At 39.6% G+C, this 576,716-nt stretch overlaps 9 protein-coding genes across 47 annotated transcripts; 5 read left to right on the top strand and 4 right to left on the bottom strand.

Moving 5' to 3' along the window:
* Nucleotides 1-607: 607 nt before the first annotated feature.
* On the top strand, nt 608-22,889 carry IL20RA (interleukin 20 receptor subunit alpha). Of its 5 annotated transcripts, none has more exons than XM_064706966.1 (7): nt 626-653; nt 14,176-14,305; nt 16,815-16,993; nt 17,663-17,838; nt 18,433-18,577; nt 19,131-19,270; nt 21,767-22,889. In XM_064706966.1, exons 2-7 carry the CDS (start codon nt 14,232-14,234, stop codon nt 22,679-22,681), a joined length of 1,629 nt encoding a protein of 542 aa, XP_064563036.1. In that variant the 5' UTR covers nt 626-653; nt 14,176-14,231; the 3' UTR covers nt 22,682-22,889. The 5 variants fall into 5 exon arrangements, 4 of the variants coding, with proteins under 4 accessions (XP_064563036.1, XP_064563035.1, XP_064563037.1 ...); XM_064706965.1 differs by lacking the exon at nt 626-653 and adding an exon at nt 3,221-3,374; XM_064706967.1 differs by lacking the exon at nt 626-653 and adding an exon at nt 3,283-3,374 and having other exon boundaries at nt 14,207-14,305.
* A 29,202-nt stretch (nt 22,890-52,091) lies between these two features.
* On the bottom strand, nt 52,092-57,232 carry SLC35D3 (solute carrier family 35 member D3). The gene is made up of 2 exons (XM_064708340.1): nt 56,744-57,232; nt 52,092-55,577 (listed from the first exon to the last, which is right to left on the bottom strand). The coding sequence occupies exons 1-2, from the start codon at nt 57,177-57,179 to the stop codon at nt 54,748-54,750; spliced, it is 1,266 nt and encodes a 421-aa protein (XP_064564410.1). The 5' UTR covers nt 57,180-57,232; the 3' UTR covers nt 52,092-54,747.
* A 3,136-nt stretch (nt 57,233-60,368) lies between these two features.
* Nucleotides 60,369-101,212, bottom strand: PEX7 (peroxisomal biogenesis factor 7). Its single transcript, XM_064708341.1, has 10 exons — nt 101,036-101,212; nt 99,654-99,711; nt 97,941-98,091; nt 93,464-93,541; nt 93,052-93,160; nt 84,251-84,357; nt 83,737-83,850; nt 80,734-80,789; nt 74,319-74,418; nt 60,369-62,998 (listed from the first exon to the last, which is right to left on the bottom strand). Exons 1-10 carry the CDS (start codon nt 101,157-101,159, stop codon nt 62,930-62,932), a joined length of 966 nt encoding a protein of 321 aa, XP_064564411.1. The 5' UTR covers nt 101,160-101,212; the 3' UTR covers nt 60,369-62,929.
* A 7,258-nt stretch (nt 101,213-108,470) lies between these two features.
* MAP3K5 (mitogen-activated protein kinase kinase kinase 5) lies at nt 108,471-206,443 on the top strand. The gene is made up of 30 exons (XM_064708342.1): nt 108,471-108,876; nt 136,511-136,650; nt 139,357-139,380; nt 149,375-149,568; nt 149,773-149,941; nt 150,853-150,959; nt 153,403-153,573; nt 157,460-157,572; nt 163,433-163,592; nt 165,676-165,829; nt 168,360-168,467; nt 173,582-173,631; nt 177,676-177,771; nt 179,179-179,260; nt 180,690-180,823; nt 184,706-184,833; nt 185,768-185,904; nt 186,514-186,619; nt 187,593-187,750; nt 188,230-188,407; nt 189,219-189,239; nt 190,300-190,477; nt 190,565-190,733; nt 194,170-194,355; nt 197,550-197,655; nt 199,916-200,156; nt 202,867-202,979; nt 203,890-204,002; nt 204,884-204,960; nt 205,633-206,443. Exons 1-30 carry the CDS (start codon nt 108,471-108,473, stop codon nt 205,691-205,693), a joined length of 4,080 nt encoding a protein of 1,359 aa, XP_064564412.1. The 3' UTR covers nt 205,694-206,443.
* Nucleotides 206,444-208,796: 2,353 nt separating this feature from the next.
* MAP7 (microtubule associated protein 7) lies at nt 208,797-318,266 on the top strand. 9 transcript variants are annotated; one of them, XM_064708346.1, is made up of 19 exons: nt 208,797-209,259; nt 270,456-270,524; nt 275,197-275,274; nt 283,251-283,414; nt 284,169-284,280; nt 285,157-285,243; nt 287,484-287,594; nt 293,291-293,404; nt 296,753-296,901; nt 299,337-299,446; nt 299,827-300,107; nt 303,647-303,830; nt 305,551-305,743; nt 307,198-307,299; nt 307,579-307,629; nt 307,726-307,783; nt 310,238-310,361; nt 315,468-315,694; nt 316,435-318,266. In XM_064708346.1, the coding sequence occupies exons 1-19, from the start codon at nt 209,214-209,216 to the stop codon at nt 316,443-316,445; spliced, it is 2,271 nt and encodes a 756-aa protein (XP_064564416.1). In that variant the 5' UTR covers nt 208,797-209,213; the 3' UTR covers nt 316,446-318,266. The 9 variants fall into 9 exon arrangements, with proteins under 9 accessions (XP_064564416.1, XP_064564415.1, XP_064564422.1 ...); XM_064708345.1 differs by lacking the exon at nt 208,797-209,259 and adding an exon at nt 219,221-219,971 and having other exon boundaries at nt 296,777-296,901; XM_064708343.1 differs by lacking the exon at nt 208,797-209,259 and adding an exon at nt 219,222-219,971.
* A 644-nt stretch (nt 318,267-318,910) lies between these two features.
* On the bottom strand, nt 318,911-350,278 carry LOC135445614 (uncharacterized). Of its 6 annotated transcripts, none has more exons than XM_064708356.1 (15): nt 350,062-350,278; nt 345,799-346,237; nt 342,556-342,675; nt 341,491-341,610; nt 340,302-340,421; nt 335,995-336,117; nt 334,878-334,960; nt 332,872-332,997; nt 332,005-332,050; nt 330,737-330,870; nt 326,310-326,438; nt 324,601-324,715; nt 323,581-323,715; nt 322,278-322,403; nt 318,911-320,336 (listed from the first exon to the last, which is right to left on the bottom strand). In XM_064708356.1, exons 2-15 carry the CDS (start codon nt 346,022-346,024, stop codon nt 320,257-320,259), a joined length of 1,683 nt encoding a protein of 560 aa, XP_064564426.1. In that variant the 5' UTR covers nt 346,025-346,237; nt 350,062-350,278; the 3' UTR covers nt 318,911-320,256. The 6 variants fall into 6 exon arrangements, with proteins under 6 accessions (XP_064564426.1, XP_064564429.1, XP_064564425.1 ...); XM_064708359.1 differs by lacking the exon at nt 318,911-320,336 and adding an exon at nt 320,395-321,350 and having other exon boundaries at nt 345,799-345,889; XM_064708355.1 differs by lacking the exon at nt 318,911-320,336 and adding an exon at nt 320,395-321,350 and having other exon boundaries at nt 345,799-346,025.
* Nucleotides 350,279-353,209: 2,931 nt separating this feature from the next.
* On the top strand, nt 353,210-378,840 carry BCLAF1 (BCL2 associated transcription factor 1). 20 transcript variants are annotated; one of them, XM_064708377.1, is made up of 14 exons: nt 353,210-353,337; nt 359,998-360,071; nt 361,060-361,152; nt 362,032-362,149; nt 363,008-363,913; nt 365,870-366,016; nt 366,127-366,296; nt 368,920-369,025; nt 369,927-370,011; nt 370,673-370,848; nt 371,989-372,169; nt 376,385-376,531; nt 378,092-378,301; nt 378,442-378,840. In XM_064708377.1, exons 4-14 carry the CDS (start codon nt 362,046-362,048, stop codon nt 378,445-378,447), a joined length of 2,238 nt encoding a protein of 745 aa, XP_064564447.1. In that variant the 5' UTR covers nt 353,210-353,337; nt 359,998-360,071; nt 361,060-361,152; nt 362,032-362,045; the 3' UTR covers nt 378,448-378,840. The 20 variants fall into 20 exon arrangements, 19 of the variants coding, with proteins under 19 accessions (XP_064564447.1, XP_064564431.1, XP_064564445.1 ...); XM_064708366.1 differs by lacking the exon at nt 353,210-353,337 and adding an exon at nt 353,632-353,759 and having other exon boundaries at nt 362,026-362,149; nt 365,345-366,016; XM_064708376.1 differs by lacking the exon at nt 353,210-353,337 and adding an exon at nt 353,632-353,759 and having other exon boundaries at nt 362,026-362,149.
* Nucleotides 378,841-382,390: 3,550 nt separating this feature from the next.
* MTFR2 (mitochondrial fission regulator 2) lies at nt 382,391-392,215 on the top strand. The gene is made up of 8 exons (XM_064708380.1): nt 382,391-382,722; nt 383,290-383,421; nt 383,752-383,856; nt 384,094-384,221; nt 386,204-386,418; nt 387,387-387,687; nt 389,677-389,863; nt 391,378-392,215. The coding sequence occupies exons 1-8, from the start codon at nt 382,657-382,659 to the stop codon at nt 391,474-391,476; spliced, it is 1,233 nt and encodes a 410-aa protein (XP_064564450.1). The 5' UTR covers nt 382,391-382,656; the 3' UTR covers nt 391,477-392,215.
* A 17,336-nt stretch (nt 392,216-409,551) lies between these two features.
* On the bottom strand, nt 409,552-572,354 carry PDE7B (phosphodiesterase 7B). 3 transcript variants are annotated; one of them, XM_064708383.1, is made up of 14 exons: nt 572,197-572,354; nt 571,888-572,002; nt 518,138-518,198; nt 443,430-443,513; nt 430,866-431,017; nt 429,555-429,618; nt 427,845-427,940; nt 426,044-426,144; nt 424,479-424,610; nt 418,194-418,285; nt 417,007-417,151; nt 414,920-415,016; nt 411,296-411,376; nt 409,552-410,772 (listed from the first exon to the last, which is right to left on the bottom strand). In XM_064708383.1, the coding sequence occupies exons 2-14, from the start codon at nt 571,906-571,908 to the stop codon at nt 410,555-410,557; spliced, it is 1,344 nt and encodes a 447-aa protein (XP_064564453.1). In that variant the 5' UTR covers nt 571,909-572,002; nt 572,197-572,354; the 3' UTR covers nt 409,552-410,554. The 3 variants fall into 3 exon arrangements, with proteins under 3 accessions (XP_064564453.1, XP_064564451.1, XP_064564454.1); XM_064708381.1 differs by having other exon boundaries at nt 410,413-410,772; nt 518,132-518,198; nt 572,197-572,336; XM_064708384.1 differs by lacking the exons at nt 518,138-518,198; nt 571,888-572,002; nt 572,197-572,354 and adding an exon at nt 485,692-486,081 and having other exon boundaries at nt 410,413-410,772.
* Nucleotides 572,355-576,716: the final 4,362 nt, after the last annotated feature.

The raw sequence follows: 576,716 nt of genomic DNA on the forward strand, positions 1-576,716 counted from the left end.
CACCTAGTGGAAAAACCTAGTGGCCTGCGCCTGAGTTTGAACCTGGCTGGCAAAATACAGGTTCAACAACAGAGAATTGATGAGTAGACAAAAGCATGTTGCAAATATGAGAGACACAAAACTGTACAGTATCAGAAAAATGCACCCCAATCTAACCCTAAATCAATTGGTTATACCTAAAAATCCCTCTTATGACTTGCAAGGTGGTTGGTCAGGTTACACAAGACACATATTTGTTCCTGCAGTGAGCACAAAAAACACAAACTGCACCTTTCTCAGTTCTACATCTGAATTTCAAAACATAAGTCTGACAGCACCTTTTAGTGCTTTCAAGCACTTTTTCTTTAATTTCCTCTGAAGAATAGTACACTGCTACTGTTCTGTTGAAAGAATGCAAAGGCAAAAATTTTCTGAGCTGTAGGGGGATAGAATATAGAATATAAGTAAATGAAGGGGGTATAGAATGCAATCTTACCCCCTAAAGAGTTGAAGCTGAGCCGATTATTAAGGATTAGGAGCAGGCCTGATTTTAACAGGCCACAGCTGTAACCAATAAGAAGAGTGTTATAAAAGAGCGGATTGGTTAGTTGGCTCCTGCAAGAACAAGGAAGAGTCAGTGCTTGGAGGAGCTGCCTACAAGAAATATCAAGGAGGTATGAAACTCTAGTAGTATAGAAGCCTTGAAATGTCATGATAATAGAACTCTTGCTATATAATAACAACACTGAGCAAGAGCATTTATCTTTTCCATGTATAATTGAAAAATTGTCCAAAGCAGCCTATCTGCATCTTAAATTGCAAAAATTTAAAAATTTCCATAGAAAGATCAGTTGGGCAAGATTGGATTGTGGCCACGTGTCTGAAGCTTTCAGGTCCTTCTAGTTCTTATGTTGTTCTTATTTGGAATACATTTGGCAATGTCTGATGCTCTATGCATTGAAATTATTCTTTCATTTACACTGCTGAGTTAAACTATTTACAGAGTAAAGCATGGGCCCTCAATTTTCTGAGACCATCTCTCTATTTGCTGTCAGGAGGAAAAGTCTCAGAAGAGTTCTTGTCTTCACTGATAGCAGGCCCAGATCCAGTGGGATGCATCTAGGATGTGATGATCTTGACTGAAACCCTATTTTGTCCAAACAGGGCTTTTCTTATTGCTTGCAGAAAAGAAATATGGTCTGTAGAAATATCTGTGCAGTCTGCCTACCTCACTCTTCACCTGCTAACACACCCAGCTCAGTCACCACCCAAGCACAGCCAACATATCACTATCAATTGGCAGAAACACAAGGCCAGACACTGCCAGCCCCGCTCAGGCAAATTTCCAATGAAATTACCAACAGCAACTGAGACTGAGAAAGGAGTCTGGGATTACAGGTAGTATTCGAGCAAAAAGCTGTATGTGCACTGTTCTGCAAAATAAACATATTTCTCAGAAATTTGAACGGTACTGAGAATGAGAGGGAGATTGTTGAAAAGCACAACTATGACTTGATTCCAGCTGCAGCTCCTGTGATCAGGGAGAGAGAAGGAAAATCAAAAAGGGCACTTGCAGTCCCAGATTGATGCAATCAAGCTGGTCTTACACTGGTTAACACTCCTCACCCCAGCAAACACAGAATTTCCTCCCTCCTGCTGGGCTTCTGGGACTAAGGATGTGAGGTGAGAAAAACCTCTCAAGCCTGCCAGCAAGTTCCTTGGAGAAGTAAACTGCTCCTGAACACCTGTAACATAGAATCTTATCAAGAAAGATTATCATCTCTTTCTCACACTTATTTGACAAAGGCAGAAGCTTATCCCAACACCATTTCAACACCCAGGTAAAAAGGAGAATAAATCAAAACGTCAAGGATTGGATTTTTTTCAAATCATTTATGATACATAATTCTAAATGTTCTTTTGAATTTTTCCATTGTATAGCTGAATTATTAACTTCTTGAACTATTTTTTTTATAATAAAGAATAAATTCTTCACCCTAGTCAATCTTTTAGTCACCTTGTAGAGCAGTTAAATTCCACTCCTAACCACTCTTGTGTACAATCAATCTGGAGCAAATCTGCAGAAGTTAAGGGCTGTATGCAAATTTGCTGTAACGTAAGTGAGAGAGATCCTGTCCTGCTAAAATGATTCTTCTATCATTAATTTCTTATGTATATCTTTTATTTTAGACCAAAAAAAATGTAGAACAGACAGAGCTACTGGGGAGAGAGGTCCATCAGGAGCTTCACTATAGTGTAAATGTCTATATGGATATATATACTTACAATATATATTACCATATATATGCACCATGTACAGTTCCTCATCTTCTGCAAATTAGAATTAGATAAACAAGCAAGACAATAATTTCCAAAGACAGCCTCTTGTTTTACCAGTCAACCCATCACTTTAGTGGATTGATCTGTAGCAGTTTTGTTGATACCTGGCTCTTGTTTGCATAATACTCCTTTTATACAGAAAGGCCTGAGGGAAATGGCTAGTGATGAAAGGATTAGGAGAACAAAAACTGGCAAAAGTTTGCCAAGATGGAGAAGGTAAACGTGAAGGGAATGTAACAAGTAGGAGGACAGCAAATTAGGTCATCTGGCAGGGGTCCATCTAATGGAAGAAGGGCTGATGTCTCAGCACCTTCAGCTGCCAGCGCCTCCCCAAGTATTCAGTGTGTGCACACTTTCAGGTCCCCTCACCTCAGTGAGGGCTGCACTGAGCTGCTCCACCCTCAGCGAGAGCTCTGTTAGCAGCAAAAACGTTATTTCTCACTAGTCCAGAGATGCTGAGGTGGGAATGTGCCTCTGCAGCCCCCCTACTCCAACCGGGGCCAGGTGGAACAGGACGCTAAGCTCTGTCAAATGGATTTTGAGCATCTTTAAGCATGGAGACTCCATAGCCTCTTTCCATCTTCAAATACACAATTAAATGCGAAGTAGTGGGGAAAATCGTATCTTTGAACACTCAGTGATGAACCACGTCAGCCTTCATTTTCCTCTAAGAAAAAAAAAAAAAAAAAAAGAAAAAGAAAAAAACGGGATGTGCGAGAGTATCCCACTCATGTCTCACGGTGGTTTCGAGGGAGACTTATTCATCAGTGAAAGCTCTGAGTGATGCAGGAGAAACCACCCCGCAGCTTGGAGGCGGTGTGGGGGCGGCACCGGGCGCTCCCCGCGTCCCGCAGCTCCTCCCCGCCCGTCCCGTCCCGTCCGCAGGGCCCGCGGGAGCGGCACCGCCGGCTCCTCCTCCCTCCTCCACCTGCCCGGCCCGGCCCGGCCCGGCGCGGCGCGAAGGGCGCCCGGGCCGGGAGATGCGGCCCCGATGGGCGCCGGGCTGCTGGCGCTTTCGCTGCTGCTGCTGCTGCCGAGCCCCGCGGCGCGCACAGGTGGGTGCCCGGGACGCATCCCTGCCCGGTGGCAGCGGGAGCTGGGACATGTGGGTGCCCGGGACACATCCCTGCCCGGTGGCAGCGGGAGCCGGGGCAGGTGGGTGCCCGGGACAGCATCCCTGCCCGGCTGGCAGCGGGAGCCGGGATTCTGCACCCGCAGCTCCCGTCCGCCCCAGACAGCCGCGCCTTGGTGTTGCTCGTGGTTTGGCTGGAGGAGGAGAGCTGGCTCTTTCTGTAATGTCGCTTCATCTTTTCCTTTTCGCTGGAATTAGGTTTTAGGAAGCTCTGCACTGATTTTGCTGTCAGCTCTTAAGTTGATAGCGTGATCTTGAGATAGTTCTTATTACACGCGTTTGGGTAATTCTCCAAATACCTTTGGTGTTTGTAGGTTCTTTTCTGTTTGACAGGCACCACCCTCAGGAGTCTAACTGAGCAGTCAAGAGCTAGGTTAACACCAAAGTCAGGGTGGGGTTTTGGCAGAGATACTCAGCTGGTGGGTTACTGTTCCGAGTGGCTCCCAGTCCCATCTCCCACCTGCTGACTCTATCATATGGGGGGCATCCAAGCACGAGAGGGAGAGAGAGGGAGCAAACAAGGTGGCAGCTGGAGCAGCTCAAAGAGCAAACTGTCTCGCATGGACAAGGATGTTACCCAGTGGGAATGAGCTCATAAACTGTAGCCTGGATCGCGTGTGCAGGGAGAGTCGCCTGCTGCTGTTAAAATCGTGTGTTATTTCTCTTTTTTTGTGTATCTCCAGTTAAAAAAAAAAAGGAGCAAGGCATTGGAAGGATTAACAGATCTTCCAAGAAACCTACTCTGCCTTTGTGCTTTTGTTCTCTGCTGCAAATGTTGTCTCCAAAACTCAATGCATGAAGACAGAGTCTGATCCTATTTAACTCCACAGCAAAACTTTCTGATCTTGTGAGAGCTGGAAGGTAGTGAGAAGAGTTCTCCACAACCTGAATGCCTTCAAGCACCACTAAGTACTGTGTCCCACCTAACTCTTTTGATAAACTACCCCAATATGCATCAGTGATTTTGAGTCGCTCTCAGAGGTACCACCGCCAGCTTCTTTTTAAGTAACTGACAACATAATTTTCATCCTATTTTAGTTCAACGGTCATCAATGCAAGTGTTGTGGAAAATCTGTACAACTGGCATTCAGTTACCCTTTAAAAAAAAACTTTAAAACTTTAAAATGTGTTTACTACTGGTCTTGATTCCAAAGAAAGTTTAGAAAAATGTCCAGGAGGTAATGCTGCCTTTGTCTAGTGGTTGTTCAAGGCAGAAAGCAAGCAGTCTGCACATTCCTGAGGTTTTACGTGGACGTAATTTCAGGGATTTGTTGACAGTCAGCAATACTAGCGGGGAAGGGAGAGCTGCGCCTTTCACTGAATGCTTTGAGCTTCCATTTTCATCTTTTTCAGTGTGAGACCGTGAATGTCAGTAAGTGTTAACAGTATTTTGCTAATAATGGAAGAAATTATATGAAGTGTAGAACTGACATAGCAGTGCTTGTGTGATGTCTCTGAAGTGATAGGGTAGAGGAGTCCCCATTGGATTCTTTGTTCCAACAGAAGAAACCAGGACCCAAGTGCCATGAGAAGCACTTTTACAGCAGGACTTTGCAGACTCAGATTCTTACATCTTATGGGATCTGTCCTGTGCCTGTCTCCTTGGGATCTCTTGTCAAGTAACTTTCTGAACTCCTCAGCAGCAGTAGCATTTACACACTCAATTATAGCTTGACCTTTGCAAAACAACTTTTGTTTTCATTGTGATGTGTTAGTTGGTATGATTTTACCCTGTCTGGATTACACCTACTGTTCCAGCAGTCTCTAACTGTTTTCAGGCTCTGCTGTCTATGAACTGTATCTAACAGACTACCTGAGCAAGGATAAAAATTTCATTTGTCATTGCAATTGGGGTTTTTTATGAATTGGTTTCACTTAACCATTTAAAAATCTGTACTGTAGAACAAATAAAAAAGTGCAGAAAATGTGAAATAAAATGGAAATCGGTGGGATCAAGAATGTTCAAGCATGTTCAAGCATGTTCCTCTTTATCACATGGAAGTCTTTAGCAATTTTTGTGAGGAACTGATAAGGATATGAAGGAACAGCCTGAATTTTCTAAGTGGTAGAATACTAGTCTATTAACTTACCAAGCTTCATCTTAAATCCTTCTGCTTGCTTTTATGGGAGGTTTCCCTAACCACATTCTTCTGCAGTTAGAGAAACCTTGAAATCCTTGGCCCGTAGAGTCCAGTCTCTCTCTTGTAGATCCATACAGAAGAAAGAATGCACTTGCTGCTACAGTGTATCCTTATTCTGAGAAAAGGGAAATGAGCCTTAATGCTGTACTGCAAAACTAGAAGCATTTTGATTTATTTAAGGCATAGGCATATTTTACTATTTTCATTCAGGTAAGGTATGTGATTTCGAAGCAAATCTCAATAATTTCTGTTACTGTATTTTTGCCTGTATTGTAACACAGTCTTGGAGTTCAATTACTTGTGGATGAAGCTGCCATTGAAGATGTGCTTCATCAATGTATCGAGTGCAAGTACAGCTGGCCCAATGTTGAAATGCAAAAACCTGAAATGTATATAATGTGGACAAGGTTTTCTCAGTAGAAACATTTTATTTCTAACAGAACTGCTTATATTGGGTAGCAGTCCTTGCTAGCATACATCCAGCCTTAGATCCCACTGAAGCTGGTATGTGGCTATATCAACTACATTTCATATGATGCAACCTTGAATGTTTCCCCTTTTTAATGTTTTCTAATAGCAGTGTAAGTTGCTTGTTCTGCATTGACACACCTGATTTAATTTCCAACCTTCGTATTCCACTTTGTTATATTTTTACTAATAAATAGTAGTTTAAAAAGCAGCTTCAGGCCTCCCTTTAAGCAAATTTCTGTGTGTTTTCTTTCACAGTTACTAGAACTGTACTGGAATGTACAAAAAACATGTCTTTTGAACTTGTTCTGGGAAATACAGAATAAAAGGCTAGATATAGGAAAAGCAGTGGGGGAAAAATTGTAAAATTTTTTAAATTTTTTTTTTGAACTCTTGGCTTGAAAATTGTGTGCACATAGTATTTTGTATAACCTAGTACATATCTATATACTTTGCAGGATTGAAATACATGTGTGTTGGTGATAATCTGTGTGCTTACCAGAGAGAGCATAAACCTTCAGGAATAACGGTGGAAGTAGATGGAGGGGTTGAGCTTGGTGTTTTTGCACAATATTTCCTTGCTCTCTGCTACTATGAAGAAAAGAGGAGTAAATGTAACATAGAAATAAATAAAAATGGATATTGGCTTAAGGAGAAGTGCAGTACATGAAGGAGTTGATAGAGCTGAAAGGCTCATCCTTACCTTCTCATCTCCAGCTTCCAATCTCATGTCAGGCTATTCTAGACAACACTGAGATCTAGCCCTAGTTCTTGGCTTTGTGTGTGATTCCTCAAATTCTTATTGCCTGATAATTATGGATGGAAATGGTTAAAGGAGGCAGTTCATTCCACAGAGGCACTTCCAACACCATTGGGATTTGTGATTAAAGCCCAAAATTAGATGTGCATTGCAGTTCCCCATGCAAACACTCAGTTTCACACTGTAGCTGAGAACCATTCCTTTCCGTGGCTCTTGTTTCTAGTGACCTTTATAGTCTTAATTCCAAGAGAAACAAGTGGTTAGGATAAATCATTTGTGTGTGTGTGTGTGTAGTTCCTGTTTATGTTTGGTTTTGTAGTTTTGGCTTGTATAGACCTCTTCTGATTGAGTTCTCCCTGAGAAGTTTTATTGATTATCTGCAAGTAAGGGAGAGAAAAGCCACCCTTTATGAGACGAACACGAGCTCTCATATTTTAAGAAGCTCAACTTTGTAAGAGCCTGAATTTTGGAACTCAGGACTATCCCTAGATAGAATTTAAAATTACATACAGCTCTTTTCTTTGTACTTGGTGTGCCAGTAACTTGGGATATTGCTTGGAGGCACCACATTTCTGTTCAGTCTTTCACCAATGGAGAGGTGCCCCAGGAGTTCTCTGCAAACAGTTCCTTCCCAGAGGCATTCCCTGAGGGAGGTGAGGCATTACAAGCTTTCAGGGATTGTTGGTCCTTCCTCTCAGACCTCAGGCGCAGAAGGTGTTCAACTTTCATCTTCTTAGGATTGCCTTTCCCTCATAAAGGAAGGCAAGTGCTCATCCCCCATCAATCTTGCATTCAATCTCCTGTCCAAGGCAAAATGTGGATTCAGAATTGTGGATTTCACTAATTAAAATTGTCTTGACTCCCAAGAAAAGCAAAATCTCTTTTCTAGAAAAGCCATTAGTAGGTCACAGAGCAAGGAGCAACATCTATTAGGCAATAAATATAATATTGTTAGTTGTATTTGGACTGTTGTTACCTAATAGCAGTTAGTGCTGAATGATGAAAGCCAAACATCATTTTGGTTCAGTTTATATGTAAAAGATAGATATTTTATGTAAAGATGGATTAGGAGTGTACCAAAATGTTGTGTATGGCAATTTGGCTGATAACTGTCACAGAGCTTCATTTTTACACTATTTCAAATAGAAAGCTTAACTCTTGGATACTTTGAAAAACAACTGTAAGATGCCAGAGGTATTCTAACTAAGCTTGCATTTTCTTGGCTGTTCAATGTGATTGATCTAAGCAGTAATAAATTGGTAGTGCTAAACATGTTCAAGGTAGAAAAGAAAAAAGTCAACATTCAACACTAAACAGGCAATTTTCAGTATTTCAAATTATTTCAAAGCATGTGCTTTAAAAAACAGCTACCACATCATGGCATTGTGCCACCACTGGGTTTTTAAAATTAGTGCAGTTCTTTTTGACAAAAAATGGTTTTGTATGCCAAACTTAACAAAACCTCTTTCCATTTTAAATTAAAAAACAAAACAAAAAGAACTACACTGGAACCAAATCAAATCATCAAGCACAAAATACCTCAGTCAGCACCTCAGATTACAACTCTGAAAGCCTTGAAAGGGCTGTGACTAGTTTAATAAAAACCCACCTTGAATTTCACTCACCTTGTTTGCTTGTTTTAGGCCAGTATTGGTCACACAATTAATAGAAAACATACCTGCAATAACTTTCGCCTGCTAGAGTGCATCAAGCAAAGGTGTTTGCAGCAGGGCATGGGGAAGGTGGTGGGAGCTCTACTCTTGTACTTGCAAACTTCCAACACAGTGGAAAGAAAGTTCAGTTTATTTTATTTCATACATGGTAGCAAAAAGGAATGGGTGTCACCTGCCATGGTCCTCTCCAGCACTCTCCTAACAAACCTTCAATGGACTGCGAAGAATTTCTCCTCCTTTCTGAGGCTGGGTGTTTCTGGACTGAGTCTGAAATGTCCTTTGGCCAATATTCTCTTTAGAAGTGTTTTGGTAATTTAGGGCAGGGTTTGGATAAATAACAGCAAGGCTTCCCATGGAGGAGGAGAGCCTGTCAGGGCAAGCCATAGCTTCAGTCCCACTTCTGTATCTGCAGTTCTTCTGGCTGTATTTCCACTCACACTGTGACGAAATTACCTCCTCAGGCTCACCTGTTTCCAGTGGCAGCCTGCCCATTTCTTGAAAAACAAACCCCATGTGCCCCAGTCTCGTCCTTCTCCCATTTTTCCCCACCTCTTCCCTCAAGTTTTTCCATTTGCTCCACCACCTGGTTTTCATGCAGTCTTATGTTTGCCTTTCTGTCCCTGTCTCTCTCCCCCGTGCCCCCTCTGAGCAGGCTGTGGTGGGAGTGGTGGGCTCCTCTTGTGGGAGAGCAGAGCGTGCTTTGTGGTTAGCTCTCGAGTGCTGCTATGACTTGAACAGGAAATCACCTCTGTGCTCCTCCCCACATTCCCACCAGCACCACTCAAGTCAGAGGGTTTCACTAACCTGACTTCACACCCTGCAACACCAGAGTTCCAGCAACCCACCATGAGAAAGGCAGCTGAGCTGTAATGGCTCCTTTGTACCTCTCCTCCTCCTCCTCCTCCTCCTGCTCTTTCTTCTCTTCCTCATTATTTGGTCTGGTGAGCTTGAGTCAAAAAGAATCAGCCCAGAGAAAAACTTTCAGGATCGCTTAATTTTTAACAAGTTTACTCATTTGTTTAAATTGTTGCTAAGATGATGAGTAAGTAATAAGTCGGCTAAAGTGTACTCCTGGCTTTGGTGAGTTTCCCTTTCTCTGTGTAACTTATGATCTCCAGTTTTGGCTCAGTCCCCCTGTTTACCACTTGATGCACTCCCTTGCATTCCTGCATGGCCAGTGCTGACTTTCCTGGAGCTGGAGATGTACCAGAAAGTAGAGCCCCAACACTCTGCTTGTGAAGAACACTGAACATGATGCTGAATGGACATTTGCTCTGAGTACGACCATTTTTATTTTTATGTTATACTTAGCCATGTGTTTGAGGGACTGTTTTTCACCAAGAACAACACAACCATCAAAACAGATGAGCTGGAGAAAGAAAAGAGAAAAAAAGCCTCAAAAAATGAAGAGCAACAGCTCAGGAGGAGCAAACAAGATGTCACAGGAATACGATGGAAGTCACACAAAGTTGAACTGAAAGACTAAAGAAAGACCAGTGGCTTAGAGCATTTGTTGCCAGAAGCAACAAATCCTAGAGTGATCCTTAATTGCTTGATGCTTCACTGGTGGGTCTAAGCTACCAGTGGGAAAAGGAAAATCAGGGACTCAGCCTGTTTGAAAGGCTGTCCCCTCTCTGAGATGTGTAAGTGGGGATTCAATCCATGGAGTTGAAGCAGCAGCTGCAAATGCTGAGGCACAGCTGCAGTAATGCCCACAAGTTTGGTACCCAGCACAAAGGTTTCCTTCCATTGGAGGTGCTCCCAAGGGCCACTTTTGTATAATAAAATATGACCACAGTTGAAGCCCAAGTCTCTGCCATTGTCAGAAAAGCAGTTCCTCTTTTGATTGAATTCTGAAATGACTGTAGGGGAGGAGTTATTGGCTTTTTCTGCTGTGGGTAACAAGACTGTTGCAGTAAGGCTCATCTTTCTATATTAATGCTTTCCACATCACTCACTGTCTTAAATTGTATCCTGCAGTTGTCTAGAAGGTTCTGTGGTCTTCTTTGTTGCTGTATTTGATTGGATAATTTGGTGTTTGCACCTCTGTGCCATGCCACAGTAAAATACAGCAGATGGTCACTCTGCTTGAGAGGGCTACAGTAAACAACAGTGGTCACACAGGAGGCACCTATAGGTCAGCTTTCAGTGGGTCCTCTGCCTTCTCCCCAGCCAAAAATTTTTGCCCCTGCACAGAAAAAATAATCTAAATTTTTCTGTATTTATATATTTGTATGCTTTGCAGCTGCTGGGTTACCCAACTGAAGTTCAAAGCTAAAAAATCTGTTTAGAGCCAGAGGACATGGGTAGCTGCACTGTATTTGTTCTGCAGCACTGCCATTAAACACAGCTGTTTGTCACCAAGACAGGCAGGGGGACCCCCTGGCAGGTAAAACACAGATGTACTGAATGGGGAATGGTTGTCACGTGGAATTTGTGTGTGTTTATCCTTGTGTCTGTGCATGTGTCTAGGTAGATAGATGTGGCTATAACCAGAACTGAGCTTTGAGCAGTACTGACTTGAGCAAGGCACGTACTTGGCAGGGAGCTCTGTGTGATTAAAACTGACCAGGTTTTTAAACCTGGCTGGTGATTTCATAAAGAGAAGATGAAGCACCCTGCCATGCAGACTTTTACTCATGTGAGTAATGTCACTGACGTCAGTGGGGTTTTTCACTCACATGCAAAGGTGTTTTCAGGCTAAGTCACGTCTGTTTTGGAGAGTCTCACTATAGCTTGTTCTAAGAACAGGACTTGGCTCTTCCTTGTGGTGAAGGTTGCAAGCCTGTATTATTACTTTATTTCCAGTCCAGGTGTCAGTCATGAAGATGTAAACAATGATTTTACTCAAGGTTCGATTTACAGCCTTTCCAAAGACAGTAATAAGGGTTTCATTTTTTTCCCATGTATCGATTTAATGAAGTGATTTAGCTGTAAAAAAAAAGTGAAATGGAAAGTGAATGACAGCCATTGCTAGCAATCACTGTGACAGACTAAATCTAGCAAAGTAACATGGGTGACTGATTTCTGCTCTTAGGCCAGTGCAAACTGAAAATGCTCTATGTGACACCCATGCCATGAATCCTGATAAATGGAAATAAAATCAGAATACAACTGGATGTCATGTGTTTAAAGACTAGAAACTGAAAGCCTGAAGACAGGTTAAAAGACTGAGACATGCAGCTGTTGCATATACTTGAATTCCTTCCTGACTGATAACTGTATAACATTCAAGTTCTATGTATGATCTGTTCTCTACCCATGCCTCCTGATACTATCAATCACCAAATAGATATGAAGGAACTTATTCTTAACTCTTCCTGGAGACATAGGAGAGTATGCTAGCTTTATTCTTGTTTACACATGCAGAATTGTGGTATAACTAAATTGCACAATTTATTGCAAGGGCAGGAGCCTTTTACTAAAGGGGCAAAACCAGAAATAGAAACCAAATCTCTGGTTTTGCATCTCATGGAAAGTTAACGGTCTCAGTCCCTTTGCCTTCCAAATCTCACTGAGCTGGGGTAGGTGGGAGCACACCAGCAGTGTTGTAATGCTTTAGATCTTGTAAAGATATAACCTGTGGCTTTTGCATGCTGAGATTGGCTCCTCTGCTGCAGTCTGTTTGTGTTTTGAAACTTCATTTACCACAGCAGAAACCACAGTGGGAGGAGAGAAATAAAAATTTAAAAAAAACAAAAATGTCAAAGAGCCAGTTTCACATGTTAATAGTTGAAAAATGATTTAATGTAACAGCCAAACTCACTCTTACTGACTCTTACTACTTTAAAATGTGCTTGAGGAATACAAATGTTTTAAAATAAGGGTGGACAAATATGGAAAGGTACAGGTAAACAACTTTCTCACCTCTCCTGATCAGCTTCATCTTTACATTTGGATTCACTTAAAGCAATTGCAGAGGACATTTATTTAGGTGAAATGAAAACCTTTGATTTTCTAGATTCTAGATTCTAGATTCCCACTTGGAAACAAGTGTTAGAATAAGGCAAACTCCTGGAGAATTCCTGTTGCTGCTTTTATATCCCCTGGCATCCTGGAACTTTTTTTTATATTACTACCAAGCCTATAGTTTGAGGTCTTACAGGCTGACTGTCATGGGACATTTCTGCATCCAAGTGTCAAGGAAATGGGACTTTTTACTTTTTGTAAATAGATAAGCCTGCCCTAAGGACTATACCTGACAAAACTTGTTCTCTGACTAGAAAATGGAAGTCACTGAATGCTGTCTAAGTGCTAAAGGTAAAAGAGAGCAGCATTAGAAATACCTTAGATGAACAGTGTTGTGATCTGAAGATACAGATGAATGTATATACCAGTGCAGCCTTAATGAGCAGCTAGAGGCTTGGAAAACCAAGAGTTTGCACTGAGACAGTTTGAAGTAATAGGTCTCTACAGAACTGCAAGGAGATTGTTTTAATAAATGTATGGAAGAGAAAAAAATCTTCTACTCTTTGGCCCAAAGACAGATATAAGTCTGCACATTAATCAGGAAAATGGTGGTGGCTTTTGCTTACAAAAGCAACTATAGTTATGTATACAGGAGGATGAACACTATTGCTCTAATAATAGCAAAATATGCTACAAAAATACCCTAAGGTCTGCTTACAGAAGTAACAGCTCAAGGACTATTCATTTGAACAGGTTTATTTTATTTCCCATTTTCTCTGCCTCATTTTGTTATCTCAAGAACTAGAATTGCATTCCCGGAAAAGGAGATTAAAGGGTTTTGAAAAGTCCTGAAAAACCACAGAGTCACTTTTTCTCTTCCCTATTACGCTCTTGTGGCTGCATGCAATGGGAAGCTCCTTCCCAGCAGTGGCAGCTCAGGGTTGCTCCCCCCAGAGCATGGCAGGAATAGCTGAGGCTTGAGTCATAACTTTGAACTTGGGACTCTTCCTCTGGGCCCACAGGCTTCGTTTTGCAAGCAAGCAATTTAGCAATGTGGGCACCTTCATGATATTTATTAGATTAGAGGTCATTATCAGAAAGATCTGAAACTGTGTTCTTAGGATACTGAAATTTGCCTGTTTATTAATTTCAAAAGCTGGTGCAATTAATACCAAGTCAGATGTGTGACCTCACAGTAGATGTTTGCTTTTGACTTTCTGGAGAATCAAAAGGGATGGTCAAATGACACTGGAGCCATTGTGATCATCCAGTCCAATTCTTCAGAATAAAGTCATACTTCAGTTTGTTAAGCTGTGTTTGCAGTACATTCTGTGTGTCTTTTTCTAAAATGCCTGGTTTGCCTTTTAAAAATCCACTCAGCTACAAGAAGATTCTTGTAAAGTATTAAGAATATTTTTTAAATTTTCAGTGTTAAATTTTCTGTGATATTCAAATGCAGTTGCAATTTTAAAAATGTGTGTCTCTTCTAGGCCAAGCTTTTCTAGTTTTAGCTTCCAGTCCCTGAATATTTCCATGCCTGCCATAAATGGCAAAGCCATTTTTGCTAGAGAAAAAACACACTTGTAAAGATGGAATTTGAGACTGCACTAGGTGGGGACACTTGTAAAAAAATTGATTTCCCACAGCCAACCACATCACACTTTGAATGCTAAAAAAGATAACTTTTTAAAAATAACTGTGTTGGTTACTTTGGGAGGGTATGCATTTGCTGATTCTTAGTGCATGTTGTTCCTTTCTTATTTTCTTTCTCAGGAGAGTTGTATTGTTCTTTGCCCAACCCTAGGAATGTCCATTTTGAATCTGTAAATATGAAGAATGTCCTTCACTGGTCAGCACCAGAAGGCACAGGTGATGGAGTACTCTACAAGGTGAAATATGCAGTGTAAGTTGGCTTGTTTATTTATCTCCCACTGGCTTTTATTTTAGCATTTTAAATAATGATTTAAAAAGAAAACCCAGCTTCATGGAAAGTATTGCTGATATAAAGAAAGAACTAAAGTGTTAGCTAGACTTAAGCAGTGTATTTTTTAATTTCTGCTTCTGGCACTGTTAACTTCACACTAAGTTAAACAGTGTGTGAGATATTCTTCCTACAAAAGAAGTATAGGAAGCAACATTCTAAGACTAAGGAAGCTTTCAGAGGCATTCCTCCTAAAATGAGAGAGAAGGACGAAGAATAACTGCTGTGGACTAGTATCTGTCTGCATACATCCTCTGTACACACTTAAATGGATATGGAGATGTATGATTCAATCGATATTAACAATACCCAATGTGTCATTGCTCTTTCCTGACAGACCCACTCTTCCAGATTTATTCTGGTCCAGCAAGCCTCTCTAGGAGAAAATCCACTGGTGTTCCTAGCATTGTACAAAACCAAGTATTGTGGTTGGAATCAGGCCCTTATATTGTCAAGGTCGGCACCTTAGTATCAAGGGTATCAAGGAATTTGCATGAGAACCAGACTCCATTCCCTTTATTCCCACTGAAAGAGCACTGTGTCATTCTGAAGGCCAGTGACAGAAGTTTGGCTTCTAAATATATGTAGCACCATTGTCACAGATTATGTAATGCTCCCAATCTTTAACATTTACACTTCCCTCAATCTAGGAACATTTTCGGAACACTAAAAGGAATGTCGGTCTCTAGACGTTTCCTGTAACTTAAGAGTGCTCAGCAGTTACAGAGTGAACAATAATTATTGTCATGGTTTAGGAATGGTGTTCTCCAATTTAGAAGTTTGTAGGGGGATAGAATATAAGAAAATAAAGATAGTGTAGAAAGTAATCTTACCCCTTAGGAGTTGCAGCTGGGCCAATTATCAGAGATTAGGAACAGGCCTGACTTTAACAGGCCACAGCTGTAACCAGTGAGAAGAAGAGTGCTATAAAAGAGTGGGGTGGCTGGTTGAGAGTGGAATGGGAATCAGTTGGCTGCTTTGTGAAGAAGAAGAGTCAGTGTTCTGAGGAGCTACCCACAAGAAATACCAAGAAGATATGAAACTTCTGTGTTAGGAGACAACAGTATGGAACCCCTGCAATAAGATGACAACAGAAGTTCTCCTGAAAAAAAACCATGGTGCCATATGCTTCCCATCCACCTCCAGCTGGAAGCACAAAAGGCAAAGATCACATGTGGAGATAAGAACCCTTTACTGGAAACAGCAATGGGATAAGACAATGAGCAGTGACAGCAGCAATATTGATAAAAATGTACAAAAGAGAGAGTGCAGAGCTTGACCCGTGCCACCTAAACAGTTCCCTCTGGTCAGGACCAGTTTTACCAACACTGCTCCATCCACCACGCTCCCTGCGCGGGGAAGGAACATCTTTCTTCTTGGAAGGGAGAGAGAGTCCTTCTCCTGTGCCCCTAGCATTAACAAAAGATGGCATCCAATAGCATTAGGATTTTGGCTATGCCCACAGAGCTCCAGGCTCCACTCCCTCATGGTTACTGCAAGAAATCAACCAAGACTTGTACAGGAGGTAAAATGTTCAGAGACAACTGGCTGCACTGGCTCCGAGGGGCCAGCTGGTCCATGAGCAGTCTGTCACCAGAGGTATGGCCATCTCCATCTTTCACTGAGCACAAAAACACTCAGGTGCCTCTGCCTATCCAGGAGAGTAAGGCCTTGAGATAGGAAAATGCTGGTGAGCGATCTGGCAGAAGCTGCCACATGCCCTTACTAACTAGCAGCCAAAGGGGGAATTCTTAATGTGAATTTAAGGAGCAGGAATGTCTGAGCAAATCCAAACAGGAATTTTCCAAGGAAATCTTGGTTTGTTCTACCAGTGTATAAGAGCTGGTCAGTACCAAGGCATTGTTGGTAACAGATACATGGCCTTTTTTCAACTAGAAGGGTTTTGAAATTCATTGTGTTCCAGTTGTGTCTTTCTGTTAAACTAGAAAATGAAGGGTCAGGCAGGAATGAGTAGTCTCCTGTCATTCATCTTGGAGACCCTGATCATCATCTGTGTCCATACTGAGGATGTGTCACTGACCATTCTGACTGGACTCTTTGTTTCCATATAAATAATTATCCATATAATTATTGTGTGTTTAGAATTTATGCTAAATCTGTGGAGACTGATGTTGAGAGATATCTGGTCTGCACAGGCAAACTTGGACTTAGGTTGGTGTCACTAACATCCCAGTTAGTTTCATCTGGCTTCTTCTGGATAAGGCCTATTCTAATTTATTTTTCATTAAAATCTTGTGGAAGTCTTGCTCTTCATCTCAGCTGAAGCTGGGATTCCTTGAAATTTCAGATTTCTGCTAAATACAGAAACTGTTTTATCAGCCATATTAAAACAGAGAAAATTATATTATGGGGTGACTAATATATTTGAAATAGCCTTTGTACAGCTTCTTTCTCTTTCTTTTCAATATAGGTACGGTGTTGGTAAATGGATTAGAAAGACAGAATGCAGGAATATAAACAGAACATGGTGTGACCTCTCCCATGAGACCTCTGACTACGAAGAGCAATACTATGCAAGTGTTAAGGCATTCCTAAATGGGGCATGCTCTGACTGGATGGAGACCACACGATTCAACCCTCTAACAGACAGTAAGGAGAGCTAAGCACACAGCCAGGTGTTCAATGGCCTTGATTAACAATGTGTGCTCACACTGCATGGGCCTTCAGAGTGTATAATATTTTTATTTTAGCATGAAGTTACATTTTTTTTTCAGTTGTTTCACATTTATTCTTATATTCTGCTTTTGACAGAAGCAATTGAAATAATAAAATCAGAATTTGGATATATATAGAGTCTGGTATATACTGAATTCTTTTTAATGGTATGGTAAAGCCTTACTCAAGGCAAATAAAATCTATGGCACATTCGCAGTATAAATGACTCTGATTTTGAAAAGGCTTTATCAAACCAATCAGCAAGCATATTCTAGAGCCCAATATTTCTTATCTGTGCCAGATAATCTAAGGACATACTGGTAATTCAGCCTATTTTAGCAAATTGAGTTTCAAGGTTGTTTATCCTGTAAAGTCACAGGAATTCCTTGGCAAAATTCCAAGTCAGCTTTCACTTTCTTACTGTAAAAATCCTCTTAGTTATCTAAACAAATATTTTTCTACTAATATAAATAAAATTTTCAATGCTCTACTTAGACTCCCCCAGTCATTGCAAAAATGTAATACGATTGATTTGATGAAACTGGTCAAACCAGTGTTCCCCTGCTGAATTTGACTGCTTTTTGTACATGTTCATTTTTCCAGCTAAAATAGATCCACCCATGGTAAGTGTATCTTCTACTGACAGATCTATCTCAATCGTTTTGACTGCTCCTGAGAAATGGAAGAGAAGCCCAGAGGAAGAATCCATATCTCTGCTTCAGGTGTACCCTGGCCTACAGTACAATGTGTCTGTCCTCAACAAAAAAACAAAGAAGCGGGTAAGCTTTGACAAGGCTGTGGAACTGCTGCATTTAAATCTGTGTTCTGTGCTTCTTGAAATGCCAAGATTAGCAAACCTGTAGCAGACAAATGTAGTTTGGTTGGTTGTGTTTGTTTGTTTGGCTGGTTTGTTGGCATTATTTTCACAAAGGTGCAGGAAATATAGCAATAACTTTACTTTGGACTCCAAGGTCTACATAAATTCTGTTACCCTAAGGCTCCTGGCTTTTCCTGAACATCCCAGTTTGAAATATTTTGTGGAACCATACCGTTTGCCTGTCATGGGTGTGTGTGTGAGAATGGGGCTGGAGTGATGCAACATCACCACAGGAATGTGAGCCAGTAGTGGCCGATGGTCATAATGCATATGAAGCATGAAATTGTTCAGTAGTGGTACAAGAATCTTTGATGGGAAGAGAAAATAATCAGAGAGGATGTGACTTAACAAGTAACTTTGATGTTGATTGCATTTGGAGGAAAAGGATGCAGCTGGCAGCTCTTAGAGTATCAACTTTTCTAGAAAATGTGCGTGCTCATGACCTTTCTGTAGCTCAGGAGTTAAAGGGAGGAAAAATATTTTTAATGTCTTCCAGTGGTTCTTCTCCATCAGCAACAACACCTTGGTTGTGCCGTGGTTAGAACCTGGAACAGCTTATTGTGTCAGTGCACAGATACATGTCCCCACACCAGTTCTGGACAGTGCCTTTTCCAAAGAACATTGCATTACTACACTGAAAGGTATGTATGAGGTGGCAAATTAAAAAAAAAAAAAAAGAAGATGCAAGTTAGAAAAACTATGGTGATTGAATTTGTGTGGCTTTTAGGTATCCATTTTGAGAGTGATAATTAGCATAGTTTTTCCCTTCTCTGTGCACTTGTACCAATGAAAACTTTGCCTCTACTAAAGCATATCTGGGACTGACTGGAAGGTACATCACTACCTCTGTAGAAAATTACCTGCATTCTTTGAGTTTTAGTGCATGGAGAATATTTTTTCTCCTTGAATGCTGTTTGGGGGTAGCAGATCTGGGTCATTCTGAAGTTATCAACAGGAGAACTTAAAGGAGATGTTATTACTTCTTTATATAATTTAATTTATCATTTAGACAATAATAATAATTATAATTGTCCTGTAACTCAAATATATTTTTTTTTAATTTCCTGCAAATTCCTTGTTTATCTAAAACATTTGCATTCTGTATCCAAAATGCAATGGGGTGAATGCTCACATTACTGTCCACATACCTTAACAAGTTGTTTGTTACAATGAAAACTTTTGTTTTATTAACAGATAAAACAGAAGATGAGACTATAACAATCACATTTGGATATATTATGCCTACCATGCTGGCTCTCCTTTTTACTTCTGTGGCATGCTATTGGGTGCACAAGTATATTCACATCCACAAACAAAAACATCCAACAAACCTGGTGAGTGTCTTTTGTTGCAGGAGGTCACTGCCAACCTTGGCACTCCAGCAGAGCTGTGTGTTTTCCAGGGGTCCAAGCAGGCTTGGAGGAACCTGTGGGTAGCTCCAAATAAAAGCTGTAGTTGCCACTGAGATCAAGAGAAGAAAGCCACATCAAGGGTTATTAAATGCAAGAAAAACAGAGTAATAACTCAAGTTTGCAATGAGCAGAACAGAGCCATTGGTTTTGGAAGAGTCATTGCCTTAAGCAGTGACTTAAGGCACTAGGTCTGTCAGGGTGTCAGAACTCTGTAAATTTATCTAAGATGAAGCACTGTGTAAAGTCAGTTGGACAAAAGTTTTTAATTTGTTGAATTCAGAAACAAGAAGGGAAGACAATTAAGCAGTACAGAAACAGCATGATGTTTTCTTGAGCCATTACTGGGTATTACCAGATTTTTACATTTAATTGTGATTGTGAAGGATTTAACATATGTGCATCATACAGAAAATTTAACCTGAATTTCTAGAATACTTTGAAATACTGTACCATCTCCTAACACCCAAAAATGTATAAACACATTCTGTTATTTAGACAGCCCAAATACACTTTTTGCAAAAAAAAAAGTTCTCAAATTTCTTAGTGCTGCAAAATTTGTTGATTTTTAGAAAGAATACTTAAAAGTCTATGAAATGTTACTGGTTTCCAGCTCATGAGTTCAACAGAACTTTCTCACAGGTATCTTTAAGCAAGTTGCTCAAGCATAAACATGCAATTATAATAATGAATGCAGACTTCAATGTTAATCCAATCTGTGTGACACCGTGGGATGGGAGATACAAGGGACTTGGTTTCAACATGCTGATCTTGCTGAGGAAGATTAGACAAATGCAGAGGTGACAGGAGAAATCTTCACAGAGGGACTGTGAGTTCAGAAGGATTGGAGCAGGCACTGCTGCAGTGTGTTCAGATGTGCACAGAAATACCTCCTCCGCTTGAGGGGACACTGGTTGGATTACAGAACTGTGGAATGACAGAGTGGTTTGGGTTTGTAGGGGCCTTCAAAGGTACCTAGTTCAACCACTCTGACATGGGCAAGGACATCTGCCCCTAGATCAGGTTGCTTAAAGCTCCATCCAACCTGCCTTTGAGCACTTGCCCTTATGGGGCATCCACAGCTTCTTGGGAAGCATATTCCAGTGCCTCACCACACTCACAGTAAAGAATTTATTCTTTATATTCAGTCTAAATGAACCTCTTTCATTTTAAAACTATTGTCCCTTGTCACTACAGGCCCTTGTAAAAAGTCTGTTTCTGTCTTGTTCTTTATGTTTTGTTCCTGGGATGCAGGTCATGGTATGGGGAGATAGCTTGGTCTCTTGGGGAGCTAACAGGACAGAGCTCTTTAAAGTCCAAGAGCATGAAGGGCTACTTAGTGAAAAATTCCCACTCAGTAGCAGAATAAAATCCTAATTCCAGGAGGTTTTTTTCTCTAATAAAAATGTAATTTGAATGTTGGAATTCATTTTATGTTCATTGCACTTTTTAATGACCATCATGGAGCTTCACTTTGATTTCTCCACCTCTGGATTCAGTCAATGTTAAGGTAACAAATGAATATAGACCTGGTATTTTAATGATGCTCTCTGGCTTTCCCAACATACAGACTGTTCCACATGGGCACCCTGTGTGGCCGGGGGGACATGGAATAAACTGTTTGTTTGGTCCAGCATTTTTGACCTGTGCAACCTTTCAGACTACTTGGTACTTTAATTAGTGGTCTTAGTCTTCCATTCAAGCTTGAAAGCACTGAAATGCACCTTCTGGTTGTTTTTCGTATTCACTCTACCAACGCCCACACAATGTTGATTTCTATCAAAAATTTTACTTGTTTCAGAAAGATCCCTACGGTTTAATTTGATGATTTTGCACAGATTCATAAAAGCAGCCTGTGGTAGACTACACAGTGCAGGCTCTGTACACTGTGCTTCAGCCTGATGTGTAGCTCCCTCTCTGAAAGAAAACCTGGTATTATTTTATTCTCTGTAAGTTATACATGAACATGTCACCTGAAACTGCTTGTGGGAACTGCTTGTGACTACATTTTCTCTTCACTGGTTACAAGGAGTGGAATGGATTCAGTAATCCTTGGTCCAAGAACAAAGACTGATGTTTTCTCTGAAAACATCATGTTTTCTCTGAACCAGCATGAGAGTTTATGCTGGTTTGGAAACAAAACCTGTATTTGACAGAATTGTTCCAACCATTATTTTGACATCAGGAAGAGGAGGAAAGATATTAAATCTGATTATAACATAATTTTACATTAAATAGAATTTAAAAAGGAGAACATATTGACGTCTTAAATGTTTGTATGACGAACTTTCTTCTTCCCTAATTGAAATAACCTCTTAATAAGAGGTCTAACCTAGCATTGTATTTTAAAAATATAAGGTAGTATAACCATCAAGATGGTTTTTTTATTAAATTTCACTCAATATATTTCTTACTTTGCAGGTGTGGCAGTACACTGACAAATGCAAGGAATGGGTTTTCATACCAAGTGAAAAAATGGTGCTCAACCTTATCACTGTTGATAGGGATGACTGTGAGGAATCCAGACATCTGTCAGAAAGGAAAAGTCCCCATTATAACACTGCTTACAATGACACTGAAGGGAGGGATTTGCCTTCTGAGCAGGTGCTGAAAGCAAAATATTTGCTTGATTTTTCATGTGAAGAGATTTCACTCAAAGAGGATACTTTAGTGGAAGGGAACCAAGCTGGAAACTGGGCATCTCATGGCCGGTCTGGAACACAGAATACTTGGAGAGATAAAAATGCAGAGGTTGTGGAGTATGAGCATGATGTAAGGACTGAAGACTTCAGTCCTGGTCAGAAACTAGAAGAGATGTTTTCTGCCCCTGGGGGGCTGCAGGGTGAGCCACAGGTTGCTTTGGGGGACTTGGTTGATATGGGAACAGGACAGCCCTATTCCCCCCAGCTAGAGATACAGGTGGCACACCTTTGTTTGGGACAGAAAACAGAGGAACTTGATTTGAAGGTGGTTGATGCAGCAGATGAATTGCCAAGTGAGACCCATATCGAATTCATGGACCTGGGTACTGAAAAGTCTGGGCAGCCATCCTATCATCAGCTGGAAGAAACCACACAGGGCCTCACAGAGAAAGAAGGTATGCAGACCATATTGGTTGATTGGGATCCTGACAGTGGAAGACTGTATATTCCTACTTTATCCAGTGTTGAAAATCAGATGTGTGAAGGACTATTCAAGTATGATGATCCCAACAAAGATGGAATTTTGCTCAGACTCTATGACAAAGGGCTATCTGGTGAATCACCTGAGGACCAAGAAATGTATCTCCTGCAGTTCAAGGAACAGTGGGGACTTCATGTAGAAATGGAAGACTGAAAGTAATTTTCTAAGATATTCAAAAGTGCAAAATCTTGTTTATTTTGCTAAAGAGAGTGGTAGACTCAGGGGAACAGGCATGTCTTAATGTTTTGAAATTTTTGGAACCATCGCAGTTTAACAATTTATTCATTAAATGTTATTTATAGCAGTCTCCAGATGTGACATAAATGATTATTACATTAATCATAAACCTATTGTGTAAAATATGATTGTTGTGAGGTTATACTCTTTTTTTATAATAAATAAAAAGAAGAAATATTTTAAAATAAATATTTTTACAGAGAATAATTACCAGCACTTGAAAGCAGTTACTTTTGGGGGAAAAATACAAGAAAACAAACAAAAAAAATGGGAAAATATGTAGAGCAAAGGGGTTCAGTGAAAGGCCTGTAATCATGCTGGCTGGACCATGTCTCACCCAGCCTTAGGCAGAGGCAGCTGAGCACCCGTCTGGCTCGTGCCCTGCAGGTGCCTGCTCCTCTGCGTGGCAGGAGCAGCTCGGATGTCGGCGATGGAGAGAGATGGGGAGACTGACGTGATCAGAATCCGATTTTATTGTGGGACACAAACACTTACATACTATTGAAGGGAGACTAGTAATGGGTAGTGCAATGATTAAGTTAAAATCACATACACAGACTTATGCATATAACAGCATCTCTTGCTCGCAGAGTTTAATGGGATTTTCTTTTCCCGGTAAACACGTTTGATTTAATCTTCTTGCACTCCAGGTCTAATTTTCAAAGTTCTGTTTGTTTTTGCCAAGGCATCCTGTTGTCAAATCTCTTATGTTAACCAGGTCCAAAGTCCATCATCTGTCTTGTGTCCCCCAACATTCCAACACCCATAGGAGAGGTCTGCCCCGGACACAGCATTGCTTCAGCCACCCCACACTGCTGGGCCACACCAACCGAGTGCTCCTGAGGGCTTCCTTTTATTGCCTGCTGTCCTCATCAGCACTTCTGATGAAAGTTCACTTTTTCTTCATGTTGTGTGGTATTTAGGATAGCAAAATTACAGGGCATTCTAGAAATTACCTACTAGGGCAGTTGGCATTTTCCTTTTCAAAACTTGCCACTTGTTCACTTACTGAATCTTTTTTTCCCTCCCAGTACACCAAAAGACCTCATGGGAATTATTTGTTTGGTTTTTAACAGGATAAGCAAAAAGCAAAAAAATTCTGTACACTTTCAAACTAGTACATGGTTAGGTGTTTTTTTAAAGAAAGACCTTTACCTAAATGTTTTTTCTGAGCTGTTGTTGTTTCATCACCTTAGCATTCTCTGTGACTGTTCACCCTCAGAATTTTTCAATTGTAGTCATAGACTTTAAAACCAGAAATTGCATTAAAATATTTCTAATTTTTCGAATTTCAGTATGACAATATGTTGATGACTGCTTATCAGGAGGTAAAAAATTGTCCTCAGCTGATTTTATAATAAAAGTATAGATCATGCAGAAGTGTTACACCTAGCTTACATAAACACATTTGTTTGTCAGGAGGATTACAGAGGAGAGTTATAGCTTAGTGTAAAAGAAGAAAATAGATGGGAGATGTAAATTTTTTTTTGCTCCCAAAAAATCAGTCATCCAAAATCTTTCTCAGTATTTCCTAAAGATTTCTTAACTAACCTCTTTGTGCATGATCTTGTAATTTTCGTTTGCAGTGTGGGGCCTCTAATTCATGGGCAGAAAACAATTACTTGTTTTTTTCCAGTAGCCCATTGGATTTTACCCAATTACTACTGCCCTAAGACAAATCACTTGCGTTCAGTGTATAGACATCATGTCCATATGTATGGACAGATATGGATGGTTCGGCTCTGCAAATATTTTGGAGTACGTCAACCAACATTCCTTGAAGAGGAAGGTATCTCTTGTTTTGGGTGTGTATTTCCCCTGCTTTTATTTGCCAGCTACTGTGTCTGCTACTGCTTCTTCTGCTAGGTGAGCAAGCCTTGCACCAGCAGTTAAGGATAACTACTTGTAAGGATATTTAATCTACCATGATCAAGTAATTGCTTATTAAAATTTGAAAACTTGGTTACTTATCCATACAATCTCACTTCATTTTTTTTGTATTTTATTTTACTTTTCAGTAACAATTAGGTTGTATAACATTATTTTGCTCTAGTACTTGAAAAGGTACCACCTTCCTAGTTAACAGTACTTGTGATTCAAATACAATATGCCGAGATTCTTGCAATAGTTTTCATGATAAAATTATGCTTAGGGATAATGGTTAATTTTTGCACTAAAATATTTGTGATAGAAGTTTGCAGCATTTCAGTGTTGCTTCCTTTTGATGTGAATTTGCATTAAATTCAGAACAGATACTAGATTATGCAAACAAGTCCTTCATATTTATAAGATACGCTTTGAAAGTGTTCTCAGAATGATCACAGCAAAAAAAAGGCACTGGTGGAAAAGATGTTAATGAAGATAAGAACTTTCTTTTATATGCAAAAGAATTTTTCAAGTTAGCTAGTCAAGTTCTGGAATTGATGAAGCAGACATAATAGTGCATATTTCCATCTGTATAGTACCAGTAAATTGTTGATGGCCTTTTTAATATCCTCAAAGTTACACATATTTTTCCTTAAAATCTTCTAATTATGTTAATCAAATGAAGCTGATCAGACATGGTACTTCCAGCAAAGTAGTCAGCAAGGAGCAAAATACTGCCATGTAGATTTGTAAAATAGTAGAGGGAGGAGCCAAGCAGTAAGAGAGGTGACATGTTCCTACTCTTATTGCACTTTATTAAACTTAGCTCAGCCACATTTAGTAGACTTAATGCAGCCAAAAGCAAGATCATAATCTAGAATCATACACCTAGACTTCAGATTACACTGAAACACAGGATTACCTGGAGCTGGGAAATCAGCCATTTTGAAAATTTTATGGGAGAGGAATAGAATGAGGAAGCCGTTTGTTGAGGACAATAGGATGTATATTTCTTGGTTGTGATGGCAATAAAACCAGACCTTTAGCTGTGTTTACAGGCCTGATGTGACTGCTACTGGAAAAAACTATCTCTGGTTTACAATATAAGTCATGAAGATGAAAGGCAAATGCTAGTCTAAAAGGCCAAAGCAATGCACTTCAGAGGTTGAAAAACAGGAAGCCTAGCTATCAGAGTGAGATCTAATGGTGATGAAACTGATAGCCAGATATGGGCACGCACAGTTTTGGAAAAGTAGCTATAATTGTAAGTATGGTTTTGCTGCCTACTGCTCAGGCAGTGACAGGGGTACTGAAGAGAGACTGAAACAGAGCTGAGAGCAAGATACCTGTGATCTGACACACACAGCAGCCCTGGAGAGGCTGCTGCAGAATGAGAATGACCAGATGGACAAGTCCAAATGCATGAGGGAAACGTGCAGCATGGGTCCCACGTCTGGTGGGGTGAGCCCTGCAGACAAAGTGCCCACACAGGGGACATGAGGTTCGCCAGGTGAGGGATCCATGACAACTCCCCAGCACAGGATGCAAGATCACCAGCTACATGAAGGATAAGGAAATTATCAAGAGGGCTCCAGAGACCCTGCAGAGAGGGTTCCAGGGGTCTGGAAAGAGTAGCTGACATTATTACCTAGCACAGCTCTTCCTATGGATAGTAGGGAAGGTCCAGCAAAGGCCCTGAGGAATATTATCTGGGTCTAGAAATTGCACAATATGAAAACACCCTGAACAAAGAAATACTTCAAATTACATAACTAACACATACACCGAAACATGTTCAATTTTGGATGATTTCAAGTTAAATTTTAAGTTATGCTTTAGGTCTTCTGTAAAACAGAGCAAATTCCTGAATTTGGGACTAACAAAATCTATCAAAGCATATTAAAAAAAAAAGTCTTTACTTCCATATGGTCTAACCTGCAAACCAGGCTCAACCAGACAGAATGATTAGGATGTGAAACAAGTGAAATTTAAAACAGAAAAGCAGCATGGTTTGAATATTTTAAAATATGGACAACTGACTGTTTACCAAGGCCTGTGAAAATTCTCTAATGCCTGTGGGTCTTTCAAACAAGTTTGTTGTTCTTCAATAATGCTAAAAATGGGTGACATTTCTTGCCTGGAATATGCTAAGTATACAAAGATGTTCATATGTTGTAAAGTCTTAAAAATTGATTAATATTTTTTTCCTCTTTAAATAAGAAATGTTTTCTCGTCTCTACAGTGAAGTTAAAAAAAAACCCCAAGTACTGCAAGCACCGTGGTTTTGAACAGTTAAAGCTTTGATGTCTGATGTGATTCATTCTTGCAAACTCAAAGATTTAAACCTTTTCAGCCATTTGAGATTGTCCATACAAAACACCAAAGTTCTCCTTAAAAGGAAGACACAGCAGCATGTCAAGATTTTTCTGCCTTGGTTTTGCATGTAGGTTTCAAGCTTGATCAGCCCAGGGGCACGTAGCAGTAAGTGTAGGAAGTCATTTTCATGTTTAGTGCCACCTCTTAGAAACCATCAAAACTTTGTTAGTTTAATTTTTCTTTCTCTGGTAAAAAAGAAAAAAAAAAGGAACAATCAGTTCTTCTGTTTTTTAATAACTCCAGAATCAGTTTAGCTAAGGCAGATTTTTCTGGCCTAAGTTAGGTTTTAAGAAGAGGACTTGCTCCTTAGCATCACAGAGCTATGAAAACCTCAGTGGCTGTGGGAAGACACACATTGCAGTAGTGCTGCTTCAGCTCTCTGCTTTTGCCTCCGTTTGGCTGTAGGAGCAATGTCCTGCATTACAATATTTTCTAGTTCCACTGTCCTTGCTCAGAAGGCCTCTTGTTTGCCACTGCTCTTTGCAACACTATAAGGTCTCTGCAGGCTGAGAAACCTGGAGAAGGGGAATTGCCCTGATTCTGTATTACTGCAAGGTGACCTCCTAGATCTTTCACACCTTACTTGTTATCTTGTCCATGTTACAAAGAGTTATTCATCCAAGTAGAAATCCAGCACTGCTGCTCACCTCTGGCAGCAGCTGCAGCAAATGCTGTCTGCTAGCACCCAAAATTGCTGCAGTGACTCCCATGGCACCAGAACATTCTCATTTCACAGTAACTCACCCAGGGAATGGCTTTAGCAGCAGCAGCCTGTGCTATAAACACACATCATCAGCTCTGCCATCCAAAAACTGCCATTAAGAAACAACATATTCCAGGTGTCCAAAGTAAGTCAGCAAGTAATGTGGCCCAGCAGCAAGACAGCAGATTGTTTTCTTATTTCTCATCATCAGGTCATTGAGGGTGAAGCAAAATGTTCAGCAAGACCTCCTGCTGAAAACAGCAGGAAAATACTGAAAAATACCTTCCACTGTGACAGAAAGAGATCAAAATATTTAAGCACTTTCAGCACTCCTGTGTATCACTTGTGTATTTTCATTTTGCCTTGGTTTTTATTTCAAGCCCTTAAAGAATTTTATAGTAATTAAAGATAAAGGAAGAGAAGTTGCTATTCCAGTTTTACAGATGGAGTAATTGATACAGGAAAGGCTAAAATGGATTGAAAACCATCATCCAGTGAGTGTGGGGTGCAGGGCAGGAGATGACCAAACACAGATGACACTTACCAGTGCAGTAACTGCTGAAGTCATAGTTCCCCTCAGCAATATAACCCCACAGTGCAGGTTACTCCAAGCTGCTAGATGTTCAAGGCTAGACACATCTCCAGCTTGGTTTAAATTAAAAATATTAAATTTTAAGGTGAAAGTGTAGTATGTGAACCAGCTACAGAGTCCAGACCAACAAGAAGAACAGAAGTCTGACAAACCCAGCCCTCAGGGCAAAGACAACCAAAAGGATCTAAATAAACCACTCTCTAGGGAAAAAGAGATAACAAGTCATGCCAGGCAGCCATCTAAGATGGCATAAATATCTGCTATGCTGAGTGGGGTGAGCTCCAAATTGCCCCTCTGTTGTCCCATTCTGTTCCACAGCTTCATTAACGCTGACATTAAAGTTTTGCTGGATGTGGTTTGTATGCTAGTTTACTTCATAACACTTCTTTCTTCCAAGGGCACTGGACCAGTGGAGTAGATGGTTTAGGAAGAGAGGACAGACTTCAAGAATAAAAGAAAAAAAATAAAGAAACATCAGTTGGAGTGGTTTAAATATAATCAATCTTGTCAGGGTTCAGGGTGAGAATCAAATGAAAGACTCCTGTTTTGTACAGCAAATGTCATCAACCCAAAGAGCACAGACAAACCCAGGGCACATTGGTGAGATTGTTTCTACACTTCTCCTTTGCTCTTGGCCACAGGTGAGGAATGGGTTGAGGGAAGGGGGTCTGTTCTTGTAAACTTCTTCTTTCCTGGGCTGAGATGGGTCCTCTCCACCAGTGTTCAGGTTTCTCCGTCATGTGAAATCCCAACCTGTGCCACCTTCCAGGCTTCTGATCTTCTAAGCTCTGAATAGCCATTTCACCCATAGGCCAGCTCTGCTCCTGAAGGACCTCTGCCCTGCAGACTCTTCAGGGACAAAATTTATTTTACTAATACTTTATTGGAAAATGGGTTTATGCGTTTCTGAGTTTGCTTAATTATTCTCTCTGCAAAATAAAGAGTTGTTAGAATATATCTGTACATCTATTTCTCACCCTGCCTCTGGGAGAATGATGTTTAGATTACCCCTTGCTCCTTGCAATGCAAGCACCATCACCTCTACTGAGATCAGAGGGACTCAGCCTGTGTAATGTGATTTAGAGTCATGTTAATTTTTCTCCCACTAGACTTAAAAACATAGTGGGCTCTATTTGTCTCCTTCTAAACTGACTTAACACAAATACCCCAAAATAATTCTCCTGACCTGAATGTGCTTAAGTTTTCCTATGTGGTCACAGAGACATTTTATCCTTTAAGCAGTTGACACATATTATTTGCATCCTAAAAAAGTATTTCATGTTTACAATTAAATAGTTTCTAAGGATAAATCCTAAAAACTCTTGGTGTGAACTTTTCCCTGGCATGCAAGACTGATCTTGCACAACTCATAGACTGCTGGAAAAAATGTTTGTTATTTACCCAGGATATGCATTATATCCTTATATGAGGATATAATATAAAGTTTAGAAACTTTCATAGAGCTTTCATGATCAACCAGAAATTTTAAACCCCTCCATATTTCTTAGCTGTTGGAAAAGATGAATAGCAGTCTGTTCTGCTGGTCAATGCTGTTCTCTCTTTTCCTCCTACACCCAGTCTCCCTGGGGCTCACATTTTTAATCTGTGCCCAAAAAGCAGTCTGGCAGTAGGGCAGCTCTTATCAGTCAGAAAGGGACAGTCAGCAATTGTCAGCAGATAGCCAGCAAAATTAACTTCAGGCAGTGCAGTTGGCTGCAGTTAAGACAATGTGCATTGCCAAAGAGCAAAGGAAAATAGTGAAAGCTGTTTAAGGGTTGCCTTCTGTTCTACTGAATCAGGAGTTTAATGATGCTAAAGATGAGCAGAGAGGCCCTGTGCGTACCCCGGGGCAACAGCAGGAGGTTTTTTTACCCTCTTCTTTTTGCTGGGAATTCGTTTCCTACAGGAAAGAGGAGGGCCTACATCCCAGCACAGACCTATGAGCAACCTCAGTATGCAGTGATGTCAGCATTTGGCAAAGGGCTCCAAATTAATTACAGCTACAAGTTTCACCTTTGCCTGAAGCTGACACTCAATCTCTTTCTGTAAGTAGTGTAAGCAAAGATACTATTAGGGAATAATAGGGGTAGTGATAGGAAATCTGCTCCTTTCTCTCAGTCTCTTGCTTGCAAAGAGTCTTTGTTGCAGCTGCTAAGAAAGGGCCTGAAGCAGCGTCACCCGCAGCAATGTCAGTCTCTCTGCTGAGCCTCTGGAAACAGCAGTGATCTGGTCTGTATGTTCCTGTACTACTAAGGAAGCAAAGGTTTGTCAGCAAACAGGATCCGATAGCTTATAATACACAAATGTGAGCCTGAACCTAAAAAACCTTCCAAATTATCTACTGCGCTCATCTCTTGATGGCTAGTTTACAATACCTTTGTGTACCTTACATAACTAGTTAAGCATTTACTTTCATTTATGTCCTTTCTGTATTTGCAATATCCTTAATTTCTCATTGCAATCACAAATATTTAATCACGATTTTTTATCTCTTGGGACAATTGTACTTCTAGATCATCAAAAACACAAATGTCAGAATTACCCAGCCTTGCAGCCCTTGTCAAAACAATCCTACATCTCTGTAAATACATTCTGCTCCAACACACTGGGTGTGGCAGGGCCATCACCTTTTACCCAGTTAGTAAACACAATTGATCTGTGTGGCAAAGAGAAGAGTCTTGCTTCCATTATGTAAACAAATAAATTTTTTATTAACAAATCTCTCAGGAGGGACCTGTTCTACCCCCCTTACACCACTAGCTTTAGTAGAAACCTTTCCATAAGCAACACAAGTTCAATCTAAGCATGCTTCTCAAATCCTCTTGATTTTCAAGTTGCAGAGTATGCTCATGGAGCAGAAAGTACTCCTGTTTTCCCAAGATTGCATCAATGCCACTGATAGAAATAAGCTGGCCAAGATTAATGACATGGGGCAGCTAAGCTACAACCCTTTTCTTCAGCAGAATGCTGGGCAATATTTCATTGCAGCTGGCCTTGGGTCTCTATACTACAGGCTCTATTTTTCTCATTCTCCTGGCTGTAGTACCTTATTACAGCAGGTGTTTTACCCTCCTGCTTTTACCCTGTGCCATGCTGTTTCCTCAGGTTTTTTAAGGTTAACACCAGTTTTCTTTTCATAGTTAACCTCAAAGCAAATCTCAGCATAACCCTGACGTTTTAGTGCTTCTCTGAGATCCATTGTGTAACCTGGCCACCTGAGCATGCAGGACATTCAAAAGAAGCCATTGCCAAATTTCCAGCCTTCTTCTCAATGCCACATGAAAAATCTGAGAGAAAGAAATCCATGGCTTCTGCCAGGTCTGAAGAGTCTGCAAAACAGGGTGGTCAGTACCCAAAATGCTGTGGTTGCACTGAGCACTGGACACTCCTGCCAAAGATTGGAGCACTTGAAAGAGAAATTCCACCTTCTCCCAGGCACAGGAGCTAAGTGCTGCATTTGATGCAGCAGATAATAAACTGAACTGGAGCTGAAGATTTTGTTCAGAATGCCTGGAACATTCTGCAACAGTTGATAATTTCCTGAAATTTCTGTGGCATTCAGCAATGTAGGATCTCTCATTACTAGATTTCTTCACAATAACTATGATTGTTTTGAGGTCCATCCTGCAAAAGCAAAACCATCCCACCTGTCCTCTGGAGCTTGTGCAGTCATCATGTTACCACTGGCTCCGTTAAAAATTAGCATTTGCTCATGGCTGATCCAATGCCAAATATTCCAGTAAATAGCAATAATCAAAATCCATTAAGTCAATGGGCCAGTTGTGGCTTGTTTTCCCTACCTTTTTACTGTTCTGTTTTTCATTAGTAAGAAGGCAGATCTGTTCCACATAACTTTGTTAACATTTATCTGAAAGCTATCTGCTACAGAGAGGCCATCAGAGTTCCCGGGAAATACAAATAAAGACCAAACCAAGCAACTGTATTGAGACTAGGTTTGTAAATTTGCTTATCTTCTAACTTCTGGTCACCATGACACAGGGCAGATGGCTAAGATTACTTTCAGTCTGATTTGATTACTACTTGTTTTTGTCTCTTCTGCAAGAGAGCACAAGAGATCCCACACTGAGTTAGCTGGGGAGAACCTTCTCCTAACAGTCTCACCAAGGGTATCTCATTATTCCATGATCCAGTGTGCTCTCCAGTCCTAGTAGTAAAGAAACATCAAAAGTCAGTGCACATGGTTGAAATTCAGTTAAACTGAGCACCTGAAATATATATGTAAATATTATCTATTAAAAATAGAAATAGCATGGCAACAGGCACAGTAGAAATACCAACATGTACCTTCAGTTAGAGATGGAAAACTCTTGGCAGTTCAGATTCAGCTCAGGGATTTAGCACTTAATCCTTAGACTTGCAACACACTTCACTAGGGCTTCAGGCAAAACAATCTTTTTTCTTCCTGTTTTCTATTTCTGCCTCTATTACTCCACGTTTAGTATTTAGAAAGCTCCCCAAATCTCTCTCAGCTTTGCTCTGCCTGGTGCAATGCATGCAGGGACTCAGACTCTGCCTCAGGCAGTTTTCCTTCTCTGAAGGAAGCAGGAGCATTTTGGCTGCCAAGACAAATTGCAACTTCTTACAACCAACACTGGGAGCTGCAGGGGAAATCCATTGATTCATTCTCTAAACCATGAAAACTGCTTGGCAGAAATGTGTCACATCACTGTGTGTCTTGTCTGCAGGTTCATGAGCACCCCAAGATGAGAAGTCCCTAACTTTCCAAAGCTCTTGCTTCCTCAGAGGGAGGGATGGGAGTCCAGGCCCTCTGTGCCTTACAGAAACCAAGGATATTTGAGTCTTCCCATGCAGAGGGAAGCCTTCCAAAGGAAGTTGTTCATTGAATAAGAAAATCTTCACAAATTGAGTAGGACTACTCAATGAATGGACTAAATGGATAGACTAAATCTGCTTTATCTTTTTAACATTTTAAAGGTGTTGCCAGCAGTGCAAGAGGAAATAGAGAGCAAGATACTTGCCAGGCACAGTTTCAAAGAGAGCAGATGACTGGGAATTTAGCTACTCTGAATTATGCTGAACCCCACTGTTCACTGCCTTTTTTCTCAGTTACTCCATTTCTGTGTTACTTGTCTAGGTTTTAAGAGTTTCAGAGCCCAGTTCAGACCAATCTTGTTTCCTCTGCAGCTTGTCAGTAATACAAAAAGGATGAAAATGGCAATGGCACATTCAGCATGGGCCTTCTGGTCTATAATGAGCACATCTTCAGAGGCAAAAACTTTCAGTGGGTGACATCCACTTGTTTTTTCAATATCTAAAAACATAAACCAAGTGGATGTCTCCCAGATAAATACATTACAATATATAATATAATGCAATATAATATAACATAATATAATAATAATAATAATAATAACAACAACATCATTTTAGAAGGCTAAACCAGACAGGCTGTTCTGAAGAAGCATGAGTGTGATACATAACTCAGGCTACTGCAGAAACCTGGAGCAGTCTTGGCCCTGTAACTAACCACAAATGAGCACACACACTGCTCAGACTCCCTTTCGTCCATCCATTTGTATTTATTTCCAAATGAGATCTCTTTGGAAAGTCTATTTCATGATTTTGCATCCAGTCTCAATGACTGCTTATAATCTTGCTTGATTTCCATTCATCAAAATTAGTGTCTCGCACTAAATAGCATTAGCTGGTTCATCTACCTGGGTGATTTCCTCTATCATGTGCCCAACATCCATGGGAATGTTCCTCTAGGAAACCTCTCATTACAAGCTGAAGGGAAACCTCAGACTCAGGCACCCAGATGTTCACCCAGAAGTTCATCCATCTGCAGGCAGGCCAGCACAAACTCGGGTCTGAGGACACCTTCATATTCACAGAGAAGAGTCACCTTTTATGGAAGAGGGGGCAAGGAGAACTTGGGGATGAGCTCTGGCTGGATGAGTCAGAGGCCTCTGGTCACACTGCCACAAGCAGGACAGAGGTACCCTAGGATTTCAGGACAAGTGAAAGTAAAACAAAGATTTTTTTTTTTCTCAACCACTCTTTAAATTCATAGCCAGAAGGATTATGAGTCCACTTGCAGAATAGGTTACACCAAGAGACTGAGAGATGGGCTTTGTTCCATCCGAGTTTTTACACTTTTCCCTGAACTGCTTGTGAGTTTAGTAAAGACTCAGCCAGAAAACTGTCCCTGGTGCAAAAAGTAAATCGTGCAACTGAGAACTTCTTATATGAAGCAATCTGTTGAGGGTGAAAAAGCACATGCAGAATTACAGGTCAAAGCAACTGCAATATTAAGGACTTGGTGACTGCCACATTACTAGGCTTTTGCAGTAATGCCTGAGAGCATCAAAAGAACACATTTCTAATGTAAACGTGGACCCCAACCCTAAGCAGAGAAGGAAAAGCAGCCTTTTCCTGAGGTTCCCACCGCATGGGTGGTGCCAAGGAGCAAGATGTGGAGGGAGCAATGTTGTGGCAGTGCCATGCTCCCCTTGGCATGCCTTTTGTGTAGTTATAATGACCCTGGAGCTTTAAATTTTGTGGCTTTTTTTCAACCCTAATTGTAACCCTAAGCCTAAGCCCAAACACCTCTGAGACCTGGCATACATAACTTCAAGGACTCCTTGCAAAGCTTTTCCTTTCTTCTTTTTGTTACCTACATGAGAATCTTTCTCCAGGCTGCCCAACAACTTCCCCACCAGCACATTCAAGGGAAGCATTAAACCAGCAGCTGGCAGCTGGACTGACTTACCTGTCTAAACCCACAAGTCAATGACATCTCCTGGGGCTCCACAGTTTTGCACGCCAGGCTGACGGCAAGCTTTTAACTGGGGTGACAGCTTTCTGCATTTCAGTACTCTGGTGTGCCAGTTATTTAGGAGCAGATGAGGCCACTGAACCCATCAAACTCCTGGAACCCATTTGTCCCCTCCACACCTCTGCTGTGGCACACAGAAAGGCCTGTTGGTGCTCCAGCAGTGCTGTGCTTCCCCAGCTCCTGCAGGCAGGTGGGAAAGGATGAGGAGTTTCCTTTGTATTTCTTTCTTTTAAAAGGAGTCAATGTATTTTTGCTTGCTTAAAGTGCTTAGTGTGGAGAATGTTACCATCGATTAAATTGTGGAAAATGATGGTGTTATTTTAGCAGGTACCCAAAATTCATATTTATTTTGGTTGGGATGCCCTGAAAGGCACAAATAACCACAGTCTCCGGTGCCTATCTGGAGCATTTGTCACTGACAGCTCTGTAGCACAAGACGTCTTTTCTTCCGAGCATCGCACGGATCAAGTTTCCCAATTTTTCCCGTTCCTAATTTTAAGGTGTGGCTTGGCGCCGCCTGGCGGTCACGGCGCGCCCGGCTTTTCTGCGAGGCAGAAATGAAAGGAAAAAAGAGAAAAACGTGATTCCTTTCCCCCCAGTTTCTTAGTTACGTGCACTCGTGCGATTTTTAACACTTAATTTTAAAAGTTCTTAAATACAGCACCAGCCGTGCATCCTTCAAGTAAAATAAAATATAGTCTCCCTGTCCTGATTTCAGCTGGAATAGAGGTAATTTTATTCCTTCGTGGCTGGTATAGTGCTGTGTTTTGGATTTAGGATGAGTGCTAACATACTGACGTTTCTGAGTGCAGTGCTTGCTCTAAGTCAAGGACTGCTCAGTTTCCCATGGACTGCCAGTAAGGAAGTGCACAACAAGCTGGGGGGGACCATGGCCAGGACAGCAGATGGAAACTGGCCAGAGGGACACTCCATCCCAGGGAACATCATGGCCAGTATAAAAACTGTGGGGAATTGGCTGGGAGGGACCAACTGCTGCTTGGGGACGGGCAAATCATTTGCTGGTGGGTGGTGAGCAACTATATTGTGTTTCTTGGGATTTGTATCTCTTTGTCTTCTTATTATTACTATTATTATCATTATCATCATCGTTATTATAATGTTTTACTTAGTTTCAATTATTAAACTGTGTTAACCCAGCATTTTTACTTTTTTCCCCCTAATTTTTCTTCCCATCCCACTGAGGGAACAGGGGGAGTGAGTGAGCAGCTGTGTGAGACTCAGTTGCTGTCAGTGCCTCCAGTACACTGGAGTTAAACCACACCATTCCTTTTGCAGGTATTTTAACTGCATGAGTGTATCTAGGTTCAAATAAACTGTAAAGAGGGTATTTTTCTCTTTATCTTTTCACAGAAAGGATTCTGTGACAAATGCCCTCACATCAGCAACATTTTGGAAAGGGAAGCAGATTAAATGCAGCTTTTAAAAGCCATCATCTCTGCCCAAAGTTACACACAGTAACCACCAAAATGCTGGCCATAAAAAGGCAGGCTCTGTAAAGGAACATGTGTTGTGGCTCTTTTCATGTGTCTAGAAGCTCCCCATGAGGCTCTTCTCTGAGGGTTGTCCTGTCTTACTTTTTCCAGATTGTGGAGTTGTAGCCCAAAATCTTTCTAGTAGTTCCAAGTGCAGTTGATCCTCACAATTCTCTCATTATTTCTGAAATGTATATTTCCCAATTTTGTAAGAAACAGTGAGAGCAAAGCAAAATTCAAGAAAGATTTTAAGTGCAGGAACCTGCTGTGTTAGTTCATCACCACGCTCCCCTGTGCTGTCCTGTCCCTTCTTAAAGAAACCTAAAATATTCATTCACCACACCAGCCCCAGAGTGGACTCCAGGCTCTGAATTGATGCCCAAATTTGTTACTGAAGGAACAGTCAGACATCCCATGAGGTGCCAGAGCATTCAGGGTTCAGTGGATCTTTTGTCACCAAGCCTAGCCACCAAACAGGAACGTGCAGAGGGAAATCTCATGCATTTCTAGGGTGTCAGCACCTTGTGCTAAGGGAAAAGACAGGAAGCTCCTACACTCAGTATCTGGAGCCCTGAAATAATACCGTTTGAAACCAGGTATTCACAGCAAGAAAGGCTCAGTCTTCTCTCTAGCATGATCACTAGGTGGTGATGGGATCACCAGTAAATTTGAAAGGCAGGATCATTCACTCCAGAAGTGAGTCACAGAAATTAACCTTTACCCAAGGAGGAATCCAAATCCATGTCAGTTTGAATATCCCCCACACAAGGAGCTTTTAAGCCTATATAGAAATTCAAGAAGGAAGACATTCCACCTCTCTTGAAGAACACAAGAGGTAGCAATTGTTTCTTTTCTTGTTAGTAATGGGAAGTCATTTATACTTGTCTCTGCTCTCAATCCCAGTTATCTAATTTATGCACAAATGTAAATGCTGCCTACAGAGGAGAAAATGACACCTCCTCTTGATGTCCTGTAGGAGAACAATGCTGCCAGAATAAAACTCATACAGAGATCAGACTTGTCAGTGTCTATGAGACATTCTCAGGGTACACAAATTGATAAAGCCCTTAGGGGGATTTAGGGGAAAAAGTTATTTCTGAATCCTAGTCAGACTGAAACGTAATTGAGATGTATCTCCTGCCAAGGCTCACATGTTGCCAAATCTGAATTACCTTTTTCACTATTTAAATAACCGAGTTCCACACACCCCAAACCTCCAGATATTGAAGAATTCTTTTCTCCACATTGTTATTTTTGTAAAAAAAACCCTCCATATTATTGTCATTTGAGAGACTAGAAGCACTTGGATAACTGGGCATAAACTCAGGACTAATCCAAGGATGGTAGCAAACTTTCAGCTTCAGTTGTTACCAGTGAACATGATGAAGGACAGGATGAGCAGGTGGACACAATGCCTCAGAGGCACGGAGATGCTAAACTGTAAATTGCTATCCATGATTTGGAAACAGAATTTAATTACTGAGAGAGAAGAAGGGGGGAAAAAAGCTAGAAATGAGAACAAAGTTTCTCATAATTGGAGAGCTGAAAATCTTTTCAGTAGCAGCAAAGAGCCCAAACCTGGAGCTTCATAAATTAGTGAAGGGGACTAAGGACTGGACTGAAATAATCCCAGATATCCTTAGCAGTTCCAGATTCATCTTTTTAAATCATGGAACAGAGAGTCAACAAAATCCCTTAGAGCTAATCACAGTGACCCTTCTGTGGAACTGAAAATACTGTTAGAATACAAAAAAAAAAAAAAATTCAGCCAGATCAAATAATAAGGCAGATGAAGCCAAATTTTTCTTCCAGTTCTTCAGATTTCACATTATCTATGGGTGAAGCTTCCAGTCTTGGCTGTAGTCTATAATTGATATGTTTCAAGAAAGTTTTGGACCATCTCCTCATTTCCTGCATGGTCACATAGAGGCACAAGTCATCAAAACGAGTGGGAACATTTTGTTACATCTTACTAACAAATGGATGCTGACAGGAATCCTCCATGTCCTGTCCTGCCACTCCTACAAGGAGAAGCCTGTGGTGCCAGACCATGAGGCTGCAAAGCCAGGGAAGCAGGGAAGCCTCACAGGCAGGGATGAGAAGGATGCCTTTTCTGCAGTGAGTGCTTCCTCTTTCTGCCGAAGCAATGCCAAAAAAATGCATTTGAAACATAATTTTGCTTGCACCAGCACTAAGGCACGTAGCCAAAATGTGGTTCTCTTGACTTCTGTTCTGGTCCATCAGGAAAAGTGAATTATGGTGTTCCTTTTTTTTTTTTTTCATAGAGCTGCTAGAAAATGGCAGATTTGTTCCTGGAAGGACAAGTGTTCTGAAAGATAAAGCTGGCACTGCCCAAGCTTCCTGGAACATTTTCAGGTCACTGTAAACAGCCTGATAATACTTTGAATCAATGCCTCAAGATTAATAAAATTTCAGCAGGTAGGAACATCATAGGTAGAATGACCATGTGAACCTGGTAGCAATCCTGCAGGGATAATAATACCAGAAATTTGTATTGTACTTTGAGTTTATTTTCTTTTTAAAAATTGTTTAAATAAAAGCAAACCCTTTTACAGGGAAACCAAAATAATCAAGAGATCTGTCAAGGCTTCTTGATTTTCTCTTTGAAGATAAATAAGGTGCTTTTATGGTCATATATAGAGCCTTCTTCTAGGTAACTTCAGCCCATTGGAGGCACTGACAGTCTCTGGAAATATCCAAAGGGACAGGAGGCCAGCTTTAATCATTTGCAGATAATACACTGTGCAACATAGAGACTGGGGAGAGCAATTCTACATAAGAAGGAAAAATACTGTATTCCTTACAATTACCCATCTTCAAAGGAAATAAAGGCTTTGGTGGTATAAAAAAAAAGTAAGAGTGGTGCTGTAGTTATGCCATATTTGCTGTATCCTGTGTGAATTAATTTCATTCAAGTATGAACTGTGCTTGTGGCTCTCTAATTTACATGATGTTGCTGAACAATTTTCTATAGCGCCTTTTGAGAAGAACTTGGGGTTTTGGACAAATTGAATATTGTTCTCTCTTCCATGGAGATCATCCAGAGCCAATGACGCAGTTTTTTATAGCCCTTTTTAAATTTCATCTTATTTTTAGAGTGTAGAACTTTTTTTTGTTGGTTGGAACCTATTCTTTTGCAGAGACACATTGTTTGAGAAATCACAAGTGGTTTCACATAAGCCACATAAATCAGGAAGGATCTGAGACTGGGGAAGCTGTAGAGACTGTAGGAAAAGCTGAGGCTGGAGCATGGCACCATACTGCAATGCAATAGATTGCAGTACATATCAGATTAGGTGGAAGAGCTACCTGCTGTTCAATATACCACATGCTTTTGCCATGCTTGTGGTGGAGGGAAAGGAAGGAAAGAGCTGGGAGCTGCATTTGCTGCAGAACACAGAAACAACAGCAGGACACAAAGAAACAAATTGGCTGCACCCAGCCGTGACAGAGCAATACTGCTGCTTCCCTGGGCAGAGGACAGCCATGTGCTGCCTCTCACAAAATGCAGGCCCTCCCACGTGGGCTCCAGCTCCAATCTTTAAATTCCCAAACCCTCTGACTCTAAGGACTGGGAAATAGAAACCTTAAGCCTGACTCCACTGAGGTCAGGCTTTTCCTCTCTCATGGACATCCCCAGACTGAGGACCACAGAGAAAGTCTCTGGAGAAGGCAAACTTGGTTTGTTTGTTGAAACTTTCTGATGGTCACTATCCCATCACTCTCCATCTACGGCATATGGTTCTCACATCCATTTTCACTTGCTTCTGGAGAATACTCTGTTCCCTGCTGCAGAAGCAGTTGTCTGTGGCAAGGACAGCAAACGTACTGTAATAGGTGTCTGGTAGCTACTTCTACAGATCTCACAGCATGCCCTCTGGTACCAGGAATAGATTCCTGGTACCTGATTTAAAAATAAATAAATACATTACAGAGGCACAGAAATCTGTCTTGCCAGGGCTTCTGAGGCCAGACATGTGAGTTGGGCAGCTCAGGAGAAGTGCAGCTCTGTTCACATGGTGCTACACCCATGTAAATCAACCCAAGTAATCCAGTGCTGTCACACAGATCTACCTCAGATGTCTCTGCACCTAAGGCAATCTGTACCTGTGATAACCTTCCCAAAAACAATAAGGAGCTATTGAGAGTAACTCATACGCTGATCCCCAAAGCAGACCAACCCAGGAGTGTTACAACCCAGTTTGTGGAGGAGGAACAAAACTTCAAAGCCCTGCAGAAGGCTTTGGGCAAGGCAGTACCTGTTTCCAAGGCTCCCTGCTGCCTGTGGAGCCCTCTGCCCCGAGGAGGGATGCAGCCCTGGAGAGCAATGGATGGAGCTCTAAAGGGCAGGAGCTGGAGGGTCAGGCTGCCACCATAACCTGCTGACATAGTAAATTCTACTCAAGGCAGTGTATCTGAAGACGCTGTTGTTTCAGCTCTTTTGTTCGTTTGGTGCCCATGGTAATTTGTCTGAAGTCTGAAGTTTGCCATTTGGTAATTTCTGCATAACTAATGAGAATGTACTCAAGTCCCCAACATCCTGTAGCTCTCTTTCTGTGTTTAGTCACCCCAGAAACTGTCGTCCAAATGTAGATATTAGACAGCCTCCAAAACACAAGAGATTTCCAGTATGTGAGTACAGCATAGGCTAATACTTACCAGTGAAATGAGTTAAACATTTTTTAGCAAAGCATGAAATTCAGATTTCTTCAAATGACCCCTCATTGTTGGCCTGTTTGATCCCATTGGAGTAACCTGTGAAACTCCCATAAACTAAACAAGAAGCACATAAAAAAAGCTGTTTACCACTCACTCTCCACTTATCTTCTGAAGTAAGTCATGCTCATACATGCTCAAGCCCATGTGATCAGTAGCTCCACAAGCAGGAGTGTTCCTCCAAAGCATGTTAAAGAAAACCCCACACTTAATTCTCTCTTACTCGGTTCACAGTCAGAGGCAGGTTATGTTTTTTCCTCTATCAAAGGGTAAAAGGAGCTGTCAGAAGTCCCAGCACCATGTTCCATCTGCAATAAATTTGCTGAATTCATTGCAGCAGAACCCCAGACAGTACGAACCTGAGCTATAGATCCTTTTGCTGCAAACAATACCCCATGGGCTGGGAGGGCTTTTCTGCACAGAGTAAGAGAACATCTGGTGGCTGCTTTACAGGGGGACTCACTGCGCCTTCTTTATCACACTTCTACACCTGCGATCTCTCTAGATTACTTCTTCTTCCTCTCTTCAGATACAAGTTATTATGAATTGTTAAGAAGTATTGCATAATGTCTTCTCTTGAGAAGGATTTACCCACAGATGGAAGCTGGTATTAGATGAGGCAATGCTATCTGTCTGCCCTGACAGGTTTGCAAAGTGCAAGCAATTCTATTATGCATTGATGCAGTTTTATCTTCTAGCAGCACATACAATTGCAGAGGATCATTCAACATTGTATTTTGATTGCCAAATCTTTGGCCTTAGACCATCTCTTGTATAAGCAGAGCCTCATGCACTAGGGACCTCTTTTTGTCTGTGTTCTCCAGATATTTCTGGGATGAAAATTCTAAATATTATCAATCCACAAGACTGAACTATTCCTGAGCCCTTCCACTCCATAAAGTTGGCAAAGTCCATTTGGTGTTGTGGCATTTGCTTTACTACTTTTACTACCAAAGTACAAGGAAAAAGTTAAAACTACATGGCCAAGGAGAAACACAAACACACCGACATTATTTATTAAGAGAATTTACAGAAATCCTGAGCTGATAAAACTCAGCTGCTGCCTGTCTCTAAAGTCCACAGTCTTTGAATCTTGTATCGTCAGACCACCAACCACCTACAGAACCCCAGCCTATTCCCACTTTCCATCAGTGCATCCAACCATTGCAGCACTCAGAAATTTGCCACAATGACTGCCTCAGTTCTCCTCAAGGCACAGGAGAAAGGGTTGAGCTCTGAGCTGGCTGGCACAGCCAGAGTGGGGAGGATTCAGCTCCTGACATCAAGCCACAGATGCAACACACACATCCCCCATCCTGCTTTTCACAGCCCTGTTGTCTACACACAGCTCAGGGAAATCTGTACCCCAGCTACTCAGCATAGATACTCCTTGGGCTCCTGGGAGGGGCTGGTCACCTTAATATAGGGGTGGAGAGCTCTGCAACTGGAGGAATAACTAAAACTAGGCTTTGTACCACTGGCTTTTTTATGCCTTTGGAGTGTTCAGCCCTGCCTCTGTTCAGCTGTTAGTGCTTTAAACAGATCTTCCAGCCATGTGAATGAAATTATCATTGAATGTAGTAATTTCAAATCAGATCAAGCATGAGTCATTAAATTAAAATATATACAATCAATAGAAGTATTTTACTATTGTACTCTTGGGATTATTTCAGAGATGGAGTTACAGATTTCCATTAGATGTGGCTAACCTGATTTACTAAAGAATTTTGCTGTTTTAAAACTCTCCTCTGTTGCCATGCATAAGACCTAGCTATAAAATCCTCCAGATCCTAATTTTCATCAACTTCGGAGTACCTTCTGTGCCACACCCTGAAGCACATCTATCATCCTGCAAAGCAAAGAGCTGGTGCCTGCAAAGGATGTGGAAGCATAAAGCAAATGGTGGATACAACAAAGGGGAAGTGTTTAAGACCACTGCCTCCTATAGCTGCAAGCATCTCTTAGTGCTGCACTGCAAGACATCAGCCCAGTTCCACACAAGTTTTGTAGAAATGATGGATGGAAGGAGTAAAATGGAGGTTTTGATGACTATCTGTTGACACAGCTTTGTACTGTGCTTGTAAACTGGAGATTGTCTAGTAGCTCCCTGAGAGAGTTGGACCAGGTACATCAGTCACAGGGAATGCTTGCTCACTCTTAGGAACATGGTGTAAGAGGGCTTTGCCTGTAAGAATGACAGAGATCATGTGTCCCTTTGTGATTACTGTGGTGTTTTATAGCAGAGGAGGTGAGGGAATCCAGCAGGTCATACACTCAAAAGCAGTCAGTTCTGGTGAATTTTTCAGCAGAACTCAAAGCCTTTGCAAAAACCTTTCTTTACTTCTATGTTGAGTCACTATTTTGGTGCAGCAGAATAAGCAATTTTCTGAAGGACAGGATTTATAAGACTTTTGAAGATGGAGTGTAATCTTGAAGAAACTTTTATAGATGCTTCTCCTCGAGAATGCATTGAAGAATACATACAAACGACCAAAGGTTTATCTTGCCTGGTATCCCATTCTCAGCAGCACCACGAGCAGGTTCTCAGGATGAGAGCAGGGGGCTGTGCATGGTACACCCTCTGAATACTCTCCCAGGCTGAACATACTTCAATCTCAAAGAACTTCCTGATTTATATGAGGTTTTCTGTATTTATTAACCCTCAGGTACCTGGAGTACATGGGTATGAGGAGTTCTGTTCCATGTGCCTATGACATGAAGGAAAGTTTCAGCTTCCACTGCATCCTTTGGCAGCAAGTGACCCCATTCTAATGCTTTCTGTGTCAAGGACATTTTTATTTGCTTTGAACCCAGAGCTACAGCACAATCCTCCCATTAGATCAGATAATTCTACCTGGAAAAAATATAATGAGAATTATAGTTGTACATGAGACCCAGAAAAAACTAAGGGCCAAACATGGAAGAGGCCAGTCTGCCCTAGATGGCATTGACTGGTCATGACAATTCTGCACCACTTGCAGTGTAAATATGGCTGGAAGGGTCAGCAGTGCAAGACCAGCCTGCGATTTGACATTATGAAATGCAGCATAAAAGTGAAGAATAAAAGAATGTAACTTCTAGCTAAACTAAAGATTAATAATTTCAGATGCTGCTACAAGGAAGATGGGATGAGGAACCTGTCAAAGGACAGTCAGAAGGAGAAGGGCATTTATTGCCTCAAGTGGTTCTGGCACAGACTGAGGAAATTTTCAGCCCCCACTGAGTTCATCCAATCCCCATTTCCTGTGCTGGACATTCCTGCCCCTGAATTTTGCCAAGTAGCAGATTCATGACTTGCAGACTGCATCTGAATGCAAGAGGCAGGTATCTCCCTGCACAGTGCTTGTGGTCACAGGGAGTGGGGTGAAAAATCACAGCAAGCCATATAGCACCAAGAGAAACAACAGCCAGATCCATCTCTCCATTTCTGACATCCCTAAATGCAGGTAGACAATAATTACTACAAGGAACTGTTCCAGAACGTGGGACATTCTAACAAACAAGGCAAAAATCCTGAGCTGCACCTCAGCAGCCCCTACGACAGCTATATAAAATCACACTCCCCTCACAGGAGTTTTTATGATTCTCTCTTCTGCCACAGCAGAAAAATGCAGTTTTATGTGCAGCATTTCCTGGTCAGGAGAGATGCTTATAGATCATGAGGGACCTATTTCTCCTCGAACAGCTTTTTGCCAATCAATTTCATTGGCATTGTGGGACCATGTCAGTGTAGCAGAAGACAGCCAGCTCTTTGCTTGTTTTGAAGCCCATTGATCTCTGCAAATATACAGAAGTAACGCACAGTCCAAAATCGATGGATGAAACCCCCAAATACTCATGTGGCCTCTTACAAAAGTGAGTGACAGCAAAATTTCAGAGGGAGTGCAATTCTATTTACAGTTGAAAAGGTCCCAGCAATGAAAGACCTGGCTGTAGTCCAAGTCTGGTGGACTTTGTTTAAACATAGACACCAGCCCTGGAACACAGCATCTCCTGTCACAAGTGGTGTAACAAAAATGACAAATTTGATGGATTGTCTAATCTTTATCTCACATATCAGATAGACCAAAAGCAAATGGAGTGGTTCATCTAAAGCTTCACCTTTAGGAAAGCATGTTAGCAGGAAAAAAAGAGAGATGACTAAATTAACCTGGAGGCTGTGGTAAAAAATTAATCTACACTTCTGGGTTGTTCTTTTTCTTTTTCCTTTTTTGTACTTTTTTTCTTTGCTGCTGTTGTTTTGGGGTTGGTTTTTAATTCCCCCCCCCCCCCCAGCAATACTGTAATGTTAATGCCAGTTGAGGCATTGTCACAAAAAAGAAATATGAGTAGGGAGACATTTGCTCCTGAAGGAAAACAGGAAGCAAATGAAATGGCTGTGAAGTTTTAAATTTTAAAATTTAAAATTCTATACAAAGACAAAACAAGGCAGCAGATATATTTATTTCCGGCCTCACAGATCCTGGTATGTGGTGGGTTTCTCCAACCTCGAAAGTACTGTGATGCACCAGGATGCTCATGGTTCAGACTCTGGTGAGCTCCCTGCACCTGCATTTGGGTCAGATAGCAGCACTGGATTTAAAATAATCAAAATTATTTATGTTCTTCTTGTTATTACTCAAATGTTTATTCATTATTCTGATTGAAAAAGGCTGAGTAACAGCACTGTAAATCTTTGGAAATATGTCTGTGGGACTCTAGGTTTCTTTGCTTCCTTTGGCTTACCTTCTTCCCAGATAGCTTATAATACTTTATATCTTATATTACGACTCAAGCTTAGCATTTTTAGTTAAAATGAGAGCAGTTTTTTGCATGAATCTGCAAAACTGCTCCTGTGTGTCCCTACTGGCAGCCACCCACAATCAGACTTTATGCACCCTAATGCTGGAAATGCACTTACCTAAATTAGATATCCCATTGCAGCAGAGCTCACCGATGGCAGGGCAGATCAGCACTGCCTGCACCCAGGGAATCAGCTGGCCACTCCTTATCTAGCAGCAGATTGTATTTGTGACATTTTTTATGCTAAGGCTCAGCTGTCAAGATGCCAGAATTGTTTGTCAAGTCAGCTTCAAGAATAATGGCAAATCCCTGACATTCTCAGATGGGTTTGAAGGTTCACTGTAGCAAAGCTGCTTTACTGAACTCATTCCTTATTACAGTCCTTACCTTTACATCTTCTTTTTCCCAGCCACTTCGAAGGCAATGAAAATAAGGCAGCCCCCAACCTAATCCATCCCATACACTGAATGATTTTGCAAGCTCAGCAGGAGTTGTATTGCCTGCAGGAACTCTCTTCTGAAATAAATCTTTTCTTCTATAAAAACTATTAGTGCATTTGCATACTTCCTTTCAGAAGCACAGAGGGAACTATGCCTGGGAAAAAAAAAAAGTAATAAAGGAAGAATTTTGCTGCAGTAATAGCCTATCTGGACTGCACAGGTAAAATTTGTGCTGTTTCTTTCCCCTTCCATGATATCACTTTGCAGCTGAGCTGACCTGTTACCCTGCATGGGGAGGGACTGGGTTTTCACATGTCAGCTCCCTGTAAGGAGCTTTGGAAAAGGGGCAAACCCCTGACCCCACAGGAGAGCACTCACCTATGCAGCTGTAGCATCCACAGCAACTCTCCAACAGCCTCCGCAGGCACAGCTCTGCATGTCTGAGGGTGCCAGCAGGGCCCTGGCAGCTGGTGGCCCTTCCCTGGTGCTATGGAACGCATTAAACTGACAGAAATGCCTTTCTCCCACAGCAGCAGCTTTTACCGTCAGCTGTATTGCCACAGCAATGCCACCTAATAGATTTGGGGCAGAGCGGCTCTTTCTTTGGCTTTGCATTGCTGGAATTCTGAGTGGCAGCTTTTCAAACACAGATCTCTGCTTGGCAGGATAGAAAATAATCCTAAAATCCACCTCTAACGCTCTCCTTGGCTTGGGGAGGTGGAACACCTGACACTAGTGAGTCCCTAATGCAGCAAAATGTTTTCATTTATGCTCATGTCCTACTGAATGAGGGCTTGTTCAAGGCACAAAATGCAGAAACATTTTAGTGCAGCAAATGAGAGCATTCCTGAATGCAAGGAAGGGCTGTGGTGACTGCTCTATATTGCCACCTAGGAACCTGTTCACACCTCAGCTCTTCTTTAAAGTTTGCCAAATTATGTACCAACATATTGGACCTATACAAAACACAAAGAGAAGCCCCACTAAAAAATAACCTCTGTTTTCATACCATGCTTTAAATGCAGAGATGCAGCAAAGCCATCTTGGCTGTGAAGGTCTTACTCACCTGTGTTTTTCATGATGAGTATGAATCTGAATGAATCTGCAATGAATCTCAAGTACAGAACAATGTGTCCTTATTTTTGACCCTGAAAGTGGCATCTGACATTTTTTGTCTGCTGGCTGCTGGTATGTGCCAGGCACAGGACTCTGGGTGTTGTGCCCTACCTGACCAGTGACAGGGAGACAGGCAGGGGGGAAGTTTTCAGAAAGAAAAGTAAAGAACAGAAACCTCCATCAAGACCAAAATCAGCAGATTTTGAGGAAAGGCACTTTAGTAGATAAAGATGAGGAAAGACTAAAACTTGGGTAGCAAATAACCCAAACTCCTTCTGCAAAACGTTCTGTTGTCATCATATTGCAAGGCTCCCATACCTTCTCGGTGATTTCTCAGGGGCAGCTCCTCACAGCACTGACTCCCTCTTCTTTATTGTACAGCCAACAAACTCCAGCTCTCTTCACAGCACAGCCAACAAACCCCAACTGCCTCCTCACCCAGCTTACCCACTCTTTTGTAGCACACATCTTATTGGACACAGCTGTGGCCTGTTAAGAGCAGGCCTGTTCCTGATCTCTGGTGATTGGTACAGCTGCAACTCCTCAGGAGTGAGACTGCCTTCTGCACTATTCTCTTACTTTCTATCCCTCCACAACCTTACACTGAAAATGCAGCTCTAGCTGTCATTTTCCTCCTCTACATCACTTAGATATTGCTCAGCTTCTTTCCTGAACTGTGGCATTGAATATTCGAAGCAGCTATAAAAGATCTTTATGGGTATACAAGCAAACTTAATCACTGTTAAGTAGATTCCCCAGACAGAAAAACAAAGTGTTCTGCTTGTGTTGGATGACAGAGCTGGATACAGCAAGAATGACATTGTACTGATTTTATCAAACCACTGCAACATTCAGGTGTTGGATGAAGAGTTCAATATTACAGATGATTCTGCTCTTTCATACTATCTATTAACAAAAAAAAAACCAAAAAAACAAAAAAACAAAAAACAAAAAAACCCCCAAAAACCAAAAAAACAACAACAAAAAAAACCACCCAAAACCAAAAAAAAACCACAACCCCACCCCCCCCCCCAAAAAAAAAAAAAACCAAAAAAGCCAAAACTGAGCAATATTGAAATATTGAAAGTCAAACCCCGTCTCAGGAATCCTGATGGAAATGTGCTGCTGGTTCGGCAGTGATTCTTCACAGAGACCTGCATCCCAGCTTCCCTAAGTCAAGCAGTTTCTCTCATAGCTCCAGGCAAATGCTCCCCAGTCTCTTTTCTTTCAGAAAATGTTGTAAATCCCAGGGTCAAAACTGTGTGGCTGTGCACTCAGCTGTGGTGTGTTTTCTGTGCATTAGCCTTCTGATATTCAATGAAGAATCACTCAGTGGCCTCTTGGCCACTACGCTTAAGGAAACCTACTTTTGTTCCTGTAAAATTGTGATAAGGGAATATTTAGCTGGTTTTCATATGTTTGTAGTAACATATATTGTTGAACATTTTATCTGTTCTCATGAACGTTCACTCACTCAAGAAGATGCACTGACAAAGGGAACCTCTCTGCCCTTCAGACCCCAGGTTTGCTTGTGGCTTGAGAAACAGAAAGAAAAATTCATATTCTACCTTTTAACCAGGTGCACATGCTTTGGAATTAGACCAACCATAAGGACAAATTTGCAGAGATACTCTGCAGACAAAAAGTGCACTTAATAGAATTAAGACAATTCAGGACATGAGGAGTTAATGGTGATAGACACAGCAGCCTTTAGCTGTTTTCATCTACTGATGATACTGATCATTATTTACAGCAGCTGGTAAACCTGCCTGTTTTACTATTATGGCCAGCTCCAAATCATTATTTTCTCTCATTTGACCCCCATGTCAGGCAAGAAATGGAGTTATTGCTGTTTATCAGAGAAATCCTGAATTCTGTTAAATAATTGTTGGGATCTTCTTGTCTTTGTCAGGAACAAAATCAATAGCACCTAATAAAAAAAGTACTGTAATTTTGAGAACAGAGCTGACATTGCTTTTACTTGATAGAAGACAAACTTATTAACAAGATTAATGTGCCCAGAGCAAAATTTCTTACAACTGTCCAGTAAAAAAAAATAATCACAGAACCACAAAGAATAGATGCAGCCATCTTCCCCCTAGCCAGCTCGCTCACTCTGCCTCTCTCCTTCATGTCCACTGCTCTTCCAGAGTCCAAATTCAAGTGCATTCACTGCAGATTCATCTCACTTTTTGGCCATTGGTTTCTAATGCTGTCACTTTTTTTTTCATTCAAGAACATTTTTCTTTTCTGCAAACTATCCCGTATTCCCCATTCATCCTAATTTGTAGCTCACATATTTTCCCCATCCATCTTTATCCCATCCCATGTACCTCTTTGAGCACTGTTTTCATACTCTCTACCTGGGTTTTCAATTCAGGCTGCCTCTCTTCTGTTCAAACACAATATCCAGCCCTGAAGAAAGCCAGTGTGACTGGCTTTCTTAAGTCTCAACCTACAAAAAAACAGAGGCTACAAAAAACCTGCTCAACAGCAGGTGTATAGCCTTATTACTTAAAATGTTGTTACTACAAGAAGATCTCCTGGTTCTGTGTGTATAATAAATGTCCCCAGGGGCAGGCCCAGCCAGGTTTCAGTGCTGGCTGTGTGGCAGAGGGGGGCCCTCACTCCAGCACCTGTCCCATTGCAGCCCAGCTCCACAGGACACTGGGACACAGCCCGGGCACTGCTCCACGAGAAGCTGGGACACAGCCAGGGCTGAGCTATATAGGGATCTGGGATGCAGGGAGCTGGTGGGCAGAAACATGCACAAAGGTAGAAAGAAGCAATCTGGACATTCAAGATCCTGCTGGTTCATCCCTTCCCTTCCCTTCTACAAGAAAAGTAGCAGAAGCCTCTGTGGCAAGTCCTCCATCACTTGCTGTGATTTTCAGGATGGACACAGGAAAAATATTTGGGAAAAACAGCAGCAACAAAAGAAGAGAAAAGAGGGCATGTGCATGCTCATCAATTCCTGACAGAAACAGGATTGAAGTGAAAAGCTTCCCGATGACCTTCAACAAGCAACTGAAGCATGAATACAGCGGCTCATTGAGAGCAGAGCTGATTGACTCCACTGCACTTAGAGACTCCAGTCAGAAAAACACAGAAGAAACCTCGAAGTAATACATGAAATTATACAGGACACAGGCAGAGAGGGTTAAGGTGTTAACCCTTCACCATGATTAGCAGCAAAATGCTCAAATGTTAATTTAGAGGCCAGAACTGAAGGCCTTGCATCTTTATGCCTACTAAAGCCTTTGCAGCAAACAGTCATTTTTGCAGAAAACAGAATTACAAGAGGCTATTAAATACTGGCAATAAACTATCCCTGGACATATGCAGTGGTCTGAAGTGTTGGTTAGTAAACTGTAAAATTTCTCTCATTGTCAGATGGCTCTTCGTAGGTTGCTGCATATTTTCCATGTGGAAGTGATGGCAAATACAAGATTAGTGATGTATGCAAATTTTTAATTTATCCTTAGAAATTTTAACTGTACCTGCCTCAATATAAACGGTCCTCTCTTTAATTTCTTAGGACAAGAATGCATTTCAAAAAAGATAGCCAGTCTGGCTTTTGTTGTCCTGCTGCATGTGTATTTGTGTGCGTGCATGTGCGCGTACGTGCACGTCTAGGAGTGCTACAGCAGGTGTTACTCAAGGATGTGTTGACACTGAAATTCCTGTTTATTCTCAAAGCAGTCATTGTGCATCAGGTTCATTTATTATCTGACAACAAGGATGGTCTCCTTCTCTAAATCAACCTGCAGGCACATTTGTGTGGAGCTGTAAGATGAATTCGGCAATAACCACCGGCCGCAGCCTGGTCTGGCACAACCCAGTTTCAGGCGTATTATGTACCTTTCATCCAAAGCAAACAGGTAAAAATTAATGCTTAAGTCATCTCTTAGTGCTGCCGTGCGACATAAATGATAATACAAATACTTAACATTGTAAAATGAAATTAATACTATGTCCTTTAATAATGCTGTCATTTTATAATGGAACTATTAATAACGAGCTTCATCTTACTTTTATTAATTCTAGAGTTATAACAGCTACACCTGTGACATTAAATCATCTTAAATTTATAACCAAAAAAATCACCACTAAGAACCACTGAAATTTTGAGCTGTACCGAGGTTCCAGCACTTCAGAATCCTGTGCTCCTTTGTCTGTCCTTAGTCCCTCTGTCCGTGACAGTATTTATAGTGTATGGTCACATGTTGAGGAAACTTGAATGGCATAAAGGCACGAGAATAACTATAAATGAAGCAAAAATGAGCACCCTGGAGTAGCAACAATAAGAAAAGCAGAAAGCTTTTGGAAAGCAGTGCATTTTATTCCCACATCTCATTCTACCGTCTTCCGCTGACGCTATTAAAATACCTCAGCACGAGGCAGTATTTTCATTTTATTGTGCGACAGTGTCTGTTACTGAAAAACTGGATTGCATTTGCCAAATTCCCATTTTAATTTAGGGAATTTACAGGTAAAAACAGAATACAATATAATCACATTTCGACTATACATGCAAATGTACAACATTGTAACAGCAGCTTTTTCAATAGTCAAAACTGTTTGAATTTCCACAGATTTCTACTAATAACTTAACAACAGTAAATGGCAAAACATTTAACCTCCCCACAGGAAAAAGTCCTGAAACAACAGTCCAGTGGGAGAGCTTCCTAGAGCACGTGTTAAACACGGTGTGTGCACTACAGGATCTAAGACTGGCATCCAGGTGGTAAGAAGATCCACATTTTTTGTGGACAGAAAACACTGAGCACAGTGAGGACAGATCAGAATTGTGTGTTTCTCTCCAGCCATCTGTATGATTACAACGCAGTTCAATATTGCAATGAGTTCAGTAACACAGGGACTATAAGTAATAGGCACAAATTTCTTTAGCCTAGGATGCATTTGAAAAACTAACAAAAACCCTATTATATTAGTCTAGAAACAATAAATAGTACTTTTATTGAAAATCTCCCATATGGAGCTCGAACAGAAGGTAAACGTATTTTGGCAAACAGCCAGTACCTCTTAAACACAAGCTATACATAACATGTGATGTACAGAGCTCCCTGCCCTGTCCCCCGGCTCAGCAGCTCCAGGCTTTTATCATAAATGTCCTTTCAGCCTTCTCTTTCAAAATTCATGGGTGATGCCAGGTCAGCCAACTTCTGCAGTCATTCCGAAAACACACTGCCACAGCACCTGATGTTTCTGCCTGCATTTATTGACAAGAACCTAAAGCTCCCCCAGAGAGCAGTTTTGCAAATATTCCCTGCTGGGCAAATTGCTCACTTCAGACTGAACACGCTGTGAGGCTAATGCTGCCTGCTCAGCTGGAGAGAGCACTGGGCCAGGCACTGGGTAATTAGGGCTGTGGGAATAGCTGATTTTCAGCTCAGTGGCTTAATAGATAATAGTAAATAATTATTAATAACAACAACAACAATATTGAAAACAACAACAACAACAAACTTGGTTCATTTTTTCAGAAAATGGTAACAACTTGTTTCAGTCTGTTGTCAAGGTGGCCTCAATGGCTGCAGCACCCTTTTGGGGTGAGAAGTACAATCAAATCTTTTCTCTGTCTAACTCCACCCAAGTACTCCCACCTACCAAACGGGTATCTTCAGGCAAAGAAACACTCAAACATTTTTTTCCACAGTCTTCTCAGTTAAACAGATGTGGGACAAAATACTAGTGTATTCAGCTGAGCCTCGCTGGAGTGCCTGCTTCCCACTTCCCACATGAGCGCTAGAGTTCCCAAGGGGAAAGGCAGCTCTGCCCCTCGCAGCCCATGGGGACAGGGACAGTCTGGGTGCTGGGGAGCTGCCTCTGCCAATGCCATGGGTGTCCCTGTGCCGAGCACACTGAGCATCCCGCTCCCCAAGCACTCAGCCATGGGATCTGCCGGAGCCCCAGGCAGCTCCTACTGCCTGCCCGCGCTTTGTTCCACAGGACAGCCCAGCACAGGGACAGCGGGGACAGACATGCACAACGCCATGCACCAGCACGTGGCCAGGATGTAGCACAGCTGTCCTGCAAAAGCACCCCTGGGAACTTCAGAGTTGCTGTCCCCAGCTCTGCTCTCAGCCTCTGCTTGTGACAGAATGAATGGAGAGGACACCTGGGTTCCAGTCCAGGCTCTGATTCATCTGACTTTAGGGTACCAGGAGGGATAACACAAGGCACACACTTTCTCCCTAAATTTTTATAGCCCTCCCAAATCCAATCAATACATACCAGTATTTCCAAACTCTTTCATTTGAGTCAAGTTAATATTCCAAATGCTACTTATAGTTAAAGCTCATAGACAAAGATCCTTCTTTTGCCAGCCAAAGCTTCTCAGAAGCTCAGATCTGGTTCTGCTTTCACGTACACCACCACAAGACTAAAGGATTTCTACTGAAGACACAAAGCACCCAAGGTAAACCAGGTCCAAGGCTTAGCCTGGAGGGCTTCAATTCATCAGACAAGAGAGTGATTTTACACCAATATAACTGAAGTGGCACAACCTCTAGATTTGTTGTAATTGTACTGACACAGAGGAGCACAAAAAAGTACAGTTAAATACGAGTTTATATTGTAGGAATTGGTTACGTAGAGTACCTATAATTGGATGGATACAGATACAGAAGCACACTGACAGAGCCTCCAAATGTGTTAAAATCACTAGGCTCCAGACACAATCTAAGGTATAGGCCACTGCTGTGTCACTGGTACTGCCAAGTATCCCAGTGGCACTGATATCCCTCCTATTCCCAGCTGCTGGGCAAGCCTCTTCGCCTTACCCAGCTCTCTCTGTGTCTGCAGCAGAGTGTCAGCACCTTAGCTGAGGTGGGTCTAAAGTGACATACTGAAAGCAGCTGAAAGCAAGCCCAAAGCATGAGCAAACTATGATCTTTTGCTTTTTGACAATGAGGTAAAGTCATCCTGAATGATTTGGATTTGTAAGCATTGATGTGGAAATGTATGCTCTGCCTTCCCCCTGTACAGAAAACCAGGTGTCTGTCCTCAAACAATAGGTTTTCAAATCTGCTTTTTAAGGGTTTGGTAGCTCTTCATTTTCTATCAAATAATCCTTCTTTATATAATTAGCACCCCTCACCAACCTCCATACTCCAAGATAGGCTTCTTTCAGCGAGCTTCTGTTCACTTCTTGTGTGACGGTGGATTTTCCCTGAGCCACAAGTGCCGTGGCTGATTTCTCAGTGATGTCCTTCTCTTCCTCTCCACTTTGTCTCTGCCCTGTGCATGATCCTTCCACTGCTGCTTCCTCGGCCCCCTTCCCCTGGGAAATTGTCTCCATGGCAAACAGAGCTTGGTCCCCAGCCTGCCTTTTCCCCTCCTCTTCTCTAGCTTCTTTCTCCAGGTCCTCATAGTTGCTTTGCCGCCTGGTCTCAACGTACTTGGCCACGCAGTAAATGACAGACCCCAAGGTGTTGACCACAACCCCAGCTATAAATAACTTTGTGGGCTCCACATCATTGAATGCCACCATGCCTACCGTGATGGTGGCTATGCTCTTCACCACCCCTACAAAGCTGGTGGTCACAGCCGAGTTAATGTAGGTGCAGTGAAGGGTGGTGAAGTTCATGGCACAGCTAATCAGGACACAAGCAATAAAGATGCATACCATGGCAGGGTCCTTCCAGCCCGGGAAGGACCAGACGTTGATGGAATCCATGCTGGCAAAGGAGCAGATGATGAGGAAAGGGGTGGCCGAAACAGCGATGGCATACTGAGCTGTCAGGGGTCCATATTCACTGTCTACACTGGTTTTCTGAATGAGCACCAGGTAGGCAGCGTGTATCAGCACGGCCAGCACGCCTGTCACATAGCCCATAGCATCACCAGTCAGGTCACCAGCTCCTGTCACGAGAGTCACAGAGAGAAATAAGCATAGGTGGTGCACGGAGACAGAAAGAGAGCACCGTTCTGGACTAGCGGGATATTTAGGAAACAGGCATTACTGCACTTTCCATAAGCCCAACGATTTGTCATGCTTGTCCAAGTCTTGCCTCCCAACAAATCTCTTATGCATTTTTTAAAGCTGCAAACATATTGAGTGTTTTTTCATACCCCCTCTAAATCCCCAGCCAAAATCAGATTGCCTTCTCCCCTTTGTGAAGACACTGTGAAATATTTGTAGCTGAAACCACACACACACACACAAACAGAGCAACCCTGAGCATCCTCTTGCCAGCACATACACATGCCTACTCTGCCTGCCTCCAACCCACTGGCTATTCTGCACCCTCTAGTCATACAGCCCTACACCTGAAGGAACACCTCCCTCCCGAGCCCCCTGTCAGTCCCTTTGCAGATTAAATTATTCACTGTGCATGTGCTCTGCTGTCTGAGGCAGCCCCAGCCCAGGAGTGCTGTCGGGCCACAAAGCGCCAGCTTTGCCTCCCACCCCACTCACACCTCGGCTGGACAGCAGCACGGGTCCTGCTGGCCCCAGAGGGCTGTAGCTGACCCCTAAGTTTGCACCTGCCCTTATAAGACCACAGTTGCCCCAGCAAGGCAGCAGTTGTCCCACGGGCTTGTGGCTGCTCTCACAACATTACATCTACCCCTGTAGGTTCACCCACCCGCCATAAGGCTACAATTTCCTCCATAAGGTTTCACTTTCCCTAGTAGGGTTGCAATAAGGTCACAGCTACTCCTGCACGGGCCCGCGTAAGGATGCACCTATCTCCAAAAGGTTGTACCGAGCCCTCCAAGAATGTGCCAGTCAGAGCGGGGCTGCATCCAGCTCTGCAAAGCTGCACCTGCCCGCCCGTGAGGCTCCGTGGGGCCGCAGCTGTCCCCCAGCACTGCACGCACCCCGTATCCTCGCGTCTTTCCCGGGGCTGGCGCTGCCCTCCCGGTCCGGCGCCCGAAGCCCGGAGGGAGCGGGAATCGCTGCGGCCGCCCGTCCCGTCCCGTTCCGTCCTATCCAGTCCCGTCCCGTCCCGTCCCGTCCTATCCAGTCCCATCCCGTCCCGTCCCGTCCCGCCCGGTGCCCTCGGCGCGGTCGCGGTCGCGCTCACCGGCCAGCGCGGCGCCGCAGGTGGTGATGAGGACGGCGACGAGGACGCCGGGCGATGGCATGCCGTCGCGGAGCACCAGGGCGCCGGTGACCAGCGTGACGAGGGGCAGGCAGCGCTTGAAGACGACATACATGGGGAGGCTGAGGCCGCGCAGCGACCAGAGGGTGAGGGTGGACTGCAGGGTGGCCAGGGCGGCCACGGCAGCGAAGGGGCGCGCCAGGCGGGGCCCGAAGGGCGGCAGCGCCGCCAGCCCCCGCCGCCGCAGCGCCTCCAGCCCCAGCGCCGCCGCCGCGCTGCTGAGGCACTGCAGCAGCGTCAGGAAGGCGAAGTGGTAGCGGGCCAGCAGGAACTTCAGCAGGATGTTCAGCGAGCCCGAGCACAGCCCGTGCGCCACCGCCACCGCGACGCCCCGCGCCCGGCCCCGCCAGCGGAGCATCCTGCCCGCGCCCGGCCCCGCCGCCGGGCCCCCGGCTCTGCCGCCCGCCCGGCCACCCGCCGCGGCGGCGGCGGCGCGGGGGGACGGCGACGAGCGGAGGCAGGGGGCGGGAGGAGGCAGGACGCGCTCCCGGCAGGGCGGCCGCCGCCCCCGACGTGTCCCCCCCGCGCCGCCCCCAGCGTGGCTCCCCTCCTATCCGCGTCCCCTCCCCGCCCCCGGTGTGTCCCCGCGCCATCCCCGGTGTGTCCGCGTCCCCGCTCTCGGTGTCCCCCATCCGGCCGCCCCCGCCCCCCGCGTTTCCAGGCTCGTCCCGCGGTGTCCCCCGGAGCACGCCCGGCTCGGCGGGGATGGGAAGCCCCCGCTGTCCGCAAGCCCTCCCGACCCCGCTCGGGTGCAGCAGGACGGGCAGCGGGAGCGGGCGCTCAGGTGCTTTCCCTGCCCAGAAAGCCGCGGGGCGCCCGCAGCTCCGCAGCCGAGTGTCACTGGCCCGAAAATAATGTGGAAGAGCCGTGGGAAACCCCATGTCTCCCGGAGAGGGGAGATCAGTGCAAGTCCGAGCATTCCCAAGCAGGGAGTACCGCTTTTCCTACTCTCCAAAAGTATACGGCCTCCCGGGAAAAAGCATCTACCGAGCCTGCCGGCAGCATCCCTCCCAGTGCCCCCCTGCTGCCTCGGCTTCTCGGGCTGCGAACGGCAGAGACGGGGACCGCTGCTAAGAAGAGCAGGGAGAACCGGGTTCTAGCAGAGGGAATTGCCTTGAGAAGTCACCAAAAACTGGTAGTCACACGGCTTTCAAAAGTGATGTTTTAAAGCCTGGTAAAGCTTAAATAAGCTGATCGCTTCTCTCGACTTTACAGATGCAAGTTTTAACAGGAGATGGCAATAGACCATACCGACTCCAAGGAAAAGGCAAAGCAAAAGCAGTTCTCACGGGCAGCCAGTCCCCTCCACCACTCTCCTGCAGTGTCAGGCAACACAAGGGAAGGAAAAACTATAATTTTAATCAGAGCTACCTTATAATCATCCATTGATTTCTCTCATCAGGGCAGGCAAGGTAAAGGACACAGGGCAAGGTTTATAAAATGAAATAAGAATGAACACATAAAGAATGAATGTCTGAAGATGAAAACTGGTAATGCAGGAAAAGAAACCGTAGGTACTGGAGACCAAGCCTGTTTTCAGAATCCACTGGAGAAATGTGTCAATACATTTACATCAGCTTCTATTTGGACTCACCCCAAGCCCACATGCAACACAATTTAAAGAAAAGTGTGGATCACCTTGACAGTGTTTGCACATAGGATAAAAACAACTTCTTCTGCCAGGTAAGTGCAGATAAAAAAAAATCAGACTGTGCTTTCAGGAAACACTGTAGTAATTTGGACTATACCTGAGTGTACCCTCTGGCAGAAACCATTTAGTCACCTCACCAGTGAAATTGTTACTAGAGAAGTGAATGTCTGACATTGCAGAGTATCAGGCTGAAAAACTGCTTTGGGGGCTAAATATTTCCTTGACTGAAACACAAAAACAAATGTATCAGAAACAAAAAATTTAATAGACTATTTCATTTGTATGGACTGTAGAATGATCATCCTAGTCCAACTGCCTGACCAATTCAGGGCTGAGCAGAAATTAAATCATGTTGTTAAGGTCATTCTCCAAATGCCTCTTAAACACTGACAACCTTGGGAAATCAACCACCTCTCTAGGAAGCCTGTTTGTGTTTGAATGCCTGCTTAGTAAAGAAATGCTTCTGAATGTCCAGTCTAAACCTCCTCTGGTGGATCTTTGAACCATTCCCACACATCTTGAGTACCAAGGGGAAGAGATCAGCAATTCCCTATCCTCTTGCCCTCCTTGGGAAGCATCAGAAAGTGATGACGTTTCCTCTCAGTCTCCTTTGCTCCAAACTAGACAAGCCCAAAGCCCTCAGCTTCTCCTCACAGGACATGCCTTCCAGCCTTTTCATCAGCTTTGAGATACACTTCTGGGTGCATTCAAGGACCTTCAAATCCTCCTTAAATTGTGGGGCCCAGAACTAAATGGAGAACTCAAAGAGCAGCTGCACCAATGCTCAGTTTGGAAAGTCAAGTGTTCAAAGTGCCAAATCCTATCTTTTGGAACTTACCTGTGCTATAAGGGCAGCTTCTCTTGCAATATCTCTCATGGTACTCCTAATTTTGTCTATAGACAGGAAAGTGAGGTGGAGAGGAAGCTGTTGTCCCTTGCCATGCCACCCTTTTCTCAACATGGATGGAGGCCAGATTCAGTACTAATCTCCCACTGCCTCTCCACCACTCCACAGGCACACAAAGTGTTCTCCTGCTCTTTACTGGGGAGGAACTGAATAAAGCAACAGGGAGGTGGCATCAGAGGTGACACTGCAGTGAAGGAACTTTCCCCACACTGGCTGTTCATGTGTCCAGAGGGAACAGTGGCTGCTCAGTTCATACATCAACTCTGTTAAATTTTGGCCTGGCAGTAGGGTAGTTCATAGCAATGAATGGCTCTGTGGTTCCTTACCCTAATGAGATGATTATGATACCTTAACTCTCATTGTTTAAAGGAAATTATGCTCAGTTTTGCATTTCACCTAGCTGCGATTACACCGGTGAGAGGAAAACAAAAAATGCAGCAAATTGGTGTCTTCCTAAGGGCATAGATTTTTTATAATGGCTTCTTGGATGAAAATGCTCAAGACCTCTATAAAATGTTTTATGGGAAATTTGCCTTAATTAGAGTCTAATGCAACCATCAGGTCCATCAGTGAACTGTGTAGAGTTGTGTCCATCCCCCATTGCATGACCCTGAGCACAGCTGAGCAGCACTACTGAAAGGCAGTACAGCCTGCTTATGCAGCAAAATTTGAGGCCAGCACTATACTTGGCTAGAAGAAAGAGATCACTTCATCACTGACACATACTCTGCACAGGCAGACACAAAGAATAATTTAAAATAGCTTTCCTTTATGAAAATAAAGATGGGGCACGCAGCTAGGAAAAGTTGCATAAAGTATGGTCTCTACCAGTACAGGGGAAAAATGTGACCATCACCCAGTATCCATACATTAAATAAACCATGGTTATGATATTCTTCTTAGAAGATGCTCTCAGTATCTTTCACAGCATTTACTTTTTGAACAACATTTCTTAATTGGGGAAGTGAACACAAGAGTATAGCCAAAGATACTGTGTGCAATTAATTTAATAGCATTATAGAACAACAAATCCATGCCTTTAGAACTTGATTAATCAATATATTTCTTAAACCAAAGAGAAACCCAGACTTAAATAAAACAAAATCTTTCACAGGAGCACGTTTGAAAGCAGAACACATTACATGTTTTAGATTGTTGTTGTTAACTGTTTCAGTAAATGAAAAAAAATATTGGAAGCTAGTATTTTGGTCATAAAATAAGTATTTTTTCAAAACAACTATAGCAATATTCCCTGAGAATTAAGAACCAGCAACAACTATTGCCAAATTGTTTTTTCTGTTACAGTGCAGAAATGTTACAGCACATTCTCACCATTCAAAGATCACACAGCAAGAATAAAGGCCACAGTTTTTATTTACTATGTGCATCTTCTGGATGTGCTCAGCTTTCAAGAGAAATAAATCTGGATACAGCAACCCTCAGCATTGAAGTTAACCAAGACATGAAGGGAGAGAAGGCAGTTGAGGAAAGATTTAATCCATGTGCTGAGTGTGCATGTTCAGAATTCCTAATTTTTCCCCCTGCACTAGGTTTTCTACATTTTCCCTTCCAACTGATAGGCTATGGCAGCATTCTAGGATAACTCACTCTCCCTGTCCCCCCAGAAACATGCATATAAAATACACACCTGCCACCAAAATGTTCCACTCAGACAAGCAACTAGTAATCAAAGCAGAAAAGGGAGATAAAACAGAAGAGTGGAGGAACTATTGAAGTTGAAATAATCAATTTTAATGCCTAAAATTAGATTTTATGGCCCATGGTACTGCTGAAAGCTGCGTGCAGCACAGCTTTATTTTGCATTATTCCTCAGCACACAGAAATAAAGTGCAGTAAAAGGTTCAGATTTGGTACAGCACACTGTCATAAAAAAAAGATAAAATCTATTTTTGTTATTAATTCAACTCAAAAAGATGTCAGTCTGGGGGCAGTTTGCATTTGACCAAGAAAAATACAGGATCCAAATGGGATCCAAATTGTCATGTTGTAGAAGAAAGTTTCTTCCTGTCCAGCCCTATATACCCCATCAATATATATCACATGTCTCCCTGTGGCTACCTATTAGTTTCCTGGCTCTTTCTCCAAGACAGAATAACCATTCTTTCCTTGCAATTTGCGGGTCTTAGCTCAGCTGAGTTCTTTCCTTCATTGCTTCAAAGCACCCAGCAGATCTGGCAGTGTCTGCTATTGGCTGATCTATGAGTGCTGCACCCAGAAGGGCAGAGCATTTATTAACACCACTATGAAAACCTGACCAGAGATCTGCAAAGACCCAACCTGCAAAGAGCCTTTTGATGGTAGTGTAGTTGAGATGGACTAACAGCAGAAAGGAGACAGTTTAAAGAAGGTAAAAAAAAACGGCTAGCAGGAAACGAGGAAAGGCTAACACATACCAATGAGTGCTGCAATACTAAAACACTATTCAGAGATGTCTGGATAAACAAAACATCTGAACATCTCTACTTGCCCCAGAAAACTCAGATGGAAGTACCAGCATGTGGGCTGAGGGGACAAACTGAGAAGGCAAAGTATTCAACATCCCTCAAACATGTTGTGCGTATTGTAGTGACTGCAAGAGCTTGGCCATGCTGAATTTGTTATGCTTATATCATGCAACTAATCTGCATGTATATAGGTCAACTAGTCTGGACATTCACTTTGGCCAGGCTATCACAGGTCCTGAAACGCTGGATTTATGGCCACTTTCCACTTCTATTTCTTGGAAGAACTTTCTAAGTGAAAATAGAAGACAAGTCTAATAGAAGAGATGGTTGCCCTATCTCTAAATCTTGAGGATTGTGATCCAATTAGTTTTGTATATATTTCATTTTTTCATAACCATTTTCTCTATTATCAGAGCATCTTTCTACATAACTTCATCAACTGTTTTACTCAAAGAGATATAAAGGAAAAATATATGAAAATAATCTTTACCATCTTTGTGAAGCAGCAATCAAAAAGGTCAAACAAATCAGCTGGCTACAAACTATGACATTTACTGTCGATCAAGAGTAAATGCATCATATTGCAAAAGAAAATAACGCAACATGACTCACAGCAAAACATAAATGCATCTGGGTGATACAAACTTCAGTTGACATTACAGTACTTTACAGTAAAAAGCCTTTATTTTCTTTTCCTTCCCTTTCTTTTCTACAGTGACATCTCAAAACACACTGCCAGGGTTTTTTTAATCCTTATAAGGAACAAGAAGATTCAGGCCTCTGCCCTCATCATTAGCCAGACAGATCACAAACTCATGCTGGTTATTCTGTTCTGAAGACACCACTGATATCTGCTATGGCCACTCTTCAGCCTCTGAGGAGCTGTGGAACATTTTGCTACTCAAGTACTACCTGCACAGCCAACCAAGCCCTGAAGTCTCCACACGTTCAAGGGCACAACACTCCATTCAAGAAGTTCTACTTATAAAGAGACACTGAGATTAGTGACACTGTTGACACTTTAGCACAAGTCTGGTTGTGGGGGGAGAGAGAAAGGTTCCTGGCGTGTCAGATCGTCTTCTCTTCTAAACAGCAACTGCCAGACACGATGGAGTATAGATCTTGACTAGTTCGTCCCAAGCACAGTCCACCACCTACAAAGCAAACAAAATCTATTTAGGTCCTTCACAACTGTCATTTTTACAAAAAATCACAGGGAACTTAATGCATATTGTGGATTTAGTATCAGGTGGTACTCTGACTTACCATGCTTCAAAAATTATAAAAAAGATTGGTTTTTTAATAAATTTTAACTTTACTGAAAAACATGAAAATTAACAACCTCCTATTTTTCATACTCCTCATGAGGAAAGCAGGGAAACCTTTGGGTTTCAACTAATTGCTCCAAATAGGCAAACAAATGTAACTGAAAATTAAATTACGGAAAGACACACAAAAGTCCAGGCCCTGCCATGTTTCTTCTCTTTGCAGAGTCATAGGATCCTTTCACCATATCTAAACATTTCATGACCAAATCTGAACAACCTTCTTATACTTGCAGATACAGAAATTTCTTATACACATTTTCCTAATGTCTAGTGCTGAGGAATGGAAAACCAAAAGAGTTCAACAAAATTACACAGGAAGTTTCCTGAAGAATTAACCCAGAATTTCAGTCTCATGCTTGATAAGCCACAAGGTCACTGTCAATTGTTGAGAAGAGAGATGTGTACTTGCCGATTATTGGGATTTGGGGGCCATGGTGTTGCTTCAAGCACTACCTAGACCCCCACTAGTCTAATATGAAGTGGTGCCACTTGTGACAAAGGCATCTTATAAACACAGTGACTGATTTGAGTATAACCACAACTTCTCTGAATTCATCATCCCAGGCTCTATCCTAGATGAAGGCTTGAACTTAAAAACGGAAACCCAGAAGGTTAACCTGAGTCTGTAGTGCTTAAAGATCTTAATAAATAACAAGACCCCAAGGAAAAAGACCACAGAATGCTTTAGGTTTGAAAATTAATTGAAAATGCACTTCAGAGTCTGTAACAAAGTGAAAGGGTTAACCACACTGACAATGACTCAAGAAGATGACCTAGGTATGATATATATTCACAAAATATTGTAGGAGACAAGAATTAAGGCAAATAGAACAAAGAGGAGAGCTGAAGAGAAAAACCTAGGAGGTCCACAAATAAATGCCAACAAAATCTGGCTGAAAGCATATTGCATTATCTTTACAATGTCATTTCCAGTTGGGATTACAAAAGATACAGTATTGGCTCCTCTGCACAACAAGCTTCCTTCTGCTGCAGCCTGCAATTCCTGTTCTCTCCTAGAGCCAGAATGAACAGCTGCACACTAAAAATTTGGAAATCCAACTACAGTATTTGATTTCAGACTATAATTAGCCCATTTTGTGTTTACTATACTGCACTATTATTCATTTTCATTGCTTCCTTAGCTGGTTCTACTTAGTTATTTGAAGTGCTTTCCATATACATCTAAATGGGTCAAAAAAACTCTTGACAATATGTCTGTCTATTCATACAACATAATAGAGCTTTCTGTAGCATAATGTTCTTTCTGCTGCACTGCAGTCTCTCAAATCATACCAAAAAGAAAATTTGAGTTTTCCACTAAATGCTGTGTAGAAGCTGGCAATCACATAAACTGCAGGTTTTTTACTATTCTCTACAGCTACAGATCAATGTTCTATAGGCAATACTTTCTATTTTTGTAAAGAAACAAGAAATAAAAATAACATTTGGAAAAAATCCCATGGGAATTCCCACCTGTTATCAATGTAATTAGCATCCCTGAAATCACCTCTGAACAAATACAGTTATAAAACCATTTAATCTAGCAACACTAAAAATAAACAGGGGATATTAAAAGAGTTTGAAAAGGATCACATGCGATAAGTTGCCCAACTCATTGACTTAATGATACCACGTGAAAGGAGAAAACACAGCCAGCCAGCAAAAGAAAAACAAAAGCTACAGTAAGTAACAGGGAATCAAGTTCTCCTGTGCAGCAGAAAGTGTATAATGGAATGCTGATCCCAGAAACCTTGATGAAAATACACATGTGAAGTACAGAACACAGGTATCTATTGGAAACTGGGACACTGCAGCATGGCAAAACATTAAAAAAGGAATGACATTTCTATTTCTCCTTACTTTCTCCAAAATACAGGCACAACTGTCAGAGAAAGGGGCAACTGTGAGCTGGGAGTGCTGCAGCCAGTATTTTTTGATAGAGAGTGCCACGTGCCCCTTTGCTGTAGCTCAGAGATTGTCACTGCCTCAAATACAAATGACTAAGACGAATCCTAAAATGAAGAGAAGGACTTGTTCATGCAGCAACTGCATTAGTTTAGAAAATGTCTTCTCCCTGCATTTTGTCTTTTATCTTGTGACCTGTCTTATACAGTGGTCTTAGAACACTTGTACAACAGTGGTGTGCCTTTCCCCAGAAGAGGAGAATGTGGCATATTGAATGTAAGTGCTTTAAAAGTATTTAGAGATGTCAGTTCTCCTGTGACATACGACCATTTGTAATATATACTGCAAAGCAATTTAGTCTTTTTTAAAAAATAAACTAAATGGTACTTCATTTAAATATTAAAATAGAGGTAGAAATTTCATTGGGATGAAGGCTCATCCAGCACACCACAGTAAATAAATATAGCACACAAAAAGGGGCAAGTTCCTGGAGTTTATATTTTGATCAATGAGATGATGTTACTGACAGGTGAAGAAAGTTCTTCTGTGGTGGGATGAAGACAAAGGAAAACTGAAAATGGACTCACACTTGATTTGCACACCTGATAAAAATCCCTCCATTAGGAGCATGAAGGGATGGAAGTTTGTCATCCTGTAAAAATGTCTGCTGTTTTGTGGACAAATTTTACTCTGATATTCAAACAAATCTCATGGTATTTTTGGGTCGTTGAACTGTATAAATTGCAATATCCTTATAATATTGACTATTTTGCATGGCAAATTTTGTATATCATGCAAGTTCCATTATCATTTATGAATAGCCTTGTAACTATAGAATGCAGTTTTACCATGGAAACTTTTAACTACTGAATAGCAGGGAAAAGCAGAATAATTAGAGCTTAATTGGAAAACAAGAATATTCTTTGTTTCACTGACTGGTAAACTATATCAAGAAATAGCACAAATAGAAGAAGCATTCTAAGCCTGGTAATTTTCATTGTAACTAAAGCTACATGGAGCAAAGACAGTCTAACAAAATTACATTTATTAATTGTCTTTATTGCTTTTATTTCAGTAGCAAAGTTATGGCACCAGCATATACACTAAAGGTATTATACTGTTGTTACTGCAGAATAAATATCTTGCAAATTTATCTGCCAGCAAAAGTACAAAAACAAGTACAAAAAATGGGGATCACTGAATTTTTTTCAAGTAAAGCCAGAAAAGCAAGCAAAGTAACAAAAAACCTGCAGTCATCCCAGAAAGCTAATTGCTTGACTACAAAATCATAGTTCAACTCTGCTAAAACAGCTATCCCGTATTTTATTGAAATGTTTATCCTTGTCCCAGAGTTTAACAATGTTTTCCACCAACTGATTTAATACTGACATCCATTCATTTATCAGAGCCATTTCCATTGACTCACTAACTGATTTACTCCCTTGACAGGCCCTCTGTTTCCTATTCATCACAATCATCTTGCCTTGCAATAGACTTAGACCTTTGCCAGCACCTCAGGGCAATCCACTCAGTCTAGTGCAATTACCTGCATGACATTCTGCCTCTTTACTCTTCAGAACAAGCAAGAGAACAAGAGAAAACTCCCAAGTTTGCCACTAACTTTTTTATTCACTACTTGAAGACACAATAAATCTGCTAGCATAGTCAAGATTAAAAATATTCAGAAGAACAACTAAAAACTAAAGAGTTCAATTACCCTTTATGAAAGGGTTTAATCAGAACAAAGTACAGCCCTCTCTAGATTAATATCTCCAGAACTATCTTGGTGCCACTAAGTTTCCAGAGTGCTCATAATGAATCATGTGATAATATGTAAATGTGCCTGAGAGAGACCCATTTCTCAGCTTCTCCCCATCCCATTTTCAAACAAGATCTGTCTTTTCTTTTTTTCTGTAGAAGAGCCAGCAGAAAAAAATTCAGTTCTTGACTTTCATTAGTTGTGTTTCCTTTCCTCTTATAGTTTCTTATCTTCTGTGTCTTCTCAAACATAACTTAATGGTCTATTTGTATCATTATTACATGTTTTTGAGGGATCCTGAACATCCTCTAAGCTTGTGGGATGGAGATTAATTGAAGATAAAGCAAGCTATTAGGTTTGCTACTCATCAAATCATTTTCACAGGTGAACATTAAAACTAATTGGTCAAGTCCATAATGGATCATGCATGAGTTTAAACTCATTCAATACCTATTTTCTTCTAGAAAATCTGGACCACTACTGTGGCCTGTTTGGTTAGCAGTTGCCAGAGTGAACTGCATGATGCCAACCTTTACATGAGACTGAAAGTGATGGGAGTTCGCAAATAAAACTTCTTATTTTCAATGTTCAGTAACACCAATGTTTTTTTAAATTTACTTTTGAGAAAATACAACTTGATTTAATTATTATTTCCAGTAAAGTCAAAATGAAACAAACCCAGAACAGAACTTCTTATAAAGGTCTAGGTTAAAATTAGAGTTATCAGAAGCAGATGCTCCAAATGCTGCTTAAAAAATCCATTTATTTCTTAAGGAAAAAACGAGATAAGAAACTTGAGGGGCATTATTTTTCACATTGCAGAGATACATCATAAAGAACTGATCTAAAAAGCCAAGAGCTGTCTCATCATTTGTTCTGTTGTTCTGACATGGGTAATGGGAAGATGACTTGGAAGTTATGCCACACACTCCTGAATCCAAGTCTTCCAAGTGGGCTTTCATCAGTAAGTTGTAAAGGAAATGGAGATGCGAGTTGCAGGTTAGAAAAAAATCCTTGAAATCTCCAGATTTGGTAGCAATTCCTCTGTACTCTAAAAATTAGGAGGAAGACTCAGACTTCCAAGAACTGGTTTAATTGATAAGTCAATTTTAAGTTCTGTAAAAGGTACACTGGAACTGCAAAATGCCTTTCTGTGCTGATACTGACCTTGGTGACCCCAAATGCAGTCACTTTCTACCAGTGAAACTGTTTTCTAATGACCCTATTTGACCTTCAAATTCATCCTTCAGCTCAAAGTTCAGTTCCTTCCTTTTGGGATACAATCACAAGTAATCATAAGCCAAACAGTATTTTCAGTAACAGCTGCATCATTCTGCTGTCTTCCCCTGAGATTCACTTGTGCAATTCACTGGGACTTCTCAAATGTTTACTGGTCATGCAGGAGAGTAACAGAATCCACTACACAGAGCAAAAGATGGGGCTCACAGAAGTAGCAAGTATTTGTAAGCCATTGCACCAAATAAAATGCTCAAGCAATACATTTACTGAGTAAGAAAGCACCGTCTCCCATCCTCCCCAGTACTTCAGTATCAAAATTTACTTTCCTCTCCAAACACTTGCAGCTTTTACAAAATTGTGATGCCTGACAGAAACCTTTCCAAACACCAAGAAACTCTTGCTGATCATGGCAAATAGTGACCATTACTCATGAGTGCCTGGCTTTGACTTACACAGTGAAAGTTTAATTTTCACAGTTTGGGAAAGACATACAGTAAGCACCACTAAAAAATATCTCCTTTTGGCCCCTCCAACTCAGTAAGGTGTTCAGATTGGTTTACCACTTGCAGTTGGTGAAATCTCATATTTTATGGAAAAATCCACTCTGAAATTTAGTAAGTAGGTTCTTTTTATCTCAAAGAATCAAAGAAGCTGAATAACTTCAGTAGCATCCTAGAGAAGGACCATAAGGAGAGACTAAAATGAAGTACAGATAATGTTATAATTATAGCAGTGGCATAGCCACAACAGCTGGGTGGAAGCTATCAGGTCCTTAGTAATTAAGTGTAGAAGATAAGAGCAAGGGATCAAAATAAAAAAAGCAGACAGTATCTGTTCTTCTGTACATTTCCACAAGATGTAACTCCACTTTTATATGGAACAATCAACATTTCTGGGCCTCTTGAACATCCACAATTACTTTAAATGAACAGCAAAATACATAGCCAAACAGCCTTACTAAAGACACCATCTGCATTTATATTTGGCTATACTGGTTAAGCCAGCTTCTGCAGCCCCTCCTGTCCCTTCTGTTTCCTGTGTTGGCACAGCAAATGCAGCACACTGCAAAAGCTGCACAAAGAAAATGAATGAAACAAACCTGCACACCAAAACTTGACAATGATCAAAAATTCCCCCATAAAGCTGGACGAATCTAGAACTAGATTTCAAGCTACCTTCAGGGCATGCAGGTCAAGTGTATACAGTTTGGCCATGGCCTCCCTCCAGCTAGTAAGGAATTACAGCTTTAAAATTTTAGTGACTCGGGATACCATCAGTTTCACTGGATCAGCAGACCAATGCAGGCACCTCTTCTCAGCTCTAAGTACCACTGGCCAGGTGCAGGGAAGGAGCAGACAGTGGTTGTGCAGAACATGCTGGTGACACCCTACAGCTTTAGGAAGAAGAGAGCGGAAGTTCAGGAGGGCCAAATCACAAAGCCAGTGTAGCACAGAGCACAAGAGCCATGGGTACCACACTGGTGCCACCACTGTCTCCATAATACGGGGTGCTCTGTGTGTGTCATGGTTTAATCCCCGCCAGCAACAGAGTACCATGCTGCTGCTCACTCGCCCTGACCCCGCCAGGTTGGATGGGGAGGAGAACTGCAGTCAGAAGGTTAGAGAAACCAAGTTTTCTCCCAAACTTGTTGACAGAAATAGCTATTTACACAGACAGCTGCCTTTTTGCAGAGCAATTATGATCCAAACACACAGTAGAATCACAGGAGAAGCAAATCCTAAGTGATCACTATTTGTGTTGTACACAAGTTACTCTAAAACCTAGATTTCAGCAAGCATTCAGATAACAGATGATTCTGAACTAGAGAACTGACACCTGGTTCATTCTCATTTGGAGCTGAACATTTTTAATTTCCAAAAGGAGCATCTCAGCACAGTACACTGTGGAGTCCTGTTCTGATCTGGCATGTCACAGATGTCTAATGTGCTTCTCACATACCAAGTGCTCCCTCCACCACTTGCCATCACTCCCACTGAAAATTATGTATCCTTACAGTTTAGGAATGGCATTGTTCATAGCACAGAAGTCTAGAGAAATTTAAAGATTCCTCTCCTGTTCCCATTAGATACTTAATCTGTTCTCAGCAGCACAACAGAAACCCTGACTCAATAGAAATCATTAATTTATACTTTCTACTGCCTGTGTTACAGAGTTCAGAACAGATGTGAGGTGTAGCTAAAGAAGATTTTCAGACAAAATTAGTGTCTGGATTTTTTACACTTGTGTTACACAAAACTGTTTTAGAACTGCAACAGAAAGGGCTGGGTATCTTTTGTCCATTATTTAAAGAAATTCATTATACATATGTATTTTCCATTCTTTACATACTTATGGAAATCATTTCAGAATCGAGTCAAGAAGGGAATGTTTAAAGGATCTGTACTTTTATCTGTGTCATTAATGAATTGCCTGAAGATATTCATTACTCCCATATGGCACTTAACCTACAGCAGAAGAAAAAGACTGCTTTTAAATGAAGCTGCACAAGTAACACCAAAGGAAGTAACCTACAGCATGTAAACATGAATGCAACACAGCAAAATCCCAGGAAGAGATGGCTTAAAGGAATATGATATTTTTATTATACAGAGCACAACTCCACTACATGGTCTAGCATTACCAGCCCAAAACAAGGACTAGTTTATGGCTGATAACCATTTTTTAGTCTCTACATACATCCTATGTCAATCTAGTGCATATACAGGGAAGCAAACTTCAGTTGTTTTTCTTATCCTTAAACTTTGGAAAGAACTATCTGGTTTTAAAAACTGCATACTCTTAATGTTCCTGACAGGGTAAAAAGACTTTCTCAGTTCTTAATACTATACAACATCACAAATTTAACAGATTTTTGGTGCTTAGGGTCTTGTCACTGTTCTCATGTGTGCCGAGGTTGAAAGCTGGAGTTGGGAATATTTTCTCCTGGAAAACATGCCTGGCAAACTATCACATCAGGACTTGCAGTTTAACAGAGGAATACACTGAATATCATAAGGATCATTTCTGTTAATGCTTTGCACTGCAAAATGCACATTTTTCTATGCACCTGAAAGTTTGTTTGTTGTGTCAAATTTCTATGAATCTGATACTAACATTATGGTGGGGGGAAAAAAACCCCAAACCAAACAATATCTGATTTTTAAAATTCAAAGCTTTCAAAAAACACCTACTTTACATAGAGGCAGATATTCCAAAAATAGATACTAGAATATTTAATTAAGCACAAAGGAGTTTACTGTTTCAGCTAGCCAATACTAGTGGGTCTCTTCACATTCTTTATGACCAGATTTTTTTCCACGTTGCCTCCCTGAGCACAAGAACCAGCTTGTACCTCTCTGCCTGAGGGTTCTGTTCAAAGTTCCATCAGTTCCACAGGAATGTCTTGTAATTCCTAGATTACTAGCTACTTAATCACAATATCTATTCTGAACACTTTCAATAATGCATATAATTTTTTTCCTTGATGTGTAAAAAAATGCTTTAAAAATGCTGTAGTTCATTGTGCAAAGCCAAAGAAAACAATCTGTCTAGACAACAAAAGATATCATTAAGAATGAAAGCAAAGGTTAATGACCAGAATGATACTTAATTTGAGCATAAATGAATAGCTTCTCCATTATAAATAAAATACCCTGCATTCTCCCTGGATCCTTCTCTTTCTCCCTGGAGGAGAGAAGCAGTTCAAATCTGAAGTCATAACTCCTTATAAAGCAAACAGTGAAAATCACAAATCATGCAAATAAATGAAGAAAACAAATAAAGGAGGTCATCATCTGATTTATAAAGAACAGACATAAAGACAACCTACTTATTGGGAACAGCAGCACGAAATTTAAGCAAATAATCTTTGTTGGATGGATGCAGAAGCCAGGGAAAGACTCCAAGGGCTCATACTGGAAGCAACTATTCAGCAGGTGCTCATAGAATCATAGAATGGTTTGGGCTGGAAGGGACCTTAAAGATCATCTAGTTCAAACCTCCCCCCAACATGCACAAGGATACCTTTCACTAGACCAGGTTATTCCAAGTCCCTTTCAGCCTGGCCTTGAACACTTCCATCCACAACTCTGGGTAACCTGTTCCAGTGTCTCCTCAACCTCACAGTAAAGAATTTCTTCCTTATACCTACCAATGATCTCTCAGTTTGAAGCCATTACCCCTTGCCCTATCACTACATATCCTTCTAAAAAGTTCCTTTCCAGCTCTCTCAGAGGATCCCTTTAGGTACTCGAAGGCTTCTACAAGGTCTTCCTGGAGCCTTGCCTTTTCCAGGCTGAACGACCCCAACTCTCTCAGCCTGTCTTTGTATGAGAGATGTTTCAGCCCTCTGATCATCTTCATGGCCTTTCTCTGGACTCATTCCAACAGGTCCATGTACTACTCAGGGCTGAACAAAGTATACTCAAAGTGATATCCCATGGTCTTCCTATAAAAATGGGGTTATGTTTCCCTTGTGTTCACTCCTAAACTTAGTGAGAGTTTAATTTTATCACAGATTTTTAAACTTCTTCTAAAAAAACCCATTCACAATTTGCATTGCTGTGATATCCAACCCTTTGAATACATTAAATCAACTCAATGGAAAAAAACAGAGGAATATCAAAGCTGCTGCAAATGCCAAACTTCTGTCTGGAACGCACATTGGCACTCAGTAAATATGGATATGTACCCCAGATTTATAGATTTTGTGCACTAAGTCCAACATCAGACTTGCAGAATTTCTGTGTGGGAAAAGAAGATACCTGAATGCACAAATGTCCTAGTGTTGATGGGTATGCACACCAACATTTTCCTTTTTTCAATGGAAAAGTGCATGTGCACTTTTCTTTCAATTCATTATCTACCATGAAGCAATGAGCTTGTAGTCAAACTAATCACATCCTCAATACAAAATGAAAGAAAAAAATCTTCTTTCTTCATTCAGACCAAATGCAAACCCACACCAACTCCATGGAAAACTGAGCTGGGCTCAGCACATGTGGGACTGTGAAGCCCAAATGCACTACGCTATGCTTGCTACCCCCTCTGGACCCAGTGCAGCCCAATCACCTCTGTGTAGTCACTTGGGATGAAGTTTCCATCCCCAGCAACTGGCCTTTTAAGTATTCTTGCCTTGCACTCATGGAAAATAACCTGAACCTTGCAAGCTTTTTTGAGCCTTACAAATTCCCCCATGTTCACAGCACAGCCTTGTGTACAGTAACTGCAGCCCCACTGAAGCAACAGAATTTAAGGAACAACCAATCATACAGAAAACCCATCAAGCTATCATTTAGCTAGAATGGTTCCATGTGCAGTAAGCTAAGTATTTGGCCAAACTTACACCTTTCTCCTGTGTCCTTTTACCAGCAGAAATTACAATGGTTTTAATTTGCTTTGTTCAAACAGAATGTGAATGCAGATGTTACAATTTTTATCTGGGGTAAAAAAAAATCATTTGACTGTGAATTTGAGATAAATCTGGATGTAGATTATATCTCTGGCATGTTAAATAGTTCATTAGGAACAGTTCATATCTTGACAGTAATTTTTGTGTGGAAAACTAAAGGCTTTCTCATTTTAAAGTAAAAAATTAACTTCTGTTTTACAAAGTTTCTTGTCTAAAAATCATTTCACACTACAAAGAAAGAATCATCTGTTTACAAAACGGAAACAACTGAACAACTGTAGCAACAGAAGGAGAGGGGATCCTTACAGAACCAGTACATAAATAAGGGCTACCGATAAAATAAGTTCTACTTCTTCACTTTAATAGCTGAGGGTTTTTGAATTTCAGCCACAGATTAAGCCTCTCCTGGTTTGGCATACTCTAAACAGTATGCCAAACCAGGTCTAGGCATCATGTGTGACACTACCAACATTTAACTTGACAATTTAAGTACATGGAAGAAAGCTCTGTATCTCAGCTCAGCATTCTAGACTCTTCTCTACTATTCTTCCTTCTGAAACAAAATACTTTATTTTCCCAGAGCTCACCATAGCTTTCTGCTATCTGATTTTGCAACCTTGTCTGTTCTGCCCTCCTCTCCTACCCAATGCAAGGAACTGCTTCACAATAAAAATGGACCTGAAATGAGGTTTATTTGATAAGCATTCAGCCAGACTCACTTCCAGAAGCTTACTGCAATCTGGTGACTTATTCAGGATCTGAGTCCTGCAGCCCAGCCAGGACCACAGTGCCTATAACAGGCAAGGGAACAGTAAATGCCTCCCAGCTCTTACCTGACCACGGTTATGAAGACTTAAATCGAGACCACATGTAAATTCAGTGTGATGCTCAACTGTTTCCAGCAAAGGATTAGGCTTGGAAAAGTCCCAGAATCTATAGATAGAATAAAGGAGGGAGAGAGAAAGGGGAAAAAATCAAACAAACCACAATTAAAGTAATTGAAAGGCCATTTCAAAAATATAATGCAAGATATTGACAAATCCGTTGCTGCCAGGGTATTTAAAAAAGCAAACTCATCCACTTAAGAAACATAACAAATCATACTCCTGGTAAAGCCATCTGCTGACTTGCATAAATTAAACCCCACTGGGCAAAGCCATCTTTGTGTCCTGTTGCAGAAACTGAGATCAAATTTGGCACCAAGGAGCAGTCATTGGGACATCATTAAGAGAAGAAAAACATGTAGGCTAGAATATTCTTGTTATATTTCTTGATGGCTGGGGAATTTTATCCCTAAAAGATATTAGCACAATTCGTGATTTTTCTCAGTTTTTGGCATCATTAACTATGGGGTCTTTATTTATATAAAAATTACACAATCATTAAAGATCTCAGTCATATGCACATTGTCAAATTTGAGACTGTGTTCCTGCAAAACAGAATTTAGTATTACAATTTAGTAACAAATTTGTACTACGCAGATCAGCTGCCTTACACAGTTAATTTCACTAGTTCATGAGTTTCAAATAAATTTTTCTTTCGAGTCTTGCTTATTAAAAACTACCTAGAAAATAACAATTCTGAGGTCCTCTACTTCTCCCAGCTACTGTCCCAATAGATGCACTTGTCCATCAATGCAACTAACAGGAAGTATGAGAGGTGTAAGAGTAGATGGGATTAAAATAGAGGTAAAAGCACCTCAGCCATGAAAAAAAGGATTCAGACACAGAAATTTCAGATCATAACACACTGACAAAACCCTCTATGCCAGCACAGAACAAAGACTTATTCTCTTTCTTGTGTTGTATATACCACTGAGAAAAGTCCACAGGCTGCACAGCACAGCACATTTTGTAGGCTGTCAGCTGTAATCAAATTTTTTACAGCCCACATTTTCACACAGGGGTCAATTATATGCTTTACTACTTCTGTAACAATTATAGAGGTCTCTTTGCCTTGCCTTTATTGGGAAGTGACAATACTTAACAAGAACAGCTCATTATCAGACTAACTGCAGTGGAAGTACTGTAAGTTCAAACCAATTCAGGGAAAATAGCAAACACTGGAGCCAGCAGGGTCAGTTTGTTTAATATGTAGATGTTATCTCCTTCATAAACAAGGAGAGTGGTATCAGCACAATGGCTATGCCATAGCAACAACCCTCTTAATTTTTTCCTAGTACCTGAGAGCTAAAATAAACAACTTATTTTGCAGGAGAGAGGAGCAAAAGACCATTTCAGCATTTTCATCCTCCCACATTTGTTCAAAAGAAGGCAAGGAAACAAATATTTTTGTTTCTAAGTAATAGTGTTAGTTCTTAGTAATAGTGTTAGCCTCCACGTGAGCTCTCTAATATTAAATTCTTGAAAGACAAATGCTCATAACTGAAAACTACGATTAAAGGAGGTAACTTTAGATCTACATGAATAAAGAACGTAAAAAGACCTTTTGATCAATTTAAAAAACAGCAGGACAATATAGTGCTTGTTATATGGAGTCATGTTGTAAAGAAGCAGTTTAGAGATTAAGAATACTGCAACTTAGTTCAAGTTCAACAGACTGACTAAAAGCTTTGATACATTTTTTAATATATAAATAATTAGAAATGAAAGCTCAAAAAAATGTTCATTGTCAGGACTGAGAACCATTCATCAATGGTTGAATTAATGATGGTTCTCATAACAACTTTGCACTCCAAAGTGAGAAACACTGGTCTATTGCACAGCTTCCAAAACCATCATGGTGACAGCAATGCTTTCCTCAGAGTCAGCTTCCACCACATTCTGCAGACTGAGAAGGCAATGCAGTTTTTATAAGACACTGTTTACCACAGCAGGAAGGCTGTACAGCGAACTGAAGGTGCACTCACAGCACAAGTAGGTGGGCTTGCATTATTTCAGTTGTAAGTGTATCTACAGAGTTAGCAGCATGAACTTAAAACACAGGCCAGACAACCACAGAGGCTTTTAGGGTCCCTTACAGGTTTGTACAGCCTGTACAACCATAGGTGTGTCACTTAAACTTATTTTACCTATACTATGTATGAAGCCACCACTTCAGTCACATCTGCACAGATCACAAAACCACAGAACCTGGATGAGTGCATCTTCTTAAACTTTTTAAGGCTGAAATTGTTAAAAATTTAACTTCTACCTCATTTCTCTACAGTTTCTTTGTTTTACATGTACCTGGCATGCAATTCATAAGCTGCACATGTATTGCAAACGGACTGCTTATTCTGAACAAGACATTATGAGAAGAGAAAAAGCCTGTCAAGTTATGGATTTTGTACTTTGTACCACCCACAGCAGTGTACAAAGACTCATGCTCCCTGACCAATTCACTTTTACCAACCCAAATATAGATATCTTCTACCTGGTCCTCATCCCCACTCTACCCTTACCAAGTGTCCCTGCACCTTCACTACTGGTTGGGAAAAAAGAGGCAGCAAGTATCATTCCAGGTCCAGTGTCTGTACAATGCATGTGCTGTGGCACCCTGGTGCTGCATGGTGAGGAGCTAGCAGATCAGTAGGAAGATTACTTGTGGTGGTGAATTCATGCTACGTCTCTCACCTTCCTGAAGGCAGTACTTGGGGTTTCCTCTCTTGCATGCTCATGAGTTTCCATTAAACTTGTAAAAGCTTAAAGTTTTGTAAATTTAGACTAAAGTTTCCTGGTAAATCTAGTTAAGTTTTCAACAGGTTCAAAAGCTACTCCAGGAAATGATTCTATGAAAATGCACAGATGGAAGCACAAAGAACAACTCATCAGGTCTACATCCTTCTGGGTAAGAAAACAAAATATTTATGATAAATATTCATTCATGAAAGCTTTACTAATGTTCTTAGGCTAGATGATGTCTTCATACATAGTATTTTCAGGTGGGTGTGAAGCAGATGTTTAGAGGGTGCTTTCCATACAAGCCCACTCAACAACTAATGCTAGCATTCACACACAACTACACCAGACACAAGTCACAGTAGCCTGTGGATGTATAAAGCCAAGAACCTTTCAAGGGCAACACAGAACTCAGTGCCAGTTTACTACATGTGTGTCACACAATTCATCCCCCTGCTCCTATTCTCTAATTCCTGCTCTGACTTGTAAAAGTTCCTCCTGCAAACTAGAAAAACTGTCAGAGGAGAGCTTAGTGTCAAGCTACTTTTGGATACAGGCTGATCAGGGCAAGGATGTTACTTCAGGCATTAACTGGGAACATCTAACTATTTACACACTAATATTCTGAAGAGATTATTTCATTATAGTTCCTGTGAAGTATCAACATTATGAAGCACTTTGGATACAGAAGGACATTTTCCATTTGAGGAAAATAAGAAAAAAAGACCAAATGAGCAAACACCCACTTTTTTCACCTTGAAGGAAAATACCAGAAAAAGAATACAAGGATAGTAAGGATACCTAGCTGAAATGAAACACAGTCTATTTTATGATCAGCCTTATTCTGTAAGATTTCTTTGTGATCTGAGTTGCTAAACTTGACATAGTGATGGAGAGCTGGAGATAGTGGTTTACTTTACAGTGTGTTGCAGAGATGATGTCCAATATAAAAGTACAACTTTTAACAAAAATTGCCTTTCTGCCTTAGGGATAAGCTTCTGTGAATATGATCCAAGCTCTGGCCTGATACCAGCTTAATGAAGCTCTATAATTTATCAGCTCTTCTGTTTAGATTTTGGTGAGCACTGTCTGTGACTAATGCACCAAAATTTCTTCTTTATATGGAAGAGTCCAAAAATACAAAATGGTGATTCCAGTAAAAGATGACACTGGTGTTCTTCCAAACTGAATTTTGACAGAGATAGCATTTAAGAATATGCATGCAGACCTAAAGTAGTTCTGGAAATATTACAGTACTTTATGTATTTCCTGGCATTTTAATGATTCATTTGTGTTCAATCTGCTCTTTATTTAGCCTACATTTTTTCTGAACTCTTCCAAAGAGTAAGGAAATGGTACAGAAAACATTTGTCTGAATGAAGCATTTACTGGACAGGGATTATAAATCATTATACCAAGGTATGTAAAAACTCAAGTTGAAATCAACATACTCATCCTCTTTTTCTCAGCTCCCAGTATCAAGTTGTGAACTAGGTTTCTTCTCAGTATCTTGACTACAGTGCTCACATTCCATGATTATACTATTTGCAAAGGAGCAAGCTAAGCATTGTTAACTTTGTTTTCAACCTAATTTTTTCTTTTAGATAACCAGTCGTGATTATGTGTCAAACTAGCTGTATGACCTGAAATAAATAAAACCCCTGCTTCCTACATGGTAGTTTGATAATCTGAACTAATACTTGCAGCTGTTTAGTTAAACTATAAAGCTTCAGTAACTTTTAAGATTACAGAACTCTGACAGTAAAGGATTGCTCCAACACTATGCTGTATCTGTTATCTACTATAAACTAATGCTTTCAGGTAATTCTGAGCTTCAAACAGACACACCAAAGAATATAAATGAACAATATCATAAACTGCTATTAAAATAACACTGCAATGAATCTGTTTTTAAGGGGCTGCCATACCATGCTGTTCTATGAATCAAAATTCAGCAACCCCCACCAAATGGGGCTAAAATGTCACAGGCCTTGAGTAGATTCAACAAGATCCATAATTAATTCCATGTACTAGAATCCCTACTTCTCTTCCACCTTTTATACATTGATCAAGGATTTTTATTCTTAAATTGAAACATACATGTATGTGTGCATATATTCACATCCATGTGTGTGTGGGGCACATGGATGTGCACATATGACAGGACGTGTGCATGTATGCACATGTGGAGTCTGTGTGCATCCAGTAACATGACCCTATGTGGTAGAGGTACAATATAGCCTTTAAAAGAGATGTTCCTAAATTCTTATGGCAACAATTTTCCTCCATTATACAGAATATTCTACTTGTGACACCTTTTCCAAAGACTTTCACCTGGCCTTCTCTGTCGTTTGTTCACTCATACCAAATCCAACAGTTTTAGAAAACTGTTAAAAATCTTTATTTGATCTCTTCAAGTCTGCTGTCTCCCCTTAGTAATGACAAGTAAATCTTTGAGCAGAAAAATTATGCCTAGAGTGAATTTTGTGAAAAGGTCCCCAAGCTCTACATTTATAGACACGATGCTTTGTGAGCCAGTAGCTCTCTCCAACTTTTCTGACAATTTTCACATAAGAAAATGTCAGAGCTGAAATTGCTCTAGATTTCAGTACTGCATGAAGCACATTAGCACCAAACCTGAAGGATATATAACTGGTGTCAAAAAAGGGAAGAGCATGACAGCACAATCAAGTCACTTCAATGCTCAATGGGTTAACTTCGTGATGCAACTTTATATGATGCTACAGCAGAAGACCGGATAGATTTATGATTTGGCAACACATACAGGCATTGAGAATTAGCAACAGAACCCTTTGGCAGCAGAACCTCTCTAGGTCTGCTGTCAGACCAATTAGGACACAACCAGAAGTGACATTACTTGAGATGATGCGGACAAGTGGGATAACTTTGCAGTCCTTTATGGAGGCAAGAGGGCTTCTCCCATTTCTTAATGTACTGCCTACTACATTCAGTCCATGTTAGAAAATTAAAATGTATATCAAACAATTTGGTTGAAGTATTCAGGAATATTTCATAGTGCATTGACTTGTGACACCACGTATCTTAGAGAAATCCCAGTATCAAATCAAACTTCCTTAAGACTTTAAATTAGCTTTAAAACAACAGTACTATGAGATCCTCAGCAGTATCAGATACACTGAGCAACCAGGGGAACTTGCAGAAGGTGCTGTCTAAATTCAGCATACACACTATGGAACACTACTAAAGCTTCCTCAGATACTGGTAGGACAAAAACATTGTTCATAAAAAGCCTAAATAAAAATGTGCCACAGAAACACATGAACTCACCTAACTAATTTAATTTAAGAGGGTATTACCTTCTCATCGGACATTATCCCAGCTGGATGCAACTATGCTCATATCATATGCTCAGCAGATGATGTGAAAAGGATTGCAGAAAGCATCTGAGAGAGCAGATATTGCTCAGCAGAGTGACTGAGCTGGGCTTTAAGTGACAAACCCATGTGTTTTTCAACATAGCTTATGAAGCATCTGACAGCAACATTAACTGCTTTCCAGTATATCCACTCTGGAACTGTTTTCTATTGCAAGCCATATTAAAATAGATCACTTTTCTGTTTTTATCCAGTTAGAGAAAATACTGTACCTTACAGTAAAATCATAGGAGCAAGAGGCCAATATAGTTGCATGGAATGGTGAAAACTGCAAGAAAACAAAACAATTTTTAAAGTTAAAACACTGTGAACACATACAGGCTTACTGTAAGCAGCAAGTTATCAAAGTTTAACTACTTAAATGGTTTTGGTTCATATCACAGCATGCTGCAACAAAACAGACTACATCAATGTATTTCACCCCCATGCTTCTAATTACAAAGAATCATAGCATTAATAATCACAAGGACTGCTCTGTGGAATCCTGTTTTGCTTAGATTTCATTACAGCAGTACCAAATAACTCTGTTGTAAAGTTAAGAAGTTCTGGAACAGTCATATAAACTGTCATTAAGTTCTGCTTTTGGCTAATAGACTAAGTTTCATCTTGTTATGTAAATCAAGTTTCAAACCAGCTATGTGACCAGTTAATTATTTTCAGAGAGACAAAATCTGTGCCATGCTGCAGAGAATATAAGATATATTACCATCATTATTCTATATCCCCACAATTTTGAAATTATTTATACAAATGGGAAAATTGGAGATAAGTGGAAAAACTGAAGGCAATATAACATCACTTCATGATTTCCCTCTCTCCTACAGGGCATTTTACAGGATACACTCTTCCATGGACTCTTGCAGACTGGTCTAACAACTGCAGCATAAGAAGGATGCAATTAATCAAAAATTATTCATCTCAGCTCTAGTTTTTTTGCAACCTTCAGTTTCCAACTATTTTAAAATCTGTACTTCTCAGTAAGAAATACAACAAGCCACAGACTTGCAGGTCCCCCACACTGTGGTTCACGGTTAAGTCTTCCTGCAACACTTCTAATATTATTCACAGCAACTACAAAGTCAAAAGTTAAGTCTAGGCTATTGCCACAACCACCCAGGTTGTCCAGAGAGCAGTGTATGTTGATGGCTGCTGAAGTCTGCTGACTCTTTATTATAGCAGAATTGAGGAATGTGCATGCTGGAACTTGAACATCTGTTGATTTCCTGCAATTTTTTTTGAGGGGAAAAAAAACGCAAAACAAAACAGGTTCTGCACCTCGGGAAAATGAATACTAGAGGGGAAGAAATACTAGAGGGCAACGAAAAACAATGGTACACTTTCCATAAGCCCCCTTTTCATGTTCTCATATTTTAAGATAAAGCAAAACCATACTGTCAAAGTTTTATCATTAACCTTAAGTATCCTAGAAACTTAGCTAAGCAAACTCTATCAAAATACTTGCCAGAGTACTACACATGTAAGTTGAAAAAATTTGCATAATGTCTTTCTGCTACAAGAGAAAATTCTGTTCAATTTAGCTGTAAGATAGCACAATTTTAGATACCACCACATCATCCATCCTGACTCCAACATATCTTTTTAGGTAAATTTGAAAACTATAACCGTGTTTCAGTGTAAGATATTGAAGCCAGCTAAGAACGTGAGGATCAAATGCACCAACATCAAAAATCACCCAAAAAGGACTCCAGATGACCTCAGTGCTCTGATAATGCCCTGTACTGCAGTGAAAGACCATAAAAATCTGAGGAATCCTGACAGTTTTGTTTTGGGTAGAATTCCTTGCCAGCCTCAGATCTGCTGCCAAGACTTGCGGTTTCCACTTTTTTTTCCACTTCAAACTGTGTGCTCCTGTACCCCTCCTTTGTGTCAAGGCTTGCAATTGTGTGGTTGAGCAACAAACTGAAACAGTTTAATGATCCAGACAGAAACTAGTCACTTCCAGGGACAGGGTTTTCAGTCAGAGCCATCAGCTGCAGCTTCACAATCGCTTGTGTCAGCACAGCACAGGGGAAGGGATATCAGTAGGGGCAGCTGCCTCTACAGACGCAGCATCCAGGCCTCTCCCTCAACTCACTGTGACTGGTGAGTTACACCACACAAGTGGAGATACTGCACCACTTCGAAGGGCTGCCCCACACTGTCATATCTTATGTGCTCAGGGACCATGGCTGTCTTGAAATGGAAGCAATGAAAGCCTGGTAGGATGGAATAGAAGCCATGTACTCTCAGTGAACCTCCTTTGCACATGGATGCATCTTCTCCTATGAAAAATATTTCACAGAGCCAGATTAGAGAATAGTCATGAAGGCATTAAATTAGAAAAAAAAGACTCAGCATCAATCACCAGTGAGGAAAGCACACCAGGGGTAGCAGGGATAAGGAGAGCAGGTGCTCCTCATGTTATCTGACCATGAAAAGGATTTGTGATACAGAATAACTACCTGAATCACACCCTTTTCTGACAAATTACAAACTAAGCACAGTAACTTCTAAATATGTTAGAAACATATCAATGTGAAGCAAAACACCAATCCAGGATAACTTCTTCTGCAAGAAAAAGTTTCTTTCCTAGAAAATATTAATAAACATACCTGTTCGAGAAAGGCTTTAAAAGAATTAGGAACTATCTCCTTTTCCAGGAGACTTTGATATTGATGTATTATACTCCCACACTCTTTGTTAGTTTCAATGTTTCCCACTGAAACACAGTTTTAGTTTTTGAGCTTACCTAAAAAGATATTTGGATACATATTTTCATACAACATGATAAAAATGTCATTGTGTGTTGAGAGCAAATTCTTATTGGTGGGTATTCTAGCTCTACACAGATAAACTGAAGTCATCTGTAGCCTTTCATGCATACAGTTTCAAAATCCCTTTGAATGCATTAATAATTTCTTTGTATACACAAAAGTATATATTCGCAATGTGTTTTGTATCTTGTCTTCTGTGAATATTGGCCCTTTGTGTAGAAAGAGAAAAGCATCATTTAAAAATGAGTAAGGGGAAGTGTTTTCCCCATCTCAAATTTCCCTCATAATTTAGCTGAAAGTAATCTTCAAACCCTCTCCCAAGCCCTCTAACACCCTGTTGGTTTTTTCCTTCGCTATCAGATAACATAAAATATTACTGGCTTCCAGAAAAATTTGTGTAACAATTCAGTGATGGTCACTGGGAAATAAAACACAACTTACTTTTACTCTTCTGATAGCATAGGTATGACCAAGCAAGACGAACACTGGTTGCCGGATGTTCCTCAAATCCCAGCCTTTTAAGCTACAGTCAACTGCACCAGTCACCAGCAAGTTCTGATGATTTCATAAAACAAAGATATACCATGACAATTTAATTACTAAATTGTAGCAATGTATATGTTGGATACAGAAGTTAGATAAATCAAAAAATACAGATTCATATATCATAAATGAAGTGACACCCACAGTATGTAAATTAAAGAGCACAGACAAACACAAACTGGTCTTCCACTTTTGACTACTATGCCCACTGGAGTTAAGCAAAATCTCTGATCTGCTTGGGCTGACCATCTCTTAGAACAAAGCTCTTCCAGAGATGTAATAGTGAATGAGAACAACAATGCAACCAGGCACGCTTTCATAAAGAGAAGATGCAATAATGTTGTAGTAAAACCCCCTGCTATTTAATGAGAGGGGTTCAATTAGCAGAACAGTGGGATGAACGGTTTTATACCTCATCATATTTGCACCAGTCACAGCTCAAGACCTCAGCCTGGTGGGCTGGTATCACAAGTTTGACTCCTGGGGTTTTCACATCCCAAATTCTTAAAGTCTGATCACCTGAAACAAAGAGAAATTGATCCAATGTTGTTGCATCAGTTACAATTTCAATTAATCCATTAGTACTTAGCAGACAAGTGTTTCTTAGCTTTCTCATCTACCCCTAAAGACCTAGAGCATTTGTATACACCCTTCTTACAAATTCCTAACAGTTTGTAAAGATACTGAAAGCTGCATCAGCTGACAGGACAACCAAGCTTTTCAATTTTTAAAATTGGGATTTTAAAGCCCTGAATATTTAGCTTTGTGTCAACAAAAATGGATTCTCTAGCTCTCTAACTTCCAGAGAGAGAAAATTACTTAGAATTTATTATTATTATTACACTTATGTTCATTCAAGAGACAAGTTTCATCACTAAAAGGTGATTAAAACACTCATGATTTCTATAGGAAGCATATATCAATACTACCTAAATTTAAAAAACACTGTTTTATGCTGCTACTGAAGAAATTATTGATAATTCTGTATAATTATTGTTTTCATGCCGTTTATATACAAGCACTTTGATGGTTTTAGTGCCCTGTTGGTCACTGGCTGTAAAGTATACAGCTGGGCACAAGAAAAATCATAGCTCTTTTCAAGAAACTGGCTAGAGATCAAATCCACTCCTAGAGCCACAGCAACACTCCTAACTGCACAAACCACCAGACTCTGCAGACTTCCCAAAACAAACGTCCCATGAAACATTTGGGAAGTTTAAATAAATAAGGCAGAGAGAGCTTAGTTCACTACATGTCACAAGTCCAGCCTTCTGACCACAGAGACCACGAGGAGCATGCTCTGGTGTTGGCTGGCTCGTCCTCAGCCCTCAGAACTGGGAGAGATGCTGCACTCTTGGTGGATAAATTCCCCCTCTGTAAGGTGGGAACAACACCCAAATTCTCCCTGTTTTCGCTGCCCTCCCCTACTGTCAGGAGGAAGACTGCTGCTCAGTACAAGGATAGCACTCCTGACAATGGCACCCTGCAGCCAGCTGAAGCCTCAAACATCGCTGCAGAGCTCATAAAAACAGGGCAACATATGGAGAGGAAGAAACACGAGCAGCAGGGTTTTGGCAAAAGAACAGGTAGCACGCCCTGGATCCACTCTCCATTAGCCTTGCTAATCTGCTTGCCTGCAGAGGACAGTTCAGTTTCAGTTTTAAGTCTTTCTGAGATATTATAATGGACTTCTTAAAAAGCTTTTATTTTAATTTCATCAGATAACATAGATTTGAAGGGGAAACACATATTTCACGACAGACAGGATCATTTTACCCAAGCAATATATAAATCCAGGTGAACTAGAATGAACTGCTACAGAGATACTACAGTAGCATTATGAGGGCCAAATGCATTTGGAAAAGTAAGTTATTCAGCCAATATCAATTTTGACACTAAATGTAAAATTGCCTCAATTACTTCTTTTTAAATAGAAAATACTGATGCATGAGAAAAATGAAAAAAATTGTTATTTTTCCGCGGTTTTTTGTTGTTGTTGTTGGTTTTGGTGTTTTTTTTTAAATTTGAAAATGCTAGAGTTAGCAGTTATAATTCTGGCTGGCACTATTAGTGAAATGTTTTTAATGGAGTAACACAACATGCAAGTGAACCTTTCTGTGAATAGAAAAGACTGATCTAAAGCCAAACGAAAATCCAATTTTTCCATTTAGGTAGAAAAATCAGATTAATAAAAAAAACCCTGATAAACAGTGCAATCCTGACTCAGTGCACCTTTTAAAAAACTTTTTTTAACCTCAAGCTTATTTCCATTCATACATATATATTTACATTTAATTTCAACAAAACCTGCAGTAAAAAAATTTGAAATTTCCACATTTCAATGAGTACTACAAATACTGAGGATGCACTTCTTCTATAAGATAAAGCAAAAGTAGGATAATAATAATAGAAACTACAAGGAAAGCACACCTAGTACAACCATATCTATTAGCAGACACTTCTAGCTGACACACTAAAGTAAGCAACCAGAAAAGTACCCAACATTTCCCCCCTAAAATATTTCTATTTTTGTAAGAAGCAGTTTCTCTATGGCAACAGACTTTTACTGGCCCATTAGATAATTTATTATGATTTCAGAATTGTTTATACATTGTACTTGCTTTCTTTCTTTCTAATGAATATTTGTTAAATCTTGGACGAATCAATAAAACTACACAATGTACACTCATCTATTCAAAACTTTTCAATTGATGCTAATCTACAAGTACATCATTCTTATACAGAAGATAAAGATTGCTAATGTGAATGACAATGTCTAACAGTGAAAAGATAAAGTATTTTCAAGATTTAAATCTCATGTAGGCTTAATACTATCTTTTATTTTCACAGATATATTTTACCCAAATTCATAAATCATCATCTCCAAAGTCCTGTGAGAACAACCAGCTAAGCAATCATTTCTAAACAGTGCAGAGGTATAACAGTAACTACAAAAAATAGCTAGGTATTTGGGAGGTTAATAAAACCCCATGAAACCTTAAACACTATCTGAAGGAGAAAAAAATTCTAACTAGGACAGGTACAATGTTTTTCAGGAACCAGCTTCCACTAGACCAGGTTGCTCAAAACCCCATCCAACCTGGTGTGGAACACTTTCACAGATGAGGCATCCACAGCTTCTCTGGGCAACCTGTTCTGGTGCCTCATCGCCCTCCAAATACAGAATTTCTTCCTAATACTTAACCTAAACCTACCCTCTTTCAGTTTAAAGCATTACCTCTACTTCACTACATTCATTTGTAAAAAGACAAAACCATCGCAATTAAAGCAGTGCCACTGAATGATGACAAGTTTACATTACTTGCTACCTTACATGTATTTTTAAATACTGAACCAGATTAAATTATTTAGCCTGAATTAAACAGAAAATCTGTGGGAAAATTAAAAGCAGAACCCAAATCTCATGACTCTCAAAACCAATCATTTTATGTGTGTTAAAATGATAGTGCTGATTGCTTCTATCACAGATAATTATTCTGATTTTGGCTGAAATAGAGATATTTTTCTTCCAAGTAGCTGGTACAGTGCTGTGATTTGGATTTAAGATGAGAATGATGTTGCTAACACACTGATGTTTTGGTTGTCACTGAGGAGTGCTTACACTAAGTCAAGGACTTTTCAGCTCCTCATGATGCCCTGCCAGCGGCGGGGCTGGCACTGCACAAGAAGCTGGAAAGGGACACAGCCAGAACAGCTGACCAAAGGGATACCCCATAACACAAGGCATCATGCTTAACCTACAAAGCTGGGAGAAGAAAAAGGAAGAAAGAGATGTTTGGAATGACGGCACCTGTCTTCCCAAGTAACCATAATGCATGACGGAACCACACTTTCCAAGACATGCCAGAACACATGCCTGCCCATGGAAAGTGGTGAACAAATTCCTTGTTCTGCTCTGACATTCACAGCTTTTGCTTCACCTATTAAACTGTCTCTACCACAACCCATGAGTTTTCCAGCTTTGACCCTTCTGATTCTCCCTTAATCCCACTGTGGGGGAGTGACTGAGTGGCTGCGTGAGACTGAGCTGTCAATGGGGGTTAAACCAATACAACAGTACAAGAAAACTTAGAACAGGAATAATAAAGCTCATGGAATTCCACACAAAGTGACAGATATAACAGTGACACACATAACAGCTTCAGTGAAATCATCCAAAAGCACTACTGAATAAACAAAATCTATCACCATGTAGCACAACTTACCTAGCAAGCACACATAATTACCAGTGGAAATGTACTTTCCAACTGGTCAGTTCTAGTCTGATACAAAATGCTGTCAAACTAAAAATTACAAGAGTATTAAATTATTATAGGGAAAAGCCCAACTAATTATTTTTCTAAAAAGAATAAAAAAATGAAATGAAATGAAATGAAATGAAATGATTACTTTTTGAAAGTTACTGATATGTTACTGAAACACCACTACTGAGAAGCTGCACTAATTCAGCAAATGTTCTCTCACTAGAACACCTAGTGTACACCTTCCCCAGCTCATTATTTCATGCAATATGATTGGTTCAATCATAGATGTTTTTACAATTTGAATACCAAACACAGAAAGGTGCACCAAGACTACATGCCAGCTTGATCTATGAAACTACAGCTTGGCAACCCCCTTACTACACACATTTATTACCAAGAGACCAGTAAGCAAGAAGAGACTTCTTAAAAAGCAACTCACTAACTCAGGGCTGGTAGTAAAACAGAACATGAGATAAAAAATGGATTTTAGTTTCAATGTTAAAGTCTAGCACTCAATGCAAGGACTTACAAGAGTGGGATCTGGATTTACAGATTCATTTGTAAAGTAGCAAAGCTACAGTCATCCAACACTTTTGTCAACATAATAAAACTGTATCAGAAATTATCACATCTTGTTGTGATACAAGAAAAATTTTTGCCCTGGGCTTTGAGTCTGAAAAACAAGTCTTTGAGCAAAGAATACAATTAATTGATCTATTCTGATGAATACACACATTGTCAGGCAGATTTCAAACAAATTTATTTCCCTTATTAATGAATTAAGATATTATTAAAATTATGTACCTGCCCTAATCAGTAAACTTAAAGACTGATTTAAAAAGGAAAGCAGTATTAAAACTAAGGCCCCAGTATTTAATAAAATAGCTATCAGTCATTCTAAATCTGGGCTTTGTTAAATCCAAAACATCCATATTTTTATTTGTCAGTGTTGTATCTGTATCGAAGAATACTTGCAGATAAAGTTGAAATGGTATTTATTAGGTACTTTATATTGTTAAAGGACAATAAACCCAACTGATACTAAAAAGGATTCTTTCTTTATAAACCACAGGACTAAGCAAGGCCTATTGCTCTGCAGTCATGGAGAATCATTTAGCAGAACTGATTAACATTTGACTAAATACTACTACTGTGTGCATTTCAAATGCTTTTTGTGAGATTCTTACCAATTTGCTCTCTGGGTTAAAAAAAAAAAAATCTAGGCAAATGACATAATGACTCATTAAACCCCTTTAGCCATGAGGCTGCTGTTAATGCTGTTAGTGGCTTCATGTCACTTCTTTAATGACATTTTCCACATCAGTGTGTTTCCAGCGTAAGGCAGACATTTACCAGGGCTCTGGTTTGGTGCCACACGTACACCTGAACATCCTGCTTATCTGCTCAGAAATTGTTACTGACATCACAACAGCATTTATTTACACATCCAGAATTAAAAGTTTGCTCTGTTACTATGAACTCCCAATTTAAAAAATAACAGTAACAAAAAAAAGATAAGCCATTTACTTTCAGATTTTGGAGTACAAATGATTGTGAATGAAGACAACAGCATGGTAAAATACCTCGCATGTCCCTGTAAATGTTAAATGGAAGTTTATTAGATGCTGAATAAAACCTAATTTGACTGAAGCATGAGACATATATATCTTCTGCAATTCAATTGCATTTTATTGTCCACTGCAGACAAGCTCAGTTTTCTTGTATGTATTCAGAATGGAGACTTAATGAAGCAAAAAAAGCTATACCCAGTATCAAATTCTTTCTCAATTGCTTTTTATTGCCATCTTGGATTTCTCATTTTCTTCACTTGTATTCCTCTTCTAGTCTCATAATAGCTTGAGAAAAAGCCATATTTCAAAATCAAATATAAGCTTCAGGCATAGGTTGATCCTTTTGAACAGCTATTTTACTGTGGTTTGCAATTCCGTCTGGTTTTCTGTTTTCAGTGTTCACAAACTAATTAGTTACATGGAAATTAAACTTCTGCAGGATTCTATAGGGATTCAAATAAAGGCAAAAAAAATGGCAGGGGTGTGGCATGCAATATGATTTTAGATCTTCTTTCCCCTTGCTTACATCCTTTAAAAGAAAAACAAGAGTGCATTGTTTTACTTACATTTAGTTTAATCTGAAGTATTTAAAGAGCAACATTTTTTCCAATCTGTGGTTTACAATGTACCTAACTTACCTTACTCATACATGCAGAATTGAAGATGCTGCCACATGAAACAGTTCATTCCTCAAGCATTGCAACTACATTATTAAGATAGCAGTAAGCACATGGTTGTGAGTAGGTATGTGTGAGGTGGGATGAGAAAGGAGACAAGTGGGGCAAAAGAGAGAAAAAAAAAGACACAGACACACAGATACCCTACAATCCCAAAGCACTACAGACTCCTTCAAGAAAAGAATGGTTCAATAATCTTTAACAACATCCAAAAAAAGCTTTTGTTTTTAAAAGTGAAGAAACTCAAGTGAGATGAAAAGAAGTGCATAAAGTTTCCCTCCAGATGCATTTCAGTCACTAATTTTCAAGACAACAAAAAGTTGCAAAATAAGAGACCACAGAACTGCAGGTCAACCTTTCCATCAAGCACATCCCAAAGAAGGGAACAGCTCTAAATTTGACACAGCTCTATCACATTGAGATTCAAGTTTCTCTCCAGCTCCAACTTTAGCTCAATAGAAGATGAATCATCAGTGAAATTTAGCTTTCTGTCCCATGATTTTCCATCATCCTCATAGAGTATGCAGATCATAGCAAGTTTTAAATGAGGACAACCAGCCTCCTTGAACAGTTCCACTTTACTTTCATCACATACCTTGACTGACAGACTAGAATGCCATTAAGCACTGAACAATAAACTCTCTGAACACCAACTGTGTGATGTACGTTTCTTGCAAGGAACTGGCCTTTACACACAGAGCTAGAGGGTCATGAATCCTTCTACTATCCACAATCCTTCTGACCAAAGAAATGACTGCCAATATGTATTTTCTATAGTAAAACAATCCAATCAAACCACAGGAAAATTACAATGCAAACACAAAACCTTTTCCACATCAGCATGTCATGATTTCTACGTTATTTCATCTAGAAGTACACCAGACATTTTATTTTGGAAACTGTAAGAAAGTTCATCATCATTTTGAAGACGACTTCTTCTAAAATCTAATGATTTTATACCCAGAATTACACTATCAGTGTACCAACAGCAGATTTTTATTTCACACCCGAGTGAGAACTTCACACTTAGGGAACAAAAATAATGTGTCTTTTGTGCATGTTGTTTTTCCATCAATGAGTGAAAACTGACTGCAATTAGCTTTAGGATCCAAAAGCATATTAGTCCCTTTCAAGCATCAAAGTAAAAATTCACAAAAGAGTATGAACTCTGTAGTGTTCTAGTCAAAACTTCCAACAGCTGCACCCACTGAGTCACTCAAAGATCAGATCAATTGTTGTACCAAATTTAGGTATCACAACATATGGCATCTAACAATCAATGTTTCCCAAAATTGTTCAAGGGGCAATCTATTAGAAGAAAGTTTGGCTACATATCCTAGAGGTTCAAATATGAAGTAATTAGTTGTACCAGCAAAGCCCTTTTGTTCATCTAGAATGCCAGAAATTTTGTATGACTAAGACTACCATGGATAGGAGGGTTCTAAGCAGGACTTTGAAGAGAACATTCCTTAGAACTTGCAAAAAACACTTAAGCACTTAACCTTGACCAAATGGTACTCAGGTACTTATTTTGTTTGTAGTATATAGATAGTTGCATTTCAGTAGAACTGTTCATACAGTGTACAGGCCTCAACCCCATAAGTTTCTGCACATCATGCTAGACAGGTATCCATCACATAATGTGGAAAAACCCATGCTCCAACATTTGGCTTTCAAGCACTACTATGTATAACAAACAAATGTTACTCATTCATCATTCTAGCTAAACTCTGCAGGCAGAAGCAGTTGGAAACAGCCAGACTGAAATTTTATGAAAGCCACATGTACTTTTTCATCTGGCTTCCCACAGAATAGGAAAAAATAGTATCTGTGTGTACATACTGTCTCTCCAACTTCAGTAACAGGAAAACATAGTTATGTTTACCCTCTCAATATTACAGCCAAACAATTTCTACTAAAATCAGTACAGAAGTACAACAGATATGAAATCTGAGAAATTTAGGCCACCAGAGTTAATCTATCAATATTTGTATTAAGACAGTTCCTTATGGCCCTTTTAATTCCCAGGCAAACTCTGTGGCTCACAGCACCTCTCTCCCAGTTAATCATCAGCTGGGCCCCAGGTTTCACTGCAGAGCTCTCCCTGTGCCTCTGCAGCCCGAGCAGTGTTTGGGAAACACTACCATCTCACCTCTCTCTGCCACTGTGTACACCTAACTCAACTGTGATTGTATCTACCAGCAAGACCCACAGCCCCTGCCAAAGCAGAGAACAAAAATTGATTGAACAAGGCACAGAGATCTACAGAATTGCTTAAAAAAGCTCAGTGGGAACTGATGACATTTCTCACAGAGTTAATAGACTACCAACATTTGAGATAATATGAACAAAAACATAAGCCAAAACACAAAATAAAGTATATAACATGATTTAGTGCTCAATAACAAGAGTGAGAGGAATGGAAGAGAGATATATAAAATAACAGAAAAAACTGCCACAAGGTCACTGCTAGAAAACTGCTGGGCCCCATTTAAATGGCCATGAGAATGATCTACTGACTGTAACAGAACCTACAAATCCAGCTGCAGCAATACATTTACCTTTCCTTGTTCCACTTTTATAGAACAAGTGTATATGACACACACTACCATCTGCTGGAAAAAGTGCTGAACTGATCCATTAACAGAGAAGGCAGCTTTTGGGATTTTGTTGTGAGAACCTCTTTACCATCATGCTTACCTGAGGCAGATGCAAAACAACCTGGGATGTGTGGAGACCATATAGTGCTGTAAATGACTGCTTCATGGCCTTTAAAAGTGCATAATGACTTCCCCACAGCTGGATCCCACTGAATAAAGGAAAAAAGAAGACTGCTGAGATATACATTCAGTAAGAAATGAAAGGTCTCACACATTGAAAAAATCCCAGCTTCATACATACAGAAAGGATTAGATGAATGTTTTTTAAAAAAGGTATTTGTAAGTTTAAACTGGTATCATCTCAGAGTATAAACAACCTCTCAATTAAAGCAGAATTTCAGCTGCAGAGTAAAAATAAACAGGAAAAGAGAGTCCATGTTGTTTCTTAACACAAAGGACTACGAGATCCAAAAGAAATCACACTTTTCACCTTCAACAGAAAACCAACATACCAGCTTGGCTGTTTGATCCCATGAACCAGACACCACTAGCTGCTCTCCTCTAGTTTGGCTCCAGTCAACACTATATGCCTGTAAATGACATAAGAGTATAGTTTAGAAGGAGCATTAGAATACAAGTTTCAGGCTGTAGTTAGCCAGAATTTCACAAAATAGACTTGGATTTGCAGATTGTATTCTACTCAGCTGAAGTACAGCAAAACCTCCCAACAATGCCATTTGCCTGAACAAAAATTAAATGCAGCCTCTCAGTCAGACATTAAAGGTACATACAGGCTAAGAAAAGTATCTGAAAAAGCAAAGATGGGCCAAAATGGAGGAAAAATAAAAGTTGCAACAACACCACATACATCTACCATCACTAGGAGTCTACCACTTTAAAAGACATAATTCAGACTTGATTTCTTATTGCTGATCCAATTTTATTCAAAGATCTACAGTTTCCAATTGCTAGCCATCTCTCATTGTAAATGCCATCTCTCTTCACAGGTGACTTTGAGATTTTGACTGACTAACAATAAATGCTTTTTTATTATATTTTTTATTATATCTAGCTCTCCTAAGAAATATATGTCATAAAATACTCCTGGTTACCATCTTTTCTAGGTTCTATGGCACTCTTTTTTGATCATCTAAATCCTCAAACAAGTAAAATAAGATAAATTTAAAACTCACTTTCCCTCATAACTACCCATTTCAGCTATTAAGAAATTACTTTCCACTGTGTAGTTGAAATAAGCTCCCTCTTCCCTGACAGCATATTCTAATGCTGGCCCCTGCTTTGACAGAAGATACCTTACCTCCACCCTTCACTGCTGATTTTTCAGCTCTGCTGCCTCACAAAAACAAATGCACTAAGGTAGTTCTTCAAATTATTTAAAATCCTCAGGTGTCAAGTACATGTACAACTTCATTCTTCAAATTCACATCTTTACTTGATGGAAGGTGCATTCTGTTTTGTCTGGTTTTACCTCACACCAAAGTGATTCAATAAGCTGCACTGGGGCACGAACCATTTCAGTGTAAGGTGGATAAATATTAAATAAAACAGTTCATCCACTTCACTTCCTGACCCAATCAGAGCTCCCAGGACACTTCTCAGAAATGTGGTCACTACCTACGAGTAGTAGGTGGCACTGCCCTCAACAGCTGCCCTCTCTAACTACCAAGGATCTGTACTCCACCTGGGATAATCTAGTTCTGGCACAGCACTGGAGTCAACTGTAAGTCAACAAATGCTGGGTTTGTCTTGGATAGATGGAATTGTGCATTTAATAACAGCAACCCTGTTTTGAAGGTGAAAGTGCTTGGATCTGTGTCACCAGATTACAAAAGCAGAGTAGCTGAAAGGGAAAGAAATCCAGCAACTGTCTGGAAGTCTTCTATGGAAAGCATCCTGTGTGAGAATGGAAATTGAGGCAATATTTAGCTATTTCTGAGCATTTTCTTTTTTGAGAAATATTTCAGTCTATGCTAACTTAGATGAACTGGTTTTCATCTATTTGTTTATCTTCCAGAAGTTGAACACTGCTCAGAGAAAAATAAGCTATTTTATCTGCAGCTCTCCTTTTTTATTTGACAAAGTCCTACTTTCCATATACTGAAAGCCAAACTGCTCTAGAACCCTTTTGTACTGAACTCCCTCACATTGAGCTTACAGCTCAAATGTACAAGACACTGGGACAGTACTTAACAAAAGCCATATAACCAACTGAGAGGTAATTATTTCGGGTTTTTTTACCAACTATACTCTTGACTTTTCTACTTTTGTTAGCTAACTAATTATACTACAGTTCATTAAAACATGCTCCTTTCCCCTCTAACTCTTCCACTAAAATGGTAACAAGGGAAACACATCAGTACCTCTCCATAGATTCTAAGAACAGAAGACATGACAGTTCTCCAAACTGGCTCCCAAGCTGCTCACAAATATTCCTCTCTTTGCCTTTGAATCTGTGTGATGGCCTGAGCTCAACTCCTAAGCTGCTGCTGCTTGGAAATGCCCCTAACTGTATCACTACACAGTGTGCCTCTTTCACACAGCAGCTCAGTAAGTATTTGGTTCTCATATTCATATTCAAGATTTTCCAGAGAGAAACAGATCTTTGGGAAACACCCACCTGTGTCACACAATCCACGTGGCTGGCATTCAATACATGGTATGTGGGATGTATCAGATCTGCTGCAGGGATAAGGCAAAGCACACCCAGGGCTCCCAGCTCCCTCCCAAGCTATCAGCAGGAAGATCTGCAGAGCAGGTGCTGTGACACAGGCCTGGGCACATATGGCACACAGGGCTGGCCCCGCTCAGCGCTCTGCAGCTGCAGCAGAGGCAGCAGCACCTGGGCAAACTCTGCTTCGGGCAAGAATTACCAACAGAACAGACACAGGCTCAGGAAAAACAAGAGATCCTGTCCATTTGGCATGTGACAGGTCTAGCTAATAGGGAGAGGATGAAAAGAAGACAGTGTGAATAACCCAGTAAGGTTCACTTCTACTCCCCTTTCTTTCTCATGCCATCCTCCAACATAAACGTAAAGACACTTCAATAGAAGCTGTGTTGAGCAACTGGGAAAGACTAGCAACACAGCATAAACCTTAGCTGTTAATCTTTTAGTGCTTTATCTTCAATCGTAAAATAAATGAACCCTAGCTTATTCCTAAACAGCAGCAAGAAATGCCTCTGGCAAGATGAAAAAATGAAGGAAAAAAAGATGTAAAAACATAAAAAATAGCTTAAAATAAATGTTCAGGTTCACTTTACAAGACAAATTTAATTCAAGCATTCTATTAGCTCACAATCCAGTGAGATTTCACCAAAACCAAAGTAAATCAGACTAATTTATTCATAAAATTCAGCAATTGGCTAGTGCTGGAATAAAACTCATCATCCTTTGATAATGCAAATTCACTTTTAAATTAAAAATGCACATTCTTTTTGAGAAGGAACAATGATCTCATTTAGAAAAAAAAAGAAACAGATCCCTGTCAATCATGCATTAGAAATAATATAAAATGCCATGACAAAACTGCTATTAAAAATGTCAGATAGGGATTAAGGATTAGGAAGGTAGTGAGAACACTGTCTGCGCTAGTGTTTGCCAGAAATTGCTAGGTAAATTCCTTCTGAAATCTATCCTCTTAACACAAGTTCATAAAGAATCAATACAAACCTTTCATATCTCACAATAAACTCTCACTCAGCCCATGTTTCCTATTCTTTCTGACCACAGTTGAATATGCCCACCTCTCATGCTACCAGCTCAGCTAAGACATAGACACAAATGTTTATTTCACAAACAACAGATGGTGTAACAGAACCAAATAAACTTACTGACGCAATTTCAATGAGAAAATGGCAGAAACAAACAAAAAAAATTTTGGTACTATGCTTCACCTACATCTTTCTGTAACTACTATCAGCCTTTGAATATTATCAAAATCCTGATCACAACTAGAAACTCCTCTCTCAAAATTCTCACTTTATACAGTAAGTGTATTAAACCAAAGTAGAAAAACTGCAAAGAAGTAAGCTACAGAAGATGGGCTCTTGTATAACTACAGTCACTCAGCTTTTAGCCTAGTGCTTCATATCTGAAAAAATCCTGAAGTTTTTGGGAATGAAATTGAATTCACTCAATCAGTTTTTTGACTGCATATCTACTAGATTATTTTATTAAGATCGATGTGCTTTAGATAAAGTATCAGTAAAGTCAGTAAAATCCAAGCTGAAACTCATTGCATCTTAAGTTCAAAGACTTAACAGAAGTGAGTGGAGGGTCAGAAGGAAAGCTTTAATAAAAAGGGAAGAAAAATCACTTTAGGGAAGATATATGTAGTACAGAATAAATAACCTTAAAACTATTCAAATGTATTTATGAACCTGAATATAATATTCTTCTCTACCCATACACCACTGCACAAAGAGACTGAGATTTTAAGAAAATCAAATGTAACAGTATCAAACCAAGGCTAAAAAAACATACACACTGGCCCAACATTTGACTGCTGTTATTTGAGTAGGATCTCACAGATGCTAGGAGGGAAAAGAATAAGCAGACCTGAGTGCAACCCCCTTGCTAAGGATGTGCATAATGTGTATCATTCCACAACCTCAAGAATAAGACTGATATATCAGCTGTCTGATTTAGACCTAGCTAATAAGGCTCTCTAAAAATCACAGCGTAACTGCAGTAATTTCATACATCACAATGATTACTTAGGCTGTAAGGAATTACAAATGCTATTTTCTGAATATATTAGATTTGTGTAATCAAGCAGCACCTACTACAGTGTATGAACATGCAGAAGAATATGTACATCCACTTTATATTCAAATTATTAATTCAAACCACAGGCTCAAAAAAGTTAGAAAATAACAAGCTGCTTTTGATTATAAGACTACAAATAAATATTATAATTATTCAAACATAAGAGCATCCATTACATTTTTTAAGTTTGCCTGATTTACCTCCAGAGTGTGCTCCTTATAGACTTGCAGTGGACCTTTGGTTTTAGCCATATCCCAAATTTGCAGAGATCCATCTCCACTACAAGTGATCAACATGTTTTCATTGTTCTCACTCCAGGTCACATCAAACAGGCCATCATTCCAGTCAAAACTAAATTGGAAAAATGAAGATATTTGTCTGTGAGAAAGCATGACATAAAACATGGACTAGTTCTGTGCAAAGAAAGTCTTTAAATTGCCTTTTTTACCATTCTAAACAGCATTTTCACATATTTGAGTTTCAAGTGAACTTCCTATTAATTTACTTGTTTGAATGTCAATTTCTACAACCCTATGCCAGAACAGATTGATTAACTTAAAGCATAAATGAGCCAAGGATATTCCACAGACAAAGAAGGAACTCTGATTCCAGTCTAAAACTTGCCACACAAACAGAGTACAACATGACTCAGTCTGATTTATGGTTTCTCCGGAATGCAAGAGGCAGTTTGTTTCTAGCAAACTGTGATAAAGAAAGAAATAAAACTGTGTTGGGAGAGCCTTATCCAATTCACACCACTATGAATCTGAGTCACAATGAAAACCCAAAAGAAACTCAGTCATGAATTTACTGAAGAACTCTACACTCCCTATAAAATGCTTCCAACACACCTACAATTGACCATATGGTATCTGATGCCATACATTAGTTACTCTGCAACAGCTACCAATTACTGCAATATTATCTGATGAGAAAAAAGAATTTCTTTACCCCCTTTTCACTGAAGCTTTAGCTAAGCTCAGGTCAAATTTGATGGCACTCTGCAGTAATGATCAGGTGCACATGGAACACTTTGATAAACAACAGTTTTTTTTATCCCTAAAACAACAATTGTTTTGGGGAGCAATATCTCCATTGGAAATGGAGAAAGAAACAGTTAAGTCTGTGGGTCAGGACTTATGAGGACTTTCTACCACAAAATAAGTGGAGTCCCTGAAAACAGAAATGAACTGTACTAAACCAGAGTACTTGCCAGAAGTAACAGTGTGTTGAACATCTTCAAAGAGTCCTGTTTTACAGTAATGAATAAGAAAAGGTTTGTCGGAATATGATCAATTATTTTTAAGCATTTCCACATCAGCCACCTTAATCTAAACAATCACTGTTTCAAGACTTTCCTTAGAACATTTTAAGTTAATAGCAGACAAGTATTAAACACCCTCCTTTCTAATCCTTCTCCCTCTTCTATCCACAACAAAATCAATCTCCTTAAAACCCCTAGAAAACTGTATCTCCTAGGAAGGACCTCCATGACTTGACGTAGCTTCCTGCTCTATTTTCAGTATAAATCAATCATACGGGCATAAATCTAGGTGTCAAGGCACTATTCCTAAAAAGGTAGAACTTATAATTTCAAGCTAGGGCAGAGAATCTGCTCTTAATTCACACTGTCAGTTTTCTACAAAATGGTTTACACTATGGAAATGGTGCAAACCAGATGATTTCCCATAACAAAATCGATGCAATGTAAACATATCTTTTGTACTGTGTGTAAATACAAATACATCAATTTCTATGTAAATAAAAGGACTGCATTCAGTATTCAATTACTTCAGAATTGAAAAAATACTTTATATCACTAAAAATAACTAAAAATATTTCAATTGTGCCTGGTACTCACAAGTACAAAGTAAGGTTTTATCTTACAAAAATAAAAGATACACCTGTATTACCTCCTGAGCAGAACAATCCCAGTTTCGTTTTGTTCCAGCACTGCCAGAGTTCCACAACCTAAACCAGTAAAACAAAACAAAACATCACAACAAATTCCCCAATGCCAAAGGAAACTGGAGTGGTTCTGAAGTAGTTTCAGAGTGCAAACACAAAGGGCATGTGAACTTTAGGAAGCCTAACAATTACTTGCATAATTAAACATCTTGCGGTCTCATGCTCTCTAAAAAAGTAATTAATTTACATCACATTGTTCTGGTTTGATTTTGGCTTTTTGGTGGTGGGGTTTGTTTTTGGCTTTTTTGTTTTTTTGTTTTTTATTTTACTCCAGTGTATCTGTCGGTGAGGTTGAAAAAGACTTGTTTATAAAGCATAAAAGTGCATTTTCCCCATGGGCCTCACATGACAGACATACCAACAAAGAGTTCCCTTTTGTCTTTTTTGTCCCTTTTGATAGCACAGGCGACCAAACACTTTTTTCATCCCTTCCTGAATATAGTAATAAAAAACACAGCTCACCAGAAACTAAATAATTCAGTTCTGATAAAACACACATCGGTTCTGCTTCCTCATCTGATGGGGATATTGTTAAAGTAATTCTACACTTGGAATTTTTTTTTTAAATTAATGTTTTGGGGAGCAATATTCCATTGGAAATGAAAAAGATGCCAGTATTGAAGAGTGCCAGATTGGCTCTTCCAAGAGACCACAGGGTCAGCAGGGCCTGCCCGGACGCTCAGGGACTCAAACAAGAACAGCTCAAGAAGGTGCAGAATCACAGAATAAGCTGAGCTGGAAAGGACCCACTAGGATCCAGTCCATCTCCCGGCCCTGCACAGCACCATCCCAAAGAGAGCATTGTCCGAACACTTCTTGATCTTGTCCGACTTGGTGCTGTGACAGCTTCCCTGGGGGGCCTGTTCCAGTGCCCAGCCACCCTGGGGGTGAAGAACCTTTTCCTCATATTCAACCGAAACCTCCCCTGACGCAACTTCAGGCCGTTCCCTCGAGTCCTGTCACCGGAGAAAGTTATCTTCAGACATTTTATTCACATTGTGTACCTCTTTACTGCCACATTTATTCTCGACCCTATCAAACGAGCGCTCCCCCCGAGGGCGCTGTGAGAAGCACCAGGGCAGCGGCGGGCTGGGAAGGGGCGGCTCCTGCCGGGCTGTGGAGGGCGAGGGGCAGCACCCGCGACAGCCCCGGCCCGCGGCGGGGCACAGCCGCCGTCTCACGGCAGAGCAAACGCAGCGGAAAGGGAAGCCGTCCCCAAATGCTCTGGCGTTTGACAGACACCGTCTGTCCTTCCGCACACCCACGTTTCCAGCCTCCTCCTGCTCAGCCACGTTCCCGGTCACCCCCGCCGCGCCGCCCCCCGCACCTGCCATGCCGTAGTACTGCGCGGCGGCGCAGGCCACGCGCCCCGGGCAGTATGGCGAGAACTCCACCGCGTACCCGTGCAGCCCGGGCAGCCGCAGGGCGCCCGCGCCCGCCGCCGTGCCCATGGCCCCCGCCCGGGCCTCCGCCGAGCCGCGGAGGAGCCGCCGCGCCCCCGGCCCCGGCGGAAGCGCCCGCCCGCCGGGCGGTGCCGGAGCCGCGGCGCCGCCACCGCCATCTTTGGCCATGGCAGGGGGCGGCCCAGCGCTGGCAGCGCGGCGAGCCGGGCAAAGCCGGCCCTCAGGATCGCCTTGTGCCCGCGGGGAATCGCTGCCAAACTGCAGGAACAATCCGCTCTGTTATACGCCGCACAGATCGGCTCGGTGCGTTTGCATCAGCTTAAACATATGAGATGCCTCAGTCATAAGTGTGTGCGTTAGATTTCATTTTTCCTTTTAAAAAGACCTTCTAAGGTTTTCATTCTCCTAATTTCTTGAATAGATCTGCATATTTTATCATTCTTCTCAGTATGCAATTGTTCTTTATTGTAGTCCTTTTATGAATAAACTTCTTACACCTGTGACAACTTCTGTTTAAGTCAGTGGGAATTTTGCCTTTGAAAGGAAAAGGTGGTCAGGGGGTGTTCAGGCTTAGAAAATTAATAGCAGAGCAGCAGCTGCAGTTTTTGCCCTATATATATATCCATATCTATATCCCTTAAAATAAAGACACTGAGATTATTCCAGTTGGACACAGACCACCCTAATTAGTAACAATGACCCATCTATTTAAAGACAGACCCATCTCTTTAAAGATAAAAATGCAAAAGTATCATTTTACACTTTCAGAACTTACAGCAAAAGCAAATTAAATTATTTAATCACAGATACCTCATGGAACTTGGACCATAGTTATGTACTCCTGCTACCTGGCCTTATATTTAAAATGAAACCTTGACTACAAAATCCACTGTAAAGCCACAAAGTATCCATTTTCTTAAACAGGCACTCAGGTGCAGAATTAGGTGTTCTACTCATTCTTCAATTTTGTAATAAAAATGAAAACAAGTATGCTTATTAAATAGCCTCCAGGACTTTAGAATAAAATCAGTTCACTGCAAGTGAAGCTCAATTTAATGTATCCTTTGGATTACCACAGCGGTTCTCAAAGCCTCATAACTAGCAATTTATAGGCTTCATCATGTAAAATGAGATTTTTTTAATCCTGGGGCAAAGGAATACCTTACAGAATTGACTGCTCCAGGCCAAATTCAGCCAATTTATCTTCAGTGGAATCTTTTTACATCAATTTATCTTTTCAAAATGCAAGTTACAAGACAGTTTTCTGAGCAAGTGTTTTTAAAGTAATTGCCATTTGTGACTGGAATGTCAATAGCAATGCTTGAAAAGACACAAGGCCACCACCGAGGTACAGTAAGTAAATTTGAACACTATCATTTGCAAGGTGTCAGGGAGTCAGATGCTTAATGGTGTAAAGTTCAGTTACTCTATAGATATTTTATCACTGAATTGAAAAGATTTCATCAAGTGCATTTTTTCCAAGGCTGATCTTTCATAATGAGTGAAATTCTGCATAGAGGTTATGCAAGCAGGAACCAGTTCTTATCAGCGGCCCAGCTTTATTTTAAAGACACCATTAAAAGAATTTTCATAGACATGAAGATCAAGAAGTGGATGAAAGGTTACAAGGAAGTCCTGAAAGAAGGACTAGTTCTCAAACTTTTTTTTTCACAAATTTTTGAATTCTGGTTTTGAAGATCCACAGAAGTAGAAAGCAAAATAATCTGGTCAGTGAAAGTATTTGAATAGGATGGTTTCAAGGTAGAATAAAAACAAAAGAAACAAAAGCTATTTTACAGGCAAAGAGAGAAGGTCCCAAAAAATGAAATTGCTAAACATGGCTCTATTTCCTCCTTAGCCTCTGGGCAGCTGAGCAAATGCAAGAAACACCAAGGACTGTCAATCATAGCAGCATTTTATATGCAGCCACTGAAACCAAATGATCTACCAGCCAGCTCCTTTCAGCTAACACCAAATCACAGAATCACAGAATTGGTTAAGTTGGAAAAGACCTCGGAGATCACCAAGTCCAACCTATGACTGCACACCACCATGTCAACTAGATCGTGGCACTCAGTGCCATGTGCAGGCTTTCCTTACGTACCTGCAGAGACAGTGATGCCACCACCTCCACAGGCAGCCTATTCCAATGTCTAATCACCCTTTCTGTGAAGAAATTCCTCTTAATGTTCAGCTTAAACTTCCCCTGGCTCAGCTTGAGGCCACTTCCTCCCATCCCGTCAAAAATTGTGGGGGAGAAGAGGCTGACCCCTACCTGCCTACACCCCCTTTCAAGGCGTTGCAGAGATCAATAAGGTCATCCCTGAGCCTCCTCATCTCCATGCTGAACACCCCCAGCTCCTTCAACTGCTGCTCATTAAACTTGTGTCTCAGAGCCTTCACCATCTTTGTTGTCCTTCTCCAGACTTGCTCCAGCACCTCAATGTCTGTCCTGAACTGAGGGGCCCAGAACTGGACACAATACCCGCGGTGTGGCCTCATCAGTGCAGAGGAAGAATCCAGACAGATTCTTCCAAACAGACAGATCCCGCTTGCAGCAGTAGATGGCAGACATGTTCTATGCAGAAAACGAGAGCCCTCAGTTGAAGGAAAAAAACCCCAACTACACTGAAATTGAAAACACAACATAATTTCAATTAAAAACGGGAAAGTTGTTTAGTAGGCAGTTTTAGGCTATCTTTCTGCAGCTGTTATTTCTCTACTCAGCTCACAGACTACCCTCGTTAGCATTAGAATAGGTGCTTGGGACGCTTACTGCAGTATCTCCACCCTTTTGGACCCAAGAGCTCTGCTCTGTTACAAACACATGTCCCTCGTTTCCTCAGCTTGCTAGCTGGCAGCTAGCTTAGGTGTGAGTTGAGATGGTAACCATCACTGCTGTGTGCACAAGTCCTTCCAAAACCCTTGCTGGTCAGCAGGAACAGTAATCAGAAAGGCTCAAGTCCAAGAGTTTGAACAACTTATAAAAAGATCTTTTCTACCAGATAAAGTGGTATTGTGAACTATTTCTTCATGTGCAAGGGCAGGTAGCTTAAAACACTTGAAAAATATTCAAGGACTGCAGTTAATTTTTTCTGTCTTTTAACTATTGAACCATTCCCTAGGCTCCATGCCATGAAGATTTTCTTCTACAAGTGAATGCTTATTGCCTGATAGAAGCATAGAGACGTTTCCAGCTGAAATCCCCATATAATCATAAAGCTGAATGTGTTGCAGCTTTAGAAAAAGCATTTAGAATCCTAAGGTTCATTTAAGATTGAAAAACTGGCAACATTGAAAATAAACAAATGAAAGTAACCAAGGGGGTTGCAGTAATGAATGCAAAGGGAAAAGGCTCCCCTCATATGGCTAAACTGAGGGTTATGGCATTTGGAAGGAAGAGGCAGTTAGCATGGAGGCTTTTCTGGAAGCTCAAAAGAATAAAAGAAGCAAGAGGAGGGAAAGACACTAGAGCAAATGAAGATTTAGACATGGAGATTTAGAAAGAAATGTGAGAATTATGAGGAAAGAGTATGAAGCAAGAACAGCACACAGTCTTCACCATGCTTACAAGAAAAGTGCTACAAGGACAATCCTGACTGCTGAAATATCCATGCCTGATGATGTATCCACATTGTTTGGTCAGGTTTTGCTGGCTGCCACCTATGTGCACCATGTTGTAATTTGGTAAGCAGATTCCCCATGTTATTCCTGTTCCATGATCAGCTGCATCCCTACACAATGGCCACCAGTCTCTATTTACACCCCACCTCCCCACCTAAATATTGTTTTAAATGTTCAGTATGACCATAAGTGTATCTTTTCTTAAAGACTGGCAGCTGGCTGCCTCAAAATACTGCCTTCTCCCTATTGAACTTAAAAGTTACTTCTCATTGTCCACAGTGATATACTTAGTCTAACTTTTTAGATAGCTTTTAGAAACAAAGTTTTTAAATTTCTGTTTAATCATTTTTAGTGCTTATGATAGTTCTGGCCTAAAGATTACAAAAATTGTATTAACATATGTACTTTTAGTATCTTGTTGAAATTTTTGCATCTCCAAGTTTCTTTAAATTCTTTTGGGATTTTTTAGACACTCATAATTGAAGGACGCTGGAAACTTTTTCCTGTTTATCAATGAAGAATTTACAGTGAATCTCCAATCTCTCACTCCTATATGTTATCCTGTAGTTAAATAAGAGGGCTGTAAAGGATTAATAAAATTTCACATCCATTTTAAACCCAGTATTTGTGGCAATAAATTTCAGTTTATTCCCTGAATTCCATCCAAATTACTGTAAACATTCAAAATGCAGATTTGTCTAAAATAATTTTTCTCCATCTACTGGACATGGATGGCCACAATACATGAAAAATAAAATTGAACAGAGTTATGTTTAGATTTAATCTCTATAAATCAAGAGATTTGAATTCCCTTTTTTGGTCTTGGACCTTGTTTACACTAGTTGGATCAGCTAAATCGAGCCTGTAGTATTTGTCATGTGCTCTTTGTAACTCATCAACTATTGCATTTATATTTGCAACTAATAAAGTTGGCAAACTCTTGGATGGTAAAATTATAATTATGGTTAATACCAGAGGTAAATGATTTATAGCTGTATAAATATATAACAAAGAGAAGGTTGTTATTTCAACAAGTCTACAGAAAACTGGTTGTTCCAAGTTTTTGTCTGTTTTGTCTCTGAAACAACAGAGCTGCAACAGGATGGTACTGAATCGTGATTATGTACAAACCATCTGGTGTTAAAGATGTTAATTTCACAGCCCTTGAGAAGCAAGTGAACAAGGTAAGAGTACTTCTGATAACAAATGGGCTGTTACTTCAGTTTTTAAAAAGTCCTTGGAATTATCTCCTAATCAAACATGAAAACATAAGAGCTCCTAAATGCCTAATTGTTTGTTTCAGAGAGCTAACAGATTAAAAGATATATTTTCACTTTATAAAAGCATCGGCAATTTGCATTTGTTATTCAACAGTATTTTGATTTCTTTCCAGTTTAGTGCTCAGTCTCACTCAAGTCAGCCAAATCAGTAGAAAAACTACCTTGTACTTGGAACAGCCATGGTGCTAATAATGAAGCAAGCCTCACAAGTCAGTAATGCTAAGTGGAATAGCATGCTTCTTCCGTCTCCTTTCAGTCCACGACTTCCTTCTGCACTTGACAAACACGGGCTGTTCTTGAGAACAACAGAGACATATTGTTCTTGCTTCCTGTAAGGTGATGTAAGTGCAATGTTGAATGGATTAACACCAACCCTGCATTTTGTGGAAAACACTATAATTTAGAAAAACACTTTGCCATTCAGACTGTGGCAAGAAACAATAACCTACTGTATCTGGCAGATGAGCAAATATTAACTTTTCCCTGTAAATTAGTCTTTAGTTTGCTTGTCATCTTCCCACCCCATTTACCGATTTCTTATCAGCAGAAGCAAATGCCAAGCATATCTTGTTGAAAAGGGGACTGCTCAATGCAAAAGCAAACAGAGCTACTGAAGCTACTGCAGCGAGTAATTTTTCTAATTATTCCAGAATTGATCAACAGAAGTAATGGAAAACAATAATACAGGAGGAGGCTTTGTACCAACAAGTGGATTAGTCTTAACATCAATTTTAACAGGATGAGACCTATTGATATAACATATAAACAAAGCTAATAAATGCTATTTTTCCTTCTCTCTTGTACCCGTTTCATAGAAGCCCTTATAAAAAAGACCGTTGATAAATCATCCACTTTTACAGTATTTATACCCAAAAACAGACTGCAGAAGTCTCAACATTATTTCCTTTTCCAATCCATTTTGAATTACCCAGATATTCAGTCTTGGACTGCAAATAATCTGAAATTTTAGGGCATTTTTTCTTCAAATTAAGGATTATTTCAAACACCAAAGGATCTTGTCCTCTACTGGATACCATACCATAGACAGCACAGTTTTTGGCTATATGCTAGTTGTTCCTATTAGTTTCCTTCTCTGTGAAGTAATGTTTTTGGTAATTACCAAGCTTTCAAGTATTCTTGACAAGTAAATTGCAGGTGAATGCAAGAAACTGACATATTTAATCAATATACAAGAGTAGTTTTCCAGTTTCCGAGCGCAACACGTGCAAAACGTGAGGATGATCTAGCTCAAAGCAAGAAACCGACATATTTAATCAACATACAGGGGCAGTTTTCCATTTTCAAGCTTGCAAGGCATGAGGCTGGTCCTGCTCAAAGCAGCCATAAACCTTTAGGTGAACTTGAAGCCGTTCGGGAGCAGAGAGCGAGGCAGGTTCAGGCGGCGGATAATAGCAGACGGCAAAGGCTAATGATTAGTCAGTCCTGACACTGCTCTCAACTCACTGCAAACACGCAAAGCATTTAGTCCTGACAAGCTATGTGTGCCATCAAAAACAAACAAGAAAAGGAGGAAATTATAAAAATCCCTTTAGCAGGACCAGGTTCAGAGCACAGGGAGGACCTAACTTCTTGCAAACACAGGCTCCTTCACATGAACCCCAAGCCCCTCTGAAGGCTCCGGGGCGAGGCAGGGCCCCCGCCGTTTCAGGCTCAGCCTGACCCCACAGATTTGAAGCGCGACCGTGGGCTCGTGTTAGGGGGAGGATATTACAAAATAAAGCCCCGCAGGAGACGGCAGGGCCGCCCCCGGTGCTCTCCAACAGGCGGCACTCCGTCCCCTCCCGGGGCGCCCCGAGGAGCGGGGGTGGCCGAGCCGGGACTTCCCAAGGGGAGCGGCGTGCTTCCAGGCTGACGAGCCCGTGAGGAACACGGCGTGACTCCACTTCCTCGAGAGCTCCCACTCGGGACGCGGCCGGAACGCGGAGCACGGGGGCGGAAAAGGTTATTTGTGCCGGAGGCGGGGCTGGAGGAGGTGCCCGGTGCTGGGGCCGCCCCAGCCCGCGCTGCCAGTGGCTCCGCAGCTGTCGCTCGGCTGGAGCTGGGGCGCCGGAGAGCGATCCCACAAGTGGTTTCTCCTGGCGGCCGAGGAATTTCGTCCAAGGAGCGAAGCGGCCGGAGGAAGAGCGGGGTGTCGGGGGCGGCAGGAGAAGGAGGCTGGGCTGCCGGGGGTCGGCGCGCCGGGTAGTCCCTGCAGGTGCGGAGGAGAAGGGAGCGGCGCGTCATGGTGCCGGTGGCAGGCACGGAGGGAGGCTGGGCTCGTCTCCCTGTCTCCGGCAACCTTCGCTAGCGCCCGAGTGGGAATCCTTCGCTTCAGCCCCGTCGACTCTCTCCTCCAGCAGCTCAGCGGGACCGCTCCGGAGCGGGCGGCGCAGTATGGCATCCGCCTAACCCCGGCCAGCGCAACAGAGCCCGGGGCTGCTCTTTCACCGCCGGGATGAACGACAGCAGCGAGGGGACCGTCAGTCTGCCGGTGCCCGGCCCGCCCGGCGGCGGGACGCCCTGCGAGGAGGTGCTGGGCAGGAGAGCGCCCGGGGCCGACACGGGCGCCCGCAGCCTCCCGCCCGACTTGGCTGCGCCGCCGCCCGCCGCTCTCTGGGCTGAGGACGCCGCCGCCGCCGCCTGCCCGAGCACCGCGGCGCGGGCCAAGGGTGGCGGCCGGCGGACCGCGGTCACCTACGTGATCAACGAGGCGAGCCAGGGGCCGCTGCTGGCGGCGGAGAGCGGCGCCCTGCAGAGCCTGCGGGAGGCGTGCGAGGCGGTGGGGGCCGCGCTGGAGACCCTGCACTTCGGCAAGCTGGACTTCGGCGAGACGGCGGTGCTGGACCGCTTCTATAACGCAGGTGAGAAGGGCTGCCCGGCCGGGGCTGGTCATCGCCGCCGCGGGACAGGCTCGGCCGGGGCTCCCGTCACCGCCCCGGGTTCACCGCCGGGCGGCGGGAGCAGCTCCGGCCGCCAACTCCTCCGGGGGCCGAGCCCCGGTGCCCCGCGGCCCCCGGCTGCAGCGACACCCCCGGGGTGGCCACGGCGGGTATGTGGGGAGACAAAAGTGTGCCAGAACCCGCTCTTGTCCGCCGCGCTAATGAAGAAGAAACTCTTAGGTCAGCAAGCGTGCTGTGAATCAGTGCTGGTGGCTGCTAGCGGCGGGTTAAACGCTCCCTGGCTGCTTTCTCTCGGTTTCCTAACAGAGTGCAAGGATGCAAATTTGTACTAGTACGATGAATGCGGGCTGAAACAGACAGGAGCTGCGAGGCCGTGGGAGCTTTGAAAAGCAGATTTGACACCAGACGCGTAGGGACAATTTCTCAATGCTGACACGGCATCTGGGAAGCTCCATGTGTTTGTGGTTGAAAGTTTGTGCTTTTGATATTGATTGCATATAATGCATCATAATATATATGATGGATGCGTTTGAACAAAAAGCTTCACACACCGGTCGGGTTAGTTGGCAAGAGTACCCAGGCTGCATCCTCTCACTGCAGTTTGCCAGCTCCATGGCAATAAAATGACAGCACCTTTATTTGAAGGTGGCTTGAGGCTCTGTGTTATGATTTACATGGCCCCGTTTGTAAAAGTAATAACTAAAACTTTTCCCCATCTACTTATCTTACCAACAGATACATGGTGTGAATGTAGAATAAAAAATTCCCCTGCTTGCTAGATTTTCAAAGACTTCATACACCTAAGGTTATAGTACTGAATTAATTACTTTTTGCTTAAAAAAAAAAAGTCAGAAGCAGGAAATTGACCTGACCTGCAATTTTAAGCTAATTGTGTGAAGCAGCATATATGAAATACATGCTAAAAAGAAGCATTCAACAAGTTTTTTGTCAGATACTGTAGTTTCCTCTTTTCCTGGGGAGGGGTGAAGAAAAAGGGAAAGAAAACTCAAACAAACAAAAACCTCCTGGCAGTATTGTAACCAGTTCTCACAAAAACTCTTCATGCGTATGCCTGTCACCTCTTTGAAACTTTGCAAGCTTTGCCTCATGGACTGCTGCTTTCAGTCCAGTGAGGTGGGCGATTCTTAAGCGTGCACTTACAGCTTATTCCTTTTGCCCTATGCAGAGCCGTTTCCTTAAAAGTAACAATTCTCAGAAGTCAGAGGAGCTGTTCTCACAGGTGGAAAAAGGAAGGCCATAGAGTTTCATTACAGCCTTTATATTCTCTGCATTCAGCTCAGAGAGATTTCAAGCACCCTGACATCTCTTCATTCCAGGGCAGGTGAAACCTGAGAGTCTCGTGGTTCTGTTGTGGAAGCTGTTGCATAGTGAGGCTCAAGAAGTTGAATTATCTGTGATGCTTTTGTGCTTCTTACATTGGTTAATTTTTTGACTCCGAGCTGTTTGGTAGGCGGGGTCTTGATAGTTCATGGACGCTTTTCTTGTAATGGGAGATTTGACTTGAAGTGGGCCCCTTTTAATTCTGTCAGTAGGCGTCTGGCTTACAGTGCTACATAACTGCATGCTTATGTAATATAAGTCACTTATTTCAATGGCTTTTCAGCAAACTGTAAATGTGAAAACATTACTTTATCTTTTGTCCTGTTTGGCTGGAATTTGATGGAACTGTTGCAAACCAGAAAAAGTACTTTGCCATTCTGCTTTAGTAGTGAAGTCCATAAACATGTAAAGAACTAGGAGAGTTGATCACCTGCAGTGCCTGGACTGAAGAGAGCTAGATGTAGAGGTTTGCTCCACAAATACTCTGAACCATCTGAGCTGACCACTGATAAACCAGCTGCAATCTGAAAAACTGTGTTATGCTGCTGATCTTAGGTCTAGAGGGATCTGTGGATTTTCATACTTGTTTCTTTATCCCTGCTTCACTTTCTACACTCTTTCTATTTTTAGGAATTAATTGTTCTCCAGAAGCTTTAAAATAGTGAAAAAATCTCTCTCAGATTGGGAACAGCATTAAAGAGTAGAAGCTGTGTAGTAGAAGAATGCAAATGGGGAACAGCATAGGAAACAAAACTGAAACAGCCTTGGAGGGTGTAGCTTTTGCACAGATTTTTTTTTTTTACCTGCTTTCACATGGTGATAGGAGAGAGCATTTGTAGGTGACCTAAACTCCTTCTCTCTTACCCTTCTTGTCCTCTTTTACTGTGTGCTTTCCGTGATCAAAGGTGACACTAGTAATAATAATAATAACAATGAATGTCTGCACAGTATGTTATTTTAAAAATAATGTATTAAAATAGCACAGCATGAGTAAATATGAAATAAAATTTTAGCAGTGAGAGTGCTTTCAAATTATGTGATAGTTGAGTGGTCATGTTCGGGATATTCAGGGAATGAAATCCTCCTGGATTCATTCTAAAGGTCAGCTAAGTTGCAAGAGTAAGGAATGATGTGATTTCATGAAGTTTTGGAAAATCAAGCTTGTTACTGTGTTTATATGAAACAAAACAAAACATTAAACCTTTCAACTCCTGTAATGCATGTAAATTAACTGTGATTTGCAAGGACAGACCTACAGTACAACCTACCTGTACATCATTAAGGCTCCCCTTTTTAATGTCACATTTTTTTTGCTTTGTATAACACAGTCTGACGTCTTGGTGGTTTCTGATGTATGTTTGCTTCATGCCTTTCACTGCTTCAGAAAGGACTTGAAGGAGTATTAACTAAAATATCTTAGATGAAAATACTCATCATCCGCTCTAAATGTAGATTAGCCTACTAATAATCTCCTGCCAGCTTCAGTCAACTATGGCCCTTAAGTGCTGAGACATAATTAGCAGTGCATATTTAGTGAGTAGGTGTCAGCTATGTATAATTGAACCATGCATGCACCAAATATTAAGAGTGAGCCTAGTCTAGCATTTTTGATTGCATGGCTTAAATTCCACTTGATTTCAGCAAAAAATTTAAAAATTGTTTCTTAAAAAGCAAATGTCAAATGAGTCCTGGAAACTGCTGTAGAAGGGTCTGACAAAAACAGAGACTTCAATATTTATGTCATTTTGTTCCACTTAAAGAGGAAGGTATAGAGAGGAAAATGTAGTTCAATTTCTTGCAAACCTTGATGTATATGGATTTAATCAGCTATCTTAAGGGCTCTTTTCCTTTGTAAAGAGGATGGCTAGAGTTTGGTTGCTTTTTTTTTTTTTTTTTTGTCTCCTGTAATTTTAAGCTGGTGCAAGTGAATTACAGGTATATCTTAAGTTCTAAATTTAATTTCTAAACACTTCAGGAATATTGTAAGAGTTGAGCAATTAAAGATATGCCAAAATGTGTCTGAGACACTATTCTACAGTGCAGTAGATTGTCATGGTATTTTAAAAGTCACTGAAGCTGTTGATATTTGGAATTAAATAGTATTTTCTCTAAATTTTAATGATTAGATCTGCATATCCTGTTGATTTTTATTTAATTACTCAGTTTCTTTTGGAAACAGCCATAAATGTGTGTAAAGTATTTAGAGATTGTTTGGTTTAGGTAAGCATTCTTGTTTTTGGTAATTGAAATTAGAATTATTTTCTTTCTGAGCAGATCTTTACATAGTCACTTTGTATTACATAAGTGACTCAAGGACTAGCTGAACAGAGTGTTTGAGTAGAGCAAAATAGGTAAAAGTATGGAAAAAGGAAAAAAGGTCTCATGAATTCAGTAGTCTGAATGAAGTCAGCTTTTCATGGGAGAGAGATGCTCTAAGTCAAGGTAATTTCTTCACAAATGTTTTTAGAATCAGACAGGGATGTGTATGGTAGTTTGCTAGATGCAAAACATTGTGCATTCTGACTTTTAAATACGGTCTCAGAGGGACTGGTGAAATATGGGATCATACAGTTACTGAGGAGGATATGAGTTTTCTAATCTGTGCAATCACTGGTTTTAGGTCGGTTCTCAAGATAAACAGCTTGACTGATGTGCTTTTCATATGAAACTCTCTTTCTAACTTTAACCTTGTTTTATAATGGAGAATTTCAATTTCATTAGCTTCTTATCCTCAAGTTTCATCCATCAATGGCCCTTAGGATATATAGCATTTTCTACTAACACTGTTGTGTGAGTCTATTGAGGTAATTCTTCAGAACAGCAAAGATCAACTAGAATACAGTTCATCAAATAAGAGATTATAAAATAGGTCTAATATCTTTATTTATGGAATTCAGCATTATTGCTTTCAGAATTCATGCAGGCTTGAGCTTGAGATTGACATGTTGGCTTACTGGGCTTGGAAACATAGTGTGCAACGTTCTTGGGAATTGATATAAAAAATGACAAAAAGTTCAGGGAACGAGTACAGTTGCTGTGTGAAGGTGAACATTACTTCAAAGATGTTCTACACCTAAGTTGTTTCTGCAGATTCTACAGAACATTTGCAGATTGTGTGTTTAGAAACATTTACAGGCACAAATGTAGTAAAGCAATACCCGGGCTCAACAGCATTCTTGTGGTTTCTTCCTCTAAATATGATAAATTCTAGAATGCTATTTTTTTTGAGTGGGATTTATGCCTTTGTAGAAGTTTCCTGAAGTTTGTTATTGTGGCAGCCTAACAGACTTCCCTCTTAAACCCAAAGAGGGTCATATTGTATTCAAAACTAATGTTCTCGATTCTAGAAGTTGATGTAAATATTTTCTGTGGTAAAAGCAGAATGTATCCTATCATATTAGCTGTTTGTAGGAGCAAAAAAGTCACTAGTGGAGAGAGTAATCTGAACTTTTGTTCTATTCCACATTTTCTCTCAGAACAAGTAGGTGTTTTTCACCACCTTTTTCTTGCTGCCTCCTGATTAATATTTTTTCATTTCACTGACAGAGTTTTGTTAGACACTTGAAATACTGCACATACTTTCTGTGATTATACAGCACTTACATTCATATCTTATTTTACTTCTTTTTGACACCCTCTCCCCCTCCTCCATCATTCCCCAGGTGCTGCTGTAACCCCACTGATGTTTCTAAAGCATCATGACTGGAGAATCAAGTGATAGTTCTTATTAGTGTAGCAGATGATGCAATATTCTTGTCCAATTTCAGAGTCCAGGACAACTACTAAAAAAATAAAAAGAGGTTTAGTCCCATTGTCAGTGGAAATCATGTTGGAAAATTCTGTGTTTCAGCAGCAATGATGCAAGTGCTGAGTTGGAGCAAGAGATGCCAAGTAAGTTAATAATGGTGTGCAGACTTGAGCTGATGGCTGCCTAGAGAGTATGAATGTAATCACATTAGGGATGCAAAACATTATGAGTACAGAATCTTTGTGTCAGAATGCAAAGCACATATTGTAATGTTTAGGTGGGATGGGTTTTAAAGCTCCTTTTGATTCTGCATATTGAGTCCAGATTCTCTTAGAAAGCAGCATTATAAACACAAACCAAATGCATGGCATATCTTCAACACAGAAGAGTATTTAATTCCAAAGCACCTGAATGTCATCTACATCTACAACCAAAAATATGAGTCTGGAAAAAAATCCGTAATCCTGATACAAAATTTGTGTGTTCGTAGTGTTAGTGGAGAACTTCTAAATTTATGAAGAATTTGTGGGATTTGAAGCAACATATTCGCAAATATTTCCATTGCTGGACCAACTTATATAAATTTTTATAACCAAATTCCAATATTGGTGCTGTATTGCACTACTCTCATCAGGCTGCTGAAAACCAATATTCCCCTAGTTTCTGTCTGAAGCAGGAGGAGCACAGCAGATACACCCACCCCATGTACGTGGGCTGTGAGACCTGAGTTCTCTTTCAGACCCTGTCACAGGCCTGTCACAGCAATTTGTAGCTCTGCCGTGCAGAAGGAACTTCCTCAGGCCTCTCCCACAGCTGAGAGGCTTATGCAGCAAGTGCCTTGGGTGTGCATAAATACATAAATAACATTAAGGGTATGCTCCTGATGGGTTTATTTTCTCAAGTATTATCAGTGAGACAGCTGACTAGAGAGTCCACGTGAAGGCTTTTGTTGGATTATTTAGAAGTTACTGGAAGTTACTAGAAGTTAGTTAGAAATACTTCATGGTATTTGAAGTGGTGGGAGGAAAGCAGGTTACGAAATTATTAGGGCCCTTAAAATACTTTAAAGATGTAAAACTTGTGAGGCATCTGTATGAGCAGACATCATCTAAGTTTATTCCCCACTGGAGAAAATGCTGACTGGAACTAGATGAATGCTTTTTGAGTAATGCAGAAGAAAGCTTGTGACTGATTTTTCTGCAGTTTGCATTTCTGTAGCTCTGAAGAGGATGTGTCATAAAGAAATTACTCTTGAATTTGCTGCAGTCATGATAATAATTTGGCTTCTCTTTTTAGTAGCTTTCCAAAGTAAAGAAGCACAATACAGAAAGCTGTAAATGTAGCAAGTGACAACAGCTGAAACAAGCTGTGTTAAAGCCTAAAGGTTCAAGTGAAAATTAGAAAAGACCTTGTATACATGTTTTAGCACCATTGTCCTCAGTAAACTTCACTGTTTGGTGTGTCTTTAAAAAAATTAAGTTAAGCAAGGGAAAACTTCAGTTTTATGGCAGTTTTTCTTTTGTCTCTGTTTAGAACAGCTGAGTTTTGAGTGTATTCTGTGGTGCTGATAATTTAAAATTTGTTCCTCTGTCTCCTCAGTACCTTTGGGACAGTCTGTATTTGGAATTGTTGTACTTGCGTGCATAGGTAACCTGCAAGTTTATTTGTAAGTTATACCCAAAGGAATTATAAAACCTCAGTGGCTCTATAGTGACAGGGATTTTGCAAGTCTGTGTTTAATAAAATGGAAGTTATTGCTGGGATTCACATCTGTTATTGTGGGCTCCCTGCTTTAGATTGTCCCCAAACATCCGCTGTCCACAGTAGTCTGCTCCTGCTTTTTCAGTCTGGCTTCCCTGGGGGTTGATACGCAGCAGTACAGACACACTCAAAGTGCAGCAGTTGTTAGAATGAGATAAACATCTGTGCAGTCAGCAAAGTCATCTCATACCACAGAACATGTGTGTGTGTGACAGATGACAGAAGAATCTGTTTTGACAATTGGAGGATTTTCTGGTAATTACTGGTGGGTAGATTTCTGTAAGAAGTTTGTAATTGTTTGTGTTCCAAGAGAACATGAACCTCAGGCTGAGCTTGACATACCAGCACAGGCTGCTTTTTTGGTTTATATTTTTTTCCTCTGAGACCAAATTTATGCCTAGAGTGATGTAGATATAATATTTCAGTTATGAAAAGCTGCTGATCAACTATTAACAATGGCATGCCAGAGTTGAATTCTCTTCTAAATCGTGTCTGCCTTTATTAATAAACATTGGGATGAGTTTGGATGCAGCATGGGGCTTAAAGATTTCCCACAATCTGAATCATTTGAAGCCAGTGGGAATCAGTGCTCTTTCAAATCCCACAAGAAATGTGTGTTTTGATTTAAGAGCTAGACAACCCTGTAAAAATTTGGCTCTGCATTTCTCCCTTACTGTAATAAAGTAAATGAGTTGCTCTGGGACTTGCTTGCTGATTGTGTCAGTGGGTGTCTCTTGCAGGGAGTGCTCTCTGGGTGAGTAAGCAGCTGGTGCTTTCAGTGGTGAAGACAGTTTTTCAGCGATATCTCCACAGAAGAGATATCTGCGCTTCTTGCAGAATTTATCTGGTTTCTTTCCCTTCACATACAGTTTTAATGCTGGTTTCATTACAGACTTATTAGGGACCTATAAACTGAGACCTGCAGTCTTTGAACTGTGAAGATGCAGGTTAAACTCCTGGCAGAAGTCCATTCTGCAGTGTTCACAAGTCGCCTGACTGTAGCACAGGAAGCCCTGGATGTGACCAAGGAAGACTCAATGATGTACCAGAAGTCAATGAGCAGTTGTACCACTGTAGGAATTAATTTATGGTTCTGAAGTGGGCCCCCTCCTGCTTGGGATAAATTTATTCAGTTATCTTGACACAGTAGCCAAGTACTTCATTTAACTCCACCATAGAGGCACACCCAAAGATTAAATGCTCCCACTTCCACTGCTCCACCTTCAATATGATTTTTGCAGCTACACATACTTTTTAAAGCATGACAGTACTGGCTTTTTGTCTATAGAAGAATGTATCTGAAGGGAAACACACTAAAAGTATGCCATAATTTTGGTTTTTATTGGTTTATTATTGCCTTTCAGTACAATATCTCATATAAGGTTTCTTGACCTTCCTTCAGGAAACTTACAGCTCATTTGAGTGAAAATGGATTGACTTTAACCTGAATGTATGCATGCTGAGTACTGGTTATGCTTTCAATATTGTAGCATGATAATGAAACCAGGATTTTGGTTGTGTGCTGCATCCTGTCTTCACTCACTCCTTGCAGCTCTTGTCAACAATGGAAGTGACATGTGGCGTCTGTGGAGAAGGGGAGAAGCCATTTGCCTCTTGAATGTAACCTTGTCTTCCAGATCAGAGTTGGAAATGAGAGGTTTTAGCCAGGCAGTTGGTGTGAACAACAGAGAATCCCTCCAAATCTCCTTGGGAGCGAAATTTTGTCAGTTCTAACATTGTCATCATTCTTGGGTCGAGTGCAGTTGCAAAAGGCTCAGTGACACCATACTGACCACTTTGACAAGAAGTGATTGTTACATGTGTAAAAAAAGCAGAAGTCCTGTGTATTTATGTTGTTTCCCTGAGGTCAGTTTCAATTTTTGTTTTCTGCAGAGCTGAACTTTGCCGTTACTTCATATGAAGATAAATATACTTTCTTTGATACTTGAAGTCCTTCAATATATTTCTTACAAGGGTTTTCAGTGGCCTTGCACATCATTCAAGTTGCTGTGCATAAACTATTTTCTTTTGCTTATTATGTTGAAACTTATTTTGGGAGGTGAAGTTTCCTGATGAACTCATTCAAAATTTGTACATTATTTACATTTCAAGACTGTGATGACTCTAATTTCCAAAACTATTTTTATGATTGCATGTTAATTAGAAGAGGAACAGAATTTCTTAAAGACTTTTTTTTTTGTTTTGGTTTTGTTTTTGTTTTTTTTTTATACTGTGCTTGGTTGTTCTAGTTTCCTTTTACGTCTTTCAGGGTTTTTATTATTTTGGGAATTTTCCTGATTTATTAGCCAGAAGTAACAGCTCTGTGTATAGTGAATGTGGCACATATGAAGCATGGCAGACATTGCAGGACAAGCCAGAAAAAAAGTGGCCCTTCCAAAACAATATTGTTGTACAGCTATATTATTATATAATATGACACTAATGCTATAAACTTTGAGGAAATGCTGGGGTCTTGCAACAGTGCCCAGTTCTGATTTGTTCTTGAGGGATTATGGTATTTTCTAACCCTACATCAGAGTGAACAGAGGCGTTTTTTTTCTTCCTTCTACTTGCTGCCACAGGCCAAGGGCAGCATGTGCGTACCCTGACTCACAACAACCATAGAAGGCTTCCATGAAGGCTGAACTTCCCATGGCTGTGCTGAGTCCAGGTCTGTAGCTGGAGAGAGTATTTCATCAGCCCCTCAGCATGAGGAAGGAAGCCCTTTGGCCTCAGGTAGAGCTGGGGACTCACAGTGGATGCTTGGTTCTGGACAAGCCTTTCAGGCTGGAGCCTCTGTGGGCAGCACTGTCCAGACCTGAGACTGTGATGGAGCCCAGCCCAGCTGTGCTAGCAGCTTTTTGCTGGACCAGTCTCAGGGTGTATTGCAGAACGCTCTGTTTGTGGGAGAGAAGTGTCTCAGGCTGTATTTAGCAGCCTCTTCAAGAGCTTGTATTAAAGATTTACTTAAATGTGCTGATTTGATTGAGGCTTAATAACAACGGAAGATGGTGGAGGTCATTAAGTGTGAAGTGGATTTAACATGGTTTAAATACGCATTTGGGTGCATTTCACAATTCTGAGGTACATGGAGAAAGTCTTAAAAGTACATGTTCTAAAAGCATTCCACAAATGAAACAAGAAAATGAGGATTCTTGCCACTAATTCTGGTCCAGAAACCATGATCTCCCTTTTCCAGCTGATGCAAGAAGGCCAAAATGCAATAAGAGCACTGGGAAAATGGACTGAACTAAAGCAAGAGCTTTTGCAGCAAACCCTGCCAAATGGGTGTGAACTGGAAAATTTCCAGTCCATTTTGTTGCTTAACTGCTTGCATTTTGGTCTCTGTTCTGCAGCATCCCAGAAATGTCTCTGCTTTGAGTGAGCAGTGTGTTGACAACCTGATACTTGTTTCCGTTTCCTCTCTGTTCAAGTACTTTAATAGTAGCTTCAGTTGAAAAATTTCCTGGTAGGCAAACCTTACCAAACCTTAGTGAATTTCAGCTGGTGCTGTGGCTGGTTGCAAACTGGCAGATACTTGTGTTCAATATTTAGTTCAGTTTGTAGGACATTATATATTCCTTATCTATTATGAATTGAATATATTGATTCACAGACACAGACCACAGGGGTTGTTCAACATGGACAAGACTTCAGGGAGACCTCATTGCAGCCCTTCAGTACCTTAAGGGGCTTATAAGAAGGAGGGAGAAGAGCTTTTTATATGGGCAGATAGTGACAGGAAAAGGGGGAATGGTTTTAAACTGAAAGGTTAAACTGGTTTTCAGACTGAAAGAGGGTAGGTGTAGAGTAGATGTTAAGAAGAAATTCTTTACTCAGCAGGTGGCAAAGCACTAGAAAGGATTGCCCAAAGGTTGGGGATGCCCCATCCCTGGAAGTGTTCAAGACTGCTTTGGATGGCCCTGAACAACCTGATCTAGTGAGTGGCACCCTGCCCAAGGCAGGGGAGTTAGAATTGGGTGAACTTTGATGTCCCTTCCAACCCAAGCCATTCTATGATTTTGTGATTTAGTGCTACTGCCATAGTAATGTCAAGTACTGTCTCAGATTTCTAACACTGAAAGTTGACGTTTAAATAACCTTAATGCCAATAAATAAATACAAGCAAGATGACAGATACTGCAATATGCATATTAATATTAGAAAAGATAATTACTCTCCTGCTAAGAGTATAGTGCTGCCTCATTCTAGCTGCAGTGCTAAGTAGGGTAAGACAATCATAAATCCATTTTTCTATGCACTTACTCTCATTAAGTAGAACTGCTGGAATAGCTGAGTATATTGTATCCTTTGAGATGCAGTCCCACGGCAGCTTAAGTGGAGAAGAAAATGGACTAATGTGCTTCTCCCTGGTGCTTTCAGTGTTCAGGGAATGGCATGATGAGGTAGGTCACAGAGCTGGCCTGATTGTCAACTCACTCCTTTACTTCCTTCTGGTTAGCTTTTTGTTGAGTAAGTTCTGTGAGCTGAGCATGCATTCCAGAGGACAGACCAAAAGCAGGACTGCAGCAACCTGTGTTGAGATTGTCTAAAGGCGTGGTTTCATATTATTCTTGATCTTGTCTCCTTGTGGGTTGCCTCATATCCTTTCCTCTTCCGGTCAGGGTGGCTAAGGAATGTATTTCATGCTGCTGTGCCAGCTGTTTGTGCTCTCAGTCTGATGTTTTTCAGATACTTTCAGTTTACAGGAGTGTTTGAAAACATTCTCTGAGTTTTGCTGTGTATTACAACAAAACTTGATGACTTCTCATAATCTGAAAGTTCAAAGATTCTGCCACCTGAATTGAAATTTTGACTACATCTTTGCTAGCAAATGAGTATTTGTGATGTGGTGTCCCACTCTTAAGGGGAGCACACAAGATCCATAGGTACTCATGGTCAAAATGAATGACAAAAGTCAGAGGGTCTGCAAAAGCTTATGAAATTTCATTAGGTTATATACTTGCCATGAAAATTTAGCCCATTGTTTCCCAGTATAAGCAACAGTAGTGGGTTTTGAATAAAGGGGCAGAATGAAAGGGAAGAGAGAAAGATGGGTGAAAGAGAAAAAAAAAGGAAAGAGAGATCAGCATTCCTGGCTCCAGTGTTGATCCAGATGGTGCATGCCTGAGGTCCTGGGATGCACATGCACTTGGGCTTTGTGGGGGTACCTTTTTATAGATAAGTTTTCTTGCTCTGGAGATGAGTGTCTCACTTTCTATGCAAATTACTTATCATGCTCAGTCCATTCTTTTAGACCCTTCTGGAAATGGGTCAGAGGGCTTTGGAGATCTTTGGTGGTCTTGGTCCCCCCTATAGTCCATGCCCACTTCTTGACCTCATTGACGCACTGCACTGTGTTGTGCTTATCTCCAGGAGCCAGAACAAGGACGCTTGTCCTGGAAAAGTGCTGCCCTACCTCTGTATGGCCCCCTTCTCCAGCCACATCCTGTTCTTTCTCACAACAATCCATGGTTGGCTCCACAGTTATCCGGCTATTGGTCTTTGGAGACATACACATTAGTCCCCTTATCTTCTAGGCTTCTACACATGGATAGCAGAGTTCAGCAGCCTTTACTGCTAAGCTGTTATCACTTCTGGCATGCTTCTGGGCTGTGCCAATGAGTAGAGCCTCAGTAGCATTCCCAGTGACCTGTCTGAAGGGAGCAACCTGAGGCTAGGAGAATTTAAGACTGATGTAAACTGTTCCAAGCCACTCAGTCCTGATGCAGAGGTGGGACCTGGGGCATGTTTAATTGGTGACCATGGCTATGCTGGTTTCCTAGTTTAGGTGTAACAAGTGTGCTTCTTTGAAGCTTTGGTTTAGAGCTGAGGAAGTGCAGTTGCAGTGCCATATCTATTCAGGAAGATGGGTTTAAGATACTGCATTTGTGAATGCACAGTTCCAGCAGCTATCGTAGCTTCCAAATTCACAGTCTTTCTTGAGGCCCTTAAACTGAATGAAGGGCAGTGTGCAGCTATTGCAAGTCTCAGGCTTCAGTGGTCACTCAGCAAATAACCTGCTAATACCTGCTGTTGGTTGAATAAGAATCTTTCAGATCCACCATATAGAACTAGATTGCAAGCATAACATTTGTGCATCTTTTCCAGCATAGACCATCAGTTTGTTTCTGCAGGAAATGTACGAAATGTCATGACTGAATGTGATGTAAAAAATTCACTTTCCATTTTAATACATTTGATTTTTTAGTCAAAAACTGATAACTCAGAGAGCACATTTCAGTTATTTTTTTTATAAAAGATATAATATTTTCAGTTATTAAGTTCTGCTTAAATGTAACTACCCTGCAGTTATATTGAAAAGCTTTCAGTGTGGCAAATGGAGAAAGTTGACTGCAAAAGAAACAAATTAAATTTCAGGAGCTTAATTTTTGGCTTATGCTGTTGTAAATTACTCAGTCTATGCTGGCAAATTTGTTTCCTAGTGTTTGTGGTTTAATTTGCTGGCCTTTATATCCAGGTATTTTTGGCTATATCTCTGTAAAATAGTGGTTACTCTGCTAAAAATGAATGTGTGAGTAGGTGGTGGCTTGGTTGTCACCCTTTTTTCTTTAGTGTCTCAAGTGTTTCTTCATCCTAAATATTTCTTTTTCTGTTCCATAGAAAATAAAGAGCCTGAAGCATGAGAATTTAAATGCTTATATGATACAAATGCAAACTGAGCTAGGTTTCCTACCAGTTGTGTGGGTTATTTAGTTTGTGTAAAGCTGAATATCTGTTTTAATGGAAGTTATTCAGATTTATATCTGTGTAGCTTTCTTGTTCACATCAATATTGCTGTAGGAAAAAAAAAGAATTCTCTTTTTAGCAGAAATTACTGTTATCTTTACCATTTCAGCACTGCAGGTTGAATGGAGGCTAAAGACTGTGTTGAATATTGCAGTGAGATTATGTATACTGAGTTGTTTTAGTTAATTGGTACTAGAACACTTGGTATACTAACTGAATTCCAGCAGTCACTTGGAATGAAAACATTTTTACCTGTACATGGAGTACAGAAAGAAATAGATTAGATTAGATTAGATTAGATTAAGCAAATCACCCGTTTCTTATGCAAATGATAGTTCTTGACACTTTGGCTCAATGAACCTATGCCAGTCATCAAACTTTCTCTTGCTCCACCGATTTAGGCACTTGGGATTGATGAATTCATAAAGTTCTTCTAGTATCGTTTCCTTGATTCAGTTGTGGGCTAGCTAGCATAAGGTTTTGATGTCTACTGTGATTTAAAAAATATAGGTAATGGATTCGTTTGTAGACTATTTTCTCAAGTAGAATGTTTGCTTGTGTTTCTATTTTGTAGTCCTTGTTCTTACTCAAAAATAAGATGCAATGCAAGACACTTAAAACCTCTTTGCTGCTTCTGCTGCTGATACAATATATACTGTGCTTTATCTTGAAGTCATTTATCTTGCTTCTGCCAGCTCTGGTGCTGGCCGTTCCCCTTCGTGGGTAATGTACTAAAGGATTTCATCCATGGGGGCTAAAGCACTTTATGGAGGGAACAGATAGCCATCTCATCATTTTAAGGAGAATGAAACCAAAAGGATGGAGAGTAAATGGCTTGCCTGAGGTTTGGCAGTAGACCGTAGCTAAAGGTGAGGAGAAGAACTCAGCTTTCCTGAGTTTGCGAGCTGCTGGCTTGATGAGATGCACTGCTGTTGTGATCACTGGTGATTTAGATATTACTCATTTCTGTTAAGAAGACAAGAACCTCCATGATAGTTAACATAAAATCTGAGATTTAAAACACTCTTACACAGTGGTTGGATATTAAATTGTACTGCAGTAATTCTAAATTAGTGCCATAGCCATATAAAAGTTGGTTTTGGTACTTGAATCATATGCAGAGATGGGCTGCCTTTGGAAGTAATGTTTGAGCATCTTGTATTAATAGAGTGACAAGCCACAATAATCCAAGGCTGTTCTTTTTGCTGTAAAACTGAATTTAATGAGAACGGAGTCATAGCTATCACAGGCCACCTGGAGTTACCATTGACAAAGCCAAACTCTTATCAAATCTGTTTAATCTCGTTTTGCAACAATTAGCAGCAATCATGTCAAGCGTTAAAGAATTTAACTCAGATGAGTCATATCCGTTTTCTGTTGGGGGATGCAATAGTGCTGTTACTCGTGAGGCTGGGCAGTCTGTGCTGCCTTAGAGGCAGATGGTGGTGGTGTGAGCAGTCATATTTGCTGTATTAATTTGCAAATTAGTAGTTGCTTCTCAGGAATTTTGAGTGTGATTTTTCCAGTAACTAAAATACCAAGTTACTACTTGTGCACACGTGTGATTATTTTGGTAGAAAACTAATGTGGGAAGTTTTGGCCTCCTTAATAAGAATAGTTTATCACCTTGTCTGCCCTTTCTTTATTGGTACTTTCACTGTTACTCTGACAGTCTTGAAAGGCGAGGGATAGTTCTGTGATCTGTGTTCCAGTAAGCTAAAGCAAAAAGTCACAGCTCAAATTATGAAATTAATTTCAAGCTTGGTCTGTGCAAAAGGGAGATGAGCTTAAGCTAAATAAAGCAGGCTGGGTGATTCTGTGTCTGTGAACTTTCATCCTAGACTTGTGTAATTGCTGTCCTCGGGAACTGGTGAGAGATGAAGTTTTCCAAAGGACAGCCCTCCTGCACTTTCTTCTATTTAGCAACAATACTGTAATCTTGTAACTTGTATGTCTGCAACTGTAGACAAGGCTGCAACTTTGCTTCTTTCTGCTGGAGATAAACTCCTCGTCCTTGTTACCTTCTAACAGGGTCCTTTACATTTTCATAAGCATTTGAGGCTTTTGTGTTACAGGACAAGATTACCCAAATCTGTGGAGTGCTTTGCAAAGCAGGACATTGATTCCAGCTCTGTCTTTTGTGAATTGTTGCAATAGAAGAAAATTATCGTGCCATGTGCTGTGTTAGTGACATGTGTCTAGCTTGATGGAGGGTTGCTTTTTTAAATTTCTGAATTCTGCAAACAATACTCTCATCTTTAAGACTTTATTTTCTGTGTGAAGTTGATACTTTTTCTGCAGTGTTTTTGGTGGAGCCCAGATGATCTTTCAAGCTAGGTTTAATCAGGTGTGTTTTGTTTACGCTGTACTTCACCTGTGTTGACTGAAGTAAATTGATTTGTGTGGTTGAGTGCTGTGTGTGGGTTTTTTCCTGCTAAATTGCGAGGGAGGCTGCGTGCAAATGTGACTTGTGACTTACAGATCACTGAGGTCTGACCAAGCCCTGTGAAGGTTGTCCTACCTGCTTTCAAATCATGTTTGACTTGAGAAGCCTTAGTAGTAGTGTTACGTGGGAAAAGCAGCTTAACTGTAATTCTTCAGCTTGCTTTGTTGAAAGAAAGTGGTGGTAGTTTCTTTATTTGTTTTGTTTTGTTTTTTAAAGGAGGGTCTGGAAATAGATAAGGTATATGGGGTATGGAAGTAGATACTGATATATCTTTGTTTTTTTCAAGGATTTCTTTGAAATAGAACATAAATAGACCTTGTAAGGTGCAGATGAGTAGGAAAATATGTAGAATTTTGAATTTAAACAACAAATATTTAGGACATTGCAAATAGACAATAAATAATAATAAATTCATGTGCTAGCAATGATAAATTCATTGCTGTGCTCAAAGGGAAGAAACATGCATTGCTACCCAGAAATCTGTGAGCAAGGAAACAATTGATAAACTAATGCTCATACAGGTTTATTTTGGGAAATATTGGTCAGTGTAGTCACTAGACCAATTTTGAAATCAAATGAATAGTCAGAGACACAAAACAACTAAATTCCTCATAGCAGTAATAAATAAACTTGTCAGCAGTCACAAGGAAAGCAAGAAAGAAAGAAAGAAAGAGAAAGGAAAAACTATAAGAGATGTTTGCTGTATAAATGTGATGTGCTGTATCTTCACCACGTGCATCATCACATTTGAAAAACTGAATTTGGGTCTTGGTGGAATACACAGACAAGGAAAAAACCAGATTATCAGAATCATTCATGGAATTGTTTCCATGCAGTGGAGACTGACTAGATTATTTTTCTTCTGAAAAGATCCTAAGTGAAAGGTGGTGTAATCTAAAATCAGGAATGGAAAGGAAAGATTTATTAAGGAGTAATCACTAATTGTTGATTTTTGACTTTCTAATTCTTATCTGTAAGCAGCTTCATAAGAAGCTAAAAGAATCAATTTTCCATACAAGGACATAGTTAAATAGTCTTCAAAAGGACTAACATTCCTGAGGGATGGGTTTGCTAAGACCTGTGATATATTGTGTACACGTGAAATGACTTGGAAACTCTTCAGTCTGTTGAATTTCCAGATGTTTTAGAACGTGCCATATGGTTCTGCAGTTGTTTTTTCTTTTCCTTTTTGCCAGGATTTGTGAACTATTCAAGAGATAGTGGTGTTTCTTATCAGAAAATATGGCATGTGAAATTCCAAATCCTTCAGGCAGTTAGTTTTGTCAAAAACATTGGACACAACAGTGTCCAATCTCTGCAAGGTAGAGATTTTTGTGGAGGGGGTGATGAGAACCAGGAGTGGTGGGCATATTTTTTGATTATTATGAAATTTGGGGTCTAAAATTCTCAAGAAGTGCTGTATTATTTATGAAAAATGGGGGGGGGGAGAGGTTAGAATTGAAGTATTTCCATGACTAAATAAAGATATTTAACAAATGTGTTTGTTTACATCTCTTAGAAAAATTCTACTTCCAAATTTTCAGAGGTTTAGGAAGATTCCTTTTTTTTACAGACATTCTAGATGCTGTTCCTCATAACCTTGATGTGCTTGTATTTATTTTTCAGTCTTTACTTGCTGATCATGAATCTTTTAAATTTAAACCATTTTTTGTATCACTGGATTGGAAAACATTAACTCTCATTACTTGAATATAATGTTATAAGAAATATTTGTGCATCTTTGTATTAGAAACACTTGCAGAGTCTTTTCAGTAGCTTAATGGATGTGGCTCTTGCCTTCTTGAGAAGGGTCTACAGTCTGTCTTAGACATTTAGCTCCTTTTGATGCAGGCCACATTTCTACTAGAATCTATGTAAAAATGAGCAAGCTTCTCAACAAGAAATTGACAGGATTAGCTACAAAAAGGAAGAGCTTTCAGATGACATAAAGACATCCTAAGAAAAATTCCTTCCAGAGAATGTGTGCTGTTTAACACACAAATTAACAGAAATTTTAAAGTAATCTACATCAGGTGGCATTGCTAAGAAGATGAAGACATGTATTGATGCCCTTTGGAAGGAGAATTTTTGTTTGGATGAGTAAGCAAGTTAAAAATGTGTAAAAAGGCAGGTGAGCCTTGGTAAGGCAGTTTCCAAAAGAGTTTGAGTAATACTTGCTGAGGACTACTATTTTTTTGGTGCATGACTTCTGACTTTATTTGATGTTGGCAGCATTGTAGTGGGAGATTATATTGGTATTACATTGGGGCAAATGGGTTACAAATATAAATGAAGAGCACATAATGGGTAAAATCTGGCAGCAGGGAGGAGTGGAAATGGGTTTTTTGTAGAAGGAAATTGCACTCTTCTGATGAGCCTGTACTTAAGGGTAATCCATTTAAGACAGTATATTGAATTGTCAAAAAGCTTTTGATGGCATACTTTACTAAATACTCTTAAAGGGACAAAATATCTGGAGATGACATCCTTATAACCCTTAAGTGGATTCTTAAAGGAAAGGAACAGAAGATAAGGCTTGAAATGAAGCAAGGTTGCCTGTAGAAAAACAGGCTGTTAAAAGGATTGTTCTGTACCTTCTTGTTTTGAATTGGATTTTTCAGAAGTTTCACAGCTGATCTGAAAATGTCTTTCTGGTGCAGGCTTGTCAAAACTTTAGAGAATAGGCAGTAAAGAATTGCAGAAGGTTTTATGGTACCAGGGAAATGAACAACTAAAGGACAGCTAAAGTTCAGTGATAGTAGATGCAAAGTATCATACATGAAGAAAAGCAGCTCTAATTGTGCACATAATACTAAGCACTAAATTACTCGTTGATATTCAGCTTTCTAGGTAGCTCAACATTTTACTCTAAATGTGTGTGGATTATTTTAAAAAGCTCAGTCTTTACTTGCACTGTTCTTACCATCTCTGCCACATTGCCTGCTGGCTTCTGGCAGAGAAGAAATACTGAGTTAAACAGAGTTTTGACCTGATCCCTCCAGATGCTGCAATGAAATCCAGACTTAGTTTTTGAAGCTTGGAGGTGAATCTGCCTAGACATTTTTGTCACAGTGAGCTGAGCAAAGAAACCAACTACATAACTGTGTTATAAGTGAAAATAGTTAGATTTTAGGGGGAAAGAACCCAAACGGGAAGACTTCTTAGGTGGAGAAAACTTGAAGTCATTAAGTCAGAAATAAACAGAACAGGAAAGACAGAAATAAAAAGAACTTTTGATCAGGTTTTTCTCCTGCCCGTCCTGTCCTTGAGGATTGTTGTTTCTTTCCTTGGCTTTAACGTTCTCTGCAACTTTTGAGCTGGAGCAAACTCTACATTTCACACAGACTTTTGGAAAACTTTCTACCACCCATGAGACCTGGCTGTTTGGTTTTCATAGGACCTTCCCTTCATCTCTGAACTTTTCTGTTGGCACACCTGTGCTCTTGCAAGTTCTTTTTTCTTGGGTAGGCTCAATCACTTCTCCAGAGAAAAAATAATCACTCTTTCATCTTGCTTCTCTGAGACCCCTGACATGGGAACATAAACCAAAATAATCACACAAATACCATCACATCCTCTCTCTCTATCTCTCTATTATCTCCCTATCTCTTTGCCTGCTTAAGATCCAGGCCAAGAGGATTTGGTTTTTTGAAAAAAATTGCAATGATGAAGATCTTCTGAACAAAACTTCTCAGTGTAGAAGTACTGGTTTGCTATGGTCTGCCTTGTTTTCATTGACTGCTTCTGCTGTTGTGTTTGTGGATTGCTTAAATAGCATTTGGCACAGATCCTTACTCTAGCTCTGTAATGTGCTCCAGCCTTCAGCTGAGCTTCAGTAGTTACCCCATTGTGATCTGAGTATTTTTTCTGATGCAAAGTTCAGAGTTAAGGTAGTCTTTAGGATTTGGTGTTATTGGTACTAGGGGGCCTGTTTCACTAGGGTTGATACAGATGCAGTGAATCTGAACATACTGAGGTTATTTTTGAATAAATGGCTCTTTGTCTGCTTGTCATCTTTTATTCTTGCCTGATCCTGAGTTCCTCCCACATGCATTAAGCTGAGAGTGGTTTTTCTGAATTGTTGGGGGTTGGAATCATGTGATAACATTATAATCCTGTTTTGGGCCAGGAGAGAGTGTATTTTTTGAAACTCAAGCTTTCTTCTGTTTTCTTTTTCTTTATCAGAAAGCCTTTCTATATTGTTTCAGTTGTCTTCAGATCATTGACACAGTAATTTAGGTTTTGATGTGTAGTTTGATGTGTTAATTCCTACACAACCCTTTATTGTTTGTCATCTCTATCCTTCTGTCTCATTTCTTTTCTAACAGCTGTTATAACTTTCTTTTTGTTACCAGTTCGTTTCCAGCTTCTGCTGTTTTATTTTGGTAATTGCCTTCAGCTTATCTCTCATCAGTTTTTGATTACAGAAGCAAGCGGTTCTTTTCCCTTCACATCTTTGAAGCATAGTGCAGACAAAAAGGTCAGAGTTTCACTTGGAGGATCTTGGTCTTGAATACTGTTGCTGCAACAAGAAAAGTAACTTGTTTTTCTCACCTCCTTGCTTGGTTGGTTCTACTTGGTGAAGTATTACATTTGATTTTGTGAGAATGATCTGAGGCAGTTAGCTACAAAAGTTGGCAGGAATCAATTTGCACAAGTGTTACTAAGGAGCACCTCGATGTATTGGGACAGGGTGCAAGTTTTGTAATGCTCCCGTGTGACAGCAGATCACTGCCAATCAGTTAAACGTGGGTGGTTCTCCAGGACATTTGGGTTTGTAGATTATGAACTTGCTTGTGATTTGCAGTTTAAATTTATACAGGGACATCTTATATTTGCTCTTGCACATTGTCCGTCCTTAAGTAGTTCTTCTCTCTTACCTTAACTAGAAAGAAATCAACAATTATTAATTATTTAAAAGGAGGAAAGATTGCTTTTACATGAGTAGCTAGTTTGTTGGTTTTGTTTGTTTTTTTTTTTTTTAGTAATGAGCAGATTCCTAGAGACCTAAACTGAGTCACATACTCAATTTAGAGTCTGTCAGTATGGATATAGATGCCTAATGTTATGACGTAGACTGTGTATATGTTTTTTTAATTTATTTTCTGTGTTGTTCCTTAAGGAACTCTTCTTCATGTGATGTTATATATGGGATTCTTAAATGAGTGGATGTTGCATCCATGTCTGTATGGAAGATTAAAATTTACCTACCCCCTGGAACAATATGTGACTCTCAAGCAGGACTAAGTAGGTATTCAGTTGCATCCTTGCAGATGTTGTGATGTCTGGTGCCTTCTTTATATAGCACCTAGTGATTGTGTGGGTGGAAAGTGAGATCATCTAACTGATCCAGGAGTCAGCTGATCCTGCACACTCACCCCACCCCTCCAAGCAAACAGAGAGACTGAGCTGTCTCACTGGGTATTGACCACACTAAATCTGATACAAATGTGGAGGAGAGTCAGAACCACCCCCATCAGTAAAAGCTGTTTATTGAGTTTATCTGAAGTGAAATCGTACCTTTTTGCTTATAAGTCTAGGTGTAGGAGTGCACTTTGAAATTCAAGAGCAGCTCAACTCAGTTTAGCTATTCAAGGAACAGTGGGCTCTTAATAGCAGCGTGAGGGCAAAATGGTACTGTTGTATCCAAAGGTAACTTGGTGCTTTTTGGGCAAGTGCTAAGTGCTCTAATTATTTCTAGCTCAACTTTATGTTATGCTATGTGTTATGCAGCATCTGGAAAGGGACCACCCACTAGACAGCTGGATTTTTGTTGTATTTTCTGGAAATTTGTGCTCATAAACTCCCTTTTGGATAGATTGCAGGACAGGCTCTGATCTGTACTTCATTGATGGTGGATCTCTGCTTCCATTGCATAAAAATGAGACTACTCGAGACAAGATTACTTCTTGATACAGTAAGATAAGATTCCTAAGTCATAATGCATTTCACTAGATAAGAACTAGCTCATGTCCATCACTTGTTTTTGTCTTGATGCTCTTAAGCCTACTTTGTGCATAAGTTCAAACCTCTACAAATACCATCCTTTTCCTCTAGTATATGGCATACTTAACTTGCCTATGCCATCATCACCTGCTTTTCCTTTCCCATATTCAAGCCTCACACACCTTTACAAAGTGGTGGGGGTTTTTTTGTTTGTTTGTTTATTTTTTGGGGTTTTTTGTTAGCCTCTCCCAACAGACTGGCTTGGCTGGACTGATTTCCTGGGAGGTTGGCCATTCACCTGTGTTTGGGTATTCTCACCTCAGTGGCTCCCATCGATTGTTTCCGGTCTTGGAGCCATATGAGACACTCTTGACAGGAAATGTCTGTTTCCAGTGCTGTTGACAAGTCAGTGGCACTGTGGTTTCCACGGCTGAACCAGAAATACCAATCTGTACTGACGTGTTGGGATTGCCAAAGCAGGTTTCCTACCTTGTGCAGGCAGTCTCTGGTAAACAGGAAAATATCTATGCCAAGCACAGAGAGTCATATAGAAGTTGAAGTAGATAAGGATATTCCTTGCTTATTTCTGAAAGTTTGCCCAATAGTAAGTGTCACCATATCATCATTCTAAGGCTGAATGGAGAGCTACTACTGCAGTGTGAAATAAGTTTGGTATTCACACTTGCTCTGAAATAAATTTTGTCCTCCTTTCTTTTCTTCTGTATCTCTGTCAGAATGATATCTTACTCTTTTAGCCCTCAAGTGGAAAAGAACACAAAATCCTGGTCTCAGAAGTTGCCGTTATCATCTTTCTTTGTCCCCTGATTAATTGTGGGGCAGTGAATGTAAGGTAATGGTCATGTGTTTAGTACCAATTAATCAGAAGATAATAGCAAACATAAACATTCATTAGTTGTATAGCTGCTTTGTTTGTATTCACTGCTTCTCCGGGCAGCACTGTGGCAAGTGGGTAGTATCAAAAAGTAGGGTGTACGTGTGAGATATCTCAGAGCACTTATTTAAACATTCTTCTTTGCCCTGTTACATTTAAAACAATGAGTAGGAGATGAACTTTAACCACTGCATTTCATTTATCACTGTCTTGGTGACTAAAGGCATGGCTAATAGCCAAGAGCAAAGGGCTCTGTATCCACTAATGGACACTTTCCCTTTTTTCGCCATCTTAATGTGTATACTCTTGAGTTTTTACCATTTCTTAAGACAAGTTAATTAGCAGAGATTTTATGTGTAAGGTTCTCAGTCTTTGCACAGATAGCTTAAAGTGAACGAAGTGGATTCACATCACAGTTAGGAATGATGGTAAGATAGTTTTAAGCTATGCCAAACTTCACAGAGATGTGTACTGCTGTGGTTCTTGTCCGGTGAAAGAGGTTAAGTAGGTTGCCTCCAATTCCAACTCATGAATCTGATTTCCCAGGGTAATAGAAAGCGTTACTACTGCAGTGATACTTTGTTCTCTTGGATGCATGATAGCATGTTTCAAGCTGTTGTTGGTGTAGATGTTAGTTAGCCTAATAACAGGCTAGGCTGTGATTGCGCAGGAGCTGGCGTGTCTGCAGCTCAGTGTGTGGTTACTCAGCTAATGTGTACACAGGCAGCCTCATTAGAGGCAGTTTGGCTGCTGTCAGCAGGCAGACAGAGCTCGGGGTGATTTAGGACATGGACACTGAACTGCCTGCTGCTGGGTGTATGCTGGTTTTGGTGCCTAGCCAGAGTGAATGAAGCTCTAGTCTTATGTTTGTGATGCACTTGTCTTATCTATTTAGGCATGCCAGCTGTTAAGGAGATGGGAGAGAAGGTTGTAATTAGACTTTATTGTTCATAAACTATCAGGAGACGATAATTTACTGTAAAACCTATTGTAAGACTTTCTAGCTGTAATGTCAAAAATTACTAGAAAAGGTAAGGACTGTTCTATACCTGTTTTCTTTAGTATCAGTGATCTGTCACCAGATTGACTTTCATGAGATAGAGTAAATTTTATCCCCTACTTTGGTCTTGGGCACAAAATTAAATTTCACATTCTTGCAGCCAGTGAGGTTGCAAAACTTGCAGTTCTTGCACTTTTTTGTCTTTTCTCCTGTTTTATGCAGTGTGCTTCCACACCCACCCTACTCAGTAGTCTGCTGGAGCCTGAACAGACTTTGTTTGCTGCAACATTTAAAGTGAATTGATGTCAGTGAGCTGACATTCCTGGTCTTCAGAGTGCTTCATTCTGAGGTCCTAGGTGTTGAGAGAGCTCGACTCTGATTCCTGTGCTTGATCAGGCTTTTACTTGTCTTGAAACTCAAACCACAGATGTTTTGGTAAGGGGGTAGTTCGAGTATAACTGTGGAGCTGATTCCTCCACCTTTGTTGAAATACCATTTTGCCACTTATGAAATTGTGTTCTCCAGTGAATAGAAAACTTATCCTCTATGCCATCAGAATGTTCAGTTGATTTCATCTGGGGGAAATCAGAGTGAGAACCTGGTAAAGAAGATCATGGCAGTTTATGTATTGATGGCCAAACAGTTCTTTTGGGCTTAGCTAAATCCTGGCTCTTTGTAACTAATGAGAATATTGATATATGTATGTATACTTTTAATTAGATTTGTCTTGAAAACCATCAGTCTTGCTCATCTTTGCTAAACTTCTAATCATATTTTATGTAACTGAATATAGTGTTTGGCTGTTTTGTGGTGCACTTGATGGTACATTTCAGGTATAGAAACCAATACCACTTGTGTTTCTGTGGTGGGTTTTTTATCTTTTTTTTTTTCCCCTCCCAAATCAGTTACATAGTATTTGACTTCTGTCAAGTACATTGATCTCTCCTCCGCTCAGAGAAGTTTCTCCCCTGATATTGTGAAAGAAGATAGTCAGAAATAGGTCAGAAGAGCTGATTTAGGATATATGGTTTTTTTAATTTGGATAGACATCTGGTCTCAAAAGTGCATATAGCTTTTCTGAGTTGCTGGAATTGCAGGTAAGATTTGGGTTGTTCCCCTTGGAAATTGCAATACCAGCCCTGAGGACTAACCTGAACTTGGAGAAATCTGATCTCTTTGTCATGAGTGACTTCTACATTGTAAATACATAACTGCTAGAATGAGCTGGAAAACTTGACAAAAGATGGACCTATTCTAAGGAAGACACTGCTTTGTCTATCAAGTGAGATTATCCAGAAGGATTTCACAGAAGTCTTGACATATCTTTTCTTCTTTAGTTACATAAAAAATACTGGCATAAACTCTTTTGTGATGCTTGTAACTCAGTGTCAGTCATACAGATATTTCTTTACTCATGGTTCTTCCCTTATCTGGGTAAGTAACTCAAGGTTTTTGTATGGTTTGGGTATTAAATTTAATTTAATTTTAATTTATTTTATTTTATTATTACTATGGTCAGGATGGTACAGGACCCAAGAATGTTTCCTACAGTGTGGTCCTGTGTCAGACTCTGATCAATGTATTTGGCCAGCTTGACAGTAATATATATATACACACTTTTTTTTTTGAGTTTCTCCTTCCTTCTTCATGATCTTAGGAACTTGCCATTTTAACTTCGGATTTCTCAAGTGTTTTTTGTAGGTTAGCTTTGATCAGGCTCCATCTAAAGTAGTATTTTTCTTTTAATCTTAGTTTTGCAACTCTAGTGAGAGCACATTATCTTGCAAGATTGCAGAATTAAGTCATGGCACGTTGCGCAAGTTTTCCTCCTGCTTGGCACTAACAGATATGTACCATAGATTTGGAGTTGCTCAAGATTAGACTTCTGTGTGAGTAAGAGAGGTTAAAAATATAACTTGTGTCATGGCAAGTTTCGGAAGAAAATAAACAGACTGTAATCTCGCCCAAAATGTAGCAGAGGTATTGTCATTCTTGTTTGGCTTTTGTGATGCTTCAGCTTCCTAAAATTAATGAAAGTGAGTATATGTGTAGTCTTAGTAGTGCACTGCCTTTTTTGCTTCAATAAAATTTGATGGCATCCATACTGCAAATATTTATGTGGAATTGGACAGAGGGAGATACTTAGAACATAAGTTATAAATCTTTTAGAAAACATAGTTTAATATTAGATTTTTAAGTGTGAAAAAATATCTTTTTTATACCATATTACTCTCCTTTCTTTTAATTTTGTTTCTTGAAGAGCCAAGGCTCGTATAGGCAAATGTTCACTCTTTCCCCTGTATGTATCTATCCTTCCTTCAGGCTTTTATTAATTTATAAGCCTGTAGGCCAGTTACAGAAACACATTACTGGAGACTAGATGTCTCAAAGGTATTCCTTTTCAACAAGTTGGAGAGACACAGCTTCCCCAGTTCAGAGTGTGACTACAAGGCTTATCTTTTATTAAATATCTTCATTTCAGTTTTGATGATCTAAGTAAATAGGTGAGGTGAGAAGCCGTGGTTAGAGGTAGAATCTCTGATTGGATTGAGTAGAGTAGAGAAGCTGGAGGGCATAGGCTTTTTCCCTACAGAGCTTGCCTTGCTATCTGTCTTTTCAGTCATGAAAGCTTCCAAAGGAATGGCAAAGCATAGAGAGATGCTGGAAACCAGGCTGCTTTTCTTTTTCCACTCTTTAACAGAAGCTTATTTCTCTGGTTTGGGCTTAGGTTTCTGTTTTGGTTTTTTTTTTTTTTTAATCTCAGAAAAAACTTAATTGGGTGAAAAGACAGAAAGGTGTTTGTAGAAGAGGTGAAGATGAGTCAGTTTTCTTGCTTTGCTCTCTTGATTCCACAAGACTTTTGCCGTGGAAATAGGCTGCCTGGTATAACAGGAATGTTACAAAGAGTCAGCAGAAATAGTTAATTGCCTCTTGCTATACTTTGGCATTGGTGCAAATCTTGTCAAGAGAAACACATGGTTTGAGAGAAATTGTGGACTACATTCCTGGTTCTCTAAGCATTCATGTATGTGCTTGCATGCATTATTCACACAGGTAAACTTTGTTATGAATAGAATTCTCTGCAGTAAAGTTTTTACTTATAAGGGGTTTCTTTGGCTTTATGTATTCACTCCCTCTTTGCTTCTCTGCATCTGTACCTTTTTCTCATTCTATCATTTCTCTGTATGAATCAAAATAGATCTGAATGGTAATTTATATTGGAATGTTACCTTTCAGTTCATTTTCTTCCAAGTTCTAGTACAGAATCTATACAGTATGTTATAGATTACATGAATTTTTATTGCAACTTGCAAAAAGTACATCTAATGTAATTTTTTCTTTTATTTTTTGCTAAGGTTATCATTCACCATGTATAGATTTACCAAGCAAATTTTATTCTTGAAGACAGCAATTAATTTTTTTTTTCCTTTTCTTGATTAGTGGTTTATCCATTTTTGCCATTTTAAGGTCTCATTTAAAGAAAAAATAGCGGAGTAATAGTGAAATAGAAAAAAACTCAACCACATCCTGCTGACTGTGTTCAAAATTCAAGCATAATAGCTAAAATGGGGAAATCCCTCTAGATCTCTTATTTCCTACTTAAAGCCAGGCCTTCTTACCAAAATAAATTGTATGAAGAAACTGACCTAGATGTATTTACTGTCAGAAATGTGTGGTATTGACAATATTTTTTTTTATTTATTTCTGCAGATATTGCTGTGGTAGAGATGAGTGATGCCTTCCGTCAACCTTCCCTGTTCTACCATCTGGGAGTCAGGGAGAGCTTCAGCATGGCCAACAACATTATCCTCTACTGTGACACAAATGCAGAGTCTCTGCAGTCACTGAAGGTAGCTCTGGGTGGAAAAAGGGGTTTGGAGGGGAAGTTGCAGCTAGTCTAACCCTTGAAATAAGTTCTTTCTGTAAGAAATACACATGTGGTTCAGAACAGAATAGCAGAAAAATGTTTTGAGGCCTGGCAAAGATGTCTACAATGCAATGCTGTGAAACTCAGTTTAGTTTTCTAAAAAGAAAGATTTAGATTGCCTGATTGCAGTCAGTTAAATACCTAGCTGTTAAATGGCTGTTTATGGAAACAGAGGTTTGCCAAATTTGAGATGTGAAACTAAATGCAAGACTTTGTCATTCAAGGGAATTACTGGTGTTTGTGGTAAACTGTTACAGTAATAACAATCCTGTGAGAGTGGTAGTGTGTAGGCAGTAAAATAATCCTTAGGCTTTAGATTCTGTCTAAATTAGCAGTTTTCTGCTAAACCTTATGAGGCCTCCTGATACCCCCTGCTAAATCTTGCTGAGTTACAGCTGTTTGCATCAGGTACCTGCAGGACTGCTGTGCTGGGGATTAGCAGCAGTGTAACAGAGTCAGTAAAAACAAAACTCATGCCTCAGTGCACAGTTATAGTACTTTGGTTTAAGGCAAAAGAGTGTTTTAAGATAATCTACGGGGCTGTGGATTTTGTTAGCCAAGAAGTTGGTACTTGCATCCTACTGCAACTATCCTAAAAGTTTAGCAACTTCCATGATGGGAAAGGACAGACAACTTGGATGGCAGTCTTTTCAATTACTTCCCCTCTCTCAGATGCATTGGCTTTACTCAGGAGGTGTTTTATGCTCTTGCACTTCCCTTCCAAGCTTTGCTGAGAAGAAGAATTTAGAATGAGCAGCTTGGTGAGTCAGACTGCAGTCTGGGCACCAGCACCACTCAGGAAGGGTTTGCTTCCACTGCTTCTGGCAAGTGCAGGCTATTTGGTTTTGAGTCTGTCCTATTTTTTTCAGACTGGCCCTATATTTTGGAGGAAATGCTTAGTAACTCAGTTTGTTCCCCCTGCTCTCCCCTCTAAATTCTCTCAGCTAACTGGACCGCCTGCAATCCAATTATTTCCTTTCTTCTTGCAACACAAAGAGTGTACAGATAAAACCCCTAAAAATAATGCTAATGATAAAAGATGTATCTGGGAATTTAATCCAGTTGTGTAAGTACAATGATCTACAGTATAAGCAGAGCAGAATTTCATTGTCCTGGGCAAAGAGCCAAATACCCAACTCCCACGGAGAGATCACTTGGGGTGAGGCATCAGGCTTTCTTGGGCACTTGGAAGAACTTTTTTCTAGTTTAGGAGCTGGGCTTTGTGAATGGGTAACGTGCTGGGTTCCTACTGGCTTCAGTGGAAGCCCAGTTCTGTGCAGGGGGACTTGGATGTCACAGTTGCCACCAGTACTCTGCTGATTGAAAGATTCCCTTTGGTTTCCCTTAGTTTTGAACTGGGCTTGTATTTCTGCTGTTGATAGCCTGTAGGGAATTAGTCAAACCTAATTTGACTTCTTCCATACTATTTAGTAAGTAACTGCCTAAAAATAGTAGCTGTGGGCATACTGGGACATCTTCTGAGGCAGTGTTTTTTCCTGTGTTTGTCACAGCCAGCAGGTAAAGAGTAGAAGCAATGCAGGAGAGCATGTGCAGTTTTAATCCTGTATGAATAGGGGAATTAATAAACTGAAAATGAAAGAAATACAGAACCGCAGCCCACAATTTAATCAGGGCACTAAGCAGTAAACTTTTGCTGGTGAAATTTTCTTCTGCATGATCAGGCCAGGCTGGGCAGGACTTTGATCAGCCTGATCTAGTTGAAGATATCCCTGTCCATGCTGGGGGATTTAAGCAGACCTTTATGACCCACACTTGGAAAGCTAGAAACAGTCCTATGTGGAACATGCCCTCTCTACAGGGAGAAGAACAGTTTTATCAAAGCCTGACTTAAACAACACAGAAAGTAGGAGGGACCTTGGTTTGACACTGTGCTTGTTTTTAATGCTGTTGTGCTGGTGAAGCTGCTCACCAGTCCCAGTGGCACAGGAAAAGCTGTCTGATGAATCTGTTATGGTTATCAATTCCTGGGATCAGAACTTGCTGACAAGTCATGCTGGAAGCAAGATGATCATTGTTCAGAAGTGATTTACACTTGAGCTGTACCACCTGGATTAGTGTGCAGGAATCAGCTTTTTCCATCTGGGTGTGCTTCTAATTCTCTGAAAATTCACATTGAAAATGTGAAGATATGTTCTTTGCATCTGATTATTAGAGCCAAGTGAATTTCAAGCAGTTTTGGAATATTTTAAAACCTCATATGAATGCTGCTTTTACTATTCTTTTTGATTGCTTCTCCTGATAGCAAAATGTTACTTACTATATTTGACTTTTCAAATATGAATAGATGTTTATTAATAGACAACTTCTGGACATCATCCCTCTAGAAAAAATTCTATAAATGGAGGGACATGTATATAGGCGTATATATGCCTATTAACATGCAGACAGTAGGTATGCTCTTATGTATACATAAGTTGTATGTATCTACTTGGTTCCATAGTAACTTTGTCTCTTCTGAGACAATACCTCATTTATGTTGATTTGACAAGCATAAGAAAACCAATCTTTTCTTGTTATGTGTGCAAACAGTAGTATTAGAAAGTCATACTGATCAAATATCTTTCCTAGTGCTATCAACATTTTCTTTTTTTTTTTGTTTTTATTTCAGGAAATTATTTTCCAGAAGAATAATGTAAGTATGATGTATGGATTTCAGTTAAATTATAAACATTCCAAAGATCTGTTTCATTTAATGTTGTTTATATTCTGTTTTCCACTCAAATCATTTAGCACTCTCCTACTGTATTTTACAGAGTTTGATGTAGAATTCTGGAAATTCTAGCAGCAAATCTGAGTAAATCACTTGGTTGCTAGGTACCAGGCTCATTTCTTACCTTGCCTGTATCTATCAGTGGTATTTTCTCTGCTGCCTTTACTTGTCTGTCACGTTATCTCACACCCATTTGCATTTGTCATTTTATGTTTTTTTTTTTATTGCCTTTTTCTATTCAGTATTCTTTAATGTTTTTAAAAATACTCTATTAGAAAGTAGAGTTATTTGGAAACTGTTGCTCATTTTAGAAACCCATGGCTACAGCTCTGAAAAGAAAAAGTGTATATATATGTATGCATGTGTGTGTAAATATATGTATGTGCATATATATATGTAGTTATGTAAATGTGTGTATATCTATGTGTATATATATATATATATATATATATGTAAAAAGTACATTTACAAAAAGAGTTTTTTTTTTTTTTTGTGTCCTGGAGCTGTTAGTCCAAATGTAGTGCAGGTCCCAGTGGTCTGAGTGCCAGTCATTATCAAACTGTAGGTCTCTCCAGCTTGATGTCCCTTTGGTTTCTGAGGTTGACCTTCCAAATCTCCCTCCCCTTTTTCACTTCCAAGTTCAATGGAGGCAGATTTGTATCTGGGAGAACACTGCTTTTCCAAAGGGTTTTTTCTGGAGCCAGCAGGGCCAGTCATGTCAGAGTATATATCTGGCATGTTGAGTTGTTCTTGGCTTTGCTTCGTGACTTACTGGTAGCCACATTTGCTAAGATATAATTTCAGAGAGACCACCCAGTGCTGTGCTGATACCCTGAGGTGCTATGTGCATGCTGCACAATTCCATATATTTGAATAAAATTTCCTAGAGGGGGATATGAAGTACTTAATTTCAGAAACTGGCCAGGTTTTATTTTCCTCTATGCCATGAAAACTGCAGCAATCCTGATTTTACTTCTTTATTTAACAGTGGATTAAGTTATTACTTTTGCCAGTATAAAATGTGACTCTGAAAAAGATGCAGTCTTTTCTCTGTATGATGTTCCTAAAGATGGCTTCAAAATCAGTGAAAGTTTTGATCTAATGCTGCATTTTAAATTACAGATTTTTTTTTTGTTAAAAAAAGCAAAAAGGCTTCCCTATAGAGTTTCTGTATAGCTCTTATCCAAAAAGTGCTTTTCAGACACTCACAGAAGGCTGTGAAAGATGTGCTAGACTAGAAATCTCTCGCCTTTCTCTAATGAAAGTGGAAGAAATGATCAGTTAGGCCTTTTACATAAAATGAAAAGAGAACAGTAAGGCCTTTCTTGTAAATGAATGTATTACATTCTGTGTTTTTGTTCTGGTGGCCTAGGACCTAGGGAAAATGATGTGTGACTAATGTAATGTTCCTGGGAGGGTAAGAGGAAGAGCTCTCTTAGCAGGAAACCAGCAGGAGATGACTGGTACAACAGAATAAAGGGGAGATGTCATCTTGTCCTGTTTTTAAATGACAGTCCCCGAAGCTCAAGGAGAGGTATGATAACTTGGCCTTCGTCTGTTTCAGAAAGGATTGTTCTGTTTTTCATTTAAATTTGGATAGGCGACTGTGACACTGTCATTTATCACTTTTAGAAATGCTTCAGTGTATGCCAGAAAAAGAATGTGTTCCTTGAAAGTCTCAGATGTTTTCAAGCACACCCACATAACATCTTTTCTGGGAGGAAGTATTTTCCCTGGTATTAGAACAGGGAAGTCAGTGAAATGGTTTTAGCAGCTCCTTCATTTCCCTTTTCCTCATTTTTTCAGCCAAATTACCTGGAAGTAGACTTTCCAAAATGTTGCTGCATGCCTAACTACTGAATATAATGCCTGCTTCATAAAAATTGTGTTTCTTCATAAATTATAAGATTCTTGGATAAATGGGTATGACAGAGGTTCTGTTCTAGAAAAGCCATGTCTCTGATACCCACCCTTACCAAAAATAGTCATGTGAGGTTATTGATATGAAAAAAAAAATGAAATTCACATATGGACAAACAAGGAGTTCAGTCTTGCTGTTCTAGAACATGTTTTTTAATAGCACGCAGACATCAGCCATATCAGGACCATGGTATCCTTGGCACCAGGGGACTAAAATGTTGCAAAACAAGTGTGTGTGTATCTATATATATCTGCTTAATTGAAATGCCTTATGTTTGCTTTTCCTAAACCTTGTTTCCCTAAAAATAAGTGGGATAACAAAAAAAAAAAAAAATCTATTGCCAACTGTTTTGTTCTTCTGCTGGATTTTTGTGCTTCCTAATAATAGTCAATACAATGTTGCATAGCAAGGATAAGCTGCCTGGAGCCTGTCTGGGCAGAGCAGTACAAGATAACATTGGCTTATTTCCTGTTATATGTGGTTTTATAGCTATTTGTTTGGATCTTTTTCAAATGTTCCAGTAATACCAAAACCATACATTTTTACAGGGAGTGATACCTTAACAGGAGGTATCCTGTTACGTTGCTGGTTGAAAGTTTTAGTTTAGTTTTTGCTGTTATCTGATTTTTGAGGTCAATCAAGCAGCAGAGGCATTCTAGAAATTACTAGTGAAGAGTTTCAGTCATAAGATGTTGCTATAAAGGTTATAGTTAATGACTGTGCATTGCTAGTCTTAGCTAACCAGTTTTCATTTCATCATAATTTTCCATGGTGATTTGAATTCTACCACCTTTGGAGGAAAGTTGCAGGGCTATTCAATTTTTTTAAAAGTTTGACTTCTTGCTGAATCTGAGTTTAATATGCATGTATTCTACATGTGTTTTGCAACCCAGTGCGGGTTGCAAATAATAAGTTACACCTTGACACAGTGCACACCTTTCAGTTCAGGCTGCTTGCTTGCACCAGGCTGGAGCAGTGGATAGCTTTGCAGGCTGCCTGGGGTGTGAGTAGTACTGCAGTACTGCTCCTGGTCTGACCAGAAGGGCCCTTGGAGGCAATGGGAATTGCTGTTTGGGCAGCTGACTTGCAAGCATTAGTGATTGAGCCACAGGGTTAGTGTTGTATGGCCGGGCACCATTAGCAGTGTTTTGCTTTTCAAACACTTGGAGGGATCAGGTTGTGGTGATAGGACAAAGGGCAAAACTTCAGGCTCAAAGAGGGAAGGTTTAGATTAAGTATTAGGAAGAAATTATGTACTGTGAGGGTGGTAAGGCCCTGGCACAGGTTGCCCAGAGGAGCTATGGATACTCCATCCCTGGGAGTGTTCAAAGCCGGATTGGATGGGGCTCTGAGCAACCTGGTCTAGTGGAAGGTGTCCCTGGCCACAACACAGATGTTGGAATTGGATTACCTTTAAGGTCCCTTCCAACCCAAACCATTCTATGGCTCTGTGATTGTAAATTTTACTGGTTTTCCAGAGTCTTTCCTAAGTGCCTCTTGTTTAAGGTGTAGCTCGAGAGACAGTTTGGTGTAGCGCTCCTTTAATGTAAGTGAGAGAACTCATCTGGTTCTGAGATCCCCAGTGCAAGAGAGACGTGGAGCTCTTGGAGCAAGTCCAGCACAGGGCAACCAAGATGTTGAAAGGACAGGAGCATCTCTTAGGAGGAAAGATGGAGGCAGCTGGGCTTGTTCAGCCTCCAGAGGAGACAGCTGAGAGGGGACCTCATCCATGTCTATAGGTATCTGAAGGGAGGGTGTCAAGAAGATGGAGCCAGGCTCTTTTCAATGGAGCCAAGGACTAGAACAAGAGGGCAGACACGGGTGCACAGGAAATTCCACCTGAATTGGAGGAAGAACTTCTTTACTGTGCAAGTACTGGAACAAACTGGCCAGAGAAATTGTGGATTCTCCCTGGCTGGAGATATTCCAGAACTGTCTGTACACAGTCCTGTACCATGTGCTCTAGGATGACCCTGCTTGAGTGGGGAGGTTAGACCAGATGACCACTGTGGTGTCTTTCCAACCTGACCCATTCTGTGACTCTGGAGGAGGCATTCCAGAGGCATCTGCAAGCTCAGAATTTTCATATAGCTGCTGTTAAAAGACTGTAGCGTAGGGTATGTTTAACTGTTGATTTCATTCACCATGGAAATAGGGGTAAATATTTTTAATACTCTTCATCCAGCCAACAGGAGATTTGTGGCCAGTTTTATTTTTGATATCCAAGTATGTAAAAATGCTATGTAGTCTTCAGTAAATATTTTGCTGGAAATGATAACTGTGGTATTTATTATTTATGATGCAATACTACATCTTGCTTATTTTTAATTTTGTGAATTCTTGACGAATATATTTGACACATACTTTCCTAGGAAAAAGTTGGTAACTTTTTTTCCTATGTAAATATGATGAAAGGACCATATAGGCTGTAAGATTATTTTTAAGCATTTAGGATGTAGTATGGCTGCAATAGAATGATATTGCTGGATATATAAAGAAAGAATATATTCTCAAAAAAAGGGGAGGTATTTGATAGTGTAGATCCACTCTGTTCTTCAGTTCACTTGAGGCATGAGACTTTAAGTTCCTTTTCAAATCAGTAGTAAGGCTACTGTTCATGTGAGTGGGATTTAAAGTAAACCCAAACTGAGTCTGTATTCATTAAAACATCAGCACATGTTGATTTACTGTGTATTTGGGGGATGGAGGGAATAGATTTAATAACTTGGTTTATGATTTTGCCATCTGCTGCACATAATAACGTGCAGTCAGAGAGCTACCTTAAAAATTTCACCAGAAAAATTGAAATAAAAGCAGATATTTTTCAAAAGGCTGAGTGGGAGAAATAGAAAAAAGTTCTTTTAATTAGAAGAGTGTCAGCAGGAAGAACAGTTCCTACTGTGAGAGATACTGGCAATTTTTATTACTTCAGCTGTTTTGGTTTTTTTTCTTTTATTAAAGTTACATTGTATGCTGACCTGAAGCTTTGGCAAGTGGGTGGGATTCTGCTAGATTCTCCCATTCATGGCTAAAGTGTCATGGTTTTTGTTTTGGAAATCTTTGTTTTCTTTGACACTTCTTGTCCTTGAAGGAAGTTTTTCTCTTTTTGTGGGTATTTGACTGCTAAATTATCCCAACAGAGCAGTGTTAGTAAAGAACCTTTGGGTATTGAAAGAACTGTGCATCACTGACTCTACAATTTTTCAGTTTTCCTCCTCTTTTTGAAGAAAAAGTAAAGATAGGAGAATTAGTTGGCCAGGACTCAAATGTTCCTTTGTCTAGTACCATGTCTTTTTAATCTGTGCAACTTTCGGGGGGAAAAAAAAATATTACATCAGATTTATTTTTTAGAGAGAGAATAGTGTTTATCTTATTTCATGATGTTCTTTCTAAGAAGACATGGTCTCCCCATTCAAGTCCAAAAAGCTGCCCTTTTCACAAGTAGTTCTGTAGAAGTGGGGAATATTGAAAGAAGGGCTTGTTTATATTCTTATTGTGATCAATAAAATGTAAGTATGTGCTATTGATTTTTTATTATCTCTTGAATACAAATAGGTGCTATATTAATTTCGTTCAGAAGCTGAGGAAGGATATTGCACAAGAAAGAGGTGCTTAATGATCCAATGACCACTAGGTCTAGCTAGAAGCCTTGTCTTAAATTCTGTAATTATAGAGCTATTAAAAATGATCTTACTTCTCTAATTGAAATTGCTCATGCTTTGGAATTGTTCAATTTGTCCTCAGTAAGTGAGGAAGGGACATTAGAAAAATACAGACCAATTAAAACATTTGCAAAAATTAATTACAGTATCTGTCATTTAGTTGTAAGCATTTATGTGTGTAGCTGGCTCCTTCTGATTAGTCTGACTGACTTGATGAAATGGGCTGGCATGGATAGTCTGTCAGAAAATGACCTGGTGCTGCCAGGTACTGAGTGTGCTAGCCCAAGGCTGTGATATGTATGTTCATATCTCCCAGATAAAAGGAGCTCAGCTGATCTGAAAGCTTAGGCCAGGATTACCTGTCTGATGTCCCGAGTTCTCGTGCATTAGTCTGAACCACAGTAACTATCATCTAACTCACTGTATGCACACGCCAGGCCTGTCCCAGCCCTGGGTAATGCCTTTCAGCATACAACTCAGGTGCCCTGCAATCCCTTTATAATTTTCACTGGAGTCATTTGACTTTTGAACCTTAAATAATGAAAGTTTTATGAAGAGGGTTGCAAAACGAAAATTGCAGCACCTGTTCTTGATTGAGGGGGTCTATTCCTACCCATTTTTGCAGCCCCTGTATTCAACCAATGTTTTTTAAAGGATGTTGACATAACAGAATATTACAATTGTATTTAAGATGCCCGTCCTTCAAAAATATCCTGGGTTTATTGAGGGGCTTCTCTGTGTTACTTTTATTATACATGATATGGCGAGTCACAAGAATAGATCAAAGTAAAACAATTCTGTCTGTGTGCTTAACAGACTTAGAGTATAAAGGGAAGTCAATTAGGGTTAGAAAAAAGACCAAATTTTGTGGGATCAGTGTTGGGATGGAGCATTACAGGGCAAATATAATAGAATAAGTTAAATATATTTAAGCTTCCAAGTCTAGTAATATGCACTAAGTGAAAATGTAAAGCATGCGTGAGCAGATGGGAAGTGTGTGTCAGAAAGACCACCTGATCCTTTCTGACTTAAGCTAGCATAGTTTATATTCTGACAGAAAAAAGATGAGAAGTATAAGTTGCTGAGACAGGTTGCATCACCGGATGAATGAGGAAAGAGGCAAGTCAAACACTCTGCTTTGGGGAAAATGGTTGAAAGTGGTCTGACATTTAGAGTAGCTCCACAACTGCTTCCCCCACAGCTTGGTTCTCTTGCACTCCCACCCTAATCATAGCCCAAAGGCAGCTGGAGTCAGGCTCTTTGCCATGAGAATTTGTGGGGATGGCACAACATTGTTTCTCCAGAGCAGGGGACTGTAGACTTTGTTATACAAATGCAGTCCTGCCGTCACTGTTACCTTTCTTCAACCACCACCTTTAGTAAATAATATATTAACTTTTGATTCTTTTTTTTTTTTTTTTTTTTTGATGCTAGAGCTACTGCATGTCTCTCTTTGTTAGTTTTAGCTGTTAAATATCTACCTACTGTAATCTTTATCTAGGGAAGTGAAATTGAGGTCAGTATTTCTTGTGTTGCTTAGCTTTATTGCATGTGGCTCTTTCTACTTTTTTTTTTTTTAAGTTCATTTCCCAAGGAAATGAAACTTAAGAGCTTGTACTGGTTTTTCATCCTCCGCTTTTGTTCTGTATCTGCCTGTTTGTCTGATGAATTTCAGCCAAATTTGAGAGGTTTCATAGATACAAAAGATAGCTATCTAGGTTAAGTTAAGAAGCAAAGTGATTTCCTGGCTGAGGGAAAGGTCACTGTGTTTTCACACTACTTGCTACTGAATATCAGGGTGAGATTCTAGCTTGAGACAATTCCCTGAGACCCCTGGGGCCCTCTGAACAATTGTAAATGGATTAATTTTTTTCCTTTTTCTTCCCACAGTGTTTTCTCCTGTCTTTTACTGTTAAGTTCTTTCCTGTCCACTGCTTCCAATGACTCTTGGGTCTGCATGTCTTCTATGCCAGGCTCTATATTATAACCAGCTTTTCTTTCCCCCCCTCAGCTAACAGGAGGAATGCATATAAACTAACTTTTGCTGGCTCTCTAGTTTCACTGAAATAGATATGTACTTCCTACAGAAGGTGTTCTCAGGATGAGTTTCTCAGAGCTCATGCTCAGTAATGGATTCAGGCATTTGTCATCTGCAGGAAGAGCAGTTTTCCTCCTGGTAGAATTAAAAATTAGGGCTCTGGTGCTGTCTCTGTAGGTGGTATGACCATTTTACAGGGGTAAACCTTGGGTTCTGTGAATTTCAAAAGATTAGAACATCCTTTTTCAGAGCCGATTTTTATTTAAGACCTCAGCATTGGAAACAGTGTGCCAGAGGTCTGAGAAGGTCTTCCTGCAAACAGTTTTGAATTTATTTTTAATGCACTGAATAAACATTAGGAAGTAAAATGCTCGTCTCCGGATATCTGTAGCTACTTCACCCTTTTTCTTGACTCTGACTTCTCAACCTTTTTCTCCTTTACCTAGAAAAGGAAAGGTGGATAACAGTCTGCCTATGCGTAATAGTGGCTCTTATGCCAGTGGCAATGTACCCATCTCTTAAAATTGCTGAAATCAGTTCCAGTAAATTCATAATTTTCCCTCTGCCTTTGACTGTGGGACTCATTAGATTTCAGCAGGGTAAAAAGTTCATCCATTCACTGTTGAAAGCCTGTGATTGCCTTACATGCTAGGATATTCTTGAATAGCAGTATCCATTCACTTCTCCGTTGCACAGACAACCAGTTTGGGTTCTGGCATCCCACTCCTTAGTTACTTGTTAAAAAATTTGTCATATACTCCCCAGTTCTCAAGTTCCCTTTGGAATTGCTGCAGTCACACAGAGATAAATATTCCCTAGCTCTTCAGCAGCAGTAGTTCACAATGGTTGCAGAAATAAGACTAAATTAACCCTTGTGCAAGGCACAGTACACGATAATCTCCAAACAACTTCCGTGTTAGTTGAATTCAATTGATCTCATGTAAATGCCTGCACCAATTATTTTTAGATTTTGCAGAGTCTGTCAATGCCCCTCAGAAGTGCAGTGGGATTGCCTTTATATTGAGGTCTTACAATTTCATAGTATGATGGATGTAATTAAAAAATTATTCCTGTACTTTTCATAGCCAGTCTCTGATTTGTACACAAATGTGTATTTACTGTCATGTCTATACACATATGTTTTGCAGACTTGACTACCTCAATCCTTCCATGTTTTAAAAATCTAATAATGCATGTTAAAATGCTTTTTTAAGCACACAGCTGGTATTGTGCATTCAAAAACTATTCAGTCACTGCCCTCTCAATTCGTGGGGCTCAGCTAGGCAGGGAGTTTCTGAAGTGTCTGCATTGCAGTATTGACTTCTGGGAGAGTCAAAGCAGCTGAACAGAAACTAATTAACCTTGGAAGTAATTTAGGCATACTAAAAATTATGGGTCTCAAGAAGCGCTTCCTTAAGGCTTTTGTTGTTGAGCTGCTGGGCACTTCAGTAATGGAGTCTGAGCTTTGAGAGATGAATAGAGGAACTCCTCCTGATTTTGTTGGTATTCTGTATCATAGTTAAGACTCTTTAAAACACAAGTATTTGGCAACTTTCTCTGCACATAAATCTGTACTCACACACATATCACAGTCAGCAGACATCTTGCCTCCCTCTCCCTTGGAAGACAATTTTTTTCCTTTCTTTGTTTCTTTTTTTTTTTTCAAAGTATCTGTCATACATTGATATATAAAAATCAATGCAGTTTAGCAATGCTGAGGTGCTGTGTTAGTGATTATTCTGAACTATGCATGACTTAAAGTCCCATTAAAAATATTTTCTACAGGAAATATTAGTAGGAAATTTATTTTGATTTTGAATGCAAAACTATTTGAGTAATTTTGCAGTTCATATGAGGATTAATTTTCTCTATGGTTGTCCTGTTGTGAGGCAACTAGATTGTGTTACTGTTTCCAGTATCAGTGAGCCAAACTGTTCTGCTTTCTTCTGTTCATGTCACCTTGAAAAGCAAGTACCTCAGCTTCTTTTGATTCGATCTGCCTTTTCAGAGTGTGGCCTGAGAATTATTTCACTATTGAGCCAATTACAATTTTAAGGTGAACTTGATACTTCTGGAAAGACTGATTTTACAGGAAGCAGATCAGAAATCTGAAAGAATACTTTTCAGGTGTATATCATATTTGATGTGAAAACTGCGTTTATGAATCAAAACATAGTCTTGCTGAAATAAGCAGCAGGTCTCCCTTTGGCTTTAACAGGTAGTACATGCAATGGTTTCATACTTTGGCCTGCCAAGCCATAACTGCCCTAAATATTGCCCCTTGTTTCCCTGCAGATGTGCACTGGGAACTACATATTTGTTCCTTATATGATAACTCCACACAACAAGGTGTACTGCTGTGATAGCAGTTTCGTGAAGGGACTCACAGAGCTGATGCCACCTGGTTTTGAGTCTCTGCTTGGGCCTATATGCTTACCTCTGGTGGATCGATTCATTCAGCTCTTGAAGGTGGCACAGGCCAGTTCCAGGTGAGTTGTCTTCTTGTACACCCGTGTAAAACGCAAATATTCCAGCTGACAAGATAAATGTCAGCCTCTTTTGCCTTCTGCTCAGAAAAACTGATGTTTAATGGATTAGCTTGACCAAATCTCTGCCTTGACACTGTTCTATCGATACATGTTGTGCACATACACTGTGAAAGAGCTGTGCTGATGTGAAGTTGTTCCCTGCAGCCAGTATTTCCGGGAATCCATTCTGAACGACATCAGGAAGGCCCGGACGCTTTACACGGGCAAAGAGCTCGCAGCAGAGCTGGCAAGGATTCGACAGCGCGTCGATAACGTTGAAGTCTTGTCTGCTGACATTGTCATAAACTTGCTGCTGTCCTACAGAGACATCCAGGTAGGAGTTCGCTACTAAGAATAATAATTAAATTACATTCTTACAGAAATTTTTGGTGCATGTGGTGCAGAGTTTTTAATAAAATGTGTGGATAAAGCACACTAGTAAAAATCTTTTATGGTGTCTTCTCTGATGTTTTTATTTTGTTTTGTACTTTCACTGTTTGCCTTTCCATAGCAGAAAAGGGTTTTACAGCAGTACCTAAAAAGTACATGATGTGTAATAACTCTTCTCTATCTCAGCACCACTGTGTGATGAACAGCATGTAGTTAAAGGCTGTGGTGGCATTCTGCAATTGATAGGCAAATGTATTCTTTTTTACCAAAGCTGGTGACATTTCTTATGGAAAGATAAATAGTTCATATTTCAGGGTTTGGAATGATGCTGGTAATTGCTTGCTTTGTTATCCATAATTTCAACTGTCACTCCTTAAACCTTATGAAGTGGTTTGAGTTTGATTTTTTATTTGTTTTTAAATATGTCAGTGAGTAAGCTACTTTAAAAACTCTGATATTAAAGAATCTTGGTTTTGTGACTTATGCCTACTTCAGAGATTTGAGATGCCTTAATTCAAATGCAGTTAGCTTTGTAATGTCTGCACAATATGAGCACTGAGATGCGTTCAGTTCCTAACTTTAATAATAAAACAGGTGTATGAAAATTTCTGCAGGACCATGTTGAAGCAGCACAGGAGACCAAATTGGGCTTCCCTGTAAATACTGTGCATATTCCCATCTCTGATTAGTGCTAGACCATTTACAGTTTGAGACTGAAAAAACTGAAATCCATAAAACTTAAAATGGACTGAAAATACTTCATATGAAATAATAGCTGCTTAGGTTGAAGAGGAGTTTATGGAGGCATACCTCAGTACAGCCCCTTAAAACTTTATTATTCCTTTCTTTTGGAAGGATTACGATTCCATTGTGAAATTGGTGAAAACTTTAGAAAAACTGCCCACTTTTGACTTGGCTTCCCACCACCATGTGAGGTTGCATTATGCATTTGCCCTAAACAGGTAAGAATCTACCCTTCCTTCTGCTATGGAACAGTAAATCAAAACTTCAAACTTTGTAAGGGGTGGGTAATACCGTGTGAAGTTCCCTAGTGGAATCTTTATATGCAATCCTATGATTTTGACTGAAGCAGCTCTGGGGATTCTAAGCTTCTTTTTATCTCATACTATTAAATGTAATTCCTTTTCCTTTAGCATGTGTGATTTGTCTTTCCATAGGTTTGTATTATTTTTTTGTTTCAGTACCTAAATTAGAGAAAACAAATACCTAACAATATTATCCTTCTGTAAAATACACTTTTGACATTGCTGTGTGAGTGACAGCACCATGTCATTTGTGCTGGCAAAGACATCATCTCATTCAAGTCTGAGTTCTGGTAATGTCAGGTAACAGAAGCAGACCTTTCATCAAATGTCCATAGGAAGATTTTATTGTATTATGATGATAAAATAATTTTCACATTGTCGGATAACATGGGCAAAATGTGATACATGGAGCAACATACACTGCTTCTATGGATTAAATAAAAGCCAAGCCTAGATTTTCTTTCTAAGATACTGACATTTAGGCAAATGACTAAGAGGGGTGTTTTTTCAGAGGAAATTGCAGATGTTCTCTGCTCCATTGCTGTTATCACAGTGAACATTTTGCTGTTGACTTTTAGAAGAGTAGACCAGGTGTCAGCAGGTATTGAAGTTGTCAAGTATAGCAAATGTCGATAGGTGGTTCTGCTTCTTACAGATTTGAATTTTGTAATTAGGTTCATTGAGGAGGCTTAAAACTGCACATGATGTGAAAGTGATGTCAAAACATGTTGCAAGGAATTACTTGAAAAAATAAACCTGGTTTTGAAGGACAAAAAAAATGAAAAGAAAAAAACCAAAAACAACTGTCTGGCATTTTTTTGTCTGAATAAAATATCCAGATCCTTATTTTTGCCTTTATATTAGGTAAATGAAGGTATAAATACTGTGCCTTTTTTTTCCACTTTGACATAAATATATGAAGTTTTGCAGATTAAATAATCCAGCCTATACCTGCCACTTCTACAGAGCCTTCACAAGGGTCACAAGGTGTTCCTTGGACATGTAATGTGTTGTTTAGACCTCAAGGTCACAGTTTCCTGAAACAAAGTTGTCTTTGAAAACAGGACTAGTTCATTGAGACACTAAAAACCTGGAAAACTGCAGCATAATCTTTTCAGGCACATCCTTATACTTCCGTGGTTCTCTGACTCAAGGTACTGCCTCTGAGAGTATCAGACAGAAGATTGACACACTACCTCCAAAGGAGCCCAGATGAGATTTTTCTATTCCTCTCCTTTCCTGACTGACCATTAAATTAGAAGCCATGACAAGCATGAAAACATTCATGCTTTGGTGTGCCAAGAAGGAATTACTTTGGCTAATTGTAACTTTCTCCTGACTGAGACTGTAGAAAATATTTTGTGAGCTGAGGCAGGTCTGGAATATCCTGCACTTCTGAATCTTTGCTGTGAAAAAAACGTGTCTCTTGTTTCTAATCCAGGTCACTAGCACGGAAGGATGGAGCAGCTCAATTAGTCAGGATTAGTCTGACCTAAATCAAGAAATGTGAGGGCATTGATGATGGAAAAGTAAACAGAAATAAAAGTAGGGACCTCTGTCTCTGCAGACCAGCTAAGTGTAAATAATCCATGTTGCAAAACATTATTTGCCCTACTGGTTTTGTTCTCATTAAATTCATTAATCTGGATTAGTGATAGTCAATACAAGATGTGGAAAAGTTGAAAACAGAGTCATTTGATTGTTCAGTACACAAACATGTTAAAATTCTAAACTTTTGATACTGAACGATGTATGTACCAAAGCTATGACTCACCAGGAAGTGTCTAATGCTTGCAATTACGTGGTTTATTTGTCTGAAGTACTTCTTTTAATATTGCATTTTTGGCTTTACTCCTAAACCTTCCCTATCATGGGAGTTCAATCTGGTTTGTGCTTTTTGGAAGTTTTGCTTCACAGTCAAATTGTATATAAAAAGTAAAATCACAAACACAAGATTGAATCTTTTTTTCCTTTAGAGCATGAATTACATTGAAAGAAAACCTAGACATGAAATCAAGGTTTGTAATTTTCTATTTTATAAGGAATTCTTAATAAAATTTATAAGAATTTTATAAGAAATTCTAAGGATTTCCCTGGAGGTTCTTGATGCTGTTTTCAGTGCTTTGCTATAGCTGATGCTTCATGAGAGAGAGAAGTTATGTTTAAGGGAGTTTATAAAGGTTTCCCATAACACAAAGAAAAGACCAAAAAAAAAAGGAAGAAGGGGTGAGTGTGTATATATAACATAGTACACTATCATTTTACATGGATGAAGTCATATGTCTATTAAAAACAGTCATGAAAAATTATTTCTTGTTAACTTTGTTGGTTCTTTAATCAAAATTATTATTTTCAACAGGAGAAATCTGCCTGGAGACAGACAGAAAGCTCTAGAAATTATGATTCCCCTTGTAGAGCAGGAAGACCAAGTAGCTTCAGATATGTACTGCCTGGTTGGTCGAATTTACAAGGACATGTTTTTGGAATCTGGGTTTATAGATATGGAAAGCAGGGACAAAGCAACTTTCTGGTGAGTACTGTTTTCCTGGTCTATGTCCTTTTGTTAGCTTTGGGAAAATATTCCTCAAACAAGAATATATTTGAATGGTTTTACTTTCCAAATATTTGGCATCCTTAGGGGATAGAATGCATCTTCTAAATTGCCTTGCTTATTTGTTGAGAATGAGAGATTTTTGTTGTTCCTACACTAATTCTGCAAAGTTCTTCAAGTGCCTCAGAGATCTGAAGTTTACATATAAACTAAGCTCATCATTTTTCCCAAATATGAAGTCTCCTGTTTACTGTGTTATTCTTAGGAATCTGGGCCAGAGAGTAATCAGTCATGAATTGATTGGCATGCCTGGAATCTGACAGATTGTAGCTAGCAAGGCTTAGAGGTTTAACTCACAACCAGTATGGCTGTTCCAAACTTGCTGACAAAAGTTTTATCACTGTTTAGTGGTAAAAGTTTTATCATCGTCATATAGTACAGGCACATTGCAGTGGACTACAGTAGCATCAGTAGTCAAAAAAGCACACAATAACTAGTCAATAATAGATGAATTCTTATCCTCATTTTAGAGACAAGAATCTTGTTTTTTTAATGCTTTTGAAATGCTCTGTAGATCACTGTTACATGGAAGAGGTTAGAAAATGAAGGCATGGGATGTCATCTTAGACTTCTGTCAGGATGAGCTGTTTTTTTGCATTCAGATGAGGATACAGACAATCTCCATTTATGTGTCCTGCAGATCACATCTTAGCTCTGGTCTTGTGATCATCAGCTGCTTGTTGAAGTAAATGCTTAAAATGGAAAGCTTTCTTCTTTCTTTGTTATTTATCACTTGTTTTCAGTAAACTTCAGCTTAGAGCTGTCTCTCATAAAAGATAAGATAAAATTGTTTACCAGTTATGGCCTCAGAATACAAATGCAGTTTATAACTTCTGGTCAGTTTTGGCAATTCTTACTGGACTTTTAAAAGATGTTGAAATAACTGGAATGCTACATGTTATTTTCATTCCTCCTAGCATAATTTTGGATTTTAAAAAGTTTAATTTCCTGTAAAGTGCAAAGCCTGTAAAAAACTTTCAGGGGTCTTTTGTAAACGCTATATTTTGCTAATATCATAAATATAAAGATATAAAGAAAAGTGTAGTTTTGCATACAAATTTTAGGCATTATTACAGACTAATTAAATACAAATTACTCTTGCTATTATACATTTTACTTTCTCCTTGTTTGTGGTGCCTTATGAACAGATAAACTTTGATATATCAAACATAATTGAACTAAGAATGATTATATGTATAGCAGTGGTGAGTTCATGTAGCCATTTAAACACACTTTGAATAAATGCATCTTAGTAATCATGACAGTCATAGATCTGATGACAGGAAGTGATTGCAGGCATTCCAGTCTAGGAAAGGACTCTGGCAACTGAGACCCAATGCAGAATGCTCTGTGCACCTCCTGCCACAGAACAAGGAGATCTCTGTTGAGTCAAGCTGGAGTTTGGCCGGAAGCTCTACCGGATGGTCCAATTGCTTTTGGTTTATATTTTATATGGACATTGATTTGAGTTTCTAGCATTAGTCACACAGCAGGCCTGACATGGAGGGTTGACTCATAACTCAGTGAAAAGCTCTTAGAAAGGAGCAGGTCCACTCTAGTGCTGCAGCAGGCCACAACAGGACAAGGTGTGTGCAGGAGCAATGGCAGTGCTATGTTATGTCGAGATAAAGGTTATTATCTCAGTCTTAGAAAAATAAGGATGTAAGGGAAGTACAGTGAATTGCATGAGATAAAGAGAATTTGGCAGCAGAACCAAAGCATTGGTTTTGCAACAACTGGTGATGCCAAGGTAATTTGGCCTATTCCAATTTAAAAAAAACAAACCAACAATGTGCTTTTCTGACAATTCGAAAATAGAATAAAAGACATCTTTCATATAAATGTGAGAGAATAAATGATAGAGTAATTATTAACTGTCACTTTCTTGTTTGACACTGACAGTGTGAATCAGACTTACCAAAGCTACCAAGTCTTTATTCATATCCTTTCACTGCTACCCCCTAATTCAGTGTCTGCACTGCAACATTTTCTCAAATGTCAACAACTGCAACATTTTTCCAAAAGTACAGTCTTTCTTATATTGGAACAAAAATACTAATTTCCATGACCTTTTCTTCTTCTTCGGTCAATCTTTCCTCTCTCCTTTTTGTATTGCATGAGAATTTAAGCATGGAAGATCTCTAGGACAGAAAATGTGATCCAGTTCCCAACATCACTGTGTCTCCAAACAGATAATGCCAGCTCAAGGGCTTCCCTTAGATGTAAATACTTAGAATCAATGAGAGTGTTGTCCTGTTTAGTTGGCAGATTTTTATGGGTTTTTTGGTTTGGTTTTTTTCTCCTTTGCTTAGTTTTTGTTTGTTTGGTTCATTTGTTCTCTTTTTTGTTTTTAGGTTGGATGTTTTTTGTCATTTTTTTTGTTGGTTAGGGTTTTTTTAAATGAGCCAAAACCATTTTGTATGTACTTTCTTCCTCAATTTTTTGTAACTTGCAGAGAGAGAGAAAATTGCAGATGATGAAAGAAAAAGACCTAGTACTCTCTGATTCTCTTGCTTTTCTGTAGAGCAGTAGGCGCTTGTTTAATGATTAAGTTCTTTGGAGGTGGGCAGCTGAAGTATAAAAAGTATATGTATGTAGCAGATTGAAGAGAAGCCTGTCTTACAGTTTTGGAGAGCAGAACTTATGTTAAAGGATGCAAACGCATTAATCATTAGAGCAGAAAAACAGACAAACAAATTAAAAACCAGCCGTATTTTTGACCTGGTGGGATAAAAATGCCTTAGCTTTGTTTGCATGTCAAAGCATGGTCTAGAAGTTAAATACTTAAGTTTTGTGCAGATTGTTTTTCTTTCCTTCCTTATGTACTAAACTCACAACCTTTTTAATTTTTTAAGTGTATTCCATTTGTTTGTCTGTATTTCTTTCATTCTTTAGAAAGTAATTTTAAACTCCACTGCTTTTATGGTAGTGAGTTGTGTTGACTAAATCTCTTGTGCTCCTTAACTCACATTCGATAGTAATCTTTGCCTTCTCCCTATGGAGGTGTGAATATGTGTATATATACCTGCAACCAAAGGTGTTCTTATTCTGAGGAATAATTTTAAACCACTGTAGATGTCCTGTTGCTGTTGTCACAGCTACTTGCATTGCTGGCATGAGGACAGTGTGTGCTGTGTTGGTGTGAAGCACCTCCAGTTCTATTAAGACAAGACTGAGCCTAGGTGAATGCCTCTGCTGTTTGTCTTGATTGCTCGGTTCCTCTTGAGGAGAATGAAATATGGCATAGTCCTTTTTTTATGTGAACTCATAAGGACAGTGTCAATGCCACTGAGTAAAGAATAAAATTTGGAATAGCTGAAATCATAGCTAAGTGTGAAGTATATTCTTGTATCACTTGCTTTTGCATGTGCCATTGTAGCAGATCCACAGTAAAATCTAAGGTTTCAAGTCAATGAAATTTAATACATTAAAGACTAAATTAATGAGCTTATTAATAAATATAACTCTGAAACAGGTCTTTTACAGACTGATAATATTATTCAGTTTTATTTGATCTTAAAGGAATATTTTAAGATACTGTAACTTTACTGGGATAATTTTACTGGGATGGATGATTAGGATCTGTGCTTGTTATGTGGGGGGAAAGGAAATGGGAGGAGGCTGTATAAATACCAGACTCCTAAAAATAACCACAAAGAATTTGTGGAAAACAGTAAAATATTTTTGCTTCTATGGATTCTTGCTGTGTAAACAGAAGATAAGCTCTTAAATTACCTAAAACTGTAATGATGCCCCAACTAGATTGCATTATTTACAAAGTAAGCTTGAATGTTTGTTTTTCTAGGTTCAAGAAGGCGTTTGAGTCCGAGCCAACGTTACCGGCAGGAATTAATTATGCAGTACTCCTCCTGGCAGCTGGACATTGCTTTGATACTTCCTTTGAGCTGCGGAAAGTTGGTAATTATAACTTGCAAATTCACGGGGAAATTACATTCTAGTGAAAGTACACTACCACCCACTGTTATAGGGGAAAACTCTGATGGTTGTATGTGAAAGCTTTGACAAAAAGCATGTGAATATTTAAGTTGGTCTCTCACACCACTGCTGATCCCACCTGACTGCAGGTGAGTGCTGTCATGAGGAATTGTTTTCAATGTCAAGGTTTTAAATGGTTACCAGAGTTCAGTAAAAGCTAAGCTTCTTTGTAAAGGCATCATTTGTGTGAAACAGGAGCACCTGGAATGGGAATCCAGTTCCAGCTAGCACTCTTTAAAACAAGCAAACACAAACCCCTGGAGGGAATATGGATAAGAAGTCTATACTAATGCTGAGGAAAATGCACTTGACTTGAGCTTGGGTTGGGTTGAGAGAAGAATATTTCTCTTCTGATACATTCTTAGAGGTTTCTGAATGTCTTTATTCATAGAATAACAGGATGGCAGTGGTTTGGGTTGGAGGGACTTTTAAAGACCATCTAGTCCAAGCTCCTGCTGTGGACAAAGATCTTTCACTAGATCAGGTTGCTCAGACTGACATTGGACACTTCCAACAAAGAGGCATTCACTTCCCTGGGCAACCTGGTCCAATGTCTTGCCACCCTCATCATAAAAAAATTCTTTTTTATGAAGGAAGAATTAGGACAATTTTGTTTATGATCTTGTTTGTAGTTTTCTGGATTTGAAGAGAGTGAAAACTCAAGATTATTCGGTAATATGTTCAGGGAAGATTTGGCAGAAAGGACTGAATGTTGTAATATGCATTGCATTTGGTGTTCTTCCCCATGAATTTGTATAATCCTTGACTTTCTGTAAAGTCTTTTTTTATCTTTGTTTTTCCTGAGGAGGTTGTCAAGTGAGAAAGAAACAAATTTTTTCACTTCACTGAATGTATCTGTATTCAGTGACTGCTCTAGTTTTGAAGTTAGGTGTGCACTGTATGTCTGGAAGTAATTTCCTGAGTAATTTTGAGTATGAAGGTCAGAGTGAGATGATTATTTTCGCATAAATAGTGGAAGTGAAATTTAAATTCTCAGGTATAAATGAAGGTATTAATTTGGATGTGTGAGGTTGCGTAGAGTTGCCCCAACTACTGTGTTTGCCCTTCTGTGAGCGGGTGAGATTTTGCTTTTTGGTTGGCATAGAATACTTCCACATCCTATGCTGAAATTTGAATTCTTGTGCCAGAGTAGGAGGTAAGAAGATATGTTCTATACATTGCATAGCATTTACAAATACTCACTTGCTGGCTTAACTTTAAGCTAGGTAGCTTAATGGAGCTGGGCTATATTTTTTGTGTAGTTTAATATGTATCCTTTACTTTTAAAGAAACTTCTTAATTGCATACAGACTACAGCCAACTAGATCTGTACAAATTCATGTTACTGATGAAATTTGTGTGCTGTTTCTGTGGTATCATATTCTTATAAATTTGTCCAGTGTTGTTTTCCCTATTGTTTGTATAGAGACCATTACAGAAATTAATGTTCATTCTTACATAAGGTTCCATCCCCAGCTCATGAATTATTTAGTGCAGAAGTATCCTGTTCCTTAGGTGGTTTCTTTGTGTGTTTGTTTGCCTGTCTTATGTTAACATTTAGTTGGTGTCTGCTGGAAACCTTTGATATAGCAACCCCTCCTGTTAGCTACTGGTGTCCATCTTTCTTTTCTTTAGGTACAGGGAATATTGTCAAAATACTTTTAGTCAGACTGACTCAGCTATTTTGAAACGTGTTTTAAATACATTTATAGTGTAGTATACTCCATGTGTATAATTTGTTTCTTGTTGATAAGTCTGTGGTCACTATCATGGAATGCCGGATTGAAAAGCACCTCCAGGATCATCGCTACAAACTTTCTCTGGAAAAGCACACTCTAGACAGGATGGCCCAGCACCCTGTCCAGCTGAACCTCAAATATGTTCAATGTCAGCAAATCCACTGCTTCCCTGGGAGATGATTCCAAGAGCTGATTCTTCAAATTTGGAAAATTTTTTGTCTTGTGCCCATTTGGAAAGTCCCCAGTAGTAACTTGTGCTATCACCCTTTGTCTTTTCCTTGTGACTCTTTGTTAAAAGGGAGTCTCCACCTTCTTTGTAGCCACCTTTTACTCACTGGATGGTGATAACACCTCCCCTATGCCTGCTCCTCAGGGCTGAACAAACCCAGCTTTTCCTCAAATGGCAGGCTTCCAGTCCTTTGTTCATCTTTGTGGCCATTCTCTGGACCCTCTCCAGCCTGTCCACATCTTTTGTGTATAGTGAGAACCAAAACTGAACACATTATTCCAGAAGTGCCCTGGCAAGCACTGAGTAGAGTGGGATAATGGCTTCTTTATCCCTCCTAATGATGCCCCTGTTGATACATCCCAAAATCCCATTGGGTTTCTTAGCTGAAGAAACACTGTTCACTCATATTCAGCTGCTTGTTTTTCAGGGCCCCCAGATCCCTTTCCACAGAGCTGCTCTCCAGTGCAGTAGATCCCAGCCTGTGTTGTGCTCCCAGATTGTTTTCCCAGATGCAAGACCTTACAATGATCTTTGTACGAGGTTTATCAGATGGCTGGAGTTGTGCTAGATTCTGAGGATAGTTTAGTATTTTCTTTGTCTGAGGTCAATGTTTTAAACAAGATCAGGGAATATCACAGAGATTGTATGCAAAAATGTTTTGATTTTTTTTCTGATGCTAAGTATCTCTTCCATATCTGTAATTCTTTTGATGACACCTCTTGTTTAGATCTGTGTGTAAAGATAATTTTTAGCAATAGTTAGATTTGCCAGGCAGTGCTTTCTGTTTGGTGTCCACCCACAGCATTATCTGTAGTACACAGAAATTAGAGAAGTTCTGCTTTCTGCTGGGAGATCAGGAGAGATGCAAGAACAAATTCATCAAGTTCAGTCCAGGTTGTATGGAAATTATATTGCTGGGCTGGGAAAGGTGTAGGGAAGGATGTAGTCATTATCAGTTCTTCAGAGGGTACATGAGACTGTAATTACAAGATGCATATCTGATTACATTGGGAATATTATAACTGCAGTAAAATAAGAATAAATCCAAGAGAATTTTTACCAATCTGGGCCAGATCAGAAAATTTGCCTTCTAAAACTTCCTGCCTGTACTTGTCAGATAATAGTTCAGAACTAAATGAGCAAACAGACTATTAATAAAAACTCTCCTATTTTTTGAGTAGTATTGCTTTCTAAACCATACAAATAACTGAGACCAGAACAGAAATGCTGTGATCTGCATTGTCAGTTATGATCTCTGCAGGCTGTGCAACTCTGACTCACAAAGAATCCTGTAATATGAATTGTTCCTTCAATACTTGAGCAAGGATAGCAGTTTATTTGTAAAGCCTTCATATTAATATTTAACTGGTAATATCTACTTACTGTTATCTTATTTTCATCACAAGCTGTGGATATATTCTTGGTGTTATAAAAACAAAGGTTTTTCTGGCATTAATGGTTCCTCTATTTTGCCTCATTTGTTTTAAAGGCAAAATATTTCTGATAAAATATACTGGAATTCCTGCTGCTTTTTTCCCCTCCCCTTATGAATGCCAAGTTTATCATGGAAAGAGAGAATGTCTTGACTTTGCCTGGATTTTCTTAACTCTCAAGAACCTTTTAAAGATGATGAAGTAAAAATAAACTTAGAAAAGAGAAATTATAGAAGGAGACCATAAGCTCAGAATTAAATTCATGAAGGTTCACTTTGCAAGTTTCCAAATTAATTCTCCACCTCACCAAGTTCTTTAAATTGAAGTTATGATCTTTACAACCTCTTGCTAATGTCATCACAAAGCAACTACATTTCAGAGATAGGTAACTCGCCTTTCAGGGATGAGTAACTTTACAGATGAGCTTTGCAGAGCATGGTCAGCAAACTAGAGTGACTTCTAGCATCAAGTACCTCACCTTTCTCAGAAGAACTTGATGAGAGGGTGATGTTGTCTTCTCTAAGGTAATAGGATCCACTTCACAGAATACTTGGGCAAAAACTTCCATTTTCTCCAGGTTACGTAGCAGTAATGATTCCCAAACTTGGTGTCCTGAGGTACTGCCACGCATCCATCCTTTCTCCCCCTATTCCTCCTATAAGTCTCCCTTACTGAGCTGGGACTCAAAATGATTGCTGTCACCAGTCCTACCCTCCTAACAAACCCCTCTCCCTGCCAGCCAGTAACATGGTCCCTCTCCATGTGAGTTGTACTCTCCATCAGACCCACACACTCAGTTTGTACCTCGCTTTAGCTCTATGCACAGCTATCAACAAGGGCATGTCCAACTGGAACAATCCAGGTGTCCCTGGGATACCAGTTCTTTACACTTCTTGTGATGAAGTCACATTAAAAGCCTGTGGAAGTTAGTAGGTGTCTGTCTTTTATTGTGTGTTGCTATCAAATGCATGCAAATGCTTTAGGTATTCTGGTAGAGCCCTTTGGCCTTTGCAGATAATACTGAGGAGTGTTACTTTTAAGTCCTGGGAAAGATTGATTTTTTTCCATTTACTGTGTTTTCTGGATAGCATTCACGTTTTGTTCTCTAGAGCCCAACTAAAGTTGAACATGTCAACACAAATTCCCCCTCCCTATTCTGCACTGACTAGTGGAGGTGTGCATCTTCAAGTGGTCTCTTTGATAGTGTGAGTGTGTGTAGCACCCTGGCTGAAAGCCTTGCAGAGATGGTCACCATGGTACCCTGTGGAGCTGATGGAGGTGACATTTCTCAGGCAGATCAGAGACACTTTGTAGCATCTATGGCATTTTTAAAAGCCTTTATTACCTGACATAGATGTCATAAAAATGTGAGCAATGTGATAAAACAAGATAAACTTTGTAGGTTGAAATGTAGCTTATGTAATGATACCCATTTTGATATTTATTACTGCTTCCACCATGAAGTTTAGTCTGCTAGCTACTCAGGGAAGGTTAAGGAAAAAAACAAGATCAACAGTTGCATTGAAATTTCTTGTGAATACTCAGCCTGAATATCAAGGACAATGGAAGATGATGTGGGAGGGAAACTGTCATAGTGGAGTAGTGTGGGAAAAGTGAATAAAATACTACAGTGGTGGAGCAGCTTGTTGTGTAAGCCGAAAATTGTGGTTTTTTGCAGGGGATGGTGTAGCATAGATCATGTTAGCTATATGTAGCAGCTCATATGAACATAAACTCATCCTGAAGGCCACAGGGGAGCCTGTAGTTCTCAGCAAACTTAGCAAGTCAAAATAAAACCTGAGGCTCGCCGTAGTCTTGAGTTGCTGAGGGGCTTGTGAATATTAATAGATGTCTTTCATTGGGGTAGGACTTGCGGCAGTTAAAAGAACATCACTGCTGGAAGAAGCCCAGTGGATCATCTGTTCCTTCTGCATGGGACCTTGTCTATAAAGGTAAGTTTGGGGCTTGGGGCTTGTAAGTTAAAAAAACAAAGCAGAAAAAAACATAATAGGTGCCTTATTCAGCATCTGTTAAGTTTTTGCAGCTATGTTGTGTAGCCTAAGGCCCCAATTTACCTTTACAGATGAGGTCCATGCAAGAACATAGGTAATCTGACTGTGGCCTTGTCCTGACAGTGATGTCTTAACATTCCTTTCTTGAGAAGCCTGTAGGAAGAGGGGGTGGGGAAAAAAGAATTTTCTACCAATTAGAAGGTTTGGAAGGCATATAACATTAACTGGTAAGTATGATTTCCATCTTATTTTATCCAAATGGAGAGGGTATAGTCATGTAAGCAATTAAAAGATTTTGAATAAGGGAAATGGTCATTTTAAAATTGCATTAAAACAAATTCTTGTGACTTGTTATTCTCTTTGCTACAGGAGTAAAGATCAGCAGCCTGCTTGGTAAAAAGGGAAGCTTGGAGAAACTGCAAAGCTATTGGGAAGTGGGATCTTTCTTGGGGGCCAGTATGTTGGCTAATGATCATATACGAGTGATCCAGGCTTCAGAAAAGCTGTTTAAACTAAAGGCACCAGCATGGTAAGGTGATAAACAAGGCCATGTACATTCCTATGTTTGAAAACGTTGGACTGCCTCAGCTTTCACATTAGGCACTGTACTCAGCTGACAGGAGATATGTTTTATGGTTTTTAACAGATTTTACTGTGTGTGTATTATTTCACTGTACTTTCATCTAGAGAAGGGGCTTTCTTCTCCTTTTGCCCTTATTCAAGGGTAGATCTGATATGGGTCTTTAATTTGATGTATGAGAAGGGCAGATTCATCGTGGACTTCAAGCTCTTCTGAGGGCAAAGGAGAAAGGAGGAGTTGCTTGTGGCTACATTGCTGAAGAGAAGTGGTAGTGGCTTGTGAGTTTAATCATAACAGCCTGAAGGTTTTGGGCAATGAAGACAGCTTAGCTAGGGAGGCCTGGCTGTACCTTTATGTATTGTTAAGGTTATGGCACACAGCAGTTGTTTTAGGAACTGAGTACAAATGAGCTGTGTGGTGCAAGCTGCATCTTGTAGCGATTGAGAAGACTGCAAATCAAAGCCCAATTAATAGAAGGGCCATAAATCCAGGGTTAAAGGCAACCCTGTAAACTCAACATATGTTATGCAAAGGCCCAGAGATGTGTGCTCTGACAGCAGGTTCCCAGCACCTGTGGTGAGTATAGGCAGCAGTTAAGGACCAGTCACCTACTCATCAAGGGCTGGGATTATCTGGGATGGGGAGAACCAAGACTCCTTTCTGACTAAAAATGTTGTGACTCTGCTAACGCTAAGAGTGAACATCACAACATATATATTCTTATCTTTTTATAAAGGATACACTGTGCCTCCAGAAGGTGATCAGAGAGATGCTAAAGTACAGAAATGCTAAACTGCTGTATTGACATAACATAGAAACTGTCATAATTAAAAACTGTAATTTTCAGACAAAATATTTCATGAAGGCTTTTTGCAGTGTATTTATTTGCAAGGTTTTCAATTTTTACTATGTGTTTATTTTTCTAAGAAGTTGAATAACACTCTCTGGAAGTCTCCTGGTAGAATTTTCTGGAGTTTATGAATGCCTGGTTGTCAGGATTTTATGTACCCCAGTGCCTTTGGGGTTTAAGTCTGTGGATTAAACTCTGAAAATACAGCTTACTCATTTGTGCTTCATGAAGAATTTCTCCTGTGAGCAATTCCTTCCCAGTCTGTTGCCTGCTTTATAGCAGGGCCCACTTGGTGCAAACAGGAGTAGACACAGTACCTTAAGCCAGCTATCCTGATGGCCTAAGCAGGATAATTGGAAATTGCACAGCTATGGAAATGTTCACTAAAGACCCTCTGAGGATGAAACAAAAGTTTTCATTAATAGCCTAACTGTGATAAAGTGATAGCAGTGATAGTGATAAATCCTCTTTTAGTGTGTATATCTCATTGCTGTAGTATTCATAAAAATTGTGTGAAATTATGTTTACAACCTTTTTTTTTCAAAAATGCCAAGAGAAAGCAATGATACCAAGAAGCCCCATAAATCAGCCCCAGAAAGTAAAACAGCAGAGAGAGGGATTAACTGCATTTAGGGAAACATTCAACACACCGGTTGTCCTTCCCTAGCAATGCCAAAAGAGTGCTTAACAGAGCTGTTGTCATCTTTGCAGGATAATCAGTTCCAGAAGCATCATGTTTTAGAAATGTGTTAAATAATTGCCTACACAGACACAATATAGGAGACAGAATACTTAAACTAGTGGACTTTTTACCTAATTTTTCTTTGAGGCAGGTCACTACTGAAACAAGTTTAACATGGGCTCAGCTTGGTCCTTAGGCAGAGGATTTAGCTCTTTCACAAATTTTTCATGGTTTAGGATAGAAAACAGTATATGGTATCAGGTATATTGGCAGGAAGGAGTGTTCCAGGACTCTTTTATATTTCAGTTGCCTCATTTAGCAGCTGTGTTTCCAATTCTAGTTGGGAATTGTTATTATGAAAAGGAATCCTAGAGAAGTGAAAAGTTACTGGCAGCCTTGGTGTTGCAATGGTGAATACTTCAGTTGTGTTTAAAGGTAGAGACATTACTGCTTACAGACTGTACTGAATTTACTGTCTGTGTATGTTTGGATGGTCACAGGTACCTGCAGTCTATTGTAGAGACTATTTTGATATATCAGCATTTTAAGAAATTGACCCCAGAGCAACATACAGCCAAACAAGAGCTTGTGGACTTCTGGATGGACTTCCTAGTTGAAGCCACAAAGACAGATGTGACTGTAGTTCGATTTCCAGTAAGTGACTGGTTTTTTTGGGGCTTTGAGGCTTACATTTTTTGGTAATGTTTTTGGGTATGGGTTCTTTTAAAACAAATAGTGGTGTAAAGGAAATGAGCACAAAGCACTGCTTCTTTTTAGGTGGCCAGACTAACTGTTTGTCCGGAAGAAATGTATTTGGCCCAAATCTTAGATTGATTTTAATTGAATGCACGTGGTTACAACAGGAGTGCACAGTGTGTTCCATACAAAAGTAATGAGGAAAAAACTCAAGATAGAATTTTGGTATTTATTGTTTGCTACCAATGGGTATGCTTCTAAAGCAAACATTTACAGTGTACTCCAGGTGATTATATATTAACTATATGGTGTTTTTTAAAAAAAAATTAATTAATTTCATTTTTTTTCTAGCTCAGCAGACTTTGTATACTCTACTGTCAATTAAGACTGTGCCCTTTCAGAGGTTAAAAATCAGCACAAACAGTCAGAAATCTATTGTTCCAGCTACTAGAAAATGCATTTCAACAACATTGCATTATAAGTGTGTGTGTGTGTATATATTTATTTCTGATTTCTTTCACAAAAAATTTGCTGAGAGTTTTTATTAAGTGCCCCAGTGCTGCACCATGTATACAGCATCCTGAAAGTATACTGTAAATAAGTCTATGTTTTCTGTACATATAAACTGTATATGTCCAGGAAATATGGGTATTCCTTTCAATTAACCATCAGCAAAACCAGCCTTTTTTCTTAAATAGCAATTGCTATTGCCTCCCAGATAGTTAAAGTGCATACAGGTTGTTTTGTACAATTAATTTACCTTCCATGTGTAGATGTGCTAATAAACTGTTAGGAAGACTTCAATGTTGAACAGCAAGAGCTTCAGGTAAAAACAACATGAGACTGTGTAAAGAGCCTGGTTTTCCTTTTCTGATAACAGGTAGAAAGTTTTGCTGGGAAACAAAAGATACTTTGAATCTTCTGGGTTTTGTACAAGACAAGGCATAATCCTTTTAGATTTTAGATGCTGGAATAGTTCAATTACATACTTACCGTAGGCTCTGACATATAAAACTGTCAAAATAAAATTGTTTGAATTTTTATTACTTTTAAGAGGCAAATCAAAGCTGATCTCTGCTATAGCATGAACCAAGACATAAACCCAGTGTCCCCCTGGTTTGATGGTGCTGTACAGGATGTTGGTTGGAGCCTGCAGCTGACAAGGCCAAGGTCATCCCTGTATGGACTCAGTGATCCCTCTGGGTCCCATCCAACTCAGTCTATTCTGTGATTTCGTGAACTGACTACACTGGTGCTGCAGACAGAGATATGGGATTTCTCATAATACAAAAATTCTATTTGTGCCTGTTCAGAATGAAAATCACACAGTTCAACAAATCAACAAAATGAAAATTAGCAACTTTTCCCTTTTCCTTCCCTTCTCCCTGATCCCAATTAATTTATTCTAAAAGAAGCTTTTTTCGTATTTCCTTACTGTGCATTGTTCTGTGTATTCTGAGAGTTTGAGCTTAAGAGTTCCAGTGTCCATGGGCACTAAGTTAGATGTTAGTTACTCTCTTATCCAGTAGCATCAGTGTCATCACCTTGGCCTTTAGAGGAAGAAATGCCAGTGCATGGACAACTTGTTAAAGGATAAAGACTGCAGTTTGTGAAATGGCTTAAATCAGATTTTACAAGTTGTAGGTGTCTGGAGATGTCAAGCAACGCATTTTAATTCCCATTGCTTATAATTTACAGAGTTAAATGTGTAGGTACTTTTCAGAATTTTGCCTTGCACTGCTTCCAGTGTATCTCTGTGCTTATCAACTCTGAAGGAAGAGTCATGGCTTAGATTTCACTCTAAGCCATGGCTCTCTTCAAGACTTTTTACTTTGATGTTCATATACTTTTTAAATAGGTGTGGACCAACTTGTTCTAGTCAATCATTGTTGCATCTCATCTCTTTTAAATTATGCTTCTAGTTTTTGTTCTCTTATTCCACAACATTTCTATTTTCTTCAGCTGTCAGCCTCTTGCAGTGGTACTTGTTACTTTTGAGAAAATAATTTGATCTAGTGACTACAGTTCATGATGGCCTAAATCAAAAGCTGTTCAGTTTAGCTCTAGGTTAATCTGTTTCTTTGCTTCACCCAAATATGCTTCTACCAAAAGATGATAAAGGTGTACCACGAACCTTCTCCACATGGGAGATAGACATTCTAGAGTGGCATTGTAGGAGACTGAATTGTGACAGAAAAACCTGACATTTTTTAAAAAAATAATTTGCTAAATTGATACATGTTACCAATGGACACATAATAGCCTTATGTAAAAAAAAATTAAAGTAGTTGTTTTTTTTTTTTTTAATCTAAAACTAGTGTGGCTAGTACCTAGCACCTAAATTTTAGATACCCAGTACCTAAAATTTTGCATTTTATTATTTCCCTGTTTTTCCTGCTATGGCTAAAGTAATAGTTTTGACAGTTTTCAATACCTTTTGAAATTCTATCAATTTTGCACTAAGTATTGAATTTTTTTTTTCTGCAAGGTTTTAATATTAGAACCAACAAAAATCTATCAGCCTTCATATCTCTCCATCAACAGTGAAGCTGAGGAGAAGACAGTATCCATCTGGCATGTGCTCCCTGATGACAAGGTATGTTTGTAGTTGTAACTTTTTTCACAATTTAAAAGTATGCATGGTTCATAAGGCATGTAGCATGTGACCAGTTGCATCTAATTGTGATTCTAGAAAGTAGAAAAGTGTTTTAGTAACACACAGGAAGATGCTGAGATATTCTGCTGTGCTTAAGATTGTCCTGATTTTCAATGAATCTTTGGTTTCCCATCATTTTGCAAAATAACTTGCGTTTTCCTTCAGGTTGTTTTAAGCCATTGTATAATATACAGCAAATCTATTGCTTAAGATTTCATAAGTAATTTACAATTTAATGCCATCATACCAATAATGTAGCATAAAATTACTTATGCTTACAGAACTATCTTCTTCCTGCCCTTGCAGTTTTACATGTCAACTGCCATAAATACTCCTTTAATATGAAAGTAATAGAGACTGATATTGTCTGCTAAAATGGGAGCAGAATCAATCAAATGCCAAAGAAGTATTTGGCAGAAGAATAGATGGATGCTCTAGAAACTGAAAATTCTAAGTGTGTATGTCAAGGTGCGAGATAACCAGAGATATTTGGAAAGGAGCTTAGAAAATCTGGAGATGGAAATGGTGGGGAAAACCTAGCATGGTTATTACATTCTGGGATGTTTAGGAAGCAAAATGTTGGCAAGAGGGATGACAGAGAGGATGTCATAGAACCTTAGAGAAGGAAGTCGGCAAGGGAAAATGAGGGAGTATATGAGGAGTGAACAGAGACTCAGCTGGAGGCAGAACACCGGGGATGCTGTGATTTGTAACCAGCACTGTTCATTCTTCCATGGCAGCAGTTTGTTTGCCTGCAGGATAGGACAATGAAGACCTTTTTTTCAGATAACCATAGAATCATTTTGGTTGGAAAACACCTTCAAGATCACCATGTCTAATTGTTAACCTAACGCTAGCAAGTCCAATCGTCAGCTTTCCTGCTAGTAAAAGTTTTTGAATACAAAATACAGTGACACTACTGCTTAGAGTAGAGTTGTGAGTACTGTTGTGAGTTCATGAGAAAATGTAAATGGCAGCTGAAAAAGCATATTTAGAGAACAAACTAAATGAAATGTTTGCCTAGACCAATAAATTTCTATTTATTTGTGGTTTATATTGACTGATGTTTTTTGAAGTAGGCTCAGCCTCTGAGAATAATTACAAAATAAATGTATGTGGTTCTTGGGCAAAATAAAAATTTACCATACAGTATGTAATTATTTGTCAGAACTACAGACATAATCTTGCTATTCTAAAATACCTGTTTTGAAAGTATTTATGTATTCAGAATTTATTCTATTTAGAGACTACTTGAACATGCTTTTTTTTTTTTCTTTTGTGGACTTTTTCTGTGTGTATATTTGGTTCACCTCCAAACAATACTTTTCATTCTGTTAAGTGGCTTAATTGTAGTGTAAGAAGAACATAGGACTAGAAGAAATTTTCTGGACTGTTGAGGTCTGTTCACTTCTGTTGCAGATACTCTCCCCATATAATGTTTCCCATAAAGTGATCAAGTTCTTTCTTAATATTAGTATAGGTTTCACAGTTCTTTAATCATGCTGAAAAGTGGTTTGATAACTCCACTGCAACTGTAGAAGAACAAAGAGTTGAATATTGCTGGTGAAGTGAAAAGACCTTGTCTTCTAGTTTTCAGTCTGAATTTGTTGACATTTCATACACATTTGTTCTTTTGCTAACAAAGTCTTTATATTAAGTGGTTTCCTTTCTCTCTCTGAGGTTTACCTGACAGTATTTTTAAGGAGAATCCTAATATCTCTTACTGTGGGGATTTTGTGTAGGTTTCTTTTCAGGCAAAACAAGTAGGCTTGGTGTACTGGCCACACATGACACCTCATTGCCATGGCTTCCCATGTTCTACTTAGAGTTAACCTTTCTTGAGCATGTGCACTCATATTCCAAAATGTGCATTCATTTATCATTTAGCTACTGGGATATTTTGCTTGATACATTCAACAATGATATTTTTTCATAGCTGCGTCATTTGACTGCCCAGTTACCCTCTGGCTGGGAAAAGGATTTGAATGTATTAGTCTGTGCCCGTTTGGTTTTCAGAAGATAGGTAGCATGTTAAACATTTCTTTCCATTTCCCCCTTCTCCTTCCTGATGTCAGGCATGTGTATTTTCTGGAGAATAGTATTTTCCTATTTTTCTGGCCTAGTCTTAATCATTGGCATTAGACATTAAGTGAACTCCTTGTACTTTTGCTCTGGCCAGGATCCTTACTGTGGTGAGCTTCTTGAGTAGCCAGGAGTCTGACTGATAGTCTGTACCCTGTGAGCCATCATACCCATCGAAAGAATGCAATGGGCAATTTGATAGTTACACCTTCAGCTGTACAATTGTGGTCTGTTGCAATTTGTCAGAGTCCTTAGAATCCATCGGAAACCTCACAGGGAGAAAAGGGACTAGAAGAATTTGGAGCCACCAGCTTCCTTTTCAGCTGAATATGACCAGTATAATATTTGTCTTTGCTAAGATATTTTGTGAAGGAAAAGAATGTGTTATCTGTCAGTCTACTGCACAGAGGAAGACTCATACTTTGGCCCTTAGTAGCCTGAAAACAAGCATTTTTGGGGTTGATTAAAAAGTAAGCACCACCTATCTCTACTGAAAGGGTGTGTTAGACAGCTGGGCTTGGAAATGTCTTCATCTATCCAAGTTCAATCTAGCAACCAAAGGTCTGTCAGAGCTTTAGCAATTCCTGCTTCAGATTTCAGTTAATTTTGGCCCATAAATTAATGGTTCTACTTGTTTTCCAGAGTTTAGTCAGTGCTCCAAGAATAAGATCTGTGAGTTACAAAGTGTATGAACTTCCTTTCATGCACAAAGAAGCTGAGTTTCCATTTCACATCCAAACTGAAACTCAGTGGAGTCTGCAGCTGGCACTTTTGTATTAAATAAACAAATGACAGTCAATACCAGGATAAATAATGCAGCCTCTTTCTTTTCTATTGCTTTTTTGCTATATATTTTAATATTTATGTTTTTAATAATGCTGAGTTTTAGATAAACAACTTCCAAGAAAAATCAGACAGCATTTTATTTTGCAGAAGGCACATTACCTTTGCCTTGCAATTCCCTAATTTTAGCAGCCCTGCCCGCATGGGGTTAGAGGAATGCAGCAGTGCTGTTTGTAAGTTTGAAATAGAACAGCCTGTCTCTGTTTTGCTTTGCCTTCTGAATCCATTTTGAGTTCTGTTTTGGGTAGTTGATGATTTTTTTGCCTAACCAAAGAACAGATGCTGAATTTGGAGAGCACGCCTTGCATATTTACTCCAATGTATTCAAACCTTGGCATGATCATGAAGGGACATAACTTTCATTGCTTGAGAACTTTGTGTGATAATTAAGATTTAAGAGATTAATTTCACGTAGATGACAGGTAAAAAACCAATTTTAATGCTTCTTGTTATGGTTCTTGAGCGTTTCTGCCACTCAGGACGTATATTTTAACTTACTTAGGTTTTAGATTATTCCCAATAGTGGGAATTGGACAAATACCAATAGTTAAGGTCTGAAGAGAGTTTGTAAGCATGGAAAATTGGAAACTAGCAGATTTTGTATATGAAGGGAGTTGTAAAAGGATATTCAGAAACCCCTCCTTGTTAGCATAGGGATTGAGTTGATCTTCCTTCATGTGAGAGAACCAGGCAACATTTCACAAACGTGCCATAACTAGCATCAGTTAGTACTTCCACTTTAAGATGCAAATCCTAATATTGGACTACTCTTCTGTTCCTTTACCCCCTGAAAGAAAACCTTACCCCATTTAACATTGAAGAGATATGGAAGTTACTGCTTTTTACTTTACACTTATCATAGTTATGGAACTTGCGCATCAAGAAAGATGTTTGCTTGTATTTTTGGTCCATTGTGTTAGGCATTCCATATTAGCATCACAGCATTTAATGTGATTTGAGCAGGAAGGAAAGAATTACAGAGGGGGGAAAAAATTGATGTAGGAATCATCATAGAAAGCTGTTATAGCTGGGAGAGTAATTTCCACTGTCATTTTCTGCACATCATGCAACTATTTCACTGGTGTATCTGTTCTGACTTCTGTATCTTTCACTATTCATTTTATATGCTACACTTTTTTCAGTCTTTTGGAATACATTTGATTATGTTTCTGTTTGACTGTATGCCCTCGCTCAGGTCACTAAAATGACAAATGAATTTCAGCTTCAGAAAGGAAAGGTTCTTCAAATATGGGGCTCATTGTGATGGGATCCCAATGTTGCCAGGGCTGTGAGGTGGTGTAATTCCAACTTTTCCTGAAAGGAGAATGTTTTCTTTAGAAGATACAAAAGGCTTCTGTTTGCTACAGAAAAGTTTTAATAGAACATAAACGTAGAGCAATATAGCTGTCTACAGAGAACTCAGTTCCGCTGAATGTGACAGCTGTAAATCTAAAAGATCTGAAAATAAATGAGGACTGGCCCTTTGTGTTTTCATAAGGTGGCTTCTTTCTTCCAGCCATGTTTTCACTCCAGCAGCTCTTAGGAATTTTGGGGCATTTTTATTGCTCTCTTCTGGATTCTTAGTGAAATAGTCTCCTTTCTGTTTCCTTGGACACTTTTCCTTCATATTTGAGCAATTCTTTCTACTTTTCAAGAGTTTCCTACTTTGCTCTCCTGCATCAGGCTTTCTACTTGTAGCTCTCTCCACCTGGCCTTCCCCTACACTAAGGGATTGAGTGTGCAGAGCAAACTCATTATTGTCAGAGGTGGAATATTTTCCCCCCTCCTTTCCTGAGTATCACATGTGATCCCAAGTTCAGTATCCAAACAAGAGTATACTGGCATCTCTTCTGGTCTGCTCTTTTGAATGTTTTCTAAAATAGTAAATTATGCTTGCAGCATAAACAGTGAAGAAATAACCCAAATTCCTTCTCTGTCAAACTTCTATTACAGGTGGAAAAAAATGCCTTGAAAAATAGATGTTAACAGATAATGAACAAATAGACTATTGTCATTTCAGTGTTTCCCTTTCCATCTCATGAGGTTCATTCTAGAAGATATTTCTACTGGCTCTTCTTATAAAGGAGGAATATTTTGATGGTTTAGTTATTTTTTACTGTGTGTTGCAGAAAGGCATCCATGAGTGGAACTTCTGCGCTGCTTCTATCAGGGGAGTAAGGTAAGTTGTTTCCTTTTTTTTTGTTTTGAAATAAAAGGAATAATTGAATGAATTTTGTATTATGCTGCTGCTGTGGACCTTGTAGTGGCAGTGATATTTTATCACTGCTGTAACCTCTTGCCATCTATTCTTCACCTTAGTCTGTTTTTTTTCTGTTTCCTAGGATTTATCTAGATTTGTTATCCTGCAAATTTCCACTTTCCTTTTAGTGTAATTGGATAAAAAAGGTCCAGAAAACTTACATTTTTAAAATAGTCATTGCTCTGTTCTAATAATAACTGTTCCATACACAGAGTTGTTGCTATGTCTGCAGGACGTTTTTGCACAGATGGATGATTCTTTTTCCTTCCAAAAAGTAACTTAAAAACACCAAACTATCAGTAGGCACGAAAATTCAATCCTGTGGGATTCAGCTTATTTTAGGGAAAAATTGCAACAATATGCTTAGTTCAGTCTGGTTTGGGTTTTGGCTACGGTATGTTTTTGTGTGCTTCTAAAAAAAAAAGAGGGAAAGAAAGAATTTATTTATTTATTTAGTGTCGTTTTGGTTTTTCCTTCCCTTTATTAAGCCATGCTGTGGTCAGTACAGTTTCTAGTGCAACCTCCTGCTTTGGTTATTTAAACTGTGAATTATAATTTAATTTTTCAATTGATTTTCCAATCTGTTCATCTGAACAGATGTCCAAAACAACTCAGATGACTTTACAATGAGCCAAGAGTCACTGTGAATTCTTAGAGAACTCTCTGGCTCCTTCCATGAGGAGCTGCAGGGGGAAATACTTATCTTATGCAAGCATGAAGCTGAATGAGGTTTTTTCTTCTTCTTTTAAATATATGCAAGTTTCTGATCACTTAATTTTTCAGTGTTCTACAGGGGTTTTTTCCTACTTTTATGAAGGCAAGTATTGTTTGGAGTGGGTGAGTCTGCAGAACTAGGCCTGCTTCTAATCTATTTTTGTATCAAGACTATTTTTGGCTATTTTGAGGCTCCTAGACCTAAAGTGGTCTAGGAAGGGGCAGTTCCTGGCTTTATAAGGATTCTCAGCCCTTCTAGACTACTAAGAGTCAGCTTTAGAAATGCAGCCTTAATGTACAAAGCAGGTCTTTGTACATGATCTTGGAGGCTTTTATGACAAAGGGCTCCATAAATATTTATGGTACTCCACAAGGAGACAGTGGGTCTGAAGAGACACCTGGCTTTGAAATGGCTCACGTTTTTGGTAAATACTTCACTGCAGTGACAGAGGGTCACTTCTTCTGCATGCTGTGTAACAGCCCGCATAATCAGCATTTTGTTTCACAAGTAGTAGGGTTCAGCTCTCAGGAGCTGCAAAACAACGGGGAATGTATGTAGAACTCCCTGAGCAGAACAGTGCTAAATCACACTCTGTATGCGGGAAGTCATAGGAGTTGGCTTTGGAGTAAGAAACTCATCGATTAGCGGTTTGTGTGCCAATGTAAATACCTCTGATTCTGCCATATGCCCTCTTGACCTCTTAAATACAAGTGTTTCTTATTGAATCAGCCCAGAAACTGCTGTTTAAAGGATTTGTCAGAGCTTTTGGAACATGGCTGTTTCTTCAAGGTACTTTGCGTCTTAGGTTATCAAGCAAAGTTCCTACTCTTCTGCAGAGCTGGCAGCACATGAGCAAGAAGGTAGGAAATTTATTTTTCCAGTGGAAGATTTAGTGGCTGTCTGAAGTTTGCTAGGCTGCAGGTTGGCTTTTACTCACTGTTCAGGAGAAGTTCTGGATTATGAAATAACCACTACTCGTGTTGTTTCTGTGGGAGTGTGCTTCAGAGGTCTGCATCCTGTTTCTTTTGTAGCTCAGGAACATAGACAAGCTTGAGACAAGGATATTTGTTTTCCATCCCAAGCTCTTGGAGCTTTGAATCTCATCAGACTACTTAATTACAACAAGAGGTGCTTGTACTTCTAGACTTCTCGAAAACACACTGAAGTTCCACACAGCTCCTTTTCTGTGATTCCTGCCAGTGTTCACCTGTTGAATCTCCTGCTTCTTCTGGAAGTACTAGTAATCAGTAGTTACAGCATTTGCAGTATTTCTTATTGACTAAGGGGAGTTCTGGATGCACATGAGCTGGGCACAAGGCCATGCTGCTCTTGCTTCCCCATGTGTTTGTGGAGTTTAGCAAATTCAGCCCCAGTTCTGCTGTCGCAGATGTCAGTGGATACTACATCTGCTTGGGCACTGTCAGAGTGAGGCATTTTCTGAGCAAATTATCCTGTGTCTTTTTATAATTCAGGTGATTTTTTAGTCTTCCTTTTTCTAGTTTAGCTTTTTTTTCTTTTTTCTTTTTTTTTTTTTTTTTTTTTTTCCCAGGGAGGAAAGCAACATATAAGCAACGTAAACCCTCACTTAAAGGTCTTAAATATTTATGAATTTCCCCGGCCTATGTGTACACTCCACATTCTTACCCTTTTATTCACTGCTGTGTTTGTCAGTGGTTTCTGGGCATGTCAGGTTTCAGCTAACAATTTAGTCAGTCAAATGTTTCACTGTTTCACTGCACATGGAAATTGAATGAGTAATTCTATTAATATCAGTTACTCCAATTCTAGAGAGTTTACTTTTATGCTTGAAAAGCTTGAATTAAAAGTTAGTTTATAAGCTCAGGATGGTGACTGTCTCCCTAAATGTGTGCATTAGTTAGCATTTATGAATTTTCCTAATGTGAAAATAAATGAGTCACCACACCCAGAGACAAATATTCTTACAATGAAGCTCACTCTTTTCATAAGTAGCTTTTTGAAGGGCAGACACCCCAGATTGTCTAAAGAGTCATTTGTTCATCAAAACTTAGAGGGTTTTACAATAGAGCAACCATGAAGGAAAGCAAGTATCAGACAATCTTAAACACCTATTAAAGGCTCAATATTCCAAGTATTTCCTGATACTTAAAAAAATTCACCCAGTTACATTAATCAAATCATCAATCCTTTGTTACAACATAATACATAATTCTACTTTATTGTGCTACAAATTAAGTAGTAACACGATGACTGTCTTGATCCATCTAAAATAGATTGTTTTCACTAGGACTATGGATTTTTTCCAGTACATTAATAAGCTTAATAAGGAGACCTTATTTGTCTTGGTTTCTCAAATACTGCATTATTTTCCCTTGTAACACCTCTAGCCATTTCCCTTCATCCTTTTCCAATATAGTGAGAATCAATTATACTGCATCAGCTTGACAGCTGGCACTCAATATGTAACAAAATTAAAGAAAGAGCTATTTCAAATTACATTTAATATTTTCTATAAGGAGCAGAGTAATGACATGCATACAAAACAGTTCTGGTGAATGAATATCTTTGCACGAACTGCCGCCTACTTGGGGTGGAAAACTGGCAACTGTACAAGAGTTTGCACCTCTTCTGTTTTTGCACTGAGATATTCATGCATCCATAAGAAAATGGCATACATGCCTCCTCTTTTATCTTTGCTCTGCAGTTATAGCAGATAAAACCAAAACTGAAGGAAGACGTGAGCGGGCAAGTGTAATAAAGTAATTCACCTCATATTTAGATGCTGACTTAATTTAAAAACACTTTTCCTACTTACTATCAAGGTACCAATTAGCAAGGAGCGGAGTATAAATTTTTGTGTTCAAAATTGAGCTGTGGCTGATGTCTAAAGCACAAAGAACTCTTCCTTTCAGTTCAACGTCTAACTTTCTAATATGATCCTTAAAGGATGTTTCACTCTGGTTGCAAGCCCTTACCTAAATGTACTGAAGACAAAAATGTTAGAGGTCAATGGAAATCTTCCTATGAATTTCTTTGCTCCTACTATTTGTTGAGCAATGTGTAGACTAGCGTAGCAAGCTGTATGATAACAAACATCAGAATTTGAACTTTAGAGGATACAAAAGAGTGATTTTACAATAAGGAAAAGCTATGGATTCTCAGATTTAATCTTGTGCTTTCCCATGTTAAATGGGTTGATCTTCATGGTTTGACAAAGCTGGTAGAAGTCTAAATGCATCTTTCAATAACTTTCTTGGGTGTTCTTTCAGCATTTCAAAGTTTGAAGAACGATGCTGTTTCTTGTATGTGCTGCACAACTCGGATGACTTTCAAATCTATTTCTGCACAGAACTTCATTGTAGAAGGTGAGTCACAGTGTTATTTCAAAAAGCCATGGCCTGTGATGGGATAGATCCCTGCATGCACAACAGGGACTGACTGTTTCAGAACTATGGTGAAAGTTGATCTGAGCGTCCTCAGTGATCAGTGTGTTTTGTGTTAAAGCTTAATGCACAGCACCCTGTGTACCTTAATACACTGGAGATCTGATGTGTGAGGAGTCAAAGAACAAGCTCAGGCAAACATTAGAAGCAACTACAATTATAAATCTAATTATTTTTTACACATACCTTTCTGGGATTAGTTTTGTGATAGTTACAATATTACATTTAACTAAAAATGTGTGCCCCCAGTCCAACAAAGCATCCTAAACTTTAGAAGGACTTATTGAAGTGGGAACATTTGGAGTAACAACAAAGTCTGGTCAAGTTTCTCTGTAAGTGTAAATACAGCTTTACTTACAATTAAAACCAACATACTTGATTTCCTTTATATTAGCATTTGTTTACATAAATAAGATTGTTCTTCTGTCCCTGCAGGAAACTTGACGAAGCTTTGTTGCACAAAATTAGGGGTGTCTCAGTTTCTCTAAGCTGTGTTTCTGCTCCACAAGCTTGAGGCTGTGGTGTTGAATTGATCCTGGAAGCATTCCCAAAAGAAATTTCACATCTTTTTGTGCTAAAATGGCTGCAAATTTGCCTAAAAGCACTGCAGAGATCTCTGTTAATGACTGGATCCACCTCAAAGCCCAACTTCTAGCTTGTCTTTCATCCATTCCAGTTCATATATGTTCTTTACCATGTTCATTCCCCTTCACATCTGAGCTCTTCTGATGAGATAAGTAAGCAATACCTTAGCATGACATGGTTTTTGTACTTACCTTCTTTCAAAAGGATAGAATTTATAATAGTATTTTTTTAAATGAAATCCTTTCCATTCAAGGAAAAACTTGAAGCTAGCATTCCTACACTGCAAAAGCTCTTCCAAATGTAGCAAAACTTCCCGGCACTTCTCATGATGCTTCAGTGCTTTCAATGGACATAAAGAAATGTGGTATAGGATGAGCATTTCAACTGAGCTGTGGATTTTGAAATACTAATTCCACTGGTAATTTCAGATATGATGGATTTTTTTGCACATGCAAAAGGAGTAGAAAAACTTCAGATTTTGATGGCTAAATAACCATGTACACAAAATTTTTCTTCTGCAAGAAATGCAAACTTGAATACTGAATTTATACTGGCTGTATAAATTGTACTTATATATACATTGTTATTACATAATATGTAGTCATATAGAATAATAATTGCTGTACTTAATTCCTCTCTTGATCCCTTTATTACTTTGTTCCTATACTGTCTTAAATTACTGTCTCAAGTTACTGCCTCAAGTGTGTGTTTGCTTTTTTCCTCTCCTTTTTATTTTTGGTACAGATTTTTTGACATGGTGAACAGTATCACTGAAGAAATGGGGAAGACTACAGAGGAAGGGGAATGTGATGGAGACTCTCTAGAGGTATTTGTACTTTTTTTTCTCTCAACATACAAAATTAAGGGCTTCTAGTCTAGTGCTTCACTGAAGTAAATTATTCATTCCTTTTCTAGGGATTAATGAAGTTAATTAGTGAAGTTACTGTTTACACTGTGTTCTCACCTGGAGTTTTATCTGGACACACACATAGTTGGAGAGGGAGTACTGGACTATTGGGTGCAATGCAGTTCTTAAGGTGATTAAGCCTTCTTTGAGGTGGCAGGGAGCAGAATAGAATACCTATTGTATAAGCCCCTGACCTATCACATGAAATTCTGGTGTCTTGAAGCTCTAGAGACATCCATAACTAACTGAGAGAGTCAGTGCTATGTGATGAATACAGACAGCTCTCTGTCCCCATTTTGATGTTAGCATTTTATAACATATTTTATAACATTCTCCCTCTGAAATCAGAGATTGAACACAGAAAAACCACTGGGGTGAGTTGTGGCAGAGAAAAAGAGCCTCTGTGGAGAACCTTAGGGTGCCTGTTTGTTTATTTTAGCAAAAAGAGAAGCAGTGGGTGACTTCATTACAGTGGTAAGTATTTTTGCAGGAAAAATAGCAATGTGCTTATGGTCTCTTTACTCTGTTAAATAAAAATGTAATTTAATAATGAAAACAAAAAAATTGAATTAAGAGGCATGACTACCATGACAATAATTCATTGTTTAAACAAACTACTGAAAGAAGTAGCAAGTTCTTTCTTTTATTAAAAAGATAGCTGTCTTTATACGGAAGAAAATAAAAAAAAATACTTGAACTAGGCCTAAGCTACTGGGTTTAGCATAGGAGTGAGCTTGTAAAATTCAGTGTCTGTGTTACACAAGGGGACCCATTGGTAATCTCTCTAACAAATGTTTTGGGGCTGGCCTTAGACTGTTTGAAATTCAAACTCAGCTGAAACCACGCTTAATGCGCCGCAGTGCTGACTAACCTCCACTGGCACAGTCTGCTGGCAGTCCTGGCAGTGTCAGAATTGAGGCTGTGCTGGTTTTGGAAGCCGTGGGGAGGTCAGGAGAGCCCCTGGGAGGAATGAAGCGTGTCCTGCCTTGCTCCCTGTGCCCGAGCAGCAGCCGGGCTCCGGCTGGCGCAGAGTGAGTGCCCTCTGTTGTCGGCTCTGCTTGTGCAGCTCCTGCTGGCAGAGCTGCTCTCTGAGACACGATTTGGAACGGCACCGACTGGGTACAGCCCAGCTCAGCTCTTCCCTGAGAAGGCTACCTCAGAAGCCACTGGGGAAACATCGGTGTGTCTGCACGGCATCCCAGTCATCATCTTAAAGTGTTATTTTTCCTTTATCCTCTGTGTTCTGCAGAAAGCTACTGGCATCTTGGATGCCTTAGTTATGATCACAGGGTCAGATGGAATAAGTGCTATTCTGCTCCATTTCATGTTGTTGTTGTTTGCTCTGCAGTATGATTATGAGTATGATGAGAATGGTGAGCGAGTCATTCTGGGAAAAGGAACGTACGGCATTGTGTATGCAGGACGAGATCTGAGCAATCAAGTCAGAATTGCAATTAAAGAAATCCCAGAGAGAGACAGCAGGTATAGTAACTCTGGCTAATTCCGAATTTTGGGCATTACATGATTTCATCATTAATGTTGTTCAATCAATTTGCTGATCAAAGAGTGCCTCTTCTTCAAAGCTGCAAATATATTACCTGTCTGCGGTATATAGCAGTGTTCCCTTTCTTTGTAATTAAATGTTTCCAAGTTGTGGAGTAGACTGTGATCACAATTGAGAATTTAGATGTTTGCTGGGCTTGGTACTAGTGTTTTTTCTTTGAAGCAAAACAAAACTAAACAAAAAACCCCACTGAAGTGCCAAATATTACTTCAAACACCTGGTCATAAGCCCTCTCTACCTAGACATACTCTGGCATGTCCTCATAAAAGACTTATTGAAATTCATTATTTGTACAGTCCTTTAAAATTCTGGGCCTGAATTGTTGATAAAGACATTTTTCTTTCTTGTTTTTGCACCAAATATTTTGAAGTTTCAACATTCGAATAAATCATGCGGAATAATCTCTTCGTTAATTTCTTTTTAATGCTGAGTGTCTCTGTATGTGTAGCCCTCTCTCCTGTATTAAGTTTTCCATGTAAGGACCAGTCACTTCATGTCCTTAGTATTTGTGTATATGAAGTCTACTGGTCTTCATAGTCTTATGCTATTTTGTATACACAGATTTCCACAAATATTGTGATAAAAATGGTATGAAATCTAAAGAGTTTCCAAGGGAAACTGATTGTATTAAGCTGTCAAGCTTAGCTCAGTTTCTTCTTCATGGGTCTGTCCTTTTGGTTATTCTGTTCTGACTTATTTTTTTCTTTGATGTTTAAAAATTAGCACTTTTTGATCTTTTGGAACTCATTTATACATTGGCTGGTCAAATGGATTTGTGGTTTAATAATTTCTCCATTCTCATAATCTCTTAAAGGTATTAGAACTTAGATTATGGAGACAGGAATCTTTCCATCCTCTATATTGTTATTTCAAATTGAACTTCAATATATGTTATGATTTCCCAGAAAGTATTACCTTATTGCATAAAACAATCTGTTGACCCAAAATAGTTGCAAGTTTTATGTATGTTAGAAGAAATTTTCTTGTAACAACTGTGGTTAATAGAAAGATAGCCTGAATACAGCAGTAACTACTTCAAAGGAAAAAAAATCCAGATTTTTCTTTTCCAATACACATTTTAAAAGATTTTTTAACAGAATAGGTTTCAGGTTCAGTGTGCGAAGGGTACCACAAAAAGAGATTGTTAGGAGGCTGTTAGTCTTTTATCTAAATGTTTAGAAGCTTCCAGAAAGAATTTCAAGTATTATTCTTTTAATAGCAAAGTAAGAAAATTTTATTAATTCATTTCTGGTCAGTTGTAACCTGATCTATTCACACTTTGAAAAAAGTCTATAGAAAGAAAACAATCTCTGAAGTTAATTTGTATTATTTTATAAGTAAGAATTACCACCTTTTGAATTTGTAAAAAATGTTTAAGTTCTGAGTCAGGCAGGGCTGGAAATTAAAATATTTCCATGCAAAAAACAGTGAGCCTTCAATTTTGCTATATGTTGAATAAAATCTGTTGAATAATATACTTGTCAGGAAATGTTAGACTACAGAGACAAATTCTCCATTCCAACAAAGAGGAAACCAGGAGAAAAAGCCAGGACAGCTGCTTGAAGGAAAAAGCATCTCCTGGAAAACTCAGACATAAAAAGGAAGCCTACAAAGGGTGGAAGCAAGGACACGTAGCCTGGGAGGAATACACAGAAATTGGATGTTGTCTGAGCAGCCAGGGATCAGGTTAGCAAAGCGAAAGCACCTAACAGAATTGAATCTTGCCAGGGATGTCAAGGGCATCATGAAAAGTTTCTGTAAGTACATGGTGATAACAGAAGGGCTAGGGAACATGTGGACCTTCTCCAGGAAGAAACAGGAGGCCTGGGCGTCCAGGACATTAGAATGCTGAGTCTTCAACGATTGCTCCAGCCACACCACCCAAGCCACAGGAGGCAAGGGCAGGGATTGGTAGAATCAAAAACCACCCTCTCTAGAAGATCAGGTATGAGGCCATCTGAGGAACCTGAACATGCACATGTCCATGGGGCCTGAAGAGTTGCATCCATGGGTTCCCACTGACCAGAAAAGGGAAATAAACCCTCTGTTTTTAAAAAGGGAATAAGGAAGACCCAGGGAACTTAATGAAGGTTTCACCTCTCTGCTGATTTTGATAATGGAATAGGTGCTCTTTAAAACTGTGTTAAGGCACATGGAAAATAATGAGATGATTGGTGACAGTGGATGTGGCAACACTAAGGGCAAATCACACCTAACAAATTTGGTGGCCTTCTGTGACAGGGTTACAGCAGTGGCAGATAAGGGAAGAGTGACTGACAGAGCCAGCTCGGATAAAGCCTTGAGCAACGTGGTCCAGTGGGAGATATCCTTGCCCATGTCAGGAGGGTTGGAGCTTTAAAGTCTCTCCCTAACTCCAACCATTCTATGATGATGATTAAGAATTTTTGTTCATACCATTTAAAGTCTTCTAGTGATTAAATTCTAAAGCAAAAAGTGCTTCATCCTAGGGAAAAATTTTCTTATAGCTTTACTTTGTTTGAAAAATTATTTTGTTGCTCAAATCTCAACTGTGCTTTTTAAAAGTGCAGGAAGAAGAATTATAATGGTCTTTTTGCTGCTGCTCAGAATTAATATCTCATTAGCAGAACTCAGGAATACAATCTTTGATTTAGCATTTCTGTATGACTAACAATGTAGTCAGAATATTTATAATCATGTGGAGAGGTAAGACAAAAGTCAAATTAGTTTTTAGTAAATAGACTCAGAGTTGCATAATCATACTTTTCATTAACCAAATAATTATTTTCTGCAACAGTTCTCCAGTGGGATTTTCAGATGATCACTTTTCTTTTCCCTACACTATATTAAGAGTTCAACCTCTACTAGTGTCTTGATGCTCTTTGAGGGAGAGGTGATAAAAGGGAGTGGAAGTCACAGGTACTTTTCCCATAACAACCTCAATTGCAAATGCTGCAAGTACTTTTCACATTTGGGCTGACAGAAGGAGGTCAGTGTCGTTCATGTATTTCAGCTACCCTGAAAGTGTTGCCACAGATGTTAGTGCTTTAGAGAAGATAGCTACCAGACTGTCAGCATATTGTCTACATTTTGCCAGAAATACACAGAAAATACACAAAATCTGGCAGCTGACCCACCTCCAAGGGAAGGGTTAGGGCAGGCCTAAGTTAGGAGGAGTCTCAGGATGGAACTAATACATTACCTCACACATCAGCTGCGGAATTCTGGTGGTATTCAACACTGGAGACAGATCCTGACTCCAGAAACTTTCTTGCCAAGAAGACTGTTGAAAAGCATATCTCTTAAAAATACTTTACCTTGGACTAAATTGAATTCGGTAAAGTTGTTTCAATCTGTTGTTTTAAAAATATCTTGATTAATTATTTCTGTTTTCTTACTCTGATGCCCCATGTAGACTTCAGCAAAGGCTTCTACCATAAAATTTAAATGGTGATTAATTTTCACTATTGAACTGTTTTTATTTATACACTGGCTTTATAGTTTACTAGTTCACTTTGGCACCAATATGAATCCAACTACTTTCACAACTGTTCTCTTGGAATTAGAGTGGAGTGTAGTTTATTTTTCAGAATTTTGTTTTCCTCACTCTATGTACGTTTGTAACATTTTGTATGTATGAATACACAATATTATATTTTTTTATATGTTATTTGTATTTACATATGAACACATAATATTTTAGTACGTGCTGGTCACAAACAGTGTTGTTAAATTCATTTAACAAATAGTCATTTTCAAAGTAAGCTGTTTCATGGCTTTTTTCACCCAGGTGAAGAATAAACTGCTTCTTTTCTTTCCAGGTACTCCCAACCTCTGCATGAAGAAATAGCTTTGCATAAGCATCTCAAACATAAGAACATTGTCCAGTATTTAGGTTCTCTTAGTGAGAATGGCTTCATCAAAATATTCATGGAACAGGTGCCAGGTGGTAAGTTTTGGGAGAAGACTGGTTTGGTGGTTGATTGTTTGTTTTGGTTTTTTAGCATTTTAAAAGTATAAAAATAGGGCCACGAGACATATTTCATACAGGTGTAATATTCTACAGTGTCTCTTTCTGAAATCAATAGGGAAAACTGTGTTTTCAAACTGCTTGAGTAGTTAGATACGGTGTGCTACCAATAAATCTCAGATCATTGCTATAGCAGGTGAGCTCCATTTACCTACACATCAGTGATGGACTGACCTTGGCTGGATTCCAGGTGCCCACCAAAGCCACTCTCATTTTGCTCCTCAGCTGGATAGGGGAGAGAAAATGCAACCCAAGGCTCATGGGTCATGATAAGAGCAGGGAGAGATCACTCATCAGTTACCCTCACAGGCAGAATGGACTTGACTCGGGGAGACTCATTTAATTCATTGTCAACCCAATCAGAGTAGGGTAATGAGAAATACAGCCAAATCTTAGAGACATGTTCCCCCTACCCCTCCCTTCTTTCTGGACTAAGATTCACTTAGGATTTTCTCTTCTCCTACCTGTGCTGCAGGGGGATGGGGAAAGTGATCAGTTCATGGAAATTGTCACTCCTTCCTCCTCGAGAGGAGGACTCCTCACTTCCTTACCCTGCTCCAGCAGGGATGGGGTCCCTTCCAAGAGAGACAGTCCTCCATGAGCTTCTCCAATGCAAGTCCTTCCCATGGGCTTCAGTTTTTGCAAACTGCCCAGGAGATACTGAGACTCTCTCTTTAATTGCACAGGCCAGTGGTGATGCAAGAAAGCATTTGACTGGAGATAACTTTGGTTATAGATGAGATGCCTACACTTGGATTGGGATTGATGCTTCTTGTTACTTTTTTTTCCTTTGGGGGAGAAAGCAGAATTTAATTGCATTTTTATTCTCACTTTTTGCTCTCCAAAATTACAGGCAGTCTTTCTGCTCTTCTACGATCAAAATGGGGACCATTAAAAAATAATGAGCAGACAATTGGCTTTTACACCAAGCAGATTCTTGAAGGATTAAAATACCTCCACGATAATCAAATAGTGCATCGAGACATAAAGGTAAGGATTTGCAGAGAGTTAAGCCTGACAGTATTATGTAGCTGCATAACCATTTTTTTATCCTGCAGTTTAAAACCTTTTTTTCTGAAAGCTCTCTGCTATTCTCAACCATGGGTTACATAGGTGAACCATTGTTGGTTTCAATTTGCACCAACAAAATATGTTGGGTTTTTTTTCTATTTTAGGAAAATTCTCATATAACAACCTAATATGTGACAAAGTAGATACTTTGTTTTCTGGTTTCAAAGACATGACTGAACTTTCATAAAATCTGATTGAAGAAGATTGTTGATGGTATAATTAGCAAGTTCTTTTCCAAGGAGATTGCAGATGAAAAAGTACTTGGCTTGTTTTTTTAAAAAAAGCTATTTTCCCTCTTTTAGTGTTCTTTAACTGAACTCCTTCTGGTAAGAGGGGAAATTCACTCTAAGATGAAGGTTTTGTTAATGGGATTGCATACAGCAGGAACAGTATTGATTTCTCTTTCATCTCCTCTCTTAAGAAGTCACTTACTTAGTAAAGAGTGTATTGTAGAAACAGGTTATGCAAAAAGTCTTAGATAAAGGGTCTGCAGAGAAAAATAATTGCTCTGCATGTTCTTTTCCTCAGGGTGATAACGTGCTTATCAACACATACAGTGGAGTGTTAAAGATTTCGGACTTTGGAACTTCAAAGAGACTTGCAGGAATCAATCCTTGTACTGAAACCTTCACTGGTATGTTCCCAGAGGAGATTTTTCTTATCCTCACTCGAACTGTGTATGTAGGGTCAGAATCCACAGATGCTGAACTTTCATTGACTTCAAATCAGTATAAAAGGTTACTGGAAGAATAACTTTCGGATATATAAGCTTACACGCTTAAGCTACACGCTGTACTTGTATGCACTGTTCAAAGAGAGTGCTGTTTTGGATGTTCCACTTGTGACATCAAAGTCCTCTACAACAGAAGAGCTGTGTCTCTCCTGTGCTTGCTTTGAGTCTGTGTCCTTTGTGCGTGTAGCTTTTTCATCTTGCTGATCTTTTTCTTTCATGATTGGCTTGGACATCCTGGCTTCATGGCCAGAATTGCATATCTGCAGAACCTGTCATTCAGTTGCTCCTCCCTCTGCTTGATAATTTGATTTGGGTGTTAAATCATGCAGTGACACTGCATAAAATAGATATGTAAAATGAGAAGTGGCTGTTACTTTAATTCCATCCTTTGCTCTTCCATTGCTTCTGAAAAAGGAACAGAGCGCAGGACGATGTGTCGCATTAATTCCCTTACTTCAGAAGAAAATGTTCATCTCACCTACTCCTTTAGGTTAAGATTTCAGGTTTCTTTTCCTTTTCCTCTCTGGGTACAATTCAGAGTGCTTTCCCATATTTTAATCTTAAGATATAAAAAAAAAAAAAAAAAAAAGAAAGCTCTCTCTGATCCAAAGCTCATCGAGACATTTTGCAGTTGTCATTGACATTGAAAAGGGATCTCCAGATCAGTAGATGATACCAAATACTTTAATATCTTCATTGGTATTTTGAGTTTTATATAGAATGCATGTGAAAATTTTTGAATTTTGAATAATAAAAGGAGATTTTTTAACTCTTCTGATATTGCTCACTCCTCAGTCATTTTGTTCCTCTTGTCTTTTAGCTATTTGCAGCATTATTACACCTAAGTAAACAAAAAAGAGTGTGTTTTAAACAGGTACTCTCCAGTATATGGCACCAGAGATCATAGACAAAGGGCCACGTGGCTATGGGAAGGCTGCAGACATCTGGTCTTTGGGATGCACAATCATTGAGATGGCTACAGGGAAACCCCCGTTTTATGAACTGGGAGAACCACAAGCAGCCATGTTTAAGGTCAGATATCTTCTTTGTACAGCTGAGTCATATTTCTAAACACAGGAGATCTGATGACTGTTTTGGAGAATTAAAGGTTGCAAGAAAGGGAGATAAAGGAAGTGCCTGGATTCTGTTAAGAACAATAATCTGATTCACCTGAGAGGGAGTGCTGTGTATTTTTGAATAGATTAGTAGAGAGATAGCAGCTATTCAGCAGCCTGGGTATTAAGAAAAAACACCAAACTGAGAAAAAGAAACAGTTCTCTGCTTTGTGAAGAGCCTCGACTTGCAGCTGTGGGGGTTTTTAAATACAATTGTTTATGCAGTTTGTAATAGTTTGGGTTTTTTTTCTCTGAATTAATAAACTAGTTGTATAAGGTTAATATTAAAACCTGAAAATTATATACCACTTCTACTATCTAAACAATTTTTTGTTGATGTTTAGTGTTTGGGGGAAGAACAGTTCAGGCCATTGTTTCTCCCTTTATTTGTCTCAGGTGGGGATGTTTAAAATACACCCAGAAATTCCTGAATCCATGTCTGCAGAAGCCAAGGCTTTCATATTGCGTTGCTTTGAACCAGATCCTGATAAACGAGCTTTTGCTCATGAGCTACTTATAGATGAATTCTTGAAGGTTTCAAGCAAGAAAAGAAAGTCTCCTTCAAAGCTCTCAGGTAAGCATTGCTAAATTCAATCTGGAAGTTTCCTCCTGCCCATGTTTCCTGGAACTGCTGATTTAGTCTTTAAGGGGAACACAGTGGATCTCCATCCCATGTGAATGCTCAGCTGTGGCCTTCTCTACCAGCAGCTTACTGCAGAAATGCTGTTTTGTCAGAATTCTGTTACCATGTTGTCGCAGAAGGCAATTTATAGAAATATTTCTAGTATTTTTTTAAAGTCTGTGATTTTGTGCAGCTTTTATGGTTGTTGCATTTTTGTTTCATTTTTTCCCTCTTTTTAAATTTGCATTCGTTTTCATTGAAAAAATATTTATATAGAGTATATTTTGTGTAAGGTTAGAACAGGCTATTAAATCTCAGTGGAGTTTTCTACATAAGCAGAATTAATCTTTGTTCCATAGCAAATGTGCATACACTGCATTATTTTTGTTTCATGAAATTTCATTTCAGGAAATGTTCATTTCCTGTAGTGTTCTAAATTATGGAAAGTAGCAAAGGAGTTTTGAGAGCAGTAATAACATATTCTATTGTGTGTAGATATATACTTGGGAAAATATCTTCTGTATATTTTTAGCATGATATTAAAGAAAGAAAAATATCAGGTAAAGAGATGATAGTTGATGATCACTTTTATTGTAGTTTCCACCCCCTCAGAATAAAATTAAATTGCAATAAATTACACTTTTGGAGACTGCAGCCAGGAGAATTGAGATAATCCATAAAAATGGGAAGTCACCCTTTAGACTTTTCTCAGTTAATTTCAGCATATTTAACTTCCTTTTTTCTCTTTCCTTTTCTCACACAGTCCTTTCAGCCAACACAAATGGTGAGTTTTAACCTGCTTCTCCATCAAAACCATACCTGTGTAGATACTGTCGTTATCACTTACCTTGGTATAATTTCTCAACACTAAAAAGATGGAAAGAGAAGTGATCACAATTGTGAAGATAAGTGACCCTTCTCTGTTAGGAGCATCTAATTCATTGTGCATATCTGAAATACTGTTTTTAATCCTACCAGACTATGGCTTAATTGTGCAGGCAGGTGGGATTGTAGGGCTGTGCTGTCGTTTATGGGGACTTTTGGTGAAAACCAATGGCTGTTTCATGGTAGCCACAGAACCAAGGTTTATGGAGAATGATAGCATAGATTTTTATTAGACTAAATTCTGTAAGTGACAAACCAGAATGCATTTGGAGCCCCTTGTCAGGCCAGGATATAGGATATTCCTCTCTTTCAGGAAATTAACTGGAAGAGTGCAGGAGGGAACTGAACACACACATAGTTACCTTCATGCTGAATTGATATTAAAGTACATTTTGAAATGTGCATATGTGAAATAGATATGAGTAGTTTCCTGCAGTGGCAATGTGTGCTCTGGATTTAAAATTAAGTTATGACTTACCTGCATGTTTATTATTACTAGTCAATGGTTGTGAATTAAACTTGTACAAATGAATTTGATGAAGAAATGTATCTTATATCTGTTTTAGTATCTACACTTATATGTAGTGTATATATAAATATATACACCCATAATATTAAGATCTTGGAAGGTGCTTGGATGACTTACCCTGTAGAAAAGTTCTCCTATTGCTGGAAGTCATGACAGGGGATGCACATTCACTTCAGTGTTGAAGTTCTGTGAATGAACTCTCAAGAAGCCCAGCATTTCCATCTTTCAGGAATAAAAACATACCTGAAAGATAACTCTATTCCAGACAAAAAAGTTTTAGGTGTTTTTTGTCAATTTTTCTCTAATATTTTGTGTTTTGTGTATGTGGGAAGGCTGGAGTTTTTCTGTTTCCTCTGAAAAAAAAAATCTTCACTTCAAAACTCTGATGGCATTATTAAATTCTAATTTCTGAATATTCCTATACAAATAGAGTATCTTCGGAGCATATCCTTACCTGTCCCTGTTCTGGTGGAAGATACAAGTAGCAGCAGTGAATATGGTTCTGTCTCACCTGATACAGAATTAAAAATTGATCCATTCTCTTTCAAAACAAGAGCCAAATCCTGTGGAGAAAAAGATGGGAAGGGAATCCGGTCCCTTTTTCTGAGGTAAAGACCTACCTGACATTTTTGTTAGATTAGGAATGTGTGCATCAGGATGGGTTTTGTAATGTTTCTTTTCACTGTGTTATTCAGCATCCCAGATGAACATTTTGAGGATCACAGTGCACCTCCTTCACCTGAAGAGAAAGATTCTGGGTTTTTCATGCTGAAGAAGGATAGTGAAAGGAGAGCCACCCTCCACAGAATATTAACTGAGGACCAAGAGCAGGTGGTGAGGAACCTGATGGAAGCTTTGACTCAGGTAATTCCAGAGGGCAGCAAGAATTTTATGGAATTCTATGACTTCTCTGCAGTTACCTGGAACTCTTGAAATTAAACATAGTAGTGCAGCTAGAAATGAAGTTTGATTAAACTAGAAAGCATACAACATGTAAGCTTTTTTTTTTACTGTTTGATTTGGGCTATTAAAAACAGGCTTTGAAATTGTTCATGATGCATTAAATAGGCCTTTTTTGTTTGTAATTACTATGTATATACCTGGGTATTAGCACTGGCAAGACAACAGAAAAACATGTTTTCATGATACTCTATTTTTCCAGTGCTTTTCAAATTTGAGTAACTCATATAAGGTAGATGATCTCCAGGAGTGGATTATCTTGACCCCCTTTTAAAGTTCTGTGTTCCAACTGACTGGTTTGACAAAGGGAGGTTTAGGTCCTTTGGCCTGCTCTGGCCTTATGTTGGGCTATTGTATAGAAAAAATGGGGCTGATGGATACACCATTGCCTCCTAGCCAACAGCCATTACAGGGGAAAGAGGGGGCTGGGAAGAAAACAAATTGCACCTATCCTTCAGTGCTGTTGGGAGCATGTATGGAGGGAAGATGTAGTAATTGTGAGAACTTCAACAAACAACAAAATAATTGCAGAATGACCTTTTGGCACTCTTTTGTGGGGATGATTCATTATGATGATGTGTCAGTTCAGGACAGCACTGAAGAAATAACAGATCATGACCTCACTGCTAAGTGTTGCAACACTGTAATTGGATGACAGGATTTTTTGTTCTTGTTTGTGTGTGCGTTAGTAGTTAATTGATTCACTTCACTCTCAAGGCAAAGTATTGCTGGTCTAAAACATTTGTATAAAACGTGACAGCTCATCTTCTAAAGACACTAGTGTTTAGAAACTGATGCAAAACAGTATGATTATTATGCATGTAAATGGAAATGGGTGCCATGCAAATAAAAACAGCTTCTAACTCTTGGGACCGGGAGAGAGTAACCCACAGTTATCCCGGTAACTACAGAAAATGTTAAAAGATAAGGCAGTGAGAAAGACATTTGTGATCTGTGCTTTGTGAGAGTGTGTTGTAAAAGACACAGTTTTTGCATGTGTATGCAAGTAATAATCAGTGATTGTGAGAGGCTGAAACTCAGTCACAAATCCCAGAGAGTGTGCTCTGTGTTTCATGCATTTCTCAGCTTGGGCTGGAACAGCTTGAGAGAGGAGACACAGAATTTTAGAGCCAAAGAGTTCAAAACTCATGTTCATGTGACTGGCTGCCCTTCAAAAGGATGCTGAGCTCTGACTCCCAAAGACTGTTTTCTCCCTTGAGAAATGCAAGAAATTACTAATAGAACAAGCCTGGCTTGCTTGTTAGGCCTCATCATAGGGTTTAGGATTTCATAGAGTTTTTCTCTTCACAAACACTTTTCACAAGAAAGCTTTCAGCAAAGTCATTGGGTTTGAGGGCTAGGGAGGAGAATGCCCCTCACAAAATGGGTCACTATTTCTAATTAGCAAGTCATACTGCTCTTCCTGTCCCCACAGTGCCTCATGCCTTGGTGGACTTGGATCTTCTAGTCCAGGGCTATGGTGTGCATTTACCTATCTGCCCTAATGGCTTTTTAATTATTTACCTGGAAAGAAGATTGGCTACTGCAGAGCATTGAGAGATCCACTTCTGCATAGAAAGTCATCAGGTGAATTCTTCAAGGCAGATCAAGATCAGAGGCTAGGACCTTTTATCTCATGTGGATGTTTTAGTCAGTGGTATTTTTGACTGCACTAGAAGTTTTTTTAAGCTTCATTCTCAATAAAATTATCCTTGTTTCATCCTGATCAGAATTGCTTGACTATAGTTAAGAGCTTAGTGTTACTGGCAAACAAGAGCTCTTGGTGTCTGGCCAGCCATAACATTCATGGCATAAAATTGGCAAATGCAATAGAACCAAACGCCATATGTCCTTCTTTTACAGAAATCAATGTTGGATGTCCTTAGTCTATATAAATATTTACTTTACTTCCTTCAGAATAAGCATCTAATACTTCATGTTGAACTACAACTCTGGCTTAATTTAAGATTTGGCTTTGAAATTTGCATTCACTTGACATAACATTACTTATAAGAGCAAAGACAGTGCTCTGCTTCCTGGTTACTTAGGCTGGTTATTCTGATGAATGCTTTTGAGCTTTTTGCTTTTAGTAGCTCATGCTCACAAAAGCTTTTTAAAAATAGGCATATGAATATACTAGAAAGGTGAGATCTTTGTAGACTTGCTTTAAGAACAGCCAAGTGTAGAAGTTCTGTATTAAGGGAAATTAGGAAATTACATAAGTGTCGGATCTCAAGATCTCAGTCCTGAGATGCTGAGCCTCCGAGACCACCTTGGGGGGCTCGGGAGTCCTGGAATGTTGCCAGAAGTGTCTGGTAGCTGGACTTTAACCCTACACAGGAGACGACAAGGATGAGGGCTTCACCAGGGTGAATGGTGAAGGGATTAGTTAATTAGAGAGTGAGACACAGGGTTTAGGATTTATGTACAGGGGGGTTTAGAGGAGTAAGATGGAGGAATTGGGGTGTGTCCTGTCCTTCTTCTTCTTCCTCTTCTCCTCCATCTTCTTTGGCCACGGTGGCACCTTTGGATTGGCTATTACTGAGAGTGCACCGAGTTATAAGAATAGATGGTATTGGGGAGAAATGATAAATATTGTACACGTAACAAAGGGTATAAAGATACGTGGCTGCCCGGGAGGGCAGACAGTGTGCCCATGGCTGACTGCTGAGCAGATCTTTGTTCGGCTGAAAGAACATCTTTTAGATAAACAATTAATAAACATAAAAACCGAAAGAAGAACTGAAGCCTCTTCTCGTCCTTCGATACGCGGGCTGCCCCAAGGCCACCCCCGGGCCTTTCCAGGCCCCTCAAACAGCCGAGATAAACCGGACACATAAGAAACAAGCAGTACCTTTGTGAGCCTCCTGCATAATTGACTAATCTCTTCTTTTAAATGCTGCTGTAGGACTTTGCACATTGTCTCTGAGAGGCACCCAGAAATTAGAAGCACTGCAAAGCATGTGTGTGTTTGCAATTATGAGTCATTTGTAGTACCCAGTGTACAGTACATTTATTCATATCTTTATTCATTGCTGTTGAAAGACACATACACACTGCAGTGTGCACACATTCTTCAGCAAATGGTGTAAAATGAAGTCAGCCACTTTTTCAATGAGTTCCCCCCTGCCTGTCCCCAGGGAGCCCAGCCCCAGAGCTCTGTGCTGCTGCAGTTATGCTGCCACCAGCACCTGACCTGCAGCTGCACCTTCCCCTTAACCATAGCAGCAGTTTCTGAAAACCCATACTGCCAGCTGACATTATTAACTGAAGTCTTTCTGGATGTATGTTTCAAAAAATATGACTATCAAAACTATTTCTTTTCTCTCTCTTCTGCCAGGGAGCTGAAGAACCCAAGCTAAAATGGGAACATATCACAACACTCGTTTCCAGCCTCAGAGAGTTTGTACGGTCCACTGATCGCAAAATCATCGCAACCACGCTTTCAAAATTGAAGCTGGAGTTGGACTTTGACAGCCATGGTATCAGCCAAGTGCAGCTTGTGCTGTTTGGTTTTCAAGATGCTGTAAGTTGCATTTTTACTCAGAAACTTGTTCACCTAAACTGAAAAAAACGAAACAAACCAGGACCAAAGTGAACTTGTTTAACTTCCACCCAGAGCTGCTGAAACGATAATATTTGAGGGCTTTGAAACTGTAATAGCAAAATCTGAACCCATAGCAGTGACTTGGTTTGGTTGCCTTGTGATCCTTTGGCAGGACACAGACCCTGAACTGAGATCTTACTGATTAAAGATATAGCAAGTTCAGAATAATTGTGTGAATATTGTGTAATAATAGTAAGGCAGGAAAGCCTTTTTTAAAAATCTCATTTTTGAAGGTTTCCTGGGTAATAAGACTAACAGTAAATGTCAGGTTTATCCTACATAAATGCAGATCTCCTAAACTTCTCTTACAAATTAATGCATTGCCCCCCATAGTAGTCTATCTACCTTGTAATACTATATTAATTCTTATTTTTAGTATTTTGATTAGCAGATTTCTGCCAAAATAAAATTCTCATTTCAATTTATAATAAGCAGGATAAGGAGGACTGTTACTTTTCTACCAATGATAAATGCAAGATTTATCATTTTCTACATTGAGCAGCCAAAAACATGCATGGGTAGCCCTTAAATAGCCAGTTTACAAACAGCAAATGTTTTCTTATGGTATGTGTTTAAGTGTTAGTTCCCAAACAGTTAGGCTTAATTATTAAGATGAATAATGAACATGGGAGGGTGCAGCTGTGCTGAACATCACTTGACCAGACTACATGAAGTCATGTAGTTGAAATGAAATGACAATTCAGGTAGGTATTTGAGGTGGATGAGCCTTTTAGAATTCAAATCTGGGGCACTCAGACAAGTAGAAGACAAGTCAGGAAGGATGGCATAGCATGTAAAGTGTTGCATCTAACAAGATTATATGCTTTTATTAAAAATAAGTGTTAAATGAATCTGTGAAAGAGCTCTTTCTACAAATCAAAAGTTTTTGATTCTTTTGAGTATGTTTTCAGCTCTCTCTATTAATCTCATATTAATATTGTTTTGATACTGGAGGAGAAAAAACAAGCATACAAGGTCAAGAGAACAATGCAGGGGGTAATAGTACAAATATTTGTACTGTTTTGATAGATATGTTGCTGGGCATCAGTTGTTTGGTAGTAATTTCCTGGGTTGTATTCTTATCAGTAAAAAATTTACTTTCTGTTAACTTCATAATTGCAAGTTGCTTTTTTTTACTGATAAGTGTCTCTGTCATTACTATCTCTTATTTAACTAAACCCACAGAAAGTTAAAGAAAAACTTTGCTTTATATGTCTGCAACTTTAATTATTTTGGCCATACAATAGATTTCTATTCTACACTGAAATCCAGGACATTATCAAGACCTCAGATGCTGCAGAGACTGAGGCACTGCTAAAAGTGAGGGAAAGTAGTTCCCTTGCTCTTGGTACTTAATAAGCTGATCTTAGGTTACAGTGTTTAATAATCACAACATCCTTATCAGACCAACCAAGAAAAAGTCATTTTGTGATGCCAAATAAATAACTAAATCACATAACTATGGATGGTTGTGATCTTGACAAAGTTAAATTTCATTTCTTCAGTGCTCAATAAAGCTAGACTTAGCTAAACACGTCACTGTCTCGGTGGCAGTCGCTTTGGGAAGGTGCAAAGTGCTGGCACAGGGTGGCTGTGCTGCCTCAGAGGGCAGTGGGCAAGCCTTAGGGGCAGCTGCTGCCCAGGTGCCAGGCCCAGGGCAGGCTCCCTGGCACTGCACAGCTCCCAGTCCAAACACAGTGTCCAAGTGCCATCTCGTGGCCACTGGCCATAGAACGGAGCAGACTCAGGTACTGCTGTGCTGGGTGGACCCTGGCTGGCAGCTAGAGGAAAACCCCTACCCAGTCACTCATTCACTCCCTCCCAACAGGAGGAGGGAGAGAATTGGAAGGACCAAAAGTGAGAAAATTTGTGGGTCAAAATAAAGATTGTTAAATAAGTGAAAGGGGGAGAAAAAGCTCACAAGTGTTGCAAAAGCAGTCAGTCACCAACAGCAGACTTGTGCCCAGCCAGTCCCTGAGCAGCAGCTCCTTTGGAAAAAGCAGCCTCTAGTTTATTGCCCATCATGACCTTATACAGAAGGGAATATTTCCTAGGTCAGCTGCTCCAGCTGTGCCAGCCATGTGCCCCTCCAGCCCTTAGTCCACCCACAGCCCCCTCACTGCTGGGGCAGTGTAAGGAACAGAGGCAGCCTTGACAGCCTCTAAGTTTTGCTCAGCAGGAGCTGAAACGTGTGTGCTATCAAGGCTGTTTTAGCCACAGTCTAATACATAGCACTATGTGGACTGCTGTGAAAGAATTTAACTCCATCCCAACCAAAGCCAGTGCAGGTACCTGCATAAATTACTGCATCACTGAATACTCTTTTTGGCAGTGAAAATAGTAGGATTAGTAACTTTTACATATCCTCTGAAGGCATCATTTGTGTGACTTCAGTCATTTTTTACAGAAAGGTTATCACAGAATGAGAGAATTGAACTTATCCCTTTTTTAGGAAGAGTGAAATATCTTTTTTCCACTTTTTTTCATAATCAGTAGTGGCTCCTTTTTTTATAATGCTGTAACTTGATAGTTTTCTATGTTAAATATGACTCAAAGCAGTTTGTAAGCAGGTCTGTAGGCAATTGGGAGCAACCCAGTGTAGAAAACCATCAGACTGTAAGAAGCAGAAGGAAAGAGAAAATGGTACAGCACACAAATGAAGTTCCCTAATTGTTTAAACTAACATTAATTAACTAGTTTCAGAATTAAGTAGGAGCAGCATTACATTAGTTCTTTTGTATTTCCTACAATTGTACTTTAGAATAGACAAGTAGTGCTCAGAGCAAGCAGTGAAAGTGATGCCAAAAAAAGTAACAAGATTAATTAGCTTCAGCTGCAAGCCTTTCATAACATAGTCCTTGTTATTTGTCTTGCTTGCATTCTTTCAAAGTTTCTCTCCACAGTCACCTAACACACGAACCAGTACTTGATGAAAAATACAACATATTGCATGACTTATATTAAAATAGACGAAGTTGATAATGTTGCATCAAGAAATAATTGTAATCATCTGCTTGGATATAGCATCTAGAAGTTTAAACGTTTCATATGACATATATTCTCATTTTAAGCTGTGGGATATGTAATATCTGAACTGAATTTTCTCTCACTAGGTCAATAAAGTTCTCCGAAATCATAATATTAAGCCACATTGGATGTTTGCACTGGACAGCATAATCAGAAAAGCTGTGCAGACTGCTATTACAATTCTGGTCCCAGGTGAGTCATTCTTAATACTCAGCAAATATTTATCAGCTGATCTCTTTAAACATGCTTTAGAGTTGTGATCATGATGCTTCACTTAGGATTTTGAAAACCAGCAGTGGCCTTTTTCCTGTTCACTGTCTGCTTTGCAATTCAGAAATTAATCTGTGTATTGTTCAAGCTGCATTGGAAAGCACCTTTCCACAATGTGTAATCTAAACGATTCTGCAACACGGTGAGTAGTAGTAGGTTAAGGTGCTCTGGGACCTAATTTTTTGAGGTGCAAAATGTGGCCTATTGCTTATGGCCAGAAGCTGTCTTAAAAAAAACCCCAAAATACAACAAAACCAAACAAGCCCAAAACCTTGAATTAAAACCTGCCAAAACCAAACAAACAGGTCTGCAGCGCCTGCATTTCTACCTTGTATTTTAAATGTGGATTTAGGGTGTATGGCTTCACTGAGGGAAAGAGTCTGTTTAGATGAAACCGTAGCCCATTCTGTTACTTCTCTATCTATTTCCAAGTTGAGTTTTTCTGCTTCTTCTTAACTTCTAATGCTGGAATTAATGGTGATATTTTCAAATATCACAAAATAATTTTCATTTAATGCTTTAAGTCAGAATACTTACATTCCTGTTTCCTGCAGTGGATTGAGTCTTGGATTATCAATAAGGGAATCTGAAAATTACTTTGAAAGTTACATCTACTCCTATTCTCCTTACTTTCCATATCCCTAGCACAAACAACAAGATATAAGTAGAGTTTATGTGTTACTTTCAAGTCACAAAGAAACTCCTGTCTTCTGATTAGAATGCTGAACACCTCTCACAGGCATGTACTTCATTGCTGTGTAATAGGAGTAACTACAATTCCTCCTTAGTAGTCTGTCCTTCCCCATACAGCTCAGTGACAGCATTAATTGTAGGTGGTCAAGCTTAAACAAAAGCCTCTGTGCCCCAGTGGTTTTCAGGCACTGATCATCTGCTGCTTCTCTACTTCTGATTACTTTCCCTTGCCTTCATCTCACTCTTTTTTCTTAATTATTTTTCTTATAATGTGGAGATTTATCACTGCCCTTAACACTTCTAAAAGTTATGGGATGTTTAAGGAATGGTACAAAGCCAATTTTATGCTGCCTGGTGGTGAACAATGGCAAAGAACATGTACATCCTGCTTATAAGAGCAGAAGTTCAAAGCAAATCCAGACATATTTGCCTAGCAATATTTGGGTAACTGCTACATAATAAATCTGCTTTCCTGAATTTAGAGGAAGCACAGCTCTGTTGACCTTATTATATTCAGCCTTGAGAAAGGTATGTAGCATTGAAATGAAGAGGTGAAATAGATCAAGGAACAAAACGTCTTTTGTAAGGAAGAGAAACATACTTGTTAGTTTAGTTACTCAGCAGAAAGGGCATAAAGCAAGTGGGATTCAGGAAAAAAATTATATTTTGGTGAGGAGACTAGAGGGAGTTCTTAGCAATAAGGAGCCACAATTGAAGGAAAGAAAGAAGAAAGATTTATATTAAATAGTTAGAATAAACAAACAGATGTTGTTAACACTAATAGGTTGTGTAGGAGTGTCAGATCTAGCATACACATCTTGCATACCTGGTAGGCTCTGGCAGGTAGTTTAAACAGGGAACAGAAACTAGGGTATAGCTTTGTGTTTGTAGTTGTGTGGATGTGCATCATTACAAAAAAGGCAGCGTTCCCTCTGATAAGCAGAAGGGAAGTGTGCTTTTAATTGTTGGGAGAGGGGCCTTTTTGTAATTTCTTCTCTATGTTTGAATGCAATTTTTTGGTGAACATGGTATTCTTATAAGGATGGAATGCTAAATATGCCAGAGCAGCAACAGTAGGAATACCTGGATAGAAAAGAAATAATGGTTATTTGTTCAGTAAAATGTTTCAAGTCAGACACATAAGAAAATGCAAACTACTGAGAATGAAATTAAACAAAAGAAACCCTGCTATACTTCAGCACAATTTGACATTAAATGGTAGCCAAATCAGGAATCATGTTCATACAGATGTTTGTTTTTTACAGCTCTTTGATAGGCAGAATAATAACCTGCATAAACAAAAGTGCTGTTATGTTTTGAGTGATCTTAAACCCCTAGAAAATATCTCGTCGTGTTACAGAAATTTCAGGTCTGCTGTAACCAAAGCTATAGGATAATCTGGAAACAATCACTTGGGTCTGCTTTTGTTTTAATATTTAACTTATGTTTAACTTCTTTGGTGGTTTTTCCCTTGCTTATATTTTAATAGAATTGAGGCCACATTTTAGCCTTGCATCTGAAAGTGATACAGCTGATCAAGATGATATAGAAGTTGAAGATCAAGATGAACAGCCTCAGAATCAAACCATCCAGCAGCCTTGCATTGTCTTGGAGGATGCAGTAGCTACCTCAGGTGTAAGCACACTCAGCTCCACGGTGTCCCATGACTCCCAGGCTGCTCACAGATCACTGAGTGTCCAGCTGGGCAGGCTAAAATTAGAGACAAACAGGTAAGTCTGGGCATCAGGAGACAGGGACACTAGCCTGCTCACAGCAGTGTGCTTTGGTTAGCTTTCCAAATATATGTAAGCTGGAATACCAGTGACAGTGCCAAAATTCCATTGCAGTGTAAGTTGTTCCCTTTAATGATCATCCTTTTTTAGCTGTGACTGATCACTTACATAGTTGTATGAATTTCAACAAAACCAGAGTGAAGCAAGTTAAGGTCAGACTTGATTTCAGGTGCCCTTTCAGGGAAGGTCTGTAAAACACTGACTTGCTGCCAAACTTCTGCTTTTTCTCTCTTTGGTGTGCTCTGTGTGGCTGATAAATGGTGTTATGTTTTGTTTCCATTAAGGCAGAACTTGCTGTTCTTTTCTATAGCTATTCTCAGCAAGTGAACTCAAGCTATTAGACAGCTACACAGGAACTCCATAAGGAAACTACTTCAGATTTGTTTTGTGCACACTGCAAGGAGGATCTGTGCTTACCAGCAACCATTAGCTTTTTATCAAATAGAGAAAGATGGGGAAAATAGGTGTTTTGCTTAAGAGAAGAAATGAAATGCATTTTTTTTCAGAAATATGTCTTGCACTTTGTGCAAGTGAAAAGTGGTTCTTTAAGGTTTTGTTGTTTTTTTAAGAAATGGCGGAGAAAAATCCAAATCATCTTCTACATATTTTGTTTTCTTTTCATTAAAATATACCAAATAGTCTAGTTAAAATAGATATTTCGCTTTTGCAGCATGTGATTTATGACACTGACCTCAGTAAATTTTAAATGTGACCTTGATAGAAAGAGAACATGTCTTCAATAAGACAGTTGTCATCCTGGTAGAAAATTCGTTGGAGCTACATTTTCATTTGAAGTTAAAATATTAAATTACACTTTACTTTTACCTGTGTCTGAGAAGGTTGCCATAATTAGAGTAATTCATTAGACTGCACTGTATTTAATAAAGTATCAGTATTTTGGGGTCCTTATGTCACAATTAATTTTTTTTACTTGTGACAACTGAGAAATATTTTGATTGTCTTATTGTTATACCTAGAGAAATACATAAATATTTTAGATTGACTCACTTTACTTCCCCAGCTTATGGTGGGGAATAGCCTCCAAAGTGATCTGCTTGAAGAAGTACTTTTTTTTGCTAGCATTTTGTTTCTGTAAATTTCTCAAATGCAAAGCCTTTGGCCAAATAATCACATCCAGTCATTCATGCAGAAATTTTTAATAAATAATAGAGAATTTAAAAAAAATATTTATGAAAGCTTTATTGACACAAGCAGCAAGCAGTTTTCAGGAGAAAATAATGGATTATTTTATTGGCCCTGAAGGCCTTTTCCAACCAGAATAGATAGACTAGGAATAAATTAACTGAAAGGTGACCTGTCTGGACAGAGTATCAGTTTGCACTGAGAATACACCCTACACCCAAGCTGTGGGTGTAGATGCAGCAAGCAGCTCTGTTCCCATGCAGTGTGGACTTGGTAAGGTTTCTTAGCTCAGGTGTGGAAGCACTCAAGTGCAAATATGTTTCTAGTGGGCCTGCATGCAAGCTAAAAGTAGGGCAAGATGTTTTTACAATGCAATCATGTGGGATTCAGTCTACCCCGTGCAAAGGCAGGTAAGGGGCTTCTGTGGCATATTTTCTAACTGAATTCCTGTCTTTCAGAAAAGGGTTGCAGTGCTCAGCTGGTATAAATGAAAAAAAAAATTAATACATGGATAAATAAAAGGAAACATGCTGAAATAGAACAGTTGTTGCATAGTTCTCAGGCTGAGAGAGGTTTCAAGAAAAGGATGAAGATGCTGCAGTCCTTTCAAGGCAGAACTTCTGAAGACTCAGGAGTCAATTTTAGGTTTATGAATCTGCTCTCCATGTGCAAATTTTGATCAAGTTCCTAATAAGATATCATTCATAAGTCCTGCATTTTACTAAACCAATCTTCTAAAAGAACAAATTACAGCAGTTTTACATACTAATTTTCCATTATATTCTATTTTCTTTTGATCAGCTCAAATGGTGCTAGCCACTGAATATCTACAGATTTCTCTCTGGGTTTGTCTTATGAAGGAGGTCAAACATGAGTTTCAATTTACTTCAGCTTTACATTCTCAGAAATAATTGCTTAGGGAAGTAGGCAAGTATTTTGCCTCCTCTTTTCTCACTCTTAATATAGTCTAGGAGGGCAGGCACAAAGTGCCTTATATGTGAGGAAGGGACAGCCCTTGTGTGGTTGAGAAGCTTTTTTCATATTTATGAAATGCAACCATATGTTTTCACCACATTTTCATCACTGCTCTACCCTTTCCATACCTTTGAAAATGTCTGCTGGAGAGATGTGAACTGGCATTTTTCTTTACAAAGGTTTAGCCCTTAGATTATGAACCACTTTGATATTTGTTCTCAGTTCCAGTTTTGTTTAAAACAGGGCACAGGCTGTGGAAATTTTACTGAAATATTCTACCATACCACTTGTTTAGTGGGTGAATGTTTCTGTGGATGCTGGTGTGTTTGGGGCTTCTGTATGAATGTTTGTGTCTTGATATAGATCAAAATCAATCTGTTGTGAAAGAATATACCTTCAGTGAAAGCTGAAGAATTCTGTCCTTGTCTTTGCCACAAATGTTTCCAGTTAAGGTATAGTAAGATCTTTCCTTTCCTGAAAATTTGAAGCTACTGAAGGAAATGGGTTTTTTGTTCTCATTACTTCACAGGTTATTGGAGGAGTTAGTTCAAAAGGAGAGAGAATTTCAAGTCCTCTTGCATCAAGCTATAGAAGAAAAAGACCAAGAGATCAGGAACCTACAGCTCAGGTCACAGCCAATAGGTAAGTGAGAAGAATTTTTGAAGAAAAGTTTCATACTCACTACAGATGAAAAAGTGCCAGCTAAATGTCTGTCCATTTTATTGAGGTAGCCTCAGCAAAGATGCTTTATTGTGCTGCTTCTGGTAGGGTTTGCTCTGAAGTAAGAATGTACACTGTGGAAACAAATTACTGGATTTGTTAATCACAGTACAAGGAATGAGTACGATTTGAATATTTTTGTTTGCGATAATATGGAAGAGAGCAAGGCTCATATCCTACTGAATAAATATTATTCCTAAGGAGGATAATCTAGTATGTTTAGATATATGTTCCTTGAATTACAGACTGTTCCAATTGTTACAGTGAAAGTTCAAGAGGCGAGATGCAAATACACCTAATTGGTGAGATGCAAATGCAACTTAAATGTTACTGAGAAAAGCCGAGTTTGCTGTGTCTGCCCTGAAGAAGGTGGAAGTGCTAATGCAGTTTGATATTTCTGTGTAATGTGCTTCTAAGTGTTGCTTCCAAAAGCAGCTGATCCTCAGCCTAAGACATTGCCTGTGCAGCAATTTTATGAGTTACACTGAACAGTTCAGTTAATTGATGCAACAACCTTAGTGTAGAAAGAATGACAGTGAAATTGATGTGCTTTGTACTAGCAAAGTCGTTTTCAGAAGAGGGCAGAAAAATGCTCTGTGTGTGTCAATGTTCACACTATTTTAACTGTACCCTTAACCAAGCAGAGAAATTAATGTATAACTGTCTATAAATTGGAATTAAGTGTGCTCTTTGGGAATTGGCATTTATTTATGGGTATACTGGCATTCTACACTTGAAGGAAAAGCTCACTGAAGAAAGTGCTTGAGGAGTCAAATATGACAAGAGGTTGCTTTGGCAACACAAAACCTTGTCTCAAATATACTTGTTCCAGATATTCCTGGATTGTCTGTCCGTCATCGTCATTCCACTGGCACGGGGACCGAAGACCCTGATCTCATAAACTGGCTGAGAGTTCATGGAGCTGATGAGGCCACAATAAACAAGGTAGCAATGATCCCATCCACTGCCTGGCACAGTTGCAGTACTGTTTTGTGACTCAGTTTAAAAAATACCAAACCTTTCTAATTACTTCAGCACATTTTGAGAGATTAATTTGTTTTCAGAGGATAGGGAAAAGCCATGAATGTGAAGGTCTTCATAAATATAAAGTACCATTAATAGTTCCTAAATATGATTGTGAATAAAGCAATAAAATATCCTGGTAAATAGACACTCTTGGGTTTTCAGTGTCTTTACACACTGCAGCATTCCTGCTGATGATACTCTGGATACAGGATACATGTTCACCCTTAGCTAGTTGTGCTACTGTGAAATATCCTGAAGTAGATCAGTCTGCTCTGCAGCAAATTATATAACTTTAGAGGTGTTAAATATTTCAGCTAATTTAGGAATACCTGCATGTAGTTATCACTCCTACAGATCAGACCAAAGGTTCCTCCAGGTTCAATGACATCAAATTTAGATGCCATTCTTGAAAATGTGCATCTTAACTGTTTGAATTTCCTCATGGATTAAATGTGCTATTACTTATGGTACAATTTGTGTTCAGTGAAGTCTGTAATTCTGTGATACCAGTGGTAGCAATAGAAATGCCAGTTGACAAAGGTTTTGAGTAGCTGTAATAGCATTACATCTTTCAAGTTGTGTCTGGTATGCCGATGCAGAGTATACAGTGTAAAATTTAAATAGTTTCACTGTATTTGTAGAAACCATGTTTTTCTGTTGCATGTACTACATTTCAGCCCAATTTTAGGTTTCTCCCAAATTTACCCTTCTATTTTTAGGGGCAGATGATTCTAGCAAGATGAGCTTAGGAATTTAAATAATATTTCTAACAAAATGTTCATTTAAATTTCTTTCTGCAGTTCTTGGCTGAAGACTATACCTTAACGGATATTCTCTGCTATGTTACACGAGATGATCTGAAATGTTTGAGACTGAGGTAATGCTTCAGAGTTAAATGAACTGTGCTTTGTAAGAAGAAAAATTGATACTAAGTCTCTATTTATTGCACTGTGTGCAATTCTATTAAAATAACTAACACTTTGCAGTATGTCTTTGTATACTGACACATTTCTGCCAAACAGCTGATACTATTTAAATCTCAAAATAAGCTTTTTTCTATTGAAGGCAAAATTTTAAGGTAAAGCATTTACCTTACAACTGGAGACCCTAGATATCCCATTAGAGCCTTGCTTTTATTTTAAAAAGAAAAGCTAGAAAATCTTTCAGTAGTTTATTATCATCATCAGACTTCAGAAACGTTACTCATGGACTGTAAGTAACACATTTCACCTGATCATGCCAGGTGTATAGGTCACCAGCTTGCATCATGTTGGAAGTCAAATGTGGGTTATGCAAGTCCTTTGGACCAGAAGTCTGAATTCCAGACAGCAGGCATCTGCCAAGTGGAAAGATTGCCCTGTCTTGTAATCAGAAAAGGACTCTGTTCCTTGTTTGAGTAATGTATGTTGGATTTCACCTTTGATCAACCTTCCCACTGAATATCATTGATCAAAACCAGAGCAAGAAAATCAGAAAGCACCTCAGCTGGAAGGCTTTCAGACTAGAGAGTTTCTTTGTACCTGAGTGTCTTTATGATTTTTCTTTACAGAGGAGGAATGCTGTGCACGCTCTGGAAGGCGATCACTGACTTTCGAGAGAAACACGCCTGACACTGATATTTTTTTCTTTGCTTCTCTGCAGAGATGAAAAGATTTCCTTTCAGCCAGAGCAGGTGTGCTGTCAGAAGGACTGTTGCACTTTAATCCAGTATTTGTTTACCAATGTTAAAAACACTGCAGCTTCCTGACTGCTTTTACTCCTATAATCCATAAGGAATCTGTAAACAACCTGCAACATTATTTTACTTTCAATGTTTTTACATGCAAGTTTTTCAACAATTTTTAGAAAACACACACACAAAAGTTATAAACTCATGAAATATTGTAGTTAAAGTAAGCAGATGTTAATTTCATGACAAGCTGATGTAAGATTTCATGTAACAGTACATCACTGGAACAAAACCAAAATGTGACAACTTTCAATTTCTTTGTAATATATATCAATATTATCTGTAGTACAGCTTCATAATTTCAATCATAATTAGATATTTTTCTTTTAGTGTGCAAGATCTAAAGGTAATTGTTTTTACCTACTGCCCTACATAGTTTAATATTGTTTATTTTTGGTAATTTAAGTTCTATGGTGCATTTGTTTTAGAGTTGTTTATGTACTACTGAACTGTACCAGTTGTATACACCTGAACCACGGTAATGTTAGCTTGTTCTAAAGCTATCTCTGACATACACAATTGAAAATAAAAATAACCTACGACTTACTTTTTCCTATATTTTTGGACTTATAAAATAATAACAGTGGTGTAGAACTGGAAAATATTGGAATAAAAAAAAAGAAAAAAATCATACTGAGTATTAAGGGAACCTTTTTGATGCATCTTACATTTACTGTGATTTGAGTATGATAACCATAGCATTGAATATTTTCTTTGTTTTTTTCTATTCAGTCTAATTACAGTACTAACAAGCCATTACAGTACTAACAAGCCAAGACCAAACAAAATTCTTCTCTGGGTGCTGTACTTGAGAAATGAAAAGTCCTGCCTCCATGCGCTGAATAGTCATTGTGGACTGTTGTTTCTTTTTCTGCTTTTGTTTATGCAATGATTTTTTTTTCTCGTGTGCAATGAAAAAGGGTGGTGGGTGTTCCCTGTCCATCCACTGTCATTGTCACTCCACTATTCTAGCACTGGGTATCAACAGATTCTTCTGGGGCATCTGCAAAAATTCCATTGTGGGTAAGACTTGCCTGGACAAGAAGCTACTTCTTTTTCCATAAGCCTTGGTAACCAGTAAAAGGCTTATGCTCTTCATTTTTCAGGTCTAGCAGGTATTTTCAAAGAAAACTAATTTTTTTTTTTAACATAAACACATTGTCCTAATGTGTATACAGTAACTTTTGCTGGCTACAGTGCAACAATTATGTATTAAAAAATAAGACACAGAACAGTCAATTAAATCATTTTAGTCAGATTTTTTTTTACTCTGAAGATAGTTCTATTGATTTTTAGGCATGGATGTATTCAACTCATTCCAAAAACTTCACTGCATTTCACTAGAAACACAACTACTGTTTATTAATTTCAACTGCTATTACAGCAGAAAACAATACATTTTCAAGGTAATTTTAAACACTAGAAGGACCAGAGGTGGAAGCTGACTTGTAGAACCCAAAACTTAAAAAAGACTTCACCCATTGAGAAGTAACCCTAAGACAATGAACTTCCCCCATTTGATTTTTGTGTGAAGCATGATCCTGTATTGGTCCAGCTTTTGAAACCCCTGGTTTCATGCAGTATGACTGGAAGGCAATTGCACTGCTCTGTTTACTTGGAAAGCGTGCAGCCTGTTCTCTATGACTCAGGCTGCTCAGAAATGCCAGCTATGTAAGGGAGAAAATTGTGATCGAGGTTTCCACTGAACATCTCCATGAGACATAGCCTGGAACCAGCTGGAATTAACTCCTGTGGTTCTCTGCTGGCTTTACCAGACCCAAGGTGGCTTCTGCAGCATTGCTCAGCAATCAGTTCTGTATTCTCCGTGGTGAGACTCTGTTGGATCTGATCCATGCCCAGGCCAGGCCATGTACACTTATGGTCCTCCAGCAATTCTGGTCTAAATGTGGTTCCCTAAGCAGCACAGCTAATCCATACAGATACTAGATCTGTGCACAAAAGCTTACATAAGATCCCTACATCAGGCTACTTCATACAGATTGTACCAGATGTTACCTTTTACATCCTCAGACAAAACATGACACAACACTTTGGGACGGTGTGCATCAGACAGATGCAGCCTGGGATTCTTCAGCCTGGCTCCCTGGTGGGTGGACAGAGCACAGGTGAGGGCTTTGAGATTACCTCAGTGCAGGATGTTGCTGAGGGCAACATTTTGACCATAGGGCATACCACTGGCTTTGAACTTGGATAGCCTCTTAGTCCTTGATCAGTGCTGTTCTAATCCAGGGCTCAAGCTGACTGGCACCCTTACGTCTCCCTTAAGGGAGCATAGAAGTAAAAGCTCGACCAAGGTAGTGCTGATTTTGCAGTCTTTTGCACCTTTCAGCATAGAGCCCAGCCTATTCTTCTATTACAGACACTCCTGCCCACAAGCCACAGGGTGTGTTTATCACCCAAGCCCCAAACTCCTTGTTTTAGAGCACAAATGGCTCTTGGTGCAACAGCAAAATATTAAACTCTCCTTCCCCTAGAAGACCTTGTGCTCTGAACTTAGCAGTTTCTGAAAGGGCCGTGCTCTGCATGGTGACTGAAGTTTGCTTGGTCCAAGTGCATCAAACCAAGGGAGCTGTCCCTCTCCACCTGCTTGCCTGCATCCACAGCTGCATCCTATGAGTTCCCCAATTCACCCACCCTCCTTCACCTGTAGTTCTGATGATTTGTGCTACTTACAAGCAGATGAAAAATCAAATGATGTTTTGATGCAGACTAGAACACTTTGAAGAGAAACACTCTTATGAGCCTGAAAAGCAGCACAAAGCAAGTTAAGGCAAACTCATAGGAAAGGTAACAGGACCATGACCTTTACAGAAGTGACTGACACATCGGCAGCTCTTCACAGAGCCTTTTTTTTTTGGAAGCAAGGCGTTGCACGCAGCTTTGGAAGCGGCACTTTAGGAGCACGTGCCGCAGGAACGAGTCTACGGCAGTGCAGCTCTTTCCCACACGATGCGGCGCATCGCCCGGGCTTGCGAGGCGGCCGCCACTCCTCCCACCTACTGCCGAGATGGCGAGCATCCCCAAACCTGTTTTTTCTCTCGGCGCCGGTACCGAACGAGCTGTGCCAATGCGGCGGGAGCTGCTCTGAAGAAAAAACTAATCACACCTGTGTGAACAGCGGCACCTCGGCAGCCCGGGCCGCCGCGGGGGCTGGGAGTGCGGGCAGCCACCCCCGCACCGCCACCACCACCGCTGCCGCCGCATAAGCGCCTCCAGCCCGTCAGAGGCGGCTGCTCCCGGGCCGCGGGGGCCGGTCCCGCCCTCACCTGCTGCCGGGCCGAGCCGCGGGCGGGGGCGGGGGACGTGGCGCTCACCTGCCCCGGGCCGCGGAGCCGCGGGGCGGAGCAGCCGCGCTCGGCGAGCAGCAGCAGCAGGGAGACATGGCGGAGGCCGCGGGCAGGAGCGGCCCGCGCCGGCGGCCCGCAGGTGAGCGGGGGCCGCGGCCGGCCGGGGCGGCGGGAGGGCGGCGCGGATCGGGCCGCGGCTGCGGAGCCCCGCGCTCACGGGCGGCTGCGGGCGCCGTGCGGAGCGGGAGCGCAGCGGGGCCCGGCGGCGGCCTCGCCCGCAACAGGTGCGGGGGCGCTCGGCGGCCGCCCGGCCGTGCGGGGACTTCGCTGCCTTTCCCCGGGCACCGCCGCGGCCCGGCCGGGGACAGCCGGGGGATCGGCCCGGGCGGCGGGCAGAGCTGCGCTGGAGGGGGCGGCGCGCCCGAACCGTGCAGCGAGACCCGTCCCGACCCCGCGCAGGGGCAGCGGCGGGGCCGCGCCGTCGCTCCCGGGTCGCCGCTGGTTCTTCTGGAGCCTCCGCTCCAAGAGCTCGGAGTGCGGCGGGGCCCGCACGGCGGCGGGGCTAACGCGGGCGCGGAGGGGTCTGCAGGGGGCGGCCGCCGGGCTGCGGGCTTTGAGCGGGGCTGGAGGTAGCGCCGAGCTCCCGCAATAAGGGAGGGCTGACAGCCGCAAGACGCCGCTAACGGGGACGGGTGAGCCCCGGCGAGGGCGGAGGGACGGCTCGGCAGGGTCAAGGTAGCCGGTGGCAGCGCCCCGGTGCCCGCCGAGCGAGGCCCGCTGCGGGCTTTGGCTGCGCCTCAAACGCGTGCGAGCGACGGGCTGCTGCGAGCCCTTATTTCCTACAGGGAAAGCGGGGAGATGACCTTGCAGATGTCTCCTGTGAGGAGGGATGTACACTGCGAGACCGTTTTAACTCGCTTTTATTTTGGCCCTAAGGGTGAGGAGGGTGCAGGGAGGAGATTTTGGCTTACGCAAGCGGATCGACCGCTGTATCACTGTTGTAGGCGCGGATGCTGTTTGCTTTTGCTGCTTGCTGGACTGTGAAGTCTGAGTCCAACTTTTAGTCCTCTCCTTTTTTCCTTTTTTTACCTTCCTCCCCAGTCCCATGCCACTCACCCTTTGCTAGTCCTTCTCTAACATAAGCCCAAGTTTATCTCTAAATCAAAGAGTGAGTTTTTATATCAAAACAGCATATAAATAGGCCATATGGCTGTTGGCTGATTGTGTTTTCTCAGTATAATATTTTTAATACATACTTTATGTAATGCAGGCATGTAGTCGCAAGCAGTGACTGTGGGCAGACCCAGCCAAGTGCTGTCTTCATTAGAAGTATAGAATATAGCTCAGAAATCCTTACAAGTCACTCCCAGGTATCACTCTAAAGTTCATCTTCAGAAAGGATGTGCATCTGTGTTCCTACATGTTTGGAGTTTGCAACCACATTGACTTCCCTTTCCACGGGAAGAACTGACTGGTTTATTGAAGCCATTTCTAACAAACTCTTCAGTTCTCTACCTTACATTGCTGATGTGATTTATTTTTTTTAACTGGATTATTAGTCTTTTTATAATTACCTACCAAAAATAGAGATGAGTCAACAGATGACATGTATTTTGCATATGTTCTGTTTTAAAATTACTTATGTGCCTAGATTTATTCTGTGTTTGCTTTATAGTTTCATTTCAAGCTGCTGTGTTGAACTTTTACTCATTGGGACATCTGTAGACTGAAGGATCTGCTTGCATAAGTTCTTGAGTATTTTGAATTTAAATTACTTTGTGCTGTCAAAGTTCATTTGAAACTTCTTTGTGAGTGAATTGTCAGAGTTAAACATCTGTGAAGCTTAACTATGAAGCTTTTCTGGGAAGTTTGTTGTCTGCTGAGATCCTTTTAGGTCTCTAGATATCACAGGGACCACTTTGCAGGTGTTCACAAACAGGAAGAACCTCAAAGCACATCAGGGATCTGCTCCATGGCTCTTTGGTCGGTCCATGAGGGAGCAGATGTGTGTGCCCAGGGAGGGCCATGCAGATGGCTGTGGCTGCAGTCTGCTCTGCAGGCGGAGCACCTGTGTCTGAATCCGGCTCCTCAGGAAGGTCAACATCCCATCTGTGTTTGGTGAAATTAGCTACCAGTAAAACTATTGCCTCTGTTATAAAAGCAAAGCTCTGTGTGTGTTGTGGTGCATGGCTGGTTTGTTTCTTTCCTTGCCTCCTGTGGCTACACACATGGACTTTCAGGGCTGATCCTGGGAAAGCTTCAACATCACCACAAGAGTTTTGCATCCCTTTATTGGCAGGTGGTCTGCTGCACTTAACTAGCTTTCTTTGGGTAAATGGCTTAATTATCAGGGTGGAGGGGTTTTTTTTTATTCTGCCATTCATAAATTTATAGATGGCAAAGTGAGTACAGTGCTCAAGGGATATACTAAGTTACACCAGTTAGAATTTTTCAGTCATAGCTACTTGAGCATCTAATAGTGCTGATGAGCTCTAAAGTGATTCCTGAGATGAGAGGAGCCCTCTTGTGGGGAATGCCACATGGAGAAGCTTCTGAGGCGCCTCATTTTTTGGCTGCCCATCCATAAACATAGGCATGTCTCTGCCTGTGAGAGTTCCCCATGCATGCTCTGGGCTGCCTTGGCCAGCTCTGTGCACAGGTAACAATTTACTTAAGCTCTGGGATAACAGAGAGAGCTATGGGTTTGTAACATTGCAAATAAGCTTTAATGCTGTGGTTTTGTGTGCTGTTGTAGTTAGCTCTTTCTTCTAAGTGAGCTTAGTATTACTCTGTGCTTTTTGCTGCAAAACAAATCTGCCCTTTAAATCATGTCAGTGCCAGGTGGCTTGTGAAAGCTGAAAACTTGAGGTGTTTGCTCTTTAACTGCTGATGGGACTTTTTATCTGTTGCTTGCTTAGCCTGGTATTTTCTCCATCTGAGAAGAAATCAAATTTCATCTTTCTGTGTTTATTTTTTTATTTCCTAACAAAGAGATAAATTATTCGGGAAAACACAGAAGTGCAGAAAGCATAGAGTGTCTGGGAGCTGAAGGCATGCTCTGGTTCCCATGGCTCTTTCCCAGTGCTTCCAGCGTGTTTTGCTGGGGAGGATTTACACGGCGGTGTTGAGACACGCGGGTTTTGTCTCTCAGACGATCCATGTCCTTCCCTGGGGAGCTGCCGGGTGCAGGGCGGTCACAGTGCCCGGAGGAGGGGATGGATATGCCCGTGCCCAGGCGCCGGCACCGAGGGATGTCACGGTGCTCCGGCACAGGCTGCGATACCGAGAGGCACCTCTGTCCTGGCTCCTTGTGCTCACCCGTACTGTGAACAGCACTGTGGGAGCTGTTCCCAGGTGTGGGAATCAGGGACTGCCGCGAGGGTGTGCGCTCACAAATGCTGCAGGTGTTGATGCCTGTGTGTGGTGGGCGTGCTCTGATTTCCATCTGTGATTATCTAAGTGTTAGCACATTGCAAATCCTTTCTCTCTCTTGGTGTATAAATCGTGGATCTGCAATTCTTCTATTGCCACCTCCCCTCTAAAGAAAATCTATTCAAGCTATGACATCGTGTCTCAGAGCCTGTGATTATATCTTTGGTCCCACATTAATGATTTTTGAGGCAGTACTGAATGCACAGAGACTCAGATTTTTCAGTACCTTGTAGAATGAAAATGATACAACTAAATTAAATTTAGGTTAAAATCCTCATAGAAGCCCTCCCTCAGCTTCAGAAAGCTGTTCAAGTACTGTGTCTGGGTATCTCTTGTTGGTCAAGTAATGTCTGTGCAAGGACTACACGCTATGGAAGTGTTCGAACGTGCCTTTTTCTGTGCTTATTGTGTAATGGGAGTCAGGCTTTCTCCACCCACCTACACCCAGCATTACTAGTGTAAAAAAAAAAAAAAAGAAGAATGAGGCATGTGTGTGAAACAAACCACAAGAAACACAAACTCAACAACAAAAACCCAACCCTGTCCAAAAATATTCCCCCCTCCCCCAAAAGTTCAAAACCATAGAAACTCTACACACACAAAAGCCCCATAGCCAAACACTGCAATTAAAAAAAAAGTTTATGAAGAATCAGGCCTGTTAAGTGATGGTCAAACAGCTGTCTTATGTGGTACTTCCAGTACAGAAAGTTTTACTAATTTAGTTCAAGTAATATGTGTTGCTGTTTTCCTTGGGCTTGGCTTTGAAAAGAGATTACTTGCGTATGTGCTGTTTCAAACTGCAAAAAGTTGTAAATTTACAGTACTCTTAGATGGCTGATATTTTATTTGCATGATTTATTATTATCCCAGATAAACAAATTTAATACTTTAGATCTGAAAATTATTTGTGGTGTTAAAGGTAATTAAATGATCAGAGAAATAATTGCCTCAATTATGTAAATACTGTATCATCTTGCAACAACATACACGTATTTCTTCAAGCAGAAAACAAAGTAAGTCTACATCTACAATACAAGCCACAGTGTGCTGCTGCTGCTGCTGTTGTTGTGGTAACTCTGTGTATATCTGTTCTTCCTTCAAGGAGGGGATCCCCTCTGTGTGACTTGTATTAGACAAATGCAGTGGTCTGCCTGGAACGATGGCAGAAAAGGTTCTGTGTATATTATATTCTTCTGTTACCCTACACATGCATGAGAAATGGTGAGACTGGTTCAGGTTTAATTCTGCACCTCTCCCTTAGTGTTGGTTCTGGAGTTGTGCTATAGTTGCTTTCATGAAAACCAGTAGGCTTTAGGGACAAAGCTTGAAAATATGTATTCTAGGAGATCTGTCAGAGTTCAGGGGAAACAACTGTAAGGTGTCTGCTAAGATGACATGCAGGACTAGGCTGCCCTGCTGTTCATATAAATGGAGCTAGAAACCCTGACTCTTGTTGACGATGAGATTCTTCAGAGAGGTGATGGAATGATTTGTGCTCCAGAAGGAGAGTCACTGTGAGGCTCATGAGGGGAGAAATAAACTACTGATGTCTCCAAATATATCCTTGTCTCTCTGTCTGAAACTCTGTTCTTCCTTATCCAAAAGTCCAGACGTCTTGGTCATCCTCTAAGAAACATGTTGGAAACTAAGATGTCAGTAAAGCACTGGTAATTAACACAGTTCACAGGATTACATCCAGCAGATACTAATGCCGGTAATACAACAATGGAAAAAATTTTAATTTGGTCTTGGCATAGCTCCTTTTCTTTCATGTCCCTGTTTCTGTGAAAAAAAGCTTGGAGCCTTGTCTTTGAAGTATTCATTTCTACTGAAAACTTAGTATGTGAGTGCTCTTAATTTTGAGTGTGATACAAATGCTTGGTTGTCTTGACACGTATTAAACCTAGGTACTCTAAAAAAATAAGCTTTGTTGTTGTTGTTTTTTGGGATTTTTTTCCCCCCAGACTGAAGCAGTGACAACATTGCCCTGGGTATTAGTTTTAGGGCAATTAGAATTCATAACTTCTGTCTTCTACCAAATTCCTGTTTGCTACTGTCCTGTGACCTCCCAATTCCTTGCTGCCTTTCATTATTTAACTGACCATTGGTTGAAATTGCATGATATGTTCTAATATAGGGCCTGATCCAACATCGTTCTGTTATATATAAATAGTGTTGACCAAGAATGATCAAATATGTTTCTGATTCATCATGGTGTGCCTTGTGCAATGTTTACAGTTAGTCATACTATGCAAATCAATTTAATTAAAACATGTGACAGACTTGTTAATGTAAGTCTTGTATTTGATTGTTTTATTGGTGTGTATGTGTGGAAAGTGTTTGTGAACGATGAGACTCTTGATGAGCTCCTCATGATCATGTGCCTTTTTGTGCTGATGAATGAGTTTGACTGAAACAGGGTAGGGCTTCCAGCATTCTCCTAAATTTTTCCTATGCATGGAAATGCACACAGGTTTAGATTTCTTTGACAGAAGGGGAAACAGTTAACACTTACCTTCTGCCCGGTCACTTCTGATGAGTTCTAACAGCCCTTGGTCCAGTGTGTGGCACTGTGCACGATGTTTATATACTGAAATTGTTTAAAAATAATTCAGTAAAGTTAAACTTTACTGCAGTAAAAATAATTGGCTGGTCCTTTATTATCTTGTATATAAAATTGAGGCCTTAGAGATATCTTTGAAGAGAAACTTAGAAACCCCTATAAAGACAAGGTTATTATGTGTCACTTTTGGAAAACAAGCGGTAGAAGGAAGAGAAAATAGAGAGCAGCAGTGGAAAACATTAGGTGTTTGAGACAGTGGTTGACTTAATGGAAGAAAGTGTTTTTCTGATACAGTGGCTATTTTGGCTATTTCCAAGTTAACTGTAAAAAAAAACCCCAAAATGAGGTACGGGGATGAATCCCGCCTGTCTTTTTAAGGCTGGTTTGTTTTGTCCTAGATTTAAATGCTAGAGAAAAGGAAGTGTCCAGTCCTTTAAGGCTGGATAAATAGCTGTTTTCTCATATGAGTAGGAAAAAAAAAAAAAAACAGGCTCTACTTTCTCCATCTTTTAGGCTTGACTTCCTGATTCAAAACCTAGTGAAGTAGAAAATAAACAGACATATGATTCCTGAAGAAAACTAGGAATAGATTGAGTTTGGCGTTTAGCTAGTATATGTATATTTCAACAAAGCCCTGTAAGGCAGAGGGAGTTGATGATCTTTATGGATCCCTTCAAATTTGAAATTTGTATGATCCAGCACTGCCTATAATATATATTTTTAAATGAGTTCTTAGAAAAAGCTTTTGACATAGATGATTAGTATTGAAAATATGACAATCTATACAAAATATGATTTGTGTGTTTTGGTGATTAGGTATGTTAAAATTTTTTGGTATAATGTTTTTTGCAGAACAGGATGGGAGATTTTAACTGAATTTTCCTGGGTTTTTTTTTCCCCAAGAAAGAAACATTTGGAACTTAGTTCCCAATAGAATCCTATTGTTTCAGAGAGGGAAAACATGAATATGAAAGCAAAATTCTAAGATAGATAATTACCTTGCCCTGAACCTCTTCAGTTGTAAGATAATCAGAACAAACCAATTCAGTAGTGGAAATCTGTAAAGGAATGTATGCTAAAACAATATATTTACTTGATCTATTTCTTGATACAAAATACATGCAAGTTGAGGGGAAGCTTTCACAAGGTAGTGGCTGTGAAATGTAAAGTTACATGCAATTCATTATACTCTAAATCACAGTAATGAGCTTCATGGACAGTTTGGATAGTTTACAGGGAATTAAACAATCCTGTTAATGAAAGAAGATAGCAAATCTAGAATTCAGCCATGGTGACTGGCTTCAGCTTCCTTTGCATTTCATAGGTAAAGAGATCAAGTCTTAATACCTGAGGGTAAAGCAGAAACATCTCTCAGCGTGTTGTCATAAATATTTACATTTCCTGTATCATGATATAAGTGTCCTAATAGTCCTTGTTAAACTGCTGTTAAAGACTGCTGCGTATCAGATGATGTTTTGTGCAGGTAATTATACCTATAGAGTCCAGTGGGTGAAAGTGGGTGTGTTTAAGTGTCATGGTTTGACTGATAATCAGTTTGCAGGTGTTGTAAAAAGGAAAACCCATAAATGACCCAGTGCCCTCAAGATACACAATTGCCCTCACTCCATCTTTTGAGAGTTTTACTCTATCAGTAAGAGAGATCAGATGTGATTGTCTTAATGACAAAAACATAGATGACTAATGGTTAGAGGAGGAAAAAATATCAATAATGGGGGTTATTTAAGAAAATTGTTTGGTGTTTATCTTAAGTGTTTAACAGCCTTGTTCCTAAAATTATCCACCCCTTTGTTCCCTCAGGGGAATGTTGCTTTCATCCCAGTTTTCATATAGAACCTCCCACGTAGATGAGACGTGGCTGAAATAAGCAAAGCTTTCCTGCTAGGAATACCTCAGGAACTTCTTTTTCTTCCTTAAACCAGTGGATTGAGGAAGGGGGAGTTGTCAGTACAGTCTCTTATGTGGTGCTGGTACCTTTAATGTGTATTCGGTAGTATTTTTAGAAATGTTTTTCAGAAAAAAAAAATGCCCAAGTGCCTAAAGTTATGGGGGTTTTTTATTAAAATAGGTGTCCCTTATATGTAGTAGGTTGTATTTTATTAGGCATTTGACAACATGTTGTGAGCTGGCATAATTTTTAACCACAGGGACCTTGAAATAAAATCTTGCTGTGCAAGCTGAATGTGCCATTGAATCTTTTGCTCTGTCACCTCTGCATTAGTAAGTCAACAGGAAGAAAAATGTGCCAACACCTCAGTTGCCTGTGTGTCATTGCCCAAATCCATCTGCACCAGCCCCTGAAGCATCAGACTTGGTTATTACTACATTTTGTATGGAGTGCAAGTCACTCTTATGGGTGTGGGGGATTCTGCAAGGACTAAGGAAGTAATTCTCAGTCCTGTAGCTGTCCTGCATGACTCCTTCAATAATAGGAAAATGGACATGCTGAAACAGTAAACATACCTGTAAGGTGGGAAGCTGCCCCAGTCATGTGTATTTTTGTGTGCTATATACTTCTGACGTGTTTTGAAATGCCTGTTTAAGGACTTTCTAATCAAAGGCGATTAAACAACATTTTTAAAAGGTAGAAATCCATACTTAGTGACTTAAAGCAGTGAAATGTGGTGGAGCAATATTTAATGAAGCTGCTATATAAATATTTTCTTCTTTTTTTTCTGTTGGCAAGTCTTGGCACGTATGAAAAATTGTGATGGTACTAACTACTGTCCACCTTGTGTGATGGTGTGTGTTCTGTTATGTAGTGTTTGTGGTTAGGTGAATGGGATTTGAGGAATGAAGCTCTTTCTCTTTATGGCATAAAGTAGTGGTGCCTGTATAAACGCCAGAAGGCAAATTGGTGAGGCAAAGAGCAGCTTGTGTTAGAGCTTCTTGCCTTACTCCTTTGTCCACACCCTGTAGTACAGAGTGTCTCTGACTGCACACAAATGACATCATGTGCAGCTTCCGTGTACGCCCAGAGTCCAAGGTGTAGCCAGGAGGAAATACATACTAGAGGTGGGCTCTGGGCTTGGTCCTGCAGAATGCTTCTGTTTTGTTTGGGTGTTTTGTGGCTGTGCTGGAGAGGGAGGAACGGTGCAGCCGAGCCTTCAGGTGGTGCTGTGTTCTTCTGGATCCGCTGTGATCCTGGCTCATGAGCCTGAGATGTGCAAGGACAGAGCTATCCTGCCAGCTGAGCACGATCCAGGACTCCTCTGTAAAGAGCACCCCGGGCCACTGTGGCAGTCAGCGTGGCTCATGTCATAAATTCTGACCCTTCTTCGGTTTTGTTACCTGTGTCGTTAGGTGATCACATACATCTGTGTGACTCGCAGTTTTCAATGAGCCACCTACAGACTTGTCAGCTACTGTCTGTGCCATCTTGTGGTGGCTGATCAGGTTACATCAAGATTCCCTTATAAAAACAAACAAACAAAAAACCAACCAAAACAAAACAACCCTGAAGTGAGGAAAAATAATGTACTTTTAAAATTATAGAGTGATTCCAGCTGGCAGTTTTTCTTTGGTAGCATTTTGAAATGGTGAGCACGCCCTGAACTGAGGTGGAAGTGGATGAAGTTTAAGGTGTCTCTCAGGTGAAATATCCGGCATGTTGCATAGTGGCATTTGCAGCTGTGAAGGATGAAACATTCAGATTGCAAAACTTGTGAGCAAGCATTGTGTTGTAAATGAGAAAATCCAGAATGCCAGCATATGAGGGAAATCAATTAACTAAAACTACCTGGGCTGTTTGGACTTTGCTCATTTTGTGAAGTGTATGTTAAAGGTTGGTGCTGTAAAACTAATGGTGTGGCACAGAATTTTCAGAATTTTGTTGCCCCATGCTTTCCACACAAACTAGAAATTCTCATTTTTGCGTTTTCACATGTGGAAAAGAATGTTCCAACACCTGCCTGTAATTGTGGGTGTATGCATTCCTAATGCAAAAGGTATGTACTGCATAGGAAGGTGATTAAGGGGGTGGGGGGGCGGTGGCACACACGACACCCAGCACATGCAGATACAGAAGAGGACTCATCCTCATTGTTTTACGTTAGGCTGAAATTTTTAAACATGAATAAGCAGAACAGCTGAGCAAAAAGCAGGTTCATGCCTGGCGCCTTCCAGGCTTCTTTTCACTCAGTGCTCGTGTGCTTGTGCAACCGCAGCTCCATTCTCCCGCTGCCTGGAGAGGAGGAAGGAGCAGCCCCTGCTGCCGAGGAGCTCGCAGCTCTCCACAAGCGTGCAGGAGACAGCGTTCCCAAGGCCGGCTCGCTGCAGCTGAGGAGACAGCACTCATAGACCCTCCTTTGATTAGGATGTGTCCGTGTTGTCAGGGCAACTGTTAACAGCGGCGTATCATATTTTCTCCTCTTGTACTGCGTGCTGAATATTTTAGTGTGCTGTGGCTGGAAGAAGGTGCTGCTGCAAGGAACCTGGAGCTGTGGGCCGGGATCTGATTGAACAGGTTAAGACAGCAAAGAGCAGCATCCAAACCTATGTGCCTTTGATTAGGGCTTTTCTTCAAGGAGGGGAACGACTGCAAGCCTTTCCTGCCGACTAGATGTTGGTATTTGTCAGCTGTTTGCATACTGCTTATCCATAGGGGATCTGTTACAAGTGCTCAAATGAACAGACAGCGTTGCAGCTAGCAGCTAATCAGGGGCTGGAGTTTCTTACTTTTTTTTAATAAGCAAGAGGCAACAGCAGCATGCCTGGTTCAACTGCTGCCCTCCGACAAGAGAGACTGAAGAAAACTGCCAGGCCAAGTCCCCCAGGTTTATTCACCATTAATGAAGAGGATGAGCAGCAAAAAAATGGGAATTCCACAAGACTGAAAGGTACGTTGCTGTTCTGCAGTGCAATCAGGGCTGCCTGAGGGATACGCTGCACAGCAGGCACAGCAGTGTTTTATTAGCTCTTCTGTGTGTTACAGAGAGTCTGTAAGTGACTGATGCAGTTTGGCACTCACAAATGTGCTGTGCGTGATAGGTGTGTTTAAATCCCCTGGCTTGTTATGCAATCGGCTGCTTTGGCTCTCAAGAAAACAATACTTTTTAGTTATTAATCACATTTCTTCTGGTAGGGATAATGGTCCTGCATCTGAAATATATGGGTGAGCTTCTGTGTGTTTACTTTGACTTTGTTTACAGTCTGGGTAAATAACTGTTAAAAAGAAGGGTAGGCTTGGAGAGTACAGAATGCAGTGCCTGCCTGTTACAGAAGACAGCTTTGCCAAAGACAATGTGAAACTGTCTATACTTCCACTCGTGTGCGGGAGGGGCAGTGTGCCTTTGGCAGAGCATAAAAAAATACACATTGTTCTAACATGCTGACTTTTTGTCTGACAACAAAACAAAACAGACAGAAAATACAAACCCAACAAACTGTTAAAGAAAAATATTTATGGTGCTTAGGGTAGATAAGCAGTGGTGGCAGAGGGATGCTGATGGCCATTGATTTATAGCAGGTCTGTCAAACCTGTGTAGCCACTGTCTGCCTTGTATAATTTATTTCCTATTTCCTATATGGATCCTAGTATTTAAACTCTCTTAGTCTGTTAGTCTGTCAGGGATTCTGCTACTTACAGTTGTGAGTAATTTTATTTTTTTTTGTCTTCGAGTGGTTCTATGTGTATGAGCACTCCTTTTGGGGGGGCGGAGGAAAGGGGTGGATTGTACCAGTTTTTGTTTACAAAACAAATGTTAGTTTGTAGCCTCAAGACACTGTTTAAATTTCAGTTATTACCATTCTACCATGTAACAGGAGAGCCTAGAAAGCATTTAAATAGCAAATTTATAGCATGTGTATTTATTAGAACTGAATAATTTACAGCTAACTGATTATTTTCTTTTTCTGAAGGAAAAAGATAGCTAGCTTGGTAGCTTTTACAAACAATTTCAGAACTTGGGTCTTGTTTGTTGGGGTTTTTTGAGTTTGCAGCTTGTACTTTTTTTTTCTCAGAATAGTAAAAGACTTAACTGCTTAGAGCTTCATGATAAAATATATATTGCTAGTCATTGTAATATGCCTGTTGTGTTAGGATCTTCTGTTTGCACTTACCAGCTCTTCTGTGTATTTGAAACTGCCCATATAAAATGGAGATCCAAACTCTAGCGTGAGGTTATTGAATTCTTAATGTTTTAAGAAGCATATTACTTTCCTTTATCACCCACTGGATGGCTTCCAGAGTCAACAGTGCATAAAGCTAAAAATCAATAATTTGCCTGGTTTTGTTCAATGGCGCTGCTAGTTTCCCAAGACTTTGTTGACTTAGCTACTCTTTTCTACTTGCAGGAGTTACACATATGTGCTTATCCTTTGTCTCTCTTGTTTTAACTGAGATTTGATTTTTGATTATTCCTTTATTTTCTCTTGTTGCTGTGAAATGTCAGCAGATGTGTGTGAGCAGTAGCACAGATAGCAAGCAAACAAGTTCATGCAGTTTTAAGAAGATAAAAAATTTGTCAGCTTACCTTGACTGCTCCTGGTGAGAAATAATATAGGAAATGGTACAAAATATGCTGCAACGATATTAATTTGCTTTTCATTTTACTAGATATTTAAAATAGCTCATAGTGTCTCTAGAACAGTGCACCACTTGCACAGTGATACCTGTGTCTGTACATCTGAATGTTATCAGTCATTAGGTGGGTTAGGCTGGAATGCCTGGTAATGAAGAATGCATGTACTCAGGGTGCTGTTCTTCTCACCTGGTACCAAGAAAGGTCACTCCTGAGCAACTCTGACTGGGTGATGGACCCACATGGGGCTTTGGTGAATCTTTAGTGCCTATTTTCTCTTGCTTCTTTACAGGGTTTGCCTTTCTTAGTTCTTTACCGGTTGTTTTTGCTCAGCAAGCACCTGCAGCTACTGAGATGTTTATTTATGTTTTTTTCTCTCTAGCACATTTTAAGTCAGGGTCATCTTTGTGGGAGATGGGCTAAATGTTGTCTTCATCTGCAGTTTCTGTTATCATGCTAGACCTGTCTTTGTACAGCAGTTTAAAACCCAAGAGTCCTTTAATGGATCTGATACTCCAAAGAAGTTCCTTCCTCCATTAAGTGTATTTCAATATCATCACAAGATTTAAAATAGTCAATATTTTAATATTTCAGGTCTTCTCAGACTACTAAGGCTTGATTATACTTTTTATGAGAGTTATTTTATTTCGGAAACAAATATTTATGTGGATCTTAAAGTGGCTGGCCTTTGTGTTTTCTGTAAATTGATTTTAGTACTGGCCATTCCTTTCCTTGTCTGGCTGCCTGCATTGTAATTGGAGGAGTCTGGTAGGCAAAATGAGTTTGTTTCTCCAGTGAAAACAAATAATGACAATGCTGGAGATATTAAAAGTGTGCGGTGACCTTTATAGCCATGTGCTCCTGATCTTTCCTTTGCTTTGATGTGAACCGTATTTACTGCTTTTTCAACAAATATTTTAACTTCCCTTCCTCCTCTTGGCTTTGGGACAAGGCCTGCATATTTGTTATGTATCTGTATGGCACCCATTATTTCAGGGTCTTGAGTTCCTATTGTGTAGTAGAAGAGTGCAAATAAAAATTACTTTGAATAACCTTTTTTACCTTTCTTAACAGTATTTATTCTCCTTTCCTGTTATAACATTCAGGAATTTTGCTACATAGTGCACTCTTCAAATACAATTTCTATGGGTTTACAGAAGCTTATTCTGCACTCGAATTGGTTTTTGGTTTAGTTACCAGCTTTCCTAAAGTTCTGCAGCTATATTCACAAAAAAACAGGCAAAACAGGAAGAGAACCACACACTTAACAGACTCAATGTTTCCTTAAAGCTTGTGTAGTTAAACAGATATTGTTTCTGTGACTGAAGAGAATGTGTGTATGTGGTTCTGTACATAAATCACAAATACATGACTTTGAGTAGATTAGTGTTTAATTACAGGTGTCCATCCTGTGTGTGTGAACTTCAGCTTCAGCCATTCCTTGAATTCACGCACAAGCAATTCAATCTGCCTTAGAGGATTTCCCTCCTCTGCTTTGTTAATTTTGTGCTCCTTGGATGTAGTCTTAAAACCTTACTCAATTTTATGAAATTTTGAAGTGATGCTTCCTCTCCTTCCTCTTAGGAGGAGGACCTTCTCAACTGTTGATAATGTTTTTCTAAAACTATCACTTGACAAGGCTGGAAAAGCAATGCTCATGTTTCTGGGTTATGGATTTGAATACTTAATAACTGAAATAATTATGACATTTGTGACAAATTAGTGAAAAGTCTCAATCTAGCAATGGAATCCTTCACCATCCTGCTTATTTAAAACTGATCAAGGGAGGGTACTTCTAATCTACTGAGTGAGTATTGCTAATACAAAGCTGGACATACCTGCCTTAGCTTTCTGAACAGTAGCACTGATTCTTTGTCATCTTGAAAACAAGAGAAGGGCTTTTTTCAGTCCTTTGGTGAATGACAGTGATGTCAGTGATCACCAGCAGATTTTGCAACTGTTCTGTGGCTGGTAGTGTTTGTGCATACTGCTCATTTCAGATGAAAGATTTGTTCTTCCAGAGACATGGAGGAGATGTCTTATATCATGACTGGGTGCTTAGTTGCCATGTTCTCTGTGTGTTAGTGAAACACCTATTTCTTTTTAGACTCAGATTTTCTAACTTTTAGTTCGTTCGTTGTCTGTTGCTGTGTGTCTATACCCAAAGCAGACTTAAAATGTCTGAAAGAAAAGGGAACTTGGCATCTTCAAGTGCATTAAACTGATAGTCCTGGAAACTGAAACTGTATACTTACAAAACAGGTATTGCATGGGGTGTGGAAGTGTAATTTTATCCCACGCTGCAGAGTCTGTGCCTCAGGCAGGATCCAGCATGACAGTGGAGTCTCTGGCTTTCACCACACTTTAAACCAGCAAAACTGCCTGGGATGGTGGCTCTCAATGGGGCCTCTTGATGCTGGTCAGGACACTGACCTCCAGTTTGTTTGGGACAAAAAATGGTGAGCAGTTGTTAAAGGCTGATGAACTGGCTTACCAAAATCAAGTACTGGAGGTTTTTCTGACAATATATAGCCCTATCTTGCCCATCTGCATTTGAGGCAAAGTGAGTGAAAGGAGTGGATGGAAGGAAGGAAAGGAAGCAGTTCTCATTTCAATGTTGGTTGTGTAAAGGGGCAGGGCTGAGAACCCAGACAGTGTGGTCTGGTGTCCTGCACCTTCCACTGAATTCTGCTGATGTGTCTGCACTTCCTTTCTTTCTGCTAGCTAAGGCCAGGAGAAGAGGGGTCCAAAAGTATCTTTGATTCTTCTGGACATTTATTTGCAGAATCACAGAAAAGGTTGAGTTGGAAGGGATCCACAAGGATCATTGAGTCCAGCTCTTGGCCCATCACAGGACCATCCCTGAGAATCACACCATGCGCCCAAGAGTATTGTCCAAACATTTCTCAAACTCCGTTAGGATTGGTGCTGTGACCACTTCCCTGGGGAGCCTGTTCCAGTGCCCAGCCATCATCTGGGTGAAGAACCTTTTCCTGATATCCAACCTAAACCTCCTCTGACACAACTTCAGGCCGTTCCCTCAAGTCCTGTAACTGGTCAGCACAGAAATCAGAGTCTGCCTCTCCTCTTCCCCTCACAAGGCAGTTGTAGATTGCAATGAGGTCTTTTGAAATGCCTCTCAAAGTGTCTGGGAGGTACATTCTTTAAAAAGCCCTACATTCATTGTTTACAGTGTAGCTGTTGGGGAGACAAAATGAACTGGTGTTTTTTTCAGCAAACTGCTGCCTCTGATTATAGGGAGTCCCCATTCACGGCTGTAGGTGCTAGGTAGCAGGAAGCATCATATTTGTAACCATGACAAAGAGATCCTAGCATGAAGAAATTTATAAGCAGTAAAGGAAAGAGACTATGCTGGAAGTCTGGGGGATAGCAGGGAATGTGTCTACAGACCAGTAGAGCAAATCTGATTTGTTCAGTCCCTCTGGCTTTCAGAGTGAAAGTCCAAGGTCTGAGGACTTGGCTTGTATTGTAACACAGCCTGTTCATCAAAGTGTGTGCTGGGATTACTGACAGTGCTTATCTGTGCTGGGTGAGAATCATCTTACACTTTTAGCTCAGCCCCATGAGAAGAGGCTTCTACTGCTGATTGTGGGAGGATTTTGTTCAGTTCTTTTGGTGACTGCTTTTTTGGGGGGAAACAGCCTGTGGTCTGTTCGTGTGCTCAGGGAGCATACTTGACATTGAGTGCATTGATGACAAAAGTAAAAAAAAAGTATGATGTTGATAGTTTTGAAAGTTTAAGTTATTTGTTAAGGTGCACTCAGTTGAACTTGGCATGTGAACTAGGATAACCCCTTCTAAAGAAAGACTGAATTTTGCAAAATAGCTTTTGTTAGTAAATGCAGTTATTTCATCCAAGGTCTAAATGATAACACAGTGTTCAGCAGAACTGTCCTGGGGAGAATAGGATGCAACATTTGGCTACTGTACTTGCAGGACAGGATGCTTTTTGAAGTTGCAAAAAGATATGTGTTCAGTTTATTTGAGATAATTCTCAAGAAAGCTTTTGTGTAAGAAACACCACTCATGAAAGATGGACAACAAGCAGTGGAGTTTTCCCCTATTCACTATTACCTCTGTGAAAGTCATGACTTTTAAAACCTGGAATTTGGTGTATAATTCTGTGTGGAAAATAAGTGCAAAGGGAATATGGTTTCATGGCCATTTCTTATGGGGAAAAAGAGAAACCTGGAAAGTGATAGATCTGCCCAAGAATCCTGAAATTCTCTGAGGTCTTGTTGCATTCTTTTTTCCCTGAAAATATGCCAATAAGACTATTTCAAGGACTTTATATAGTAACATAATGTTGGAATAAGTTGACAGCAAGAAGAAATGGATTCCTGTGTCCCATGACACGCACCTAGGTAGTACCATGTTTTTATTTTGCAGAGAAAAATTGAGGCAATAGCTAACCTCATGTTTTTAAAACAAATATGTTGCACTTCTATCACCTGATGTTTTTGTGATTATGATTTTGTCAAGAGCCTTGGTGCTCTTGCTGCTGTTTGCAAAGCTTGCTCAGAAACTGCTGTATCTGTTCACTCCCTCTAAGCTGGCTTTGTACCCAGGGATGTAGCAGTCTGAATTTATTTTTAAGGGAAAAGCTTTTGCTTGCCATGTTGAACTCCAGAGAAATTAATGAGCACTGGCCTAGAGCATTGCTTGTGGCCATGAGTGGTGATGGAGCTCTATGTATTACCAGGATCAGCTGATTCAGTGGGAGTACATAATTTTTCTTCCTACACAGGCTCACATGTGTGCCTTCTTTGCTTTCTTATCTACCTACAGAATAATTTTTGTGCCTTTTTAATTTTTTCTGGCTTCTTTAGATTCAATCTGTACTTTACAACTGGAGACCTTGTTTTTCTGTTATTTGAGAATTAGGAGTTCTGAATGACAGCATCTCCTAAGAGTCTTGTGGCATTATCAGAGGTCTCTTCAGAAGTGATTTGTGGATGTGGGATTTTTTGTTTGTTTACTGAGACATGCCATGGTATTATTTAATCTAGTCTACCCAACCTTAGACCACAACAGTAATATTCCAGAACAAATGCCACAGTGATTGATGCAATTTGCTCTGTTTTAGTGAACTGCCTTCAGTCACTGAAGGTGCATCTGACAGTGCATTGTTTTTGCAGCCAAGCACTGCTTGTAACTCACGAGTTTTAGATGCATTGAGTTGAAGCATGGTTAGAGTGGGCACTGATGTCTATGGGTCAGATTTGTATAATGAATGTAAGAGAAACTAAGAGCCAATGTTTAATAAACAAAAATGCAGATGAAGTATCAGAAATTAAATCAGGGAGTATTCTAAAACTTGGACTTCAAAAACTTGCTGCTTGAAGTAAATTTTTTTTCTTTTTCAGCAGACTGGAATCACATTTACTAAATTCTGCATAAAACTCACATTGATTTATAGGTCTAACCATGAAACCCATAACTGAATTGTCCCAAGCCCCATCTTAGTGTGTAGCTGTCGCCTTAACTGCTTAGGTTCAAGGGAGGAATGATTAGGGGTAACATGCAGATGGTATAAATTTTCATAAATTTTCTTTTTATGCTGGCAGTTTCAGAGGAGAGCCACTTGAATGCTAGCTTCACTTTCTCTTTTAAATGATTAACTTGCTGATAATGGCTAGAGTAAACAAAGTTCCAGAAGGCAGGTCACTGCAGCTTAACCTGGATGCAGGTTTCTCCAGAGAGCAGAACTGTGTCCCTGTTGTAGTGGAGGAGACAAGGGGTTTGGAGCAGACTGTACCAGTGGAAAACTGAACTGCTTTGTCAGTACTGGCACAGGCCTGTAGCTGTACTCTGTGTTTTTCTCCTGGAGAACTCTGAGTTGTTTCGAAGTAGATGAATACCTTCTCTAGCTTCAATGGGGTGGTGGTACAAGATTGCTTTTTATTGTCCATTGAAGTTTTTGTTCTGTTTTATTCTGGACAAATAGATTTTCATCCAGTTACTTCAGATTTGTTGAAGCCTAGTTTTGCTCTTCAGCTCTCTGGAGGAAACATAGTTTTCTCAGGGATTAGCTGTATTTCTGTGCATTTTTATGCAGTTTATCCGTGCAGTTGTCAACAAGAAGAAACTGGGTTTTGAATTAAGAGTTGGAACAAATCAAGCATAGGTATCTGCTGAGATGTAAAATGTGGCAAGTAGCAGATATTCCAAATTATAGAGGTCTTCCAGTTGATGCCTATCACACAGGAATAAAAATTCAATGAAGCACTCCTCCTTTTCTGGTACTAGTGTCTGTAGAGATGGCGTCAGGGAAAGCAGGAGTTTCCCGGCAGAAGTCACATCTGTGGTTTTTCAACTGGTCTCTTAATTGCAGCAAGGGGTCTTCAGTAGTGTATGTTAGAGGCCAGATCTACAATAAACTTAATTCCTAGGCAAACAGACTCTCTGCCTCCTGTTCTGAGAGTTATCCAAAACCCTCAAGAAGCTAGGAGAAATGGTCAAGGTACTGGAGTTCCCAGAAGGGAGTCAATGTACTTAAAGTTTGTGGTTTGGTTGCTGGCCACCTGCTCATCAGTCTTTATTTCTTCTGTTTCACATCACTGCAGTCTGAGCCTCCAGCAATGCCTACTCATTGGCCTTCACACAGAGGTTGATTGATTGATTTATTTTCACTATCAACATTCTTCTAAGTTGTCTTCTTATATCTGAAGCTGACATAGGACGTGTCACCACACACATTGTAGGTGTGACTACAATGTCACACCAAGCAAAACTGTTCACAGATCTCTTCTGTGCTCTGCCACTGGCTTTTTGTTTAGCATTGAAGGGCTATGAAATGAGGCTGGTGCCATGGCACACCCTTACAGGAAATACTCCAGCTGGTGAATTTGACTTCACAAGAGCTTTGCTGCAGCATAGTGCCATATCCACCTCCCATTGCATGGTATGCTGTGCTAAAAATGTGCTCTTTCCTAATCAAGAACAGGGATGCTCCCTGAAAGATCTGAGGTTAGTCAATGACACAAAAAATTAGGAAAATTTTTTATCATCTTTCTCCTGGGAGGCAATAAGGAAAAGCATTGAGGAACTGACACTTTCAAAACTCAGTTTTCTGTGGGATGACTGAGTTCTGGTTTGATTGCTGGGAAAACGATTGTAGTGCTGATGTCCTAGGCAGACAGTCTGACAAGTTGAAAGTCCAGTGAAAGATCCTTGACCTAAAATCTCATAGTACTCTAGAACATTTTGTTAAATGTGCTGAGGAAGCTTGGGTGGGGTTTTCTCATTCTTGAATTCCTGATCTTTTTCAGCTTCTTTTTAATCTCGAGCACAGGCAAGGTGTATTATAGAAGTGCTGACAGAACTTGATTCATACTGTTGTATCTTAGTGTACAAAGCTATCTTGTTTCTCAATTCTGCTTCAGGAAGCTTTTCTGAAAGCTGTTTTGGAAATGCAGGTTTATCCAGTTACCCGCCCTTGACATAAGAAGTAATTCTTTCACACAGCCAGTTCTGGCTTTGGGTTTTCTTCCTTTATTCAATGTCAATTGCCTCATCGCCTGCATGCTGACTAAATGCACTGGTAAAATTACAGTACTGAATTTTGGCTTGTGTGCTAAGACACCACTAATCACACCAAACACATCTGAGCTGTTTCTAAAGACAGAGATGTCATGTCAGTGGAGTTTGCACTAGTTTATAGTGCAGGAGTAGCAGTGTGGTGGAAAACAATCTGATGAACCTTCTTGCCTGCCGTTTCTTCTTAATTGTAGCAGTGGTTTCATTGAGGAATGTACATCCCATCTTGGACATGTGGTCCATACAAATTCTAGATAATGCCGCTTTCACTTTTGGTGTGCACTAGAAAAATGAAAACATGTTTACCTCACTCTCGTTCCCTGCAGCAAAGGAAGAAAAAGTAGGTTTTGTTTTGTTGGGTTTTTCTAAACATAACCTTTACTAGCCACCTAACAATGGTAGTGATGTGTTTACTTGCAGTCTGAACTGCAAAATAAGAGGTAAGGGAAAAAGCAGATGGCAGTTGCCATCTGTAAACCAGAAAAGGACAGCAACAACCAGCTGCTGAGGGAGGTATTGGCAATAAAACTAGGCTCCAGATCAAGTAGTTTGTGCTTGTTGTGCCTGGGTTATCACTGTTTTGATATGTTCTTACAATTCCAGTTTGGTTTTTTTCTGAATTATACTGTAATATGTTGATCTACTTCTGAGCTAGTATTTTTCTTTACCAGGTTATTGTCAGTTTTAGGAAACACAATTGTCACATGTTTGTGGCATCTACATGATGAGCAATGTTCCAAGACTGAAATATTTAAGGTGATAGTATGATGGTTTGATCTTCCTTTCCCGAGAAGACAGCATCTCCATGATAATTGTGTTGCAGTTCTGAAAAGGCTCCTGACCCCAAGGTTTGCAGTGGGGATTTCTGCTCATTTGAGCTCTGCAAACAGGCCCTGCTATTGCCTGACTGTAAACAGTTCAGTGTGTTTTGCTGCTACTAGCAGTTTCCTTTAAGGGAACTCTTAACTAATCTCCATGAGGATTTAGCTTACTCTTTGCGAAAGTGCTGCTGTTTAGTCTTTGTTTATACTCCAGGCTGGGATTGTAGACTTTTCTTAAACTTGTCCTAGGATTTCTTTTCAAAAATATCTAGATAATTGCCAGTAGCAAGTTCTTATCCCTAAAATCTAGTCCCAGATGGTTAAACTGAAATATTTTGGGTTTTTTTGTTTTTTCTGTACATCAAGGCACAAAGGTTTGCTGATATCAAAGTCTGCCAGCCAGTTTTCAGTAGAGTTCTTGGGCAGGAGTACTTTTAAGATGTCATTGGCCTCTACTGTGTTCCTGGCTTTTTTTGGGGGGAGATGTGTGGGGTGTGGTTGGTTTTGTTTTGTTTTATTTTTTAAGTAGGGGAAACACCAATATGGGTTTGTAATCCTGATGAGTTCCCAGGAACTTTCAGAAGGAAAGGAGTCTGCATTAGGGAGAGGGGTTATGCTCCCTCTTCCATCCACTTTTGTGTGCCCCTTTCATGGCTCCAAGGAGTGTCATTTAACACACTTCATCCAGTGAGTCGCATAAGCAGACCTCTGCTCTTGACATTATATAAGCTAATATAGTTTTAGAAGGAAACAAAGTAGGGAGCAACTTCATGAAAAGCTTCACTTCTGCATTTCTGGTGTTGGTAACATGTTTTATGCCTAAAGTGAGCCCAGATATTTCTTAAAACATGGTGGATTGTGGAGTTACTGCACGCTTATAAATGGGGTGTTCTGTAAGTAACTTCTGTTCTGAAGTCAAGAGAAGCCACTACCCTTAAGAAGAGTAAGATTTTGAATTTTCCTCTGTGGTTATAAAACCTGTTGTAATGTGTGTCTGAGGAGAGGGGGAGGCATTTCCTTACTTTTGAAGGACTTCTGCCATCTTCATCCTTAGCAAATTCTCTTCACAGAATATCCAACCTGACCTCACTTGGGTGGACTGAGGTAGTGGAAGCACACCGAGCTAGGAGGCTGGGAGTGAGCGAGAATGACACAAGTCAAGAGAGTCGCAGAATGGTTTCAGTTGGTAGGAATTCTAAAGATCATATAGCTCTGACCCCCCTGCTGTGGGCAGGGACACCTTCCATTAGACCAGGTTGCTCAGAGGCCCATCCAATCTGTTCTTAAGCACTTCCAGAGATGGGATCTACAGCTTCCATGGGCAACCTGTTGTAGTGTCTCCCCACCCTCACAGTGGGCAATTCCTTTCCAACATCTACTCTAAACCTACCCTCCTTCAGTTTGAAGCCAATTCCCCCTTGTCCTCTCACTACATATGCTTGTGACAATTTTTCTCCAGATGGCATAACAATATATTTATAAAAACTGAGGCATGCTCTTCACTTGAGGAAAGCTTGTTTTTCAGTTTTAAAGCTGCTGCCATCTGAGACTGATTATTGGAAAATAACCAGTTATTGATTAACAGTCCCTCTGTGACCTGTGCTGCAACGACTGCCTTTTCACATGGAAATTCTTGTGACTTACAGAAAAAATACCATGTCTAGTAGCATTTACAGGAACAGTATCTGTTTCCCTCTCTGGGGAGAGGGAACTTGTTTTTGCAGAACATCCTGACAATAGTGATTATAATGAGAGCTTTCCCATCTGATTCAAATATTTCATGCTGTGTAGGGATTATTGAATATTACTCTCCAGAAAAATAGTCAGCCAAAGAGGTTCTAATTACTTACTGGCAGAGCAACAGTGCACCTCCTTTCCATTCTCTGCACAAGGTTTTCTCCCTTTCTTTTTGTCAGACTTTGCTTTTGCTTAAATGTTCTTTTAGTAAAACCAGTATTTATTGTATCATCCAGATGGATTTAATATGGAGCATAACATATATATGTTTGTGAGGTACATATCACAAGTACTTCTTTTAACAACATGTTTGGCCTGTAAATTTTTGAGACGACTTTACTATTTGTAGGTTTTAAAAGATGTGAAATCACTGTGTGCATGTGCTTAAACCTCTGCTCTCTATTGCACTCTTGGATCTTTAAATGGGAAAATCCAATGAGATCTGGCTTTTCTGTTATATAACACACTGTTGTGCAATTATAAATGGTAAAGCCACGTTCCAAATACCTTTATTTTGTGCTGCATTACAGAACTGTGCAATGTTGGATTATGTTTTATGCTTTGCTTTTTAAAGGGAGAAAAATAAAATGAGGGAAATCGGGAGTCTGTTGGTGTTCTGCATGCCTTTAAGATTAATTGGGACTTTGTACTGAAAGAGAAGCTAATTTGTGTTGAATACAACTGGCTGCTGAGTAAGTGGAGCGTTGAGGCTTATGTTAATTGGCAGTTGTGCCTTTTCTGCTGTTTCCTGGTGCTGTACTCGGTGACCTGGTTGGGCCGGGCTGGCATGGCCTGTATCTGGTCCGAGCTGCTCACACGCTGCTGCTTGCAGAGTGGGGCTGCTTTAATGGACACTTGCATGGCACGATGGCCATGGTGCTCCGAGCTCTGCCGTCATGTGCCAGCGGAGCCAAGAGCTCTGCGTGCTGAGGTGCGGGTGGCCAAGCAGATGGAAATGGAGATTGCCTGCCCGGCTGGTTTGCTGGCTCTGCTGCCACTGCATCGGATTGCCTATTCATGGGCTTGAGATGTAGATATGTACAGCAGTTGTTATAATCTTCTATGCAGTTTGAGTATCTTTTGGTAAATTTTGCAGACACAGAGCTGCCTGGTCAGCCTGAGAAATAACAAATTTTTAAGTATTTCCATTCCCTGTCCCACCTGGGTAAGACATTCTAACATATTATAGTGTGGTTTGTGATTTTGATGAAGCTTATTGTCTAAACTTTTTTCATCAGTGGTGTTTGTATTTCTGCTGTCTGTGGGTACCCTGTGGAGGATATCTTAGTGTCAGGCTTTCCAAGCAAGGATTGCTGCTGACTGCTGTGGCAAAGTACGGAGCAGTGTTGTGGTTATGTGCTTAGTGCTTTTGACATGAAGGGAAGCCTCTGGCCCTGTATCTGCCCTTGAGCAAGTAGGGTACTACCCTTCACCCACATACTGTGACATAGGTGTTTGTGAGGCATCATTGACAACTTTTCCAATACTTGAAATATATTACTTGAGAAAGAACAATAGTCAATATTGCTAAGCCATTCCTTCACCCCCAGGTAAACAAAGTAGGAACACTTATCTGTGGGGAGGAGATGCAGTATGGTTTGTTTTGAGGGTTTTCTCTGAAAATCCTTAAACAAATACAGACATAGGCAGATTATTAATGCCAGAGGGGTGTGGGAAGAAGTTACGCTATTGATTGTGTCACAGGCTTTGGCAAAATGAAACACAAGGCTTGTAGACAGCAATTCTAGGTCCTGTTCTTGCTCTCTTGTGTCAAGTGCTTTCCTTCTAAGAGACTGGGGGGGGGGGAAGCTCAGTTAGCTATTACCTGCTGTAGTTAATTCTACAAACAGATGGACACTAAATTTTGTGAGTCAGCTGTCACAACTGGAAAGATATCCCATGGTATCAGTTGAAGTCCACCTAGGACTTAGGTACTTCTGTTTATGAACACTGAAAAGTTAGACATCATGTGTGCTCCTTTCCCATGGTTTTAAAAACCTTTTCCAAAGGTCTTTTAATAAATCTTCTGAATAGGAGTTGAAATAAAAACAAGGCTTATTGACCTCAAAGCATTTAAAATACTGCATGGGATAGTTGCAATGGAATGGTTTTCTCTTTTCAGAACTGCAAATGTTTTGCACAACTGTAATTCTGCCCTATGTAGTTCTAAGTCATGAGTAGTGCAGAGCTTAGTTTGTCCTAACTAGAGCTATGTGTGGGGAATTTTAAAGATGTCTGGCAAGAAGATGCATGTTTAGGCTTGTGCAACACCATTAAAAATGCTGGGCCAACTTTGTCCCTGTTGTCATTCTTCTGAAGCAAAGTAAATTGAAAATGTAGCAAATCTGACCACGCTTAAAACATTTATATTTTCCTTTTGTTAATGGACTGAAAGCACTTATTGCCCTGTCCGGATCTCTCTGGCTTTATTGAACTGAACTGCCTTTTGCAAGTAAACAATTAGTGGTCTAATTCTTGCTTTAAAAAAATAACCATGCAATATCCATTTCAAAGAATGAGAATGCTCCCAAGGACAAGTACAGTACCTCAAGTTGCCTTGAAGAAATTGGTGCAAGTTTCTCATCAGCCTTTGAATCCCAGATCTGTTTATTTTCTGAATTATTGGTGGGCCTGTACATCCTGCTGTCACATGATATCTCAAAATAGTAGAACTTTAAAAAGGTTGATAATTTTGCAGTGGAGTAGCTACTTTTTAAAACTTTTTTTTCTGGCAAGTGGGGAATTATTGGGCTATTAGGCAACTTGGAGACAGGGAGTTTGGAGCAAGGGACTTATAAAATGAATGGTCTGAATCATCTCTCTCCTCAGTCAGGGCTGAGGCATTCTGGCAGGGCTGCTCCAGCACAGCCTGGTATTGCTTGTGTGGAGAAACAAAGGGCTTCAGTCCTGAAATACCCAGCCTGCTACTCATCAGAGAACAGGGCTCCTTAGGATTTGATGGGAAGACAGGTCAAGAATGTCTGGCACAAGGAAGAGAGGCATTATGAAGAAGAGTTACTTCTGCTTTAATTTTATGACTGAAATCTTGCTTTTTTCACTCTTCGTGTTGTTCTATTGCAATGTTTACTTACCTGGGCTTCCCAGAAGCCTGCACTGTCTGTTTATCTGGAATAGTGGCTATCTGTGTGCCAGTAGCTCATCTGACTTGTGTTTTAGAGCTTCCCAGAGATCAAAGCTGCATTTACAAGAATGGGAGCGAAGCTATGCTGGACTGGGTCCAGATTCCTTGGGTTTGTTCTCATGCTGCTGGCAGTAAATGTCTAAATTGTTTTGCAGCCATACCATCAATTTGCTGCACTGCTTATGCGGGGGGACCTGGCACTGAATTTGATTTTGCTGCATTTATTTTATTGCAAACGATGCATCATGAGTCAGAAAGGGAGAGGTGTTAAAATGATGGGTTGTGGATGTCATCCAGGATGTATAAAGTCAGCATTTTCAAACACAAAAGCTACAGAAGTGACTGTACTAATACAGTTAGCCTGTGCCTCAGGGAGACTATTGCAAAAAAGTGAAATGGTCCACTCAGTTCTTTGATATGTGGTCTCTGAAGTCTGCATTATTTAATAGTGAACGTGTCGCAAAAGTTATTGGCTATATGAAGGCTTGGGAGGCTTTTTCAGTTCGATGTTTTGGTTGGATTATTGTTGTTGTTGTTTAGTTTTGGTTTGTTTGGGGGCTTTTTGCTTTTGTTTTTTCTTTGTTTGGGTTGTGTGGTTTGTTTTTTGTTTTTTGGTTTTTTTTTTTTTGTTGTTGCAAGTACTTTAATATCGGCTTACAAGGCTGCTGCCTTAAGACTAGGATTTGGCTGCAGCTTATGAAGTGCCTCAAACCACACTTTGGGGAGTAATGAGGCTGCCTACTCTGCCACTGAATCAAATACTTAACTGCTGCATGGTTGTTCAGGCTCTATTCACTGTTCAGTAATTGCAGTGTTTGATAGTGTAGCTCTGTCTTTTAAAGCTGTTCACCAAATTCCTTGGTCCAGAGAAGTGTCTTCAACGACTTGCCAAGCATACAGCTTAACCAAGTGCAGAAGAGACTGTTCTTTCCACAGAATTTTGTCTGCTGGGAGGAAAGGTGCACCAGCACATCAGGCAAGGTGCAGTTCCTGGCAGTTCTCACAGGAAAGATGTGGAGGTGTGTAGTCACATCTGGATACAGATGTGCTTATTAAAAAAGTGAATGGACAGTATTTCTGAAGGGTACCTGCTTCCCATGGATGCTGTACAGCAGTTACATGTATAACACTTCGGCAGTACGCTGAAGCATTTGGGAAAAGGTGGTGCACTTCCTAAGGAAAATGGCCTATCCTGGAGCTGTTTGTTGAAGTTCCTATGTCTTTCCAGTAATAACATCACAGTGAAACTAACTTTAGCTGCTTTAGCCTGCATTTCTAGGAGCTCCGTAAGGATGGTAATAAACAGAAATATTTTTCTTTCTTTAATGCTACATAGCTGCAAATTATGGCACTTCAAGATTCTGGATTCTACCTCTCTCTTCTTTTTACAGAAGCCTACATGCACTGCTGCTTAATTCTGATTTTTTGTGACTGAAACTTGCCTGTTTTTGCTCAACAGTGGAAGCCATGACTCTCCTGACAGCCTCCTACTGAAGAGTGTATTAGACATCATTGCTTAGGTACTTAAATGGGTGGAATAACTCTTAAGTTTTCTCCTCTTCTAGGACGCTGGTACAAGGGAAGCAAATCTCATCTTCAAGTAAATTCCTTCATAACCATACTATTAATCAAAATAGCTGATTAAAAATAAAATCTGTGGATATAGGCCTAACTGAAGTCCAAATGTGTATAGTGACATTAACTACACTTAAAAAAAACCCTTGAAATCAAATTGGCATCCTAAGGCTCATACAAAATAGTTGGAGAAAGTTTTTTACTGAAACTGTGGGATCAATTGTGCAGTTATGGGTTAAGAATAAAAATAAATATTTTGCAAGTTTGGATCACATTTTTGGGCAGAAAGAGGGCTTTTTTCAGCATCTAATGACTTGTCTCAGACTACCTGGATCACCTACAGGTCTTATTCCTGGCAAATGGCTCATGAGAACTCCAAGAGAGAGGTGTGCTTCTCTCCCCTTCCTGGAATGGGAATTGCAGAACACTTGTGGTATCTGTCAGCCGTGCTCCCCGTGTCCAGCCATGCTTTGCCTTACATAGGTTGTTTTCAGAACAGCCATGTAAGAGACTGAACTTTCAAAGAAGGATCTTTAAATTGTTGTTCTTGTGTGTCAATGCACTCAGCTGTTTTCAGCTAATGCTCTTTGGGGTTTGGGGAGTGTTTTCAACATGAGATCTGCTCTCAGTACCTGTTTAATGCTTCTGTTTAATTGTTCTTTTTGATGTTTATATACTGGCTTGCTCTTGGGTATGGGGGCATTGCCCTTCTGTGTGCAGTTGGAAGGGCAGAGCTCACACAGTGAGTCAGGAGCAAAGTCAACAGAACAGTGAAGGACACCTGACTTCTGCTTATTCTTATGTCACAGTGACTATTGACTTCTACAGGAAAAAAAAATGTTGTACTATTACTGCTGGGGAGGGGGGCACTGTGGGGGGGAAGGAACTGACTGCCTGTTCAGATTTTCAGAAGCTTTTTCTGTTAATATGCTAAAATAATTTTGTGAGGACATTGAATCTACAGCGAAAGCATGTCTTGCCAGGAGACTGTTAAGCCCCATAATTGTGATTGTTTCCTGTCTATCAGAAAGTAAGTAGTTCAAATATCCACTTTTTGGTTTAACATGTAAAGAATAGGAAATATAAATTGAATACATCTATACATGTATGATAAATAACTGATAGGCCAGTTTATTTTGGAGACGTTTATAGACACAAAGGAAGAGCAATAGGTGGTTCACGACAATTTAAGAAGGCCACATGGAGAGTCACTCAGTAAGTGCGGCAGGGCATGTGTGGAGATGCCTCTTGTCTTTCTACTGCTGGTCTGCCTCCTAAAGGTGAAGCCTTGCCTGCCAGTGTAAGGCAATCCTCTACTAATCTGGGGAAATCCATTTTGTCTCAGTCAGTTGATATAGGCAATGATCTCTTCACTCAGACTGAGCTTTCTTCCTCAGAGCTAACTTGGAGGATGGCATTAGAAGGACAGAACCCTGCTCTCTCCACTGCAGAGATTAGCTCTGGTCACTCTCAGTATTTGACTGAGATACACACACTTGCCAGTGCATCCAAAATCTGTTGAAATGAAATGGCTGAAGTTTATGAAATGACTCTCTGATGACACTTGCTTGTGATAAAGTAATGACTTACTTGAATGGAGTAAGTTCATTTATCCATGGAGGTCTCTTGCCCTGCTGGCCTGATTTCTTTCTCATTGGAATGCATCATTCTTGAGCCTGGCTGAAGTAATCTCAACTCCTATGAATCCTTACCATCAGGGCCTGTTCCTATGGGATTCTTCAAAGAATTCCCTGAAGAGCCTAAAGTCACCTCTCTTGATGTCCATAGTTATAATCTTACTTGCTGCCCTGCTTCTTCCTCACCTAATAATGAACTCCACATCTCTTGATTGCTGCAGCCAAGGCTGCTCCCAACCTTTCCCATCTCCACGAAGGCCTTCCCCATTTGGTAGCATGATGTCAGGAGCACACCATTCCTTGTGGGATCCTCTACTTCCTGTGACAGGAAGTTGTCACCAGTGCTTTCCAGGAACCTTCTCTAGTGTTAGACTCTTCTTTGCTGTGTTACTTCAGCAGATGTCAGGATGGTTAAAGACCTCCACAAGAACCCATGCCTGTGACTTTGAGGCTGCTTTGAGCTGCTGGTAGAAGGGCTTATCTGCTTCCTTCTACTGATCAGATAGCCTGTAGCAAACAACCACAACCGTGTCTCTTACTGGTCTGTCCTTTTTTCCTGACCCTTAGGTCATCATCCATCCCTAGACAGAGCTTGATACTCACATAAAGGGCAACTCCACCACTGCATCTTCCTGGTCTGTTTCTCCTAAACAGTGCATGGCCCTGCATGACAGCATTCCAGTAATCCCATCCCATGGGTGCTATCCCATCATGTCTCCATGACTGTGATGAGGTCGAAGCCCTGTGACTGCACACAGATCTCCAGTTCCTCTTGTTTGTCTCCCATGTGTGTGCCCTGTGTACAACCACCTTACAGAACTGTTTGATTGTGCCAATATCCCTGTGAGGATGCAGAGGGATGCTCCATAACCCTGTGTTGTGGTTGCATCTTTGGCTGCTTGTGCTGGTTTGAGGTATTCTCTCTTTAGCCTCCTTTTCTTCCTAGTGTGGTTGCTATAGTTCTTCCACACCCAATCTCTGTTGAGCCTATGTCCCCAGCTCCCTTCAAAAGAGTTTAAAGCTCTCTCAGTGAACCCTGCTGACAGACAGGGGCCTACTTGTTGCCAGCAGCCCAGATGCAATAGAAACTGACCTAAACACTTAGCACCCTCTCTGATCTTTACTGTTTAGCTCTTTCAGCTTATAGTATTTTACATGATCTAGGAAAAAACCTGGTTAATTTTCCTATTCCTTTCAGAAGAGGAGTAGGAAGAAATCCTGTTTTAAAAACAATTCAGAAACTGATTAGGAGAAACGTCTATCAGAGCACAGGACAGTGCTCTTGTAAAGTCAACTCTCTATATATTCTTCTCTTAAAACAAAGAAAAGCACATTTTTTTTCTTTTAGCTGGCTTTTTCATAGAAAGCCTCTACCAAGGGTTTTAATACGTTCTTTTTCTGTAATGTTTTGTGTAGATATACATGTGTTCTGGCTCTGCATTTCTCAGCTTTCTGCCTTTTAAATCTCCCTTTTAAACTGAGATTAAACATCTATTAAAAATTAGCTTCAAGGATGGAAATTCATCTTCCTCTCTCCTTGCAGCCCTGGCCTGTTATGAACCTTAGTGCCTAAGTTTTACTTGCATTAGTGCTGCTCAATCTTTATGGCCTAAATGTATCTAGGGCATTCTGCAGCTACTCCAACACACTCTGTGGCTATTTTTGGCAATGTAGCTTTTGTCTGGCAGTGCTAGAGAGAGATGGCATATGCTCACTGCTGTGCATGTGACTTGATTTAAAGGTGAATTATGTGGTTTTGTTTATGAATATGTATTCATCAGAATTTTAAAAACCCTACTCTGTATAATGTAGAAACCCTTACAAATTTAATATGCTTGACTGCATGAGTTTTTATTCTCCTTTTTTATGTAATTGTATGCTCAGTGAACTGTGCATTAGAAAGTGAATTAGCAAGTTAATTTACCCTACATGCCAGTGATAGAATAGCTTTTACCTCCTCAGGCCATGTGATCTGAACTGTGTGTGAATGTATCAGAATACACAAACACTCCTTTTGGAACGAGTGCTGTGAGGGGTGTTGTTAGTTTAACCTGTTCTCTCCCTAGGTTTTTAATTCTGGTTTGCAGTCACTGTAAGTGGAGCGTTCTTGGACATGCTCCGAGTGAACTGGGTTCTGGATTTGTTTGTGTGCTTTCCATACTTCATGTGCTGTACCTCAGGGGGACCTCTTGCAGAGCAAGTTAGCTGCTCATCATCCAAACAAAAGTAATAAAATTTATGATAATAAGTCTTTAGTATTCCTAATCTAATGTAATTAATATTTACACTCAATTTTGAGTTTGGAACTCAAATTACATAGTGTTTAGCAATCTACTTCCCTACTATTCCATAGAACCGTCAGGCTCAGTTTCATGGGAGCAGCTCTAGAGCCTTAGTTACAGTTCAATGACAGGGTAGCCAGTCCTCCTGCAAAATTTGGTTTCAGACTTTTTCAGTTGTAGGACTGAATAAGAATATTTGCATCAGAACCAATAATTGGAATAAATGAATGATAAAAGAGCAGAGAATAGGAATGTTTTCATCTAAAGATGTAGATCCAAGTTGTGAGAGGCTAAGTGCTGGCTAGTGCTCCTGGGACTTTCATTGCTGAGGGTACATGAGAAGGCTCTGACAGGAGCACATGCTTAATGCCACTCTCCCAGGCTCCCTGGTTATACCACAGCCGCATGGCTGCTTTTCACATTGCAGGACAGGACTGTGACTGCTGTGTGCCTTTTTAAGCTCCTGTGCATGGGCCAGCACGCAGTGGGTGGGAGAAGCCCTTGTGCCACGTGAGTACAGGAGTTATTATGGCTTAGCAAATGGTTAGTGTAGAACCAGCATGTTTATCAGCTGTTGGTACTGAAATGGGAGGTATAACGATGCCATGATTTTGTTGGTGAGACAAATCTGATTTTAATTGTTTTGTAACAAAATATATAATGAGTGAATTGCAGAGGAGAATTAGTTTTGGTCATATTACATAGATGTGTGTTATTTCTTAGTGGTAAGTTAAACACAGAATAGAGTAGGTGGCTCTAGAGCACAGATATTTCTTAAAATCTGGATTTAGATATGCTATTAGCTTTTTTTTTTGAGAATGACGGAAGTTGTATAGTAGTTACTGTTATTTTGCTAGTAACTGTTTTGCCATATTGAGCAAAGTGTTGACATTAATGACTGCATTATGATTGTTGAAAAGGCTGGTTTGTTGTCAAGCCAGTAGAAACATATAAAGAGTTACCTGATGTCCAAGAAATGTTAAAATGCCAAATAATATATTTAATACTAAAATCTTGGAAATGCCTGAGTAAACAATCTACTTATGTACATATGCAAAAATTCTTTAAAATCAAGGCCCCATCTCAATTCAGTTTTTGATCTTGAAATGCTTGTTGGATTTTTTAGTATTGCTGTAACTGATTTTTGCACTAAGCTGTTTGAAAAGGAAGGTGAGGATGTGTTTTAAACAATTGAAGGGCTGTTCAAGGCAAACGTGGAGGTTCCACTGTGTGACTTCTCCATTTTATTTGGGAGCAGGTTGGAGCTGGCTGCCCAAGGCCTCCTTCCCAGGCAGTGTGTTTTGAAATAGGAAGTGGGGCAGTGTGGTAGACAGCTGCCAGCACCAATAACCGGTGGCTTGAGCTGCTTAACAGAGGCTAAGCCCAAATCTATTGACGCAGAGCACAGGGAAGTGCTCCGCAGACTTCTCCCCCCTCCCTGTCCTTGAATATAATCTCATGATGCTGTGGATGTGACAAACTCCATTTTGATCAGATGTTGGGCCAGAAATGGTGAGAGTGGGTCAGTTCTGACCTCGAAAGGATACCTTGATGGCATGTGCTCTCCGGCTTTCTGAACCTGCGCCTTTTTCTGCCGTGACACCACCTCCTTTCTGCTTCAGGTTTGCAAAATTGCCAGCCTGAATATTTTTAATGTAGGCTGGGAGACTGAAGCCATGCATACAGGGTGACATGGATCATGCTATGGATGCACAGTAGACCTCTGCAGTGCAAATGAGTGTTCAGTACTGAATATAATGGATGAAATAGGTAAGCACCTTGCTCTTTGTGTTTCCAGGAAGAGACGTTTTAAATGCCTTTCCAATTAAAATTTGTAACTGGAAAACGTTATTTCTAGTTGTGGAATGCATGTAGTAGTTTTCCGTTGTACTTTCACTTTACAATTAACTGTAAAGAGTCTGACATGATGCAAGGGGTTGCAGAAGAGCAATCTGCTAATACATTGATATTCTGATTTTCTTTTTTTCAAGGTAGATTATGAAAGTGAAGGTTTTATCTTTCTGCAGTATCTGTTGTTAATATCTAAGTAATTTGTTACTAATTATTTTCTAAAACACCAGATTACTTTCTAAGGTTGACTTATTGGTTGTAAGTAGCCATGCTCTTGATATATGGTGCAATTATCTATTTGTTCACAACATCATTCAGTCTAATTACTTTTAACTTCAAATCTGAAAAAAACAGGAAGGGGCTTGTTTGTCTGTAATGAAGTCTTTTACATAAGCTAGGGCCTGCAGTTGCTAAAACAGCGGCAGTGCAACATCCCAATTCCAAAAGTACTGACAGCTTTGGTATCAGAATATTTCTTTTCCTTCATCCACTCTAGGCCAGACAACTGGCAAAAGATGTTCTGTGGTATGGAAGCACTGCCAGAGTTACTCTCCAAAGGGTGAATTAGTGGTGCTTTTTATAACTTTTAATCTCTTTAGTTTTCAACTTTGTACAGGCACAGCCTGAAAACAAGAGTATTATTTTGTGTTTTCCCCTCTACCTTCATTTAGGTTATTTTCTGGTGAATAAACACAGCAAAAATATTTTAAAAAAACCTAAAACAAGCAATAAGCCATTTTTTGATGAAAGTGCTTTTTTGCTGTCTTATTTTGTCATTCAGCGTGTGTGTTTGACTTTTTGATAGTGTCCTCCTGTGTTTATTCTTTGAGTAAACTTTGAGTTATGTCATAAGGCTATCCTTTTTGTTCACTATGAACTGTCTCTGAAGTAATCACTTAATTGCTTTTCATTTCCTTTTCTGTAAATGCTACTTAACATACCTGGAAGTAGTCTGATATTGAGTAGCAGCTTGATGCTATCATGCTTTCTATGTGCAACACCTTCATCTGACCGTTATTTCCTCTCATGGAATGCCAGCTCACAGCCCCTGTATGGGATGGTCCTTTTCTTCATCCTCTGTATCCCAGGTGCCAGCTGCAGCAGTATTTCCCCCCCCTGCAATTGGTGTCAGGCTCCTGAGCTAACCTGGAGGGGTGGAACTCACCACAGCTGCTGTGAACAGGGCCAGCAGCTGCTGGTGTTGCTTTATGTTGTGGTGCCTGCCTTTAGCACACAGCAGTGATCAATCAGCCCTTGACCATTGTGGCACCATTCCCAAGGGCACAGCCCCAGCACATGATGCAGTTGTGCCCACTGAACTATCGGAGGTCCTGGTAAATGCAGCCTGATTTGATGTCTGCAACTTTCATTTGCTTAAATCATGGCTGTCATATTGGGATTATTCTGAAAGTGAGTTGAGTATGAGGTTCTTTAATCTCCAGATAAGGTTGTGAAGTTATGACAATGAATAATCTGAGGGGTTTTGAATTTATTAGTTAAAGTGGCGCAAATGAAAATGAGTGCTTCTGGAAATAGAGTTGCTAGCACTATCTGATGGGTTATTACTGTTCATGCATGCTTAACTATTTTCCTTGATGGGTATAAGAATTTCTCCCTTTTTATTGTTCCTGATCTTAGATTGCAGGCTTTTTCTCTTGGGAGTAGAGTGTTCAAGGAAGGGAAAAATGGGAATGCTGAACTGTGGAGTAATTGTGAGGGGGAGCAGCAGTAAAAGTAAGCTGAGACCATCCACCTCACTTTAATTTCAAAAGCTATTTGGAACTTCAGATGTGAAACTGTTGCTGTAATATGTTGTATCATCGCCAAAATCTTGGGAAATTGAATTCCTCTGAAAGCTTAATATTGGTTACCAAAGCTGAGGAATTCTGCAGCTGTCAGATGATGCTGGAAAGTAAAAATGGAAGTTAAATTTATTAATAATTCATATAATAATCATTATTGGAGGATGTGAACAGAGACAGCATTTTGTTAGAAGACCTTGATTAAATGAATTCATAGAAAACAAGGCAAACTTTTAGGTTACAACTTAAGTTGATACAAGTTTTTACTCAGCTATTTTTAAAAATCAGAATAATGAAAGAATACTAAATTAAACAGGAAACTCCTATATTTTGAGGTTTTTTTAGTAGAAAAGAAGAATAAAGAGCTAATATGGAATTCTTTAGTACTTATAATATGAAAATAGTGCAAAGTGAGGGGTTTTGCAATGTCTCTGTGCAGTGCTACGCAGTCAGAGCTGCTACAGTTCTGAAAACCTGTGTCCAGTGACCAACATTTGTATGGGAAACAAAAGCAGAGGCCAAGACAGCATAAAATGATGCAAGTGGGAGGGGTAGGGAACGTGGAGTAGCTTGTGCATTCACACGCGCCTTTCTGTGTGCACATCCTTAGTAGTTGACTTCCTGCCCCTCTGGCCTGGCTGGAAAGCTGATCTGTATTTACAGAAAGTTGGCGTTGAGTAGGGACAGTAAATTCCTATGAAACAAAAGGTTTGTCATGACTTTTCAAAACTTGGGTCATGTATTGAAGTGTGGCTTCACTTATGTTCTTCCTGCTTGTGGTTAGGGAGGTATGATATTACCAGGGTGACAAGTCCATCACACATCTCCAATAACTGAACAACCTATTTGATCAAATAGAAATGATAATGCTTCTTTCATTTGGTGCCTTTTTATCATCTACAAAGAAGATTGCACAGGTTTCTTAGATCAGAATATGTATGCTTATATATCCGTATATCAGAATATGTATGCTTCTCCTGCATAGGGGGGATAGGATAGAAGCAATTTTTTGTCGTGTATGCAGAACAAATTGCAGCTCAGACAGAAAGCAGATCAGTTCCAGCTATCTGAATCAAAGCAAACAAAATTTCTGTGGGCTGCAGTTTTTGTTTGTTTGATTTTTTTTCTTTTCTCTAGGCAGTAAAAGATTAGAAATACACATATTGGCCAGGAACAAAATGTCTTGGAAAAAGACATTTATCCACCTGCCTGAAATGCATATGCTGTTTGTTCTCTGAAAGTGTGCAGTCAATGCATGAAGCAGAATGAGACTTTCACATTTGTTAACAAATGTTCTTTGGAAGTGTTCTCTTCCTGGTTTTGAAAAGTTTAACACTAAGTTGTCAAAATAAAAATGAAGCAGTGTTTGAAGATCTGCCCTATTTGAAATTATAATTATGCTATTAAATGAAAGCCTGAGGATAGCTGAGACTTAGACAGGGACTACATCTGCTTCCTTTAGTCATGAATAATAAAAATGGAGATGCTAATAAATAGCTGATGCTTGTACTACCACTTTTATAATATTAGTTTTGGGTTTTCTATGATGTCAGAGGACATAATAGACACAGCAAATTTATAGGGCCGTGTAGCTTTGACTTTCAAACTTAAGTGATATTTTTAACACAAGGTAGCTGCAAAAGCATTTGAAATGGCTCTCTGCTATTTTTAATATGTCTAGCACTTAAAAAAAAATCCATGTAATCCTCTTGAAACAGATGGCTACAGTGAGTTAAAATCCCATGCTAGGATTTGGGTTTTTACCTGGTACTGAAACCAATGTCATGACACAGGGATGAATCACTGAATTTGGAGATGTAAACTGATTTCAATGATGTTAAAAAAAGAAGGCTGTGGGAAACCATGGAGTCCCTTTGGGTGCAGAGTTGGCTGTTAGATTTATTTCTTTTAGTTTTTGTTGTCTTTTCCAGACCATATTGGGATGTGGAAGGTGGTGTCAACTAACTTCACAACCTTTCCTTCTGTGAGAAAGGAAAAATAGGAAACTAAAATCTTTACCTTCAAATCCTGTAAATACTTGGGATGCCTAACTAAAGACCAGATTTCAGCTGAAATTTCTTGGTGTAACTCTATATCAGGGTAACCCAGGAACACTTTGGGAGAGAGGACTGAGGTGTGAAGAGGAGGATGTTGGTATTAGTCTTATCTAAAACTAAAACATGCATGTATTTTCTTTTGCTTAACAGGTCAGCTGCTTTTTTTATCTATAGAACTACAGTACTGTTCTAGAGATGAAGACAAAAGATTGGTGTTCTTGTCCAGATAACTGGAAAAAATATTGCTGGGAAACTAAGGGAGCACATATTATTTCAGTGTGCTTGTTTTCTGCACTCTTTTCATTGTAAAAGGAGGCAAATGAATTGAAGGGTAAAATGTTGACACACATTTAATGTTTTACAGTTGAGTCACTTAGTAGTTAAAATTTTTATCCTGGTGCATTCCAATAGTTAACTGGAGATTAATTTGGGCCAATGGACAGAGAAGTTGCAGCCTTTCCTTGAATTAAGATCTGAATCACACTAAAATGTATTTAAACTTAATAAATGCAACCCCCTGTTCTGACTGTTCTACTATCTATTTATCAAGGGCACACAAGACAATAAATTGTGTTCAGCAGGGGCAGGAAGAGTTCAGCCCAAGTTGTGGCCTCAGCTGGGCAGTGCCCACAGCTCTGAGGATGCACGTGTGCCCTGCTTGTTCTCTGCCCTCGGGTCTCCACGAGCGCTCAAGCATTTGTAGCTGCCTTCTCAATCCGTTCTGTTAACAACTGCACTCAGTGGGCTGCAGGGGTGTGAGTATTAACAGACAGAGAAATAATAAGCAGTTTGATAGCAGGTAATAAAGGGCCTGAACTGTAGGGAAGTGAAGCCTGGTTTTCAGACATATAATTTTAAGGTGATGTCTTGAGATACATTCAGAACTTCCTTAAGCTCCCCTAGTTTTCAGTGTAGGTCATTCCTAGCAAGCTGAAGGATAAAATTTATAGTAGAATATAGAAGATTTTTCAAGAGATGTCAGAGAGTTTCTTTACTGGAAGCTGAATGAGTCCTTCAAGCTGGTAGCTCACTGTATCTGTTTTTTCTAAGGCTCTTACTGTAAAGCCTGCTTTAGTGTTCTTAGTTTATTACTCTATACAGGCAAGTAGTGCTTGGAAAAGAACAACTTTGGCATCTTGGCAAGACCATACACATGTGAAAATATCTTAGTATTCTGGGACTGTTTCTGCTTCCTGGTAAATTTTAGGATAACTCTGAGGATTCTTAAGAAGGCATATAGGAGGTGAGAGCTCATGTTGTAGACGCAGTCACTCAAGCTGAGTGTCTCTGGACTTCAGTGACAGGTTGCTGTTAGGCCTGTTGGCACATGCTAGATTTAGTCTTTAAAAAGCTGGTGATGGGGCACAGTCAGATTTATTTTTTTTCCCCCTACTCTACTCACTTTACTGAGAGAGCTTTTCATCTTGACATGTCCCTGTTCTCAATTTCTTAATGCTGCTTTAGCTAGACTTGCATCAAACTGCAGAGCAAGCAAAGAGTGTGTGAAGAGGGATATTGGGACAGGGAGTAGGTGGTTTGAATGTGTTACATCCATTAGGAATGTCCTGAACAAGAAGTACTGCTGCCAGATAAGTTGTTAGTTCAGAAACTAGGTTATTGTGAAATAACTTGCTACTGTTGCAGTCACAGATTATTTGTGCGCTTTTGGCTGAGGAAAATATGGTGGTTTTGTGCTAAAGCATGTTTTATGCCATGATAAATTCATCCCTGCTGCTTTGATCTATAGTTGTACAATGGCAGAGGGGTACAGTAGTCTTAGGAGGACAGATTTGGAGGAGGCACTCCAGTGACTTTGTTTAATTAGATCATAGCCAAGTCCTTCCCTCTGCTGTATGAAATGCAAAGGAAGCTCTTAATGATGCACACTTTAATGGCCTGAAAGCATATATGGAAGCAAAGGTGATATTCCATAGGACTAGAGCAGATCTAAACATGACCTCTAAAGGAGGCTGTGACATTCAAAGCAGTCAATGAGTCCTTAGGCTCTTTCTGTACTTGCTGTAGTTTTCACAGTGGCCCAGTGAGACCTGGTCCCCGAAGCCTTGCAGTGAGTGTTAGTAAGCTCTTTTTGCTTAATGAAGCTGTGTTCCCAGACTCCCAGGGGCCTGCAAACTTATGCATGATGTAGTGCCCTCTGTGCACTAGTTTGTCAGCCTGGAGTGGGTGATGTGCCCATGATTTATAAAGCTTGTTCATCTCTCCTGGAAAAAATAATTTTACGTATTCAGTCTGGTCCTGGTGAAATATGTACATTTGCAACAACAGAAAAATAGAGATTAGATTTATAAGGGTCTTTGCTTACTGCTTCAGCCTTGAAGCTGGCTGACACGCTGTCCATGGAGCCCCTTGGGAGCTGGTGTAGTGTAGAGTGTGTATTAGCATCAATATCTGCCCCTTTTTTTGTTAGACTGCTGCTTCTGTCCCCTGGGCATGCAGAAGGATGTGTAAAGAGTGAGGGCAGGAGACTGCACTGAAAAATTTGACCCTCTCTTTTCCCCTTCTGAAGCCTGAGCTCTAGTTTCCACTTGGTTTTGCTCTATAAAAGTCTTCCTCACCACGTAGCAACTGAGTCCACGGCTCCACATGCTAATGCAGAGGAACTGGATTATTTCCTTTCCCTTCTGTAACTTTCTTAATTAGCATTTTCATTGCTTAATCTACGTGGCTCAGCCTGTCTGCTTGCCTTCTCTTGTTACAGTCTCTGAAGTAAGTGATTTAAGAATTTGATAATTATATACCTTGAAAAACTCATTTGTGTAATCATCTTGCTAGATTCAAAACACCTGCTTGCTCTCTAGTTGCTTTTTCTCTGTGGAAAGACTGATATTATTGATGGCAAAATTAGGAATGGACTGAGTGTTAACTTTTGTGACTTCGAGAACTGTTGGGGATTGCTGAAACTTCTTCACAGTAAATTTTCTCTACCTCATGGTTAGAACAGGAGGACCACTCTTGAGTAGAAGAGTGAAATATTCCTTGTTTGTTGAAGTGTCTTAAGTTTTCTGACTTAATTCAGCGTTGTCTTGCTCTGATCCCTCTGGATTTCCTCTTCAGTCCTCAATCAGCATAACATGAAGAGCTTCTGAAAATCATACACTATATGATTCCCTGCGTTTCAACACTTAAGTACAGCAATAATGTAACAAAGTCATGTCAGAGAAAGTGTTAAAATCAGCTCTAAGATGCAGTCTCAGATTAATGCACTTGGGATGGTTGCTGCTGTTTGGTACATCTGTGTCCTCATACCCAGAAGAGTACTAATGATGTCTGTGGCACTTAGTAAGAGAAAATGCAATTGTGAACACCTCTTCTACACAAACAAAGCTGTAAAAACAGGTACACTGTTGCAGATGGTTTTATGAAGAAAAAATAAACCCAAACCAAAAACTCCAACCACAGATGAGAGAGCTGCCAACTGTTATGTAAATATAGAGAAATCCTTAGAAATCTGCACTAAGATGTCTGCATATTTAATACACCATTAAGAGCTTAGCCTTGGGAAGGAGGCCCACATGAGGCTTTTTCTCCATCTTCAGAGCTAGTAGTTCAGTAACTATTTCTCAGCTGGTCTGTTTAAGCCTGAGTGCATGTAGTGAAAAGAGCCCTTTCTTGGTTTGTGTGTGGTTCATCGAACAAGGTGGCTGCTTAAAAACAGGAGTGTTTAGTCTTATTCATCAAGTCACCCTTTGCTTTTACCCCAGCTGACCTTTCAGCTCTGCAGAAGGGAGCACATGCAGTAATTAATCAGCCCATGCTTATTATTTCAGGTCACTTGCATGGTTTAGTCAAATGGAAGAAGAAGAATACAAATGCAAAATATTTTCCACCATTTGCTTTTAAGGTCAGGGTGGAGCCTGACAGCGTGGGCTTTCTGGTTTGTTACAGTGAGTTTAGGCGGTGTGCTGCCTTTGGTGGTGGAGAATTAATTGTATGCAGTTGGCTGGGTGGCCACCTTTTAAACAGGAAGAGCTGCCTTAGGCTGCTTAGCTGTAGGGAAAGGGGCACTCATATCTACGTTGGAAGGATTAAGGGCTTTGTGAGGTAGAGAAGGAATATCTTGAGCACTTCTTTGTATTCAGAATGTTTTGAGGCCAGAATTGTTAATAGCTAGTGGTCTGTGGGGCATGGTAAACTTCAGACATCACTGGGAACACAAAGTATCCGTTAGAAACAATACAGGATACCTTGGAAATTTTGAATTCATAAATTTTATATTTATGAATAAACAGAAAAAACCTACACATCACACTGTAATTTATTATTTGCCCAATGTTTCATATGCTTAGGAAACTAAGCTCTCATAAGACTTGTTTTGAGAGCTTTTCTGGGGAGAAGTGGTGATTTGTCCTATAGTAGCAATTAGCCACTGGTGAATCTGGGACATATTTAAGACTTTCTGGGTTATAGTATTGGAATTGGAGAGACATTTTCTTTCCACTCAACTGGCATGGTTCCTTCTGATTTGTACTTACCTGAGAGGAATCTAGTTGTTTTCTGTTCTGTCCCTGTAACTTGCCTCACTTTCCCATTTTGCCATGGAAACCTAGAGTAAACCTTGTTCTGTAGCAGTTGGGGATTGATTTGTCAGTCCAGATCTCTGATGAAGAGCCTGAATGGGCTTAAATATATGCATTATGGTCTCATGTCTTAAGGAAGTGTTGCAGATCTTCTGCATAGGAGGAGGTGCTTATAGGGTGGGAGCTTGGAGTACTGCTACTGTGCAAAGAAGTTTTCAACATATGCAAACGTGTCATTTAGCTTCCTACTGAAGTTGTACAGCCTGACTCACAGTAGCACCACATGATGCATGAACTACTTGGAGTACAGTGTCCTTCTCCCAGGTTGCGTACAGTCTCTTCTTAATCACTACAATATCTAATCCCAGATTACATGTTGAGGAAGAACAGTTTCCAAAGCCAGTGACTGTTCTTTAGCTCCTGTCCAGATGACTCACTAGCATGTCTTTAAGAGATTTCCTTGGAACGTCCGTAGAAGATTATTGTTCTAGCGGAGATCTGAGAGCATCACAGACCAATTCATGTTATCTAAATATAACATTAATTCTTCCAAGGGGACGATAATTTACAGCCCTATTTTAAAATAAATTTTAAAATATTATCAGAATGATCTTCCCAGATAATCATATTCACTGGTACATGTAATTCGGCATGTTATCTGAATTTTGTCCAAATAGGGAAATGACAGAAGTGTTCTGTCCTCTTCAATAGAACTTCTGTTCTTTTGAGGTAGAATAATAATTGTTTTGGTTTTAAAACTACACTACTTTATTCCAGTATACATTCAGCACAGTTATGAGAGGAAGAATGAAGTGATAAGCATTCTGCAAATGAAAGCAGATTACACATTTAGCACAATCTAATTGCATAGGTCTAGTCTCCTACCAAAATAAAAAGGATCTTTTCCTGGCTTACCAGAAAATAATAAAAGCTGGAACTTCTTAATTCATATTATTTTTTCACATTATTTACCAACAGAATTCAGGAAAAAAAGTTTGAACTCAAGATCAAATCTTATTGGTTTGTGAGACTGTTTGTGTCATCAAAATAAAATCAAATGTAGACAAAATAAAACTCTACATAGGGTGCAAATTAATCGATTTTCTTGCTGCTATCTCAAATTAACTTAAATATATTTAAGTATATACATACTTATAATTCCCAGTCTATATGTAGCAATAGCAGGAGGTTTAACTTGTATAGCTAAATTTAGACTGCTCCTAATTTGCAGAAGGGTAGGAGGAGATGACAGCTAGGACTACCTACTGCTAATTATGCAGGTATGAGTATCAGTTCACTGTGACACTAATTACTGTTCATTTGTGTAGTTTGAAAATGTGTGGGTTTGGCATTAGGTTTTGTTAGTGAATTTTGGAACTTTAAAAATAGAGGGTAGTTCTCTTTCTCTCTGGCTTTGCATAGTGGCACTGATGTAGTGTTGCCTTGAATCAGGTGCTGTTGTTCAAGGTGGCGTAGAAATGCCAAGGAAAGATCTGTCCAAAAATCTGACAGATTTATAAAGCTGTGTGAATGTTCAAAAATTGGCAAAGAATGGTGATTCTCTTGATAAATAGTTTAAAAAAGCAGTCTGTTGAAAAGCTGTGGTAGTTAGGATGCTTTGTATGCTTTACAGGCAGCCTAATTCCCATCCAAAATAGTCTGTATTGTGTAAGAACACTGAGAAGAATAATAATTTGTCTTATTATGAAGGCTGCAATCAGTTCCCAATCACTCTGTTCCTAAGAACTCTCTGAAGATCACATGTCTGTTTTTAACATTAAAAAAAAATCATATTCAGCTGTATTGTGTTGTTAGATAGACGAGCTTGTATATTTGTTGCTTCATTTTGTTTCTGAATCTATTTTTCTGCTTTCTGGGCCTTAGAATAAAACTGCTCTTATTCCACTTCAAACATACTCCCAAACAAAGTTATTTAAAAGGTATGATACCATTTTTCCCACTTATCTGTTGTGATCTGTGCTGCAAAGCAGACTATGGGCAGCAGAGTAAACACTCAACTGTGAGAGAATCCGCCCCCAGGCTTGTTGTCAGGCCATGCATAGCATGAGACTTGTCAGCTGAAGAGCCACAAGAGGTATTCCAGGCCCTTTACTGGGTGAAAACAGAGAAAAGAGAGTGGCAGGTCACAGATCACAGAATATTCTGAGTTGGAAAGGATGCACAAGGATCATCAAGTCCAACTTTTAAGTGAGTGGCCCATATAGGGATTAAACCCCAGGCCTTGGTGTTTTTAGCACCATGTTCTCACCAAGTGAGCTAGTCTCAGGGTGTAAAAGAGGAGGGATTGTGCTCTCTATAATAGAATATTTGAATGATTGGAGCTTGGACTGGGGCAGGCCAGCAGAAATGTTGGTGGTGCTGCCTTTAGGTAGCTGGAGAGAGCCTCAGGCTGTAGTACTCAGGGGTGTCTCTTAAACATTCTTTTGGAAGGGAAATGCAACTGGCTGCTAGAAACCAGGAGATGAGTTTAACGCATTCCAAAACAATTCTTGATGCAGATGATGAGTGAACTGACTAGGACTCATGCTCTGCTAAACCTGCTGCTCACAGACAAGAACTGGTAGGTGATGAAAAGGTTGAGGGCACCTTTAAAATGCTGTCTGGCAAACCTTAGTTTTGCAGAGTGTTTGTCTCTAGTTGCATCAGCTTTTGGCATTGATCTTCTATTAAAAGCAGGAGAAGTGCTTTTTGGAAGTAAGAAGTGCTGCCAAATTTATTTTGTTTTTGTTTGTTTTAATTACAAAGCTGGCAAAGCAATAGGTAAGCACTAATGAAAATAAGTTAGTTGGCACTCCAGTTGCTGGAAGCAATGTTTTAGAGTGTTGTGAAAAGATGCAGAGTGCATCTTTTTATTGTGTCCTCTGTTGTATAGTTGTGATATGAGTCCTAATTGTTCAGAGCCTGGTCAGCGATGTTCTGCTTGGCTGTGCTGATCAAGGGGCTGTGAAGCAAGGTGATCTCTTACACAGCAGTATCATGCTTCAAAGTGATTGACTTTGAAATAGTCATCGTGTTGAATGAAGATAAACCAGAAAGGTGGACATGAATTATGTTATTTTAGTCACATTCCATAGAGCTTTAATAATCTTGTAGCCTGGAACCTCACTGGTAGTAAGCTACTCGCTACTCACAAAAATACTTGTATGAAAGATTGAAGCAGGTTTGAGTTTTGTCTCCCTGTGAAATGGCAATCCACCTGGGCAAGGCTTAATGAACAACCTTTTAGATAAGTCCATTTGCATCCTAAAAATAATTTCTACAGTGCTATACATGGAGCCCAGGAAGCACTTAGAACCAGCCTGATTCCAGCAGTAACCGATCTATGTGGTCCCAAGTTTTGTGTAACAAAACTCAATGTGTGTCTCCCATATAAGCCAAAGTTTTGTAGTTATACTTCAGTCTAGCCAGGAAGGGGAGTGTGGGGATCTTGCAGGCAATTTGTGGGAACCATTGCATTGTTGGTTTGGAGCCAGTTCTGTTTGGTGGTTGCACACAAGAAGACTTAATGGCTCTGGCAACCAGCCTCCAAACCAGTGTGTCTGTAGCAAAGGGAAGGGCTGGAGGACAGTGCCTGAGTGACCTGCCTGAAGATGAAGCAGTGTTGAGCCCTTTTCCATCCCTGTTTCACTTGTTCAGGGGAAAGAAGGGAGGTGTGGTCATCCTGTCTGAAATTACTGGAGCTGCTATCTCAGGCATCCAACACAGGCTGCCTGGGCTTTCAGATATATAACTCTAACATGCTGAACAATGCATTTCTGCATAGAGTCAAATACTGTAATTGCAGCATCCATTTTCTCCTTTTTCACTATTTATGTAATGCATTAATTTTTGTGAGGCTTCATTTTGTGCTGAAGTGGAATCTTTGATGTGCATTATAGAACAATAGGTTGACTTTGAAGTGTTGCACTGATGTAAGTCACTTGTAATAAACACCCCAATGAGACAGTCCATTTTTTCCTCTTTTAGTTGACCAAACAAAAGAATCAGAACCAAGAACATTGTCTAAAACAAAATACCTCTAGAGGTACACTTGGTACACTGTTGTTTAGTCTAGCAGTTCTTGTAAAACTCTTTAAAGGCAGGGACTCAAAATATATGAAATATATAAAACTTGTTATTAATGTTTAAAACATTATATAAATTGTTAACAAGGCCTTATTGTTTCTGGGATAAAATTTAAAAACTTTTCATGAAATTCTATTTTTAGCATTGCTATCAGAGCGATTGGAATCCTTCCTCTTTGTTAGTGAATCTGTGAAGGCTGGGCTGCTGCCATGAAGCATGTGGCTTCAAGGTCTAAATTCTTTGTTTTCTCAATCCATGATAAAGAGGAGGCCACTTTATTGTATTAAAGAGCTGTAATTCCATGAAGCGTTTCAGTGAGGTTGTAAAATCAAGATGCTTTGCATAATAAAATAACCCCAAGTGAGAATTTTATCGTTCTCATGCTTAATTTGAATTTTCTAAGGCAGATGGCAAATAATAAAGGTTGCATAACATTTCCCATTTAAAGAGTCTTATTTCAATCTCTTTACAACTTTGATAGATTTAAAAGGTTTGGTCTCTATTTCTCTTTTGCCACGTTCTCTCCCTAATTCTTGCTTTCTTCATCTTCAGCAAATGGACCAATTTCTAAAGAATGAGACATAGGAAAGAAATAGGGAAATTCTGCTATTTGAAAAATAAAATCTTAGTATCGGTCTCAAGGGATGGCTTAAGGGCACAAGGCTTTATGAAAAGACTTGAAACTGGGAACAGTATGAATTTGGTTTTAGAGCTACGCCTCCTCTTGACCTTATGCGAATCTATTCAAATTAGCGACATAAAGAGTCACAGCTCATGCCTGTCAGGGATGACTTCAGCATTTGAGTGTTATATTTCTGTCCAGGATTTTTGGCTGAACCGAGGCAGCAGCCTTTCCTCTCAAATGCTTTGGTCTAATCAGTGTTCAAATTATTCACTATCCCCATGGAATGAGTTGAGCATGGTCCTCCCTGGAGCTCTGGGGTCTGAGGGGAAGCAGCCAGAGAAAAAAGTCCCAGGCAGCTTTGGCACCAGGCGCACCAGCTGGGAGTGTGGAGAGGCTTGTTTGTCTCCCATGCTGCCCAGATGCCTGCTGCTTGGGTTTGCAGGAGGCGTGATGTGATGCCTTTAGGGAGAGGTGGGCGTGAGGAGGTATTTGTGTTAGAACAATCTGAGCAATTCTCTCTGCCCAGAGAACTACAGGGGTAAAAAGGAGAATGGCCATAGAAGAGAGTTGCAGTGTAGCAGCTTCAGGAACAAGAGATGGAGGTTGAGAAGGCATAGAGGGGGGATGTAAGGTGAGGAAAGGGGCCAAAGATGCTGTTCAATAGGATAAGAGGAACAGGAGGGCATCTAGTGAAAAGGAATCTTGCTGGTATGTAAAGTTACCTGTTTGTAATGCTTGTATATTCTTAAATTTTGTTGACTGATATATGTCAGTGCATTATGCAAGCTTTTGGTTAACCTTTAGGGTTTCAAGTTCAAGAACTGAGAAGTTAGGAAATCTCAGTGTGAAATTTGACCCTGCAGCTTGTTTAATACAACTAATACATGACATACTATCAAATAATTAAGCATGTGATTGTGTTATTGGAAATTAATAGCCTTCCCATCAGTAAGGCTAAATAACTGTGGAGGAAGTCAGGCTTTGATCTATCTCAGTAGCCCTGCATACCTGAGGTTGTGATGTTACAACTTAATGGAAACTTCAAATATCTTCTGAAAGTTTGTAGTTGAGTTACTAGAAATAGTCCAAAAGCAAAGATTTGTGCAAAGATTTCTTTGTATTAAGAATGAGAGGCCTTTGTAGCAAAATACTGAACCACCGGGGTGTTTAAGTTTGAAATAATATCTGGGTTTGGTTTTTATTCTTGAAACTTGTTGGTAAATAGAGTTCTTCTGATTACAGCTTGTTGCTGTGCTTAGTCAGATATTTTATATTGCATATTCTGTCATGTCATCATTATAAACCAATTAAAAATTAGAGCACAAAAGCAAGGCAACAACTTTAACACTTATTCTGTGTTTTGTCTCTTAGACACAATCCAAATAGCACCATGGTGGATTTTCTCCAAGTTAAATAAGGCATCAAATACATGACAGTAACACTTTTTTGAACATCCTGTTTGATTTGTTGAATATACAGACTAGTTTTATATATATATATATGTATATATATATATATATATAACTAAAAGCAGTGAAGGGGAGTAAGGAAAGATTTTTCTTACTTCTGTTAAAAAACCAGAAATGTTTGGTTTGATTTATTTTCAGTAGCAACCACCCATGTGTTTTTTTCTCAGAAGAATTAATTTTCAGTGGTTGTTATAACCTGAATATGGCTGAATCCTTTCAGTCTGGTTTTGAAATTGTGGAACATGCTTAAAATAAAAGTGAGTCAGTCAGAGACAAAAGGTTTCTCTGAAGACTGTAGAGGGGCAGAAAATGAAATTTATGTCCCCAAAGGCCTAAGAACTGCAAATTATGGCAGTCTGGCAATGGAATCACCAAGAGAGCTAATAAGCAATTGCTTGGAAATCCAATGACACCAATGCTTAAGGAACTAAAAGAGAACCTTCATGGACTTGGAATGTTTTATGCTTTCATGACATACAAAGAGCTGTTGTAGTACTGGACTTAGGGCAAATGTTTTTTCTGCCAATAGAGCGGTCTAAGAGAAATCACCTACCCATGGAGATCCTGTAGAGAAACAAGTTTTGGTTTTTTAAAAGACTTCTCCAGGCTGTGGATTTGTATGGAGAGTGTGGGGTGGCAGTGTATAAAGACAAGATGTACTTTTTAGTGGTGTGCCACTCAGCCTCAGGTCCGAGAGAGAACCTGGGTAAAAAATATACTTTGGTTTTTGTGGTGAGTTATTCTTTAACAAAGGCCAAAGAGCTCTAGTAACCATTTGATGTATTCATAATAAAGACTTTTAAAAAGTAACTGTTGGTGTTATTTAAAGATTGCACGTAATACCTTCTGATTGAAATATATACCTTTAGCTTCCTAAACACATATTCATTTGTTATAATTTTTCCAATGCATGGAGCTCAGGAATTATTTAGATTATTTGTGCAGACTCTGTTCTGTGCATGGGGTGTTGTAATTAGCAATTAGAATCTTCTACCTTTCTGCCAAGCAGTACATAGCTCCTCAGGAAGCCCTACTTCCTGACAGCTGGACAGCAGTAAAGAAAGGCTCCCTGAATTGAAAATAAATTTTCCAGCTTCCTATGCTGCTTGCTTTGAAACACAAGTTTTCCAGAAAGTGATGTCTTGAGAATCTTGTTGAGCTCTTGGCTGCTGTTAGCTATATTTGTCTTCTGCCTCCTTAAATATGATAGTGTGGGACTGGCATAGCTTTTGTTTTTGACAGTGATTGAAGTGATTAAGGATAAGTCATGCAACAGAAATATATTTTCTTAAGTCAGTGTTTCAGCTCTGTTCCCTGCTCAGCAATGGTAGGAAAATTCCTTTTTGTTGCACTGTTTGTGTACATGCATTTTGCGCCACACTAAATGCTCATTTTATTTGGCTTGCAGTCATAGCACAGATCTTTTATATAAAAAGAACAGGAGAAGAAGCAGCAAATGGAGTGTTGCACTTGCTCTAAGTAGTTACAGCATCCCTTCCAGCAAGGCAGGGGCAGGCTACCAGAAAACTGCCTGTTTTCCTCAGGCAAGAGTACTCTGAATTAGAGTAATGGCTTGAATGTGTGCATCCAGGAGCTCAACTGCTAAATAACAGCATGGAGCCTTTGTAGTTCTGTTTCAGAAATAATGTCTCTACAGAGCAGGCTATATAAACAAAGCCCAGCTTCTGTGAATCTTCCTGCTGACTTTAGTTGAGAGGTGGTTGTTGCTATAGCAATTTGCAGGCATCATTCATGTTTTATTTTCTTGAGGCTGGAAGGAGGACTCTGAACATCTCCACAAAATTTGAGCTGCAGGGAGCTTTGCCCAAGAAAACCTGCAGCAGTGAAGTGATTACCTATGTTACTTGTATTGATCCCACTAATTTGTAGGTAATGTAGATTTTATGTGTCTGGAAGAGAAATCACAGCAAATGTGCCAGGCATAAATCTAAGTGGCCTAAAGTGTTGTTGTGTGAAGATAATTGGGTACCAGGAGCAGTGTAGCTATGTCAGTGTAATGCCTAACTTGGCTTTTCAGCCAAATCAAGCTCCTGAGGCGCACTCTGGTGTTGACACGGCTCTCCCACATTCAGTTCAGGAGGCCAAGTCAGGAGATGAAACCCATGTGGCAATGAACTTTTTCTTGGTAAAAAAGGTTGTGCTACTTCATTATTTTATTTAGAAGCTGAATCCTACAGAAAACTCTGCAGCTCTGTAGCCAATTATAATAAATTTTACCCCATGTTCATTTGCATGGAGTACTAATGCCTTAGACTGTTAGCGTTAAATAATATTTCTATTTTTCCCCTCTATCCTCTCTTCTTGTGTTTTGAGCATCTTTATTTTAACTCTGGTGAAAGGTTTGATAAGATCTCACCAAAGGCAGTTGTCAGGGCTTGTGCAGAGGAGTTTCTTGGGAGTTGTCCTGTGAAACTAAACCACAATGGGCATGAAACACTTTCAGTCTGAAACCACTTGTCTGTTTGTGCAAATGTACTTCTATTATGACTGAGGAAAATAGCCACTAAATCAATAGGCTGGGGTGAAATTATCCTGTTTCTCCTATTGTGATGAGTGCCCATTTATTCTCTCCCAAATGAGGTAATTGAACAAAGTTACTCTTGCAACCCCATCTTCTTCCTAGGTGCAAAAGGATGAGACTGAAGATGCTTTGAAGCAATTATGGGATGAAGGCCAGGACTTCACTTACTTCAGCAGATACAGTGATTCTGAGTTTAAAGTAATTGAAAGCAGAGGATGGGAGATCTTGGATAATGGATTTCTCTTAAGCTTTATTGGAGATGTCTTTTAATGGGTATGGGTAGTGAGGGAATTATCATTTGTGTGGCAGGCCAGTAACCTGGAACCCAGTGAGAGCTGCTGTACTCTTGGCTGAAGCTCTGTAGAAAGAAAGTGATTTGAGCTACCCAGAAGGTCAGGGAGATGTTAAGTGTATTCTAAAAGTAATGCAGTGGGAGAGTTCTGTTCTAGTCTCACTTGTATAGTTGTGTAACGTGGCAGTGCAGAGTCACTAAAGAAAGAAGGCTTTGAAGGAGAATAGTTTTATTTTTTAACTTTCTTATGCTTAAAAAGTTAATGCCATTTCATTTGTTAAGTGTCTTATGCCTCATGCAGCTGCTTGTGTGTGTGTAAAATGCTGAAGTGCCCTAGTTTTAGAGTGTGCCTGCAGCTGCACATGCAGCAGAGAGAGATTATTAAAGCAAAAAACTGAATTCTAAAACCTCATTTGTTTCCTTGGTCTAAACCTCACCTGGCAAGGGCAAGGCTCAGCATTTGGATGTCGATGAGGATAGCACTTGTTTGTTCTTACACAGGGCACACTGAGACTGCACCTGAAAATGGGGGGTGTTCCCACAGGGCAACTGAATCACTTGGTGCTGTACATAGGAATTAATTACTGTGACATAGGAAAAGAGTAGTGCCATGCTTTTGAATGATCAGTATGCTGCCACGTATGAAGGAATTCTTCACATGAGGATGATAAAGCACTGGAACAGGTGGCTTAGGAAGTTGTGGATACCCCATTCTTGGAAATGTCCAAGGCCAGGTTGGATTGGGCTTTGAGCAGCTTGATCTCCAGTGGAATGTGTTCCTGGCCATAGTAGAGGGGTTGGAACTAGGTGGTCATTAAGGTCCCTTCCAACCCAGACCATTCTGTGATTCATCCTGTGATTCTGTGGTGGCAGAAGAACAACTATTATGGGCCTACTCTGTCTAAAACATGAAGTCACTGGGATGGTAACTGTGAACTTCAGTGCACATGGAGCTAAGTCAGAAGAGTTGAAAGCATGGGTATGCACTGAGTTCAGGAGGGATGTGGTGACTTGTGTATGTCATTGGGGTGGCAAGAAGAAAGCACTGTGTTTTCTGAAAAGCTCTATGTTGGCAGGAGTATCCTAAATTAATCAGTAGATATTGTTCATTTTGCAGCATAGTAATTTAAATTAAAAATATGTATTGCATCAAAATAATGTCTCATTTTATTTTACTTCAGTGGGGAGAAGTGATTATGTCCTCTTTTCTTTGAGACTAAAGAGATTGCATTGTTTTCAGAAATAACTATATCTCAAGATCAAATTGCTCAATAGAGCAATGTATAGCAAAGTATCCATTTTCCCTTTCTCTCCATGCCCACACTCACTTTGCTGCGGTTGCTATCTCACTGACACTCACAGGCTGCAATATGCTTTGATCACTGTGTCCTCTGAGCGAGGGTATCAAATAATGGGACACTCAAGTTTCTTTCTGCAATTCAAGCAATCTCACCTTGGAATCGGTGTGATATAGAAAGCAGGCTGGTCTGTGCCCGATTCTCCATTTCTCAGCAGTAGGTGTAAGCTTCATTGTACCTTGGAATTACTCACAGGAATTACCTCATAGTTTGGAGAATGATCTCTGGTTTAAGTCCAGAAGAGGTTTTCATCTAGAAAATTGTACAGGTGCTTCATTTCATAATGTCTGAGGTGACCTTCCATGTACAGCTACTGCAGCAATACACTGACACTGATCCTGGGTATGGGAATCTCTCTGACATCGTGGTAGCAGATGCTGCCTGCAGCAGTGAGCAATCTGAGGAGAAGCAGCTGGTACTCTTGTACCTTGGCTGAAGGTGTTTGCCCTTGTGTAACAGTCTCACAAATAAATCACTGCATCTTGCACATTGCCTGCTTTTGGTGTTTGGAGAACTCATGCCTTAAGGCAGGCTGCACAGCACATATTGCTGGCTGTCTGGAACTGAGGTTGTCCTGCATGCCCTCAGGCAGTGGCATTTCAGATTTCATTTTGGTGATGTGTAATTAAAAAGCTTCCATTCACGTGTCTCATCTGTGTTTGGGTGAGCTTCCTAGCTTCTGGCCAGCTGCAGAACTGGCTTCATAGCACAGGCTTTTTCAACAGAAAACCTTTTTTCCAGGGATCCTTTCATGTTAGTATCCTTGTTTTATATTGCAGTGAGATAATGAAATATCATTATCCAGAGAATATGAGTGTCAGCTTTTTAAACAATGTTGTTCCAGACACTGTGTTTCTTTTATCATCCTTAAGAGATCCTAACTCTCCCTACAAAGGCATTTGGTTTGGTATCTTCTACGTTATTTAATATTTTAGGATACAATGCTTTTTTAAGCTGACGTAGTCAGCCAAAAGTAATCTTTTATAAATATGCATCTCCCAATGGAGCAGTTATACAAGTTTAATCTTTAAAAGAAAAAAAAAGCTGACTCTTTCTCTATAGCCAGTTGCATCATCCAGATTTATGTCTGTGGATTGTTTCCAAATAAATCTATTTGTGCTTCTATCTTTAATGTTTTACAGTTGAGTGCTGAATTAGCTGTGTTTATCTCTCTAGTCTATAGGATGAAAACAATGCAAGTTTTATACCATTCCGGGAGTAGTAAGCACTAATGCTGGTGAGTTTTCACTCTGCTTTGCTCAGGCAGGACATTAGAGATGAGGAGCATTGGTAGCAGTGCTTTGTTTGGCAATTGTGATTGTAGGCTTCTGTGATAAGTGCCAGAACATAAAGAACTGGGACGGTCACTGCAGCTTGGTGTCATATAATTTATTTATATTTGCAAACCAGACTGGTAAGTTCCACACTGTTGGAAGTACAAAAAGATGTACTAAAGCACTGACCTTTTAAGAATTGAAAATATTTTAATATAAACTTAATTAATAGGCATGTTTAAATAAGGCATGAACTTTGCTTTCATGTTTCAGTGAATAGAAGTGAAACACAGATATTCTGTCACTTTTCTGACTCAAACCTCCAACTTGCAAATGTACTTTGTAAGTACTGCTGTTTAGACTGTAGAAGAACAGGCATTTTCCATTTGCTAATGATGGAAGTTTCAAAAAGTTTTTATCTGAAGTTGTGAAGACATGTATTACCTGTGCTAAAAATAGCAAACTGGTCTATAGTTTGGAAATACTCTTTCTTCACCTTAGTTCATTTAGAAGTCACTTAAACCTACTTCCCTTAACAAGATAATCCGAGTGTTGACATGTAACCAGAATTAGGTACGTCTCTATCGTTTCAGAACAGAAATCTAGATTTTAGTTTTAACACACTGGAGTGCATTAGATCCAGGGCTTCTGCAGAATTCCTGCAGTTCTTTCTCCCTCACTGCTACAATAGTTGGCAAAACCTTGAAAATCTCTTGAAATAATTTTATCTGTGTTGTTAATTAGAACAAAAATTTGTTACAAAAATATTTTGATTTGGTGGTATAGCCCTACCCATCCTGCCAAGAGTTTTTTGAAGAATTTAAATTCAGAAGCCTGAAAGAGTTGTTTTTGATGTGTTTCTGTTTTTTTTCTGAAATGGTAGCTTTGCTCAAGAAATATTTCTAGTGTCTCTTTTGAACCTGGTGTTCAGTGCATTCAAGAGGGCTTGGGTTTTTTGGGTGGAATAGAATGGACAGTACATGTGTAAAATTTCTAAGCCGATGCTTCAGTTCTATTCCTATTTGTATGCCCTTCCCCAAAGGATTGACCTGAAATAAGTGCAGTGTGATGCACCATCAGTGTCTTGGTTTCCCCATTCCCTAGAAAGCTGACATCTCTTGTGAGCAAGCTTCTGCAAAAGGCGCGTTCATGCTGTGCTCCCCTTGTCCCTCCTGCAGCCTATTGCTGAGTCTTACAGTCCTCCAATCTCCAGAGGTATTTCCCTTGTTTCCCATCCCGTTGCACTAAAACAATTGTAGGATCTGAGCTCACCCCCAGCGCTGTCTCTTGAACTGTTCACTGAACCTTCCCAGAAGCACCAGGAAGCTCCTTGTCCATAGTAAGTGCTAGCAAAGGTTTCTTAGTGTGCCCTTTTGCTCCTGTCCTCAGCTACTGCTCAGGGAGCACCTGCCAGCTACCAGGACAGCACATCTGCCACACAGGAAGGGCTCTGCAGGCAGGGAATTAAAGGATGAAGGTTGCTTCAGAATGGTCTGTGCATAGGAGCTGGCTGCTGCCAGGCTGCCTGCGCTTTGGAGCCCAGCTGCAGCATGCAAGGCACCATTTATTACCTCCTGTACAGAAGGGAAGTTTCAAGTTGTTCCAGAAAGGGAGAAAAGGAGGAGCTGTTTTATACTGATAAAATGCCAGTGCTTAGTTCTGTGCTCCTGTACAGCTGAAGTGTTAGAGTAACTGTCTTGGACACAGCTCCTCTGTGCAGTTTTTACAAATGGATTTCGGTGATGAGAGGAGATGCTTTGGTTTTCTGTACCAACTGTTGTGTTTGGGTCTCTAATCCATTTTCAAGGCTCTCAACAGGGTCTCGTTGTAGCATGTGTTAATTTAAGGTGAGAATTTCCCTCTTATCTTGTTTTGAAGGACTTGGCTTTGGTAATGGTTATGTTTGCATGCGTAGGAGTTCACAAAAGCAAAGCCAGTGCTGGTGGCAGTGCAATTTTGGTTCACTCAAGGCACTGTTTTATAATAATCTTCTGAAAAGTGTAACAGGCCCTTACAGCCTGATTAGGGCTGCAATGTGCTTATGCTGTGACAAGCGAGGAGTAGCATTGACTTAGTGTTCAGCTCAGAGATAGTAGAAGCAGCAGCATAAGAAATTTGGTCTGTCCAATGTTCAGTATAGTGCAGAAGCACTGGAAAATATTGTCCCCAGCTGTGCTGGAACAGGCTTCCAGGCCAACACTCACCCCACTCTGTTCTTGAGGGGAAGTTTTAGAGTCATTATTGACAAGCAGATTTTGAAAACTAGCGTCTGACAAGTGAGTTTTTAAATAAGGCTCTTTACAACTTACCCTCTCCAACAACTCTAAAGAAGAGAGCAGATCATAATTTTGTCCAGACTTACTCTGAGGATTTTAGTATTAAACATCCAGGTACTTGTTTTTTTTACCTTTTTATCTGTCAGCTGTACTGCATGCATATTGGTAATTGTTGGCCAGCCATAGAACTTTGAGACCTATTTATCTTTGGAAAGATTGCTGTCCTTTGTTCCTCAGATTGCATTTTTAAAATGCAAGTAAGCATGGTGTGCAAGTGTGGAATGAACACATTATTTAACTCTAAACCAATAATTTGCACTAAAATTTTACTTAGTATATTGTTTGTCTAAATATATATAGATATTGATAACACAAAGAATGTGAAATTCTAAGGACTTGCAAAATATATTTTTACTGTAAATATGGAGAGTAGTTTTTGCATGTCTTATTCATAAACTATGGATGTAAGAAGAGGCAAAAGTCACAAGTACTGGAAAAGCTTTAATTTGTGTTGACTTCTGCTTTTCCATGTATTCAGCCCCTGGATCATGGCTCACAATAATTTGCTTTTAGGACAAACAACACAATTTGCCATTAAAGAGACTCTTTAGTCCTAAATTTCAGTGATGCTGCCTTAGAACAGAATAGCCAGTTGCTGAATGCTCAGATGCTTATTCTGAGCCAGGTACTCAGGATTTTGGTCTTAATGTGTTTCTGAATTAATAAATAATAAATTCTGTCAGCTCTGACCTGTATCTGTACTTTCAATATGCTCTACCTAGCACAGCAATGCCTCTGACTTGACTGACATGCTAGCTACCACTGTTCCCAGTGTCTAGACAAAACTGCCTAGACTAGCCCCAATTCTTTATTATAACATGTACAAATTTAGACTACTCTCTTCTGTGCTTAATTCTGGGTAATTTAAACTCTGCATTTTTTTACATTGTGTATGTCAGGTGTGACATGCTATATAAAATACACGAGGGGATTTAAGAGTAGGACTTTTATTTTGTTTTCTTTTTGAGCAGTGTTCATAAGGAAGTAGTTGGAGGTAGCAGGATTAGATGCTAAGGAGTAAAGACTATATCAGTTCTCAGTTAGCTCTGCTTTAAATTTCCCAGTTTAATGCTGAATTTCCTCTGCTGTGTATTGGCAGCTCTTTTTTACTGAGGCATGAGTTTGTTCCAGCTGTCATTTCTGAAGCCTTCCCCATCCCACACACCCCCAGCACTCTCTGACAGCTAAAAAAAGTAGCTGTTCAGTCATACCAGGGGGATTAGATGACAAGTGGCAGGTACAGAATAGCTAGATTTTCTTCTTTTTTCCTTGTAATCCCTCCTCCTCTGATTTAGCTGTTTCTTTTTTTCTCACAACTGCTTCTCAGTACCTTCTCTCACACTAGCAGAACTAGAGCAGGGAGCTGGAGGGTGGTCTTTCCCCGTTGGTGCTCAGAGCACCCTGTGCCCAGAGGTGTACCTGCCCTGCCACGGCTGTCTGCAGGCCTGGGGCTCTCCTGTGCTTGTGTCTCATCCACGGCTGTGCAGCCCTTGTACAGCTCCCCTTTCCAGACCCGTGTTGGGATGCAGTTCTGGGGGGGCTGCTGTGCCCACCCTCACCTTGGCGCTGGTCTCAGCAGCACTTCTTGCTTGTGTTCCCCAAGTGCCCCTTCACACTGCATTTAATATCCTGGGGCTTACACTTCTGGAGGTAGAGACCTTCTGGAAATAGACCTGCCTCTGTCTTGTGGCTGATTCCCTTCCTCTATGGAATAGAGCTTAAGCATCTTCTTTCCAGCTCCTCAGCCTTGCTGTGGGGCCTTTGGTTTGTCATTCACCTCACTGGGAATAGCTGGTTCACTGTGCAAATATGTGCTTGATGTGCCACAGGCTGAAAAACAAGTGTTTGTATTCTGCGCAACACTTGTGTTTTTAAAAAAGCCTGTCAAAATGCCAATGTGATGCTTTGTCTCTCAATGTTTGGCATTCAGTGTTTTTCCAGGATCTGGGTGAATGTTCCTTCTGCTTTCCAGCACATCCTCCCAGAGGCTCTAATTCTCAGCAAAGTTTTTCCCCTCGAATATGTTACGTTGTCTCTCAGGCCAGGCTTCTTTGACCAGAGCTTGTCTGGCATGTAAAGAAGCACTAAAAGCTTATAGTTTTCCTCCTTTCTCAGTGTTTTTCATAAGCCTTTTCGTCAACTTTGAATATTTTTTAATATAAATTTTCTCTTTGTGCTTGTTTTGCTTCCCACTGCTGGCAATTCCTACTTCTGCTCACACAGGCCTCCTTTGGACAAACTGGAGATAACTCGTTTTGTTAATTCAAGAGGAACACCTTAGACTGTAAGGTTATTAAAGGCATTTTTCTCTGACAGATGCTGATCATGGAACAGCCTCTTTCAAAGTAGTTCTGGCCATCATAAAGTGGTTTTTTTTTTTTTCCATTTTAGGAAGTAAACTTTGGTACTGGTATTTGGTACAGAGATTATTAACTGCTGTAGGAATTTACTGTAATTATAATGGCTGTGTGTGAGACATGAGGTGAGCTGACATCCTATGAAATTGCTTGTCAGTCCTTCTAGAGCTTGTACTTATGTTGGTAACAGAAGTATTGATTAAACTGTCTGATTGTGAACACGTAGATATATTGAAACTGGTCAGAAACTTCTAAATAGATTTCATTTCCATTGCAAAACTGTTCTTGTAGGAATAATCTCTCAATTTTTAACTTGTCTTGGTTCAAAGCAAAGCTAAAAGCTGAGCCTGCAGAGGTCCTCCCTAGCACTAGTCATCCTTATGGATCGATCCCTTTCAGCTCTGCCCCTGGTATAGATGCTGAATTCTGTGTTGCAACTGGTGTTACTTGAAAGCTCAGCATTTACAAATGCATATTATTTAGTAGCAATACATATATCTTTTCTTGCCTTCCCCCCCTAATTTTTTCCCCTCTTTCCACAAAAAGAAGCTGAGGTTCAGCTTTCTGTTTAAAGCTGTGCCATATAGTAATGGCAGAGCTGAGAGAGACAGCTGTTCTTCACAGAAAATTATCCATCTCTAACACTTCTTTATGCAACTTTTATTCCTTTATGGAAAGGTAGTGGTCCAAGATAAACAGCAGAGCAAATATTAGATAGTTAAATTATATCTCTTCCGGCATCTGTTAGGTATTGAAACCAGTGTTGTCAATATTTAGGTGTGGATTTTAGATGTTTGGTTGTCTGATTAATCTGTTTGTATCCTAGAGCAGGAGGTATTTTGTGTGGGAGCACACCTACACTGGTTCCTAAATGCTTGTGCCAATTCCTATTTGATCTCCAGCATCGTTAAAATTCATGGTGTGCCATCTGTTCTTTTCATCACTTGTCATATAAGTGGTCATATGAATGTGTATTCAAACCATGTCAAAAAATATTCCAAGGAAATGTTCGACAAGGAAATATGGGAAAGAAGTATTACTTCATGTACCTAGGCCTTTTTTGCAACTGTATTTTCTGGATGGCATTTAAACCACAGTTTTGAAGTTAATGGAGTGTTGCATAATCCCATGGTGCAGTGCTTGTAGAAAATAATGCACATACTCGGTATGAAAGATGCAGAGAAATTTATGCTGACACTATTAGAGCATCAGTGTACTCACTAGCTCTTAGAAACAGTATTTTTACTTTTTTATGACAGTTTCCTCTTCTAGATGATGCCCTAGGCCAGGCTGATGGGAATTGTGATGTAGTCCCACTGAGTTACAGTAGGACTTTTTCTGAGAATGTTCTAAATAGTTGATACATGCAGGAGAAAAGCTTGTTTTACAAGTACCTTAACTTTGAGGGAGAGGTAAGATAGAAAGAGTTTAGAATCACAGAAATGTTAAGGTTGGAAAAGACCTCTAAAAATGAAGTCCAACAGTTAAACTAACACACTGCCATGTTCACCACTAAACCATGGCCCCAAGTGCCACATCCCCAAGTTTTTGAGTACTTCCAGAGATGGTGATTCCACCACTTCCCTGGGCAGCCTGATGACTCTTTTGGGAAGATTTTTTTTTCCCTAATATCCAGTCTAAAACTCTCCTTGTGCAACTTGAGGCCATTTCCTTCTCATGATGTTTCTTCTTGTTCTGTGAGAAGCAGCTGACCCCCACCTGACTACAAGCTCCTTTCAGGCAGTTGTAGAAAGTGATGTGATTCCCCTTGAGCCTCCCTTTCTCCAGGCTAAATACCCCCAGCTCCCTCCCCTGCTCCTCTCTTCACTTGTGCTCCAGTCACTCCACCAAGTCTCTTGGCTTTCTCTGGACTGGTTCCAGCACCAGGTATTTTTATAATGGATTTATAATATGGATTTTTATAATGGTAGATCCTACCAAGTTCAGTGGTGCTCAAATTATCTTGCCAAAAATCAATCCATCTACCCATATGTCACACTAATGTTTTGTATGAGCTTTTAAAATGGCAAATACTAAAATCTTGTGTTGGGCTGCCTTTAAGGTGTTACAGTTCTTATTGTCATTTGGAATCAGTATTTGTTAAGTTGAACAGTGGTTATTTCTGTTGATTGGAAGAGACTTAATGCAGGAATCAAGAAGAGCAGTGTCTGACAATTATTTAAGGTTTCACACAATTTTTTTGGTGACATGATTTTTGAACACTGTTCTTGGCAAAACATTGCTCTTGAACGTGAAACATCTGATAACGGCATTTTTCTATTTCCCTCACCCAACTTTCCCCTGCAAAAAAGGTACAGTGTGTGTAGCATACAGGTTCTTCCTGCTACCTTTTACCCTCTGTGTTAGTCCTGACACATGCCTGTGGAAGGAGGTAAGCAGGGAAACAAAGATTTCTGTGAGGCCACAAAGGGAATGAACTCACTGAGGTACTAAATGCTGAGTGTGTATTGTTAAAGCTGACCTGCATGAGAAATTGCTTGGAGCCTTCTGAGGAAAATTTGTTTTAATTATGTTTTCTGAAGTGGATCTAATACAGTAATGCCTGTTTAGCTTTTAAATCCGGAGTAATCAGGAGTTTTTTTTCCAACTTTCATTTCTAGTGATATTTTTGTTCAAATGAATTGGTGTCTTTCATCCCCTAGGCTTTATTTATAACTGCCTCTTTATCCTTGCCTGCAAATGCTTTCAAGCTGTTTTCGGAGGGCTTCTTAGAATTCCTACAGTCTGCCTTTAGGCTGCTCCCAGATTGGTGTGTTCTGGACTCCAGCACCCCTATAAGTGGAACTGCTGGGTACAAAGATGAGTAGTAAGATGAAAAAATCCTGGCATCTAATTTCTTGGTTTGTTTTTTTTTCTTTTCTTTTTTTTTAATTAGAGATAGATGCTGAAACAAGGATACAGTTTTGATTTGAATAATAGTAATGAATCTTCTGAGGTTTTTTTCTTTATAAAGGGTTGTTGAAAGGGCATTCAGAACTCCAAAATTAGATCTCGTTCTAGGCTGGTGGGGACCGATCAAAAGTATGTTGCAAATAATGGGAATATCTCCTCACTTATATTTCATTCAGGTCCCTAAAAGTCCTCTCTCCAGTCCTGCATTATGGATGTGCAATTTGTAAAGAAGTTGTTGCCAGTATCTCATACCATACCTTTAGAAACCTGGGATCTGCCAGTCATCTTATAAGTCTTATTAAAACATATTGCTAAAATGAAATCTTCTTGTGGCTCTTTCCTCAGCTTGAATTGGGAACTTGTATTGTGGCTTAAATGCTTTCCGCCTTTGGGGTTTTTTTAATGCAAAATGATGTAGAATGGCATTAAGGTGAAATCTTGGAACAGTCTGATTTTAAAGGGAATACAGCAATATTTAAATTTCAATATAATAAGGTGAGTGATCTGCTACTAAGTAAAATGGTTAATATCTTCTTCCTTATTTTAGGAACTGAAGGTTCTGAAACACAAGATAAGAAAGTGACTTCAGGACAAAGCAATGCTGGAACTAAACCAGGTACACCATTCCACATGCTCCATGTTTTAAGGCTGTTTGCCTCAATGGCGCATGGAAAACAGCTGTTGTCACAGAAACTTCTAAAGTGTGTTGCTTTTGTACCTCACTGTTTCAGACAAAACTGGTATCAGTGACTGGTCATGTTTAGATAGGCTGAAATATGTGATTGTTTGCAAAGAAGCAAAACTGGAAAAATCGAGTAATATTTTAGAATAGCTTAGGAATGAGGGCTGGGAAGTGAGAGAAGACAACAGAAGCCACCGTATTTGCATCTATGCTTGAATAAGAATTATGTGCTGTAGGCAAAGATTTGCAGCTTTGTATAAATGTGCCTCTGTTCAGGCATTTCCTCACTTACCACAAAGCATGCCACGTTCTGCAACACGCTCTGTGCAGTGGGCAGATGTTTCTCATTACTTCACCATACCTCACAGGTACATTGTGTGGAATTAATTCACTGTTTGCTTACACAGTTGAAAATGTATGTGCTAAAAACTTTACTGTAGCCCTTGGTGTCATGGGTCTGCTCCCCTTGCATGCTTAGACCAAGATCCAGAAGAGGACTTAGATATCTAAATTCTGCTTATGTTGCAATGCAGGTACCCAAGGTTAAAGAATGAAATTAGTAATGATTTTGCTCAGATGCCTGGGAAAGCAGAGGTGCTCATGGTGCTGAGGACCAGGCCCACTGTAACATCCCACTTTCAGCTCCTGGACAGCTTGGCAGCTCAGTGCCTGCTTTGTACTGACAGATGTTCTCTATCCCCAAAAGGGGCGCCTTGGCCTGTGTCCCCAGAGGGAAGGAATCCCAGCGCTGTGTTCAGATCCCACCTGGCATGCTCTGCCAGGCACACTGGGTCCTGCACAGAGCAGGAATCACGGCCGCTCTCAATCAGATAGACACTATTGGAAAAGGAGGAGAAAACAAAGATGATACTACCTCTTTCCACAGTGCTTTGTGGTGGACAGTGTTCAATACTTTCTTTATTCTACAGTAGTTTAATCTTGTTTTCATTTCTCAGAAGGGCATCTTAGCTGTTCCAATGTTCCCTTTCATCTGTGGTGGTGTGTAGATGAAATCCAAAATTCTTGGGGCTGGAGTGAGGGAAGGCAGAGTGAGCTGACAGTATGAGCCACAAAAACTGGTCATATTTACAAATATATATGGCAATTGTTAAATTAGGAACTTAATTTCTACAAATATAAATTTCGCTTAAGAGTTTGTTGAGTCTTAGTTCTATAGATTTGTAAAACTTATTTTTTCCTTTTGTTGCTATCATTAGGGACAAAAACCTATTGATGTTTCAGTGCAGAATTTCTGCAATATACTGTTCAAGGCTTCTAAGCTTTCAACATTACCTGTTAACTTGTTAAAATGAATTTTGAACACACACTAAATGTTCTAAATATATGGTCATATACTGTTTTCATATGGAATTTAAAGGCTTAATTTCCAGCAGCAGGTAAAAAACTAATTTCTCCTATGTAGAACTATGGCTTATTTATTCTCCAGACATCCCTATCATACATATGCTTAATTCTATGCCTGTTACATAAGCGGAGGGAAATAGATTGCTGAGTGTGAGTTCCCACATATTGCAGTTTTACCAGACTGCAAGTTCCAAAGCAGCATGTGGGTCTTCCTGGAGTGTTGTCTCTTAGGTTTTGCATATGCCAAGTTGGCAATTATTTCTCTAAAAAATGAGAAATTTTTGCAGGATTTGTTGCAGCTGACATTTTCCCCATTTCCTTTCACAGTAACTTAAAGCTTATGGTCTGATGAGGAATATGAACAAAAGAGTGTACAAAATATTTTGTTTGTCCTGGTGTTCCTACCAAATAAGAAGAAACGCCAATTCCCCAGGTATTTGCCTGGTGGGTTTTTAATGAATAAAGATGTGAGAAATAAAATGGGGAGCAGTCCCAGTGAACTCTCTTCTTTTGCCTCAGTTTGAAACTATTGATGCTCTGCACTGAGGATGCCAGCAGAACATCTGGATTCAGAATGCAGATGTTGGAGGCTGGGGTTTTAGCCAAACTATGAAGGATCATTTTGAAGACTTAGAGAAGATATTTTAATTATCAGTGTAAGTCTTGCACTGATAATATGTGCTCCAGCGTCTAGTAGAGCAAATGCAATGCCGGTCTGCTGCAAAGGTGTTACCCTCATCTTTGTACTAATATTGATATAGCTCTTTGTGATCCCAAATGTATGCAAAATCAATTGTTACTGAAGACACACACTCTGCATAACCTGCAACTTAATGTGAATTCTTTAGGATTGTTCCAACATCCTGCGGTGTTGGGAGAGGGGCTGCTGTTGCCTGAACACTATCAGGTGTGTGATATGGAAAAAATAATTGGATATCTTCAAACAGAGTGGCAGAGGGCAACTTTAAAAATTTATTTTATTCCTTCATTGCTTATAATTAGGAATTCTTAAGGGAGACCTTTTCAGTTTGCCTGTCCATGTAACCCTCCTGCCTCTTTGAAGAATTGTTGCCTCTCTCCAATAGGGAAATCTCTCTTCTCAAGAAAGGGAAAAAAACCCCGAACTGGAAGGGTATTCTGAAAGAAGCAGGTTTCTACATTTTTCCCCAGTGCCTCATCATTTTCTGTCAACTCAATGTTACATTGACTTTGCTGACAGCCCTTGAAGGGAATCCTTGTTTTCCAGGGAAAATGTGCATTATTCCACAAGCACTAATTACTCATGCCGCAGAAATTCATGTTTTGTGAACCTTGTGTGCCAGTCGCCAGAGAGAAGGAATAATATTACCCTTTTGACCTGTGTCTGCATGCTGAAGGGGCTGTGTGTGAGTCAGCGCGCTGCTGAACATCAGCCAAATGCAGATGTACACCCTGCAGTGGGCAAATCTCTGCCATGCCATGGCTGAGCAGTGTCATAAATGGCAGCACTCTGGGCTAGCCCGCCAACATCGAAGTTTTGACCTGCAGCTGGGTGACAGATTACCTTTGCCTTTGCTGGTGACTTTTTCACTTGTTGTGCTCTTCATGGAGGCTGTCGTGTGTGAAGGTTCTCTGTGCCAACTGTGCAATGGGTTTGCTCCTTGCAGCTGTTACTTTGCACTGCTATTAGCACTCTTAATTGGGGCTCTAGTCTGACAGTAGTTGAGAATAGTTTTTCACTGATTAGAGTTCAAGTGTAATTAAAGAGTGGTAGCTGTTGGTGAACAGGTTCATCCAAGAAATCCTGTCATTCTCATGCAGAAAACTCTGTTAGAGGATGAAATGCACATATTTTTTTTTAAATCTAATTCAAATATCTATTCAAAATTAGTTTAGCACAGCCTCACTTCAGGGACATACATTGCAAATATCTTTAACCTCAGTTTTATGACCCATTGTATTGTTTGCTAATAACTTTTTTCATAGGTATGCAGCCTATACACAAGTAGGCTGACTCTACATGTTTTTATAAGTTGATTACATGTGTATTCACAACGAATAGTGAAAAGGCTCTGTTGTCTTGTGTTCTTTCATGATGACAGTATTCGAAAAGCTCTTTATCTTAAAATACTTTAAAACTGAGTTCCTCTCAATACCAAAATAAATCAGACCATTTATTTATATCCAGAAATCTTTTTTATTTTTCTGTGGGTTTTTTGTTTATTGTGTTCTTATGCAAAGCAGACTTTTTCAGTGCTACTGAAAAAAACCCATAAAATTAAGAGCTTTCCAGGTTTAACAGAACAGGCTGAGTAGGAAATTGGTTTTGGCAGCATGCTGAGATGAATTGCTAACTTGGATTTTGTTCCCTTTGTCTGGAACAGCTCCATTGCTGAGACTGGAAGTTGGATGCTAGCTGTTCAGCACTTTGTTGTCTTCCAGAACCATCATTGAGCAAGTGATGTTTTCCAACCAAACCTGAATTTTTAAAGTCAGACCTGGGCTCTGACACAGATCTTTCTTGTGATCCTCGGTCTTACTGCTGTGATCCAAGCAGCCAGTTGCAGATAGTTGTGAAGTACTCATGTAGATAAATTTCCATGCACGATAGATAAAGCTCTCATCTTACTTGACTTGTAAGTCCATGCATGTGATGCCTCACTGCCTTTAGTATATTTGTCAGAGTTTTTAACACATATGCACACAAACATCTTTTGAGATCAGTATCCTGCTTTTTCCAGAGGCTCAGCCAGAACTGCTTTAGAACGACTCAGCCAGAGCAGTGTTTTGGTTCAGCCTGTTTTGCTTGGATGCTGAGGTTCTTGTGTCATGATATAGGGCTTATTAGCTGTTCTGAGGCAATATCAAGGGGAAGACAAAGCTTGATTATAATAGCCTTTCCTGTGGATGCATTTTGGAGAGACATTATGGAATAATAAACAGTATTCTCTCTAGAAGTCAAGTTGTTTTAGGCTTGGAAACAAAATAAAGCTTCTTCCTTGGTTTTGACAAGCAGTAGTCTTGCTGGGTATTTGCAGTCACATGTTAGTCTATTCTTTAGAAGTATTTTATTTATTAAAAAATAGGAATGCATTCTAATTATCAGTTTTCTGGGTTTTTTAAAATAAGATGGATTTCTCAAAACATTACCTATTTTGACAGAATAATTAGGGTTGTTAAACAGCCACTGTCCTTTAAGTTTGGGTTTGGTAGTATTTGGTTTTATGCTGTGTGCCTAATACTCCTCTTTCTCCATTTGTAGATCACCCAACAGTACTAAGGGTTGATGACAGGCAACGGCTTGCCAGAGAACGGAGAGAAGAGAGAGAAAAACAGCTAGGTAAGGCCCTGCTGGTGCGTGTTTGTTTGTTTGTTTGTTTGTTTTTACTGGACTACCATCTGCATGCAGCATTATTGCCAGCTTACTTTTAGGGCCAGTCAGCAAAATGGTAGTGCTAGATTTGCAATAGTATCATCTCAGATACTTTACCATATCTTTAAAGTAAATCTTTTAGTTCATCAGTACTGTATCTCTCACCTGTTCTATTAATGTGAATGAAAAGTAGGTGTTAATTCTGAAATCATGCAAGGGAACTTAGCTGATGTAAATGGAATTTTGAGGTTTTGGGATATTTTATCAATTAAGATTAAAATGCTGAATACCATAAAATAGAATTGAAGAATATGTTGCCAATGTGTGCTTTGAATTTTTTAATGTACACTTGCGGTGCATTTTTCAGGTCAAACCTGTAGTAGGTGTCAAATAGGTGTGCTCAATATCTTATGTCAGCTATGCCTGCATAAGTATAACACAGTTTGAGTGAATAGTGAAGGCTGCCTAACAAGTGACTACTGATGGGCAGTGTACTGAGTATGATGGTGAGAGAATTAAGAATTATGTGAAGCCAAACTGGTGGCTTTGTGAACAATGCTTAAATGTTTGGCTGCCACAAAGTTCTGTGGTAATTGGGAGGTTGGGAAATACAAGTATTTCCTCTTTTTTATGTGTTTACTCTGATTTATTTCAATGCTGAATTGTTCTAAGGGCTTGAGAAACAGAAGTTCTTTATTTCCCATTTCCAACTTCTGAAAGTTTATTAAACTATATTGTAATTCCAGCCAGAATTATGCTGCTTCTTCTAACCTGAAGAGCATCATTAATTGTCACCTAGGTCTTGATAGCATTTTTATCCTTCCTTGTTTACAGCACCTTATAACATTGCAGTAGCCATGCATGAATCACTAGGATTGTTTTGGAGGGGAAAAGGAAAGCTTTAGTTTTGGCTTGCTCAAGGGGTAACATGACAGGATATTTGATAATCCCTGAAAAGCTGCTCCTCGAGTTGAGGTTGATGGTATGTGTAGGCTTAATTTCTTCAGGTTTCAGAGCAAATGGATGTTACTGGCCCATTTTAATTAATTATTCACATATGATGGTTCCATGTCTTGAATTTCTTTTTTTCTCAGATTTTATCATTGTATAATAACAATGCTTTAGTCAAATGCAAGAGAAAGATACTTTCCTTGAATTTAACTCTGATTTTTCTAGCTATTGGTAAGTGACTATTTATTACCAGAAGGGCATGACTTCTGTTGATAAATGTGCTATTTTGTGTGATGTGTTTTAAAAGCAACATCAAAGCAACATCAGAAATTTTTGTTAGTTGACGTGGAATCCTTCATTTCCACATGGGAGAGTTTTGCATGTCCCTGTGATGTATAACTGTATTGCGTGTTGTTGCTTGGAGAATTATTTTGAACTAACAAGAAAATTGAAAGTTGCATTGTACTTTCATCTGTATATTTGTCTGCTATGATTTAGTATATTTAGGAGCTGTCTCTTGAGATTTGTGTTCCAGTACAGCAGAGCAATGATTTTTACAACAGCATGTAACTTTTTCTTTTTTTTTTGTGCATTTAGTGCAGATCCTAGATAATCAGTCACTCATGTCATGTGAACCGCAGCAAAGAAATTCCTAAGCTGTCTCTCTTAAACATTAAGTTGTATAATATTGTTACATAAATGTGTCTTGCTAAAAATTAGAGTTGGATTTTGTTAATACTGGGACATCAGCCATGCAGCAGTAAAGCAACTGAAGGAAGGAATTTTAATTTTTTTTCAATAGAATTAGGTTGGATTTGAACTTAATTCCTTTCCTTTTGATTCAAGGGATCTGTCAGGTTTAGCAAAGACTTCTTTTTATACAGAAGTTGAGAATTTCAGTCCTACCTCAAATAAAATTATTCTTTGTTCTAAAAAAAGGAAAGGACAGGGTTCAATTCTCTAGGTGTAGAGCTGGTAGTAATTTTGTTTTGTACTTTCAGCAACTTGAACTCCTGGGGGTCAGGAAAATTTTCTGCTTCTGTTAAGAACATGTGGAGTACCACTTTAATAAGGATTAAATTTATTTATGAGGTGATATTCTGTTATTAAAGAAGAGTTGATTTAAGACCATTTTTATTTCCCCTTTTTTACTCTCAAATTCTATTTTTTTCAAGTTCCACTGTGCTGTAATAGATTTGCCTTTCCTGTGGTGGATTGGCATGTGCTCTGAACTCCTGAGGATTTCCTTGCACCTGGAAATAGTATTTTAGCAGTCTTAGACTACTTAGCACACTTGGGTTTCTAAGTATTGTTTTTAATGAGTGCTTAGAGAATAGGAAATGCTATCAGTTTTGTCTGAATATATATATATGTAGCACATAAATGTGTTGGGACTGTCGGTACCTGCTGTTTCTTGAGGATCATGTTGAGCCACCTAATGGAAATGATTAAAGAAGCTTCTACAAAAAAATGCTCCTTTCGCCTTTAGTATATTCATGGGGTTTTTCTGACTTTTCTTTAGGTCACCTAGAAGATACACAGGGACACAATCAGCAAATCACACCATCAAAAAATGATTGTTTTAGTTTCTTCACTGTAGGAAAGGCATTGCTTTTGAAATGCCATCCCAACACTTCTAAAATATTAATTCTTTGACTTTTTTCTTCGCAGTTCCTTTTGCATGACTAAAGTTGTAACAGTTTCATGGAGGATTTTCTGCTTCAATCTTTTTAATCTCCTGACCATTTGGTATTGTGTGTTTTGCTGATATCACGTTCAAGCCTTAAAGGATTAGGGTGATATTGATTTTCTACGTAATGCTTCCAGAGTTGTCACTTGCACTTTAGTAACCGAGTTTTAATTTTTGTGCTTTTTCCACTAGTGCTCTTTCCCATAGCACCTGTGCATAAAAGTTAACACCTGCCCTTTAAAATAAATATATCAGATCTCTCTATGTGAGACTAACCCTCTTGAATTGTGCAAAATGGAAGTCCCAAGAGAGGCAGTGGTAGGTCAAATGGCTCTGTTCCTGGAGGCCAGAGCAAAGGGAGCTATCACACTGGCTCCAGCTTGGCACTTACATGTATTCTGGCCCTGAATGTTGAGACAAACATGTTGGAACTGTCTTTTTATGAAGGCAGCCGTGGTAGATGGCTTGCTCAAACTGGAAAACATTGCTGAAAATAGCTGCTTTTTCATCATGTGGGTTTTACCCTTATCTGCCGTACTGATTGTATCTGTACTGCCAAATTGACAGTGTTGAAGAGCATTTCCTGATGCTAAAACCTAATTGTTCTTACTATAAAGCTGTCATGATGGATCCTGGCAGGGTGTTGGCTCCAGCCAGCTAGCTGTCTGCTTGCTGATTCCCAGACAAGGTTTGGGAATCGGCTGGGAAGGTCCATGGGCTTTTCTGCATGTGCAGATTAAGTGCTGTCACCATTTTGGAGGGTAGAAGTTTAATGACAGAGGAGAAAGTTGTTCCATATCAGTTAGTCTCTGTTTCCTCCCTAACTGGAAAGCACAGACCTGGTCCTCCCTAACTGGAAAGAAAAATCAAAACGTGTTTGTCAACAGGAAAAATAACTGGGGTGTTAAAATGGATTTCATTCAGGCAAACTTAGGTGGTGGCCTGGCAAAGAGGAAGAATTTTCTTGTTATTACTTAGCAGTATCTTGGCCCCTGATTCTTGAGAAAACTGAGTCTCACTTTTTGAGTCTCACTTCTGTGCATGTTTTATCTATGCTAATCCTGCTTGAAGTCTGATCTTTTTTTAATCAGAATTATGATCCTGACAAGGACATGTGGTTAATTTAGTTTCTGGTGTTGGGAACAAATGATGGTAATACTGCTTTTTGACTTAGCACACTTCCTTAAATAAAGAGTGATTAATCTTAGCTCTTAGAATATATCTGAGTTTCAAGTTGGCTAAATTAATTAAATTCTTAATACTTACAATGCATAAGCACTAAAAAGTAGTATTTTAAACGTCACAGAAAGTGATCACTGGGATAATAATAACATTAATAAAAATTACTTTTTTTTTTCTGTGACTAAATTCCTTCTGGCCTGTTTTCTTCCCTGGCACTTGGGGGCAGAACTTTATCCAACAGAAGGAAGCCCCGCAGAAACTGGGAATCACTGACTCTAGCGTATGAATAATTTTGGGATCTCCTTGGAGAGTTTGAATGTTGAAAGAGTTTATAAGACAAGAAAACAATTTTTAAGGAAGACTAGTTTAAAAAGTTATGTGATAAATGTCCCTTGGACTGTGGTTACTGGGGAAAGGTTGGCTTAGAGAATCTCACATTAACTTCACCTTTAATTACAGCTCTGAAGTTCACCTTCTAATTTGTTCAGTCAGCCCCTTCTGTGTAATGTCCCCATTTTTAGGTATGGTTAAAGCATCACTGATCCATTTTACTGCTAATGCAGCAAGGAGGCAATCACAGCCTCAGTGCAGAACTGGCAGTGAGCAAAGGTGAAAGAGCAGTCAGAGGAGAAAGCTCTTGCTGAGGTCAGTGCTGTAAAGTTAGAAAAGATAAAGGGTGGAAAGCATGACAAAGACTAGCAAAGACAGCTCAGGTGAGCTGTCCGTCTGAGGTGGATTCAAAAGGCAGACTGAGAAAGCATGGTGATAGACTGATCTGCCTTTGTATAGACAGTAAACCAAAAGAAAAAGAGAATCTGGGGGCACATTCTTTGCTTCACAGAGGTAAACAGAAAATAAAGGCTTTGACACTTAGTGCATGCTCCTCCTTCCCTCACTGCCTAAAACCCCTGCAAAGAATAGTTCTAGTATGGGTGGCTGGGGAAAGAAACTGCAAAATTATTTCCAAGAAAGAAACATGCAAGGTTTGTAGCTAGCGTCGTCCACGTTACATTAGTTAATTCCAGTGTAAAATTTATTGATTTCAAGTCTTATGCGTCTCTTGATATTGGAGTGTCTCTTTCTTGATTGACCTTGTTTTCTCTCGCTGTTATTCACTTCAGAAGAGCCAGAAACACAGCCTTAATTATGTTGCTTTGTAATCTAACCCAGCATTCTAGTTTGCAAACAAGCAGAAGGTATTCAACAGCATGTCTAGGGCTCAATTTCTAAACCCTGTTTTTATGCTCTAATTTTGTGTCCTTGTATCACATGCCTGTGTTCAAATATATTGATTGTACTAAGGAATGGAATTGAAAATGGATCAGGCTGTAACTTTTCTTTGTACTTTCCAGCTTTAATGTAATTATTCCAATGGAATTTAAGCTTTCAGCGTGCAGGTGCTATCTGAATGGTGACCAGACTTCCCTTGAATGAATCTTGCACATTGTCATACAATACGAGATATTACAAGGGAGAGAAGGACCATGAACCTGTTAATGCTCAGGCCTGAGAAAATGCTTTTTTGTTGGATCATGCCCCTAGTGGAGTTCTTTGTTGGCTTAGCACCAGGCAGAGCTCTTGGCACAGTTTCTGGAGACACCATTATAGAAGTTGGTATTCTTCCCTGCCACATCCTCTAATTGGCTGCTCTTTCAGGTTGATGAGACCCTTTAGAGATATCATCAGTTTCCTGTAGGCTTATCTGCTGATTCTTTCTATCAGCAAGGCATTTGATGCTGTGCTTCTAGAAGCATGCCTGTGCATCCAGAATAGAGCTTAATATATTTTAAAAATATTTTTTTACGTTAGAGCAGAGGTCTAAAGAGTAAACTTTTTACTCTACAAGACAATTTTTTCTTATCTGTTTGGGGTGGCAGGAAAATGTTTCTGAAAATTCATAAATGGGGACATAAGAATGAAAGAAAAATATTCTAAACTTCTTATTTTTCCTGATGATATCCTTATATATCTAAGAACACTAACTTATGTCCCTGTATATTCCTACCTTACAGGTGACCAAAACTGAGCCCTTAAATTCATAGAAGAATGTCAGTAGTGCATGCAGGAAGAAGTGTAAACAAAGCAGATGTTCTCCTTTGATTCTCTAATAAGACAAAATGCAGGAATTGAAAATTGAAAAAAATGAAAAGTAGTCAAGATTATATCTCTATCTGTGAAAAAAGTTAATGAAAATAGATATTACATTTATTTCAGCAAACAGATGTATCATAAATCATACTTTCATGTACTTGTTAAGTACTTGATCCAAGCATAAAATTAGTAACTTCCTCATGTTAGCAGGTGGGCACATTTTCTGCTGTCTTGCCTGTAGCCTAGAGGTGGAAAGATGTAGCTTTTTACTTGTTTTGAATCAGATCTGTTATTTTTGTTAAAAGTTCTTCCAGTCGAACACATCCATTTGCCTGGGTTAATTCCTCACTAATGCTTGTTTCTCTTACTGAGCTGTCTTGCTCTATCACAATAGTGTGATTTTTATCACCCCTTCTCAGAGAAGCAGAAAGATGAAGATAAGTGTGCTGTCCAGAGGTCCAGCCTTCGATTGTCATACCAGAACTAAGAATGTACATAAATATCTTTTTAGCCTCTCTCTTCTGAAATTTAGTCTTAAAAGTTCAAATGTCCTATTTTCATTGCTTTTTCTAAACAATATGACAGACTGAATCCTATGGAAATCACCATGAACTGTGTCTCAAGGAAGTTTAGCCATTTACATTAATAAAAGCAAGAACAAATAATCTCCATGCCTTTTATAGGCAAATTAATATTCCAGTGACACCAGTTAAGAAAGCTGTTGAGGTTTTGTTGGGGTTTTTTTCTCCTTTTTGTAATTTATTAATTTTCAGTAGACCGCCAAAGAGCTTTTTTGTGCTGGGTTGCATTGTAAGCATATTCCAGGCAGAAAAGAGCCAGCTCATCACAGGATCCATGGAAGTCTTGGGGCTCAAAGCAGCAGCTCGTCTTGATATGATCAATAGTCTGTACATAAATGACTGTTCATTAAAAGCTGACATGCTACAGCAAGCTGGATTTTCATAAGATATATGCAGTTATGCTTCTTAGATGCTCTTAGCTCCTTCAAAGACAATGGATTTTTCAAATCTTCTGCAAAAGGGTTTGATTGAGTTCCAGTTTTGAACAACTACATACTTTGGGTTACTTAGTGCGTTCAGAGTCTAGGTAACAGGATGTATGCGCTGGGTTTGGGGTTTTTTTTTGCTAGGTTGGTTTGCTGTGGTTGAATTTTGGTTTTTTTAATTAACTTTTGTACCACTGTAGTGAAAGGATTCTGTAAGAGTCTAGAGCATTTCCTGTGTGATGGTGGCACTGACTTAGACTGCAAACATACAATGTTGCATAAGGGAACAATCTAGTTCCACTCTGGGTCCCAAAGCTTTCAAGACGTCAGTGCGGGGAGGTCCAGAGTATCATCAGTGGTTTCATGTGGACTGCAGTCTGAGCCTGCATCTACAAAATCAATGAAAATTCAGACCCTCATAGGGAAAAAAATTGGTCCTGTGTAGGGCTTCTTGATTTGTCTTGATTAGCTCTTCTGAAATATGTTGTTTGAAGCTGTGTATAAGTGGAATTATGCAGATTAATGTTTACCTTTAGACTTCTTTGGTGGGTAACTTCCTTCCTTTTGTTGGTCCAGGTGCTGGAATTGTTTTTCCATCCACTTCTATCATAAGAGATCTGTATTGATCAATAAAGGTGAAAGTTCTCATAGTTTCACCTCTCTTTTTGTTGTCTTTTTTCAGTAAAATATTACAGAGAATTAGCATGGTTTATGTAACAGAAGTTTGTTCACATGCATCTGACTTCAGTATTTAGGCATTTTAAGCTGGCAAAAAATCCTTTCTTCCATGAAGAAACTGTCTGCTCAAATAACTGTTGGTAATTCATAATAAGTATATTGAGATTAGATAAAATCAGTGTGTGGCCAGGGTACATTTTAATACATGAGGAGAGATAAGGATATTATTTATCTCTGAGGAAAGAGAGTTCAAAAGGCTTTCCATTTACCGTGGTTATTCAAAATGTATTAAAGACTTCACTACATAAAACAAGTTAATACTTTTATTTCTCAATTTTCTCACAGCTGCAAGAGAATCCGTATGGCTGGAAAGAGAAGAAAGAGCACGGCAACATTATGAGAAGCACCTAGAGGAACGCAGGAAGAAGCTAGAAGAGCAGAGACTAAAGGAAGAGAGAAGGCGAGCTGCTGTAGAGGAAAAGCGAAGGCAAAAACTAGAAGAAGAGAAGGTAAAAATGAATGCCATGAAACAGCTTTTCAACTTCTCTTGCCCTAAGTTACAGTACTATCAGCCTTTTTTTTTAAGAGCTGATGTAGACAATGCAACATGAGCCATGGTCAGTATGACATAGTGTGTGGAAGGATTTTAAGCCTTGCTTCCACATGTACTGCTTCTGTTATGAATCAAATGCAGTAAGTTGAGCCTGCCTGGATTACTGTGTATGGCACTGTGCAAACTCATGCAGAAAAACAATTTGGGTCAGGTTTGTATGGTTACCCGTTAATTCTTACCCATTCAGTTTGAGGGTAGTTACATATAAGTTGCCCTAAGAAAACCTTTTCAGAAATGAGTGTGCAGTGAAATACGCTCTTGGCTGATTTGCCTCCCAGTTAAACTGGGAAGTATGAGCAGTGTGATCCTATCAAAGCCACCTCATCCTTGTGGGTGTTGTGTTTCCTATCTCTCCCACTCTTCTGGTATTTAGTACATGGGAAGTAGCACTAGGGTATATTTGTGTAGTGGCAGGGCCACTTAAACAGATCTTACCTTTTCAAAATTTCATTTTATGTTCTAACTTATTTATGGCTTACTTGCTGCTTAATTTTGTTTTAGTGTGTGTGTCTTAAGTAGGCAGCACATAAGCTTAAAGACCTAAGATGCCTACTTGGTATTGTCCATGTGGTGGAGGGTAGAAGGGTTTGATAAGAAAATCAAGTTAAGAACGCAGTAGTATCCAAATGTGTTATCCTGTTGTACTCAAGGAACGACATGAAGCTGTTGTACGTCGCACAATTGAAAGAAGCCAGAAGCCAAAACAAAGGCAGAACAGGTGGTCCTGGGGAGGAGCACTGCACAACCGCATTAATAACACAGGTAACGAGGGAGCCTTGCTTTGCTTGCCAGTTTCCCTTCCCCACCAGTCAACTGGAATTTACATTTCTTCTTCTGAAAGGAAGGATGTTTCAGCGTATGTTAGTTTGAATTCTTTTCTCTTGGTCCTGTTATTGCTAACAGTGGCATGTTTGTGACATTCTTGTGTAGCAAAAAGGTAACAAGGAGAAAGAAACCTAAACAAAAGTTACAGCTTGTTTTGGGAGTTGACTTATTCTGTAACTACCTTGCTACAGCTTCTCGCTCCTGCTGCTTTGCTGTTGTTCGTGCGTGTAATATGTATGTGGTGTGCTTGTGTGGTGTCAATCTTGTGATATGAGCTACTGTGGCAAATGCTAGCTTTGTGCCTCTGAGAGTAGGTCTGGTGGAAATGACCAAATACTGAGATTAAAGTAGACACAAGGAAGGAAAATTGTTCTTTATAATAAGAGATCTGTGCTGTGTACTGAAATTTGGGGAAATAGAAGTCCCTTTTCTTCCCCTTAAGATTGGCAAATTAAGTGAATTTTAGCTATATGCTCTTCTGCCCGAATATCTTCTCTAACTTAATCTGCCAATTATTAATGTGTATATGCCCTGTTCAGTATGAATCAAGTCTCCCAAAAGAGAACTTTACTTCTTTTAACAGGAAGTGATGCTTTAAGTTATCTTCTTCCTATTCTAATTTCTATGTGTCTAACCTCTCATCAGGGGAGGAAAAAAAAATTGAGAAAAGAATGCTCTGAAATCTTTGTCATATATAATTTCAGTAAACATTTATTTTTCATAAAAGGTTACTTTTTTGCTTAACTTTGTATAACTTATTTGATTTTTATTTTATTTTCTGTGAAAAATCATTGTCTTGCATTCTGTCCCTAGGTTATTATTTTGAATCATCATTCACCTTTCTCGATTTAGCAGGCCTGGAGCACCACTTCAAATCTCTGGGTGGTGCTAGAAAACCTGGTACATAATGCTGTGGTTTGTTATTCCTTCACCTGTAGCTAGTTCTCAGGAAGTGAGATCATCAGTAACTAAACCACCCTCATGTAGTTGCAATGCATGCTTAACACCATGCTGATAGATTAGAACTGTTAGTACCAGATTTTTCATTATTATTTATTTTTCTGGTGGAGAGTTACTGCTGGCTGACTCTAAAGATTTGGCACAATTCACTGAAATGAAGCATAATATTCTATCTGCTGGAATTCAAGGAGAGCAAATTTGAATATTTTGTTATTTTCTAAAACCCTTTTGGCATGTAGGATTTACAATTTTGCACATGAACACAGACACATAACCAGCTGCATTGGCTGTTTCGTTGCTCATGGGTATTTTAATTCCTTTTTTTTTGTTTCTTTTTTGGGTTTTTTTGGATAAAGAAAGCAGCAATTTTCAAGGCAACGGATTGCATTTGGCCTGTTTTACATTTATAGGATTCATACTGCCAACACTTGTATGCAAATCCTTATGCTGAATGTCATTCATTTAAATAAGGTTCATTGACACGAGAAATGTTGTCATGCCTAACAACAGAGGTGATTTTCAATATTGTCATTTGTCATCTTCAGAAAGTCAGTTTATGCAGTACATCCTTTCTGCCAAATGTAGAAGCTTTATGGCTGTGCTGATACACTGTGTAGTTTCTCAGTGGCAGATTATGCATGAGATCAAGATCCCCCTCCCATTCCCACAAACATTCCTGTTCTCAGGAAGCCTGAACATAGTGTGTCCAGTAGTGACTTGCACAGGGCATTCTCCATTTTACCCCGTAGATCAATTTGGGATCATCTTGACAGCCTACAGAGGTCCTTTTCTTAGTTATAACATTTAGCTTTCTCCTTTTTAAAACCCATTTCTGAGTTTTATTCCCCTACCAGTATCCAGTCTGCCAGTTGTATGCCCTCACCAAGTCATTCTAACGTTAAAGTTAGCAAATAATCACATGGGGTAGGGAGAATCTTTCTTCAGCCCAACAAGTTATAGTGGATCCTATATAGTTCATAGATATGGGGAGAATTAAGGTATTTTTCATAGACTCTATTTCTATGAATTCTTTTGTACACAGTGAATATAATTTAATCTATTGGGACAGAACAGGTAAATACAATCTTAATACACTAGTCATAAATAAACAGTGGCAAATAATATTTCAGCAGCAGCATCCTTAATGCTGTCATTGTCCTGAGTTTGTATCTGCTTTGCAAACAGTGTAGGGACACATTTTTGGAGACACGGACTATGAATCAGCAGAGCAGTTAGGCATATGCTCAAGCCTCATTGCATTTCAGCATGGTTGAGTGCTTTGCTGAGTCGTGCTGAGGTTCAGTACATGCTAAAATGTAAGCAAAAGCAGAATTGATTCTCACAGCATCTTTTGGATCTCAGATTTGCAGATGAAAGTTTGTAACGGGGAATGTGTAGTTGAAGCACGGAGCTTGGAGCTCTTTTTGTTTGGGATGTTTTTTGAGCAAGAGAAGAGAAGGGACACTGCAAACATTCTGTTGCAGACATAGGCACAAAGAGTGTGCAGTCTCTATTCTTGAAGTAACCATCACCCCCTCAGCAGGATGCAGATGCTGACTGCAACAGTTGAGCAAATGATGGAATACTGCTCTAAAATGTAGAGAAACTGAAATCAAATTATATATGTATTTTCAGCATTCTGAAAATAATTCTGGTAGGTGGTTTAGAACTTACACATAACTGTGGGATTTTTAACTAAATCTTTTAATTTCTTTTGTGCTCACTCTTACTTCCTTTGTGCACTAATGTTCCCTTAATCTTTCAGCATGCCATTGCCATAATATTGACCATCTGCCTAGTAACAGTGCCCTGTCATCTTTTATTCAGATGGCAGGGTGGTGTTTTAGTGAATAACTTGGTGTTTCCAAGCATCTTGGTCCTTCCATGAATCTTTCTGTTCTAAGTTGTGAGCAGGGATTTTCTGACAATATTGAAAGTCTTTAGATTGCAACCCATTGAGTAATAATGAACAGAATATTTTACAAATGTGGAGCTTAAATTGTGTTGTGCCCAGTCTTTGAGTCACCTGTACAACGTCTACTGAGAAACCCATTCTATTTTGGAAGTTCTTGTGGTAGAGCAGGAGTGACCTAGTCCTGTTTTCCTCCTCCCAGTAGTGATGTAGGAACTTGCACTGTTGCATGTGGGCTGTCAATTAGCATTATCTCCATTTGTTTTAGATCGAGACAGGCGGTCTGTTTCAACAATGAACCTTTCGAAACATGTTGATCCAGTCATAAACAAGCGGCTCTCCTCCTCATCTGCAACATTACTAAATTCTCCAGACAGAGGTACAGTTTTGAAGAAAAAAGCATTAAAGAGCAGCAAGAAAGAATGTTCTATACTGATGTATTACTTTGCACATAAAACAAGCTTCTGAAGTCATTTTCTGTACTTCATCTAAGTGGTAGTGGAAAGACTTCAAATGTGACAAGTAAATGGTTGAACATTTTTTCCTGTGAGAACAAATAATTCTTGTTTTTTAAAACAAGAGAACTTACCTAAACAATCCTACTTTAGCAAATGATAAAAGCAGTGCTTCTGTCAGGTTTTTAGTAAATGAGGTACAACTATTGAAATACATCACTCCATAGTGCATGCAACCATGTGTGACCTTTTATTTGCATTAGATAATTGTCATTATTTTGTTTTCCTTTCTTTTTTGGTAATAGCTCTTGAATGTCTAAGAACATATTGCATGAAGCTTTCAAGCAGTTATTTTATTACATTTTCTGATTTTATTACCATTTTGGTTATTTTTATGGAAGAGGTATGGATGTTTTTCATATTGTCTGTTTATTGACATTTTGTGTCCAGTTGTTTCTCAAAGATTGCTTCATTTCAGTGTACATTTTTAGTGTTTACAAGTCTGAAAAAAGACAAACCATCAAGCTTTTAAAAATTAACATAGCTAAATTGCTGCTGCTGTTGTGAGGACTTATGAGATTGAAGCATTGAGCTTAAAAATTTTATAAAATAATGTCTCTTGTGTAACTTGTGCAAAGAGCTTTACAGTATAGTACTTGGTAGGGATTTTTTTGTCCTCTACTGAGTTCTGTCCCATTTCAATCCATAAAATTATTTTTTAATTTTTTTTTTAATGGACTTTTTAGTTGCGTTGTCTGGTTGATGTCATTATTTGTGTGTCTTAACCAAGTTCCAAGTTTGAGTGAACATGTGTATCTCATTGATTTGATGTGCCATGTTCATCTTAGTGGGCAAACCTAGTTGTACAGTCTGGTAACTTGTGAAAAATACAGTATTACCTTAGGAAAAAAATTTTTCCTAAGTACTAGTCATTTCTTGCTGTAAATGTTGAAATACAGTCAGTTTTAACTTTATTAGCTTTTCAGGTGTGTAATTTTTTTCAAATGGTTGCTGTTCTTTGCCAGATGATTTTTTTGAGGAAGGATCTTGGTGAAGTGGGAAGGTGAAGAGCAGCAGGCATTAAGTATGGAGCATAATCTCTTATGGACTGTAACACAGTGTTTTAGCTTCTGCTACCCATTTCAAGTTCAGGAGAACTTAAACAGAATATTAGGCAGTCTAATGGCGGGGGGAAAAAAAGGAATATGGAAGTGATGGCCATTTGTCAAAATGCTGAGGCATTTTTGCTTGGCATTTTTATTAAAACAGCACAGAACCCTTTAGGAGTCTCTTGTGACTTTTTCAGGCTCCAAGACAGAAAGTAAATCCAAATGCTATAAGTGCTTTTTCTCATGCAAAGTCAGATACCTAAATGTAGCTGAGCCATGTATCTGGAGAAGTGCCACTAGTCTCTCCCATGGCCTCAATGCAGGTGCTTAAAGGAAGGCTGTGACTGCCTGCTCCCCATTTCACCTTCCAGAGGGCACCCAGTCACACTCACTCTGTGATACAGACTCCTACCTGCAAAACAGTGAGCTGCAGATAAGGATGATGAGCTTACCTACTAAGTGGCTTATAGCTGTCAACAAGAACTTGTCATCTGTTGTGCAGCACCTTTTTATCATATGAAGGACAATTTCTTTTTTGCTTTGCTGCAGCAAAAGACAAAAGTTTTCATTAGCTAATTGGCTAAAAGACTGGTTTATGGCATTTCAAGCATTCTATTGCTGTATAGCTCTTTATCACAGTTGTACAATTCGGCAGCTAGAACATGCTTCTCATGCTTTTATGTTACTGTAGTTACTGAATAGTTAAAACTGTAACAGAACATGAACACATATTCAACTGCAGAAAATTGCTGTTGACCAATAGATTTTGGCAGTTCTGCTCTTTAAGGAGAGCTTAGCAAAGGGATACTACTTTTCATGAGGTATGAGTTACATACTTGGAAGTTTTGCAAAACTTGCACCCTAGTTGTTTTCCTCCCCCTCTGCAGTGATTTTTCTTCAACTAGATGATTTTCTCAATCACTGCATCACCATTTTCTGCAACCATTATAGAAGACATTCAGGGGCTGCAGTATTGTTTCCTGTAGAAAGAGCAGTTTCCCCCTATTGTGGCACTCACCATATTGTGTATGTGTATAAGCAAACACCACATTTATCAATGAGAGTCTCTTTCGTGGTGCTCATCAGAAGGCCTGTTAAATCCTTGCCTCCCATCTGTTCCTACAGCTAATCAAATGCTGCTGTTTGCTTACTTGCAAATTATTCTGCTGCTGCTAAGACAACTTTCCAGTATTCAGGTTGTATATCCTGAAGACAAATACAGGTGATTGTAACCAATTGACTTTTGCCAGCACCCTGCAACTTTGTGTGTTTTTTAGTTACAAGTTAGGTTGTAAAGATCTTTAATCTGTTAAAAATAACCTGCTTGTGGCTGGGGCTAAGGGTACTTCCTTATACTAGCAAGCCTATCACAGATGTGTTTCCTGTGTGAAAATGGAGCAATAAAAGCTGAGAGACTTTGGCTTGTTCAGACTGGAGAAGAGATGGCTCCAGGGAAACTTTACAGCGAAAGGGTCTTCCAAGAGAGCTGGGGAAGGACTTCTTACAAGGACATGTTGTAATAGGGCCAAGAGGTAATTGCTTCAAAATGAAAGGTTTGGATGGGATGTTAGGAAGAAAATCTTTGCTCTGAGGCTGGTGAGATAGGTTGGAGGAGGCAGGTGGAACAGATTGCCCATGGAAATTGTGAATGCCCAAGGTCTAGCTAGATGGGCCTTTGAGCAACCTGATCTAATGGAAGGTGTCCCTGCCCATGAGAAGAAGGTTGGAACTTGATGATCCTTCAGATCCCTTCCAACCCAAGCCATTTTATAATTCTATGAAATAACCCTTAGAGTGATAGCTTAACACATCACGAGAACAAAAAATACTGTTTTCCCTTGTCTGTCAGATGGTTTGAAAAACTAAATCTTGAAAACATCACCCTGAGGCATTAAAAACAAAAAGAGCAAGAAAAGAAATCCCTGACCTCATTGTATTAAAGTTGATTGTATTATTTTGGGATATTCTTTGTTTGGTATTCAGTTTTGCTCCATTGTGGTTTGGACATCAAACTGAAGCTGTTCAATGCATTTAATATTAATAGTCTTGTAATTGGAACCCAGTGGGAGAAAGTTTGTCTGTTCTAGGTGAATGGTGGTGCTAATCTGTTAAAATATGTATTGAATGTGTGAAGTGTGATGCTTTCAGGTAGCTGTGCATTTGGAAAATTCATTATGTGATGACCCTGGCCCACAAACCAAGGTGCAGCTGAACAAACTTTGATCTACACCCATAGTAGAGAATCAGGGAGACTTCACTCCAAGGTCCTGGCTAAAACTATTTTGACATCTCTGAAGCAGGCCTATTGCTTATATGGAGAAGAAAGTTTTTGGTTTTAGTTCACAATTGTGCATATCAACTAGCTCACTCCCAAACACTGCCTCAGTGCTTCAGTTGGATGCTGTGGACATACGGGATTGCTTCCAATAGAGGATGTGGATAGGATACAATCTTCCCTGAGTTAGGGCCAACGATAATTAAACCATACTCATCTTTAGGGCAAGGAATATGAGATATGTGAGACATGGCAGGTGAGACATTGGTGTTCTAAATCATCAGTCTCTTAGCTGTGTCCTCTTGAGATTATTTCATCTCTGGGAGCTTATATAAGCTTATATAGTGACATAAGGCCTGCAGCTGCCCCACAGGGCAGTTTTTACATGGTAACATTCACTTACCATGTAAAGATAAATGCCCAGAAATGGATAGTGTATATAGAACTGGTTTACTGGCCTAAAATATCAAGGATTGCTTTCTGAAGTTGTGTGATCATTATGTTAAACTACAGTAGAAGAGTTCTCCAAACTCATCCACAGTCATGCCTGTCAGCCTCACCTACTGAAGCCTGAGACCACAAAAAAGAATCTTCCAACAGTAGCTTTGAACAGTGATCATACTGAGCATGGGGTTTGGAGATGAGAGCAAGCAAAGACTTTGCCATTACTGCATCCAGTTTAATGGTAGCTCTGTGATTTCTTCATTGTTAAACTGCAAGCTTAATGATAATGTGTGTGGTGTAATGGAGGTCTCTGTAGGGTATTTTGTGTGTCTGTGATCTCTACCATTGCAGAATGGAACCATTAATCACAAAAAGCTTCACCAATAGTACATTCTGTAAAAGGACAGTTAGGAAAAGAGCCTGCTGTGATTGAGAGTCCTATATTTCTGTAGTAATGCCCCTTATTGCATTACTGGAATTTAAGGGAGCAATTTGAGAAGTGCAAAACAGCACTGAGGGCAGATTAAGCAATTATATTTTCATAGGAGAAGATTGAGATCAGCCTCTCTTTTCATGGGGCTCTCAGATTAAAGACAGATTCACAGTTTATGTCTATTAAAAGTGATGGATTTCTTCCTTTAAAAATGCAAATGAATGTCAAGTTTGTTACAGCCAGTCACTTCAATGAGTGTTATAGAGATTGAGCCTCATGAATTCAAGCTGCAGTTTTGTTGCTGCAAACACTAAACTAAGGTCAATGCTGAGGTGTAAAAAGACCTGCTTTTGCTTGCAATATCAAGATTGCTGCTATGGTGTAAGCTTACTGTAATGAACTACTTTGGGAAGTAGTTGAATGTTTTGGCTTGTGATATTCATTATGAAACAGTTTCTTGCATTGAAATATCAAAGAAATATCAATTCAAGACAGAAAGTAACTTAGAGGAGTCTTCTGGTTAACACTTTGCCATGATAAATGTTTAATTAGTATTAAAAAAAAGTAAAGAAACTTTTTAAGATAAAAGGATTATATTGACAAACTATGTTTGCGTTAGACAACACTGGGAAAAGCAAAGTAGCAGTGTGATTGCAGCCAGGTCAGCATGTATTGCATTTTCAAAACAAAGCAACTATGTGAAAAGTGTTCTACATGGAAACTGATTGTTAGCAGGATCTGTGGACAGAGAATTAATAACCAAATATATTAACTGTTTTCGGTGGCTTCACCTATTACTGAGACAACTGCAGCTGCTGAGCTTGGTATCTGCAGTTGAGGCACACTGTCCTTTTGCAGTGCTTCGATAAAACCTCACTGACACAATTCTCTGTATAGCAGTGAGCAGCCTTCTTTGGTTTTTCTAGGTAGGCTGGAAAACTTTGGAAGGTGTTTAAGTGTAACTAGAAGACTCTATATCTTTAGTGTAGGAAGCCTTTGGGACACAAATGTCTCTGCTGAAGTCTATATTTAGGAGGGGCAGCTGTTCCTCTAGTAGGGAAATTATCCTGTTATTCCTAACATGGAACGTGGCAGATGTGCAGAATATCCATACTCATTAGGTAACAATTTGCCATAATGCCACAGGCAGTAACATAAATTAAGTGTTCAGATGTACATATATCTATAGGAATTCTTCTGCTAAAAAGGAGTAATAATAAAATGCAAAACACTGAACTACTGTGGACAGTTTCAAGATTTCCGTGGTATGCAGTAGTGAGGAGAGTACTAACGCTGAGCAGCATGTGGTTATCTGTGAAGTGTTTGGTCTAACATCTTGCTTGTATGGTGCACGTTCAGCTCGCCGTCTTCAGCTCAGCCCATGGGAGAGCAGCATCGTTAGCAGGCTCCTGACGCCCACACACTCATTCCTGGCTCGGAGTAAAAGCACAGCTGCATTGTCTGGAGATGCAGGTAATCCTGTGACAGCAGAGGCTTCATGTCTCAGACACTTATTTTTCCAGATTCCCTGCCGGATGCTGTGAAGTCACTGATCTAATTATGGGTGTATGGTAGCATCCCAGAATGAACTTGAAAATCTGTGGTTAGTGTGCATGACAGCATGAAAGCTTCCCTGTAGAGTTGTTTGCTTATGCCTGTTTCTCTTTCTCCTACTAACTATTTCTTACTTGTGGCTCTTCATCAATGCAATAAATTAATAAAAACATAACATACAAAACATGCAGGCAACAACATCACGCTGGCCATGGCTGTTTAAGGAAATGCACACTGTATTGGAAAGAGCTGATTTAGCACATCCACTGCTAAAGCTGTGAGCTGCTTGCTGCAAAGGAGTTTCAGCCCCTACCAGAGCACTGCCCACATGGAGAAAATTAGACTTTTATAAAGATAGGCCCTGGCTACTGTGAAGTTAAGTGTGCAGGTTCAGTGGGGTTATAATAATTGTAAAGTTGTCTGCCAACCCCAGAACAGCTCCTTGATGATACTCACTGAGCACTGATGATATTGCCAGGCGGTAGTTGAAGGCCCAGACAAAACTGTATTGCAAATACAACCAGGGCATACTTGCTTATCATGTATTTTAGGCAGGTGACAGCTACCTCTTCTTTTATCATAGGATGTTTTATAATAGAATGTTCTGTAATCATCCACTGGGAACTTTACCATTACACCCTCAGCACGTGCAGCAATATATTATTATAAGTTGAGACAAGTCTTTCTGGTCTGCTGTGGACAGGATTTTTATTCTAATTAAAGAACATAGAAGGTAAGAAGGAACAGAGATCTGCTAAGATTACTTTTAAAGAAGCTTTCACTTAAGAACTCTTATAACTAATTAGGCTGTGGTACATTTCCACAGGGGTGGTGCTGTGGGAGCAAAAATGTGGATGATATTCTACAAATAGTAAAATTAAGAAGCACAGCATTCTTTTTTACTCCTCAAAAACAATCACTCATAAAATTAGTATTTAATGTCACCTACCAAGAAGGATATTGGAAACTCAGCTCTTCATTAGGGAATAGTTGAGAAGGCCTCATGTAAGTGTTACCTTCTTGGAGCAAGCATGAAGCTTTTTGTGACTGCTCTTGTTTATACTTGCTTATACTGAACAACTAAACTGAGTGGAATATTGAGAAAGGCTACAAAAAGCAAGAAAGACTGATTTGTCAGCTCAGTCTATGGCACATCCCTGAAATGCCTTCCCTATGCTAACTGGATCTATACCACCAGAAGAAAGATCCATCTGCTCATTGTTTTCCAGGTATTATTCTCTAGGGGCAGTAACTTCCACTCCTTCATACAGGATGCTTCCTGGAGATTAATGATCAAGTGATGCCAATGGCTCACAGCTGCGCTCTGAGCACTCCACTCATCCCAGCCTGTCATTATTCCCTAGAAAATTACCCTGCCCTTTGGCTGTAAAAATAAATTGCAATGTAAAAATCCAAACTGAGTTAAATATGTACTCATGTCCTTAAATTTTAAGGAAGTATTAGGGACATCCAGAATAAGAATACATCTGGATCTTTTTTTAAATAAATCCTTCGAAACCAAAATGTTTTGTAAATAGCTTTCAAAAAGCTCCTCTGAATAGATGTAATCCTGTTAGTACATGAATCATTGGAAGTGCTGCCTAAAGCATTGTCTGGCAACTTCACAAAGGAAAATGAACTGTTTCTCTTTTGATACTTGTGTTGTCTTCCTTGGTGGTAACTTCAGATAATCAGCATGCAGAAGGGGAATTGAATCACAGGACAGGAGCCACATAAATGATAAGGTGTGTAAAGCATTAGGCCACTGCCTCCTGTCTGGTTTAGATGCCCTTAACCAAAATAAAACCACAAGCAATAATCCCTGTTTTCTTGTTTCTTGCTTGTTTTTAAGTTAGTCATAATTCCTCATTAAACATAAATCCCTATGAACTATGAGGCAAGCATTAGTGCCATTGCTGTAACACTTACATGAGACTCTTTATTCATGTTAATCTCTTGGTACAGGAGAATTTGCAGCATTAGTACTGTTAAGTCTATGAGCTCTTCCTGTAGCAGCAGCTGTACTTTTGTAAGACTAGAAGAATTAACTGTATGTGGAACTGTATTCTTTCAGGTGTGCTCAGGGAGGGATATACAGGCAAGAAATATTGGTTTGGTTTCATTTGGTTTGGCTTTTCATTAAGGAAATAGAGGATGTAAATTTCTTTGACACGGAGGGAAAAAAAAGGAATAGGAAAGATACTATATAGAGCCCCTATTTTATCCTCAAGTGACATGCTGGATAGTAACTGTGCTAAGACTCAATTAAATGACCAGAAGAGACAAACAGGAGCTGAAAAATAAAACTTTGCAGTAATAACATAGTTTCCCGCAATCTTCTCCTTCAGTTAAATCAAGAGAAAGTCCAAGAATACTTTGCTGCAAGAAGTTTCCCATTATATGTTTTGCAGTTAAAGTTCTCTTTGAAGATAAAATCAGAGCATTGTATATCTGATACCTGCTATTGTCAGGTCTTTTGGTAACAGTCTTTTTGCTTGTGCAGACCAACACAAGCTGCCATCCTGGTTACTCAAAAACTAATCTTCAAGCTGATTTGTTGTTGTCAGCCTGTTTTTTTTTTTTTGATGCATAAAATAGTTTGCTGTTGAGAATGTATTTGAGTAAGTTGTTATTCTAGAAGTATCAAAAATATAATGGGCTAAAATATTCCTAAAAACAAGAATTTAAAAAAAAAAATTTGCTGCAAATTGTAGACAGCAATTTCATTGATTTCCTAGTTGAAACTGGTTTGTATTGTTAATGGGTTTTGATCTTTGTGTGTATGTCTCCTTTAATTTTTCTTCACTTCCAATGCAGTTCGTAGGCATTCTGATTTTGTTTGATTGCTTTCTATTCTGAATGTAATTGAAACTCATTTCAATGTGTCTACTAAGCTAATCTGTCAGAGCAGCCATTGTTTCTACTGCTTTTTCAGAACCACCAGTTGTACAAAACCTTAATGGGAAAATACTATCTACTACCCAGTATCATGGCATATTTCTTAATTTTTTAGAAAGAAACTATTAGTTTACAAATGGAAAAGTGCATGAGCACCTATTGAACTTGCATCCTTACTGTATGTGTGGCCAAGCTAATGTGTCAAATGATGGTTCTGATTTGATACTTAGCCATTTCTCTGTGTATTAATACCTTCTTTCTTTTCTGTCTTTCTCGGTCGTTTCTGTTCCTGCTGGCTTTCCTCTGTCAATTCTCCAATGCTACTCTGTAATTAAAACTAATAAATGACAAAACCAACCAACACCGTAGTTATCCCCGTTTGTCCCCGTTCAGCATCTTGCAGCCCCCTCAGCCCTCTGTCCTACAAGGCCCTGACCTGCAGGAATTCAGGAGAAAGAGCAAAGCTCTATGCTTCCACCGATGCCGTTGGACGTCGGAGAACAACACACCTTTCAGGGGTAAGCTTGGCAGCCAGCGTGCCCTTGGTGTCCCATGCCATGACCACCTGACTGCAGTGCTTGTTGGGACTGGAATAGCTGCAGGCATACTTCCTCACCTCTGCACCGTCCCCACCTCTCCAGTTTGTGTCATAGTTGGCTGGATTTTAACTGAAACATGCTACGTTACGGGGCGGCACAGCCTGATTATGCACCAAAGAATCCATGTGGAAAAGCACTGATGTTTTCCAAACGCCTGTGTTTGCAGAGTGGGTGCCTTAGCTTCTCACAAGGCACAGAGGCAGTTACAGTGCCCTGTTCTAAAGTAGATTCTTTGCTGCCTTTAAGGCCCAAGATGGTGTTGCCCGTTTTCCCTCATTGCGGAACTTGTTTTTCCCAGCAGGCTGTTTCCACAAAGGTTCCAGAATTTGATGTCTTTTGAGTCTTCTAGCAAATTCAGCTGAGCCCCTAGAATAAAGAGGGGAGGAAAAGCATGCACTCACATGTGTCTGTCCACAAGTGCATAGAGTACTCTCACTTCATCTGTACTTTCTTAGGTACCAGAACCTAAGAAAGGCTAGTAAATGTTTCCTCACTGGGAAGGAAGAAGTTGGTTTAGGAGCATGGTTTATAAGCAAGGCTTTCCACAGGTCACTGTTCATCCTGAATGATTTAATAGCAGTACTAGGGCTGATCTGAGCTTTTAGGAAAATTGAAAGTAGAACAAACTCGTGTTGACTGTGCTCCAAGCCAATAGGATGCAGTCAGACCCAGTTCAGATTCATTTGCTGAACATGAGCAGTTTATTTTTCTTGTACTCCACAACCTGAGTTAGAGTGTGAGAAGAGTTGAAGTAATCTCTGCAAAACATTGTATAAGAGGTGCTTGCATTTTTGTTTGGCCCGATGGGCAGAAGGTCAAGAGGCAGTGCTGCTATTGCCATCCTTGTTGGAAGCAGTGTTAGTTAAAGTGCCACAAGTCATAGCCTCTACTTAATCTTTCAGGCAGAGAGTAGTATACTGAAGTTTAAGCTAAGGCATAGCCTTAGTATGTATCTATAGAGAAATTTCCTAGCATGTGCATAGAGCATGGCCTGTTGGTTCTTCCTCTTAAGTCTTTGTGATTGCAAGAGGTTTGGGTTTTGGCTTTTTTTCACTAAATTAGAAAGAAGAAAGATTGTTACTTTTTGGTGGATGAGGTGATATAAAGCTCTTGTTGATATAAAATGAGTAAGAGCTGTTTCCAGTAGCCTGTATGATGTGGAGAGTCTTTTGTGCTTCTCCAAACTTCTGTATTAATTCAGCTTTTTACTTTATTGATAAGAGGAAAAATTTTCTGGTGCTCTGCTTTCAATGCTAATAAAGTAGATACAATAGAGAGTTACTGTTAGCAAGCCAAAACTCTTGTTCATTGTAGTGCATTTGTTCTGGTTGTGTTTACTTTGATAACTCAGCACATCATGTGCTCATGAAGTTGTTTTCAGTCTGTCTTTTCCAGCTGTTAACCTGGCTTTCAGTTCAGGGGACAAGCATTGCACAGCTTTCAGCTGGCGAGGCTCTCAAGCCTCACAATGCACCTGCTACAGGGGTTGTGTTCAAGCCCCAGCCAAGGTGGTGAGCAGCAGCCCCTGCATCATGCTGGCTGAGTGGCAGCTCAGTGTACTCTCCAGCATTCCTAGTCTTTAGACTCCTGGGGTCTGAGCTCCTTATTCCAAAACTGTGAAGATTTTCATCCATACTTAAATATGGGGAGTACATAGATACTTAAATTCTGATATATTGCCTTAAAGCAGTTGTTCTGTTGTAGCTCTGGTTTGTGTTATTAGAAATGTTTCTCAGCTTAGGATTTTATTATTTAAAAATAAAGAAGGAAAAAGGAAATCACTATTGTGTATAAGAACCAATGGCAAAAGGTATGTGCTGTAAAATCATCCAAGGAAAGAAAGACTAGGATAACTGGTGTACCATATTTGGAAGCTTTGAGGACATCTGTGGTGTTCACTTGTAAGCATGAATCCAAAATATTGTGATTTATAGAAAGATTGTGACCAAGTATGAGCCAAGGGGTCACTGGTTGTTTTGTGTTTTCTTCGAAAGAAATTCTGTGGTTTTGGGAAGCAATGGAAGGTACTCTGTGGCAGTCAGCAAAGATCAAACTATAAAAGGTAATTGTTTTGCCTGTGTAAAAATAAGCCTCTGCAAATTAGCCCATTACATCTTAGGACCGGAGAGAATGGTTAGGAAGGATTCTTGTTGTCAAATGCACATCTACTGACAAAGATGGTGTCAGGTTACAGGAGCTATATTAAGGAACTTGTTAAACGAGCTGTAGAAACCACTGACTCAGCACTGCTTTTTCTCAGCCCCCCAACTCCTTGTCCTTAACTAAGCTTGCTTTGCTTTCTTTAACTGTGTGAACTCTGGCTTGACTTTGTCTTTTTGTTTGCTGAGCTATAGACTGACAAAAGAGAAAAGGACCATTTGTCATCCAGCTTCTCAGCCAACTTTAAAGGAGGTCATTTTACTTCCAGCCTCAAAGCTAGATCATCAGCTCCCTCTCCAGTTTGGTAAGTCAAGTGCATGCTTAGCTGGACATGAGCTAGAGGCAGCTCTGATTGTTCTATTAATCAAATGTGAAACAGGGCAAATGTATTTGATGATGTAGATGTTTTCTCTCTGTAAAGAAAGGGAAAGACAGTTCTGCTTTTAAAATATCTTGCTACTGTTCTGGAGAAGGGGCAGGAAAATACTTGGTTCCTTCCTTCCTGGTTGGGCTTAGTGCTCACACATCTGGAGAGTTGTAGAGAGGCATTTTGCATGAAACCAAATCGGTTGTGCCAGCAGTCCTGCTGATAGAGAAACAGAGAAGTGGTTTTATTTTTAGCTGCTGTGGTTGTAGAAGTGATATATAAGTGGAAACCAGCATTGTCACTCTTTGATTACACAGGCATGCGTCAAAGTCTTTGCCTTTTTTGCCTGGCACACCCAAGCAGATAACTTCCCCACCTGGTTCCTCCAAAGTTTCCTCTGCTCAGACACGTCCTCCCTCTCCTGGCAACATCCGGCCAGTCAAAAAAGAGATCAAACCAGAGGGTGAGAAGAAAAGACCAGAAAAGGAGGCTGAAAAGGCCAATGAGGTGAGGACAGAAGAGAGTAAAGGAACTTCAGCAGGTGCTGGAGAACCCACAAGTCAGGAGCAGCTCACTGTCCAAGCGCAGCTAACTGAAGGTAAGGAGACATCCTATTTTAGGATAAGGAATGTTTTATATTTTTCCTTCCCATTCTCTGAAATTATGTAGCTTTCAGTATTTTTCTGTCAAAGGTAGTCTGAATTCTTCACAATACTCCTATTGATGATGATCCTTCACATACTCCTATGTTCATGATGAGGAAATTGTAGGCAGGTTGAAGCCCTCATTCTTCTAAGTCAAAACAACATGCCAAGTTGCCTCACACAGTGTAGCTTCACAAACTTTTTCTCTGCCCTTTTGGACAGGAATTTTGTCCCCCATATCATAACATAGCTTCTTTACAAGCTGTTGAAGTAGAATAATAATGGTCTGAAGATGGTACAGGAAGCAACCACATAAGGTGTGTGAGCAGTGAGAATGTCCAGCTCTGCTAGACAGAGTGCACTTGTGCTGGTAACATTGCTGGCTTGTGTATAATATTGAAAGAGAACCATATCACAGGAGAGATTAGCAGAATATAGTGAAATGCAAAGAAGCAAGGAGAAGAGTAAAAAGGAATAGGGAGAATTTTTAAGGGAAAATGAGTTATTAAAAATAGTTAACTAGTGAACAAGAAACCCACACAAAACCCTACCAACCTTGAAAAGTAGCAGTGCAGAAAAGGATGTACAAAAAAAAAAACCTGTAAACTGTAGAAAGGGCAAAAGGCAAATCTGAAAATGAAAAAAATAGGTTTCTTCTAGCAGACAATTTAGTTTGTTCTAAATATGCATTAACGGTCTCTTGCAGATGAGATAGAAAGTCCAGTGTGACCACTGGGATACACAAGTTGGGTTAGTTATGATTCTGAACTTAAAATTCGTAGACTTCCCTGTATGTGTCTTTCAGGTAACACTTTTAAGTATTAGTAATCTTGCACTCAACTGCAGCAGGTATAGTTTGGGGCTGTTCTGTGAAAAAAACCTCATGTGAATTGATTTCTTGTGTTTTATTAAGTCCTGTTACAGTAGTTCCTGTCTGATACACAAGTCAGAAGGTGCAATCCCACAAAAAGGGTGAATGGATGTATCTGTTGGCCACGGGCATGCAAAGGAGATTTAATTGCTATCTTTTGCCTGCTTCCTTTTGGAGGAGAAAACTTCCTTTTAAGACCATTTCAGAGATATCCCTGAGATAACTTTGCAAGTGTTTACAAGTTATATCTCTCCAGTACAAGGTGCCAACCAGAAAAACCATCATGCTTGTTTGACTGTTTAGTTCAGGAAGAGAGGCTCCACTTCTTTGCAGCATCTGTCAGTATTTGAGTTTGTGACAAGATCTCTTGGTATTGAAACAAGTTACGTGTGATAAAGGTATTCAAAAGTCAAGCGGTTTGTATTCACATCAAAGAATACAAACAACAATATAAAGTAGAGACAAATGAAAGAGAAGGGTACTATAGTCAAAGCAGTGAGCAGCCCTTCAAATTGAATGTTTTCCCAAAGCCAGAAGAGGTGATGGTTGGGACCAAAGATGAAGATCTCAGGCAGAACATTTTACATGTGAGGTTATAGGATGGCTTTGTGCTGCCAATGGAGGTTCTAGCTGCCAAAACTTTGTCACTGGTTGAATAAAGAATCTAGAGAGGTGCAAGTACAGCGTTTGGGGCTAGAGGAATGTTGCTGATTCTCCTGGGACTGTGTTGCAGGTAAACACAGCTCATTCCCTACAGGTAACACACTGGCCTTTTGCTGGTCTGGCTCAGCTGCCTGCTTGCTCTGTGCTCTCAGGAGCCAGGAGGTCAGCAGGTAGCAATTGCTGATGAAGCTGCTCAAGCTTTTGCAGGCAAATCTCATACACAACTTTACTAATGCCAGTGAAGCTTTAAAGGTCTTTTGGGTGTTATCTGTTCTGACAGCAGGGCAGGTGTGCATTAAGCTGCTTGTTATGCTGCCAACTTCAGTGCCTGAGGCAAGAAGCGAGCTCCAAGCAGCACAAAGCTGTGCTCCCTTCAAAGCAACAGCCCTGCCTCGGCCCACGTTAGTAAATTAAAAAGGGCTGAGGTACAGGAGCTCTGTCATTTATACTGTTTACAATTACAAAGGCTCTCTGGTATGTTTCTGATCCAGGCTGTAATTGCAGCTTCTCATTTTCTTACCTTCTGTCCCCAAGGCTACTGAGAGCATGTCTCTAAATGGCTCCCAAGATTCAGAGTGATCAAATTGCTTACCTTTTTTTATTTCAACATCCCAGAATTTTCTAAGTTCCCAGCTACATCTTGGAGGTTAGCCCAGCTCGGGACTGTTCCCTGCAGTTGGGCTGGATACCTGTTTTGGTAATGTGAGAGAATAGTGCTCCATTGCACTAGGGCTAAACTGTGCCAGCTCACCTCAAGGCTAGAGAACAGGCACTGGCACTCTTTGAATTACTGGTGTGGAAGTATCATTTAAATTCATGGTCAAAGCCCTGAAGCAGTTATAGAAAGACCTCTGTAGTTTTTAGCTGATAGAAGAGGAGAGCAGAGAGGTCAACAGATGGGAATTCAGCACAGAAAACAAATGAATTTGTTAGTTTACATGATAAGGTATAGGAAGGAGGGAATCAGGGAGGAGACCCCTCTTTAGAAGTTGTTAGTGAGGTTAGAAAAATTGCTACATCTCAGTGTATGGTTAGAAATGCAGATTTGTAATTATCTGCTTGCTGTTCCTTATGACTTATTTTACATATATATTACTGGGTCAGAATCTGATTTCATTGACAATTCAAAGTCTTTCCTCTCCGTGTTTGCCTGCATTACCAGATGGGATTACTCTGGGAATGCTTCCTAACATTAGCTTGTGTGTTGGTAATGGTCCCTGGTGTCTAGAGAAAAAGTGATAGGTCACTCTGTACCTATGCTAGAGAATGCCAGGCAAACTTATAGAAATATGAAAAAAAACCTGTAGCATCTTCTCTGCCACATGGACAAAGCTGGCCCTGAATAAAGAATTGATATGAAGGCACTACTGAAATTTGAACACAAGCCACAGTTCACCAATAGTGCCAAAATTTAAAAAGCTGTGTCCCATGAGTTGCCTCAGGTTGGAGCAGCTGCAAAAGTGATGATAGCTGGTGTCCTATGATTGGTGCAGATCACATCAGCCAGTTGATGTTTGAGATCACCAAGTCACCAAAAGTGACTGTCACCAAAAATTCTGGCTCTCATCTTCAGATGTGGATGATCATACAGAAGAAAATATAATTTCACAATGTTTTATTTCTGCTCTTCAAACAGAATTGGGCAAGCTTAAGTAATGTGATGGTAGGGACTTGCTGAGTCAGCATAACTGCTGTTAAGCACCTGTCAGCAATTGTTCTGAAAGTCAAGAAAACTTGACTTACACTTTCAGGTGCTTATGCTTTCACATACCCTACAAAACCAAAGTTCCCTGAAGTATGTGGACCTCTGGCATCTAGAAACTTCTTCCTCTAAATCATTAAAAAACCACATAGGCTTGAAAACACTTTGCAGTGCATTTAGAAATATGTTCCTTTCAAGAGAGTGACATCTTGGCTACTGTGTCTGTACAAACTAATTTTCTTTCCCATTTGTTTCAGCAGCCAGCCCATCCCTACCTCCGGCCACACCAGCTCCTTCTCCAGCCCCAGCAGTGCCCAAGCCCTCTGCAGGTACAACTGACCCTGAGGAAGCAACAAGGCTGCTGACTGAAAAGAGGCGCCTCGCCCGCGAGCAGCGGGAACGGGAGGAGCAGGAAAGGAGGGAGAGAGAAGAGCTTGAAAGGTAATTCCAGACCTCTGCAGTAGAGAAGCGCGTAGATGTTTTTAGCAGCTTGTTAGCAGTGTGTATTCTGCTGTTACATTGTTACGTGTGAAGCACAGCACTGAAGTGCGGAAGGCACAAGTTCCTCCCCAAAACCATATTTTCCTGTTGGGTTTTTCAGTTGGTGGCGGTACCTAAGCAGATGTGTAAGGTTAAAACTTTTTCTAAGTAGAGCTTTAAAATAAGTCAGGAGGGGAGAGTAGATCCTTGCAGTTGTGATTAGTTTTTTTCCTCAGAGATTTATTCTGGCTAGAGAACTCTGCACAGCTGTTTTCAACTCTGTGATCGGCACAAAGTTTCTTACTTTGAGTTGTAAGATCTCTGTTGTGGGTGATGCTTTAGGTGTGACTTAGACCTCTTTGTTTTCTTGTTTAAAATAAAGACACCCCCAACACTCTCCCAGAAGCTTTGGAGGGTAATTAATGTTACATCTCACTTTCTAATAGCAAATGAGTAGCCCATTGGGATACTCATGACTCTGGCTACAAGTCTACAAGTTGTGTTTTTTTGGAGGGCTGCCATGCCTCTGGAATTTGTTGAATTTCTTTAACCACTTTGCTAATAGAAGCAAGGCAGAACTAGTTAAAATAGCCTGCCTTTCCAAAAGGCTCACAACACTGACCCTCTCAAAAAGAGTTTTAAAGAAAAAAAGCTGCTGTGACCTAAGAGTATTACAGTGAATAAATACCAAGTCAGAAAGATCAAAAATAAAAAGTAAAGAATATCAGCTTTCGCAGAAAGGAGTTTTCAGTGTCTGTGCAGTGCCTTCATAAAAGAACTTGAAAGGAGTTGAGGCCAGTGAGGTGATGTTGGTCTCCAGTGGGATAGGTCAGTTGTGAACAGTTTGAGACATATCTTACAAAATGGAAGCTGAATTGCTGTACTAATAAGCATAAAGAAATGTAGGAATAGGAAATAATCATAACTTGACTACTGGTGTTGGTCTCTGAGGGATTATTTCTGAGGGAAGAGATCTTGTTTGGAGTTGAATATGTGAAACATATGCAAAAACAAAATGAAAATGTCATTCTGAATGACCCAAGATAAATCTACGTTTTGAATGTTGAGTTTTATTTTTTCTTTACGATTGTAAAATTAGTAAAACTAGAAAAATAAGTGCTGACAGACACCAAAGAAAATCACAAGCACAAAGTAGTTCCCATATAAAAATCTGCTAAGCAGGTGAGGCTTCTTCAGCTAGGAAGATACACTAAAAAGTCCAGGAAACATCAAAGGTGAAGGGAAAAGTCACTCACTTCATAACACAAGGATATGAGGGGCCATTAGTAAGCTTGGGAGGAAACCTTCAAAAATTGGCAGAATTAGATACTTTTTTTAATCAAGGAATCATTGCCATGAAGTGAGATGGGTGACCAAAATGCATACTTTTTAAAATATTATTATAGCAGAAAGGAGTGTATTGCAGAATGTGTTAATCAAAGATACTATTTCTGACTCAGAAAGTGTGCAAGTCGTCAATTAGGCAGAGATATGCTGGAAAACTATTAGTGTTGAATTGCAAAGTTTTTTTATATTGGCCCCTATGGGAAGCAGAACAGAATAGGACAGCAGTGCACCGGTTATCAAGCTGGGACAGCAGTGCTGGACCAGGAACCCGGTGGTTTGGCTTTTCTCCCTTCTTTTATTACCTGTTTTTCTTATGCTTATTTATTGATTGCAGACAAAAGAAAGAGGAGTTGTCGCAGAGGATAGCTGAAGAGAGAGCTCGCCGAGAGGAGGAGGAAACTCGCAGACAAGAAGCAGAAAAACAAAGGAAGGATGCAGAGGAGCGGGAAAAGGAGGAACGGCTGCGCCGCCAGGCAGAAGAAAGAGAGCAGAGGGAGAAAGAGGAGATGGAGCGTGTTCAGAGACAAGTATGCTATCCTCTTGGAATTTCTGGGCCGGTCTAGCTGGCAGCAAAGTGGGTGTAGCAGCACTTCTTTCCTAAACTAGAGCAATATCTACAATTTAAATGCTATCTGAAAAGTGTTGGGACAGAGTTCATTCCATAAAGTAGTTCTCTTTGAAAGAGATCTTTCTACTTGACAGAAACATACGGTAGGGAGTTGAGTTTTGGGTTTTCTTTTTCCCTCTCTCCCTTTTCAATGTATTTTGAACAAATCCTTTCTTATTCCTCATAAATTAGGATGAAAAGATCAATATAGTTGTGTTGGGGAATTTTGATAAGTGCTATTATACCAGAGAATTCTTTGTCCCAAGAGTTATAGCAAGTCCAGATCTAAAGATAACTATTCACTGTGTTGAATTCTAATCCTATGTCAAATACTGCATTTGTGCGGGGCTGGTGGGAAGGGGTAAATTTAATCAAACCAAGGAGAACCTTTATCTGGCCCAGTACTCCAGAAATCAGTCAAAAGACATAATAAATGAAAATTAAGTTTTTCAAGTGCTTTCATTTTTGATGGGCATAATGTTGATTTACTGACTTCAGGAGAGGGTGTGGTAAGCATTCTGGATAGGATTCTTCTCTTCTCACATGTCCTATTACTTCTTGCATGTGCTTTGTTCTTCCACAATCCAGAACTTCAATTTGCCATGTAGACATGAAGTTTTTCTTCTGATGTATAAATGTATACTTCTGATAATAAATGCTTAAAGGACTGTGTTAGTGAATATGGCTGAGAAATTCCATTCTTCTTTTTCAGAAGATTTGTGCAACTTTCTTTGAAATGTTAAACTGAGGTTTAGCTCAATTTAGCCCTCAAAGATAGCACATGGCCAAGGCTTTTTTGGAAGTTAGAGATGCAAAAACTTATTGATTGTAGTAGTTCCATCATATAACAGTGTCCCAGTCAAGGAGCAAGGCCCCTCTCCAGTATATTCCAGACAAATTTTGCATTTCATTAAAAAAGCAGAAATGTAAAGTTTGTGCAAATGGGCCTGTGGCTGTTTGCCCTTGATGATCCTGTTAAACAGTTACTCTGTTGGCCAAACAAAACATTCTACTGCATTTGTTTTACTCTCAAAAATATCTGCCACACAAAATATGGATCTCTCTAATACTTTCCTGGCTGCTGTTTTAAGGCTGAAGCTAGAAAGTTTATTCCTTATTCATCATCTGCTGTGTTCTGGAACAGGTACAGAACCAAACATGATGTCCATTGTTTAGTTATTCTCTCTTAATACTATGCAAAACATGGAAATTAATCAAGAAATGCGCAATTCCATCTGAAAAGATTTTTGTTGGCTTGCAAGCCCCAAAAGTGTGTTTTCAGGGTGTTGTAGACACACATAATTATATAGAGTATAAAACTTGTCATTCCTCACTTATTTTTCCTCGCTTCTTTTTCTTTTACCACCAACACAGAAAGAAGAGGAAGCTCGCCTGCGGGAAGAGGCTGAGAGGATTCGATTAGAGCGTGAAAAGCATTTCCAAAGAGAAGAGCAAGAGCGCTTGGAAAGGAAGAAGGTAACTCAGTCCATGCAGAGAAACTGTGATTGGTTGTGCCTTAGCAGTCTGTTTCCACCTGAGCAGTAGGAAGTAAATAATGTAAATGTGCTCTCAGAAAGGCTGCAGTCCTCATTGGCCTGATGTGACAATGAAGGGAATATTGCCAACAGTAATAAATAATTTATTTTTTGCAATAAACAGATACAGCTGATAAATGACAAGCAGTTGTGGTTTGGGAGAGAGATATTCAAATTAATGCCACCAAACATTATTTTACTCCTTTGCATTTCATTGCAGAGGCTTGAGGAGATCATGAAGAGAACTAGGCGTGTAGAAGCTGTAGATAAGGTCAGTGCTGCTACTTAACATGTGTAAATGTTGAACACATTTCTGGTTTTTTCCCTAGTGCCATTCTTAATTTACAAAACTCTGCTTCCTTTGTAGAAATCCAATGACCAGCAAAATGGACATATATCAAAGGCAAATATTACTGGAGAAGCAGGTATTGTGTTTAACTGTGCCCTGAGCACAACAGGTGAATAAATGCCTACTGAGCACAATGATTTGAGAAACAGTTCTGAAACCTGGCACACTAACTGCAGTAATAAAAACTATTGAGAGGAATGTAAATGAAATCTTAGCAGACATTAATTATTTAGGCTTTCTGTATAGGTAGTTAGCCATTACTAAATGAGTCCAATGTTTTAGCAACTTTGTCACATTGGTGTTTAGCAAAAGGAATTTTCTTAATAAGTTTAATTACTTATATAGTGAAAAGAAATTCTTTCGTGGTTTGGATCACAAAATAAACTGATTCTACATTTTGTTTTTTATATTATTTCAGATGTGGTTGTTGCAGATTTACTCCACTTTCTTAAAAGATTATTATTTCTTGTTAGTCATTACAACAAAGCATTTATTGTTCTAAATACCTCCCTGTGACTTCTTTCTTCCACACCTGCTGCCTTATTCACTTGGTCTTTATTTCTTTTTTTTGACAAAATTGAGTTGCTATAAAAGCTTGGTCTTGTCACACTCACACTCTTATGCTTCCCTTCTACTCCCTTCCTTCTATTTCTTTTTAGGTAACCTTCTATATAAGAATATATATATATATATTTTCCTTTATTATATACTTGTAATAAAGGAAGAAAAATAAAATGTAGCTTATATTCAACAATCACCAGGTGTGAATTAGCACTGTTTAAAGATACTGAAGTCAAGCTATCAAATGGCTTATCCTATTGTAGCATAATATATTAAATGACATTAATCTTTTTCTTCTTTGTATTTGGGTTGAGTAACAGGGAAGACAGCAGCACTGACTGATGAATGAATTTTTTTCTTGATTTTTAAAGTGAACACTCTAATTAGTACTGTCAGGAAGCCTTTTTTACACAGATTTCATTACCTGTGTTTCTTTGTTTACCTATTATCTCAGGGGAAAAAGGTTTGTGAGCTACTGATACAGGACTCATCTGGGATGCCATCTTTGTCTTTGGGCACTGTTGAAGTTGTTATAAACCATTTAAAGAATTCCTGAAACTATAAAGGCTTCCACCACTGTTGGCTAGTGCTTTCCCTCTAGAGACAGACAAAAAGTAGTCTTCTATCAGTTTCCTAAGGCAGAGGAAACTTTGGATCTCCATTTCCCCAGGCCCAAGGGAAAGCCAGAGTCCTTGAATGACTGAATAAAGAGAAAACTGCTCTCAGCCTCAGGGCTGCTCTACTGTTTGACTTTGCATTATCTATATGTATCATTAAGTTAAAGGTATATTCCAGCCACATGAATTTGCCTGACTCTCCACAAACAATTTGTTTTTAAAAGTTTTTCTTAAGTCTTACTGTTTGCCAAAACCTGAGGAGGCATTTATGGGAATGGGCAGATCACACAATGAAAAAAAATCCATCAGCTTTTTGTCATTTGTTTGGCCTCTGCTTCAAAAATATGAGATTGTTCCATGTTTCTGGTTTTTTCTGCTTTTTCCTTCTAAACATTAAAGCAAAAGTATTTTCCTGTTATTCAATTTGTAGAAGCACAGAAACCTCTGTTTCTAGTATCTTCCATATAAAAACTGGCCAAAGATCACACTAAGACATTCAGTATAAAAGTCTTTACCCAGACATTTGGAGTACAGTGAAATTGAGCAGCTGAAGGAGGGGCTTACCAGACCAGGTTTTGGGTAATGTAGATAAATGTGTTCAAGCCTATGAATACTGAATTGTCCTTGCAATTACTGTGGCAGATGTTAACAGGGTGGGGTGCAGTTGCTTCCTCTTACTGACCTGAATATGAATAGAGGGACTCTAAATACAATGCAGAAGGCTGTAGTTGTACTTTAAAAGAAAGCCACAAGGCAGGCCAGAAACATGTATTACATGGTCTTGGCATGAGGGACAGGGATAATCTCATTTTATGTTGCTCTCTGCAATGTTTTGTAGTAATCATTTGGTACTTATTGAAAGAAGTGTCCTTTCCAATGGAGATTTTTTTTTCTTCATTTCCTTTTCCTTTTCAGTTCCATCCAGTCACTGGAATCAAGAAATACCAGTGTATGGAATTAGTAATATCCAAGTTTTGCTCTATTCCATTCTCTATTGCTACTTGCAAAGTGCCAGCATAACATTCTATCAGATATCAGCCTCTTTTGCCCACTGGCTTATATGTTGGAATTGTGCATATGATTGTAAAATGTTTATTCTTGTTCACAAAGCTATGGCTTTGAAATCTGGCTTTCTGACATTTACTTTGGACCTGAAACAGGGTTTGTGTGCCCAAAAAGCTGACAAAGGAGATGGAATTGGGTAGAGGGGTGGGGAGGGGTGTGCGAACCCTCTATTTTTTTAAAACTGTAACTCGCTTTAGCTGTGCTGGCTTTTGTAGAAAATATTTTCCCCCAATCTACAGGGTAGAGGCTGCTGCTTGGTTTAATGCAACCCTGTTTTCTGTGCCCAGTGGCAGGCAGCCCTGCGTGTGCCCCGGAGCCGGCAGCGGTGCCAGCCCCGCACAGCCACAACGGGAGCGTGGCCACCGGCGCGCGTGGGGACCCTCCGCTCCAGCCCCCCGGGAACGTGGACAGGTAAAACACTGCCAGGTGCCGTGAGGAGCCCTGGCTGGCCACAGGGCTGCTAGAATAATAAATCATATTCGCATCCGTGAGTTCGTTAATTAAGTAAGAAGCAACTGTTCAATCTGCCTTTTATCTTTTCCTCTGTTAAGGAAAGAACTTTATCACATTTCAAGGAGTAGTAACTGATTTTTGCTAAATGATAGGGAAGAAATTTTTATAAAATAGAGCATGTTCTTTGCAGCGTTTGGAACAATGTGTTTGGCAGCAGTTATTACATTTATTGAAACTTCATGGAAAGGGAATTTTTTCTGTTTCTTTCCCTGAATTAAGCTTATAAAACCCACTCTGGGCTTGCACTGCTTTTCTTAATTCAAATAATAAACACTGTGGTTTCAGCCTAGATGTTTTGATTTCTAAACTGCTTGAAGTATTAGCAAGTGGTGTTTTACATATGTCCTTTGTGTGTGATACAGGATTAGTCACTTTGGTTATGCATTTTAAAAAAACACCTTTGTTCCTCATAAGGAGTATTTGAGGAGGCAGATATTATAGATTGGGACCTCTCTGTAGCCATGAACCAAGCCACTCTGAGAAATTGTTGAAAAGCTTGAAACCTCAGTATTGAACTGAGTGACATCTGTTACATAAGCATGAGCTGTCAGTTATTTTAATTTTAGTGATGCAGAAAAGCCAAATAATCTCGCAGTCCTTTCATGTTTTATGTAGGTAGTGCCAGAATATGCATGGGAAACCTTGAATGTGGGAAGCCATTGTGCAGTCTGTAATGGACAGTATGCTTCAGGGTGTGATTGGCACTAATTGAAGGAGGAATTTGCCCTTTCTCGATCCCTCCATATGCCTGGGGGATCTTAGCCTGCTGTCATGCTGACAAGGATGCTCCTGCTGAGGGAAGTTCTGTCAGTGACACTGAGGTGCATTGGATGAGCTGCACAGAGCTGCCTCATAATTGTCTTGGGCAGCTATTAAAATGTTAATCACTTTCAGCCTTACAAGCACCTTGATGTTTGAAATATAAAATGTGCCACATTAATGAGTGCTGTCTTGTACCATTATAATCTGTGTGGGAGGAACCTCAGAATGACCACAGTGAAGAATGAATAAATGAGATTGAGGAACACTGACAAAAGTAGGAAGCACATGTGGAAGGGAAAACTGGCATGCCAGGTTGGAATGTATCTGCTTCAGAGGTACATCCACAGTGACTGGGAAGGTGAAGCCTGAAGCACTTGGTGGTGTCCCACAGATTTTTGTCACATGGTAAAAGCCACAGGTGCCAACACCATTGCTATTGTATCGTGTGCTGTGGTTGTCTGGCATCCAGATACCCCTGACATGGTGGCACGCACAGGGGCAGTGGGTGCAGGTTGTCTCCTGAGTGAGCACCTCACTTTGGCCCTCAGCAAGATTTGTCTTTTGTCTGAAAAATACTTCTTCATGTTTTAACAACAAGAGTGCTGAGGATTCTGACCAGAAGTTAAAAAGGTGTTACCTGGGGGATTTGTGTCATGTGCATGTGTGGGTGAGAGGATGGAGTGATGCAGAACCCTACAGAAGCCTAATCCATAGCCCACTTACAGATTTTTTGCTTATACTCCATTCCCTAATTCTTTGCCCAAGATTCTTTGCTACTTTTTAGAAAAAGTTATTTCACTACACTGGTTTATGTTGACAGCACTTTCCTTATGGTATTTACTCAGTAATTCCTCTTTTCTGTGCTGTTTTCTACAAACACTTGCAATGCAGTGCAAACACCTCAGTGAGTACAGTTCACCTCATGTGTCTCCATCCTGGGTGCATGGAGCTGGGTCTGGGCAGGTTAGATGACCAGTTTTTAGAAATATACAGTTGGTCTGTGTGATTGCCTTCATATCTTGTCCTGGAAAAGAAAGCTCCTTGTTGCTGGCTGGTTTCAGTGCTGTTGTCTCAGTGGATTAAAAATAAGCACCATTTATTTAAATAATCCAGAAGTCTGGAATACATTTTGCTGTTAATGTCTATATATGTCTCCTCTGCAAAAATTCTCTCAATAAATGGGGTGACTGACATTTTCCTTCAGATCAGAAGTGACAGCTGTGAAAATGGTGTTTTTCAAAGGCCTGCAAATCCATTTTTTCCTATTCAGTGTTGATTTCTGATGAATGATCGGAAGCAGATATACTGAATTCTGGCTTTCTTTATTTTTTAGCCTCTTCAAATTCTAATTTCAGGCTGTGTCTACATAGAGTTTTGGCTAAAATTATCTACAACAGATATAATTTTCAGTAATTTTAAATGTTTGCATGTTCCAATTTCTTTAATTAAACTGGCTCCCTTTTCCCAACATCCTCCAGTCTGTCTTGTTAATATTAATGTGTCCAGGTCAAAATGTGAAGCTACAGAGATACTTTTCAGCTGCCATGGAGATGTCCTTCAGATGCTTGCAAGACTGTTATGTTTGGAAATGCATTCTCAACAACTTAGGCAACTTTTTTTTCCTCTATTACATAAGTGTCTTGCTACACGCACACTTATGGAATATGTTAGAATGCCAAAATTATCCAGTTCTTTCTGCAACATTGTATGCCTGAAAAGGATATCTCTGGTGTTGCATCAGACACTTAGACAACATTAAGAATGTAACATAAGACAGTAAAAACAGCTGTAGCAGGTAAAAAACCTTTTCTCTTTTTTTGTGTTCTTTGTTTTAATGGCCTGTAGCACAATGTAGAGGGAAAAAAAAGGTAATTACCAGGAGATCCTCTGGCCAAATGAAGGGTTGCTAAGCATTATGGTCCAAATGCAACCATAGGCTCAAGTAGTCCCTAAGCTGCTAATTACTAGAAGCTGAAGGGCATACCAATCTCCTAGGAATTCATCTAATCTCCTTTTGAGCTTGTGGCCTCTAAGATGTCCACTGGAAATTAATTCCACTCTTCTGTTTCCCTTGTTTAGTCTAAATTTGCTCCTCCAGTCCTTAGGTGGATCAAGCAGCATAGAATCTAGAAAATTTTATACCACAAAATTTAGAATATTTATAGTTCTGATTTCCTTTTCTGTACCCCCTTTGTGATTGTAGACTCCTCTGTCTCAAAAGACATTATTCAGGTCTGAATGAATTATGCTCTAACTCCATGTGTATTGCTGGCAATGCCATGGCACATAAATATAAACTATGAAGAATTATTTATTCACTAAGTCAGCTGATAAATTGGGTAGAAAAATTCTGTTTGCAGAAGCAAAAGGGTTCTTCATTGCTCTAATATTTGTTGAACTACTGCACTGTTTGATTTGTATGAATGAGCAGTTGCTCTCTTTCCACCTCTTTCTAACCCATTCATCAAACTTGGCTTCTTATCCTAGTTCTGATATGGCTATTGGCAGTATATGGAGATAAAGTAAATAACAGGATACCTTCTAGTGAATAATGAACTAATGACCATACATGACAGAGCAGCTTTAAATAGTCCTAAAGCATTTCACAGATTCTGGTCCTCCTCTTACACGTGTGGGTCTTTGGCACAAAAGGGTGGCATTGAGCAGGGTTTCTGTGCCTGCTCTCAAACTCAGTGCAGTGAAACATATTTTTCACTTTGAAATTTGCCCAGCATATCCAAAGATGAAAAAAAAGGGGAGTGCCTTTCTGAAAAAGAACTGGTGATAGTTTGAAAAACTGGGAAGGCTTGATATGAACACCAGCATGTGATTCTCACAGGAAATCTGAGCTTTGGATAAAAAAGCACTGCCACTTTCAAAAGAGCAATGATTGTTTTTTGTCTCTTGGGGAATACTGTAAAACAATTCTTTAATTGTTTGTGCAAAGTTGTACAAAGAAGCTAGCAAATGAAAATATAGTGTCTGCCAATTACAAACAGGTTTCTTTTTAAGACTAGTAAATGTGCTGTCAGAAAATAAGCCTGTGAAGCTGAGCTGCCTTCTGAGAAATGGCCTGAGGAAATTGGTAGCCAAGTTTCAATCTAGGAAAATTGCGTCTGTGCCTTTGTGGCCAAAACATTTCCAAATAACCTGAACAGTTGCAATGGGGCCCAGACAGGGAATAGGTATCCAGGATTGCCAGGATCTAACTGTTTGAGGGCTTTGGGAAGAACCTGTGAAAGATCACAAGATTTTTGAGTGTTTGTTGAGTACTTGCTCTTGCCTGAGGAGCTTATGGTCCCATTACTGTCATCCTGTTCGCTGAAGTAGCACCTTAGTTTCTCCTCTCTGGCAGAATAGGACATGCCATCTGCAGAGTCAGAAGGATTTGACGATGCAGCACCTAATAAAGGGGTTGGGAGGGGAGGCCCAAGGCTGTGAGACGTGAGCAATATCATCTGGGGACAGTACATGTAAATGCAGTGTCTGTGCTTGTGCTGCTCTGGATGGGGGAGATGTGCAGGAGCTCGCTCATAATGGACCTTTCTCACATGGGAAATGGAAAACGAAAGTCCAGATTGATGAGGGATTCTGGGAGAGGGCTCTTTTAGCTTGGACGTGATCAACAGGAGAAGTGTGGAGCTGGGTAGTGCCTTGGAAATGGCCCCTAAGATCTTTTATGAGAGAAGGGAATGAAAGGAGCGCTATATTGAAAAGGGAGTTTTTTCTCTGGATTAGCGGCATATAGAAGAAGCTGCTCCAAAACTGGTGGCAGAAGGTGATCCAAGAAATAATAAAAATAACAGCGATCTTATCCAAGGGCGATTACATTGATTTGCAATAAGAGGAAGGGTACAACAAAGGTTATGAGATCTGAAAAAGATGCTAGGAGCTGTAAATTGCATTATGTGGGTGGTTCCAGGTAGTGGTGGTGCTGCAGAGATTTCCTCACTGATTCCCATTGCAGTTGCTTCTCAGGCTGCAGTGTCCACCCTGTAGTTCTGGCTATCATGTAGCCAAAGGTAACTACTGTCCCATGGGTTTGAGGGAAGGAATACCAAGTACTTGGCTGCAAAACCATTTTTTCCTACTGTGGTAGAAGCATAGTTTTGCTTTCACTGGCTAAAAGAATGCTTGGGATTGATGCAGACTTCTCTTCCATTTGTACTATTGCTTTGAGGATGACTAAATTTCAGTTCTAGATAAACTACCTAAGGAAAAATTGCTATGTTTCTCTTTCAGCAATCTCAATCCAGAGGAGAATGCTAATGAAAATGGAATGTCTATGCAGAATGATAATTTTGAAGAGATCATGAACCTGCCTATTGGTTCTAAACCATCCCGGCTGGATGCTATGAACAATGATGGAAGCAACAGTCCCGAAATTCCTTTGAATCCAATTCTAGCCTTTGAAGATAAGGGCACTCTTTTGCCTCAGGTAGATAGTGTTCAAACACATCAAACAGCAGGTAGGTTTGCTGTGGTTCACTAACACTTGTAATTTGTTGTAATTGAGAGAAGTCTCAGAGCTATCAATCACCTTATATTGATAAGCTTATTCATTTAAGGATTTTTGAACTCTATTTTTTTTTCAGTATTTAAGCTCTGTTTAAATTTTAAACAAATTTTATTTGTTTAAATTTTGAACAAATCAATACAAAGAGCACATCTCTTTGCAGAGCTATGCATGCCGGGCACATAGAGATGCAGTGCAATAGTGGTGAGGCCTTATCGTTTCCTGGATGAGGGCTTCTCACAAGTGTTTTACTTTGTGCCCTTTGGAGTTGCTTGGAAGGGTTTGCCCTGTGCTTTCAGGCAGAAGTGATAGGTGACAGCTGCTGCTCTGACCTTATGATCAGCAGCTGGGTTCCAGTTTTGCAAGTGCAGTGCTTGACATGCACATGCAGAAGTGGGGTAACTACTTCCTAAAAACTACATTTTGAAATTCTGGATATGCTTTCCTCGTCAAGTTCTTGCAGGCATCGAGGGATGGTTTCCAGGACACTGGGTTTTTCTGAATTACATCATATCTTTGCAAAAAAGCTAGGTAAAAAATACTGCTTTAGCAAATTAAATTGGATAGCACTGTATTTTTCTCTGGCCTAAAAATGTAAGGAAAATCATCTCACATTAAAATAATTGCATAAGCACCTAACATTTTGAAGAAAGAATTGCCACTCTGACCTGTCATGTTTACCTTCTGTTTTAGAAGTGATCTGATTGTTTCTTCTGAAGAACCAAAGGTGATATGAGCATCTCTGCAGTCAGTGGAGTTTCTTCCATGCTATGAAGGAGTGTTTTATTTTTTCTCTCCAGTTTTTTAAAGATTTCTTGAATATCTTTTTTGGAAGGACTTTAGTAAAACCAGCAGAAGAAATGAGGGGAATAGACTTGGATCACCATTCTAATAGCTTTCATCACTAGAAAAATCATGCTTCATGTGCGTTACTTAATATGGCTATTTCCAACAAGCTTTTTTGTTAGTAAATGAATATTTCTGCATTCCTTAAGACACAAGACACTGGAATCTGAAAGTAACGGGCTGATTTGGGTGGTGGGACTGATTCTTTTTTGTTTTTAAAAAAGGTGGGTGTTGGTTTAAAAGGCATAATTGTAAAATTGGCAAAGAATCTTTTACACTTTATGGTTCTAATACTTGAAAAATAAATGCCTCATTGCTCTACAAGTAGAGTTAATGGGGTGTTTTATTTAAACCTGTTGGTTTAAATGTTATTGCAGAGAACTCTAATTATGGGGGCAAACTATAGGCTTCTGTATCAGGTTCTTGTAAATGTAATTCCTACAGGGACATTCTGTAAATTGAGACGTCACTATGATCTTCTCACATTTTCTCTAAAAACACAAAACAAGAAAGGTTTTAAAATGTGAAAATTTGAAAGCATTATTTTTTCATGGACAAGAGGATAACCTATTGTTCTCCTAGATAATGTATTTATGAATTTTGCTCAGTACAGAAATAAATCATTTGATTGAATAAATTAGACAAATGTGGTGAAAAAGATACTGCAAACTTGATTTTTTTAGTTACATCCACGTTCACAATACTATAAAAGATGTGTATGCATATGTGCACACACGTGTGCACACATACAAGGAATTACCTTGTTCTGAGTCCTGTAAATTGCTGCTGTTCCCAATGATGGAAGACTTTTCCTTTGCCTTATCAGACTTTTGAAGACTGTGTGAAACCTGGGATATTTGAGTTTTGGATGATGATGCAGGTTCAGGGATTTTTGGGGTTTGCTCGTTTCAGAGCAAATGGAAAATGGTCGTGCTTTTTTATGTAGTGTGTGGTTTTTATAAAGCAGTGCAGCTTGAGTGATAAGAGGAGCGATGCAGGTTGCTTTCTCTTTAGTTTGATGCCGATTTCTACTGTCATTCATTGTTCCATCCCACACTTTTGGTTGCTGTTGTGCAGAACTGTAAAACCTTGCACGTTTTTGTGCTTTGCTAAACAATGCTGTTGGAGGCAGAGCTCGCTCTGGGTGTTTGCGTTTGCAGCATCGCCAAAGGCTTGAGGCATTGCTCTCTGAATCAGTGAGAAGATCCTTGGGTAGGGAAAATGGAGGTTCATGGGCTCTCAGCTCCTGCTAACAGAGAATTTTCCATTAAGATTCCTGCACTTGCCTCTGGTGAGCACTGAGCAAGGCCTGTAGGAAGCTGTGCAGAAAGTCTGTGCTAGCAGAAGAGATCCTCTGAGACAAAAGCCGAAGGATTTTTGAAGAAATTTCTGCTGCTGCCGAGTGTTCATCTTATAGAGGAGATGGGACAAAAGCAATGGAAATAAAATGAAAGAGACTTCATCTGCCAGAATATTTATGGAAGGGAAAAAACAGCCATTCAGTCAGAGTGCTTTCAATAGTAACTTGTGACACAGTAAAATGAATTGGGTTCCTTTCTTGCTTTCTTTAGTTTTCCGTGTACATAGCCACAATATTTTGAAGTGTCCAAAATATGTAGTTTTTCTTTAAAACTATATATAGCATGTAAGTACCAAATAAAACTTGTTTGAAATATTTATTTCTACTTATATTTTCATTTTCTCGCATAATTGAAGCAAGAGTCGATCTCTGATAGAGAACTGTTTTTGCTGCTCATGGTCTGCTTAAAATTTTGCTTCAGATTTTCTCTAATTTCTTTACTGAAAATCAGTACAGAGTCACTTGCAACAAGAAGGAGAGCAATAAAATAGGCAGTTACATTTAGCTTCAGTTTTAAGTCTTAGGATTCATTTAGGATCGGGTTTAAATTGTGTTGATCTTGAGCTATTTAGGATTGGTTATAAATTATGCTGGTCTATTTTTGGGGAGACTTCAGCACATTTGCTTCACTGTTTGTGGAAAAATGGGCTGGCTTTATTTCTCACATTTGCTTTTTTTGCTTTGATTTTTTTTTTTTAGCAGGGCTGGATTAAAAACAGTTTGTCATTACAGTCAATCCAGGTTTGCTTCAAATGAGAGCAAGAATTTCCTGTTTCAAGGGCATGACATACAATATAAGAACAAGGGAATTGAGAGTAGGTGTATGAAATTTTAAAAAAGGATTTAATATTGAATTTTTAAATCTTTTGGTTAAGCCTCTTTTAATGCAGGGAAAACAGTTTCTCTTCTGTTCAGTGTTGGTTTTGACAATAAAATATGGTATGGGAGGAAGGCCAGCTCCTCTGCCTGCTATTGCAACTGGTTGTGTTGTTCATACCATGAGGGGCGAGGTGGAACTGCTGTGTGAGGTGCAAGTAGCAGGTGCAGAGAGCTGTTCTGAGGGCTGGGAGCAGCAGCCTTCCCCAGCAGAGAGCTGTGTGCTCTGGGCAGGCTCAGCTCTGTGCTCCCATCTCCACGGCACGGCATCGATGCTCACAGGGACGATGCTCTGTGAGTTATTTCAAAACATCACAACTGCTGCATTGCTCTCCATTAGCTCTGTTTGCTTCATGTCTTTGATCTCCTCATTCCTGATGAAGAGTCCTTTGTTATTTGTTAGCTTTCTTGCTAAGACATTGAAATAATGTTTGAGATTACCTAAGAATACAGATACAGGACACATTCTAATATCATTACTTAATAATGCACTGCTTCTTTTTGGAAACTGATCTAAAATCACCCACAGGGGTGATTTACAGTATGACGTTTTTGTTCCCAGGTGTGTCATTCAGCCAGTCCTTTGTTTTAGAAAGTCCACCTGTCCAAGGCTGAGCACATGGTTTGTCACATGAGATTTCAAAATGAAATTCCTGTCATGGATGAACATTAAAAATCCCATACTGCTTTATTCAAAGTTTCTGTCTACCCTGCAATTTCATAAGGCCCTTTTACTGCACTGAGTGTGGTTTTGGTTGGTTTTACTTTTTTTGCTTGTTTGTTTTTGCTTTGTTTTTTTGGGGTTTTGGTTGGTTTTTTTGTTTTTTTTGTTTTTTTTTTTTTTGGAGGGGAGGTGCATTGTTTTGTTCTGTTTTTTCCGAAACAGTGCCGTTGGAAAGAACTTGCAGATATTAAAAGAAATAATTGTCAAAAATGCCTCCCTCAAGCACCAAAATTAAGTTCAGAGATTTGAGCTATAATAAAATGGAACATTGAGCTCTTAACTGACAGAATAACTTTTTTAAACTATTTTTTTAATCTCACTTTTATAGCATGTTTGTACCCAGTGTCAGCTCTAAAGCTCTACATGCACATAAGAGCTATGGGACGGTCAGAAGTGCCTCAAAAGACAGTGTGCTGCTTTTGGCTGGGGTAGAGTTCATTTTCTTCACAGTAGCTCAAAGGGGGCCGTGTTTGGGTTAGTGCTGAACACAAGGCTGGTAGCACAGGGATGTTTTAGTTACTGATCATCAGCACTTGCACAGAGTCTGCCTCTCACCCCACGCCACCTGCCTGGGGGGGTTGCATGTGAAGCTGGGAGGGGACAGCTGGGACAGGTGACCCCAGCAGACCATAGGAACATTCCATATGTTACATTGTCATGCTGGGCATATAAAGCTGGGGGAAGGAAGAGGAAAGGGAGGTGTTTGAACTTACAGTGTGCGTCTTCCCAAGTAACCGTTACACATGATGGAACCCAGTTTTCCTGGAGATGGCTGAACATCTGCTTGCCCTTGGGAAGTATATGTGTAAGAAAATAAGTTGAATTTAAACATGAATACCTTTTTATTGTTCTTTAACTCCATTTAAAATGAAGTATCAATACAAAATATAACAAAAAAATCCTAATTTTGCCAAATATTTTCACTCATCCCTTGTTGCGAGTAGCTTTAGAAAGAATGTAACATTTGCAGAATACAGTTCTGTACTTAAACACATCTCACCCAAATCATTCATGGTTCCTGCTGTGTTCTGTACTTGCTCTGTGCAACATTTCCTTGCCTTAACATACCTTTGCTCTTCTGCTGGAGAGTAGAGCCTATAGTGTGGACAAGGATCAGCTGTAAGGATTTACCTTTCTTGTTTCTTACAAATTTTTTGTACTTTGAGAATTGTCCCTTAGCAGTTACTTTCTGTAGTAACCTGTATGTAGTTTTCTACCTTTATAGTATGGGTTGATTCAATTATTTTCTAAAATCCTTGGAGTCTGCTCTGAAATACAGGACATGAAACAGAAACAGGATAAAGATGAATGCAGACCTGCATACTTGAGAGATGCCTCATCAGTAGAATCAGCCTGTTGCATGAATAAAACCTCATTAATACAGTGCTGGTTTTTCTGAAGGGTGGGGTGAGGAAACCAAAAACAAGCCATGGAAGGTTAACCAAGCATAGCAGGTGTTTTTCAACATGTAGCCATGTCCTCAAGCACACTTAAGCAGCCAGCCAAAGGGTGCAAGGAATTGTGTTTTGACCTGCTCCAATTCTTGTTATCGGGACATCTCTCTTGTATGACGAAACTGCAAGTAGCAGGAAAATTACCGGAACCAAGGAAAAGAGTTGTTTGCTCTGAAAGTTCAGGTCATTGGATCTGGTAAGTTTTCATAAACCATTTGGCTTAAATATTAACTGTCTTCATGGCACATAGCTGCCCTAAGGAGCTCTTGAGTTTCTTCTGTTTGCTGACGGACTTGCTCAAGGAGTTTGACCATTTGGCTTTTTCTGAATGCTAATGAAAAGTCTGGATCTGAAGAGAAATAACAGGTGTTATTCAGATCCAACCTATTTTTTGCTATGTTCTAATGCAGATGCACAGAAAACTTATTTTTCAGGTTAGATACAGTTGGTTGGTGATTCTTATTACAGGTAAGACATAAAAATACCACACAAAGCACATACAAATTCAGTTTTCATCCTAAAACCATTCAAGATTGCTGCTAAATTCTCCTGATGCAGACGTATAAATCTCAGTTGCCAAATTCAGCCTTATGCAGCAGCTGCCTATCTAGATGTAGTGGGGTTTTGGCTCTGGCTCTACATACATAAAGATATGTGCAATATACAGTTATTACTACACTATAACCCTCATAGGTACTCAGTTTTATCCGAAGACAAGAAGACTAACTTAACCCAGCATAATATTAAGTAATATTAATGGACTTTGAAGTATGAAGATGTGAGACTTCCCAGCTTTACTATCAGCTAATCATGCAAATTTTTTATTTGCTTGCTTCATCAAAATAAACTAAAATCACATTTGAAAAACTTTTAGGTTGCAAGCAGCAAGGGTCAGACGAGCCCAGGCACGTTCCATCCAGCAGTATTGCGATTTTATTCCAATAAGTGCCAAAAGTTCTTATATAGGATAAGATTTTCCTGAAGTCCCATTTCCCTGCTGTTCTGAATGCCTTTAGTTTTAAAGCAAACAAACAAAATCCTCCTGCCTTTATTGGGAGATACTCTTGAAGAGCTGCTTAAAAACATGTAACAGCTACCCTTGAGATTATTCTGTTTTCGTAAGTGAGCAGAGCTAGTCCCTGGAGAAGTTTGCACTGTCAGTGGTTGGAGTCATCTTAGAGGTCTTTTCCAACCCTAATTATTCTGTGATCTGTGTTACTAAGCAGTGCCTGTTTGCTGCTGATGGGTGCAGGCAGCCTTGGCAGGAAGGACGTACCTGCTCGTAGTCTGCAGAGTGTGGAGATGCCCAGCTGCTGAAAACGGACCTCTTGGTGGGTAAGAAAATTCTTGAGGTAGGCTTGAATCTCTTCAATGTGATATTTCCAAAAAAGCATCATTTTTTCTGCGTAAATGGGCGAAACACTGGAGATCAATACAAGCCTTTAAGCACTTTGAAAACTGATTTTTGTAACATTTCACCTTCAGCTAAAACCAACACTACTGCAAAGACTGACAAGTGACTTCCCGGTATCACAGCTTCTGATAATACTGCTGATACTTCCAGTAAATAAAAAGATGAGTGGGCTGCTGGGAATCTGATCCTTGTGCAAGGGGCCTACTGATTGACAGTGGTTGGCCTGGTAGCTGAAGCAATCCATTAGATGATTATGCTGTTGGATTCTGTTCACTACCTGAGAGAGAGTCTGCTCTGTTGCAAATCCTCAATGCTAGAAATGAAACAGATTTGCATTTCCCTTAATGGGGACTCACCACACATTTCAGTTTTTCTTATGTCTAATGTCTAAAATCTAACTATACCTTTCTAGAAAATGTGGCAAGTATCATCAGAGCAGCTTTTTCTTGCAAGTCTTAAAGGCTCTCAGCTGCATGAGGCAAGTATTTAAGCATAAAACTGTTTTCTACAGGTAAAAATAATGCTTTTTTATTCTCTTTCATTGAAACTTGAAAAAATTTGGCTGCATTCTTAAAACTACTTTACTTCACTGCTCCTGGTAATTTAGTCTAGAATGATATCAGCAGGATTTGGTTCAGTAAGAGTTTTTTTCTTGCTGGTCAGGAAGTAGAGTTATTCTAAAATTTTGGAACACAGCCTCTGCTGTCTGTGGGGGATGCCATCACATTTTACATATCGAGAAAGAAGGTCAAATGGCAAGATATAACCTTATTTGAAGTGACCCTTGTCTGAAACACATTCTCATCTTTCCCGTGGTGAGGAGTATGTTAATGGTCTCCCACCTTCGTACTGAAGCTGTTTGCAAGGACCTCAGAGTTGGCTATGGACCAGCTCTGCAGAATGGCAGTTCTTGAAGAAGGCAAAACCCATGTAAATCAGACCTTTATCTGTGGTCCACTTTAATCCCTGGAGTTTCTCATGCAACTCAAGACTGTTTTATTTCAAGGGGCACTTGTACTCTGAAAAATTTGTAGACACCAAGTGGGGGGATGATACAAGAATATTTAAGGTTGTTCAGTGCCTGACAGTCCTTTGGGAAAAGGCTAACTTCACTTCAGACATCCACAAGTCTCTTCCAAAGCACAGTTAATCCTGTGTGAGTTACCATGACTGATCATGTGCTGGATGATGGAGGCAGCATGAAAGGAAGGCTCAGGATATTCCAGTTGGCCAGCCAGTCTCACCAAGCACCTTGTCAAAGGTTCATCCATCCACTGGACCATGTGTAACATGGCTCCTTCTGGAAGGCAGAAAGGTAAGAGAATACTCTCTAAATAGGAAATCCAGTGTCAAAGAAATGAAGCTGAGAGGTCTGCCAGAAACTGCTGAAATGGTGAATCCTTCATGCAACTGGAGAAGCAAAATAAGTGCTGAACTTGGTTAACAAGTACGTTTAGGTCGTTAAAAAGGGTGATGTTCTGAGGTTATGCTCTCAGTAAGGTAAGGCCATGGATTTGGCTCATATTTTGTTGGCTTTTTGTTCTGCAAAAATGAATCACTTTATGTGCAAGATCCACTCTTGGCCCATTGGGCTCAGTCTGTCCAGCAGCTACTCCAGGAGTGCGCTCCACTCGCAAAATTAGATGTGATGTGTTGCCAGCTGCATGGCCATCACACCAGATAGAAGAGATGACCTGTTTGACAGACAATATCCAATGCTAGGGCATGTTGGGAAAATTTACACTCGTCCTTTCTGCTTTAAAGAGTGCTGTACCTTTGATGAGTGCCAATTTGGTATCTCTGATGAAATCCATGTGCGAAAAATTTCAAGATATAGACCTACTTTGTATTTTAGTTTTTTATATCAGTTTCTGCAATGATGAAATTATTTCAGCCTGAGAAACAGGGAAATGTTACAAATAGAAGAAGACAGGCCATGTACAGCAGTGAAGATCAGCAAAAAAAAAAAAAAAGAATTAAAGAATTTTAAACAGTTGAACAAAAATGCAGACAATGGAGCCCACGTATCCTGCCACTGAATTGGGTTTTGTTGTTGAAACTTACAATGAATTTAAAAGGAAAGTCTTGGGCTGTGAGATGGAGCTGTGCTCCATCTCCTGTTAGAATTAATAAAGGACATGAGCACTTCTCTGATTCAGCCCTTGATGGAGGGTTGCTGCCATACCTTGCTTTGCTAGCTCAGCAAGGCAGGATGTCACGTAATGAAGGGAGTCTTCCTGAGTGTCGGTCAAAAGCAGGGTCTGGAGGAGACCTTCGACACAGCGGCTCTCCGTGATTCTCTGCCACAAGAGAGAGAGGCATGTTTAGCACTTCCATTAGGGTTTAGTGGTGCCTGGGGGCTTCAGAAGTACTGAGGTGAAACCATCAATAATGGAAATGTCTCCTCCCAGATCTACCACAACCAGGTGAAAACACCTCGGATTGTTCAGAGATCACCTGTACTGGGATACATATATTATAGACTGAGTTGAAAAGAGATAGGAGGCTTAACTTGTGCTGACCTGGACTAAAAGCAAAACATGAGACCAAGAAATGAGTTCTGAATGAGTCAGCTGGAGGTGACTGGTTGCTAGTGAAATTGAATCATGAAGTCATCAGCCCTCTGGGACGTCCTAACAATGGAAGTTGCTCATGGCTCCCTAATTGAGCTCAAGTCTATCAGCAAAATGGAGTATCTTTTTCTGATACTCATTTTATGCTGCATTTTTTGCTGTGGTTTTTTAATTTGCTGCTTAGAGGTTCAAGGTGGATTTGAGACTGCTGCTTTTCAAGCTCCCACACTCTGTTTCTGTCCTGCTGGCATAAAAACAGTACTGCCTTTTCCTCTTGTGCCAAGGACTTGTGTTTTAGGCAGCATTCCTTAGAATTGATCCTGGAAACCTGGCACTCCCACTCATGTCTGTTTATTCATTTATGCAGCAAGAGCTTGATACTCTCTATACTATAAAGCTTTATTGAAGGTAAAGCAGGTCCCAGCTGATAACAGCATAAAGTCACAGAATTTAAGTATTTCAAAAAAAGACTATATTTGTCAAACTTTGAATGATGGTCCATTTCTATTCCTACTGTGGGCCTTGAGTTTCAGGGAATCTAGTTTCCTGCAAAACTCGCTGTCACAGCTATTAGAAATTTATAAAATTCTTATCTTAGTAAAAAACCCCGTCATTTTCCTTCTGGCTGGTTTAAATCTCTGGAACTAGTAGTAATTGTATTGTGAACAAAGGGGGAAATAAAGAACTGAGTCTTTAAAAGTGTGTACTAGGAAGTGGAACAAAGCAGAGGTGAGGATTTGGTGGGGTTTTTTCCTCATTATTGATTGCTACTGTTGGTACTCTAAAAGGCAAGGAGAAAGGAAGTGCATCCTTGCATATGGATTTTGAAGCAAAGTCAGCAAGAGAGATCTTTATAGCATTTTGGCATAACTAGTATCTTGCCAAAGAGGCAAAATGTGCATCAATAGCTGGGGTTCTGTTTCACAACGAACAGCAGCTGAAGCATGAGAGCCAGGAAATAAAGATTCAGTTCATAACAGACCTCAGATTTTCCTGAACAATTCCTTTAATCAGTATGAAATGTTCTTTCTTGAACTTTTTATACCTATGATGCAGTCAAATTAGGTAACCACATCATTCATTGCAAAAATTAGATATTTATTATTTTAATTAGCTGTTTTGTATTGTATTGGGAAAATATGAATAGAACTACCTTTCATTATGGTCCTTTTATTCATATATTCAATTCTGTGTAAAATATATAGCAAATTGGCATATGTTTAATTACCCACAGCATTAATTATTTTTTTAATGCTGATTTGACATAAACACAATGGCAACCTCACAGGGTATAGTTCAGTGACAAACACTGTGTACCTACCTGTCTGTTTTTGGAAAGGCACAGGTTTCTGATGATGCAAGCAGTATGTCCAACAATCACAGGGTCTGTTTTATGTGCTGCCAGTAATATCCCCAGGCTCTGCAGGAGCTCAGCACATGCCAGAGTGTCCTGAGGAGAATAACCAGTATCTCAGTATCCAGTGTGGACAACACAACGCAGCTTTGCAGTGAGCTACGGAGAGATTGAACTTAGCTCTGCAAGAAGAGCATTAGTTTGCTTGTATAAACCAAGGGTGTGGCTGGGTCCAGTGCTGCTTCTCTCAAGTATGGTCTGATTGCACTGACTATTGAGCACTTGCTATGGAAGGCTGGAGTCTTCAAGATTGTGTAGTTTATTGTTGTTTCCATCAGATGCCTCACTGTGGTCATTGCTAGTCAGGGGAAGGACGTGCGACCCTGACTGGAAGAAGAGGTTGTCAGGGTTGCTGTGGAAGACAGAACTACACGGTGAAGTAGCAGCAGCAGTGCATCCTTGAGTAGCTCAGCAATTTACCTGGCTACAACAATGGATTGTATCTTTAGATCAGTTTGTGATCAGGCCCCTCTTCAGTAAACATGTCCTGAACAACATCTTCTTTACACACTTTTCTATGCTGTCTGATGATATTTTCGAGGTACTTTGCTGGGTATCTCTCTCTGAGTGTAGCCTTCCTCCAATTACCACTAATATTACTTGAATCACAGAATGACCTGGCTTGGAAAGGACCTTAAAGATCATCTAGTTCCAGCCCTCTGCCATGGGCAGGAACACCTTCCACTGGGCCAGGTTGTTTAGAGCCCCATCTAACCTGGCCTTAAACACTTCCAGGGATGGGGCATCCACAAATTCTCTGGGCAACGTGTTCCAGTGCCTCACACCCTCACATTAAGGATTTTTTCCTAATATCAAATCTAAACCTACTTTCTTTCATTTTGCAGCCATTACTCTTGTCCTGTAGTATCAGATTGGAGTCTGGATTACTGCACAGGTAGTTACCTCAATAAAATCCATATGGATTGAGGGAGCACTGCTGTGTGTAAGAGAAACCTGACTTCAACAGAGTTTATTTTAGGTCTACAGTTAAAAGCAAAAGATTTCCTCTTGGGAGTGTTTTTTCATTCAGTCTCCTTCCCTTAGGAATTTAGGAGTTTTTAATGCAGTTCTTCTGTTTGTTCCCAATGAATTGTATAATTTGTACTGCCTGGAAACTGAGACACATTAGCAAGGGAGTTCAATATAAAACAAATCATTAGTCCTATACACAGCTGCAAAAAATCACATAATTCTCAAACCTGTGAAATATAGGAACACTAAAGCAGTGTTGAAAAGCAGATGTCTTTAAAAGTTAGTTTAACTTTAATCTTTCTTTTGCTTAGGCTAAATTGCAAAAGTGTATCTTATTTTCTTTTAATACCAGCTGACATCTTCACTTAGCTCATTTTAAGCACTGTCACAACCAGCAATCCTAAAATAAGACAGGAAAGTAAGTTGAAAGGGCAGTTCTTCCACAGGGCAGAGAATCTTATATGCAGACATGACAGTAAATTTTCCTTAGATTTTCTTTAAAGGAAGAAATAATATAGTTTTAGACAATCCAATTAAATTATCACTGATTACTGTCTTCTACACTTTTGGGGCCAAATGTCATCTTTTCTGCATAATCCCATCAACTACAATACCCGTTTTGATTTGCTACAACCTGAGAGGAGGAAATTTGCTATGGATTATAAAGGAACTTTCTAATACATAATGACTTCCCTGCCAAGATATTTTGTTTATTTAGAACCTACATTAGCAAGTGACAGTACTTGAATTTTGCTGAACTTCTTTTTTTGTCTGGAATATGGCTGAGATCCAGATTTTGTTTTCTTGCTCAATTCTGCACAGTGCAAGAGAATCACGAGAAAACTGTGAGTAAAAATAGATTGAGTGGTTCAGATGGATATTGATCTAACTTCTCTCAAGACTAGAATATTAAAGAAAAAAATAAAGGCAAGGAAAAAAATTCCAACAGCAAGTGTGCTTACAGTTGCAGTGCTGTACTCATACTCCTTACACAGGGATTTCTTGACAAGGTAAATATTATCCCATTTACCAGTTAGCAAAATGTCAAGGCAAAGTTATTTTGTACCTGGAGTGGAGATTCAGTGGCACCCTCTGGAATAGACAGACCCTGACTTCCAGGTCTTTTATTAAAGGAATTTGACTTAAAGGACTGTTTTCTCACAAAGCCTGTTTCTTTAGTGTTTCAGGGTTGGGCTGTCCTTGGGAAAACTGAATAAAATTCCCTCTGCAAGAGGGAAGTTTTCCAGCTCTTGCTGGGAATCCCTGTCAACAGCCTGACCAGGAGATTGCAAAAAGGGGGATGAAGCAGGGCAAGGAGCTCCCGTGAAGCATTCCTGGGGGTTTGCTTCATGGTAACTAAAGGGCAGACAGATCCTGCCCCATTGTATCCTGGATAGTATTTGTAATAATTCAAGCATCACTTGACTTGGTTGTAAAGGTTAGCTTTGTTCAGTGGTTTGTTTTCCAACAGTTGTTCCCATGGAGAAGTCCCTTTTTCAGTCACGGAGAATTCAGCCTGAGTTAGAGAAAGAAACGTTGAAAAGACTTGAAAAGCAGGCCAGAAAAGGCAGAGAGATGGGGAGGCAGGATATGAATACAAAGAGGTCAGACTCTTCTCAGAGTGCCCAGGGCTCGCTCGCACAAAGCAGCAACATTCAGCAGTCAGGGACAGCCGTGTTTGCTCGCTAAAACAAATTCAGAGATGTAGATACTTCTCACTGGGGAATAAAGTGAGATGCTTTGCTTTCCAGCCTCCTGCTACTGACCCTTTTTCCCTTATGAAGGATGGGCTGTTTCACCACTGGTGTAGCGAGGCTGAGTTCGCAGTGTATTTGATCCCACTGATCCTGACCACGTCTCTTTGTGGCCAGGGATTTGAAACACTGGTAAAGACAAGTTTCAGGACCAGGGAGAAAAGGATTTGTGGGTACTCTTTCCGGGGAGAACAAAAAATGTGAATGATATTTGGAGATAAGAAAAGCAAATCTGAGTGAGGACCATGCTCCAGCATAATGTCTGCTACTGGATAACATATTTACTGTGCCAATGGCCTTCAACTAACTTAATGCATTTCAATTGTAAGCTTGTTGAGAGCAAATTGTGTTTTGATTCTATGAGGCAGTTTGACAATCAATGAGGATATTCTGTGCTCATGCAGCCACTCTGCCTTGAGTAGATCTGTGCTCTAGTTGCTGCTTTCCCAGGCATTGAGCTCACCCATTTTCCCATCAAATCCCAGAAGTAGGGGAGATGCAATTTTGGTTTGCATACAGACAACTTAATTGTTACACACCAAGCTTTCCAAACCCAGAGTAAATTCCCAATCAGGCTGAGTGTATTTCAGACACAAGAAGCACCTAAGGCCACCTGAAGCTATTCAGACCCTGTCACCACTGCCTGAGGCAATGTGGCAGTAAAAGGTTCTCACATAGTTTTGATCTATGCACGCAACCTTTGACTAACTTCAAATGTTGTTGTTAGCTTAAAACACTTATCAAAACCTTTCACATCTATGTTCTTATGGATGTCTTTAATTACTGCAAAGAAAAGTTCATTTAAAAACGAGAGTAATCTGTCAGTACTTGCCATAATTTAATTGTAGTCAGACTTCTTCATGTATTTGCTAGTGTTGCACTATTAATGGTGGTGTTTACCCTGAACATGGGCAAAAGAATCGTTCTGTAACTTAGGACATGAGGATACACAGTCCTGGTGAAAGTCCTAATGCATTAACTAAAGATAAACAAGATTTCAAATTCTGTCAGTCCCCCTTTTTGTTTTGATGCTAATTCAAAATATGTCAATATTCTACAAATGCACTTTTGAATAACACTGTCCATGTAGGGAGTAACATACATTTGCTCTTTGTTCTGCACTTCTGCACTTTAAATGTGTGCTCTAAATTAGTTTCTCTGCTTTTCAGTGGGTGGAGAAGCTCTATAGCCAAGAAATAACTTCCTTGGTTGCCCTCATGGTGGCAGTCTCTCATGGTGCTGTGTTTTTCCTCCCCTCATTCATCTATCTGGGGACTGAGGGGACGAGAGAGAGTTGTGAGGAGTGCAAGGCAGTACCCACATATGCAACGGCTCTGACACCCATCTGCCCCTCTACTCTCACTGGTCTCTCCTTGGGATCCCCCTCAGCACAACAGATAGCTCCTCAGGTAGCTAATGATAGTGCAGATGCAGTAAATGAAGCCTGGTTATTTTGGGTAGGAGAGAGAAGGGTTGGGAAGGCTCCCAGAGTCTCTTGGCCATTCTCAAATTGCATTTCATAGGCTGTTTTGCCATAACAGAGTGTTACCCCTGGTGGTGACCAGAACGAGTCTCTCCCCTCTGTTTTTGGGAAATGATCTCCCATACCTGGTTGGGTGAGTGCTGGGAGAGTATCCAGAGCAGAGCGATGGAGGCACGGCGCACGTCCTCGCTTCCAGAGGCCAGGAGAGAGCACAGCTGGGGCAGGACATTCTCAGCAACCATCTCAGCCTGGATATCCACTGGCATGGGAAAACAAAGGAGGTCAGGGGGGTTCAGAGCACTGCAGGGAGTAATTCAGGGTCTGACTCAAAAAGTTGACTGTTGTATCAAATTAGAGGGGACCTCCCCATCTCCGTGCAATGGGACAATGCCACATGTTCAGTTATAAAAAGAAACCCTCATTTGTTCTGCCTCCTTTTGCTGAGGGATTAATACAAGCTTGATGGCAGAATGTAGGTTTGGGCACCCTCAGTTTGTGTCTGAACCTCAAAAAACCAAGTGAGGGCAATTTTCTGACTGTCATTGGCATAAGGCCAGGTATGAATGTGGCAGCTTCTGCTAACAAACAGAAAGACCTCCCAAGCACCACCTATCTTGCAGAGTTTTGGTTAGCCAGAAGAAAGCCCAGCCATCCTACTGAATTGTTATACCCCACTTGCTCCTGCAACCTCAGTGAGTGCACTAAAAGGCAATGCCAGAGCAGCCAGCAGATGGAGAGGCAGATCTAAAAGGTCAAGCAGACCGGGTGTTTCAAACTCATCAAGGAGTGGCACAGCACTTCTTTTGCTCTCAACTCCTCTATAATTGTGACTGCTTGAGAATTAAGCAGCTCTACATTTTTTAGATGAATAACTCTACCCTGGAGTCTGGGACTTTAGCACTGAGTGTGCCAGTCCTCTGCCACTGTTTCCTGAATATGTCATAGAAATTAATCTTGGACATTTAATAGGGTTTTTTTGGAGGATGACAAATGCATGGGAGAAAATTATATTTAATGATAGACAGAATCATGCCTTGGAGAAGACAGGTCCCCACTCAATAAGCAATTTCAGAAGACATTCTGTCCTAATTGGGTTTAATGCTTAGGAAATATGGAAAGAAGGAAAGCTTAGCAACTCACTAAGGCTCTGTACATAAGCACACCTCTGCTGCCTTTCTCACTTTCTCCAGATACACCCCTTGCTACCTGGGAGCTCTAAAAGAGATTTAGTGAGGATATGCACTGCACCTTCCTCTTCCCTTAACATCCAGTTAAAATGTAGAAAATATCTCTTTGCTTTTGATAGGAAAAGTTCCCAGCCCACTGTGCTCACTCTGAAAGGCAGAGAGAGATAGAAATAGTTTGGTTTCTTTATCTCCAAGACATTGCTTACCACTGGTAGCCAAATTTCTTAGGCAAACACATGCCTGGCTTGAAACCTGCTTGTGCCAAAGAGGAAAACCAAAAATTAAAAATGAGAGAGAGGAGGAAAAAGAGCAGTTTCAGTAATGCATGTTCTTGCCTACTGCACACAAAATAAACATGACAACACTAGTAAGCTCTTACATTATCTTCAAGAGTATGTTTTGGCACATGTTTTTTTTCAAAGTTTTGATGAAATTTTTTTTCAACCTCCTAGTCAGTCATCCTATTGTTGATGAAGAATGGGGCTCAGATGTTGGCTTTATTTTAGAACATCTGATAAGTTATAAGAAAATGAAGGGAAAGAAATTGTCCCATTTGCTTTGCAGTTTTTTTCATCTCCCTTCTACAAAGAATTTCAAGTTCCACCAGGAACTGTGGTTTCTTGAAGTTTCCTTGATGTGGCTTCCAACAAAGCAAAATTCTCAAGATGTCATCCTTGAAGCCATATAGTAAAAGTTCCGGATACCAAAAAGAAAAAAAAACAAGTAGCACAACAGATGTGTCACACTGTCACACACACAATGATCAAAGACAGAGCCTGGACAGGGCACTTCTCACATGATGTTTCAAGTTAATAGCATACTGGCTATCCTAGTCTAAAGGAAGTGTCCAGGGCTGTAGAACAACTTTAATAATTTCCCTTTGCGTTCTTCATACATTGACCTTGTAGAACCCATGTATTTTCTATTGTAGGTGTCTTTTCTCATGGGAAAGATGCTGCATAGGTACCTGTACAGTAGATGAACAGAATGATGTGAGGCTGAAACTGGAAGCCCATGTCTATAGCTCTACTTGGATGCTAAGTCTTTTCACAAAGAGAAAGCTACAACTTTACCTTGTCCACAGAAGAGGACAGGAGAGAGATCAGTGTCCGCAGCAGGAATCTGTCACTGGGTCTCAGCAAGGCTTTGTGGTGCTGAACATTGGCTGCCACGTTGCTCAGGGCAGCACAGCTGTAGTACTGCAAAGAACCAAGAAAAAATGCAGACAGAAAGGTCAGGGTGGTGACACACTGAAGAGAATACAAATAAATTGGAGCAATGCTCAGATTTAAAACCAATACAAATAACATGCTTTTTCATCCTAAGGGTGTTTATAGGATTGACACAACATGCTGTAGCTGCTCCAGCAATCCTGCTGGGGCGTGTAGTACATTCATTAGGACTCTGGCTGTTTGGGAACGTGCTCTGCTGCTGCAATGACATTGCTGCTGGCATCTAAGTTAAGTCATCTGCATCTATTGTATTATATGTTTACATTGATTTACTCAAGCTGGATGTAGCTATTGCCCTGGCATGCCAAGAGATCATTTCCAAAGGATCTAACCATTAATGCTAAGGAGGACTACGCATATAAAATTATCTATTACTAGAGAGGTATAATTAGAAGATGTTGAGCTACAGAGTTGGAAATTTTAAGATGTGTTGAAGATTGCAATGTAAGCTGTTTTCCATTACCATCTGTATGGCAGATTACCTTTGTCAAGTGGGCAGTTTGCTTTATCTCTTTGAGTGACCACATTCACACCTCCCTCGGGAGGGGACATCTGCTGATAACAGACTATGAATGTCACTGTATGACTGATAAGAACTATAACATCCCATTGTGAGATGCTCCACCCAGAGGGAGGAGCTAAGCATTGCTACCCAGATATAATCCCAAGGTTTTTGAGACACCAGCACGGCTTTCTCCACGGGATTCCCCAGAGAAACAGCAGCTGCCTCTCCTTCCACTGGATCTTCAGAGGTAGAATACATCCTTCTCTACAGATTCCCCCTGCTCCAACAGAACCACACCTGATAGTTCAGGAGAACTACAGCCACATTTCCAATTGGACTGCCACTAACACCCTGACCCACAGGGTGTCAGGTTGGGTTCTGACTCTGTCAGTGTTGTTCTAGTGTACTGCATTGGTTATTTTATCCTTTATTTTTCTTATTTTCCCTATTAAAGAACTGTTATTTTCTGTTCCCATATTTTTGCCTGAGAGCCCCCTTAATTTAAAATTTATAGCAATTCGGAGGGGTGGGGAGGGTTTACATTCTCCATTTCAGGGGAGGCTCCTGCCTTGCTTAGCAGACTCCAGTCTTTCCAAACCTAGACAAGATGAATCTCAGAGAAATCTAAAAATGCAGAAACAGCTTGCAGAAAGCAACTCCAGAGAGTCCATCCCTTCATAAACCTAAAAAATCTGAGTAGACATAATTAAACTAATGGGGCAAAAAATTTTGTGCTACTCAAAGGACTGAATAAACAAACTAGCAGAGTGTAAGGCTTTCAACTCTGATTGCTAGTTTATTTATCAGCATACTTTTGCACTAAGACGAGCTGTCTGCTGAGTGTGCAGAATCACAAACAGGTGTCTGTGATAGGCATAAAATAGGATGTTTTACAGATATGTACAACAACAAGATCTTTTCAAGTTGTCTTCTCAGAATACCTAGTAACATTGCTTAGAGTGGATGATCAAAGTTAGGATGCAAAAATACCCCAAACAAAACAAAAAACCAAAACCCAGAGGAAGAGACCTATCTGCATCATGTCTGATGATCTGAAAACCACAAGAAGGTAGCCACATAACAACCCTGTGCATACATTAATGTGTGCTGGCAGAATAAATTTTGGATCACAAACTTTCTCCTGTGCAGTGAGACAAATTGGGTCTTTTAAATATATATTATGTGACTGAGCTGAGTTTCACCAAGATGCTCTCCCATGTTTCTCCACTTCACTAGAGAAACCATTCCTCCTCTCCCCCTTTTCATTTCTGCATACTGAGGTTTGTGCTCTCCTTACAGTCATGATGTTACTGTTTTAAAATCTGACCTATTTTAGTCATACCTGGACTTCTGAGTCAGGAGATTCCAGCAGCAAGGCAAGAACTGGTAGGGCTCCTTCCTTGCATAGAACTTGTTGGATTTTCTCTGCCATTAAAAAGAAAAAGTAAAAGTGTCTTCCTCCTTCCCTCCCTCTCATCTGGAGGCACCATTCAAAAGGGATGTGCACAATTCTTGGGTTCTAAAGAGTGCTGATGTTGTCCAAATATATGCCAGTCAGTGTGACTGGAAAGTTTATAATTTAGGGCTTGTGTAATGCAGCAGCATGCAGATATTTTAGCAAAAAGACTAGCAGGCTGTCTGACTAAGATTTTGATAGTTTTATGCTAAAAACTGCTCTGAGAATCTGAATTGCTGGAGAAGCTGAAAAGCCTCAGCTAGGATCTTCACTATTATTTCTGTGTTTTAAAACAAATTATTTAAAATATTCTGAATAATACCAGAAATGTAATAGCCAACTGTATAAGTTCTTGCCAACTGTTTCCTTCCAGAACACAGAGTTCAGAGATGTTACTCATGATTTTATAGTTTAGCTCTGTGGAATAATGGTATCATCTTGGTAGGTGAAATTTAATGCTGGTTTGTTTCAAAGTTAATTATGGTAGTCTACATATAATTGCAGAGGACCAAGTACCACTTTTGATAAAGCTGTTTGCAGATATTCCAGAAGCCTTTAATGTCTGACTTGTGATAGTTATACTTAGTATATTCCAGCACTGGGTTAGTCAGAACAAGCAAAAAGTTCCTAAAGCTCAACTTTGCTGGGTAAGCTCCTGAGATTGCTTTAAAGTACACCAAATGTCCTGCTAATGTTTTAGGCCAAAATGTTTCTTTAACGCATAGCTATTTTTTTTTCCTATTTCTTTGACTGATTGTTTAAATATTCTTACACTAGCCCCTTGGATTTGAAAATCAAGCTTTTTTGTTTTGGTACTAGGCAAAAAAGGGCCTGTATAAGCTAAACTTAAATCATCGACCTGTGGTACCAACATGAATGCCATTTGAAGAGGAAATAACTTGTTGCTCAGAAACGCTTTTATTCTTGCCTTAAGCTTCAGGATTATTTTTCTATCAGAGAGTTTTCTTTTGGCAACTCAGGTAAACCATTAGTCCAAAAGTACCTGATTGTGTGAGGTTCAGAATAGCACCAACTGCATTTTGCTGGACTCTGGGATCATAGGAATTGGCAAGAGACAGTAGGGGTGTAACTCCTCTAGCAGCACCAATAGCCTCTCGGTTGGACTCTGGAGAAAAGAATCAGAGAAAGAAAGAAATATTTACTGCCATTTTACTGTGAGCCACAAGCAGGACAACCAGCAGGACTATCCCTTCCCTGATTTCTCTGCATGCTCAAAGGAAACTCTTAAAAATTCTGAGAGCTTAACAGGAAGGAAACCAATTCATGATTTCTGGATTAGCCATAAATCACAGCTGGTTCACAGCTGCTTTTGGTTTGTTACTACGATAATTAAAATATCCTTAAGATCCTTTAAACAGGTTAACAGAGTGTTGTACTTGCTTCAAACCCTTGGTATGTCTGGCCAACCTATTCACAGTGTGATAACCAAAAACCACTTCATTAACTGCAGGTAAGGTTTAATTAATTTAGTAGGGTATGTTCAGGGCCAAGTTCTTTCTTGGAATTTCCCTGTATTACTCACTTGACATCTACAAACAGTGCAGAGGTTTCTAAGGAAATTAACAATATTTATACACAATTTAAACAATGGCCAGTCTGTGGAAGTTTGCTGAGAGAAACATGAAGCAGACAGAGCAAATAAAAAAAAGGTATTTGGATGAGATCAAGTCTTCAGGTGCTAACTAACTTTGAGAGTTATGAGAACAAAGTTGCTAGTTTTATACCTAAAACCTATATAGTGAGGAACTGACATAGATTAGCCAGGATGTTTATTCAAGTATAGTTTAGAGAGTATCAGTTTAATATTACAGGGCAAGTAATTTTCTGTCTTCCTATGAGTATATACTCAAGTAAATAACTTTTATTCTGAAAAAAAATTGAGAAAAATAATTGTTCAGGGAAGAGTAATCTATTTAAAATAGCTTTCCCATGTGGGAAGCTATTATTCTGGTGAAATATTCTGGTCCCTTTCATAGACAAGCCCTTCTCTAATCTAATCTGCCTACATACCATTCTTTTGTTTCCCTCAGTAGAAGCAGAAAGTCTTTTGTATGACTCCAATGGGTGTGATGCAAACTACTCAGGTGAATAAAAAAGAGAAGTAAAAAGATTAAGGAAGAATTTAGATATCACTGGTTCCCTTATTCTTGTACACACTATACTCCATAAATGTTTGTAAATGTGGAAAAGAACCTTACCTTTGAGAAAAGGGATTATGAACATTTGGACAAAACTTAGGCAAATTCTTTCTTCTATCAGATAGTGTGCCTGAACATTTGTTTTACCAGTTTATGATTACAGACTGGATGGGGAGATCTATCTCACCAAGATGTGTAACTCTTGCCATCTCTGTATGAGATGTGGCAGGCTAGATCACCTTTCTCTCCTGGACCACTTGTTTATCTTAAAAAATGCAGTCCCTCCACTGATGCCACTGCAACCACTGACACTCCTTGGAAGGCTTTTAGAAGGAAGCCATGTGTTTGAGACACTACTCTATAGTGGGGAAATCAACATCTACTCAAGCTGTGTATGAATAACTCAGTAATTTATAAATCCTTTCTTTCCACTCTCTGACATTTGTGTACCTAAAAATTCTCATCAGAACAACTTTGAACGTGCTTTACACTCAGTGCATCCTCCTTGTTTTAGCTTAAAGCAGATGTTCAGACCCCCCTAAACCCCGAACATGTGAACATTCAGTTCTGAAGTACTCTGAGTTCTTATCTCAGAACTGATTCGCTCACTTTCACTCAGTGATTAAAAAGCTGGAGATAATTGCAACTATGCATGTGTCCTTTTGCTGTGTGAACAAATGCTGGTGTTGGAACAAACTAAGCTTCAAAGATTTTTCATCTGAATGAGTTAGTTTGTTCTTACTTTCAGCTCCCTGTTGCAGCAGGGACACAACCCAGTTTACACATGACCTGTAGTAACATGACCTACAGTAACACTGCTAAACAGTTTCACTCTGTACATAGTCTTGCATGCTTGTTGCAACAGAATTAGACCATTCTTAGATGCAGAATTTTAGTCACCTTAAAGCCATCTAGGGATCTTCCTAATTTGGTTGTGCTTCCATATTTATCTCTTTTGCATAAATGGTCTTCCTGAAGGATATGAATGAACAGGATACTTTTCTCAAGCAAACACCTAAAAATACCAGAGTCTGCAAGCTAAAATTAAAATAAACCCTGGAGAATTGCCTCTTGCTTTAGTCTCATTGCTGTGGTATCTAAATATAGTCTGAAAAACAAATAAATGGATCCAGCCCATTTGAATTCTAGTTAAACTGGGACAGAGATCCTCAACCCTGATCAAACACCAGGGAGCAACCCAGCCTGTGCAGGACTGCCTATCTCTATGTTCAGCTCTGAAAGCTCTCTGAGTGCTTAATTTGGGGTACTTGTGCTCAGAAGGACGTTGGCACTTAAGGGAGTGTGCAAAGGCAATAGAAGACCACAGGGAATGAAGGTAGCCTGGATCTGCAGTAGCTGAGGGTTCCCTCCCTGTATTCCAGGTCAGACATCTAGAAGGGTATGAGTGCCTTCAGGACTAAGGAACATCCTTAGATGCCCAAACAAATCACTTTCTCTGTGGACTTTTTAAAACAGGTAAAGGGACATCTCTCTGTAATTTTTAGGGGCTTAACTTCAGTGATTCTACACAAAGAAAGTCCTTCTAGAGCCAAGTACCTAAAAGTTTAGTGATGCCATGCCTAATTAAGACATTTAAATGAGGCAATTTGCATTCCACACAAAGTAATGTAGCATGCAGAATTTTTAACTGAACAATAATATACAATGCTTAAAAATAAGCTCCTAAGGGAAGAGTGTTTAAAAACCTGAAAATAAAACAAAAAAGTGGGATAAAATGCAAATCAGGACTTTCATGTGGTTTGATCCTGCTTATCCACTCCTCCTTTGCAACATAAATACTTAAATGAGAAATTAACACTTTCATCATGCTTCCCTCAACCTTCTGGGACATCAGACAGCACCTTCCCAAGCTGGAAAAGGAAGCTTGCTACAAGAAGAGAAACAAATGTGAAAACACAGCTTTTCTACAGACTTGTATACGGTTTGTACTGGAGAACTACGAGTTTGCACAAGGTAGAGTAAGACAGACTAATATGATAACCTTTCTTTTGGTAACTGTGGCTGAACTTACCTGTCTGGATACCAGGAAAATATTCATATCATTATATGAAATATTCATAGTTAAGCAGAAGGTGACAAATGCAAGTAGTACAAGATGGATAAAAGCTGCTTGAAAGCAAACTGCCAGAAATTTTGCTGCATGGAAATGACCACCTGGGAAGAGGCTACAGATGGAATTCCATGAGGGCTAGTCCGTATTTGCTTTGAACCAGAGAGTTAACACAAAGATGCGAATGTAGAACTGTCGATGAGTGGAGGACCAGAATATCTTACAAATAGCAGACAAGTTAGAATACTGAAGCAATGGAAACAGAATGAAACCTGTACAAAATGCAGGGATGTGCACTTGGAAACGTGTGGTACAGAGCCTTGGTTACTTGGTGTCTGCTGGAAATAGCAGCAAAGGAGGAGCAAGCCTAAGTGATTAAGTCAGCTGTAGGTTGACAACATCACCATGGCACAATCACCAAACCTGCAAGCGTTACCATGAAATGTACCACAAAACATATTTCTGTATGTGCCACAACAAAAGGCACAGCTGAGACCCCAGCTGAAGTACTGTACGTTTCTGGTGACTTCTCTTTCAGAAGAGATGAATGCAAACCAGAACTCCTGTAGTATTTATCTATATCTTGGCACTGTAACAATGCCTGAGGCCTGTGGTATCATGATATGGCACATGCAAATGCTATGTTCCATTCCTGGAACATATCATTTACACCCGGAAGGACTCTGAAGATGAATGGAGAGTCTCACTTACAAGAGGAGTCTTAAAAGACCTTGGCTTTCTCAGTCTAGTAAAACGAAGAAACCTCATAAGCACAGACAGCAGAGGGACAGAACTCCTGAAGCAAAAGCCAATGCAGACATTAATTAAGATAAGCCAGTCATGAATACATTTAGGATGAAAATCAGAAAAAGGTTTGTAATCATAAGAGCACAAAGGTAAGAAACCCTGAGAAAAATAACTGGAATATCAGGAGGTTGAATTTATGATGTGGGAATACCAAAAGTTGTTGCTGCATCTTATGACTTTTAAACCAATTGCAAATAGGTTGTTTCATCTTAAAATATGATAGAAGAGTTGAATGAATTCACAGCAGAGGATAAAGGCAAAGAGAACACTCACCAGAAACAGCCAAAGTCATGATGCAGGCACAGGAATTACACTGGACAGTGGGATCCTCTGATTCAAGCAGATCCAGAATTGGCTCAAGTAAACCCATTTGGACAACTAATTCTTTGTCAACTATTCAAAAATTCAAGAAAAATTGACAAATAAAAAAGTAAGCAGTTAGTGATTTTGTGGGAAGAATACATCATCCATTGACTGCTTTGGAGATCTACATTAAGATTATACAAAATAGAACTAAGATAGAAACAGCCAGAAAGCCACTCTCAGTCTCCAGCTAGGTTTGTTTAATTCTCCTTCAGATGCATGAAAGAGTGTAACAGATGTTTGGAGGTTTTAGGCCAGAAGGTCCCAAATCAGGTGAATTTTGGCAAGAGCAACTGCAGCTTTCCAATAGGTTCACAACTTACTCAGCAACGCCGCTCGCCCCTTTCTTTAAATATAATTTTTCTTTGTAAACAGTGACATGATATTATTTGCAGCAAAATCCTTAAAAAAGAAAGCAAAGAAAAAAGCTAACTTCACTGAAGACTGACCCTGTCTTCTGCTATTATAGGACTGCAGGATGGAACACTTGTTGTGGCCCGGGTGACCAGGAGTGCAGTAGTAGGAGCAACAAGGACTCTGCTGATGAGGTGTGGCATGTTCATGCCCTGTCTATCAACATAAACTTTATTGGGAAGTTATTCTTCTGCATCTCCCAAATTCTATCTCAAGTCCATTTTCCCCTTTAGTTACAGAAGCAAGTGAATTATACTAAGCATTTAAAACTTTTTTCCTCTGCAAGCAATTTAAGACTAAGGTCCAGTTCATAAATAATCAGAAAATAAACACTGTCTTGTACACAGAGTTTACTTCTATTAGCTGTATCCATTGGTTGAAAGGAAAAATGTCTGTAGATCCAAGAATGAGAATAGAATTCCCACACTGGCCTGGGAATAATCTATCAGCCTTTGCACACAGATCCAAGAACTCTTGTCCCATTATAAAATGTAGCTGGAGGGATTTGATCTATCTTGGTGCACCAGAAGTTCTGTATCTTGCACTCAGAATCAGACTCACACTTGTCCTATGAGGAACACAAAAAAAAGGAATCTAGATTTGCATAGAAGTGCCCACCTTCTATCTGAGTCTGGCTGAACAGATACTTCTTCACCTGAAGAGAGATGTGTCATTAATTACTCACTATTTCCTTCCAGCAGGAAGTTGACAAGGGACAAGGACGACATCTGCTGCACTTCCAGGTCAGCAGAACGTAGTAAGGCATAGAAGGGTTCCAGATGTTCCACGGGCAGGGGGATGTTCACTGCAAGAGTGAGAGGAAATATTCATGAGTCCCACTGATCATCACAGTCACATTTTTCCCTTGATGGACTTAAGCCTGAGGTGCTCCCATACACAGGCAGAGTGGTATTCACCTTTATTAAAATTCCACTGCTACTAGCAAACAGGGCAAGTTTCCTGAAGAGGTTTTGAATAATCAAGTACTTCGAAAATACCATGGGAAGGGAAGCAGCGTGCCTTGCTACCAAACAAGTCATTCTGCCTCACAGCACGTCCTTGCCTTGTGGCCACCTGCACTTTTTATCCAGCAAATAATACACGGGATAAAGCTATAATCCAAGCGACAGAATATTCTCTTTGAAGTAAAATTAAAATAAACAAATAAATAAATTGCAACCGGCTTATTGCTAGTATTTTTTTTGGTTTTTTTGTAGAATTCAAACTCTTCCTGATATTTTATTTGGGATATCTAGGCTGACTCCTAATTATTAACAAACTACCTCAAGAGCCAAGTGCTCCCACAGAATATTTGGAACAAAGAAGAGTGTGTCCTTCATAACTTTTCACTACAATCTATCTTCTGGAGCATTGTCCTTTTTTGTATATAATTTTTAACATTAACTGGTCACTATGTCCATTTCCTTTCACCATATTTTGACTGTGTTGCTTTCAGGAGATTAAGTATACACTAACTTTAAATACTTTGGGTTCTGCTGAGCTTCACTTAAGTGTAACAATTTCATAAGTAAGAGTCTTTTATAATTGTAAGAGATATCTCCTTATAGCAAAACCAGAACTGACTCTGCCTATGTGGCAATGACAGTTTTCCATCTTCCTTAGCAAACAACATGGCATGAAAGCAAAAAAATAAACTTGCTTAATGAATCAAAAGGAGTTTCACAGTTTGAAATAATATTTTTATTTATAATTACACAAAAATTTTCAAATGCTTACTGAGAGAACTTACTGTGCTGACTCACGTGCAAGTAATAGAGCGCAGCTGACTGCTGCAAACCTGGATTTTCTGAAAAGGATAAGGTCCTCAAGGCTTCCAGAGGGTCCTTTCCCAGTGGAGACATTTCAAAATCTAAAGATGTAAAATGACAGCACAGGCTTAATTACATCTGTAAAGAGTTAGTTTACAAAAAGAAATTAAAATTTAAAGCCAACCAAACACATAAGGATTTTTGTATTCCATAAAGCCCATCTATCTTTATTCGTGTTTCCATGAGCAGAAGCAATAGATGAACTGGGAATAACCTGTCCTTGGCAATGCCTCTTGTAAAGCTCATAAAGCTAGTGATTGGAAACAAGATAAATTATAACCTTTAGACACTTTTATGCTATCTAATATAAATGCAGGTGTTCTTGTTCTCCACAAAAATCTTTACCTTTTTCTGAATCTTTGTTAAAATACTGAACATGGTGTTATTAGTTAAGTAAGAGTATATATTTCTATTTTATGTTGTATTTCTACATATATTTATAAGCATAGAAAGAGTATATATTTCTAAGTTACCATATCTGAAGTTCACTGTGTTTCCTGTCTTGGGTATTGAAATCAGGATTTAAAGGAATAGCAACATGGACTGCAAACTGGCTTGCCTCAGGCTTAAATTTCTAGCATGAGTCTACCTGTTCTCGAGTATGATAGCTCCCCTATGAATAAACCAGATGTTCAACAACAGTCATCAAGCAATAGCAGTCATGCATGACTTCTGTAAGTCACTGCATACTATAATATGTGGAATGGAGCAGCAGAGAGGAAAAGGAAAGGGACATTGAATGAAAGAACAGAGTTAAAACGGAAATATAATTGATCAACTGGTGGAGCACACAATGACAAGATATATTTTCAGGCAATAGATTAAAGCTGTGCAATAATGATTGAAACATTTCTGTGAAAAGTACCTAGCTATTACCTCCCACGAGACAAAGAAATGTGAGGGATGTGAGAAGCATGAGTGTTCATGCCTCACTGCAAAACACAGCCAGTATCTCAAGCCATTAGAAGCTGCTGACATGTCAAGACTAGCAAACTCCTACCCTCAGAATTAGGCAAGTGAGCTTCACAGAACTGCTTCATATAAAGACAATTTTTAAAAATAATTAGTAGTATACACCAAGGGAAGGACGCGCCTGTGTGTGCAAGGTTTTAGACAAAAAAACCCCAAAAAATCTCTTCATGTGGTTTAATTCTGTTCCTTTCACTATCTGAACCTGATCCATCTGATTCTTCTATATGTGGTTTTGTCTGGGAGAGTGATAAAACTGAAACCACTCAAAATCTTCACCTGCTCAAAATATCAAAATTTGCTGCCCTGGTTAACAGATGAGTATGATGATCAACCATGAAGTCTCTCCTTGCACCCAAATTGTCCAAATGTTGTTTGCTTATTATATTTTGTTCCCATTTATTATATTTTGTTTATTATATTTTGTTTATTATATTTTGTTTTGAGGATAGGCTTGTTCCCTCTTGGAATAAAATACAAAGGTGAGTGTTAAAGTAAGAGGGATGTGTCTTGGTTCTCTTTGTGAGGCTTCCCTGCCTCCATTTGTCTAGGCAGTAAGATCTGGCCATCCAGACAACCAGATTGGTTCTGCTTCCTGGGTGCTGTATTGTCCTGTCATGGACAGTGGGACCTCCTTGAAACCCCTCATTGTCATGGGTACTGTTGTCAGAGAAGCCCTAGGTTTCCTGCTGCTGTGCCCCAGCTCCCATAGATCCAAGACAGAGCAGAGTTTTGAAGATGGATCTCAGAGAGGAAAGGATCTCTCAAGAAAACACACATTTAGTGTTTTCAGGGAACACCAGTGGCTGCTACAAGGAGCTATTCTGGCCTCCCCCTCATTACATCTCAGCCATCAGCTGTGCAGGGACACTGCCAAGAGTCTCCCATACACTCAGGAGCACGCTGGACTTTGGAAGAGAAAGTTCAGCCCTGGAAGATCTCCACTGTATAACAAGCTGAAAGATCTGTCCCTATTCTGGATATGAATGTCAAGATTTAAACCAGGTCTAAAGGTGCAACAATCAGTGAACCTTAGCAGAAGCACAGGACCCACCACATTCACTGGATAATGGCACCAGCTTGTTGTATACCAACTGAGGCTAATCCACACACGTTCCCAACTACCAGAGTCACAGCAATTATTCCACAGGCTGTTCCATGACAGATCATTTCAAACAGAATTAACCATGTCACACCAAGGAAAAATGTCTCTCCTGGCTCCCCTTAGAAGATTGTTTCATGTTCCCAAAAAGACAAGTAAATGAATAGTACCTTCACACAAACCAAAGTAGGGGACTGTGCAATTTTGTGTAGTAGCTTTAGCCCAAAGCTGTTAAACATAAAGTATACCCAATCAGTTTTGAGACAAAGCAAAACCAATCAAGCAATGACCCCTTTATCTTGAGATAAGGACTATTTTTAGACTGGACAACCAACAAAGTACACTCATTCAAGATGACTGCAGAAGTGAAATAAGATTTCCTATTGATATTGTATCCTAGGACAGGACAAAGAGGATATCACAAATAGAAAAACAGAGGAATTAGGCAGATAACCTGTAAAGCAAAGGAGACAGATGAAGAGTTATGGATCCGCTTTGATTCAAACAGAATCCCACAATTGTAATTAAGCCTGATGTCTAAAACATTTGCACAAAAGCACAGTTGCTTGGAATCCTGAGAGCTCAGTGATGCTTGTCCCAGGGTGACTTTGATCTTCCTCATGTATAGCCCAGACATTCCTAGCATAAGTCCCAGTATTCAGCCAACACAGTGGTGCACAACTGTGCGCATCACACTGTGATCTGCCCACTCACAGCTCAGTACTCATGTAGCATCCAGTCCTATCAAAGCATATGTCCAATTTTGTCAGTTCTTTTTGACTGACTTCAAAAAAGTAACTTTAATTTCTAGAAGGACTCACTTTTATGAAACACATTTACATGGGTTATATATTAACAGTGGTGGCAGAGCAAGAAAGTTATTGACCCCTTCTACCCAGATCCAACTGTTGCACGACTTGAGCCCTTGGTGTCCTGTATGCAAAGAAAATGCTCTGTAAGCTCTGGCCTTTCCTCATCATCACCGAGCTGCTCAATGCCATACCAGAGCAGATCAGATAGCAATTTGCTTTCAACCCACAAAATTAATCCCCTTGCTCTTTCACAATCCTTCAGAAAAAGAAAGTCTTCTCACCTGTTTCAATATGCTGCAGAAACTCCTGTGCAGTCACTCTCTCATGAGGCTGTAGGATGGGCTTGTACAGCTGCCTGTTTTTAGAGCTGTTCTGTTTTAAGCAGGAGCAATTGCTTATCAGAGTTAAGCATTCCTTGATGCCTTGCACCAAGTCAGAGGACATCCTCTGAACAAAGCCTATGAAGTCCCGCAGGAGCTGCATGCATCGTCCACATAGCTGACCCATTCTTGTTCCAGCAGCAGCACAAAGCAAGAAGAAAAGGAAGGAGACGGAAACAAAAGTTTCTTCTCAATTTGTCAGCTTTTTGCACTAGCTTGCCTCCTCACTGTTTGTTCTGTCTTACAGATATTAACACCACACCATGCACAGATGCTGTAAGGCAGACAGACTTCTGAGTCCAAAAGAATACATTTCACACGGCTGGTTTCTGTAGATCTCCTGAAGTTCATAAATTATTATTATTATTTAAAATGAGTGCACTGGAGACACCCCTTCCTTTCATTTGAACAGAAGTAAGATAATGACCTAAACTCATTTCATAGAGAGCAAATGGAGCTTAGGTTATGGATCATCCACCAAAGCCGGTATGAGACTAGAAAACTCTGGGATAATGCAACCTGTTTTTGTAAGGCAGCTTTCCACATGAAAGGTAGGCACCACCTTGTCTGCATGTGTACAAGCTGCAGCTACCAATTGGAGAGAGGAAGATAAAAAAAAAAAAAAAAACAAGTGAACAGGTTTTTCCAGTTTTTGCTGAAGCACAGATCAGAACAAAGGAGCTGTTGGACAAACAACTCATAACTCAGTCACCTGACACTTTGCAAATCAGCAAGAATAGAAAACAGGGGAAAAAAAAGACAGTGGCCACATGAATTTCACACAATTTTCTTCCTGTCGAGCCAGTCCTGCTGAGTGGGCTGGATAAGTTAGCAATGACAGGATGCAAAAATTATCTGCTGTTTTCATGCAGAAAGAGGTAGTAAAGGAAAATGTTGAGTTCTCCTTTTGCTTAATTCACCAGTCTGGTGCACGTGCCCACCCTTGGCTGAAGAGATTTACAAATGACCCTGGTTTAATTCTTGCAGCATGAGGTGATTTTTGTAATATTGAGGATTCCAGTAAAAACTGGTTTGATCCACGGTCACCTTAATTAGGGATCCTGTAGGTATGAGTCTGCTGAAAGTTAATCACTTTTATTAACTTCTTATTCATAGATTTGGTGGATGTATTCTAATGATTGCATTTGATACATTTAGTGGTAAGTTTTCACCTCTTTATGAATCTTTAATGAATGAATATTTTCTAAATAAATCATGTTTGAAAATCAACCCATTGTTCTGCACCCATCTCCAAACATTCATGAACAGACTCACCCAAATCCCTCTGGTCTGTCCAACAACTGCTTTTTTTCTCTTGATGTAATTTTCTTAATCACAAATAACACCTGTCACAAGTTTACCTACACTGGTAAACCAAAAGATATGACACTTCTAATACATAATGCAATTCATTACAAAGAACTGTAAGTTTGATTTCTCTGGCTATTTCCTTGACCAGCTCTGCAAATTCATTGAGTTCTCATCTCTGTCTGGTTTCTTAATGTTATCAAAAGCTAGGCTAGTATGTCTATTTTCTTGTCATGTTTTCTGGATCCTTTCAGTAGGGCTCTTCTAAAGAATAGGGAGCCCATGTGACTGCCAGGCCCTACTTTTGCCACCTCTTGCTCTTCACCTTTGCTCATTATTTTCCACCCTTCAGCTTTCATCCTAAAACCCTGCTACCCATCACATGCTCCTTCCGTCTCTTGCTCTGCTCTGTCTAAAAAACTGTAATGGTTAATTGTTAATGGTTAATTGAGGTTCTTTAAAGGTAACTTGAATGGTACTGCACTGAGATGAGAACACAACAGGACTGTTTCAATGATACATGTGCTAGTAATGACTGCATTTCTGTAACGCTCTTACTAAACATTTCAAAATCTACTGTGAACACTAAAAACAGCTTTCCTATGCATCTGTAAAGAAGATTTGTAGGGGGATACAATATTAGAAAATAAAGGTAGTATAGAAAGTAATTTTACTGCCTAAAGAGTTGCAGCTGAGTTAATTATTAAAGATTAGGAGCAGGCCTGATGTTAAAAGGCCACACCTGTAGCCAAGAAGAAGAGTGTTATAAAAGAGTGGATTGGTTGGTTGAGGGGAATTGGAGTCAGTTGGTTACTGTGAGGATAAGGAAGAGTCAGTGCCTAGAGGAGATGCATACAAGAAACATTGAGGAGGTATGAAACTCTAGCAATAAGGAACCTTTGCAATATAATGATAATAGAACTTTTGTATTGTAATGACAACAAAGATATTCCCAAAGTGGTTTAAAAACAAGTTTCAGAGGTGCCAAGTTCTTGCAACTCTCTTTTAGATAAGTGGGAGTTAAAGAAGTGCATGATACCTGAAAATTAGGCTATAATTTGCCTGAAGGCATAAAACTCAGGTGTCCTGATACATAGTTTGATGACTCAGTCAGGCAATTGTTCTTTGATTTGAAACAAACACTTGAAAGCAGTGTGGAAGGCTGATTTACAGACCTTTAAACATTCTCTGAAATCACAACAGCTCCTATAAAGATAGGAGTTGAAACTATAAATCAAATGTCTTTGATAGGTTTCATGGCCTTGATTAAGTTTCCTTATTAACTGAATAAAATGTGAGCTCACTATTGCAGGAGAGGAAAAAAATAGTAATACCATAGTAATATTGGACTATTTTTGCTTTTATTCTTGTACAGAACATGCTTCAAATAGTAAATGTCCCACACTCAACATCTTGAGTTTTGTCTCCAAGGTGAAAAAAAAAAAATCTGTTCCTTTGTACAGTGTTAAAAAAGCGTCTCCAAACCATTTCCATTTAGTTTGTGTGCAAAAGAGACTTCCAATAAGTAACCTTACTTTGTGAAGGCTATTTGGAATTCTGTATAAATGCATTTGGGAATTTAAATCTATTTGCCAAAAAACCAGATGGATTTTGTAGCTAAACCGTATTTTCCACAAAAAGCTTCTACTGGTCAGCATTTAATCTGGCATACAGCCTCTCTGCTAAATGACAGAAAATACTGCTTTTGGGCACAGACCCTTAAGCACCTGACACTCACAGTAGGTTTGTTTCATTTTGACTCAAAAAATAGGAAATATAAAAAAATATATTTATTAATCTACCATTTTGCTTATGCAGCCTGTCACTGTTTGAACTGCTACTTTTAACAGAAATTCTCTTACCCAGTTGGCAATGGTGCATAACTTTTGACTGCTCAAAAGTTGTCTGTCACTGAAGAGATGCACACAAACTCTTTCCACTCCTCTTTCATACATGACCTATGGCCTCTTCATGCCATCAGGCCCCCAAACACCCTCAGGCTCTGACATAAATATTGGGGGGAAAAAAGGTCAATGTTATTTGAACTATGGTAGGAAACTTTTAGCTCCAGCTTCTGGATTTTAAAAATGCTCTTACCTCTGTGGTTTTAATCAATGGAGAAAGGATTTTTGCAGAGTGTAGGGGGAGAGGCAGTGATCGAGAACTTATGTAGTTGTGTACCAGTCAAATAAGAAAAAAGGTACTTAAAAGCAGTAAATTAAAAATATACTCACATTATTCAAGAATTCAAAACTGTTAAAAAATGGATTAAATTGATTAATTAGTTCAATTAAAATGCAACTAATTAAATTTGCTTTTTATAAATTTTTCCCATGTAATTTTTTTATTGCAACTTTGTCTTATACACATTTCTCTCACCCTCCTGTTCATCAGTTAGGAAAGGACTGTACAGTTTAGAAAGATGCACGATGGCTTTACATTGCTGTTTGTTTAGCAACAGATTTGATTAAAATGCTTGTAGCTCCCCAAGGCCTAGCAGGTTTTCATTGTCCCCATACCTGCAGCTGAGTCCTCCTCACTTGTACTAATTCAGTACTCTTTAAACTGGAACTATGAAATTTTGTGACTATAAAATAGCAGCAGAAAACTATCAACAAATCAAAGGACTTAAGTTCTCAAAATGGACCTACCATTAACAGAATAGTAGAATAAAATAAAGAGTTTGAAAAAAAATATAAATAGGGAAAGAACAATTGTAAACTCTGAGTCTAATGTATGCAACTTACATTTCCACTGAGCTCTTTTATATATGTATATATGCATATATGGTATATATGGTACAGGTACATATATATACAAAAAATAGATATAAAAAATGTCTGTGTGTGTACTCACTGTTATGAATTCAGGAGAACTTCAGCTGAACAGAAACAGACTACAGTCATTCAAGCAGGGAGGAAGCCAGATGTGAGGACTTGATAGATCCAAATTTGTGGAAATCTGCCAGGGGTTACTTCGTTGCATAGCTAGGCAGAGCTTTATGTGCATTCACTGTGATTTCTGTGGAGTACAAAGGAAGCTGTTCTCACTGCATCTAATTCCTTGGCTGAGGTATCTGCCCATCCTCCTTCAGAGGGAGAGTGCCATCTACTGAAGCATTCCTTTACACAGCTCCCTTGAGCCTTGTCCCACTCACGGATTGACAAAATCCATTCAAAGGGGTTGTAAAACTGAACAAGGTTTTAAAAGGAAAAGCAGCTGCTCTAGATGTGAATCTCTGTTGTAAAGCACCAGCTGCATGTAAAGAACCAGGCCAAAGATGGTAAATACAACCACTGACTTGTGCAAGCTTCTGAAGAGATTAAAGACAATTTCACTCTGGGGCTTCTTCATTCCTAATAAATCCTTGGAACTGAGATTGTTACCACTTTGTAACTCTTAGGGTGGCATTCCCTGATTTTCCACCAATTCCTCCTCCCTGTGTTGATGCTCACAAGATGTACAACTAGTCAGCCAATTTACTGAACAGTGAGAAGACCTGATAGCAGTCACCAAGAGTCTGGCTTGGGCCAGACTTATTGTGATGCTTTGTCTTAATGTATTTTCCCATTTGTCTTGAACTTCACATTTCATTGTAAGTTTTCTGGACTGCTGCTGTATTCAAATAAAGCAGCAGTTTGTGTCATGCCCAGAGCTACTGTCTCCTATGATAATAATAAACACATAAAAATTTAAATATTTTGGGTATTTTTTATTACTTTGTAGCAAAAGATAGTATCTTTAAAACATCAAAGGCAGCTCAGAGGTGCCCACGTACCTGAGAGGTTTGAATAAATTGAAGTTAAATTTTACAAGGTAAATTACCAAACAAAGTTATGGAGTCAGAGGAGCTGGAAACCTGTCCAGTTGTGTTTCATGTGAATACCCTTAGAAAGCCACTGGTTTGGTGTGTTTCAAAGCACAGGTGCCTGTCCTGATGCTTTTGCTACCAAGGGGCTCCACTGAAGAATCACACAGCCCATAGCTCAAATATCACATCTGGCAAGACAAGGACTAAACGAAACTTTGAAAGAACTTGCATTATTTGCCATCAGGCAAATATATTTGAAACACTTTACAATATATTTTCAAAAAGTTTCGCATTATAGTTTGTTTTTTTTCTGTCTGGGCACATAGCATGTTGTGTTAAGCACAATAGAGAACTGAAAGAGCAGAAGTTTTTCTGTCCCAATAAGATAGATACCACGTATCTTATATCAGCTTACGTCCCACAAATCTTTGTTGGGGCTGGTGGGATTGAGTGCACCCTCAGCAAGTTTTCCAACACCACCAGGTTGAGAGGTGTGGTCAGCATAGCAGAGGGAAGGGATGCCATCCAGAGGGACCAGGACAGGCTTGACATGGGCCTGTTTGAACCTTATGAAGTTCAATAGGGCCGAGTGCAAGGTTCTGCACCAGACAATCCAAAGCACAAGCACAGGCTGGCAGAGAACGGATTGAGCGCAGCCGTGAGAAGAACTGGAGTGGGGTGCTGATGGATGAGAGGTTAGACATGAGCCAGAAAAGGGAGCTCACAGCACAGAAAGCCAGTCGTGTATGTAGGATAAGCAGTGTGGAAGTAGGATGAGAGAGACAATTCTGCCTCTCTGCTCTGCGAGCCTCCATCTGCAGTGCTGTGTCCAGCTCTGGGTTCCCAGCACAACAAGGACATGGACCTGCCCAAGCAAGAGGACCAGAGGGCTGGAGCACCTCTCCTGTGAAGACAGGCTGAGAGAGCTGGGGTAGTTCACTCAGGAGCTGAGGGAGCCCTGAGATGGAACAGCAGCCTGCCAGTACCGATGGGTAGGGGGCTGCAAGAGGGCAGGAGAGTGACTTTTTACATGTAGTGATGGGACAAGGAGCAATAGCTTTGAACTGAAAGAGGGTAGGTTTAGTTTAGATATTACGAAGAAATTCCCACTGTGGGAGTGGTGAGGCAGTGGCACAGGTTACCCAGAGAAGTTATGGATGCACCAGCTGTGGAACTGCTCAAGGCCAGCCTGGATGGGGGTTTGAGCAACCTAGTCTAGTGGAAGGTGTCCCTGCATGAGCAATTTGCAGAACCATTAAAAAACAGGTGTAAATGCAGCCAAGTCTCAGGACAGTTCTGAAAACCTTATAGGCCCTGGCAAACTGTCTTGCCTCACAGGTTCCTTATCACAGCTCAAAGAGCCTCTTCATTAAAAGTGCCTTATTGCTGGTTACAGCAAAAGCTGCACTTGTGTGTGCTGCACTTGAGGTACAGATTCGTTACCCCTATCCCTACAGAAAGGAAAACCTTACAAGGAGAGAGGGATTTGCAAGCAAATCTCTGTAGGCCAGACTGTCCATCAGTTAACCAGTTTTTATTTCAGCACCAACTACTCACTGGTTGCTGCCTCCATAGAAGGCTACATTTCAAAAAACTTAATAGCCACAATAAACAGACCTAACCAGTGCATCACTTTGCCTACACATGGAACAGCAAACCAGCATTTGGGGATTATGTCTGCTTCTCATCTTCCATGCCTTTTTCTTCCACCAGTTACTTTTTGGTTGGCTGCCTCCCAGTCATTGCCCCCAGAATTCACAAAATGCAAAATTCATGTTAAAATGGCATTGCTTTTTTTTTTTTTTTTTTGTAGCGGGTTGTTTTAAGTTTCTTGCCTCAAAAAATAATGGACAATAGCCTTCTAAAAATAAATCAGCTGTGTAAGATTCAAGAAGTGTGAATTACTCATCAATGCTCTCAAGTGAACGGTGTGATTCTTCGGGCTGTCCTTGCGCACGGCTAAGAGTTAGACTCGAAATGGGTCCCTTCTAACTTAGAGTACTCTGTGATTCCGTGAATTGTAGCACTTGGCCAGCGTACACACACCGCTTCGTGCATCAGGCAAAGGCTGCTCACTCGCAGCCCTCGGCTGCACCTTTGTGGTTATACAGAAGCCTCTCGGGCGCGCTTTCCCCCAACGTGGCGCTGCTGTATCGCAACCAAGCGACGGCCGCCTGCTGCAAAAGGTGCTGCAGTAAAGCGCCGCGGCACCGCCATCTCCCAACGTCGCTGGATCAGAGCCGCTGCGTGCGCCGGGCCGCGCTCCGCACACAGCCCCGGCAGAGCGACTCCCGCGCGTGGATGCGCTCCCCGCCCCACAGGTAACCAGGCAACGGCGGGCGGGACCCTGCGCTCTCGCCGCCCTTTGAGGAACAAGAGCATACAAGGAGACAGCTTTTAGCCGCGGCGGTGCGCGGAGAGCTGAGGCTGCGGCGAGCGGGACCCGGGGCCCCCGGGCGTGGGGCAGGCACACAGCCTGGCGGGGGCGAGCGGCCGCCAGCCGCCATCTTGCTTGCGGACGGGTACCCGAAACCAAGATGGCGCTCGGGCGTTGAGCGCGGGGCTGGCGCTTCCCCGCCCAGAGCGGAAGTGACGATTCGGCGGCGGCGGCGGCTGCCCCCCGCGCCCCTCCCGGTGGTTTTTGCTTTTCCCCGCGGGCTTCACGTCTTTTCCTCCGACGAGACGGAAAATGGCCGCCCGGTTGCCGTAAGGGAGCGGGGCCGCCGGGAGTTCCGCCCGCCAGGTGAGAGGAGGGCGGAGGTAGAGGGGCTGCGTGGAGGCTTGGCGGGGCGGTGGCCCCTGGTTGGGGGGAAGATGGCGGGGGGAGCCTGAGGGGGAGCAGCCCGGCCCTGCCCCGCCCCCCAGCGCGCGGTGCTCGCGCGCCGCGCCGTCCCGCCTTCCCGCGCCGCGTGACCTCGGCGCTCCGCAGCCATTATCCCGATTATCCCGATTATCCCGCGCCAGCCGACGGAACGGGACGGGAACGAGCGGTCTCCGTCACCGCCCTGACGCGGGCCCCCGCTTCCCGCGGGAGCCGGACCGAGCCGGTGCCGTTCCTCCCTGCGCCCCGGGAAGCGAAGGTAGAAGGGGAAAGGGCGGCGGGAGGCGGCAGCGGAGCTGCCTGGGAGCTCCTGGAAGCCTGGCGGGATGGGGGTGTCGGGGTATGTGGGGAATGGGGGGCCGGCCGGCCCCGGGTGCGCGGCCTTTGGCTTTGGGCCTCCCCGGGGAGGCAGGAAGGCCCGAGGGGATGTGGTTGTACGGCGCTGGTTACGGGAGTGTTAAATTTCCCCGTTATCAGTGTGGGTGTGACGCGGAGGAGGGAAACGGTGCCGGAGAGAAAGGATGGTTCCCGGTATTGGATCAGCCTTGACGGTCGGTGGAGGAACTTCCCTTCGGGCATGGCTGTGGTTCAGGCGCTTGTGCCTGAGGTGCCCCACGCCTCCCTGCGCCTTTCCTGCCCTGATTGCAGATGCCCGCAAAGCCCCGTGAGGGACCGCAGCGGGGTTTATGCCCCTCGCTGAAAGGGACTATTGTGTTGCCCGTCTTGATTGTACTGTACTATGCAACCATTGCAGGATCATTCCCGTTATTTCCCCTTTGCTTTGTAAACCTCCTACTTTTCGCCTTTAATTCTATGAAAATCAGGTTCTTGTTTTGTGTGTCATGTTGATCCTTTACGAAGTCAGTACAACCCATCACTTGTTTATCTCGGAGATCAAAGTTTTGTCCTCAGAGGAACAGTTAAATCTTACTACAGAAAGACGTGAGGGCATGCAAAACAAAGGTGCTCCTGACTGCGAGTAGTCACTGCTTAAGCAATGCAAGTGTATAAAAATATCACTTAGAATAGTTGTTCTTGGTGTGGGAGGGATTAGTTAAACAGCGTGGAATTGCAGGAAAATGCTGTCTAGCTGCTTTCTCCTCCCTCCTCCTCGTCCTCCTCTCTGATAATCATGTCGTTTTGGACAAAAGTAGGGAAGAATGAGGACGGGGTAATGGCTTTGGCGCTGAGGTGTCCTCCAGGCATACATCTGTCTTGTGTCAGGGAAAGTAGGAATTGCATCCTCCCACTTGTCGCTTTCGATGTTGAGTGACAGGCTGTGCTGAATGGCCAGACGAAGTTCCGTGTGTTACATATATCGGTGCTTGGAGCTGGAATGCCTCTTTGCTGAGCAAGGCTTTAGCGTGCAAAACCTGTGTGGAGCAAGTTCTCAGGTGAGGGCTGAGGCTGGCAGAATCCTGGGGGTAGGAGGTAGGAGCACGTACCATGAAGAAGAGCCTGTTCGCATTGAGAATGCAGAAAACTTGAAGTGGTCGTAGAAACCTAGAAAAAAATCAGCTCCTAGTTTGGAGCTAGGGTGCAGATATTTGGATGGATTATATTCAGGCTGGGTGTCAAGAAGAGGCAGTGCTGTAGGGGTTTGTGGAATGCCCAAGAACATTTGCGGTTTGTTTACAGGTAGCAGAGGTAGGTGTGAAGAAAGTGCTCTGTTTGTCAGTGTGAGAGTTTCTCCCAAAGGTATTCCGAAAAGCGCGTTGCTTGCTTGTTCATTGTGCCGGCACTGGCCTCGTGCAGCTTTGTGGTAAATGGGATCTGGGAGGTGATGTGCCTGAAAAGGCAGCTTTTGTCCAGAGTAGTTTTCTTATGGAGCACTGCTGCAGCCCACCAAGCACCTCTGAGGGCGTCAGTCTTGGAACAGATGAGGGCAGGAGGATTGTCTTTTCTGCAGCAGCAGTTCGTGTAGTTCATAGCAGAGACTGGGGAGAGCGTGGTGTAAGGGCGTGTGAAAACACAGTGTGTAAAACACACACACAGAAATAACAAAGGCTGTCCAAAACAGTATGTGTCCAACAGCGTGCTAATTCCTTTTTGTGTATGCACCCATTTCTCAGTCACTTCGGTTTCTTTGTTTTTTTAGAGGAGAAACATGGTTTTGTTTGCCATTAGTATTACATAAAAGACAGCTAACAATCATATGATGGTTTTGCAGAGGTGATTTTGCTGTTACTAGGATGCTGGTTTTTGACTTAATTTAGAAATATTTTGTGTTATTTTCTGTATAGAAATTAACGAGTTGGGGGAGAAGAAGGCCTTAGTATGTTTTACTGTTTGCATTGTATTTCCAGCATATTAAATGGAATAGTGAAGTAGTGCTTCCCACCTCTTGTTTGTATATAGTAGTTTGGGCATATTTGCCATGGAATTTTAGGTTTTGAAGGCATCCAAGTCACCGATGATGTAAGTAGGATGGATTTAAGTGACTATAAAATGCATTCTATTCTTATGTATGATGGGCCCTGCTAGAGTTGTGGACATTAAAAAAAAAGGGGGGTAGAGAGTGGATAAGAAAGCACAGCAGATGTGCAAGCACTGAATAGATGACTTACAGTGTTGTCTCATTAAGACTGACTTTATTTATTTCTGTGGGTGTATTATGAGAAACTACTACAAATTCTGTGGAATTTTATGAAGACTGTCCTATCCCCTTTTGTGTTGTCATGGTTGTATAATCATCCCGTCTTTTGAAGCCTGAATCTCTGAATGAAAGCTCATTTTGGCAATAGCTCGTGAATTACTTCGACAAGATTTTTATTTAAATCTACCTGACAGCTCTCAAATAATGTTTAAGCAAGAGAAATGCAGACTACAAGATAGCTATAAAGGAAGGGTAGCTAAAACAATGGATCTAAGAGGGAGCAGTGTTTTGCTAGTGTAAGTGGGTAGAACTGTCTGAAAATGTCTTAAACTGACATGTGATGTACAACTTGTTAAACAGCCTAAGAGATGTGTTGTATCCATAGTCTGTGCACTCTGACAAAACTCCAACACCACTGGTGTAGTGAAGACTCCTAAAAATATTATATAAAAGGAATTGGTTACCATTTTCCTTGTACTTCTTATTTTTTATTAAACATAGCAAATGCTGACAGTGTCACTTACTTCCTTCTTATTGTGTTGCTTGTGATGGGATAAGCCCAGTTGTGTTGTATATCTTCTTTTTGCTTGATGGTTGCACTTGCTGGCCAAGACTGATTGAAGACACCCATAGAAGAAGACATCCTGTTGTTTTTTTCATTAAGAAACTTATCTGGATGTGATTCAATTACTGACAGATGATGGACTAGCCAATTTTCAGAAAACGTGGTTTCTGTGTTAAGTCTTGGTTGTTTGGGTGTGTTTGGTTTTCCTTATTTTGACATTATATGTGTGTGTTTATTATGGTGAGGTTTTTTGTTTGCTGGTGGGGTTTGTTGGTGCTTTGGTTTTTATTTTTAAAAGTATTGTTAAAAATCTTAAATACCACCAGGTTTGTTGCTTCTTGAGGCTATGCCAGGCTGGGTTCAGGGAAGCTTTAAGTTTGCGGTGCTGCCAAAAGAAGCAGTTCTGCCCAGCTGCTGTTTCAATTTCCCTGTGTTGGCCCAAGTGTTTGTGGGCTGTGTAATGAACCATATTAAAAAAAAAGTTGTATTGAAAGTGATCCAGTATGTGGGTGCAGAAATACTTAGACTGGCATAGGAAAGATCATCAGGAATACGAGGAAATACAGGATAGCAGAGATGGGGCAGTTTCTTTAAACTAGCAGAGCCACATTATTCTGTGGAGCTGCAGCAGCTTCCTTTGTAAAATCCAGAATTTTTTTTAACATGGCAGTGAAATGGTTGAGGGCCAGGCATCTCCTTTCAATTATTTAGGGTGGAAAGTGAGGAAAAAGAGGGAAAAGGCTCTAGTGTGGACTAGAGCCCTGGGGTTTCAGGCACAGGCCCTGTTCCTAGCAGATGTGGTCCTCTCTTAAAAATGCTGGGTGACAGTGACGGCACCTTTTCACATTGTTGATGCACACGTTTGGCAGAGTGTGGGTCTCTTCTGAGAGCAACAAATAATGCTTAGGGCTTCTTTGTCATTGCCCTTTACTGTGCCCTTCCTTGATGTGGTGGAGCCGCTGCAGCCTGGCCATGGGCAGGAAGAGGCTGTGGGGGATTTCCTTTGCCGCTGGGAGCCAGGATGTTGTAGCTGTGGTGCTTTGAGGGCGGGTGCTCTTCTGTGGAGGTGTGCAGCGTGTGGGGCTGACTGTCACAGACAGCTGTTTCCTACATACTCCTGGTACTACCTCAGTTCTTTTCTAAATGAGCTTTAATAAAGGTTAATAAAACTTTAGATTCTTGCATATTTTGAGAATATTTACATGGACCAAAAAAACCTCAGCTATGTATGTAGTCTTTTCACTTCTGTTCTTAAGTATCAGTGTTGTTTGGATAAGTGCGTCTTATGTGTCAAGGTTTTACCTATTACAGCTAAATTGAAACAAAAGCTGCAAATAGTTAAATGTTTTTTATTCAGTATTTAAGGCTTTTTAATCAAAGTTTTTGGTTTTGTTTTTTAATGTTATATCCATACTCTTCTTAAAAAACTTAAATGGGAAAAGGGTAGCAGGTATGTTTTAGCTGCCAGGGTTGGATGTGTTATAGCTAATGTGCTGTTTAAAAACAGAAGTATGGCTACTTTTCACCTTTGCCAGTTGCTGGAAAAGATTTCTAAGACTGAAAAACTCACTACCACAGTTTAAGCTATGGTAATTTAAGATCCTAAAAGTGAAGCAGCTATCTTGTTCCATATCCCCAGGATCTAAAGACTTGTCTAAATTAGGATTTGGGATTTCAGCTAGCACCAGTTTAAGTCAGAAATCTAGATTATATAAGTATTCATTTAAAATCTTAGCCTGAACTTGAAGTTTTGTTGCTTTTTCTGTACTAGACTTCTGAATGCCTTCGTTACCCTTTACTGGCTAATACCATCTCGCCTTTTGTCTAGACAAAATCTGACATGGTCCGATACACTACTGTGCTCCTTCGGAGACTCATGCTTGCTGATGATGAGAAGTAAAAACTTAATCTTAATAAAGCATATATTTTGTAGAAATTGGAAATATCTTGGTCACTACTAGTGAATGGTAAGTGGACTTTTGAAAGCAGTGTTTATGAGCACAAATGCTACATTTCTTCTTTTAGATGAAGAAAACACCTATGAACGAGTGTGGAAGTGTTCTTTAGGAGCAGTCAATGTATTATGCCTTTGGATTTAATGAATTGAATTGTTGAGCTGCAGAATTTCTGAAGATCCAGACTGTCTATAGCAAACTGGGATAAAATCCCTGTTTTGTTGCTTGAGTGGAATTTAAAAATGTGCTTAATGTTGAGTTGGACTACAAATGTCCATAGTCTTAAGGCTTGGAGGGAATTACAAACTGAGGCCAGTGAAGAATTCATACATTAGGGACTGGCTTTGTTCTTATAGTTATGCTCCCGTTCTGCATACCTGTAAAAGAGCTGGTTCTCGAAGACATTCGCTCTTTAGGTGAAATTATATATGTATGCATTTTAAACAAGAAGTTATACTAGAGTAATGCTTCTATAAATATTGCAAGAGAAACCTAAACATAAAGCTTGCACTGTTGGCCTGAGTTCTCATCCCCTTTTTTTTTTCCAGTATGATAGCTCTAGTGAAGTGCAGAGCTGTGTGCTGGAGTTCAAACTGGTCTAAAAGTTTGCCACTGTCCTTTTTGCCTCCCTCTTTCTGGCTGCATGCTGTTATTTGCTCCATAATCCAGCTCAGTTTGGCCCTTCATTAACCACTTGGATAACCTAGTTAAATGAAAGTGGTTTCTAGGTATCAAGAGCTGGTCACTGGAGGACCTGCAGGCTGTCAGGGCCGCTCTGAAGGTGAGGATAATGTGTTGCACAGCCCTGTTACCAAGGCTGAGGAGGGAGTGATCATGGATGGAAAGGGATTTGCCACTTTTGGCAGTGGCTGGCTCTTGAGCTGCTCCAGTCGTAGCGTGCAGCATCACTGAGTCCAAGAGTAAATTTGCTATTTGTTATGTATTGTCTTCTCATGAGGTTATTGTTTGAACCCGTTTAAGCAAAAAGGTGCTTCCTTTTAGCAAATGTGTGTGTCTTTGACAGTCTCACTTTTTGTTCCATAGGACTCAGTATTGCTGAAAGCACAAATACAGAGTTTTGAAATAATTTCTTCATTGATATCAACTAACAGTTTGAGGTAAGTTTAATTAAAGTCCTTTTTAAATGTTCTGATTGAACTCAGCAATTGAAAATAAAATCTTATTTTGCTTTCCTATATTTTATGCTTGCAGTAAGAAGCTACAGTATATAAAACGGTCTTGTAAAGATCAACTGTACTTGTCGTACATAGAATGCAAATAATTTAAAGCTGAGATTGAGTTATATTATAAACATTGTGCATCTGATGTTTGATAATTACTTGCAACAGATAAAACCCCACCAGGTTTTCTTTTCTGTCACTCTTGGAAAATTGGCATGTCTTAAATAGTTTAAAAGGTCTAAATTTATGTTGCCTGTGTGTATTCGTCCTAAGTGATTGCAAGGCGTTTTCCATCAACTTAATTGAACTCAATGAATTAGAAAATATCTTCAGAGTGTAGGTTCTGCAAATTTGCTCTTTAGTGGAAGGAGTCAGTAAAAAAGAGCATTCAACATACTCTTCTTCGCCAAGGTAAATAGTTTTTTCTGAGTTATGTGGAAGTCTGGTTTAAATTCAGTTTTTGCTGGGCTGGTTTCAGATGAGGTTACATCTCTTAGGCCATGCAAACTCTCATGGGGAAAGTCATGGGGGGCAGGAGGAACCACTTGATAGGAGGAAAGGTCATCTGCTTTTCTCTTTTTGGTTCTCTTAGATATGTGTAAAGTCTCTGTAATTTTGGTAACTTTAAATTAAACTCTAATGTTGTTTTTGTCCTTACATAATTGAAATACCACCCAGGTAATGAGAAAGATGATATAAGAGAAAGTCCTTGTTGTGTTGAGCTAGTATTTTTTAACGGTAATTTAGGCTTTAAAGCCTGTTTGCAATACAAGCAGTAAATGTTTGATTTTTTCCATTTCTGTTTTAATTTTATAATTAAACAATTATAATTGAGCATTCAAAGGCCTGAAAATGTCTAGTTACTTGTTCATAGCTTTTATTCAGGTTGTCTAATGTGACACTTGTTTTTTGTTTTTTTTTAAAGCTGGGCAATTTCAAAAGAAAATGGTAATGGGTCAAAGGTTTTATTAATTAAATTGGGGATTTTTAGCCACTGATCCGAAAAGAAAAGGAAAAGGTGTGTATTTTTTTATGGTTAGCACTTATTCTACATATCTATTATGACTGTACATAGGAAGACGTGATAGTTTATTCTGAATTACTGTCTTTTAATTGTCATTGATTCATAATCAGTTGTAGTTTTCATAGCTTAATTTGTGCTGAAGTGTGTTGAATCTTGTTGCAAGCCATATTGTTTAACTAGTTGTTAAAATCTTTAAGTTGGCCATGCATTTTACATGTAGGTTAAAAAGCTAAGTTAGTCTAAAAAGATGCAGGATGGGCATCTTGAGCAGTGGAAGTTCAGATCAGAGGGGTGAGCTTTAGTACATATAGTTAAGAGAAATAATGCCTGTGGGTCAAATTAACCGCTGCTAGACCAAATACTTTAGGGCTTTTTCTTTGCTCGTGTGAATGGTGCATTGTTGAGGACTGTGAACTCCTCCTGGAGAAGGAACAGTGCATTGGAAATGCAAGAGAACTATAAACAACACAATAGCTAGAATTTTGTTACAATATATTAAGATGTCCGGAATTACATTAGTCTTTCCTTAATTTGCAGAAATGTTTCATTTTCTGCTGCTTCCTTTCTCCTACAGGATCTGTGTGCAGTTAAATCCAGAAAAAACCTTTCACTGTTACACTTCATGTTTTCAGAGAAAATGTGTGCACTGCAGCAACGTTAAATCCTTTAAAATGTGGTTAAGTTTTTAATTTACTAATAAATGTACTTACACTGTCTCCAAAGCTCTTCTGTTTAGCAAATGCTGTACTACTTTGTAATAGTGTCATTTTAGTAAATGCAAATTTTGTTCATTTATATAATTTACATGGATGCTAAATGGTTACTTCTATTTTTTTCCCTCCTCTCATTGCTTTTCCTTTTGGGAAGGAGTAGATCTACTAGCAAAAATGGGTCGATCTAATTCTAGATCACATTCGTCAAGATCGAAGTCCAGATCTCAGTCCAGCTCTAGGTCAAGATCCAGATCACATTCAAGAAAAAAGAGATACAGGTAAGTCTTACTGCGTGAATAGGTGATTTGGTATTATTAGTTTTTAGGCATAAAATGTTTTTCACTTGCATGATGCTATTGCAGAAGTGAGCCTGGAATCCTATTTCATTTTAGGCAGTAGGTGAACTATGCTTTGAGTGTAATTTTTGTTTAATTTTTTTCTCCCCCTCTTCCTGGATCTCAAGATCACTTCAGAATGGTAGTGGTTCTTCATGATTCCTGGCCCATTTGATTCTTCCCTTCTGCTTTACATGATGTTTTCTTCATCTAGTCTCTTTCCCTGTAATTTGTTATTTCTTACTAAACTTTTTATATCTGAAGTAACTTAAGACTTTAGTAGATAAGTTTTGCTGTATGTTGTCTTCTCAATTGCCTCCAGTGTTTTCCTCATCTTACTTACTAGTGGACATTGCCATCTCCCATAAGGAGTGGGTCAGTTGAGTTTTTACTGTCTCAGCTGCTGCCATGCACAGGCTGGGATATTACACTGGGGGGGGGCGGCCATGTCACTCCCTGTTCCAGGCTGTGAACCGTGGTGGCTGAGCGACTGAATGCTGTGTTCCAGGGTGGTGATGATCTCTGATAAAATGTCTGGGGAGGCCAGTGAGGCTGGTAGTGTCTTAACCACGTGATGCCAGGTTTCACAGTCTTTAGTGGAATAGACACGTTTATTATAATTAATTTATTTCAGAAAAAATAAATAAAGAGAGATTGCAGAAGTTACTTAAAGACCAGGGAGTCTGCATCCTTTGCCTTCTGAGTGCATTTTGAGAAATGTAGCATTTTGCATCAAGGCACTTTTTTTTTTCCCCTCAGATTTTCCAGTTGTAAAATGTTAACGTTTGTTTTTTATTTTAGCTCCAGGTCTCGGTCAAGGACGTATTCCCGATCTCGGAGCAGAGATCGTGTTTATTCTAGAGATTATCGCAGAGATTACAGGAATAACAGAGGAATGAGGCGTCCCTATGGCTACAGAGGAAGAGGCAGAGGGTATTACCAAGGAGGAGGCGGTAGATACCATCGAGGAGGCTACAGGCCTGTGTGGAACCGAAGACACTCCAGAAGCCCTCGGCGCGGCCGCTCCCGTTCCAGAAGTCCCAAACGAAGGTCGGTGTCTTCCCAGAGGTCCCGGAGCAGGTCTCGTCGATCTTACAGATCCTCCCGGTCCCCGAGGTCCTCTTCATCTCGTTCTTCATCCCCATACAGCAAATCACCCGTCTCTTCCAAAAGACGTGCGTCTCTGGAAAAGCAGGCCAAGAAAACTGAAGGGGCTCCTTTGCAAGACAGTCCCTTGAAAAATAAATCACAAGATGAACAGAAAGATACATTTGAACACGACCCATCGGAGTCTCTTGACGATTTTAACAAATCATCAGCAGCTTCTGGTGACATTTGGCCTGGCCTTTCAGCGTATGATAACAGTCCAAGGTCACCCCATAGTCCTTCTATTGCCACCCCACCTAGTCAGAGTTCATCTTGCTCTGATGCCCCTCTGCTTAGCACAGCCCACTCAGCAAAGGACACACCTCAGCATTCCCATTCCATTCAGCATAGTCCTGAGAGATCTGGCTCTGGTTCTCTTGGAAATGGTTCTAGCCGCTATAGTCCTTCTCAGAATAGCCCATTGCACCATATCCCTTCGAGGAGAAGCCCTGCAAAGACAATCCCATCACAGAGTGCCCCCCGTGAGGAGGCTCGAGTGCGGTCATTTTATCCTGAGGGTGGTGAACAGGAAACTGCAAAAGGTGGAAAGTTTATGAAAAGGTAAGAACCAAGGTACAAGGCTACTGTTGCCTCTTAAAAATATTGTTAAGAGTTTCATCAAGATCATCACCGTAACCTTGGAAAATGCATTATGGAAGGCTAGTAATACTAGTCTGGTTGGAATTGAGCTTGAAAGATATATATGCCTTCTCCTGCTAGGATGCTTCAAGGCCTTGAAATTTGGGTGATAGAGATAGGGACATGTATCCTTAAAGAGGAATTGGTTTGTGCTTTTCCTCTATGGTTTATCTTGTACTCAATTTTTTACTGTTAAGAAAAATCTTAATTGGAATAGTGCATCAGACTTGCTGGCTTGATAGTGAACTCTGTTCAGGTATTTCAGAATTTTAAAGCTTCATGTAGTTTGAAATGCAAGTGTTCTGGAAGTCTAGAAATGTCTATGTTGTGCAATAATTTTTTATGTTGACATAAACAGCATCAATTGTCTAATTATGTTGTGCGATATGAAAACTGTGATGTCTTGAATTGCATTACTTATCAAAGAGGGTAGGTGTTGGTATTCTAGGAATATAATGCTGTTGATGTGAAGAGAATTCAGTGTATATATTCCAATGAGGGTAAAATTCTTCAATTTGTTCTTAAAAAGTTTGACATAATAGTAATTTTTGAAAGTTGTTAGAGTCTTACTGGCATTAGACTGTTCCTTTTGAATGTGACTGGTGTTTCAGTGGACTTCTTACAAAAAGTTAGAGAAGTTGTACCTATGCTATATAGGCTTGATTGTAAGCTTTTAAATTAATTTGTCTAGTCAGTGCTTTATTATGTAAAAAAGTTACTGCTTAGGAGATCAAAAATACAACTTCTCTTGCATCAGATGTGTTGGAGTTGGTGAAAGTATTAGAATCTGTGTGAACATAGCATACAGATAAGGCAGTGGCTGAAATAATTACTTGGTGTGTTTCTGTGTTTAGGAGAGCTGCCTTCTAATGATTCCCTGCTTGAACACAATATAGTGAATGTACTAAGCCCATGCCAGATTGTGGAATTATCTTAGTAATGTGCAGGATCTTGAAAATAATTCACTTTTTTTATGCTACTACTTCAACTCTTTCAGCAAAAGAAGTGCAAAATGAATTGCGGTCTTGAGTTTTCAAACCATGTGAATTGGATGGAAAAAATTACTAGTGTAATGAGAGAGAATGTGAAACTGGGTACTGATTAAGAAAACAAGCAAGTAAATTTCTAGGCATTCTGCAGAAAGGCATTATATTCTTCAGATGCCTCCAGTAGTGCATATGTGACAGTGGATGGCAGTGTTAATGATGTGCCAAGCATTGCATGCTAAAGTTAATTGCTCGGAGGAATGTATTTTCATCTTCTTCTTGGTGTGGAATTGACACAAAAGGGGAATGCAAGTGAACTGGAATGAATGCAATCCAGAGTTACCAGTTTCTTCTTTGCTATCCACAGGTACACAGATGAAGAGTCTAGAGTATACCTGCTTGATAGGGGTAATACCAGGGAGAAGGAGGCCCAGAAGGAGAGAGGATCAGAAAAAGGGAGGACAGAGGGAGAAAGGGAATGGGAGGAACAGGAAACTTTAGATTTTTTCATTGATAAAGAGACTGGGAAGGAAAAGTTTAATGACTCTGAAGGGGAGGACACAGAGGAGACAGAGGATTACAGACAGTTCAGAAAATCTGTCCTGGCAGATCAGGGTAAAAATTTTCCTACTGCATCTCATCGGAATGCTGAGGAGGAAGGAACCAAATACAAATCTAAAATATCAATCAAGGGCAATAGAGAGAGCGATGGATTTAGAGATGAGAAAAGTTATAAGCTTAAAGAGACTGGCTATGTAGTGGAAAGGCCTAGTGCAACAAAAGATAAGCACAAGGAAGAAGACAAGAGTTCTGAGAGACTAATGATGAAGAAAGAAACTCAGTCACCTGAGCAGGTAAAGTCTGAAAAGCTCAAAGAACTCTTTGATTACAGTCCTCCTCTACACAAGAATCTGGATGCGAGAGAAAAATCCACCTTCAGAGAGGAGAGCCCACTTAGGATCAAAATGATAGCCAGTGACTCCCATCGTCCTGAAGTTAAACTCAAAATGGCACCAGTACCCCTTGATGATTCCAATAGGTAAATGATTCCACTTTACAGTGTGGTTCTCCACCTGCCTGCAGTGTCGTTCGTATTTATTTAAACTAGTGGTTTCTTTTGTGTGTCTCTTTGTTGTTGATGCATTTTAGACCTGCTTCCTTGACTAAAGACAGGCTGCTTGCTAGCACACTTGTCCATTCCGTCAAGAAGGAGCAAGAGTTCCGATCCATCTTTGACCACATTAAGTTGCCACAGGCCAGCAAAAGCACATCAGAGTCATTTATTCAGCACATTGTGTCCTTGGTTCACCATGTCAAAGGTATGTGTTTAGTTTATTGTGCCAGATATGTGGCTGACAAGTTCATTTAAGTCCATTTGCTGTTTCTAGTACAGGAAGATTTCAGATCTCTTCTAATGTTGTGATTTACCCAGACTTTCTTCCCGTTGAGGTATGCATGAAAATACTTAGAAAAATAAAAGCCACGGAAACTAGGACAAAAGAACCACAAGCAGTGTAGAGTATAATAGCAGGTGTTCTATGTCTGCAGTGCAGTTTACACATACGCTGGTCAGTTTTTCTAATTTTATTGGAATGAGTTTACCATACAATTTTACATTAAATGTTGTGGTGTGGGTTGACAGATGTCTTTGGACTGTAAATAACAATGGCATTCCTTTTGAAGCATTCTAGAGGTCATTTCCAGATTCTTATTAGAAGGGATTTTTTTTCCGCTCAGGAAGATTTAAGAAAAATTCTATTCTAAATGGTAGTAAAGTTCATGGTTATAATGTGTTTTATTCCTATATGACAGTATTTTCAGGAATTTCACTTACACAAACTTGGCAGTGGCTAAATAAACCTCCATTAAATGAGTTATACACTAATTATTTTCTGATATAACAGTGGTGACTATTTTGTATAAACACCAAGAAGAACCCTCAACAAACTAATACAACAACAGAAGTCCTCCCCCAAAACCGCTGAAATCCAAACCTGGACCTTAACATACCACATCAAAGTAGATATGTTTCATTTAGGTCATATCCTCTGAAGTATTTTTATGGGAAAATAGATAATTCCTAAAATTCCCTGGGGATGTCTACAGTATTCTTTAAATGTTTTTTTTTCTATAGCATTTGCTTTATTTCACTGGACTTTTGTCTTGCTGTTGTAACTGAGATAGTACAAAACTGATGAAAGTAACTTTGCCATATCACCATAGTGAAGGGAAAAGTGGAACTGCTTAATTAGGTACCAGTTTCAATGAACCTGTCTGTAAGCATTGTTTTTAAGATGCATTACCTTCTAAAATTGTTGAGATTTGTGTGCTAGAAATATGTGCTGAATTCAGTTAAAAATCTCCATTTTGTTGACATAATTCAGATTACTAAAGCCAAGTTATTTCCTTCATATTGAATTGCTTACAAAGTAATAGTCAATGATAATGGACTACGATAATGTATTAGTTAAAAAAAATATTGGGATACCTGTTTAGTGTATAATGATCTGTTGTGAACATATCTGTTTATTGATCTGTAAAGAAAGACTCAATCCAGTGAGAGCTTCTGTAAATTTTTGCTTATATCATACATATGTAGCTGTAGGTAAAAATAATACTTGCAGAACTCTCACATGTTGATCACAGAATAGACGTTTTCTGTAAATTTTTCTATGTTGAATATCTTATAAATTTAACAGCCTGTCTGGTCAAGTTATTAGAATGTGTACTGTTATGGTTGTTTTGGAAGCAGAACATCTCTTCTAAGTTTCAGATTTACTGTGGTCTGTGATCAGAATTTTTGTAACTTTTTTGACAAACTGAAGTTATGTTCATTATTGGTGTGATGCGACCAGTCTGAACAGCTCCTTATTAATGTAGAGCTGAAAATGCCCAGTGATGTTTTCTTTTTCATTGTAACTAGGTCCTGGAATGTGTTTTGAAATGGCAAAATCCATGTTACAAAAGTAAAATAGCTGTTGAAAGATACAGATGCCAAACAGGCAAAGTTGAACCTTCTGTCTTCCTGGCAAAAATGGCATAAAAACAGAATTACTAGCTCAAATTCCTGTGTTTGATGGAATTATGATTGAGGCACTACCCTTGTAGTGGCCGTTTCAAGTTTTAATGGTTGGTTATGAGACAAATGCTGGATGCCGGGCGGTAAGTTGATACAGATGTATGTTGACCTGTTAAGCAGATAGCTTGCTTCATATGTAACATTTCATAGCTCATGACTTTTATGTATTTCTATATTACATTTAAACACATTTGTTGAGCTGGTTTAAAAACTGAGTTTTGCTGTGGCTAATTTAACTGTCTCTGAAGGAAGGAGAAAATTTGTCAGAGAAGTTGTCAAGTTTGCCAAGATGCCAGATGCTTAAATAAATTTATTTATGCATAGGTGTGTTAATTGTATCGTTTATCATCACCCAATCAAGAAATTGTATTCCTTTAAGAAAAGAGTTGTTAGGTCATTCATGTAGTTATTGAAGCGCACATTTCTTAAATGTTTGCACTAATTCTTATTTTAAGTTAGAGATGAGATGAATGGTAAGGTGTACTTGCTGCAAATATTTAGGACTCAAAAGTAATTTCACTTTCTCTTGTGGGCAAAATATAAAATAACAGTTTAAGAAATTGCTCTTTGTCATTAGAGGAAAATGTCACTGAAAATGAGCAAGTCCAGTCAGTAAATGGTGCTTGAATTAGATGTGATACAATCATGACTACGTATACGTAGACTTGCAGTGATGCTGTGCGCTGTTATTTTCTCAGGTTACAGTGTGTGTAAAAATAGGGAAAACGCCATATTTGCTTGTCCTGATAAATTTATTGAAAGTACTGTGGGTTTTGCCTGCTACTTGCCTTTCTGTCAGGAATGAAATATGTGGCAGTTGAATGAAACTAATGAAACAGTGTTTTTTCTATTGTAACCAACAGAGCAATACTTCAAGTCGGCTGGAATGACCCTAAATGAGAGGTTCACTGCGTATCAAAAAGCAACTGAGGAGCACTGCACCCGACAAAAGAGCCCAGAAATACATAGGTATATGTTAACTGCACATGCAGATGCTTTGTGTTTCAAATAATGTCTTCTAATATTTATTTTGAGAACCCAAAATACTTTTTCTAATCTGGATGAGATAATTTGTATAATTACAAAGTACAAAAAAAAAAAAAAAACCTTCTGTAAAAGAGAACTCATCTGAGTCAGGTCTGGCTTCATCTGTGGTTTTGTGACAGATGTCTTCTCTACCTCTGTATCTCATTTGGGATATATTTACTTTTCTCACATGCAGTGCTCAAATATTGAGGGGCATATGTCTTGAAGATGAAAAGAAGCCCTGTACATGCATCTTTCTTCTTCAGTGTGAAATGTTCCATCTCATACTACTTTAGTTTTTGTGTGTGTTAATTTACAGCAGTTTTTTGAAAAATCTGAGAATCTCAAAGGTAAGAAGGTAGGCATGCAGATGTAGTGTCTGATCATGTGCTCTAGTTTTATGATGCAGTGTACTATATTTGTGTTGCATGTGAGGATACAGTATCTAACTTCACAATTTTTCTTGTTTAGAACTTTTGACTTTACAGCAAACTATCATAGTGTTAATGGTTTCTTGGAGTGGGTGGGCTTTCAACTGGCTACATATACTGGTCCTTTTGAAATAAATAATTAAACATTTTTTCTGTCTTCCAAGCTATACTTAAAATGTGAAACATCAGTCTGCCTGTTTTCTGTATTTGTGTTTTTTAGCATACTTCACACAGAACAGAATTCCAGTTTTTCATTTTTAGTCTGCTTCTGTATTCTGATGGTGAGGTTTAATAATCCAGAAAGTTTATTCTACTGCAAAAATGCCTGGTTTGTCAGTTTTCTGTTGAAATGTTTGAGGCTGTTATCAGTCATGTACATGTATGGCAAGAAACTGCTTTTATTTTACATTTAGGAGGATTGACATCTCTCCAAGTACCCTGAGGAAGCATACCCGTTTAACAGGTGAAGAGAGAGTCTTTAAGGAAGAAAGTCAAAAAGTAGGTTCTAAGTAAATGTCCTATCTGTGCTTCTAAACTTAGTCTCCTTTTAAATCTCAACTTCATCTCTGGTTTTCTGTATAAAAATACAAAATTGTATTGTTCCTAGAGTACTTGCATTTAGATTTTTTTTTCTTTTGAGTCAAACATGTTATCAAGAAACTGGTTTATGTAGTGTGATTTTGCTATATTAATGAAATGGTACATAAGGTCAAGTCTTTTGCTATGCTTCCTTTCCTCTTGCATGTTTTTTGACCAAGGACAAAGAATAGATTTGGGGCAGAGGGAAATACCAGGATGGTCAGTGAGTAGTGTGGTTGAACTACAAAGGTGGTTGTGCTCTGTTTAAAAACAATTCACCAGAAGAAATAAATACTTAATTATCTGTTCAAATCATGTATTGTTGTGGTCTGTATCATCAAAAACTAGACACCAATTGGCTTGATGGGAATGCTTGTTTGAAACTGAAATTCCTAGCTGTTCTTTTTTTACATGTGGCCATTTCATGTAAAGGGCAAAGTCAATTTGTGTGCTGAAGTTTGTTGAAAAATAGGTAAATTCTATCTTTTTATATTTTAATTGATGCACAGCTTGCCTTTTCACTGAGATTCTCTTGGTTTTGTATTTCAATATTTGTTGCAAAATATACATTTGTTTACAGGGAGATAAAAAATTAAGATGTGATTCTGCTGATCTTCGGCATGACATTGACCGACGTAGAAAAGAACGAAGTAAGGAGCGAGGGGACTCAAAGGGTTCCAGGGAATCCAGTGGGTCAAGAAAGCAAGAGAAAACTCCAAAAGATTACAAGGATTACAAATCTTACAAAGATGACAGGTAAATATTTGATGTCCCTATAGAGGATTTTAGCTTCTAATTAGCCTTTTGTAATTGTAAGCTTAATTGCTTTCAATTTTCAATGTATAATGGATCATTTAATTTTAAACAATTAAAATTATTTGTTTTACAGCAAATATGTATTATCTGTCTTTTACACGGCTTATGGTGGATGAGGACAAAAACTTTGGAATAGCAAGCTAACACTGAAAAAAAAAATGACAAATTAATCTGTCCTATTATCCAGGCTACATCAGGAGGTTGGACTTCAATGCAGTACATTTCTATAAACAGTTTGTGTAAGAACTTTGGTTCGTTATGCTTGATTCCGCACTTTTTCAACTCATAACACCCAGAGTATGAGAATTTTACTGATACTTAGGTTTTAACATGGGTGAGAAGGGGAATTTCTAAATTTGTCTAAAGCCAGTGGGCTGTTTTAAGAAAAAAATATTAGCATATCTCAGTGGATACTGTGTAGAAGTGGTAAGAGTTACTTCAGGTATGACCTTTCTTTGAATAGAATGCTAAAATCTTGTAAATTGGGTCAAATTAATACCACTATGGGGTTACTAAAAGTTTTGCTGTAGGAATTTTTCCCTGCTTTGTATTGTATATATATAAAGTGAATTTTTACTTACACTTCCTGTTTCCCATTTACTTTGACTTTGGTATCCACATTTTTTTCCACTGGCTAATTTCCCTACAGCCATTTATGTAGGGAAGCCCATACCATACCTCTCAACAGTGTGCAAACTGAACTGTGTCAAGTTACTGTAAAGCTTTACCTTAAGGGGTTTTTCCCTATAATTTCTGTTTTTCTGCCTCAGAAGAAAGGCAGATCTTAAAAGTAACAGCATCTCTTCATGGCATCAGAATCTAGAAAAGTTGTGTCTTACAGTTTGCAGACTGCTGCTTTCCAACTCACCAGCAATAATATGCGTTTAGTGCACTTAAATGTGTCAGAGGAGGCTGGAAAGTGGAAATATCCTTCGCCTTAATATCTCAGATATGTAACGTGTGACTTTATAACCAGAAGGGGGTTAGTTTTTCATAAAATAGAGACCCGGTTTAGTGTAGCATGTTACAGGCTATCTAGTACGTTTAAAATAGCACATAGTATATTTTTTTATTTTTCAGTAAACAAAAAAGAGACCAAGACCGTGCTCGGTCCTCCCCATCTTCCTCCCCATCTTCTTCCTCATCCAGTTCTCGAGAAGAAAAGGATTGCAAGAAGGAAAGAGATGAAGAGTTCAAAACCCACCATGAACAGAAAGAATACTCTGGTTTTGCAGGAGTCAACAGGCCAAGAGGCACCTTTGTAAGTTTTTCTCCTATTCTTCCCCCAAACCGTTCACCAATGGCAATAGCGGAACAAAGTAAATGAGGGAGTGTTGGAGTGATTCATGTTAGGCTAGACTTTAGGTCTTTATACGATATACCAAACCTGAAACATTGAGTCTTTTGTTTTTCCCCAGCACTCACCAGTAGCACTTGAATGATCTGTAAATACGCATTAGCATGACATCACAGATCCTAGCATAAGGGTCTGGGGAAACAGGATTATTCCTTGCTCTTCTTTTATAATGCTGCTTCCTAACAGGACCTGGAAATTTACTGTTCTGTAAATTTTAAGTCTTGGGTCCTGATAGCCCTTAGCTCCCTGCACCTTCTGTTTTTCCCTCTCATGTTGGGTTTGGTTTTGCACTCCTTTGTGTGTAATACCTGCAACTTTTTATATAGAGAATGGCACGTAATTAAAAATAAGTGTCAACCTTGAAACAGCTGTATTGAGGAGATGGTATACTTGTTATTTTTGTGTTTCTTTGGCTTGGACTAGCCACTGAGCATGAGAGTTCATTGATCTACCTCTGGAATGTATTTAAGCATTGTGATTTGGAAAGTGGCATATTGACCACACTAGTCTTCAGAAAAATCTTAAACTTTCAGATTCCATGGTAATGTAATTATTGATGTATAATTGGGAAGTGTAGATGCATTTGGAAAAACTAGGAATCAATAAAGAAGGCCTTGAAAAAGATAGGGAGCACTTAAAAACACCATACAGCCCAAACCAAAAAAAAACAAACCCAAAACAACCCACAAACAGACACCACTCACCCACCCCTGAACAACATGGCAAAATAGACCTCCAGACCACAGCTAACACACAAAAAAGTTCAAGTTCTGTGTAGGTTGGGAAAAACTGTTTTACATAATAAGTAGGAGTAATTTCATACTTCAACAATAATTTCTTAATGTAGCCTGTAATGAAGACTAAATAATGCTAAAGTGCAATGTTTAGTATAAATGTTTAATCATGCAAAAAATAAGTTTTGAACTAGACATAAGGGTGTCTGAAATGCATGTGGCATGTACCAATACTTGAGGCTTGAATCCTCCATCTAAAAAACTACAGCTACCTAGAGGAAAATGCAAAGTTCTAAATTTCTAACACTCAAAGGGCATCATTCCTCCTTTCTTCTTATTTTTATATAGTTATGCTATGGATCTATGTGGTGTAAGTATATAAAGCCCTGGATGGTGTAGGCATCAAATATGACTATCAGCACAATTTGTAGCTGTATAAAATAATGGCACAAACAAAACAGAAGTTAAACAAAAGGGAGCTTAAAACTCTATCTCCTGTCAAGGAGATTTAGTGGGAGAAAACTTGTAATTGATTGAAGCCTTCCTGCTTTATCAAACCAGATTGTAGGTATTGTGAGATAGGTACTACTTCATATGCAATTGAGGTAGATGGGAATTGTAAAGTTAATAGATTTCTACTCATTTAATTGCTAGTGACTACCAATTTGGTCTATGCTGTGATAACAGGTTAATTAATGTTTCTTAACAACATACATGGTCACACACAGGCTTTTGGAACAAAGTGTCTGAGCAGGTGAATCTAAATAGGCCAACTGCTGACTCAGATCTCCTCTTTAGGGATAAATCTTGGATGGTATCAAAAAACACAGACCAGGTAGCGTAGGAATGTGTTTGTAAATACCGACTAATAGTGGCTGCATTCCAGTTACTACTGCTTTGCTTTTGGACTAAATCAAATGCTTTGGCTTTAAATCTTTCTCCTAACAGGAGGCCTTGGAGAATATAACATCTTCCCTATCCAGCAAGCTAATGTTAAGTCAGCAATGGTTTTTCTCTAACTTTGGCTTGTACACAATCCTCTTGGATTCTAGGCTTCCCATACATAAGCATCATGAATAGTTTTAAAATATGGACACAGAAATAAGGATAATTAGAATTTTTCAATGGCAATGTCCTTAGTATCCATATATGAAAGAATTATGTGTAGCAGCTCTGTTTAAAGTGAGTTCTATATAGAAAATATACACTTGTCTTTTTTGTGGTAGTCTTTCTAATAAATAAGCTGATAAAGTTAATACCATAGTAGATTTTATGTCCTGTAGTTCTTTACCTGAAGGATGATTTGGTACAGGGAAGCATTAATAAAATGGTTAGGAGAACTGTAAATGTTTTTCTTAAGGGGAATCTGGTCACAGGACTGAATACCAGGAAATGCTGATGCCTGTTTTTTTCTCTTTTTTTAATCCTGTCATAATTCTAATAATTCTGTCTGCCCCCTGCCCCTTCCCCCAGGTTACTGTTTGTTGTGCCCTAATTTTGTAAAGCTGTTGGAAATGAAGAAAGCATACCTTACTTCCTCCCTTGTACAGTTAGTCTACCGCTTTCCAAATGACTCTCCAAACAATTTTTTGATAGTTTTTTTTTTCTCCCAGAGTCTCAGAGTATTGGATAGGTCTTATGAGGCTTCTGCAGATTGTTTTACAGTTGGTTGGATTTCTGAGTAATTTTAAATCTGTCCAGCATAAATTCTGCATTAGAAGTTTCAGAGCTTTGTGGAACTAAGTATGCGTAACACTTACCTTTTGAGTTCATTAATTATATATATTTTTGACCTCTGTTTATGAAACATGCTTATTTTTAACAAATAAATTAGCTTCCAGTCATATTTTTTACTATTACTCTGACGATGCAGTTCTGTGTTTTTAAGTAGGCTACTTTGGGAAATTGTGCTCTTAGTTTTTAGCAGTCTTATCTTCCCCAACTAACCTTTCTTCTCCCCTTCAATGAAGGATATAAACTCATTTAATATTTTCTACAAGCTAAGTATTTATATGCTGAGGTAACTGTATACCTTACTACTTAGTGAATTCTGAGTTAAGGATGGGTTTTGGTGAGAGACTTTGTAGCTGTCCTGGTTCAGGGCAAATTTGGAGCTGAACCCCCCCCCCCAAGGGGTTCCTCTAGAAAGCAGATTCAATTGGCCCCTCCCCCAACCGGTTCGGGGAAAAAAAAGCCTCCTTGGAGAAAAGTGGAAAAAACTGCTTATTAAACAATAAAACCCAAACAATATTAAACAATAAAACCCCTTGCTGCTCCAAAAGAGATGACAAACTCAGAAAAGTCCCCTCCCTGGGTTGCAGCTCACCTCACTCAGTCTCTGATCAGTCCCTCCAGCGCTGGAAATGCCGCGGCCCAGGCCCGGCCTGGTGGGCCCCAGGTGCAGCTGCCGGTGCTCCCCTCGTGTTCAGTCCAGAGCAGGTTTGAACAGGTCCAAAGAAAAGGGAAAAAATCCCACAGTCCAGGGAACTTCTTTGCCTCCGCTAGCTAAACTAACTAAAAGCAAAAGAGAGCTCTGTCCTGCTGTCTGTCCGTCCGCAGACAACACAGTCAGGAGCAGGACTGCGGAGGAGTGAGTGCCGTGTATGAAAACAAACTGCTGCTTCTTCTCTCCCCCTTCGCTCTCTGGGACAAGTCCTAAAGGTGCAACACTTATCATCCAGCAGAAACAGAACGAGACAACTGGGGATACAAGCATGATGGAGCCAACCCAGGACACCAGCCTAGCATTTTAAAACCTTAGTAATTCATTATAACGAATATTTAAAACACTCCTTTTCACTTCAAGCATTGCTGCTCTGCAGAGTACATGCTATTGACTTTTTCCTGAGTAAGGAATTTACTCATTTGAAATGTAATTTGGCCTGAGGTACCTTCTTGAATTTCAGTTAAGAATGCTTGAGTAACACACAGTGGATATACTCCTGTGAAAACTGCAGTTAGTATGTATTCCAGAATCACCTTTTCATAAATGATTCAATTGACTCCATAAATACCTTTCTTTTTCCCCTGACAGTTTTGTCCCTGTTTCAGTCTAGCTTTCCTCCTGGTTTTTTGTCTGAACAGCTTCAGAAGCTTCTTGTGACCTTTTGTTCCAACACACTGGTTTACTAGCAGTCAAATTTCTTTTCATTGGTTGTGGGTGAACTTGCACCAGGAACTCAAATGTGTTTCAATTAAGTTTAATAGAATCATTATTTCAAAAGGAATGCTTGAATATATTACTTAAGGTAATATGTGAATTTGAAAATGGTTTTTCCACTTGCAGATACTGTAATTAAGCACAGAAAGTATTTTCAGTAATAGAGAACTTGACTCTACTTTTTGGTGTTATGTAAATGATTTAAATGACATCTTGGTTAATCAGTTTCGAATTAGGGGCAGAGGAAGAGCCAGAGGAGTCTTTGCTGGAACAAATACTGGTCCCAGCAACTCAAATACTACTTTTCAGAAGAGACCGAAGGAAGAGGAATGGGATCCTGAATATACCCCAAAAAGCAAGAAATACTTCTTGGTGGGTGTGGAGAAATTGATGTCTTATGCATGCTTTTTTTTTTTTTTCAAACTTTCTACAAGTGTAGAAGTAGCATGCATGTATGGACAGGGACAAGAGTAACTGTGAGAGTATCAGGGTGGCTGTAGTGGTTGGTTCTGCTTATCTTTCATCTTTCTGCAGCAGGCTGGCAGTAACTGAGGCCTGACATGGAATTTATCTCCAAAAATTTCATCAGGGAGTGGGGAGGAAGGCAGGTTCAGAGAAAATTTTTAAAACCCAACTTTAAACCAGAAAGGCTTGTGCTGTGTTTTCCTGGATTTACATCTGTATGACATTTGAGATTTGTCTTAGATTGGTCTGGAAGTCTACAGAAGTGAAAGATCAGGAAAAGCTGACAGTATTTGTGGATTTTCATAAGACAGACTCTGTTATGAGCAGTTCTTTGCTCTGAGTACTGTGATAGTCACAAGAAAATCACCACAATTTTGATGCCTTTCTCCCATCTGGATTATGAAAGGAGGACCCTTGATGTAACCACTCTAAGTAGTGCAGTACACTGGATGTGTGGTGTCTGCTCCAGTTATTTCTGTAACAATGCAAACTTTGAAGGGTATTGTTTCATCATTAAAAGATGATAAGTAATGAAGAGAAGACCTTCTCCTGTAGCATTATAGCTTGTCACAAATATATGAACAGGTAACTAAGAAATAATGCAGTCACAATTCAGATATTACTTAAGGAGTTCTGTCTTCCTAGACATATCTAAACTTTTCTGATCTGTAAACAGAGATGTGATAATCTATTCATGATATTAGAACAATCAATTTTAGCTATTAAACGTGAATTTCTAAAAATATTTTAAATTAAATCAGCTGCCCTTCAACTACTTCTGTATAATTAAGCTGCATTGTATGGTATGATACGTGTTTAATAGTTCAGACTTCTTTCCAAATCACAAGTTCAGAAAAACCATGTGTTGACACAAGTGTACCTCACCATTGTAAATAGAAACTTTTTTTTTAATATTGAATAATGGTTTGTAGGTTTCATGCAGTGTGTAAAATGATTGTGAGAACATACCTAATTATATAATGCTGTATTTGGTAGCAAGGTAGCAAACAAAACCAGACAGCCTCGAGTATTGTTTGGTAATGTTAGACTTAAATAGTTTGAACTTAATTTGCCCTACATTGTGCTGGTGGGGCAGATTTTTGAAAACTGCCTTCAGTTGCCTCTTCTTACGAAGTATAAAGAACTCCCTTTGTGCTAAAGTAGCCTAGCACTTTTCTATAGCTTCTTTTAAATTTTTTCCCCTCAAAACTAGTAATTCTTAATTCTGAGTGTAAATTACAGACAAGTGATTTGTTACTAACATTTAAGTAGACCCACAGTGCATAAGGGCTCTTCAAACCGTTGTGTTGTGTTTTTAGTTACAGCATTATGCCTTTTAAGAATAATTGCAATCTGAAGAGAACTTTTTAACATTTACTTTGTTTTATACATTTGCTATAGCATACTAACATTATGGGGTACATTGAAGAGGTGTCTAACCTTACTCTTTTTCTGGTGTTATTGTAGCATGATGACAGAGATGATGGTGTGGATTATTGGGCCAAAAGAGGAAGAGGCCGTGGTACTTTCCAGCGTGGCAGAGGGCGTTTTAACTTCAAAAAGTCAGGTAGCAGTCCCAAGTGGACGCATGACAAATATCAAGGGGACGGCATTGTGGAAGATGAGGAAGAAACAATTGAGAATAATGAAGAAAAGGACAGACGCAAAGAGGAAAAGGTAAATTGTTCAGTGAATTGCAGATTAGGTACTTCATCTTGTACTATGCCAAGTAATTGGCTGCATGTAGGGATCACTTTAAAGGTTTTGGAGTTGATTATTAACAGTTCACAACAAGAATATTTTCTTTCTTTCTACAGGAATAACCCGGAAGAAAATTGTAGCTGAAAGAGCAGCTCTTGCACCACCCACACAACATTTTTAATATGTTTTTTTGTTGTCAAATGAATGTAAGCATTTTACTTAAATTTTACTGTTGGAAAGTAGTTTAGAGAGATTGTTTTCGTTTTAAGCCTTTAGAAAAAAATCATGATATAGTAAACTATGTTAATGATCGTACAGGTAGAAAGTAAAATATTTGTAACAACTTTTAAGAAATTTTACTGTTTGTTATATGCAGTGTAATTCTGCTTTGTCCAAATATATGGTCAAGTACAACTCTAAAAGTTTTGATTCTCCCCTATGTCTGTGTTTTATTCTGAAGTAAACTTACAGCTCTGCACACCTAAAATCTTGGAGCAGCATTTTTTATAAACTTATCACTACTTCTCTGTTGCCTTTTTATAAGAATTGTATTTAAGGGTAGTTTTCCAGTCACAGTATAAGTACAAACAGCTGTGCAAAATGCTGATTGTATGTTATTTCATGAGAATCACATTTACATAGTGATAAACCTGGATTCTTATTTTACCCTGCAAGGGTGCAGCAAGAATTTCACTTAAGCAGTGAAATCATCACGCTTCATTAGTAGCCTAAGAAATACATATGCATATACAAACTACAGTGAGTTTCAAGTGTATTTTTTAATAGCTTAGTCATCAGCAGAACACTTAGGTTAATTTGATGGCAGTATCAATCTAGCTTCTTTTTTAGCAGGTTTTTTTTACAGTTTGTTTGAATTGCCTCTTTAATTTCTCTGTGTGGGCTTGCCTCTCTGGGTGTGTAATCCGGCAAGAGTGAGTCATTCACATGTACAGCATTTAAGTTAAAATGAGAGAGTAGGGCAGGACCAGGTGGGGGGAGAGAAACAAAACACCACAAAATCCCTGAAAAAATAAAACAAGAGATGTTAAAACCTGAATTGGTAAATATAATTCATATATACCAGGAGTGTGAGAAATGAATCTTACTTTCTTCAACACTGATTTCTAATAATTGTGCTGCAAGAATTTTTGTAGCTGAAGTGCAGATATTAAGGGGATTTTGGTTGTTGGTTTTTTCGGTGGTTTTTTTTTTGTTTTGTTGTTTTGTTGTTTTTTTTTTTTTTTGGGGGGGGTTTTTTTTGTGGTTTGGTTTTTTTTGTCTTTTTGGTTTGTTTTTCAAAAAACCCAAACCCTCAAGCTTAGTTTTAGTGGTAGTTACACACTTAACCTCTAGAATGTTAAGGATGAAAGTAATATACTTGAATTACCAGAACAAGGACATTCTAATACAGGAAGATTACTTTGCTTGTCTTTCTCAAAATGCTGTAGATAAACTAAGTCTTAATGTTACATGGAGTTAAGAGTGTAGTTGTTCTTACTCACCCCTTCTAAAGGCATAGTATCTTTAAAGTAGGGGAAAAAAGAGAAGGAAAAGCTTTGATAGAGGTGTTAGTATTCATTACCTATATAATGTATACCTTCTTATTTGCTTTACTGTTAGGAAGTAGTTAACTCCTGTATACAAATTAAACACTAAAAGGAAGGAAAACAAAACGATCCTCACTGTAGCTGAAAAAACTATATTTTATGTTTTGCTAATTTGCTGGCAGCTGTGTAGAAAGGGAAACAGGAACAATACTTGTCTCCCAGTAGTAGTCAGTTAATAAAAGTCATTCCCTCTTTATGTTTTAAAACGTTTAGCCCAGCTAAACAGTTGTTGCCAGATTGGCTTTTACATGTACAGTGCATCTTTTAATAGCTGTTTGAAGTGATAAACAGAGTATTCTTTGGACTTCTCAGCAAAACTCAGACTTAGTGTATATTAAATTAAAATAAGCAAAAAAGGGAACAAAGCAAACTTTGCAAACGAAGCAAACATGAGTCAAAGTCTGTCCTAATGAAGTAAAGTTAAACATCAGTCTGGAACTAAACAGGATCAAGATATGCTTGAGCTGTCATGACCTTATAACAGGTAATATTTATCATTTATGTCAAGTTGAAAATGGATTGTTAGGGTCTGTGTGTCACAAAGCAGTACAATTCCTGCAAGATGAGGGAGATTTAGATTTTGTACTTCAGCTGAATATCCAAGGAGATCTGGTAGAGATTGCTTTGGTAATGGCATTTGATCCTACAAATCTGTCTGGAGGTTAGATGATAAAAATCTGGGTTTTTTGCAATCCCTAATTTTGTTGTAGTTTATCTAAAATGTAATTTGATTACAGAACACACAATTACAGCCACTAACATTTCTTTAAGTTAATTCGAATTAAAAGATAATGTAGTCAAAGATGCAAGCTGCAGTCTGTCTCTGAGAGATCTGTAAGAATGAAGGTGGGAGTGGAGTTCACTTTTTTAGTCTAAGTAGTGCTTCAGCACTTACCTTTTAACATGAAGAGTGAATTTTCACTGTTCTAAGAAAAAACATTTGTGAGCTTTCACTTGGTGCTATAAGGTAATTGCATGACCTGTGAATGGAATTTCTCTGCATTTCACATTTCTTTTGTTGAAAGGTAAAGACCATCACTGGTAGTACAGGGGGAAGAATTGCGTAGACATTGTGCTGGTATAAAATGTTTAGCTATCTTTTGAATTCAGCTACTCATTCTGACTCCCTGCTCTCCAGCAATGAAGCACTTTTTAAGGACACCATGCAGAGATGAAGTGGTTTTATAGAGCTTGAAGTTATCCCTGCAGTTCAGATAAAATCAGGCATACATTTTACTAGGCAAAAAAAAGGCCACCAACCAACGTGGAAACCAGTAGCTGTACTGTTAGTACAGTGTCCATTTAGTTTCTTGGTTTGGAATTAAATCCACACCCTCTTCCCTCCCAGGAACAATCAGCATTACTGTAACAGTGGGCAGCTAGGTAAGAGTAGAGCTTTCCTGCAGTTGCTAGTGCTTTAAAAGCAGAGCTGTCCCTGAGCTTTGGCTCAGCTACAGAGGTACAGCAGCAGCATTAAGCCTTGAGCCCTGTGTCACTTCTTGTTTTCTAAAGCTGGCTTGTCAGAAGATGCTTTTGTTCAGAAGATCCTGCAGGTCCCTTCTGTGCTGTTCAGAGCTGTACCTGCTCACTTGAAGCATTTCTGTACAAGTTCCCAAGTGCACCTCTCATTCAGTGCAGCTGGTTACTGGTGCTGCCATGAAATTGAATTGCTCCGGTTTTGCTGCTGCTTGAGAGACCCTGTCTCTTCCTGGCTTTCCTGTGTGTTCCCATTCTGTTGACACTTCCTGTTCTTTAGTGAGGTGTTGGAGGAGTAAGTGAGAAGTACTTCTTTCTTTTTCCTTTAAGGCAAGCATTGTACAGTTTTTCTAAATATCCATTAAAACGTTTTACCCTTTCTCTCCTCAAGCTTAAAACTTCCTAGTCCCCTGAACCAGCTGTATGGTGTTACTGCTGTTTGTGTTACCAGTAGTGCTACTGTGTTTGGTGCTAGAGAATGGATCCACCTGACACAGATAACAGTAACCAGCAATGCCGCTGTGGGAATTCTGGTACCAACAGTAGGAACACCGACTGCGCAGACGAGGGAAGGTCATCTCCAAGCACAGACTGCATAGCTGGAGGAAAAGGATGTATCTTCTTGAAGCACTTTTAGCACTGCTAACTTTCTTGAAGTTTTCAAATTCTCTTGAGGAAAACAGTAGAAATCTTACAAAGATAAAGGAAGAGCAAGTGTGGAATTTCAAAGCCAGGTTCTGAAGTCGGTGTAGTCAGGTGTTACTGGGCTGTTGTTGCATTGAGGATACTTAGTGTATTTGTTTTAGGAGTGTGAATGAAGTAGTTAGGAGTTTGCTGCATCGAAGACCTAAACCATCTCAGTGTAGCTCCTTACTGTTAATTCAGTGACTTCACAGGCTCTGGTGCATTTATTCTGTTGGTGCGTGCTGTGTAGGCAGAGGCAGAAGCTCCCTTTGCCGTGAGTGCAGTGCCTTGGTCAGTGCGAGCTGGCCGCGGTGCGCTGTGGCCCGCCCGCATTCCCGGGAGCGCTCCTTGGGAAGAGGGGCAGGTCTGGGCAGCGCGGCGTTCAAACCGCTCCTCCCGACACCCCCCGCGACGGGCCCGCCCCGCCGCTCATTGGCTCTGCCGCGGCACTGCCGGCTTCCTATTGGCGGGGCTGCCGCAGTGCCCCGCCCCCGGCCGCCGGTGGCGCTGCGGGCGCTGGCGGCTTTGCTCTGGGCGCTGCGGCGGGCGCGGCCCCCGCCCGCCATGGCGCTGCTGCTGCTGCAGCTCCTCCGGCGGCTGCTGCGCTACCTGGGCTGGCCGCAGCACCAGGTGAGACCCCGCGGCGGCTGCCTGCGCCCGGAGAGCCGCTCGGGCGGGGCGTCCCGCCTGCGGCCGCTTGGCTGGGCGGAGGGAGGGAGGGAAGGTCGGCTCCGCGGGCGGTGGGGCGGCTTCAGCGCCCTCCTTGCCCGCAGCCGGGTTTGTCGGAGCACGCTGCCCGCACATGGGGGCACTGCCCTGACACAGGCAGTCAAGTGGCGCCTTTGCTGAACGTCAGACAGTCAGTGGTGCTGGCTGCTCGTGCTCCGCTGTTTCCGATAAAAGGCTCCGTAGCCCTTCCCCAGTAGCAGCCAATGCCGTGCGCTCAGAGAGCGGAGCGGCGCGGCGGGGAAGCTGAGGAGGCGCTGGTGCTGGGCCTGGGGCTGCTGTTGGAGCGTGGGCTCATGGGCAGCTCCTCCGGGGCTGCCAGCAGTGGGGCACTGCTGCAGCTTGTGCTGCTGGGACAGTCCTGGCGTTGTTTGTGGGAGAACAGCGACTATCTCCAGGAGTGCTGCTTTGGCTGAGCTGCCCTCGTTACTTTCTGGTTCCGTTGTTGGAAGCTGTTGGTTTTTTTGACAGGCCGCGTTTTTTGAAACTCACGTGTTTGGCAGCGGTATCAGTCGCACTCTCGGAACATGCCTTCCTTCAGCAGTGTCATCAGGAGGGCATTTCCAGCAGTTATATGCTGTCATAAGGAAGTATCAGGCCAAGGTATGTTAAATTTATTTCACTGCTTTGCTAATTGTTCTTTCCCAGCTGCATGTAGTTAATGGAATGAGCATTTTTGTCAGTATCTCAAGATATTGGCCTTTGTGCCCCTTAAAAATATTCTGTATTTTGGCATGTTTTAGACACTGTCATAGTAGTGTCAGCTTCTTTGGACTTTCAGCTTGAGAAGAGCATTGAAAAGTTAGGTTAACCAAACTGCATTATATTTAATTACCTGTAACATGGAATAATGAAATAAGTTTGATTAAAGTGAGATTAAGAGCTGGGGGCTTTGATTTTGCTTCTCAAGTTCAAAGGTTTTCTGCTTTTTAGGTCACATCTGTTTGCCAAAAAAAGGAGTATGGATCTACTCGAAGTGTTGTCCGTAGACTTGGGACAATTCTTTCCTTGGAGCCCTACCCCAGACCTTATTTCCAAGTAAGAAGTTTATTGTCATGTGCATACTTCACCTGTTTGTATTTTCTTGTTTCTTAATTTGATCATAGGTTTCCTCTTCTGTTTAGCTTGTGTAATTGTGTGGTGCGTCCCTTATACTCACTGTTTTCACCTTCATTATAGCACTGTTTAAAAATTCCTTTTTGCTGAGCCAGAACCTTCAGTATGTGCTGAATGCAGTTTCCCTTCATACCTTTTTTTGGCATTCTTTGTTTTTAGTTCATTCAAGACCCAAGTCTAATGGGTTATGATGAACAACAAAGTGCAGCTCCAGCTCCTGTGGCTCCATCTCTTGCTGACGTCCTGTGGGTGGCAAATGATGAAGGACAAGCGTGTACTAAACTTAGGTAAGTAAAAGTGTAAAAAGGAATAAAAGAAATAACTTTTGCGTTTTCTATGGTGCACGATTATGTCTTTAAATTTGTTTTCCGTTATTCCTAGCCTTTTCTTGGAAACATTTTGGGCTTTTGGGTTTGGGGGGGAAGTGAGGGCACTTCCTCCTTACCTGAAGATTATGACTATGTAAAGGATTCTTTTCTGAAAGTTTTCTGAAATTGAGTCTCCTCTTTTCTCTTCATAGTAGTATGTCAGGTGCATTACTGGTACTTTAAATGATATTCACTTGCAAGTTATTTTGTGTGGGAGGCAGCTGGTTGTTGCAGTATACTGAAAGATTATTCCTATCTTTGTCTTTCTAGTTCACAGCCTGTTTGATAAACTTTATAAATGGGGAAACAAGAAAAAAAATTTAAATGTCTCCTTTTGGTTTTGGTTTTTACAGTACCACGTGTAAGCCCTGATGGTTGCTTTGATGAAAAAACAAGCATAATCATTTTAAAATTATTTTCAATATAGTTTATATAAATGTCTCTAGTTTTTATAGAGGGCTGAAGGGAAATATTTTTACAAATTACAAAATATTTCAGGTGGTTTGAAATTAGAATTTGCAGACACAAATAATATACAAGTTTTGTCTCTTTTTTTTTTTTTTCCCCTGCTGGAGAAGCAATAGAAAGTTGTCTTGCTGTTCCTTTAAAGATGTGTTCAAAATCAGAGGATGAGTTAGAGCCAGAAGTGAGATTAAAATGTGCACATTTGTGTTGTCTTGTACTGTATCTGTATAGGACAATGTCATTCTGCTTCATATTGGCATTTGTTTTGTCTGTGACCTTTGTGGTACTTGCCAGTAATGAAAATACAAGAAATTGATGAATTCAAATTACACACTTCTCCTTGGAGAAGTTGGATACAGTGTGTTTCATCTTAAGTTTCCTGAGGCATAATTGTTAAATTATTAAAGTTTGTTTGTGACAGCTGTAAAATAGCAGAAGAACAAGAACATTGTTGAAACAACAAAAAATCCTGGCCAGTTTTGTCCTGCTCGTGCAGGCCAGATTCGCAGAATTCAGTTCATTCTTTTCTGGTTTCCATTCTTTGTTCCTCCTCCTCCTCTGGCTCTGTGGGATGTTTTTCAAGAGCAACTCTTGAAAACATTCTAACTGATATCTTTTCCTTCTCAAGCAGTGTTTATAGCAAGGGGGTTTTGGCAAATCAGAAAACAGTGCTTCAAGTCTGATTTGAAGTAAAAGGATGTTTAAAATAAGGGAAAAAGTCTGGCCTTTTTTCCCATCAAAGCTTAGTGCATCTTAAATGAATCGGGTAAATTTAATTTCTTTACACATTTCATAATGAAATTCTGGTAGTTTGATATTATTCTTATATTTTAAGTTTATTTTTGCAGGCACAGACTTGAAACAGTTTTTTAAATTAAAACCTGACACAGCACAATTTTCTAATGCTGTCTTTGGTTATAGTAGCTTACAGAAGGTGAAATTCTTGTTCTTTGAGTCTGTATTAAACCTTAATTTTTTCAAGTACATTTTCTGAAAAATTGTAACTACTTTGCTGCTAGCAGTGTTCATCTTGGAGTTTGATAAATGACTAAAATTTCTGAAGCCTAATTAAAACATCATTATTCTTTGCCTCTCCTGCCTTTCATGTGGCAGGAAGGGAGAGACACCTTATGGTGTCAGTCTAATAATTATTGAATAATGACATTCTTACTCTATGACTTTATGATGCTTAATTATCCGAGTGAATTATCTGACTAATTCTTATGATGACTTTGCAGGGATCTTCATTGTACTTGAGCAAAGGGAGACTTGAAACATTTCAGAAGTTATGAGTAGTTAAAAGTGTAGTTTCCTTTCACATCTTGCTGAGTGACAACAACTTGCTTGAACAGCCCTTTTTAGGGCTGAGGTTTTGTAATTTTGAGGTTTCCATTGTTGGCTGAGCCTTTTGAAACTGTCCTGTTTTTGCTTTGTAGGGCTGAATTGAGGAGAAAAGAGAAAAGTATGGCTCCTCCTGATCCATATTCAAGTCTGGATTCAATACAGCGCATTCCAAAAAACAGTGCTCAAAAAGTCAGTGTTGATCAAGCAGCACTCCAGAAAATTTCTGCCCTTGAAGATGAGCTGACCTTTCTTCGTGCTCAAATTGCTGCAATTGTTTCAGTGCAGACCTTGGGAAGCGTTCCCTCACGTAAGCCCTTCCAATCTGAAGCAAACCAATGTTCCTTTTTTTTTGCTTTAGAGCTTGCCATGTCTGATATTGGTAGAGAATATCTTTAACTTCTCTAACTGAAGATACACCAACTAAATTTACTGAATATAATATTTTGTTTTTCTTTTTGCTATTTGGTGCACTTTGTCTTGTCTATTGGCCAAGTTCAAATGCAATTGATCCTAAGTACTCTTCATACTAATTTCCTTGTTGGTGAAGGCGTTTAGTAACATCACTATCTATAGGCCACTAATAACTGTTTTAAAAAGTTACAGACTTTGTCCCTTTGGGGTTTTGCACTGTTTCTAACAAATTATTAAACTAATGTGTAGAGGAAGAATTCTAAGTCAGTCTGGTTGGGGCTTTAGCAAAAACAAATGCTACAGACAGATGTATCCTGGATAGTTGGTCTCTAATATGCACCTCTGTCTTGTGACCTCTTTTTTTTTCCTGGTAAGTTTTGAGTCTCAATTGTCTTACTTGCAGACCAACCCCACTGTGGTTGCTGAAATACTTGGACTGGTGTGAGGTACTTGGTACTTTTGTGTTGGGTCTTCTCTGTCTCTTCTCCATTGCGCTCAGTATTATCACCTGTTTTGCAAGTTTTGTGATTATCTTTTGCTTCATGTAGGTTATTGTAACTTCTAAACCATTGATCACCATATGTAGCAGCAGGCTACTTTGCTGATTTATCTAGTGCCTAGATTGAAGACTAGACAAGAAGTGAACGTCAGAGCAGCACAAGACACTTCAGATTCATTACTTCATGTATTCCGAATTTGTGGGTTTGAAGTAATATTCTTAGTTTAAGTTTAGTTCTTCTTTGTTGTATGTGTGAGGTTTATAAAAGAAAGACTGCTTTCAGAGGGCAGTCTTATCTTGACATAAAGCTGATTAATCTTAGATGCTAATATATGTTGTTGTTTTTCTTCTCTAACTGTATGCAGAAGCCTTTAAAACACTCAGCACTCCAAGTGAATTTTGCCCACTGCCAGCCATGACTTCTACGCCATTGTCCGTCTCTCGCAATCACTTTGTAATTCCCTCGCCTCCTCCTCTTCCTTCTGGTGCACCATGTGCTGTTGATGCTAGTAATTCTGCACTGGAACTTATCAAACAGCGCCGAGCTGCAAGAAACAGTGATTCAGCTGCAGCTAACAGCTCTGATCACCAGAGGACAAAGAACTTTCCCAGTATGATGGATGTTTTGAAAGACCTAAACAAAGTTCAGTTGCGAGCTGTTGAGAGGTAGGTTAGGTTGGATGTGCATCTCAGCAAGCCAAGGCTATCTAAGCATCAGCAGCACTTCAGTAGCACCAGAGAGCACCAGTCATTCAAAGAGCAGCTACTGCTGACAAACTCAAGTTGGCAGCTTCTGAGTTCACATTGTGAAATGTAAGATACTTGTGACATGGCTTTTAGATGCATTTAAAACATGCTGACTGATGCAGCATTTTAAACTGCTGTGCTGCTTCAGTATGCACATCTCAGGTTGGTGTGGGGAGGTGAGAGGTCGCTTATAGGATTGCATGCATAGGCACAGGAAACTGATCTGAAAAAACTCTTCTGGATTCACTCTGAAAGGCCAAATGCTCAGGGAAACTTTAGAAAACTACTGCTAGCATACTCAAAATATCCTGGTTCAAGCTTTGAAGTGTTTACAAAAACATGTATTATTTATTGAAAATGTTTCATAAATTTGTATTTCAGTGGTGCATTCAGTTGAATAGTACAGTATTGGGTAGGATTATAAATATTTTTAGTGGTCAGCTGTTTTGATGGTAAGTGCAGTTGATTTGTAAAATAAATTGAAGTCTTTAGTTTTACTAAAGACTTCAATACCTCTTCTGGTGTCTGCTATGCTAGGTATAATAGAGATTACACCTTCAGGATTCTTTTCTGAACTTGGGCTGAAAAAGTAAGAAAAACTGAGCCTATAATGAATATTTGAAGCTCTCAATGTGGGAAGAACGTCACTTGGCAAAACTTACTGTGTTCTCATGTCAACATTTTCTTAACTGTGAGCTTTATCCCTGAAAATGACTAGGAAAAAGCTTGGGCAAATAATTTGCATGCAAATCCAAAGCATCTCTTTATGCTTTTGATGACATTCTCACAGTAAATAACACAAATATAAAATGCTTAGGTAAACCTGTGTGTTTCCTGTGTATATGTTTTTTTGTCTATAGTTCCATGTATGAAGAGAATGAGATGTTCAGGTTGACAGTTTTAACATCTTGAGCATGGGCATAATTAGCAGGAAGTGGTAGCTCGTACATTCAAAATACTTTCTGGATTTAGGCCTCTATACATGTTCTGAAGTAGAGCTTAACTGAGTAATGAATAATTTATATTTTTGGGAGGAGTAATAATCAAAATTGTTACAATTTTTCTGACAGTAGTTTAATGTGTGCACTGCAAAGGGAAGTCCTCTGTTCTCAGAAATTGAGAGCCTGAAGATCCCATTTTCTACCACCCAAACACTGTCTTACACGTTGTGCAAGTGCTGTGAGGGCTTGTTTTTGTAGGGACCATGAACTCAGTCCTCTCAGGTTTTATGTTAAGCAGCAATTACTGTAACTGCCAGACTTAGAACTTGGTGTTGTCAGTGTGCATTATTAGGTACCAATCATCAGCCTGGAAGCTGCACTTCACAAGCAGAACTCTGAACACTTCTAGGTTTTTCCACCTGCCACTCCCCCATGATTTCTCAATGGTTAGAAAGACTTATGATTTATTGTCTTGGACTAGTCACTAGCTTCCACATTTATGATAAGTTTTGGGGTGTAGGTGCCATTTTGATTTCTGAATTTAAATGAACTTAAAATGAATAAAATTTAAATTAAATTATGTTCACAGTGATTATGAAATACCTTAGTGGGACATTCCCATTAACTTAAAGGTAACTTATAAATTACTTTGTATAAAAACTGCAATTTTGCCTTTTTTTTTGTGGTTGTTATTTGCAATACTTTAACACTTTGTGTTGATTTTTTGCCAGCTTTCTTCGTGGAACAGCAGCAAGTTGTGTTTTCAGGCTAAGAATGTGGCTGACAAGTTGTTGGGTGTAATTGTATCAGTTGTATTTGATTAATTGCTTTAACATTACAGCAGCATTACTTGTGTAATCAGGGATTTATAGAATAGGGCGTTTACAGAAGTTGTGCCTCTAGATTTTGGATTAGTCAGCACAGGATTAGGGTGAGGAGACAATAACTTTTTTGTTGTCCTTCATAGGTCTCCTGGAGGTACTCCTCTTTCTAGACCCAAAAAGATGCAAAGTTCAGATTGGGATCCGGTTGCTGTACTAACTCATGCTCTAAAGCAGAAATTTGCACATAAAAATGATGATGAAGATGATTCCTTGGACAAAGAAAATAATTCTTTTGATAGCTCTCCATTTTCTAGTCCTGAAGTGCCAGTGGTATGTTTTTGTATAAGAATTTGTGTTTGTATTCTTGAACTGACTGCTGTTTTCATGGATACTTGCAGAGTTTTCACAAGCCTCGAACTTTTCCACAATTTTTTAGCCATCAGCCTAGGTAGTTACTTTCCTTAAAGTATAATCAAAGCAGAAAATCTCAAAATAATTTGGTGGATTTAGACTGGTAAATGCACTTCTAGGTGTGCAGAGAAAAAAACAACTTAGAAGACTGATTTTAAAAATTCATGTCATAGTTGAGTGAACTATGGACCGTAGCTTGATGGTACCTGGCAGGTATCCATGCATAGAAACTGTGAGCTTAAACAGTTATTGACTAGTTTTTCAAATAAGGATATAAGGATGATCCAGAAAGGTCTCACCTATACACCCTAACTGCTCAGAAATGGAAATAAGTACATAGTCTGTAATATTTTCCTTTGAGTGTAGTTTCCATACAGTTTGCATCTTTATCCAAAATGAGATTTGATTCTGTTGTAAAACCCACAAAGAATACAGATTTTCCTAGGAACAAAGAAGTGGTAGACAGAGCCATTGCGCTCAGGTGGTTCTGAGCACTGATTTCTGCATATCAGCCTTTGCCAGCTACCTGGGCTTGTACAGTCCAGCAGTGCTGTTTTGTTGGTTTTTAGGCATTTCCACAAACCTCAGAACTGCTCAGATGAGATGGATAGAAATAGGTGGCAGTAATTTAAATCATGTCTCTCTGCTTAGCAATTCTATCTTTTTATTGTGAGAGTGAGAGAAAAGATTCGGGCTGTGGCATTTGGTACCCTAATGGAGGGAAATAGTAATGGAGAACATACAGTGGAAATCCAAATATTCATAGATATTCTTTGGAAGCTGCTCTTACATGTGGCTAGCTGTGTGGCTGAAAACTTGAGGAAAACTAATGTGTGTGTTCCTCTTTCTAGCTGTAATGATTTGATGTGATTTTTTTTTAATTTCAGCTGCCACAAGGATTTTCCAGGCTAAATGTAGCATATATTTTACAGACTGCAGTGTGTCAACAGTACCTGGTGCAGTCTTAATAAATTTCTTGGACTTTTTTCCCTAAAGGAGAAATTAAAATGTCCTAAAAATAACCATGCTGGTATTTTTGATGCTGCAGACTATTGCACTGCATAACTGACATACCTGATTCCAAACTAGCTCCTGGATCAGCTTGTATATGGAATAGTTTTTGTTCCAGGATGTGACAGCTGGATTATGAAGTCCTGGAAGAGAGACTGCTTAAGGCCAGCATGTTCAGGAGTAGATACAAAAAGATGGAATTTTTCTGGTTAAAGAAGAATAATCTTATGACTTTGTAACCAAGCCTCTGCTAGCTGTTGAGTGTTTTGAAGAATAAATGTACCTAAACCAATTGCACAGACTTCCTATTTTATTCTTTCTATGTTGAGAGAAGTGCAACCACTCTTCCAAAATGTTTTTCGTGTAAACATCTTCTAATTCAGTTTCTTGGGTATAATTTTAACTTCGTCTCTACTCTTTAGGTTGGGCACCGCAGTCTGAAGCCAAATGCAAAACCCAGCCTTACAAGAACTGATGGAGTTAAGCAGGTACCAGCATGGAAAGCGAGAGCTCAGATATAGTGGAGGCTTCCAAGGAATGTTCAGTGTGTATAAGTGGTGGGTCTACTTTAAAACTGCTGTAAGGTGCTGTAATGTGTTGTTCCAGATCATGTCTTTCCTATGCTGTTGAAGTTTGGGTGTTGCAGGGTTTGTAAAATTACCTCTTCCTTCTCTTTGGTTTCTCAGTAGCCCAACTTGTGGATGTGGTGCTTTTACAAGAAGCACAAAACTGAGAGAAGGCTTCTATTACTATGGAGCAGGGTCTTTGGAACTTGGGGAATCCAAGCAAGCAGTATGTGTGGGGGGGAAAACAAAGATTTATTGCTGTGGGAGCTGAGTGCTCTGTTTGCACTCCAGTGTAAATAACAAAGAAGTGTAAACTTTTTGTAAGTGTGTTATGACTACTGTATATAATGGTAATACTTTTTCATGAGAGTGGAATAGTTGCCTTGGTTTTCTTTGCAGTTTACTGATGCAACTCCTTATTCCATGTGCAAACAGTTTTCTAATTTATTTTGGGTCAGGAGATGAACTTTCATACTTGTGGAACTTTGTGCTGTGAGGAAACAGCAGGTTGTCTATTAAATGCCTGTAATATGAGGGAGTTGCAGTCTGAGGTAAAAAAGACCTTGCAGAGAGATCTGCTTGCATACAGTCTAAATTCCATATGTAATTAAATATTAATTTCTGTCTTGGCATGTGCATGTGAACTCAGTTTTGTTCATGAGAGCTTATAAAATAAAATTCTCTTTATATTGTAGATGTGTGTAATAGTGGACTTTTGTGCTGCAGACTCTTTTGTATCTTAAGAACTGATCATATTAGACGAGTTCTTAAATTGAGTTGTTAAATCTTAAATTAAAGAATAATTGGTATTTTTTCCTGCCATAGTAGGAATGACTTAGTGAAGCCGCTTATTTACGAATTTATTATGAGCTGCTGTCACCTGATCTTTTGTCTAACAATCCTGATGTATAAAACCCAAGTCCTGTCAGACTGTTGATTGTGTCCCTTATATCCTGTGTGTCTTCTATTTCCATGCTCACTTATATGGAGAAGACTGACATCTGCATCCCCTTTTACTGCTGAGTCTTATTTGCACAGTTGTAAGAAATTAGTGTGCAAATACCATACTTGCATTTCGGTTTAAAAAAATTATCTTTTGAGTAAAACTGGAGCTTAATTGATTTGATATATTATGCTTCTAAAATTAAATCCCCATGGCATTTAATTCTTCTGGGTTTAGTAATTATTGGACTTTATCATATTCTCCCATTCCTTGATTGGTCCGTAACAGTTTGGCCTTCACTTTCGTCCAATGCTTCACTTTCTTCCAATGCTTCTTCCAAAATAAGCATTTGCTCCTTTCTCTACCTAAACTTGATAATTGCTATGAAATCTGTACAGAATATCCAGCTCAGCCCTATGCTGGATAATTTTACCCTCTTCTATCAAAGCTTCTCATTGTCTTTTGTCTGCTGCTCCGCTCTCTGCTGTACAAGAGCAGCAGGCAGTGACAGGAGAAGGAAGTCCATGCGGTGTCTGCTGAAGAGGACATGCAGGCAGGTGAGTCCCAGTGAGCATAAGGGCTGTGAATTGGCTCCCTCTTGCTCAGTATCTGCAGTGCAGAGAGGGCAAGCAATCTGGTCTATATCAGCATTCCTAGATCCAGGCAGTTTCAGAGGTTGTGGCCCTGCTGTTGTGACTGACAAGCAGGATGGAATTCCTTCTTTGAGAGACTGAATTGTGTGCAAAGCCATACGGCAGTTACATCAGTTGCTTTATGTGACCAACAGTTTCTTCTCTTCCTGAAGAACAGTTATTTTGATCTCCTTTTGCAATTTTTCTGTTCTCCCCAGAGTTCATCATTTAACTACAAGTTTGGCCAACAGGAGCAGTTTGCAGTGAGAATTTTGACTTTGGAAGTGTCTTTTCATTTTAGAAGGGAGACTTCTGAGAAATTTCTCTGTACTTCCTAACACAATAATCTAGTGTCAGAAGTATCAGCAAATTTTAGTGAGCTTGTGGTTGTTGGATACTGTCTGATTTTTTTGTCATTTTGATGTGAGTTGTGCAGTGATATAGTTTATAGCTGATGCACTTTCTTAGGGAAAAGAATAAGTAGTGGACCATGTGATTTCCCCCCCCCCCCCCACCTACATATGTTATAAGAACAGATTCTTTATTTTATGTAGTTCCAGATGTAAAAAAGTCTGTGGGTTGTATCTGGTAACATCTGACAGTTTTTAATACCAAGAAGTTGGAAAGCTTAGTAAAAGTTAGTAATGAAAAGTTCTATCACTCGTTGCAAAGATTTTTGTCCCTTTCCAGAGCTGATGGAAATGTGGCTTTGTCATCTTATTTTCTTTGACTAAAACTTCTGTATCAACAACTGGGAACCATTCCTGCTTCCTGTGCCCACCTAGAATCCATTTCATGTTTTTCCTACAAATGCCCTTGTTTACATGAAGTCCCTGACTGAGTTGCTCAGTCACAATGCAACTCAAGAGTTCTGCTATTGATCTGGGAAAGGAGGAGGAGGAGGCTCAGGAACACGAGTGCTCTATTGGTCTGCTGGCACAATCTTGTGAAAGGTTGTGCCTACTTATCACTGAAGAAGTCAGAAAAACACTCTCCTACCACTCCCAGTGAATTTTTGGGCAGGATGTCTTCCTTCAGGAGGTGCTGAGGTGGTTGCTGGAATAAAAGTCGGTTTTTTGTTTTTCTGCTTGAAAGACTTAAAAAGTATGTATATGGTATCCAATTTTCCAGCTAAAAAATTGAAATGAGTAAACGTTTCACATATTTTGAGTAAAAGGGCTAGAAGGAAAAGTAGACCTTTAAATGCAGTCCTTTAAAAACATTTAGGAGATCCTAAAAGATTTGCGTTCTCTATCAGCGAGTTTCCCAATACAAGGAGACTAAGAATGCAATTACCTGACAATTATTGTTGGAATACCACTGCTGACATATTCCTATAATACACCAAACCTATCCAAATACTCACTACTTTGTGAGGGACAATTAATATATCATTTGACATGTATTAATCATTATATTAATATATATTTAATCTATATTATCTCTGTATATGGAGGTACAGAGTTTTTAGATGAAGACTGAGCAGAGAGTCTCCAACAGTATTAACTGACCTCAGTCAATTCTTCTTCTTAGCAATTAATGACATTGTGCTTTAGTTCCACCTGAATAGTAAAATTATATATAGGGTTCTTGCAAAAGCCAAAATGACAAAGGGAACCTACTAGACAAGTTAGCCTTGAGTCACTGATCAGATACCTTGGGGAAAGGAAGTTCTGCAGGCAAGACTATTGAACCAACTAAAAAAGAGATATGATCAAATGAAATACAATTGAAGGGAAAAAAAAATCAGGAATTTTAGTGGCTACAAGAAAATGGTCTATGAGAAAACCAGGTGCAATGCAAAGGACCAAAAGATGGCAAAACTAACCTGACAGATGTTGCAAAAGCAGGGGAAAAATCAAGGAGAAAGACACAACTTTGAGGGGAAGATATGAGGGACATGGTGTGGATACTTAAAAAAAAAAATTTGCCCAAGTGAAAGCCATCAAAAGGCATGGCATGCCATCAAGTGCAGGGACATGCACCAAAGCTTGCCAAAATGGATCCATTAAAATCCCAGAAAGAGAATAGAAGGACTTCCAAGCATGACGTCCCAGTGTTAAGGAAGGGCAGCTGCGAAATGTTATTCCCCCTTTTTCTTAAATTTGTTTGCTGGTGGTTCTAGGTACCTGGGAGATATTTATCATCCTGATTCCTCTACCAGGTTCTCAGACCCCTATGTTGTTTACCAATACATTTTTCATCATGATGCTGACTTCACCTACATCTGTATTACTTTCCAGGTTTATCTGTATATTTTATTGTGTACTGTATTTTAGGGCATTGTTGCACATTTATGGGAATTTGAGTAGTTTACAGCGAGGAAGGTGCCTTGCTGTGCCTGTTGTGTGCAAACAAAGAAGGACTGCTGCATCTTGAGATGGTTGGAGACATCTTGGGCACAGTAATCCCTGCGCACTAGTGGTTTCAGTTCTCAGGGAAGTAAGAAGGGGAGTCAACAGTTCTGCTATCCTGGACTTCTGCAAGACAGACTTTGGTTTGTCTAGGAGACTGAGTGAATCTCCTGGGGGACAGTCCCACAAGGCAAAGGAGTCCAGGAAAGATGGACATTCTTCAAGAAGAAAATGCTACTGGTAGAGTAGGAGGTGATTTCTGTGGAGGTGGGGAAGACCTGTCTGGCTGGACAGAGAGCTTTGGCCTATGACCTTTGGAAGAAGGGGCTGGCAACTCAGGAGGACTACAAGAATTTTGTGAGGTAACGCTGGGAGAAAATTACAATAGTCAAAGCCCAACTAAAACTTAGTCTGACTACTGCAGTAAAAAAATGTTTCTCTAAATACATTAGTAATGACAGGGAGGCCAAGAAGAAGCTTCATCCTTTTCTGGGTATGGGGAGAAACATAGTGACACAGGACCTGGAAAGAGGCCGAGGTACTAAATGCCTTCCTTCTCTCATCCTTTAATAGCTAAACCACTTGTTCCCCGGGTACCCAGCCCTCCAAGCTGGAAGACAGTGATAGAGAGTGGAATGAAGCCTCCATAATCCAAGGGGAAACAGCCAGTGACTTGATGCCACACTTGGACACTCACAAGTTTGTGGGGCCAGATGGGATCCACTCAAGGATACTGAGGGAGCTGGTGGAAATGCTCACAGAGTCACTTTCCATCATTTATCATCAATCTTGGCTAACTGGGGACTTTTACTAAAGCCTTTGACCGTTTCCCACAGCATTTTCCTGGAGAAACTGGCCTATCATGCCTTGTACAGGTGCACTGTGAAAACCTGTTTGGACAGCTGGGCCAAGAGAGTGTTGGTGCATGGAGTTACATCCAGCTGCAAGCTGGTCACTAGTGGGATTTCCCAGGTATCAGTTTGTTGTCATCATGTTTCAAAGGCTCCCATACCTTCTTGGTGATTTCTCATGGGCAACTCCTCGCAGCACTGACTCCCTCTTCTTCTCAGTACAGACAACAAACTTCAGCCCTCTTCACAGCCCAGCTAACAAACTCCAACTCTCTCCTCACCCAGCTTACCCACTCTCTTGTAGCACACATCTCCTTATAGGAAAGAGCTGTGGCCTGTTCCTAGTCTTTGGTGATCAGCACAGCTGCAACTCCTCAGGGGTGAAACCACCTTCTGCACTATTCTCTTACATTCTATCTCTCCACATCAGTTCTGTCTTTATCTCAGTGTGGGGATTGCTGTTTGTAGATGTTTCAGTGGTTTAGAGCAATGTACATCATTCTCCACAGTTATGCCTTGAAACACTTTGTTTAGGAACTCAGTCTTGAATTGTGGTGCTAGTTTTCACAATATCTAAAACTGTATTGTGAGTAGAGGCTAAAGATGACAACTGTCCTCCTACTTCAGAGAAATTTGGCACATGTCAGTATTATTTGGCTGGATTATTTACAAATTTTGATTATAATAATCAAAAGGCCCTTCTTCTGATATTCATTATTTTCCCTAATAATCCTGTCATCAGGACCTCTCCTTCTGCAGTGTAAATTTGAATAATTTTTTTTTTTGCACACTGGAAGAACAACAGCACGGTGCTTTTGTTCCAGCTGTGTTTCTAGACCTCCTTACATTTTAATTTCTGATTACATTTTCATCCAGCATGGAAAGCTAAAGTAGGCCTTAAATCACATTATTTATGTATCTTAGGAAGAGTGTTCAGACTTTCATTGTTTTTGGGATGGATGTATTCTGACCTTTGTTTAAGGCTAATTTTAGGCATTTGATTTCAATGGGACACAGAAGCAAAAGCAGCAGTCTAAATTCTCTCTTTAGGTAACAGAGACATGGCAGTAAAGTCTGCAGGGGTGGAGTTGGCACTGATTGCTTCAAACTTCTGATCAGCTAAAAATGTCTTAGATTAAAATACATTTGAATATATTTTAAAATAATTTTCATACAAATAGTTTTTACATTTTGCAGATGAACTGCATGAGTTTAACCACAAGAGAGCAGTATCACACCAAGTCTATGTTGCAAGTCTTTAACTAAAAGAAATTCTGCTTTGTCAGCATAAAGTCTCACAACAAAATTTTAATCCCTTTATCTTTTTATTTTTATAGTGATATACACTAAATTGTCGGGGTAGATTATTCTGTCTTATTAGCATTATGATGAACTGTATTTATGTGCACTTGGATTAGTAAAAAGTCAACACCTGGCTCATTTATTCCCTTCACAAAATAAAACTGCCACTTCATTTTCTGGGAGAACAGGCTGAAAATTTTATTTGGTGAGTTAGAGAAGAGCTTGAGCTGGTAGTAATTTTTTTAATGAAAAAATATTCTCTTTATCCCATGTAAAATGGCCATTGGACATTTCTCTTTGTGGTCCACTACACACACAACTTCTAGCTTATACAAGTGAAAATATGCTTTTTACTGATTAAAAGTCAAACTGACAATAGGGCATAAAGATTCATCTTTTTTTTCTTTCAGATGAAACACTATACTACTCTTCTGTAAACATATGCATTCTTTGCTCCTCACATGTACACAGTGACTTGAACCAGTTTAGGTGTATCCATAAAGCTGGTATGGGGATGCTTGCAGAGCTGGGCAAATTTTAACCTTTAGTAGTGTCAATCTTTAAAGTGTCCACTTCATTCTTCCCATCTGTGCTTTCTCTTTGGTAGCCAACATTTTGTTGAGTTGGAAAAGTTAACCTAGATTGATTGTTCCCGCTTCTCTGTTTCACTTTATAGTTCTTGTGCCATAACACAGCAGCTGTGTTTGCTGGGAGGCAGTTGCCACTGAGCAACAGCTGCTGGCATAAAGGAGCAGGAGGAAGAAATTTAAAGTAAGCTTAGTTTTAGTTTTTTTCCCTGTGTTATTTTTGCCTTATGGCTGTTTGATGCATTGTTACCTTACAGTTTACAGCTGTATGTATTTGTCCTGGTTTTTATAATGGGAACTGTAGGAATAACTGAAATATCAGAGATTGTGTGTTCTACTGCTGAAGTGAGGGGTTTCTGTCCTTTGGAATATTGGGGGTTTTTAATGTGTATTCTGTTGTTTCTTACTCAATTTTGTCTGTCTGCTATTTTTGTCATCATTTTCTAGCAGGTGTTTTTGCTTGACTTGCATACCATGTTTGACTGTCATCTACTGGGGCAGGCTTGATAAGCCAGGCTGTTTTTTTAAACTCTTTCTTTGCTTGTGTGGAAGTGTTTCTGAAGAGAGGACAAACTCAATGTTCTTGGTGTTAATTTATTAAGTGAGGAGTTCCTTACCAGCATGTACAGTGGGAAAATAATATCCAGCTCACTATTTTGTGACAGTAAAAACAGGTAGTTTGAAGATGTGCTTTGGTTTGACTCAGGTGAGATGTGAGCTTTATCAACACCTCCTGTTCCTGTCTGCTCATTTGACCACTCCAGTATTTTTCGTCCATTTGTATTTTCTTCTTCTGTCTGTTCCTCTCATATGCATTGTCTGCATGTGCAAGAATTATATTAAGGCTTTACTAGTTACATTTCTGAGGAGTCTGCTTTTTCAGGACTTCTAGCAAATCCCCCGCCCATTTATTATTTTTCAGTAGTGGCATAGCCTTTTCTTGCAGGTTTGAAGAGTATACTTTGTATTTAGTGTATCAGAACAATGCAGCTGCTAGTGAGACTTATACCAAATAAGTATAACCTAGCTTGTCACCGAACTAATTTTTGATGTTAAATTAGGTTTTTTAGTTCGCAGATAAAAGAATATATTGAAGAAACATTGACATAAGGCGAGCAAAATAAACAATTTGTGAGCTCCTGCTTCGTGCCTTGTGAGCTCTCGGAGCTGTTGCTAGGAGAAGAGCTTGGTAACAGTGCTCTGAGCTGGTAGTTGCCTGGGGAACCCAGAGACACTTGTGCTCTTTCTACACATCTGTACCAAATCACAGTGCTTTTCTTCCATGTACCCCCTTTTTCCTCTTCTCTAGCATAATAAAAATTGTGGGGGATCTTGACCACAGGACTAAGTCCTTTGTCATCCTTCAGCATACAGGTCTCACAGTCAAGACTTAGAAGCTTTTGTGAAAATGGTACTTGGCCAGATCTTGATTGAGCACGATAGTGGTGAATAGCTGGCCCAATACAGGTTGAGGATGGTGAACATCACACCTGGTAATGGGCCCTGGCACTTTTATTTGGAAGTTGTAGCTGTTCTATTGCTTTAATACGAGTAAAAGTCTCGCTTAGGAATTGCATAGATTTTAGGAAAAGTGGAATGTATTTACTTAGGAAAAAGCCCAGGATCACTAATTACCAGTGAAGTAATTATTTGATGGAGGAATAAGTTAAACTCTGCTTACTAGAACAAAAAACTTAGAACTGCAGATGGCTAAGCAATTTAAAACTGCGAATTCTAAAGAAGCTGGCTGTCAGACATATCTGGCCCTTTATATTTACTTTGAATAAATTTAACAGTAATACAGAAGTTCAGAAAATTGTGTCATCTTAGTTTTCTTTTTAAGAAAAGTGGGGTAAGACACATGACTATAGGTCGATTGGCATGTATCAATTCTAGGCAAAAATACCCTGTACAATGGTATCCTTTTGCACAGTTGGAAATATGGGATTGATCTCTTGTGACTTTATTGTAAAATAGATGTTTTAAATCATCTTTAACAAAAGTAGCTGCAATAGAACAGTGTAAATTAAAATACAACATTTTTATTACCCACAAAAGTAGATGTTAAATGGATGTAGAACTGATTAGCTACCAGATAATAGTAATCACTGAAAGGAAGTATTTCTACTAAAGATTACAGAGAATGGTACTGGACTGATGCTGTTTAATATTTTTAGTAATGAAATAAATTATAAAATTTGTGGATAATTAGAACCAGATATTACATAGAGAGAAATAATGAAGATGTGAATGATGGCAAAAAGCCACAATGATAATGCCACAGCAGGTTAGGTCTTAAGAAGGAAAGTACATTCTAGTACAGTCAGTTGAAAACTATAAAGCTGTTTCATTCACACTGTATTATTTCAGAAACAGAAAATCTGTTTGCAGTGACTTGATTTGTCAGTGAGTGCATGAAGATTAAAAAAAATGCTAAAAGCATCTTTCTGTGTCAGAGAGAAATTGTAATACTAGGCTTTTGTAGGAAGTGAGAACTAAAATAATTTAAATGAGAGTGCATTTCAATAATGGGCATGGCATCCACAGTGGAAAGTGGTGACTCTTTATTTCTTCTCTGTAGTAGAGCCCAGTGCTGGTTTGACAGTGACCCAACTACAGAGTGAAACAATTGTCCCTTTTTGACAATGGTGCCTTCCTTCCTCATATGTTTATTTTCTAGTGTAGTTATCATAGGTTGTCTCAGAAAGAGAACAGCTCTTACTATATTTGTTTTATTTCAAAAGTCCTCTTAGTTTCACAGAGTAACTCGTGCTACTCTTGAAGGTGCAAAGTCTTTGCTGATATTCAGATATTTAAGAAGACTTCATTCCATCATGAATCTCAGTAAAATTGAAGCTTGTAGATGTGCCATGCCAGCTGAAAAATGACATCTGCATTATTATGTAAGATGTCCCTGAGAGCAATGTAACACCCACAGGCAAAACTTCAAGCTGTCAAGTAACTCAAGTGATGATGTAAGCTCTCCCTTTAAATTAATGATACTGAAGTATCAGAAAGAAAGAACTGTGGTTGAATTGGTGAAGGAATAAACTCAAAAGGAAAAAACAAAACAAAACAGGACCCTAAACTCCTAGCAACACATACAGATTTTTTTAAAGGTACCTGGAGGTCATCAATTCACTTTTTCCACAAAACCATAGAAGTTGTGCTCCTTTATTATTGAAGTAAAAGCTTCACATGTTGCTCTTTCACATGCTGCTCTCTTCAGGATCTAGGATGATTTGCTTCTTGACCTCTAACATGACTCTTACTAAATTATTTCTATTATAACAACTTGTCATGGGAGCAGCATGGTGTTCCTTGTGTGGTTCCTGATCCATAACTAGAGCACTCCAAAGTGTAACCACAGTAAAAATAAATAAACTACACCTCTATTTAGCATTTCTCATACAGCATGACTGTTGAGTTGCCATAATCAAAATGCCAGATAATTTTGTTGGTGGTTTGTATTTCAAAGCCTGTCAACATAAAGGCTTAAGTAGTGGAACTGTTCAGAAAAAAATGGGGGCTATTTGTCACACAGGATTATATTGTGACATGTTTAGGTCTTGGGCAGGTGGAGGATTTGGTAAAAGACAGCTGAAGTCCAGACTTTTCCTATGCTTCATCCTAAGAAAACATTAATAGTAATATTATTGTCTGTTCTTTCTTAAAACTGGAAAACTGAAATACTCTTTAAAAAAGAGAAAATATTTCATACTATTGTAAAATATGCTTAATAAAAAGTGGGATGGGAATTGAAGCAGGTCTGAGCCTCAAGAAGCTGTTTCTCTTGAAATCAAAAAGACAGGCTTTCTACAATAAAACCTTCACAGTTTTATCTAGGGAGAATATAGGAATTATCAAGGAAGACAGAAAATAAAAAAGGGGTTGTGACCTTGCACGCAAGTCTTTGCTTCCACTCAACTCAATACCTTTCTGAGTTGCAGCAAAGTCTCTTAGGCCCCTCTCCTGCCTGGCTGACTGCGGAGGCTCGCAAGAATTTTATGTACTTGCTGCATTCTCTGAGTGAGCTGTGAGCTTCTTGCTCTGGCTCTCTTGCATGCAGTATCCTGCAGTTTCTGGTCTTTCTATCGTCCAGCTAAATCCAGAGCATCTCAGAGAAGAAAAAATTCCCTGCTTCTCTTGAGAGGGAGGGGGAAATCACATTGTTCTTTAAAAGAATGTAACTTATGAATTCCAATTATGTTTGGAATCATAATAGATACCACCATTTCCCAAATCAAATTATGTTTTGTGTTGCTTTTGATTAGTTGGTGTTTTGAAGAAGCTGACCATAATTAGATATGGGGGGGAGGAGATGAGGGCAAGAAGGTAAAAATGAAGCTTGATAACCAGTTTTAGTTGTCTCCAGGCAGGACATAGATAGACCAAGCACAGAGGATTTGTGAGGATAAAGTGCAAAAGGAAATCAACTGCACAGCTTCTTATCCAAGTTTTTTACTTTGATTCACGAATCCCATCAGGTAACAAAATTTCTGTTTTATCTTTGTAACTACAATGGAGTTAAATGAAGGAAGTGTATTTGCTCTGTTAAAAATTTAGTACACACCTTTTAAGCCAATGTGCCAATGTCACTTAGCCATTTTGAGTAGCTGATGTACCCATCCCAAATCTTATTTATGATTCTTGTATCTGCCTTTATATAGGCATTCTTGAGGCAGTGGCATTGTTGAGGAAGATTTCCTTTTCATGTGGGAACTGGGGCACTTACCATGTCCATCTGTGTGCATATTAATTCAGCCCTAGCACTGAATAAAAGACTTCAAAGCACCGAAGTGCAAGGGGCCACTCCTTAATGGTCCATGCAGAAATGGTGGAGCTGGTGGCAGTAACTTTCCTGATGCACTGAGGGAAATAAATGTGCCACATAAATGTTGTACCACAAAGGGCAATGGTGATGCCTCAAACTACTTGTCATCTACATGAACCCTCATCCCAGCAAAACAGTACATTTTTTTAAACAAAGTAATTCCACTCATGTTTTGGTCTCTCAGCTAAGGATACTAATGTATCTATTTTTTCTCCTCCTTCTAGAAGTTGACTTGAAATATATTTACCCAACACAAAGCATGGCAGATACAAACAAGTGATCTTTGGGACAATAGTTTCTCAATCTGCCCTTGAATCTACCGTATGTTCAGTACTTCCTATTTTCTTTGCATTTTGGTTGCCTAATGTGGACTAGCCCCTGAGAATATCTGCAGGTGTTGGTAGGTCTGGTTACAGAAACAAGGCTGGGCATCAAATACATGTGTAAGTGTAGCACCAGGTTTTTGTTTTTGGTAGCTATATTTCTTTCATAAATATGCTTATGTATGAGCTAAGCTCATAGGAATCCTCTACACATACAAATGGAAAATCTGGATTTGGAATGTAACAGCTGCTGAGTAGCATGAGTAGGTCAGGAAAGCATCATTTTAAACTAATGGTGGATTTAAGTATTAAAGTGTATTTTCTTCAGGATTACAGTTTTAGTAATATTTATTTGTAACCAGGAATTCCCTTTTTGTTTTATATAAATGTTCAATCTTTTAAGCTTTTCTATGTGGTTAAAGGTTAATATATTCTTGTGGCAGCACCTTCCATATGTACTGCTGCACTTTGTTTACCTATGTTTTGATCTGGGGAATGCAGAAGCTCTCAGTCTGCCCAAATGTTCTGATTTTTTATAGGTGATACTAATGAAGCTACAGTATTTTTTCCTCTCTCTCTCCCTCCTGGAGGCTTTTCGTGATTCAAATTGCTTTTTGCCACCCTTTGCACTTCCCACTCTTGTACTTGCACTGTCTAGAGGGGGATGATTAGTATACAAATTGAATTTATCTTTAGGTGGTAGGAGTGCTGGAAATAATAAGACAACTCCTCTGTTTGTATGAATTCTAATACTCCATTTTAGTTACAACTTCTTAAGACACCCAGATCCCCTTCCTAATCTAGTAGTACAATATATTTAGAGCTCTGTAGGGTAGAGGATTCAAATCTTCTCTCTAAATTATATTACTATAAAATCTGACATGAAATTCATCTGCTGCTGCAATACTTCCTTGTGTCTTAGGCATGGCCAAGGAAGTGCTGCTGCTGGTAGCAAAATCCAATTGTCATGGATTAATGTGTTGCACGGTGTTCAGCTCTGCCTAAGAGCCAAACTAGCCCAGGATGCAGTGAAATGATCCACTGGTTTTACTGGTAGAGTGACTTCAAACTCTTCAAACTCTTCTCTAACCTGTGATTCATTTGCTGTCAGTCCCTGAACAGCTGTTTGAGACTCCACTGTACACAACATCAGTGAAACATTGAGAGGTGTAGAACTGGGGACACCACAAACCTGCTTTGCTGGTAAAACCAGAGTATTTTGTAATAGCACTCATTTTATCTAGAAGAGGATTGGGACATTGGAGAGACCCTGCCTTTGTCACCTTTAGAGAAAAGGAGTGTCTGTCACATAATTGATTGTCACAAACATATTACATTGTTTCTTCTCTTGTTGAATAGATATATTTCCAAGATTTTCCACCTGAACTTTAAACAATAATTAAGTATTTAGCCAGGACAAAAATATTGCCATATAATTAATTTTTCTTTTGCTGTTCATTGATGCATTTCAACTTGCTGGTCTGCATTTCTTGTTTTGAACCATGAAACATCAGCATCCATCCAGACAGTGCCTGTGCAGAGTGGGAAGATGTATTGATTTGGCTGTACTTGAAAATAAATATTAAATCTGTTATGGAAAACAGTGGTTTTCCAATGGTGACTGTGTAGAAGACTCCTGGAGAAACCATCACAACTCCAGTCCTATACAGGACAGATCTCTAAGGGGCTTCATTCTAAGATCAGTTTTGCTGTTCTGCTTGCATCTGGGGGACAGAGGAAGACACTTACTGTGATTCTGAAGGGTGCATTTTTTTAAGAAAAGTTTAATTTTTAACATGTTGGCTAAACAGCACTGAAACAAAATATATTTCCAGCTCCTGTATTTTGTTCAATTGTAGTATTTGCATAGCATGAACTATGTGAGTATTGTTGCTGAGCACTTTGAGACACTAATGAATTCTGGCTTGAGAAATGTGTCAGAGTCAGGAAGAGTCCCTGCAGTGATACCCATCAGTGATGACAAGTATTTCTCACTTAGAAATACTTATCCGTGTAGAACATCAATACTTCTCGTATTTTTAATTAAACTTCAAAAGCTTCTGTCATGTTGCACATATAAAGAACATAGTCTGAAAGAGAAATGAGAAAATGGAGATTGAAACTGACCAATGATCCTAAGGAGAACTCATTACTGGAACTGAAACATTAGTTTAAGGAAAACTCCTTCAAATACTTAACCAGGGAAGCATTTTCCCTGGGGTTTGAAAATCCTTCTACTACATGCTTAGGAAAATTACATGGAAATGCTTTCCTTGCTGGGAACTCCATTTATATTCATACAGGAAGTCTAAGGGGAAATTTAGAGAAAAGTTCTTCTCAAAAACAGCACACTAGGAAAGTGATTATTCTGTTGGTAGAAAGGAGAGGCAGTGAGAGAATGCATGCAGGAGGATTTTTGCTGCCTTGTCAAACCAGAATGTCTTCTGCAAACAAAGGAGATCCTTCAATCAACTGGCTTTACCAAAGAACTTGGAACACTTCACTTTTTTTTTTTATTAGCTGTCATTCTTCGACATGATGAATACTTACAGCAGTATGTTAAAAAAGATACAGTTAAATCTCTTGGCATCACTGCATAGCAGTCACAGCATTTTCACACAATCTAGTGCTTCCTTTCAGAATGGTGCATATGGCATATATACGCACATATGGGGGCTGATTCTTGGTCCCAGTGAAGTTGGGGGGACCAGTGTTTGGCCCATAGAATTGTATAAGATATGTGACTATGTATATATAAAATGCTTTACAATAAACATGACATATACAATCTTGAATTCAAAGATAAGCAGAATATATTTTACATCCATGTCAAGCTTATGGTCTGCACTTAAAAGTTTATGTACCTAAAATATTGGATGGATTATAGAAACAAAGAGCAACAGTTTGCACCAATCAAAGTAATTTGAATACATATTCATGGCATGAAGCTTGCCTTGTGTTTTTGTTTTGTGTTTTGGGATGGCTTTTTTTTTTTGCATTTGCAGGGTTTTAATTAGAATTTAATTATCAATTTTTGTGGGCCATGGCGATCATGGGGACATCAGGAGGGGAATGGGCATACTTTATGGACAACTCAAGATTAGTGACTTAAAATATAAGGCAATAAATTATGGCTGGTATCCTGTCTGGTACCTGAAAATAAAATTGTGACTACTTGAGTTTTTCCTTTCTGAGGAGAATTCATTTGGAAGGGCAAAGTGTGCCTTCTGTATCTAATTTGATGGAAACTTTAAGAGAAATTGAAACCCCAGATTGCAAAAGCTGGTGAGATCACTATGCAGTGTAACAACAGCCTTATCTCATTTACAGCTTTCTCATTAATCGTTGGAGAGGTTTTGGTTTTCTTCATGAAAACCAAGCTTTTACAAAACTAATTGACCTGTGTCGTAGATTAGGTTAGACACAACTGTGGTTTTTTTTTTCTTTTCTTTTTCCTTCATAGACTCTACTTAATATCAGCTACTCCTTTGTTCCTTGTATTCCAAAGGTACATGGTGTCAATAGTCCTTTTATTCCCCATTTGACTGGTGGCTGAACCATTGACACTTACAAACACAAAAGTAGGTAAAATCTTTACTTAATGACAATGCATATGTATGGATTATTTTAACCAGGCTTATTTTTCACTTATTATCACTTATTGTTAGTTATACAAATTTTTTTTGCCTCTTAGATGGTATAAAATCTTCATTTAGAGGAGCTAAATTCAAATCTTATTTGTGGGGCATAAAAACATTTTAACATCCTGCTTTTAACAGCTTTTTTCTTGTTTCTAGATATGAAAACCTTAACTCAGTTTGAAAACTTCAAAATCTTTCAGCTGCACTGGCCCAGTGGGAAGGAAATATAATTTACAAAGGCCTTCTGTAAAGTGGCTGATAGGGCTGACACCACCAAAATCTGTGTTATCTGCATAGCTTTTCTATTCTGTGCATCAGCAGCCTGTTGGCACACTGGGGAGAAACCCCAGTGCAGAAATGCCCTCCAAACCAGAGAATACCACACGTGTCACAACTGCATGTGCTGTGGGATTGCCTGTACCAGTTAGGGTTTCTAGGGAAATCAGATGGCTGCATTTTGCATTATAGACCCCAGGGAATCTGGCTGCAGGCATCTGCTGCCAGAGCCTACCCTTTCTCAGCACCTCTGTCTGGAGCACCTGAGGCAAAGTGGCCCAGGCCCAAACCCGTGCAATGGGTTTGGCTCACAAGTAGAGAAGTGTTGCTGGTGCCACCCTGAACCTCTTTCAAGCACTGTTTCATTATACAAGGTGATTGAAATCTAGCAGGTATGCTCAGTGCACCAAAATGCCCCGTAATAATTTTGGCCCCTACTAGTTTGTAAGGGCCTGATAATTTTCAGAAGAACTTTTTAAAGTTGGAAAGTTTTAACATGGTAAGAGCAAACTTGTAATGGAACCTGTAGGTTCCACTTGTAGAAAAGGGCTTGGGTTTAATGTGGCTGTAACAAAATTTCATTTGTACCTAAGCTTTCTGGTTGGACCTATTTTCTGGAAGCCCTTCAGAAATAGCTCGACAATGTTTCTGTCAAGAGCTTTTTATGCTGCTAGATGCTGAGTTTAACTAAATTTCAGAACATTTTAAAAAATTCTTTGAGCTAGATGGCAAAGGGCTTCCATTTCTTAGTAAAAAGACAAAACATGGGAAATTACATTCTTTTGTATGGACTTAAGTGCTTCTAAGCAACACATTACATTGCTCACATAATGTCCTAATAATTGTCCTACATCTGTCAGAAGGAAAGGTACAACTAAAAAGCTGCAAAGTGGTGGTGCTTCCACCCCCACCACCCCCATGTGCTTAAGAAGACATTTATGTTCCGTAGTTAGAAACAATTTAATTCTACTACAACTTTCTTGAGTGCCCTTTGCTTGCTGTGGTCCTTCTATTATATGAATCTCATTTAGATTAGTGGGAGGAAGAAGGAGGTTTTCTATTGGTTGTACCTTACATAACAGTGGAGGGGCATAAAAAACACGGCTGGAACACTTTGTGTGCTCACCACGTTTTGCCCCTTTTTACTTCACTGGCTTTCAGCCTCTTTTCTCTGAAGATACATACAAAGAATTAGTGGAGTAAATCATCCTTCACTAAAACTCATGCTTTTTATTTTCCTCTCAACACATTAGTCGCCTTATGAGCATGAACCTTCTCTCATCAAGTCAATATCCCTTGTAATTCAGAAAAATGTATTAGATTTTCCCTTGCACTTCTGCAAGTATATATCTTTCTCATGTTTCTCAAACACCAACTTGAGAAGCTCTTTCTTTGTTGGTCTCTTCAATGTCTTCACATCTCAACATGACTACCCAAATGCGACTACCTGGCCATACCTGCTTGTTCTTTTGGAAAGCAGCTGTACAGATTTGAGGTACAGGGGGTTCACAACAACCCTGCACTTCACCTGAATGCAGTTATTTTTTCTTGGGGCAGAAGAGCAGGGGACAATCCCTTTGGTGCAACACAGTAGTGTCTGAGAATACAATCTTACTGAAATGGTAGAAACTTAAGTAAAGTTTAATAAAGACTTTCAGAACTGAGGTTGTTTATGGCAGAGTTAAGGCCAAGTATCTTTCACAAAGATGAGATCATAGAAAATTCTTCAGCCACTATGATAGCTAGTAGGATTTTTAGTAGTCTGACTACAACACTTTTTTTTCCTTCATTGACTGAGACTAATCTAAAAGTCAGTTGAGTATTCTTTTAATTAAAAGAAAAATATAAATGCATTTTGATGCTGACCATCTAAGGAGGGCATGTGGAGAAAAAATCAGCTACACTGCAACATCTCTCAAGAAAACAACTGAACTCCAGAACTAATGCCGTGCTTTGTAGATGACTAAGCTATTTAGTAAAAATCCACACATTTGAATGAATGGTAATCATGCTGAACTGTCAAATCATGTGGTGTTGCTGTGGGGCCTGGGGGTTTTTTTGAACTTAAAACTTCAGGCGCTGTGAAACATCTGCCTAGACCGAATGTGCAAGGTGCCATGGATTAACAACACGGACCCATATGGAATGTGTTTGAAGTTTTCAAGAAGTTATCCTGCCAGACTTCATTCCTTAATGACCTTTGATACACCTTGGATAGTGGAAAGGCAGTTCAGAATCATATCTTGTAATTGTATGATTTTGGCAGCTATCAGAAGATGAAGGATGCTAGAAGTTAAGGCTTTTATCCACAAACAATGGTGTATATTAATAAACTCTATACCATATTTACAAATGCTTTCTCTTGTATTAAAACTAACAGTATTCTGTTCACAGTGCCAATGTTTTTACAGGTAGCAATCATCCCACAGTACTCCAGTATTTTGGCATGGGAATCAGTAGCGCTTTCTATTTACAGAAAATGTACACATATGAATATAAACAGGTAACCTGAAACAGTACTCAAAAGATAGATCTGTTTGTGTTTCAAAGGTTTAGACTGTACTACACCTTCCCTTTCGGCTGCGAGGGAATACTGTTCCTTGCAATGAGAAGATGCCCGTCTTTTATCCAAAGTGGCATAAAAATGATTACCAAAACAAGCCTTGTTACACTGAAGGTGTGTATACGGAGAGTAACTTCTGTCCAAGGTTTAGAGATCTGGTGTTTAGTGCACAGAATACAAAAGTTAAAAAGGTTTTTAACCACTAAAACAACCCGACTCTCTGCCCCCTGTGAGTGCTGTCCTGCTCGGTCCATGTCCTCTGGATGCTGGAGATGCTGGTGGTTTCACGTGCAGCCCAGCTGCCAGCCTAGAATGGGTGTGGCGCTCTGGGCCTATATACACATGTCACAAAATGACTTGTGGTAAATGAGAAAATCACCAAGAGTGCCTCTCTGTGCTCCCTGTCCTCTCAGTAATCCTCCCTGCTTCATGGCCGCTGGAACTGGCCTGGCTTCCTGGCTGCTGGCTGGGACTCCGTGCTGGGGCAGATCGGGATCAGGAGTGACTAATGGCATCAGGCATGCGCAGAATGGAGAGAGGGGAGAGGAACGTGAAGATCAGAAAGAAACCCAGCAGAACCATGGGCGTGTTCATGAGGACCCTTAGAGCTTTGCCATTTCTTGCCTTTGCACGGTGTTGACAATAGGCTCCAGCTCCTCGGGACCGTTTTTGCTGCTGTGACCAAGACGGAGATAGCAGTGCTAGAAGGAAAAGTGCAAAGCTGCCACTAAGGAGTCTCTTCTTCATTTAAAGTCTGTTCCTGGCTGCCAGTCACTTGGCCTGAGTGGTCGTTGCTCCTACTACTGCTGTGTTGCTTGTGGAGCAAACTTCTCCACTTGGCCTTGTTCCTCCTGAGATGGTTTAGCATGTTTTCAGATAGGGGAGTGTTGCCTGTAAACTGGGCCCACCTCTCAAAGAGTGGCTCAACAATGTATGTCATGAAACCTGGAGAAACACACAAGGGACAGCTGGTGAGCAACAAGTTCATTCCACAAGTGCACTCCCCCACCGAGTGCCTAGAAAGCACAGAGCAAGGTAAGTGGCAAAAGCCCTGATGAGAAACAACAACAGACTCTCAGACATCAATTCCTTTTGAAATGCACAGCTTTTGACCAGCATACATGACAAGATATGGCTTTATCTGTGCGTGTCACAGTAAACTCTGTGACAGTCAGCAACCCTTTGAGGAGATATCAGACAAGAAAGTAACAAGTGTTTAACACTGGCTGCAATCTTTTCCCATGGGTATTTTCCCCCTATGCAAAGACTCCTTTGTCTTTCTGTTGAACATTTGGCTTAGATTTCTTTTTGAACATTTTAATTTAGAACACATTTTTAACTCTTGTTGTATCCACAGCTCTTATTGTTAAAACAACTGGATCAGAGTGGGGCACGTGGTGAATAAAAGTTTCTCTTAGAGCTTCTGTCATAGTAGGATAAACATGAAGGGAATGAAACTAATACTTACCAATCTGGATGCTTGGTACTGTATCCTTTTGCTGATTACAAAGGGGGCTTATTTCCAGTTCAAATTTTTGTTCCAGATCACCTGCAAAAAAAAGGGAAAAAAATATCTTTTTCTGACACTTTTACATAGGTTTCTCTTCTCCATACCTATGCCACACTCTTACAGTGTCTGCAACTGTGTGAGGAGTTGGAATCTTCTACCAACGATGCCCATGGTAAATGTCTAAATACCTTCATTTTCTGGACTTTTTCTTTTTAGGTATCAGAGAAACCAATTATCCATACAAAGAAAAATCTAAGAAAAGATGAATTTTAGATGAACATTAAATCTGAGCTTGTAAGTGTTCTGAGGACCCTAATTTTTAAAATAGATTCTCTTATGTGAAAGGTTTTTAAGACATTCTAGTTCATTTACTACTTGTTCAGATCACTTCCTACCAGAAAACTGCAGTGTATCAATTTTAGATTTACAGTAGTACTGCATGGAATTTGCTAGTGTGTTCTTGTGGAAGTGGCTTGTAAAGGGAAGAGTGTTGAAGCCTGGAATCCCACAGCTGTGGCTGCACTAACCAACTGGTAAGGGCCAAAGCATGGACTCCAGTAATGTTTCAAGAGTCAAGAGCTATGGAGCTCAAGTTACAAACATGGAAAAAGGATGAAATTAAAAGTCTGTCTTATTATTGTGCAGTAGCTGGGTATAAAGCTATGCCTTTGCTGCTGCACTGAGCATATTTATTTCCTGGGTCATCCAGGAAGTCCCCAGAGAGGCATCTGCACAGGACTGACTTGAGACAGAAAAGCAGTTGGCCGAACTCCCAGCCACCTTCATAGCAGAGTATTTTACTAACTGAACCAGGAGGTCTCCAGTTGCAAATCTGGGACTGCCCTGAAGATTCCTGCAGGCAGCTCTTGCTGTGACCAGCCCTGGGGACTGTTTTGAATTGTTGGAAGAAAAACCTGCCTGAGATATCTGCTCGCTCCAGATGCCACCTCAGACTGGCCTTGATGCAGAACTGACCAGGTTTGACATTGAGAAGACACTTATAAACAGTCAGTAGAAATTATTCCTGCACAAATGGTCACACAGGACAGACTTCTGTACATAGTAATGACAGGAGATGTTTTTTATGGAGTGGAATGTAATCAATAGCAACGACCATGCTGGATTTAGGAATTCAGCAGAAAAACATCTCAGAGGATGTAATTTTCTCACTGCCATGCCAAGACAACAGTCACTTTTTCTGCTGAAGGGACTGCATTCCCCATGCCTGCAATTACCTCATGCAAAGATTGCTCTGAGTTAGTTTTGGGTGTAGGGGGTTCCTTAAAACAAACACTCTGTCTGTGAGTGCAACACATTCATCCTTTGTGATTGTTGACCTTCCCTGCCAGTGTACAATCCTGGTTACTGCAAGAGGTACAGGACCCTTCCTGTCTACAGGAAGGAAGGGAAGTGAGAGTTAACTGTGTGCAAGCTAAGATGTGCCACTTCCCCTCACACAATAATATTTTGTCCATCTGATTTACTAATAAGGATGTGTGAGGGCTGGTTAGGAAAATCTTTCCTGTAAGAAAGACAGACCTGCTAGTTTAGACAAAACACTGTATTCAGCCCATAAAGAAATATTTTCCTTTAAATCCACTGTTTTTGTTTAAAAGCTCTTTTCTCCCCATGAACAGTTTTTGCTATTGTACTACTCGGGTTCTATAGCCCCATATAAAACACTGTGTGCATTTCTAAGCCTTGCCTTTCTTCCCTCTGCAGCATGGAATCACATCTTAAATGTGAACAGAATATTTTCAGTTGTAATTGAGTGCTTAAAAAGCATCAGGAAAACATTTTTAGCTGCATGAACAATCAAAAGGAACAATTTAGCAAAACTCAGACACAATAACAGTTTCTTATGTTTCCAAATGTACAATTTGTCTTCTTCTCATCTACCCCTCCAAAAATGTTTGACTAAAAGAAAGTTTCTAATTCCAGTGATATCCTCTCTGTAGGTGTTCTGGGTAGAAAATGACTGACTCAAAGTATATCCATATCTGTCTGGCTCAAAGTATATCCACATCTTCTTGTCTTTCAGAAATCACTTAATTGACAAAAATTAGATTTGCTTTTGCATGGTAAGAGCACTGGAAGATCAAGATCTGAGTATCTATTAAAATGGCCTTAGAAATGTTCTATTAAAAAATGTTAAAACTTTGTTCCAGGAGGAAGATTAAACAAAGCACTAATTGTGGTATTATCCGTCTCATCCATAGTTAAAAATCAAAACATGAGACCTTGTGGTTTCCAAATATTAAAAATAATGCTGAACAATACGTTCAAGCCCCATCATTGTGTGTAAGGGGGTAGAGAGGTCTACAAAAACACTTTAAAGTGATAATGATATCTAAATGCATGCTATTTAATACTGGGGATGTTGTGCCACTGAACAGGATTACACAGCCACTTGTGATAATCAAACCACAGTTTCTGTATAACTGTCCCACATAAAATGCTCCTTTTCTCCCTGTGGTGCTTCTAACTCTGGTCTCATGTACTCAGGTATCCCCTTTCAGAGGTGTATTTTTGATGTTAGACAAACAAATCTTGAGGAGAGTGGAAAAAGCTTACATTGGTAAGAGTTGAACCTTCTTTCTCAGCATGGTCCCCTAATACACTAAAGGTGATACTGCACCTCATGAGCTGCCTAATCATGCCTTCACTACACATCTGACTAACTAAACCTGCACTGGGAAAGTTGCTTATGTTGCTTCAAAGGCATCAAAGTCAAAGACATTTCACCAGCTTAAACTGACATTGGCTGAAAATTGACTTGCTGACCTGTTTGTCCTTGTTACAGACTAACTATACCAGGTGCCAGCTCAGATGTGGCTTAATTTTGTAGTGCAGAATATTAAATGAACTAAGAACTTTATTGTGTGCTCTTCCACTTGCCTTCAACTCTCAGGATGCTCTGAACAAAGAATTTAGCAGTGATTAAACTCTGCTGCACCCTGTATTGTAGCACAGCATGACCTTGCCTATGCAGATAGAGCCAAATGGTGTAATTACTGTGTTTCAAAAAAAGCCCTGCTTGACTGTGCTCTCTGCAGGGGTCTGAAAACATTTGCAGTAGGTTCTAGCTGAGGTTTGGCTTGCCTGCTTTGGCCTTTTCAACAGCATGCTGGGAAGCATGTTTGAACCCTTTCTCTGCATTTGCAGGCAGAAGAATGTGTCATATTTGGTAAACAGTGAGGGTAAGGCTCAAATCAGCGTTGTAGTGGGAGCATGAAAAGCGAGACAAAACCCAGTCTGAGGATTTTGGGGCAGCGTGGCGCCGGCACCATTCCAGCTCAGAAACACTCATGGTGACTGGAGGGTCTCAGAGAAGAAGCCAGCCATGGGCTTTGCAGCTGAATTCAAGTGCTGAGGCACAGCAAAACCCTCCCTCCTGCCTGATGCTGGTAGAGGAGCAGAGAAACACTTGCTGCTCTTCTACCCCTTCCCACTTTTCCAATGAGGCAGCACATCTCTGAAGAGCTTATTCTCAAGGGACATTTCAGTTCTGCCTCTGGCTTGTCACACAGAGACCATGGAAAGCTGAGGTGGAAGGGACTGTTGTGAGCTGAAGGGGCTCACCTTGCCGGTAAAACTCTTCGCAGACCCGTTCACTCCACTGCTTGCTCAGATCCCAGACCCGGCAGGGATTGCAAATGTCAGCACACTTGAGTGCAATCTGAAAGCAAGAAGAAAAGCAGTACTGAGAAAGGAAGTTACTGTTTAGCAGTGCTTCAGCAGTAAATCTGCAGCCATGGAACTCCCAGGCCCCAGCAGCAATGCCAGGAAGGGTTAAGATTACCTTTCAGAGCCTCAGCCTCACCCAAATGTGCCCTCTGAGGAAAAAGCATTTATTTAAGCTGCAAACAAAACTTTCATTCAGCCCTCCACTTTACCATAGTGAGAACAAGAGCAGGGCCAAATTCCAAGGCTGCAAAGTGTTTTGGATATTCCTTGGAAGGAATAAGCCAACAAAAGCCTCAGGCTGGCTCCTGCAGACTGCTTGGCTCAGCATCCATGGCTGATGACAAGGAAGGAAAGAGCCAAGCTGGTGTATTTGGGCATGATTCCTCTGTGGTCTCAGTGAGTGACCTTGCATCTCACTTCAATTACACTTCATCTTAATGTCTGCATATTTTTGTTTACAAAGCCAAGCACAGGGCTCTCCACTCTGCCCCTGGCCTGGTTTCACTTAGTTAACTAGTACTTTTTAGTGCTTTGCAGGAGAGTGAGTACAGGGGAAAAGTTTTTTAAAACCAAGTAACTACTTCAGAAAAGTAAACCATGTAATAGTCTATCTTACTGCCTTGGAACAAAATATCATGTGCCTTGTTTCTTCACAGACTGAACACAGTCATTCAGTCTGACAGAAGTCAGAAGTCATTCTGGCACCCAAGAAGAAAACATAAGTATTTCCTCTTAAGAGTTCAGACCTGTGAACCAGCAGAGGGAAATCTCCAAGTCATTCTTCTCTTTGGATTAAGCTGATTAGCCTTAGTGTTACTGTCTACTGCAAGGACCTTTCAAACATTCTTTAGCTTACTCCAATCAATCAGGAGTTCTTGATCTTTTTCTTTTCTTCTTCCATAACTAATCCACCAGATAAGTGAATCTTACTATCTGTTCCCTTGTTCCTAAGTTCCTAGTGCATAAGAAACTTTTTTTTGCCATAGCTGAGAGCTGTAATTCCTCTGCTTTTGGTATTTGCACAACTTTCCTGCCTTATCTGTCCAAAAATATGGTCAACCTGTAATAGTCTGCCCTGCACAGTATGTGCAGGAATCTGACAGAAGACTGTGTTTGAGACAGAACAGGTGAGAAGCTACTGCATTCCCCATGCTGCTGGAGGGGGAAGAATTAACAGATCAGCTCTTCTTTCCTTGCAGCTGTCACCTTTTCTGTGACTTTGATGGAAGGAAAATATGTAGGTGCTTGTTTTATAAATGAAAACAATTACTTCAAATTCTTTATGTATTTAGGAATGAAATTAATGTAATTTCTCCAAAGAAGCAAGTGTATGTAGCTACGTTAATCACAATAATGCTTTAACAGATAGAGGTTTACTCTGAAGAGTCTGCTAATGACTACTGCTTAGCTGGAAGAACCAGTATGAACCTATTTGATTTCTGAATAAAGCATGGGCTTTCTGTTAGCTGGTCAGACGCACTAGAGAAGCACCTGCTGCCATGGCAACAGCTGTCTCTGCAGAGGCAGTTTCTGAGCATCCATCACGGGAACAGGACTTGGAGACCCAATGTCAGGCTGTCCTAGAAAGAACACCAACGAGGAGGCTCTTCTGCAAAGTGTTAGAAAATAACACCAGTGGAGTGGCATTTGCCAGAAGAGAGAGATGCTACAACTGAAGCATTACCTGGGAAGCAGTGTTCAGGAAATAAAATCATCTAGCTTATCTCCATTCCTTAGCATTTGACACTCTCCTGTATCTGTTGCACTCACAGCTTTTTAACTCAAGAAAATTACATAAGGAAATACCGGAGGCACCTTATGCTTGCCTGATGTGCCAAAAGGTGGCAGAAGGGAAGTGTTTATGGTAATAGGTAAGGAGAGGCTGATGTACAGTCATGCTATAATATATTACTCTTAGCATATACTAGGAAACACTGTGACCTGAAAAATTAGTAAAAACAATTTAAAAAAAATGAAGTTACCTGAAGCATAAAATGTCTGTCCTGCGCATCCTCCAGCCTCAAATCCTGATTGTCAAGATGTGATTTCAGACGGATCAAAAACTCATTCTGCCTGTTGATGTCTGTTGCCAAGATCAGGGAGCCCAACTGCTGCTCAATGTCCTGTCTGCAATGAAGGTAAATAAGCCTCTTTAATCATGGAACCATTCAACATTAAGAGCTCAAAACAACCTGCTCTGGATCACTGGAGCTGGCATAAAGCTCCCTCTTTCTTTATGGGCCCAGTCTGATCTGCATGGTCAGTCTCTGCTGGGTTTTGCAGGGTACAACTGTTCTACCTGCCCAAATGGGTTCAAGAAGAATAGATAATGTAGAAGAAAAATGCTTGTTGGCACGGGTTGTTCTGAAAGCTTCTGAAAAGTGCTAGGGAAGTACAAAAAAACCCACCCTGAAACAACAGCATGTTGCATCAAGAAAAATGCTCACGTCTTACTTCAGCTGCTCAGAGCTGAGCGGTGAATACTGCAACTTTGAAGTTGCAGTCAGAGTTGTGAAGGTCTAGACTGAAGTCCTTTAAAGTTGCTGATCTGATGCAAAGAATTTCTGGAGGGATATAGAGCTTACTGCTTCCAGGTAACTTGTTTATATTCTTGGTAGAGTCACTTGTGATTTAAAATGTATTACTGCAGTCTGTTCACTGTCTCAATCTCCCATCCTTGGTGAGACTAACACAAATAAAAAGCTAGCAGCAACTTGGCCAAGGTGCTCATGTGGCTGCTCTTTTTTGGCTCTTTCCATAAAGACTAAACCACATTCCCTCAGTGACATGTGAAGTCCAGAGCAGTCTTGATCAGAGCTCCTTGACCAACTCCTTCAATTTCCTTCTTTTAATCACTAAATCTTTCCATTTTTGGTTGATGCTAGGTAAGATGAAAAATGCCAACAACCCATCTAAACAATCTGTCAGCTCTTACTGGCATTTTTGTGTTGCTGGTGCTGAGAGGGGCCATTCCATTCCTGTGCTGCAGAAGTGGGTAGGTATTAAAAAAATACTTCTGCTGCATAACTTTATCTCATGGTTTCTCAGTGGCACCAAGAAGGCGCAGGAAGTTCAGGCTATTCGGAAGCCTGGGCCTCTTTGCCAGAGTGCTTTTAAGAAGGGAGAAGGAGGCCATGGGCTGGTTTCCGTGATTCTGGTGGACACTTACGTGACCTCCTTGGGCAGGTGGGCGAGCAGCCGCGACTCCCGGAGCATGCCGATGGTGGAGCGCCAGTGGTGGTTCTCCAGCACCGACACGTTCTGCGAGGAACAACACCGACAAACGCAAGGATTAGGATGGGATCCATGGCACACATATGGACTTGCCAGATCACATGATACCCAGAGCTAGTTGGACAAGCTGTAACATGAGCCTAAAATGTGTGCTTTTCAGCCACAGCTGGATTAGAGTAATTGGTCTAGATTTCTACAGCTAAGGACCTTGTGCTTCTGGGTTTCTTAGCTAAGGTCAGCCCCAGAGGCCTGTTGTTCTGCAGTTTTTGAATCCTGCTGTGAACAGAGGAGCTAATCTCATCTGAGTGGGAGGCAGTTTGCATTCTAGCAGATTTATTAACAAATAAATTAAAGCAGGAGTGCAAAAGCTTATTTTTACCTCCTACTGATTCCAGGCTGACTTTTCAGCCTCTACAGTTTGAATGCAGAGCGGACAAGAAAAAGAAAACTAAACTGCCAAATTTCCCTTTGAGTCAGGGAACTGCAAACTGCCTGCAGCTGTTCAGTGAAAGCAAGAGGAATAGCAGTACTGCTGAGCATTTGCAGGCTTCAGCAACTGTCTGCAACAAATTTTGACTCCTCTTTGTTTCCTTGCTTTCAACTAAGTGGAACCAAAGTTAGGTGGGGAAAAAACTGCGAGGGAGCTGAAACCCAGCTTTCTAGGTTGTCAGTAAATTACAACAAATTTGGTATCTTTTGTCTGATGACTTGAAATTACTATCCTAACACACAATGCATTTTCCCATCATCACTTGTTTAGTTCACAGAGTACTTTCTACCACAAAATGCCTCAGACATGTCACTTGCTCAGAAACCTCTATCATCTGTTCCCTGTTTTGGGCAGTTCACAGCTTTTGCAGTAGATGAGGACTGGATAAGAAAAAGAATACAACGCACAACCAAACCTTTTGAGCAGGCAGGAGAACCGTGTCACTGCCAGCTGGGAAACTGGAGTGAGAATCCCTCTCTCCAGCCACTGTTCACTTCTAGCTCCCTCACACAGAGTCCCACAGCTCTGAGGTATTGCTGCCATAGTACTGCCTTTCCTGTGGGACATGATGTGCAGCTTCCACTTTTCCAAGAGGGACTGAGCAGTATTTTCTGCCTAAGTCTTCCCCATCTTCCTCTGTAGTCCTCTCATATCTGAAGACTGTTCAATAACTAAACATTGCATAAGCAAGATCCAATTTGCATTTTGATCATCTTGCCTAGTGCAAAGGTGAGAGTACAAACTGGATTGACTTCCTATCACACGATTTTCCACAGTGCTTTTTGTTGCTTCTGAATTCACAGAAACAATGTTGCTTTGGTATTTCTCTCGCTTTATCCGTTTGTTTCCCTTACAAAAATCACAGATTCTGGGGGGCAAAAACAAAGTAAAACCAAATCCAACACTTTCAAACTATGTAAAAACCAATTCCTTTTCTTAGGAAGAGCTGATGGACTCAGATCACAACATCAGTTATTCAATAGAGAAATTACTTTTGACAGCAGTTCTGTTCATTTGCCAACTTAAATATCCCTTTTCTCCTTTTGCCTAAATACATCAGGATGGACTTTTGCAACCCTATACTCTGACCAAGAAAAATAACAGAATGTAATAGAACATAATAATGACTTTATTTTTTTTTCACCTACCTAGCTGCAGAGCTGAATACTGGTCCCAAGAGTCACCCCAAGGCCACAGGCTGCCATCTTCCTACTAACTTGGACAAACTGTATCTGATGTCACCTTTGGCTTTTGGGAAGGTTTACACTTGTTTAAGACAGTGCCTGTGTGCACAGTTTCCCATGACCCTGGTCTGACTGGATCCTTGAAACACTGCGACCAGGGACATCCCCCCTGGAGCACCCTGTGTCCCCACAGCCCTTCCAGCATGGCAGCCTTACTTGCTGCAAGGAGCTGCTGCAGCAGCACCTGCCTCAAAGACGGAATTCCACTCCATGGATGCAGCCGCTCCTTGGCTATCCTGAAGGCCAGCCAGAACAGGGCTCAGAAGTGATGTAGGCATCTGAGACCTTTCCAGCATCCAATTAGTAGTTACTCATAGGAAAAAGCACACTCAGGGAGTCATCTCAGAGTATTTCCACTTCTCTAAGTTTCTGCTCTTTGCCTGCTGCTATAAAGGGAACCTCAGATTGTCTCTGCTGCACTGTTTAGTTTCCCACACTGAAACTAAAGGGAGGAGGGAAAAGGAAAGGTCACGTTAACAAGCTACAACAAGCATGAAGTCATATGACTCTCCTCTTAAATGTAAAGAGCCAGAATCCCTGAAGTGGCTGCCAGCAATTACTAGAGTCAGCTCATCCCCCTAGGAACACACTGGTGCTTTATTAAGACTAATTGCCAGGAGCTATCTGATCACCCAGGCTGGTGGGATACAGCCCATGCAGGGAAAGTCTCTGTGCTGGCCTGCAGACCGGGGCTCCCAGCTCTGCTTCACGTGGTGTTCTGGTTTTTTAAAAAACTGAGTAATGCAGCTTTGCTTCAAAGGCTGCACTATAGGAAGCTTCTGTCACATTTACAGCCCCACCCACAGCAGCAGATTGCTATAACAGAGACTTCAGGATTATGACAGTTTATTTTACTAAAGCTACCACAATATTTCCAATCTGTTACTTAGTCTGAGCTATTCGAACCACTGCATTCAACATATACACTGGAAAAAGAACAGTACTTGAAGAGAGGGAGACTTGCTACTAACTAGGTGCAGAGCAAATTTCAATTTTAATTTAAAGTCAAAGGGGATTGACTTTTTTCAATCTCTTCAATCTATTCTTACTCATTGAGCAGTTGGTTTAACTGCATAATGTTAAATAGCCAAAAATGACACTTATTCTTGGAAGTGTTGCTTTTAAGGAAGATTGCATAAGAGTACTGTTTTCACTGATGCCCAAAATGTACTTTCCTATCTCCAGCCTACCTACATTAAAGTTGTAAAGTGTCCTTTCATAGTTTTCTGAAATGTTTTGTACTACAGACATTGTATGGGATCTATCCACACTTCTAAACTTTTACCCTTCATTTAAAAGCCAGACAATACAAGTTAGAAGCAAAGTCTGCATCACATTACAAGGAATGTTGTTGGGCTCCTCACAGGAAAACTAAGGGACCTCCAGACCACTAGAGTCACGTTCTATGCTCTCAACTGTCCTTGTAATGCTGAAGACTTCAATGAACTGCTTTTATCTTTGTAGAAAATTATGGTGTGGGCAATCACGTGCAACAGACCTTAGAAAACTACCCTACAGATTACAAAGCAAACCTTTTTGCATCATAAAATACACATTTAGTTTGAAAATAAATACTGAAAGCTCCGAAGTCCTTGGTGATGTCCTCCTGAAATATGAGTCTTCTCACATATGCACTTCAGAAGCTGTCAAACACTTTACATCTTTGTCAAGAACTGACCTACCTCATTTTGCAAAACCTTTTCTTCCAAATGTAAATGTAAAGTTTGAATTTAAATGTCAAGAGACATTTAAAAGCATGGAAATGCCATACATGGATAAGTCCACTGCCTCAATGACAGATGACTGCCAGCTCTGTTAAAACTTACTTTCACTTGATCCTTTTGCTGTTCTGTGGCTCTGCTACTTAAAAACCAAAAACCTAAGAACTTTGTTTCAGTTTCAAGCACATGTTAAAGTACATGTTTTAAAGACTATTCACTAAATCTAAGTTTTTGACTAAAAATGTTTTCACCAAAACTTTTTTCCAGGAGTTATTTTTATTGGCATCCATATACTGTATACTACTGAAACCTTTGGAAACAATGTGGGATCATTTTCAGTTAAAATAACTCAAACTTGCCAGTGAATGTCCTCAAGTAGGGTACTTCAGATCTCATTTGCTGTTGAAAGATTGCATTTTCTGCTTTGTCACTGCCTTTTCTAACCAGTATTTGTAAGTATATTTAAACCCAAATACCTGAGCAGAAACCACTTCTCCAAGATACCAGTATTTTAGCTGTATGTCTTTCAGATTAGCCTGATTTTTCAACCTAATTATAAAGTACTGTTTGCCACCATTAATTTGAGAAGGAATTGTTTGTACCTTTTCAAAAGACAAGGAGTTTTGTGGAATGGCTCTACTCACTCCTCTTCAAAGCACCCTTACCATTCCCAAAGTACTGCGGCTTAGGCCCCTGGCTTTTTCCCCTCTTCACTCAGCTGGCCTGACGCTTTGAAAAGACTGGACCAGAAACATATGGGTATGACATAATAAGCTGCATCAGCTTATGATGAGGCCAATCACAAAGTTTGCAGTGTTTGAGCATAATTGTGTCTTGGCTGGGGCTCCCACAGTCCAGCCCATTCCCATGTCTGAGGGCAGGACAGTTGCACCATTACACAACCAACTTCTTATGGGAAAACCCAAACATTGCTAGTGTAGGTAGAAAAAGAGAGACTCTCTTATCAAGCAGTAAGCACACTGCAGCAATTTCTCAATTGGCTATGTATGTAGCTTTTAGTGGTTTTCTTCAGGTAGGTTAATTTTTAACACGGGATATTCTGTCTCTGACAACCTCCGCAAAGGCTGAAATTGACTCTTCCGAAGTGGCTGGAAAGCAGCCCAGTGGGAGTGCTGGCTGACAGCTGACTGAGCATGATTCAGGGTGTGCCCAGGTGGCCAAGAAGAACAACGGCATCCTGGCCTGAATCAGGAATAGCGTGGCCAGGGCAGTGACGGTCCCCCTGTGCTCGGCACTGGTGAGGCCCCACCTCGAATGCTGAGTCCAGTTCTTGGCCCCTCACTTTAAAAAGGACACTGAGGTGCCAGAGCATGTCCAGAGAAGGGCAACAAGACTCATGAAAGGACCAGAGAATGTGTCTTACAAGGAGTGGCTGAGGGAGCTGAGGGTGTTTAGCCTGGAGAAAAGGCAGCTCAGGGGGAACCTGATTGCTCCCTACACCTACCTGAAAAGAGGCTGCAGGGAGGTGGGGCCAGTCTCTCCTGCCATGCCTGCAGTGACAGGACCAGAGGGAATGGCCTTAAGCTCAGACAGGGGAGATTCAGATTCGATAGCAGAAAAAAATGGTCACTGTTAGGGTTGTCAGGCACTGAAATAGGTTGCCCAGGGAGGTGGTGGAGTCACCATTCCTGGAGGTGTTTAAGAGGTGTCTGGATCTGGTGCTAGGTGAACAGTTGGGTTGGACAGGATGATCTTAAAGGTCTCTTCCAACCTTCATGATTCTATGAGTCTGTGATTCTAAAGGGTAGAAATCACGACTAACTCCATTTATTACCTCTGAATTACGGTTAGTGCAACCAAAATTAAGATTTGTTCTGGCAGCAAATTGCTCTTGCACACTGTATATGTAAGTACTACGCAAAGAATAGAGAGATGTGCACATATAATAACAACGTATACATGTGTGTGGAGATTATACTCATAGGACAGTTTTAGATAAAATACAAAGCAACAATGATTGCCATGGGCCAAAATCTCAAATATATTCAAAAAGGACCACAAAAATCAGGCAGCATGGGTTCATTGCTACTTATTGAACAAGTGAGTATGAGTTTTTGTTTCAGGAAGTTTTCTACTGCTGCTTGCCAGAGCAGAAAGGATGGATACTAGGTGAAGGACAACTCTGTACTGATCCCAGACTTGTATTTCTCTCTGAGATCTTTTACTGGCTGCTCTTAGAAACAGGATACTGGTCTAGACAGCCTGTGGTGTGACCTAGTGGCTTTCTTGAAGTTCTTTCTTTGTATCTCGAGGAATGTTACTGAAAATGTCTATGACTTTTCCTTTGGTTTCATCTGTCTTCTATTTTTTTTTTAAATGCGGTGTTCATTAAGTGTTTAATTTTACTACAGCCTTATGAATCAAAGGTTTCCTTTAATGCAATACCAATTTAGACCATGCCTGCAGCTTATCTGAAGATGAGATCTTCTTGTCATGATTTTAAATGTTCTACCCACAGTTCCTCACCCCAGATATCTACAGCAAAAACAACCCAGTCAACTGATCTGGCTTAAATGTCCTCAAAAAAAAAAATCTGACATTTCCACCGCTTTTCCTGTATCAGCTTTGCTTTAAGAAGTGACACCCAGTGAGGTGCTTGACTGAAATTGTCCAGACTCCAAAGTGCAGGATCAATTGACCCACATCCTCCCGCTGCCAGATTTTGGCATTAAAAGTTCACTGCAAATTGCTTAAACTCTCCTTGACTGCATTTTTTACATTAGCAACTTGATGAGCAGTTTTACCTGGTACAAGCTGGCAAGGTGGTGTTTAGTTTTAATCAGAAAGGGTTGGTTCACCCCTGGGTGATCCACGTCATGAGCTGCAGCAGCGAGCAGTCCGAGCATGATGTCCGACGGGGTGAGGAAGTTGGCAAGCTGAATCATCACACACATTAATCACAACAAGAACAGGAACAGTAAATATTTTTTGGCAAATAAACAAACCAGCTGACATCATGGCATAAATTGGGTGTGTTGGCATTTGTACACAAATGTCAAGTATAAATTTTGTGAACAATGTTTTTAAGGTAAATGTTGAACATACATCTATAAAGATATTATACTTCATAATCATCTTTTATTCGAGTTTGTATTTCTTATCTCTTTATTACCCATGGCAATATAAGGATTGTTGTAATAGAAGGGCATTGGCATAGTCTAATTTGTTTTAAAAAGCAAACAGGTAGGCTGACAGGTTGGCATATGTTAGCATCCATTGTAAGAGCTCGGCCCCTCCAAGTATTTAGTAATGCCAACAAAAGATCAGGCTTCAATTCTCTAGCATAGCACTGTGTTACAAAATGCAGAGTCTATCAACTTCTGAAATTTCAGCTTTGGCTGTTAAATATCTATCCCCATTCAAGTATATGTATTTTATTAGAGAACATAATTTACCTTTCTAACTTTAAACATTCAAGTTGGAAAACCTGTCCAGATTTTTTTCTGCTACAGGACTCATTTAGAAGCAAAAAAGGGTAGTCTTAGCATTTTCTGTTTGTGAGAGTGAGGCAGTTATTACCAGCCCAATGAGTCTGTAAAGAGTACAGGTATAGGAGATGAAAGCAGCATTCTGAGGTCAGAACTGATGAGCAGTATGGTCCAGGTTCTGGATGTTGTCTGTCCTCTGCACTTCCTGGCAAGAAAGGACTTGCAGATCTTGCAGGAGATGAAAATACAAGAAAGGTGGGGCCTGCTCCTGCCCTCACCATTGGTATATTTTTGTGTAACAAACTGCTAGTTCTAGCAGAACATCCCTTCATTTGAGCCAAGCCAGAAAAGGTTAGTTATGTTCTTATACTGTGGCTCAGCATGGCAATATCACAGTGCCTTCCAGTAACACACAAGGCAACACCACTCTGATGCTGTGAGAACTTGCAGCAGCAGTCAAATACTCATGCAGAGAATACCCTTGCAACAGACCCATCTGAAGGGACTGTTTTCCCCTTTCCTGGTGATATTGTGCCCAATTTGGTACGTTGAAATGGTGATGTGGGGAGCTGATGCTCTGAGGTGGCTGAGGCACAGACATGCATTGCCTCCTTCAGAGTTTGGTGGGAGAAGAGCTGCCGTGGTGGCTGGAGCTTACATGGCAGCACTCAGACAGGATGCCTGCGTGATGAGAAGTGACTCACAGCTTGACTGAAACATCTGTAATCTGTAGCCAAGGCTGCTCCTGACTTGCTGCTGACTTCCAGCACGCCATCACTTTCTGCTGTCTAGAAGTATTTCCTGGGGCTTTTATTTCAACCCTGGGAAAAAAAATCTGAGAAATATCTGAAAGCAACATCAGTGTGAAAGGTTGTCATTACCTTGGGCTCCCTCAGATAGCAGTGCATAGCTTGTGTGACATCAGCAGCATGGACAGCATTGTGGTATGGGTTCTGGCTATGGTAATCGTCTTGAACCATAACTGTGAATCAAAACAGAAAACAAAGATCCTTTTGTCTCTGAATGCCATGGCCGCAAGTGGGAACTGGACTTAAAATACAATCTGAGGTTTTGCAGTCAGCTGCCTGAGGAGTTTCTTCAAATAGCTGTAGCTTATTTAAATTGCTGCTTTTATCGGGGTACCTTTAGAGAAAAAATGCATGAAAGGATTTGTGAGGCCCAAGGGGATATACTGGGCCTAGTGCATAAATCACCTCTTTCTTGCCTTAGTGAAGGCTCTCATTCAGGAATAAAATAAACAAGGAAGAGAGGCAAATTTATCCACAACGGAGTGTAATTATTTAGCCTGCTGTTATAGGGGTAGTAGTGTGCCATTAAGGCAGTACCACCTATTTTACAGCAGCAGGGAGTGAGACCCTGATATCCTGCCATGATTTGTTATTTGAGTGATGAACTACAGGCAAAGGCATTCCTATACCCCCAGGAGAAGAATCAAAAAAAACCCCAGCTTTGGGGTATTCACAGCAAAATCTCCAGTGACAATTTTAGTCACATCTGTGTGTTCATTTTAAAATGCCAGTCCCTCTTCCTTCAGTTTGCAGCTCTGGAACCGGTCCAGTTGGACCAGGAGGACCAACCTCTTAACTCTCAGCACTCTCTCTCAGACAGAAAAATCATTGAGATGTGTGCTTCACACCCCTCTGTTCCTTGCAGCAGTGTGTGCACCATTACGTGGTCGTGGGACAGCACCACGTGAGCACTGGGAGCTGCATGTGATCGTGCCTAGGGCGCTCTCCTAGACACGATCCAATTAATCCAATGGAAAGCCAACGGGCAGATTTCCCATAGCGCTCACTGCCAGCATGAGGAGCGCCAGAGAAAGTCCGAGCCTTCTGTCTGTTTCCAGCCACACAAGCATCTGGAGGTACAGTGGGTAATCCCTTAAACTGGGAGTTTAGACCACTAGCGCTAACTGCCCGACTGTCCACTTCACGTCTGCCCACAGGAGTTAGAAACAGCAGGGAGATTTTGTCTGTCTCCGCACCAGAGGAACACTTTCCAGAAGCAACAATTATGCAGTCTTAAAGAAGAGACCCTGCTTTGGAAACTCTGCCTAACAGCCTGAAAAACTGGCATTTAGATGCTTTCAAAAAGTGATGCAAAGAGTAATTGATTTTGGCCAATTTCTTCTTTTGGTTCACTGACAGCATGGGGCTAATATTTCTGTTGGCAGTAACAGCAGCAGGGGCTTTCATCAACACTGCTCAGTGTAGACAGGACAGCTTGATATAATTTGTTAAATTTCGCACATAAGCTTTTAACTGCCCTGGGCCTCAGTGGTCTTTTAGTCACTAAAATAATTACGCTGCACCGCAATTGTACTGTGCACGCGTAGACTCTGCAGTGTCTGTCTGTCTGTGTGGGCCTGAGCCAGCCACATCTCTGCATGGCATATTTTATTTTAAATCATCAGTGTGACTGTGGTACTGGGATACTTTAGTCCAATGCAGAGCCTTTTGAAATCCCTCCACTGACTAGGTACTGAACCAAGTACTTGAGTGCCTGAAAACTGTATGCTGATGCATATCATAGGTATCTTTTACTGAAATATTTCCAACTACATCATCATTTTTACACAGACAGACCAAGCCAGTGCCTTCTCGGATGTTCTACTTAACCTATAAACTTCATTCAAAGATGGTTGTTGAGGTGTGCACTTACCAAAAAACCTGTGTAATGTAACCATGTCTAACTGGAAATGGTGAATAAGTCCATGCACATTGAAGAGGTGACAAAGCAGGGTAACAAGACTGTTTCCTAAAAGGAGAAAGGAACAACTCTTAGAATCCCTTTACAGGTAGTTATAAATCAAGCAAGGCTAAAAATCTGGGTAATTTCCTATTAGTCAGCTCCTATCCCCTCATCTCCAATGAAGTGAGCTTAGATGACTCTCAGGTACTCAGAAGTCACTTATACGAATTACTCCTATATGTAATCAAGACTTGATGGAAAGGTTGTACCAATGGAGGGCCATTCTTGTGTCTAGATGCCTTAAAGATACGTTTGCTGTTTCAACATGACAGGCAACCTGTGGTTTTAACTGGAAGGAGGCAAACTGACTGTGGTTTTAACAAAATCTTCAACAGGCTTGTCTGAGAGCGACATCATTTTCATAATTCAGGTCTATCTTCAGAAACAACAGAAACAAGAGTGGCTTTTCTGCCACTTGGGTTTGCCATACTGTACTAATTAATTACTAAATATCAGGAGTTTGGAATGAATTTTTTTTATTTTGCATATGGCTGCATAAACATGTAATTAACCTTGGTAACCTAGCTCAGCTACAACTGCATCTCATAACAATGCCACAGACAGGAAAAATGAGTTGCAGCATTTGCAGTCTCAAGTCCCACTGTAATGCTGCACTGGCCTTACTGTAAATCCAATACTGGGAACACTGGCAAAATTGAGCCTTACTAGTATTACATGATCAGCTATACATAAACACAGTATTTCAAAAGATTTGCACTGCTTAATTCAGCGTCACTGTTTCCATAAAAGTTAGAAAAAACCCCAAACCAACTAACCTATACTACACATAAACAAAGCTTGAAGGGAGTCTTTTCTTATTTAATGTAACTCAGGAAGGAAAATAAATATCTGTATGAAGAACATATGGAAACTAACTTGGTCTTGACTACTGAGCAGGGGCAAAGAAAGATAATTTAGAAGAACTATGCTTTTGCTTCCCAGGCAATTTGCAATCCTTTTCACTCTTCACTGCCAGTCACTCAGCTGAATGAGCCTCTAAACCAACTTTTTTCTACATCTTCTGCCCCAACCAAACCTAATTAGACTGGAGTGAGGAATGAGGGATCTCAATTCTCTGAGCAGTACAGAAAGGAGAAAGGTGTGATCATTACTCGCTCCAGCCTGATCAAGGGTTAATGTCTGGACATTGTGGGGAAGGGGGATGGTTTACATGTGTTTAGAGAAAACATTTCACAGATTTTTACTCTCTAAATAAATTTCCTAATTTATGCTGCTGAACAGAAGCGAGGGTATCTTCACTCAAATATCTTTAGTATTGATAGAAATTGACAGATTATGGAGATCTGGATTTATTATATCTAACAGGTATATTTAAAGTGGCTTGGGAGTTTCACAGGCAAATGAAAGAAACATCTCTTGAAAGGGTGACAACAACAAATGTAGAGGATTAGATTAGTACAAAAGCACACCTGAAACATTGTCCTATAGTTCAGGAAAAGGCTGAAAAAGCTCCAGGATGTGATTTTAATAGAGGTTAAATATGGCCAATTTCTCTTCAGTAATTTGAACTGGAAACATTTAGCAAACAATTAATTATGGATTTTTTGACTAGTCATATATGAGACAGAGTAAAATAAAGACTTAAAAAAAATTACTTACCATTTGTCAAGCGATCAAACAAGAAAATGTCAAAATCCCACATTCCCACTTTGGATAACATATGCTGGAAAAAACAAATGTGAAAAGGCCAATGACTGGTATGTCACACTGTAAAGCAGATTTTTATTATTATTCCACATTAATCAGTCACAGGATTGGTTATTACAGCTTTAAAGGTTTTTTTTGAGAAACCTATAGAAGTCATATTTGAAATATCAGAAATCAGGCTCATGTGGCTGTACTGCAAAAAATATCAGTTGCACTTTTAACTGAGAAGGTTTTGAACATAACACTAAAAATACCTCTAAATGGAACTCAAAACAATGAATAATATAAACCAAAATATTATGAAAATATTCCCTTTTACTGAACAAATGCTTCATTGTTTCTTCATGTCCCCAGACTTCCAGTGCAAATTCTCTTAAAACACTAAATAGTGTTTTAAAATCTTAGCTCTCATTGAGTTACAATGTGCTAACCAAAGAAGTACACAGGAATAGCTTTTATAAATTTAGATACAGTGCTACTGTTAAGCCCACTCAGACATGCAGAGGAATCCATCATTACCTACAACTGCAGTGTTTTCACAGCTACATCAGTTGAGTCAGGAGACTGATTGTGGACTACCTCTATGACCCACAGTGATATGTGTGTGAATGAAATACACATTCACTCCCATCTCTAATCTACATTCAAGCAGTTCTGGACTCTTAATTTCTAACATCTGCCTCATAATCTCCTCCAGCAGAGAATAAAAATCGCCGAGGCATATAATCCCACCACCATCAATTGTGAAAGTTTTGCTAGAAAATACCATTCAAAGTAAGTGTAAGAGCTGCAAAATAAGATAATTATATTTTTATCAGTGTGAAGTTTGCAGTCAATGCTCCACACTTCCTAGCCTTTGCCACTATGGAGAGCTATTGTGGGTTTCCCAATAGTTATTCCATAGCAGATGAGAGACACCCATCTTTTTTCAAGTGGATGAACTAAATGCTGTGTCAGGGCTGCACTTAAATCAGTAACTTAACCTGAAATCCTTCATTCTTTAATAAATCCATATTATAATTTCAGTTGTTGGAATCTGAAAATGCTGAGTAGATTTAGCAACATTTTCTGTTGCTTTGAGACCTAAGCCTTTAAGGCTGTATCCACAAATGAGGAATGGACAATCTGTTTGTTGAGAGATAGGCACTAATGTGGGTCATTTGAGAAAGATCAGCCAGGAATCTGGTTACCTGAAGACTAAAACAAAACTGACACTCTCTGTAGTATTATTAAAAGAAATGGAGAGCTGGAGACCTGTCTTACCCTTGCTTGGCCAAGGTAGTCCTCATCCAGTAGGTAGAGAGAGGCTTGTGGTACAATTCCACGCAGTAACCGGGATGCATGGAAGTATCTCTGGAAACTTAACAGTCTTTTCACTTTCTTCTTGGTGCCGACTTCCCCTGAGAGTGCACTATCTGTGAAAAGCAACCAGTACAGAAAGCATGAAACCCGAGGTGATGGACGACAATGTCAGTTTAATATGAGAAATATCAAACACTTTAAAACAGTAATACAAAAATCATGGAGTTCACACTTCTTGCCAAGCCACACGAAGGAGCTGTATTCAAATCACTTCAGCATAATATATTTGTTTATTTTAGAGAGGAAATATGTTCCAGGGAAGAGGATACTATTGTAGGTTTTGGAAGAGCTGAGTTCAGTACACTGCCTGCCGCAGCCTTCAGTGTGACCCAGCTCAGTCACTGGCAGGAAGGGGGTGAAACATCTCCTAACTGCAGGTGTTAGGGAGAGCCTAAATGACCAGGCAGAGCTAGGTACAGGAAAGCTGCTCTTACCCTCTCTGCCTCTGTTCCCTAACTATACACCTGAAAATAACATTCATTTCTTTGATACCTCACAGGAGGTGTCACTGGAATATATTAAAAATTGCACAGCACTATGAGCTGATCTTGGGTATAAAATCAAAAAAATCATACCAAAGGAGAACTCAAAATACAGTTTGAGAACACAAATGTGTGATCCACCTTTGGAAAAGGAAATAAAAGAGAAAAAGAAATAAGAATAGGTTCATAATCCTACTGCATTTCTGCTGTCATTTCTACATATTAAAGCAAATTATAAATGAAGAAAATATTTCAGCTGTGCAATGAGGAAAGCAGGTATATTGAGATAATACAGGCATTTCTGGTTACACAACAGAATATGTTCTTTTCACTCGGTACCAGGATAATTCTAATTCCCTAATGCTGCATTAGGAGATTTTCATATAGGACTAAATGAGACACAAAAACCAAGGCAGTTTTTATACAGTGCTTAAATTACTAATTAGAGTAATTAAATTACCTTATTGTTAGTAAGAAAAATATGGAGGCTTTCTAAAACTCATAATGGTATAGGGTAATTTCATCTGAACTTTTAATAGAACCTCGCACTCAGCTGTGGTGTTTTCATTTTGCAGTCTGGTATAAGTTTTGGAAAAAAGAGAGGACAGAAACTGGACAGCTGGCCAAAGGTAGCAAAATACAATACAGTTTTATTTGTAAGACAAACCTTGTAAGAAACTGAAGATTAAACAGTCCTTTGAGAGAAAAATAATTATTTCTTGAGATAAGAAGCTCCATAGCAATGCACTGGTTTAAATAAGAGCTCATGAAAAATATCTACACACTGAAGCTGACTCTCTGTTTTCTATTTTTCCATCTCTTTTTATGAAAAAAACACTGAATGTTTGTTCTACTGTGACATTAAAATATCATTTTGTCCGCTGTTTCTACGGGTGGTATTATTCCGAGAGGATTTCCAGAGAAGTCGCTAAGGTTTTTTTGGATCATGGATGGTTCAGGTTTTGATTTCTCTAACAGCAGCAAGCACCCTCTGTAGCAAGTTTCTTCCTTATTAAGTAATCCAACAGCTACTGAGGGGCACCAAGTCACTAATAACATCCAAAAACCCCATCCTTACATACTGAGGAGCAACAGAACTTCCAACACCAAGTAAGCCTCATGGTTCTCATGTGCAGCCCAAAGACCTCACTGAGTTTTAATAATATAAAAGCACAAAATAACTTCATTGCATCTTGACAAGCCATGTGGTTTCCAGAATGAAAACAGTAACAACACCACTACTGTACCAGCTTGAAGGTCAGGTTTTCATTTATGATGTGCCAGCACCTGCCTTGATTTTCTCACACATTTTAAAAGCTGGAACAATTTCATGGCCTGTTGAAGGAGTGACTAATGTAGGTGTGAACAGTTACCCAGTGGCAGCAACACATGGAGGAACAAGTAGACTTGTTTTCTGATTTCTTTTCATTTACATAGGGCTGCTAAGAAATGGCTGGCATTCAATTTAATTCCTGGATAACAAAACACTCTTAAAATTAATTCACTTTTTAAACTTCTGTTAGCTGTTTCTCAACTTCCCAACTTTCCTATTTCCATCTTAGCCACAAGCTGTCACTACTTTCAGGTAACAAGTTTAAAATTTAAAGTGCAAAAAATTCACTTTTTTACATTAAAAATTAGAAGCTGCTCCCACAAATTTTTATCTAAGTTAATATATTTTTTTTCAGTTAAAGACAGATGACTGAAATCACCACCTACACTCTCTTAAACTGTCTTTAAAACTCACACATAGAGTTGCTGTGGATGATCTGAAAATGAAGGTTTGGCCTGAGTCCCAACAAGCAGCTGTACATTGGATTATGAAGAAGTGTTTATTTTATCCTTTGGATTACCAGATCATTTCAGTAGCATACATAATACTTGCCAAAGCACGAACAGGTCAGATGGAAACAAGTAACTTCTTATTATGAAACATATTTTCTGAATTGAACCACCAAACTTGCTGCCCATTGCTCTGTATGGTTGTCATGGGTCTCAATTCAAATTTATTTATCAGCAGACAGTGCCCCTGCAACCTGACTTGATGTTTCAGGCAAGCACTGTACTCTAATATATTATACAAAAAAGATTACCCACAATAATCTGTATTTTCATTCATAAGGGAAGAAGTTCATAATACTGATAAAGAATTGTAGCAAATGTATTTTCAAAACTGGGCTCTTGACAGGACAGCCCAAATCCAGCACTGCAGGCTATCCACGTGCAAACTCTGGATGTCAACTTAAAAGAATATCATGATCCTTTGGGTCATTTTAGTAATAACTGATTTGCTTTTGACTCACAGGACTTATCAGCTGATTGCTATCACCTATCTCAGATTACTCTGACATCCACAATAATGTATTTTATTTTGATGGTGTCTTGCATAAAATTGGACTGATGCTGCCCTTCTCTGAGCACAACACACCCCAAACAAGTATAATCTCACTAGCGTTTTCCCTTTCCCCTTCCCATCAGTGTCAAACAAAAAAAAGGAAAAGCACAACTATATGAACTTGAGAGAAAAAGGTTAATTAGAACAGAAGAGCAAAAGGCAATGCAGCCAAAAGTGAACACTTAAATTCTGCTCTCAGCTCAGCAGTTGCATCTGAATCTCCCAGAAGCAAAAAGCCATTCCCAACATACGGGATCTACCAGCTGACATAAAATCAAGATGCAGTTTTAAGATGAAATTAAGGATTTATGTGAATGACTTACAGTAAAATGCTGAACATACTACTTTATTGACAACTGCAAATTTCAATTTAAATAATAAATATAAAATTTTGATGATAACACATGTTATCATGATAACACAAGTCATGCAGTGCCTTCAGATGAAACTCAATTACAAAGTAAATGAATCAAAAATATTACTGCAGATATCCCTGAACTTCAGCTTTGGAACTATGGATACCAGAACATATGCTATAGCATCTGGTTAAAGGCCATGATCTGCAAAGGTCATATGGGAAGGATTTAGTAATTACGGGCAATTTTGAAATGAATGTGAAAGACAAACAAGAATGTCTTTTGTTTATACCCATAAAACTTCCCTCCAGAACTGTGTTTAACTTTAGTCATTGTGGCAACTTTTGAATGCTTTGCTTACCTAAAAAACTCCATCTCTTAAAAGATGCCCATTCTCAAGCTATGGAGCGACTGCCTAGCAGAGGGGTGGCAGAAACCCTCCTTTGTACACTGCACAAAGTTACTGTATGGATTACACAGACATCTTGTATGAATTACACACAAGTTTACAGAAGTGTTCGTGCAAGCATTCTTCACAAAGCTCAACCTCTGCCTTCAAAAGCTCAGGTGGCCCGAGCTTGCAGCGTTTCTCCCGTGTTTTAGCAGGCAACCAAAGTGGCTGCATTTTTCTCCAGGTAATTTGACAGCCACATCACGACGGCAAGCACAGCCAGCAGACCATGGATGATGTCTGCATTACTGCTCGTGGCCCTCAAGAGGTTAATAAGCTGCAGAAATCAATGGCTGCCTTCTTTCTGCCAACACTGCTCCTCCAGTTACACAGATCTTCTCGCCTTAAATTGATCGATGCCTCGCTACACACCAACCTCTGTTATTTCAGGAAAAGAGTTTTCCTGCACTGGGAACTGCTACCGGTTTTATTTCACATTTCTTTCACACTGCTGCACTAGCACGTGCCCACAGGCAGCATGAATATAAAAATGATGGAGGTTATGCTAACAATGGTTGAGTTAACATCCAGAAATGATCACATAAATCAAACTTGGACAAGGGTGTACTTAACTCTGCACCAGACATTCATTACATTGTTACTGTTCTTTCAAAGTAAACAACCTTTGTTATGCATTCAAATAAAGCCTCTGAGTTTTTCTTCATGGTACTGCCTTTTGTTATTTTATTGCACTTCAGCGTACAATAAAAACAGGTCACCCAGCAGCATGAGTGGATAAAAAAAGGCTTATTAATTTTCAAAATGAATGGATTCAGAAAAGAGAAATGTTTTTTTCCTCTTCTTTTCTAAAGGATGCAGAATAAATCAGGTTCTCAAGCAGCTGCCTTGAATCATATAATTTGTAATACCCTTTCCCCTCTTCCAAGGATGCAAAGGCATTTCATACACAGCCACTGTACGCCTGAAGACCCAGGCAGGACTGGTGGGAAAGTGCTGGGATATCTGGAAGATAAGGTGAGAGGGTGAGTCCTGCAATTTAAGCTCACGACAGCCTGCAAACAGTAAGGATTCTGGGAAACAATTTGTCTCTGGTCCTACAGTTTTCCACACTGGTTCCTGGCTGGACAGCTAGTTAGAAAACTTCCCTTTGTGAGAGGTCTGTAATTGACTTAGGAGGAATAACTGGTGTTTATCCCTTTTTTGCACATAAAACTATGCATTTACATCACGTTTACTGAAGTCTTCTTTGGCATACTCATTGCATGCTTGGCTGCTGAATTTTTCTTACACAGGAGAGTTCATAGCACTGATGATAGAAAAAAACTGCTGTGCCCTCTTGGTATCTTCTTATGTTACAGACTTATCAGTGTCCAAAAGACAACAGCAGCATTAGTATGGGTAGTTGAACCAACACCGGTGATCTAAAAATTTATTACAAACTTAATGTTTTAAATTTGAATTTTGTAGAAAGCACTTATCAACTAGAAGAACAGAAAACCTCTTCTCTCTGCACTGTCTAGGCCTTCCAGATACATTTCACCTTGTAGTCCAAATAGCCTTCAGAAAGAAAACACTGAGGTTTTGAGGAAAGGCCTGAGAAAATGCACAAACCACCAGAAGCCTATGTGGAAGGACTGTCACTTAAAAGCTTTCAATCTGGTGCAGAAGGACCAAGGAGCTCAGATGAATATCCCAGTTCTATGTCTCAATCACCAGTGTAAGAAACTAAAAAAAACTGATTCAAAATTAGTAAGATTGTGTCAATTTTATCATCTGAATATACACTGGTCACTGCAACTAAGAAGACTGAGATGAAGACCTTGCATTACATCCTATCTACAAATAAAAAAGTGTTGATCTGAAATCTTGTAAATGCAGGAATCTTTCTGAGACTTCCTCAGACTACATGGAAGCCAAAAAAGTTGTTATAAACACTTTGTTTCTACTTGCTTCTCCAACATCTAAAATATTCTTTGTTCCTTGACTTCTGAAAAATTTGTTGTTAGAGATGAAGTGCTCTCTGCCAGCTGCCATTGTTTATATAGGTTGCAACTGCATTATTTCTCTTTAGGGGGCAAACTTTTTTTCAATGAAAACTTTTCTCACAGCAGAAGCTGTGAGAAAGAGAAAAGGACCCTGAAGACATCAGAGAAAAGCAAAAAATTAGAAGTACAGCAAAAGAAGTTTAAAATTTTCTGCTTTAGAGTAAAAATTTTGTTCTCCAGCCACATCCACAAGTGCACAAAACCAATGCAAAGCCCTGCTTAAAGAGGAGTCACTTGTGCTTCTCTGGCTAGAGTGAGAGGTTCTGAGAAATCACCTTTCTAGGTGACCTGACTCTGGAGTTTCCACTTCTTTGAACATCACTTGAAGTGATGGTGCCTCATTACAGCTGAATTTCCAACTCATGAAGTTCCTGCACAATTATTGGCATTTTGAAAAAGACTAGTCACGCAGTTTCCTCCCCATCCCAAAATACATTCTTTTTGATACTGTTTGAAAGAAGTTAAGAATTATGCTGATAATTCCACTTATATACTGAATAATCCTATTACAACATGTTCTGGAGAAATTAGGGTTTCAAAGACCACTTAAATAACAGAATATTAGTCATAATAACAGGAAGAGGAATAGATTAAATCAAAATTTAAGATGAATTCAGATGTGTTTCCTATCAGAATTTGAAGCCTTTATTTGGGCTATCACTCATCTTTATGCAAACAAACACTTTGGCATCATTTTATTAAGCCTCCTCCAAGTTCTTAGGAAATGGCATGTTATTTTCTGGTTTGTCACAATCTCATTATCTTTCATTATGAACCTTTACTTTGACACTTCAATCTTTGTACAGCAGTCAGGACCTTTTCTTCCTAAAACTGTTAATTGTTCTATGGCTGATTACAGTTTCTCCAACAGGAAACAGTGCATCCTCTCCTCCTTCACTCCCCTTGAGAAAAAACAACATAACCTGTAATAACAGCAAACCCAACCTTCATTTATCACTTTAATGATCCCTTCTCCTTGTTCTTTCTCTTCCTCTGGTCATTTGGAAAGTATCCTCAGTGTTATCTTCAGTAGATCCTTTCCCTTTTCTAATCAAGGAAAAGGAGGTGGGGCGGCAGAATGGGTCACGCATCATTTGGCAACTTTTAAAGGGACATCTTCAGTGAACTGAATCCCAAGTCTGTACTAAAAAGTAAGCTACAAATGAGTGTATCAGGTCAGTGTTTGCTAAGACTCAGTGTGTGAAGCACATGCAGGCTTTTTGTTTGTTTTGCTTGCTTTTGTTTGTTTTGAGTTCTTCTGACGCATTCATAACCCAAAAGGATGGATTTTGTTGGCATATGAGGGCACGTGCATCTATTGGTTTTCCATTCTAGCTTTCATTTTTCTGCAAGTGTGGCATTAAAGCTAAACAAGGAGCATGAATAGCAGGAAGTCCATTATACTTTTCAAGCAAACTCTGTTATTAAATTTTGCATATAGCATCACTTAAAAAAATACAAAAATGCAAACTCTTCCTCCAAAAAAAAAAAAAAACCCTTTCCTATTATTTGATAAAAAGGGTGAACCAGATTGACTTCCAATGATACAAAGAATTTTTTAATATAGTGAGGGGTTACTGGAAAAGAGAACATTCTCTGTGCTGAAATATTAAGAGGATTCTAATTTCTCTTCCTTGAACAGGTAACTGATAGCAAGGCCACAGGCTGACCAGTTCTGAAAATGTTCATCCCATTCAAACAAGCCAATGTGACTAAGAAGCCTATGTATCTTAGGGATGATGATGAGTATCTTTTGGATAGGTTTATCTACGAGGAACTAGGGGAAGCATTATGCAGAAATAATGCAGACCTCGTAAGATCTCTCCCTTTCTAATTTAAAAACCATCTGGAACTTTGGACTCATCTCCACAGGCTGGGCTGAGTTCTGAGTAATCCAATCAGCCCATGAAACTTCCTCACAAGACTTTTAGTGTCCTAATTTAACCCAGGTCAGAAATATCTAAAAAAGCATCTCTCACTCCCACTTCTTTTTCTAGCCAAAGGCAACAAAACAAGGCGCTTAACCAAACTCTTTTTAACCTCACTCAATTGGGTTCAGGTTACTTTATGGTTCAGTTTTGGGTTGGTGGCTGCGGTTAAGTTTTATTTTCCCTGGAGATGGGCCCTACCTGAAAGCCCTGGAGTGTTCAAAATTCAAACCCAAAAATGAATGCAAATTTTGCAATAGACCCTTCTGTAGACAGGCAGAAACCACAGATTCAAATGTCCACAGACTTTGGTTCTTTGAGATGGAGACATTTTCATGACTTCGTATCTTCCCTTACTAATCCTGACAACATGTTTTATTTCTCCAGTACCTAATTCATCACATTCCTGCAAAGTATGTGACGAATTCACTTTATTTGCAAACAAACTGAAAACCAGAGTATTTTGCTTGACTCAGATCAGACACAAATCAAGGACAGAGATGGAATGTTACCTAATATGACCATTTATCACCATCTGGAGTTAAAAGTATATAATCCGTAATAAATTAATTTGCCATGCTAAGCTTAAAGCAGGTGGGGTTCTTTGGGACTCAGCTTCTGCTTGCATGACAACATCAGGATCCTAAGTAATACAGAGACATACCTTTGGAATGTCTACAGACATGTTTTGACATTTTGCATATTCTCAGATCCCACTCTGTGTTCCTGCTGTGCAAGGTGTAAGAAAACAGGTATCTCTCTGGGTAACACCACTTGGGTACAGAGACTCCAATTTGCAGGTCACATATATAAACACTGAAGTGAATACTGAAGAAGGGAATTAAATATAGTCAATTAAAGGCAAATAATTTTGTTGTTTGCAAGCCAAAATTTAATCGAGATAAAAGCTTGGCATAAACAAGACGGGAATGGGAGAATTTAAGTCTTAAGAACCTTGTCAAGCAAACTTCTAAATAGTAAGTTACTTATCACAGCTGTAATCTATGTTATTTTGTTACTCTACTTAATCAAACCTGGCAATAAAACAAAGTATCCAACATAATTGCCATAGGGTGAGGTCTTGCTTACTGCTGCATGTTTACCTACAAGTCCAGATTAATCACAAGGAATTCCCTCAAACTTTTGAGTTAAGGCAATGAAGAAGTGTACTGTCACAGCCACCAAAAAAAACCCTCATAATGAGATAATAAAATCCATTTAAATCAATGCATATTAGTCACTAGTGAGATCTGCTTCAATGACTCACTGAGCAACTTTATGAATCAGAGAACTAAATTATTGCTTACCATAGCTATGCTCTTTATTCCTCAAATCCAAATAATACTCTGCTAAAAGGAAAATTGGATTAATTTGCACTGCAGAAGTGTTTTGAATTCTAAATTATTACCCAGCAAATATTTAATTTAACTCCTTTTCTGTCCTGTGAACAGTAAGGTTCACTTAATTCACTGAAATGTGGAAGTGTCAATGAGTTGCCAACATCAATTTCGACCTGCACCAGGTTCAGTCTCAAGCTTGAGCTACCCAGTTCAGAGTCAAAATTTCCTAAAATTTGTGAGATTTTGTTTGGAATTAATTGAAGACAAAACTATCACCCTATCTTCCCATAAACCTATAGGGCCGTGCAAAATTCGTATCTCTTATTTTAGGAGTCCTCCCTCTGCTGGGGAGGAGCTGCTACACGGCCTCCCCTCAAGCTTCTGACTTGCTGCCATCAGAGAAAAGACAGAAAGACACTAAAGCCCTGTATCTCCCCCAGAGAGGATCCTGAAACATCCTCACGGTCCTGAGAGCCTGGCAAAGACAAGGTGAAGCAACACTAACTTTCTATACACTGCAGAGTCACTGGGGGAATGTGCAGATGGCATCGCAGACTCAAACAGCAAGAAGCCAACATTAGTACAGTTGGCTTTGATTAGGGCTACAGAAGATCCCATTTTCAGAGTGAAGGAAGTTTTCCTATCCAGAAAGACTTCATGGTGTCTTAAGTTACACAGAGACTTTACTGTAGGACTCCAGAAAAAACAGAAGATATGGTCTAGTCAGTGTTAACCCTTAACAGACAAAGTAGGGAAACATCCACTAATTTGACTGAATCTGCACTTTAAAAAGTTACATATAAGTAATCTTTAGTCTGACATTAAATATCAATGCCCTGTATTTTTTTTACATGGGAATTTACATAATGGATGTCAACTTGTTCAAGAATGAGCTTCAGTGTTTTCCCTTACTTTAAAACAAGGCTGGTACTGTTTTTTGGAACAGTATTTCAGATGCAAGATAGAACAGTCGCTATTTAAACTCAGTTTGTTAGTGAGAAGCTGCAGTAATGTTTATGCTGCATTTGTTGATGACCTCTGAGAACATTTACTATAACATTTCATCTGCCTCTTCCTTCCTTCACTCAACATTTTTCAGTATACAGTTGCTGCCGGCCAGTTACTGCCCCCAAACAAATGCAACATGGTGACAAAATTTTATTGAAGGTTATTAATTGGGTACTTTTCAAGAAAGTGTGCAGTGGTGGCATTTATATATATTTCTTTTTGATAGGATGTGCAGCACCATGTTTTTTGCTGCTTACACATACTGCTTATGTGGTTATGTTTTTTGCTACTTCTGCACAGCAGGAATGGATTTAACAGAAAGATGTAGATGAACAAATATTACAAAAGCCTGTTTATTTCCTGGCAAAACACATCTGCATGCTCTAACATTAGGCATCTTCATTTACTTGTAGGTCACCAAGTGAGCCAGGCCCAGTGTGCACTTGCCAGCTACAAAATCAGTAGTCAAGTGTCTAGAAATCCCACTTCATTTTGCACCAAAAAATTAAGGCAACATTACTCCTTAGAGAGAAAATGGTAAATATATAAAAACCTGAAAACCAGGGAGAATCTAAAATCAGGATCACTGCTTTCCCTTACAGAGATCATGATCAGCCAGCCATACATTTCAGGTTATGGAAAAGCAGTGAAAACAGAAAGCTGGAGGTCTCTGTGACAGAGAGCATTGGAGCACAGAACTCCCAGGTTCCCTACCCTGCTGGACCAGAGGCGCACACACAAGGAGGCATCACTTTTTAGCTTAGGTGGAATGCTTTGCTCTTGGCATGATCAAAGGATGAGTATTCCCAGCCAGAGCATCCCTTGCCATGGATGTCTCTCTACACAGCCCACAGACAGCACCAGCATTTCACAGAAAGTGGCAGGATCTGGAGGAGGGCAGGACTCACATACAGGGGCTAGAAGTGAAAGCCCTATAGCCAGAAAAAAATCCTGGAACTATTCTTGTGTTCTTCCTTCTCCATGGGTAAAGACACTAAAAACTCTTTTGAAGTTTAAAAGAAACCGAATTTTATATAATGTATATGTATTCAAAATAAAAAAGAAAGAATCAACTTAGTCGCATTTGAATATGAATATATATCCACTTCTACTTCATGAATGAAAAGTGCTTTATTTTCTCTCAGTTTTTACAAGGGCATGCATGACCAATACTATTTCCAGCTAGCTTACACCTGATTTTTCTTCGTGCTTTTCATTGGCAAGTCAGAACTAAACTGTCCTCAAAACTCTGCTCAACCAGTAAGTTATTCCCTTTGTCCTGGGAAAACTGATGGACCCCTCTTACCCCCTTATGCCTTTCTACCTCAGCCATAGCAAGCTCTCTGATGGACTTCCAACCCAGAGAACACCTTTAATCAGCAGGAGTGACAGCAGCACGTTGCTGAGTGGCAGTAACTCTGCCAGCATGGGAGGATGCAGCCCATCAGACCCCAAGCCCTCCCTCCCCAGCTCCTCTCTACTCCTGACCCCCAGCCAGCCCTCCCGCTTTGCTTCCTCTCTGCTCCCTTCCCTCCCTGCCTCCTCCTCCCTTCCCCAGGCACCCAGACAAGGAAGTGCAAAAAGGAGCATTCAAACTTCGGTTTGACAATTGCTCTGTGATGAAAAGCACAATCCCTAGGAGCATGACAGTGTCAGCACTGAAACTGTTGGGAGGTCCAGTTTGTTTTGATGAAGACAGTGAATAACAGTTTTTTCAAAGGTTCCTTGTGCAGTACACAAGGACACATCAAGACCTGCCTGTGTCCATACACTGAAGTTTATACACAAGCTGTGTGTTACAGGACCCAAGACTTAGTGGTTCTTTTTATTTTATTTTTTTACACCCTTGCTAATGGGTTTGCATCAGTATAGAGAGTCCATCACGTGAAAAAACACCCAACAGGGCTTCGATTTGTTTCTTTTTCTTTTTAGATTTGCTGTCCTTTATTTACAACAGTGGCAAAATAACTTCAATCAAAATGAGGTTAAGATTATTTTTAACAGATGTTCACTGCTGGCCTGACCCAAAATCCATTGACGTCAATGAGAAGACTCCATGGGGCTTTGGATTGGGTTCTAATTGTTGGAAAAATTAATGTTATTGTAAACCACTGGTCAGTGCTGTCACATGCTCCCCTTCTGTGCCAATTCTATATGACCGGATAACAGCTTCACATAAATCTGTTCCAACTGCTGTCTAAGAGGCTAAAGGACACAGAGGTTTATCTCTTTAATTCTGAACTGCCCCTGCTCCTTCCCTAGCACACCCTATGGCCCTACTGTATTTACATTTGACAGATTCAGCATTACGGACTATTCACACAATCAAAACATTTCACAGCCAGACACTGAGTGGAAATAATGGAATTAATGCTGACTGTGTGAAGACAGCTGAGCTACAGATATGTGTGAGATGAGATAGTTTGGTTCATACACTTCCGGTAGAGATTTTTATTTGTTTTTATTTAAATACAGACCTGAAAGAAGGGTTGCACTTACTGTTAAGAAGACGGAAGTCTATAAATGGGTAGGAGCCGCGGCGCTCGGAGACAACCCCTGTCTGACCTCTCACCCGTGCATCTCCTGCAAAACACAAAATCCCCAGAGACATTAGAAGGGGCAGCTGCCTTTCCCTGCTGTTTGCATCTAGATCTATTTTTTAATACAAAGTGACGACATTACACTCCTCCAGTGGGAAAACTAAGGTCCAAAAATTCATCTCCCACGACATCCCGGGGTAATTGGGTAAAGCAGTACAGCTGATCCTCTTATCAGAACAAAGACACAAAAAACCCTTCATTGCTGGCTGGGATTAAACAACATTATCCTATTGAACAACTTCTTGCCCAGCAAGCAGGCTCTCATTGCTTCACAAGAAGTGCAGACATGGAGACATCTGCCTTTTTTTTTTCCTCAAGCAAGAACAGGTAGGACTCTGACTGTCAGGGCTTCACATACAAAGGTCCCAATCCCAGACTAGGCCCACAATCCAATGGACCTCCACAGCTGCGGGACTGCTCTCAAAACCATTAGTTGATGAAAAAATCCTCCCCCAAAAAGTATTAAGATGTTTTTGCACTTAGGTGGGTGGTTTGTATGTTTGTTTGTTTGTTTTTGTTTTACTTTCTGCTCTTTGAGCACTCTGGAAAATGCAAACCTTCTCCTCAAACACTGCAGCTGTTTTATGTAAGTGAAAACCTGATGTTCTCAGATAAGCATTACTCTGGAGCGTCAGCATGCATATTTAAAGGTGATGAAGTGCCAACACAATACTAAGAATTAGTACTGTGTATTGCTGTGTAACTCACACTGACTAGTTCCTGACTTACCATGTAATATTGATGAAATAAGCAAAACTAATTTAAGCAGAAAAATGCTCCCCAGGATATATAAGAGTTACAAAACCTCTCTCCAAGTAAACAGGAAGTAGTGGGCAAGCATGTCAATTTTATGTGTCCATAATTTTAAGTATCTTGCAGTGAAATGTAACTGGTCCTTTACAGGCAATCAACAAGACCAAAATATTAAAAATTCTTAAATAAGATGAAGTCTGGAGACCTTGAGGTTCTAGTTAAGAGTACTCTAGTTCTTCACCATACTAATTCCTCTTCTACAGAAACAGAGACCACAGTGTAGAAAGCAAACCCACTGCCCATCCTTACACAGCTCCCACTAGTAGTAGTAGTAGTGCAGTCCTATCAAAGTTTGCAGTGAAGTGTGAATTTTTAGTTACTTTGAATTGCATTTCCTCTGGGATACAAATATAGCATCTGAGTAATCTAAACAATAATTTAAGAATTTGGCTGCTAGTGCTAGCTTCTACTGCTTGTGTTTAAAAACAAGAAAACATCTTGTAGCATAAAAGAAGGACCTAGTTAAATGCTGTTATTTTTTTTCTATCTAATGTTCACTTAAAATGTGCTTACAATTATGTTGAAGGGAAGAAAGCCAAGTAGAATTACTAAGTTAAATATCTGAGGTGGAGAAAAACTTCCGTGCCCTCTAGGGGTCCTTAGAGATACGAAAGACACAAGAGAGTGCATGCAAATTACGAATATTTCAAACACAGTCACTTTTGATTATAAATATAAATCTAGGTTCTCTCACCCTTATTTTCACTTTGCTTTTTTGTTCCCAGAGACAGAACACGTGCTCCCCGTTCTCGGCTCCTTCTTGCCAACCACTCTGAGGAACCAGTCCAAAGCCCCAATTACCCCTCCTGACAGCAGGGCCAGGAGGGGCAAACCTCTACCTGCTCTTCAGCTGTTCCACTTCAAAGGTACGCTGATGCCGTGGGTCTGCCTTCATCAGCAGTTAAAATTATGTGTAACGCTATTGTGGCCATGAAGGTACAGGAACCCATCCCCCCGTGATCCTCATGTTCAGGAGAAGGAGGGTGGAGCAAATAGCTGGAGAGTTTGTAGAACTCCGACGCAGGATTCACCAGCACCCACAAGGCAGAGCTCACGAAGCAGCACCCAGACTTAAAAGCATTGCTCTCTGCCACAGGTAACCCCATCAGATTGGCTCACATGTGCACAAAGAGTAAGGATGGCAAGCACATGGTACGCATGATATAAACCCAAAAAAATCAGGCAGGCTTGAGCCTGCTGCTGATACAGGCATCAGCAAATTAAGAACGGGTGTGAATTCAAAGCATGCCTTGACCAACGCTTTTGTTTTTCTGCAGGCACCAATGAATTAACAGGAATCTGCAAGTAATCCCCTGTATTACACACTGATAAACATGTCACTTGTGACTGTATCAGCGGAGACATTAAAAACAAAACAAAAAAAGGTAAATTCAGACTCCAGAAATCTGAAAAAACACCCAAAGCATATGATACTATAAAGCCAGAAAGACTGATAATCTTTGTAGGCATGAAATAATGCAACTATCAAATCAGAGGAGGTACCATAGTACTAGACAAAAAGAAAATCATATACAGTCATGTATCAAAAGGATTCCTTAACTCTGATCTCAAAAGTGTGACCCCAAATTTTGAGGAAGAGAACACTAAAGGTAGGTAGACAACTGTAACACCGATGAAAAGACAAGGTGGGCTTACCAAAAGCCCACCATACAAGATAATTAATTACCTCAAATAAAATAACTAAGTGTTAGACAAAAGGAAAAGAAAGCAATACTGTAGTGCAATTCAACAATATGGACCTCATTAAACATCCAAGAGAAGACAAGAGAAGAGTACAAGAAATGAAGACTAAAAATAAGAAGATAACACGGTGCACCAAAAGGAAACTTTCGCGTGGGAACAATTACTCCGTAATCTCCATGATATTTAGAAAATTTATGCTGGGAATGGTCCTAAAGAATTTTTCTTGATGATCTTGACACAGAAGAGCACTCATGATCCCTGAGGATAACACAATGCTGGGAGATACCAGGTATTGAAGCTACAGCTAATTTTAAATTAAGTTCACCACTGCTGTCACCTCTTTGTCCCAGCTGCTCTGTGGCCCAGATGCCTGATGTTCCTGCTAGCCCAGCTTCCTCCCACGGTCCTGCTGTCTCATACAGACCTACAGGCCAGCCAAATTAAATGCTTATGTACACCATTCAAAGCAATTTCAGCAAAGGGAGGGAAAGTAATGGAGCTATTGATGGAATTAGTAAGAAATGTGAATGAGTTTTACTGAACTAGCAAGCCCCAGGATCGGAAGTCATGACAAATTAGTGATTATTAGAATTGGCTGTTTGTGTAATTTTAAATTTTTTACAGGCAATATAATTTTGGACTGTCTCTAGCACTATAGGAACCTGTATACAGAATAAATCTGCATCCTTGCTGACTTAGGAAAAGCTACTAAAATCTTTATATTCTTATATGATTATTAACTTTATCCTGAGGGAAGGCAAGTTTCTGATGAGTCAAAGATGTTATCAAGTAGCTCTACCTCATGAATCTGTTATTTCAAAATACTTCACCAGGTGCCTCCTAGTCTCTCTCTACATCATTAGAGAAAGATTAGTTAGGAAGTGGTGGTGGGCTAAATCAACCACACCTCCCTTCCTCCATTTTTTCTTGGCACACGCATTTGGAAAATATTCACATTCTTCCCTTTTACTTTTAATTACATCTTAGTAAGGGATTGCACCAGATATACAACTTGCCACATTAATTTGGGTCGTTAATGGCAACACACTCAATGCTATTTTTTTTTTTGCTTTGGCAGATGACTTTGAGGCTGACTTTCATCATTCCACCAGACCTTTACATCTCTTTGTCTCCACCTTAAAAATCAAGCTAAGCAGTCGTTCTGACAATTTATGCAATTAGCAGTTTTAGATAAATAATACTTTTTAGAGCGAAAGGAAGGAATTCTGTGGTAACAAAGCAGGAAATTTTGACAGCTCATTGTGTTCCCAAATGAAACGGGCAGGGTGAAGGGAAATGGTCAGGGTACAGATTCTCCTTGACTGCTTTGGGCTGAAGATGCAGGGCTGGAACATCTGCAGCTGCAAACACCAGGGCCTGCACCCTCACTGGTGCCAAGCTGCCACGAGAGCTTCCAGCAGGGAGACCTCCCAGGGGCTGCTGTGCTCTTGAATTTTACTTTGTCGTTGTTAAAACAAACAAGAACACAAGCCAAATAAACCAAAGCAACCCGTTTAAGGAGCCAGCGCTGTGACTGACACGCATGGCAGATCACAGGCACAAGAAAATCATCTACAGGGCAAGAACCACTGCACTACTATAGCATCAAGGGCACTTCAAGATGGTTCAGAAGGGTTAAGAAAAAAATGAGGCAGCTCTTAACTGCCTTTCACATCTGGAGGAAAGAGCCATCTGCGCCGAGGAAAACAACTTCTCCAAGACTTGCCTGAAACAGCGTGCGATTCAATTTCACTGAGCAAGCACAACAAATTAGGAAAGAAAACAGGCCCATAGCTGTGACAAAACAACAGAGCAGCTTCATCCAGCAGAAGTCAGGACCAACCACCAAATTATTGATTCTATTTAGTACACAGCTCCATGTGGTAAATCTGGAATACCACAGCAAATTCACAAGAGGTTACAAGTATTTATTCCAGTCAAGCTTTCTTACAATCTTCATTCCAGTATTGCTTAAGTTGACTGTTCAGAGTACATACTGCAGTGGCTGACAACTTTCCATGGAAAACCAAGTGGAGTAGTAAGGCCTCCTGTGGATTCCATGGAGCCCATGGCCCCTCCACTATTTCAGTTATGAAAAGGCTTGGGATTTCTGACCTGAGGAAGAGGGCTTGATGATGTTTTAAGCATCAATCTGGTTCTAGTGGAAAGGTTTCTAAAAGAGAGAAGCATTGCTCTGTAAAAGTAGCAAACTCAAATGAAAAGCTATGTTAAAAGTGAGCACCAGAATTACTGGAATTATATTTTTATTTGAAGACATCTAATACTTGTTCATGGTGATTCAGGCTGGTTTGGATTATTTTCATTCTGTTGTATTAGTGCTATAAGTGTTACTGTAAATTCTTTTTTGTCGAAGGCATTTCATAAAGATTTCTCACGTGCATCAGATCTTCTGAACAAAGCCATTTCCTCTGAACAGACACAAAGAGACTGATTTAAGGGTTACAGACTCAGGATGACTCCCCTTTGCAGAAGGAGAAACTGCAGCAGCCACCTCACTTCATTCATTTGTAAGCACTGAATTTTTAAACATGTAAACATTCCAAAATGTAAGTTTTTCCGTGCTGTATGCTGGATGATTCTACTATTTCTGGTAGTAGTCCCAATGAGCTCATAAGTATAGATTTCATCCAATGTATTCTGTAGTTTTGTTTCAAAATGCTCTGCAAAGGAAAGTAATTGATGGTACTCCCTTTTTACGAAAAGAGCATAAAATGATGATGTAGAAACTGTAGTTCAGTTTTGTAAATGTGTTTTACACAGAAAATGACTTAATTTCCCTTGCAGTGTCCCACAGGTCCTATCCTGTGCATGAATTATTTTTATTTATTTATTACCAGTCAATTACTTGACATTCAGCTATTAAAAATTCCTTTTCCAGCTGCAGATGAGACATTTCACACGTGTTCTGTTTTCTTAGTACTCTGAAGTCCATGGTTGTTCTTATGTTTAACAAGAACTACTGAGACTGTTTTACTGTATCTGCCAGCACTAATTTCTGCCCTCCTTTACTGACCAAAATCCATACCACAGCTGTATCTTAACCTACCATAAAGTACCATCACCACTCCCTATCACTAAATCCCTATCACTCCCAGTTAGTAAAATGCATGAAAGAGAAGCTGACAGTCTGTTCATAAAGCCCTTCTCAATGCTGGAATTCTCCTGGTATGTCTTACCTGGATAGAGAGAAGACCCAAGGATCCACAGGCATACCTTTAACAGCCGTCCATTCTGACAAATGAACAAGTTAAATGAGTATTTTACAGCCACTCCAGAAATCCTCTCTTTAACCATATCATATAACACCAGCGACTGGTGAAAAGACTGAACTGATGAATCTTGAGGCATAGCTCTTAAAACTTGCAGACTTTGGAAAGAGTCCTTGCAGACAAGTGAAAACCAAAAGGATGCAAAAACTGCCATCGAGAACCAGAAAACAGCAGTCATCAGCAACTGAGATATTGAAGCAGCACCCACATTTCCCCCTTCACAGACCTGCCTGCTCTTGCATGAGCACATGTAGAGCAACACTTACATCTGACTGTAAAAGTGGCCAGAGTCGACTGACAGACATCAGCCCTCATTTCATGAGCAAACAAAGGTAGGTTTCCAAAACATCAATCTGTTATATTGCACTGGCAATTCTTTCACTTGTTTTTGAGTTTGATAATGGGCTACGAATTATTGCCTCAAGGTCAAACGTATTTCACACCCTCGTAGGTCTAAATGAGTGAAGTAGGTGCCTCCACCCAGTGACTAATGCTTCAAGAGATTTTCAAAGACCCAAAATGTTTCTGACTGATGCAGATGGAGTCTAAGACCCTTTTCCTGAATTAGGTGCCACAATTATAAGCAGAGCATGAGGAGGGAAGAATCCAAGACCTCACCCTTGAGGACTGCATTCAGAAAAGTGAAACCACACCAAACCCCTTAGCTATGGGTATGCCTTTCACTGTGATTATCCCTGGGACTATTTGGTAAGAAACAGAACAGATACATGCACCTTTGGTTCACACCAATGTAGGCACACCCTCAAAACACGTATGTACTGTGTACACTCATACAGTGTAGTATTATCCCACAGCTCAGTTAAACAAAAAACAGCACTTGTTACGCAACAGCCATCGGAGTGCTGCTCTGGATAAAATACAATAACTTATCTCTTTGATTCTACTGCATGATGTCTCCTTAACTTTCAGTATTTTCTAGATATTTTCTAGTATTTCTAGATAAAATACAAAAGTTTATATAAAAGTTTACATTAAATGCTAAACCACTGGACATGAATACAGAGAGGAGCATAAGAATGGGCAATTTGCACAGCCTGCTTAATTAGGAACATTTCCTTTTGAAGACATGAGAGATTCAGATATAGGAAGGTACCTGCCAGTACAAATTTTGCAAAATTCAGCCAATGGCTTTCACATGCACATAAAAATATAGACAAGTGTTGCTATCTAGCAGGAAAGGATAGGGAGTTATAGAAATAAGGCCAGGAGACAGGTCTTGAAAATAAGAATCCAACAAGAGAGGATGCTGTATAAATACAGCATTTCAAGTGCAGAAGTCATCTATCACCACCTCCATACTTGAAAGGCATGGTTTGGACAACCACCTTGACTTTGGTAAATATTTTCCTTGCACTGTATTTTAAAGACCAAGCCATCTACTATTTAGAGGGGCTGATGGTATCTTGAGAGTCTCACAGCTGGGATCCCAAATGGAAGCACTCTGGCTGACTTCAGGCTTACCATACTGCTGCTGCTCAGCAGGGCCGGCCCAGTAACAGAGGTCCTGGGATGTTCTGAAGCAGACAGGATCCTCCAAGGATCCTAGGCACCACCTGTTTCTGTGTTTTGTATGGTGTTATTGGTGGGGCACTTCTGTCTCCATATTGATCACTGACTTTACAGGGAAAAGTGGATGTTAATATAGATATGGCACTGAACTGTCTTGATAATCTTTTCTTCCTATATAGTTTGATGGTTTGTAAATGTCTCTGCATTAGAGGACAGGAGCCATGTCAGCAGAATCAGGTTCTTGCATTGCTATCACTCCTTTTACTATAGAGCCCTCCTGCCAAATGGCAAAGCTTACTGGTTTTCCTAAAAATGAAATTGAATTGTAACAAACACCTTAAAAACTAAACGATAAAAAGCTGTAATAAAAGTAATAACAGCTACTGCATAGTCTCAGCAACAGGTAGTAGGTTGCATTACCATGGCAACTTTGAACATAAAATCCTACTGTCATGCTACTCCCATCCCTCTCCCAAGTAAACTGCAGCATAAATAAAAGAACATTATTACTTATTCAATTTGAAATTTTGTGATTCTAGTCTTCAGCCAGTATCTCAACTACTGAAATAAACATTTATTTAATAACAAACTTCTAAGACATCTGCACTCCCAATTCCAAGTCATTAGGCTTTCATTTTGTATAAAAGAAAAAGATCTGTTTTTTCTAAGACCAATGCCAAAAAGAGGTATAGAATTCAAATCTCTATGCAGAGTGCAATAGGTGAAGCCATTTCTGTTGCCATTCCCCAAAGATAAAGATTTTCTTCTCTCATGAATACATCAAAACCCTAAGTTATCCTGAATATAAATTACATTTTCTTAACTCTAATAGCATTCTAGATACAGACACTTTTTCAGAGACCCTTTTGTATTTGCCTATGTATTGTAACTTCAGACTGAATTCTTTCAAACATCTACATCTTATTTTATTATATGGATTTCTGACTTGAACATTGTTAATGCTTTAAATGCTTCTAGTGTGAGAACACAATTGGACTCATTGAATCCACCAGCGAGGGTTTCGCAGTTGAAAAACAGATTCTTTTTCTGCAGAAAGCTGAGCTAATTGTCCAGCATTTATTCAACCAAATCTGCTTTACATTTCTGCATTCTCATTTCTCACCCACCAATAATATTTGTTAAGGGATCTCTTAAAATAACTTTTCATTTTTGTTCTGCAAGTTCTTCAAGAACTTATATGTAAGTATACACACATAATGGGTTGCACTGACTGAGCCACAAGATATGATTCTCATTTTCTGCTAAGGCACTATTATGTTGGCAAGCAGGAAACATTTGATATTACAATCCATGTAAATCTAGCATAGCCACTGCTTAAAATTTTATACATTATATATAACTAATTTATGTAAAATAGCAGTCGATATAATGACATAAATATTAATGAAAAAATGCTGTTCATTCTAAAGTGGAATAGAACATTTTTTTCAAATGTTCAGAAATTTGGTATTAGTATTTTTTGTTTCTGAGAAAGATAAGGCATGCTTGGAAATAACACACAGGGTGATAATCATAAGCCCTGAGCTCATTTCCTGGTTTCTTATGGAACAAACTTTTCTTTCCATGCCTCAGTTTTCCACTTCTGTGTTTTGTTTGTTCTGAGTAGACAGCGAGTTCTCTAATGCAGGGCCTCGGCGGTTCCACAGCATTTTCTACCTGCAGTTCTGGTCCTGGTTTCTACGTTACCACAGTTCAAACACTAATTATCTCTGCTTTTTTTACAACCAACAGCTAAGTTAGACAACACAATAGAAAATGAATGCACAGGGGTTTACCGGTGCCATTAAATCAAAATGTGCTTTCAACTCTTTAACGTGACACTTAAGAAAATTTCCCTCTATTTCCACAGCTTTGCCCACAGGATTTCTCCACCCTCTCTTTCCCATTAAACTACAAAAGACACGTGTTTAAAACCATAAGTAGTAATACAGCAATTGCCATTGACTACTTTTGAAACACCTAACATTAGCCAAAACCTCAAGTCTAACAACACTTTTCACAGAACAGAAGCCTGTGGAGCCAAGCAGGAAAAGCACAAGCCCCTCTGATTTTTGTGCTGAAATTGCACGGCTGCCATTTCCCTCACACAAGGAGACTGAGTCTCTGCTGATTCAGTCTGTCTCACCATATCTAACCTGTGGTGCCTGCTCAACCCTTTAAGGTGCAGCAGTACAACGCTGGAGAGGAGCGAGGCACAATAAACTTAAGTTGTCTCAATCTTCTGCATTGACCACAGGATGATCCTTCTTTGTCAGTCTCTGCATGTTCTTCATCTCCTCTTTTCCAACTCTGCTCTGCATCACACACACACACACACACACACACACACACACACACACACACACACAAATATATGTATATAAATATAAATATATCCCTAAGTCTAAAGTGACCCTTCTTCCCTGCCTCTGACCAGCAGTAATTCGGCCTCCCCTTTGCTCCCTGCCCTTTCCTGAGGCTGGAGTGCTGTGCAGTGCTCCAGTAAAATCCAGCCCAGCAGCTCTGGCCACTTTTTCTTCACTACGGGGATACCCCAAGGGTCTTCATGGCTGGAGAGAGCAATGTCAGGGAGAAGGAGGAAAAGGAACTGAGCACTGGCTTGGCAGCACATGGAGGTGCCTGTTACATCTTGCAGGAGAAAACTTCACTCACGACCTGAAGCTCTGCTCTGATTAAAAGCTTTATCTATAGGAGAGAGCGCAGGAACAGATGTCTTGAGGTTAATAATTTGGAATTTTTTTTGTACATTATATACTACAATAAATTCTTCTCTATCTTTTGAATTCAAAAGAAGTATCTACAGTAAATAACTGTAAATCTTTTTATTTATTCTTAAATTTGGTCTAGTACCAAATGGAACATATAAATACCTCCATAGCTCAGTGAATTATTGATCAATAAGGCAAAAGAACTTTGTCCAAAATAATCACTGGTTTTTAGTGATAAGGTAACCTCAGCATTATTTGTTTATTCAAGGTGATTATTTCCTGAGCTAGTCCTGGGCTAGTCTACATCTTATCATGCAATACTTCTTAATCATAAAGTATTTTTTAAATAAAAAGACAGCACATGTATGTAACATAACTATTCAGGACGGAACCTGTTACATTTTGATGACAGACACAAGAACAAAGCTGCATCAAGTGGAAGCTGAGCTTAACTGATCTACTGTTTGGAAAATACTTTCTTCCTGTTTTGTACACTGTATTTTTCAAATAATTCATTGGATCTAAAAAAAAATTAAAAAAAAAAAAACACCAAAACCCACCACACCCAAGTCATCAAATGGAGAATCCTAATCTGGCTATAATTCAGCAAAAATGCTACCTCTTACAATTAAACAGATCACTCATTCTTGCTTGTTACTATGCATTTAAATTTTAAAACTTCAGAAAAGGATGGCAAAAGAGAAAGCTCTGAATCAATCTCATGTTACTCAAACATTAGCATAGTCTCTGTGCACTGTTCACTGTCATGGTTTACAGTCTAAAGTACAATTAAATAGCAGTTTCCCTTTTTTCTCCATGGCACATTCTTAAGAGAGGTAAGCACAAGCTGGCTCAAAGGAAAACAATTATCTACGTATTTCTGTAATTACAAAACACCTGATAAACCCATCTAATTAGGTGCTTCCCATGGGCTAAGTCTGGTTGTTTCCCCAGAGCCTGGTTTTGTGTTTCCTGGGATGGCTGAGCCCTGGGCCTGGCACAAAGCAGCAGCAGCAGCAGGAGCAAGTGGCAACTGGGCCTCTTGGCCAAGCCATGTGCTGGCACCCAGAGCTCCACTGAGCCCAGAAAATGGCCAAGCTGCTGCCAGGGAGTCCTGACCCAACTTCTGCAGACAAATATTAGCTGGGTTCCACTCCAGCTCTTTATTCCAGAAACTGCAAAACTTTATCATCGGGAAGGAAGAGCAACCAGCAGGGTATGGGGAAAGGATGGCTGACCATAACCATAACCAAAGCCTCTCTCAAGGACCTTTGTTGATTTCACTTTGACAAACAACAACGTCCCATAGGGAACCTGCACGGAACATTGCCCTTTGTGAGGAAAGGCCAAGCATACCCAAAGAGGAAAATCCTATCTTGCCCTAAAAATAAACAGATTCTGCTGGGCCCCTCTTCTGCTGAGGAGAACAGACAGAGCAGGGGAGAGAGAAAGCCTTTTCCTCCTTCCTCCTACTCTGTACCTACTTCCACAAGAAGTCAGGAAAAAACCTGGTTTTCAGATACACTGCTCCACATCTGCATCAATACATATTTGATTAATAAGCTTCTGAAACCACCATAAATGGACAAAACCATGAATTAACACTGTAAAAACTGTACAAATGAATCATTTGCTAACTGGCCCAACCGACAGTCTCCATTTATGAACAACTACACTGGAACTACACCTAGAGACTATCTGCAATTCAGGCCCATTGTGGCATAAACCTTGCCAAAGTTTTATTTATTGTGTCAGCATCAAGAACCAGGAGACATATACAGGCAACCCACGGTGAAGGGAGCCAGTGAGGAAGCTTTTTGGGATGTTGGCAGTCCAGAGCAGGCTGGCATCATACCCCTTCTGGAAGCCAAGACACACAGTACTATCTTCCTACTTAATGTCTTCCAATTACTGCATCCTTTAAGAAGGGTCATTTGTAAATACATTTAATTTTTTAACTATAAGGTTAACTTCATATTTGAAGTTTCCACTAAAATCTCCCCTGCATTTAATTCCTGTTTTTAGTTAATACAGAAAAACAATAAAACCAAAACAACATCAAAAATACTCACAACATTTCAGATGTTTTTACATGAGAAATGCCTGGTCCTCCAATGGACAGCATACACTGCAATACAGCCTTTCTCCACAACCAGGATTGAAAACAGAAGCTGAGGCTTTTGTCTCCTGTGTTTTAACATACTCTTAGGGAATTCAAATAATTGCTCAAGTCTTTCAGAAAGAAGAGAAAACTGCAATCTAAAACTTGTAATTCAACAAAGATAGTTTTTTTGGGTGGAGGCAAAGAATACTGGGGATGTTTTTATAAATCCCAAAGGAACAATAAACTATGCAAATAGTAATTTAATTTTGTTTTCTCTCAAAATTTACCTTTCAATTACAGCTCAGCAACCCAGGAGTTTTATCTCAGATATTAAACAGATCCTTTTCTGAGCAATCCAGCTCCTCAGGCTCCTCCTCAAATAGTATTTTAAAGGAGAAAGAGCAAGACAGTGCTTCAGTATTTGCTCTTCACAACCCCCTGTGAATTCCAACAGAGAACAGCTCTGGCAGAGACTTTTTGGCATGTGCATGTGAAGACACATAAAAAATATTTCTCGACTCATACTCTTGTGCAATTCATACCAAGCAAAGTGTTTTGGTTTTTTTTCTTTTTATTTTGCATTTGGTGGGGAGTTTTTTGTTGTTGTTCTGGGAATTGAAAGACATAACAGAAAAAAACTGTAAGGTTACTCTCTTTTTCTTCAAAACAGATCGGTTTGAATAAACACTGAGCGTAACTTCAAGCAATATTCGAAAAAAGATTTTGTTTTTCCTAAAATCTACCTTAACAGTATATTCAGAAACTAAGAATTAGCAAGAAAAAATCAAGACCTGTATGAAAATAATCTTAACTAGTTAGACTCTACTTCCAAATGATATCTAATATAAAGGTTCTGTAAATTAGATTTTAAATTATTACAGAAGAGCAGTTCTGAAACTGTGATAGAAAACTTCCACCTTCTTTACTCAAATATTTGGCTGACTGACTGAGCCAGTGAAACATGTAACGCTTGGAAATTTTGAAAAAGTTAAATTTTAATTTGGTTCTACACTGATGAGAAAGTCCACGAAGATTTGTAAGAATCAGCTCATCATTATCACATTACTGAAGAATGCAATAAAATTCTGTCTATAGTTGAAGAACTGACTAATGTTTTGGAGCAGGCTCTAATACAGATGTATATTACTGGGAGAAATGCTGTACTCCATTAGTTCCCACACAAGTGTAGCAAGGTGATTAATGCACACTGTACTCACAGCTATTCAAGCACAGATCCTCTATCAACCATATGATGAAAAACACTGATTAAAATTTTACCAGCTGACAGAAGTGTGCCTGCTGTCTTACCAAAGGACAGACATTCCAGTTTACCTTAAAGTGAGCCTCCTGGTTTATTCTTCCCCAACACCAAGCAGCTGAGTAAGTCTTTCTCCAGAATGCAACATGATCCATTGAAGTAGGAAGGGATTGGTATAGAGAAAAATAAACCAATTCTTCCATCACCATCTTATTTGTTTAATACACTGCAGCTGTGAGCTCATACTTCAGATCAGTTGTTTCACTATGAGATATTCCTATTCTCTCAGTCTTTATGAGATGAAGCTCTGCAAATGTTTGTTGGGTTTTTTCCCCTAGATATAGGAAGAACAGTTATTCCCAGATCTCAGATATCAAGTACTGGGTGCCTTCAGTACCTGTGTTGGCTCCTGCAGTTGCTCTGAGATTTGCTGGCCCATCTCCAGGTGTCCCCCCAGCCCTGGACACCGAGAGATCTCGTGCACAAAGGCCAGTGGAGGTAGTGGCTACATGTGGTCAGTCCCCACAAAGGACACGAACAGCCTGCCCTGCTGAAAAAAGGAATCTGATTTTTGTGAACTGACTTTCCATTTGTATAATAAAAGGGGAAAGTAATTTCCACTCTATGCAAATGGGAGCGAGGTTCTGGGGGTGAGCTGGTCACCTTCCCATCCGCTGATCACCTCTGTGACCTCACTTCCCAATCTCAGTAACTGGCACCATCACTGGGGACCAGAAAAGTAAATGTGTTGGTTTGGGGAGGTGTTGGGAGTAACAAGAAGAAAAGAACAGGTTGTCCTGAGCCTTCCACAGAAGGAACAGCAGATACAGCACACCCTCAGGCCCCTGGGGCAGAGACAGTAGTCTCTGTTCCCACATCTTTCATTTTCAGAAACTGAATGACTGCATTTGAATTCAGATACTACAAAGTCCACATATACTGCAGAAACCACTGTGGTCAGTAAAAAATCAAAGTTGTTGGCAAGGGTGAAGGGTGAAAACAAACTCAGGCAAGCAGGATGCTACCACTACTAAAAGGATATGCTATTCTGTTTGCATATTACTGAGGAGTCTTGACAACTCAGATCAGAAACAGGGTTGGAAGTTACAACTTGTAAAAATCACATGTATTCAAGACCTTGATCTAACAGCCTCAGAACTCTGTCTCCTAAAAACAAGCAATGGCACCCAGCACTCCTAGGACGCTCAAGTCAGGCTGTGAGGAAATTCAGCAGAGAAATTCAGAGAAATTCAACACACTTCTAAAAACTAGATGCAAAAATTCACTTGTAATTTTTTTCCCGTAGTCAGGTAAATACTTGAAGTGGAACAGACAGAAAGTGCAAGAAATTGAAGTTAATATACACTTTCTAAAATGAAATATATGTGACTATAAGTAAGAAGTAAGCCCTGTAATCCATCCTCAACATGCTAACACATAAAAAGGAAAAATACTACAGTATACACAAATATCCAGAGACATTAGTGAAGAATGGAGAAACAGAACTGGGTTTTAGCAAATCACTAAATTGCCTTCAGCAATTTCTTGTCTAGCAGATATAAAAGGATATCAGATTTTCTTTCTCTATAATATGAGCTTCTCAAAGAAGACCATACATAGCTAAAGCAGAGTAGTACATGGGTTGTTATTTGACTTTCTTTCACAGATTCTAGGCACTGGAAAAAGATCCACCTTTGCCAATAACCTTTGTAGCACTACTACATTTTCCTCAGAAAATGTGCATAATCATAAAAAGACCAGTAGTCACAGAGTACAAATGTTTTCACTGCATTTATGAGAGGGTGGAGGGAGCCAGAGGAGATCAAAGCCAACTATTCTACACTTTTCCTCAGCGTTTAGTCCAAGTGTCTCTTTCCTTCATTTATTTTCTCAGAGATTTTATGTGCTAAGTCTTATGATATTTTCAGCTAAAAAAAGTAAATTTTAGCTCATGTGAAATCCTGTATCATCTAATCAATACTGGAGCAATACTATGAGAATTTTTCTATGGATATTAACATTACATGCAGTAAAAAAAACCTACTGGAAAAAACCCTCCTATACCACAGGGCATCTTCAAATACCTTCAGATGATTTCACATCCCAGTCCTTTAAAAACAACATATTCCCTGAACAAAACAGTCTGAAATGTTTGATAGATTCCAAGAAGAAATTCTTTAGCAATCTTAATTCTCTAATGTTATCAGCAGCAATAAATAGGACAGGTGTGAAATATATTTATTTTATTGAAAGCTATTCTGCACATCCAAGAAAGCTTCATCTCTACCCATTCTTCAAAGGCTTTTATTATACAATAAACTATCAAAAAAGCCTTGTCTTTTTCCTCTCACATCAGTATGAATGAATTTGAGGTGGGTTTCCCTTCCCAATATAATTTTTTTCAAAACACCAGACACTTACCATTTCAGATTTATCATAATTAGTTTCGCACCCAAAGACTGCCAACAATATGTGCTTGCTATTGTTTTTAGGAGCAGAAGTGGGTTTGTATAAACAGTTCTACATCATCTGCCTGGCAAGCCATCGGCTCCATCTGTGAGCAGCCCTTCAGTGTGGAAGTTCCTGCCTAATTACTGCAGACAGATGTTGTCCTGCTGTAGCTGTAGACACCGTGGAGGCTCCTGCCATGTTAATTAACCAGCTTAAAGACATTCCTTTTACAAAGTGAAAAACCTAGAAACATGGTGGAAATGCAAGGGCACACCTCACCTCCATTTTTTTCCCCCTGAACGTAATTTTCTCCATACTCCCTGTTAGATGCTCAGTGGAAATTCAGCCTAGCTTGGTATCTTTAGTATCTGTAACCCCTCCTCACCCAAGCAGTCCTTTTCAGATGGCTTTGGGCAACTACTCTGAGAGACCAGCACAATTTTATACTTGCCAGAGACTAATTTCACTAAAGTAGCCTATTAATACATGGATCCACGGTATTTCTAAAGGTTATACTGACAAAACAAGTGGCAGAGGTGGTCATGAATTAAATCAGACTGGTGCAGGATTTGAGTAGCCAAGCTCCTGAAAAATTCTCCAATGGAAAAAAAAAACAAAGCACAAATAAAGAGGAATGAGAAATATGTAGTTACACACATGTAAAATATATGTTTATGTACATAAAAATAAATTGAAACACAATTCAAATATTTTTAAGATGTGATGTCTCCCACAGCAGTGAATTAGTAAGGTAGTCAAAATGGTTTTTGTGTAAATTATTTTATCAAGGGAAACAAAGGTTTAAACACTGCAAGTATTTCAGAAACATGACCCTTTCCTAAAACCTTATTTACCAGTAAGATCCTAAGATGAATGAGTTTGACAAAAAGATTCAAGTTGGGAAAATAAACTGTCCTTTTATTCTCTTGTTTACACTTTTATTCTGGCTGGGAAAACAGATGTTTGGGGATTAACTGAAGGAAAACATATATGCCCTGTCCCTGTTATGTCTTCAAGAAACACCAAAGAATTTGTATGTGACTAGTGGTAAAATCACGAAACATGCAGGGGTTTTAAACTGATATTGTTAGGGGTTGCTCTCTTTCAGAAAGCCTTCTATAAGAGGTCACATCAAACCTGACCAGTTCAAAATACAGGTAGAACACCAGACTTTTCCAGTTAATGAAAGCAAGAGATAAAGGCAAAGTACACTCAGTTCATTCTTATCAAGATGTTAAATATAAAGTCCATTTCACACATGGGAAATTAATGCTGGAAACTGAAACTGACTTCTGAGAATCCATTAAGCCCAAACTCCTTCACATCAAACACTGTTCATCCTTCACCCTATTATTAAGTAGAACATTTAGTTTACACGAAGGTGTTTTGGTCTTCAGAGACTTCTGTACTTCAGAACAAAGGTGGAGAACAGGATGGCACCTCAGGTTTTCAGTACCTGAAATCTCTGCAACAAGTGGGTAAGTGCTGCGCCCAGACAATTGCAACAGACAAACAAATGAGAAGAGTCATGATCCCCAAAAGTTACTTGTTTTAAAGGAAAATGATGTTGAAATTGAAAAAAATGTTCATATTTATACTCAGATCACTAAATGATCCTACAACATAGCTCAGTTTCTGTGACACAACACGGAGATTAAGGTGCAGAGCTGGACCTGACTCTTGGGATTCTCCTAACGCAGTCTAATGGAGAGGCAGCTCGTGAGTCTGGGCTCCAGTTCACAAACAGGCCATGTCCTAGTGCCACTTTATTTTTCCACTTGGTCCCAGCAAAAAGTGAATCAGGTTTTAAGTGCAACTGCAGCCTTCCATCTATCAGGTCAATGCACACTGCCCTACAGTAATGCCTCACCAGCTGTAAGGCAGAGGCAGGAGACAAGAGGCATTAACTAAAATCTACTCATAGCTGAGGGAAATGCTGGTACAGAGAACTGAAAAATCCTATGAAAATTAACAGAAGAGCCAGGAGCACACAGCATTATGTCCTTGAAGTAAGGGAGCATTCATATGCAATCTATTCCATCTTCACCGCCTATAAATAATTATTTCTTACAAGACTTTTGAACCTCAAATTACTAGATTTCATTAAATCCTCTCAGACATCAGGATAAATACCACTGTAAAAAAAGGATGTCTTTCCTATATGGGAGGTATTAGTCCTGAGGAGGTTCCACTGAGGAGTAGAAAAGAAATAACTTGGACATTGGTTGAGGCAAGACAGCAGTCAGTAATATAGAGCAAGGATGCTAAATGGCTGCAATGTACTCAGCAGGTTACCAAACAGCTGCACAAAATGAAATGGTAAAGCACATGCACACCCAAAATATGTGGTAGGCACACAGATGCTGGCGTACAGATGGCTGCTCTGAAAGATGTAAATGCAAATAAAACACCCCGCTGCCTAGAACATGATGTTCTTGAGCGTGTGATGGCTAGTGTGAACTCTTCAAAAATATCTCATTTGGTAGGTACGAAAGATGATATGTAATTACTTCTTCACAGCTCTGCAGTAGGTCCAACATCCTTCCTCCTTTGTGTGAAAAATCTATTACAGTCGACTCTGAGCCTCCATAATTGGTCTCCATTAGTAATGATTTGCATGATATTACAGCTTTCACTGAATGTCAAGGTAATTTTCTTGTTTTCTTTCTTTGAATCCTTTTATGAATTTTAGTTTAAAAGAGTACCTACCGTAAACATGTTCTAACAGAGGAGACTGCTAAAGAAAAACAAATTCTAAAGGACATGAGACTGTGATTTTGAAGTATCTTGTCATTACAAAACTGACATTATTCATTTCTAGCAATGAAGACTTTGTATTTATTTTTGCACCCATCGTGAGGAGTGAAGAATTCAATTTTCTGATCTGACAATGGCATAGGAACAGGGTGGAACAATCTGTCACTCCACTTGGAAACTTGATAACGTGATGTTTTCAATTCATACAGCTTCAGCGGTTGCTAAGAAATCCAAAGTTAATCTTCACAAAAGCCATTTCTTAGGATTACATGCCAAAACTGGGCTTAGGACCTGCAGGCCTGAAGACTTCTAGAAAGAGGACAGGCCTGGGGTCACTCCCATTTCCAGCTCTGAGCCTGGAGGGGAAGCTGATGCTGGAAACAAGGCTGCCTCCCACCCCAGTGGTGTGTTGGAGGGGGGAGCACGGCACATGACAGAGATGCAGCAGCATGGAGTTGAAACATCCTGGCTTTACACTGTGAGACCCAAAAGAGATGCAGTACAAGCATCCTCCCTTCCAAGGAGCTGCTCTAGACTGAGACTGCCCTGAACTTGGCGGGTACAGGAACACAGACTGCCAGCACAGCTTCCCCGTGGGTGTGACTCACACCGTTCCTCACGGTGGTGTTGACAAGAGACTTGTGAAGAGTCTTCTCAAAACCTACCGACCCGAGCTATGTCCTGCATTTCCACATTTGACAAATGTAGACAAAGTCACTCTGTAGTCACTGACCTCTAACCAGGAAGGTTAAGATTCAGAAAGAAATACATATGATGGCGCTTCATTATGACATTTAGACATGGAAAATAAAAGGTAGAAGGAATGTATTGGCTGACACAATTGGACTGCTGTCTTTAAAACTGTTCCTAACAGTAATTTAGACCTTAGCTGATTTTTTTTTTCCTTTTTTTTTTCCTTGATTTTTTTTTTTTTCTTTTTAGTATGGGTCACTCTTTAATTCACACTTACTAAAGATTATTCAGGAACCACTTAGGAAAGCATAGGTGAACTTGAAAAGGAGTAAGATCCACTAAAAATCTGCCCTGGGCAGATTTGTTTTCATTCTGAATAATGTCTCTCTTCCAAACACAAATCCCATTGATTACCACTATAGAGAAAATCTGCTTTCCTTTAAAAAGTAATTAAAAGTAAGTTGGTTTGTGTTTGCTTCTCTGTAGCCAAGTCTTCATGTCATAAAACAACCATTACCATTTACACTACTGGGTGAACTTCTCAGGGAGATTAACAGGGAGTTTTGAGGGTTCTTCTGTCCCAGTGGATGATGCTCGGTTATTCCTGAGAATCCCATGGAAAATCAGGACAGAACAACACAGAGAGAGCTAAATGGGAACAGCTGCAGCCACAAATGACCACGCTCTGACTGAACAAAGCAATTCACTCCTAACAACTCCATGCTGTCCATAACAACCTATCACTTCCTACTGGGAAGAAATATTTATCTGTCAAATAGTAATTTTTCAAATAAAATTTAAGAAGCTGTTCTTGAAAGCTCCAGACTACATCAAACATTGTCCTCAATTTCTTTTACTGGCACTAAAATACTGAGTTCTGCTGCAACCAAAGCTAAGGACAGAATATGTATTCCTTTGTTCTTGGAGAGGCCAGATTTTGCCTTGTCCATGGAGAAACCTTGAGCTGGATCTAGAGCAGGCCCATCACAAACTAACATCACTAGACTCTAGCAGAACCTAAAGGTTGAGAGAAAATTCCCTATATCTAATAGTTAAATGTAAGCATTTTCATGTGAGCTGCATGTCTCAGCTCTCACTCCAGTCAAAGCTGTAAGCCAGTGGAGCTTAAAGAAGCATTCAGTTGATTCAATTTCCACTAGTTACTGCAAGAACTTATGTACCAAATTTGAAGCATTTACCCTGGAGCTGAATCACTGACCCCTAGTGACCAAGAACAAAACTCTCTAGAAGGATTACAATTTTAGGACAAACTGTATAGAAAGGAGACACCTATTTAAATGCTGGGGGTAATTTAGAATAACATACAAAATCCCATTAGAATCACCTAATTTTAGGTTTTTTGTTGTTGTTGTTGGTTTTTTGTTTGGATTTTTTGTTGTTTTGTTGGTTTTGTTTGTTTGTTCGTTTGTTTTGGGGGGGTTGTTGTTTTTTTATTTTTGTGGAGGGGTTTCAATTCAGTATTTTCAACTGTTATCTGACACAGAACAAATTGGATTTAAAGCCTATTAGTTCAACAGTATGAAGGTGAAAAAAACCCCATCTGGATAGGTTTTCAGCAGAAATCTATTTTGTGGATATTACTCAAGAACACTCTAGCTTTCAGTATGTTTTCTGATTGTAAATTCATACTTTCCCAGTCTTAACTCAGAAAGACAGTAACACACTAAAACACTTGCTTTTCATAGCAAGCTATGTTTAAGCTCAACTAATTAAACTAAACCCTTAGCAAGAAACTACTAGCAGTACATAAGTATGCTTTGTGAAGTCAAAACTCAGAAACCACTCATTACCACAATAATTATATAATAATTGTGGTCAAATTCATTGAGCTACACACTATGGTGCCCATATCTGAATATTTACTTCTAGCTTACCACAGTTCATTAACTAGCATCTTATACATTCTTGAGCAGCACGACGTGAGATGCTTCCAGGCTGTACAAACACATTGAAAGATGTGGAAACATCCTCTGTCAGCTTGCCTAAATCTGCATAATCTTTGCTATCTGAAACGAATGAATACTAATTTAAAGGCTCCTTTCCAAATTCTGCCCCACTATGTAAATGTAACACCCACCACTCTTGTGAAGTACCTAATGCTACTACTTCACTGTACCTGCACAGCAGCTACACGCAATAGGAGAAAATAAGGATTTTCACCAGGGCAGTAAAAAATGATATTTGAAATGTGTGTGTGTGTTTGTGCAGTTTGAGTCAGTAAGTGCAGTTTGAGTCAATAGGCCAGTTTCCTCAGCTACCTTAGGAATGCTCTGCTTGCCTAGCTGATGTTCAGTGCATTTTCATACAGAGATGAAGCTCTGCTTGTTTAATGAAATTAGTACTAAAGTGAACAGTTTTCATTGCTGGAGATACACAGTTTTGCTGTAGTTTCTTGCCTTTGAGACGAGTAGGCTAATGGAAAAGTAACATTTTTGGTCCTAGCAAAGAGTCCCAAAGAAAGTTACATTTTGGCTGTATTAGAAATACTAAGAGAAATACTGTAATCCATCTCACAGTATTTTTGTTCAGTTTCCATGAGATTTTGGGCGAAGAACTTTGATGGGCTTTGAACTTCAACAAGCCTACCATCTTCAGGTCAGGTGACATTACTTTATGACATTTCTCTACCAGCACACAAATTAACATCCGTGGCTTTGACAAGTCTACATACATGTATAAGGTAGACTGCTAAGGCAGAACACTTATTTTCTTACAAATCCAGTAGACAGACAGACAAATCCACATTGTACGACTCAGTTGTCATGTCTGTCCTCAAAAGAATATTGAGATAAGACTTCTTTGCAGGCTTTTGTATAAGCATATGTTTCAGCTAGTGTGGGCCAAACCCCGAAAGTGTAGGGGAAAAAATTCAAATGCTAGCAAAACCAAAAAGAAAAGAGAACTCTTTTCATGGTCTCAGACAACACAGTTCTTAGTGTGTGGTTTATCAGGGTTTTGGGGTACCCCTCGGCAATTTCTAAGAAGCAACTCTAAAATAAGAACCAGAACAGAATATATTTGAACCATGGGCGTGCCTACAACAGGAAGCTGCATTTTAATACAGACTTTGCAAAGGCATCTTTTGTGGCAGCAAACAATTGCTAACTTTTAAAAATTTTTCTGCAACTTTGTGACAGGAATTTCAGCTTCTGTGAAGTGCTGACACACTGACATGTTGTCTCCACTTAATTACAATCACTAACATCTCTGCTATTTCTTATTCTGAAAAAACCCATTTCCATGGAACTAGTAAGCGAATGAATCAAACTACCTTAAGTCATGAGCATTTTTATTACACATTTTGCTCTTTAAAGCACTGTATCAGAATGAGAGAAAATAAGGACTGTTAAGGAAAGGAATCTTGAGTTGTTATGTGACTATTTTCTCTGATTCTCATCTTACACTTATAAGAACTCTGTAACTCTAAGGAGAGGATGATGATATTCTCATTCCTGCTGCAAAGAGAGATGGGTGCATGCTGTGCTCTTCTAGAGAGGGCTCTTTTCCCTCACTCTAACTGCTCTTGTTATCAATCTAAAGTGAATTCTACTCTTAGTAGATACCTGTGACCACTCATCATTATTTTCTGAAGTTCGTGGCTCAGTGACAAAGCCTCTCATTAGAAGAAGGAATTTGTTCTCTCAAGGATGTTTTTCCACCTCTGGCCTCCTGCATTTCCTTTGTTCATCTGCCTGTCTTTTCAAGATAGATGTATAAAGTTCAAAATGCACAGTGCCCGACACCCCGTCTTTGTGCAATTTGCCACAATTTCTGCATAAACTCTGTGCCCTGGCATTAGCAGCACAGTGCAGCCCATGGGAGGGCAGGGGGCTCTCCCACCCAACAGGTTGTGCAAATGTGTCTTTACTGCAAAGACGACTAAGTTTTGACAGCTCAAGGATGATTAAAATTTTCAAGAGCCTGGCAGATACCTCTGCTAAAGCAGAAGGGAAATGGTGGGTAAATAAAGCAAATACATGCTCATCATTTAGGAACAGCTTTTCTCTCTTCATGATGCCAGTTTTTGTAATCTTCCTGTCAAAAGTTGTTTGTTTCATACACAAGCACTGCTGCACAAAGCCCTGCTAATCTGCCCTTGCCACCTCCTCCTGTGCCTCAAAATATAACAAAAGGTGATTTTCTTTCCCTTTTTGTGTAATTGATTTAAGTGAAGGAGGTGTTCTTTTCATTAGAAACCTTCTTTATACAAGAATGAAATACCATGTCTTAGACCCAAGCATCAGGAATTTTATTAGATATAAACAAACGTACCGACAAACCTGGCACTTGAAACAAAAAAAAATCTTTCCTTTCCCCAACATCTCTCTGTCCTCCAAACTACTGTTTTATTTGCTGTACTCTGATTCTGACCATAAGAGACTGCTCTTGTTGATAAATACAGTGTAAGTTTCCAACTCTATCAACATCCATCTGCTTGCCTAAAAGCTTCCGTTTTGCTGTTATTTCATTAAACACAAGAATCACGCAGCGAGGTGATACAAATTTGGAAATAGAATGTTCATGCTTTCATGCTGAGTAATGTTGTATTGCACTAAATTTATTACAGGGTATGTCATGCAGAGCATGATGAGATGTTATATCTAACATTTCAGAATTTCAGGCAGAAATAAGAGTTAATTGAAAAGGATTTGTCCCATACACTCAGTCACACTTTTCACAATGCTCTGAAACTGGCTTTTTCCAGCCTTCCCTTCATGAAGAATTGCTACCAGTGTCCAGTCACAGTGAGTTGTTAAGACACTTATGAAGCCAAATCAGCTTGCTTGGACTGTTATTCTGAAAATTCAAAGCTGTGAAAAGGATTGACAGCTCAGAGCGATCTGACAATTAGAGAAAAATAGAATGCAGCCTAATAATTTTCAGTGTCAGCCCTGGTTTGGCCCTTTTCTACCCTAAAACCATCTTCCGACCCAAACCCAGGACAGCTCCAAATGTGCAGGATGGATGGGCCTGAAATGCACACGTACTTATCAGCCAAAGTGCAGAGTAAGTCTGAATTTTGACCAAACAAATGTATTTCTCTAAAGACATTTTTTTTTCCTTTCTGATCCTGACTGGTTCCTATATCCCTGAGATATTAAATTTCATATGCACATTTGTGCATAAGTAATAAATATCACTCACTCCTGCTCCTAACAACTTACTGTTGTGTTCAATGACAAAATACATAACCTTGGCATTACCAGCCTTGCATTTCAAAGGCATTTCATAATTGTTTACCTCTTGGCTTGAACAGTAGTACTGTACGTACAAGGCTCTCCTTGAACTTGTGTAATTCAAAACTGTTCGGAAACTTTTCCTCAAACTACTTTCTTCAGGGAAAAAAAATGCAAACAATAATAATAATAATAACATATTCCTATGAAGGATTTCTGTTAAACCTTTTAGTTAAAAATAAAAAATTCCTTTCTCTTTTACACCAGAAAAGCAGTTTTCATTCCTGCTTATTTCAAAGGAATGTCTGCAATTTTGCAGTATTATGCAAACTCCAATTAGCAGTCCACAAGGTGTTTTGAGAAACAGGGCCTAATGTGTTACAGACACATTTAGTGGCCAACCTCCAACAGCCTGAAAAAATGCCCTTTTTGAAAGAAAGTTTGGGAATTAAGTCACCTCAACTTTACTGGGAAATGCTAATAGAAATAATTCTTCCAACAGTTAATAAAACTTTTTTATTTTTTATTAGTTGTTGTTGTTTTATGCTCTCTTACAGGAACAGAGCAGGATATTTCTGGTACCTCAGCAATTTAGGTTTCCTTCAGCCTTTCCTTAAAATCCAGTTCTACAACTACTCACTGCTGAGCAAAGTGGTTAGTCCTACAAATTGTATTCATTATTTGAGTGCAGTTCCAAAGACACCCATTGATTACATTTGTTTATTTAGATTTGTTATAGGACCTAATAACTGTGGGGGTCTTTTACCTACACTGTGCAGCATAACAGGACACAGATACTTAGGCTGCTTGATAGGGTAGCCTTCAGGATTGGGGTTTACAACAGTAAGAACAGTAAAAGATGGGGTACACTGTTTATTCTGGGAGCACTCCTGGGTTACATCGAGACTACCGGTGAGCAGAATGTGCTGTGTGACACAGCTTACCTGCACTGCAGAAACAAGACCCCACAGATATAAAACACACAAGGCAGCACTGACAGACACAAGTGACACTGAAGCTGCAGCTCATTAACAGGGTTGAGGTTTTATTCCTCCCTTCCTCACCAGAACCGTGGAAAGATTTTATGAACTCCAAAGTCAGAAGGAAGGTAAGGACAAGCATATGTGTATTTCAAATACTCAGGACTACATTATGCTGAGTATTACATACCCATTAATTTCTCTTCCCTGCAGAGGAAAAAACCCTCATCCTATTGTTAGCAATCTTTTACAAGTGATCCTACCCTAGCCAACTGCAATAAGCACGTTTTATTGCTCAATTAGTTCTTTATTTCTATCATGCCTGGGAACAGAAGCAAGATCTTGAAAAGTTTAAATCTTTTTTCTTCTTGGCTCACATTCTACACAAACTGTTTCTAAAACTCTTATCCTTTCTCACTGACACATAAAAGTTCCTGGTCTCCTTTTTCCAGTTTCTAATCATGCCTCAACTCCTCATGAAACTCCAAGAGGCCCTGGCAGGCTCAGCAGCTCCTCTCTCTCATTCTTTGCTATAACAAAGTGGGGCAGAGTGGGCCTTACTGGACAAAAGGACAGAAGGGGCAAGGCTTTGTTAAAGTTACTCTTGAAAGATTTTAATTATCATCAGAAGATGAGTATCTTAAACTGTGATAATTTTTTCCTGAAGGTATAAAATATTGTGCCTATCTAGAAACATCATAAATTACAGATCAGCTGTCAATACATTGTGTAAATAAATATTCAGTGGTTGAATTAGACATATTTCTGAACCTCTACGGCTGAGTACCATTTAAGTCATTCAACAGCACAACAAATCAAATTTTGTTTTTGTTTTCTGGAGAAGTCAGTTTTGCTGACCAACTGCCATTTAACTCTTCCTTGTTTTAAAATCCACAAAAGGAAAATACATACTTAAAAATATGAAAGCCATAAACCAGTAAATTAAAAGCTTCAGAGGAAAGATCTGAGCTTCAGCTGAGTGATTCTTACAACCTTGGCTTTACTCTATGTTTTACTGAGCCTCAAGCTGACAAAATGGGGTCAGCCAGCCAAAATCTTTCCCTTTTGGTTCACTGGCAAATTGGGAAGAGCTGAGTCGGTCACAAAACATGGGGCCCAATCTGTTCTGTTAGAACAGCCACTATGGTAGCTGGTCTTGCTAACAGGCCATTACTTTCAACAACAACATGAAGTCTTCCAGGCAGTCACCAGCCTTCAAGGCAGGCTATGTGATGGCACTCAAAGTGGGCATTGGTTTATCAAAGGAACTGCCCTGCAGCTGGAGGAATCATCCCCCTACCTCTGTTAGGTTAGAGGAGCACGCAAACACCCCTAGCCTCCCTCAGTGCAGGATATATTAAATATGTTAAATAACCTGACTAATGAACTTGTGGGTGGTTTCCAGAGTTATCATCCCTCTATACCCACATGCTGTGGGCTGCTTTTAAAGGTCAACTCTATAGGAACCTATGATACAAACAGTTTTCACCTCACTAGCAAACATAAGTCTCTCTGCCAGAGATCAGCACAGATAGCAAAGCAGATCCAGAAGGGATTGGTTCTCACCTTACCTGACAAATAACATGAAAACTCTCTAAGTCTATGCAGTTTCAAAGCTAGAAACTTAATGAAAAATTTATATGCTTTTACCTATTTAATTACAGCATTAAGAAAAACTGCCACTCTGAGCCTAAATAAAGTGCGTTTAGGGCTTGGGCTCTATTTCAGGTTCTTATTAACTCCTGGAAAGGTGCCACAGCAGCTCAAAACCTCTCCTGCCTGGAGTTGCTTAACTCTGCTACATCTGCATGGAAGAAGATCAGTTCCTTTGGATTCCCCACCTGTGGCCCTGCTTAGCTCTGTGCACCCATACTCTCGATGTGCTGAGCTGCCTGAGCCAGAGATCAGCTCTGCTCCCTATCCCCACACTCCCCTGCAGCCCAGGAAACACAACCCAGTGCACACAGCAAGAATGCACCACCAGACCACCAGTGATCCTATGCACAGATCACCTGTGACACTCAGCACAGCCCTGAGCAGCTTCTGAGTGCCTCATGCATAATTCACACTTCCTAACGTGGTTTCCATGTGTATTTTGTCAGCCGACACCCCAAGCTCATTTCTGATCTGTTGCACCGTGACATCGAAGAGCTCTAAATGCTAGCTGACTGCCCTCAGAAAGCATTAAGTTACACACCAAGTCTTTGTTCTCCACATCTGCCCCTCACCAAAAAAAACCCAAAAAAAGGCTGGAAGCTTTCCTGTAACTTGGTTCATGCCTTCAGTAGCTAAAAAGGAAATAGAAGAAAGTCAGTTCCTTCCTCCACTCTGCATCTTATAGCAGACTCATACAGAAAAGCTAACACCGTGGTCACCCATCCTCCTCCCACCCTCCTTTTCAAGCAGCGGAGACTTTGAGCTCTTTGAAGGCCATCTCCTTTGGTAACAGTCTTCAGGCTGCACTTTCAGAGCCGGCCACTGGTGACTGGGGAAAACCACAGTGTGGCTCCACCAGCTTGGCTTACTGCCTCTCTCAGCTGGTCCAGCATTCAGGTGGTTTTTCACCCAAAGCAAGAAGGAAGATACACTACTCGAGGCAATAGGAGCTGACAGGCAGCTCCTTTTGGGTTTGGGCTTTTTTTATTATTTCCCCCATGTTTCTTTATTTGTAGAAACATCTTGTAAACAGAGACGGAAAAAATAAGTATTTGCCCAGCTCTTCCCATGGTTCCACTGTAAAATCTGTTTGCTGATTTTACATTTGATAACAATGGGAGAGAAGTAACAGAGAAAACAGTTTTAATTGTTTCATCTTCCTTTCCCCTTCAAAGAGTGAGCAGTCCTGTCCCCACAGGGAACTGAATGCCACCTACTTTGTGAATTGGTGCCTCCTGTTCACAGGCCACCTTCCATTAGCACACTTACCAAGCTTTAAAGAAAGAATTTTCTTATTTCATCCTCAAGGATGACAGCCTGAAGCGGAGGTGATACACATCTTTACTTTCAAACTAGTTTTTGATTTATATAGCATTCACAGGCTACTTAGATATTTTGGGAACTGACAAATGAAGCAGTTAAGCCCCACTCCATCATATTTGAGTAGCTGTGGCACTCAGTAAAGTCCCCACCAACTGGAAAAGGGGAAGCAAAATCCCCATTTTTATAAAAGGGATACAAGGAAGATATTGGAAACTATATGTCAGTAGGTTGGTCAGGTTCAGGCTGGTCAGTTCCACTTGTGTGACCAGCAAAATCATGGAGCAGATCCTTCTACAGTGGAATTAACGTAGACATCATCTACCTGGACTTGTGCAAAGCAGATGATGCTGTCACACACAATACCCCTGTCTCCAAACTGGAGAGACATGGATTTGACAGACAGACTATGCAGTGGAGAAAGAACTGAAAGGATGGTCGCACTCAAGAGCTGCAGTCAATAGCTCAATGTCCAAGTGGCAAGTGACATTCCTCAGGGGCTGGCTTAGCAACCAGCACTATCCCACACTTTTGTCGGCAACGTGGACAGTGGCATTGAATCTACCAGCAGTAAGTTTGCCAACAACACCAAGCCCTATGGTGTGTTCTGTATGCTGGAAGGAGGGGATGCCATCCAGAGGGACCCTAACAGGCATGAGAGGTGGGCCTGTGCAAACCTCCTGAAGTTCAACAAGGCCAAGGGCAAGGTCCTGCACCTGGATAGGGGCAGTCCCAAGCACAAGTACAGGCTGAGTGGAGAAAGGATTGAGAGCAGCCCTTGTGAGAAGGATTTGACCTGCTGGTGGTTGAGAAAGTTGACATGAATGAGCTGTGTAAGCTCACAGCCAGAGTGGTCAACCATCAAAAGCAGCCTGGCCAGCAGGGCAAGGGAGGTGCTTCCTCATCTGAAGGGCTGCATCCAGCTCTGGGGCACACAACATAAGAAGCACATAGATCTGTTGAAGCCATTCCAGAGGAAGGACATGGAGATGTTCACAGGGCTAAAGCACCTCTCCTATGAACACAGGATGAGAGAGCTGGGGGGGGTCTTGGAGACACAAAGGCTGCAGGGAGACCTTACAGCACCTTCTGGTACCTAAAGGGGGCCTACAGGAGACCTGGAAAGGGATTTTTTACAAGGGCATGAAGTGACAGAACAAGGGGAAATGGTTTCAAACTGAAAGAGGGTAGGTTTAGATTAGATGTAAAAATGAAATTCTTAACTATGAGGGTGGTGAGACACTGGAACTGGTTGCTCAGAGAAGCATTTCCCCATTCCTGGAAATGTTCAAGGTCAGGTTGGATGGGGCTTTGAGAAACCTGGTCTAGTGGAAGGTGTCCCTGCCCTGGTGGCGTGGTTGTAACTATGATCTCTGAGGTCCCTTCCAACCCAAACCATTTTATGATTTGTAATGCAATGTAGCGCTACATAAGGGATGTCTAAGAAGTTGGTCTTTCCTCATTTCAGTGCAGTTTACTTTTGCTCTGACCTTGTCCAATACAGTTCAATTACTGGTTTCCCTCTTTAAAGGGATTTTAAAACAGTCATCCAACTGCTCTGATACCCCATGGATTAATTGTGCTCCCCACCCAAGTCATCTGTCTCGCATTCATATTTTTACATGCTTTTCTCTCTTTACTATCATGCTGCTGTATTTTATTTAATCACTTCTCCTTCCACTTCTGCCCCTGTGTGAGGCTCTGATGGTTCTGGGTTACTTTATCAGACTCTTAACTATAAGAAAAATTTGGGACAGATACAAAGTTTTGCTGCTGTATGCCCTGTTTGTGCTCACTCAGAAGGCTCTTCTCTTGATAAAGAGATGAGTTTGGGAACAGGAGCAGAATTTTGAGCAACAATACTAAAGCCAAACAAGTTTCTACTGGCAGCATCTTACCAGTTCACTTGGGAAAGCTGCTGACTCCTACAAGCCATAGGGTTTTGGTTATTGCAATGCTCATGACCCAGTGCACAATGAGGTTTTCATAGAAAACTAAGTTTCAGTATCTACTCTCTCCTTCTGGACAAAGGTAAAAGAGAAGCTCCTGCGGGATACGTCCTGGCTGAGAGACATAATTTAAACAGTTGCTGGCTAGTAGCATGGCTGCCTTTGCACTGTGACAGTCGTCTCAGCAGCTTCATCTACCCTAATTAAAATAAGGTGTAGGGTGTTGTCTGGGGAAAAAGAGGAGTTCTATTGACTTGAGCCAGGGAACAGATATTTATGAGGCATTTCACAACCCATTCTTACAGTGCCATAGCAAGCTGTATTTGTAGGGGACATCAACTGTCTGCAGACTCCAAGAGGACACAGCCTTATCTACCATGTGCTATCCTTCATTACAGAAAAGGAGCAGTAAATAAAATTCTGCCCATGTAACAAGGAGGAAGAGGGAGTGCGAGGGACAGGGGATGCCAATTTTCTGTTGAAAGAACCATGACTGAAAATGTACTGTGTACAGAGGTGGAGGTTACAGGAGGGGAAGGTTTCAAAGACTATCTAAAATAGAGAAGAGGCAATTACTACTGCAGGTGTGGGAACCAGTTAAGTTGAAGACAGAGATGCGATTGCAACAGAAGAGAATTAATTTGCAGTGAGGTAGTCAGTCTGGTCATAATAATTTGGTAAGATGCTCAAAGGCATGGCAGCTGAGGAGCACACTAGGACAGACTTTGCAGTATGAAGGCAGAACAAATGACTATTAGGAGAAATCAAGGACTTGACAGTGATGGTGAAAAAAAAATCCTGTATTGAACTGTTCCTCTGCTTTTCTAAAATGGAGGAGAACTGGCTTGGCGATTTTTCTCCCTCATCTCTCCACGTGACCTAGAGTCAGCATAAAAACTGAAGTCTAAATAGGAGAACAGGGGAAAAAAAAATTAAGCAGATGACCAGAAAAACACAGATCCTCAATGATGATCTAAGCTTCAGTAGTTCTGCCTCTAATTCATAGTGTTGCTCTTAACTCATGCTTGTTAACAAGGTCACATGCAAAACGTTTTTCTGTCTGTATGACAAGGCAGCTAAGTATAGAGTGCTTTCCCCTTCTAGTCATTTGATCCTATTCAAAACATATAATCTCCCAGGTCTCCAGTCTGTGCAAAGCCAGACATCAGCACATTTTTGGCTACAGGGCACCTACAGAAAGATTAGTGACAGTCTTGTGAGGCTTGTGGTGCAGATTTTGTCAAGGGGCCAATATTTAAATAAGGTACCTTGCATTTTCATTATGAGAATTCCAGCTCACTATTAGCAAAGTTAGTTTAACTTTTACTCTGTTTTGCCAGCTACTTAGCAGGTACTTAATGATGTGCATGGCTGGAAACGGGGGAAGGGAAGATCTATTCTATTACTATTCCACAGGGAAATTAAATAGGTTTGCTGAGTCTGCCTGGTTAAGGGTTATAACTTTATTCTGAATTCCATCTCTTTAATGTAATTATGATTTAACAGCTATGTGATTTCGGTAGATGATCCCATTTTACAGATTGCATCTTTTAACTCCAAAAAACTAGAATACTATTCTGTACGTAGGTTAAGCATTTGTTTAGCACAAATCAGGTAGCTTCCTTGACACTTAAGTTAGGCTTCTGTCTTGAAGCAGAACTTCAGGCCTAGTTATTAGTGAAGATCTGATCACTGAAATCTTGTCAAGGATCATACATTTATAGCAGGTAAGCCACACCAATCACTCAGTGAACAGATTCCAGTCCAGTTCTGACAGGAAAATCCCATACTTCTGAGTCTTATTAATTCTCCCCCAGCAAAATAGGGTCTTCAAGCACACTTCTGTGTCAAGCTACTTATTACACCTTAAGTTACTTAAACTGCATCTTAATTGACATATTACTTATTGCACTTCACCTTGCCTGCAGTATGTTATCTGCACTCGCCTCACAAGTCCTACTCTCCCTTTCACTTCTACAATGGGTAAGTTAACTAGTACTCAGGAAAAAAGAGAAAATATCAGACTGAAACCTTCTGATTACTCATTAAGCTGAACTACTGTAGTCCTGTAGCAGCTCCTTTATGCTCTTGCCTGCATCACATCTTCAGCATGAGCCCCCATGCTGCTGTAACCTGAGTTGCTATTCCTTGATATTTTCATCACTTTGGCTGAGATGCATGAAGCTAGGGAAACAGATAAACCATACTTCACAACATGCTCCTTAAAAAAAAAAGTCTCTAAGAGTCAATGCAGGACCGCACCAAGCCCATCTCATCTGTGTCACCATGCCCCTATCCACATCAGCAATTATGGTTTCCAATGAGAGGGCAGGACAACTTGACAGAAAGAAAATGGGGAAAAAGCTGTGCCAGCACTCATACAAAGCAGCGACTGCTGCCTCATTCATGACTGACAAGGACGGAGTTTGGGATTAAACGTGGGACATGTTAGTGAACTAAACAGCACTGAGGTAATTACCATCTCTCCCTCCAACTCCTGCCCATTGCTTGTCTCCTCCAAGTGTGCTCTGCTGCTCGCTGCTCAGCTTCCTTGAGAGCTCTCAGTTTGCTGACTCTAAGCAGGATGTTCAAACTGACCTTGCTTTGAAGTGTATGCTGACAGTGTCTCACCTAAAAGCCTTGCATCTCTGCCATTTTTGGGTGGTAGCTCTCAGCTGTGCAGTAAATTCTTCTTTCCTTAGTCTCCTTTCCAGTGGTCATGGAAAGCAACACACAGATGTACACACACAGAACTGAGTTCAGTTCTGAGATATTCCCAGTACTAATTTATTCAGCTAGCTTTAGTTCCCAAATGAGAACATGAAATGCATGTTCACTAGTGCTTCCAGGAAGAACAGAAAGCAAGTGCAATAGCTGTGAAGCACCTATAAAGTTCAGAATCTCTTGCATGTGGTTTTCTGCTTCTTGCTGTTAGTGTGCCCGAACATAATCTGTATCACTAAAACAATCTGCAAGCAGGGAGTGCAGAATTCTTTTCTTCTCCCCACTTCTTTTAATGAGACAAACCTGCATGCAGACCCCAAGCTGGATCACGTCATTTTTTCTGCCATTTCACAGAAGCCCAGTCTCTCTCACCCCTTCATTCTCTCAGTTCCACTTGGAATTAGAAATGCAATTGCCCAATTACTCTGAAGGCAGATGTTCCTGCAGTATATCCACCCAGGCTGGAAGCGGGAAATAAGAAATCTTCCATGAAAGCCTGTAATTACAAGATTTCCAATTTAAGTTTTGCACATATGAAGTGTTTGCAAGATGTTTGGATAAGTGAAGTTTGGAACACAGCTATTTGGATAAGCACCTGGGTGTTGCAGTGAACACAGTCTCCTGATAACCCAGATAACGTGCAGAGATAAATCCCTGAGGACTCGCTGCTGATAACCTTAACTAATGGAAAGCTAGCTCACAGAAGCACTTCTTATTGGACAAGGAAGAACTTAGCCAACAGATATTAAAAACAGGATAATGGACTGAATATTAAGGTTTTTTCAGCACCTGTCAAAATTTTGATGGCTTAAGAAGTGTTCTGCACCTGCATTTTCCAATTATTCTGTATGATTTTTAATTGAATGTTTGCCTGGCACATCTTTGTAGACACCAGTTTTTGACTCTTGTGGAACATTGTTTCAGCAAGCTTAAAACAAATTCCTTCTACTTGATGAACCTACTTTATGATTTAAGTTTCAAAAGCAGTGTTCAAACACTACTGTGTAGTACTTAGTTTCGAAGTATTCTTCTGTCTGATCTGTAATTCCAGCAGCTGAAAACAAAGCATTCCATCTCAAGGCAGTGCTTAAGCAGCAGGAAAGAAGCAATGCCTGCCACAGCACAGTGCGCTCCGAAAACCCTCCAGGATAACCCTTCATTTCCAACTGCACCTGCACAGAGCATCTTTTAAGTAGGCCTTTGAGTTAATACTTTGTCCTTACCTTAGGTCAGGGATATCAGGAGAACACTGAGATAGCAATATTTGAAGGGCATTACCTCCACACAACCCAGAGCTGGCTACAGATGAAAGAGTTTCATATGTTCCCACAGGAAGCAGAGTTTTGCATACTTCCCCTTCAGAAAGGATCAGAGCTGGGGAAGTTTACAGCAGCTTCTCCAAATGGTCTTGTGTGTATAAAGAGACACTCAAGAGTACACCTTCCACCTAAAAGTAACACTGAACATCCTGGTTTAGAACAAAGCCCATCCACGTCCATGGAAAGCCTGTCCCTGGCTTCTCTGCAATTTCAAACAGGTTCTCAGTTCCTGGGACTGAAGAGCACTACCAAAGTATTGCATTCCCAGAGATTATAAATAAACTAGCAAAAGTCAACAGCAAAGTTTTATTTTCTGAGGGAAATTTGAAGGATACCTGAAGGATCTTGAAATTTGAAGGACCTTCAGAATATTTTGTTCAAAGAGTAATGGAAGGGGTTTGCATCTCTATTGCTACTGTAATAAGAGTGACAGTATTACTGACAGCAATACTCTTGAGCCGACTAAATCCTCGTTGTGTTGGACTTCTCTCTTTGTACACACCTTAGACCATACTACATTCCACTTTTTCAGGGAAAACCACAGCTGGCAGTCCACAGAGGAGCCAAAAGAATGCTTTATCCACGAGGCGAGCATGAAGGATTTACTGCTTCTCTCATGCAGAGTTTGTTTGTTTGTTAGCCATAACAGTGACAGAAGAAATTACATGTTGCAAGCTGAGGAAAAAAATGAAGAGCGAAGACATTTTTGTCTTGCAAGTCTACACCATGGGTCAGTTAAGTACTTAACCTAATGTAATTTATCCCATAGGCTGATTGCTCTTTTTGAAAAAAAGTTAGGATGACTTACAAAAAGTTATTAACAAATGTCAAAGCATATTTTAACCTGGATATCTCAAGAGTGTTTCACTTTTTAGTCCAGACAAAAGGAAGACAAGAGAACTAGGAAGTTTAATAGAATTATGGTGAGAACCAGATGCATACTTGCTGTGAAGAATCAGCCTGAGGTCAATTGACTTTTTTCAAAGAAGGTGACACCAGGGAGTTCCTGCAGGACAACTCCAATTCAGACAAGTTTGCCCATTTGTAAGAATGTCCCCATTGTGGGAGTGGTTGGGACGCATGTGAGCTGTTATCTTAAGTAACATGGTTTTGCATATTCTGAAAACAGAGCTCTGAGGAGGGGGTGTGAATAGGTCACAGTGGAGAAAATGGTGACATGGACACCCTTTTTGTTGCCTGGATGGAAAGCCAAACTCACACTTCCTAAATCAGGACTACAGAAAGCTGTCTGGGATGCACGTCTCCAAGCCAACTCTTTCAAGTATGACAGATCACAAACAAAGTTTGTTATGAAGAAGCGCTGAAACAGCAAACACGCTGCATACAATGCGCTTCCTCCTTTGGAAGTTGGAATGCCTCCCACAGGAAGCTGGAAGTATTGAGCCTCCCACAATGCATTTTAAACACTTCTCTCACAACATCTAAGCGATACAGAAAAACACCACCACTAGGCAGGCATGGCTAATACCACTACTGCTTTCTATTGTGCTTATCAGTTTAATTCTTCACAGAGTACAGAGAACTTTAGAGACAATTTACCAAAGATAAAACTATCAGCTTTAACTATAATGAAGTAAACAAGCATTCAACACCCCCCCAAGCTCTGTTTGAATACAGTGTAGTAGCTTTTTTAGCTCTTCCTTTAGAAACAATATTTTTATATATAAAGCCACATCTTTGGCTCCTAATATTTAGAACAGCTTCACTGAAAGCAACAGATCTGGCCACCATTACACAGCTCACTGGAATTTGCTCTATTTGTATTTACAGTTTTCAGCAGACTGCTCATTTGTCTCTGAGCTGACAGACCAATAAACCTCAGTCAATTTTCCAGCACACCAGCCCATTCCCTTCTTCATGCTGGCCAACATCCAACCTAGGCAATTCTCCTTTATCTCCTAACTTTATCCTGAAGTCTTAGCTCTATAATATTGTAATCTTTTTCACTCTTTTGTGGCTGTACATAGCTGAACAGCTGCTCAGAGCTTCTCCAAATATTTCTGCAAATAAATTTTGATTTCCAACATTCACAATAATGCAAACAAAAAATGTGCCAGCCAGGCTGAACTGAAAGATCATTTAAAATTTAGTGAGATTTTCACATTATTCCTTCTCTATGGTTTACCCCTCATCCAGCTCCTATTTTGGTGGACATGGCAGTGGTTGAACTTCGTCATCTTAGAGGTCACTTCCAACTTAACTCTGAATATCCCAAAATCCCAACAAATCCACACCAGAAAATTTATATAAGACTGAAGCAGAAGAGAGTGGTTAAGCACAGTAGCTAAGTAGAAAATTTTCACTCCCAAAATAAACACAACTTCAATTGACACTCACATAAGCTCATTTTGACAAGTTCAAAATGAAAGACTTCTACTATCAGTTCAGCTTCTCATTCTACACTATTTTAAAAGTACTTCAAAGTAAAGAGGTAGGTATCAAACAAGGACCAGAATTTGAATGGTGACCATGATTTAATGGCTCAAAATTATTTCTTTTAATCTTTGAAGCCATTTCTCTAATTAGTATAGTATTTTTTTAAAATAGCCCCAAATCTTATGTATTAATAAGTTATGTTCAGCCAGTGAACTGAAGAGTTGTGTTTGAACAGCATTACCCATAAATGTGGTCTGAATTCTTTCTCTTGGCCTACATACACACACTACAGAAGTGGTACTGTACACTGTTTAATTTCACCATTCTTAATGAGACCATCACACACAGTTCCACTGATTTAACCAGCTCTTCACGAAATACAGAATAGCATATTTCTTGTTCCCAGGCCCAAGACTTTCAACACAACAGTCAGCGAGCAATCAAACTTGCCATAGGTAGACTTGATCATATCAAATTCATATTCTTTGTCCTTCTAAGTGCAATGGATTGAACAAGTCTCAACATAGAACTTGGGGGGAAAAAAGAAGAAAAGAAAACCTAACCTCAGAAATATATAGTAATCTGCCCTCCTACCTGCTGCGCATCTGTCAGCAGGACATAAACAAAGCTGATTTCAATCTAAACAATAACACAGGAGACTGGTCAGATGCTAAGACAATGCCATTTGATACCTCCCACATTTTATTTATTACTAGGATCTACATTTGTGGCACCTACATGCTCAGCACCAAATACTCAAAATGATGAGCTTTTAAGCTGTTAGCCACACCCCCATTTGGTTCTCAGTAATTCACAGATTTAAATTTTAAGATTTGATGATTATTAGTTACTGCGGTGGAACTACAAACGCAAGCATGAGTTTCAAGGTGTCACAACTAAACATGCACCCAAACAGGTTGTTCAGAAGAGCTGTGGATGCCAATTCCTGGAAGTCTTCAAGGCTTGGGTGGGATGGAACTTTGAGCAACCTGGTCTAGAGGAAGGTGTCCTTGCCCATGGCTGGGGGGTTGAAACTAGATGGTCTTTAAAGGACTCTTCCAACCCAAATCAGATTGTGATTCTATAAGCAATGATAGGAAGGGGAAGTTTATTTTAACATGAACAGCAAAGCTATTACACAGCATGATAAAAATTGTTAAATACAAAAGAAAAATTAAGTAGAAGGCATGATTCCTGGGATACTATGGATGAATTAAGTCTTTGGGAGTCTTGTGAATAACTTTAAGGAAGACCTTCAAGCAACCACTGAGGAAACACACATGATTTGACTCTGAGCTCTTCAACAGGTATATCACAAGATTGCTCAGCTCTAATGTTTGGAAGAACAAGCAGGAAGTTTGAACAGACTACTGAACTGCAAAGGACACTAAAGTGGACTAAAGAGAAGTAAAGAGACAAACTAGTAACTGGTGGAGATTTTCCCAACTCGTAATAGGAGTGGTACTTGCTTGTTTTTCCTACTCATGGCAAAGGGACTCACCAGTTAACAACAAGCAGGATACACACATGAATCAGAACCTACATTTCTGAGAAAACATCCACCAACAGAAAGAGTTGAGTGGAAAAAAACATTCAGAGTTATTTCAAAAAACCCACGGTGTCTCAACAGACCTTAATAATTCTTAGTAGCACCTTCTCTCAAAGTCATGCATGTTTGCACATGTGCAAGACTCGGTACAGAAAGTCTCTCTGGAGTTATCTGGGATGATCACTGTAAGCTTAAGAGGTTGCTAATGCTCCTAACGAAGACTTGGAGGCAAACCTGTACCTGTTCCCTGATCAGGTTGGTTTGATATGCAAAGCTACTGCTGAACTTTAGGAGAGGGTGATAAGAAAGTTGGGGTCATAAACAGAACACAGTTCCCTCCTAGAGATCAACACAGTTGCAGATCAGAATTATTTGAATAATTCAGTTGTTATAATATCAACACATGCTGTTATTTCATTCAAGTAAAAGGCATTGGCTTGCAAATAATCTATTTGAAACACAGTATGGAATGACATCGAATTATACCCATTTCCCACAGAAATGGCTCCTGTCACGGTCGGAGAGAGTCTTCAACAAATCTCAGTTTTGTGCTGATTTGGTCAGGAATTGAAATGGGGGGGGAAGAGTTACTAAGCAACAGCAGGCCAGGAGCAGCAGAAAGGTCTGTAGTCTTAATTGATACTAACATTAAAAAGCAGTGCAACAAGAGAAGACTCAAGATGTGAGTTTCACTGCTTTGGAAGTGAAAATAAATCATCATTAGGAACCCCAGGCAGGCAGTCACTGAAATCCGAGTTCTTCATTCATCCCAACTACATGCTGCACTGATGTATTGCAAACCCTTTTTTTTGCAGGGAGATTAAGTAGCTTATTCTCAGTACTGGACAAGGTGAAAGACCCACCCAGATATAGCTCTTACATATGAGAGCCCAAGACACATAGATCGTTTTGCTTTCTACTCCTACCTCAGGAATGGGGAATGTGGTATAAATTACGGCTAAATGGGTCCCCAAGACGTTGCCATCCACAAAACTGACATCATGGGCAGATATAGCTCTCCCTCCTTCACACTGCCTGTGGTTAAGAGGGTTGTGACTTTTCTAGCCACCCAGTCCAAAGCCCAGTCCAATCACTTGGACAAGGTAAAGAAATTTGCTTAGCTAAATCTGTATTAACATGATCAAGCAAGCCAGAAATCCTGACTGTTTCCTTCCAGAATTCATATCTATTTCCTCTTCTACTGTAAGCAAAGTAGTTTCATGAGGATGTGATAACAGAACATGAGTTATCACATGAATACTTACAAATTCAAATGAAAAAGCCCTTGATGTGGAAAGTGCTGTGAATTCTACTACTGAACAATCAACCTTTATTTGCCTAGCTAGCAGTACCTCAAGCAGAAGTTATTTGCTTTAACTCCACCTGAAGAAAATCTGATTCCTGACTAAGTACTACCTTTTTTATAAGATTCGAGTTATGAAGTTTTGTTCTGTTTTTTTTTCCAGGAATCAAACATGTAAAAAACATCACAGAAACATGAAGCTGAGTACCTCAAACTACTGAGCCTTCCAAATGATTATCTCTTCTCCCCATTTCTGCATTCTTTGACTCTGCACTTATTTAAGTATACTAGATTTCAGCATTTACTGGTTTTCCCACATACTCCAATGTACTTCAAGTGACTAAAATGAAACCACAAGAGGGAAAACTACTAGGATGACTGTTGCTGAGGAGGAAAAACCAGCAACCCAGGTCTGGCTCCCTCAAACCGTCTGATGATTCGCATTTAAAGTGTTGAGAGTTAAGAGTCATCTTCTGCCCGGATTTGTACTGCTGCAAGTCAGCTGAGCTTATGAAGTAGATCTGGCACCACGAAGAGGACTGTCCCCTCCACAGGATACGAGTAATGGCCATTTGAGTAAATGCAAGTTACTCACATCCTGCTAGTGGACTAATCTGTCTCTCTACATTCACGCTCATTTTTAGTTGCCTCCAGGAATCTGAAGGTGAATCTCATTTGTTACCTAATGAAAGTAATTTCACCAGATACAACACAAGCACACTGAAAAACCACCATTACTCATACATACAGTGTAAGCAACGCAGCATTTCTTGAGTTGCTTAATTAGGGTCCATCTCTGAACACTCAGCATTCACCACACAAGCCTCGATCTCCCTGGCTGGCTACTGTCCATTCCCAGCTGATTTGCTCCAACTCTTTAAAGAGCAATATGACCTCCTCTTTCATTATCTACTCACTTTTACTTATTATTCTTTTAAACTGGAGTGATCCCCCAAAAGTGGGGTGACAGATTGTACATCTTCCTCAGAGCCCAAGACCTATCTTCCCTTTTTCAAAATGGAAGTGGACCAAGCATTCTTTCATTAAACTACACATATTTTAAATAATAGACATACAACGACCAACCAGCCAACCGTAGCAGGCATTCAAAAGTGATAGACTGATACCTATTTAATATTCAAGTTAATATATACAATTACGGAGAATATATACGTACGTACACAAAAGAAGCACTTCAAAATACCTACAAAGAGGTGATTCTACCTAAGAAATTAAATTATTCTGATTAAATAAAGTACTGCCAATTATATGTCTCAATAACAGGTACACCAAAGGAAGGTGAAGGCATAATGGTCGAAGAACTGAATGCATCAGGAGAATTTAGTGACCCAGCCACAGAGATGAGATAATCTAGAGTTCTGAAGAAACAAGCCACACAGTTTCATAAAATCTGTTAAATCACAGCAGTGCAATTAGAGGAGGATAAAAAATTACCAACTGGTACTGAGATAACAATAGGCCTGTGACCCTGATTTTAACAGAAGGCAAGAGGTTTTGAACCGTAAGCAGTGCGGAGCACAGGTTAAGATGCAGAATCAACTGATCAGAAGTACCCTGCTAACCTGTCAACTCATCTCTACCTAGTGAAAATGCTGCAGGTCTAACCTGGACTTCAGTAAAGCACGTGATGACATGCCATATGTTAGTGAGATCAGAAAAAAACTGACAGACAAGATTTACACAGTTAAGGAAAAGGCACGTGCTCTTTACCCAGTAATATACCACGTTTAAAGAGAAAGTAGTGGGATAGGGCAGCGTTTCTCAAGATTTAATAGTGGTGGCTGTCAAAATCCAAGCTGAAGGGAGTCGTTTAGCTTTGTACAAGGGAAGCGCGGGCAGGTCCTGTGAAGGGAGCCCGGCGCACGCAAAGATCGGGAAGAGGCTCGGCGGTGGGAGACTAGAGGCCATGCGCTCGGGAGGGCACGGCCAACACAGCCGGGGAAGCTGCGGCAGCGCCGGGCTGCCCGGCGGCCCCGGGGCGCCGCTTCTCCGTCACCCTGACCGTGGGGCCGCGGCTGCGGAGCTCCGACCGCGGGGCCGGGAGAGCTCTCCGCTGCCGCCGCGGCGGAGGGCAGCCTCGGAGCAGCGGAGCTACTCGCTCTGGGTTTCAGCCGAGCTTCTATCACCCCGCGTACGAAAGCCACGCAACAGACCGGACCGGGGGAGCGCCATCGGCAAACTGACGTGGCTCCAGCGCGGCACAAACTCCGGTGCGCGAGTCCCGGCGGCGGCACGGAGCTGCCCCGAGCACGGACTGCTCCTCAGCCCGGCCGCGCTCGGTGCGGCAGCTCCGCGGCCCCGGCGGCTCTGCCCCACGACGGGACGGTCCGGCTCCGGCCGAGGCTCTCCGCCGCCCCCGGCCCCCAGCCGCGTTTGCCCCGCGGCTTCCCCGAGCAGCAGCGCGGGGGAAACCTACCTGCCGAACCGCCCAGGGCATCCTCGCTCTCCAGAACGCCTCTGTGCTTCGCCCCGCGGAGCTCCCCCTTGGATTTCCAAACGAGCTTTACCATCTTGATCATCTCGGGCAAGTCCCAGGCCAGGGTCCCCTGCTGATAACCGGGCAGGCTGCCCATGGGAAAGGGCATCGCCTCGTCCCCCGTCCTCCTCCGCCTGCCCGGCTCTGCCGCGGGGAAGAAGCGCTCCAGCACCGGCATCCTGGCCCGGGCCCCCCGCCGGGGAGCGGCAGCCACCCCCCGGCCCGAGCAGCCGCGATGGGCATCCAGAGCGGGGCGAGGGCGCCCGGCTGCCCGCCGCCCCTCGCCAGGGGCGCGCCCGGCCCCGCGGAAGGAAGGAGCGCGGGGCTCCGGCGGCCGCGCTCGGCTCCCGCCGCTGCGCGCCTCAGCCCGCCGCCAGGCGCCTGCAGCCGGGGCGAAGCGGATGCCGGGCAGGCGCGGGGCCGCCGCTCATGCCGGCGCGGCGCCGGGACCCGGGGGCGGGGGCTCGGGCCGCTGCTGCGGGCGGCACTCGGGGCAGCGGGGCCGCGCCGGCACAGCCGCAGCTCGCACCCCGCTAAGCGCCGCGGCGGAAACACTTTGACTTTATCCCTGCCGTGATGGCATGGGGGAGCCCCCACCGCCCCGCCTTCCTCCTCGCCCCGCTGGCTGCGGAGCCGGTGGGGGTTTTGGCCTTTTAGTCAAACCCCGCCGTCACCTCGGCTGCCCTTCGGCGGGAGGATGGGCGGTGATTCACGGGACGCTGCGAGGGCCGGGAGCGGAGCGCGAGTGCGCTGCCCCCGCCTGCCCCGCTCCCGGACTCCAGCCCCAGCCGGCACTCAGAGCGGCAGCGGAGGGGCCGGCGCTTGAGGGGTCACAGAGGAACGGGTTGCTGAAAGGACGGGTCTAGGGAAGGGTGTTGGGGTCTGCCCCGCGCCCGCAATCACTGCGGCTCTAAAGCCCCACCTGAACGGGTTCACTTCAGGACAGTGCCTGGTGGCAGCGGTCGCTCCCAGACTACGACGAGGAGGCAATTATTCATCGCTAATCTTTAAAAACAAGGCAAAGCCGCCCGGGGGAGTGCTCTGGCTCATGCAGCAGCAGAGGCGGCGTGCTGGGGCTGCGCAGCTGTCAGCGAGGGCTTCCCCGGACTTGAGGGCTGCCTTCGGCCAGACCCTATAGCAGCACCCGGCCCTTCCCGGGGATCCCAGACCCGGAGGGGCCTTGGATTTTCACAACATTTATGTTGCCTTTATACAAGATACACCTTTTAGCCTGATCGTGGTACTGGTCTGTCCCTTAGTTTGCGGAGCGCGCAGCGGAGGGGTGGAGGCTGAGCTCTTGCACCAGCACTTAGCTTTCAGTAAAATTGCAGACTTATTTAATGGGGTTTTACTGGGCAGTATAACTTCTCCTCGCATGCGTAGTTAATACGTTTGTCTTCTCTGGGTTGCATTCAATGTTCTGCCTTCTCTCCAGATGGAAAAATAAACCGTCAAACAAGCAGGATCTTCCTTCCCACAGGAAGAGAAGCCAAGAGAATGGACTGAAACTTAACACCCTTACATGTAGAAAACAGAGTGCACGCCTCTCCTCCTCATATTAACATCATGCCGTTTCCCCTGTTACAGGATCTCTGCCTTGAATATATTGATGTTCCAACCTCAAAGTGACAACTGTAATGGTTTGCTAAAGTTTTGATTGCAGACTGTAGTGCCATAGTATTGGCCCTCTACACTTGGTAGCTTTGCCTTGAAAATTATGAAGCAATTCCAAAGTAGTCTAGTAATGTTGTTGTTGTGCTGATATTTTCCAGTCTTTTGTATCAGGATATCCTGACTCTTGAACAAAGGAGTTAAGAACAAAGAAATAGATGATGGGCAGTACAGTAGCACAAGCACTGACAACATTCATATAATCTGTGATTATAATTTTCTAGAAAGGCAAATTTTATTGGTTTTATTTTCATATGGCTCATTGTGATATTTTAGGTGGTTTATATTGGTGAGTCTCATGCAATTACTCTTTGAAGCACTCTTCCTATCAAAGAGGGATAAACTATGCAGCTGAAGCCCAGAAGACTTTGAAGACTCTTTGCCAACTGAGTAGTTTAAACCTTACACCCCAACTACTTAATTTTAGTTTTGTGCAACAAGGAGTTGCAGTAACTTTTTTCAGCTGTTGTTTTCCCTCTTTGTTTACCTCTGTGGTCCCCACTGAGGCAAAGAGCAGAAGTGCCAGAGCGCTCTGAAAGAAAGGCTATCCTTGTGCCATTTCCAGCCTCACTGAGCGCAAAAAGTGACCAAGAAATAACTGAAGTGCTGTGGTTTAGCTGCAGGGTGATGTACTGCCAAAGGTTGGACTCAATGGTCATGGATATCCTTCCGACCCATAATGATTCTATGATAAAGGATACCAGACATTGTGGAAGGCAATGTATTCACAGATGTCCAGACTAATTTTTAGATGAATATCTGAATATTTAAGTGGTCAACAGAACTTAGCCACCTGCCCTCTTGAGAGCAACAATAAAAATCTACTGATATTTCAAAATCTACACTACCTTCTTGTGTCCTTAAAACTCTGAAAGGTTTTGTATCATTTGTAGTTGGATCACTTGGGTAGGTACCTGTCTTATGCATCAGGATTAATTGTTGTATTTGTTTTCACTTACAGCTCTACAGGTGCAAAGGAGGCCAGTCAAAAAACAAACTGAAATACATCTGTTATTGTAGTATCAGTATTTCAAGAAGCTGTGTAATAAACCAAACAAAATGTATGTACTTTTTCTCTTGTAAAATTGCTATCAAATGAAAACAACTGTTTTAGATAGCCTGGAGTTTTTGGTTTTGTTTTTCTTTCTGATTTCTGGCCAGTTTAAGGATCAGCAGTTGTGAATGAAAAAAAAAATATATTCAAATTGTTGCTTAGCTTTTATGGATATGTCTGTAAATTAATTAACCTTATTCTTAATAAACTTATGCTTCACAGTTGTACTCCAATTCAGTGATTACTTATCTTGAATTTATCCAAGATTTTTCTGTAACTGACTTTTTTTGGGGGTCTTTTTCATTATAAGAATGCAGCCACATAAGAGTTGCTCACAGGAAAGCCTGGGAGATCTATATTTGAATATGAGGAGTTCTAGCACCAAAAATCACCTGTAGCATCACTGTCAGAGATTTCTAATTGACAGAATGCTCAGATTTTGCAAGTTCTCTGTTTCTCTGACTTTAGCTGTGCTGTGGTGATTTACCCAACTTGAAGATGTGACCTCAACATCATGCATACGCCTACACAGCAATGTACCCAGCCATTTGTAACTGCATTTTAAACAGTCCTTCAGCAAGCTTGGATCACCTAAAAGTTCTCCTTTGCATTCACACTTCTAGCCATATTTGAAGGAAATAGTACAGCAGAGATGGATTGCTTTATTTCTATCAACTGCATTTCTCTCTGACTCCGAGTTAAAGAAGCTTAAGTGATTACAAGAGAAATATAAATGCATTAGCTCTGTCCCTCATTCATTCTGAGAAGCAATGCCAAAAAAAGGCAAATGGAGTCATCTGAAAACATGACAAGGCAGTGCATATTTCCACAGGTAGACATGAGAACTGGAAAAGACTTGAGGAAAGGAATACTGTACTGGGAGAAAAGTGAAGAGAGTAAGCTGACAGATTAATCGCTGGTGTTTCATAGTTGGTGTCTCTTAAAAAAAGTTTTGCTTGTTTGCTTATTCACTCCAAAGTTATGTACTAGGAGCGACAGCAGCAGCAGCAGAATTGCATGCCAGATGGTAGAGGAAGTGCCTCGTGTATCTTTCCAGTCTACTGAAGCCTGCAGGGTTCTTGTTAACCCACTGCTCTGGTTTTCATTGCAAATCCCTTTCTTCCCCTTTTTTCTTTTCCTTCCTTCAAAGAAAAAGGAGGGAGGGGGGAAGAAAAAAAAAAAGTAGAAAAGAAAAGCCATAGTTTAAACTGGCAATAGCACCATCCTTTTGGCTTTGAGCTACCCTGTCTTGTGCCAAATATACTGTCTCCAGCAGCTCTCCCACAACAAATCAGTCCAGACACACAAAAGCTGTAAAAAAAGAATGGTGAAGAAAGATCCTTGATTCTCCTCTTCTAGCCCCCCACGGCCTTTTCCTTTTGCTTCCCTCCTCCAGCTCCATTCCCGAGCAGGGGTCTCCTCCTTGCCAGTACTGTGAGCGATACTGGGACCTCCAGGCTGCAGCTCTGCTGACAGCTTCCTTAGAGCACAGGCGCCTCTGCCTCTCTGCATTAACAGGCCATTGTAAAGCACAAGTTATATTCTATTATTCCTCCCACTTCCATCTGATAGCTGATGTTTTAAAAATTGGCTCATAAATTATTGGTGTGGCAGAGTCATTACTTTTGGAAATTTTGCCTATTCTTTCAGCTAACCCACACCACTGCATTGTATCAGAGCTTGCATTTCCAAAGAGATACCTAAAACGATTTTACATAGTCTGTTTTTACAGTATATTATTTAAAATGTTTTGAAAAATGCTCCCAATTTCTAAGTGATTCAGAAACATTAAGAAGTCCAAATGTAGAGACCAGTTTCAAAGACTATAAAATACTTTTTTAGAAAGTGTAAAGCATGTCTTTATATGGCACTTCTTAGTGCAATCATCTTAAATCAGTAGTTGCGTATGAAAAGAATGCCTTTGTCTCTGTCCCAGGGATCATGGAGTCATGCAGAGACCATAGATGAGGCCATTGCCTAGGGTCAGAGCCAGGAGATGACACCATCACCAGAATCAAGTTTTAGGAGGTTTCAGGGTGAGTTCAGTGTAGAAGAGAAGATTGCAAGCACTGGGGCACAGTCCCTACAGAGAAAGTTAAAAAAATAGTGCTCATTTTCAGGGCAGCATAATCAGAGCAACAGAGAAAACAAGAATGCAAGTGAGTACCTTTTAAAAGTGACAAGGGAACAGAGTTCCTAAGAAAGTTGGAGAATATGACAGAAGAAACATAAGCAGGCGCAGTTATGCAGAATTTTTTCTAATAACCTCCTGGAAGGCTTCTTTCATCACCTTAAAAATCATAGTATAAATTTCTTATTTTTTGCCCCACATTTGTCTCATTCCAGATGTCTATTATTTTTAATGTCATTCTTACTAGTAAGAACAATTACTCTTATTTATGGCTATCATTGCAATTACTTCATTAAATATGAAAAATTTTATATTTATTTGAGGACAGTTGCTGTGTCCTTGCTCTGAAGTGGACATATCAAATTTTCTAAATTTTATTTCAGAACATTTTTCCCAACCCTGAAATTATTTTAGTATTTCACTAACTTTTCTTTGATGCATACTTAAGGTATGCAATAGATTATTTTTCCTGCTACCAACTCACTGTCAAGAGCAGTGAGCTGAATTGCTAAGAGAATGGCACAATTAATTAATTAATTAGTTCATATTGCCTGAACTTTGCACAGCATCATGCCTTGAGAGCCTCGCCTACTGGGAAATGTAGAAGACATGCAGTAGTGTTCTGTGGGTTCATAAACTGTTGGTTGTTTTCATCAGTTAATCAGATTCCTTGGAAAAAGGTTCTGGAAATGGAGGAATAAGGATTGCTTGAGTTCTGTAGGGCAAGGAGAAAATGACTTTTTCATTTTTAGTGCAAGTGAGAGAATAAATTTTTAGGATTAATGTTTTGTACTACTAACTAAGCAAAAATGCTTGCAGTAGAGGAATAAACAGAAGTCCATAACTAATTGGAAACAGCGAGGTGGTGTAATGTTTCCTTTGCTTGCTCAGGAAAATTAAAAGTTCAGCATACTGAATGTGATGATTCAAATTTCCCATAGTAAACAGCAAAATTCTATGTGGCTTTAAAGGAAAGAGAAAATAACAGAGAATAGACTCATCTCATCTTAATAAACCATAATAAGAAAATAATAATGATAAACTGAAAGAGCATTGCCAGCAGGATATTTATTTGTGTTGCAAAATGTATCTGATGGACTCTGTTAGTTTATTTCTTCCCTTAGTTCTTACACACAAACAAAATTTACCTGATCCAAGGCAAAGTTAAGGGATTTAAAAAAAACCCCATTGTCTGAGTTTACAGAGTGATCATTGTACCAGATGCTTAATGATGGACTAGGCTAATGGAGTGGGAGGTTAAGAACACTGCATCCGCTTGAAAATGTTGGTAGAAATCAGGTAGGTGGAAAATAATAACCTGTTACTTGGGACAGTGGACATGCTAGTAGTCATCTTTATGAAACAACCCTATAAAAAGAATAACCTCTGCATCCCACAGGATTCCCTCTAGGGAATACATGAAAAAAAAAAGCTGAGTAGAAAAAGGAACTAAGCATGTGAGAGACACCTATCCCTTAAATACATAACTAATAGTAAGTAACTGTATGGTCTCAATGAATTCAAAGGGATTACTGCCATCTTTAAAACTAAGAACATGCATAGATATTTTCTCTGTTGGGACCTATGTATCTAAAAATTATTGCAGCAGTTTGAAAGATGAGAGATGTGCCACATTTGAAATGTTTCTTCTGTCTTTCTTCTCTTAGCTTAATGAGACGGCGTAGGTGGCCACATGGCCTCTGGTGTCCTTGCCCCTTATGGTATTCAGAAAAGACTTGTGGCTATGATTTTGTCTTTTTCTGTCTTTTGAAATTATAAAAGTGAGTAGCTAAGAAATATGCATCAAGTGATATCTAGTTTAATTTTTTTGTCAAAGAAAGCTTAATACTGTAAGGATAAATGAAATGGAAATATAAGGATAAATACAGATGAATAATAGTACTTGCTACCTCTTTTGTAAATCAGATATCACAAGATCTGATAACTTTGTTTTTCCTTTTCACTTTTAAAATGCAGATTAATATTTGACTAGGAAAAGAAGCACTATTTTAAATAAAATTAATGCATGTTTCTTAACTTTGTTAACTTGTTAGGTATTCAATGGCTACACATATTAATATTGCGGAGTATCTACACCTCATTATTCTTCAGTCTTTATCTTTCTGACTTTAATAATTAATGGTGAATTTAGCTCTTTATATAATCCCATTTAGACTGTATAATGAGCACTAGGATTGCATAGGTGCATACTTCTCCCAAATTTATTCCTCTTTGCAATGCAAGAGTTAAATAATAAACTGAATTGCATTTTGTCTGATGCCACTCTGGTTGCAGACTTATTATCTCTGACTAAAAAGCTTGGTACTTTGGTCATGTTGAATAGCTCGGCCACTAAGTATTTCAGATTAAATATCTATGATACTTGAGTACGTACACTTCTGCTCAGGTTGTATCCACACTTTGTGTTTCTTTATGCTGCCTGCACATCAGCATTCCAATGACGTGCAGATCCCAAAGCTGACATTATTTGCCCTCTCACAGATGCCCTATGGCTTTCTTTCCCTCTTTGCATCTTGCATGACAGCAGTGGGTGCAGTTTGCCGTGGGGATGGACAGGAGATGCAGCTGGGAAGTCGTGGGAAAGCCCTAACAATGATGCACAAATATCCTAGTGATAAACTAAGCTCCCTCTGACCTAGTTTCTCATGACTGCAAAATCAGGCCATATTTACTGTAATCAAGCTCTTTGCATTTCTTACAAATGCATTTGTGTAAATGTAGCTTCACTGGGATGAGCAGCTTTGGAAATATGCTGCCACCCCTGTCCTGGCATTTTTTACCATGCATTTAAAACCCACTGATAATCATGCAAACACATGTTGATTCTTTTCTTCACTACAGATTCTTCTTGAAATATATTCATACTGATGAAGCTGCGGAAGGAAAAAACTCTGAGTAGATAGCCTAGGAGGAAAAGCTCTTTCCACTAGATCTGCAGATGGAGGGAAGGCTTTCTGGAAAACCTGTTTCTCTCACGTGTGTTTGGTCAGGCTGCTCTCAGTAATGTAGTTCCAGCTGTACTGTGCTTTCCAAGATATCCTGACAATGTGTAAAGCCATAAATGTTTTCTAAGATATCTGTTACATTTTTTTTCCAATCCAGGCAATGACACATCATTTTTCCAGGCTCTGCACAGCTTTTGTGATACCAATAATAATTTAGATACGCAGCAATTGTGAGATTTAAAAATCACGAATCGTTAGTAAAAGAAGAAAGTATTCAGGTTATTTTGAAAAGATGGTCATGCAAATACTGTACTATATACAAATTTTTTCCCAGACCTTAGCCACATATCAAAATGTGAGCTTCGGTCATGGTATTGATATCCATAAATATCTCTTTCCATGAGTAACAGTGCAGTTACATAAGTTTTCAGGTGGGACTGCCAGTCAAAAGTTCTGTCTCCATTTCACCATCTGTGGTACTAGGAACTACATTTGCTTGTGCTTTTTTCCTGAGGTTTGCAATATTTTCAATCTATTTGTCTTAGGTTTGCAGTATTGTGTGCCAAATCAAGTAAAAGGCATCACTGGCTACTTAATGATACAATTTTAAGACTTTTGGGTTACACTCTTTAGCTTGCCGTCTGCTCCTCTAGAAACAGCAAAACCACTTTCAGCCACCTTGGGTTGAGATGAAACCTAAACCTAAGAGTCATTGCTCCCACAATCAGTGTCTGCCAGTTGCAACCTGAAGGTGCTTAATTCAGAACCAAGCTCAGATCCTTAGAATGACAGGTGCCATTTTCTGTGTATAAGCATGGGCTTGTCAAACAGTCACCCTTTTATTGGAATCTGTGGAGTTCTGACCACACTCAGAGAAGCTCACTGAGGGAGATTGCTGTGGGTTTCCATCAGCCAAGGAAAGACAATTTTGATGCTCAAGGGAGCACAGAACTTCCAGGGACAATTTTGCTTCCCTGTTCTATATCCACTGTCCATACAGCTCTTGAGCGCTTTGAATAGTGAAGATGTTACGGAGTGTTTGTTACTGTGTCCCACAATCAGAGTTTAAAAAAACAATCCAAGCAATTGCCTAGTCTATCTTTTCACTTGTTTTTAATGGAATATTGTAAATACACCAAATAAGTAAAATGTTTTATGTTATTTTTATCAGGAACTTCTTATGCGCTTCAATGAAACCCATTACATAGTTGCTACTGGCTTTTTTTAAAGCATAATATCAATGTTCAAGTAATACCAGATGAAACTGATTTCAGCCACCACTAACTCTGGCTTTTCAGAAAGGGAAAGGAATCCTTCAGTATTTCCAACTTCAGTTGGAACATTGGTGCAGGAAACAATTTAACAGGGCTAGTGCGCAAGGAAGTGATGTAACTTTTACCAAATTTTCTGTCTGTGTGGAAAAAAGAGTCAAGCATCAATTGGCTTACTATCCTGTTAAACCACTAGTTTCCTATCCCAATGCATTGAAAAATGAAGTGCATCTCCTTTACTGATATTTGCAGTCTACATCAACAGGTTTCTTATTGGTTAAATATCAGATTTCCAACTATGCCGTAACATGTCATTTTGGCCTGAACATAAACTTCCCTTTCCAGTCATATCAGAAACAGAAGTGTGTGCTGATCTAGGACTGCCTTTTGGTTCATTAATGTATTATTTAAAAAATCCTGGTTCAGAATTCCTAAGACAATGGTAGTAATGTTAGCAGTAGCAAGTTGGAAAGCAGAATTTGTTTCACAAAAATGTCAGATTTTTTTTATTAGACATTAGAAGTTAAAACCAAATGTCCATCAAGCAGAATTTAAATTTTTGCAGGAAATGACTTCTGAGAAAATATTTTTTTCTTTTGATGTAGTGCGTATTCTGTTGAGATAATCTCAAAAAATTGCAATATAATAAGAGATCCTATAACCTGGTATTTGAATAACATTTAACCTGGTATTTGAATAGCATTTGAATAAACATGTTAGAATATTAAAGCCTAAATAAATTAACAAAACAATAGTAAAGGAAGGTTGCCAGAAAAGGTCAGAATGTAATGCTAGTTGTTTTCTTAACAAAATGAGAAACAAGTAGCATCTTTTCCCCTACAGAAAAAATTGCTGGAAAAAAAGAAAAAAGGAAATACTGCCTTTTCTGAGGCAGTATGAATCCACTGGGGAAAAAAAAACCCAAAACAACCTGATAGCATCTCTGTAGCACTCAAATATCTTTGAACCAGTAGGGGTAAAACCCCCACCTTTCTGGCTCTGTGGGTGATGTCCTTTCCTGCAGCTGGGATCAATGTACTGTGATAGAGGAATTGGCAGAAATTTTCCTGTTGAAGCAAGGTTAAACAATGAAGAGATATACAGGAGAAAATTCATGGTAAAAGAGAATCATAGAATAATTTGGAGTGGAAGGGAGCTCTAAAGGTCATCCAGTCCAAAGCTCCTGGAATGAGGGGACATCTTCAACTAGATCAGGTTGCTCAGAGGCCTCTCCAGGCCAGACTTGAATGGTTCCAGAGGTGGGGCATCCACCATCTCTCTGCTCATATGCACCTGTAACTATAGACACCTTCAGTCACTGGTAGCTATTTAGTATTTAATTACTTGTATTTTATTTTAAAAAAACAACAGAAGAACCCCAGCATTTATTAAACAGGTGATAGTTTTCTAGATAAGATGAAAAATATTAAGCTCATAGTTTATATATTTAAACATTAAAGGTAAATAGTAGTTTCATTTAACATGTACATGAATTTTAGGTTATTTTTGTCATCTCACTGCAGCATAGAGTCAAATATAACTTTTCTAATAGCTTTTTTTTCTTTAATACTAAGTACCAATATATTTTAGTGTGTATGTGGGAGTACAAATCATTCAAATTAGATAATGTGGTAACAGATGTCTATGTTATTTGAGCCTTATTTTGCTAGATGTCATACAGACAGGTTGTAATTATCATTTAAAGGTCAGTGTAAGAAACAGGGAGGCTTTCACAACGCCAACTAGTTTACTTAGCCTTCTACTCTGAATTACTGCATCAGAGAGTCTGTGTCTTCCCTTTGACTCAAAGAGGAACCATGGAAAACAGCTAGACAATTTAACCAGCCAAGTTTTGTGTTGATATTGGGGTAAGCTAATTGTACTTAAATTATAGTAATGGACAATGGAGTAGCATTTGAGACAGACCAACTGTCCTAAATGGTAACATTTGCTGTTTAAACATTGTGTAGTAGAACTTGGCATACATCCAAGCAAACAAACTTTCCTTCTTTTTGTTTTGATGTTCAAAATGTTCCATTGCTTTAGAAATAAATAAATATTGGAGTCATCTGTGTATCCCAGTTTTTGCTGAGATCAGAAGTAGGATAAGAATGGCGCAGAAGGCACTTCCAGGGAAGAGAATCTCATGAGAAAATTCTGATCTCAGGTTTTCTGCCTAAATTCCAAGATACTAAGATAAATGGAAACATTCAGTATTTGATATTTTAAAATAAAATGCACTCACCAAAGCTTTTGAGGCTTGCCTGTTATCTACTAAATGTATCAGCAGAATTGCTTGAGAAGTGTTGATTTTGTAAATTCAGTCTCTGAAGCTTGAGGAAACAGTAATAGCAATGGCTGTGTGAATATCTGTAAACTAACACAATAACCAAAACAGTTTTGTTTTCACCAGTTCTCATAATATATATTCTTATTTAAGGAGTTCCACTGTATTGGTGGCATTTCAATACTTCCCCTCTCCCACATACTGTCCTTATGGGAAAATAAAGGAAAATGAGCTGAGCTTTCCTAACAGTCTTCCATCTCTACAGATGTCACCTGAAGAGTATTTTGAAAAGATCTGTCACCAATTACACACATTCTTGAAACTGCTTTTTCTTGAATATGCTTTTCAGAGCAGATACAAACTCAGCTCTCTGGTCTGTCACAATTCCTGTGACAACAACTACTAAGAAATCAGTTGTAATCACTTTGGCTATATCTAAGCTGCCTTGACTCTGGAGCTCCTCCTCCTTCTATGGCTGGCATGGAGGCAACTGAGATCTGGGATGAGATCTTCAGCCTATTTCTTGTTTTTCTTTTGCCTCCTGGTTTCTCTGTGAAAAAGTCCAGGGATGTAAGTTGAAAAAGCACCATGCTGCACTGGATAATAGTGGTTGATAAGGAAACCAGAACTAAGCTCTTTCTAACATCTGCCACACTGTATACATGTAATTATGGTCTTTGGGTAATATGGGAATAGTGTTAACTTTTTTCAAAGGAAGAAAGTAAGGTTAGGAATAATAAACCTCTAGTATACTACAATAACGGAGGCCTTACACCTCTTTCTAAACACACTTATTTTGAAGAATCTGTCTCAAACATAGTTGTTATACATATAGTTTAACAGTTGGACTTGATGATCTAAAATGTCTTCTCTAATCTAAATGATTCTGTGGTTCTGTGAACCCGGACTATCAAGATTTATAGCTATCTAGTCACCCTCAGGGCACAAGTGCAATTGGCAAGACAGTACAAATAACAAATGCAAGTTGAAATGTAACCCTGTTAGCCAGGTTCAGATATGGTGGTGTTTTTCCCAGGGAGCCGAGCAGGAGTTCCTCACTTTGCAATGTCTGTGAGTCATGCCAGGTAGCACTGGCAGCCCTGCCTGACCTTGCCAAGCGCCGTGTCCCCAGCTGACCTGAGCCTCTCGGTGTCAGGGACACGTGAGAAGCCTTTCCCTGGGCCAGCTGTGTGCAGGCAGGGAGTGCTTGCAACCACCCCTAAAACCCTCAGCAGGCACAGTGTTCAAGTGGTGTTATTGTTGTCTTTTTGTCCAGCCCAGTTCTGGTTGGGCAATTCTTGTTGGCAAGAAGTGTCTTGCATCTTTAGCTGCTTTTATTATGAATATTTAAAAGAGTTTTTTGTTTTGTTTTGTTTTTTCTCAAAATAATTTGATTATTTGTGTTTGATTATTTGTGTTGTCTTGCCAGTAACTCCTGGGCTATTAGGTGAGGGTACAGTTGCAAACTATGGGAATAGCTGTAAGCTCTGCTGTTCACCTATGACTGAAGTGTGACTAATACTGAAGAGGACCGGATATCAGTGGTGCAATTTCTATCTATGGAACTTGAATAGATTGTGAGCAAAAATTTAAAATAATGTTGTGTCCAAACCAATATTTTGGTCAGAGAAGTGGGATAAAGACCAATTCTTAGCAGAAAAGTGGGATGAACACCAATACTAAGAATCATCTGTCATTGTCACAAGTAACAAAGGCCACAGTTACTTTATCCCCTTTATGGTTTGTGAGGAGTCATTTCCCTTCATTTCACACAGAGAGGGCTGCTTACCTAATTTATCTTTCGTTCCAGTCCTGTTGTGACTGGCGGATCAGCTGAAGGGTTGCAGCTGGCAGGCACAGCCCGCACGTGCAGCCTGGCCCAGGCTGGGCAGAGCTGTGCTCCTGGCTGGAGACTGAGAGATTTGGAGGTGAAATGTGCTCAGAAATTTCCCTATCTGGCCTATCACCAGCACTGCATGCTGCAGCACTGAAATCAGCTGCAACAAATGCTTGCCTTCTCACCTAAATACCAAAAAAGTGCTATTGCTGTGAGATGAGCCAATTTGCTCTGCACAGTAAGTGAAGGGATGTGCATCTCTGAGAGGAGCTGGCCCTTAAATGTGTTTCAACATGAGCTACCCTGGATGAAGTGCTGTGAAGCAGTAAGAGAGGGAGGCAGAAATTCCTGTGTGTGATTTCTCTGTTCCGGATGTGTGTGGCCTTGGGTGGGAGGAAAATCTTTCCATCCCATCTGAAAGTAACAGTGTCTTGTTTATGAGAAGAGCATAGACTTCAGAAAGTTGTTGTTCTAAATATCTGTAATCAGTTTTTTTGCATTTCTTTCACATGTGCAATTTTCCACATTGCCAAAGACACCTATTTTTGTTCAATTTTGCTGAGAATATACATTAAACTCCTCCAATTGCACTACACTAAAAAGCATTTAAATGTATGAAATCCCTTTTCATTATGAATCTATAGATTATAAAACTTAGAAGCTGGTTTCCAAAGAGACTGCTGATTTGGATGTCCAGATTCCGGACAATCCAGTTAGAAGCATGTAAAATTAATTGATTTTTCAAGAGCTAATTAATAAGTACCATTTCACTAAAAGGGTATTTCTTTAACATATTGCATGTTGGTATCATAAAATCATAGCCTGAGGTTTTAAGTTATGATGGAAAAGATATAATAGCTGAGGTATCATGATTCCTAAAGAGCCAAATTGCCTTTTTAAATATGTGGTATCATGTTTCTTGGCTGGACTAATTCCTCCCATGTCATGGAATATTATCTGCGTTCTCAGAGCATGTCCAATTTAGTGATTTTTCTCTTTTATACCATGTAAAATGCCTTTTACATACGCATTGTATTGCATTTGCATAGTACTGCACAATGAGCATTGTACATTTTCTAGAAAACGTGTATTCCTGCTAATGCCCATGTATGTGGACTAGGCATGTATGCAGACATAGCAAGGCAAGCCAACACTCCCACATATGCACTTCTGGGACATTTAGAATTCAAAACATAAATATCAGGTAACGTGAGACTCCCTTTCTACACCTGTAGCTGCATTCCCTACGATCACTGTTGAAAAATTAAGGTTGGACATCAGTTGCAACCGAGTGTTTTAGAATTTCCTGAATTATTCTCTAACCAGAACTGGCTTTTAAACATGACATGAACTGGATGTCTGATTTGCCATACAGGTGAGCCCTCTCAAAGTCTTACTGGCCTCTCTCATTGCTGTTCCTCCACACAGAGAAGGAAACTCTTGAACAAGTCATCCTTGAGTCCCTTCTAGTTAACCAACAGAAACAACTTATTTGATTCACAGGAAGTATTTATATTGCCCCACTTTATTGTGAGAGATGAAAAGAGCTGTCAAAATGCCTATGTCTTTCTGCTGACTGACAAGATGCCTCAGATATAAACATTCTTACTGAGGACATATAAAGGTAAAAAAAAAGGAGGTAAGGAGAAAGGACACTGCTCCCCTAGCCATTCAATGTGCTCTCTGTAAAGAGAATTTACTGCCCTCAGTATTGTGCAATAACAGTTCGTTCTTTAGAGCTCAGATTGCCCATTTTTACTCTTCAACCAAGACCTTTCTGTGCCTTATTGTCTCCTGCTTTCTTTCCTTTTCTGAGATGAAACTCCTTAAGAAGTAATTTAATAGAGTGAGAATATAGTTAAAGACTTCAGAATGAGGAGTTTCTTTACAATGTTATAAAGTTCCATAATTTCTTTTGTACATTTATTTTGTATGTCTGATCTATGCATAAAACATGACTTAACAAGCCTAGGAAATATATGAATCTTTATATTTTGGCTCAATACCAGTCTCTTACAAACTTTTCCTCACTTCATTCATCCAAAACAATCTAGAACTTCTGCCAGGGTTATCTATTTCTATATTCAGCCTACGATGGAAAAAAAGGTTGCAAATATTAACAGCTATTCCATAATGATGAGACAATGAAATGAAATACCTCCAAGTAACTCCACTAGATTTTAATTATTTTTTCCCCTATAGAAGCCTGAGGAAATAAAAAAAATCCCATTTAGATAGGCCAAGTTTTAGGGGACAGTTAATGACAGAAACAGTAATTACAGGAAAGGCTACCTCAAAGAGCCTGAGTTCCACATCAGTAACAAACTGTTACTGATGAATCAAGAAGATAAGACTACCTTTACGGACAAACGGGAAAGGGTCTAAAAACAGATATTCCTGTTAACAATGGGAAAATATCTGGAGAAAAGCCAAAGTCTCATTTATTTGTGCAGCCTTTAGGGAAAAAAGTATAATGTATGGTTGCCATGTAAGGAATATAAGAAAGCAAATTGGTAACCGAGAGGCTCTTCAAACAGAAATCCATCTTAAAAGGTACCGTATATGATTTCTAGGGTTTGTATGTGATGAAGCTTTTGTAATACTTATGTGGATGGATTGAGGATGTTTATAAAGAGACACACAAAAGTGGGTTTTAGCATAGGAAAGAGAGAGAGCACTGTAAGGAGTCTGGCTTCCTGTCACATAATTGAGCAAAGTATTGAAGGAGAAGAGGTATATCAATTTTGTGGTGGTGGGAGGTGAGAAGGAGAAGGCTGCTGGGAGCTGCAGCTGCCCTGAGCCTGAGGAATTACTTTGTTACAACCTTGTGAGCTTCCATGTGTTTGTTTCCCTGGGGGCCGGAGCTAAAACTTGTTATGATGTGATAGTCCTTGACTTCCTGGGAGCAGCAGATAGCCCACCACATGGCTAATAGCCTCAAAGCACTGGGGTGGCCACACCACCCACCGCCTACAATCTCCTGTCAGTCAATGGGCGGTGTGACAAGAACTTCCACTGCAATTCTAGGTGACCCATTGGGACTGCTGGGACTCAGCACTGACATGGTTTTTGGAGAGGGATGGATGGTTGAGCAGCTGTAGAGCAGAAGCAGGGATGAGAGTTTGGTGAGGACAGAAGTAGCAGACTGCCTAGGTCTCGTGACAGCCCAGGGTGAGTTGAAAGTGGCAAATTGGCAAATTCAGGCACAATTAACAATGAACCCCATAAGTACATCAGTTGGAATTTTTGCTGCCTTGTAGGACAAAATAGGCCAGCCTGTAGAGAGAACTGGATGGAGATGGAAGGTATTCACCACAGCTGCTCTCTGCTGGCTGGAGCTAGAACTAGACGCCCACAGGCATGGGGACATGCATGTGTTCCTTGCTTTTGTCATCTGATAACTTCCTGGACTTCGAACTGGGAGAGTCTTAAGTTTTTACCTCACCATAAAATGAAATGCCAAGAGCATCAGGTCTGTAATTTAACAATAATCATGAAGCCAGTAAGTGTAGCTTTGTTTAAGTAAGACCTGGTTAGGTCACATCTCTTAAAAGTAAATGAGAAGGAAAGATTAAAGTGGGTTCAGCAGCAAACGATTATCTTTGACCACATGTTATCAACTAGATGGCCTTATGCCTTTAAGTCTAGGTTAATTATGGTTTTTTCCAACAATATCCAATTACATGACGAATAGCCTTGGCATCTAAGGCAGGAACCTCTGATATGAGTCACTTCTTACCTCAAGAAGACTGTTTATCAGAGTTATCAGTGCTGGCTGCTGAAAAATCAGCCTGCTATTGTTACATTCCCATTCAGAGCATGCTGTCTTCCGAAACATCCGAGCAGACCTGACAGACTGATGGCTAAGAGTGCTTTGACACACTCTGCCAGAGGGAACTCCTGGGGGGAATAAGCCAACTGCATTCATTGCACTTCCTCCTTTGTAGTATGTGTTAAGGTAGCTGGGGAATCCAGGGGAAGTCTCTTCTGTGAGAGACAAAGCAGCAAGTACATATTGGAAATATTCAAGTCATATTTCTGCATTGCACTTATTTTACTCCAGGTTCTTGTTAGGCCAGTGGTTGCAAATTACAAGGAGAGAAATATCTTACACTGTGGAAAAAAAGGCTTTTATGTACAGGATCACTCCGCGATCACTCCACAAAGAGAGAAGCATTCCATGACTAACCTGCCATCCAACCAGCAACAAAGACTGAAAAGCATTATTAGAACGAGTGTTAACCAATAAAATGCTTCCTAAGAATAGATTAGAAGGTGATGTAGTTTCTACAGTAATATCTTGTACTGTTTTAGAATAAGAAGAGTCACTATAAATTGGAAAACAAAGGCATGAGCTTCAGTACAGAATAGTTTGGGATATTAATTAATAGCAATGGCTATTTGATATATATTATTTATTTATCAATTTAGCTATATAATGCTCTAATTAACCTGGGATTTGCACTTATTATATATGTCTTGTTTGAATTTTGGGTTAATGCTTTAGAAGCATCAACTGTCCCAAAGAAAAATTATCTTCCCAGCCCTTTGCCAGAAAAAAATAAGCTTTTTTTTAGACTCAGAGCTAATAAAACTTTTGTTAATAATTAAAGACTGTTGATGATTAGAAGCAGCCTAAAGCTGCTATACATGTGTAGCATGTATACATGTATATATCATGCTACACAGATAAGATCTATCAGTCTGTGTTTCTTAGTGATTGTGAAAACATAGTCATCGAGATGCTATGGACTAGATCCAAAAAATGTTCCTGGACAGGGATTTTAGAACTTCAAATAGGACTCCTTGGATTTTACATCCAAGGATAAGACCCTGAAAACTCCCATTTCACTTTTGTTTGACATTGAAAATGCTTCAACACTCTGCCTGGCTCAAATTTCTTGCTTTGCTTTCTTGCTTTCTAACTTTAAAACCCAGTTGGTTTCTGAAACATTTGAGTGAGAGCATACTCAAAATGACCTCAGATTGAGATAGAGCTCAGAAGCCGCTGGTGCTTTCATGTTCCATCCGATTTGCATCCATTTTTTTTTTTCCCCTCCAGAAAAGAACACTTTTTCTGTAGTTCCCTTGAGTTCACTCTAGTTAGTGTTCCCAGTACCTGCCAGGTACAGCTCGTCACAAGCTCTAGCAGTGACCATGACAAAGTAGGACCAAGAAGAAAAGAGATGCCTTTTCTCTATATAAAAATAAAACTGAGCGTGGAATTTATATATCAGTTTAGCATTTATATATAAGGGTTATCCGTAAATTGGGGAAGCAGGTTAAATTTCACTCTCAGTTGGGGGGAAGGCTTTTTCCACAACTTGTAGCTCCTAGCAGAACTCTTGCCTGCAGAGTTAGGTGTACTGAGCAGGACCAGCCTGTCTATGCAATAAAGAATTCAAAGTTAGTTGTGTACGTGGGTGAAAATGTGAAATGAGTTTGTAGTGTGATGGTTTTGACATGGACCTAGGATGAGGGAGAATGGAAGTCTTGTTTGAACTTCATAGTCTTCTTGGATTTTATTACATGACTTCCATGGAGGACATCTAGTCTGGAGACCAGAGTTTAGGAGTGCTTCTTCAGAAGTGTGTGATTTGAACTGGAGCAGAATTTAATTTCTTTTTGGCTTTTGAAGTAAATCTTTTTATTTAAGATTTTTTTTTTCATTTTAAAGTAGCTTTACAATAGCTCTTTATGGTTAAAAAATTGGTCAGGTGCTTGTGAGCCAAATGAATTGACTGAGAGTCCTCAAGTGAACAGGGACTGTTTGCAATGAGTTTGTTCAAATTCTTTTTCTAACTGGCTGATAAGCTATATACAGATGCTTTCAAAGTCCCTCTGGGACACGAGTGACTATTTCAATACTTAATAACTTTTAAAGACTGAGCTTGCAGTTTTCCTGTTCCATTGTTGCTGCTTTATTTCGTGGATATATATTTGAGTTCCCCATTTGAATCAACATTTGCACTTCTGAGGCAGACTCAGACTCAAATTGCTGTGATGTTTTGCCTCAGAAAAATTACAAATAACTTGCCACAAAGTCTTGCATTACACACCAGCCAGCACTTTAGGGTAGCTTTATAATGACAAGGAAAATATAGACAAAGAGCTGTTCTACCAAGAAAGATGCATTCATTCTGGTGGTCTGGCTTCAGAAACTTGATTGAAAACAGCTTCTTTGTTTGTTTGCTTTTGTGATAGTCAAAGGGTAACTGGCAAGTGTTTGTGCCCCAGCACTCATGGGAGAAAACAGCCTGGAACGTGGGAGCAGGTGTTGCACTGGCCAACTTGAAACAGAGGGAAGATGACTAAAACCCTCCTTCATTCTCATCCCTTGCCAAATTAAATCCAATTTAGAGCAATGTGTTGCTACACATTGCCCCAACAATTAAAGAGGATAAAACTCCTGACTTATTTATTTTAAAACTGAAGAAGTCTTGTTTTACAGTACCATAACAACTGCTCTTACAAAAGAGATGCCACAGGATCAGTGAGCAAAGGGCGTTAGGAACAGAATTTTATATCTTTTCAAGCAGACTGCTCCTCCATGAGCAGGACAGTCACAAACTGCACAACAGCACTGATCTACAGCTGACACAGGCACTACAGCAGCTCCATCCCTCCCCTTACATCACCCATGTCACTGTGTTAATCCAAGTCATCTTCCTTTTTGTCAGATAAGTTAACTGCCACAAAGCTGGCTCACTAGAGATCTTACTTGTTAGCTCTAAGTGAACAAGCTTAATTAGGAAACATGGTAGAAACTGAAATGTTGGCCACAAATTATTTTTATCAAAAAATTCCTGTGTTCTACAGGGAATTTTTCCTATTTGTCAGAGTGGTTTAGTGCTCATTTTCTTCCACAAATGAAATTTCAGTTTTCATCTGTAAATGCTGGACTCACAGATGCTATGGGAATTCCTCAGGTGAACCTTAGCATGTCTGTCTCTTTATCCCATTTTCTTCTGTGACTGCAGTTACTCAGGCAAGCTGAACCTGCTGTGAGCTGTCACCAGGGACTCCAGTCATATGCTGGAGTAACTCAGTGAGACACCCAGTGATGCACCTCCCACACAAAGGACTGAAGCACACAGACCTTTAACAACCCTGCCTTTTAAACGCCACATCAGCTTTTCTGCATCTAGAGCTTGTTACCAGCCAAAGAATTTCGCTAAAAGCTATTGGATTTGGGTCACAAGTTTTCATCTGAAATGTAATTATAAGATCTAATTTCAGGAATATGATTTTTTTCAAACATTTCTGAAGTAATTCTTCTTCCAGCCAGCTTAGGTATACACTTGCTATCAAAAGCAGGCAAGTCTTTTAGTGGAAAAGAAGTGAGCATAGTGACAGGAAAAACAAGGACAGGAACTGAATGATGGGCCCTGCCTATGTGAACCTAAACTTCTGGTGTAGCTCCCACCAAGGGAGTTAAATATGTCCATAATATGAGATCCTGCATCACATCTTGTTACTCTCAAGGCAGCTTCAGCAAGAATACAAAAACCAGATGGATAAAGGTGCTAGTAGCTCAGTAATTCCTGCAGATGATCTTTCCATTTCAAGGAAGATGATTTCTGGCAGGACAGTGTTAGAGGGATTTATGCTGTTTTGCAGAGGGAGGGCTTGAGGCTGCACAGCTGCCGGCCTAAAACCTTTCTAGATCTACTACTGGAAATTCACTTAAAATTAAGTACCAGCACCACCTTCCCCCAACAAAGATTAGGAACAAAAAATGCCAAGTAGGAAATGTTCAGGGTGAAGAGAGAATTGTGGTGATTCTGATTAAAATCAAAATCAAACTCTCCCCCATCCCATTCTAGGATTTCAGAAAGCTTTTCAGCAAACATCTGCCTCCAGTTTCCTCTTTGTTTATTCAGTCATCAATTATCAAGAGACTTTTTGTTTTGTCTCAAAGAGCTGCACAATTTGAAGCAACTGTGGTATCTGAGATGGTTCTGCCTAAACAAAACACAGATTCCTTCTGGCACAGAGAAACTGGTTTGGATTAAAATGAAAATAGCCAAAACCAACAGCATTTTCTCTGTAAACTGTTCTTAGGTCTATTATAATGTCATTTTCCTCCATGAAACAAATACACAGATTTCAAAAACCTTGAGTCTTGTTCTCAAACAGCAGAAAATAAATGAGATTTGACATCATGATTTATTCCATTCCTTTTTTTTTGAAGAAAAGTGAAATATGTAAATAATTAAAGTAATGCAAATTTACATTCTTCTGGTTTCTTAAGTATTATGACATGCACTTGCCTCAAAAGCCTCCAGGACAAATGTACAATGGCAGCAATTGCAGTTGTGCCTTTAATGTGGTAGCTCCCTGGACATATTATTACCTGTGATAAACCAGTGGATTAATGTCTGTTGTTACACTTCCTGCTGATAACAAGAAATCACAACGAGGCATCTGCCATTCATCTTCCCTTTCCAGCAGAACTCTGTCAGTGACTGCCATTGTTGTTACATCATGCAGCTGCTAGATGGGGACCCGAATAATTTATGCTACTCCTTAACTTACATCAACATCATCACAACTCTTTCCACAGGAGAAGTTCCATGGTGATTTTAATTGAATATTTACAGAGTGGCTGGGTGTTTTGGCAACCCTATTTGAGGTTTACAAAGCAAAGCCAAATAATAGCAGTTTAACAATGATTTTTTTTCTGTAGTGCAGATACTGCCCCAAGTCCATAAATATAAAAACTTCGGATACCAATAGTTAAAGAAATTAAGTTCCATTAGAAAATCTTCACAGGGCAGTTAGAGCTGAGAAAAGTAAAATTTCTGTCTCTTTCTTAGACAATGATCCTTCTCTTGACAAATTCCTATCTCAACCATCAAGGTTCCAGAGCATTCTAGGACTTAACAGTCATGTATCTCAACTATAAACTTGTCTTTCTACTTTTGTAGAAATCAGAGATTGTAGAGATCATCTAAAGCACTAATGTGTACAGTTTCTTTACAAATATAAGCTATAGAGTACTCTCTATAAAAAAATTACTGTGAGATGATATTCACAATGTTATGAAAATCAAAACCATATTTGACACATTAATGGCAGAATTTAGTCTTCATGTCTAAAGATTTCACCGTACAGTCAAATTTTCTTCCCATAGGACAGCGTGCTGGATCCCTTAAGCATTTGAAAAACCCTTTGTCATGTTTTCAATTTACTTTATTCAGCTCAAATTCAGGAGCTATTCAGATGTCAGAAAAAGGTCCTGCAGCTATGTCAAAGGGAGAGGGAGAAATTAAGACTTCACAAAAGCAATGAGGAAAAGAATTCAGTTAATAAAAACAATTTCCCACAAATACTTTTCTACAAATATCCTGAAAACTTGAGACTTGATTTTATGTTTAAAAAAAAAATTAAATCTTGCAGATGAGGTTGATTAGCCTATTTTTCTATTATTCCCTCCACTTTAAACCTGAGAGCTTTGAACACCGTGTTCAATGGTGAAAAACAAGAAGTAAGATTATTCTCCTCCAATTGCTCTCATCCACACTTCACTTTCTTGAGGAGTCAGGGGGGAGAGTAGGATTCCTCAGACCAGTTTTAGACATCTAAGTCTGAAGAAAGGACCTCTTTCCTGTTCTTTTCTGCTACAAAAGGGATGATTAGATGATGGCTGTAGACTTTAATTTTTTTTTTTATAGATGTTTACAGACATTCTGTTAGATGAATTGCATCCCAGCTGTCTTCAGCACTACTTCCTCTGGAGAGTGAGAAGAATGCCCTGTGAGGGAATTCCAGTAGGAGAACTCTCTGAACTTTTCTGTAAGAAATACATTAATTTCTTGGCATAGCCAGCTACGATTCAAAAATTCCATTTCTTGTTGCTAAATAGAATTTCCATCATTTACTACCAATATTCACAGTCGCACTCCATGATTTCATAAGCCCAGAGCCTCAAGTGTTTGGATCAGTTCAGTGCTTGAGCATGCACAGTGCTAGACACTGTGACTGACCCTGGCATGCAAACTCATTTCAATCTACTCATTTTTTGGCTGCAGTGAGAGTATGTAAATACATGCCTAAGTAGTTTGATGATCAACAGATGAGCTAAGAAAACAACTTAATGCCTTAAGAGGTATGAGATGTACAAGAAGACAGCAGATTATAATTAGAAATTATATTTTAATATTAAAAAAAAATTAAAAAGGAAAAGGAAGCTAAAGCCATCAAGGAAAACTACTTACCCAGATAACCAGGCAAAAGAACATCAGGGTTTTTATTTGGTAGCTTTATTTTTTTATACTAGAAGTGAAAAAAATTCCTACAAATATTACACTGCCAGTTCTCAGTAACAATGAGAAAATTAACAACATTCAAAAGAGAAAAAATGTTTAGCTCCAGAATATGAGACATTCTTATAATACAGAGCAGAGAAGAATACAGGAAAATGCCTTCTTAATCTAAGAAATTTATGAGCATGTACAGTCAGGAACTGAGTGCTTGAAAACACAGGAATTCCATGGCGTTCTCACACATTAATCACTCTTTCTAAGGGTAGCTACACAATAATCTGTAGGACATTGCAGAGACAGTGAAATTCCAAGGTATCACCAAGTAATAATTAAAGAAGCAAAGATTAATTGCTGGAGATGAGCTCAAACCACAAATTATAAATCTGAACATTTTAAATCTAATTTTGAAAAGTTTAGCTCTGGAGATTTTATGTGATCATGAAGGGATGGCTGATGTAAAACTATGAATAAGTGTTTTCTTCTTCAATTTGGAGATTCTTTTCCCCCTCCCCATCTTTTGAGAGAATGTTATTATAGCAGTATGGTTAGTCACAGCAATTTTCTGTACAGCATGTACTTTGGGTGAACACAACCCACTCACAGCACTTTGGACAAAGAAGATGGGAAACTACGTGAATGCAGTCCGTGCTTGGGCACGAGGTTAGGCATGAGGAAAAATCAAACTGTGAGGAAGCACAGTGAATAGGCACTTGAAATCTATTTTCCAACAGGGGATCAGCAATAACTCATGTGACAAATACCATGAAGCAACATATGAGATCATCTTAAGTAAATCAATCAAGCCACTGTTCCTCTGCTTTTCTAAGAAGTACTTAGTTAAAAAAAAAAAGAAAAAGGAAATGTTTGTGAAATGAAATTCAGGATTCTCCTTGTCTTACATGTGTGTGCTCCCCCAGATGCAGGGGGCTACTTTCTATCCTCCTGGAGCCATAGCCAGCATTTGTCCTTGTGCAGGGTCAATAGAGGGAACAGAGTGCACTTAATCCCAACCTGTGTTGCTTTTATTTTGGTAGGTAAGGAAAAAGTGAGTGCTGTGAGGTTTAACTATCTTAGGATGATGAAAGTTCAGAATTAAAAAGTTAACCTCTCACTAGATTACATAAATGGGCAGCAGAATGCAACCCATCTGTTTGCAACATGCTTTGGACGAAAAGGGAGACACTTGACAGACTTTGCAGGTATTTGTAGACATGCTTTGAGTGCAACTTCTGGATAGGACTTGGAAACCTGTAGCTTTTTCTTAAATTCTCAGGCAAGTCAAAAAACCTTTTTGATAGAAAGACAAGCTGAAGAGGCAGGGGTTTGGGGTATCTCTAGTTGTGAGACTGGAGGGTTTCTTTAATCATCTCTTGAGGTTTTGAATCTCAGCCGGATCTCCTGGTCCAAATGAATGGCTTTTGCAGATGTGGGCAACACAGTAACACTCTCTTCTCCAGAAAGCCATCCTGCTGTGCTTACATTATACAGATGCTGCCAAATCCTCATTACTGCATTCTCTACAAGTGCCCTGACTTCCATCTCTTTCCTGTAACAGGTTCAGACATAGGATACCACTAGATATGATTCAAATTAATGTTTATGCAATAGAAAACCAAGAATCCTAAAATAAATTTTGAAAAGTGTTTTATGCACATGCTCAAAAGGACAAGGCCAGTTTTTGTCTCCTTCAGCACCTTTCTAAAAGGTAGAACACTGCAAGAGAAGTAGTTTCAGTCTGACCTGATTTACAGGACAGAACAGGATAAACAGGTGGTCACTGTCACTCAACTGCCAGCCTATATAATTACCTAAAATAGCAATTAGATCAAAATTACTTGAATAATAAGATGTTATTAGAGAGCTGCTCTTAAAAATATTCTTAGGGCATCAGAAATTTAATTTTTTTTTTACTGAATTCTTACCCAAAGTAATCAAATAGTCATGAAAGCAAAAGCTGGATTTGATATTTACATTTTTGAGGTTTTAGGCAAAAATCTTATCATAGTAAAGACAAAGAGTTCCTGCTTGTTTAGCCTGAGACCGTAACACGGTGATGAAGTGGCACAATGATGGTGTGTGTGCACCACAAAGCTCTTGACAAAGGAGTTGCTGTTGTGGCCTCATGCCCAATGGTTTGCCTCTTTCTGTCTCCAAGCAACACTCCCATTGGAGCGGCAACCTGGCATCTCAGCCTTCCACATCACCGCCTGGGGATAGCCCAAGTCTGGTCTGCTCTGTGCCACTGTGGCCAACAAGTCAGGGGAATTCTCGGAGAAAACAGGTGAGGTTTAGAAAATGCATTTCAGGAAGATACAGTCAATTCAGGAGGAGTTGACATGAAGGAGCAATAAGCCTCTGTTCCAGTGGTGGTAAGGACACAGAGAACCCACTTTTTAAAATTCATTTACAAGCATAGTTGCAGTATCAGGAGTTAAGTCTTATTTTTAAATTGTATTAATATTTTGGAGTGCTATTTTAGAGGAAAAAGGGAAAAGTCTTAGAAGTTATTTGAAAATCTCTGCTCAATTGGGTGGAAGAGCTACCGTTCCATAGGTCCTGTCTACACTATCCTGTTCCCATCATAATAAATATTCTCATCAGAATAAATTGTTGGTAGAGAGTGGCAGTTAGAAATATAAAATACAAGTGAAAAACCTGAAGCATTGACTTATATGTTAAAATTTGAATTTATCTACGTGAACAGGATATCAAAAGGAGACATGGTGTTTATCTTTCTGTATGCATTCACACCATTGCTTTATAAATGGAAAAAACCTGCTTCTCTTCATCCTGTGTTGCAAGCTGCTCATGCAATAGAAGACTATCTTTTTGTAGCAGACATCCTAAGCCTCTCCCTTCTGACAGCTACGAATTTCTGAGTAATCCTGATGGGCAGTGTAGCAACAAGCATGGATTTCTTCCTAGTCACTGTAGATTGTAGGCCTTTTCCCAACATATATACATTGCTTAATTTCACAAAAATTAATTCATGTGTTTATTTGTATCTCATTTGCACAGATTGAATACTAAGTCTGCATAAGGTCAAGTGCAGGTGTAAGTCTTCGAGTGACTGGGATATAAATAGTCCATATATTTGGCTATTTAGAACACCATTGCTCATGCATGACTATCAGTTGCAGCAGAAATTTTGAATGTGCCAGAGATATAGGGTCACATTTCAAATGATGTCAGTGAGGGCTCCAGGAATGGCTCACAGGTTCTTTGTCAGTGCAGAACCATTTGACCACATGCCTCATTTCTTCTTCTCCCTTTGCTGCAGGGCAAGTTGACACATTTAATTACTCTTCAATATTTTTTACCCATTAAGTTATTTGGTTATTTACCTGGTCAAGTTTTGCAAAGTTACAATAGATTTTTTTCCTGCCACGAGTGAAGGTGCCTTCAATGGTTATATAAGGCAGGGTCCAGCCAGCCAGAGCCTTGCCAGTACCCCTCTCCCCTGGCTTTCAACACAGTTGTTATTCCAGTAATGTCTCTCTCTCTCAAGCTGTGGTTGCCAACTCTGTTCAAATGTGTGGTGGTTTCCTGCTGTGGGCAAAGAGCCACCAAGACTGAAGCTGGATCCACTAAACTAATTTCATGGCTAAATGCCGATTCGTTTACCCGTAACTCTTCATATGCAATAAATGGTGGAAGCATGCAAAAACCCCACTTTTTTGGGGAGATGGGGGACGTAGACACCTCTCTGTGCTGGAATATGAAAAAGTTTGTTGCCTCAAAGCAACAAGTTATGGACTAGTAGTCTGGAGAATTAAAAAAAAAGGTGGCACTACCTCAATTTTTAGAAAATAATTGCTTTTTTTGTTGTTGTTGTTGGTTTTGATTAATTTTAAACAACTATTTGTGAGGAAACTACTTTTATTCCAAGCAAGATTCATCTGTCTGCTTTTGCAAGGATTAAGTCTGCACCAAACGGGAAATAAAACTCAGCCACATCATTCCTGTCTGCATGGAATTTACAGTAATGAAAAGAAAGCACCTCAGCCTTTTGCCATGGGGCATCTGGAAGGCTTGTGTTTTAATCTTACTAACCAGCTCCTTGAGGAGGGCAATTCACATTTCCCCTGGAAGGATCTCTGCAGACAGCAGAGTTGGCCAACAAGAGATGTGACCCCTTCCAAATCTGCCCAGCATTTCATTAAGGAGTAAAGGCAAAATCTGGTGGTGAAAGACTTCTTGCTGGAGTAACAAACAAAATAATTTGCACTGATCATCCATCGCCCTTACTACAGTAATATCCATCATGTTGAACAGATTAAAACCAAAGGGATAACTTAATTTTGTATGAGTTGTGATGAGTGCAACTACCTATTTTCTAAACAGCATATAAGTATAACCATATCTATTCTGCATAAACAGGTAATTATTTATATAAACAAAATTGCATATATACATATATATATATAAAAAAATCAAAGTTTCTCTTCTAGTTGGCAGACCTTTTTTGCTTCTTAGTCCTTGAGCCAGCTATGGGAACTTATTTTTTCCAGGACAGATTCTTAAAACTCAGTGCTCTGCCATGTAGAGGTTACTGAGTTAACTTTGTTAACTGAGCTAGTTAAGGAAGTGAGAACCGGTTAAGTTGCCTTGACTTTGGACTGTTACAGGCTTGTATACAATCTTTCCCAGCAGAGTTAATTAGCTTAGGCAACCAACCAGCAATTTTCACAGCAAACTAACCCAATTATCTCTGCATGATATGATACTGTGTCATGTCTGAGCCCAGAATATGTCTGTCTGCATATGGGAAAAATTAACTTCAGGTTGTGCCATTGAAAATAGCAGTGGGTGCTCTAGGGAGAGGGATAGTTCACTTCTGCCTGTCATAATATGAATCTCTAGACCGATAAGTGATAAATGTACTCACTATCAATCAAAATCTCTGACTGATAGTAAGTACATTTTTATAATTTCAATTTTTGTGCTATCTATAATTTTTTTTAAGTCAAAATCATTAAAGGTAAAGACCATGAGGAGCCTAGGGTTCTAACTTCCAGAATTCAGCACAAAGCAAACATTTTCTGACACCCTGTTCAGCATTATCAGGCAATTTTTTCATAGCCAAGTGCCATTACTAACTTGATAACAGTTCCAATTTAAGGAGAAGAGTTCAGATTTTCTTCCTTGCCCTGGAAGATCTTGCTGATGATCTGCCATTGTCTCCCGGCAGACTTGGAGATTCAAGGGAAACCTCTGATAACACACTTCTATTGACAGTGTAATAGTTTCATTACTTATATTACTGTAGAACTTCAGCTTCTCATTGTACTTATAAATTTATTCTTCATTTTCCTAAGTAAGGAACCACTTATCTTCCCATTTCTTGAAGCACAATGGATATGCATGGTTCAAAGTATTATCCAATGCTACACTCGAGAAAGCTGATATATTTAGCTGATATATTTATATTTAGAAGTGATATATTTAGGATCTGAGCACTTCAGGTCTTCAATGGGCTAAGGTAGACCAGTGACCAACATTCTTATCAAAGTTATCAAAGTTGTGTTGCTTTAACTGGTATAACACATTGTCCTGGTTTTGACTGGGATGGAGTTAATTTTATTCTTTGCAACTGATACAGTGCTGTGCTTTTAATTTACTATGAGAAAGTTGTTGATAACACACTGATGCTATAGTTTTTGTTCACTAGAACTTGCTCCAAGTAAAGGACTTTGTGTTTTCCTGTACTCTGACTGTGAGCAGGTGTACTGAACTTGCCAAAAGGATATTCCATATCATACAGCATCATGATGATCAGTAAATAAACTTGTGTTTCTGTGGTGTGGGGGGGGGTGTTGGCTGGGAGCTGCCAATCACTTTGGTCAGCAGGTGGTGAGCAGTTGTATTGTGCATCACTTGTTTCTCTTGGGTTTTATTCCTCTCTCTCTTTTTCATTACCACCATTATTATTGTTATTATTGTATTTTGTTTCCATTATTCAACTGTTCCTGTCTCAACCCAGAAGTTATACTTTTTTTCAGCTCCCACTGCAAGGCAAAGTGAGTGAGTGGCTGCATGTTGCTTAGTTGCCAGCTGGGATTAAATCATGACAGATAAAAGTGTAAAGAGACAAGCACAATATGAAAAATAAGAGGGAGAACATAATTTTCTGTAATGACTTTAGTGCAGATAATTACACTAACACTAAACATATTCTGGTCTGCTAAGTGACCATTTAATTTTGTTATTTTTTACACTTGAATTATATATATCCATCACTCTGATGCTGAAAGATGAGGCATTAAGTTGATTCTATGCTCTTAATCTCAGGTTGAGTGGTGCCTAGTCAGTGCCTTGAAAAGTTATCGAACTTCACTCTAGGCATTGTAAGCATTTTGCATTTTTAAATTTTAAATCTATTATTTACTGTTTTCTAGCAGAAAGCAGGATTTTTACTGCAAGCTCCTCTTCCTCAACCATTACAGAAAAATAACTTCATGCACATAATCCATGTTATCTCAAGGAATGTGGACTCAGTGGCAAGCCTGGCATTACTTCTAAAAAACTAAATTTGAAGCTAGCTCTGAGCCAGTAGTATAAAGCAGATACAGACATTTTCTGACAAAACCAGCTACTGCCATTTTAGAGATCAATAACGTGCAGTTTCAGATATGGACTGATCTTGCATCAAAGATCCCTTAAGAAATACAGTCAGTACTCCAGGTTCCTGTGTTTCTTCTCTTGCTAGGGTAATTATCCTCTTGCAGTTGCTGGGACTTGCCCTCTAGATTTCTGTCAGCACTGTGTCACTGCTACATTACATGGCAGCACGACAGTTTCAGCGTATTTCAAAGACAGAGCAGCCAAGAAAGAAGGCCCCCTCTGAAGGCATGCTGTGCTTTGTTCATGGGTTACACCCACAGACATTAATAATGTCATCTTTGCATTGATCAGTGGAAAACTGTGTTGCATTCTCTTGGAAATTCAACTCCCTTGTTGAATATGAGATTGGGCACTGAATGGCATGTCCAACACAAAGCCTTAGGTCTTTTTGGCTGCACAGTTTCTGATTTCTGCTCTTCCCTACAAGTTCAGTATGAAAGGAAAGGAAAGGTGTCCAGAGTGGACACCCTCTGGCTTTACAGCACTACCAGAACCACAGAGATTTTTGTGACAAATTGAGACAATGGAGCTTGTCTCCAGCAGTCACTCTCACAGAAACCACAGTTTCTGCTCTGTTTGTACTTGTTAGTTTCTGCTTTCCACACCTCTTACAGAGCCAGTTCTGGAATACACAAATTGGGCTTTGAATAGTTTCAGTTCTGTACATGATTTGGAATTCCTTGGGGTGAAGTGAAAAATTCTATGTTATATACGACACTACAGTCCTTAATTTGTTAGCAACATTGAAAAATAACAATAGCAGGCGAAATATATACAGGCAAAGTAACACAAGAGCTGTAACCTCTGAGAATCAGTTACAGCTTTGGCATGTGCTCTTGGAGTCATTTTTACATTCCTAGCAGTTTCCTTACACAGCACAGCATATGTTCTCATTCTTGTACATGTATATACTACAAGACATAGATAAGAGCACATGTAATGGAAACAAGATCTTGCTCTTCTCACTTCTCCTAAATAATTGTTTGCACTAAGAGGGATGTCAAACTCCCACTTTTGGACTCACTTGTTCTAAAAATGCCAAATGAAATGATGAACCAACCCATGCAGAAGGGGTTTTTTTGTTCTCCTCTCTCCTATCCCTCATTCTTCCTCTAATGCATAATAACATTTCCATGGATATAACTTCCTTAGAACTAGAGTATTAGGAACTCAATTGTATTTACACTGTAGATTATAATTGCCATGATAAAGGATCACAAGTGTATCTTTTTTTGTCAGCTTGTTCCATTAAGGACTCCTAACCATGGATCATTGATGTAACAGATCATTATGGCCCATTGTGTCAGTTCATCTGTTGGGATCTGTGCACTACAAGCATGACATTTCCTCTGCAGCAATTATAGTCTGTTGTGACAATAGGATTTAATGAATCTAAACAACAACCCCCATAATCTGTTACTAGAGAGCACAGCTATGCACCCAGATGGGAATTAAGTTCCTAGACATTGCCAGTTGCAGTTTTAAAAATTGTGGCTATTTCAGTATTCACTTTATTAGATGCAATGCTCTAATTTACAGCATATATTTATCTCTTCCCTGGCAGGGCAAAGGTCTTCAGAATTTAAGGCTTAATCCTGGAAGTGTTCTGTGATTTCATTTTTTTTTCCGAGTAAACATTATCTCTTAGGTTTTTAGACACTTACTCCCTGCCTTTCACTGTGATACTAGCCATGCTATTAATGTTTCAGTACTGGCATTGTAGGTGAAACACACAACCACAATGAAATTGGTCACAGAAATTAGTGAAACATAGCAGAATATTTCTGTATTGTTTCTAAAGAATAGGCACTTCTACTTAATATGAATTTCTACAAAGCTACCCCAGTGCAAATATGTCAAATCACATTGACTGAAATTTCCCTGACTGATGCAGCTGAAGGTCTGCTTTAGAGACTTTTGATACATGCTTGTGGAATTAATACTCTCTTTAGAAGTACAGATTTTCAGCTTTTGAATATGAGTTTTGGACTTCAGCTCATCAGAGCTTCCAATTACAGTGTTGGTACTGCTATATTTTCACCTATGCATATGGACACTACTGTGTCCATATGTATACACACTATATGTGCTTTGTTTAAATAATTGAAAGTTCATTGCAAAGAATATATTCATGAGGACTAGATGTGGATGCAATGTCTAAATGCCTTTGTGGATCATCATGGCCATTATCATGTACTTTTAAGAAGAAATTCCCAATTAAATATATTTCCATATCCATACACTTGAATAAAAAAAGGAAGAGATTCTTACCCTTACCTAGCATGCGCACACATTTGGCATTCTGGTCAGGACTATCAAATGAGATTTCTCCGCACCTCTGGGGAAAAAACAGATATATTTCATTAGTCTCAGCGATAACACCCCTGTCCTCATCCTCTGATACCTCTCTTTATGCTTTGGAACTAAAGATGTTCAAGACTCATTGCAAAAACATAAAAAAGGAAAGCCTTTGCAAGTAGCCAAAGTTTGAGAAAAAAATGGTTGTTGCAAATGTGTCAGTATGGGTCAACACTGTTCTCCAGGGTGTTTGCTGAGGAAAACTCTAGGTAATGTCTTACTGCCTTTGGATCTGTCTTAAGCTAAGACTGATGTCTGCCTCTATGATTGAGGATGATTGTGTCCCTGTATATTCCCAATCAAGGAACATCATTAGAATTATGATTGGAATACAGAACTGTTACATTTTTAAACACAAGATGTCATTTTTGAGTTTATGCAGACAGACCTGTCAGTTTAGCTGCCAGGACAAACACAATTGGTGTGGCTTATGGGTCCGATCCAGTTTCAATCAAAGACAATCAGTGGGCAGATCCCACTAGCTTCAGTAGTGGTTTCTTTAGCTGCTACATAAAAGATTCAGTTTTATATCACCACACTCAAAGCTCATGAGAGGGGCTTAAGGACAGCCTCACATTTTCTAGGTAAAAATGGTTTATACTTCCTTATCTACATACTTAAGGTTTTGGTATCCATGACCAAATGGGAATAAAAGCAGAGTGAGTAAAATTCGGAAAAATAACTGAGAGCTGTCCATTTCCCTTCCACTTTCATTCTCTTTCTTATATACTGTCTCCTTTTCAGCACCTATGGTGAAATTGTTAAAACTGGGGGATTTTTTGCTTTTTTGATTAAAAAGATGACATTGCAACAAATATTAAAACCTACAAATCAGGTAAGTAAAAAACCTCAGAACATCAAAGAAACTGAAACACAGCAGCAGTTTCATAAATGAACAACACATTTGGAACTCACTATTGTTAAAAACTTTTCACCTCCCTCACACTGAAATAAACACAAATAAACAAAAGTCCCACACAGTCTTTTTATATATCATTACATCTAAAAAGAGCAAACAGATGCCTGTATTAACCTTCCTAGGTGGGAGCACATACTACAGAAACAATGAAAAAGAAAAACACCACCTTGCATTTCAAAGTTAATTTTACAAATGCTCTTATGCCAGCTCACTGTCAGGAGAAACAGAAACTTGATATTTATTCTTCTGAGAAAAATGCTAAAATATAGGCATGTTTTCACAGAAGTCTCCCAGCTGCTTCTTGTCAAGAAAGCATACTTAGACAAACACAGATGGTAGAAAGCACGTCAAAATTCACTGCCCACTTCACCCCTGGAATTATGGTGTTCTGTGAAAACCTTTGGTTATTTTTGATTCAGTCCCTCAGAGGTACTGTATGTCCCAGACATATTTATATAAACATCACATTTCAAGCTGGCAAATGGTGTCTTACAATATCTAACAATACTCACCAGTCCTAGCATTATGAAATTAGGAAAACAGCTAATGTTCCCCAGAGCCAACTAACATCCCATGGGATCCATTGTAATGATGGATGAACTTCGAAAACTTCGCAAGTAAGACTCAGATAACTGTATACAAGTTCATAGCCTTATCTGAATTCCCTTTATGCCACAGAAGTGGTTGAAAATCATGTTACAACAGTCAGCCTAGGAGATTTTTCACCACTACCACTTACAGCTGGAAATACCAGGAGAAAGAGCTTCTGCAGCAATTTCACTTCTGTTGCTAGTAAAAGTTCATAGGTACATGTCAGTGGGGTTAAAAATAAACTGTTACCAAACATCTCAGAGTTTCAAAAAGGACCTGTTTAAAACCTGGATTTGTAAAATGGCACAGAAATACAGCAGGAACTCACTTTTGCTCATCCCCAGAATAGGGTTGTTTGTGCATTTTTTACTGTTAGCAAATGTTTTTCATGAGCAAGAAGTAAGGAATGATTTTAAGATTTAATCTTTAGGATTAAACTGGGACTTTACCACAAGTACTATGCATTCCTTCCAGGGCTGGATAAACTTCCTCTGCCCTTTTCCTGGACTGGCTTCCTTCCTTTTCCCATTTAGGTTTGTTCTGCCTGCTTGTACATCGTGGTTGGTACTGTGAGATGTGGCCAAAAGTCTCTCCAGACCCAATCCATTTCCAAACTAATCTTACAGCAGCTGCTCATTCCCTCCTGAAAATGTCTAAGTTGCCTATAAAGAATCTAGCAGGGAGAAGAAATAGGAACTTGACATTAGATGCTAGTTATTCTACTTTTTAGTTTCAACCAGTCAGAAATCTGAGAGAGAAGGAGGAATGATCTTGGGCATACCTGAGTTGGGATACTTTAAATCTCAGTTTGGGCTTCATGGCTGGGCCCAGTATAGTATTGGTTGGACTGGTTCTGCTATATGCAATCCTGGATGTTGCCTCTGTGAGTTTACAGAGGCAGCACTGCTGAAAATAATACCACCAGTGTTCAATTCCCCTGAACTGTGAGACCCTTTGTTGTTGAAAATCTTAAAAGAACCGTTGTGTTTTGAATTGGTCAGATTTAACAAGAAATGGGTAAATACAAGTAAAATTCAACCCTCCAAGTCGTCATTGTAAATTCATATATTTTGAATAACTGAACTCTGTACTAGATCTTTCTTTTTCTCTTTTTGGAGCAAAGGAAAGCATAGGTGCTTTCAGTTAATAATATTTTCAGCAATAGAGGTGCATTTTCACATAGAATTGCAGCCTGCAGTTCATTACATATGTGAAACTTTTTCATATTTATATAGGAAAATTAATTAATAAATTACCTACTCTCTACTCCCTTTTTTGAGATCAGATGCATGACATGATATTGAGCCTGTTACACAAGCTGCAATGTAGTAAACTAGAATGGAACTTACACGTCCCCATGGAAAAGAGACTGAATCATGGAGCAGCTGAAAGTGGAGCTTAAAATAAAACAAAGTGAAAAATGAGATTAGGGACAAAAGGACATGGAATTCAGAAGAAATGTGGCATGAACTCAGTAAGATAAGTAAATTGGAGAGCTTGAAACCAGCCTGGATGACTGTGATGGCCTGGTACCGCTTGTCAGCAAAGGGGAACCTCAAAAGGCACAGGCACCATCTTCCGCAGAGAGAGGCTCTGCTGGAGCAGGGTGCTCTCAGGCAAGGTGAGAGGGGGACTCACTCAGCAAGGCACTGTGAGGAGAGCACAGGAAGATGGGCAGCCATCTGCAAGAAGCCCTGTACCCAAACAGTGTAAGTAAAACTGCAACACAGCAGGGCATAACTAGCAGGAAAAGGCTCATGCAGAGAATGGATGGAAAATCTCCTCTGGCTACTAATGCAGTAACGCGTCTCAGGTTACTCCTCTGGTGTTACGTGATCATTCACAAGTTGGGTTTCCATTTCCAGCGTGCCTGGACTCACACCAGCTGCATTTGAGGATTTGAGATATGTGGCAATAAACAGGGTGTACATATCCCAGACAGAATATGCTCCTAGTTTTACCTATGGAAAAACTGGTTTTGAAGTCATGCTATTCAGCTTCTATCTGTATGATAAACTAATGCATTACTCATTTTAAGGAGGAAGATGCAAATCAAGTAATTGAAATAAATGGGTCTAAACTCTTTTCTATGACAAAATTCAGCAATTAAATGTCTGAAAGTGTTTTTCATGAAAATTGCAGTAAGTGGCATGTTAATTTTCTACTTATTAAAGGCATATAATTAACACTGATCTAGCATTTAACTATTCTAATCTTGTTAGATTGTATAGTGTTTTTAAAATATAGTAGGAATTTTTCTGGCATGAAATTTGAACATGTGTAATTTTTGACCTTTTTAAGCTGCAGATAACCAAGTTCTTTAAAGCCAGTTTAAAAGGTTATTGGAGTAGGAACCATATTTACAGGCTTCTTCACTCTAATCTGTTTTGTTCTACATGTCCTGAGTATGGTGCTCAACACGTCTCTTCCAACATGGCAATAATCAGGAAGGTACTTGATGTACATGATCAACCAAACATGATAATAAATATTGGATCATTTTCTTTTTGCAGGAGGTGACAGGGATTATTGTACTGCCAAACAGAGGAGATGTGTTAACTGCACACTGATGGCACATTTTTAAAGCATCTATTGATTTCTTTTTTTAAAGTAACCTTCAGTTAGTATGCTTTGCTCTTATCAATAGTAGATGGAAGTAGATTCCATATAACAATATATATATATTGTTTATATACTTATATATATATAATTTCTTATTCCTTAGGAAAGTAGAGTTAAAAGATATAAACACAACTGATTAAAGGAATTTACGGCAGAGCAAAAAGCTTCTATGCTTTTATGAATAAATGGATATTCTCAGAGGCAAAAAAATGCTAGTCTTATTCCTCTTTCTGTTTTCCTATTACATTCCTTTCTCCATTACCTGTAAAAAGTACATAAATCATGTTCTCTCATATGTAAAAACATTATTCTATTTGCCTAAGGATTATTGATGTAAAATCTGCTAGCGTGAAAAACAATGCTGCTTTGTAAGTCAGCAAACTTCCATAAAAACAACAGGCCACTCATAAATAGCTGGATTCTAGGGGCAGTATTCAGAGAGCCAGGCCACATGCCTTTCATCTTCAGGCTGCATGGGAGGCCTTTTAAGGCTGACTCACTTGATAAACTATCAGAGTGTAGGAACTGTAGGATGTCCAAGGCATTGTGCTTCCCTTTCTGCCTCTCCTCTCTGACGGGGACAAAAGGGAGTACGGAAGCTACAAAGACAGACTGGTGTGTAATGTCTCTTACCTGAAGCCTTTCTGCCATGACCTCCCCCAAAATAAAAGCCTTGTAATAACATCTGCTAGTGATTAAATCAATTTTTATGCTAAACAAGGAAGTTCCCTACTGATACTCTGTAATCTTGAGATTCACTTAAATGTCAGATACTTCTCAGTTTTGCTGAATCTTTATCCATTGTTTTTTGTTGGCCTCAGCAAAGGAAATAAAACCATTGTTTTTATTTGTTTAGAGACAAAAGCTCATTTTCTCTATATCACACTATATTTTAATTTTAATAGGTCCATATTTGATTAATTTTTTCTGAAGATAGTAATTGCAAAAGCTTACCCTATTCATGTGATCTGGAATTGATGACTCTGCATTATGTAAGAATTTTACTTTTCCTTTCTTACATGAAGCATGTGTATAATGAATACAGCTTGAGAATTACATGTATAAACTTTCTCATTGGTAGGGAACACTACTAGAATCTTTCAGCTAATGAAATTCCCAAGATCTATAAAAAACTGTGATTGGTGTTATGTACTATTTCCCAAGGACTTAGTAACAGTTCCCATAATAATTATAGATAAAATCTTATCCTTACCTGAAAATTTAGACCCACATTAGGCAAGTTAAGGGTTTCACTAAATTGGGCTGAAAAAAAACTACACTTCCTTTGAACTGGCATGTATTATGTCTATCTCCATCCACTCACAACTATTGTGTAATCACAGCATACTGATGATTGCCTTTAAAATACTATTAGAAGGCAGAATGCTACATTTTTTGCTATTCAAATTGCTATTGTTACATTGCAACTATTGCAACTGTGCTGTATTTCATGCGGAAAGTTTCCAGCTTCCCTATTAATATCAGCATTGAGGCATTCTTAAACTGAAAATTCAGGTTCTATTAACACCTGGATGATTTTCTGCAGAGTTGAATATCTATATATGGGCAGAGAGTTCATCCCTTTCCAAGTTTTCCCACTGAAAGGGAAGGTTTCTCTTCCCTCCAAGAAATTAAAGCATGTTGCTCAAGTAACATTTCAACACTGTCACTGTCAATCTCCAGCAGAACCCAGGCACTGCATTTCACTCTGGAATCTACCATGCCGTAGACCCTCAGCTAGTCTGAACAGAAGACACAGCAAACTAAGTAATTGCAACTAAATTGAGCAATAATTGCCAACCACCCATTGCTGCCAGTAGTCAGCATCTTGCTTGTGGGCTAAATAGCCCGAGGTGAACCTTTAGGCTGTTCATTTTATCACAAACCTGTGATTTAATATGGTTAAGAGTGGTTTTAAATGGATTAATGTTGCTGGAAAATGGATATAGCAGTTTAACTGCTTTGTTTTCTTCTTGAGTCAAGGGAAAAAAAATTTAACGGCGTGTGACTTCATTAGGGAGGCGCCAGCAGCCCTGACCCCCATGGGAATCTGTCAGTGTTTCAATATGGCATCCCCACTTTTCAGTGTTTATAACAGGGACACCAGGAGCCAAATCCAGAATTGCTAAGCAATAAAAATGTTGGGTTTTATTAAGCAGCAAGTTACAGTCAAGTGTGCATTAACGGGTGAGGCACAACTTTCAGGCATGTTCTGAAGGAGTGCCATCATCCAAGAAACATTAAAGAGCTGACTGGTTTTTTTACCCTCATGGGATGAATCTGTATTACAATTCACATTCTAGTTTACATTTAAGAATGTAAAACATCTGTAGATTACCTAATGGATCCTCCCACAACAGAAAGAGTTTTAAGTAGGAGGGAAGATGGGAGGAAAATATCAATATTAGGGAAAAGGCAAATATGTTCTCTCTATTTATTGTTGCTCTGAAGTGAAACATCAAAGTTCTTTATATTTAAAACATTTCCTGGACCACATAATTATCTTACCTTCTCTGAATTGTAGAGCTGGGCTGTTCTCCTAGTTGCTTTCCATGGTCACAGCCATTTTAACTTTTACTTTCTATTCAAATATGTAATGGGAGGAAAATATGGGATTAATTTGTGAAAATTTAGGTCTCAATTTCAACCACATTTTTGTCACATGATTCCCATCTATCTACTAGATTAAAGCCTTGGAAGCACCAGCTGACACACCACTCTCTCCAATAAGCAAATTAAAGGTCTGCGGGAGAATGAACCTCCTGAAAAGTCTCCTGAGGCTGTTCAGAGCAATGTGGGATGAATTTTGGCACCTGCTCGTTTGTGTGTGCCCACTGCACACCACATGGATTGCAAACAAAAGCACAGTCTCAGGAAGGACAGGAGGACCGAGTGCCAGTGAGGTGACACAGGCATCTGCCTAACAAGACTGTCTCCCTGACCGCTTCCTGAGCGGCACCAGGCACCAGTGGCCACCTGCTCCTCGAGCGCTGGGCACTCCTGGTTCCCTAAAACATTGCAATGTACTGGGGCACTCCTGTCTCACCCTTTTGGGGCTCAATTTTTAAGGAATAGGGGTTGGTGAGAACAACCCATGCCAAAAGCATACCAACAATTAAATAATGGGTTCACGAGTCCACCACTTTCACTCACTTTCTGGCACACTTAGGTAACAGAACTGGCACTGGGCCAAACAAACCACATAGGAGAGAGCTAGAAGCCATCTAACGAACCTGAAAACACATGTGGAAGGTCTTGTCAAGTTGACAGATTCAGCAGGAGTGAAAACAGAGCACTTAGAGGCAGAAGGCAGGAAAATACTTTTCCCTAGTTCCTTGCTTGTGCACCACACAGTGCCTGGATCTGAAAGTAGTTGAGTCTCAAGGACAGCTGCCCAAGGACTGCAGAATTGGCCATCTTGTTAAATGGGACCTTTCCCCCATTCTCATTTCTCACTCCCCCTCTCACTCTTTCCCTAAGGTAACTTTGCTGGCGTCCATAGGGAACTGGGAAAATAAAACTTTGTATTTTATATTAAAAATAAATTATAAATTATAATATATATAATATATTTAATTTTGTATGAACAAAGTCCTTTCTGCAACACTTGGAGGCCCCATGATGCCCTGAAGAGACCCGGGCTCAATTTCTGTGTAAAGAGAACACCACCAAAGGATGGCCACAGGCCTGCTTTTGATTAGCTGTTCACATGATTTCAATGTGTCACAACATGAATAGCTCGTGTCACACAGTATCTCCTGTGTTTATTGCCAACCATTTTCAGTTTTACTCCCAAATTTGCTCCTGGTTATGCTTTCCAAATATTTTGAGCTCTACTGCATTGTATTTATTTTAAAGCTCTTTTGCCACTATAAGCAATATTAATATATGTGCTACCTTCAATAGTTCTGCAAAATTGGCCCAATAACAAAATTTTGTGGGCACATGTCCAGCATGTTACCAAACACTTACTGTAAAAATGGGCATCTATTTAGCTTGTTAACACATGCTTCTACAGTCATAGCTATTCATTAGAAGTGCTTACTCTACTTATGTGTAATATTCATTGAGTATCTCCCTCACTGGGAGATTCAAGAGCTCTCTGGATTCAATCCTGTGCCATGTGCTCTAAGACACACTTGAGCAGGCAGGCTGGACCAGCTGTGACCCACTGCCTTCCAACCCGACCCCTTCTCTGGCTCTGTGATACTCTTACATCACTGCAGTTTCAAAGAGGAAATCAAACCAAAAAATTGAGTGACCTTAACACTGAAAACATGGCTTTTGTAAATTCAAGTACAGCCAGCATACATCATGTTTCTATGTGCAGAACATACGGAGCTAAAAAACAGCAAGTGTTGTTTTGACAGGAAAAATTTGCATTTCAAAAATTGTCATATTAGACATCATGGAAGAACATCTTCTGTGTTAGAAGAAAGTGTCATTGGTACTAATGTCTCCTTGTCAACTTTCAAAGTGGGATTAATAACATCTGGAGCCATACAAATGCCATTATATTATAAGGAAATACTTAGATGCTACTGCAGTAATCCCTGTGAACATATTTCAGATACAAAAAATCCACATTATTTTGACACACTAGCTACTGTTTCCAAGGTTGCAGTCTTTTGGAGTAATTCTAAAAAGACTAATTTTCTCCCTGAAAATAATTCCCAGAAGCAGAGTGTTTTGTTTTGTTTTGTTTTATGTGTGGAACCATCAGTTCTAAATAGGTGTATTGCTGGCAAGTATTGCACAAAGCTGCTCTTTTCTTTCACTTCTGAACAGATTCTGATTATAATTTCTTAGCCAAGACTACATCCATGTTTACCTTTGAGAAGGTAAAAGAAAAGGACAAAGTACCTGCAAATGTTTCTTTTGCTGTGGTAAAACTCATCATAGGAGCTCACACAGGGAATGAAATGCCCAGAAGTTTAGGAAAGGAATTAATTGCCCAGGTATCTTCCTCCTTCTCTGGCAGTCCCAAGGCCTTCCCAAGTGATTTGCCTGTTGAGTCTCTTTACAAAAATTGTACAAGCTTTTCATTCTAAAGAGGCTTATTTTAGACTGCAGAAACAACTGGAATAAAAACCAGCAAAAACACTCAATGGGAACAAGATGTTCCCTGCTCTGCACTCAAGGTCTTTTAGAGCCATCAATCTCTAGTCTAGATAAAATAAAGCCATCATAGCTTCAAAACTATCTGCAATTGCTGTCATAATCCTGTTTTGAGAGCAAGTATTCAAGCAAGTCTGAAATTTTATTATAGAGTTCACTTCCATGTATAATCCAAACAATATCCTGATCATATTGGAGGATAAGACACCTCTAAAGTCACTCTACTGCAAGCATTTTATCTGCCAGTCTTTGTTTTCGTACTAAGTTTTCAGCAATAAAAAACATTAAAATATTTTGGACTTGATTATTCACAACTGCATTTTGCAGTAGAAAAAAGAAGTAGAAAAGTAGAAAACTGTACCTCACATTTTAACTATACCACATAGTAAAGCCCATTATATAGGAAAGGTCATAATTTTTAAAAAAGGCAGGATACAAATTAATTTCATAAAATGCCTCTGTGCTAAACTGGCTTTCTTTGTAACAGAAACAGGAAAAAGATAGAAGTTACTATTCTTTTAGGCTTTGCTAAGAGGTGACAACAGCTACTATTTATGGGATCTAAATGAAGGTTAGAGAAGGACTCAGTTGAGCGTGGTTCCCTCCCTTCATCTGGATTTATGCTCTTGAAGAGATGTCTTCCTGCTCTAACTAGTAAACCTCAAGAATTTTGCAAAAAAAGGCAAAGACATGTTTGCTGTTACTCCCTATCCAAGTGGATACTGCTTTTCAGGGGGAAAGCTGAGAACTGTACTTCACCTGTAAAATTAAGAAATGTTAACCTGTTAACCTCTGTTGTTATGGGAATAATCTTAGATTGCCTTTTGGCCTGGCTTTGCTCACACCTTCCACTCTTGCCTGCCAAAGTCAACATGGTGAACACTTCACTGGTGGAGTTTCTGTCATATATCCCCTACCTGTCCGTACAAAACCAGACAATCCTTTTCATTTTTAGTATCAATCAATTTGATTCTGACTAATACACATGGCATCATCTCTTTTCAGTGTCTGTTACCAATCTTAACACCACACAGCTGAGTTTCTTGCAGTGGGTGTATCAAGCATTGTGACTAATACCTGCCATACATAGTTTATTCTTTAACTGGTCCCCCAAAGGGAAAACTGGGTTCATTAGCTATAATTCTGCTCTCAGAAGATTTTATTCTTGGATCTGCTTGGTTTTGCCTCATGCTGTTTAAGTGTGACTGCTATTTGGTATTTATGTTAAAGATGGGATTCAAAACCAATTGGTTTTGAATTTTTTCCTTTAATTCCCAATTTTTAGGCTCAGGAAAAATCATCCTCTCTGTATATTTTCAAACAATTCCTAAGATACTGAATGTCTTACTAAGTTATTTTTATTTCTTTAAATGAAGTCCCTCTATTGGTACAAGTCTGTTTCATAAAACTCCCAGGATTTAACATGTACATAATATTTAAAACTATGGTGGGCTTTTCTGAATCTCACTTGAGGGAACTGAGCTCTTGATTTTTTTCTAGACGTTCATAAAGGAAGGGAGAGAGAAATTTCTGGAGACTTATTTAGCCCATCTGATTACAGAGAAAAGCCTAACTCGTCATCAAATGCAGTTAGAATGATTTAGCTGATTCTTAGTGTAAACACTGGCTGCACATTTGGACCCTAAAATCAACATTAATCCTGAGTGTTAGAAGTTGGATCTGCACAGCTGGAAAAATGTTTTCCCAGTTGCCACATGACAGTAAGGTGGCTGTCAGGGAAGCAAAGCTAAGGGCGCTGCTAATGGTCTCACTGGGATGTGGGATACCCAGAATGTCTGCTCATAGAGGAAGGACAGCATGGACTTTTTAACAACTCCAAATTAATTGTGTTTTTGTGAAGGAATTAAAAAGATGTTTTTACTACTGCGATGGCCACCATTATTAGGACTAATTAACCACTTGGGAAGAGTATGAGGTGAATAGCAGAATACAGCTGTGAGGCCCACTAACAGCTGAAAGAAAATATGCATTTTCTTCACAGTAAAGAGAAACCTTTTCTGAAGCTAGGAGTAAATCCTGTTATTTTCTCTCAGCTTTAAAAAATTGTAAAGCAGTAAGCAAAATAATGTTTCCCATTTTCCTATTTTATGTTGTTATAGACTATTGTATATAAAATACAATTCTTATAATGAAGCATAAAAATACAGTTATAATTTCATGGAGGTAAGGATTGCTGAGTAAATTGTACTTTGTGGGAAGCAGGGGCACATTTAGAAGTTGTGCAGTGCAGTCATTGAGAGCAAGGAGCAGAAGCACTTTGCTTGCCAGAATCTGAAAGCACTTCTTTTTAAGAATTCTCTTTTGGAAACATTTATACATTACTATGGTATCTTCTGTGTTTACATATGGCAGGCCTTTGTCATTCTTTACAAATGAGTCATCATTTCCATATATTGCAATATACCTGAGCCACATGACTCTGATAAAATTGCGCATATTGCAAGTGGTAAATCCACACAATTTTTACAAGAAAGAGCAATGGCTTTTCTTTACAGCTTTTAGAAGTTTTTTTTAAACTTACTTTCCTAGCATTTTCAAAAATTCTTTCAAAATAGATTTTACATAATACATAAATAATAAAGTTGTATCTAATTATCTCTGCTGACTTTATTTTAAAATCCAAAGGTGCTGTTAATTTTATGCTACATAATCTTAATTAATAACCCAGGTGAAAATGCTGTCCAGTGCAAACAAGTTTTTGAGTGGAAATGCTCCGGGTTCCAATTAAAGGAGGTTCTGAAGTACGCCCTATTGATATGGAAACATATGAAATTTGCATTTGGATGTAAACTCTTGTTGCTCAGGCAAATCTGTATTATGGATACTGAGACATTTCTCCTATTTGAATGCTGGCAATGAAATGCTGACCTTCTGACTAAAGTGACGGCAGCACTTGTCATGCTAAGCCTGACACGAACAATGTAATGAGTTTTTAACAGGTCTCTGCAAGTGAAAAACATTTGCTGTTGTCTCTTGTGATTTTTATAATTTTTTTCTCATTCTTTCAATTTTTTGTTCTGTTTTTATTTACAATATTATTAAACATTACCCTTGAGGCAGGCAAGACTTTACAGTTAGGTAGCGTACAGATGGGAAAAGGAGGGAAGGACTGCTTACACAAACTTGCTAAAGGTCACCAGCCCACTCAAAGAGCAGGGAGTAACATTCCAGTTGCCTGTCATTCTGTGTGCTCTTTCTTACATGAACAGCATGACTACATTTATCTTGTCGAGTAATGGATGACTAAATACAGGAGCTAATAGTACCGACTGACGAGCACTCTCACCTCACAAAGGCAACTGAGCAACCTGGGCCAGAAAAATCATGTTTGAGGGGAGATATTTTGAAAACAAATGTCACATTAGATCAGAAAATCTGAAGATTTTATTCTTCAAAGGCACCTGGGTGACTTAAAAACACAGTTATCAAAACAGTCCTGTGCTTGTTGAGCATTTTCTTCCTTATGGACCTGTAGCAAGTAAATCCAGCGCGTACAGGTAACATTTTGGTCAGCATGAGAGGCTCTGCTTGACTCTGATCTGCAGAGGGAGTAAAAACCCTGGCTGGTACAGCAGTGGTTGTTTATCTAAAGATGACCACACACACCAACTCCACACTCCTCCCTCCCCACCTGAAAGCCACTAGATGGGTCCCTGGAGTATCAGCCAGCATCACACATCGACAGCAAAGGGACCTGTGGGGAGAGGGTCAGCACTGCCAGCACTGCAGATCAGATGGTCTATGCTGTATTTTGTATTGACACATTCATTTTGCACTAAACTAATTTGATTTGTACAAAAAATGTGTATGAGGAATCCCGTCAAGGGGAAACACAGAAGGGTTTATCCTGATGAAATTTCTGTTTCCAGAAAAATCAAATTTTGTAACAGGACATAAAACTGAAACCAAAGAGATTCCAATTTTGAAAACTATCACCAAGCAAAATCTCCTTAAGTTGAAAAAACCTGTAAGTAAAACTAATCTTCCCATCTGGATGTACAGTAATCCAAGAGGAGAATAAGAAAGTTATTGTGTGGGTTTTTCAATGTTTTTCTTGTGTTTAGTGTGATATTTCACAACTGTCTGGGGCCTACTTCCTCAGTGCATTGGGAAACATCCACTGCAATATTAGACTCTGTAAATGAAAAAAAAATATATAGTTTGCCAGAAATGTTAGATTTCTCTAACACAGGAAGTTGGCTACTTGAGTAGCCATTGACAAATTGATCTACAGATGATAGACTGGCCATTGGAAATCATGCTTCAGCAAATTAGAAAGTCTACTGACATCTGGGCTAGTGCTGCTTAGAAATTCCAGTTTTCACAGACAGGGACTGATGTGGAAAACACTCAGCATCCCTCCTTGTGCAGACAGAAGAGACAGCTGCCAAAAGAGACAACAGCCATCAACTCAGATCCCAAACAAGACTCAACCCTGCTTTTCTGATGAGCAGAAAGGCAACCTTCCTCTCTACACCTAACTCCTAAACCACTATCATTAAACAAAACTACTGTCTTCCATTGTTTTAACCACATATTAGTTAAATAACAGGTCCTGTTCATCACTGAATGTCCAGCAAAAATCAAAGCCATGACACATCTGTGGCTTTCTGGACATTACTGTGATAACCTAGCCCCTCATTCAAGGCTGACTGTTCACCTCTGTTTAGATTGTCTCTGCTTAGCTGGCACTGAAATCTTTTGCTGGTGCTCACTAACAACAACATCTCCAAATATGACATGGGCAGTGTGATTCGTATTTTGAAGTATGGTGGTTTTCCCACTGTTATATTGCTTTACGAGAGAAAGCTCTATCCTGAGTTCACCCCCCTTTTCAACATGGAGATTCAATATTGTTTGATCATACATTTATTTTTATCTGCTGACTGTATAGAAGGGATTAAAAAAGCCTATTGCAATAACACAGAAGCCTGGAATAAGATTAAAAGTGTGTCATTCCCATGGAAAGGATGTTAATCCAAAAGTATCAAAAAGTGTTTAGGTTGTGATATCTTTGGAAGCTTACGGATGTCACCTTACAATGGTGTGATAGCTATGAGTGGTCTGACTGAAACTAAACAAAGATGAAATTCAATGTCATCCTGATCCTGCTTATCCTTTACACATTATATCACACTAAAGCAGGGAATTTCAAAACAGTAAATTGCTATAATCCCAATGGAAAATCAAGGATGGAGAATTTCCTGTTCTTTGATATTTAAAATCAGAAATGCTGATGTTTTCTTTCAACTTACTTTTATTGGTTTTACATAATACTTGAAACAATACATAAAATAAATATTTTATAATTTTGTTCCTGAACATTTTCACAAAATAAACACAAGATAGTGCAACCTTGTCTCCTCTGTTGGCCTTCACCACAAGTGTCCATGACATGAGTATCCCCACCCACCAGCCAGCTACATAAAGGATTAATATGATATTTTAAAAGGGAAAATTGGGAGAGTGAAAGGACTGCTTGAGAAGAGATAATGGGGAAAATATGCTGTTAGAGGGTTCTCCAACAATCTTTGCCAAAACCACAAGGCACAGTGAAAACTCAAGGCTTCTTTTAAAAAGTGCTCAGCCCTCCATAGCTAGACCAAGCACAGCACAGTAGTCACAAAAGTGTATCTCCACAGCTTTTTCTAACCATGTTTGAAAATTTTGTCTAACGATTGTTTCAAATCCTGGCAACTCGTATCTTACCTCTGGGAGACCTGACATCTGTCACTCAGCAAAAAGGAATGAACTATGTTACCTCACCTCCTGCAGAGATTACTAACAAAGAACACCAATAGCCTTTATACCAAAACACTAATACTTTCAAAGCCTGCCAGAAACACTCTTTATCCCATGCATTGTCACAATAAAGCAGCTTTACTCCCAAAGAGAGAGCATCATCAAGCCTTCGAAGAAACACATTGTTGTTGGCCAGTCACATCAGTGATCTCTGTTTCCAGAACACTAAAATTACCAGATATCTTGACCTCCTTCTAAACTAGAAGAGGTTAACATGTTTTTAAACCTCTTTACACCTTATTGAAACAGAAAGGAAAATGTTTTGCCTAGAATACAGTATGTACAGGAACAAATGTGAATTTATGTGTGAAAACATGAGCAAGCTACAGTCCCAGCTCTTCAGTTCACAATGTTCACCAAGCTTTCTGAAGAGTAAACCAAGCAACTGACAGCAAAAGCTCCAGATTACAGAAGAGGTGGACACCAGCAGATCAGACCAGTCTTTGAACAGAATTTAGATTAAGGACCTGAATAAAGAATTTAAATTCATGTTTTTGTGGAAAGTAGTTTCAAATATAATCACAAATTAATACTTTGCTATATAGTCCTTTTACATCAGTTTTTTGGATCTGATCAGTATATCCATTAAAGACAAAGTACTGTCTGGAAAATAGTTATCTGCACAGATTTAGTAAAACATAATTGTTTTCTGAACTTCCCAGCTTGGACATTAAGGTGTTGTCTATCTTAGAAATTGTGATACCAGGGACAGTTCTTTATGGCCTACTGGCACAAAGCAGTTGACATCAATCATATTAAATTCTGTGTAGTCTCCAAAGCAGCCCACAGTGACAAATGGAGAGAGACCAAGTCCATCCTGGGATGATGAAATTGCTGTGAATCAAATCAAACCCCACAGATCAGCACAGTCCTCACAATTGCTAAAATACAGCAATGCCCTGAAACTGTATTACTGTGAAACTTCTTATCCCTGTAAGCCTGGCAAGAAAGTCAAGCTCAGAGCCTCCCTTTCCCTGTTTGCAGTGTGAGGTTTCTCTGTTTAATTACCTCACAGAGATGTTGTGAGGCCCACCTACATAATGTTTGCAAAGTAATGTTTGCAGAGCAGTGCATGGCACATGAAAAGCAGGGAAGCGAGCCAGGCACCGAGGTGGAGATGGAACAGGCGATAGAGCTCTGGGCTCCTGTGCCTCTGTTCGCTCCTCTGGGAGCTTTTCAGATGTTTAGGTAGCACAGCCTCGTGATTAATTAATTATTTCCTTGGTGTAAAGTGTGTTAAGGGCCCCTGTGTAAGACTACTGTTTACAGATGGCTTACAAGTGGCTGCTGTTTTCTGCTTCATGTTACACCCTGGCATGGCTGCTGCCCTTGTACACGGATTGGCATGGATTTTCCATGTAGGTACCTGACTGACCTTGGATGGTTTTAGCTCTGAAGGAAACTGCATAGGAAATATACGTGAAAACAGCATTGTTAAGGCAAATATTGTTACTGAATTGTAACAGTGACTACTACAGTGATATTTATGCACGTGTGTGCGGGGGAATTCACTGCAGGCTCTCAGCAATCGGGGAAAGCCAGACCCATCCAGCGTGAATGGTGGCTGTTCAAGCAGGACACAATATTGCTACTGTTGCAGACAGCTGGGAGGAAGTCTTAGAGAGGCATCATAGTCCACTGACTGCACACTTCTGTCTGACAGCTGTCAAAGAGACCAGCAAGAAAAATCTCTGCCTATTAAACAGTGGCAAACCCTGCTCGTCCCTGGGTAACCATGAGAGCCGGGAGGCAAAAATTCAGTTGCCTTAACCATTCCCTCCAGAAAACAAAAATATCCTACAATTTAAAGTTCAATTTTACCTTGCCTGTATTGGCTCAAATGCATTAAAAGGGCTGAAATTGCAGAAAGCTGGCCTGTGGTTTTTGAATCCTGGGAGTCTAACTAGGCAGACACGTAGCTGCCATCTCCATGTACCTCCTGTTCAGGCCATTTGGCTCAATTACTCTCAAAATAAGCTCGCCTGTTGCTGGCATCCGTGCACTTGCAAAATGCTCTCAGCACAGGAGCAAAGACTGGTCCAAACCCAATTTGAAAGTATGTAGTGCAGAAGGTGTGAGCTGTCCCCCCAGTTTCATTACTACTCACACTAGGCAGCCTTCTCTGTTATTTCTTGTTACAGATGCTGTGATGTACAACTCCTGTGCCTTAAAACCAGTAAGCATGGCCAGGTTACTCTCCAGGAAATTACCAACTCCTGGCAATTAAATCCACTGTACCATTCCTATTAAGCAGGGACTCATGAAAGCCAAGTGATTTTAGCTGGTGGGAGAGTGGTACCTCATAGACAAGTTTCAAGGTGGAAATCACTAGAGAATTACACTCAGGGTTACAGCAAGGAACAAGAGGGAGAAGCCTCCCCTTATGGCCAAGTGCTTGGAAGAAGGAATTATTACTCCTCTGGGAATTTAGGACAATGCCAGCTGTTGATGGCAGCTAATATGGCACAAAAGAGAGGCTAAATTTACACTGGATTTGACATCATGGGATTAACAGAATTGCAGAAATATTAATTTAGTTTTACTTGCTCTGAATAGTGTCTGTAAAATTTGATCCATTCTCCAGAAAACAATTCATTTACCCAGGTTGCTTTCTCCATATCTGTTCTTATAGTGTTAATCATTACACTTGCCATTTACAGAATCCTTCTACCCTGAAAGAATATCAGTGCTGCTAGAATTAACATTATTTTTACTAGTTATGGGCATCACAGTTTCTAAAGTTAAGATGATGAAATATTCAGAAAAGCTTTTGTTTTAATTCAGTTATTAAAATCTGTAAAGACGTCTGTTGCTATTTCATATTTACAGTTGGAATGATCTGTCCATTAATGAAGGTGGGGATATTGACACGATAAAATGAACATGATGTGAAAGGAAGGCAAAAAGAATACAAATAAAGACAAAATATTTGTAGAAAGTTTGAAATCATTAAAGAATATCTTGTTCCTAGGAAATATGAACTCTTAAAAATTAAAATACACATAAGATATACATTTTTCTTTCCAAAGCTGAGTTTTCTTCTAAGAATAAGAAAAGAATTTTGAAGAATACATCTGGCATACAGAAAGAATTGCTGTAGAGAGCCTTTAGAAAAGTAGTAAAATTTTTACTCTTGAGTAACAAAACCTAATTTCAGAAATATTGTCATGCTTAAATAGATGTTTGCTTGCTGATTTGTTCATAATTTGGGAAAATTTAAATTCTTTAAAATAGAAATCTTGGTATGCAACCAAAGGAAGTTGTATGTGCAGGGATCAGAAATAATCTGGCAATATGGCATCTAGGCAATGTCCACTGTTACTGAAAATACAATAGCTAAGTTAGTTTGCTTGCCCACAGCTGCTGTCCTTTAAGGAATAACCTCTATAAGCATATTCTTGTAATAGTTTCTCACAAGCACAAATAAAAACAACTATATCCATGGAGAAAAATGCTTTTACTTTGCAGATAATGCCATGCACCAGTCTTTGTCCCTCCTTCTTTGGACTGTAATACTTTCAGAAAATAGTATAGATTGGTGAGAAAGTGGGATAAATTAATGGGTTGTGAATGTGCATATTGACAAACCATTGCTAAAAAGTATTTTCAGTGTTTCTTAACTTTACCAAAACAGGCCATAGAAAAAATCTGGGGCAAATGGATATTTTATTTTGAAAGTGTCCAAACTTTTCTCCCCATACATTTTCATTTTTAGTAGTTTTCCTCTGTTATTATTTTTTTCCTTAGACCCAATATGCTATTTGCCTTTGATTTTAGAGGTCTGTTAAATTTAATATGCAGAAGAGGCAAATCAGGTCCTTCATTTTTATAATACTTTATCTAGGAATTTAATGGTTTGGTTGGATTTTTTGTTTTCAAAATACTGCTGCTATCTGGTATAATGTTATACATTCATTCCTGTATAGGCTGCATTTCTTCTCCCACTGTTCAACAGCTTTGCAGTCATTTCCCAGCTCTCTCTGTTGAATTATTTCCCTTAAGTTTCCCTTTTCTATAGACTGCTATACCTTCTCCCAATACTGTCATCCTCCATCTGTTCCTAGATGTTTTTATTCTATCTCCTCTACCTGATTCTCATATTTTTCTTTTATGAACATCAACATAAACTAACATAAATTGCTCCAGAAACTTATGTCCTCTAATTTAGTTTAATGAAATTGCAGCAGACCACAGATGCTAAGAAGTTGCTAAGGTAGGACACCTGAAATTCAGATATTTGATTATGCCATGATCAAAATCCCTGCTCCATAAGTTTTAGACAGCAACTTTTCTCCTCTCCTTAAAGATGGACTTCCGGGTATATTTATCATCACTAAACTGTTTGCTGCCTGTCTTCAAGGGTGTGCTGACAAGTGCACATCAACCTGATATGAACTTGGATCATCCTCAAAGAAGAAAAATTTTCTAGGTCTGAACATGGAAAGGAAGGCAAAGAGGAGTTATCTTTGAACAGAGGTATTCTCTGTGGTGAAAAAAATAAAAAACTTGATGAAAATGACTTTTTAGAGCTTTGTTCATTACTGTGATTTTAAGAGCTGGTCTTACTGGACTATATGGAGCTATCTCCAGAAAATCCCTGCCTGTCTCATGTGGGACTATCTAATTTGGGAATTGGAATGCACCTTAGGGCCCACATGCCCTAAAGGTCTGTGCTTAAGGCACTGACATAATAAAGGTATTTTAATAATATAATAATTTAATATTGTAATGTATTTAATATTTTAATATCAATATCTAATTTAATAGTAATATTTAATATAATAATTTAATAATAAGCATCCAAAAGCAATGTGGCATGAAAATAGTGAGTGCCCCCTCTTTTACTAATGTAGCTAATGTCCAGCTTAGGGCATCAAACACTGTTAAGCTACTGGAGTGCACTGATTTTGAAGTAACAACAAGTCAAGGACTGGTTGGCAATGGGGAAAGAAAAAATTTGCAGCATTTTTCAATAAGGGTATTGTCACTAAGGGTACTGTCCAAAGGAAAGGCTGCAATTCAGATTCCTGATTATGCTCTTTATTTTGCACTAAATTGATGTTGGCTGATAAATATAAGCAATCCAGAAAGCAAAGACTACAGATCCCTTTGCCTCCTAACACCATTGCACAAATCATAAAGAATGAGATCTGTGCTTACTCTCACTCCTGGCCCTGGCCCACTGAATCTTTAAAGGCACCAGGCAAAGAAGAACACATTCATGGTCATATGGAGCATATCCACACCCCAGAGTGCATGTGGTCTGGAGGCTGGGAAGGCAGGAGATGTCAGTCTGTCACAGACCAAAGCACAGCGTCATATAGAACTGGCTTCAATAGAGCAGTGATGCTGGTCTAATGTCAGTGGCCTGCTTATATAAAAACAGTTTTTCTGTATCTCAACAGAGGCAGGATCAATTAAAAAGTAAAAGGAGTTGCACTAGGTGCCTTGGAACGAGGTATGTACACGAGCCTTTGAAAAGGATGATGTTCAGGAGACGCTTTTATTGTTGTTTATCCTTTTTTGCTATCTGAAAGTGCTGTTGCCTCAGTTGGCTCAGTTCATAACTGGCTTGATTTTGTAAACATCAAAAAAAATTTTAAGAGAATCAGACCTTTTCACTAGTAAAAAGGTCTGATTTTGTAATGCTTTCAGATATTCTTCTGCTAGAAATCCATGCTTTGGGAAGATTCAGAAGCAAAACAATAGTGCAGCATAAAAGGAAGGCAAAAGTAGTCATTACAGCTGTGAGCAACACAGCCATTTGAACAGCTCCTTAGCACATTTTAAGGAGCTGCCTTTATGGAAATGGTTTAAGATTTTAAGAGTCAGGCAGAGAGATACATAATTTAGAAAGAAATAAATTAGGGGTCACAAAAATATAAAATTCCTGAATGTTTGTTTACTAATAACGGGAAAGAGAGGTTACACAGTACCCAGGCATTTAGTTAATATAAGCAACACAATCCCTATGAAAAGAAATTTTGTAAAACCCACTGAGGAATAAAGGTGACTACTGCTATTCTGAAGTATTCAGCAGCTGACCCTGTTCAAATCAAAGCTGTTATTCTCTGGAAAAGATGCTGTAAAAAGCTCTTGTCACCAAAACTAAAATGTTACTGCTAAAACATTGTTTTACTTGCATTTCCAATACTGCATATGTGTTACTGTGTAAAGCCTGTGACAGCATGTTTGCATGGCAGATGCTCCACAAAATAAAGCTGTACTGTACTTTTGTTTGCCACTAACAACATCTTGGAAGTTGGGAGATATGCCAATAATCATGAGGCACTTATGTTGTTGAGATACACCAAAAAGACTTTGCAAGCTTCTGCTGTGCAATTTTTCTGCAATTCTAGTTAACAATTTAGTTTCCATAGTAGTGGTGTTTGCTTATTCTTACCAAAACAGTTGACCTGATCTATTAATAAAAGAGATTAGCACAAGTAAGTAAAGTCAAGTTAAAGCTGTGGAGTTCCAAGAAGGATGCGTTGGAAAAATGAGCTGCATTTGGTCACCCCTGAGCTTTCACAAAAAAAAGACCTAGCTAGGACCTGTGCTTCATAGAATCATCTGCATATAGGATTATGTCTGCTAGCACATATCTGTCCTTTACTTATAGATGAAAAAAAAAAAAAGAAAAAAACAAAAACAGATAGAAGAAGAAGAAGACATCAGGTTTTCTACCTTTTTTTTTTCCTGTCTAAATGGAAGCAAAAATGGAATTTTGAAAATCCAAAATCAAAATGGAACACTTGGGGGAAAAGAAAGTGTGGCAACTCATTGAAATCACACCTAGATTTCTGAAAACATTTTTTGCTTGTGTTTTAGTTTGCTCTTGATCTCCTGAAACTTGACTTAATCAGAAAGAATTTTTTCTTTACGGTAAACAGTGTAGATACCAAGAAGGCATGATTATGGTAAGTCACAAACTATTCACCCCTGTCCTCCAAAATGCACCTCAGTGAGGTACTTGTCATCATCTTCTAAAATTAACTGATCTCCTCAGCTGTGATAGTGTCATCACCATTCTCCAAATTGGGTTTTACACTGCAGCATGAGACCCATGACACCACTTAAAAGTATGTCTAGGCTGTATATTTCTCTGCCTTGTTTATAACTTGTCAGAACAAATTGTACTGTGGTGTAACAGCTTCAGATCATGACCACACTGATTATTAGTCAAAGCTATGAGATAAACAACTAATTTACTTTATCACAGTGAAGGTAAAAAGACAGGTGTTATCTTTAAACAAGCTACACCAGATAAAGTAATATGCCCTGTACATCTGATACTTGTGTTCTATCTCTAGCAGAGCCTCCAGATTCCTTCTTGCTAGAGATCACTCATCTAGGAGAACCAGAGATTTCCTTATCTGGCTGGCCAAGATGCCAGAGTGATGCTTTGTAAAAGAATCATCAGGATATTGCACAGCATGTGGCTGTGGACTTAATTACCACAGCACGCCTTATCTGGCACACCTTCTCTTTAAAATAGCAGTTCTAATCTTGACTTGTGCTCCTATAATTATACCTTCCCCATGGTCCCTAATAAAACTCTCTTTGCTTTGTGTAGAAGGAGGCATTGAAAACTGTCAATCAAATATAAAGAAAATCCTATTCATTAAATTAAAAATAATGATACCTGAGAATCTGAATATTCAGCACATAAAAATTTCAAGATTTTGTCCACATGGTGTTTGCAAACTAATCCATTCTGCAACATTATGCCTCAACAGAAACAACTTGCATTTCTTGCATATATTTTTAATACCAACAGATATATACAGTACACTTTTTTTTTTTCTAAATTTAGATAATCTCAAAAGTTTATAGAGCCTAACAGTAAAACAAATAGGGTAAACTTGTAAGTGGGATATTATGTTTATCAGTACCAGGTTACCCCATTATTTGTCACAGTTTCATTTTGGTAAAAGAACAAATAATTCTTCTGCCTCTTAAAATGAAGATATGGGATAGATAAAATATGACATGGGCTGAAAAGTGATCTAAAGCCCTTCATCCCAATCTTTTTAGAAGACTTTTCCTACAAAGTTTCCAAGAATTTTACAAAAAAGACTCTTCCCAGTCTAACCTTACAAGGACTTCTCCCACTACTGCCCATCCTTAAGGCTTTCTAATTCTAGTTTAGCCCTGCTGTCAGAGGAATACTTCTGTTTTTTTTATAAATTGGCTGGTGCTGCTTTTCAGCTCTAAAAATTTTCTATAGTAAATATTTGGAGAACAAAGTATGAAGCCTGCCAGAAAAATTATTCAACATTTCAACATATCCACTTCCCACCTGAGCATAGCACAGCTTGGACAAACTCCATCTAGTTTTGGGAAGAAGCAATCATAGCATACAATTTCAAACCTGATCTGTCATTTTTTATTGACTGTGAACCTTGACATAGAATTAAAGGTATTTCCAACCTAAATTATTTTATTGTATAATTTTATCCTTCTAGTAGCAGAAACAGCATGTTAGAGAGCCAGTGTTCCCATATTAGAGAGAAAACATGGGGAGCACATGAGAAGAGTGTAATATGTACATTTTACACATGGAAACTGATTGTTATCACGAAGCATAGTCTTAATAGAAAAACAGAATGTTGATGAAGAATCTTTCTAACTTGTACAAAGACAGATTAAATGAAAACTTGTAAAACTACAAGCAAAAAAGCCCTGTCCATGCAGAAGACAACCGTTAAATATTAAACATTGGTAAAGAGTTATTAAGCATTTCTTTAAGGAATCTTAATAAACAAATGTCACTATATAGCAGAAGTCCTGTAGCAGTATAACAGTATGGTGGAAAAAACTAAGTGAATTTTGTGGTTAATTTTGAAATATATTAATTGAGAAATAGTAAAAACCTGTTCATTTTCCACTTTAAATAGTTTCCTACAACACATGCTCATTTCCCATTCAAAATATCTGATGCAATAGACTTTCCTTCTTAGTGAAGAGCGTTCTGACAAAGGATTGGTGGCAACAAAATAATGTGTATTTTAGATATTTCTGATGTTAACATTTTTCAGCCAAATGTGACTGCCTGTTTTTCTCACTATTCCAACACAGACATGTTGGATGGAAGTAGATCTGTCTGACATATTTCTTACAGGTGAGGTATCCAAAACTGTGCACCTCCCCAACGTGAAAATTTCAGCAAAATATTTTCTTGGGTGTACCAAAATAATGCTCCAGAGTACAGGTATTTATCAGAGGCATAAAGTAGTCCCTATCCTATTTTTCTGACAACATTAACTTGGTGTGATGGATAAAGGAGTAAAGGAATGATAATGTACGACAGGAGAAACACTTCACAGCACCAGATCTCTGCTGAATCCCTGAAGGGAGGGGAAACTGGATCCCAGCAGAAACCCACTGCCCCCAGCAGCTGAGAAAAGCAGGGTAAAGGCAGGAGAAGTGCTTTGAGGCAAAGCCCTGTTAAACAGAATTTCCAGGAAGGGAGTTGTGGGTGCTGTTACCAGATATTCAAGGACAGGTTAAGTAGGAATGCAAGAAAATCATCCAGATTGTAACAGGCCAAGTGAGCTTTCATGACTACTTGTTTATAAATCTGAGTGAAAACAATCCTGCTGCATTTATCTATACACGGAGAACTTTCTCTAATTAAAAACATTGGAGTTTATAGGCTCCAGGCCAGTGGCAGAAAAACCAATGCAAAATAAAATCTATAAAATACAATAGGGGGGGAAAAAACAAAAAAGGGAAACAATTGGAGCCCTTGTATGACACAGCAGTATTCTTTGGTGTCTCTGTTCCTTTGTTAATCAGGAAAATAGCAAAGTGACCCCACTTAGCTTCACTCCAGAAGAGGGTGGGAACCCCACTGAGCTGACAGCTATCTAGTCAGGCCTCTAAACAAAGGAATCTCGTTTTTATGGCCACATTTGCATATGTTACACAGCCATCTGTTTGCCCATGTCCATATTACTTTTTTGTAGAGATAGACAACATCCCATTGTGAGTTTGAGTGTAATAACATATGGCAAATCCTTACAAAAAAATACATATTTAAGTCATACAACTGAATAAAAACACAATCAACATTGCTTTCCAGTTTAATATGTAAATAACTGGGATTACTTCAACCTCCAGTGTTTTTTTTGATATTATACAAAGTGCCACAATGAGTTTTTATAATTAAACAAATGTAATAAAATGATACTGGATTCTATTTTGCATCTTTGAATTTCTGGTTCTGCTCCAGTAGCACAAAGTGTTATGCCTGGTGCCATTACTGTACAAACCTGCGGAATTGTTAAAACCCAAAATGATTAAATAAAATGTAGTATTTCCAAGTTAAGTTATGAACAGAAAAACAAACTGTCTTAGCAACCTAACATGCAATTCTTGTCAAACAAAATATCTCAGGCAAAAGTTTTGAAATTATTTTCTTGAGGAAAATAACTTTTTAATGTATCACCTGATTTGTACAATGTTTTTCATTAATAATTTTTTTTCAAGAAGTGATATTGGTATTTCTTTCACAAATTTAATCAAGCAGAAAAACTAATTTTTTGCATCTTCTTTGAAACAGAACAATGCACGTGAGACCATTATTACAGTAACTCCTTGGTTTTTCCCATTTTCCTTTATTCCTCTCCTGTTCTTTACAGATAACAAATTGATTAAGGGGAAAGATTAGGAAAAAAATCCCACAGAACTGAAAATTCAAAAACATCTTTACAAGAAATGTGGGAGGTTTTTTTCAAAATAAAGATTTTTTTTTCCCAAGAGCAAGGATTGGGTAAAAAATCATTGGCCAAAATTGTGATTTTTGAAAGGAATATTTTGCAAAATGTCAGCCACTCTTACTAAAAATCTCTCCATTTCTTGTTTGGAAATAATGACTATACATAATCTATTGCAGATATATTATTTAGCTGATCTTTGCTTTGTAAGTCTGGTGACAAAGGAGTTAACAGATTTTGGGAAGGCATGGTGGTGAGCAGGGGTGAATGGCACTGACTGTCTTAAAACTGCCCCAAACAGCTGGGGCTTCATGAAATTCCAAGGAATTGCAACCACTTACACCAGATCTAAATATATATCTGCATCTGAAGAGTTTCTATGAACTAAAATAATCCTATTTCAAACAAAGGTAGGGGTTTGTCATGATTTTCGTATCTGCAGAGTTTAATTACAGAACTTCTCTAAGCTCTCCTTGAGAAGAGCCAAAACTACTCTGGTCCCCACCTGTGACAGAAAATGGGGTTTTTTTCAGTTTTCTGATGAAGAAAAAAATATGTTCAAAGAAAACAGACCCTTTCCAGTAAAAGCTTTTACCGAAATATAGCACTGAGTAATTGTGCTGTGAAAATGGTATATTTCTATGATTGATTTCCATTCTATGCAGGATCACAAAAAGGATCCTTTGCCTTTTTCTACTTTTGTCCACCTTCTTCCTATAAACCACACAAAAATAACAAGAAGAACGTGATTTTTTTAAAAGAGTTTGGCTTTAGTTAAAAGAAAGTAATGGAAAATTTTTGAAATAATGCCATGTAGGTAAAATGTCAACCCAAGCAGATATGTAAATAGTCATAGGATCATATTCTTCTGAGCTGGCTCTAAAAAAACTAAAGCCAGAAAAAGCTTTAAGAAAGGAAATCAATTTTTTCCTCAGCCAGGGAGTGCTTAGCTGAGGGCAGAACATGACACTAACAAGGGCTGCCCTGGACAGCTATTCAGGGCTGCTGTGGTTGGGGTCCCTGAAGTTTACAATTGTTCCGATTCTGTTCACAATTAGCAAAAAACCCCCAAACAAATGGGGTCACATTGAGATCCTTCTGCTTTCTCAATAATTTTATTAAAGACAAGGGAAAGATATTGAGGTAAAGACCCTAAGAAATAGAACTGAGAGATCAAACCTCCTCTGGTAAGTAGCTGTCATGGTTTGGGAATGGCATCCTCCAAATCAGCACTCCCACTAAAACCATGTGCCACCCACTCCCTGCTTCCCCACCCCCTGCAGCACTCTGGAGAGGGAACTGGAGGCAAAAAAGGCAAATATCACAAGTTCAGATAAGAACAACTTACTGGCAACAGCAATGAGATAAGACAATGAACAGCAGTAGCAACAATACTAATGACAGCGGGTACAAGAAAGAAACAATTCACACAAAATGCCCCAGCAGCAATCAATACCAGCTGGCTCCCTCTGGCACCTTTGCTCAGCCAAACCTCCTCAGAAGAGAGTCTCTTCTCCTCCTGCCTGTGGCAATGACACAAGTGTTAGAGAATAACCTCAAGGTCCTGGCCATGCTGCCTCCTGGATGCTGAAAAGAATTAACCCTGTCCTGGCAGGAACCAGGACAGTAGCTGTCCTCTTTCTAGAATTTGGCAGGACTGCGATTTCCTAAGCAGGTTGCAACTGGGCCATTTTGTTTAGCTGCATTTAATGGATCTGTTCAGCATGAATTTGCATCTTTCATCTTTGAATTTATTTGTATTTTTGGCCTCTTCAACATCCTGTGGAAAGGAGTTCCATGATTTAATTATGCATTGTGTGCAAAAGTACTTCCTTTTTGCCCAACTCTGTTCTCCTACATTCTCATTGAGTGTTTCCTCATTCCTGACTTACAAAAACCAGTGAAATTCCATGCCCTTCAAAACTTCTGGATCTCTGTTAAATCCTTCCCTTTTTTTGGCGATCCCATCTCTTCCACTCCATCACCTGTCTCCACCTGGAAGCCAAATCCATTTAAGCAGTAATACTCAACAAACCCTGCTGCAGCCAGAGCAAGGTGGTGGCATTCTGGCTGAATTGGCAGCTATGGAACGTGGCTAGGATGGATGTTTTATTTGGTAAGTTTTTCTCTGAGAATCTGAAATGCCACGGTCTATCACCATTTCTCTCCATGGAGGAGGGTCCACTTACATGGTATTTTACATTTCAGTAATGGAGTGCACTTTGGTCAGTGGAAATTACTTCACCTTTGACTTTATGCTACAATTTGGGGGGAAACTGAGCATAACCTTTACCTCATTTCTTTAACATGTTACCAAATTCTAAGATAAGGAAGAAAAAAACAGGGAAAATTTTCATCCTCAGTTATACTTCAATAATATCTTTTTGATGTGTACAAAATTACAAACTCCTAGTCAGTGCCTAATTTGGTGTCTGTGGGAGGGGGAGATTCTTCCCTTATTTTTCTGGGGAACTGTTCCTGGTAAGTCACTATTTTAGCTTTGACTGTTTGGAATTACCATTGCAGTTCATTTATTTAGGCTTGAAACAATTTTCTATAAGAAATATTTGTCTCTGAATTTTCATGACATTTCTGGCATCAGCTTCACAATTGCACCACAAAACTCGTTTATTTCCAGAACTTTCAACCTCCCTGTCAACACACAGCTGGAATGGAACAGAAAGCAGACAAAAACACTGTTTGTGGGCTTTTGAGAGAAATGCATTAATCACTAAGCCTGATATGAAAAGGTACAACTGACTTCTTAACCACTTTCTTTGCTACAGACCATCCTTCACTTACACCACTGACGCCTCTGAAATGTTCTTGGGAAATGTGTTCTTAGGAAAAAGGGTGAAATTGTCAACAAGTACAAATCTTGAAATGATTTCTTTCTGGTTGCAAAAAAGGCCTGGGCTGAGTAATTATCAACTGTGTCTATCATCAACTTTAAAGAAAGCTGCACTAAAGTATGGATGCAGAAACTAACTGTGCTCCTGGAACTAATTGTAGCACTACTCAGAGTTGAGAGACAAGCTGGCATAAACCAAGTTTTAGGAACTTTCTGCTGGGATACTAAAACTGGGATACTAATACTGGGACAGCAGCAGCATCAGCTTATTTCACTGCAAAATACATGGATATGACATCTCACTGATGCAGAATGCAGAAAAAGAGGAGAAAGGAAGAGACACAGAGATCATGAAAAAAATCGGGTACAAGAAGCAGAGATATGGAATGTGAACAAGTGTGAATGGGAAATGCTGTTGTGCCAGAAGCTCAGGCACACTACCTGTGGAAATTGGCTGACTGAGTTTGAGAATACCAGTCTAACAAAGAGGAAAACCCAATGCTGTAGCAAGAACATGTACTGACTACAACACAGGAAGAGGTTGATATTTGACACAGAAAATGGGAAACAGGGATGGGGGTAAATTTCAGGGTGCAGCAGAATCATCATAAATTCTACAAGAAAGGAAGTAAAACGGGAGGTAGTTCTTAGAAAGGAATTGGAAAAGAGAAATCAGAAAAGAGGAACACCCTGGATTTCTCTGAAAATCTGGCTGGCAGTCACCTGTAGCTGAAAGTAGAAGATGATGATGACTCAGGGAAGAAGCACAGCAGACCTCAGGCAATCTTCAGTGCAGCCATAGGAATACCTACATATTTGTGCAGAATCAAAATATTTCCTTAGTGCAAATTAGAGTTGTTTTCACCCTTAAATGCTGTCGACACTAGAGGCAATCTTTATACAAAAAAATATAAAAAACAAAGACTAGGAATTCAATCTGCCAAAATAATTTGAAGTTTCATCAACTTCTAAACAAACATATATGGCAAAGCATAAATTTGCACCCTTCTATGCTACTTTCCCTATTTAAATTTGCCTTGAATTGTAGCCAAAATATCATTCATAGGAATCAGATCAACACATCAAGAGCGAAGTCAGAAATATATGGTCATACACAGATGGCAAAAAGATTTCTTTCAACCCACATCAGTAAATAAGGACTTGAGATCCCTGTTTTTTGAACATGTAAGAGCTAAACGCACTGCCTGAGTCAGAAAATGCTTCATCCTATCACCTGCATTTGTCCCCTGTGTAACATAATGCACCAACATCCCTTCCAGCACTTCACTCAGCTGTTGTTCCATCAGCTGGTACTCAAGGAGACCTTGAGCACTGGGCTGGGCAGTTAAGCTGTAAATGGGAATACAGTGCTGGGTATCACTCTTTCTTTAAACCTTTCAAACAGGCCCCTTTAGGATCCCACATGTGCTGAACAGAAAGGGTAATAAGATGGACCTCATCCCCCTGCAGAAGGTATGTCATCAGGAGAAAACCTTCCATCTCTAACAGAGAAACTGGTCATGATGAAAGACTATTAAAACCTCAGCAAATTCAGTTTAGGAAACGTGACTCAGTTTTCATTATTTCTAGAAGCTACCTGCCAATGCACCAATGCTGTTACAATTCCACATGAGTGCAAAACCTCTGTATGCTGCAAGAAGTTGATATTTCGGCTACTTGTTTACTTGCTATCATCTTTTCTGCCTTATTCAATGACAGACAATTTCTAAATAATGGAGATGCAAAATTACATTGAACAAATAGGCTCTTCAAAACCTTCATGCTGCTCTATTTCCCACCATGTTACTTAAGTCTTAAAGTAAGTAAGGATTACGCCATGATATAATCCTATTTTGAACTGAGTGGCTTGTAAAACATTGTTTTCTCTTAGCTACAGCCTGGCTGTTCTGAAATAGTGCATTAGGATCTCAGTGGATAAACGGAGAAGAGCAGGGCAATGAGATAATTTGTTGATGTTGTTACCAATCTTTTCTGATGTGATGCTTAGGGACATGGTTCAGTGGTGGACTTGGCAGTGCTGGGTAAATGGCTGGACTCAATCCTAAAGCTCTTTACCAACTTAAATTACTCTATGGTTCTTTGAAGTTGTGAACAGCTCCAAGCTTTTGGCCAAAATATGTTGAGTACCTATGAATGGCACAGGCTGCCGAGGCCCCCATGAAGGGCAGTACAGAGGCTCTGCTGTTGAGCAGACACTCTCCTGCACAGTTAATGGCAACCAGCAGGGCTGAGGATGGGCTGGCAGGAGAGTCACCCTTGGCTGCAGCATGTCTTATATCCTGAGATAAACTGAAACATAACAAATTCTGCAACACCTCTTCCAATTAAATTTGCCTTCCAATTAAGAATGTGGTGATATATAACAAAGATCTTTTTCAGAGAAACTTCTTTCCAGCTCTCTGCTTGATTTTCCGTAGAAATATGTCTTTGTCAAACAAACACATGTTCCCAGACTATTCCACTTTGTTCTGTGTAATTTCTTTACCTGTAAAGAAGTGCAGGAACTTTTCTTGTTTCCACAGAGCTATGCCTACCTCATTACTAAGTCTCTGTGTCACTTAGAGATGTGCAGTACCTGACTTTCTGTTCCTGTGTCCGAGGTCCATGTCTCTTTACTCTGCCACAAACAATGAAGTTGACATTTCCTTCAACTGAGAAGAGCAAAGTACCTTTAATGTATATTTAAGGTTGCCAGTCACATTGATTGACACAGTGGCTGTCAGAACCATTAACTCACACGTCAAAAGGTGCACATTTATTCTGTTTGTTTAATCTTTAGTGGGGCAAGTACCACAGAACATGAATCCTTTATGCTTGTCAGGACCTTGCAAATCAATAGTAACCTTCTGTGATATGCTGCTTTGAGCTGGGTGAGTTCATAAAGCTGTACTCAGTGCAAATCTACAATGGGTATTTTTTTTAAGTTACCTTAACCAGCCATACATTAATAAAATCAAGAAGGAGATGTTTTCCTTGGCATCTGAAGAAACACTATCTGCCACTCTTTCTAAAGGGTTTCTTTGCTTCTTCAGAAATATCAGACTGGAAGAACTTGAGGGAACATCCTGCTAGCACTAAAAATATTTTAAGAACGTATTATTATCAACAACTACTGCAGACCACATATACTTTGTCCCCTTGCTACAACAATTTTTTTAAAGAAATAAACCTGTCAGATTTGAGGAAAAGAACAATTTCTTTACTTGAAATAAAAGCACAGAAGCCTGTGAGATGTGATTCTGCACTTGACTTGTAAGTACAGTACAGCACTGAGTATAACAGCTACAAAGGGTGAAAAGTCCAACCATCCCCTAGAGTCATTAGGTGCTTAGGCTGCAGCAATGGATGAACTAATTAAATAAAAGTGAATTAGACTGGAGCCCTTCTTGGAAAAATACTTGGCTAATGACTCTGAAAAGAAAATGCCAACATACATTTTCACAGTGTTTCCAGATTATACAATAAGGTACTAATAGAAAATCCTATTCCCTTGAGAAATTTCTAGATGAGTTCTTCACAGGGCAAAGACAGCAAACAAGACCTCCATTGTTGTGACTTCCAAGTTCAGAACAAAGCTTGGGTGCAAGAATTTTCAGATATTTTTTGTACAATTTTTAAAAGATAATATGCAAATCTTAGTACTCATTCAAAGCACACAATTCTGATTATGCAGTCTTTTTCCTAATTAATGCATACAACTAGGCAACATAGGAAGAAGATAATCATGAAGATGGAAGATTTCAGTAAAACTCTACCTGGATTTGCTGGAATAGTTCTTTTTGCAGGATCCCCTCTTCCATTTGCAGCATGCATGATCAAAGTATGGGAGCTGTATTATCTTTAGCCCTCTAAACTAAACAGCACACACTTTCTCTCAGTAAGACCTTAGATTCTAATTTATTCCAACACATTAAAGGAAAAAAATAAGTATTGTGTGCAAACACAGTGTGTGTATGTATGTGTGGGAGGTATTTTGCAATGTAGATGCAGCTGTTGCTTTGTGAGCTGCAGCTAGTAAAACTAGAATTATGAGCTGAAGGTGTCCACTTTCAGGTTCCCCTTGTGGCATTATGAGGCCCCCCTACATTTTTGATCCTTCTATCATTAAATATCTTTGCAGCTTTCTGAAGATTACTTTTGGCTTTGTCCGAAGGTCATTTCCATGCAAGTGAGGAGTTATTCTGTTGGCTACAGTGGAAACCTTGATACTGAAACCTTATTGTATCGTTTCCATAATAGATAGAAACACTTTTCTCAAGTTTGGGTTATTTCATTTTAAAATGCAGGAACCTCTCCTCCTTTATGCACTTAAAAAAACCTAAGACTCTACAAAGCATTGAAAAGGAAAGAACCCCAGCTGTCAATTTACTTCAGTTAAAACAAAAAATCCCCACACTCTTCTGAGTCTGTATTTGAGAAAAAAAGTGCAACTTCACAACCTGCTGACTTTCTCCCGCTGAACCTCAGCCTGGTTAATCAGGTCAGTGACAGGGCTGAGGATTAACTATCATCTGGTTCCTGCTGCTCCCATGTAGTTCCTGGGTTATGCCTCCTAATTAAGGGACAGATTGCTGCTTTGCTTCATAAAGATGCAAATATGTGCCAATAGGGATTTCAAGATGAGAAACATCAGCTTTACAAATGGCTCAAACATATTTTTTAAAGTGGGTTATGAATTTCTATTTGTTACTTTCTCAGGGCCCAAGTATGAACTCAATGGGAATTGTGCTTTAACATATAAATGCCAAAATAATACAAGTAATTAGGAAATCTAAATTCCAGGCATTAAAAATAGCCTGGGAAAATCAGACAAGAGTAGGCTCAGATTTGGGGAAAAGGATTATTTTTTATCTGTGCAGATTATGCCTCTAGAACTTTAGGTGGATTCAGCTTTGATTCATATTTTATAAATTTATACTACTGATGGAACCCTTGAACCTAACCTATCTCAGGAAGCAACAAGCCAGGTTATGCAGGTAAAAATTGAATGCTTACATACTTACATAGTTACTAAATGGAAGAGGAAATAGGAGAACAACAATTTCACCATAAAAACCAGGAAGACAAAGGAATTTTGCCTGCCTAGTGAACAAAATATGAAGGTAAAAGGACTGAACAATAAATTTTAATTTTAAATATAGGAGAATGCTTTTATACAGTGCAAAAAGAGGATAAATTATTAAATTAATAACTACTATAAACACCAAGGAGATGGAGGCATGGGCAGCTAACATGTACTGATTACCTTGTATGAGTATTTGTCATACAGAAAGAGAATCCACAGTACTTGCTCACATTTTAAGTGTCTAGGGTAACAGAAATAATATAAGGGTATCAGACCTGTAGCCCTTAAGTAGTTAGTAAACTATTAACTGTGTATAAAACATCCACATGCTCAAAGAACTGTGAAGCACACAGAAACAAAGGTACAAGAGGCTGAAATAATTAATTTTGACACAATGTGAGACCATGACCACCTATCAGACAAAGTTCTTGCTCCTGTTTAAGGCTGATCACAGCTTAGTTGGTCACAGGATATCCTCAGTTGGAAGGGACCCATGAGGATCACCAAAGGCCAGCTCCAAGATGTGTAACTGTACAAACTACAAGTCGCATTAATGCAAAAACTTCAGACGCCGTCAAGTACTCAAGACATTGCAACAGAGATCTTTTCTACTGCCCTTCAGCAAGGCTTATTTTAAACAGTGATAGTGAAACACGAGCAATGGAAGAATGAACAACAAAGCTGGTAAGATCTTATGGGCCCAAACAGTAGGTAAAAGGCTCATTTGTTTATGCATGGACACTTCTTTTTACATGGAAATACAAAAATGCTCCATGGCCACCATCACTGTTAATGCAATCCCATGTGGCAAATGAAGTGGGTGTGCCTTGCATAAAATGCTATTACTGGGTTGTGCAAATATGATAAAGAACAATATTTACATGCCATTTACAAATTACAGCTATTAGGAAGAAGCAATATAAACACTTAGGAGGCACATTTTTCCTGCCTGGAACCTATAAGAAATGCGCAGACAAGAGAATTGATTCAAAGTTTACTGCAGTCAGAGACTTCCCATGCATTTTATTGGGCTTTGGAACTGCACTTAAATCACAAATAGCTTTGTAGATGAGAATAAGAACATTATACTAAAGAAACAAGACAATAAATAATGAACTAAAAATTATTAACCTGGAAACTACAAAATGCATTTACTTGTTATGGAATGATTTTGTCTATTTTGCAGCATTACTCTCCTTCTCTCTTTGGCAAACAAAGGAGACACTGTTGCACTATATATTTATCACACACAGATTTCTCCATGTCAATAACTGACCAGGAGTCAAATAAGAGTGTACAAATGTATTATAATTAAAAATTCTTCAATATGACAAACACAGTTATGGAAGGACCACAAATATGATATGTAGGACTTAAAAGCTTTTTACAGCTCTAGTATTAAAAGTCTGGCTCATTAACAACTAGTAAGCCTCTTACTGTTATTGTCAAGCATGACATCAAGTATTCACTGAATTCACTTTTCTCAACCTAACTTAACTCCAGGCCTGCTGCTACTGAGTTATTACAACTAATATTTGCAGAAGAAAAACGAAGAAAAGCAAATTCTGTCATATATATGTGTGAACAGCCTTGATCAAAAAACACATCTAGAACATTATGAGTTTGTCAAACAAAATCTTCACAAAAGTAGCATCCAACTAATATGCTGATTGTTTCAGAAAACCCTATTTACACAGAACCTTGTACAAACAACGCAGCCTTTTGATTTAATTATTCTCTAACTAGAAAATGCAGTTGCACTTGGAAGGTTCAATCAGTCTACTGCTAAAAACACACTGTAAAAAGTGGGATAGGAAATGTAAGCAAGCTATGCAACATTTTAACAAAATCTCAATTGATGCTGATAATTACATCATCCGATTTCGATGTATGAGGTTGCAATGTATGCCCATGTGAAATTAAAATTTCAGCAAATTCTGCATACAGACAGTACAAATTGAAACACATTCAATTCCACTGTATTGAATGCAACTTTGGTTGCTAGGCAGGAAGAACCATGTTTACACATTCCAATTGGCTGCGTCCTCCAACAGCGTTAGAAACAAAAGATACCCCTGAAATTCAACACCAAAACCAAGATAATTATTGCAAGCAGGCGGCAAAGAATTGGCAAATGCAATTTATCCACACCTTGCAATGAAGTTTAAGAAGTAAGCTAAGAAGTCAGTCCACCCCCTAGGTGCATGATTTCTTTCAGAGGTTTCAGGTAGGTATATTTCTAGTGTATTGCTGCCAAAATGACTAATGACCACAGTGCTGAAATGCCACCACCTGAAAAATTTCACAGGCCTATTTGCTCTGCATTCAGATCCTCAATTTCTTAGTTGGTAAGAAGTTTCTTGGCTGACTAGTTACACTGAAGTTAAAGAGGTTCCTAACAATGGGAATAAGCACAGTGTAGCAATCAGCTTTAGAAAGAGACTGTTTTAAAAGACAAAAAATTCTTACTTGAGAAAAGAACAAATCCAACTCAGTTACATTGAGATAATAGATAAAGAGCCCCACATTAATAGAGTGAAAAATAATTTTGTTGAAAGATTCTATGCCATTTCTTGATCAAGATGAACCACATGGATGATTGTATTAATCAAACAGGCAGACTGGGACATGTCAGGATATTTAATAAGTTCTGCAGAATTTTGGTTCCTACTGTTGTGCTAGTTCCTCATTATTGTGATATTCTGGCTCTGCTGTAGTTCACAAGAGATTTATTACAGAGCTCATTACATTCACTTGATACACTTTAATTAAAATATTAATTAAAGATAACTCTAGCAAGGGACCTGGAATATATTGTGTGAGATCAGATTCACAGAATTACATGTTGCTTCTCATCTTCAAATGCAGACTCTGAAGCAGGGCTGCCACACAGAAGCAGGCTTCCTACTTTATCTGCTGATGATAGGGACAACGTACTGGGTTTTTCAAGGTCGTTCTTAAACAGAGAACTGTTTGGGATTTATGCTTTACTTGTAGTAAATTTCCATTTGTTTTGATTGAGAGTCCCAGAAATTTTCAGGGTTGTAAATATCTGAATTATAAATTATGATTCATTAATAGCTATAAAAACCTTTGCGGTAGTAGGCTTTTAGAGCAGAGAACATGCAGCTGATGCTTTTACATAACCCTGTCCCTCTAATACAAGCTATTAATCAGTGGGATCAGAAATATTTTCCCTTCTGAATAAATCTAGCAAACACAGGCAGCAGATATGCGCAAAAAAATTAGAAGTTGTAAAGGTAAATTATGAGCAAATTACAATGTGGCTTCCCTGTGGATTTCAGAATCTTTGGAAGAGACACAAGTACCAATGCCTGGGCATGTACACACACATACATACACATAAACAATATCAGGCCTTCAAATTACCTGTAGTAGCAATTATTTGGAACATCATAAGAAATGGGACTCTTATTCATCTTCTGAAAGCATAAATACAGACTGAAAGCATATGTTATATTTGAAACATTTACTATCGTGTTCCTTTTGAACTCTTAAGAGTATACTAATGGATGTGCCAGAAATATATCAAAGCATAGATGACCTAGAATGCCCAGTGGCAAAAGGGTACGTTATTGAATGTGAATTAATGGATAAAATGTTCTGAAAGATAATTTGATCTGATTAATAAAAGCAGGAACAGACAAAATCCAGAATATCCTCAAAATATTCTGAAAGATAATGGAAACATAAATCATCTGCATTGTTTTGATAAAGAAGCAAAGGTACTAATTTCAACACTTACTTGAAATAATTTGTTGGCTTGGACCTCCCTGCTACAGAAAACTTGCTAATAGAGGGGTGTTCCTTTTGTCTTCTCCCCAAATGATGTTACTGGCATTTACTCTTATAAAACTGCTTCTGCTCTGAAGTAAATATAAAGGATAACATTTACATCACTGATTTTTTTTTTATATCTGAAAAGGTTCCATGCTTCATTAGACCATTTTAACATAAAAAAATTAGATACCAGTTTATGCAACAATTTAACCATGCAAGTATCAAATCTTAATTTTATATGCTTATATTGCTTCTTGTCTTTCATTTGCTACACTTGGCTTTTGTTGCCCATTAAATGATCCAATCAGTGCCTTTCTCTCTGTGTCACCTTGATCACACAAAGCTGGAGCAATGGAGATGGCAGAGGGACACAGGACAGCTGCAATGCAAGTAAATACATAGGGAGCAAAAACATGGGAAAAGTAAAAACCAGTATTCCCTTATTTTCACTCAGGTCTGTCTTTGGCTTCGCATTTGAAAGGAAAGCTAGACTTTGCTATGATACTGTGAAATAATTCAGAAATCTTTGACAAAATTTGGTGTCAAAAAAAGAAAAATCTGCTTTGTCACAATAGAAAAATTCACTGGTCTAAAAAAGCATTGATCTGTTACTGCATTTCACATATTGAAATAGGAATAGAGTCACTTTAGCTGTCAAATGGTTCTGTATGTCAGAATTAAGCAGTCCAGTGTTTAATCAGATAACAAATTCCTAGGAATGGGCAATATGGTTTTATTCACATAAACATAGAAAATATCTATTTACATCTTGATACCGTACATCTTTGTGCTGGTGGTTGAAAACTTCTTCCTGATCCTGTGGAATACAAATTCATACCTTCACATATGGATATTCTACCCTTATCTTTTCCAAACATCACACATTGTTACAGTTCCCTTCCCACTCCTTTCTGGTAGCAAACATGCCTTCAGATATTAATTACTTGGCATTTATACTCTCTTCTGCTAGCTTTCAAGTCCATCCTTCACTTAAAACAAGACTATATTTTAAAAAACCCAAAAGTTTGTTCACAATAAGAAAAGCTTCCACACCTTGAAAATAATAAATCAAATGAAGCAAGAAAACACTCTCTGCAGAATCTGAATAGCTTAGAAGAGCTTTGCAATAGATGGCTCCTGTGGATTGGTCTTTTAACACGCTGTCACATGGTCATTTGACACTTGTATTCCAATTAAGAGAGTGCTCCTAAATAGCTACAGAAATGCTGATTTGACATGGCTATGATGCATACAGAAAACCAGAGGTAGCAAGATGTTATGTTATTACTGCATCTGATTCTTTGTAAGTTGTTTATACTCTGCTCTTGAAAATCAGCACTTTGGACCTCCTACATGTTGTACTAGAAAAAGATAATATGGATCAGTAATTTTTTCTTTTGTTGTATTGAACCTATGCCTAGTGGTTTTTGTTTTCACAAGACTTATTCTCAGTTCATTCATGTAAAAATTCCTATTTGCATTTTAAATTATCTTCTGCTGTAAGAAACAAATCCATTTATAAAGATTTAATAAGGGGATCTGGAGGTAAGTAGTTCTGGAAGGCTAGCCTAGTTAATCATAACATTGACCTGAATAAACATACCTTTTAAATTATGGTATTTTTATATTCCTATAAATCTTCCTACAGATAGCTTCATACAATTTTTAGAAAACCTTATATTTTAGGGGAAAAAATAGTTTCAAAGTGTTATCATTAAATGAAGGAGCATATAACTTTTTTTCCTTATTTAAAACAAAGAAAATTAAGATTGTGGCCTGTGATTTTCTACAAGTATTAAGGATCAATATTGAAGGATCAAGTATGAGTCAAATCCTAGTGAGTTTGATCTAAGATCAATCACCAGTACAGTCTGAGTTTATAGGCCACTTCAGTTTTTTCTGTCCAACCCTGCCATTTAATTTATTTATTCCTTTCTCCATCCTTATTTTAGTGAATGCTAATCTCTGACCTTACTCAGCAAACAACGTTCTTCACCTGACCACTCTAACTCACTAGTACAGGACCTGTCACATCAGGAAAAACCCAAAAAACCTCTCAATAACACTAGGCAGACACAGCCTGCTAAACTGGTCTGTAGGCTAAACTTCCATCAGGCAGAACAACAACTGGAAATTCACAATGAAACAGAACCGTGGAAACTGAGCTGCCACTTCATTTCAGCAACATGTATATGTATGTATACCTAATCTGTGCATTTTTTGCTTCTTGACAGGATATTTCTGATTATGATAAACAAGTTTTGCAGTGCAAAGAAAGCTGCTGCTTGTCTGCCTTTGGAACATACAGTGAAAGTAACTTCCAGGCAGAAATCAGACTCTTGGAATATTAAAACAGCAAAGTCCAGGAGAAGTCTAAGAGTACAAGTATGCAAATCTTATTAAGCATTGGTTTGTTTCAGAATAGTTAAATTATTTCCTAGCATTTAAATTATTCTGTGTCAAACTGTATCTTTTATTAGGACTTCCTACATCATGGAGTGATATTACAAGAAAAATGCACAGGTAATATTCCAATGTGGCTGGTATGAGCGGAGCTACAAGGAAAGGGAAAATAAAGAATTAGACAGACCACAATGCCTAAAGGCCTCGTGCATTGTTTGTTGTCAAACACTAATAGTCTAGTTTGATGTTTCTCAGAGTGATGTAAAACACGTGGTAACCTTTGCCCATTCCTTACTCTGGAATTCCCATGTACCAAATGCCACTGAGGCAGAGCAGCTTCCCTGGGATGGCTGCCAGCACTCTGAGTACAGCTTGCTGAAAATAAACCCTGTGCCAAGAAGATGCAAAGGGTAATCACTTAAAGGGAAAGATGCCAGAGGATTAAGCAAAAAACAACTACAGCAGAGAGAGAGGAATATATGTCTTTAAAGTAAGCAACAAACTACAATTTCAGAACAACTACTACAGTTCCTAGGGCTTATTTCATCAGTTACAATGATTTCAGGTGCCTGTAGGCAAGTTTATTTTAAATTTGTACTGATTTCTTCAGAATGATTAGGAATTTGGAATCTAGACAAAGGCATAGCCTGATTTGCTGATGTGCTAGCATCAAGAAGATGTCTGCCAAATTCATAATTCTGCCAAATTCATTTATTTATGCACAAATACTTGTTTGGAGATATGGCAAAGGCTTTGTAACCCCAGAAACTGTTAGATATTTGTCTCTTCAAAGTAAAATGCAGTAGAGATTAGCTGTCAGAATATTAACACAGAACTTACTTAAAACATGTAAACCAGCAAGGCCTGGTTGATAAAACAGGAGAGCAGGATTCTTCTTCTTATTAGACTCAGATATATCTAAGTTGAATCCTAAAATTGGAAACAATACTAATTTCTTTATGTAACATAGCCCTCTTCCATACATGGAAGATTGCCATGAAGCCAAACATGGATAAAAAGACAATTTTTATGTATAAAAAACAATTTTATTTATGTCCGCCAAAACTGTACCATGCAGTTTTTCAGGATACTCTGACAGCTTAAGTATGCAGTCACAGACATGATCTTTCATGTCACAGACATGACCTTATGAATTTGTGTTAGACCCTAATCTCTTTTTCATGTCTGTATTTAATAACAATTAATCGGTGAAATCTTTAATACTGATATAAATTATAGAAGGATATAGAAACTCTTCAAATACATAGATATATTTTGCCAATTTTCCAAAGCAACAATTGCCTAAATATCGTACAGATTTTCTAAAAATGATTTAGTAATAGAGAAATCAATTGTTGGTACTGCTGGTACTGGTGCAGTGGTATTGTCAAGACCTGCAGAGACATTGGCGCTTCCTCAGTATTTAAACATTCCTAGATGCAAAGCTATTCACATAATTAAATACATTGTTAAATATCTAAAACATTTAAAGTATTTAAAATCTTTCATATGTTCTTCATATGAAAAAAAAAAAAAGAATGAGCATATTCTTGCTCTTGTGAAACACATTATTTGCAGGTAATGTCACAATGACTTTTATTTCACATATCAAATAAAATTGCCACAACAAATTCTCAAAGACTGTGTGAATGGTCCAGATAGTTGCATGCAATGGGAAGTTACAGGGTGAACCACTGAGGTTACAAAACATTCTGGAGAAAAAAAATAGTGATTCTCATTGTTTCTTTTTCTTAAAGGGCAAATCTTTACCTTTCCAACAATCTTTCTAGGTTTTGTTCTGTTTTGTCCTTCATTCTCAAGGGTGAATACTTTCCAGTAATCTATAAACTAGGACTGTGGTATCTGTTCCATTTCATTTGTAGTCTCAATTACTCTCTTTTAAACATGTGATGATTTCTTTGAAAAATAGGGAGAAATATTTGTTGTATTTGCAAAGGGAAGTGTTGAGGAATATGATAATCCTCAGTTTCTTAGCAGCTCATTTTGAAATTTCACAGAAATGTCTCATATAAAATCTTTATCCTGAGGCTGGAGACAGCCTTTATGTCACCACAGACATGCAGCCCACCACTATAAAGAAATCTGTGTAAAGCTGGACCCAAGCCCTACGTACAGCTGAAGTTTAACAGAATAAATTTTTTTTAGAACAATTTGTGTAAAAATACTGGGGGGTCAAAAGATCAAGACTTGATGGAAACAAGGAGAAACAGGGCTGATATGGACTTGATATCAGCAATTTTAGAGTCAGCATCAGGTAGAGAAAGGTGCATTATTACAGATGTTAAAGATAGCAAGATACAGTGCAATTTCCCCCCCATCATTCTCTGTATCCACCCTTTCCCATTTCTTCCCCCTCCACTCTTTCCTCCCTGTCTGCCCTACCCTGCCTGCACAGGGAAGCAGAGCCGGCGCTTTTGGGTCAGAGACGAGAAATTCTCTGTGGGAGATTCTGCTCGCAGCCTGAGCTGAGCCCAGTGATGCTGAGCAAAGCTGCACTCTTAGCAGAGCTATGGGATCGTGGCAGGGCCATGGGATCACTCCATTTGGGATTCTCTGCTCTGGGGGTGCCTATAGGAATCAAAGCTCCAGGGTATGTGAGGTTTCCACTCCCCAGCTGGAACAAGTCTGTGCTCTGGGTTCAGAGGGAGATGGGCACAGTTTGTACTCAGGGTGCATATGGTAGGTGAACTAAACACCCCATTTTTATTTTTTTAAATAGTGAAAATCAAATAGATACAGGATTTCATTCTACCCTCATTTCAAGAATTCCCAATCCCTACTACACAGAGCAATTTGCCATAACAAATTATTTTATGAAATGGCAAGTTTCCATAGTAGAAAACTCTGTCAACATTAACTGCTTAAACAAATGTTTGATTGTTCTGCAGTCAAATAACTGGATTCACAAAGAACAGAAAGCATAAGTATTGTAGTTAAATACTAAATGATTTCTGAGTTAATAAAAAAACTTTCTGAGTTTGAAAATATGAAATGACAAAAGCTTGAATCTCCAACTTTTACAAGATTTATGCACAGAGAGGGAAGCCATTTCCAGAAAGGAACCTTTAATAGATCTGCATCTCTACCTGTGGGGAATACATGAGTCTTATTTAAATGACTATTACTGATCTGATTTACATTTAACATACAATATTTTCATACTCTGCTGCTGCTGCAACACACTTTGCAACGTAGAGCAAGAGCCTTAAATAATCTCTTAGCTCAATACAATTTTTTCCTAGGCTAGCATTTCATTTGGTATGAGTCTGAACATGATATCATGTTCCTATTTGGGATACAGAGTCTCTGAGACCATATCTGCTTGCCTTTCTCCCTTTCACTCTCTTATCAGTCACAATCAGAAATGCTTCTGACACCTCCTGATAGATGAGGCCATACCTTCTTCTGAAGCCTGCCTGCAGCACAGTGCATCGACTGCCTGCAACTCTGCTCACAGATCAGAAGGACAGTGCACTTCCAATGGTTCACAGAGGAAAAAAGATTATTTTTCCTTTGATATTTCAATTTTTAAAAATCAGTTAGATAAAAGACTCTTTATCCCTAAATGTAGTAAGATAATTTTTAGAAGTAGTAAGCAGTTGCTGTGAATGTAATATAAAATATGGACTGGAGGGTCGCAATTTTCAAAATGAGCTCCCAAAACATTTTAAAGAGGGTAAGCTTGAAAGTTCTGAATCTGGCCCTTAAAAGACTCTTAATTAAAGTCAAAGTGTTGGGGTGAACAAGTCAATTTAAAACTCTTTCTATGCCTCTATTTGTAAAACTAATAATGGTAAAGGCTCTCTTAAGAAACCCAATTTTTGCTTCATTCATCAGTGTGTTCAGAAACATCCTCTGTCTATATGAGGGTTTTCATTGATACAGCTTTTTATATAGACTCTGAGAAGAGTGAATGCCATTGCATGCATGAAACATGAAAAATGCCTTATAATTTTTAATATCACAATTTAGGCTGACACAATTTCATATATGCCTGGGCTAAAACTAAGGCCATTTTCTTTACATAATTGACTTGCCAATGCACACCAGAACAGATTTCCCAGAGAGATTGTGGAGTCTCCCACACCAGACATATTCAAGAACTGTTTGGATGCAATCCTGTCCCATGCGCTCTAGGATGAGAACTCCCTGCTTGAGCCAGGAGGCTGGACCAGACAACCCACTGGGGTCTCTCCCAACCTGACCCATTCCATGATTCCATGAGCTCCTCTTCCAGCTGCAAGGAGCTGCAGGAACTGCCTGAGGTTCACGGGAAAGATGCAGAGGGACATTAATCGGTAAACAACCTGTGTGCTCAGCAAGCACTTGATTCTGAAAAGCAGTGAGGACAATTTAAGGGACCAAAATTATAGCACCCCTGGTGACTTAGTAGAAACATCTGGTGATGGGCTGACTCTCCATAAAAGCTTTTCTGTTCTGCTTGTCACTGAAATCTGCAGAATCCTATATCTCAGAAACACCCTATCATTCTCTACATTGCATTTTATTTGTTGCCATCACAAAAAAATATGAAATATGTCAAATATCAAGGTAAAACATGTTGAATCTCATGTCCCAAGAAGAACCACTACAGCAACTCTATTGACAGTGTTATTCATATTTGAGGTTTTAATGTAAATTAGCTAAACCAATTTTTTTCTCTCTGCTGCACTCAAGTGGCACTTCTCTGCAGAACTCACTTGTATCACAGTTTGGATCCATGTTTGCTACAGAGACTGACTTCCTATTGTTACTTTATAAATTAATTAATGTCTTCTCTGCTTGCAATGTGGACAAGAACTCCGTGGTTCAAAGGCAATAGATTTGCTTGTGTGGAACTTAATAAAGTGTAAAACCTTTTAGGTAATGAAGGAGTTGTTAACATCAGATTGTGACTAATTTTCTGTCTGCTACTAGGAGTAAGAGCATTATTTCCCATGCCAGAACCTATAAATCAGGGTGGTGAAAATATCATTTTAGGACAAGTGTTCTCAGGGGAAAATAAGGGTTGCAGATTCACAAAGGAGAAATGCCCTTTAATATAGTATTTTAGAAAATGTCTCTAGAAATGGATGAATTAGTTCAGAGGCTTCTGAAATTCTAGTAAAGTCAGAGCTGAAGAAGTTCAACTGTTGAAGTATTGTCAACAGGTGACAAAGTGTGACTCGAAAGCACTGAGACTTCTCTGCTAATTATTTTCTATATCATAAACATCAGGACCTTTTCAGACATTTTAGAAATTGGTTTGCTTGTTGGCAAACTAATTTTCATCAGCTATCATAAAAATAGCAATGCCAAGTACAAATTGAAATTGAATGATTTCAGCTTTATTTTTATGTGAAATGTGAAATAGTTTTCACTAATACTTAGAAATAGCAGAAGTCAGCTCCAGCTGGTTCACATTAGTAGTAAACATGATTAAAATTTTTAAAAATTATTATCCAAGTGGTGCTCTAAAACCATGAATACCAATTTAACAATTCTAAGGTAGTGAGACCAAGCTGTAGGGGTGTATTAGGTGGTCCAGGTAACTGTGACATTGTCCCCAAAGATGCATTCTGATCAGCTGACACATTAAAGCATTATAATTATCCCTTTGTCCTATTACGGGATTTTAAACAATGAAACAATATTTGCTATGGTGTTTAAGTAAAAAATAAAAACCCAAGCTGAATTCCACACTCCTTTCCTCTGGTAGAGAAGGCCTGAAGGGCTGAATTTGGGGAGGGATGAGAATAATAATAATATACCTGTAGCGCATATGAAAATCTCTTTTTAAAGCAAATGTGTTTCACAGTTTAAAAAAATAGTGCACTCTACATACAGATCTTCATGCAAAAATAATCTATTCATTATAGGGATCCTATAAATAAAGTATGGGTTGATGATTTTTCCCCCACTTACTTTGAATATAAGAAGCAGAAGTAGAACTAAGTCTGTTGGTAGGAGAGTGAGAAGAGGATTGCTGAAACATTTGGAAATTAAAGGTTTCAGGGATCTCTGGGCTTTCAATTCAGGTGCTATAAAATAAAAACAAAGCAGACACTTCAAAATGGTCTCTGGATGGTCACCAGAACATCACAGAATCATCTGTGAAGTTGGAAGAGACCTTGTCAATCATGTAGTCCAACCATCCATCACTGACCTCTGCCCATGAGCAGGCACCCAAACCAAACAATGCCCCTGTAGCCCTCAGTCCTCACAAGCAAGATGGACATGCTGCAGTGAGATGGCCTTTCCTCCTCTGTAAAATACATCTGAGCTTTCTTTTTAAAAACAACTTTTCATTGGTACAAAAGTTGTTCAGAAGGAGGTGCTCATTTGAAGAAAACACCCATCAGAAAATTTTCTTGGGTTCAGGACAGAACTCCTGGAGCTGCAGGTAAATGTCTGCCTCAAACCACCTTAATTAATGTGCCCCTTCAGCAGTGTAGAAGCTCAAGTTCCACACTGGGGCTAAAGCTGGGGCAGTGCAATGTGGGTTGCCTCTATGAGGCCCCATGAAGACCCAGCTCAACCCTCAGGGGACACTGCAGTGGTAATCCACCTCAGGAAAGCTTGACAGAAGCAGAGAAGGAACTGGAATCTTTTCTTCCACACCTCAAAAGCACTAACAGGCTACTGGCCACTTCTGTCTGTCTGAGGTAGAAAGGGAAAACATTTCCCAGGCAACCTCTAACACACAGCAATTTTTCAGATCCAGCCATTTCATTTAGAGACTAAAGTGAATTTTAGCTATTTAGAAAGCCTGGGCATTTCTATCAGCTTTGATGATGATGTATAGGATGAAGCTCATTCGATGTTCTCATGTTGCACTGGTGTTTGTTACCATACTATTACAGAGGTTATACTTTGGTAGTGAATAGGATTGCTATAGTTATAGTTTCATGGTTCAAGGAGACAGCATGTTACAATCCTACTGCATGAAAATTTTCTTGTGATACAGCACAGTGCATGTTGGTTCCTAAACAAAATTACTGTTTTCCTCTTATTCCTCAGCTTTTAAAACTATTACTTACATAGCTGTGTTCTTAAAACAGATCATGGTCTGTTCTGAATATGAGCAACATCAGCCCCTTCTGTATTACAAATATATAAAGTTTTGCAGATGCTAGAGCATAAGCTAAAAATTAAATGTAGGGATCTGATTTCAAATAAAATCTGGTAAACATTTATTTTATGTGAGAAAGGGAAAGAAAGGGAGGTTAGAGTGTCATGGGAGAAAAAGAATGCATCACAGCTTCTGTGGAACCAGAAAGGCAGCCCTGTGGTACCACACTGCTGAGGAAGTTGTGGAAAACTGGTATGAAACAGGTATGATGCAAGGTAAATGAGCCTAAAATTTGATCTAACCATTGAAGAGAAGGAATGCATTTTAGTCCTGAAAGCTCAGTGTGTCTGATCTTTCACAGGTATAAATGGATGGAGTCCTATTAAACTTGGTGGAATCGTGACATTTTACATGCACTCACAGCACTCCAATTAGAGTCTTGTTTTTATCTTTTAGTTGTTTTGCTTTTCAAAGCAGTCCTAGTAAAACAAACCAACTGTGCACTGGAGGAATTTGCTTGTTGAAGAAATACATTCCAATTGTATCTTTCTAGCTGATATAGTTTGCTCAAGAAAATTATTTTTTTTAATGAGAGAATTTTATTTAGTATTGTAAGAGCATTTTCAAGTGTTTTTTAATAAGTGTTCTCAGATCTGCTGAAGCAGAAAGCAACTTGTTCTCCTTCCAAGCCCTAAACATGGAAAGTTCCTCTCTTTCCTTCACTAATCTGTGCAAGTTCTTCTTTATTAATAAGGACTAATTATTATTTTTCTGGCTTTCCTATGGTCTTCTAAGGACCATATTGATTAAATGGAGATACACTGCCTAATTACATTTATGATGGCCATTCTGATGCTACTTGAACATTGTTATTAATAGATACTCAGATGTTATGGCAGTGTGTAAAACAAAAATGACTCTGCAGAAGTCAGACAGAGCCAAGTCACATTTCAACATTAGAAACAGAAAGAGCTCTAGAAAATACCCTGTTTAAACATGGTTTTCAGTTCACACAAGGCCAGAAGTGTTCTTTCCCCATGAAGGTGTCATGAATCAGTTTGCATCTCTCTGGGTGTCCATGTGAGGTCTTCTCCCCCATCCCAGCAGCCTGGTATTCACCAAGCCCTCGTTCTGTCTAACCTTCTCAGAGGTTCAAAGCCAAATGGTAAGTTAAGGAAAAGGCAAAACCAAATATCAGGTGTTGCCCATCTTTAGTGTACTTCAGCGTGCAGCTGCACACGTGTTCCTCTACAGAAATACGAAGCAGATTCTGTCCTCTGGGGCTGTGCAAGCAGAGGTCCCTGTTGTTACTCTACACCTGGATCACTGTACATAAAGGGGAAAATAGCTGCACCCTGTGGATGACAGCTGAATTTTTGAGAAAATACTGAGGCATTTCATGTCAATACGTGTTTGTTTGCACAGCAACCACGTGGGGATCCACACCTCTTTTACCAAGGGATGAATCCTTGCACATTTGATGGTAACTCTGACTCCTCATATTAAAACAAGCCCCAGAACCTAGCCAGTCTTTACATGCCCTCTAGGCAGTGTGTTAGGTTGTGCAGGGGGAAAGAGAAGGAATAAGAACGTGAGCATACATTTCCTTTCTTGCAGAAGTAATAAAGGGCAGCTGCCAACGGGAGCAGAACTGATCACACAGTAGATCAATACCATCCTCTGGGAATTTTCTAGTTAAGTTGATGTTTCTTAATTTCATTTATACAGTTGTATATTTCTCTACGACATTCCCGAGTTGCTGCATATTCAGTCAAAACGTGCCTCCCTCCTGCTTTATTCTTTGAAAGATAATGACCATCCTTCCCAAAACACTTTTCCTACATACAGAGGAGTTAGCATCATAAACTCTGCCATGAACAACCATGCAGAAAATTCTATACAGGTCCTGACAGCAGCTGCCCCACAAATGTGTTTTTATGCCACCGCAACAATTAGCTAAACTTAATTTGACAGGAGATTCTCTGCTCTTCTTTTCAAAACCTTACACTGCCAGAATTAACACACACCATAGTGAGATATTAGTTGGTGAGTTTTCTCATACCAGAAATTTTTGTGGGTAACTAATACACACCTACCAGCCACAGAAAAAAAATGCCTCTGCAACTGTTTCCTTCAAAATATTTTTTTCTACTTTTTAAAAAATAACTTTCTCAAAGAGTAGTAAATCTTGCTGCTTGTGTCTGAGGGCAATTCTTCTTTAGCTAAAATGTAGCAAATTTGTCTGCGTGCGACTGGAAGAATCCTAACTGTTCATGTCCCCCTATTAAGAGGAAGAGATCATCAGCTATGTTTATCCAGCCAGGCAACCTGGGTGTCTTATTTGGCTGGACAGCAAGCTGGCAGAAGAATATCATATGCCACCACAAGACTATGTGACTTAAATAAGTAGCTGAACTGAATTCTTATCCATCCTCACTCATAGCTCCTACTGGGAGAAAGAACAAAATGAAAAAATACAACTCAATAGTACCCTTTCATTAGTTTAGTTTCTCTCATTTGACACTGTTTAACACTTAAACGATAGCCCTGGACTTTCCACTTTTCAAAGAACAGAACAAGGGCCAAATGTATATCAAAATTACTGCATCAAAGGACTGATGACATCACACCACTCAATGTGTGCAGAGGAAATGTTTAATTCACTCAACTGCTGGTTTTTGAGAATTGTCTCTGCCACGAACTTTTCACTCACAGTTTTGTCACTGAAGCCTGGCCTCTGGAAATACACTGTTCTATCTGATCTGCCTCTGATTTGTTAATTTTATACTTTAAAACTGGAGGCTTTAAAACAGCCATCATTACCCCAGACCTGAGCACTGTGAACCCCTGCAATACATCTTCTGAATCCCACAGTCTATTACAGGATAACAGAAATGACAGGGTTCAGAGCTTCAAACATTGCTTTCTAATGCAATTTTTTTGGGATGGCACTGTAGTAAGAATAATAGTAAAAATTAAATTTAACAGTTCTCCACAGTTTCCAGGATGATACAGAATTCTTTTTGCAGAAAAATCTTCACAGAAGTTGTCTTTGCATTTTCAAATTCTATGAATTATTTAAACAAATTATCTTAAATATAACAATTGCATTCTATATCTCTAGTATTTATACAAAGCTAATACTTCAGATCTGAAAAACCACCACTACTGTCAGAAGGCATGTTATTTGGTTTCCACTCATTTACTGTGAAGCACAAAATATTTCTATCAATCCTTATCTGATTGCTTATGTGGTACCTGGCACTTTGATCCATCTTCTCAGAATTATTCATCTTTAGGTGCCAAAATTGATGCACCCTGTGGTAGCTAGGGAAAGAAAAAACATCAGAACTCCTGAACTACTTTTGTACACTTAGGCTTTATCTGTGTCTCACTGTCATCAGGGTATAAACTCTAAAGAATATCAATTCCACACCCTGAAGCTTGTGACTGAAAAGTGCAAATTCCACACTAGAGGTAAAGCCAAATGTTTCACTGGAAGTGTAAGAACTGATGTCCCTGCAAGAGTAAGCCAGCTTGCTGGCTGAAGAACAAGAACGATGAATTTCATACTTCCGACATCTTCTACCCAATATGGATGTGAGAGGAGGAATACTGAACCATCATTTGATTACAAAAGACTTAATTTTGTTCTGGCAGCTAGCAGGACCGCAGCTGTCCCTTTCACTTTCACCCTGTGACAAGCACATGGAATGCTGTAATAATTTCAAGCATGAAAATGGAGTAACAATGTGATGATGAACAACACTGAGTAGCTAAGAATTCCTATTTACATGGGATATCTTCCTGGCTGCACCACATGACTTGTTTTCTGTTAGCCCAGAAACCAGAACCAATCTCATCAAGAGGATGTATCTACCTCAATATGAGGAGAAATTAAGTCTCAAATATTTTTTATGATTAAATAGAGATGTGTCAGGTTTTACTCTGTTGACACTAATGGCTTGGTTAATAGCCGGCATTTTTGCTTCATGCAGCTCCTATAATGAAACGACCAGTACAAGAGCAGTTTTTTGCCTGAGATTGCAAAATTACAAGAAAACCATATATGTGTCATAGAATACCAATTTTCAGACCATTTCTCTTTAAAATATGCTTTAGCTATTGGTAGAAGAACCACGTGATGAGTCAAAAGGAATCACATATGATCAAATGTCTCAAACATACATCATACTTGCAATGAAGACCCTGGAAAATCAGTCTGCTACCATGACTTACCTAGAAGTCTGGTAAGAGCAAGCAGACGGCTCATTTGCTCATTTTCAGATGGGAAAATGACATAAACAGGGAGAAAAGGACATGAACAGGAGCAGCTGTTATAATGATATATTTATATACTATTTTACACAATTAAACATTTTACAATTTTAAAAAGTGATCTGTACTATATTGGATTAGGCTCAGCAGACTGTGCCTTGGTCTGATGGAATCACTGGAACTTCACTGGTGAAAACTCCTGTCCACTCTATGGCAATTAAGTCAGAAGAAGCAGCCATTCATAGCCCATGAAACTTCTGCAATACACAATTTTTTGGAAACATTGTGAGTGCAAATGTCAGTAAGTGTTTTGTCCACTGCAGAGAGGCCAGCCTTAAATTGTATTTTTTCTAGATGCTGAATTAAGATTGTTCAGAGGAAACACTGCAAATAAACTTTTCTTACAAAACCAGCAAAACTCATTGCCTCAGCTGAAGTCCACTTACCAGATTTTCTATTAGTACCACCACTAGCAGCTGCTACGGAACACAGATGCACCAACATGTAGATACAAAGCTTAAACCAAAGCTTCCCTAAAAACTGTTTATCAAAATAAGTGTATAATTTAATTCTCAGAAATTATTGTAAACAAATATCTTACAGATTGTCCTTTGGAAACTTGAAGATATTCATGGTGACAGGGTTTTTCCCTACAGAACAGGTTATAGTCTCTATAGACTGAGACACACTCAGTGAAATTTACAAATTAATCACCTAACCAACACTGTTAGCCTTTCTGAACTCGAGCCTAGAGAAGTATTGCTTTAGTTTTTGAAAACAGCTGGCAGTTCACATAGTAAGAATTTGGGGAGGGCTGAGGAAGAGAGAATGACACAGAGATTATAGAATAACAGTTCACCCAACTAAGCTTGACTTCAGGTTTTTGGATATGAGAAAAGATCTTCCTGCATCTTCAAAGAGATGGGGCACCACAGAGCTTATCTGTGACAAATCTCTTTGTTTCTGCAGTCATCAGTGAAGATACAGCAAAGGAAATGGAGGAGCTGCAGTTATGCATTTGCAATACACAAAGTCCTTGTTTTCCCACTAGGCACTGCAGAATAGCAATTGTCCATTCACAGCACATAGCACATCCTCTGCATTTCAGAGCTAATATTTTTGCAGTCCTTAAGCTAGCATGCTTCAGCCTGGTGTAGTTAATGTTTTTAACCCTATGGGGTACACTGCAGGAGAAAGGTGTGCTCATGTTCTGTCCCTTGTTAAAGGCATTGGTTTTTTAGGTATAATTTTTAAAGTTAAACTGAAATATTTTCAAATTGCCAAGGATTTATATCTACAGCAACATTTCAAACAGAGCTATGAAAAGTCTCTTTCCACAAATCAGAAAAATATGAAGATTGCTGGATATTGAACATACCTGTATATTAATCCAATTAACAACAGAAATCTCCTGTCTTGGCTGGAGTTATTTTCAAGACCGCTTGTACACACAGACACACACACACACAAGCTCTGACACGTGGCTCTTCCTCTTGTAATTTAGAATCACACTCTTGAAAACAATGTTAGTTTGATGGCAGCAGTTGCTTTCATTTACTGCAGCACACACTGCCCACTGTGATGCTGCAATACTCATTCAAGGCAGATCAGTGGCTCAAATATGAATTGAAGCTATATGCTATCACACAGATGCCAGGTTACATCACTTCAACTCCTGAGCAAATTCCCACTTCTCTCTGCCTAGGTAGCAAAAGCTGTGTGAAAACTGGTGTTAATGTAAGACAAGCAGCTCTCTCCCTTCCCAGTGGGGATCTGTTTCTTAGTCAAAGCTCAGGCTGCTTCTTAATTTTGAACTTTTGAACCCAAACCAAGTAAAGTAATCTAAGCATGTATTAAAAAAAAAAAAAGGAAAAAGCAGTACATGTACTCCTAAAAACGAAGCTGATTTTTTTTCCGCTTGACCTGTTTATTTCCAACTCTTCCTCCCTCTGCTCTAACTCTCAGAAAAACTCACAGCCCCCTCAGGATAGGAACAAGTTTCTGTTTTCTTCTTCCTTCATCTAAGCCAGACAAGTCCCAGGTCTCCTCTCCTGCCACAGAGCAATAGGAAAACATACAGAAAGAGATCAACCACACTTTCCCCAGCAGGGTCAGAAAGGACTTCTACAAGAGATTCCTTTTGCAATCTTCTGTAACCATCAAATGGTTAAATCAACGTAAGTCAAAATTTTCATCTAGTTTGAATAAAGAGAAAAAGGGACGAAATTCAAAAAACGGTTGCTGTAGTAACAATCACCAGAAAAAATCTTTTCCACTAAATAATACTATTATCTCCCTCTTCCCCTCACAATTTTAGTTCCCCTTCAAAAAAAAAAAAAAAAAAATAACAACCATGCTGCTTCTTTTAGATTTGCCGTACATACCTCAACCATTAAACAAGACATTTAACCATAGTGGCAGCTCTGTGACCTCTGAATGCCGTGAAATCTCTGAGCGGTGCAGCTTGTTCATGAAGACTTGTACTGCAGAATCCAGCAACTGCATCCAGAATTGGGAATAGAAATAAGTAACTAAAATAATAGGAACTAAAAAAAAAAAAAAAAAAGGATTTTTTTTTTTTTAAGAGGGGGGAATAAAAAAAAAAAAAGAAAAAGGAAAATAAAGAAAAAGGAAAAGAAAGCAAAAGGAAAAGAAGACCTCCCCAAGTCCCCCAACCCAGGCAGTGAAACCACCTTAAGAGGCCCGGCGGCTCGGGCGGAGAGCGCACGAAGTGCCAGGGCAGGGCTGCGGCTGCGGCAGTCTGGCCGCCCGTGTCAGGCCGGCCGGGAGGCGCTGCCAGCGCCGGGCGCGGAGCGCAGAGCGCAGAGCGCGGCCCAATCCCCGCCCCGCTGCTGCCAGCGCCGCCGAGAAGCCTTTTCTGTTTGTGTTTCCTCGTTTCGGGAGTGACGTCAAAGGGTTTAGTTTTTCCTCTGCATGTGCTATTAATTTTAAAGGACTGCTATGGGAGGAATGTGGCAGTGATTGAGGCAGGCTACCCTAGGCGAAAGAAGCCGGAGTCATGATTTATCTGTCCTGGGTTCAGCTCAGAAAGATTTTATATCCAGAGGTACTAGAAAGATCCAAAATATCCTCACGACATGGGGAAAGGCTATAAATATGATTACTTATGTTGAAGTATTCTTAAATATACACAAGATGTTTTCCAGGGCGAGCTGGGTAATCTCTATGGGTCGTGGTGCAAAATCAGACCTGATTCTGCCCTCGCCCTACAGTAAATCAGGAACTGCTTGTCTAAGTTCAGCAGTGTCACACCAGTGTAAACCTGGCTAACGAGATAAGGCTGAGACTACTGTACACATCCTTTTATCAGTCAGCAGGAGCTACGCTGCAGATTAGCAGACTGCTTTCCTTGCCCCATCCGAGTCACGGATGCGGTCGCCCTGGAGGGCTGATCTGGGCAAACAACTGCTCCTTCCAGCAGCAGCACAGCTGTGGCTCTGCTGTGGGCCACCAGACAGCATTTTATTTAGTACCAAAGTCCACATCAAAAGGCAAGAGGAAGGTAGACCTAGACTTTTAGTACAACCACACCATTGGCAGTGGAGAAACCACGCTGCTGAAGCTTCAAGGAACAAATAACGTTCATCAAGGTCAATTAGCATGGGCAAAAAAGGCCAAAACAGCACAAGATAATTGATAGGAAGTCAGTTGACAACCGTAAGTGTTTTGTTATTTGCATCATTCTAATTTTATCAATTTCTTCTGCTAGGGAATCCTTTCAAAGATCTCAGTCTATGAGGCACAATTGATTTCTAAAAAGTCTTAACAGCCTTGCATTTAATTTTAAAACACAGAGAAGTGCTTTTAAAAATGAGTAGACAGAAAGCTCTTGAGAAAGAAATTTCTTAGTGCTTCACAGAACATGTTCAAATACAGTAGAAGTCATTGGAACTTCCCTATGACCACCAATTGATTCTACCAAAATGCAGCTCCAGAGTGACCAAAATATTTAATGATTTTTGCTTACCAAAAAATGTGTCTGTGCTATCACTGCTAATGCAATCATCTTCACAAACAAATGCTAAGTGTTATGGGGACGTAAATGCTACAATAACATATTAAATAGTATTAAATAAGTTACAGATTTACAAAATCAATTAGAGCATGTTAAATTCACTGACTGTACTTAGAGAACTGTATGAAGCAGTTTAAAGTGCACAAATAGAAACATTATTCGTAGCGCACAGAAAATCATCATTTCATCTTCACTCAGTGTTAGTGAGTAGGCAACTGAATAGTGTATTTTGGGAATTGCACTTCAGGAACCAGTCCTGGGAATGTCTGCTGAAAATTGAAGGGATTTCAGTGGGACAGATCTGGAGTCTGTGAAGAAAGACTGATATTGACATTATTTAGTCTAAAGACAGCAGAGTTGATAACTATTTTTAAGTATACAAAGGGTATATTTCTCTGCAAGAAAACAAACAATACAAGATGGAGTTTATTCTTGCTCCTGGAGACATTATGTGGCCTTTAAGCTTCTTCACCTTTATGGCAACATAGCTTAATCTAAGCTGATGATAAGTCTCAGAGTGTGTTTGGAAAGCAATCAGGGCAGTGTCCAAAATGCATGACGGTCTGTTCTAGAATCATGACATAGCAGGTAATCAAGGTCCATGGTTTCAAGATGCATTCTGGCTCTGTTTATTTAACTAGAATAGATCCAGACAATTTGCAAAAAAGGAAGGATTATTTTTTTCTCTGTATGAATTGTGGTTAGAACAAGTAAACTGCAACAGAGGAAAGTTGATTGACTTCAGAAAAACTAAAGGTAGAAGAGTAAAATACTAAAAAAGATGGGCTGTGACAGTCTACAGCGTCTTGTTACTGGCTATTTTATAAGTATGGTTAGCCAACTATTATTCATGAACAGTTTTGATACAGATGATCCTACTGTGGATTATAGATGTAAGAGTAGGAGATTTTCAAATGTCTATTTCAGTCCGATTATTTTCTTGGTTTTGCATTTTAGGATCAATCTCATTAACAACATTACATTACATTTTGTTAATTAAGGTCCAGGTACATTCCAGTTTTGCACAAAGTTTTAGGTCTTGTATCTCTCCTAAACAAATTAGAGGTTACTTCAGCCTCCTGCAGCCTAGTGGCCCTATGACAGTGAGTGGTCACTGTGGGTTTTGTGATGTGGAGGTTTCTTTGGTGAAAACACAGAGAGGTCTGGAAGCACTTCTGATTGCAGTTTCTACTTGGACAAAGAATCTTAATGCCTGTATGAGGAGATGCAAGTAAGGGTGGGAATGAGAAGGGATATCTTGGTTACCTTTGCACAGCCGTGCATTTCCATGATGGGTGGGAAGGACTGATGAGAAAAAAATGGGCTCCACCTAGCAAAGAAAAAACTTCAACATGGATTTGCTAATGTGATTTGATGTATGCTAAAATATCCTGTCAGGCTGGTGACATGCATGTCCAGATAAATGTGACCCACACTGGCCTAACAAATAAGCTGAAAAAAGAAAACTGTGACTCTTTAAAAAAAAAAGTCTCTGAAGGAAGAAAAAAGAAAACAAAATATCTGATGTTCAGCCTAGACTGATATAAACTGTATCTAAATAAATACAATGGAGCCAGAGCACTTAAAGCAAGATCAAAATTGCAACTTAATTGACGTAACCGAAACGTGGCAGGGTAGAGTCGTATGAGTATATGACTGGAATAACAATGCCAAAGAGCACAGCTTGTTCAGAAGCAAGAGGAGGAAACAAAAGAGGAAAAAAGGTGAAAGAGATTATGCCTCATGTCTCACTGAGATGTTCAGAGTGCCGCAGGAAACATGCATTGAAAGTTTGAGCAATAGTCCAAAGGACAGGTATATAGGCATTGTTGGGGAATCTGCTGCAGATCCAGGCAGATAGACAACTTGTTTTGTTAGCAATTAGCAGGATTGTCCAAAGCATAGAACTTGGCCAAACTCTCTTGGGAGAGTTTAACCATGCAGGTCTTGGAAAAAGAGCTGAGCTTGCCTCATACGCTGTGATTCCTTCTCTCTGGAATAAGCAACAAAGTATGTTTGGGACCCCTCAAATTTATGAACCTGTCTTTTTGAGAAATCTTCCTTGATTAAATAATTTGGCTTCTTTTTACAGTCCTGGCTTGGCACTGGACCTGCTTTAATTTATTTTTTTTTAGCTATTCTCCTTTCTCAATATAGGTGGGACACCCAGAAATGTTCTCTCTTACCATGGAATGGCATTCCTTTTCACAAATCTGCAGTCTTCCATTGTGGTCTTTGTAAAGGAAGTTGGATATTAGAGAGGTTGCTTAATTGGCCTCACCCAAACCACACTCCTTATAAACCAGATATAATCCCTGAAACTTAAAAAAAAAAAAAAAATCATCTCAGTAAAATTCATCTCAGTGCCAGTAAAATTTGTTTGCACATGATAGAATGGCAGGCACTGTACATGGAGAAGCAAAGAGATGGCTCCTTCCTAAGGTACCTTCCACTTTCTTCCCACTGCTTTATTTGTACCCTGACCATCTTCAGGATGGACTGCAGAGCTGGACCAAGCATTGCTCTTCATATTGCTCTCAATGATAATCTGAATGGGAGCTGGGAAAAAGGAGTGGAAAATGAGGCGTCACGTTCAAGCTGCTACCACAGAGGAATGACTTCATGCTGGACTCTGCCTTTCCACTTTCCTCCATTCCCCACAAAATTGCTCAAAATTGCACAGTTGTAGGTGTTACCGTGATTCCCCAAAATATTTCTACTATTCCTTAGGGCATAGACATGTAAATCTGAGGATGCTGATAACTCTTCCATCAAAGTAGCTCTTTGTCATGGCTGCTGCAGCTTTCTTTGTCAGGGCACAATAAAGGTGGACCAGAGCAGAGTGACAGTGGCCTGCATTTATAAAAAAAGGAAGGAAAGGGTCAACAATTCCAGTCAAAGTATAGTTTTAAGGAAGTTTATGCTTATCCCACCCCATAAATACAGACACACACTACTGTTGGAGGTGAGTTCATATCTTACACTGTAATTGCTGTTGGAAAGCTTCTAAAGGCAAATTTCTCCAGGCTGAATTATGTGAAATTGCTTGTAGTGACTAGATGTGAATGTTTTGTGCCTGTTTATTTACAAATCAATGCCCTCAGATTAATCTTGTTATAGTTGCAATGAATGGCTGGGAGCATCCTTGGCGCACATTTTGTGGAACAGACTCCTTTA

Source organism: Zonotrichia leucophrys, chromosome 3 (genome assembly GCF_028769735.1).
Source record: "Zonotrichia leucophrys gambelii isolate GWCS_2022_RI chromosome 3, RI_Zleu_2.0, whole genome shotgun sequence".
Classification (NCBI taxonomy): Eukaryota; Metazoa; Chordata; class Aves; order Passeriformes; family Passerellidae; genus Zonotrichia; species Zonotrichia leucophrys.

What these genes read in the sequence shown, in the direction of transcription:
- IL20RA (XM_064706965.1), top strand. Translation starts at nt 3,311, where the DNA reads ATGGGCGCCGGGCTGCTGGCGCTTTCGCTGCTGCTGCTGCTGCCGAGC. An exon ending in TTGCATTACTACACTGAAAG is followed by an intron (nt 18,578 to 19,130) that starts GTATGTATGAGG and finishes TTTTATTAACAG; the next exon opens with ATAAAACAGAAGATGAGACT. An exon ending in AAAAACATCCAACAAACCTG is followed by an intron (nt 19,271 to 21,766) that starts GTGAGTGTCTTT and finishes CTTACTTTGCAG; the next exon opens with GTGTGGCAGTACACTGACAA.
- PDE7B (XM_064708384.1), bottom strand. Translation starts at nt 485,929, where the DNA reads ATGCCGGTGCTGGAGCGCTTCTTCCCCGCGGCAGAGCCGGGCAGGCGG. An exon ending in TGCCCTGGGCGGTTCGGCAG is followed by an intron (nt 443,514 to 485,691) that starts GTAGGTTTCCCC and finishes TGTGTTTTGCAG; the next exon opens with GAGATGCACGGGTGAGAGGT. An exon ending in AGACTTCCGTCTTCTTAACA is followed by an intron (nt 431,018 to 443,429) that starts GTAAGTGCAACC and finishes TGCTTTTCACAG; the next exon opens with ATAGTGCACTCTCAGGGGAA.
- BCLAF1 (XM_064708361.1), top strand. Translation starts at nt 362,046, where the DNA reads ATGGGTCGATCTAATTCTAGATCACATTCGTCAAGATCGAAGTCCAGA. An exon ending in AAATCTTACAAAGATGACAG is followed by an intron (nt 370,849 to 371,988) that starts GTAAATATTTGA and finishes TTTATTTTTCAG; the next exon opens with TAAACAAAAAAGAGACCAAG. An exon ending in AAAGCAAGAAATACTTCTTG is followed by an intron (nt 376,532 to 378,091) that starts GTGGGTGTGGAG and finishes GTGTTATTGTAG; the next exon opens with CATGATGACAGAGATGATGG.
- MAP7 (XM_064708343.1), top strand. Translation starts at nt 219,842, where the DNA reads ATGCCTGGTTCAACTGCTGCCCTCCGACAAGAGAGACTGAAGAAAACT. An exon ending in CAATGCTGGAACTAAACCAG is followed by an intron (nt 270,525 to 275,196) that starts GTACACCATTCC and finishes CTCCATTTGTAG; the next exon opens with ATCACCCAACAGTACTAAGG. An exon ending in AAATATTACTGGAGAAGCAG is followed by an intron (nt 307,784 to 310,237) that starts GTATTGTGTTTA and finishes TTCTGTGCCCAG; the next exon opens with TGGCAGGCAGCCCTGCGTGT.
- PEX7 (XM_064708341.1), bottom strand. Translation starts at nt 101,159, where the DNA reads ATGGGCACGGCGGCGGGCGCGGGCGCCCTGCGGCTGCCCGGGCTGCAC. An exon ending in GGGATTGTTCTGCTCAGGAG is followed by an intron (nt 98,092 to 99,653) that starts GTAATACAGGTG and finishes TTTCCAATTTAG; the next exon opens with TTTTGACTGGAATGATGGCC. An exon ending in GGGATCAAACAGCCAAGCTG is followed by an intron (nt 93,161 to 93,463) that starts GTATGTTGGTTT and finishes TCCTTTATTCAG; the next exon opens with TGGGATCCAGCTGTGGGGAA.
- SLC35D3 (XM_064708340.1), bottom strand. Translation starts at nt 57,179, where the DNA reads ATGCTCCGCTGGCGGGGCCGGGCGCGGGGCGTCGCGGTGGCGGTGGCG. An exon ending in CTGCGGCGCCGCGCTGGCCG is followed by an intron (nt 55,578 to 56,743) that starts GTGAGCGCGACC and finishes CTCTCGTGACAG; the next exon opens with GAGCTGGTGACCTGACTGGT.
- MAP3K5 (XM_064708342.1), top strand. Translation starts at nt 108,471, where the DNA reads ATGAACGACAGCAGCGAGGGGACCGTCAGTCTGCCGGTGCCCGGCCCG. An exon ending in GCTTCTATCAGGGGAGTAAG is followed by an intron (nt 173,632 to 177,675) that starts GTAAGTTGTTTC and finishes GTGTTCTTTCAG; the next exon opens with CATTTCAAAGTTTGAAGAAC. An exon ending in ATCCCAGAGAGAGACAGCAG is followed by an intron (nt 180,824 to 184,705) that starts GTATAGTAACTC and finishes TTTTCTTTCCAG; the next exon opens with GTACTCCCAACCTCTGCATG.
- MTFR2 (XM_064708380.1), top strand. Translation starts at nt 382,657, where the DNA reads ATGGCGCTGCTGCTGCTGCAGCTCCTCCGGCGGCTGCTGCGCTACCTG. An exon ending in TGGGCTGGCCGCAGCACCAG is followed by an intron (nt 382,723 to 383,289) that starts GTGAGACCCCGC and finishes TTTTTTTGACAG; the next exon opens with GCCGCGTTTTTTGAAACTCA. An exon ending in CAAGCGTGTACTAAACTTAG is followed by an intron (nt 384,222 to 386,203) that starts GTAAGTAAAAGT and finishes TTTGCTTTGTAG; the next exon opens with GGCTGAATTGAGGAGAAAAG.
- LOC135445614 (XM_064708355.1), bottom strand. Translation starts at nt 346,024, where the DNA reads ATGGGTCAGCTATGTGGACGATGCATGCAGCTCCTGCGGGACTTCATA. An exon ending in CTTGCACGTGAGTCAGCACA is followed by an intron (nt 341,611 to 342,555) that starts GTAAGTTCTCTC and finishes TCACTCTTGCAG; the next exon opens with TGAACATCCCCCTGCCCGTG. An exon ending in CATGACTTTGGCTGTTTCTG is followed by an intron (nt 336,118 to 340,301) that starts GTGAGTGTTCTC and finishes TCTTTTCTCCAG; the next exon opens with AGTCCAACCGAGAGGCTATT.